Genomic DNA, 576,716 nt, shown 5'->3' on the forward strand with positions numbered 1-576,716 from the left:
CTTCTGGATGCTTCCTTCTGAAATTTGGGTTTTTCCAACAGCTTTATTGAGGAATAATCAATGTATAGTAAATGGCACGTATTTAAAGTATGCAGTCTGACAAATTTTGATGTGTGTATAAACCTAGTGAAACCATTTGTCACTAATGTAATGAACATATCCATAAGCCCCAAGTTTTCTCATGTCTGTTTGTAACTCCTCAGTCCAGCTCCTCCCCCTGCACTCCCAGGCAACTGCTGATCTGCTTTCTGTCACTACTGATTAATTTGCATTTTTTTGAATTTTGCATAAATGGAAATATTCCAGCCTGTACTCTTTTTTTGTTTAGCATCTTTCACTCAGCATAATTATTTTTAGATTCATTCATGTTGTTGTATGTATCAATAGTTTATTCTTTTATTGCTTAGTAGTTCCTCGTATACATCATATAGTACATGTGTACATATATGCATATACACATGTATGTATGTATGCCTTGTAGCTCAGTCGGTAATGAATCTGCCTGCAGTGCAGGAGACCCGGGTTCGATCCCTGGGTTGGGAAGATCTCCTGGAGAAGGAAATGGCAACCCACTCCAGTATCCTTGCCTGGAAAATCTTATGGACAGAGGAGCCTGGTGGACTGCAGTCCATGGGGTCGCAAAGAGTCGGGCACGACTGAGCGACTAATACCATAAGTAGTTTATCCCATTCAGTTGTGGATAGACATTTGCATTGTTTCCAGTTTTAAGCAATTACAGATGAAGCTGCTATGAACATTTCTATACAAGTCTTTTTATGAGCAAATGTTTATATTTCTCTTGGTGAAAACCTACAAGTGGAAGGCTAGGTCATATGGCAGATGTATGTTTTAATTTTTTGAAAAAATTGCCAAACTGTTTTCCAAAGTGGTTGTAATATTTTACATCCCCATTTTCAGTGTTCCAGTTGCACCATGCCCTGGCCAACATATGTTAAATCAGTTGTTTTTTCTTAACTTAATTTTTAATTGGGGTTTCCTGGTGGCTCAGTGGTAAAGAATCTGCCTACCAATGCAGGAGATACAAGAGACCAAGTTCAATCCCTGGGTTGGGAAGATCCCCTGGAGAAAGAAATGGCAACCCACTCCAGGATTCTTGCCTGGGAAATCCCATGGACAGAGGAGCCTGGCAGGCTATAGTCCATGGGGACATGACTTAGTGACTAAACAACAACAAATACATAATATTTACCATTTTGACCATTTTAGAATGTACATTTAGGGACTTCCCTGGTGGTCCACTGGTTAACAATCCACCTTCCAATGCAGGGGACATGGGTTCGATCCCTGGTGACCCCTGGTCCGGGAACTAAGATCCCACATGCCATGGGGCAACTAAGCCAGCACACCAAAACTACTGAGCCTGCCCGCCACAACGAAAGATCCCTCATGACACAATGAGGGTCCTGCATGCGGGACCCGACTCAGCCAAATAAACGAATATTTTAAAATAAATAGGTAAATAAAATGTACATTTAGGGGACCTCCTTGGTTGTCCAGTGGTTAAGACTCTGAACTTCCACTGCAGGAGGCAAGAGTTTGATCCCTGGTTAGGGAACTAAGATTCTACATGCCACGCAACACTGCCAAAATATTTTTAAAAAACCAAAACCAAAACCAAAATTAAATGTACATTTAAGTGATGTTAAGTACATTCACATGGAAAAGATAAATGCATCCCAGTGTTTACAACAGCACTATTAACAATATCCAGAACATAGAAACAACCTGTTTCCATTGACAAATGAATGGATAAAGAAGATGTAGTACAAATACAATGGAATGCAGTGGTGGTTTAGTGTCTAAGTCATGTCTGACTCTTGTGATCCCATGGACTGTAGCCCACCAAGCTCCTCTGTCCATGGGATATTAGCCACAAAAAAGAATGAAACAACACCATTTTCAGCAACATGGATAGACCTAGACAGAGATTAGTATACTAACTGGAATAGTCAGAGGAAGAAAAATAGATGGTATCACTTTAGCTCAGTTGGTAAAGAATCCGCCTGCAATGCAGGAAACCCTGGTTCGATTCCTGGGTCAGGAAGATCTGCTGGAGAAGGGATAGGCTACCCTCTCCAGTGTTCTTGGGCTTCCCTTGTGTCTCAGCTGGTAAAGAATCTGCCTGCAATGCGGGAGACCTGGGTTCAATCCCTGGGTTGGGAAGATCCCCTGGAGAAGGGAACGGCTATCTGTTCCAGTATTCTGGCCTGGAGTGTTCCATGGACTGTCCATGGGGTCGCAAAGAATAGGACATGACTGAGCGACTTTCATTTCACTATATGTGATACAGATCTAAATCTGATACAATCTAAAATAATAATACAAATGAACTTATTTACGAAACAGAAAGAGACTTACAGACATGGAAAAGAAACTTCCGGTTACCAGAGGGGAAAAGGGCAGGGGGAGGGATAAATTAGGAGTTTCGAATTAACAGATACAAAGTCCTATATATAAAATAGATGAACAAGGAGGTCCTACTGTATAGCACAGGGAACTATGTTCAAAATCTTGTAATAACCTGTAGTGTAAAATAATATGAAAACAATCTCCATACTGTCCTCCATTCCCACCAACAGTGCAAGGGGATTCCCTTTTCTCCGCAACCTCTCGGACACTATCATTTGTAGACTTTTTGATGATGGCCATTCTGACTGATATGAGGTGATATCTCATGGTAGTTTTGATTTGCATTTCTCTAATAGTGAATGATGTTGAGCATCTTTTCATGTGCTTTTTAGCCGTCTGTATGTCTTCTTTGAAGAAATGTCTGTTTAGGTCTTGATCAGATTATTTGTTTTTCTGGTATTGAGTTGTATGAGCTGCTTGTATATTTTGGAAATGAATCCTTTGTCAGCTGTTTCATTTGCTATTGTTTTCTCCCATTCTGTCTTTGCACCTTGTTTATAGTTTCCCTTGCTGTGCAGAAGCTTTTAAGCTTAATTAGGTTCCACTTCTTTATTTTTGTTTTTATTTCCATTACTCTAGGAGGTGGGTCATAGAGTATCTTGCTATGATTTATGGAGAGAGTAGCATGGAAACATACACATTACAATATGTAAAATAGATACCCAGTGGGAATTTGCTGTATGATACAGGGAACTCAAACCAGGACTCTGTGATAACCTAGAGGTGTGGGATGTGGTAGGAGGTGGGAGGGAGGTTCAAGAGGGAGGGGACGTATGCATATCTATGGCTGATTTATGTTGATGTATGGCAGGAACCAACACAATATTGTAAAGCAATTATCCTTCAATTAAAGACAAATACATTTTTTAAAGTATATATGTGTGTGTATATATATATATATATATAAAATAACTGAACCACTTTACTATACACCAGAAACTAACATAATATTGTAAATCAACTATACTTGAATAATTTTTTTAAAAAGTACATTCGCCATATGCACTTATCACCACTCTTCATTTTCAGAGCCTTTTCATCTTAAACAGTAGCTCCCCTTTACCCCTTGGTCCCAGCTCCTGGTAACCTCTATTCTACTTTCTTTCTCTACGTGAATTTGTCAATTCTAGGCATCTTATATAAGTGGAATCATACAATATTTGTCCTTTTGTATCTGGCTTATTTCACTTTGCATGATGTTTTAAAAGTTCACCCATACTGTATTAATAGCATGTTTGAGTTTCACTACTTTTAAAATCTGAATAATATTCCATTGTTTGTATACCCTGCAATTTGTTTATCCATTCTCTGTTGATGGACATAGGTCATTTCCACCTTTTGGATATTATGAATACTGCTGCAATGAATATTGATGTACAAGTATCTGAGCTGCGTTTTTCATTTCTTTTGGGTCTGTACTTAGAAGCGCAATTGCTGGATCACGTGGTGATTCTATGTTTAACTTTTTGAGGAACTGCCAAATTATTTTCCATAATGGCATTTACACTCCCATCAGCAATGCACAAACATTCCAAATTTCCCCATATATATCTTCACCAATGCTTAATTTTTTCCATTAAAAAAAATAGCCACCCTAATGGATGAGAAATTGTACCTCACTGTGATTTTGTTTTTCATTTCTGTAATGATTAGTGATATTCAGCATCTTTTCATGTGCTTATTAGCCATTTGTATACCTTCCTTGGAGAAATATCTGTTCAAGTCCTTTGCCTATTTTTGAATTGGGTTGTTTGGTTTTTTTAAAATGTTGAATTTTAGGAGTCCTTATATATTCTGTATACTAATTCCTTGTCAGGTACATGATTTGCAAATATTTTCTCCCATTCTGTGGGTTGTTTTTCACTGTTTTGAGTTCTTTGATGCACAAATATTTTGATCTGATGGAGTGTAATTTATCTGGGCTTCCCTTGTAGCTCAGTCGGAAAAGAATCTATGTGCCTGTAATGTAGGAGACCTGGGTTCAACTCCTGAGTCGGGAAGATCCCCTGGAGAAGGAAGTGGTGACCCACTCCAGTATTCTTGCCTGGAGAATCCCATGGGCAGAGGAGCCTGGCAGGCTACAGTCTATGGGATCACAAGAATCGGACATGACTGAGCGACTAAGCACACAACTTATTTACTTTTTTTTCTTTTGTTGCCTATGAAGGTCAGTCTTTTTAATTTTAGGCATTCTAAGAAAATTAGAGATAACCAAGGGAACATTTCATGCCAAGATGGGCTCGATAAAGGACAGAAATGGTATGGACCTAACAGAAGCAGAAGATATTAAGAAGAGATGGCAAGAATACACAGAAGAACTGTACAAAAAAGATCTTCACGACCAAGATAATCACGAAGGTGTAATCACTGACCTAGAGCTAGACATCCTGGAATGTGAAGTCAAGTGGGCCTTAAAAAGCATCACTACAAACAAAGCTAGTGGAGGTGATGGAATTCCAGTGGAGGTATTTCAAATCCTGAAAGATGATGCTGTGAAAGTGCTGCACTCAATATGCCAGCAAATTTGGAAAACTCAGCAGTGGCCACAGGACTGGAAAAGGTCCGTTTTCATTCCAAGCCCAAAGAAAGGCAATGCCAAAGAATGCTCAAACTACCACACAATTGCACTCATCTCACACGCTAGTAAAGTAATGCTCAAAATTCTCCAAGCCAGGCTTCAGCAATATGTGAACCGTGAACTTCCAGATGTTCAAGCTGGTTTTAGAAAAGGCAGAGGAACCAGAGATCAAATTGCCAACATCCGCTGGATCACAGAAAAAGCAAGAGAGTTCCAGAAAAATATCTATTTCTGCTTTATTGACTATGCCAAAGCCTTTGACTGTGTGGATCACAATAAACTGTGGGAAATTCTGAAAGAGATGGGAATACCAGACCACCTGATCTGCCTCTTGAGAAATTTGTATGCAGGTCAGGAAGCAAAAGTTAGAACTGGACATGGAACAACAGACTGGTTCCAAATAGGAAAAGGAGAACATCAAGGCTGCATATTGTCACCCTGTTTATTTAACCTATATGCAGAGTACATCATGAGAAACGCTGGGCTGGAAGAAGCACAAGCTGGAATCAAGATTGCCAGGAGAAATATCAATAACCTCAGATATGCAGATGACACCACCTTTATGGCAGAAAGTGAAGAGGAACTCAAAAGCCTCTTGATGAAAGTGAAAGTGGAGAGTGAAAAAGTTGGCTTAAAGCCCAACATTCAGAAAACGAAGATCATGGCATCTGGTCCCATCACTTCATGGGAAATAGATGGGGAAACAGTGGAAACAGTGTCCACTTTATTTTTCGGGGCTCCAAAATCACTGCAGATGGTGACTGCAGCCATGAAATTAAAAGATGCTTACTCCTTGGAAGGAAAGTTATGACCAACCTAGATAGCATATTGAAAAGCAGAGACATTACTTTGCCAACAAAGGTCCGTCTAGTCAAGGCTATGGTTTTTCCTGTGGTCATGTATGGATGTGAGAGTTGACTTTTGTGAAGTCTTCTCCTTTTGCCTCCAATCTTTCCCAGAATCAGGTCTTTTCCAATGAGTCAGCTCTTTGCATCAGGTGGCCAAAGTATTGGAGCTTCAGCTTCAGTATCAGTCCTTCCAATGATTATTCAGGGTTGATATTCTTTAGGATTGACATATAACACTTACTATGTGCTCAATTCTGTTCTAAATGCTTTACATATATGAATTCAGTTAATCCTCACAACAAGCCCATATTTTATATATCTAAAAAGTCTTTGCCTAACTCTAGATCACACAGATTTTCTCCTATGATTTCTTCTAGAAATTTAATAGTTTTAGGTTTTATATTTAGGTCAATGATCCATTTTGTGTTAACTTTTTAATATGAAACAAGATATGGATAGAGGTTATTTTTATGCTTATGGATAGCCAATGCTCCAGAACTATTTGTTGAAAAAATAATTCCCTTTGGTCATTTTTTGCTATTTCCTTATTAAACTTTAAAACAATTCTTTTTAATCACACAAGTCACAGATGAATATATTCTCCATATAAAATATAGGATCATTTTTTATGACACTTATATCCAATCAGACATCCCCCAACATTCACCACTAACAACATCAATTTGAAGTGTATCCTTCTAGGTCTCTCTCTCTCTCTCTCTCTCTCTATATATATATATATATATAACATGTTTTGTTTGGATAGGATCATCCTGTAGGTATCATTCTGAATTTAGCTTTTTGGTACATAACAACTCTTTTCATAGATCTTTCCATAGCTGAACATAGCAATTTGCTTCATTTTTTTAGCTGTTTCAGATGATTCCCTAGTACCACTATACCTTCCTTTATTTCTCAATTGCCTTATATGGAGATGAGTATTTAGGTAGTTTCCATTTTTGTCTAACTGCTACAAACAGTACTGTAGATGAGCATCTGTAAGCCTGATTTGGTGTAGATGTGTTTCCCTAGGTAAATATTGAGAAGGGGAATTTATGCGACAAATGCATATATAACACTTGTTGTTATTGTTCAGTCGCTAAGTCATCTGACCTCATGAACTGCAGTATGCTAGGCTTCCCTGTCCTTCCTTCACTATCTCCCGGAGCTTGCTCAAATTCATGTCCACTGAGTCACTGATATTATCTAACCATCTCATCCTCTGCCGCCCTCTTCTCCTTTTGCCTCCAATCTTTCCCAGAATCAGGATCTTTTCCAGTGAGTCAGCTCTTTGCATCAGGCGGCCAAAGTATTGGAGCTTCAGCTTCAGTATCAGTCCTTCCAATGAATATTCAGGGTTGATATTCTTTAGGATTGACATATAACACTTACTATGTGCTCAATTCTATTCTAAATGCTTTACATATATGAATTCAGTTAATCCTCACAACAAGCCCATATTTTATCCTTGTTTTACAGATTAGGAAACCAAGGCACAGAGAGGTTAAACAACTTACCAAAGGTCACACAGCTGGTCAATAGCAGGGCCAGGATTTGAACTCAGATAGTTTGGTTTCAGAGTTCAGTTTGCTGGGTCATAGGGCATGAGTATTTTTAATTTTAAACGATCTGCCAAGTTGGCCTTCAAAGAGGCTGTATGAATTGCCCATCAGCAGTGTATGAGAGTATTCACTTCCCTTCACTCTTGCTAACATTTAAACCTTTAAAAATAACATTTTTACTGATTGTTAATAGCAATGTATAACAATAATTAGTATTTTTTGAACATTAACTATTTCTAGCACTGTGCTAAGCACTGCATATGCTTCTTATTCTTTTACCTCTATGTTCTAGTATTGTACTAAATATTCTATATGCTTTCTCTTTTTTCGCCTCACTTTGCTTTACTTTTGCTGATAGTATTAATGCCATCTTTGCTGATATGTATTAATTAGTATGTTTATTTATTGCCTCTCTTCTCCCCACTAGAGTGTCACCTCTATGAGAGCAAAGATTTTTGTCTCTCTTGTTCACCGCTATCCTCAACACTTGGAACTAAGCATTTGTTGATTGACTGAATAAATGAATGAAAACCACTTTATGAATGTGGAAATCAAGGCTCAAAGAAATTAAGCAACTCACCCAAATATTTGGTAGTTCACTGTGGAGCTGGATTTAGAAGCCAATCTAATTCCAGGGTTTGTCTATGCTCTTGTTTAGCCTCCCCTCTTCTGTTTTCCATTGTTATAATTCTTTTATTTCATGGATGTTACATACATGAAATCATGTAGTATGTATCCTTTAAAGATTGGCTGTATTTCATTCAGCATAATTTCCTAGATGTTTATCCAAGTTGGTCATTACTTCGTTTCTTTTTTTTTTTGGCTGAATAGTTTTCCATAGTATGGATGTGCCACTGTTTGTTCAACCCAAGGAAGTGTATCTGAGTGGTTCCTGTTCGGGGCTTTTAGGAATCAAACTGCTACGAACATTTGTGTACAGGTTTTGTGTGAACATAAGTTTTCATATTTCTGACACAAATGCTTAAGACTGCAACTGCTGGGGTGTATGGTGAGTACAACTTTGTATAGTTAGTTTACTTTGATTAAAACTGCCATATTCTATGCGGTAGTGGTTGTACCAGTTAACATTCCCACCAGCGATGTGTGAGTGGTTCAGTTTCTCTGCATCTTTCTCAGCATCTGGGATTGTCACTACTTTTTAAAAATTTTAGCCATTATGACAGGTGTGTAGTAATATCTCACTGTAGTTTTAATTGACATTTCCCTAATGGCTGAACATCTTTTCATGTGCTCACTTGCCATCTGTTTATCCTCTTCAATGAAATGTCCATGCATGTCTTTTGCCCATTTTCTAACTGGATTTTTTTTTTTTTTTATTGTCACATTTGGAGGATTTTTTTTTTTTTTTTTTTTCGCTCACCGTTCTTTTTTTTTTTTTGCTTTAATATTATTATTATTTTTTTTACTTTATAATATTGCTAGTTTTCAGAGTGCTTCATGTCGTCTGGATACTAGTTCTTTGTCAGATAGGTGGTTTGGAGTTATTTTCTCCCAGTCTATAGCTTGTCTTTTCATCCTCTTCACACAGGCTTTCACAGAACAAAAGTTTTTGTTTTTGCCAAGGTTGAAATGATCAATGTTTCCTTTTATGGATTGTGTTTTAGATGTCAAGTAAGAATTCTTCACCTAACCTTAGGCTTTGAAGATTTTCTTCTATGTTTTTTTTTCCTTTTTTTCTAAAAAACGTTTATTCATTTGGTTGCACTGGGTCTTAGTTGCAGCATATGGGATATTTGATCTTCACTGTGGCCTGTGAACTCTTAGTTATGACATGTAGGATCTACTTCCCTGACCAGGGATCAAACCTGGGCCTCATGAATTGGGAGTGCAGTCTTAGCCACTGGACCACCAGGAAAGTCCCTGTGTTTTTTTTCTAAAAGTTCTACAGTTTGTTTTACAATCTAATCAATTTTCAATTTGAGTTAATTTTTGGATATGATGTTCAATTGCTCCAGTGGCATTCTTTGAAAAAGCTATCCGTTCTCCTTTCAACTGCTTAGCACCTTTGTCAAAAAATAATTTGGTCATATTCCTGTGAGTCTATTTCTGGGTTCTCTGTTCTGTTTCATTGATCTATCTATTTGTCTCTCTTTCCACCAGTATCACAATCTTTTAATTACTGTAGTGATATAGTAAGCCTTAACATTGATTGAGGTGATTCTTTTCACTTTATTATTTTTTATTATTATTGTTATTATTTAGAAGCACCTCCCAAATCCTAGCTCCCTGACCAAGGATGTAACCCAGGCCCTTGCTAGTGAAAGTGTGGAATCCCAACCATTGGACTGCCAGGGAATTCCCTACTTTATTCTTCTTTAACAGAATTGTTTTAGCCACTCTGGTTCCTTTGCCCTTCTCTGCATATTTTGAAATAAGTATTATTATGTAAAAAAAAAAAAAAACAACAAACCTTGCTGATATTTTTATACAAATTGCATGAAATTTGTAAATCAATTTAGGTCTTCTTTGATTTCTTTCATTAATATATTGTAATTTCAGCATGTTACCTAGAGCCAGACATTTTGGAGTGTGAAGTCAAGTGGGGCTTAGGAAGCATCACTATGAACAAAGCTAGTGGAGGGGATGGAATTCCAGCTGAACTATTTCAAATCCTAAAAGATGATGCTATTAAAGTGCTGCACTCACTATGCCAGCAAATTTGGAAAACTCAGCAGTGGCCACAGGACTGGAAAAGGTCAGTTTTCATTCCAATCCCAAAGAAGGACAGTGCCAAAGAATGTTCAAAATACCGCATAATTACACTCATGTCATGTACTAGCAAGGTCATGCTCAAAATCCTGCAACCTTGGCTTCTATAATACGTGAACCGAGAACTGCAAGATATTCAAGCTGAATTTAGAAAAGGCAGAGGAACCAGAGATCAAATTGCCAACATCCATTGGATCATAGAAAAGCAAAAGAATTTTGGAAAAAAACATCTACTTCTGCTTCATTGACTACACTAAAGCCTTTGACTATGTGGATCACAACAAACTGGAAAATTCTTAAAGAGATAGGAATAGCAGACCACCTTACCTGCCTCCTGAAAAACCTGTATGCAGGTCAAGAAGTAACAGTCAGAATTGGACATGGAACAACGGACTGGTTCCAAACTGGGGAAGGAGTATGTCAAGGTTGTATATTGTTATGCTGATTATTTGACTTACATGCAGAGTACATCATGTGAAATGCTGGGCTGGATGAAGCACAAGCAGAAGCACAAGATTCAGTACAGTTCAGTCACTCAGTCGTGTCTGACCCTTTGTGACCCCATGGACTGCACCATGCCAGCCTTCCCTGTCCATCACCAACTTCCCAGAGCTTGGTCAAACTCATGTCCATCGAATCACTGATGCTATCCAACCATCTCATGCTCTGTTGTCCCCTTCTCCTGCCTTTAGTTTTTTCCAGCATCAGGGTTTTTTGTAATGAGTCAGTTCTTTGCATCAGGTGGCCAAAGTATTGGAGCTTCAGCTTTAGCATCAGTCCTTCCAGTGAATATTCAGGACTGATTTCCTTTAGGATTGACTAGTTTGATCTCCTTGCAGTCCAAGGGACTCTCAAGACTCTTCTCCAATACCACAGTTCAAAAGCATCAATTCTTCAGCACTCAACTTTCTTTATGGTCCAACTGTCACATCCATATATGACCACTGGAAAAACCATAGCTTTGACTAGTCGGACCTTTGTCAGCAAAGTGATGTCTCTGCTTTTTAATATGCTGTCTAGGTTGGTCATAGCTTTTCTTCCAAGGAGCAAACATCTTTTAATTTCATGGCTGCAGTCACCATCTGCAGTGATTTTAGAGCCCAAGAAAATAAAGTCTGTCATGGTTTCCTTTGTTTCTCCATCTATTTGCCGTGAAGTGATGTGACTGAATGCCATGATCTTCGTTTTTTGAATGTTGAGTTTTAAATCAGCTTTTTCACTCTCCTCTTCACCTTCATCAAGAGGCTCTTTAGTTCTTCTTCACTTTCTGCCATAAGGGTGGTGTCATCTGCATGTCTGAGGTTATTGATATTTCTCCCAGCAATCTTGATTCCAGCTTGTGCTTCCTCCAGGCCAGCATTTCGCATGATGTACTCTGCATATAAGTTGAATAAACAGAGTGACAATATACAGCCTTGAAGTACTCCTTTCCCAATTAGGAACCAGTCCATTGTTCCATGTCCAGTTGCTTCTTGACCTGCATACAGATTTCTCAGAAGGCAGGTCAGGTGGTCTGGTATTCCCATCTCTTGAAGAATTTTCCACAGTTATTTGTGATCCACACAGTCGAAGGCTTTCGTGTAGTCAATGAAGCAAAAGTAAATGTTTTCCTGAAATTCTCTTGCTTTTTCTATGATCCAACAGATGTTGGCAATTTGATCTCTGGTTCCTCTGTCTTTTCTAAATCCAGCTTGAACATTTGGAAGTTCATGGTTCACATACTGTTGAAGCCTAGCTTGGAGATTTTTGAGCATTACTTTGCTAGTGTGTGAGATGAGTGCAATTTTGCAGTAGTTTGAACATTCTTTGGCATTGCCTTTCTTTGGGATTGGAATGAAAACTGACCTTTTCCAGTCCTGTGGCCACTGCTGAGTTTTCCAAATTTGCTGGCATATTGAGTGCAGCACTTTAACAGCATCATCTTTTAGGATTTGAAATAGCTCAGCTGGAATTCCATCACCTCCACTAGCTTTGTTCATAGTGATGCTTACAAGTCCCACTTGACTTTGCACTCCAGGACGTCTGGCTCTAGGTGAGTGATCACACCATCATGGTTATTTGGGTCATGAAGATCTTTTCTGTATAGTTCATCTGTGTATTCTTGCCACGTCTTCTTAATTACTTCTGCTTCTGTTAGGTCCAGCCCATATCATTTCTGTGTTTATTGTGCCCATCTTTGCATGAAATGTTTTTTTGGTGTCTCTAATTTTCTTGAAGAAATCTCTAGATTGCCAGGAGAAATATCAATAGCCTCAGATATGCAGCTGACAACACCCTTATGGTAGAAAGTAAAGAGGAACTAAAGAGCCTCTTGATGAAGGTGAAAGAGGAGAGTGAAAAAGCTGGCTTAAAACTCAACATTCAAAAAAAATCCAGTCCCATCACTTCATGGCAAATAGATGGGGAAACAATGGAAACAGTGGCGGACTTCATTTTCTTGGGCTCTAAAATCCCTGCAGATGGTGACTGCAGCCATGAAATTAAAAGACACTTGCTCCTTGGAAGAAAAGCTATGAGAAACCTAAGCAACATGTTAAACAGCAGAGACATTGCTTTGCCAACAAAGGTCCATCTAGTCAAAGCTATTGTTTTTCCAGCAATCATGTATGGATGTGAGAGTTGGACTATAAAGAAAGCTGAGCACCAAAGAATTGATGCTTTTGAACTGCTGTGTTGGAGTTCCTTGGACTGCAAGGAGTTCAAAGTAGTGAATCCGAAAGGAAATCAACTCTGAATATTCATTGGAAGGACTGATGCTGAAACTGAAGCTCCAATACTTTGGCCACCTGATGTGAAGAGCTGATTTATTAGAAAAGACCCTGATGCTGGGAAAGATTGAAGGCAGGAGAAGGGGACGACAGAGGATGAGATGGTTAGATGGCATCATGGACTCAAAGGATATGAGTTTCAGCAAGTTCCAGGAGATGGTGAAGGACAGGGAAGCCTGGCGTGCTGCAGTCCATGAGGTTGTAAAGAGCTGGATATGACTGAGTGACTGAACAACAGTAACAACTTTTCAGCATACAGATCCTGACTAGGTTTCATACATAAGTAGATGTATATTTAGTGATTGTAAATGGTACTATCAAGTCCTAAATTTCAGCTGGCATGTGTTTATTGTTAGTATATAAAAATGTATTTGCCTTTTGTGTGTTGATAGTATATCTTTTGAACTTGTTGAGCTCACTTATTAGTTCTAGGAGTTTTTTCTGTAAATTGCTTGAGATTTTCTACATAGCCAATTGTCATTTGCAAATAGGGAAAGATTTTTTTCTTTCTTCTTTCCTTTTTTCTTTCTTTTCTTCTTTCTATCTGTATGCTTTTTATTTATTTTTTCTTGCTTAACTGCATTTGACTTACTTCCAGTGCTATGTTGAATAAAAACAATGAGTGTGTATTCTTATCTTGTTCCCTATCTTAGAGAGAAAACATTTAGTTTTTATCCATTAAGTGTAAGGCTAGGTGTAAGGTTGTTTTTTTTTAATGCTCTTTATGAGGTAGAGAAAATTCCCCTCTATTCACAGTGTTCTGAAAGTTTAGTTTCTGCTTTTAAATAATGACTTGGTGTTGGATTTTTCAGATACTGTTTTGCATTAACTGATATGGTCAAAATTTTTTCTTCTTTAGTTTACTGATATGGTAAATTACATTGATTGAGTTTTGAATGATGAATCAACCTTACCTATCTAGAATAATTTTCACTTGGTCATGACATATTATATTTATATATTATTAAATTGAATTTGATAAAATTTTGTTTAGAATTTTTGAATATAAGTTCAGGAGAGATATTGGTCTGCAGTTTTCTTCTTGTGTGTGTTGTCCTTGTTTGGTTTTGGGGATCAAGGTAATATTTAAGAGGTATTTCCTCTTATTTCCTGGAAGACATTGTATAAAATTGGTGTTAATGTTTCTTTGAATATTTAATAAATTTGTCCAGTGGAAAAAATCTGGGCCTAGAGATTTCTTTTCCAGGAGCTCTTTAATTAATCACATGCAATTCATTAGTGGTTATAGGACTATTAAGATTATCTATTTTATCTTGGTTGAGTTTTGGTAGCTTTAGGTTTTGAGGAATTAGTCCTTTTCTTCTACATTGAATTCATGAGCATGAAGTTGTTCATAGTATTCCCTTACTATCCCTTTAACAGCTTCAGAATCAGTAGTGATAGCCCCTGTTTCATTCCTGAGATTAATAATTTATGTTTTCTCTCTTTTCATTGATGTCAGTCTTACTAGAAATTTGTCAGTTTTATTGATTTTTTTTCCCTGAAGAACTAGCTTTTTATTTCATTGATTTTCTCTATTGTTTTTGTTTTCACTGATTTCTGTTCTTATCTTTATTATTTCCTTTTTTTCTGCTTAGTTTGGGCTTATTTTGTTCTAACTTTTCTTGGTTCTTGAGGTAGGAATTTAGAGCATTGGTTTGAAACCTTCCCTCTTTTTCTAATGGAGGCATTTACTGTTATAAGTTTCCCTCTTAACTTTAGCTATGCTCCACAAATTTTGATATATCATATTCTCATTTTCATTCAGCTCAGTATGTTTTTTTTTAAAGTTTTCCTTCAAGACTTACTTTTTGATCCATAGATTATTTAGAAGTATGTTGTTTAGTTTCTATGTATTTGGTGATTTTCCTGTTATCTTTGTCATATTTTCTAGATTGATTTTATTATATCCAGAGAACATACTCTGTATTATTTCATTTCTTTCACATTTAATAAGTTTTGTTTTATGACCAGGGTATGGTCTCTCTTGGTCAATACTCCATGAGCATTTGAAAATAATATGTATTCCTCTGTTGTTGGGTGAAGAGTTCTATAAATGTCAATTAGATCCTCTTGATCAGTAGTGTAGTCAGGTTCTATATCTTTGCTGAACTTGTCTAGTTGTTCTGTCAGTTGCTGAGAGTGTGTTAAATTCTACAACACTTGTTTCAGATCTGTCTCTTGCCTTGTAGAGCTCTTAGTTTTTGCTTTATGTATTTTGAAGCTTTGTTGTCAGTGCATACACGTGTAGGATTGTTATGTCTTCTTGGTGGATTAATCCTTTTAAATTATGTAGAGTCTCTCTTTGTCCCTAGTAATTTTTTTTGCCCCGAAGTCTACTTTATATGATATTAGTATAGCCCCTTCTGCTTTTAAAAAATTATATTGGGAATTCCCTGGTGGTTCAGTGGTTAGGACTCCATGCTCTCACTGCTGAGGACGTTCAATCTCTGGTTGGGCAACTAAGATCTCACAAGATGGGTGGCCAAAAATAATTGATAATAATTAATATTTGCATCATGTATCTTTTTTTCATCCTTTTACTTTCAACCTACTTCTGTTGCTTTGTTTCTTGTGGACAGTGTATAGTTGGGTTGTGGGGTTGTGTGTTTTTTTTTTTTTTTAATCCACTCTACTTATCTGTTTCTTTTAATTGGTATAGTTAGTCTGCTGCTGCTGCTGCTGCTAAGTCACTTCAGTCGTGTCCAACTCTGTACGACCCCATAGACGGCAGCCCACCAGGCTCCCCGGTCCCTGGGATTCTCCAGGCAAGAACACTGGAGTGGGTTGCCATTTCCTTCTCCAACGCATGAAAGTGAAAAATCAAAGTGAAGTCGCTCAGTCATGTCCAACTCTTAGCGACCTCATGGACTGCAGCCTACCAGGCTCCTCCGTCCATGGGATTTTCCAGGCAAGAGTACTGGAGTGGAGTGCCATCAGTCTACTTACATTTAAATGATTATTAATATGTCAAGGCTTAAGTCAGATGTTTGATTCTTTCTGTTTCTCATTCTTTTGTTTGTTCAAGTACTTTATTTGTTAATTTGAAGTCTAGCTGACTTATAATATCTTTTGTTTTTCCTTGCATCCCTGAGTTACTTGAACATATTTTACAGTTCCATCTGAATTTACTTATAATGATTCTGAATATATATATTGCTTTTCATGGTTTTCTTAGTACTTGCTCTAAATAGTGTCATAAACACATATGACTTATCATAGCTTACTGGTGTTTAAGTGAGTTCAGATTGACTAAGTTCTCTTGATCTGTCTTCAAGGTCACTAATTCTATCCTCTATTTCCTTCCACTCCATTATTGAGTCTACCAGTGAGTCTTTTTCCTTCAGTTATTTTTCTTTCATTCTATAATTTCCACTTAATTCTTTTTTAATAACTTGTATTTCTTTGTTGAAACTTTCAATTTTTATTTATTTCAAATAAATTTGTAATTACTCATTGAAGCCTTTCTATGACACCTTCTTTAAAACCTTGTCAGGTAATTCCAACATCTCATTCATCTTGGTATTGGTGTCACTTGACTGTCTTTTCTCATTAAAATTGTGGTTTTCCCGGCTCTTGCCAGGAAATGAGTGATTTTCTATTGTATCCTGGAAATTTTGGTTATGTTAGGAGACCCCTGATCCCATTTCAATCTTCTATTTTAGTAGGAAGTTGCCCTATTTAGGTTTAGTGTGTATGTTCTGGTCTACTTCTGTGGGTAGTAGTTCCAGTGACAGTCTAGTTTTACACACCCTTGCAATGCTGTTTTTGTCTGCTTCATTCTTCTGTTGTCCATGGGGCTCGTTTTCCATCCTTTCGGGTGCTGTCTGCAGCAACTCATTTTTGCTGGGTGATCTTCTGGGGGAAGAGGAAGTTGCTGAAGTCACTGTATCTGGGTCTCCTTTTGCCACTGTGGAGGGTAGGAAGTGGAGGGTAGGAAGCTTTAGGGATGCTGCTACCAAAAGCAAAGCAGGCTTCCTGTTGGCTTTTCAGTTCTGGAGTGGGGACTGAAACAGCCCAGAACTTTGCTGCTGCAAGCAGGTCAGACCATCCGCTGGAGCTCTGGTTGTGGAGCAGAGTTTAGGTCCCCCCACTAGGTCTTTGTTGGGCTTCTCATTTCCCATTTTGTGTGTGTGTGTGTGTATGTGTAGATGTTGGCTTGGGGTTGTCTGCCTCTTTGGCACCTAGTTGCTGCTGCTGCTGCTAAGTCGCTCCAGTCGTGTCCGACTCTGTGCGACCCCAGAGATGACAGCCCACCCGGCTCCCCCATCCCTGGGATTCTCCAGGCAAGAACACTGGAGTGGGTCGCCATTTCCTTCTCCAGACACCTAGTTAGGGGTCTATGAAAGATTAAAAAGAAAACAGGAAACTCACTATGTCATTCCTCAAGTCCTGAAGTTCCTAGCCTGCTTTCATGCTTTAAGAGTCCTTTCATCATTGACTGTTGAATAGTTTCTAGGGTCTGTAGTGTTTTTGAAGAAGAGGAACACAGAAAGGTAAGACTGCATCATTTTGCTCTGGAACCAGAAGTCCCCTAGTGTAGTTTTAAAATACATTTCTTTTAGTATGAGTGGATTTGAACATCTTTTGATAAGTTTTAAAGTCATTTTAATTTTTTTCTGTATTTCATGTTGATATTATTTGCTCATTTTTATATTGAATTGGTGGCTGTCTGGGGAGGCCTTACAAATAGCTGTGAAAAGAAGAGAAGCAAAAGCAAAGGAGAAAAGGAAAGATATAAGCATCTGAATGCAGAGTCCCAAAGAATAGCAAGAAGAGATAAGAAAGCCTTCCTCAGCGATCAATGCAAAGAAATAGAGGAAAACAATAGAATGGGAAAGACTAGAGATCTCTTCAAGAAAATTAGAGATACCAAGGGAACATTTCATGCAAAGGTGGGCTCAATAAAGGACAGAAATGGTATGGACCTAACAGAAGCAGAAGATATCAAGAAGAGGTGGCAAGATTACACAGAAGAACTGTACAAAAAAGATCTTCATGACCAAGATAATCATGATGGTGTGATCACTGACCTAGAGCCAGACATCCTGGAATGTGAAATCAAGTGGGCCTTAGAAAGCATCACTATGAACAAAGCTAGTGGAGATGATGGAATTCCAGTTGAGCTATTTCAAATCCTGAAAGATGATGCTGTGAAAGTGCTGCATTCAATATGCCAGCAAATTTGGAAAACTCAGCAGTGGCCACAGGACTGGAAAAGGTCAGTTTTCATTCTAATCTCAAAGAAAGGCAATGCCAAAGAATGCTCAAACTACCGCACAATTGCACTCATCTCACATGCTAGTAAAGTAATGCTCAAAATTCTCCAAGCCAGGCTTCAGCAATATGTGAACCATGAACTTCCTGATGTTCAAGCTGGTTTTAGAAAAGACAGAGGAACCAGAGATCAAATTGCCAACATCTGCTGGATTATGGAAAAAGCAAGAGAGTTCCAGAAAAACATCTATTTCTGCTTTATGGACTATGCCAAAGCCTTTGACTGTGTGGATCACAATAAACTGTGGGAAGTTCTGAAAGAGATGGGAATACCAGACCACCTCACCTGCCTCTTGAGAAATTTGTATGCAGTTCAGGAAGCAACAGTTAGAATTGGACATGGAAAACAGACTGGTTCCAAATAGGAAAAGGAGTACGTCAAGGCTGTATATTGTCACCCTGCTTATTTAACTTCTATGCAGAGTACATCATGAGAAATGCTGGGCTGGAAGAAGCACAAGCTGGAATCAAGATTGCCAGGAGAAATATCAGTAACCTCAGATATGCAGATGATGCCACCCTTATGGCAGAAAGTGAAGAACTAAAAAGCCTCTTGATGAAAGTGAAAGTGGAGAGTGAAAAAGTTGGCTTAAAGCTCAACATTCAGAAAACGAAGATCATGGAATCTGGTCCCATCACTTCATGGGAAATAGATGGGGAAACAGTGGAAACCATGTCAGACTTTATTTTTCTGGGCTCCAAAATCACTGCAGCTGGTGACTGCAGCCATGAAATTAAAAGGCGCTTACTCTTTGGAAGAAAAGTTATGTCCAACCAAGATAGCATATTGAAAAGCAGAGACATTACTTTGCCAACAAAGGTCCGTCTAGTCAAGGCTATGGTTTTTCCTGTGGTCATGTATGGATGTGAGAGTTGGACTGTGAAGAAGGCTGAGTGCCGAAGAATTGATGCTTTTGAACTGTGGTGTTGGAGAAGACTCTTGAGAGTCCCTTGGACTGCAAGGAGATCCAACCAGTCCATTCTGAAGGAGATCAGCCCTGGGATTTCTTTGGAAGGAAAGATGCTAAAGCTGAAACTCCAGTACTTTGGCCACCTCATGTGAAGAGTTGACTCATTGGAAAAGACTCTGATGCTGGGAGGGATTGGGGGCAGGAGAAGGGGACAACAGAGGATGAGATGGCTGGATGGCATCACTGACTTGATGGACGTGAGTCTGAGTGAACTCCGGGAGTTGGTGATGGACAGGGAGGCCTGGCGTGCTGCGATTCATGGGGTCGCAAAGAGTCAGACACGACTGAGCGACTGAACTGAACTGGTGGTCTTTGGTGCTTTGATTTGTAAGAGTTTTCATTTTCATTATGAGTTGCAGATATTTTCTCAGGTTTATTGTTTATCTTTTAATTTACCTTTTAATGTTTCTTTTTATCTTTTTGCCGTACACTTTTTTTTTTTTTTTACAATGTAGGGTTTTGTGCCATTCTTGGAAAAGTCTCTTCATATCAAATTTTCTTTTTAAATCCCTTCATATTTTCTTTTAGTATTTTTATAGTTTCATTTTTTTGTTTTAAATCTTTGTCTATCTGGAATTCATTGTGGTGTTAAGTATGAGATAGTGTATCCAGTTGTCCCAAAGAATTTATTGAATGTTTCCTCATTTTCTCTCTAGTTGGAAATACTAACTTAAAAATTGTGGTAAGAAACACAGAAAGATTGACCATCTTAACCCCCCTCCCTGCTTTTTTTTTGGCTGCTCCATGCAGCTTGTGGGATCTTACTTCCCTTAGTTCCCAGGATTGAATCTGGGTCCATAGCAGCGAAAATGCCAAGTCTGGACCACCAGAGAATTTCCATCTTAACCATCTTTAAGTGTGCAGATCAGTAGCGTTATTACAATGTTGTGCAACAGATTTCTAGAATGTTTTTTATTTTACAAAAGTGAAGCTCTATACTCATTGAACAACAACTCCCCATTGAAATGCTACTTTTCATCATAGATTAATTTCCTGTCTGTTACTTTTTTGTTTGGATCATTGTAACAGCTTTCTAGCATCATCATAATTTCAATCTGTCATGTACCCTTCATTTTCCTCATGCACGCTTTGACCACAACACTCCTTCATCCAAGACCTTCAGAAGCCCTCTTGGATACTGCAGTTGAAATTAAGTTCCCCATTTGTAGCAACATGGATGGACCTAGAAATTATTATACTAAGTGAAGTAAGTCAGACAGATAAAGACAAATATCGTATGATATCACTTAAATGTGAAATCTGAAAAAAAAATGATGCAAATGAACTTATTTACAAAACAGAAACAGACCCACAGACTGTTGAAAACAAACGGGAAAGAGGGGCAGGGATAAATTAGGAGTTTGGGATTAACATATACACACTACTATGTATAAAATGGATAACCAACAAAAACCTACAACACGGCACAGGAATTCTTCTCAGTATCTTGTAATAACTTTATAGGGGGAAAGAATCTGAAATATATATATATATATATATATATATATATATATATAATGGCACCCACTCCAGTACTCTTGCCTGGAAAATCCCATGGACGGAGGAGCCTGGTAGGCTGCAGTCCATGGGGTCGCTAAGAGTTGGACATGACTGAGCGACTTCACTTTCACTTTTCACTTTCATGCATTGGAGAAGGAAATGGCAACCCACTCCAGTGTTCTTGCCTGGAGAATCCTAGGGACCGGGGAGCCTGGTGGGCTGCCGTCTATGGGGTCGCACAGAGTTGGACACAACTGAAGCAACTTAGCATAGCATAGCATATATATAGAACTGAATTACTTTGCTGTACAACTGAAATTAACAGATTATAAGTCAATTATATTTCAATAAAAATTTTAAAAAAGAAATTAAGTCCTTCATTATACTCTTTCATAGCACCTGTACCTTTTCTTGTGTCACTTCTCATAATTCGTGGTTTTAATGATCTGCAAAATTATTTCACTGTTGTTGATCTCCTTGCTAAACTTCAAGCAAGGGCAATGAGCTCAGTGCCTATTCCCCACTGTTTTGTGTGTGCTTGGTACACAGTAGGTGCTCAGTCCATGTTTGTGGAATGATACTTCCCTCATCTGTGGAATAAAGTAGAAACGACTACAAGGTCTGATTCCAACTTACCTTCTCTCAGTCCTCTGCCCTTCAAGGAAGTCAAGCTGCTGAATTTTACTGAAAAAGCCATGGGCTTCATAACATTTCTTTCTGGTTTACACCATGTTCTGATTTTATCTTTTAATTTGAGCTCTAATTGTCCCTTGAGAAATCTGTATGCATGTTAAGAAGCAACAGTTAGAGCTGGACATGGAACAAACAGACAGGTTCCAAATCAGGAAAGGAGTACTTCAAAGCTGTATATTGTCACTCAGTTTATTTAACTTATATGCAGAGTCCATCATTAGGAATGCTGGACTGGATGAAGCACAAGCTGAAATCAAGATTGCCGGGAGAAATATCAATAACTTCAGATATGCAGATGACACCACACTTATGGCAGAAAGCAAAGAACTAAAGAGCCTCGTGATGAAAGTGAAAGAGGAGAGTGAAAAAGTTGGCTTAAAACTCAGCATTCAGAAAACAATGATCATGGCATCTGGTCCCATCAGTTCATGGCAAATAGATGGGGAAACAATGGAAACAGTGACAGACTTTATTTTTGGGGGCTCCAAAATCACTGCAGATGGTGACTGCAGCCATGAAATTAAAAGATGCTTGCTCCTTGGAAGAAAAGTTATGGCCAACCTAGACAACATATTAGAAGGCAGAGACATTACTTTGCCAACAAAGGTTCATCTACTCAAAGCTATGGTTTTTCCAGTAGTCATGTATGGATGTGAAAGTTGGACTATAAAGAAAGCTGAGCACTGAAGAATTGATGCTTTTGAACTGTGGTGTTGGAGAAGAGTCTTGAGAGTCCCTTGGACAGCAAGGAGATCCAACCAGTCCATCCTCAAGGAAATCAGTCCTGAATATTCATTGGAAGGACTGATGCTGAAGCTCCAATATTTTGGTCACCTGATGTGAAGAACTGACTCATTGGAAAAGACCTTGATGCTGGGAAAGATTGAAGGTGGGAGGAGAAGGGGACGACAGAGGATGAGATGGTGGGATGGCATCACCAACTCAATGGACATGAGTTTGAGTAAGCTCCGGGAGTTGGTGATGGATAGGGAAACCTGGCATGCTGCAGTCCATGGGGTTGCAAAGAGTCGGACATGACTGAGCGACTGAACTGAACTAATTGTTCCTTGTGCCTGGAGGTCATGCCCTCTCCTTACTCTCCCACCAGAATTGATGCCTTATGGAAATATAGTTCACCCTTTGAGGCCATGCCCGCCTTTGCCACTGGACTGTGAGTTCATTGAGAATAGGAACAGAAGCCCCCTCATTTGTCCCCAGGGAGCAGCTCAGCTCCTGAACTCTAGGAGCTACTCTTGCTTACACATCCCCATCTGCTCCCAGGCTACAAGCTCTTTGTGGGTAGGCAATATTGCTTTACCTGTGTGCATCTGGGAGCCTCGTTTTCTAAGCCCCAGGGCATGGCCCAGGGTGAGACTTGGTGTTGGCTCTGGAATCTCCTGGAGAGAGAGATGAATGTGCCTGGTCTTGTTGTGAGAGGCCTAAACATAAAATGGCAGGGCAGGGGCAGAGGCTTCCCTGCCCTCCCCTGAAGGTACTCTTTGATGTCCGCTTCCCCGCCCCCATGGACAGAGGAGCCTGGCGGGATATGGTCCATAGGGTTGCAAAGAGTTGGCTGTGACTGAAGCGACTTAGTGCACACATACACACACACACACATATATTCCATCATGGCCCTTCTCCAGCAATAAATAATTACCACCCCACACCCTCATCCTGCCCCACCCCCCGACTCCTAGGACCCCATGTTTCCCTGTTCACAGCCTTAAATGAATCCAGCCATCCACCTTCAGTGGGATCATCCTAAAAATCAAAGTTGGTTAAGTCTTTGCTTTCTTACAAATTTCCAGAGAGACTCCGCAAACCACAGGGATGGTGGTACCAAGGGGAAAGTCACGCTCTCAGCTTGGCCTAGAAGGCCCTTTGAGCCCTGCCTGCTCACAAACCTGCTCTGGCCCTGTGACCCTGCTTGCTGAACTCCTGTTTTGTAGCATGTGCAGTCCCTTTCATAAACATGCACTTACATAACAGCTTTTCTCCTCACTCATTTTTTCCTTGGTTGACTCTGCTCTTGTTTTTAAACCCAATTGTTTCTGTGGGTAAAGTCTCTGTGTAAAGACATACAGCAAGGCCATGGAGGATACACCACAAACAGATAAGCAGTTGCTACCTCTGTGGAGGGCAAGAGGCAATCAGGATTGAGGGAGAGAGCTGGTCAAAGGGTATTTTGGCCTTATCTGTAGAGTTTCTACTTTTCACAAAGAGATTGGATCATGTATTTATTACTTGTGAGATATAAAAACAAACAAATGAACTAGTTCAATACTAGGAAGCCTTCCCCAGACTTCCCAGGCAGATGGAGCTGTTTCCTGTTCTGGGATCGAATAGGATGCTCCCCTGTGTTATAGGAAATACTGTTTTATGTAATTTGTTGATGCCTTTCTCCATCTAGATGGGGGACCCCTTCAAAGGTACTAACTTTAACTTATGCTCCTGGTGCCTAGCAGAGTGCCTGACCCAGAGCAGATGCTCAGGGAGTGCTGAATCCAATGCCTTGCTTCTCTTGGTGGGCTCCCTCGAAAGCATTTGCTAAGGGACGGGCCCCATGCTAGTCCTAAAAAGCTGATTAGTTTTCACAATGTCCATGGAAGAATGTCTCTGGGAGTCTGAAATGTGGGTAGAGGAGTCTCTAGACTCTTGGACTGTGTCAACATAAGGACAGGGCTGGATTGCACACCAGCGCCATAGCCCGCCCTCCCCTCCCCCGCAGCTCAAGGCTGGGATCCAGTTCAATGCTCCAGTTTTGTCACTTGGAATTCTTCTAAAGCCACTGCCTCCTCAGCAGTTAATCTAAGAGCAACAGATATATCCTCAAACGTTGACCTTGTTGAGCCTGGGCCTGATGTATGTCTCTAAGATGGAGAAGCCAGCCCACAGAAACAAGCTGTCCCCATACAGTGTGGGCCAGGGAGGCGAGAGTTAGGGGACATTTAGACCTGCTCAGAGTGTCCCAGGCATGGAAGTAGGGGTTGTGCAACTTTCTGAGGGACTTCAAGTCATCTAGAATCTCAGTTTAATGGTCTGTAGCTTTTGCAATTTTCAAGAGAAATCTGAGCTCCCAGGTCATAGGCTCCTTCTTGGGTCATACCTACTGCCTTGGGCAAAAAGGCAAAGGAGTAGCCTTAATGCACCAACTGGATAGGGGCTAGAGAGTGAGTGGGGTGGCTCTTGAGTTGGTGAAGCATGTGCCATGTGGCGAGGGCAACCTTTTAGACTTGGATGTACAAGGTGAGGAGGCTGTAGAAGGGTCTGGATCAGTCTTTTTTTCCAAGAATGCTCCCAACCAGCCCCTGTCATCAACCTTGAATAGGATGGTGTTCCTGTGGTCTTAGGGCACTGAGACTAGGTACTTGGGCTCCTGAAGTAGGAATTCAGTGAGTAGCATTCCCCACCACACCCTCAGCCTACCAGTCTTTCCCTTTCCTCCCATCCAACCAAGTTCCCTCCCAGCTATCCACCGACAACCTCATCATGGGTTTCATAATTGTTAAAAGAACATTGGACCATGCCACACCCATTTAGACCTCAATGAAGAACACCTCCAGTAGGCCTGTCTCTTTGCAAGTAACTTTTATTTTTATTTACAACAGAATTGGTGGCTTTATTCCTCCATCTTTAGGAACAATTGGCATCAGCTGCCAGATGGAAAGTCTGCCGTGAAGTCAAACTCATTCTGCCCCAGCCACAGCTCCGGAAGCTCATTGGCCCGGTCCAGTCCCAGTTCCACCACCAGCGACATCAGCACCTCTTCATCCACCGGGTCTGAATCGATGATGGCAGGGCTCTGGGCACCGGCAGAAGGAGAGAGTGATCCCGCCCCCCCGGCCTGAGCCCCAAAGCCCCAGTTTGGCAGGGGCTCTGCCTCTCCGGGTTGGCCCGGAGTGGCAGCGGCCATCCCATGATACTGGCTATTTAGTTTCTGCAGCTGCATACTGGCCAGCAGGTGAGGGGCGGGGTGCAGGTTGAAGGGTGGGGGTTTAGTGGGAGGGGTGGCAGTAGGAGAGCTTATTGGAGATGGAGATCCCGAGGAACTAGTGGGAGCCCCACTGGCCTTGGTTCCATTCGAGGCTACCCCGGGGTAGTGCAGGATGGCCACCGCTTTGCGATCTTTCACCCCCAGGTTAGAGTAGGCCAGAGAGTTCATCTCTGGGTTGGCATTCTAGAAGACAGAGAAAGGCACAGCATGGTACCCCTGCTCTACATTTTGTTCCTCACCATTCATCAGGCCTCAGAAGTGTTTCGTCAGGGGCTAGTGGTGGGGAGGTAGCAAGAAGGCCCCCTAGAAAGGTAGGCTCCTTTCCTAGTTCAAGTTGGGCTCAAGTATTCTTTTGCCACTGTGGCTCCAAGCACTGTGTTCAGGTCTAAGTCTTCATTCTGGACACCCACCATCTTAAAGGAGTTCACTGCTTTCATCTCCTCTCGACTCTACCTTCAGCTCACCATTCTACAAAAGGGGTCTCATTTTCCCCCTCTGCTCAGTCTCACTTTAATCCATTGAGACAATGGAGTGATCTTTTCCAATTCTGCTTCTCTCTCTGCCATCTTTCAATACCCCTAGTGGGTTCCAAGTGACCATATTTAGGAAGAAGCCATTTTCATTCTCCCCTGAGAAAGCTCTGCTGTCTCCAGTCTACTAAAGGACACCAGATACCACAGCCAGGAGGACCTACCACGTGGCCCCAGACCACGTCATCTTTCCCACTCCAGTGTCTCCATCTGTAAAATGGCAAAAGTTACCTCCTTCACAGGTGAGGTGCCACCCTTGACATCAAGTGCAGGCCTCGACATAGTTGGCATTTCAGAGTCTTGGCAGAAGTTGGATAAATTGGTGGGAGGTGATGCTGCCAGCTGGAGCTGTTGTGCTGTATGTGAAGGAGAAGTGGTAATAAGGGCAAAGGCTTTATTGACCAAGAAAGTAATAGCAAAGCCGGATGCTGGGCCATTCCACACAGCTACAAGGCAAGGATGGTGATGGGTTAGAGCCAAGACCAGAGACTACCTGAGCAAAGGATCTCTGCTGGAACTTTTGCCTGAGGTGGGAAAGGTGCTTGATTTGGCCAGGTGCTGCCTGGACAGCCAGCTACCCACATCGCCAAGAGAGGACACACTTGACTATTTCCTCATGCAAGTGATGTCCATGCCACCAGTGCAGGGGGCACTCTTTCTGATTCCAAGGACAATAATGTCCCTGAGTACATAGCACACTCTCTCAACTGGCCGCTGGCACTCAGGCCAGAGAGCTGTGGACTCCATTGGAACTGGGAGAAAGTGGGAGGAGTCAGGGTGAGGACGACTAAAAAGCTGGTGGCTGCTACGCAGAGAAAGAAGAGGTCCCCACAGCAAATGTCATGAGGTCCAAAGTTCTGCCTTAGGCATGGTTTTGTGTGAGAGAATGGGGCTGATTATGGTAGTCTGGGGGTTCTGAAGCAGCCAGAGAGCAGCTAGGGATGTCTCAAGTTCCTCCACACTGCAAGTCCCCTCCAAGACAGCCCTGGTGACACTTGGCTTTCCCAGGACACCTGCTCTGAGCCCAGCCACACTCATTTGTAGTGGCAGGTGGATATAATTCTTCCCAGAGGGAAACTGAGGCACAGAGGTTCCATGGATTTCCCATCAGGTGGTGGTGGCTCTGGGAGTAGGATCCAGCACTCCTGTGCCCACATGCCTCATGTGACCACTGGCCAAGATATCATACCTAGAATGATTCAAATGGCTTCTGAAGAAATTATCCCCTAGTTCAAATGCCAAAGGAATAAGATAAGGAGATGAGGGGAAAAGAATCTCCCCAAACCAGAAAATATTTTAAAAAAATCTCTAAAAACTCTTGTTATTTTCCGAGAAGCTTTTTTTTTTTTAAGCCCCATATATTCTAGCCTTTATGATGAATTAGAGATGTAAAATTTTACATTTATACATGTCTCTTGGCCCAAAGAATCTTCAGGATCTTAAAGAGTCTATAATCTTTCCAGCAAGGTTAGAGTTCTCTGTGACACTTTCCTCCCCTCGGTGGTCATTAAGAAACTGCTCAGACACTTCTAGAAAGTGGCCACTTACTACCTCTCTCATCTTTGCATCACTTACTGGTAGGGGAGGGAGGCAAGAAAAATAGAAAAAGGAAGAAGGGGGAGAAACATGAGAAAACAATCAGTTGCTGGGTCCATCACCACTGCTTGATTGGAGTCCTGTTTCTTCTGTGAGGCAACCCGAAAATATTTCAAGCCAGTGACCACAAGACAAGGAATCTAATTCATGTCGTCTTCAAGAGCCCTGCACCTTCACTATCAAGCAATTTTCATGTCCTAAGAAAAATGTCTGGGGGGGGGGTGGCTGTCCATCTTTTCTTGTGTATATCCAGCTTTTCTTCTTTCTTTATGCTACCCGTTACCTGAACCATATATAAGGGGGGAAAAAAAACCCACAGGCAGCAAAAACAAAAGGAAACAGAAGTGGGGGTGGGGGGAGAAAGAAGAAAAACAGAGAGAGAGAAGGAGAAAAAAAGTATGTTCCTGGGGAAGACCATTTTACCACGTCTCCCCCTTCAGGCTGTTGCACTCCCTTAGGCAGGACGTTGTTTCCTTTCAGATCTGTTGCCTCCCATCGCCGCCTTCCCCTCCACCAGCCCTGACCCTCGACCTGGGTCTACGCTCGGTAGGTGCTCAGTAAGTATTGTTGAATCCGTTTAAAGAGGCAACCACATTTCGATCGGAATCCTTACCCTTGCTTCCCCGACTTTCTGTCTCCCCTCTGCCACCCAGCCAATTCGAAGACAAAACTTGGCAGCGAGGAAACGTCCCAGCTCACTCTCCAAGCCGCGAGCTGACCGCTGCGAAACGGCTGCGAGAGGCGGCTGGGCAACCCAGAGCAACAAGTGCCTCCTCGCCCGCCGGTGCCTCGCTGGCCCCGGCCACCAGTTCCCGGTCCCGCCGCCCGCTCTTCGTCACAGTTTCCCGTGGGCCAGAAGCCCCCTCCCGCCTAGATGGGGATGGGAAAGGGAGAAGAAGAAGAGAGAGGGCTAGAGACAGGTGGGGCGCGTCTTTGACCTGTTGGGGGACCAAAAGTTAAAATGGCACCAACTGGATGGCTCCATTTCGATTGCTATTTTCTCACTCAGGAGAAATTTAAAAATCCAAACTACTGCGACTTGATTTGGATGCGATCTAACCAGGCTAGTCAATTTCACCACCTGAAAACTAAAGGCCCGCTGCTTGCGGACAGCTTGGCCGCCCTCCTCGCCACATCCCAGGTGGAGCCGCGGGAGCTGAGGGCGGCCGGGAGCATCCCCTGCACTGTGGGGAGCGAGCACCCGGGCCACCAGGGCCCCGAGCGTCAGTTCCCGCGAGTGCCGTATCAGGAACCGATAGTGGAGACGGGATGGACAGGCGGGGTCTCGGCCTCGCTGGCGAGTTTGGGGCCCCGCAGTGCTGCCGCGCGCGGAGATGCACTCCGGCGGCGCGGGCTGCGGCCACTCCCGCGCCTCACCAACACATGAGCGCCGGCTGAGCACCCGACGGGGCCGCGGGCTGAGCCTACCCCCGAGCCAAGTCGCCTGTGGTCAGTGCTATCACTCAGCTACGAGAATAGTGAGAGAGGTTCGGTAACTTGCCCAAGGTCACAGCGCTAGAAAGTGGCGAGCCGGGATTCGCAGCCAGATCTGTCTTCCTCCAAGTCCTGAGCTCGCTGAGGCTGGGACTCCGTGAGCGGCCCAGCCCAGCCACTGGCATTTATAGGCAGAGGGGTGTGTGCGTGTGGGGGCGTGTGTGGGGGCGTGAGTGTGGGGGAGAGCAGAGGTCGACTGGGCAGTAAAGGCAAGTTGCCCGAATTCGCTAACTTCCATCCCTCAATTCCGCTGAACTCGGCCGGAAAAGCCCCTCTCGCCTTCAGCCCCTGAAGGAAACCTGAGCTTTGTGCAGCCCTAGAGCCGGAGCGTCCAGATGCGGTCCGGGCGATTAGCAAAGTCGGTGGAAGCCAAGCCGGAGAAAGCGCGGGCGCGGGGAGAAAAGGTGCTGCTGTCTCCCGGGGAGAAGCGGGCGCTCGGCCCGGCTGGCCGGCAGACGCGCGCGCTGGCGAGCGAACCGGCACGCTGGCTGGAGGGCGGGCGGGTGGCGGCCCCTCCGCTCCCAGCAGAGCAGCTTCCAAACAGAAAAGAAGTCCCCCAGAGCCCCACAGCCAGCCGGGCCCCCGCTCTCTCCCCGCGCCCCCTCAGCTGGAGTCCCCGGCCCCGCCGCCCAGCCCAGCGCCCTGCCGGGCGGCCCGGCTTACCTCCGCGAAGCCGCCTGCCCTGGAGAGAGGGAAGCGCGGAGCCCGGTGAGCCGCGGGCGCAGCGGCGGAGCCCCCAGCCCCTAGCACGCACGCCGCCACCGCCGCCGCGAGCCGGTCGCGCTCAGTGCCACCCGACCCCGGGGAGCCTGGGAAAAGCCCGCACCGCCACGCCGCGCCGCGCCGCCGCCGCACCGCACCGTGCCGCGCCAAGCAGCCCCAGCCAGCGCCCGTGCCCGCCCGCCTGCCCGCCCGCAGCTTCGGCGCCTGACTCCGGGGCGGTGGCGGCCACCGCGCTCCCTTCCCGGCGCGAGGGAACCGGCTCTCAAGCCCCCATTGCTGCCCGGAGAGCCCTGACGCACACGCACACGGCAGCAGGCTGGCCTCGGCTAGGAATCCCAGGAAGGACAGACCCTTTCCCCCCCTTTTTTCTCTCCCCCCAATTTCCACGTCTTTATAACCGGCTCAGGGCATTATTAGCACATGTCCTGGCTCGTGGGCGAGTTGGTGGCAAAATCTGAACTGGATACTCACCCGAGGGCCAGAGCGGGTGCTGCGCCTTCTTCAGCCCTTTTTTTCCCCCTCGCCAGAAACTACCCCTCGCCGGCTGTCTGTGGGCGGGCAGCCGGGCGGAGCGAGCCTCCTCTCGGCAGCTCAGCGGTGCCCCTTCTGCAGCTATGCCGCTGGGACCATTTTATAGCGGCGGCTGGCGTGTGTGGCCCTTTAAAGGCGCTCGAGCTGGTGCAGTCACAGCGGATCGTGTGAAAGCGAAGGGCCGGCTGGGGAACGGAGTCCGAGCGGCCCCGCGGGTCTGCCGGCGCCGGGGACCGATCACGGCTCCCGGGGTGCAGCTGGCGGGCCCAGGCCGTGGTCGCCCCGAGCCCCGAGCCCCCGGCCGACGCCTGCGTTTCTAAAGCAGGAGGGGGCCCGGGCCCGGGGCACAATCTCTCCCCACCGCCCTGCATGGACTTGCCCAATAAATTCCACTTAGTAATTTCGCTGAGGCGAGGGAGAGCTGTTAGTGTCTGTTTTCTGACCTATATATAGAGGGTGGTCAGAGCGGGCTTCAGGGGGTTTGAAAGGAGAGTTATGGGCTCAGGAAATGACCCGGGGGAAGGGGACACACACGGGACGGGGCCCAAGCGGCACAATTTGGGTTTTGCGCAGGGCTTTCTAGGAGCCTGTCTGCCCGCTTTGGGCTGCACCATCTCCCTGGTTGAAGGGCTGAGGCTGAGGGGTCCCTTTCCCCTTAAAGTTGCCAGATTCCAGACAGAGCTTCATTGAAGCTGGCTGGCAGGAGTGATTTATTTTCCTCGAAGATCTGAGCTGGGATCAGTTTCAAGGGATTCTCTCCTGTGGGCTGAAGGAGGCTGGCAGGTTGCTTCGTGGCGATGGGTCAAGGATCGTGGGGCCAGGTACTGCTCACAAGGCACAGCCAAAAGGCCCAGAACAGAACACAGAGTAGGAAGAGCTTGCCTGGGGGCTCGCAGGGATTCCTCTTGCCTTCCCAGTATGCCAGGTTACTTTATGATCATTATATAATCATTCCCAAGTAAAAAGAACAACATTTTCTATTAGGAGCACATCTTTCTTGGGTTGGGATGTTATCTTACAAATCTTTTCGTTTAAGAGGTTCCAGTCTTCTCCTTCATTTTAGTTCGTGTTTCTCTCGCCTCTTACAGGAAGGTTACCAGGATTATTACCCTTCTAACCGAACTCCCCCCCTTCCCCTTTTTGGCCCCTTTCAGCAACAACTACTCCATTTACAGTGTTTATAAAACATGCTCCTTTTTAAAAGTCCTGATGTTAAGAAAAAAGGGGGGAGGGAATGTCATGAAGTCGTTTTCACTATGTATGTGTTCTGTCTTCTTAATTGGATTTGAAGACCTAAAGGTCTTTTCCTTTCCTTTTCTTTTTCTTTTTTTCTTTAGTACCCCAAAGTGCCCTGCATTTGCTCTTTGAACAAAGTTCTGTTTGTTGATGGACTGACCGGCTCACTGACGTAAAGATGGGGAGCAAACAGAGGGACAGATCAAGGCCCTTCTTTGGCGCCTGGAGGAAGCGGGGCTAGTGCTCTGGACGCCAGGTAAACTCATTCCCCAACCCCCAAAGCTACCATGCCTGTCTCCCCTCCCCTCACCCTGAGTCAACTCAAACCCCAGTAACAACCGCATCCCACACACCATCGTCTCACTTTCTCGCGTTGCACAAAGATCTTAGGTCGCGCCCAGTTTCTTTCTGATCAAAGGCGGCATCTGTCGGGACCCTAAAACCCTATGAAGTTTGCTTGTGAAATACACCCTCAAGCTATCTTGGTATTTGCCTGGCGTAAGCGACCCCGGGCTTTCGAATTGTGTTTTGCTAATTGGACCTCCAACCTACCCTTCACCTCAGTTCCTGCTCGGGAGCGAGTCTGGAAACCGCGGCAGCGTCTCCGCGGCAGGCTCCGGATCCGGGAGGTTCTGGATCCGCCCTCCATCTATTGGATGGCTCCCAGGTCAATTGTTAGAAAGAGGCATATGTTCATCTCGGCTTCTGGAGTGTCTCCGGAGCAGTTGCTCAACAGCCAGCCCCCTCCCCCATCCGGACCATTGAAGGGCAGAAAAAGGAGCGCCCTCCGCCACATTTCTCTATGCCCACATGCCAGAAAGGGTCTCCCCACTGGTGACTTCCTGTCATCTCCGCTGTCTACCTCCTGGGGAGCAGGATAGAAAAGGGTTTCGAGTACTCAGCTTTGGAGCACAAAAGCCACCCCTTTCCTTTAGGAGGGTACATGGAAGGGGAGGTTAGTTGCAGAGGCCGGGAGAGAGCAAAGGAGACGTTTGCATTTCTCTGCAAATATGCCCTGGATCACTGATTTCCCAGTCGGCTCCAGCCGAGCTCAGAGCTCTCCGCTGAACTCTTATCTTCAACTTGGCAACTAGACTGCGAGCTCGCATGCGGAGGAGAGGACAGGGATAATCACCCAGCAAGAACTTTCTGTGTGCCAGCATTGGACCTGGCCTGTTCGCATCCATTATCTCATTTAATTCCCACGCCCTGTGAGGTCGGGTTTACCAAAGGTGAGAAGGAGTCCCAGAGATTTGCCCAAGTTCACACAGTCAGGAGGCCAGGCATTTGAATCCAGGTTAAGCTAACTGCAGAATCCTCACCTTCACCCTTGCACCTTGTTGTTTGGCAAGGTAAAGGGACATCTAAAGTGTGGTCAAGAGTACAGGTTCAGGGGCCAGTCCGCCTGGGTTTAAATCCCTGTTCTGCTATTCACTAACTCTGTAATGAAGGCCCATAGCTTCATTCTTTAGGCCTCAGTTTTTCTCATGGGTTAAATGGGGATTATAATGGTAGCAACTATGAGGGCTTGTTGCAAGGATCAACGGAAAAGCTTAAGTTGATGCCTGCTATGTAGTAAGTTGTCCACAAATGCTGTACCTTCTGATTCTTTCCCTTTTGCCTCCTAGTCCTGCCTCAGCTTACATACTTCAGGTCCAATAATACTTGCTGACTGATAAATTTAAAAACCAGGCTGTGAAGGGATGGAAGAAGTCTATAAACACAGGCAGGGGAGGAAGAGGAAAATGCAGATTTCTTCTCAGAATCCCACTTTCCAGAGCCAAGGGCTATCTGAGTCTTATGACAGGAGTAAATTGAGGACCAATAAAAGATGATGACTTTTTACAGGACAGTCTGTACGCATAGAGTGGTCTCTAGAAACATATATTCAATAAGCGTGTAGAAAAGTTACAAAGCACATGTTACCATGTACCTTGCAGGATCTCAGTTCTCCCACCAGGGACGGAACCTGGGCCACAGCAGTGAAAGGCTGGAATCCTAACTACTAGGCAACCAGGGGACTCCCCAAAAAGCAAAAGTCTGTGTTCAAGAATGTTTTGAGCAGAACTGTTTGTAATAATGAAAAATGGAAAGCAATTTAAATGTCCATGGTGAGAGAGCATCCTTCAGTACCTTAACACTAAAAAAAAATCCTGATTTCAAAAAGTTTTATTCATGGGAAAATGTTCACAAAAAATATTAAATAAAAAAGCACTGGGTACAAAGTTGCATAAATATGATGCCAGGTTGCAAAGGACATGAAGAGCAGAAAATTAAATAGTCACTATGTTTCCAACCATGTATAAATATGGGCAATGAAGCAATGGTCAGGAAAACAAACCGACAGTGTCAGTGGTAGGATTGTGAGATATTTCCCCCCCTCTTTTCTCTGTTATGCAATATGTTTATATTATTCTTATAATTAAATACAAGTTTATAGTTAATGGGCTGCATAAACAGTGTGCTTCTACTATGGTTAAAATTATTTGTGCATAGAAAAAATATTGGAAGAAAATATACCAAAATGAGGACTTCCCTGGAGGTCCAGTGGTTAAGATTCTGTGCTTCCAATGCAGGGGACATGGGTTTGATCCCTGTCTGGGAACTAAGATCCCACACACTGCAGGGAGAGGCCCCCCAAAAAAAGTATCTAAAGGAAAAATAAACTGGAAACAAAACAAAATACCACATTGTTAGTAGTGATTAAAATTGAGTGGTGGGATTATGCATGATATTTCTAAAATTTTTTTTCTGCCATAAGATTATATTATTTTCTCCCATAATTTGAAAATCTTCATAAGTTTAAAAGTGCATAATCAGTACAGTCTCACTGGTGTTAAAAGTATGGCTGTAAATTGAAAAAAATGGGAAGGAAATATATTAAAATATTAAGTTTTTATATTAGTGGTAAAGGATTATGGGTAATTTCTCCTTTTTTTCTTGATTTTTCTGTAATGTGATTTTATTACTTTTATAATTAAAATAAAATGAATATGTACAAATGGCATAGGATCCAATTTTTGTTTAAAATGTGTATATATATGTGTGTGTGTGTGTATGTGCATGTGCATAAAGTAATAATAAAATACTCCAAAATGTGGTTGTCTCTGGGTGGTGGGGTTATGGGGTGATTTATGTTTTCTCTCTCTTTCTTTAAAAACTATACTATATTGATGTATAGTTAATTTACATTGTGTTGGTTTCAGGCACACTGTTTTCTCTTTTATACACGATTTTGTCATTTTCCAATTAAAAAAAAAATCTCTCATGTATTATTTTTTAATTGTTAAAAATACAAAAAAGAATTCAATACTGAAGTATTTATGGGAAGAAAGAGCATGTCTGGGATTTGCTTTAAAATATTCCAGTGGGGATGGGAGAAAAGTGGGTGGGGATATAGAAAAAATAAGATAATTGTTGAAGAGGGTACATGGGCCTCCATTATAATGTTTATTTGTGATTATATTTGAAAAGTTCCATAAATACTGTTTAAAAAACATTCTCATATCCATTCTTTTTTAAATCTTATGACAACCCTATGGGGTTGATTATCTCCATTTTGTAGAAAACTGAGATTTAAAAAGAGTTGAAGTCACTTGCCCTACATGTCACACAACTTGGAAGTGAGAGAGTGGTCTTGACTTGGGGCTCCTCACTCCAAGCCCAGGGCTCCCCACCACATCCCAGTTGCTGCTGCTTCTTTTTTTTTTTTGGATGCACTGGATCTTTGTCACTGCTCGTGGGCTTTCTCTGGTTGTGGAGAGCAGGGGCTACTCTCTAGTTCCTGTGTGAGGGCTTCTCATCACGGTGGCTACTCTTGCTGTGCAGCACGGGCACTAGGGTGTGGTTTCCAGTAGTTGCAGAGTGTGGGCTTAGTAGTTGTGGTGCACGGGCTTAGTTGCTCTGTGGCACGTGGAATCTTCCTGGACCAGGGTTTGAACCTGTGTCCCCTGCATTGGCAGGTGGATTTTTAACCACTGGACCACCAGGGAAGTCCTGCTTCTTTTTAATAATTAAAAATAACTAACATTTCGTCTGGTGATAAATGTCATAATTGTTCCCTACACAGAATTTGGACATAACAGAAAAGCACCAGGAGGAAAACATCATAGTTAACCCTTTGATGTCTGGTCATGCAGACTTTATCCTGGCTGACTCTTACTCCAGAGGTAATGAGTGGAGCAAACGTAGTACAAGCAGTAAGAGTGCTGTTATTCCTACTGGGCTAGTGAGTGAAGCTGCAGCTCTCTGGGGATCCCTTTATGTGTGGAGGGCTCAAGAGATGGTGAGGACTAGCCACCTCTTCCCATTCTTCCCTGTTGCCCCCTCCAGATACTGCAATCTGGACCACAGTTCTTCCCTATATTCTTCCTTCTACTGTAAGATCTCAAGAACTGCAAGTCCAATTGAAGAAAGTTGGGGTGGCCCTTCTTCCCTTACTTCATCTGGAGACCCTGCCCAGAAGCCCCCTTTGGGCTCCTGTGAGTCTGCAACCACATCGAGTATGATTGTGCCTCCATTTCCCCATCTGGAAGATGCTAGTGAGAATAGCAGACTGGTTGGCCTCTGCCAGGGAGTGATGAGCTAATGTCTGTAGTGCTTTCCAGCCCCTCGGAGCAAGGTGCCGGAGCCTCCCCAGCGCCTTGCCTGCTGCTGCCAGCCTGAGTGAGCGCCTGGGCCTGGCTGCCCTGTGCTGAGGGAGTGGCCGCATTCCTCTGCCCCAGGCCAGTGGGCTTGGACTGGCACTCACCTCTGCTCCTGTGTTAAAAAACAAAGGTGGGGGGAGGATTTAAAAGAAGAGAGGATGAATAAGAAGAGCAGAATAAGGGAACAAGATTAGTTCTGGGGAAAGGGCCTTGAGAAACAGAACACTGAGAACAGAGCAGAGAGATAACAGGGCATCTTTGGGTACACCCCTATCAGCTTTGAAGACTGTAGCCTTGGTTTCCTGTTTACACAAGTGGATGGAGGAGCTTTGGAAAGGGCCAAGAATTGAGGCCAGTTGAATTGATTCCCTACTTGGTTTCCTGTTATTTATAGGAAATAAGTGGGAAAACCACAAATATATATGGGCTTCCCTGGTAGCTCAGCTGGTAAAGAATCTGTCTGCAATGTAGAAGACCCTGGTTTGATTTCTGGGTAGGGAATATCCCCTGGAGGAGGGCATGACAACCCACTCCAGTATTCTTGCCTGGAGAATCCCCATGGACAGAGAAGCCAAGACTAAGCAAGAAAGCACAGCACAAGAAATATATACAAATAGCTTCAGCCACCTAGCCTTTTACATCCTTCATGGCTCTGCCCACTCCAGGCTTTGGAGATGTCATTCCAATACATGCCCCTTTGCTCTACTTCCTCCTGGGATTTAACTGTCTAGGAAGGCAGCATTATCATCCCCATTTTAGAGAGAAGGGCACTGAAGCCAGAGAGGTGAAATAATAGGTCCAGATTGCAAAGCTAGTAAGCGGCAGAGCAGGGATGTATAGCCTGGAGGGACTCACTCCTCAAGCCAAACTCTCCTACTAGGCTCCCTGCTCCTCTGTTATCTGTGTCTGTGCTCTTCTTGCTTCTAGAACAGTTGCTTGGCCTCACGCATTGCAGTCAGTGGCCAGTGTATGTGTGGCTAGAAGGTAATCATGGCCCAGGTTGAGGAAGAGATCCTTGGTGGGGAGTCCAGTTAGGGGTTGTGGCAGGAGTTTCCAGGGATGAGGTGCCAGGTGAGAGATGGCTGCAGCCCGAGGATGGCAGAGAGGACTCTGAAGAATATTATCTAGGGAAAAGCACAAGGTTCAAAGGGAGGGAGAAAGATGCTGGTGTCAGGAACAAAGAAACAGCTGAGCTGGCCAAGCCCCAGGCTGTTCGGGTAACAGCAGTGGGGTTGGAGACCTTGGGAAGGTGTGAGGCTTTTTGCGGAGGAAGAGAAACTCTGCTTTAAACATGTTTAGTTTAAGCCTTTGGCAGAACATCCAAGTGGAAATAGCTTGCACACAGCCAGGAATATAGGACTGGAAAGAAAGTGTGAGGTTGTGTCAGAAAGAGCAATCGGCAGGATGACTTTTGGCCAAACTGTGGGGAACTCTCCTCTTCCCATCTCCACCAGCACAGAGAGGGGCTTTCTCCCCAGGCCCAGGAGCCGGTGCTTCACTGCAGTGCTCGGTTCCTCTGCCTGTCACTGCCCCTCTAGCCCAGCACAATTGTGGCCACATGCTTCAAATCCCTAAAGGGTGGGATGAGGGGATCTCAGTCTGTAAGTTTTCCCAGGCCATGCAGTGACAGTGGTCTCATCTTACTTTGCTAAATACATTTTGCCAGGTCTTCCCTCGTTTAACTTCAGCTTCTACAGTACAAGTCTTTGGGGTCTTGTATGTTCTCTCTTTTCTGCCACCTGCCATTTTCAGGTCAACGTGGTGTCTCTCAGCTGAATTCATCCTTCAAAAGATGAGGCCATTTTAGTGGCCTTGCTTCCAGCAGCATCAGGCTGAAACTGCTTCCCTCACCTGAGCCCTGAGGTGATGTGGCAGCCCCTTGGCCCTCAATCTCCTGTCTATGCTAGGAGCACTTCCCTGCCCTCACCTCTGTTGGGCTATGAGGTCCTGCCCTCTCAGCCTCCCAATATCTGGTCACACCTGAGACCTCAAACTTCCACTCCTTGTCCATCATGGACCGCAGTTTTCCTCTAATCAGAGCCCTGCTGGCATGGAGACGTCTCCCATCTTGGATCAGTAGCCCTGATTGCTTCTTGGGTTGGCTTAGACAATCATGATGGTGTGAATGGGGTTAGGGTGCATTTCACATGTACAGCCTCAGGGATTGGAGATTTCCCTGGATCCCCACAGCCAAAGATGCTTATTCTTCTGGGGATCAGAAATCAGAGCTGGAGATAGATGGAGAATGTATGGTAGCTCAGGGAGTCAGGGAGCAGACTCTGCTGCCAGCCATGAAAAGAAGACAACAAGCCCAGTGACCCAAGATCCCTCTGCTGCTTCCATACCAAGGCAGTGCCCCTCATACCCAGTCTCCTTGTGCCAATCACAAAAAGGCACTTCCTCTGGGAAGACCTATTAGAAACAGGTGCTGCTCCCTTTGGTTTTTACATAACCTCACCCCAAGGCACTTGGCTTTGCAGGAGGAACACAAGGTGAATTTTCAGGGTCCTTGTGTGGATAGACCTGCATAAGCATACTTGGAGGCCCTGCAAAGAAACGACTTTGGATGAGCATATGGCTGAGGTTCCTGCAGTGGCCCAGCACCCATAAGAACACCACTTCAGGGGAATTTTATCCCTCCTCGCTGGGGTTGCACAGAGTTGGACACAACTGAAGTGACTTAGCAGCAGCAGCAGCTCTGATGAAAAACATCAATGATAACGTTTCCTGGACACTAGGTGACACACCCTCACTGTTCTTGCTGCTGCTGCTAAGTCGCTTCAGTCGTGTCTGACTCTGCGACCCCATAGACGGCAGCCCACCAGGCTCCCCCATCCCTGGGATTCTCCAGGCAAGAACACTGGAGTGGGTTGCCATTTCCTTTTCCAATGCATGAAAGTGAAAAGTGAAAGTGAAGTCGCTCAGTGGTGCCTGACTCTTAGCGACCCCATGGACTGCAGCCCACCAGGCTCCTCCGTCCATGGGATTTTCCAGGCAAGAGTACTGTTCGTAGCATTCTGTATTTATTCTCTCCTAGAATCCCCACAACAACCTGAGGTGCTAGGTGATTACTATTGTTCAGTTCAGTTCACTTCAGTTGCTCAGTCGTGTCTGATTCTTTGAGACCCCATGACTTGCAGCACATCAGGTCTCCCTGTCCATCACCAACTCCTGGAGTCCACCCAAATCCATGTCCATCGAGTCGGTGATGCCATCCAACCATCTCATCCTCTGTTGTCCCCTTCTCCTCCTGCCCTCAGTCTTTCCCAGCATTACTCTTGTAGTCATCTCTATTTTGCTGATAGAAAATGTAAGCACAGATGTTAGGCAGCTTGCCGACATCCTACATCTTGTTTGTTTTGCACTGAGGATTCAAACCAGACCCCAGAGCCTCGCTGGTGACCAAAGGGCCTCACTGCCTTCTAAGGCATGCCTGCTGGGACCTGCCCCTTTTAGGTCCTAAAGGCCTCTCCCACCTGTGAGCAAGATCAGTTGCTACCCCTCCTCCAGTGTGAGGTTGTGGCTGTTATTATCAACCCCATTTTACAGAAGGAGGCTCAGAGAGGGGAGGCAATCTTACCAAGGTCACACAGCTAGCAAATGAGCATGCCGGAGTTGGAATCCAGTTCTGCCTGCTCCCATCTCCCTTCCTTGCTCTCTAGCTACCCGCTCATGCCTAGGTTCATGCCTTTCTTCAAAACTGAAGATCTGGTGTGGCCTGGAGAGATGGCCTCATTTGAACCTCACACTGCTACAGAGGAGGAAACTAGCACCGCTTTGCTACCTTGTTAGAGTCAGAGGAAAAGAGACAGACTGAGCATAAAGAAATGTATTCAATGGAGAGAGAAGGAGGGAGCAAAAGAGCAAGAGGGTGAGTGCCTGGGAAGAAAACAAGGCAAGGAAAAGAAATCAAACGAGAAAGAGAAAGGCCCAAAATGGGGTGAAGGCCTAAGTGACCAGCCATCTGGAAGCAGCGGTGAGCTTGGCGGGGGCGTGTGTTTGTGAAGCAGGGGAGCCAGACCGACAGGTGCGAGGGCCCAGCTGCTGCCAGCCAAGAACTGTCCGGGCTCCGTGCCCAACCAGAAAGAAGGCACGTCCCCCGCGGAAGACCTCTCCAGGGGGGTTGGGCTAGGGCAAACTCTCAGCCAGCCTGGTGGGGCTTACCCCCAAAGCCTTCCTTGGGGTGAGGAAGCTTTCCACAGCCCCTTTGCATTTGCTTCAAACTGCTCAGACCTGCCTGCTCTGAGGGGCTGGGTAAATGCCAATTCATGCTGCCACCAGCTTGAAAGATGGGACGGACAGGTGGGGCAGTGGAAACGCCCATCCAGACCTGACTGGTCACCTTTTCAGTCAGCTTGAGGCCTGACTTAGTTCGATGTCCAGAGTCCAGGTCTTTGCCATCGGACTGACATTTATTGAAGACCCGAGGCTGTCACTTCCTAGCTGCGTGACATTGGACAAGTGACTTTAGCTTGTTGGGCCTCAGTTTCCTTCCATGTAAAGTGGGAGAAGTAAGAATACCTACCTTATGAGGCTGTGCCAGGGTCAAATGAGATAATGTCTGTGGCTATAAACTCTCAAGTGCTATACACATGTGAGTAATTACTCTTCTCTGACCCCTGTTCCCTGCTGCTTGGGGATGGAGTCAGCCTTCCAATCCAAGTCCAGTTCCAAGCTTGACTTCACCTCCTTGGCCCTGTTTTCCTCATTGTCACATATGCCTGTGTGGGAAGTCAGGCCTCCTGACCCATCGGGGTGGGCTAGGGGCTGGTTGCTATTCCTATGCAATTGTTTCTTCAGGCCACAGACATGAACTGAGCTCCTGCTCATCCCTGTTTTGGTCACCAAGGCCTCAGAGGGGACCATGTTGCCAATTTGACCCTTAAGGAGTTCCCAATACAGTTGGGGAGATAGAAAAGCAGACTGATCAAACCAAGCGGGAGATAGGAAGAGGTGACATCTGAGGTGAAGGCCAGCATTCACCAGGTGCTGGGGACAGCATATGCAAAGTCATTAATGGGGACTAGGAGACCAGCACAGGATGGGGTCAGGAAGGTCACAGGAGTTGGACTTCAATGCCATGTTAAGAAATTCAGCCCTGATGTGCTCACTGAAGGTGACGTGGGCAGATTATACATGGAGCCTGGTACAGTTTGTTACTCAGTAAAGTATGTGCATTGCCCTAACCTTCTCCATCCATCCTCCAACCCCACCAGCAGGCAGTTGAGCTGAACCTTAAGCGTACAGGAGAGATCTCAGCTCTTTCTCTTGAACTCAGGCCAACAAGGCACTTGATCCCCTGTTTCCCATTCCACCTACCCCACTCCCTGCCAGCTTCCCAAGCTCAGTAAATGGCGCCTCTATTCACTACGTTTCTCAGGTCCCAAACCTGGTCTTTCCTACTGTATGTCCAATTGATCAGCAGATTCTGTCAGCTCTCTCTAAAATATATCCAGTAGTCAAATCACTTCTGACCACTTCCACAGCCACAACTCTGGTCCAAGTCACTGTCATCTCTCACTCTCTTTTAAAAAAATTGAAGTATAGTAAATTTACAGTGCTGTGTTAATTTCAAGTGTACAGCAAAGTGGTTCACTTATACATATATAGCCACCGTCATCTCTTACCTAGATTGCTGCTGCAGCTTCCTGACTGGTCTCTTTGCTCCTGTAGTCTGTTCTCTACAAAGCAGCCAGAGGGATCCCTTCCTTCTCTGCTCAGGAGGCTCCAACAGCTCTCCATCTCCCACAGGGCAAAGATCGAAGTCCTAATAGTACCTGTAGTACCTTGGCCCTTCTACTTCTCCACATTTTTCCCTCCTCCCCACTCCCCATTCCCTTCACTTTAGGCACACTGGCCTTGATATTTTCACAGGTGACAAGGTGGTTTCTGTCTCAGGCGCTTTGCATTTTGCTGTTCCCCCTGGTTAGAATACTTTCCAAGAGAGCCACATGGCTTGTCACCTCACTGCCTTCAGGTCTTGGCTCAATGTCACCTCTTCATATGGGCCTTCTTTAGGCACTCTTATCTGAAACAGCAACCCTGTCACTCTCAACTCTCACCTTGCTTTTTCTCCATAGCACTGATCACCACTTACCATATTATATTTATCTGTCTGTCCAGCTAGAATGCATGCTCTATCAGGGTAGAGATTTCTGTGTTTTGTTCACTTTTGAATCTCTGATGATTAGTATACTACTTGGCACATAGCAGATGTTCAAATATCTGTTGAATGAAGGAATGGCTGAGCCAGAGAGTCTAGCTTCTGGGTGTGGGAGAAAGAAGTTGCAGGAAAATCAGAAGTGACATGGGGCAGAGATTAGCCAAATAGGCTCAGGAGTGGAATATGAAACAGATTCTGCAGAATATTCCTCAAAGGAGAAAAAGATATGAATGAAAGTCAGATGGAGGCTGGTAATTCATGGGCAGAGTGGGTAGGGCTGGAAGGATGGCAGTTGCCCCTCTCTCCTGCCTTCTATGCTGGTAACCCCAGAACCATGCCATGGAGCTGACAGGCACCTTCAGAGGAGGAGGTCCAGTCAACCAGAAAGCTTCTGTGCAGTAGCCACCAGCCCGGTAGAGAAGCAAGCCAGGGAATACTGGAGAGGACCTTGACAAATGATAGTTATCCCTATCCCCTTCTCCCCACCCCTGCTCCCAGTATACAGCTGTGATTTTGGTGGTTTCTCTTCTGTTTGTCTGCATTCACAGACACACATAAACATTATTTCCACCTCTCAGTTTAATCCTCATTCTTACCCTTATTCTGTCTTTATCTCCATTTCCAACTAATACAAACCCATGCCCTCCATGCCACTCATAGTGTGGATTCCAGTTGATAGACATTTGAGTCATTTCCACCTTTTGACTATTATGAAGAGTTCTGCTATGAATCAGTTCAGTTCAGTTCAGTCGCTCAGTTGTGTCTGACTCTTTGCGACCCCATGAATTGCAGCACGCCAGGCCTCCCTGTCCATCACCAACTCCCGGAGTTCACTCAGACTCATGTCCATCGAGTCAGTGATGCCATCCAGCCATCTCATCCTCGGTCATCCCCTTCTCCTCCTGCCCCCAATCCCTCCCAGCATCAGAGTCTTTTCCAATAAGTCAACTCTTCGCATGAGGTGGCCAAAGTACTGGAGTTTCAGTTTTAGCGTCATTCCTTGCAAAGAAATCCCAGGGCTGATCTCCTTCAGAATGGACTGGCTGGATCTCCTTGCAGTCCAAGGGACTCTCAAGAGTCTTCTCCAACACCACAGTTCAAAAGCATCAATTCTTCGGCGCTCAGCCTTCTTCACAGTCCAACTCTCACATCCATACATGACCACAGGAAAAACCATACATTACTTTGCCAAAAAAGGTCTGTCTGCTATGAATACTCATGTACAAATATCTAAATTTAGGTGACTTTCTGGGGGAAGATGTGTTGGAACTGCACTGGATGTTGAGAGTTAGCCTGGGCACCTGGGGGCACCAGGAGGAGCTGACAGTCTCTGCTTTCCCTTCAGCTCCTCACCACATTCACCAGAGTCCTACTATGTGCTGGTCAGGAGTTCAGGAGTGCTGACATGAATACAGGTGGGAATGGTCTTGAGTGTAATGGAAGAAACAGATAGTTAAATAATAACTTACTGCTAAGCATATAAAAACATGTTCAACTCCACTAATAAAATCAGAGCAACCAAAACTCAAACAACAAACACTTCTGGTGATCAAAATCCATCACCTGTTTTGTTTGTTTTTAATGTCCACACCCTTTGATCTAGCAGTTTCATTTTAACAAATGTATCATAAGAAAATAAGACAACAAATGTGCAAGGGTGTAAGAGGATCTTCACTGCAAAAATTTTTCTTTGAGGCAAAATTCACATAACATAAAATCAGTTATTTTAAAGTCAATAATTTGGTGGCGTTTGGTGTTGCACAACCACCACCTCTGCCTAGTTTCAAAATACTTTTATTACCTCAAAATAAAATCCATGCCCATTAAACAGTTACTCCTCATTTCCCCCTCCGTCCAGACAACAACCAATCGGCTTTCTGTCCTTATGCTTTTGCTTATTTTCGATGTTTCATATAAACGGAATCATACACTGTGCGACTTCTGGTGTCTGGCTTCTTTCACTTAGCATGATGTTTTTGAGTACTGTAGCATGTATCCATACTTCATTCCTTTTTATGGCAGAATAATATCTCACTGTATGCATATGCCACAATTTGTTCATTTGTTCATCTATTGGTAGACATTCGAGTCATTTCCACCTTTTGACTATTATGAAGAGTCCTGCTATGAATACTCATGAACAAGTATTTGAATATCTGTTTTCAATTCTTTTGGGGCATATACCTAGGACTAGAATTGGTGGGTCAAATGGTAATTCTATGTTTAACTTAAGGATCGCCAAACTGTTTTCCACAGTGGCTGCACCGTTTTGCATCCCCATAGCAATATACAAAGGTTCCAATTTCTCCACATCTTCATAGCCTCTTGTTATTTTCTGTTTTATTTTTATTATAGCCATTCAAATAGGAATAAACTGGCAACTCATTGAGGTTTTGATTTGCATTTCCCTAATGACTAATTCAGTGTTTTTATTTGTAAGGAAAAATGAGAATATTCTGAATGTTCAGCATTAAGGGACAGGTTAAACAAATTTTGGAGCATCCATATAATATGACCACTTTAAGGGATCAGGTATGCCAGATTTTTTGGTATGTCTGAAATATGTCATAGTAAAAGATAATATGGTAGTTGTTTGTGGATTGATATGGAAAACTGTCCATGGCATATAACGAAGTGAGAGAAATCAGGTTACCAGACAGGACGATTTCATTTGTTAAAAAAAAAATGTCAAGTGGTCATATATGCATAATGCCAGCTCCCTAGGGTCAGGGATTATTGTCTACTTTGTCCACAGATATAACCCCAGTGCCTGGCACTCTGCATGGTACATAGCAGGTAGTCAATATATATTTATGGACAAAATGAAAAAAGTCTGGTGACATAAACACCAAACTGCTAATAGTGGTGTTTGCTGAGGTATGGTGTTATGAAGGAACCATTTTCTTATTGTTTGAATGTTTTCCTTGAGGCATCTAGTGCAAAAAAAAAAAAAAAAAAGTCTTTCCATTACTCTGTCTCACCAAGTAAGAAAGGCACTGTGGGCCGGCTGAGGGAGGAAAGCATTAGGGCTCTTTCCACCAGAGGTAAACAGAGGCTTTTCAGCCACTTTGGAGCTGAGCCTCAGCAGGCTCACTTCGGTTATCCCAGTGGCTACAGCTATCTTTTTAAAACGCAAATCTGATCAAGCCACTCTTTGGCTTAAAAGTCTCTGATGGCTTCTTACCTGGAGGATCAAGTCTCACCTCCTCTAGCTGGCACAGAGGCCCTTTGTGACTGGCCCCTGCTATTTTCCTTCTTGTCATTGACTAATATATATCTCAGTTTTTTCTTATGGAAATTTAAAAGCACATAAAAGTAGAGAGAATAGTATATCCAACCTCCATGTGTCCATCAAACATGAAGCTTCAACAATGATCAACATTTTTCACATTTTGTTTCATTTATCTCAACCGACTATCTGCTGCCACACACCCATACACTTGCCCCTTCTGGAGTAATTTTAAAGAAACCCCAGATATATTATTTCACCTGTAAATACTTCACTTTGTATCTTTAACAGTTGAGGACTTAGATAAATATATAACTACCATGCTGTTATCATACTTAACAAAATTATCAATAATTTTTTAACATCACCTAGTCTCTGTCCAAATTTCCCCTGTTGTCTGAAAAACATCTTTTCACAGTTGATTTACTTGAATAGTCTAATATTCTGTGTTCTAGCAGCACTGAACTGCTTGTCACTTCCCTAAATTTCATGTGCCTTTGCCTGAAATGTCTGCCCCTGATGCCTGCTCCAAGATCAGCTTAAATATTGTAGCCTTCATGATTGCCCCAGTCTAGATTGCCTGTCCCATTTCTGTGTCTTATAATACCCAGAATGTGAAACATTGCTTTGTCTCACTGTGTATTTTCACCATCACGTAGGTATGTATGGAGAATTACAGGTGCCAGGTACCATGCCCAGCACTGGGGTACAGCAATGAAACTGCCAAAGTTCCCACCCTCCGAGGGCGTGTGTGTGTGTGTGTGTGTGTGTATATGTGTAGGAATAAAAAAGAATAAGATAATGGTAAACAGTATGAAAATCAGTGGTATTTTGGAACAAAGAGAGCAAAGTGGCTACTTTAGATGGCATGGCTAAAAGGAGCCAGTCTGGGGAAGATCTGAGCATTGCAGGTGAAAGTACTAGCCTGTGCAGAGACCCTAAGGTGAGGGTCTTGGATGGTCCCCATCTTCAAAGGCACTATTCATGTCTGTCTTTACATTTGCAGCTCTCAAAACCTTTGGTAGGTAGCTTTCAAAACCCTGTTGAGTATTGAGAATCTAGTAATAGCTATGTCTCTTTGCCCCAGAACAATGTACCAATGCACCAATGCACAACCACAGTAATTTGCATTCTCTTCCCCTAATTCCTGAAGCCAGAGAATGTCAGGAAGATTCTTTGCCTTTGCATTTAGGGCAGGAACAGTGTCTGATAATTGACATCTAATATGTATGCTAAATGTGCTTTCTTCCACGATCTCTTTGATCCCTCAAAATCAGCCAATAAGGTAGTACAGGGAGTATCTCCATTTGATGGATGAGGGGACTAAGACTCACAGAGAGTGTTTCTTGGCCAAAGTCACACAGCTAGTGAGTAACAAGGAGGGGAGTCAAACTCAGGCAGGTTGAGGCCAAAGTGCATATGCGCTGCTAGACAGCTTGGAGCCCAGCACTGAGCAGGTTTGGGGACTCGTCCTTGGCCAAGGTTGGGGAGGAAGAGCTGCTGGAGTTTTCCATGCAGGGGCTTAGAGATATCAAAACCTGATTAGCCTTGATGGCTGTTTGCTTTTCTTCTTTCTCTTCCCTCTTTTTGTCCCCCTCTTCTTTCTCCTCATTCCTTTTTTGTTGAATCACAATATTTGATTTTCTTATAAAGAAGTTTTTCTGCCTTAGAAAGAGTCTTTTAAATATAGAATTGGAAATATACCCCTCTTTCTGTGACAGCTCACAATGAAGGTAGCAGAGGCAGATCCACCCCCTTGCCCCCCAAATGGAAACTGGCTTGGGATTTTTCCATTGGCTTAAAAAAAAAAAAAAAAATATATATATATATATATATTTGCTTTTGGGAACCAGGTAGTACATTCACATGATTCATAAATCAAAAGATACAAAAGGAACATAGTGCAAACCCCCCCTTACTCCTCTGCCACCTGGTTTTCCTGCCTGAGGTGCAGGAAACTGAGGTGCCCCAGTTTCTTGTGTCTCTTTCCAGAGGTGTTTTATGCAAATAAAGGCATATCCTATATATATATATATACTTTTAAAGGGTTATTTTCTAAACCTTGAGTTGTGAACACAGCCTAAAGCTCTCTTTTGGTCTCTCTGGCCTCTCTATGTTCCTTGGTGAGAGATAGTGAAGGCCTGTGGGGCTCCTGGGAGCCCTGGGTTTTCCTCAGAGGTTGGTCTTTCGAGGCTCATTTTTCTGGCAGGCCCTCCTGCACACAAGACTTTAGATTCTTTTCAAAGTCCTTTCATCTAAGATAATTCATCAAGCACTCACAATAGCCCATGAAGTGCGGGAATTATTCGCCCCACTTTACAGGGATAAGGAAACAGACCCAGAAAGGTCGAGTAACTTGCTGAAAAGCACACAAGTACTTACTGTTGTTGATGTGAGGGGAGGGTTGCAGAGCAGCATGAGGCTTGGTCCAGCTTGGACTTTGGAAGCAAGAAGAAAGTTGTTTACTCCAAAGTCACAGTTTAAAAATATTTTAGTGGCACTCAGTGTGGGGTTGAGGGGGAGGGAACGATGGGGAAGGAACTTGCAGTTCCAGCTGGGATGGCTTCCTAGCTCTGCCACTGACAAGGGGCAAGTTACTTCACAGTTTGTGGCCTCAGTTTGCTAATCTGTAGAGTAGAGATGATAATACCCACCCAGCAGGGTGGATAGTGACATAGTATAAATAAAAGTGATTTGTAAAATGAGGTATATTCTAAGCCTTGCTTTGCATTATTACTATAGTTATGATGGCTGGTCCTTTCGGGGAAAAAGGCGGATGTTTCCTGAAGGGAAGGTAGGCTCAGACTGGGTACAAAGTTGCCCTTCCCTCAAGCCACCTTATCTAAAAAGACCCTCTCTGGCTGAGTGAATTGTAGATCAGGAGCCCTCTAGCCAGACCAGTCTTCCTTGCCAGCTCAGAACCTCCTGGGCTGTTAGAATAGCTCTGGGGCCTAAGCACAAACTCTTCCTCAGTGGATGTCTTGAATTTACTTTGATCTGTAACTTTACTTGCAGATCAATTCTTTTTATAAAGAGTTTGTATATTTATTTTTCCTATTACAAAACTAGATCATGCTTATTAAGAAAACTGGGAAAATATTGAAAAGTAGAAGAAACCAAAATTAAACCATCCTTATATCTTCTTCCTCCACAGAAGCCTACCTCAGTTAATATCTTGGTATATTTCCTTTCAGTCTTTTTTCCTCTAGGCACTTAAGATAATTCTTAGCAAAGAAATACTTTTTTCTTTTTAAAAACAGCTTTACTGAGCGTGTAATGGATAGACAAAAAGTTGCACATATTTAATGCGTATAATTTGATGAGGTTAGACTGAGCGGAATAACTCAATCTGTCTTGTTTGTTTTGAGAATACTTTTGTTTGGTATTTTAATTGTAAAAAGTGGAAAATGATTCCTAGTTCCATCTATGAGATTTTTTTGCCTAACATTTTAACAAGAATGGAATGAAGAGGAATCCTGAAGGCCATTGAGGTGGTGCCATCTCTCAGAACAGGCCTGGCCTAGGTTCAGCAGCTCACTCGGGCTCAGCCAGCAGAGCCGGTGCTGCTGAGAGGGTAGCCCTGGCTGCCCAGTGGGAAAGGGCTCCTTCTGGTTCAGGCCCATTCCTCTTGAAAGGAAAATGAAGCACTACTATTCACCACTTTACCCTGTGGTTGTGTCTTGTGGCTGAGTCCTTCACAGGAATTTGGGTGATGACTTTGGAAGGTGGTTCCCTTGGAAGGATTTGGATATTAGACCCAGCAAGCTTTTGAAAGGACAAACCTTGGCGGGTGGTTCTTCACAGGCTGGGAATTCAGAGTTTTTATTTGTCTTTCTTGGCTTCCCCCACACCCCCACCTGCCCCATTCAGTACCTCCTCCCTCTTCTATTTTTTAAAATCTTACATTTTGGCATAAGTAAAATTATCCTTAAGCTGAGTGTATAATTAGAATTGTGGGCATTTGAAGTGACTTGTATTCCTAGCTGTCCAGGTACCCCAATGCTGTTTAATAAAAGCTTGGCTATTCCCATCCCAGGGAGGCCTGGCGTGCTGTAGTCCATGGGTCGCAAAGACTTGGACATGACTGAGCAACTGAACTGAACTGAACTGATTCCCATCCCAGGACATGTTCAAGGCTTTTTCCACTCCCTTCTGCGGAATGCCCTTCCTCCTCTCAGTAGCCTGGAGAAATACAACATCTACAAGGCCCAGTTCAAATATCATCCCCTTTGAAATGCTCTGGGATGCTGCCCTGGCCTGGTAGGTTGCTCTCTCCTCGGTGCTCTCAGAGTTCAGGACTCCTGTTTGCTACAGAGCATGAAGTATGTTGGGATCTGGTTCCTTCTCTCCTCCTTTGCCTTGTCTGGGAGTCCCTAGATGGCCAGGATGGGGTTGTGTCCTTGTCTCCCATCCAAGTCCCAGTAGCTGTAGGAGCTGCATAAATACGTGGTGAATCAAATTCCAAAATTGTGACATTTGGCTGTCACTTCTGCTTTCTTATCTCTCTCGAGACCCCTATCTGCATTTTGCCATCTTTTCTCTGCCTTTGCTGCTGCTGCTGCTAAGTCGCTTCAGTCGTCTCTGACTCTGTGCTACCCCATAGATGGCAGCCCACCAGGCTTCCCCATCCCTGGGATTCTCCAGGCAAGAACACTGGAGTGGGTTGCCATTTCCTCCTCCAGTGCATGAAAGTGAAAAGTGAAAGTGAAGTCGCTCAGTCATTTCCAACTCTTTGCGACCCCATGGACTGCAGCCTACCAGGCTCCTCCATCCATGGGTTTTCCAGGCAAGAGTACTGGAGTGGGGTGCCATTGCCTTCTCTGTCTTTGCCTTTGAGGTTATAGGAAAACCAACACATCACAACTGTATCCCATTTTCATCAAGCATGCTTGATGGGAAATAGCCTCTATTCATCAAGATGTCCCTCTTGGATCTGACCTGCCACCTGCTTTTTCCATCACTGAGTCACTCCCTAGGCAGGATAGCTTCTCTCTGGGGAGCCAGGAAGGCCTTCCCCAAGGTTGCAGCACCTGTATTCCTGTGAGCTCTGGTCAGGCCCCAGTACAGGTCAGAGTTTGGCTTTCTGTCCCTGGGACTTAGTGGAAGACACACTAGTTCCTCAGCAGGATCCAGCACTCAGAGCCACCCTATCAGGGTGGGGCAGGGCAGAACAGGGAAGCAGCAGGGTTAGTCTTTATACTTCAGTGAGAGGAAATGTTCACGACTGTGTGCTGTCAGTGGTACTTTACAATGAGGAAAGTGGAAGAGAGGTAGGTTTGCAAAGATTTTATTAAAAAACAAAATAAATTCATAATCTTGAAAACAACATAGGTGGATTTCTCCCCATCTGTGACCAGATCCCCCTCCCCCAAGGTTCCACCTGGATGATCCTGAGGCCTAAACCCTGACTCTCATCTCCCCACTGCCCCACCAACTGCCAACCAAATCTCCATGCTTTCCTCCAGCTTCTGATCTGTCTCCTTTAAGAAAATAAAAATACCCCTCCCCAACTTGCCTAAAAATAATTTTCAAAGATTAAAAACGGCATCTGTGTGTTTTTTAAAAATAAACACTTAAAATGTTGGAAATGTTTGTCTTCCCCTAGGTCTAGTTGAGGCCTCTGGGGTGCCTGCCTGCTTCATGCTAGGAGGCCAGCTGCCACTTGGTGCCCCTTGGAAATTTTCAGGAAGTAATTTCTTCCAAATTTCCCCTGCAGTCACAAATTCCACACACTGCTCGCATAAACACGCTGTCTTCATTATAGGCACTGCTCTTTGGCTCTGGAAATTTGATCTCTTTTTGTCAACTAGACCACATGCTTCAGATTCCCTGCAAATAGAGAAAACAAAATTCAAATTCAAGTAACATATGTGAACTATACCTCAGTAAAGCTGTTAAAAAAGGCACTTTCATTTTGGGGCTTGTTCTCTTGCTGTCCTTGGGAACCCTGCCTGCCCCCACTCACCAACATAGGAACAAGCTCAGGCTAGGCTGCTGGATGGTGAGAGAGATCTGGTCCATTTACCCCAGCAACCACCAGCCACCCACCAGGCATGTGAGTGAGGCCTTGGACAGCTGGCTGACTGCAGTGCTAGGTGAACTCAGCCCAAACCAGAAGAACCGCTCAGCTGAACCCAGCCCTATTGCCAACTCACAAAGTCATGAGCTAAACAAATGGTTGTTTTAAGCCACACATACACACACGCACAAATTTGGGTAATACTTTTCAGAGTCCATACTTCACTAACTGCATCAGATCTTTCCACACCCCCAACATTTCTTCCCCTGCTTAGCAAGGTACAACCCTTTTAGCATTTTCTCTCATGAGCACCTGTGAAAGATGAATTGGGGATTTCCCCCTACTCTCAGGTCTAAGAATCTTTGAGGGAAAAGCAGTCACTTGAAATCTTACAGCACTGGTCCCTCCACAGTCTTCTTCTTGACCTACTTCCCCAAGCCAAAATACTGGGCTCCAAACCCTACTGACCACTTCTACTCTAAAACAGGAAGGATGTTCCATGAGGGCAAGGACCTAGCTGCCTTACTTTTGGTTGATATCTAGCACAGTGCCTCACACATAGTAGGTGCTCAATAAATGGATGAATGGAAGAAAGGAAGGAAAGAAAAATCAGCACCCACTTGCCTATCTAGTTTAATTTTTAATACAATATTAAATATACACAATGGAGTATTACTCAGCCATTAAAAAGAATACATTTGAATCAGTTCTAATGAGGTGGATGAAACTGGAGCCTATTATACAGAGTGAAGTAAGCCAGAAAGAAAAACACCAATACAGTATACTAACACATATATATGGAATTTAGAAAGATGGTAATGATAACCCTGTATGCGAGACAGCAAAAGAGACACAGATGTATAGAACAGTCTTTTGGACTCTGTGGGAGAGGGTGAGGGTGGGATGATTTGGGAGAATGGCATTGAAACATGTATAATATCATATATGAAACGAATTGTCAGTCCAGGTTAGATGCATGATACAGGATACTTGGGGCTCGTGCACTGGGATGACCCAGAGGGATGGTACGGGGAGGGAGTTGGGAGGGGGGTTCAGGATGGGAAACACGTGTATACACGTCGCAGATTCATGTTGATGTATGGCAAAACCAATACAATATTGTAAAGTAATTAGCCTCCAATTAAAATAAATAAATTTATAATAAAAAATTTCAATTAATAAAAACTTGGAAAAAAATTAAACATACAGTAAAAGTGACTTTCTTTGCTATGTGCAGTTCTATGATTTTTAACACAGGTCAGATTCTTAAGACAGATTGGTCCCATTACTCATCAAAATTTCTTCTGCTTTCTTTTTGCAGTCACATCCTCCCCTCCCCCTCTTACCACCTGGCAATACTGACCTATTCTCCATCACCATAAGTGTTGTCTTTTTGAGAATGTTATATAAATGGAATCATCAGTATGTGATGTTTTAAGGCTGTATTCTTTCAAGCAGCATAATGCCTTTAATTTTCATGCAAATTTTTAGTGTATCAATAGTTTATTCCTTTTTTGGGGGCAGTACTTAACTCTGTAATTTTAAAATTACTATAGATTTATAGGAAGTTGTAAAAAAAAGTACCAAGAAGTAGCCTTCACCAAGTTTTTCCAAGTGGCAATATCTTACATAATTATTATTTAATATCAAAACCAGGAAATTGACACAGGTATAATTCACAGACCATATTTAAATTTTGCCAGTTTTATATGCACTTATTTGTGTGTGTGTATATATTCTATGAAATTTTTATCACATGTGTAAATTTGTATAACCCCCACCACAAGAGGGCTTCCCTCATAGCTCAGTTGGTAAAGAATCCACCGCAATGCAGTAGACCCCAGTTTGATTCCTGGGTCAAGAAGATCCCCTGGAGAAGGGATAGGCTACCCAGTCTAGTATTCTTGGGCTTTCCTTGTGGCTCAGCTGGTAAAGAATCTGCCTGCAATGCAGGAGACCTGGGTTCGATCCCTGGGTTGGGAAGATCCTCTGGAGAAGGGAAAGGCTACCCATTCCAGTATTCTGGCCTGGAGAATGACATGGAGTGTGTCCATGGGGTTGCAGAGAGTAGGACACGACTGAGTGACTTTCACTTTCATTTTCCACCACAAGAAGATACAGAACTATTCCATCACCATAAGACCTCCCTCAAGCCACCTTGTTAACCCCCCTCCACCCCCTATCTTTAAGCCCTGACAACCATCAATCTGGTCTCTAGGTCTATAACTTTGTAATTTCAGGAATGTTATATAAATGAACTCCTACAGTATAAAACATTCTGAGATTTTTTCCCCCTCACTCAGCACAATGCTCTTAAAGATCCATCAAGGCTGTTGTGTGCATTAAGTCAGTTCCTTTTTGTTTGCTGAGTAGTGTTCCATGGTATGTACCCCACCAACACTGTATGAAGGATCTAGTTTCTCAGCGTTCTTGTTAACATTTGGTGGTGGCACTAGTTTTTATTTTGACCATTCTGATAGGTGTGTAGGGATCTCTCATTGTGGTCTCAATTTCCATTTTCCTAATGGCTAATAATGTTGAACATCATTTCATGCACTTATTTGCTGTCTGTATATCCTCTTCATGTCTTTTATTAATTGGATTTTTTTTTTACTGTTGAGTTTGGAGAGTTCTTTATATACTCTAGATATAAATCTGTTGTTGGATATATGATTTGCAAGCATTTTATCTCAGTATATAATTTGTCTTCACATTCTTTTTTTTTTTTTATTCTTCCAATTTTATTTTATTTTTAAACTTTACATAATTGTATTAGTTTTGCCAAATATCAAAATGAATCCGCCACAGGTATACATGTGTTCCCCATCCCGAACCCTCCTCCCTCCTCCCTCCCCATACCATCCCTCTGGGCCGTCCCAGTGCACCAGCCCCAAGCATCCAGCATCATGCATCGAACCTGGACTGGCAACTCGTTTCCTACATGATATTTTACATGTTTCACTGCCATTCTCCCAAATCTTCCCACCCTCTCCCTCTCCCACTTTATCGGTCAAGCCGTGTGGCTTGTGGGATCTTAGTTCTCTGACCAGGGATTAAACCCAGACCCTTGGCAGAGAAAGTGTAGAGTCCTAAACCACTGGACTGCCAGGGAATTCTGATTTTTCATTCTTCTAACTTTTGCAAAGCAAAAGTTAATTTTTTGGATCATGGCTTGGGTGTTTTCAACCCTTAAGTTCATAATCTCTGGATAATCTTTGATTCTTCATCTTTTACTCTCCATATCTTATGAGTTGCCAGATCTAACCTCAAGATGTCTTCCATATCTGTCCTCTCTTTTCTGTTCCCCTCTCTCCACCTTAGCCATAGCTCCCATCACTCAGGTCACTGAAACAGCCTTTTAACTGGTGCTCCCACTTCTGGATCTGTCCCCCACACAATTCTAGCTGTGATCACATGCCTCCTCTGCTCCATAATAACTTTAGCAGCTCCCGAGTACCTATGAATGAAACCTAACACCTTAGCTTACATGTGTCCCATCCATACTTTCCCATCTCCATGTGAGCCTTTGCGTGTGTTGTTGACTGTGCTGAGGAGACCTATAGGGGGTCCTGGTGCTGAAGCGAGGGTGCTTCCATCTTTAAGAATAGCCAGAGCTTGATGAATGAGTGAGTGCACAGTTGAACAAAATCCCACGTCCAAGTGTCCCAATGACACATGTTCACAGAAAGGAAAGGTGGGTGCTGTGTTCTCTACTGCTCTGTCTCACTCTCTAGTTACATTTGGAGGCAATTAAGAAAAACAACAGAAATAGTTTCCACCAAAAGTTGATGATGAGCAATATTGAGTTTGGGTAACAATGAAAATGTAAGCTTCAATAATGCCCATTGTTTTCCCCTCACATCTAGCTTTTCCAGCAGTGGGTGGCAGCCTGAGAAAATTCTAAAGGCCAGCATATCTGCAGCCTGGAGAGACACAGAGTACAGATCAGAGGGGCAAACTCAAATGTCTATAGAGGCCAAGAATATATTGATGTCAATAGAACAGACTGGGGGTAAGACATATGGATCCCTCTGGATCCTTTTTCTTTTCCCTACTTTGTAGAATGGCCTGAATGTAAGAAATAATTTCCTTTTTTCTTAACTCTATTACAGAAGAAAACAACATCAAAATGGTGTCAGCAAGATGAGAAATGGAAACTCACACTTGGCCTAGAGTAGGAGATACAACAGGGAAAGGTGGAATTTGTGGCAAACAGGAAGGTACCTGCTCACAAAGCGGGCAGCTGCTACTTGGTTCCAGCCAATCACTAGTGAGCAGGAATGTGGGTCAGATCTTTCCACTTTCCAAGAGAAGTCAGACATTCACATCTTTACACAGAGTTTTCATAGTGTGAAATGTGGACAACTGCTTTAAATGTTTAAATGACATTACATGGCACATTAATCTGTTAGGCTAAACCAAAACAATTTTGGAGATAAGATGTGGCTCACAGACTCCTAGTTTGTGATCTCTGGGATAGTTCTGACTTATACCCATGGCACCCTGTTTCACTCTCAAGTATCTTGGTTTTGACAATACATTATATCCTCATCCTACCTCTGATGTACAAGAAGGAGTACTGAACTGGGACTCAGGAGGCTTGGGTTCAATTGATTCATCAACTGACTAATTCATCTGTTTGTTCATTTATTCAATCAACATTTATTATCTACTCTTTGCCAGTACTAGGTGCTTGTGAGCACTCTACTCTTTTTCATTGTTGCTGCTAATTAATAGACTTTATTTTTGGAGCAGTTTTAGGTTTACAGAAAAACTGAGCAGAAAGTGTACAGATCTCTCATACTCCCCTGTTCCTCATCTCCCCCCAGGAGGCAATTTCCCCTAGTATTAACATCTTGCATTAGTATGTACATTTTTTATAGCTGATGAATGAATATTGATACATTATTATTTAGTCCATAGTTTACATTAGGGCTCATTCTTGGTTTTGTACAGGCCTACGAGTTTTGAAAAGTATATAATATTATGTATCCATCATTACAGTATCACACAGAATAGTTTCACTGCTCTAAAATTCTTATGCTCCACCTATTCATCTCTCTCTTCCTTTCCTTAACCCCATCACAGCCACTGATATTTTTACTGTCTTTATTGTTTTGTCCTTTCAAGAATGTCATATGGCTAAAATCATGTAGTATGGAGCCTTTTGAGAATGGCTTCCTTTACTTAGCGATACACATTTAATGTTATTCTACATTTTGTCACTTAATAGCTCATTTCTTTTTAGTGCTGAAAAATATTCCATTGTCTGGTACCACAGTTTATCCATTCACCTACTGAAGGACATCTTCGTTGCTTCCAAGCTTTGGCAATTATGAATAAAGCTGCTATAAACACTCATGTGCAGGTTTTTGTGTGGACGTGAGTTTTCATCTTACTTGAATAAATAGCAAGGAGCAGGACTGTATGTAAGACTATGTTTTAGTTTTGTAAGAAACTGCCAAACTGTCTTCCAAGATGGCGGTTCTGTTTTGCATTCCCACCAGCAATGAATGAGTTCCTGTTGCTCTACATCCTTGTCAGCATTTGGTGGTGTCATCGTTTTGCTTTTAGCTATTCTATTAGGTATGTAGTGGAACTCACTGTTTTAATTTGCAGTTCCTTAGTGACATGATAGTGAGCATACCTTAATGTACTTAACTGCCACCTGCGTAGCTTCTTTGGTAAGGTGTGTATTAAAATCTTTGGCCCATTTTTTGGATTGGGTTGTTTTCTTATTGTTGGGTTTTAAGAATTCTTTGTATGTTTTGGCTAATTGTCCTTATTGGATATGTGTTTTGCAAGAATTTCTCCCAGTCTGTGGCTTGTCTTTTTATTCTCATAATTTTTAGTCTTTTTAATGTACAGCAGTGCTGTCCAATAGAACTTTCTGGGATGATGGAAATGTTCTATATCTATGCTGCCCAATATGAGAGCCACTAATTACCTGTGGCTATTGAGCACTTAAAATATGGCCAGTACAAGTGAGGAACTGAATTTTAAATTTAATTTTAATAACTTAAATTCAAATGGCCACATGTAGCCAGTGGTGACCATATTGGACAGTACAGATATAGAACAGTTCCCTTTTGCTTTTTTTTTTCTTTATGACATTGACTGGGGTCATTCTTATTTGCTCTTTCATTTATAACCTCCCTTTCAATCCATTAGGAAGTCCTGTCAATTCTACCTCCACAATATTTTCTAAATCCACCCATTTCCCTCCCACCTTCACTGTGATAACTTTACTCCAAGCCACTGTCACCCCTTGCATGGACAACTCTAATAGCCTCATCACTGGTCTTCTTGCTTCCATCCTTGCCACCTACAATCCTTCCTCTATATAGCAGCATGGTTATTTTGTTAAAACTTAGGTCAGATCACATTACTTGGATGCTTAAAGCCCTCTAAGGCTTCCAATCACACCTAGAATAAAATTCAAACTACTTAGCCATCAAGCTCTGCAGGGTCTGGCCCTGTCCCTGGTCTCTTGTCTGCTCTGCCCTCTTTGCACTCTCTGTTCTGGCCACATGGAACTTCTTTGTGTTATTGGAACACACTAGTCATTTTTCCCTCTTAGGGCTCCGCCTTCTTTGCACATGTTATTCCTTCTACCTAGCATGCTCTGTTCCTGGATATTCTCATCCCTGACTCTTCTTTTCACTCAGGTTTCAATCCAAAAATCACCTCTGAGGGGCCTGATGACTACCTAGTCTAAGTTGCCACCCCCAGTCACTCATTTTCTGCCACATGATTCTATTTTCTTCAATGCACTTAGCACACCAAACACATCTTGTGAGGGCAGGGATGTGTTACTCTTGTTCATCACTATTGTTAGCCACTTTGACAGTGCACAGGAATCCATCAATTAGTATTCACTGAAAGATACAGTTCTTGCAATTAAGGAGCTCTCAGTCTAGCAAGGAAAGCATATATGGAGACAACACATCATAGTCCATAGCAATAAGGCCATATAATACCAGTCTATATAGAGTGCTGAGGGCATTTGAAGAGAGGGCATGGAAGGCTTCATGGAGGAGGTGTCATCTTAAAGGGCAAATGAAGAGAGAATGTACCAGGCAGCAGGAACAGAGCAGGATGTATAAAAGCACCTGTAAAGCTTTTGTGGCCAGAGCACAGAATGAGGGTCAGGGACAGGTTTGTTTGTGTGGGTGTGTATGTGTGTGCACGTGCAATGAGGCTGGAGAGACTGTTGGAGGTCAGATCATCAAGGGTCTAGAAAGCCATAGTCTTATCCTAGAGGCCATGTGGAGCCTCCAAACAATTTTAAGATGGGGAGGAGTCTCATCTAGCGTGATCTAGGGCTAGAGAAACTTCCCTGGTAGCTGCCTCATCACATCAGGCTTGAGGGTCTCACTCTTTACCTGGGAACAATGGCAGAACAAAGGATTTCTAGGAAGCCTTAGGTATGTGCTGAAATGGATGGGTGATTTTAGTTTTTAGCTCTTAATTGTCAACTATATTGTTTGTCTTAGAATGTAGATCCCTCTTGTCATCAGAAAGCCTTTCAATGACAATTAGTATAACCGCCAGTTACCACTTGTCTGCCTCTGACCTGAAATAGAACCTGAGGCTGTGAATTAATCCCACCAGGCTTCTGGCATCTATAGGATATCAGCACTAGTACCCTGATGTTTTGGGTGCTCCGGTCTTAACTTGCAAGGGACTACTGCAGTCTCAAACTGAATTGAAGCAATTTCTAAAATAGCCTATGATTCACTTTTTCTCCCCCCCGTGCCTAAATCTGCTGGCTCCATGTGGAGGGATAGGCACCAGTAACTGGAGAGGTGACATCACAGGAGTGGGCTGCATGCCTGCCAGCCAGGCAGCTTGTACAGCTCGGCCTCAAGCAGTCTATCTGCTGGGCTGGGCGATGCCTCCCAGCCACTTTAGAGTCATAGCTCTAGATTCTTTGGTCCATGAGCTTTCTCCACATTTCTTTTTCAGACAAAAACTCTGGGCTGAGAAATCCAGGATAATGGGAATAGCAGCGGCAGGAAGAATAATACAGCCTTACATCTGTATAATGATTTAGAGTTGTGAAAGCCATTTGCTCCATTTTGCTCCTCCCAAACAGCAGTGGGAAATGGAAGCTGGGGTTTTAGGCCTGAACTGGGGTTGCACAAAAGAACAAAATGCTAACATTCCCTGTTCTCCACAAGGTACACCATGATTGGGCCTTGGATGCCACCAGAAAGTCAGAAAGATTCTTTTCAGCTTCTAGGTGCTTCCTGGAAGAGTAATTCTCCAGGACAAACTGCCTGGCAGGCACAGTCTATGAACCACGCCACCCTGATGGAGCCAGAAAGTAGTGCCAGTCCCAGCACTGTCAACTCTTCCTGTGCACCCTGGCTTACAGTCCCCATGGTCCCAAAGACTTTCACAGGAGCCAAAGTCATGGCCTGTAACTGTGGAGGCCTGAAGGTAGGGTGTGTCTTGAACATCTGGAAATGCCAACAGCTGCCAGGGTAGCTCAAGGGCCCGTGAAAAGAAAAAACACCAACATATCAGTCATTGTTGTGGATCCTGCAGTGAAGAGCCACTAAGCCTTCCACTAAGCCTACTCCTCCTACTCCTGAGGAGTAGGGTGAAGGGAGTCTTTCCTTGGAGAAGCCATATAAATAGTTTTGCAGTGGTCTCATGTTGGCTTTGTGATCTTCAAGCACCTGGTCTTGGCATAGCTTGGTGTCTCCAGCGCTCCACTGCTATCACTAGCATAAGAAGTCTCCCTGCCTGACTCCCCTCTCCTGCTCCTCCATGCATCATGGCTACCAGGCTGGACACCAAAGGGGTGGCATACTCTTGCTTGGACTTTTTGGTTTTATATTAAATTTCAGTGTCACTTGTGTGTGTGCATGCGTGCCTGTGTGTGTGCGGTGGTGGTGGGAGGCCTGGCGGAGAGTGGGGTGGACACGACAAATCCACAGATGCTCAGCAGTATTGTGAGAGTGGAAGTTGCTGTGGCTGCTGTAGCTGCCACCACCATCACCACCACCACTATGTGAATTCAGACCCACTGAAAGGCCACAGGTGCTGGTTAGTGCCATGAAAACGTCATCTCGGTAAACCAAGATGCTATCCTCAGGCAATTCTGTCTGTTGGAAACCTTGGCGGGGTATAAAAGTGATCCTTTGGAAGGTTGAATCTGTAAACCTATGTGTGGAAAGTGACAGACAAGAGGAGAACATCCTTGCATCCAAAGCAGAGAGGCCTCCCATAACTTGTTTTCCAGCTCAAGGGGGATATGTGCGCCTATGAAAATAGATTAAGGATCACTGCCTTGGCCTGTTTTAGAGATGTGAATAAAAATCTTGGCTGGGGACTGCCTCCTTTCTGGTTGACTGATTTTTCAATTGATTTGTATTTATTAGCTAATGAAATTAAAGTTGTAAAAATGATAACAGAAACACAATAAATCTCTCCCACAACTGGCTGTTTCTATGTCACTATGGTGCATTCCTCACTTTGATTACTTCAAAGTCTATTATTTTGTTCTCAATTATTCTGTTTTTCTGGCACTGGAGAAAATCAATTTGTTTTATTTTCTCTTATTCATGCACTCAATTATACTCTTCGGGCACATTTAATCACTTTGATGTTTTCATTTTATGGCCCATCTCTAGGCACTTCAGCTGCATTGCTGCCAACGGGAAAGCAGGACTAATTTGCATGTCACAATAGACTTGAAATTCTAACTCAATTTAGAAATCTTTATGAAATCTCCCTCCAAAATATGCTTGGAGCTGCAAAGAGGCAGAAGGATGTGAGTAAACCAGAAGCCTATAAAGATGCTTCCCTTTCTCAAACACTGAGAGCTCTTTGGTGGCCTGACTGTAGATTCTGGATGTCCCTATCCAGGTATAGCAGAGCAGTTCACAGGATGGGATGTCTGCAGAGCTTCCCCTGGAACTTTGTGGTGAGAATCTTGCAAAGGCTGTCCTCAGCAGCAAGGCCAGGGAGACTGGGCCTACTTACTCTGGCATAAACTGCCCCTTAGCACTGCTGGATTTGGCGGCTGTGCTAAAGACAGCACCTGAATCTCAGTTGGTTAAAGGGCCTCCGGGTAGATAGAGAGAATTGTCAACAGTTAGGCATTCCAGAACCCTGAGTGGTTTAACCTTATTTTCTCTGATAAGCTCCAACTCCCCCTTTGCCCCTTGATTATTTTAGAGCTAAAGGCTGGAGGGGACTAAAATGATATAATTGCTTTAGGCATGAACTTTGAACAGACAGGAAAAAAGCTTAATTAAACAACTTATAGGTCTCCAACTATTTTTCAAAAGCTTTTGGTTTGTTGTATGCAAAAACCAGCAGCTCCACCCGGCAGAAGGAAAATTTCATATTTCTTCTAAACTTTCAGTATGATGTTCATTTTCTCATGTGGATTCCCAGCTCCCTCGCTTCTTTACTGTGTGAACTTGTACAAGCTAATCAGCCTCCCTAAGTTCTATTTTATGTTAAACAAGGCTAATCACATTATCTACTTCAGAGCTAGGTTTGTTTCCTAAACTTCAGTACTGTCAAGAATTTTGCCATGATCACATATCATTTATGTCAAAACCTCTCTTTTCTTTTACACTCTCAAAACACTTAAATTCATCCAAAGCAAGGTGTCTGTGAAATCAAAGTGTTTGATGTGGTAGTTATAATTTTTTGAATACACATTAAAACATATTTACATGAAATAAACCAAATTCATTCCTGTTTCAGAATCTTTGCTCTTGCTCTCCTGTTCATCCAGAATGTTCTTCATCCCAATTTTTGCAAAGTTCCTCCCTTTACTGCATTTAGCTCTATTCCCAAATGTCACCTCCTCAGGAAGGCCTTTACTGACCATCCTACCTAAAAAAGTACCCTTTCTGAATTTACCAGTAACCAATTACCAAATATTTATTTGCTTACTGTCTTTCTTCCCCATTAGAAAGAAGTAAGCTTCATGATGGGCAAGGCTTTCACCTGTCCTTTTTACATCTCTATCATGTAGAATAATGCCTAGCATATATTAATACCAATTACATATTTGTTGAATGAAAGAAACAAGAAAGTAAAATGTCAGCCGAGTGGTAACCAGTCTCTCTTTCCACCCAATGAGGGTGGTGTCAGAGAAGGCAGAGTGGAAAACCAGGACTTTTATCCAAGCTCAATGGCAAGGAGGCCCACCTAGGAGGCTTTAGTAACAAGGTGCCACTGCCATTCTTGGGCAGGGTGGTACCCTGAGGTGGAGTAGGGGGAGCCTGAATTTCCAGTCCTGCCCAATAGCAATGAATACCCCTCCTCCCCCAGGCTGTCAATGAGAACTGCGTGGGAAACCTAGATGTTTACCCCATCCAGAGGTAACGGGGTGGAGCCTCCCTTCCTTGCCACCATGGTATTAGAGGAAGCCTGCTAAAACTGAAGATTTAAATAAGATGCAAGGTTTGGAGAAAAGAAAGGGTTCCTAAATGATTAATGCACATAGAGGAAAATAGAGATCTCTTCAAGAAAATCAGAGATACCAAGGGAACATTTCATGCAAAGATGGGCACAATAAAGGACAGAAATGGTATGGACCTAACAGGAGCAGAAGATATTAAGAAGAGGTGGCAAGAATCCATAGAAGAACTATACAAAAAAGATCTTCATGACCCAGACAACCACGATGATGTGATCACTCACCTAGAGGCAGGCATCCTGGAATATGAAGTCAAGTGGGCTTTAGGAAGCATCACTGCAAAAAAAAGCTAGTGGAGGTGATGGAATTCCAGCTAAGATATTTCAAATCCTAAAAGATGATGCTGTGAAAGTGCTGCACTCATTATGCCAGCAAATCTGGAAAACTCAGCAGTGGCCACAGGACTGGAAAAGGTCAGGTTTTATTCCAATCCCAAAGAAAGGCAATGCCAAAGAATGTTCAAACTACTGCAAAATTGCACTCATCTCACATGCTAGCAAAGTAATGCTCAAAATTCTCCAAGTCAGGCTTCAGCAGTACATGAATTGAGAAATTCCAGATGTTCAAGCTGAATTTAGAAAAGGCAGAGGAGCCAGAGATCAAATTGCCAACATCTGTTGGATCATTGAAAAAGCAAGAGAGTCCCAGAAAAACGTCTACTTCTGCTCCATTGATTACGCCAAGGACTTTAACTGTGTGGATCACAGAAAACTGTGGAAAACTCTTCAAAAGATGGGAATACCAGACCACCTGACCTGCCTCCTAAGAAATCTGTATGCAGGTCAAGAAGCAACAGTTGGAATCAGACATGGAACAATGGGCTGCTTCCGAATTGGGAAAGGAGTGCGTCAAGGCTGTATATTGTCACCCTGTTTATTTAACTTCTATGCAGAGTACATCATGAGAAATGCTGGCCTGGATGAAGCATAGGCTGGAATCAAGATTGCTGGGAGAAATATCAATAACCTTAGATATGACACCACCCTTATGGCAGAAAGTGAAGAGGAACTAAAGAGCCTCTTGATGAAATTGCAAGAGGGGATTGAAAATGGTGGCTTAAAACTCAGCATTCAAAAAACTAAGATCATGGCATCCAGTCTCAATACTTCATGGCAAATAGATGGGGAAACAATGGAAACAGTGACAGACTTTATTTTTTTTGGCTCCAAAACCACTGCAAATGGTGACTGCAGCCATGAAATTAAGACTCTTGCTCCTTGGAAAAAAAGCTATGACCAATCTAGACAGCATATTAAAAAGCAGAGACATTACATTGCTGACAAAGGTCTGTATAGTCAAAGCTATGGTTTCTCCAGTAGTCATGTATGGATGTGAGAGTTAGACCATAACGAAAGCTGAGCACCAAAGAATTGATGCTTTTGAACTATGGTGTTGGAGAAGACTCTTGAGAGTCCCTTGGACTACAAGGAGATCAAACCAGTTAATCCTAAAGGAAATCAGTCCTGAATATTCATTGGAAGGACTGATGCTGAAGCTGAAGCTCCAATATTTTGACCACCTGATGTGAAGAACTGACTCATTGGAAAAGACCCTGATGCTGGGAAAGATTGAAGGCAGGAAGAGAAGGGGACAACAGAAGATGAGATGGTTGAATGGCATCACCAATTCGATGGACACGAGTTTGAGTAAGCTCCGGTAATTGGTGATGGACAGGGAAGCCTGGCGTGCTGCAATCCATGTGGTCGCAAATAGTTGGACACAACCGAGCAACTAAACTGAGGATTTATACAAATATCTAAAATGTTCAGGATGTAATAGAAAATCACTCATACCAACAACAGAAAACTCTCAACTTGAATGAGAAAAAGGCAATCAAGAGAGACCAACATAGAATGATAGTGATGTTGGGAATATCCAATAAGCAGTTTAAAGCAGCCATCATAAAAATACCTCAACAGGCAATTATAAACATGTTTGAAACAAATTAAAAATAGTCTCAGCAAAGAAACAGAATATAGAAAAACTAAATGGAGATTTTAGAACCGAGAAGTACAAATAGTGAAATAAAAAACTCAACAGATGGACTCAATAGCAGAATGGACAGGGCAGAGGAAGAATCAGTAAACTGGAATATATAGAATAGAAATTACCTAATTTGAACAAAAGGCAAAAAAAATAGTCAAAAATGAGCAGAACCTCAGTGACCAGATGGGACTATGATAAAAGATCTAATATTCATGTCACCAAAGTTCCATAGGAAGAGGAGAAAGAAGGTAGGACTGAAAAAGTATTTGAAGAAATAATGGCTAAAGATTCCCCAAATTTGGCAAAAGATAAAACCTTAGAAACAATGGAAATAGTGACAGAGTTCATTTTCCTGGGCTCCAAATTCATTGCGGATGGTGACTGCAGCCTTGAAATGAAAAGACGATTGTTCCTTGGAAGAAAAACTATGAAAAACCTAGACAGTATATTAAAAAGCAGAGACATTACTTTACCAACAAATGTACATATAGTCAAAGTTATGGTTTTTCCAGTAGTCATGTATTGATGTGAGAGTTTGGACCATAAAGAAGACTGAGTGTTAAAGAATTGATGCCTTAAAACTGTGGTGCTGGAGGATTCTTGAGAGTCCCTTGGACAGCAAGGAGATCAAAACAAGTTAATCCTAAAGGAAATTAACCCTGAATATTCATTGGAAGGACTGATGCTGAAGCTCTAATACTTTGGCTACCTGGTGGGAAGAGCTGAGTTGTTGGAAAAGACCCTGATGCTGGGAAAGATTGAAGGCAGGAGCAGAAGGGGATGACAGAGGATGAGATGGTTGGATGGTATCACCAACTCAATGGACATGAGTCTGAGCAAACTCTGGGAAATAATGAAGGACAGGGAAGCCTGGCGTGCTGCAGTCCATGGGGTTGAAAAGAGGTGGATACGACTGAGCGACTGAACAACCACAACAAAAACCATACAGATTAAAGAAGCTGACTGAATTCCAAACTGCATAAACTCAAAGATCTATACCAAGATCTATCATATCAAATCCCTGAAAACTAAGGAAAAAGAAAAGTCTGGACAGTAGAAAAACAAAAACAAATGCTTTCATATAAGGGAGCTGCTAAGTCGCTTCAGTCGTGTCCAACTCTGTGCAACCCCATAGACGGCAGCCCACCAGGCTCCGCTGTCCCTGGGATTCTCCAGGCAAGAACACTGGAGTGGGTTGCCATTTCCTTCTCCAATGCATGAAAGTGAAAAGTGAAAGTCAAGTCACTCAGTCGTGTCCGACTCTTAGTGACCCAATGGACTGCAGCCTACCAGGCTCCTCCCTCCATGGGATTTTCCAGGCAAGAGTACTGGAGTGGGGTGCCATTGCCTTCTCCCATATAAGGGAGAGATAGTTCAAATGACAATGGTTTTCCCATTAAAAACCTTGGAGGCCAGAAGGAGGTGGTACAGCATTTTTCGGGTGCTGAAAGAAAATAAATGTCAACCTTGAATTTTACATCCAGTGAAAATATCCTTCAGGAATGAAGGGGAGATGAAAATATTCTCAGAAGAAAGAAAACTAAGAGAATTTGTTGTTACTAGACCCACCCTAATGACTAGGTAAAGGAAGTTTTTGACAGGGAAAGGAAATGGTGATTGAAGATAGCTTGGAACGCCAGGAAGGAAGAAAGAACAATGGAAAGGATAAAAACATAGGTAAATATCAGATTTTTATCTCCTCTTGAGTTTTTTAAATTATGTTTGATGATTAAAGGAAACATTATAACATTCTCTGATGTAGTTCTGAATAAATAGAGGAAATATCTATTAGATTATATAATAACACAATAAGGTTACAAGTGGGGAAGAGGAAAGGGACTTAAAAGTAAGGTTTCTATACTTCACTCTAACTGGTACAATGTCAACACCAGTAGACTATAACAAGTTACATATGTATAATATATACCTAGCTGCTGCTGCTGCTGCTAAGTCGCTTCAGTCGTGTCCGACTCTGTGCGACCCCATAGACAGCAGCCCACCAGGCTCCCCCATCCCTGGGATTCTCCAGGCAAGAACACTGGAGTGGGTTGCCATTTCCTTCTCCAATGCATGAAAGTGAAAAGTCAAAGTGAAGCTGCTCAGTCATGCCGACTCTTAGTGACCCCATGGACTGCAGCCCATCAGGCTCCTCTGTCTATGGGACTTTCCAGGCAAGAGTACTGGAGTGGGGTGCCATTGCCTTCTCCAGATAGACTGTATACTGGGTCATAAAACAAACTTCAACAAATTGAAAATATCTGAAATTATACAGAACATGTTTTCTGACCACAATGGTACTAAAGTAGAAATTTTAAAAAAAACCTCCTGAAAAAAATCTTTAGGCCCAGATGGTTTCATTGGAGATTTCTACTAAAAAAGGACAATTAACACCAATTCTATACTATCTCTTGCAGAAAATACAAGAAAAGGTAACATTTCCAAACTCACTTTTATAGGACTAGTACTGATCTGATACTGAGAGCAAATGATGGCATTACAAAAAATAAAACTACAGACTAATATCCCTCATGGATATAGATGTAAAGTCTTCAGTAAAATATTAGCAAATAGAATTCTTAGTTTTTAATTCTTAGAATTAACAATTTTTACATATATTAGCTAATTCTAAAAACTACATATGGCAGTCCAAGATGGTGGAATAGAAGGACATATGCTCATCTTCTCCTGCAAGAACTCCAAAATTACAACTTGCTGCTGAACAGCCATCAACAGGAAAATGTTGGATCCCACCAAAAAAAGATACCCCACATCCAAGGGCAAAGGAGAAGCCCCAGAAAGATAGTAGGAGAGGTGAAATCACATTTAGAATCAAACCCCATACGCACCAAAGACACTCGAAGGGCTCAATCAAACCTTGTGCACACCAGGACCCAGAGTTCCCACAGAGACTGAGCCAGAACTGTGTTGAGTGTCTCCTGCAGAGGTGTGGGTCACCAGTGGACTGCTGCAGGGGCAGGGGCTCTGGGTGCAGAAACAGACTCTCGGAGGGGACAAACAAAAGCTTGTGTGCACCAGGACCCAGGAAAAAGGAGCAGTGACCCCACAAGAGACTGAGCCAGACTTGCACGAGAGTGTCCAGAAGTCTCTCACAGAGGCGTGGGTTGGCAGTAGCCTGCTGCAGGGTTGGGGGCACTGAGTGCAGCAGTGCATGAATGGGATCTTTTGAAGGAGGTCCACATTATCTTGATTACTTCCACCATAGTTTGGCCTCAGGTCAAACAACAGGGAGGGAACACAGCTCCACCCATCAACAGAAAATTGGATTAAAGATTTACTAAGCATCATGAGAAACTGGGCTGGAAGAAGCACAAGCTGGAATCAAGATTGCTGGGAGAAATATCAATAACCTCAGATATGCAGATGACACCACCCTTATGGCAGAAAGTGATGAGGAACTAAAAAGCCTCTTGATGAAAGTGAAAGAGGAGAGTGAAAAAGTTGGCTTAAAGCTCAATATTCAGAAAACTAAGATCATGGCATGTGGTCCCATCACTTCATGGGAAACAAATGGGGAAACAGTGGAAACAGTGTCAGACTTTATTTTTCTGGGCTCCAAAATCACTGCAGATGGTGAGTGCAGTCATGAAATTAAAAGACGCTTACTCCTTGGAAGGAAAGTTATGACCAACCTAGACAGCATCTTCAAAGGCAGAGACATTACATTGCCAACAAAGGTCTGTCTAGTCAAGGCTATGGTTTTTCCAGTGGTCATGTATGGATGTGAGAGTTGGACTGTGAAGAAAGCTCAGCACTGAAGAATTGATGCTTTTGAACTGTGGTGTTGGAGAAGACTCTTGAGAGTCTCTTGAACTGTAAGGAGATCCAACCAGTCCATCCTAAAGGAGATCAGTCCTGGGTATTCTTTGGAAGGAATGATGCTAAAGCTGAAACTCCAGTACTTTGGCCACCTGATGTGAAGAGTTGACTCATTGGAAAAGACTCTGATGCTGGGAGGGATTGGGGGCAGGAGGAAAAGGGGATGACAGAGGATGAGATGGCTGGATGGCATCACCGCCTCGATGGACGTGAGTTAGAGTGAACTCCGGGAGTTGGTGATGGACAGGGAGGCCTGGCGTGCTGCAATTCATGGGGTCACAAAGAGTCAGACACGACTGAACGACTGAACTGAAGCATGGTCCCACCCATCAGAACAAGACCCAGTTTCCCCCTCAGTCAGTCTCTGCCATCAGGAAGCTTCCATGAGCCTCTTATCCTTCTCCATCAAAGGGAAGACAAAAGGAAAACCACAGTCACAGAAAACTAACCAATCTGATCACATGGACTACAGCCTTGTCTAACTCAATGAAACTATGAGCCATGCCATGTATGGCCACCCAAGACGGACAGGTCATGGTGGAGAGTTCTGACAAAATGTGGTCCACTGGAGAAGGGAATGGCAAACCACTTCAGTATTCTTGCTTTGAGAACCCCATGAACAGTATGAAAAGGCAAAAGGATATGACACTGAAATGTGAACTCCCCAGGTCGGTAGGTGCCGATTTATGCTACGGAGATAAGTGGAGAAATAACTCCATAAAGAATGAAGAGATAGAGCCAAAGCAGAAATAACACCCAGTTGTGGATGGAACTGGTGATGGAAGTAAAGTCCGATGCTGTAAAGAGCAATACTGCATAGGAATCTGGAATGTTAGGTCCATAAATCAAGGCAAATTGGCAGTGGTCAAACAGTTGGCAAATTGGCAGATGGCAAGAGTGAACATCGACATTTTAGGAATCAGCGAATTAAATGGACTGGAATGGGTGAATTTAACTCAGATGACCATTATATCTACTACTGTGGGCAAGAATCCCTTAGGGAAATGGAGTACCCCTCATAGTCAACAAAAGAGTCGGAAATGCAGTACTTGGATGCAATCTCAAAAATGACAGAATGATCTCTGTTCATTTCCAAGGCAAACAATTCAATATCACAATAATCCAAGCCTATGCCCCAACCAGTAATGCTGAAGAATCTTAAGTTGAATGGTTCTATGAAGACCTATAAGACCTTCTAGAATTAACACCCAAGAAAGATATCCTTTTCATCATAGGGGACTAGAATGCAAAAGTAGGATGTCAAGAGATACCTGGAATAACAGGCAAATTTGGCCTTGAAATACAAAATGAAGCAGGTCAAAGGATAACAAGAGTTTTGCCAAGAGAACACCCTGGTCATAGCAACACCCTCTTCCAACAACACAAGAGAAGACTCCATGCATGGACATCACCAGATGGTCAATACCGAAGTCAGATTGATTATATTCTTTGCAGCCAAAGATGGAGAAGCTCTCTACAGTCAACAAAAACAAGACTTAGAGCTGACTGTGGCTCAGATCATGAACTCCTTATTGCAAAATTCAGACTTAAATTGAAGAAAGTAGGGAAAACCACTACACCATCCAGGTACGACATAAATCAAATCCTTTATTTTTATACAGTAGAAGTGACAAATAGATTCCAGGGATTAGATTTGATAGACAGAGTACCTGAAGAACTATGGACTAAAGTTTGTGACATTGTTCAGGAGGCAGTGATTAAGACCATCTCCAAGAAAAAGAAAGGCAAAAAGGCAAAATGGTTGTCTGAGGAGGCCTTACAAATAGCTGAGAAAAGAAAAGATGCAAAAGGCAAAGAAGAAAACGAAAGATATACCCATCTGAATGCAGAGTTCCACAAAATAGCAAGGAGAGATAAGAAAGCCTTCCTCCATGATCAATGCAAAGAAATAGAGGAAAATAATAGAATAGGAAAGACTAGAGATCTTTTCAAGAAAATTAGAGATACCAAGGGAACATTTCATGCAAAGATGGGCACAATAAAGGACAGAAACAGTATGGACCTAACAGAAGCAGAAGATATTAAGAAGAGTTGGCAAGAATACATAGAAGAACTATACAAAAAAGATCTTAATGACCCAGATAACCAAGATGGTGTGATCACTCACCTAGAGCCAGACATCCTGGAATGTGAAGTCAAGTGGGTCTTAGGAAGCATCACTACGAACAAGCTAGTAGAGGTGATGGAATTCCAGTTGAGCTATTTCAAATCCTAAAAGATGATGCTGTGAAAGTGCTGCACTCAATATGCCAGCAAATTTGGAAAACTCAGCAGTGGCCACAGGACTGGAAAAGGTCAGTTTTCATTCCAATCCCAAAGAAAGGCAATGCCAAAGCATGCTCAAACTACTGCACAATTGCACTCATCTCACATGGTAGCAAAATAATGCTCAAAATTCTCCAAGCCAGTCTTCAACAGTATGTGAACCATGAACTTCCAGATGTTCAAGCTGGATTTAGAAAAGGCAGAGGAACCAGAGATCAAATTTCCAGCATCTGTTGGATCATCAAAAAAGCACGATAGTTCCGTAAAAAGATGTATTTCTGCTTTATTGACTATGCCAAAGCCTTTGACTGTGTGGATCACAACAAACTGTGGGAAATTCTTTAAGAGATGGGAATACTGGATTACCTGACCTGCCTCTTGAGAAATCTGTATGCATGTCAAGAAGCAACAGTTAAAACTGGACATGGAAAAACAGACTTGTTCTAAATCAGGAAAGGAGTACATCAAGGCTGTGTATTGTCACCCTGCTTATTTAACTTATATGCAGAGTACATCATGAGAAACGCTGGACTGGAAGAAGCACAAGCTGGAATCAAGATTGCCAGAAGAAATATCAATAACCTCAGACATACAGATGACACCACCCTTATGGCAGAAAGTGAAGAAGAACTAAAGAGCCTCTTGATGAAATTGCAAGAGGGGACTGAAAAAGGTGGCTTAAAACTCAGCATTCAGAAAACTAAGATCATGGCATCCGGTCTCAATACTTCATTGCAAATAGATGGGGAAACAATGGAAAGAGTGAGAGACTTTATTTTGGGGGGCTCCAAAATCACTGCAGATGGTGACTGCAGCCATGAAATTTAAAGATGCTTGCTCCTTGGAAGAAAAGTTATGACTAACCTAGACAGCGTATTAAAAAGCAGAGACATTCATTACTTTGTCAACAAAGGTTTGTCTAGTCAAAGCTATGGTTTTTCCAGTGGTCATGTATGGATGTGAGAGTTGGACTATAAAGAAAACTGAGTGCCAAAGACTTGATGCTTTTGAGCTGTGGTGTTGGAGAAGACTCTTGAGAGTCTCTTCAATGGCAAGGAGATCCAACCATTCCTGAATATTTTGGGAAGGACTGATACTGAAGCTGAAACTCCAATACTTTGGCCATCTGATGAGAATTGACTCATTGGAAAAAACCCTGATGCTGGGAAAGACTGAAGGTGGGAGGAGAAGGGGACGACAGAGGATGAAATGGTTGGATGGCATCACCGACTCTATGGACATGAGTTTGAGTGAGCTCCGGGAGTTGGTGATGGACAGGGAAGCCTGGCATGCTGCAGTCTGTGGAGTCACAAAGAGTCGGACATGACTGAGTGACTGAACTGAATTGAAATATACATATATTATATATATTTTATATAATATATATATTGTATATACATTATATAATATACATAGGTCATATATATATATATATATATATATATATATATATATATATATACACACACACACACACATATCCTTGCTAATATATATAAGATATAGGGCTTCCCTGATGGTGGTGGTTTAGTCACTAAGTCGTGTTGACTTTTGGGATCCCATGGACTGTAGCCTGCCAGGCTCCTCTGTCCATGGGATTTTCCAGGTGAAAATATTGGGGTGGGTATTTTCTCCTCCTTCTCCAGAGATCTTCCTGACCCAGGAATCAAACTCAGGTTGCCTGCATTGCAGGCAGATTCTTTACCAACTGAGCTATGAGGGAAGCCCTTCCCTGGTGGTGGCTCAGTGGTAAAGAATCTGCCTGTAAAATGCAGGAGATGTGGGTTTGATCCCTGTGTCAGGAGGATCCCTTGGGGAAACAAATGGCAACCCACTCTACTATTCTTGCCTGGGAAATCCCATAGACAGGGGAACCTGGTGAGCTATGGTCCTTGGGTTTGTAAAAGAGTCAAACATGACTTAACTACTAAACAAAACAAAACAAAAAGTAATAAATATAATATACAAAAAAATATATATATTTATTTCTAGGAATTAAAAACTAAGAATTCTATTTGTTAGTATTTTATTGAAGGCTTTACATTTCATGAAGGATATTAGCCTGTAGTTTTCTTGTGATGCCATCATTTGTTTTCAGTATCAGGGCAATACTAGTCCTATATGGACTTCCCTAGTGGCTCAGATGGTAAAGAATCTGCCTGCAATGTGGGACACCCAGGTTTGATCCCCAGGTCGCTAAGATCTCCTGCAGAAGGGAATGGCTACTCACTCCAGTATTCTTGCCTGAGGAATTCTATGGACAGAGGAGACTGGCAGGCTACAGTCCATGGTGTCACAGAGTCACACATGACTGAGTGACTAACACAATTAATCACAACATATAATATGGGCTTCCCAGGTGTCACTATTGATAATGAACCCACCTGTCAATGCAGGAGATGTAAAAGATGAGGGTTCAATACCTGGGTAGGGAAGATCCCCTGGAGGAGGGCATGGTAACCCACTCCAGTATTCTTGCCTGGAGAATCCCATGGACAGAGGAGCCTGGACGGCTCCTATGGACTGCAACCCCACAGTCCATAAGGGTTGCAGAGTTGGACATGACTGAAGCGACTTAGCACATATACAATATATAACATATCTAATCTAATCTAATATATATATAATCAGATTTCATCTAATCTAATATATAATATACTATATATTACACCATGAACAAGTGGGATTTATCCCAGGTATATAAAGCTAGTTCAATATTTGATAATCAATCAATGTAACCTACCATGTTAAAAGGCTAAAAAGAAAAATTACATATATGGCAGTATTACTATCAACTGATACAGCAAAAACATGAAATAAAATTCAACATCCATTCATGACATAAATTCTCATGAAACTAGGAATATAGAGGGGTACTCTCTCAACTTTTAAGGGAAATCAACAAAACCTACAGCTGACATCATACGTATTGGTAAAAGTGAATGTTTTCCCTCTAAGTTCTAGAACAAGGTAAGGATATCTGTTCTCACCACTCTTATCCAACATAATACTCGAAGTCTTAGCCAGTGTAATAAGGCAAGAAGAGGAAATAAAAGGCATATAGATCAGACAGACAGAAAGAAAACTGTCTCTATTTGCAGATGGTGATCTATGTAGAAAATCCTACGGAGTCTACAAGATAACATCTAGAAATTATAAATGAGTTTAGAAGTGTCACAGGATATAAGCACAATATACAAAAAATATATTTCTGTATACTAGCAACAAACACATGGAAACCAAAATGAAAAACATAACTCAATAAAAGAAAAACTTTTATAAAACCTGCTAAGGATGTGTATGCTGAAAATGACAAAATGCTGATGGAAGGAAATAAGAGAAGATCTCGATAAATCGAGAAATATACCATGTTCATGGATTGGAATTCTCTCCAAATTGATATACAGATTTAACACAACTCCTAACAAAATCTCATCAAGGTGTTTTTTTTTAAGATATAGAAAAAGTTATTCTAAAGCTTATATGGAAAGGCAAAGAAACTAGTATAGCTAAAACAAGTTTGAAAAGGAAGAGGAATCACTCTACCTGATTTTAAGATTTATTATATAGCTGCAGTAATCAAGACATGAATAGACACATAGATCAATGGCACAGAAGAGAAAACCCCAAAAGAAAGAGACAGTTGCCTTGAGAATGAGAATTTTTGAAAAGGTGGTGGTCCTAGGGAGCTATCTGGATTTTCTGCCCTTCTACTAGATTGAAGAGGTTTTACATCATGACATGCTTTTCAAGACAAAAGGAAGCACCCTAGAATTACTAGAGGTACCTAAGAAAGGAGTCAGTACTTCAGACTTGTAAAATAGTCCATTTCCAGTCCCTTATTTGCAGCTACAGTGACCAGATTTTGTAAACTAAAAATTGGGACATAAGGTCTGATAAAGATTATTGTCTTTTTCTTAAAAAGCTCCAACATGTATTTCTCTTTTCTGACTATAAAAGCAAGACATGTTCATATAGGAATTTTGAAAAATAACAGAAAAAGAATAAAGAACAAGTAAAAAATTACCCATAATTTCAATTCTACCATCAAAGATAACTACTGTTATAATTTTTGGTATATTTCCCTCTAGCGTTTTGCTATGCATATCCATACATTCACTCACACAGACATTATGTATATTTGCAAAGTTGAGACTATATGGTATTAAATCATTTCACACCCTGTTTTTTCACTTAAGATTGTTACCATGAGCAAATTATTCTCTTGTCATCAAATTAGCTTTAAAAATTTCTTTTTAATTGGCTGCAACAAATTATTCCATGTAGTTATACTAACATTGTATCATATCTCAAATTCAATGTATTGAAAAAGAACACATCAAGTATATATTTCTGTAAAACTATCCCCTACTCCCAATGGCTCCCCATCCCAGTTGGTATCAAGGCTGGAAACCTCAGAGTCATCTTTACTTCTTCCTTTCTCCTTGATCCCCTATAAATGATATACCTCCAAATGCTATTGATACTCTCTTCCTAACAGCTCTCAGTCATCCAGGAGGAATAGGATAGGGAGTATCCTACCACCAGTGTTCTGGTCCAGGTCTTTGAAGGCTCACCCTTGAAATACCACCATGATCCATCCAAATATCACTGCATCATGTCGTATCTTAGTTTCAGAACCTAGAATGGCTCCTACTTTACTGTATTGGTATGTACAATTTAGTATGAAATTCAAGTAAACCTGCCATCTCTCCCTGGCCCCCACCTATCCAAGTTTCCCCTGCTTATGAACACTTCCCTCTTCTATCTATTCAAAACACCCCAACCTTATGAAAGTACTCTCCCTAAAGTTTTACTTCTCTTCTTCTGTCTTGCACCAGCCCTTATTATGTCCTGACCTGTCTAAGGGGGTTAGTTTTGGCTCCTCATCTCAACTTCTCAGCTGTGTTTCAGAGGCAGGATTCATGTCTTAAACTTCTCTTATATGTCTCATGACACTAAGCACATGGGGAGTTCCAAAAAATATTGATTGATTGATTTATCTGGGCTTTAATGTGGAGACACAGTGATACTTCTTAAAATCAATCTGGTTCAGAACCTCACTTTGGGAGACATTGCAAGGTGGGAAGGGGTGATTGGAAAGAGCAGACATGGGATGATGACTAGACTTGACCCAGCAATAGTGCCAAGGAGAGGAGAGGCACCAGGCCTAGCTTCAAATCCTGATGTCATCACTTACTTGTTATGTGACCGTGGGCTTATTATATTACCTCTGCAGGCACCAGTTTCCTACCTCATAAGGTAACAGGGAGAAAAAAATGAGATCACATATGTAAAGAATACAGCATGGTGATGCACAGTAGGCTTTCAATAATAGGAGTTGCCACCTCCTGGATTTAGGTAGGTATTTCAAGTCTTCAAAAGTAACCTGTCAAGGGTTTTTATGGTTTGTTAAAAGCTGCTGTTGAAATTACTGGAACTTTGGGGAATAGCCTTCATTTTCATTTTAGAATTTCTAAAATTTTCAGTATGACATATTGACAACTTTTTCTGTTTAACAATGACAATAACAACAACAACAATAACCAAGCTTTCCAATTCTTACACCATTTAGTGAAGCAAGCGAGGCTCCTAGAAGAGACCATAGGGAGCTGGAGAGGGATAAAGAAAAAGGACAGAGGATGGCAAGGTGAGATAAGGGATGAACATCACAGAGATCCTCACCTGAAGTCATGCAAATTGGCTCATATTAGGCTCCAAAATCCTGCTCCAAAGTCCTTCCAAGAAGCCCTGAAGCAAATGGTCAGTCTGTCTTGGGTCTGGCCCTGCCTTGCAATTTATCCTCATGGCTTCTCAGGGGGCAAGAGAAGGTGTGGAAATAAGCTGAGTTTTCATGGTGTGGAGTCCCACCAGGCAGGAGCACTGCTTCAAGTTGGGGACTCCAGCAGGTCTTGGACATGCCCAGACCTGATGCCCCCAATTGCTAGTCCTTAGAAGAATGTCAATCCCAGACATCAGGCTGCCAGAGGAGGTGCTGCTTACACTAAGCACAGTGGTTCTCCTGAGAATATTACCTGTAGATGTGCAAAGGGTCTTGGCTTGGGGCTGTGGAACTGTAAATAGACTGGGATTGGTGATCACAGCACAATTCAGACAGTAGGAGTCAGGTGGACTGGCTTCTTCAACCTGTCCTTCTCTTTTACTTCTCTACTCGGCACAAAATAGAGCTGGAAGGTTCAGTTACAGTATAGTGGAGAGGGGGGCAAGGCTAAAAGGCCTACATCAGGGACAAGAATTTCAAATGCTGCTTGTAGACGAGTTCCTCCCATTTCCAGAGAGAAATCAGATTTCAGGTGCTTTGGATCAACCACACAGAAGGAGTCAGGTATGTAGTACCAGGTGGAAGGGGCTTACCAGGGGTGACTGGAAAAAGTAGATGACAAGTAGGCTTGATAGGGCAACACTACAAAGAGAGGAAGGACACTGGAAATGACAAACCCGACTCCAAAGCCTCAATTCGTACAGCCCTGGGTTCAAGTGTTTGCTCCACTACCTATTAACACAGTGTAGCACAGAGTAGGTGCTTAGTAATTACTTGCTGAATGAATAAAGGTGACCTTGGCCAAGTAATTTATCCTCTCTGAGCCTCAGTTTCCTCATCTGTAAGATAAATAGTAGCTATTATTCTTATTATTTCTCCTGTGGTGTCTCTCCCAACACCCACATCAGTTTGCTGGTCCATCTCCCCAACCCTGCACCATAGAGGCTGCCATACTAAGTCTCCTTCACTAAGGGTCAGAAAGGGCAGATGTGCGTAAGACCTGCTCTTCCCTCTTTTATCCTATCTCCTTCTCTCCTCCTCCTTACTTCCTGGTCCCATTTGTTTCCTTTTCTATCTCTGGCAAACATAGAGTCTGGGAACTCAGAGCAAATGTAGAAACCTCCAGTTACAACTCCAACACATTCTCACACATGCACAACTCACCCTTTCCTGCCCCTCCCCCACCAGGTCTGGCCTGGACTGCAACATGAAACTTTTGGCCCCCTAGGGACTTTTACTTGATTTAAATGTCATCAGGACCAGGGATTAGAAAACCTCTACCCCTGTTTCCCCATGCAGAGCTAGGCAGGCTCAAGGAGGTAGCTGCCTCTGGGGATTGATCACATCAGCAGTGTTTCAACTCTGGAAGGTTCTCTGTGAGCTAACTCCTCTGGAGTCAACCAGAGAGGAAAGGCAAACAAGTTTGAGCACATGAAGATGGTTCAAGGGTGATTTTACAGTAGTGGTCATGATCTAGGTTGAATGATCCACATTCTAACCTATACTTCCTTGTGAACAATCACACAAATCTTCAAGATTCATTGACATGAGAAGAACGATTTGTGGGAACAACACATAATTTTTCTCTGTATAAACCTAACAGCTTGAATAGACTCTCCATGGTTTTATTTTTGTCTTTTTTTCCTCTCTCAGAAAGTCTAATAGGGAGTAAAGACAGGATAAAGTGAGGTCCAAATTTGCCAGTCATCCTGTAGCATATGGAATTTATCACTATAAGATGAACCTCCTCAGGTTTACTCTCCAATAGGTTAAAAAAATCCCATTTTTTTGTGCTTCTAAGGGATGTGGTGAGAAAGAGAGAAAACCCAAGCTCAAAGGCTAAATTCAACCAGATATGCTGGTGAAACTCCTTTCCATAGAGTGGAATGTAGTCCATCCACTCCCTCATTGCCATCCACTTCCCCAAATAATCTTTGGCTCTGTCCCACCACCTTTGTTTTTAATAGGGGGAGGTGTAGAGGGGGAGAGGGAGAGACACTGGAAGAAATGGCCAGCCTCACTGAGGTCTTATATTGAAGAACAGATGATAGTCTTTTACTCAGGTTCAGGAAAATCTTTCAGAATGCAGAAAATTCAGCAGCCTTTCCACACTGACCATTGTCATGGCAACGCACTATCTGATGGCAGCATGTCACCAGGCTGGAGGGGCATGGTCTCAGTACAGCAGGTTAGCCTGGCCATTTTTAACATTTGGACTTCTTTCTAACCTCATTTCTTGTAGGTTTAACTGCATTTCTTTTCAGTTCTGGATTTATATGCTCTGCTCATTTGCATGGCTAGAACACAAGACTTTGTCAATATGAAAGGGATGGCTAAATGGAAAAATCTGAAGATTCCTAGTAATCTATAGCCATTCTACTTGCTGTCTGCCCTCCCTGGCTCCTCCCCACCCACTCTTAGCCACTTAGTTTCTTTTCTTCTCCTCATCAGTTCTTTCCTATACACAGTATTACCTCCCCCACAACCCCCCCAACTATGACTCATCAACCAACCCCTGCATTCTCATCTTCTTTTTATTGTTTTTGTATTTTCACATAATTAATGTACAGCATCCTAGAATCTTAGGACTGGAAGGAACCTTAACGATAGCCTAGTATAATAACCTACCTCCAAATGTAGGTCTCCATCTACAATATGACAGCCAATTGACTGTCTTGTCTCTATTTGTAGGTCTCCAGTAATAGAGACCTCATTCCTTTCTGGGCAGTCTGTTCCACTTTGGACAGCTGTAATCATTATAAAATTCTTTACCTTGAATGAAAATCTGCTTAATCTGCCTTTTAATAATACCTACCCATGGGTCCTAGCTCTGTGCCCTGTGACCACATAGACTCTGTCTATACCCTCTGCTCTGTGACAGCCTCTCAGAGATATGGGACAACATACCCCTGAGTCTTCTACTCTCCAAAAACCCAGATCTTCCTCCAACCAGACCTCTTGGAGCCTGGGCTCCAATCCTCTCCCCATCCTGACCTCCTGAAACATATGTTCCTATTTGTCTCAAGATCTTTTAAAGTAAGGTCAATACTGCATTAACATCTCTGGAGGCTACCTTGCCATGGTGACTCACACTGACTAAAATCCCTAACTCTTGCAGACAAAATCCTGTGAAGCCATGTCTTCCTATCTTGCTTGTGTCCAGTTGCTTTTGAAGACCCAATTCCTGGTCTATACATTAATTTCATGGTATTGCAACTGGAATATTGCTTTAACCTGTTAGGATATTTTTAAAAAAAATCTTGACTTCCATGTAACTTGCATATCCTCTAAAATTTTCTGTTATTATTATTTTTTAACCAATCCTCAAACTAATCTTTTATCTCATTTTTATATAAGTATTTTTTAAAAAATGTATTCTTTTGGGTTTCTTATCTTTCCTAATTCTCTTCCCTTTGAATTACCTTCCTTATGTCTTCTCTTGCTTTTCATTTCCATTTCTCAATAGCATGAGGTCAGCACTCTCTGGAGATATGTGTCTGGGTATGTGTGCAGGAAAGCATGAGGGCATAAAGATATCTGCACATATGTAGGTGTGAGCAAGTGGCTGCAGAGCCTTGTTTAGTTTCTATTTCTATTGTTTGTCTCTGCTCTACCAGGATTTAGAGTCTGGATGAGGGGAAAATGGCAAGGTGAAGGGAAAGAGGGTATGAGAATTTGGTCCAGGATCTGAGAGGGACAGGAGGAAACAAGGGTGGGAACATGTGTTAATCAAGTCTGCGGTGTAGTAAGAAAGGTTAGAGAAAGGCCAGGAAAAGAAGGATTCTAAAGGCCTTAAAGGTTCAAGGAGGGAGGAGGATTTGGTTAGGAAGTGAAGACTTTTGAAGTTGGTAGCCATTGAGAGACCAGAGGGAGGTGCCTTGAAACTACAGGATCAGGGAAAGGCTGAGGGCTGTGTGATACCTGAGAGAGCTGATAAGCACTGCTGTGAGCACAACCTTATGAGTTTATGACTCATGAGCTTAGAAATCTTTCTCTCATCAAAGGAGCCTGGGATGTGGAGTCAGTGGCTATGGACTAGGTTGTTGTCACAGACTGGGCTGTACTAGACGACAGGGCCTTAATATCACTTTCAGCAACGATTCCCCAGGACAACGTGTTCCCTCACACTAACTCTGACACAGAACGGGCCTCTCTTTTGTGCTGGAGTCTATTCCAATGAGGGAATCAAAGTTAAGAGAACTGGTGCTATCTTGGTTGTTAGTTGAATAAACACAGGAATTTCACTCTCCATTATGGGCAATGTGATACCTTTGGCCTTCTAACTCTGCAAATAATTAGGACCCCCCAAAATATGCACACGTACACACAAATTCAATTAAATAGGAATGTGGGTACCAAAACAACTTTAAAAAAATGGTAGATGAAGTGAGTTTAGTTGTGAAACAGCAGTTGGGGTTGGGAGGGGAGTTTCTACCAACAGTATTCCCAAACAGCTAGTGGACAGTGTGATCAAGTGGGCAATAACCTGATGACTGCCATTTTCCCTCTGTCCAGAGGCCAGAATAATTGGAGGCCAACCTTAGGGAAAGGAAGAATAGGGAAGCAGCCACATCTCCAGTGCTCTAAGTGAGACTGGGGAACCCACTCCCAGGGCTTCAAAATCTTTGACTACTCACTGTGGGCTCACAGTCACTCAAAGCTCTATTGGACCAATGAACCACATCGGAACAGAATGCCTGCGAGCCCTCCTGCCCCCATGTCCAACCCCAAGTCTGAATTGACTTGACCTTCTCTTATCTTAGAGAGGGTTTTACTGTTGCCCTTTTCAAAGAGAGTTCCAGGGCACACTTTAGAACTGGCTTTCCACTGGAGGTGCTTAAAGCTGAAACTTTTGTCTCCCTGAAGGTGACATTAGTTGGCCAAATGACAATCCCAACCAGAGTGACCAGTGCAGAATTCCAACTACAAGCTCTTAGGCCAAGAAGAGGTTTCCCTTTTGAGTCAGTGTAGTCTAGCCACCAAATGACAAATGGTATTTGGGGAAGCCCCCACTGATGGGTCACCACAAGCTGGGTGGAATGAGGAGAGCTGGATTTGAAGGGTGGTGCTCACCTTTGATGTAGTTGAGGATTTGCTGGACTCGGTGGGGCTCATTGCGGTCTGGCCGGCAGCTTGGCGTGATTTCCAGCACATAATCAGGACCATATGCTGTGAAAAACTGTAAGGAAAACGGAAAGGCCAAAAAACAAACTAAACCACAGAAAACCTCCAAACCAAAAAACCACAGACAGTCAGAACAACAACAACAACCCACTGCTACCAACAAGGCAGGGAAGGCCCAGATGGGCAGGGCAGGAGGGTGCAGCAGGAAACTAGTCCCCTTGTTCAAATCTCCTGTGACAGTCCACTGCAAAATTCTTTCTTTGGCTTGGTGTTCAAGGTCCTCTCTGCTCACATCTCAACTTTTCTCTCTAGCCTCAGCTCACTCACTCCCTCTTCTCTAGCCACACTGGCCGGCTCTGGGCTCTCCCAAATGAGACCATGCTTGGTCCCTCAGCCCCTTGAGGATCTTTGCCCTTGTTTTTTCCTGAGGCCTGCAAAGTCCCTCCCCCATCCCCTGCTGCCTGTGAAAAACCTCTCCAACCTTCCAGGCACAGCTCAAATGTCATCTCCTTCACAAAGCTGTCCCTCATTCTACACAAGCCCCAGAGCATTCTGTTGATACATCTCTTATGGCCCTTGTTCAACAAATAGACAGTGCTTGCCTGCATATCACACACAGGTCACTGTGCTGGCTGCTGTAGGGGCTGTGAAGATGGACAAGCCCTCCTTTGGGGTCCTCTAGGTGCTCTTCAGTGTGTAGAGATTTTTCAACGGTGACCTGATCTCCCTATACTGGGTTATCAGCTCCTTAAAGGCAGGCAGCACCTGTCTTAGTCACCTCCTTGGTCCTCACAGACCAAGGCCTGTTAGTTTTGGTTGCCTTGAATTCCCTGCAACAGGAATGTCAAATGAGCCTAGTTTTTCTATTTTTTCTGTAGTAGAGTTTGTTTTTAAATTCAGGGAATCAAGATAAAGGTTTTTGGTTTCTATTTCTAGCTCACTAGATGATTCCTTGTGACCTTTGGTAAGTCACAATATCTGATTCAGCTTCTCTATTAGGGACCGCTTGGGGAAAAACACCCCATGACAGAGGGAATCATTCAATTGGGAGAAGTTTTTGAATGGGAAATATGCAAAGCTACTATTTCTGTTAAAAACTAAACAGAAATAGTATTTGTACACACTTTCTGGAGAGAGAGCATATGGTCCTTAACATTATGTGCTTTCAATAGTGATATTGTTAGGCAGAAGTAAGCCAGGGAAATTCAAATTCCCTGGAAAAAATGGTACAGAGGGCATGAAAACAAGGGATCTTGGCATGTGTCATGAATTTGATGTCATTCAAAGAGCCTTTTAAAAATAATCCAAGGTGATTGCCATTGCCATCAAATTATCCTTGTTAAGAGTCTGGATGTATATCTGGTACCATGGGAGAGGTTGTGGAATAATCTCTAGGGATTCTAACAGCATCTTTGTGGAATCTATGGGAGTAATTTGATGGGAAGATGACTTTTGCTCATCCATGACAGAAGACTCCTCATATCTAATTAAAAGAAAAATGACCAAGACTGTGCCAATGATTATAATGCTTTTTCTTTTATTGGACTGATCTAAAAAGAAGAGGAGTCTAGTTCCTTCCTGCTGAAGTTATTACTTGCTGATGTCTGAAGTCCCAAGTTCTGGAGATAGAAGATGCCTTGTGTAGAGATGGTCTTTACAGAAACTAACTCCCCCATTCTGATCAAAGAAACCTGAGAGGTTTGTATTTTTAGCCAAGGAGGGCCCCTTAGTCCAAACCTGAGAACCTCATGGGCTTGGCTCTTGAAGAGAAGGCTTCAAACAGGTGTAGCCCTCTCTCCTTAAGTGGCCTCTCCTACTCCAGAGGCTGTCAAGTAGTACATTCATTTCATGGGCAGGGAAAGATGGGTTTAGAGTGAGCAATAGAAGAAAGGCAGGTCCAATGAAGAAGTCACTCTGAGACACCCAAACTCCTGGCATCAAATGCTATAAAAATCAGAGGCAAGGGGCCTCGCTGAGGTATAGGAGGAGGGAATGTTCTGACTCCATCTATAAAGATAACATTGCTGATCCTCTGTCAGTAAGGCATGTCGTGAGCTATCTGTTTTGCGCTGAGTGTCTGGAACAACATGTCCTCATTGTGAAGACCTGCTGCATGCTCAGGCCGCTCTCCAGCTTTAGCCCCCTCTTGGGCTGTGAGCACATGGTGGCAAGACGGTCAGCTGGGGCCAGAGCTGACTGCCACGTGATGGAGCTCAGCTTGACTGGGATTGAGGCTCTTGTCCTGGCTGGCTAAGCATCTGGCTTTAACTAACCCATAAATAACCCATTCTTTGCTGAAGAAATCTGGCTGCAGGTAAGCCTGGGTTCCTAAACATCTCCCCACCTTTGCCAATCAAATATTATTCCTAGGTATTACTTATTACACTATTCTTAGGCTAGGGAACACAGATGATATAAGAAAGTCCCTGCTCTGTGATCCAGTTCCACATGGCAGCCTTGAGCAGCTCTGCTTGGAGCTGAGGGAAGAGACAGGCACGAGGAAGGCAGAGGCTGTATCTAAGGCAAAGGTGGTGCACTCTTTCCCTCTCTGGCTCTTTCGTGGTATTTCTGTTTTTGTGTTATATTATGTTTTTAGTTTTGTACTCGTTAACTCTTTTCTATGGGACCGTGAACTCTGCAAAGGCAGAAACTTATGTCATATTCTCTTTGTAGAGCCTGTAGAGTTGAACTCAAGGTTCTCCTTCAACCTTTACTTTAAAATTATGCTGAATTACGTTAATTCACAAAAGGTTTATCTGGCTGTTCAGTTAATTCTGTGGAATAATGCAAAGAGCCAATTTATGGCATGAACAGTTTTCTCAGCTCTCAAGGCAGCATGATGAGGCGGCAAGAGCCCTGGCCATAGAGTCAGGCAGAGCTGGATTTTTCATACTTGGATTGAGCTGTGTGCCTCAGGCAAGCTTCTTTTCTCATTGCTACCCGAAGAATGATAAATGCTGACCCAACTGGGTTGTTAGGAATCACAGAGATAATATACATTAAAGGGCCGACCACAGAGGCCAGCCCAGCACATGGTAGGATGTCAGTACATGTGAATTCTCTTCTCTTGGGGCAAGAAGCCATTGCCTAACTGGCGCCTCACCTGGACCCCGGGGGATGTTAGGCCAAGCACTGGGACCTTCCCCACCCCCAGATGCAGAAAGAAGAACTTGTTCCTCCTGCCAGACAAAAGCCCAGAAGCCCCAGTAGCTTCCCACTTACTTAAACCATGAGCTCCACCAAGGGCCAGTAGAGAAACTGACTTCTTTCACAGTTTCCTGCCTTCTGCTCCCGCCACTTGTTACTGGCGAGGTGGAAAGGAAATCTGATCACACAAAGCCAAGATGTTGGGATGGAGGGATTTGGCCTGCACTAGAAATAGTTCAAGGCCCCACCCTGAAACTGCCCTCCAGTGTTGAAGAGAAAAGGAAATGGGCAAGTGGCAATGCCATTCCCAGACAGGTGGAGTAGGGCATGAAAGAGGCCAGCCGGCCAGCAAGTGCAAACGCAGGCTTTGATCTCAGCAAAGGAAGGAGGGAGGTGCTAACCTTCTCCCACTCCTTCCCCCTTTCCCTCAGTGCTCCTTTTGCTTTCTGGGGTTCATTTATGCATGTTTGAGGGGAACATGGTAGTGGGAAGGAGACAAATGGAAAGGATGAGGTGGGGCTGAAGGATGGGAGTGGAAGGGAATGGTACTTGAGGGAAGTCAGTTTCTTCTTGACCCAAGAGTCAATGAATTAAAAAAAGGAAATAGTTTAGTCTGTTCAGTTCAGCCCAGCTCAAAGTGCCTTTCTCGCTCACTTCCCTCCAGCTCTTGCTTATACAATGCAAATAACATACACTTAGATACCTGGTCAAGAAGATATTCAGAAGAAGCCTTAGGTTGTTGTTATTCCTTCATAATCCTATGTGGTCACAGGAAACCAAACCACAAACCTGGAACAGTCAGTCCTTTTATCCTTCCTTCAACATTTATTACATATCTACTATGTGCCTCACTAGGTTAGTCACTGGGTGCAAAGATAGTAAGATATGTTTAGTAGGAAGGGATATTATAGAACAGTGTGATGAGAGGTATAACAATAATACTAAAGATATAAGTAATAACAGTTAATATTTTTGTCTTTAAAAAATTGAAGTATATATTTGATTTATAATATAAATATATATATATATATTTCAGATTCTTTCCCCTATAGATTATTATAAGATATTGAGTATAGTTTCCTGTTCTATACAGTAGATCCTTGTTGGTTATCTATTTTATATACAGTAGCGTGTATATCAGAGAAGGCAATGGCACCCCACTCCAGTACTCTTGCCTGGAAAATCCCATGGACGGAGGGGCCTGGTAGGCTGCAGTCCATGGGGTCGCTAGGAGTCAGACACGACTGAGCGACTTCACTTTGACTTTTCACTTTCATGCATTGGAGAAGGAAATGGCAACCCACTCCAGTGTTCTTGCCTGGAGAATCCCAGGGACAGGGGAGCCTGGTGGGCTGCCGTCTATGGGGTCACACAGAGTTGGACACGACTGAAGCGACTTAGCAGCAGCAGCAGAGTGTATATGTTAATCCCATCAGTAATAGTTAATATTGGTTAAAGGCTTCTTATGTGTCAGGCACTTAAAGCGTCTCCACACTTTTTATGGACTGACAATTCTCAAACCTATGAGGATCTCAAGCACAGAGTTGTCAGATAATTTGAAGAGGTCACACAGCTATCATGTGCAGTGTGAGATTTGAATCCAGGTCATTCTAGAGATCAGCACTACCCATGTGTTAGTCACTCAGTCATGTCTGACTCTTTGCAACCCCATGGACTGAAAGTCACCAGGCTCCTTTGTTCATGGAATTCTCCAGGCAAGAATACTGAAGTAGGTAGCCATTCCCTTCTCTAGGGGATCTTCTGACCCAGGGATTGAAGCTGGGTTCCTTGTATTGCAGGCAGATTCTTGACCATTTGAGCTACCAGGGAAGCCCTTCTAAACTACTCCAGAGGAAGTGACTGTGTCAGGGGATCTGTAAAAGGGGCCTGGTGGGTGGGAGGGAGGCATTTCCAGGAGAGCCTGGGCAGGGGCAGGGAGTGTGGAATGGAATAGCACATTATAGGCACTGAAATTAATATGATGGGGCTTGAGAGTAGGGTATAAGGACAATGAGGACACGAGACTGTGGGGGCAGGATGAGTTTTATGGTAGATACTGCCTGCTCCCCACTCTAAGGCATTTGGTCTGATCCCAGACTAGAAGGTCAACAAGGGCAGAACACTGTTTTGCTTTCCACTGTCATACCAGTTCCCCAAACAGTGCTTATGCCTAGGAGGTAGCAAATAACTATTTGTGGCATAAGTGAATGGAAACCGGAGGGAGCTTGGAAATGAGAGGATGAACAGATAAGCTGTGCACTTTAGAGGACTCAATGGCTACAGTGTAGAGAATGGAATGGAATTTGAGGGGAGGAATGCAAGTAGGGAGACCAGTGAGCAGTTTGGTGCTAGAGCCAAGATGAGTGGTAACAGGGCCTGAGCCGGAACAGTTGTGGGAAAACAGAGGGATTGAAAACTCTCTATGTTATCTTTTATAACATAAATAGGACTAAACAACAAGTTGGATATGTGAAGTAAGGAAAAAGAGAAAGTCAAGGATTTCCCACTGTGTAGGAATTATCGTAATGGGTTGAGGAATACAGGCAGAGGACAAGGGTTCATGGTGGGGTGTATAGGTGTGAGGGGGGCTCATAGGGGGGCACGATGAGGGTCAGAATAATGATGATTTAGTGTCTGGAATTTAGGCAAGAGGTTAGGCCTAAGATATAGGATATGTGTATAGATTTGGGAGTTACCAATGACATAAAGGAATTGGATGAGAACTGCCAAGGAATTGTCTTGGCTGAAAGGGGAGGCTTACTACAGAGTAAGAGAAGAAAGGCAAGGAAAGAATCATGGAAAACAGCTAACACTTCAGAAGTGGACAGGGAGAGGAAACAGTTCTGGTGACAATTTGAGATGTGGAGAGGTGACTAAAAGGAGGGTGGCCTTCTGATTTGTCTCTGGGAAGGAGATCTTCACTGCAGCAAAGTCAGTGGAGGGGTGGACAAGGCCTGACTGGAGGGCGCTGAAGAGCTGGTGGGAAGAACTGGGGATAACAGTGATGGGTAAGAATACACACATTCTCATTTTTTAGGAGTTTGCTACAGGGGTGGGACTGGAGGAGGGAGGTATTTTAAGATGGGAGGGTCTTAAGTATATTTGTAGGCTGAGGGGAAGCACCCATATGATGGGAGTCAGAGACATCCTGACAGGGATTTTGAGTTATTTATATCCATCTTTCCAGCTCCTTAGTCAGAGCGCCACAAGGGAAGAGTACTGTTATATTCATATTTATATTACCTACAGCTCTTAGCATAGGGCCTGGAAAATAATTGGAACTCAATTCCTGTTTGTTGAAGGAATGAAATAAAATGTGTTTAGGATTCTGAAGACATTCAAGTCCAGTAGGGAGAATCAGAGTCTTGAAGGATGGGGTGATTGCAAATAGGCAGGGATGGGATTGGGTGGAGGGTTAGTTAGTGGAAGCAGGGCAAGTCTGGGGAGTTGGCTAAAGCTGTAGAAGGAGAGAGAGCATGGGAAGCCTTCAACCCGAGGTTGAGAGACAGGACTTGGTGTGACAGGTATATCAGGACTGGAGCTGTGCCTTAGGATACCCAGGAGTAGTATATGAAGGGGTGGGTGACCAGTGTGGAGGTCACTGCCATAGTTCAACAGGGAGATAGCAAGGGCTTGAGAAAGAGTTATTGCTGTGGTGACAGGGAGGATAGAAGAGACATTGTGAAGGTAGACTTCTGAGGACTTTGGTAATTGACTGGTTGTGGAGGAAAGAGCAGGGGAGAAGTCAAAGTTGACTCCTAGATTTTGAGTCTGGGCAAGTGGGAGAATCAGTACCCCTGAAGATCTGGGATAAAGTGGCAGGCAGAGCTAGCCTGGCTCAGGGAAGTGGATGGGCTTGGGTTTGGTGGGCTTGAGATGACAGTAGGATGTACGGGTCACTATGTCCAGCAGGCAGCTGGAGATGTGATGATGGTGTGTGGAAGTGAGGTCATGGCTAAGCACTAAGGCAGTAAGGGGACAAAAAGAGCCAGTAACTAGGCAGAAAAAGAGCAACCAGAGAAGAAGAAAGAGAATGGTAAGGTAAAATCTCTTAGAGCCTTAGGGATGAATTTCAGCACAAGGAAGATGCCTAAAGGAATACATTGGCCACGCCAGCAATGTGACTCTTATGACTAAACTAGCATCTATCTCTCCTAGTTAATATAAAAAAGCCAAAAAAAAATAAAAAAAAAATAAAAAAGCCAGCCCCCTTTTTATAATACTACAAAAAGCTCTCAAAAATTTTGTTGCTAACTCAAGGTTTACCTTTTCCTATAAATTAGGCTTGATCCTATCAGGGTAAGCCCATGGTTGATGCTAATCTCTCTTTATAGACCACTGAGGCTTTGCTCTTTCATCAGCTGGGGAATTTGTGCTGGTGATTGTGATGTTGGCCCTGACCAGGAAGAGCATTTCTTATCCTTACTTACCCTGGGAAAAGAACTCATCACAACCAGAATGATAGAGCATCATCACTTTGAACTGTAACATGGTCTTGTAAGACACTTCTCAAATTTTCCTATGTCACCAATTACTCCATCAAAGAACCTGGCCCCAACCATGATAGAAACAAAAAAAAGCTCTCTTTTCCCCAGAAAAAAGTTTCTGTTTACAGGAAATTCAGTTATTATATATATATCATTTATGGTACATTTTAAGAACACAAAATTGCAGTGGTATTATTGGGAGTAAATTTTATTGCCATGGCTTTACAACACAAACAAAAATAATAACCCCATTAGTTGTTGGACTGAACTGGCAGGAAGCAGCATGTCAAAGGCAATTGCTTGTAGGCAGGGGAATGGGGAATTAGGAGTGTACAGAGCACAACTGAGGGGTCAGGGAGATGTGTGCTCCTAGAGACAAGATATGATATGTGGAGTCTGCATGAGGATGGAAAACCAGTGCCCCATCTAGACTACATCGGTATCCCACCTGTGGAGTTCATCTCACAACTTGAACAAGGTCTCTACTTAAGAACTGCTTCATGGTGAGGCTCATACACCAGTACCAAGAACTGTTTGAATGAATAAGTGAATGAATGAGTAAGGCATTGAAATAGTTTTATTATCAAGAAGTTTTAATGGTATTTTAACTATTGGTATAAAAAATTTTGTTAAGCAAAATAATCAGGTAAACCTGGGAACTGTTAGCTTATGTGAGCACTGATTATATTTAAACAAAGAATATGCCAAGTATTAAATAGTATTATTCCATTAGCTAAAGTACTTAGGCTTCACGAACATACACACGTATATAGCCCTTTAGTGTACTGTGTATTCATTAACATTCCTATGTTAGTTAACCCACAGTAGTGTGTGTGTGTGTGTGTGTGTGTGTGTGTGTGTGCATGCGTGCACACATGTTCTATTAGGTACTGAGAATTATTCTAGGTTCTTGGAGGGGAGGTTGAGTATAAAAAAAGAATAAGGTCTGGTGACTGCTCTCAAGGGGATGAAAATCTAAATAGAGAGAAAGATGATTACAGGGAGGGCAGAGGACTAAATCCAAGCCTAACTGTGTGGTATTGGCTAGAGTACAGTAAAATGTCCTCACACGTGTGGGGCGCTGGACAACTGAGATGACTTGTCCAAGATCACAGTGTTAAAGTAAGAGATGTGAACTTGAACCCATGGCTTCAGACTTTCAGTCAAGTGGGTTTTCCATTACACCATGAAGCAAAAAGCACAGTAGTTAAAGAATGATTTCTGGAATCATAGGGGACAAGCTCTAAATCTCTTCTCCAACATTTACTAGCTGTGTGACCTTAGGCAAGTTACTTAATTGCTCTGTTCCCCGGTTTTCTTTGTAAAATGGGGATAACAGAATGTACCTGAGAGCTGTTGTGACAGTAAGTTAGTCCATGTAAAGCACATAGAACTGACTCATTGGAAAAGCCCCTGATGCTGGGAAAGATTGAAGGCAGGAGGAGAAAGGGACGACAGAGGATGAGATGGTTGGATGGCATCACCGACTCTATGACATGAGTTTGAGCAAGCTGAGGGAGTTGGTGATGGACAGGGAAGGCTGGCGTGCTGCAGTCCATGGGGTCACAAAGAGTCGGACATGGCTGAGTGCTGAACTGAACTGAAAGTACATAGAACAGTGCCTGGAGCAGAGTAGGTGCTCAGTAAATGTTTGTTATCATTAAATGCTAGATATTACTATTTACTGTGCTTTACCAACTGTACAAAGAAACAGGAATTCTACATATAATGGACAGTAGCAAAACAGAATTTCTTTACTAATGTCCATTCAGACTGAATGAGGGTGAACTTGTGAAGACCTTACCCTGTAGTCCAAAACTCTGAAGCTAGAAAGAGGGTAGACAGATCAAGAAGAAGAGGATGCATATGAATGAGACTAAGAAAAATGGAAGAGATGAGAAGAGAACGAGAACTTGGAAGTGGTAGGAAAGAGGCAAGGGGACAGAAGCGACAGAAAGGAGAGGAGATAAAAATGTGTGTGTGGGCTAAATTGTCAAGGAAGGGAAAGAGGTACAGAGGAGGTGGCAGAGGAAACAAAGGCAGGGTGGCTGCCACTTCCCTAGGGGATCTCCCTGCAGGCCAAGGACACTTCAGGGTGTGGTTTCCAGGGGTTTGGGGGAAGGGCCGTGGCCAAGACTAATACCTTTCCCACATTACAGTTGATCCTCGAAGTTCCACTATTAGAGAGAATTCTTTCTTCATAAATATATGCAGGGCCAACTCTGGTTATACCATATGTCTCTGTTAATCAAATGAATATTTTGGAAACAAGCCTACACATGAAGCTTTTTTACATCAATTTTTCCTTCAGCCAAGGGTGGGATGGAAGAAGGGAGAGTATAGGGATATTGATTTACCTGGCTTACTGTTGGCCAAGTACTAAGATGACTGTAAGGAAATGGATTCTACTGGAGGATTGTAAATGCTGCCTTGGCTCGACCTTTACCCTACTCCAAGCAACTGCCCTCTCTGTTCCTTCACTGCTAAACTTCTTAAGATCTTTTTTCTTCACCATCTTGACCTCTTCATTTCTCAGACACTTCAACGCACTTCTTCCCCATACCTCCATTGAACAGTTTTCTAGAAGGATGGCAAAGAGATTTTAGCTTGTTGGCAACTCTGATTGACTGACAGTAGCTGCTTGGGGTACTGTGTTGAGAAGGATTCTGAGGTTATATCTAGGTTCAGCAGGAAAATGTGCCCAAACCAGTTTGTCATGTAATCCATAGGAATACCTGGTAGGCAGGATGGGGGCTGGAGGGATGTAGTCTTATGTAGCCAATATTTGCTAGTCCTGCCTTAGGACACTTAGGGGCTTCCCGGGGGTGCCCCTGGACACTTAGGGGCTTCAAAGGTGGCACTAGTGGTAAAGAACCTGCCTGCCAGTGGAGGAGACTAAGAGACTCCGGTTCAATCCCTGGGTTTGGAAGATACCCTGGAGGAGGGCATGGCAACCCACTCCAGTATTCTTGCCTGGGAAACCCCGTGGACAGGGAAGCCTGGTGGCCTACAGTTCATAGGGTTGCAAAGAGGTGGAAGTGACTGAAGCGACTTAGCACACATGCCTTAGGACACTAAGCTGTTTAGTTGCTCAGTTGTGTCCCACCCTTTGCGACCCACTGGACTGTAGCCTGCCAGACCCCTCTGTCCATGGGATTGCCCAGACAAGAAAACTGGAGTGGGTTGCCATGCCCTTCTCCAGGGAATCTTCCCGACCCAGGGATCAAACCCATGTCTCTTAGTTTCCTCCAATGGCAGGCAGATTCTCTACCATTGAGCCATCAGAGAAGCCCCTGACTAAGAGTGATCCCCTAATTACCTAACCTAATGTCTTCTTTTCAGTGATCAGTCACTTTGTTTGATCTCTCTCCAGCACCTGTCATCAACCACTGTCTCATCTATGGTGGTATCTTCTCTCTCATCACAACTCTTCTCTTTGTTCCTTGTCAGTCTCCTTCCCTGGACTGTCTTCCTTCACCTGTCTCTTAAAATGTAGGTGTACTCTCAGCTCTCCCTCTCTGCAAGAATTTACACTCTCTGTTATGGTTTTAATCACTTTTGTGCAGAGATCCTACATTTCTAGGTTCATTGTTTATCCTTGGCCATTGATGAGTTTATAATTGTCTGTTGGACATTTCTACCTGAAAAACTTGAATTTTTGGTTCTGGATGCTTACTGTGTTCCAAGTTGAGCTAATTCAGTATGTCCTTCCAAAGAGAATGTTCATTTTCTCTTTTTCTTCACTTAGCATCATAGGTGAGACCTATTATACAATAAGCTCCTCAGCAAAGATGTGAAGTTATGACCCTAAATGGGTCAATATGCTTATTTATGTTTTGTTAGAAGCACTGGATTCTGTGCTTTCAAAATACCCAAAATGATATTGGATAAGGGGATAGAGATTAGGGAATCTCTATCTCTGGGAGATATTCCCAATGTTTGATGAACAATGATTTTTCTTCTTTGCCATTTGTCAGATGAATAAAATCATATCTCGCTGGCTGCAAGAAGATAGAGGTGTAGGGTACTCTCAGGACTGGCATTAACTCTAAGGGGACAGCCAAATAGCACACAATATGCTTGAGGTGTTATTTGAAAACACTTACTAGGTATCTGCTGGGGCAAGATGCTGGGTGGGAGGTGCTAGGGAAGTAATGATGAAGCAGATCATCCCTGGCCTTGAGGAGCCTATAGTTTAGTACAAAAGGTGGAGAGGTGCAGGAAGAACTATGACGAGATGAACATTATAGGTGAGTCATTTCTCTGGAGCTACAGGAACTCAAGTGGGAATTCTTAATTCTGAGTGTGGGGGCTGGGTGGTGATGGGAAGCAACTGAACTGGCCTTGAAGAATGAATAAGATTTAAATAGGAAGGGAGAGAAGATAAGAAAGGCAGAAAGAGCAGAATGAAGACAAAGAAGACATATTCTAAACAAGTCATCAAAAATTAATTTATGAGAAAGAACAGAGTATAGGGTCATAACCAGCACCAGCACAGCTTTGTAAGCAACTTTCTTGTCTTCTCTAAATAGTGTATCCTTCCTTTGTGACGGACACTGTTAGGTTGATGGGATTGGCAGAGGCAGAGGAAAGGTCAAGGATGGACTTGATATTCTGTAACAGTAGGATTTCTCTCTAATATAGCCACCACGGAGGTTACGTGGGAACAAATCAGAGTTGAACTTGCTTGCTGTGTGCTTTGCTGTGCTTAGTCGCTCAGCTTAGATCCTATTGATTCATTTGGTTCCCTCATTCACTTGATACCAATGTCTCCCAAGGACTCCTGTGCACCAGGCTCTGGGGGTAAAGTGATAACTGAGACTCAGACCCTGCCTTCAAGGAGTGGATGGGGAGGCAGATGTGCAAACAAGTAGTTCTAATGCTCTGTGGTAAGTGCTGTAGTAGGCATGCAGGCAAGAGCTCCTGGCGTCCAGAGGGAAGACAAAGCAAAGCTCTGCTCTCTGAGTCAGCCTCTAACTGATTTCCCTGTTTCCCCTCCTTCCCTGAGTTTTCCATCCAAAATTCAGATCTGATCATGTTGTCCCCCCTACTTAAAAATCATGGTTGGCTCCCCACTGACTGCAGTACCCAGTTCAAACTCTCAAGCAGGACACACAAAGGTCTTCACAGTCTGGCCTAGCTGACCCCTCCAGTCTTATCTCACATTACGGGCCAGGCTCTGCCCCCTACACTGTAGCCACACTGCACTGGAACATCTCTCCCTGCTCCTCTTTATCTAGTCGACCCTTCTGCTTCCCTTGTGCCCCTGCTAAATGTTGCTTCTCAGCTACGCTGGCCTCAACTCCCTCTGATGGAGTAAGTTCCTCCTCTGTGTTCCCACAGCTCGCTGTCAGGTGTCTATTCTAGCATTTGTCACATTATAGCATAACTGTCTGTCTATGTGTCCATCTCCCCCACCAGGCCATGGTCTCCTCAAAGTTGGGAACTGGCTGTTATTTTTTTCCTTAGCCTTGAGATTTGGTTTGGGCCTGGCACATAGTAGGTGCTCCATCCATCTTGGCTGAGTGAATGAATGACTCTGGCATGGGGCCACTTGGGCCTCCTTATTGTCAGCAGCTAGTGTTACTTGAGAGATGCATAAAAAAATGAAGGGCAGCCAGAGTAGCTGAAAAACAGGCAGCTCTAGTCACATCATGAAAAAACAAAACTGGAGACGGTGGAGACAATGTTCCCACTCAGGCTTTAACAAATGACTCTCCTTCTGAGCAGCCCCTTTTTGTCTGCTCTCCCGTTCACTTTCCAAAACCCAGTCACTGAAATGATTCTAATTATTCATGGTCGGTAGCATATCCAGGAAACATTTAGTTTATAAGCAATTAAAGTACGCTAAAATAGATTTATGCAGGTTGAACCTGATCCTGCTGGTAAGAAGGGAGTAAATGACTTACATCTTGGAGGGGTATTTGCTTCCTGAAGTTACTCTTTATTATTCTTTATCTATTGTATTCTCTTGGTGCTAACATGGCAAACATCTGGAGGTCCATCTTAAGGCAAGTGTGCAGTGAACGGTGCAGCGAGCATGTAGACAGTGTGAGTGACCACGGCCCGCTGTCCTGTAAATGTGGGAGTAATGCCTCTGCCCACATTCCCCCTGTAACCCCTACCATGTTGGTGATGGGGGGATGGCTCAGCAGCAGGATCTTGGAGTAGTAGGAAAGCTCCCGACACCATGATCATGACTAGAGGCTTGCTTTCCAATAATATTAGAACCACTTGGAATCATTTAACTCCTCAAGGTTCAATCTCCAAGTTGGTAAAATAGGGACACAGACCTCCACCCTCCCAACTTTGAAGGACTACTTATGAAGATCAATGAAAGAAATGTTGTGAAAAGCTCTAGAGGCTAGATAAATGGGGGAGGGCATTTTCATTACAAAAATTCTAACTCGTGGGCCCCTTAATGCTTTAGAAATGGTTAATGCTTGTCAGCAGATTAGTAATGCTGTACCAAGGCAAGTACGCTAATAGTTTAAGAGTCCACACAAGAACAATTCATTACCTTGCCTTGCTCAAACCAAGTGTTTTAATGTCCCTCAAATGAAGACAACAGTCAGCAGCTAAGCAAACAGGCCATTTGGTTGAGAACAGACACAGGGCAGCAGAGGCCTAGCACACGGAATTCATGCGTCTCCAGGGATTTTGTGCCATTGCTACCCATGGCAAGTGGGCTCTGCTTCCTTGGGATTGACTCTAGGGGGAAAAAAAATGCCTCCTTTTTCTGCTCCAAGAAACCTAGAACACATACCTAAACCATTCAGTGGGTCAATGTGATTGGTGCAAAATTTAGAATAAACAAATGAAATGGCATATTTCAGCACCAGCTTTTGAGTTAAGTGCAGAGAGACTGCAGAAGGGCCAAAAGGCTGGCCCAAAAGTGATGAGGAGGGGGAGCAAATGCCATGGAAAATCAGTACACTGGAGTGATAGTTTACCTGGAAGTCTAAGTCTAAATTATTAAGCCCTTGAGATACTTTAATGGAAAGTTATGTAGCCTACATCTGCAAAAGGGTCCTGGGTTCCTTCACGCTCTGTCACACCTCCTGGCCTTTCTGCTTACCATTCCTTGTGCAAAGAATTTTCACCCAGCCCTCCCTTCTCAGCTGAGACCATTCTTACTCATCTTTCAAGACCTAGCTCCAATGTAACCTCTTTGAAGTTTTTGCTGACTCCCCCAAAGCGAGATCCTTGCTCCCTCATCTGTACCTTCACAAGGTCTTTTATAGCCCTAAGTCCTACTCTGACATATTTGTTTACATAACTTTCTTCCCCATTCATCCAGGAGTGTAGCTCTCAGGAGCAAGAACCAGATGGTAGCTTTACTTAGCACAGAGCAAGCACAAAGATGGGCCTCACTCAAGGCCAGCTGAATGAATGAGCATTTGGGCATACGAGCGCCAGCCTCATTCATCAGGTCTGCACGGGACCCAAAGGGAAGGCTCATTAGGCAATGATTTGATATGGTGGACATGATTCTTCCACACTGGTTTACCTGATTAGCGACTGCCTCAGTGCTGGCAAGCAGCAAGAAACCTGCTGGAAGAGGCAGCCTGACAATGCACCAATGAGGCAAGGCCTGGTCCTGGCTATCAGCTTGGTTCCCACAACTTGTAAATGTGAGCTGGAAAAGTGCTGCCCTCCACTCCTACCCCTCAACTCTCATGTACCTGCTTCTCAGGAAGTTGCCCAGTAGCACAGACAGCATCATCTTGTATATTTGAAAACGTATCTATTACTAGAGAGGAAGGCCTAATGGATGGAGCCTGACCCAGACTTGGTTCCTACAGAAGCTCTGGCTCAGCAGCCACAGCCTCTGATTCTCCTTCTGGTTCTGCTAATGATGAACTCGATGACTTTGGACACATCAGCTCATCTCACATTCCCCACCCTACCCCTGCCAATGGGGAGAATAATGAAGATGTTGCATGGAGTGAGTCAAAAGAAGCTTGACTGAGATCCCTGTGGATCGGGGAAGCAGCAGTTGATGCTGGCAGAGCCTGCGGGGTTCTGTTGTTTTGGTTGTTTCTGTTTATAAGTGAATCATTCTGCCTTGAGCCCAGATGTGCAGCCCGTGGAGAGGAAGAAAGGAAGGGCAGGCAGGTGGGCACCTCCGGCCTAAGCTGCAGCAGTCAGAGCACACAGAAGTGGACAGGACTGAATGGGACCGGATGGGAGGGACTGGACAGGACGGGAAGGGATGCTCAGCTGCTGGCTTTCCAACAGCTGGTCCCCTGCTCCCTGGTTGGGAGCAGGAGCAACAAGCTCTGAAGCTGTGTGTACTGAAGCAGTTTCATATTGAAATCAAATAAAACTCATGACAAAGTCAATCTGACACATCTTTAATGATACACATATGATTATTGTGCTGTACTATAATTAGGCATAATGGTAAGCAGCTCTCAGGAATGACTGCAATTACGATTACTTTTACACGGATGAACCAAATATTTCAGAGGTCCGCCAGGATTGGGATGGGGGTGCTCTGGATAGGAGGCAGACCAGAAAGCTAGTTGCAACACATTTCTCTGGTTCTCCCCTCCCTGTCCCACCCTGAGGCAACACTCTTTCTATCCCTTATCAAAAAAAGAAAAGCTTTGATGAGAGGTTTGGATGGCTAGCTCCTTTCTCTAGCCAGAGAGAGGTCACACTGAGGTTCTAGGGTTAGAGAATTTGGAATGTTTAGATGTGCTTTGAGCTGATTAGTCTCCATTTTTCCGTGAGGCTTGAAACTTTACCTCGTGGCCTTAAGCCTAAAAAGTACATGCCTAATGTGTGAATTGTGTTTGGATCCTGGTTTGAACAAGTTCATGCAGAAAGATATTTTTGAGACAATTGGGTAAAACTTAATAGTGTCTGGTATTAAGGAGTCATTAATTCATCAGTTTTGATAATGGTATTGTGGTTATTTAAGAAAAGGTCCTTATCTGTTGGAGAAACGTACTGAAATATTTACAGGCCAGCAACTGTGGAATCTCTCATAGCTCAGTTGGTAAAGAATCCACCTGCAATGCAGGACACCCCAGTTTGATCTCTGGGTCGGGAAGATCCCCTGGAGAAGGGATAGGCTACCCACTCCAGTATTCTTGGGCTTCCCTTGTGGCTCAGTTGGTAAAGAATCCGCCTGCAATGTGGGAGACCTGGGTTCAATCCCTAGATTGGGAAGATCCCCTGGAGAAGGGAAAGGCTAACCATTCCAGTATTCTGGCCTAGAGAATTCCATGGACTGTATAGTCCATGGGGTCGCAAAGAATCGGAAACGATCGAGCGAATTTCACTTTCACTTTCAACTGTGGAATGGTATGGTCTCTGGAATTTGCTTTCAAATACTTCAAGAAAAAATGAGGACTAGAAGAAATATGGCAGAATGTTGGTAATTGTTAAAGCTGGGTGATGGGTACATGGGTTTTTACTGTACTCTTCTGTCTGCTATGTATGTTTGAAAGTTTCCATAACAAAAAAGTTTAAAAGGTCATATAACCTAGACTGCTCTGACAGTGATTCATACATCAGTGAAAATTAGTTTGATCATGCTAACAACACTTAGCAGAGGCAGGCGGCTCTCAGGACTGAGATATGGGACGGGCAGAGCCAGGAGGGTGGGCAGATTGGAGCATGGGCCACTGTCAGGGAGCATGAAGTCCTGGCTGGGGTGGAGAAATGTGTGAGGGGAAGGGAATTTGAATGGTCAGGGGACAATCTGAAAGTTCTGGGAGAGAAGGGAGGAAGTGTAGGAAGAGAGGAGGCAGACTATAATAGGGACCCATGTCCACCTGTTAGGTCCCCTCTGGTCTGTAAGCTCCTAGATGTCAAGTCTGTATTGTAATGCTCTTTGTCTTCCCTAGAGCCCCTAGGTCATGAGTTTCTTTATTTTATTTCACTCATTAATTTATTTGAAAATATTTATTTCATGCCTACAATAGCCAGGCAATACAAACATGTGTCTGTGTTAGGTAAAGGAGATGCAGCAGAAAACAAAAGTGAACAAAGCCAAGTCCCTGCCCTCAGGGAGCTCACATTCCAGTGGGAAGAGACAGACAGTAAATAAACAGCAAAGGTATGATAGGTCAGATGGTGATAAGTGCCGGCATAGAAAATAATGTCAGGTATTTGCTGACAATGCTAGGTACTTGCTCAAGACCAAACCTGCATGGCACCTAGGCCCTTATGAGCTTTTCTAGGTCCCCCCTGCAGCCTGGCTTTTGGTCATGTTGGACTCTGCCTGCTGGGTTTCACCAAGAGCTCCTGGGTGTCTTGGCCTCTGTATACACTTTAACCTCATTCTTGACTTGATGGTCCCGTCCTATTCCTGATTACCCCACTTTCCTCTCTAGGTAAAACTTCCTCCAGGAAACTCTCATAGGTCCTTCCTTCCTCTCACCTCCACACTCTGCCCTTGGTCTTCTCCACTTCCACATAGCCCTACTACACCCTTATCATCTTGATTATGATTCTCTTCCTGACTAGACTTTGAGCTCTTTGAGGACAGAGAGTCTATCTTTTTATGTTTATATGGCATAGGGCCTAGAACATAGTAGGGACCCTGCAAGTGTGTATGCTCAGTCGCTTCAGTCATGTTCAACTCTTTGTGACCCTATGGATGATATCACACCATGCTCCTCAGTCCATGGAATTCTCCAGGCAAGAATACTGGAGTGGGTTGCCACAACCTCCTCCAGGGGCTTTTTCTGACCCAAGGATTGAACTCTTGTCTCCTGTGTCTCCTGCATTGCAGGTGGATTCTTTACCCACTGAGCTACTTGGGAAGCCCAGTAGGGACCCTATACATGCTTACTAAATGAATGAAGGGCAGATAAAAAGATGAACATGCCCCCTAGCAGAACATTGAAGACTTGGGAAGCATCTTCACCCTAAATCAAGTGCTAGGAAGTAGAGGTGCTAGTGTGTGTTCAGATATCAAAGAGAGAAATGAAATTGGTATACTTGGATATATGTTAAACTGATGATGATAATAATCATATTCACACTCAACATTTTTTGCATGGACTCTGGACCGGACCACTTGGGTTTTAATTTTTGACTCTATCACTTCATAGCTGAGTGATTTTGGGCAGGTTATCTACACTATCTGTGCCTCAGTTTTCTCATCTGGAAAATGGGGATGATAACACTAGGTATTGAAATGAGATAAAGTTCTGCAAAGCATTTAGACTAGTACCTGGCATAGAATAAATGGTATACAAGGGTTTGCTATTATTAATATTTATTACTGTGAGACAGTAACTGCTAAATGTTTTACTTATTTATTCATGTACATTGAATACATGTTAGTTCTAGGCTCTGGGAAAAGAGTGCCTTTGTGGAATTTATATTTGATCTAACTTTATCCTCATACAGTACAAGGGAGTTACTCTACATATCACCATCATATAAAGAAAAGTGAGGATTATAGCTGTTAAGTAATTTGTCATGGGTCACAGAGCGAATAAATTGAAAATTAGGATTCTGTCTCTGGTCTATGCAACTCTAAAAACAACTGTCAAACCAGAGATTGACAAACTATGGCCAATGGACCAAATCTATCCCGCTGTTTTTTTCCCTTGAGGATTCACCCTTTTAGCATACATGAGTAGTATATTTACAAGGTTGTGCAACCATCACTACTAATTCCAGAACATTATCATCACTCCAGAAAAAAAAAATAAAACCCAAAACCATACATACTAAGCATTAATTTCCCCACCCTCTAGCCCCCTAGCAAACACTAATTTCCTTTCTTTTCTTATGGATTTGCCTCTTCTGGACATTTAACATAAGTAGAATCATATACTATGTAGTCTTTTGTGCCTCGTTTCTTTCACTTAGCATAATGTTTTTAAGATTCATCCATGCTGTAGCATGTATCAGTACTTCATTCCTTTCTATGACTGAATAATATTTCATTGCATAGATATACTAGATTCTGTTTATCCAGTCAACAGTTGATGAATATTTGGGTTGTTTCTACTTTTTTGGTTGCTATGAATAATGCTGCTATGAAATTTTCTGTATAAGTTTTTATATGAACATATGTGGTTATATACCTGGAGAAGGAAATGGAAACCCACTCCAGTATTCTTGCCTGGAGAATCCCATGGACGGAGGAGCCTGGTGGGCTACAGTCTATGGGGTCGCAAAGAGTCGGACATGACTGAGTGACTTCACTTCATGTGGTTATATATCTAGGAGCAGAAGGAATTTCTGGGTCATTTTGTACCTCTATTAACTTTTTGAAGAACTGCCAGACCATTCTCCAAAGTAGCTGCACCATTTCACATTCCCATAGATCCAACCAGTCCATCCTAAAGGAGATCAGTCCTGGGTGTTCATTGGAAGGACTGATGTTGAAGCCGAAACTCCAATACTTTGGCCACCTCATGCAAGAGTTGACTCATTGGAAAAGACCCTGATGCTGGGAGGGACTGGGGGCAGGAGGAGAAGGGGAAGACAGGATGAGATGGCTGGATGGAATCACAGACTCGATGGACATGAGTTTGGGTAAACTCTGGGAGTCGGTGATGGACAGGGAGGCCTGGCATGCTGCGATTCATGGGGTCACAAAGAGTCAGACACGACTGAGCGAATGAACTGAACTGAATGGGCTGTGACAGTGCACGAGCAAGGCCAAGAGAAGCTACCCAGTGCCCACGGGCAGGGGCGGTGGCCCAGAGGAGCTACCCTGTGTCTGAGGTAAGGAGCAGCGGCTGCACTTTGCTGGCGCGGCCATGAAGGGAGACCCCACATCCAAGGCAAGAGAAACCCAAGTAAGACGGTAGGTACTGAGAGACGGGATCAGAGGGCAGACAGACTGAAACTACAATCACAGACAACTAGCCAATCTGATCACATGGAACACAGCCTTGTCTAACTCAGTGAAACTAAGCCATGCCGTGTGGGGCCACCCAAGACGGCCCGGTCGTGGTGGAGAGGTCTGACAGAATGTGGTCCACTGGAGAAAGGAATGGCAAACCACTTCAGTAATTTTGCCTTGAGAACCCCATGAACAGTATGAAAAGGCAAAATGATAGGATACTGAAAGAGGAACTCCCCATGTCGGTAGGTGCCCAATATGCTACTGGAGATCAGTGGAGAAAGAACTCCAGAAAGAATGAAGGGATGGAGCCAAAGCAAAAACAATACCCAGTTGTGGATGTGACTGATGATAGAAGCAAGGTCCAATGCTGTAAAGAGCAATATTGCATCGGAACCTGGAATGTTAGGACCATGAATCAAGGCAAATTGGAAGTGGTCAAAGAGGAGATGGCAAGAGTGAACGTCGACATTCTAGGAATCAGCGAAGTAAAATGGACTGGAATGGGTGAATTTAACTCAGATGACCATTATATCTACTACTATGGGCAGGAGTCCCTTAGAAGAAATGGAGTAGCCATCATAGTCAAAAAAAAAGTCTGAAATGCAGTACTTGGATGCAATCTCAAAAATGACAGAATGATCTCTGTTCATTTCCAAGGCAAACCATTCAATATTATGGTAATCCAAGTCTATGCCCCAACCAGTAATGCTGAAGAAGCTGAAGTTGAACTCTTCTATGAAGACCTACAAGACCTTCTAGAACTAACACCCAAAAAAGATGTCCTTTTCATCATAGGGGACTGGAATACAAAAGTAGGAAGTCAAGAAACACCTGGAGTAACAGGCAAGTTTGGCCTTGGAGTACAAAATGAAGCAGGGCAAAGGCTAATAGAGTTCTGCCCAGAGAACGCACTGGTCATAGCAAACACCCTCTTCCAACAACACAACAGAAGACTGTGGACACATGAACATCACCAGATGGTCGATACTGAAATCAGATTGATTATATTCTTTGCAGCCAAAGATGGAGAAGCTCTATACAGTCAGCAAAAACAAGACCGGGGGCTGACTGTGGCTCGGATCATGAACTCCTTATTGCCAATTCAGAATGAAATTGAAGAAAGTGGAGAAAACCACTAGACCATTCAGGTATGACCTAAATCAAATCCCTTATGACTATACAGTGGAAGTGATAAATAGATTTAAGGGACTAGATCTGATAGACAGACTGTCTGATTTACTGTGGATGGAGGTATGTGACACTGTACAGGAGACAGGAATCAAGACCATCCCCAAGAAAAAGAAATGCAAAAAAGCAAAATGGCTGTCTGAGGAGGCCTTAAAATAACTGTGAAAAGAAGGGAAGCAAAAAGCAAAGGAATACCCATTTGAATGCAGAGTTCCAAAGAATAGCAAGGACAGATAAGAAAGGCTTCCTTAGCAATCAATGCAAAGAAATAGAGGAAAACAATAGAATAGGAAAGACTAGAGATCTCTTCAAGAAAATTAGAGATACCAAGGGAACATTTCATGCCAAGATGGGCTCGATAAAGGACAGAAATGGTAGGGACCTAAGAGAAGCAGAAGATATCAAGAAGAGGTGGCAAGAATACACAGAAGAACTGTACAAAAAAGATCTTTACGACCAAGATAATCACGATGGTGTGATCACTGACCTAGAGCCAGACATCCTGGAATGTGAAGTCAAGTGGGCCTTAGGAAGCATCACTACGAACAAAGCTAGTGGAGGTAATGGAATTCCAGTTGAGCTATTCCAAATCCTGAAAGATGATGCTGTGAAAGTGCTGCACTCAATATGCCAGCAAATTTGGAAAACTCAGCAGTGGCCACAGGACTGGAAAAGGTCCATTTTCATTCCAACCCCAAAGAAAGGCAATGCCAAAGAATTCTCAAACTATCACACAATTGCATTCATCTCACACGCTAGTAAAGTAATGCTTAAAATTCTCCAAGCCAGGCTTCAGCAATATATGAACCGGGAGCTTCCAGACGTTCAAGCTGGTTTTAGGAAAGGCAGAGGAACCAGAGATCAAATTGCCAGCATCTGCTGGATCATTGAAAATGCAAGAGAGTTCCAGAAAAACATCTATTTCTGCTTTATTGACATATATATTACATTTAACATACATTACTGTTGAAGCATGGTTTATATATGCTACATTGCTTTTTGTTTTCTATATCTTTTAATTTTTTGTTCCTCTATTCCTCCATTATCACCTTTAAAAATTAACTAGATATCATCTAGTGTATCATTTGGCATGGCAACCCACTCCAGTACTCTTGCCTGGAGAATGCCATGGTCTGAGGAGTGGGACTCTACGGACTGTAGTGGGGGCTACAGTCCATAGGGTCACAAAGAGTCAGACACAACTAAAGTGGCTGAGCATGCATGCACACAGTGTACCATTTAAATTCCCTTGTTACTTTGAATGTATTTAAATGTATTACATATAAATATATATGTGTGTAAGTATTTTTTTTCTTAGTGGTTGACCTGTAAATTACAATTAATATTCTAACTTTTAACAGTCTAGTTTGGATTAATACCAATTTGACTCCAACATTATGCAAATAATTTGCTGTTATATAGCTCTATTCCTGAACCCCTCCTTGACATTTTTATTGTCATACCAATTACATCTTTATATATGGTGTACTTACCAAAGACTTATAATTATTACTTTATGCAGGTGTCTTTTAAAGTGCGTAGGAGAAAATAAGTTACAGAGAAAAATACGTTCTACTTTTATATGTACCTATGTAGTGACTCGTACTGGTGGTCTTTATTTCTTTATATAGATTCAAATTACTGTCTAGTATGGCAACCCACTCCAGTACTCTTGCCTGGAAAATCCCATGGACGGAGGAGCCTGGTAGGCTACAGTCCATGGGGTCACTAAGAGTCGGGCACGACTGAGTGACTTCACTTTCACTTTTCACTTTCCTGCATTGGAGAAGGAAATGGCAACCCACTCCAGTGTTCTTGCCTGGAGAATCCCAGGGATGGGGGAGCCTGGTGGGCTGCCGTCTATGGGGTCGCACAGAGTCAGACATGACTGAAGCGACTTAGCAGCAGCAGCATCCTTTCATTTCAGCCTTAAAGATCCCCTTTAATATTTCTTATAATATTAAATTCTCTCAGTGTTTATTTGTGACTGCAGTTTCCCCTTCATTTTTGATGAATAGTTTTGCCAGTTTTTGAATTTTTGGTTGACTTTGCTTTCAGCACTATGAATATCTGGTTTCTATAGTTTCTGATCAAAAGTCAGTTATTAATATTATTGAGGATTCCTTGTACACAATGAGTTTTCTCTTGCTGCTTTCAAATTCTTTGTTTTTTGGCAGTTTATGATATATCTCAGTGTGGATCTTTTTGTTTTATCCTGTTTTGAGTTTTTTGAGCTTCTTGGATGTATAGATCAATGTCTCATCAAATTTGGTACATTTTGAGCCATTCTTTTTTGTTTTTTTAGACTGCATTGTTATGACTAATTTTTAAAAAGATTTATTTATCTATTGACTGTAGTGGGTCTTTGTTGCTTCATGTGGGCTTTCTCTAGCTGTGGCTAGCAGAGGCTACTCTTCATTGTGGTGTATGGGCTTCTCACTGTGGTGGCTTCTCTTGCTGTGGAGCACAGGCTCTGGGTGCATGGGCTTCAGTAACTGTGCCTTGCAGGTTCCAGAGCTGGCTCAGTAGTTATGGTGCACAGGTTTAGTTGCTCCGCAACATGTGGCATCTTCCTGGACCAGGGATCAAACCAGTGTCCCTTGCATTGCAAGATGGATTCCTAACCACTGGACTATCAGGGAAGCCCCTATTATTTGTTCAAATACTCTTTTTCCTCCTTTCTCTCTCTCTCCTTTTGGGACTCACATTATATGTATGTTGGTACATTTGATATTGTCACACATGTCTCTGAAGCTCTGTTCGTTTTTCATTATTTTTACTTTCTACTGCTTAGACTATATATCAATTGATCTATTTTTAAGTTTCTTTTTTTCTGCTTGTTCAAATTCACAGTTGAGCACTTCTAGTGAATTTTTCATTTCAATTATTTTACTTTCAGACTCCAGAGTTTATGTATTCTATTTTATTTTACTGTATACATTTTGTTATCTTATTGACATTCTTTATTTGGTGAGAAACTTTTCTCATATTTTCCTTTAATTCTTTGTGCATATTTAAAATAGCTGATTTTAAGTCCTTGTCAACATCTAGATGTCTAACATCTAGATGTCCTCAGGGACGGTTTATATAGATTAATGTTTTCCAGTATATTGACCATACTTTCTCATTTCTGTGCCTGTTTTTGTAATTTTTCCTGAAAAGTAGACATTTAAAATTATATAATGGTGGGAAAAGAATTTGAAAAACAATCAATACATGTATATGTACAACTAAATAACTTACTGTACACCTGAAACTAACATAATATTGTTAATAAACTCCAGTCCAATATAAAATAAAATTTAACAAAATAAAATTATATAATGAGTCAATTCTGGATATCAGATTCCTCCCTCCCTAGGGTTTGATGTTAATGCTGGTAGTGTTTGTTTAGTGACTATTCTGCAACACTTCTATATAGTCTGTATTCTTTGTCAAGTGTGGCCACTGAAGTCTCTACTTGGTTAGCTTAGCGATCAGATAATGGTTGCTAGGTCCATGAATCAAGGTAAATTGGAAGTGGTCAAACAGGAGATGTCATGTGTGAACATTGGCATTTTTGGAATCAGTAAACTAAAAAGGACCTGAATGGGCAAATTTAATTCAGATGACCATTATATCTACTACTGTGGGCAAGAATCCTTTAGAAGAAATGGAGTAGCTCTCATAGTCAACAAGAGAGTCTGAAATGCAGTACATGGGTGCAATCTCAAAAATGACAGAATGATCTCTGTATGTTTCTGAACCATTCAATATTACAGTAATGCAAGTCTATGCCCCAACCAGTTATGCTGAAGAAGCTGAAGTTGAATGGTTCTATGAAGCCCTACAAGACCTTCTAGAACTAACACTAAAAAAAAAAGCTGTCCTTTTCATCATAGGGGACTGGAATGCAAAAGTAGGAAGTCAAGAGACACCTGGAGTAACAGGCAGGTTTGGCCTTGGAGTACAAAATGAAGCAGGGCAAAGGCTAACAGAATTTTGCCAAGAGAACACACTGGTTGGTCATAGCAAACACCCTCTTCCAACAACACAGGAGATGACTGACTTTACACATGGACATCACCAGATGGTCTATACCGAAATCAGACTGATTATGTTCTTTTCAGCCAAAGATGGAGAAGCTCTGTGCAGTCCGCAAAAACATGACTGGGAACTGACAGTGGCTCAGATCATGAATTCCTTATTGCAAAATTCAGACTTAAATGGAAGTAGGGAAAACCACTAGGCCATTCATGTATGACCTAAATCAAATCCCTTACAATGATACAATGGAAGTGACAAATAGATTCAAGGGATTAGATCTGATAGAGTGCCTGAAGAACTATGGATAGAGGTTTATAACACTGTACAGAAAGTGGTAATCCAAACCACTCCCAAGAATAAAAAATGCAAAGGCAAAATGGCTATCTGAGGAGGTCATACAAACAACTGAGAAAAAAAGATAAGCAAAAAGCAAAGGAGAAAAGGAGAGATATATCCATCTGAAATCAGAGTTAGAAAGAATAGCAAGGAGAGATTAAAAAAAAAAAAACAACAAAACCTTCCTAAATGAACAATGCAAAGAAATAGAGAAAAACAATAGAATAGGAAAGACTAGATAGATCTCTTCAAGAAAATTAGAGATACCAAGGGAACATTTCATGCAAAGATGGGCACAATGAAGGACAGAAACGGTATGGACCTAAAAGAAGCAGAAGATATTAAGAGGTGGAAAGAATACACAGAAGAACTATACAAAAAAGATCTTAATGACCCAGATAACCATGATGGTGTGATCACGCACATAGAGCCAGACATCCTGGCATGTGAAGTCAAGTGGGCATTAGGAAGCATCACTACGAACAAAGCTAGTGGAGGTGAAGGAATTCCAGCTGAGCTAGTTAAAATCCTAAAAGGTGATACTGTTAAAGTGCTGCACTCAATATGCCAGCAAATTTGGAAAACTCAGCGGTGGCCACAGGACTGGAAAAGGTCAGTTTTCATTCCAATTCCAAAGAAAGGTAATGCTAAAGAATGTTCAAATTACTGTGTAATTGTACTCATTTCACATGCTAGCAAAGTGATGCTCAAAATTCTCCAAGCTAGGCATCAACAGTATGTGAACCAAGAACATCCAGATGTTAAAGCTGGTTTTAGAAAAGGCAGAGGAACCAGATATCAAACTGCCAACATCAGTTGGATCATGGAAAAAGCAAGAGAGTTCCAGAAAAACATCTACTTCTGCTTCATTGACTATGCTAAAGCCTGTGACTTTGTGGATCACAACAAACTGTGGAAAATTCTTCAAGAGATAGGAATACCAGACCACCTGATCTGCCTCCTGAGAAATCTGTAAGCAGATCAAGAAGCAACAGTTAGAACTGGACATGGAACAACAGACCGGTTAAAAATCGAGAAAGGAGTATGTCAAGGCTGTATATTGTCACCCTGCTTATTTAACTTATATGCAGGGTATATCATGTGAAATGCCAGGCTGGATGAAGCACAGGCTGGAATCAAGATTTCCGGGAGAAATATCAATAACCTCAGATATACAGATTTCACCACCCTTATGGAAGAAAGTGAAGAGGAACTAAAGAGCCTCTTGATAAAAGTGAAAGAGGACAGTGAAAAAGCTGGCTTAAAATGCAACATTCAAAAAACTAAGAGCAGAGCATCTGGTCGCATCACTTCATGGCAACTAGATGTGGAAAAATGGAAACAATGACAGACTTTATTTTCTTGGGCTCCAAAATCGCTGCAGATGGTGACTCAACCATGAAACTAAAAGATGCTTGTTCCTTGGAAGAAAAGCTGTGACCAACATAGACAGCTTATTAAAAAGCAGAGACATTACTTTGTCAACAAAGGTCCATCTAGTCAAAGCTATGGTTTTTCCAGTAGTCCTGAATGGATGTGAGAGTTCGACTATAAAGAAAGCTGAGCACTGAAGAATTGATGCTTTTGAACTGTGGTGTTGGAGAAGACTCTTGAGAGTTCCTTGGACTGAAAGGAGACCCAACCAGTCCATCCTAAGTTAGATCAGTCCTGGGTGTTCATTGGAAGGACTGATGTTGAAGCTGAAACTCCAATACTTTGGTCACCTGATGCAAAGAGCTGACTCGTTGGAAAAGACTCTGATGCTGGGAGGGATTGGGGGGAGGAGGAGAAGGGCACGACAGAGGATGAGATGGTTGGATGGCATCACCGACACAATGGACATGGGTTTGGATGGACTCTGGGAGTTGGTGATGGACAGGCAGACCTGGCATTCTGCGGTTCATGGGGTCGCAAAGAGTCAAACAGGACTGAGTAATTGAACTGAACTGAATGTGAGCCACATATGTAGTATACATAATTAAAATTTTTTTGAGTAGTCACATTAAACAAGTAAAAAGAAACAGGTGAAAGTAATTTTAAAAACATTTAACTCTATATATTAAAATACAATCATTTTAATATACAATCAATATAAAATTATTAATGAGATATTTTACATTATTTCTTACTAAGTCTTTGAAATCTGATGTGCATTTTACACTTATAGCTCATTTCAATTTGTACTAGCCACATTTCAGGTGCTAGTGGTTACCATGTGCTAGTGATTACTATATTCTAGTGGTTAGCTCTAGATCCTTTCTACTCAAAGTGTGATTTCTAGACAGGCAGCATTGTATCACCTTGGAGCTTGCAAGAAAGGCACAATCTCAGGCTGTACTCTGGATTTACTGAATCAAAATTTGCATTTTAAAAAGCCCTAGGTAATTCACCAGTATATTAAAATTTGAGAAGTAAAATTTTATACCAATTCACTATACTATATTTCTTTGGGATTAAAAACCCAGTGAACTCAAGGTTGTATTCTAATAGAAAATGTAAGTGTCTGGTTCAATCATCATTCTATTCACTAGATCATGATTGAATTGTCTGAAAATCAGTCACGTAGCATGACTGTGTGTCAGATGCTATACTTGGCACTGTGGGATTTGTTGAGCTGAAGAGGACATGGTTCCTGCTTACAGGGAACTTACAATTGCCAAAGGATGCCTAGAGAATAATACTCTGCACAAGAAGTCCAGTCTTCTTCCACACTAAATCCTCTAAATAACTTCCCCATCTCAAATGTAAATGTGGCAACTAGGCGCTGGATTGCTCAAGCAGGCATTCAACTCAAGAGGTTCATGGGACAGAAACAAAACAGTTTCACTCCATTTGAAATTGGCTCATGGCAACGGTCTGTAGCACTCAGGCTTTAGGACATGAACTCAATAGGTTCTTCTGAAAGGGTAGCAACCCTGTGTTTGTATAATAGGAAAGTTATAACATTCATCATGCTCAGATTCAGGAACTGTGCACTCAACTCAAGAGAAACCTAACAGTCTGATTTCCAGGTTCCAGTGACTTAGAATAGGAATTCCTATTTAGAGCAAAGAAAATAAGAAATAAGGAAGTGCCAGTCCTTGTTTCTCTGTGTAGGTGTTGACAAGCTATTAAATCATTAGGCTGTCCCTTGCCAGGAGCAGCAGAATAAATCTTGGAAGTTGACAAATGGTCAGCAGCTCTGTGTGCCTGCACACTCAGAGGCACACACAAAGGGCACACTGTTTCCTTTGGTTTATCTCCTAGCTGTGTAAATATTTCATCTGACATTTGGATTGGATTCTGAGCTAGTTTCCCACCAAGCTGATGGTTTTTTAATCTGCTTTCATCAGCCTACAATAAACTGTCTAACCTGTCTGCACAGTGCAGTATACTCTGCCCACTGGCAAACAGAACAAATGGAACCAGGAGATCCCCGACATACTTTTTTCAGATGTTTGAAGATGAGGAATTGCACCCAAGCTCTGCCCAAGCCAGAAACATAAGCTATGAGGCACTTGCCTCATCTCATTACACCAGCACCCATGAGCCCTTCCCAGACTAGACCAGTGCCAACAGGAGGTCACAACACATAACTTGGGCCTGCCATCCTATTAAGACAGATCTTTGGCTCAGCATAATTGTGCCACTCACTGCCAAGGATGAGGATGGCCGTAATCTCATTCATTCTGGCTTGTGTTCATGCTGGCTTCTCTTCAGTTTCAGATGAATTCCTTCACTTGTTCAAAATGTACCAAATGCTATGATAACCTAAACCACAAATTACTGGCTCAGAAAGCTCCTATATGGTAATAAAAAGAAAGGAAGTACTGATCTGATACATGCTGCAATGTGATGACCCTTGAAAACAGTATGCTAAGTGAAGGAAGCCAGTGATAAAAGACCACATATTATAGAATTTCATTTATATGAATTGTCCAGAATAGGCAAATCTATACAGATAGAAAATAGATTGTCACTAGGTTGTGAGAAGAGCAATGGAGATTGATTGCTAGTTGGTGTGGGATTTCTTTTAGAAGGGACAAAAATGTTCTGGAATTAGACAGTGGCAATGATTGTACAATTTTGTGAATATACTAAATACCAGAATTGTGTGGAATGAGAATTGTATATTGATAAAGGCATTTTTTAAAAATTAAGGGTCATTAAATGATTCCTTCCCTTTACCACCCCCAAGCTCCTATAGACCAATCTTCTTAGCCTTGCTATTCCATATTCTACTTATAGGAGAAGAAGCAAAAGCAAAACACGCAAGATGGCACTAGGAAAGTTATAGTCTCAGAAGAATCTATCCACTCTACTGCTACAGTTCTTTACCATCTATCCTCCATCCACCCATCCATTCATTCAATGAAGTTCTGCTATGTACTAGGCACTGAGGATAGATACAGCATGAGTAAACCCTGCCCCTTCTATTAGGAGCTCATGATAATAATGCTTTTGTTGTTGTTATTGTTTCTGGCTGTGCTTCAAGGCTTGTGGGGTTTTAGTTCCCTGACTAGGGATTGAAACTGGGTCCTTAGCAGTGAGAGTCCTAACTGCTAGACCACAAGGGAATTACTGATAATGATGTTTTTAGCTCTGACCCTGAGACACTCTGGATTCATGAATTGTCTACTGAATCATCAAAGATTAAAATATGTAAATTACAATTTTAACATATTAAAATATGTTAATTTCAAAATTATTCTACTTTTTTTTTTGAAATTGGAAATTCATGGATGATATCCTTCTCTAAAAGTATCAATATCTGGGCAGTTTATACTAATAGTAAAGATAAAAATATTTAAAGAACAAGGAGAGATGCAAACTTCCTATTTTCCCAAGAGGTTGTAAGCAAGAGTAATTAATGAAAATAGCCAAACCAGAAAGGTGACAGCATGTATTTCAAGGTTTCCTCCTCTAAAAGGAATTGTTTTTGTGAATCTATAGCATTTCTGAAGAGGGGGCCTTTTTCTTTTTGTTTCAAGATAAGTGAAGAAGTATCTTTTGGTAATACTTCTGGTGTTAGTGTGGGGAAAGCCAAAAATGAACAAAACTCAGTTGTTCATTTCTTTAAGCAGTGTGTCATATGGAGAAATAATAGTTGATCTTTGGAGTCAGGCAGACCAGAGTTCAAATCCTACCTCACACTTAAAAAAAAATTTCACATTTTTATTGAATGTTATCCATTATGTTCAAGATACTTTAACATGTGCTGTGGGATACACATGTAGGGATAAATCACAGGTCCTTATCAAAATTTTTTATTTTGTATTAGAGTATAGCCAATTAACAATGTTGTGATAGTTTCAGATGGACAGCAAAGGGACTCAGCCATATATGTACTATATCCATTCTCCCCTAGATTATACTTTTAACTCAGGCCTTCATCATCTTTTAGCATTTCAGCTTCTCTTCCTATCTCTCAAAGTAATCCTTTGTACAGCAACCCATGTAAACTCTAAAATATTGGATCTTGTTACTACTACCTTACTGTAAACTCTTTAGTGTCACCACATCCATGAGAGGAAGGTCTAAGTGTCTTAGCATGATTCATAAAACACTAGCGTCAGAGTCTGGCCTCTAGCTACCTCTCCTACCATTCTCCACCTTACATTTTTTGCATAATTGTTTACAGTTGCACATACACACATGTACCGACTCCTCTACTCAATCTGTTATGCTCTCCAAGAACCACTTTCCACTTTTTGGTGCCTGGATAACAGGACAATGTTTGTATTGGGAGTAGGGCAGCAGCATAGCTAGTATGAGTACAGGCTCTAAAACTAGATGTCAGGGCAAGTCAGGGCTCTGATCTAGCCTCTTCCCCTTAACTTTGGAAGCTAGATTAAAGGCAGCTGAGGAGATATTGACAATAATTGTGAAAATCCCATTAAATTCAAGCATAAGCTACTTAAATTTTTTTATTAAAAAAAATCTAAGTATGTGATAGATGCATATGGTAAAAAGTTCCAAAGGTAGGAAAAGGTATTTACTAAAAGAACAAGTCTCTGTCATGTCTTAGACACCCAGTTACCTTACCAGTGTTCTTGTGATGCTTTCAAAAGACAGACTGCATATGTGAGCATAAAAATATAATTTTAACACAGTACAGTGGTAGTCTATGGAGTTGCAAAGAGTCGGACACGACTAAGAACTAACACACACACACACAAACACACATGGTAGCATACTTTATACATTAGCCTGAACTTGTCTTTTTTTTATTTAACCATATTAGCTTGGAGATCATTTCATAATGACCAAGCCTCTATTGATTAGCATTTAGATTGTTTCTAAACATTTACAAAGCTACTCCTTGAGGCCTCTTTCACTATTCTTGCAGTGCCCCTGTTCACCAGAAGAGAAATTCTTCTATTTTTTAAAAATGTCAATTCCTTTATTTTCATTAAAAATTGCATTTACTGTGATTTTGTTTTCTAATCTCAAAGGTACAACTTTTCATTTGTAGAAAACTTGGAAGATACAAAAAAGCACAAAGAAAAAAAGATCACATATTTCTAACATCAGTTATCATTTTAATGAATGTCCTTCTAGTATTTTTTTTCTATTCGTGTATCTATAATTTACAAAAGATCTACTCTCACATTTGAGAAAATATGTGATAAAAATAGTAAAAAAGAATACTAGGTTACCTTGTTTTAGTCACTAAAGCACCTTAAATTTAACACACACGACAACTCTATGAGGTATGTACTATTCTCCTTATTGTACAGATAGGGAAACTGAGGCACAAAGAATTATTCACAGTCACACAGTTTAGGAAGTAATAGAGCCTACTCGGACCCCAGGTCTTGCTCTTACTCATTGTACTCTATTGCCTTTGCCAGTCTGCAGTGTTTAGAAAAATTGAAAACTGATAGATCCTATGATCCAGCAATTCCATTTACAACTCTGTGCTCTACAGAAACTTGCTCATGTGCCCAAGGAGACAAGTATAAGAATGTTTACTGCAACTGACTGAATTCAGTGGCAAAAAATCAGGACTGATCCAAATGTCTATTCAGCTGTGAGTGAATAAATAAAACAGAATAACCATACAATGAGATACTATAGAGCAGTTAAATGGACTCAACTAGATCTATGTGAATAGATCTCAAAACAACATTGAATGAAAAAAGTAGATTGCAAAGTGATATACATGTTATGGTACGCTTTGTGTAAAAAATCCCAAGGCTGGATATTGTCACCCTGCTTATTTAACTTATATGCAGAGTACATCATGAGAAACGCTGGGCTTGAAGAAGCACAAACTGGAATCAAGATTGCGGGGGGGAAATATCAATAACCTCAGATATGCAGATGACACCACCCTTATGGCAGAAAGTGAAGAGGAACTAAAAAGCCTCTTGATGAAAGTGAAAAATCTCAACCAGTTTCAATTCTGAATGGTGGGAATGTGTGAATTTGCTATATTTTTCTGTTATCATATATATTTAAAAATAATATTAGCTAATGTTTACTGAACCCTTACCATATACTAGGTATAGTTCTAAGTGTTTCACATGGGTTAGTTCATTATACCCTTCAGTTCAGTTCAGTCGCTCAGTCGTGTCCAACTCATTGTGACCTCATGAACCACAGCACACCAGGCCTCCCTGTCCATCACCAACTCTTGGAGTTCACCCAAACCCATGTCTATCGAGTTGGTGATGCCATCCAACCATCTCATCCTCTGTCATCCCCTTCTCCTCCGGCCCTCAATCTTTCCCAGCATCAGGGTCTTTTCAAATGATCAGCTCTTCACATCAGGTGGCCAAAGTATTGGAGTTTCAGCTTCAACATCAGTCCCTCCAATGAACACCCAGGACTGATCTCCTTTAGAATGGACTGGTTGGATCTCCTTGCAGTCCAAGGGACTCTCAAGAGTCTTCTCCAACACCACAGTTCAAAAGCATCAATACTTCGGCATGTAGCTTTCTTTACAGTCCAACTCTCACATCCATACATGACCACTGGAAAAACCTAGCCTTGACTAGATGGACCTTTGTTGGCAAAGTAATGTCTCTGCTTTTTAATATGCTGTCTAGGTTGGTCATAACTTTCCTTCCAAGGAGTAAGCATCTTTTAATTAAACGGCTGAAATCACCATCTGCAGTGATTTTGGAACCCAGAAAAATAAAGTCAGCCACTGTTTCCCCTGTTTCCCCATCTAATTGCCATGAAGTGATGGGACCGGATGCCATGATCTTAGTTTTCTGAATGTTGAGCTTTAAGCCTACTTTTTCACTCTTCTCTTTCATTTTCATCAAGAGGCTTTTTAGTTCTTCACTTTCTGCCATAAGGGTGGTGTCATCTGCATATCTGAGGTTATTGATATTTCTCCCGGCAATCTTGATTCCAGCTTGTGCTTCTTCCAGCCCAGCGTTTCTCATGATGTACTCTGCATATAAGTTAAATAAGCAGGGTGACAATATCCAGCCTTGACGTACTCCTTTTCCTATTTGGAACCAGTCTGTTGTTCCATGTCCAGTTCTAACTGTTGCTTCTTGACCTGCATACAGGTTTCTCAAGATGCAGGTCAGGTGGTCTGGTATTCCTATCTCTTTCAGAATTTTCCTCTGTTTCTTGTAATCCACACAGTCAAAGGCTTTGGCATAGTCAATAAAGCAGAAATAGATGTTATCCTGGAACTTTCTTGCTTTTTTGATGATCCTTACAAACACCCTATTAAGTAGGTACATATTAGCTCCATTTTACAGATGATGAGATTGAGGAACAGAGAGGTTAAATAACTTCCTTAGGTCACACAGTTAGTAAATGGTGGGAGTATCTGGCTTCAGGAACCATACTTATACCCTATTATAGCTTTACCCTTCTAAGAATTCTCAAAATCTGAAGAAAAAAAAAAGTGCACAGAATCCAGTTCCTAAATGCTGAAAGAATGTAATGTGGGGGAATAAACACAACTCTGCTGTTGTTACTCTACCTGCCACCTTCTGTTTCTATGTGCTATCTCATCTGGGGGTGTTGGTGAACGCTCCACTCTAGCACCAGCTCATAATAGAAAGACAGGGACCTCTTTCTTTTGAGAGAATCAAAACAGAAAATTCTACTTGGCCTCAAAACCCAAACTAAATCAAACAAAATATTGGGCAGAGCAAAATGAAATAGGCCAGCTGGGGGCATTACAGGGCACACATTCAATTTGAGCCTATGTGTGAACTGGAGTTTGCAGGAGTTAGCTAAGCCTAGTTCCTAGACTACAAAAGGTTGGGCAGGGAGGAGCCAGCAGCTAAGTAGGTTAGAAAAATGAGACTGGGAAGAAAGAAGAAAACCCTTTGGCTTATTCCTAAGGCAGAAGAAAGCAAGCATCTGGTGCTTGAAGAGTGGGTAATAAGAAAAAGGGGAAGGGTGGATGGAGCAGGGAAAGTTTCTGTAGCTCTATTCCTGCTGTAAAGCCTCTGGTTTTAGTAGAGAAATTCCTGTGCTCCCTGGTGTTATCATCGAAGCAGCTCCCAGGCTCCAAGTAAATAACCAATTGGGAAGCAGTAGAATGGGAAGAGATAAAGACTGACCTGCTGGAAAGAAAGTCTGGAGACCAGCAGTGAACAACCCAAAACATTGGGATGCTGTGCAGTGCAGTGGGGGAGAGCTTAGACTCCAGAGCCAGCCTGCCTGGGTCTGAGTCCTGGATCTGCCACTTAATTCGTTCTGCCAATTTGGGCAAGCCATCTATGAAATGGGACTAATAAAAAATTGTTGAGGATACAAATTGTGAATGCATCTAAAGCACTTAGAACAGCTCCAGGCACATACTAATCACTCTATGGGTGTTTGCTGTTATTATCATCATCGTTATCTCTAAGTACCTACTTCTTTCCAGGCACTGTTACAGGAATTTGGGATAGAGAGAAGCACCAGACACAGTTTCTGCTCTTGTACTTAATTTACTTGGGGGAAAACAGGTGAGTAAATGAATTCTAATGCAATATGATAGTTCGAGCAAACTCCTTGAGATAGTGAAGGACAGGGAAGCCTGGCATGCTGCAATTCATGGGGTTGCAAAGAGTCAGACATGGCTTAGCGACTGAAAAACAATGCAATATGATAAGGTCTCAGAGAACTACGGATCTTCCTCAACTTATGATGCAGTTACATCCTGATAAATCCATTGCAAGTTGAAAACACTTCAGGTCAAAAATGCATTTAATACACCTAACCTACTGAACATAATAGCTTAGCTTCACCTATCTTAACCATGGTCAGAACACTTATATTAGCCTACATTGGGCAAAATAACCTAACACAAAGCATATTTTGTAACAAAGTGTCAAATATCTCATGTAATTTATTGAACACTGTACTGAAAAACAGAATGGTGTATGTGTATAGAATGGTTTACAAGTGCATCAGTTATTTACTCTTGTGATCATGTGGCTGACTAAGAGCTATGGCTTGCAGCCATTGCCCAGCATCACCAGAGACTATTGTACCACATGCTGCTAGCCTGGGAAAAGATAAAAATTCAAAATTTGAAGTATGTTTCTATTGATTGTGTATCAAATTCACACCATCATAAAGTCAAAAAATTGTAAGTTGAACCATCATAAGTCAGGGACTGTTAGTATGAATCAGGTGCTATAGGATCCCAGAGAAAGAAGTGATTGACTATGGAGGGAAGGGGTGGCCAGGGAAGACTTTACAAAAGACATGGGAGTTGGAGCTTGAAGGAAGAGTAGGATTTCATCAGGCAGTCATGTGGGAGGGGGGATATTCATGGTACAGGAATATCTTAGTCAAACACTTGGCTGGAACCATGGTTCAGGGCAGTGGGAAATAAAGACTAAGGTCCAATCTAGAAGGATTCTGTGTGCTCTCCTAAGAATTTTGGATCTGTAAGCTCTGGGAGGGTGTGTGTGTGCACGCACACATATATTTGAAGCAGGGGGATAACATGATTAAAGTTTCATTGCTCAAAAATAATGGATATGAAAGATGGATTCTAGATGGAAAAACTGAAGGGAGGGAGACCAGCTGAGCTGTGCTGATGCCCCAGTCCCCACGCCACACCTCCTCCTTCAGTGTTCCTTTTATCGACTATTCACTAAGTTGTCCAAGAAAGAATCCTGAGGTCCTCCATGACGCTTCTTTCTCTTTCACCCCTACACATAATCCAGTAACAATCTTTGTTGGTTCTGCTTCCAAAATGCATTTGGAATCTAAACTACCACAACAGCCTCTTAACTGGTTTCTCTAGCTCGACTGGTGTGCCTCTCTAATCTATTGTCTAAACAAATGTCAGAGTGATTAAACACACATACACACACACATACCACTGCTATGGACTAAATTCAACATATGTTGTTTCCCTAACTCTCAATGTGACTATATGTAGAAAAAAGGAAGTAATTAAGGTCATAGGAATTATAAGGTCATTATGACCTTATAATTAAGGTCATACTCCTTGGAAGGAAAGTTATGACCAACCTAGATAGCATATTCAAAAGCAGAGACATTACTTTGCCAACAAAGGTCCGTCTAGTCAAGGCTATGGTTTTTCCTGTGGTCATGTATGGATGTGAGAGTTGGACTGTGAAGAAGGCTGAGCACCGAAGAATTGATGCTTTTGAACTGTGGTGTTGGAGAAGACTCTTGAGAGTCCCTTGGACTACAAGGAGATCCAACCAGTCCATTCTGAAGGAGATCAGCCCTGGGAGTTCTTTGGAAGGAATGATTGTAATGTGAAACTCCAGTACTTTGGCCACCTCATGTGAAGAGTTGACTCACTGGAAAAGACTCTGATGCTGGGAGGGATTGGGGGCAGGAGGAGAAGGGGACGACAGAGGATGAGATGGCTGGATAGCATCACTGACTCAATGGACGTGAGTTAGAGTGAACTCTGGGAGTTTGTGATGGACAGGGAGGCCTGGCGTACTGCGATTCATGGGGTCGCAAAGAGTCGGACACGACTGAGCGACTGAACTGAACTGAACTGAAGGTCATAGGGGTAGGGCCCTGATCCCATAGGATTAGTGGCCTCCTAAGAAGTGACAGCAGAGCTCATTTAATTCCCTTTCTCTCCCTCCTGCAGTCCCCCTCTCTTTTTCTCTTTCTTCTTTTCCCTTTTCCTTTCCCCTCTTTGAGTATATACTGAGGAAAGGCCATGTAAAGACACAACAAGAAAGTGGCTATCTGCAAGTGAAGAAGAAAGCTCTTTCTGGAACTGACCCTGCTGGACTTTGATCTGAGACAACTAGCCTCGAGAACTGTGAGAAAATAAGTTTCCATTGTTTAAGGTACCCAGACTGTGGAATTTTGCTGTAGCAGCCAGAGCAGACTAATATACACATGTTCACATCTTGGTTTCCCCTTGCTTAAAGCACTTCAATAGCTGCCCATTACTTGGTGCTCAGAAGTCTTAAGTCTTTGCTACTGGCTACAAGGTCCTATAATAACCAGTCCCATGACTACTCTCCAACCTCACCTTCTATCCTTGGACTTCCCAGCTCTGGCCTTACTGTCTCTCATTCATTTATTCAAAGAAGCACTGCTCTATTCTCTCCAACAGCCTGCACACAGGGTGCTTTTTCTGCCAAGAAAGCCTTTCTTCCAGGATCTTGCCTAGTTGCCTCCACTTGGTCTTCAGAGCTCAGCTTTAGTCTTATTGCAGTTAATCTGATGCTTCCCCAAATTAGAGCACTTTTTCATGTCATATGCTCTCAACTTCCTATATTTCTACTTGGTAGCACTTATCTCAGTTGGATTTAAATAATTAATTTGGTAAGTGCATTTTAAATGTTGTCCCTCTGGCTGAAATGTAAGCACCTATGGGCAGAATTCATGCTAAGTTTCTAAAGTACTGAATCCCCAAGTGTGTAGCACTGAGTGAGCATGCTACTTGCTGAATGAATGAATGAGTGAATGAGACTATTGCAATGGTCCAGGCAGGAGTTAATAGAGGTATAAACCATAGCAGTGACACTATAGTGACTAGAATACATCTTGTTTTTCTTTTTTTTTTTTTAACTTTAATGCCTACACTGTGTATTAACACTTTAAAATTCTAGTAGTGTTAGTAAAAATTTTAATTAAACAAAGAGAAGTCATGCCCTCATGGTTACAGCCCTTAGTGCTTAGACTGAACTGTGTCCCTTGCAAATTCACATGTTAAAGTTCTAAACCCCTTGTGTGACTGTACTTGGAGATGGGGGTCTTTGGCAGACAATTGGGTTTATGTGAAGTCGTGAAGACAGAGGCTTCATGATGGGATTAGTGCCCTTATAAGAGACACTGGAGAGCTTGCTCTCTCTCCCTCACATGTGAGGACACAGAGAGAAGGAAGCCATCTATGAAACAAGAAGGGAACCCTCATCAGAAATTGACCATGCTGGCACCTTGATCTTGGACTTCTAGCCTCCAGACTGTGAGAAGACAAATTTCTGTTGTTTAATCTACCCAGTCTATGATATTTTGTTACAGCAGCCCAAGCTGACTGATACACTTAATTTTGGCTATAGTACTGGTTCTTATTTATATACCACCTTATGCAATTTTTCTCTAATGTTTTTTTCAGGTATTGCTTCTGCCTTCCCTCTGGGCTATAAGTTCCTACAAGTCATAGATCATGTTTTTTAAATCACCAGAAGCAGCTACAACCAAGCTGGGCAACATGGTAGTAGTCCAAAAATGCTTATATAAGAATACAACTGAACAGGGAGACATGCAGAGTGTTCATAGCTGGAGAGATTCTGGGGTTGGTTGACACCAACTTTGTCACAGATATCCTAAGTGTCTTTAAACTAATTAGCATATTTCTTCCTTTCTATCCATTTGTTTCTTTAGCTGTGGTGTTTCTTCTCTCCCTTATGGAGTTTTGGTGAAACTTATATACAAACCAGTATTTTCAGATCCTTTGTAAGAAAGTGGAGAGACTAGATTTTTGAGTCAGAAAAACTTGAGTTCAGAATCTAGTTTTCTCACTAACGCAGATTGGAACATTGATCTTGTGTGAGGTGCTTCATACCCACGGACTCATTCAGTCTTCACAACCAAACTGCATGTACATATGAGGAAACTGAGCTTCTGAGAGACTGGGTAAGTTACCCAAGGTCCCACTGCTAGTTAGAGGATCAGAATCTCAAACTGGCTTAAAAGCCCCCATTCTTTCTACCATGCTACAAGCTCCGAAAGAGGATAAAGGTTAACATCTAGAAAAAATAACCTTCGACACTGGATTTCACAAGACTCCATTCACCAGTGACAAAAGTTCTTGCTTTCCTCTGAGGAAACAGAAAACTGTCACCCTAATATTTAAGTAATATAGTCAGTCCAGTTGGAATCAGATTTTCAAAAGGACTACGACTCAAAAGAGAATACAAGCCATTTGTCTAGGCTTAGGGCGCCATGGGGGCAAGGATGTAGCTATCTTATTTACTTCTGTATTCTTAGAACCCAGCACTCAGCCTGGCTGTAGGAAGCACTCAGTAACTATTTGTGGAAAGCATTTACTCAGTGCAGTGGAGGGCTGAAAGAGAGTACATTCTATGGCCTGGTATTGTGACTTCTAGAAAGGCGTAGCTATAGAGATTAAGTCTGAAAGAGCCAGTCACATGGCTGCTAAGGCTTGGAACTGAAGAAGTATTTTTCTGATACATTTTAGATTCACAATGAGACAAGATTTCCTAGTGGGGATTTTCCTGAAGACTGGATCCAGACACCCAATAAAAGGATTACAAGTGTACTTGCATATAATTTTCAAATGGTTTATGTCTCACTACATTCTCTGTCATCTATTCCCTGGTGATTTTCAAGGCAAAAATTTATTACTACCCTAAAGGTTATTGCATAATTTATAAAAATAATAATAATTTATCTTCTCTTTCTTAACCAAAAAAGAATAGACAGTACCATGTTATGCTGTCAAGGCTGCTCAGTGCAGATAAGTCATATCTTTATTATTGCCATATATAGTGTTTGATCAATCACATTTAGGTTCTACTATAAAATTTAAAATGTGAGGAGAATCTATCCATATTAGCTAGTATCACTACCCTTTGGAGGACAGCAGTCCCCTATTGTTATCAACACAAGCACTATCCCATTCAAATGGTATTTTGAGGGGATTTCAATTATATAGAGGCCCTCCAAGTAGAAATCTGAGGATTCAAAACAAGGGCAGTTTTCCTTGCCACTCATCAACACAATTAGGGTTCAGTGGCAGAGACATCTCAAGAGCAGAGGAAGCTGGGGTGATAGAGAGCATAACTATGAACATTCATTTCTAAGTCACAGGCAGGAAGTTTGCTCTGTAAGCTGATCCCTGATCAAGTAGTAATTTATAAATGGAAAGAGATACAGGACTCATCATTCAGCAAGCATTTATTGAGGGCCTGCTACGTGCGAGATACTAGATGAGCATCACAGCTTAACAGGGGGAACTTTCTAACCTATCAGGTGTTTTCTTATCATAAGGCAATTGTCATCGCCTTAAAATATCATGTCCTGTATTTAAAAATGGTGGTGATGTAATCATGAGAAAAAAAAAATCCAAACTCAACATTTGTATAACTTATACTTGCCTTTTCAATCGATGATAAAAAGAACTGCCCAACATGCTTTAATGAGCTTGTGTACATGCTGTTCCCTCTGCTTGGAATCTCTTTCCCCCTTTCCTGTCTGCTTGGTGAAATCCTACCCATCCTTCAGGATATAGCTCAAATATCATCTCCTTTGTGAGCCCTTCTGATGCCCTGTGAGAGAATTAATCATCCTTTCTGTACACTCGTAAAGCTCTTTGCATGGAACCTCTACTCTCACACTCCTACTCTCACACTCCATTTTAATTTTTTCTTTCTCACACTGTATTCGGAACTCCATAAGTCAGGGAACACCTTTGATTCATCTTGGTATCCCCAGTACAACACCTGCATATAGAAGTAGTCAGTTAATGATTGATGAAATTCCCTGACCACTTTGAAAAATAAATCTGGTAACACATTATGGAGTGTTACAGAAACCTAACAAGGCTTTGCACATAGTATGTGCTTAATGAAGGTTTGCTGATGCTGAATGTAGTAAAAATGGTGCTCCTCTTAGGTCAAGGCTATAGACAGCAATTCTTGCCAGCTCCTTTATGGCATCACAGAGCAGGTACCAGCACTACACAGACAGACATCCTTGTGATGTTCCAGGCACTGAATGGTACATGTGCCCCAAACCACCACCCCCACTGGCTTGCCAGAGGGCATGAAACAGTCCATTATTAGTTACTTCTTGGGGTTAAGGCATTTGCTACAGAAGTTCCCTGCTGGATTGCTTTCAGAGAGAGGAAAAATACATCAGAAGCCACCTGAAAGACTTTGCACCTTTTAGAAGACCTATAGATCATTCATGCTCCTCTCCTTCTAACTACAACCTGTGGTCCACTGAGAATTCAGAACACAGGAAAAGGTCCTAAAGAGTGAAGATTCTACACAACTTAAATTGTACCTTATAATCACAGTAGTTGTCACCCTGCTTATTTAACTTATATGCAGAGTACATCATGAGAAAGGCTGGGCTGGATGAAGCACAAGCTGGAATCAAAATTGCCGAAAGAAATATCAATAACCTCAGATATGCAGATGACACCACCCTTATGGCAGAAAGTGAAGAACAACTAAGGAGCCTCTTGATTAAAGTGAAAGAGGAAAGTGAAAAAGTTGGCTTAAAACTCAACATTCAGAAAACTAAGATCATGGCATCTAGTCTCATCACTTCATGGCAGATAGATGAGGAAACAGTGGCTGACTTTATTTTTTGGGGCTCCAAAATCACTGCAGATGGTGATTGCAGCCATGAAATTAAAAGACGCTTACTCCTTGGAAGGAAAGTTATGACCAACCTAGATAGCATATTCAAAAGCAGAGACATTACTTTGCCAACAAAGGTCCGTCTAGTCAAGGCTATGGTTTTTCCAGTGGTCATGTATGGATGTGAGAGTTGGACTGTGAAGAAGGCTGAGCACCGAAGAATTGATGCTTTTGAACTGTGGTGTTGGAGAAGACTCTTGAGAGTCCCTTGGACTGCAAGGAGATCCAGCCAGTCCATCTTACAGGAGATCTGTCCTGGGTGTCCATTGGAAGGACTGATGTTGAAACTGAAACTCCAATACTTTGGCCACCTGATGCCAAGAGCTGACTCATTTGAGAAGAGCCTGATGCTGGGAAAGATTGAGGGCCAGAGGAGAAGGGGACGACAGAGGATGAGATGGTTGGATAGCATCTCTGACTCAATGGACATGAGTCTGGGTAGGCTCTGGGAGTTGGTGATGGACAGGGAGGCCTGGTATGCTGCAGTTCATGGGGTCACAATGAGTCGGACACGACTGAGTGACTGAACTGAACTGAAACACAGTAGACAATCCTTGTCAGCTTAGAGTTACAAATTTTTCTATTTGTAAAGTCCTGTGAAGCACGAATCTAAAGATGAAAACCTCACAAAAACTGAGTCAACATTATTAACGTTTTTTGTATCAAAGCACTGACATTCTAAATTTCAGCTTTTAATCATAGCCATTTACAAAATCTTACTAGTTTTCTCTGGTTGTTGGAGAGTAAAACCCTTATTCTGTTCTGACGAGGGATGTGTAGAAGGAAACTCATTCTGCAGTCTGCAAATTCTACTTTCATGGCAAATACACCTATCTTGTAGACCCTCAGTATATAATCACAAAATATTTTTTTTCCAACAAAGGCACAAAATGGTCAATTAATTCTGTGTTAGCTAGAAACCAGTTAGGCCAACTCTAGATTTTCTGAGCATTCTAGTTAAGAGTAACTGAGGGGACTTCCTCAGCAGTACAGTGGTTAGGGCTCCACGCTTGCACTGCAGGGGCCATGAGTTCTGTCCCTGGTTGGGGAACTAAGATTCGCTGCAGCCAAAAAAAATGTAATTGAGATCACCTTTCCCTAATTTTTGAAAACCAGGCTGTTTTGTGACTCATCAATTGGTGAGAGTTCTTTTTTAGAACTTAGGGTGTTCTTATATAGCATTGGTACTTGAAAGTATTAGGTAGAAGGCCGAAGCTAAACTCTGTTGTATTTAGCTGGAACAAAGACCAATCTTGCTTTCAAATCATTGTTAGCATTATTTGAACAGTAAAATAATCAAGAACCCAGAGATAAGCCAAATTTCTCGGCATAATCGTCTTCCACCTCAGTCAGCTTGGGGAGGGATGGGCGAGAGACGGACACGCCAACACAAGTGGAAGTGTTCAGCGAAGAGAGACAAGGAGTGCCAGAACAGTGGGTGAGATGTCAACTTACCCCACGCAGACCGCCATAGTAAAACCAGATGTGTTGGAAATGTTGGATGAGAAAAACTGGTGTTACTGATATAGCGTGAACAAACCCTTTGTGCTTTCCTCCCAACACAGTATCATTACAGGGTGCCAGAGGTGTCATTTTATTTCATTTCACATGTAGCACATTCTCAACAAGTTAAACCATTTCTAATCTTGTGTAATTAGATAGGTCTCGCTACATCCCTCAGTTGAAGGATTTTATGAGCTGCCTTGTTCTGTCTCCCTTTTGTGACAGCTTCTTTGGGGCTAGAAACTAACATTTGCTAACATTTCTTCCCTTCTGGCACCTGTCAGCTGGATGGGCTCTGGGAAAAGGAGGATGGGGAGGAAAGGAATGCAATGTTCCCTCCCTCCCTCCACCCTGGTATTAGAGCCATCTTTGTCTCTACATAGGGATTACTCTGTTCTGGAAAGTGCTGTTAAGTACACACTCAAAATAAACAATGGGCAGATGAGTGAATGGAATGATGAAGTTCTTGTTTTTTTAATTTAATTTTATAACATATTTAAAGTTCCTTTGTTTACTAAATGTAGAGCCTGGTGAGGAGCTAGCCAGAGATGGACGTCCTTTAATATGACTCAAGAAGGCCCCAACTCATGAAGAAGATGGGCCTTAGCTCTTTGATCTTTCTATCCCGTCACTGTGGGAAGAGCCTCCCACTGGAGACAGTGACCACAGGATGACTGCCTTCTCCCCACCTCACAGCAAAGTTGTGAGAAGTCATCAGATATTTGACATCAGAATCAAAGGCTATTGTGAACACCAAGGCTTTTGTTTCAATGCAGGAGTGATAACAGCAGTTGAAATTGAGAGTTTCAACTCCCCACCAAAAGCTTTCTTACGGTCATTCCTTGACCATTCTATGATGTCTTTGTAAGACTGTTGGCTAGCAAATGCTCTCCATGTGTAGACTGGGAAATCCAGAATTAAGGCTGATTTATGCTTCTATGCCTTGGGACTTGTGCATGATTGATTATATGCAGGGCCTGACCTCTCATCACAAAATTCTGTGGTTTTCATCCAATAATGAGAAAAGACAACTGAAGGAGTGCAGTATACAACAGAAATGGGTGAGTGACAGGGCCACCTGACATCCCCTGGTACTTTACAGTTTATAAATTGCTTGCAGAGTGGTCCTTTCATGGACAGGCAGTAGACATTCTTATTTCACCAAAGCAACTGGACTGCAGAAATAAGAGCCAGGGTGCTGGCACAGTCCTGGAGGCCCTGGATTTCTCATGCTGGGGGTGGGGCTGCATGTGGGTAAGCACTTTGCCTTCCAGGAATAGTACTGCTCTGAGACTCCTCTGTAGACTGACTGGAACGGAGATTAAGCCCAGGGTTCTCTTTGCATTCCATTTAGCAGTTTGCTCATGCTTTCACTACAGATCAGCTTCAAGAATTCCTCTGCCAGCTGAGAATCTGAATGCTGCCTTGGCTGTAAAACAGTATCTTATTTATTCACATGAATCCCTTCCCCTTCTTGTCTGTGATTATTTTCACCCTAAAATGGAAAGGGGGGCAAATTATGTGAGCATTTGGGTACTGGACTACAGCCACCCTCGGCGATCTTTGTTACTCTTTGAGATTTTCAACAGCATTGACTAAAGAACAGTGACTCACCCAGAGTAACACATAGTCTCTCTTTCCTTTAGAAAACAGTTCCTCAAAAGTGCTGCTAAGAAAAACAAAACAAAACAAACTACAGTTCAAGGGAAAGAAAAAAGCGCTAAGAGCAGAAGATGGTTTTAAACAAGCCTAGAAGATTTCAAAGGAGAGGGTGATTATCTACAAGGGATGGAAAAGTAGCTTGTGTATTTTCGATTTCCTTTCCAGTTCCAAATTTGAGACCTAAACATCTTTTGTCCAGGGGAAGTTGTGACAGGAGGAAGTTAAGTGACCTTAGCCCCAGCTTACTACTTGAAACTTCCCAGGAGTTCAGAGAGGCTTGCAGCTCAGCACCCCTGGCCAGAGGGGTGGAAGGGAAACAAACAGCAGGAAGGAATAAAAGTAAGAAGCAGCTGGCACAAATGGGGAGGAGCCCTCCCCTCATTCTAGCCAGTTGTATAGACAGCTGTCTCTTTAATTTAACCCTTAGTCCATCCCCCAAATGACAAAGCTCATTTTGCTCATACAAGTCTCTTCTAGTAGAGACGGTGGTTGGTATAAAGAGAGGAAAAATGTAGAGACAAGGGAGGTTATGTGGGGAAAACTTGACCAAGACAAATAGGAGAGTTTCTTCCCCCCACCTCAAAACATGCATATGGGGAAGAACTGTCTAAGGAAGACTGAATGAAGAGACACAAACCTCTTGTCAAAGGCAGTCTGGAGGAGGGAGAACAGGCTTGCACAGGCTTGGGGACAGTTTTGCTTCTACTTCTATTTATATCCTAAAGGCTAATTGTGTAAATGGGAGTTTCTTACTTATTTGTAGCTGCACGTGGGTTTGTTTTTCCACACTACCAGGGAGCCAACTCAGCACTACTGTCAGCAGCTCTGATCAATAGAGCAGCTTAATTATTCACCAGTCTGGAGACTAGGAGTGTAAATGTGCAAACGGTTTCCCCTCAGTGGCCTTTAAATGGGAATTCTTGAGTGTTTGGGCTGGAAGCAACGATATAAAGTATGTTTCAGTTAAACTCAAAGAAGACTAGGGAGGAATTGGAGCTTAGAGAAGGGAAGTGAATTGACCAGGGTCACACAAGGCATCAAAGCAGCCTGGCCTCTCTTTTTACCGGCTCAATGTTTCCCATCTATTCTCCCACTCCTACCACCAGAGACCATGCCCCCTACACCCCGCCCCCTTCCCCACAATGTTGCTGCCTTGGCAAAATCTGTGTTTTTCTCCTGACTGTTTCAATTGCTATCCCATGACAATGTTGGCAGGCCTAGTGACTGAGTACATCCTTGATCATGAGAGAGGGAGCACTTATTCCTGTACTACTGACCTAGCTGGGGAAGGGCCATCCTGCCATTTACAGCCTGCCTTTGGCTCCAAGACCCGCAGGATGAGGAGACCAGGGAACACCGTGCTTCCGAAGGCAACACTGCTGCTGTGAACAGATGCAACTGCTTAAAAGAGTTTTTTTTTTTTTTCTCTTCTGCAGCTCCTAGCCTGAGAGTTTCAGAAGAAAGGGAAGAATATTCTCCTTCTCCATTCTTCATTTAAAGATATGAAGCAATTGATATATATATGTTTAATACAAAATGCTTAATATGTAAATTATATTTATATGTAATTTCTGCCTAAAATATACTTAATATATGTCATGAAACATTATAATAGAATCAAAACCTGTGAGCCCACCATCTGCCTTAACAGAACATTACCAGCACCAGTGCGGCTTCCTGCAGGCTCTTCTGTAGCCCACCACTCTTTCTCCCAGAGGTACCCACAATCATGAACTTAAGTCACTCCCTTGCATTTCTTCACTGTCTTCGTACATACACAGGTATCCCCAAGCAACGTGCTTCTTAGTTTTGCTTGGTTTTGAACTGCAGATATTGGTATCACACTGAATTTTTTGCAATTTGTTTTTACTCACAACTGTGCCCGAAAACCTCTCCCATGATTATCTGTAGTGGTGTGTTATTCCTTTTCATTGTTGCCTAGTATTTCACTGTTAAGTCTACCACAAGAGAAACACGCTGCTGTTGAAGAATACCTATTGTTTTTAGGATTTTTTTGACTATTCTGAACATTGCTATAAACTCTTTACAGTATACTTGCCCAAGTTTCTCTAAGGTCTGTTTCTACAAGTGAAATCAGTTAGTTGTAAAGTACATAACATGTTCAAGTTTGTTAGATAATGCCAAATTTTCTGCAAATTGGTCATCTAATACACACTCCACCAGAAGTGTTAGTGTCCCACATCCTCAGTGACACTTAGGATTATTTAATTCACATTATTTTTTTTTCAATCTGGTGGATTAAAATGGAATTTTGTGATTTTTTGGGTCATTCCTTGTGTGCATGTGTGTGTGTTTTACTCAAGTACAGTTGATTTACAATGTGTTAATTCCTTGTGGTTTTCTTTCCTGGTGGGCTGCCATCTCTGGGGTCGCAAAGTCGGACACGACTGAAGTGACTTAGCAGCAGCAGCAGCAGTCATTCTCCATCCCCTCACCTCATGGTGCCTTCAGCGACCACTAATCTCCTTTTTGTCTCTATGCTGTGCTGTGCTGTGCTGTGCTGTGCTTTGTTGCTCAGTTGTGTCCGACTCTGCGATCTCGTGGACTGTAGTCTGCCAGGCTCCTCTGTCCATGGAATTCTCCAGGCAAGAATACTGGAGTGGGATGCCATTTCCTACTCCAGGAGATCTTCCTGACTCAGGGATCGAACCTGTATCTCTCATGTGTCCTGCACTGGCAGGCAGATTCTTTACCACTAGTGTCACCTGGGAAGTGAGGGAGAGGCCCAGTTTCATTCTTTTGCATGTAGACAACCAGCTGTCCCAGAACCATTTCTGAAAAGACTATTTCCACTACTGAATTGTCTTGGCACCCCTGTAAAAAATCAATTGATCATAAATATGAGGGTTTATTTTTGGACTCTCAATTCTATTCCATTGATCTATATCTCTACACTTCAGTCATGTCCAACTCTTTGCAACCCTATGGACTGTAGCCCACCTGGCTCCTCTGTCCATGGGATTCTGGAGTCGGTTGCCATGCCTACCTTCAAGGGATCTACCTGACCTAGGGATTGAACTGCATCTCCTGCATTGCAGATAGATTTTTTGTCCACTGAACCACCTCAGCTACAGTCCATGGGGTTGCAAAGTCAGACACAACTGAGTGACTAACACACACACATATATCTCTACACTTACGTCAGTACCACACTGTTTTTTTTAGTTTAGTTTTGTAAATAGTTTTGAAATCTGAAGTAACTATGACCTCTTACAATTGTTAAGAAGTGTTCCCTTATTTTTCATTTATTGGAAGAGTTTGGCAGAATTGCTTTCAATTCTTCTTCAAATATTTGGTAAAATTTACCAATGAAGCCATCTGGTCCTGGATCTCCCTTTGGTGGGAAGTTTTTGATTACTAATTCAATCTGTTTAATCAATATAGGGCTATGCAGATTTTCTTTTTCTTCTTGAAACTTAAGTTTTGGCAGTTTGTGCCTTTCTAGGGATTTTCCTATTTCATCTGTGTTATGTAACTTGCTGGCATACAAATATTCATAGTATTCCTGTTATAATCCTTTTTTAAACATAGTTGCATTTTTTTTCCTGCAGTGAGGACTTTTAAGACCTACTTTCTTAGCAACTTTCAAATATGCAATACGGTTTTATTAATTTTAGTCACCATGTTATGCTTTACATCCTCGTGGCTTAAAACTGAAAATTTGTACCTCTTCACTTTCCTCACCTGTTCATCTATGTCAAGCCCCCAGTCCCCTCCTCTGGCAAGCACTGATCCGTTCTCTGTATCTTTGAGCTTGGTAATTTTTTGTTTGCTTTTTTTTTTAGATTCCACATATGAGATCATATGGTATCTGTCTTTCTCTGACTTATTCATTTAACATAATGCCCACCAGGTTCATCCAGTGTGTCAGAAAATGGTAAGACTTTCTACTTTTTACGGTGGAATAGTATTTCATAGTATATACAGTCAGCCCTCTGTATCACTGGTTTCCACATCCACAAAGCCAACCAACTATGGACAAAAAATATCAGGAAAAGAAATTCCATAAAGTTCCAAAAAGCAAGACTTGAGTTTGCTGTATGCTGAAAACATTTACACGGCATTTACTCTGTACTAGGTATCACAAGTAAACTAGAAATGATTTAAAGTATACAGGAGGATGTGCATAGGTTATATGCAAACATGCTATTTTCTATAAAGGACTTAACCATTTGTTAATTTTTGTACCCACAGGGTGTCCTGGAACCAATGCCCTAAGGATGCTGATAGATGACTGTATATACCTCATCTTCATCCACTGATGACCACTTAGGTCGTTTCCGTATCTTGGCTATGGTAAGTAATGCTGCAGTGGGCACGTGCTGTAATGTGCTGTGCTCAGTTGCTCAGTTGCATCTGACATTTTGCTACCCCAGGGACTGCAGCCCCCCAGGCTCCTCTGTCCATGGGATTCTCTAGGCAAGAATACTGGAGTGGGTTGCCATGTCCTCCTCGGGGTCTTTCTTACCTAGGGATTAAACTCACATCTCCTTCCTACATTGGCAGGTAGATTCTTTACCACTGAGCCACAGTGGACATAGGGGTGCATATATCTTTCTGAATTAGTTTTCATTTTCTTTGGGTAAACACTTAGAAGTGGAATTGTTGGATCATGTAGTAGTTCTATTTTTAATTTCTTGAGGAATCTCCATACTGGTTTCCATAGTGGCTGCACCAATTTACTTTCCAACCAACAGTGTGGAAGGGTTCCCTTTTCTCCATATGCTCTCAAACAGTTGTCTTTTTAAAAATTTATTTATTTTTAATTGGAGGATAATTGCTTTACAATATTGTGTTGGTTTCTGCCATATATCAACATGAGTCAGTCATAAGTATACATATGTCCCCTCCCATATGTCTTTTTGATAGTAGCCATTCTAACAGGCGTGAGATGATATCTCATTGTGGATTTGATTTGCATTTCCCTGGTGATTAGTAATGCTGAGTACCTTTTCACATACCTGTTGGACATCTTTATGTCTTCTTTGAAAAAGTGTTCAGATCCTCTGCCCATTTAAAAAAAAATTTTTTTTTTTTGCTGTTGAGTTGAAGCATAATTCTTATTTCTGTAAAATTGGTAGTGATGCTTCCACTTTCATTTGATTTCAGTTGAGTGAGTCTAGTCTCTTTCTTCTTAGTTACTTAGCTAAAATTTTGTCAATTTTGTTGACATTTTCAAAGAACAAGTTTTGTTTTCATTGATTTTCTATTTTTCCAATTTACTATTTCATTTATTCTAATATTCTAATATTCTGAAACCTAAGATTCAAGGTTTCAGAGCAGTACCTCTCTTGAATCAACTGCAAGGAAGTACTTGGTTATTTGTCCTTTTCTTAGATTCCTTAATTCATTTATTCTCTCTCTCACCTTTGTTATTTCCTTCCTTATGCTTGCTTTGGATATAGCTAGCTCTTAATTTCTCAGATATCCTAAGATACAAAGCTGGGTATTGAGTTGATACCTTTCTTTTTAACATAGGTACTTATAGCAACAAATTTCCTTCTGACGAGTGCTTTAGCTACATCTCATTTTGTATGCTTGGTATGTTGTTTCTTCATTTTCCTTAATCTCAAAGTATTTTCTATTTTCCCTTTTCTTATTACCCATTGGTCATTTTAGGTATGTGCTGTTTAATTTCCACATATTTGTGAATTTCCCAAATTTCCTTCTGTTATTAATTTCTACTTGCATCCCATTGTGGTCAGCAAATACACTTTGTATGACTTCACTCCTTCTATGCTCTCTGGCCTAGCCTATGGTCTGTTCTGGAGACTGTTCCATGTACACTTGAGTAGAATCCTCTTGTTTTCCAGTGGATTGTTACATAGATGTATGTCAGGTCTAGTTCAGGTCAAGTCTTCTATTCTGTTGATCGTCTGCCTAGTTGTTCTATCCATTATTGAAAGTGGGCAATGAATTCTCAAACTATTATTGTTTAATTGTCTATCTTGATTGAATTGTTTAATTCATTCACATTTATTGTTATTAATTTGCCTAGATTTACACTGTCATCTTGTTTTCTGCTTTGATTTTGTTTTTTATATATGTCACAAATCTTTTTTATCTTTCTTTGTATTAGGTAGATATTTTCTCATGTAATATTTTAATTCCTTTCATGATTTTTAAATTATTATTTTTGAGTTATTTTAACTGATTTTCTAGGGTTTATAATGCGTATCTTATTAGAATCTACTTCAGATTTATATTGACTTAGTGATAGTGAAATATAGCTTTACTGCCTCCTCTTTTTTTGATGTTATTGTCATACATATATATTTATATATATAATAAATCTAACAATACATGGCTGTAATTATTACTTTATATAATTCTATGTCTTTTAAAAAGGCTGAGAGGAGTTCCCTGATGGTTTAGTGGTTAGGATTCGGCACTTTCACTATGGATGCCCAGGTCTGATCCCTGGTCAAGAAAGCATCCCACATGGCCACGTAGTGTGGCCAAAATACAAAAGTAAAGAAATAAATAAAATAATGCTGAGAGAAAAAGGAGAATAAATATATATTTATAGTGTTCACTAACATTCTTACTGTTCTTTCCATTTCTTTCTATGAGTTGGAGTTCCCATCTAGTGTCATTTCCTTATTTCAATAGAGCTCTCTTCCCATTCCATTCCTTTGTGCTGCTATTGTCAAGTATTTTATATTTCTATATATTATACTCCCAACAATACAATTATATTCATATTGTTTTATGTAATTGGTTTTTAAATCAGTCAAGAGGGGAAAGGGGAAGAAATATGCAATTATACTTTTTTTTATAATTACCCACATAATTACCTACACCAGCATTTCTTGTTTTTCATGTGGATTCAAAATAATGTCTGACATCACTTACTTCCAGCCTGAAGAACGTCACTTAATATTTCTTTTAAGAAAGGTATCCTAGCAGTGAATTCTGTTTTTTAAAACATTTATCTGGGAATGTTTTTAATTCCTGTTCATTTTCGTTAGATATATGATTCTTGCTGTTTTTATAAATTGTCAGTAGTTTGACTAGGTCATCCTTCTTAACTCCATTGTTTCCTATGGGAAGTCAGCTATTAATCTTATGGGGGTTCCCTTGTATGTGATGTGTCTTTTTTTCTCTTCCTGCTTTCAAGATTTTCACCTATTTGTCTTTCAGAATTTTACTATGATGACCCTTGGTATGATCTCTTTGGGTTTCCTTAGAAATAATTTTCTTAGGTGTATAAAGTTTTCTTTTTTTAAAATCAAATTTGAGAAATTTTGGGAGTTCCTTGGTGGTCCACTGGTTAGGACTCAGTGCTTTCATTGCCAGGGCTTGGGTTTGAATCCCTGACTGGGGAACTAAGTTTCTAAAAACTGCACAGGATGTACCCCTTTCCTCACCAAAAAAATCCCACCCCCTAAAAAACAACAAAAAGAAACAAATTTGAGAAGTTTTAAGCAATTTGTAAATATCTTTTTCTGTCCTTTCATACTCTGTCTTTCCAGTGCTCTTATTATGTATATGTTGTTGTACTTATTTATATCCCATATTTCTCTGAAACTCTCTTCAGCTGCATTTTCTCTCTGTTCTTCAGGTTGATAATAACTACTGACAATCAATCAAGTTGATTGATTCTTTCTTCTGAACAACTCAAATTTACTATAGATCCCCTTCTAGCAAATTTTTCATTTGCTACTATACTTTTCAACTCCAGAATATACATTTGGTTCCTTTTTAATAATTCCATTTCTTTATTGAAAATCTATATGCCTCCTGAGAAACCTGTATGCAGGTCAAGAAGCAACATTTAGAACTGGACATGGAACAGTGGACTGGTTAAAAATTGGGAAAGGAGTACATTAAGGCTATATATTGTCACCCTTCTTATTTAACCTACCCCAGGTCGGTAGGTGCCCAATATGCTACTGGAGATCAGTGGAGAAAGAACTCCAGAAAGAATGAAGGGATGGAGCCAAAGCAAAAACAACACCCAGTTGTAGATGTGACTGGTGATAGAACCAAGGTCCGATGCTGTAAAGAGCAATATTGCATAGGAACCTGGAATGTTAGGTCCATGAATCAAGGCAAATTGGAAGTGGTCAAACAGGAGATGGCAAGAGTGAACGTCAACATACTAGGAATCAGCGAACTAAAATGGACTGGCATGGGTGAATTTAACTCAGATGACCATTATATTATATCTACTACTGTGGGCAGGAATCCCTTAGAAGAAATGGAGTAGCCATCATGGTCAACAAAAGAGTCCAAAATGCAGTATTTGGGTGCGATCTCAAAAATGATAGAATGATTTCTGTTCGTTTCCAAGGCAAACCATTCAATATCATGGTAATCCAAGTCTATGCCCCAACCAGTAACGCTGAAGAAGCTGAAGTTGAATGGTTCTATGAAGACCTACAAGACCTTTTAGAACTAACATCCAAAAAAGATGTCCTTTTCATTATAGGGGACTGCAATGCAAAAGTAGGAAGTCAAGAAACACCTGGAGTAACAGGCAAATTTGGCCTTGCAATACGGAATGAAGCAGGGCAAAGACTGATAGAGTTTTGCCAAGAGAACGCACTGGTCATAGCAAACACCCTCTTCCAACAACACAAGAGAAGATTCTACACATGGACATCACCAGATGGTCAACATCGAAATCAGATTGATTATATTCTTTGCAGCCAAAGATGGAGAAGCTCTATACAGTCAGCAAAAACAAAACCAGGAGCTGACTGTGGCTCAGATCCTGAACTCCTTATTGCCAATTCAGAATGAAATTGAAGAAAGTGGAGAAAACCACTAGACCATTCAGGTATGATCTAAATCAAATCCCTTATGACTATACAGTGGAAGTGAGAAATAGATTTAAGGGCCTAGATCTGAAAGAGTGCCTGATGAACTATGGATGGAAGTTCCTGACATTGTACAGGAGACAGGGATCAAGACCATCCCCATGGAAAAGAAATGCAAAAAAGCAAAATGGCTGTCTGGGGAGGCCTTAAAAAGAGCTGTGAAAAGAAGAGAAGTGAAAAGCAAAGGAGAAAAGGAAAGATATAAGCATCTGAATGCACAGTTCCAAAGAATAGCAAGGAGAGATAAGAAAGCCTTCCTCAGCAATCAATGCAAAAAAAATAGAGGAAAACAACATAATGGGAAAGACTAGAGATCTCTTCAAGAAAATTAGAGATACCAAGGGAACATTTCATGCAAAGACAGGCTCGATAAAGGACAGAAATAGTATGGACCTAACAGAAGCAAAGATATTAAGAAGAGGTGGCAAGAATACACAGAAGAACTGTACAAAAAAGATCTTCATGACCCAGATAATCATGATGGTGTAATCACTCACCTAGAGCCAGATATCCTGGAATGTGAAGTCAAGTGGGCCTTAGAAAGCATCACTACAAACAAAGCTAGAGGAGGTGATGGAATTCCAGTTGAACTATTCCAAATCCTGAAAGATGATGCTGTGAAAGTGCTGCACTCAATATGTCAGAAAATTTGGAAAACTCAGCAGTGGCCACAGGACTGGAAAAGGTCAGTTTTCATTCCAATCCCAAAGAAAGGCAATGCCAAAGAATGCTCAAACTACCACACAATTGCATTCATCTCACACACTAGCAAAGTAATGCTCAAAATTCTCCAAGCCAGGCTTCAGCAATACGTGAACCGTGAACTTCCTGATGTTCAAGCTGGATTTAGAAAAGGCAGAGGAACCAGAGATCAAATTGCCAACATCTGCTGGATCATGGAAAAAGCAAGCGAGTTCCAGAAAAACACCTATTTCTGCTTTATTGACTATGCCAAAGCCTTTGACTGTGTGGATCACAACAAACTGTGGAAAATTCTGAAAGAGACGGGAATACCAGACCACCTGACCTGCATCTTGAGAAACCTATATGCAGGTCAGGAAGCAACAGTTAGAACTGGCCATGGAACACCTGACTGGTTCCAAATAGGAAAAGGAGTATGTCAAGGCTGTATATTGTCACCTTGCTTATTTAACTTATATACAGAGTACACCATGAGAAACGCTGGGCTTGAAGAAGCACAAACTGGAATCAAGATTGTGGGGGGGAAATATCAATAACCTCAGATATGCAGATGACACCACCCTTATGGCAGAAAGTGAAGAGGAACTACAAAGCCTCTTGATGAAAGTGAAAGAGGAGAGTAAAAAAGTTGGCTTAAAGCTCAACATTCAGAAAACTAAGATCATGGCATCTGGTCCCATCACTTCATGGCAAATAGATGGGGAACCAATGGAAACAGTGTCAGACTTTACTTTTTGGGGCTCCCAAATCACTGCAGATGATGACTGCAGCCATGAAATTAAAAGACGGTTACTCCTTGGAAGGAAAGTTATGACCAACCTAGATAGCATATTAAAAAGCAGAGACATTACTTTGCCAACAAAGGTCTGTCTAGTCCAGGCTATGGTTTTTCCAGTGGTCATGTATGGATGTGAGAGTTGGACTGTGAAGAAGGCTGAGCACCGAAAAATCGATGCTTTTGAACTGTGGTGTTGGAGAAGACTCTTGAGAGTCCCCTGGACTGCAAGGAGATCCAACCAGTCCATTCTAAAGGAGATCAGTCCTGGGTGTTCTTTGGAAGGACTGATGCTAAAGCTGAAACTCCAGTACTTTGATCACCTCATGCGAAGAGTTGACTCACTGGAAAAGACTCTGATGCTGGGAGGGATTGGCGGCAGGAGGAGAAGGGGAAGACAGAGCATGAGATGGCTGGATGGCATCACCGACTCGATGGACATGAGTTTGAGTGAACTCCGGGAGTTGGTGATGGACAGGGAGGCTGGCAGGCTGTGATTCATGGGGTTACAAAGAGTTCGACATGACTGAGTGACTGAACTGAACTGAACTGAACTGCAAGTCAATCTCTTTAAGCAGCACTGGGAGTTTTTTATCCTTATGGCTGACTTATCTTCCCAGCACAGAACCCCTATGTCACTACTCTGGAGCTGGGCATAGGAACTTGTTTTTCCATGAGTGACACCCTCCTTCAATGAACAATGGAGGGTTGTGGCAGCCCCTGCTCTTCTCAGATAGCTTTTCCTGGTGTGGAACCACTATCCTATGTGTGAGCCAGGTTGGGGGCAATCAGGGCTTTGGTATCCTCAGCCTGCCTTGCACAGGTTAGAGTAGGAGCTGGTTGGAGGAAAAGAGACCAGTTCTTCTTGGCCATGCCTGCATGGACATGGAGCTGGGAGAGATGAAAAATTCCAGCAGCCTGCCCTTCTGGGGTGAAATCATAACCCCAGACTAGAAACTGCAGCAAAAAAGAACATCCATCCTCTTGGCTGCATCAGCCCAGAGTAGTGAGTTTGGCGTAAAGATCCTGCAAGCAGAGTTGGGGAGGGTGGTAAAGTTGTGATAAGAGCATGAGTCATGGCTCAAATTTCATAGACTCCTGCTTATCTTGGCTTTGGGCTTCCCTTGTGGCTCAGTGGTAAAGAATCTGCCTGCCAATGCAGGAGATGCAAGAGACCTGGTTTCAATTCCTGGGTCAGAAGTTCCCCTGGAGAAAGAAATGGCAACCCACTCTAGTATTCTTGCCTGGGAAAATCCCATAGACAAAGGAGCCTGCCATGCTATAGTCCATGGTGTCACAAAAGAGTCTGACATGACTTAGTGACTAAAGAAGAACAACATTCTTGGCTTTGGTAGTCTTCTTTACTTATCTTTGTTTTATATTTTAATAATTTTTGCTTTTTGTCTATTATTTCCTTCCTTCTGCTTTTTTTTGGATTTATTCTATTGTTTACTATCTTAGTCAAGTTGAATGCTTAGCTCATTAACTTTCAGTGTTTGTTTCTTTGTTTTTTTTCTTGTGGGATCTCAGTTCCCTGACCAGGGATTGAACCCAGGCCACAGCAGTAAAAGCCTGGAATCCTAACCACTTGGCAACGGGGGAACTCCCTCTTCTTTTTTAACATATTAACTTAAGCCTGTAAACAGCCCTGTAACCAGCCCTGTAACCACCACTATAGGTACAATGTACAAGCTCACTTTTAAATATTTTCTAATTTCCATTAAGATTTCTTCTTTGACCCAAAGAAGAAATACATTTTAAAATGTGTTTAAAAATTTCTAAAAGTGTATTTTAACAAAAAAACTATACATCTGGATTTATTTATATCATCTTTATGCTATAAGTTCCATTTTTGCTGTGTTTTTTCCCTCTTTGAATCAATAGAGGTTTATTTTGCCTCATTCCATTTTTTTCTACTTTAATTATTTTTGAAGATATTTATTCTTTTCCTACTCTTTTAGTGGCTACCCTTGAAATTCTACCATGCTTACTTAATTCAATAAAATCTAGAGTAAATTAACTTATGTACCATCTTTTCAAAGGGACCCTTAGAATGTTCTGACTCTAATCCGCAACATCAAGTTGCTATTGTGAAGCCTTTAAATTCTGTGTTTTCTGTCTTCTTTTAATCTCACAAATTATAAATTACTAATACTACCCACATGTTTAACTTTTATTTTCTACTTAAAGTTCTTTTGTATATCTCATAACTTCAGTTTTAGATCATTTTTCTTATTTAGTGACAAATGTTGGTGGTAAATACTTTAAATTTTTTTAATATCAAAATGCTTTTATGCTGTCTTTATTCTCTGAAGGCAGTTTCACAGTATATATAATTCTAAGATGAAAATTATTTTCTCTAAACACTTTGAACATTATATTCTAATTTGGTTTCCAGTGTTGCTATTGAGAAGTCAGTTATTGGTCTAATTGTTCTTTTGTATATAATCAATCTTTTCCTTCTAGCTTGTTTCAAGATCTTTGTCCCTGGTGTTCTGCAGTTTGACTATAATGCATGTAGATATCAATTTCTTTTTATTTATTTTGTCTGAAATTTCTCAGGTTTCTTGAACCTGCAGATTTTTGTTTTTTCAAAATTCTGGAAAACTTCCAGCTATGATTTAGGTGAATGGCTCCTCCCCCTTTTCTATTCTTTCTTTCTAGAATTCTAAAGAGATTAATGTTGGACCATTCTGTTTTATCCTTCATATCTCTTAAGCACTCATATTTTCCATCTCTGTACCTCTATGCTATATTCTGTGTGATGTTTTCAGATGTATTTTCCAGTTTCCTAATTTCTCTTCAACTGATGTGTTGAAATCTCTTCATTGAGATTTCTAAAAACAATTATTATATTTCAAAGTATTCTATTTAACTATTTTTCAAACTTAGCAGGTCATTTTTGACAGTCTCTTGCTCTTTGCTCTGTACTTTTTTATTTCCTTAAATTTATTTAATATATCTATTTTATGTTCTGTATATGATAATTTAAATCTCTAAAATCTTTGTGGTTCTAGTTCTGTTTTATCTTTTTTTCCCCTGTTGACTTCTTCCTCCTGGAAGTTGGCTTTCTTATGTAAACTGTGACTTACAATTGTGAAGAAATGCTTGTCAGAACTCTCCGTGGGATTTCCGTGTGGCCTAGGAGTGACAGTGCATTTCCCATGAAAGAGTTCAACTTGATTTTCCCTGTTGCTTGAGGAATCACAGACCTAGGTCCACTTTAAAATAAAAATCATGGCTTATGGCTTTTGGGGCCATTTACATAATATATATTCAGTCTTTAATCCAGGTGTCATAAAATTTCAGGGAGGTATTTAAAAAAAAATCTACTTAATGTTAAGACTCAGACCAAAAAATTTTTCTTAACTGTCTGCCTTTCCCTGCCCACCCCCACCCCCCCGCCCCCATCTGCAGGCCTTTGCTGTCCAATGCTGTAACCACTAGCCGCATGTGGCTATTAAATTTAAATTAGTTAAAATAGAATGAAAAATTCAGTTCTTTGGTCTCACTAGCCATATTTCAAGCAATCGATAACCACATGCTATTGGGTTATTGGGTACCGTATTGATCAGTGCATATATAGAACATTTCCATCATGATGAAAGTTTTATTGAATAGCGCTGCTCTAGAACATTTGAAGCTATACGTGTCTCCAGGATATGTGTGGCTTCAGAACTAGGTTAAACCTTTGAACAAACTTTTTTCAATCTGTGTCTTAGTCTATATGCTTCCTGAAGATGTCCAAGTCCTAATATCTAGAATCAGTGAATATACTACCTTATATGGCAAAAGGGAACTTTGCAGACATGATTAAGGATCTTGAGATGGGGAGATTATCCTGGATTATATGGGTGAACTCAATGTAATTACAAGGATTTTCAGAAGGGACCTAGGAAAGCAGGAAATACACAGTTAAAGAGGTTATGTGGTAACAGAAGCAGAGGTTGGAGTGGTATACTTTGAAGATGGAGGAATGAACTATGAGCCAAGGCATGCATGAGACCTCTAAAGCTGGAAAAGGCAACAAAACAGATTCTTCCCTAGAACTTCGAGAAGGAATGTAGTTCTGTAACCCAGATTTTAGATTTTTGACCTCCAGAACTGTATGAGAATAAATTTATGTTTCTTTAAGCCACCAAGTTTGTGGTAATTTGCTACAGTAGCAATGAGTCATACAAACTATGAAAGGGGCCAGTTAAGAAAGGTTTTGTTTTAATATACCAGAAATGTGTGGCGGCCCAATGGCATTGCTATCATTCTTATATCTACTCATTTCCCCTTCCTATATTTCTTTTTGCCTCTGAGGGTACAAGGCCCATGGCAAACAAATTTCAGCAGGGAGACTAATGCAGGAACCTATACTCTCATTCATTTATTCAACAAATACAAATAAATACTGAGTGTTTATCATGCTCTGAGCACTGTTTTAGGTGCTTAGCATATATTAGAGAATAAAAGAAAAAGAATATCTGCCTTTAAGAAGCTTACACTCTAGAGGAGGGAAAGAGTGATAAATAAGTAAGTAAAACAGTATGTGATTATATGAGTATGCAGATGATTAGTGCTATGGGTGAAAAAAAGTGTGAGTAGCAAGGGAGGGGGTATGGGCAGCTATAGCATTATATATGATGGTCAGAGTAAGTCTCATGGAAAAAGTGGCACCTGAGCAAAGACTTGTAAGCAGAAGCAGCATCCAGTGCAAAATAGCAAAGTGGGAGTCTGCCTTGTGCCTGGTACCTTCTAATAACAGCAAGTAGACCACTGTGGTGGAGGACAGAGCAATAGGAAATGAAGTCCGAGAGGAAACAGAGGCCAGATCATGTTGGGTTTTGTAGGCTACTGCAAGCACATAAGCTTGATACTGAGGAGGACCCCTGATTCTTAGGGTAGATAAGTATGCAATTAGCATTGTACTGAGGATACATAGGAAGAGATATAGCTCTTAGAGAATGGATGAATTTTTGTATGCTCAGGTAGGGAGCTGACTTTCTTCTGAGCACCATACTTTTTTTTTTTTTTTTTTTGATGTAAAGAAATATGGAAATGCAAATTGTTATTCATGACCACAAAGGAATGATAATACTGATACTATGAAAAGCATCCAGTGTTTACACAGCTTAAATTTGATACCCAGTTTATGATATTTTAAAAATGTTAATAAAAATGTCCCGAAGCATGCTATTGGTATACCTCTAAATTGGAGTTTAGACTGTCAGCAGCCTGTGATTTGGGAGGGAATGTTAGGTCATTCTGGATCCTAGATTTTCACAATCTAGACTATTTTCCCAAAGAGTAGAAGAAAAAAGTACTTTTGCTTTGTGGGCATTCAGTTGGATTATAATACCTAGCTGATGAGAAAGTTCCCCTTTGGTGTATCAGCAGATGGAGAGCAGAAGCTTTATCTTTCATAGACTGTGGCAGAAGCCCTAAGTGGATCTGCGTCTCTGAAGATGAATGTCTGTGACTGATGGCTGACAGCTCTGCAAGGCTATAGTCTGTCATACAGAGTGAAAAAGTCAGAAAGAGAAAAATATTGTATATAAATGCATATATGTGGAATCTAGAAAAATGGTACAGATGAACCCCTTTGAGTACCACACTTTTATAACCATTCGCTTCCTGGAGGTTTCTACTTATATATTGGTGACTCAAACTCAAATTTTCTAAATAAACTCCTGATCTTCCATCCTAACCCCTTTCCTCTTCTTCTGTCCTCTATTCCACCTACTGGTATCCTGTTAGAAATTTTTGAGTCATCTCCTGATTTTGCTTACTCCCATTCCTCTATGTCCAACTAGACTCCCAATGCTCTCAGTCTTGCTTCAAATATGTCCTGTTCTCTGTTTCCTCTGCCTTCACCTTTGTTGAAGCCTTCATCTGTCATGGGACATCTGTAATCTCCTCCATGGTTCTAAAACCTGTGTACCAACTTTCCTGTAGCTGCCACAGCTCCAAAACTGATCATGCTACTCCCTCTTTTAAAGATCTCTCCTGGCTCCTACTCTTTGTAGAATCTTGTCCCAATCTCTCCTTCTATCCTCATTTTCCAATATGCATTTCTACGTGTTCCATACTGAACCTCTCACTGTAATCCCAGCATATTCAGCCCTATCACAAGCATGTGTGTGTGTGTGTGCTCAGTCATGTCCACCTCTTTGCAATCCTATGGACTGTAGTCTGCCAGGCTCCTTTGTCCATGGGATTCTCTAGGCAAGAATACTGGAATGGGTTGCCATGCTCTCCTCCAGGGGATGTTCCCGACCCAGGGATCGAACCCGCATCTCTTATGTCTCCTGCATTGGCAGTCAGGTTCTTTACCACCAGTGCTACCTGGGAAGCCCATCACAAGTATACAGTATCCCTGAAAAAGCAATATCTACTGGCTATTATGATAACTAAATAACAACAGATTCTTTCTTCCAGAAATGCCCTTACCCTCTTTTTTCACCTGGAAAAATACATATATATCCTTCTACTCAATGACTTCCCTGGTGGCTCAGACGGTAAAAGTGTCTGCCTACACTGTGGGAGACCTGGGTTCAATCCCTGGGTTGGGAAGATCCCTTGGAGAAGGAAATGGCAACCCACTCCAGTACTCTTGCCTGGAAAATCTCATGTATGGAGAAGCCTGGTAGGCTACAATCCATGGGGTCGCAAAGAGTCGGACACAACTGAGTGACTTCACTTTCACTTCTACTCAATTCAAAGCTGCTTCCTCAGTGAAGCCTTTCTTGTTTCCCTCAGTAGGGTTTGTTGTTACTTTTTGTGTGTACCTCCAGCATTCTGTATCTATAGCCCCGGAGACACTTAATATAGCACATTGTAATTATCTGATTACAGATCTGCCTTCCCCAACAGACTATAAGCTCCTTGAGGGCAGGTGCCACCTCTACTGATTTTTTCATTCCTAGTAGCTAGTAGCATCCAGCCCAAAGGAGGTACTCAATTATTATTTGGTGAAATAAACAATGTACTACTGAAATGATTCAGGAAAAATCTATAACTTGCTAATTAAGAAGAAAGAACAAAAAGGACTTCCCTGGCAGTCCAGTGGTAAGACTCCAAGCTCCCAATGCAGGGAGCACAAGGTTCAAACCCTGGTCAGGGAACTAAGATACCACATGCTGCTTGGCACAGCCAAAAAGAAAAAAGAACAGAAGAAGGGACAGAATTCATACACAAAGCAGCTGGCCATATAGCTCAGAGGTGGGAGGGATAGCCACAAAAAGGCTAAAATTGAAGATACGGGCTGGGTTATAGTGGGAGGGGGAGCAAACGGAAGGGTTGGGTGGACCTAGCTGGGAAAGTGCTGTGAATCCACTGCCCAAAGTCTGGATTTTCATTTGAATGAGTACAGAGTTGCTGGAGAGTTATTAGAGACAGATGAAGCAAAGCTGTGAAAAATGACCTGCACTGCCATGCTGGAAGGAGGTCATGAGGCCAGCCAGAAGGCAGTTACAGTAATCAAGCGCAGAATGGGCGTGGCAAGTACAGGCAGGAGATTTAGGGGGCACAGAAAAGGAGGAGGCTGGATTTGGTGAACAATTCCATTTTGGAGAAGACACAAAGGTAAAGAGAATTGCTGAAGATTATGAAAAGCAGAGTAGTACAGAGAAAGAACATGAGACCAGCAGATAGGAAATCAGGGTTCAGTTATAGCAGAAAAGTTATTCTGTATCATCTTGGCCTTCCTGTGCCTTACTTTCTTAAACAGTGAAAAAAAAAAAAAAAAAAGAGAGAGAGAGAGATTTCACATTCAAATTATCATCAAATCCAGAATCTTTCAATTTGACTTCAATATCTCTTGAACCACTCCACTGTCTTTGTCCAGACCCCAGAAGTCCTCAGCTGGAGCACTGTATTAGCCTGGACAGTGGTTTCTGCACCCTTTCTTATCCCTAGACTATCTGGTCTCCACATAACAGTGAGCATCATAAATTAAACATGTCAGTTTGCTTATGTTACTCCTCTGCTTAAAAATCCTTTGACTCCCACTGCGACTGGAGTTAGATCACACTCCTTACCTTGGCCTAAAAGTTGCCTACATAATGTGGCTCCTGCCTATTTCTCTGACCTCATCCCACCCTCCACTCTCCTCACTCAATATACTCTAGTCGCACAAACTTTCTGCTTTTCCTTGAGCACAACCAGCTTTTTTCTAAATTTTCACATGCTGTTTCCTGGAAGGTAGTTTTGTCTGGCTGGATTCTTCATGTTTTTGGTACTTCAGACCTAGATTTGATCTGCTCAGAGAGGTCAGTCCTGATCTTGCTATCGCCTATTTATTTTCCTAGCACTTATCACAATCAGTAATTATTTTATTATTTCTTTACTGCTGATCTCTCAGATTACAAGTTCTAAAAGGTGGAGTCCTCTGTCTACTTCACTGTACATTTGTGAGAGTGAACGAGTGAATGAATGAATGAAAGAGGCAATGGAAGCAGAATTCACCAAAAATGAGGTCATGAAGAAAAATGGAGGAAAAGATTTTGAAAAGAGTTCCATTTAATCTTGAGAATAGCATATCTAGTTTTACCCAACTCAAAGTATAAACTATTACAAGGAATTAGAGACAGGGGGCTCAGGTACCAAATCATGGAAAATCACAGAAGCTAGGGCTAATGAACTCAGTTTAAATTATCAGAAATTTGTTGAGCATCTACTATGTGCACCAGGCTCTATGCTGGACATTCTTTGTGAGGTGCATAAAGATGAAGGAGTGGACACTTCAAAAGTTTACATTGAGAGACCAGAAATAGGAGAGAAGTAAGTGAAAGTGATGATAAAAGGCAACATTTTAATCAAAGGTTGCTGGGGCTTGGGGAAGGATTCAAAGAAAGTTACTCTGATGCTGAAGTCAACAAGTTCCAGTCTACAATGCAATATGAGCACAGACATTCCCCTCTGTTCTTCCCCACAAAATACTTCTGAAAGTTGGATGGAAAGCAAAATGTTTTTCAAGATGACATCTGAGGTACTGTGTTAGTGGGGACACAACTAGGTGAGGGGCTTTGGCCCTGCCACTCAGCGTTTGGGAGACCTCGGACAATTTTCTAATTTATTTTTACTATTATTGAGGGTCTACTAAGTGTCAAGCCCTCTAATAGGCACAATAGGTGCTGGGTACAGAGCTTAAGGTATTCCTTTTTGCCCTCAGGTAGCACCCACACTTTTGCACTAAAGCAACAGTGTGGCTTTTGGTAATACTCTAAAGGCACTAAGAGTACACTTTGGGTATTTGGCGCTTCCCTTGTGGCTCAGCTGGTAAAGAATCCACCTGCAATGCGGGAGACCTGGGTTCAATCCCTGGGTTGGGAAGATCCCCTGGAGAAGGGAAAGGCTACCCACTTCAGTATTCTGGCCTGGAGAATTGTATAGTCCATGGGGTCGCAAAGAGTCAGATATGACTGAGCAACTTTGACTTTCACTTTTCACTTTGGCTATTTGGCAGACGGGGAAAAAGATGAAAAAGTTTAAGAAGTGAAGCATAAGTTTCTTTGTGGCACTGTTGGATGAGAACATTTTGAAATGGGGAACAATGGAGCCTTCCTGCCATGGTAATCCATTGTATATGAATATTAAGGTGTCAAGGAATGACCACCCTAAAATTTTATTAACATTAGTGACTAAACAACAAAACTATCAGAAATTATAACATGACCATCTCAAGGTGCTTTAGATGACTGGCAAAATGAGATGGGTGGACAAAAGAAAATCTGCCAGTGTATCTCCAGGAATGACCATGGAAGGGAGTGTCTATTTTTGGACAATAGCATCTTTGCTTCTGTAGACAGAACTATTCCTAGTATGGAGAAGGCCAATTTCTCAGGTACCTGCTACTGCTAAGTCACTTCAGTCGCGTCCGACTCTGTGCAACCCCAAAGACAGCAGCCCACTAGGCTCCCCCGTCCCTGGACTTTCCAGGCAAGAACACTGGAGTGGGTTGCCATTTCCTTCTCCAATGCATGAAAGTGAAAAGTGAACGTGAAGTCACTCAGTCGTGTCCAACTCTTAGTGACCCCATGGACTGCAGCCTATCAGGCTCCTCTGCCCATGGGATTTTCCAGGCAAGAGTACTGGAGTGGGGTGCCATCACCTTCTCAGGTACCTAGGCTTCATTAAAAGAAGAACAAAAGTCCGGAGACCATCCAGTTCCTTTCGTTCTAATTAGGTGTTCATTGAGCAGCTTTCTGGTCTATAACTGGTCTCTTGACTAGGATGACCCACTAGCTAGGAGTAGTGGGTAAAAGTCACATTTATGCTGGTGGCGAAAGTCTTGCCTTGCCTAATATTGCTGATTATAAATGACCACCTTGAGGTCTGCTTTATAAATCAGTCTCTGTGGCTCTGGCAGCATGATTCACTCCCCAGAGATTCATTATGTGGTGGGGTTGAAAATGGGAGAGAATGTGAGGTGGAAAAACTCCAGAGCAGACTGGTTGGAGTATCCTCAAGTGCTCCTCTCCTATGAGGTCTGGCCTGCAGAAGCCAGTGGTTTTTACCTATCAAATTACAGCAATAATCATCTCTTACATTTGTTCGGTGCTTTTAACTTTCAAAGCACTTTCATGTATACATTATCTAATTTCATCATTTCATCTATTATACCTTCTTTAGCTCATACTGCTTGCAAAAATACATTTGTAGAGCAGTGGCAAAGACACCAAAAGAAGCGGTAATACTGTCAACACCTTGCGGTAATACTGTCAACACCTTGGAAAAAAATCTGTCTATGATGGGACCTTAGCAAAATAAATCAAAATAAGAAATAAGTGTAGTCAGAGTCTAGGCTGCAGTAAGGTGACCTGAGAACTTGGAGATAGGCTCAGAATGACTCTGAGAGTGAAATAACATAAAGACATGGTTGTAGATGTGTTGCTCTTGGAGACTTGGGCAATATCCAAGTGTAATCAAAGTGATCAGGGCGTATCTGTAGGACTGGAATGTATTTAAAGAAAGTTGCAATCAATCAGCTTTACTGTAAACAGTCTGAAGAATAATGTGCTATAGAAAGGCAGTGTAGAAGTTATTTGAAAAGGAGGAATTAGATAGTGAAGGTTTGTTATTGTTTGTCTAGCACCTGCCACTCCTCACTATGTAGAGGGGCAGGATGGGATTGGGGTGAAGGGGAAGTGTGTACATTTGTGCAGTGCCTGGAGAGCAGAGAGAGCTGGGCAAAACATGTATATGACAGACATACATAGTATGGTCCCTAAGGATGTAGACTCAGTTATGAAACAGCCACTTCTTTCACTCTGATTGCACGCTCATCAAGTAACCTTCTGACTTACTAATTCAGTTTCCTAGGTCCCTTGATCCTGGGGAAAAAATGGAGTAGATAAGACTATTGTGGTTATGTGACAGGTATATCTTCCACTGTAAGTTAATTGCAATATATTTTACATGTCTCATCTCCAATTTTTTTATTTTGAAAATCTACAGAGAAGCTGCAAAAACAGTTCAATAGATTTCTACTTTTTCTTAAACTAATTTTACCAGCTTGCTGATGGAAGTTCAACTTTCTTAAACTAAATTTACCAGCTTGCTGATGGAAGTTCAACTGGTCTAGCATTATTTATTGAAAAGGCTGTCTTTCCTCCATTGAATTGCTTTTGGACCTTAGTCGAAAATCCTGGCTGTATTTTTGTGGGTCTGTTTCTGAGATCTCTATGCTGTTCTTTTGATGTTTATTCCTTTGACAATACCACACAGTCTTGATTACTGTACCTGTAATAATAAGTCTTAAAATTGGTAAAGTGATTTCTTCCACTTCAGCCTTCTTTTATAAAACTGTTTTAGCTATTCTAGTTTCTGTTTGTTTTCATATATATATTTTATAATAATCTTGTCTATACCTTCAAAAACATACTGGAATTTCTATAGTAATCATATTAAATCTGTACATAAATCTGGAAAGAATTGACATCTTTACTATGTGGAATCTTCTAATTCATGAACACGGTATGTCTCTGCATGAATTTAGATTTTTAATTTCTTTCATCAGTGTTTTGCAGTTTTAATATATAAGTTTGGTACATATTTTGTTAGATTTACACCTAAGTATTTCATTTTAAAAACTGATTGTGAATGGCATTGCATTTTTAATTTTGGTTTCCATGTGATCATGGATAGCATATAGAAATACAATTGATTTCTGTATGTTGATCTTGTATCCTGAGACTGTGTTGAAAACATTTATTAGGTCTAGATTTATGTAAATTCCTTGGGATTGTTTTAGAGACAATGTCATTTGCAAATAGGGACAGTTTTATTTTCTACTTCTTGTTTTGTATGCTCCGAGATGCTGCTTGCTATGCCTTTCAGCTATGAAATGCACAGAGCAGATATTGGTCTGTAGTTTTGCTTTTTTTGTACTATCTTTGTCTGGTTTTGGTATCAGGATAGCACTGGTTTAATGAAATCAGTTGTGAAGTGTTTCCTCCTCTTCTATTTTCTGGAAAGATCGTACAGATTTGTTTTGAATTCTTTAAAAACTTGGTAGGATCCTCCAGTGAAACCATCTGGGCCTAGAAAGTTCTTTTTTGGGAGTTTTCAAATACAAATTCAATTTCCTTAATAGTTACAGGCTATTCAAATAATTTCATATCTGGTCACTTACAGTTGTATGTGGTTTTTGAGGAAGCAGTTCATTTCATTTAAGTTGTCAAGTTTCTGTGTGTAAAGTTGCTAGATGTATTCTGTTATTATCCTTTTGATGTCTGTAGGGTTTGTGGTGATAGCCCCTTCATTCCTGATTTTGGCAATTTATGTCTTCTCTGCTTTAAAATTTTTCAGTCTGGCTAGTGATTTGTCAATTTTATTGATGTTATCAGAGAATCACCTTTCTGTTTCATTTTCTGTATTATTGCTTTGTTTCATTTCATTTGCTCTCCCTACTTTGTAAGGTGACAACTTAAATTATTGATTTGAGATTATCCTTTTTTTAAAAGATTTCATACTGTAAATTCCCCTCTTAGCACTGATTTAACTGTGTTCCACACATTTTGACATGTATTTTCATTTTAATTCAGTTTAATGTAATTTTTGATCCTCCATGAGATTTACTTTTTGACAAATGAATTATTCAGGAGTATTTTAAGTGTCTAAGCATTTGGAAATTATCCTATTATCTTTTGGACTTCCCTGTAGCTCAAACAGTAAAGAATCTGTCTGCAATACAGGAGACCCAGGTTCAATTCCTGGGTTGGTTAAGATCCTCTGGAGAAGGGACTGGCAATCTACTCTTTGCCTGGAGAATCCCATAGACAGAGAAGCCTGGTGGGCTACAGTCTGTTGGGTCACAGTTGGACATGACTGAGTGACTAACACTTTTTCACTTCTATTATCTTTTGTTAATTTGTTTGATTCTACTTTGGTCAGAGGACATACCTTGTTTGATTTCCTTCTTTTAAATTTGTTGAGATTTTTTTGTGTGTGGTACATGATATGGTCTATCTTACATAAAACATGCTGTTGTAACCATTTTAAATGTAATATTCAGGGCACAAAGTACATTCACAATATTGTGCAACCATCACCACTATCTATTTCCAAAAGTTTTCTATCACCCCGAATAGAAATTCTGTACCCAACAAGCAGTAACTCCCTGTTTCCCCTTCTGCCAGCCCCTGGTAATTTCTAACCTACTTTCTGTTTATATAAATTTGCCTGTTGTATATATTTTGTGTCAAATGGAGCTATATAATATTTGTCCTTTTGTGTCTGGATCATTTCACTTGGCATAATGCTTTCAAGATTCATCCATATTGTAGCATGTATCAGAACATTTCTTTTTTTTTTTTTTTCATGATGGAAAATATTTAATTATGTATATTAGACAAAGAACGTGTATACGTAAAATATTTCCATTAATTAAGAATACAAAAGTTTAAGTGTCTCCAAAATAGTCCAAAAACTTGGACTTTACAGAGAATATAAATGGTCACTAAGCCTATGAAAAGATGTTCAGCTTTGTTAGTCACTGGCGAGATGCATATTAAAAATCACAGTGCAATACCACTTCAAACCCAGTAGAATGACAAATAAAGATTTCTGACAACACCAGTCTTGGTGAGAATTCAAGTAACACTCACTTTTTCGGGTTGAACAGTATTTCATTGCATGGATATACCACATTTTATTTATCTATTCGGCTAATGATGGACATTTGAGTTATTTCATATTTTGGCTACTGTGAGTAATGGTACAGTAAACATTGTACTATTTGGAATACAACTATTTGTTTAAGTCCCTGTTTTCAGTTCCTTTGGGTATATAACTTGGAATGTAATTGTTGGGTCATATGATAATTTTGTACTCAACTTTTTGAGGACCCACCAAACTATTATCCACTGTGGCTATGCCATTTTACATTCCCAGTAGCAATTTACAAGAGTTCTAATTTCTCCACATGCCCACTAATATCTGTTACTTTCATTTTTAAAATTACAGCTATTCTGCTAGGTATAAAACAATTTCTCACTGAGGTTTTGATTTGCAGCTCCCTAATAACTATGATTTTGAGCATCTTTTCATGTGCTTATTGGTCATTTGTAAACCTTCTCTGGAGAAATGTCTATTTAATTTCTTTGCCAATTTTTAAAATGAGTTATTTGTCTTCTTGAGCTTAGGAGTTTTTTAATATATTATGGATATTAAACCCTTATCAGATGATTTGCAAATATTTTCTCCCATTTTGTAGATTTTCTTTTCACTTTCTTGATAATATTCTTTGATGCACAATAGTTTTCAATTTTGATAAAGTCAAATTTATCAATATTTTCTCTTGTTGCCATATCTAAGAATTCACTGCCAAATCCAAGGTCATAAAGATTTGTGTTTTCTTCTAAGAGTCTTATGGTTTTAGGTCTTACATATAGATTGGTGACCTATCTGGAGTTAATTTTTGTATATAGTGTGAGGTGAGGGGTCCAAATTCATTGCCTTGCATGTGGATACCCCGTTGTCCAAGAGATAATTCTTTCCCCATTAGATGCACTTGGCACCATTTTTGAAAATTGATTGGCTATAGATATATGGGTTTATTTCTGGGCTTATGTCATTTGTCTATATATCTATCCTTATGCCAATATAACATTGTTTTGATTACCATAGCATTGTAGTAAGTTCTGAAATTGAAAAGTGTGAGGTCTCTGTTCTTTTTCAAGATTGTTTTTAATTATATGGGGCCTCTTTAAATTCCATATGAACCTGAGGACTGGACTTTTCATTTCTACAAAAAAAAGCTGTTGGGATTTTGATAGAGATTACAGTTAATCTATGGGCTGTTTTGGGAGTACTAACATATTAACAATATTAACACTTATAATCCTTGAATATAGAATGCTGTTCCACTTATTTAGGACTTAATTTCCTTCAGCAAATTTTTGTAGTTTTCACTCTACCAGTCTTTCACCTCCTTGGTTAAACTCATTTTTGGGTATTTTATTCTTTGGGATGCTGTATGGAATTGCTTCCTTAAATTGCTTCCTTTTATCTTGTCTAATTCCTATGGCTAAAATTCTAGTATAACATAGAATAACAGTGGAAAAGTGGGTATTTTGTCTTATTCCTGATCTTAGAGGAAAAATGTTCATCTTTTACTATTGGCTATTTAGCTGTAGGTTTTTCATAAATGCATGTTATCATTGATTATATTCATTGCAGCTAAGATGGAGAAGCTCTATACGGTCAGCAAAAATAAGACCAGGAGCTGACTGTGGCTCAGATCATGAACTCCTTATTGCCAAATTTACACGTAAATTGAAGAAAGCAGGGAAAATCACTAGACCATTCAGGTATGACATAAATCAAATCCCTTATTTTTATACAGTGGAAGTGACAAATAGATTCAAGGGATTAGATCTGATAGGATGCCTGAAGAACTAAGGATGGAGGTTTGTGACATTGTACAGGAGGCAGTGATCAAGACCATCCCCAAGAAAAAGAAATGCAAAAAGGCAAAATGGTTGTCTGAGGAGGCCTTACAAATAGCTGAGAAAAGAAGAGAAGCTAAAGGCAAAGGAGAAAAGGAAAGATATACCAATTTGAATGCAGAGTTCCAAAGAACAGCAAGGAGAGATAAGAAAGCCTTCCTTAGCATTCAATGCAAAGAAATAGAGGAAAACAATAGAATGGGAAAGACTAGAGATCTCTTCAAGAAAATTAGAGATACCAAGGGAACGTTTCATGCAAAGAAGGGCACAATAAAGAACAGAAATGGTATGGACCTAACAAAAGCAAAGATATTAAGAAGAGGTGGCAAGAATACACAGAACTGTACAAAAAAGATCTTCATGACCCAGATAACCATGATGGTGTGATCACTCACCTAGAGCCAGACATCCTGGAATGTGAAGTCAAGTGGGCCTTAGGAAGCATCACTACAAACAAAGCTAGTGGAGGTGATGGAATTCCAGTTGAGCTATTTCAAATCCTGAAAGATGATGCTGTGAAAGTACTGCACTCAGAATGCCAGCAAATTTGGAAAACTCAGCAGTGGCCAAAGGACTAGAAAAGGTCAGTTTTCATTCCAATCCCAAAGAAAGGCAATGCCAAAGAATGCTCAAACTACCACACAATTGCATTCATCTCACACACTAGCAAAGTAATGCTCAAAATTCTCCAAGCCAGGCTTCAGCAATATGTGAACCGTGAACTTCCTGATGTTCAAGCTGGATTTAGAAAAGGCAGAGGAACCAGAGATCAAATTGCCAACATCCATTGGATCATCGTAAAAGCAAGAGAGTTCTATAAAAACATCTACTTCTGCTTTATTGACTACGCCAAAACCTTTGACTGTGTGGATCACAACAAACTGTGGAAAATTCTGAAAGAGATGGGAATACCAGACCACCTGACCTGCTTCCTGAGAAATCTGCATGCAGGTCAAGAAGCAACGGTTAGAATTGGACATGGAACAGCAGACTGGTTCCAAATAGGAAAAGGAGTATGTCAAGGCTGGATATTGTCACTCTGTTTATTTAACTCATATGCAGAGTACATCATGTGAAATGCTGGGCTGGATGAAACACAAGCTAGAATCAAGATTGCCAGGAGAAATATCAATAACCTCAGATATGCAGATGACACCACCCTTATGGCAGAAAGTAAAGAAGAACTAAACAGCTGCTTGATGAAAGTGAAAGAGGGGAGTGAAAAAGCTGGTTTAAAACTCAACATTCAGAAAACTAAGATCATGGCATCCGGTCTCATCACTTCATGGCAAATAGATGGGGAAACAATGGAAACAGTGAGAGGCTTTATTTTCTTGTGCTCCAAGATCACTGCAGATGCTGACTGCAGCCATGAAATGAAAAGATGCTTGCTCCTTGGAAGAAATGCTATGACCAACCTAGATAGCATATTAAAAAGCAGAGACATTACTTTGTCAACAAAGGTCCATCTAGTCAAGCTATGGTTTTTCCAGTAGTCATGTATGAATGTGAGAGTTGGACTATAAAGAAAGCTGACCACCAAAGAATTGATGCTTTTGAACTGTGATGTTGGGAAAGACTCTTGAGAGTCCTTTGGACTACAAGGAGATCCAACCATTCAATCCTAAAGGAAATCAGTCCTGAATATTCACTGGAAGGAGTGATGCTGAAGCTGAAACTCCAATACTTTGGCCACCTGATGCAATGAACTGACCTATTAGAAAAGACCCTGATAGTAGGAGAGATTGAAGGTGGGAGGAGAAGGGGACGACAGAGGATGAGATGGTTGGATGGAATCACCGACATGATAGACATGAGTTTGAGTAGGCTCTGGGAGTTGGTGATGGACAGGGAAGCGTGGTGTGCTGCAGGTCATGGAGTCGCATAGAATCAAACATGACTGAGCGACTGAGCTGAACTGAACATTCAGTGTTTAAAGTTATGGTGACAACATGTACTATTCACAGCTGAGTCATGTACTATATACTATGTCCACTTTCTTTCCTTTGAAATTTTTTTCTGGAATTAATAATTACCTCATATTATATATGTTGTTTAGCTTTCTATGTACCTCTCACTAATGTATTAATATATCCACTTCTATGTATTTATCACTAATTCTTGTCATACTCTTTGACAAAACTGTGATATTCTTCTCAGTATTGTCAACCACACCAGGCAACCTGTGAATTCTATCTTCTTTTCACGTTTGATTTCTACGCCTTTGGCACAGCTTGTGTGTGGGATCTTCTCCTCAATATCATCCTGAGATATCCCTGCTGTTCTATACTGCAGTGAATCCTCAGTTTCGTGGATCATATGTCTTCTCTTTTCTGGATTTATCGCCCTCATTTTTTGGGGGTACCTACTCCAAGATTTCTGCATGTGCATGTTTGAAAATATCTGTATTCTATCCTTCCAATTGATTGGTAGCATAGAATCCAAGGCCCAAAGTCTTCAGGCTTTCAGTATTGTTGGTACGAAGTCTAAAGCCATTCTGATTTTGGAACCTTTTTGTATGACCCCAAATTTTTCTCCCTAGAAGCTTTATAGCTTCTAGAATAATCTCTTTTCCTCTTTGTTCTACAGTTTTATAATATGACTTGATATATGTTTTTCGTTTATGGTGCTGGGCAACCAGTGGGCCCTGTCAGTCTAGAAATCTATGTCCTTGGGTTTCGGGGAGATTTTCTTTTATTATTTCTTTGATAATTTCCTCTCCTTAATTTTCTTTTCAGGAATTATTCTTATTAGATGTTGGACCTCGTGGGCTAATTCTTTAATTTTCTTATTTTTTTCTTTTCCATTTTTCATTTCTCTACTTTTTGCTTTCTTAAGAGATTTCTTCAACTATATTTTCTAACATCTTGTCGAAAAAAATTTTATCATTTTAGCCATTTCTAAGTGTTCAATTCAGTGGCATTAAGTACATTCACAAAGCTGTGTAACCACCACCACTATGCATTTCCAGAACTTTTTCATTGCCTTAAACATAACCATGTAACATACCAATTAAACGTACCCATTAAACAATAACTCCCTATTCTTCCTTCCCCCTAGACCCGGTAAAGCCCCAATCTACTTAATGTCTCTATGATTTTGCCTACTCTAAGTACTCATATAAGTGGAATTATACATTGTTTGTCACTTTGTGTCTGGCTTATTTCACTTAGCATAACAGTTTTAAGATTTATCCATATTGTAGTATGCATTAGAATTTCATTCCTTTTAAAGGCAGAATAATATTCCCTTGTATGTAAATACCATACTTGCTTTTCGTTTATTTTTTTGATGCATATTTGAGTTGTTTCTACCTTTTGGTTTTCTAAAATAAAGCTGTAATAACATTGATATACAAATATATGCTTTAAATTCTTTTGGTAATATACCCAGAGATAGAACTACTGGGTCATGTGGTAAATTTATGTTTAACTTTTGGGGGAACTGTCAAGCTATTTTCCACAGTAACTACACAATTTTACATTCCAATCAGTAAGGCACAAGGGTTCCAATTTTTCGACATCCTTACTAACACTTATCATTTTCCATTTTAAAAATAATAGCCGTCTTAATGGAGAAGGGAATGGCAGTCCACTCCAGTATTCTTGCCTAGAGAATTCCACTGACAGAGGAGCCTGGTAGGCTACAATCTATGCGGTTGCAAAGAGTTGGAAACAATCGAGTGACTAACACTTTAATGGGTATGAAATGGTAATTCACTGGTTTCTTACCATTTTAAAGTTGACTTTTCCTTGATTTGGCATTTGTTTGCTGCAAAGCTTTGACTTTTCCAGAGTTTTGACAAAGTTGTTTCTGACAGTTTCTTTTGTTTTCTATGTTTCTGTGGATTGATGAGAGCTTGGCATTGCCTACTCCATCATTTTTATATGGCATATATTGATATATATTCCATGGGTGCTTGAGAAGAGTGTATATTCTACTTTTATTGGGTGAAGTGTTCTATAAATATCAATTAGATCCTTTTGCTTGATGGTATTGAGTTCTTTATCTTTCCAGATTTTCTGTCTAGTTGTTCTATCACACCTATAATAGGAACAGATAAAACTAACTTCTTCCTCCCAATAAAGGTAAGAGAACTTAAGGTAGCTTAGAGAAGAATATAAGCAAGAGCCTCCATAACTTTCCAAGAGCCTGATGTCTTTCATTTGCAGGTCTGCCTCTGTTGCTTCGTCTCCCCTGTTTCCTCAGATACCCTACAAACACAGTGAACTATTTATAGTTCCCCCAGACTATGGCTTCTTTTACCTCTCTCTGGTTTCATCCATGCAGTCAGTTTCTCTCAAATGTCCTTCCCCTTGAGTACCTTTAAAGATTCAACTCAAATATTACCTCCTTTGGAGAAGGAAATGACAACTCACTGCCGTGTTATTGCCTGAGAAACCCCATGGACAGAGGAGCCTGGTGGGCTACAGTCCGTGGGGTCACAAAGAGTTGGACATGACCGGCAATCAGCACAGCAGCATTATCTTCCTAGTAAAGCTTTTGCTGATCTCCTAGAGCAACATGAATATATCTTTTTTTGGAGGGTAATTTACCATGACACTAATCATAAATCTTCAAAGTCTCTCACTTGGACAGACCCTTTCCAAGGTTGTAGGAGGGGCCCTAAGATTATTTTACAAGAATGTATATATGTATATATATATATATGTATATATACATTCTTGTAAAATTATCTTAACAACTGAGCATGCATGCACACACACATGCATGCTCAGTTGCTCAATCATGTTCTACACTCTGTGATCCCATGGACTGTAGCCTGCCAGGCTCCTCTGTCCACAGGATTTTTCAGGCAAGAATACTGGAGTAGGTTGCTATTCCTCCTCCAGGGGGATCTTCCCAACCTAGGGATCAAAACTATGTTTCTTGCGTCTCCTGCATTGGCAGGAAGATTCTTTACTACTGAGCCACCTGGGAAGCTATATATATATATATATATATGAAAAGACCCTGATGCTGGGAAAGACTAAGGGCAGGATAAGAAGGGGATGACAGAGGATGAGATGGTTGGATGGCATTGCCAACTCAATGGACATGAATTTGAGCAAGCTCCAGGAGTTCGTGATGGACAGGGAAGCCTGGTGTGCGGCAGTCCACGGAGTTGCAAAGAGTCAGATACGACTGAGCAACTGAACTGACTGACTGATTTTTTATATATATATATATATATATACACATATACATATATATACATATACATATACATATATATATATATATACACAAAATCTAATTTTCAAAGTAAGATATTTAACCATATTTAGTTACTACTTTTCTCCAGTCTGACTTTTCTTCTATCAGAATTCCCCCTTGTGTTGGGTGAAACTGGAGTGGCTAAGAGGAAATTGAGTTGTGGCTAGATTTAGTTTGGGTTTAGTGGGATATATTTATATGGTTTTCAATGACTTATGTGTATAGTTAATTTACTGCTAATGGTATAGAAATGGCTTTAGGAATATTCTCATAACCCAGTGTCTTGACTCACCCATCATCTTTATACACACTCACACACACACGGAGAGAGTCAGAGTTAGTACTGTTGTTTAGTCACTGAGTCTTGTGTCCAACTCTTTGTGACCACATGGACTGTAGCCTGCCAGGCTCCTCTGTCCATGGGATTTCCCAGGCAAGAATACCAGAGTAGCTTGAGTTAGTACAGCCATATGAATATATCTTATAGTGCTTTGTCTTAGAGATGTTGGGGAACAGAGGAGAAACAGAGCTTGAAATGTACAAAGTCCAAAGTTAGTCTGGGGAAAATTATTCTAATCATCACATTTAAATTTAAATGAAGGATTTGTATTTTTAATGATGTGATGCCTAGTCAAAATGAAAGTTTCCTCCCTTCAAAACTATAGTCGTTTCAGGATGTACAACTATAAATAAATAACAATGCTTTTTTTTTCCCCCCATGGAAATTGTACAAAATGGAATTTATTAAAATTCTTGGGGTTTTTTTTTGGCTGCACCCCACATCTTGTGGAATCTTAGTTGCTTTGACCAGGGATTGAACCTGGGCCCTCCAGAGTGAAAGTGCAGAGTCCTAACCACTGGACTCCTCCAAATTCCTGTTTTTGAAGAACCCAAACCTCCTCCAAATAGTACGCCAAATAGTGAGTACAGCTATGTGTACAATCACATGTTTTATGCATCTCATCCACTATGGACTGAAATATGTCCTCCCCAACCCCCGAACTTCATATGCTGAAGCCCTAACACCCAATGTATTTGGATATAGGCCCTTTAAAAGGTTATTATGGTTAAATGTAAGGAGATCAGTCCTGGGTGTTCATTGGAAGCACTGATGCTGAAGCTGAAACTCCAGTACTTTGGCCACCTCATGCGAAGAGTTGACTCACTGGAAAAGACCCTGATGCTGGGAGGGATTGGGGGCAGGAGGAGAAGGGGATGACAGAGGATGAGATGGCTGGATGGCATCACCGACTCAATGGACATGAGTTTGGGTAAACTCTGAGAGTTGGTGATGGACAGGGAGGCCTGGTGTGCTGCGATTCATGGGGTTGCAAAGAGTCGGACATGACTGAGTGACTGAACTGAACTGAAGGTTTAATGAGGTCGTAAGTGTGGAGCCCAGATCCCTTTGATTGGTGGCTTTATAAGAAGCAGAAGTGAGATCTTTCTCTGTGTGCACTAAGACAAAAGGTCATCAAAGTCTCTCCTTAGAAACTGAACCCTGCTGGACCTTGATCTGGGACTTCTAGCCTCCAGAATAGTGGGAAATAAATTTCTGTTTAAGCCATCCATTTTGTGGTATTTTGTTATGGCAGTCTGGGCAGACTCATACACATTTATGAATAATAAAAAACATGTTTTGACAAAACACACTAGGGAAATGATTGAATTATCTTTCTATTCTTTCTATTGAAAATGACATTACAGAAGCATATGCAGCCAAAAAAATATAGGGAAAAAAAGTACTATAGCTGCATCATGGATTTAATTAATAAAACATGTTAGAATGGCTTTAGATTTTGTCATATTTGTTAAAGCCTTCAGCTTTTTAAGTTGTTGCAGTGTCTTTTATCATTCCAAATAGTTACTTATACTTAATTTTATATTCATAATTTTATATTCTTCTTCTTAAATAGTGCCACCTCCCAAAAAAAGCCCCCAAACTGTGTTAGCTTCAGGCCTACAAAACCTAGTTCCACCTTTTGCCTCTTTAATTGGATTCAAGCCAATGTTTCTAATCATGTGGCCCCTTTGGATTTTGAATCTTCCCAGAGCAGGACTTGGGTCTTCACCTTTGCTTTTCCTAGGTGGTGCTAGTGGTAAAGAATCTGCCTGCAATGCAGGAGACATAAGAGACACAGATTCGATCCCTGGGTCAGGAAGATTCCCTGGAGAAAGGTATGGCAACCCACTCCAGTATTCTTGCTTGGAGAATCCCATGGACAGAGGAGCCTGGTGGGCTACAATCCATGAGATTGCAAAGAGTCGGACACAACTGAAGGGACTTAGCACACATACATAAGTGCCTAATTAATGGTAGTTTCCTTTCTTTAATGCTTCTTTTCAATGAAGTCTGCTAATTGTCTTTAAAGAAGCAGAGCCTCTTCACCTTCCTGGGTCCTCATCTCTCTATCATATTCCTCTGAGAAGAAATAATTTTCTTCATCACTTTGGAGAAATTCTCTTTATGAGAATACTCTTCCTACCCTGGAATTTTTTCCTGGTTATAAAAAGTCCTAAAGTTTATAAGCCCAACGTGTGATCTAGCAGGAAATGTAGACATTTTTCATGTGAATAGTAAAAGGACAAGGAGTCCGGTTCCAATTTGTACAGACATTTTGTTACTTTGGCATGTGCTTAGAGCAGAAGCAAGAAAGCAGCAATTAACTGATGGTCTCTACAATGCAGAGTTTAATTAATTCATCTGATTTTATTAAATGGTGCAATCTGAAGAGGTATTAGGGATAAAGCAGCTGGTAAATTCCCAGTGCTGGAGTCTACCCCCTACCATGTTCCTAGTTGGGCTAGGCAGAGACACTAGCTCCATATCACTGCCAGCAAGTCTCATTTCAGAAGGTCTACTTCCTGGAGGTGCATGCCAGAGAAATAACTGTGGGATATTATCCCAGAAAGAGGAAGTTGCTGGCTGCAAAGGTCAGGAGAGAGTGCAATGCAGCCAAATGCTTTTGGGTCTATTGAGTCAGCACAGCTGCCACATGGGCTGCCAATTCTATTCAGAAGTGGGCAAAATTAAGGTTGGAAATTTGCTTCATGTTGTATGCTTGTATGTGAATTGGAGCAAAAGAAGATTAGAGTGGGCAGCAGGGCCTCACATAGTAAGCGGGAAGAACTGAAGGTGAAAGCAGGTGAGAGGAGGTGGCCGCTCCCCGTCGCTGCCCTTGCCTGCCGCTTGCAGCCCGCAGCAGCCCTTTGTCTAGGTGCAGAGGGGAGGGTTTGGAGGCTCTTTATTTCTGTTGCTCCCATTTCACCAACAGTTGACAGTTCTATCCATTGTAGAAATTAGCTTCTCAAATTTGTTGTGACCATATTAGGGAAATATTCTTGGTTTATAAAAACCAAGAAAAATTACATAACAGATAGAATGCAATTTCCAGAAATGGACTTCTTTCCTCTTATTAGATATAAATTATCTTTGTCTATTTTTCTCTTTTCTTTTTTCCCCTCAATTTTTTTTTTTTTTGGCTGTGCTGCTCAGCTTGCAGGATCTTAGTTCCCCGAACAGTGATTAAACCTGGGCCAAGGCAGTGAAAGCATAGAGTCCTAATTACTGGACCGCCAGGGAATTCCCCCATCTTTCTCCTCAATTTTAGAAAAAGGATTATTTTGTATTTTGTTTAGCAGTAAACCCCTAACTTGGGCCCCAGATTTTATCTCCCTAAAAACCTTGAACTCTTAGTTACTAACTTTCCTCTCAATCATCTTAAATGCCTCTCACTTGATCCCACACTTCTCTGAAGTTATCAGACCCCCACAGGTTATTTTCCTTAAACAAACACCTTCTCTTGAACCTGTTGCCCCTTGGAACACTGTCTAGGGAAATAAAAGCAAAAGCTTCTCAACTGTTTGCCCTTAAGGTGTCATCTCCCCATTTCCTGCTACTTTCTTCCAAGCAGCATTAGAACTAAAAATTGGGCTGTGATCAGCTTTGCAGGGAAGCCTCCCTCACTCCATTAAGCACTATTAGTCACATCTTCACTGCATTCCCACAGTACTGTGTTCAACCTGCTATTATTATACTTTGCAACTAGAACTGCAATTTATCTGTTTACACTGTACTGTGGTTTACCTACTTGTATTTGTGCCACTTCGTGAACCCCTGAGTTCCTAAAAAGAAGTGAAAAGAAAGTGAAAGTGAAAGTCGCTCAGTCATGTCTGACTTTTTGCGACCCCATGGACTATATAGTCCATGGATTTCTCCAGGCTAGAATACTGGAGTGGGTAAACCTTTCCCTTCTCCAGGGGAATCTTCCCAACCCAGGGGTCAAAGCTAGGTCTCCCTCATTGCATGTGGATTCTTTACCAGGTGAGCCACAAGGGAAGCCCAAAAAGAAGTGAAGTGACCTTTATCTTAGTGTCCCCGGAAAAGACTGTTTCATAATCGGTGCCCATTAAGTCTTGAGTGGGAGAGATGGGGGCAGTGATAAAAGCTATTGAACCATGACCATGTGCCAGTTTTTCTATGAGACAGTGGTCATTAAACTTTCTTTAAACATAAGAAAACTGAAGTTTATAGAGTTCAAGGAGCTTGTCTATAGTGATATAACTATTCAATATTAGAGCTGTAAATCAAATTCCGGTATGTCTGATTTAAAAATCTATGCCTTTTCTACCATGTGGCCTCCAATATTTTACACTGAGTCCAAGTTCTGGTCCTACCAGTTGTCATGTGCTTTTACCCCACTCTCTGTTTTCTGACCTCACAAAGACACCCCAGTGCCCTGCTCTTTTCTCCTGGTTTGCCTGCCCCACTTTGGCCCCACAGACCGCCTAGACTACATGATTATACTCTCAAACCCTCTTTCACCATCACCTTAAACCTCTGTCCCTTTGCCTGGAATAATCACCACTCCAGGTCACCCCCTGAATGTGCCTTCTCTGTTCTGTCACTATTGGAGAAAACGGCACCTTGGAACAGACTGGTATCACCAATCTGTGATTTCCAGCTTCAGACATACTTTGTGGGCTTCTTGATGATCCTTTCGCTCATCTCTGGTCAGCTCCTTCTCGCATTCTTCTCAGTTACTGTTCCAATGTTTACCACTTTCCCTATCCCCATCCCTACTACGGATCTCTTATCTCTTCATTCTTGAACATTTAGGACAGTTCTGCAGTTTTGTTATCATTCAAAAAGCTAAGGTGAGTATCCTTATACAAATTTCTTTCTTTGCTTGAGACTTTTTTCTTAAATGGCAAGTTTCTTGAAAGACCTCTACCTGATGCTGTTATTTCCTTTACCTTCTATGCACCACTCAACCTACGTTGTCCGGCCTCTGTCCCTTCTACTCATTGACATTCTTTTCCCCCCTGTGCCACACAGCATATGTGATCTTAATCCCCACAAGGGATCAAACCCAGGCCCTCTGCAGTGGAAGTACGGAGTTACTTAACCACTAGACCACAAGGGAAGTCTCCTGATTTTTTTTTTAACTGAAGTATAGTTGATTTACAATGTTGTATTAGCTTCAGGTATACAGCAAAGTGATTCAGTTATATATATATATATATATATATATATATATATTCTTTTCCATTATAGGTTATTACAAGATATTGAACATAGTTCCCTGTAGGTCCTGGTTGTTTATCTATTTATATATCTGTTTGTATCTGTTAATCTCAAACTTCTCTAATGTATTTCCCTCTTTCCCCTTTGGTAACCATAGTTTATTTTCTATATATGTGAGTCTCTGTTTTGTAAATAAGTTTATTTGTATCATTTAGATTCTACATATAATTGATGTTCTTTTCATCAAAGTAAACAATAGCCTTCATTTTGCCCAATTTGCCAAATTCTCATTTATACTTGTAAGTCCATAGCTTATTGGATCTCTCAGCTTATTGGATCTCTACCTGACACATCTTAGAATTCTCTTCAATTTAAACTTTCAAGTTCTGCTTTCTGTAATCCTACTCTGGTTTTCTTCCTATGAGTATTAGCTCATACTTACTATGTGTTTGTCAAGCAGTATTCTGAGGGTTTTACATTAATTAATGTACATTTAATTCTCAAACAATCTAGGCTTAAAGGTGAAGTAACTTGCCTAAAGTCACATAGCTGGTATGTGGCTGAGCCTAGAGGATACAAAAATCATACAGAATGAACCCAGAGTCCATGATTTTAAACATTCTGCTATACTGCTTATCATTGACATACTTTTTCAGTCTCCTTTGTGAGCTCATTTTTGCTGGTCCTTTAGACACTGAAATTCCTCAAGATTTCTTCCTTGGCTCTATGATCTCCTTACACACTCACCACAGGTAATCTGTTTACTCTCATGGTTTTAATTACATGCTCTTGATACTCAGACCTATATCCAGTTGTGACATTCCTTGAACTTCAGACTCATAAATCCAGCTGCATCTTGGTAAGATCCACCTGGATGTTCTAATGGCATCTCTTACCCAACGTAAAAACTGGCTTACTTTCCATGCTCTTCTTCCTGTATTCATCATGCAGTAACATCATCCAGTTATCCAAACCAGAAAACAGTGACGTCCTAGGTTTCTCCTTCTCATTTACCTTCATAATCCAATTAATCTTCAAGTTGTGCTAATTCTGTCTCCTAAAAATTTCCCAAATCTTTCCCTTATCTTCATCCCTACTTCCAACTCCCTTCATCACTTTCCTGATATATTGCAAGTCTCCAGCCTGGCCCCTCTTAAATCTATACTGAGTCATCTCAGCAAAGCACAGATCTAACCACGTCACTGCCCTTTCATGATTCAGTACTGCCAACAGGTACATTTTCAGTTCTTTAGCATGACACAGCTTTCTGTAGTTAAAAGCATGGGATGCTTTGAATCTCAGCTCTAATGATGCGCCACTTTGGGCAAGGTACCCAATCTCCTTTTGTCTCAGTTTCCATATGTATTATCAGCATGAGAATTACATGACATATCCATGTAAGGCACTTAGAACACTGCCTGGCACACAATAGGTGCACAATAACTGTTAGCTATTGTCAGTGTTATTATCTAGTCTCATCTCTCATTCCTTGCCTTCAAGTTTATGTTCTGGTAATACTGCACTGTTTATAATTTCCTAAAGGTGTCATGCTGTTTCACAGCTGTATGCCTTTCTATTGCTGTTTCCTTAACCTCCTTTCACATGCTTATTTACCTGGCTAATTCTTGGCTTGGTCCTTGCCAGACATCATCTTCAGGATATCTTCCCTGTCCCCCATGCTCCCGCCCCACTCCAAGTAATTTGCTTTCTTCTGTGACCTTGTAGACTGCGCATGCCTCTAACTTAGTGTTTTAACATGGTGAACTGAAGTCGTCTATGTATATCTGTCTCCCCTGCTGGACTGTAAGTTCTTTGGGCAAAGGGATATCTTTTACTTCTTTGTACCCTCAGCACTTAGCACTGTGCCCAGCACTGTGTCTGGCACCCTGTTGGCATTCAATAAATACTCCTTGAATGACTGAGTGACTTGATAAGTCAATCATTCAATCATTCAACCAGTAAAGCAGGGCAGCTATGTGAACTTTCTTTTGGTCTCTTCAGTAAGAAAAACTTTACAACTTCAGGTCACAATTTAATTTGTGAGATGAATCATCTTGCTTAACCCAACTGAGAAGTATAGCAGGAGATCTTAATCAAGCAAGAAATAGGAAATACGTTTAAAAAGTCTGGATCTTGAGCCCCTTCTACTTGTGAGTGACTCAGGAGTAACGACAGTAATTATTACAAACTAGCAGTTCTCAACAGGGGGTAATTCTGCCAGGGGACATTTGGCAAAGTCTGGGTACATTCTTGGTTGTCAAAACAGGGAGATGCAGGGAGTGTGCTCCTGGCATCTAATAAGCGCAGGGCAGGGATGCTGTTCAGCATCCTATAATACATAGAACAGCATCCCAACACTGCCCAGCAAAGAATTATACCACCAGAAAAGTTAATAGTGACAAGGCTGAAAAACCAAAAGAAAAACAGGACTAATATTGACTTTGTGAAACAGAATGGTCAAATATAAGTGTTAGTGTTCCAGAAGACTTGTAAAACTCAATAACTGAAGCATTAATAAGCTCTCTTGTTTCCTAAGATTTATTTCTGTTCCTTAGAGCGGGTTTCTGTTTGTTTGTTTTAAACAAAGAATCCATTGATGGGCTTTAGCAAATTGCTGAATGCTTGGAAATTGTATCCAAAATTGTGTAATTGTAAGCATTTATCTCAGAGGAGAGGGCATCAGATTCTCAAAGGGGTCCATGACCACCAAAAGATTAAAAAGCCACTGGTATGGAAAGACCTTTGTGTTACCTGGACTGCACTTTTAAAAAAAGTCATTATTTTGTGGAATACACGTTCTGCAAAATGCTTGGAAATATGCATCCCGGAGGGGTGTCTTTTAGAGCTGCCTCGGGAGGCAGCTAAGTGTGAAGGAAGCTCAGCCTGCTTTCTTCCTAGTTGGGCAGCACAGGTTTCACTGGGCTGTTAGGAGACCATGTGAGGTAACTTATAGAAGCCCAACTGAAGTGTTAGGAACACTGCAGGTGCTCAACAAATATTTCTTCATTCTTATAAGGTTACTGTGAGAATTGAATAAAATAACACTTTGAGAACTAAATGAAATAATACATGTGGCATGTTGTCTAGTCAGAAGTAGATGTTTTATAAATGCTTATTTTTCTCCCATGTATTCTTTATACTAAAACCCTGGGTCTTATCCTTGAAAGAAGGATAAAAGGAATAAGCCCCAAATTTGAAAAATTTCAGTTTCAATCTTGGTTATGCTGTTTTATTAGCTGATCCTAGCCAAGTTATTTGGTGAGTCTTATTTTCTGATTGGGGGATAATGCTTACCTCCCAGGTTGCTAAGAGATATAAATGAGATAATTATGTAAAGGATCTGGCATATGGATATTCTTACATGGGATATAATTGGTGCTTAATAAATGTTAAGTTCTTTTCTCAAACAGTTCCTAGATTCTACCTCTATGAAGATTTTCTTCTACAGAAGGATAGTTTGTTGAATGCCTGTACTAATACCTTATCTAAATATAAAACTCAAATATAAACTTTCAGGTATTTGGCTTTGTTCATACTCACATTTGTTCACATAAAATGATACCATTTCATTTTTATATGTTTAAAAAATTTTGTTCCAAGACCTCTGTGTCATCAAGAGCTGTTAGGCTAAATCCACATAGCATCCAGTATGCCAGCATCATGTTCAGGTTTTTTAAGTTATTAAGCACTTACTGGATACCAAATTCTCAGCATTGAGGGGTTAAGAAGAAACATGTCCCTGGTTGTGAGGGGTTTTACTAATATTTCTGATATTAGCCATGATATATAAGGTTTAATTTATATTATTTATATATTATATTAGTAATATATTTGTATATTTTATTGATGCCAGTCAATGTTCTCAGCATTTTATCTACATCAATACACTTAATAGTCACAATGATTCTCATTTTATAGGTGAGGAAACTAAGGTCCAGACTGGTTAAATAATTTGTTCAACTTGTCTAGAATACATTATTACTATGATATGATATGATATGGTTGTCTGAGGAGGCCTTACAAATAGCTGTGAAAAGAAGAGAAGTGAAAAGCAAAGGAGAAAAGGAAAGATATACCCATTTGAATGCAGAGTTCCAAAGAATAGCAAGGAGAGATAAGAAAGCCTTCCTCAGCAATCAATGCAAAGAAATAGAGGAAAACAATACAATGGGAAAGACTAGAGATCGCTTCAAGAAAATTAGAGATTCCAAGGGAACATTTCATGCAAAAATGGGCTCGATAAAGGACAGAAATGGTATGGACCTAACAGAAGCAAAGATATTAAGAAGAGGTGGCAGGAATACACAGAAGAACTGTACAAAAAATATCTTCACAACCCAGATAATTACGATGGTGTGATCACTCACCTAGAGCCAGACATCCTGGAATATGAAGTCAAGTGGGCCTTAGAAAGCATCACTATGAACAAAGCTAGTGGAGGTGATGGAATTCCAGTTGAGCTATTTCAAATCTTAAAAGATGATGCTGTGAAAGTGCTGCACTCAATATGCCAGCAAATTTGAAAAACTTAGTGGCCACAGGGCTGGAAAAGGTCCATTTTCATTCCAATCCCAAAGAAAGGCAATGCCAAAGAATGCTCAAACTACCACACAATTGCACTCATCTCACATGCTAGTAAAGTAATGCTCAAAATGCTCCAAGCTGAAGCATTTGCTTCAGCAATACGTGAACTGTGAACTTCCAGATGTTCAAGCTGGATTTAGAAAAGGCAGAGGAACCAGAGATCAAATTGCCAACATCTGCTGGATCATCGAAAAAGCAAGAGAGTTCCAGAAAAACACCTATTTCTGCTTTATGGACTATGCCAAAGCCTTTGACTGTGTGGATCACAATAAACTGTGGAAAATTCTGAAAGAGATGGGAATACCAGATCACCTGACCTGCCTCTTATCACCTGACCTGCCTCTTGAGAAACCTATATGCAGGTCAGGAAGCAACAGTTAGAACTGGATATGGAACAGCAGACTGGTTCCAAATAGGAAAAGGAGTACGAAATGGCTGTATATTGTCACCCTGCTTATTTAATTTATAAGCAGGGTACATCATGAGAAACGTTGGGCTGGATAAAGCACAAGCTGGAATCAAGATTGCCGGGAGAAATATCAATAACCTCAGATATGCAGATGACACCACCCTTATGGCAGAGAGTGAAGAAGAACTAAAAAGCCTCTTGATGAAAGTGAAAGAGGAGAGTGAAAAAGTTGGCTTAAAGCTCAACATTCAGAAAACTAAGATCATGGCATCCGGTCCCACCACTTCATGGCAAATAGATGGGGAAACAGTGGAAACAGTGGCTGACTTTATTTTTTTTTTTCTATTTTATTTATTTATTTTTAACTTAACAATAATGTATTGGTTTTGCCATATATCAAAATGAACCCGCCACAGGTACACTTGTGCTCCCCATCCTGAACTCTCCTCCCTCCCCATACCATTCCTCTGGGTCGTCCCAGTGCACCAGCCCCAAGCATCCAGTATCATGCATCGAACCTGGACTGGCGACTCGTTTCATATATGATATTATACATGTTTCAATGCCATTCTCCCAAATCATCCCACCCTCTCCCTCTCCCACAGAGTCCAAAAGACTGTTCTATACATCAGTGTCTCTTTTGCTGTCTCGTATACTGCAGATGGTGATTGCCGCCATGAAATTAAAAGACGCTTACTCCTTGGAAGGAAAGTTATGACTGACCTAGACAGCATATTCAAAAGCAGAGACATTACTTTGTCAACAAAGGTCCATCTAGTCAAGGCTATAGTTTTTCCAGTAGTCATGTGTGGATGTGAGGGTTGGACTATAAAGAAAGCTGAGTGCAGAAGAATTGATGCTTTTGAACTGTGGTGTTGGAGAAGACTCTTGAGAGTTCCCTGGACTCCAAGGAGATCCAACCAGTCCATCCTAAAGCAGATCAGTCCTGGGTGTTCATTGGAAGGACTGATGTTGAAGCTGAAACTCGAATACTTTGGCCACCTGATGCGAAGAGCTGACTCATTTGAAAAGACCCTGATGCTGGGAAAGATTGAGGGCCGGAGGAGAAGGAGACGACAGAGGATGAGATGGTTGGATGGCATCACAGACTCAATGGATATGAGTTTGGGTAAACTCTGGGAGTTGATGATGGGCAGGGAGGCCTGGCGTGCTGCAGTTCATGGGGTCGCAAAGAGTCGGACACAACTGAGCAACTGAACTGAACTGATGATCACTTCCTGGAGCTGGTCAATTAAAGCAGGTCTGTCTGATAAATACGTTTATTTAATTTTTATGTTTTCAATAATTTACCTACATTTTAAAAGAAATCATACATACATGGTAAAAACTTCAAAAGAAACCAAAAGGTATACAATGAAAAGTAAGTCGTGACTTCTGTATTCTGATAATATCAGAGTAACCATTATGATAAGTTTAAGGTATTAGAGAACATCCTAAACCAGGCAAAAATTAGAGGGAATTCAACTCTTGAAAGAAGGGAACTATGCTGGGTAAGACTCATTAGTTTTATATTTTGTGTGGTATATGGTAAAGGTGAAGAAGAAAGCTATAAGCCTCTTAGCCTGAAAATTCAGAGTACAGAATTTTCAGGGTCTCATGATAAAAGACCTGATAAAAGACTCCAGGTTCAAATAAAAAGTCACTCATCATACCAAGATCAGCAAAGTCTCAACTTGAATGAGAAAAGACAATCAACAGATGTTAACATAAGATGACACATATAGTAGAATTACCTGATGAGTATTTTAAGGCAGCCATCACAACAATGTTTCAAAAGCAATTAGAAGCATTCAGAATGCTAGAAACAAAGTGGGGGGGGGGGGGTGGGTTGGGGGAAACAAAGTATCAACAAGGAAACAGAAAACATAAAGAATGGACATTTTGGAACTGCAAAGTATAACAACCAAAACAAAAACCTTCCTGGATAGGCTTATTAGAAAAATGGAGATGACAGAGAAAAGAATTAGTGAATTTGAAAGTAGAAGAATAGAAATTACCCAATCTGAACAATAGAGAATAGACTGAAAAATAATCAACGGAGACATAGGGTCCTGTTGGACAAGATAGAAGATCAAATATTTGTGTCATTGGACTCCCAGTAGGTGAAGATAAGGAAGATGGCATTTTTAAAATAATCAAAGAAATAATGACTGAAACATCATCAAGTTAGGTGAAGGATATAATCCTATAGATTCAAGAAGCTGAATGAACTAAACAGGATAAACCCAAATAAGTTCACTCCAAGTCATATCATAATCAAATATCTGAAACATAAAAACAAAAGACCAAAACCAAAATCTTGAAAGCAGATAGAGAGAAATGATGTATCATTTTACATTTTTACCATTATGGAAACAATGATTTGAATGACAGCGAATTTCTCATCAGAAACCATGGAGGCCAGAAGAAAAAGGCACATTTTTTAGGTGCCAAAAGAGAAGAACTGCCAAGTCAGAATTCTATGCCAGTGAAAATATCCATCAGGAATAAAATACAAACCAAGACACTCTCAGAGGAAGAAAAACAATATAATTTGTCTTCATCTGACATACCCTAAGAGAATGGTCAAAGGAAGTTTTCCAAACAGAAAGGAAATGATAAAAGAAATCTTGAAGGAAAAGTGAAAGTGAAAGTCACTCAGTTGTGTCTGACTCTTTGTGACCCCATGGACTATACAGTCCAGGGAATTCTCCAGGCCAGAATACTGGAATGGGTAGCCTTTCCCTTCTCCAGGGAATCTTCCCAACCCAGGGATCAAACCCAGGTCTCCCACATTGCAGGTGGATTCTTTACTAGCTGAGCCACAAGGGAAGCCCAAGAATACTAGAGTGGGTAGGCTATCCCTTCTCCAGGCGATCTTCCCAATCCAGGAATTGAAACGGGGTGTCCTGCATTGCAGGTAGATTCTTTACCAACTGAGCTATCAGGGAAGTCCTGATAAAAGAAATCTTAGATCCCCAAAAAGGAAAGAAGAAAAACAGAAAGAGTAAAAATATGGGTTAACAGAGCTGGGTTTTCTTCTCCTTTTGAGTTTCAAAAATTTGTTTGATGGTTGAAACAAAAAGTATAACATTGACATGGTTCTCAATGTATACAGAGGGAATATTTAAGATATATTAGAGAGGAAGGTAAAGGAACATAAAGGCAGGGAAGGCTTCTATAACTCAAAGTAGCAAAATATTGATACCAATAGACTTTGATGTTACATATATAAAATGTAATACCTAAAGCAATCACTAAAAAATCTATATGAAACACTCAAAAACACTATAGATAAATAAAAGTGACATTCCTAAAATATTTTCAAGAAATCCACAGGAAGGTAAGAGGAAAAAACAGAGAACAAACAGAAAACAAACAAACTGGCAGACTTAAGCCCTGACATACCAATAACTACATTAAAGACAAATGCTCTAAACACACCAATTAAAATACTGAGATTGGTAGAATGGGTTAAAAACATGACCTAATAATAGCCTGCCTGTAAAATAATCACTTTAAATATAATGATAAAGAGAAGTTGAAGTAAAAATGATGGAAAATATATATACTGTGTAAACAGTAGTAACAAGAAAGCATGAGTGTCAGTTTCTTAAAGGAGCAAAGCTATACACACCATATGATCCAGCAATTGTATTTGTGAGTATTGATCTCAGAGATGTGAAAAATTATATTCAAACAAAAACTATACATGAGTGCTTAATTTTAATAGTCATAAATTGGAAACAAAACAAATGTTCCTCAAGGGATAAATGGTTAAACTATGGTACATCTATACCATGGAATACTATTCAGCAATAAAAGGGAATGAATTATTTACTAATGAAACAACTTGGACAGATCTCAAGAGATTATGAGTGAAAAAGCCAATCTCAAGAGGTCACACGTTACACAATTCCATTTGTATCACATTCTTTAAATAAAAAAAAAATATGGATGTGAAGAACAGATTAGTTTCTTCCAGGGATTAGAAAAGGGTGGGGGAAGAGAAGAAGGCAGCAGTGGTTATAACAGAGTAGCACAAGGTTGGGGGGGGGGGGTCTTTCTCCTGATGGAACAGTTTTGTATCCTGACTGTGGTAGTGGTTACATCAATCTATACATATGATAAAACTGCATAGGACTAAATACACACACACACACACACACACATACACACATGAGTGAGTGCATGTAAACTGGTCAAACCTGAATAAGGTCTCTGGATTACACCAGTGTCAATTTCCTGGTTTTGATATCTTACCACAGATATATAAGATGTTACTATTGGGAGAAACTGAGTGAATGGTACATGGGACCTTGCTGTACTATGTTTACAATTGTCTCTGGATCTAAAACCATTTCAAAATCAAGAAGTTTAAAAAAATCATTGGATGAGATGGCATAAAACATTCATTGAATGGGATTAATGGCAGATTGAATACTAAAGAAGAAAATTAGTAAGCCTGAAGATAGATCAATGGAAATCAAGCAAACTGAAGCATAGAGAAAAAATATTAGAAGAAAAATGACAGTTTAAGTGACTTGTAGGACACTATCAATTAATCTGACACATGTGTGACATGTATCCCAGAAAGACAGGAAAGCAAGAATAGGGGGGAAAAAGTGAGGAAGTACCAGCTGATAATTTTCCAAATTATATCCCAAGCTGCAACTCACATATCCAGGAACTCAGGGAATTCCAAACAGGATAAATACAAACAAAAGTACACACTAAGGCACATGGCCAAAGTTCTGAAAATCAAGGATAAACTTATAAAGGCAGCCAAAGAAATAAGACATATTATATACAGGGAAACATATTATACACACAGAAACAATGGAGGGCAGAAGAAAATGAAAACTGTCAATGTAGAATTTTGTATCCAGCAAAAATATCCTTCAAAAATAAAGGCAGAAAAAAAATGAGAGCAGATAAGTAAAGGGCTTCTGCTTCTGGCTCTGAGGGGAAAGAGACGTGGAATTATTTTTTCTTCAGAAATAACTGTAAAATTGACAAAATATATGAAACATTCATTTTCAGACATTGGTCATGAGACAACAACAGAAAGTGATCTGAGAGAAAAGGGATGCAAGTGAGGTGAGCCCTACCATCACCCTAGCTTTCTGCTGGAGGTAATCTCTAGACTATGTGGGATCTAAATAGGGCTGAGCGATCTCCAAGTAGAGAAGACAGAGAGACTAGAGTTCTGAAAAGCCAGGGCAATTAAAAATTGTGGGAACAGAACTAATACACTCCCAAAAAAGATTAATAGAAATATGCATAGAAGTCCCCTTGAGTCTTTTCATGAACACCAATCTGAAGATGTGTAGGGTAAAAATTCATAAAGACAGTCTAGAAACTCTTTCAGGGAAACAACAACTGAGAACTTGTAAAATGAACACTTCCTAGAGCTCACACAGGGCCAAAGTGGAGAGACCTCAGTGAATACATGGGCTATAAGCAGGAACTTTAGAGGAGCAGTGCCTTCAAAATGGGCTAAGTTAGCCCTAGAGCAAAGGCTATGCAAAATTTACTTTAAATATATTTAAAAATGAACCTTGAAAGGATCAAATATATCCACAATAACTTGTCTATCATAAAAAAGTACAATCCTCTCTAAATCAATAAAAAAATCTAGCACTCAACAATACAAAATTCATGATGTTGGATATCCAATTAAAAATTACTAGGTTACATGTATATATACAGCTGAGTCCCTTTGCTGTCCACCTGAAACTGTCACAACATTGTTAATCTGCTATATTCCAATTTAAAATAAAAAGCTAAAAAAAATTACCAAACATGCAAGGAAGCAGGAAAATGTGATCTACAACCCAGAGAAAATCAATCAACAGAAACTGCCTCAGAAATGACAGATAATGGAATTTACTAGACAGGGACCTTAAAATAGCCATTATAAATATGCTCCATATGTTCAAGGATGTTAAGAAAGAAAAGAAAGTATGAACACAATGGGAGAAATGGCAAACTTTTTCTTGGTTATCTTTTTAAAAAGATTCAGTTTCTTTGGAAAGAGTTTTTAGAAATAGAAATTACAGAGATGAAAGGTATAATATTTGAAAGGAAAATTTCACTAGGTGGGATTAACGGCACTTACACGTGGCAGAAAAAAATCAATGAGCTTAAAGGCAAAGTAATAGAAATTAACCAAAAAGAATAGTAAAGAGAAAAATAGCCTGGAAAAAAAATAAAAAGGGTTGCAGTGACTTACGGGATAATAAAACTGACCTAATAGGTTTAAATGGAGTCCCTGGAGTAGAGGAGAAAAAAAAGGGACAGAAAATAATGGCTTAAATATTTCTAAATTTGATGAAAACTATAAACCCTCAGATCCTAGAAGCTCAATGAACACCAAAATAGGATAAACACAAAGAAAACCACACCAGGACAAACTAATCAAGCTGCTGAAAACTAGCCACAAAGACAAAAGTTAAAAGGAGCCAGAAGGGGAAAAAGGCATATATTATACAAAGGAATAAAGCTAAGAATGACTGCTGACTTTTGATGAGGAAATGTGCAAGCAAGAAAACAAGTGAGTGATATCTTCAACGTTCTGAAGGAAAAAAATTATCAACTTAGAACTCTATGCACAATGAAAATATCCTTCAAAAATTAAAACAGACTTCAAACAAAAGCTAAAATAATTTGTTGCTAGAAAACCTATACCATGAGAAAACTTAAGTTGCTTTAGTTAAGTTCTTAAGTTCTTTAGAACAATGTACTTTTACTAGATGGAAACCTGGATCTACACAAAGGACTGAAAAATGTGGGAAAGGGTTATTATAGAAGATATTTTTAAAAATCAACTTTAAATGTCTTTAAATGATAATTTAGGGCAGTGTTGAAAGCCGTAGGTCCAATGGTGGCTGTGTATGTGCTCTCTGCAAAGGAATGTCACTGAAGATTATGGAGCAGTGAGGAAGGCTGTCAGCCTAGTGGCAGAGTAAGTGGAGCAACACAGTCTAGTCAAATGTGGTATAGCCCAGCTGTGGGTATAGGAGGTGTGGTCCAGAACTGCTAATTGGTGCATTCTAGACTAAGCATTGTATCTCTTGGTTGGTATGAATAGCTACCTAGTCTCCCTATATCTCTTGCTAGGGCCCATACAACCAGTGCCCCTACTATGAGACCTCTTGCCAGGTTAGGCTCTGGGTCTTTTTCTCCATTCTTTCATTTAAGCTTCTCAGTTTTCCCCTCTGAAGTACTGGCACCATGTACTGGACTTCTTAACCATATGAGGGACATGGAAAATGTATCTTCAGTCATACCTGCTATAATCTCTGTAACTATTCTATTTGCTAAATCATTATTTGTTGAAATGTTTATTTATTTGGCTGTGCCAAGTCTTTGTTTCAGCATGCAACATGTGAACTCTTAGTTGTGGCATGTGGGATCTAGTTCCCTGACCAGGGATCAAACCCAGGCCGCATGCACTGGAAGTGTGGAATCTTAGCCACTGCATCACCAGGTAAACCCCTTAGTAAATCATTATTTTGAAATCCCAGAATTTTACTTCCATCTAGATAGAACATAACAAGAATATGGATTGCTGGCATAACAAAGGGAGATTAGAAGACTTGCTTTCTCAAATCCAAGCTATAACATCTATGTTTAAAGATGCTGAAAAAGATGAAACTGCAGTATTGGTAAAAGCTCTGACTCGTGGAAGGAAAACATTTACTTCATAACACATAGGGTGAAATTGTAAGCAATAAATGAAAACATGATTACAATTATCTTTATATATGTCATTAATTTACTTTGTAGTGTCTTATCCACAGAACATTTTCATATAGTTTTAAAATAATTCACTATTTAAGTTGTGGCATCATTTTCAGACCATACATAGCTAAAGGGAAAGAAATTGAGTATTTTAAGTGTACTTAAAGTGTAGAAATGGTGTACCACAAGTGTAGAAATGATGAGTTTATTAAAAACCAAAAATTGTTTGTTAGAACTTTTCAAACTAGAAATGAAAAAGTCACTGGAGCATGTTATGCGTAAATCATTTCACTGCATGGGCTGGAGAAATGCACATAATAGCTTAGAGACCAGTGAAACTTTAGACAGCTGACATTCCTCAGTGCCCCCTGGATGAAAAGTTAGTAAAATAACTCATAGCACTGCCTTTTTTTCTTTCTTTCTTTTTTTTTTTGGAAACAGTGGCAGATTTTATTTTCTTGGGCTCTAAAATCACGCAGACTATAACTGCAGCCATGAAATTAAAAGATGCTTGCCCCTTGGAAGAAAAACTATGACAAACCTAGACAGCATATTAAAAAGCAGAAACATTACTTTGCCTACAAAAGTCCATATAGTCAAAGCTATGGTTTTTCCAGTAGTCATGTATGGATGTGCGAGCTGGACCATAAAGAAGGCTGACCACTGAAGAATTGATGCTTTCAAACTGTGGTGAAATGGCAGAGTAACTTGCTTATTTAAACATTTAGCTCTAAATATGGAGAATTAGTTATTTTTTCCTTTATTTTTTACTGGGTTGCTTATTTTCTTAATACTGCATTTGAGAGTCATTTATGCATTATGGATATAAGTCCTTTTCATTAGGTGTGTTACTTATATTTTATCCCAGTCTGTGGTTTGTTCTTTCATTCTCTTAACATTAATTTCCATTTGTTCATTGCTAGTATATAGACTGGAGAAGGCAATGGCACCCCACTCCAGTACTCTTGCCTGGAAAATCCCATGGACGGAGGCGCCTGGTAGGCTGCAATCCATGGGGTCATGAAGAGTCGGACACGACTGAGCGACTTCACTTTCACTTTTCACTTTCATGCATTGGAGAAGGAAATGGCAACCCACTCCGGTGTTCTTGCCTGGAGAATCCCAGGGACAGGGGAGCCTGGTGGGCTGCCGTTTATGGGGTCACACAGAGTCGGACACGACTGAAGCGACTTAGCAGCAGCAACAGTATATAGACATATAGTTGATTTTTATATGTTGATCTTGTATCCTTCAACTGTGCTAAATCCATCTTTTGATGTAATGTTTTCTTCTTTGTATTGTCTTCTTACATGACACTTCCCCCATAGGTGACATATTTACAATATTGAATCTACACTATTTATATAGTATGTCTCAATTTATTTAGATCTCATATGATTTCTTTCATTAGTTTTCAGTGAAAGACATTATTTTCAGACTGTAAAACAGACAAGACTATAAATGTGGCTGGATTTGCTGTTTTGCTTGTAGTCATATAGTATCAGCACTAATCTTTGAAGAAGACCTTTTTATGTGAATGGTTAGCAACAATCACAAGTGGTGCTAAAATATTAAGAGTGCTGAATAACTTGTTAGGGTTAGAGTTATATGTATTTGTATATTATATGGTTCATCGCAGAGCAACTATATTTGCATAAATATGCAAAAGCAATGGTGGGTAAAACTGCCGAAACCATGGTATATAAATTAAGGCAGTAGTACCAAAGTATACCAGCAGTTATTATATTCTTTATTGCTACATACACACAGCAATACAGACAGTAATGCTGGATCATAGAAAAAAGGGAATTAAAAAAAAATCTGCTTCATTGACTATGTTAAAGCCTTTGACTGTGTGGATTACAACAAATTGTGTAATATTCTTAAAGAGATGGGAATACCAGACCACCTTACCTGCCTCCTAAGAAACCTGTATGCAGGACAATACGCAACAGTTATAGCTGGACATGGAACAATGGACTGGTTCCAAATTGGGAAAGGAGTACATCAAGGCTATATATTGTCACCCTGCTTATTTAACTTACATGCTAAGTACATCATATGAAATGCTGGGGTGGATGAATCACAAGCTGGAATCAAGATTCCTGGCAGAAATATCAACAACCTCAGATATGCAGATGATACCACTTTAAAGGCAGAAAGCAAAAAGGAACTAGAGCCTCTTGATGAAGGTTAAAGAGGAGTGAAAAAGCTGGCTTAAAGTGCAACATTCAAAAAACGAAGATCATGGCATTCAGTCCTATCACTTCATGTCAAATAGATGGCGAAAAAGTGGAAACACTCTCAGATTTCATCTTCTTGGGCTCCAAAATCACTGCGAACAGAGACTGCAGTCATGAAATTAAAAGACGCTTGTTCCTTGGAAGAAAAGCTATGACAAATCTAGACTGTATAAAAAGCAGAGACATCACTCTGCTGACAAAGGTCCGTCTAGTCAAAGCTATGGTTTTTCCAGTAATCATGTACAGATATGAGAGTTGGACCATAAAGAGGGCTGAGCGCTGGAAAATTGATGCTTTCAAAATGTGGTGCTGGAGAAGACTCTTGAGAGTCTCTTGGAAGGAGAATTGCAAGGAGATCAAACCAGTCAATCCTAAAGGAAATCTGTCCTGAATATTCATTGGAAGGACTGATGCTGAAGCTAAAGCTCCAATACTTTGGCCACCTGGTTCAAAGAGCTGACTCACTGGAAAAGACCCTGATGCTAGGATAGATTAGGGCAAGAGGAGAAGGGCACGAAAAAGGATGATATGGTTGGATGGCATCCCTGACTCAATGGACATAAGTTTGAGCAAACTCAGGGAGATAGTGAAGGACAGGTAAGCCTGATGTGCTACAGTTCACGGGGTCACAAAGAGTCAGACATGATTTAGCAACTGAACAACAACATACAGCAAAGAGAAAAAAATCCAGTTTCACTTAAGAATGGCCTTGGTGATGCACTAAAAATTATCACATCCTGATCCTGGATTTTATATTCTGTGTGACAAAATAGGAGGCAAGGAAAAAGTGTTTCTGTTATAAACTATACTATATTGGTTGTCTTGAGGAAAAGTGCATCTGTGATTAAGCTGTGACTTAACTAGCCACTTTTCGTGGAATACCATTTTTGTGTGAAAGAATAACTGATGGAGAAACCATGATTAAATACTTGGATGTTTGGCAGATGTGCTGTGCTTAGTAGCTCAGTCGTGTCTGATTCTTTGTGACCCCATGGACTATAGCCCGTCAGGCTCCTCTGTCCATGGGGATTCTCCAGGCAAGAATACTGGAGTGGTTTGCCATGCTCTCCTCCAGGGGATCTTCCTAACCCAGGGATTGAACCCAGGTCTCCCACAGGTTTGGCAGATACTTTCTCAAAAATGAAGTGAGCCTATCACTTTAGGTTAAATATTAGAAATGACACTATTTGTTGCCAAGGACAATACGTACGTTTTTAAATGAAATTCAGAATTCTGAACATCTTCATTCTGCCAGTATAAGATTGACAGTTTCCTAAAACTTAAGCTTTGTTCCAATGAGATTAGCATTCATAACAGTTAATGTGATTTCTGATACTGCATAAAATTTTTCAATATTTGTAATATTTGTATAACTTACTGAACTGATATTTTCCAAATAATCAATATGAATAAGATTGGTCAAATATTTCTGCAAAGTAGAGGATGACCAATGAATTTTAATGTAACAACACATCAAAAGTTCATTGATAGGTTTTCAGATTCCATACAGAATTCCTTTAAGAAATTGCCATTTGTAGAGTTTTTGTTTAGTTTCAAAGAAGACTATCCATAATGACCTGTAAAGGTTATTAAAATACTCCTCCCTTTTCCATCTACAGATCTATGTGATGCTAGATTTTTCTCCATATACTTTAACAAAAATAATGTCAAAACACATTGAATTTAGAAGCAGGTATGAGAAGTCAGCTGTCATCTGTTATGTGTTACAGAGATGTGCAAAAATGTATAGCATTGGTATTCTTCTCATGAAGTTTCTTCTTCTTTTGGAAAATACAGGTTTTCAAAACTCACAACATGTTATTTGTGCTAATATGCACAGGAATTATTATTTTTATTTTAAATGAATAAATACTTTAAAATTTAAAATATATAGCTGACAGTTTAAGGAATATAAAGCAATGTATCATGGTATTTATAACATATGCAAAAGTAAAATATATGAGTACAATAGCACATGAAAGGAAAAGGGAAAAATGGAAGAAGACTGTCACAGGCTGGTAGACTACGGTAAGTTGAAAATGCATACTGTAAAGCCCAGAGCAACCACAAAAAACTAAAACAAAAAGTTAGGGCTAATAAGCAAATTAAGAAGGTAAATGGAATCCTAAAAAGTACATGTAATTCAAAAGAAGGCAAAATAGAAAACAAGAAATAAAGAACAGAGAGGACTAAAAGAAAACAGAAAGATAGACTTAAACCTGAACATGTAAATAATTTAAAGATAAGTTGTCTAGGCACTCCAACTAAAAGGCAGAGATTGTCAAGCTGGACAAGAAAACCATGACCCAACTATATGCTGTCTAGAAGAAATCCATTGTGAATATAAAGACATAAATAGCTCAAAAGCAGAAGGACAGAAAAAGATATACCATACAATCATGATGAAGCATGACAGAATTAAAATCAGACAATGTAGACTTTAGAACAAGGAATATTACCAGAAATAAAGAGGGTTATTTCATAATAGTAAAGGGGCCAATTTGTTAAGAAGATATAACAACCCTAAGTGTATATACATTTAATAACAAAGCTTCAAAAATAGATACAACCAAAAGAGACACAACTAAAAAGAAAAACAGCAAAATCCAAAAACATGGTTGAGATTTCAACTCTCTCAGTAATTGACAGAACATGCGGACAAAAAATCAGTAAGGATGTAGAAGACAATACTCTCAACCAATCTGACCTAATTGATAATGATAGAAAATGCTACCCAGCAACATCAAAATATACATTCATCACAAACTGCATGACACATTCACCAATATAGATCATATGCTGGACTGTAAAACAAACTGCAATAAATATAAAAGAACTGCAATTATGTAAAGTATGTTCTTTAAGCAGAAAAACATTAAAGTTAATATAAATATAACAATATCTGGAAAGTCCTCAAATATTGGAAATTAATTTTTAAAAATAGACACATAAATAACCCATTGGTCAAAGAAGAAAATTAGAAACTATTTTGAACCAAATGAAGAGATGATATCAAAATTTGTGGGATGCAGCTAAAACAGTGCTTAGATGTAAACTTGCAGCATAAAATACTTATATTAAGAAAGAAGAAAGGCTTGAAATCAATGAACTAAGCTTCTACTGTAAGAAACTAGAACAAGAACTAAAAAGCAATACAAATAAGTATTAATAGAAAGAAGGACATAACAAAGAAATGAGCAGAACTAATGAAATATTAAAGAGAAAAATAAAGTCAATGAAATTAAAAGCTTCTTCTTTTAAGAAAATACACTTCAGTAAATCTATTAAACCACTAGCTAAAATGATCAAGAAAAATGGGGAAAAAATTAGCAATGCTAAAAATGAAAGAAGGGACATCACTATAGCTCTTATAGATTTAAAAGAACAATAAAGCACAATTATGAGTGAATAAGCAAATTCCTTGAAGATCAATTATCAAAAGAAGAAATAGAAAATTTGACTAGCCATACAACTATTAAATAGAATTCATAATTAAAAACTTTCCCACAAATAAAACTAGGTTCAAATGTTTTCACTGATAAATTCTATCAAACTTTTAAGTAAGACATAGTATCAATTTTATATACTCAGAAAACAGAGGACTTGGGAATACTTCTCATGTCATTTAATAAGATCAGCATGGCCCTGATATCAAAAACAAAGACATTACAACAACAAAAAAACAGATCAACATTCCTTGTCAACACAGACCAAAAATCCTTGACAAAACTTCAACAAACTGAATTCAGCAATATATAAAAAGGATAATATACTATGACAAAGTAGGGTTTATCTAAGGAATGCTAGCTTAGTTTAACATTAAAAAAAGCAACAATTAATGCAATTTACTGTGTTAACAGAATAAGAGGACACCATATGAAGAAAAAGCACCTGACAAAAACCAACACTCATTTGTGAGAAAAATTCTCAGTTAATTAGGAAGAGAAGGGAACTTTCAATCTAATAGAAGATATTAAAAAAAAAAAATCCCTACCACTAACTTCACACTTCATAGTGAAAGATAAGTGCTTTCCCCAAATAAGCAGGAACAGACAAAGATGTTCATTCTTACCATTCTATTCAACATTTCATTGGAGGTCCCAACCAGTGTAATAAAGCAAGATAAAAAAATAAAAGGCATGAAGATCGTAAAGGAATAAGTAAAAATCTCTTTAGTCACAGATGACATGTTTGTATACATGGAACATGAGAAGCAATCTACAAAAAATACTAGAGCTAATGTTTCAGCAATGTTACATTATTCAAGATAAATATAAAAAATCAATTGCATTTGTATTTCTATATTCTAGCAACAAACAATTGGAAATTGAAATGAAAATATCATTTATAACAAGTTATATTATATATATATATATATAATATCAAAGTCACAAAAATACTTAGGAATAAATTTAACACAATTCAATTGTAAGATCTGTTTACTGAAAAGTATGCATTAAAATTTGAAATTAAAGACATAGGTAAGTGGGAATAGCAAATCCATGGATTGAAAGAGTAAATATTGTTAAGATATTATGTCTCCTCTATTTTATATTAGTAATACATACTTTTATACAAATCCACTTAATTCTTTTCAGTGACTATATGTATTCCTTGAGTTATGCCTCATTTGAATGAAGCGTAACTTGTCTAACCAGTCCATCAAAAAAAGTTTGGTTAAGTAAGTATTTTTTGTTCACTAAATTTTGTTCATAAATCTACTTTATGATTCAAATATGTAAACATACCTGATATACATATATATATATATGAATATAACTGTCTATAATATAACTGTCTTAATCTGGCCTAGATCATAGGATCCAAATTGTATTATTGGCTTACACAACATTCTTATATATAATAGTTCATAACCTTATTACATGTAGTGGGTGATTTGCTAAATTAGCCATGAACTGGACTTTTTATGGGATCCCATGTCATCTTTGGGCTTTCTCTATGGTAGAAATACTTGGGCCAGTCATATGGGCAGGGTCCATTCTTCTCATTTTTTCCCAGCTGGGCCCAACTCTTCTTCCAGCTGAGATTGCCTCTTTATTCCATGCCTGGCTGGCCAACCTGGCACTGCAATTCTTGGGCTGGAACTGGTCCCTTGATCAGTGACTTTGGGCATGGCCGATTTGGTATCTCATGAGGGTTATGACTGAAATTTCACTGCTAATCACTTCTAATATGTACCTTCCCAACTCTCTTCATTGGTGATATAGTGTTTTCCCATAGATACATCTATTTCCTACTGGGATATCTGGTACTTCTTGCAAAATGGGTAGTTGCTACTGGGGTTAAATAGTTACCAGAAAAAGGCTAGATTATGCTTCCAATTCTTCCATCTTAAAAATATGTTTTCCAGTATGGATGTTCAGACGCTTATTATTCAAACATTGATTCAATTGTTTATTCAATGAATACCAAGTTGCTGGGTGTTAACACTCTTATGAGCACTGAAAGGGAATACAGACAACCAAAACCACAGATGACCAAATGAATGGTACAGACTTGAGTGTTATAGGAGTATCCTTGAACCTCTTAACAAGTTTGACTTTTTTTTAGCTCTCTCCCTTTTGCAATCTATCTTCCATACTCTACCAAGTAAGTTTTCTAAAAACCGAGGCTCATTTGTTTTCACAGAAAAAAAAAAAAAAAAAAGTGTAAGCTCTTTAGTGCATCATTCAAGGCTCCTCACACTCTGGCTCCAATTTCCATTCAAGCCTTAATCATTCCCACTCTCTCTTATAAACCCTATGTTCTACTACTATATCAAACTTCTCCCTGGTCCCATGAAGCACCAGGTCCTTTCCAATTTCTATTCCTTCTGCTCATAATGCCTTTCCATCTTCTTCACCTGGCAAACTCCCAATCAACCTTCAATAGTCAGTTAAAAGTCTTGGTGAAACATTTCCTCTATGCTCCTCATCTATCCTGGGTTGAACATATTGTTCTGTTCTATTAGACAATGAGAGTTTTGAGGACATTGAGTTTATCTTGTTGATCTCTGTAGTCCTGAATCCAGATTTGAATAGGGCCTGGCAAAGTAGTATGGGCCCAATGAATTTTTGGTAAATGAATGAACGAACAAATGAATGTGAAGGAAAAGCTCAAAGGGCCTTGGTATATTTAGGTAAGGGCTTTTTAAAAGCATAGGACTTTAAGCTGGACTGAAGAAGACCGTACAGAGGTAGGAAAAGGGCATCTGGAGGAGGAGGATTATTATCCTAGGAGACAGAAGAACAAAAGCCTGAGACTGAGAGGGAAGACGCTGAGGGTGTTAGCCAGCAGACTGCAGCTGCCTGCTGCACTGTCCTGACCTTTTCACTGATTAGATTTCTCAATTACATTTTCAGCTCATGGAAGGCAGGGTGTTTTGTTCACTCCTTTGTATCCCCTTTATATTTGACGCACATCTCCATAGCCATTGTTCCTACAGTCTTGTGGTTCTTATTTTGTCTTGTAATATAATTATTTGTGTATTTACATATCTCCCCAGTACTCACACTCCCCTTTATCTCAGGCTGTTTGAGATAGGGGATGAGGTCTTAGTGTCTTTGTCTCTTTCAAGACACCTAGCATAGTGCCTGGCACACAACGGGTGGTCAGTAAAAAAACGGGTAGTTTTTTTGAGCTACCATTTGTTGATCTGATTATAGAGGACTAAAAGGATATTTCTGTGCAACTGTGTATTGTGGCAGAAAACTTATATATGCCTTTATACTGTGTGGGCTTTTTTTGGGCAATTTTCGTTAAAATGTTATCTTATTGTACCTGGAAGACTGTCATTTCAATTTTCTTCTTTGTTCCCTCTTGGATGACTCACATCTCTTATACCAGAAGGATATGACAGAAGGGATTTGAAAGAGTTTGGACAAATTTATGAATGACAGTCATAAACATCTGGATATAAGAAGTTGTTAGGCGCATACAAACAGGAAGGAGAAAACTTGCATTTCAGAAATGCCTATTTTGAGCCAAGAACTGTGTTAAGCACTTGACATACATTATATCTCATTTAATCTGGCAGACTATATCAGTATAAAGATAGGACATGTCTATCTAGAAGGCCAAGTCCACTTTCAGCCAGGCATCTCCTAGGTACCAGAGGCAGTATTCATCTTCAGTAAAATTTTATCAACCTTTAAAGATAGGTGGATCTATAGATTTGCATTTTTTCCTGGGAACAGGACACTCATTCTCAATTCAGGCTTCTACAGCTTAAAACTTTGTTTTTTGACATAACTTGATCAGTTTTTAAAGTCTCAGTGCTTTAAATTACAATGCAATCTGAGATACTCCTACAGCAATAACAGAGATTACACTTGTTCACAAATGTAATTTGTTCACTTACCTTTATACTTCATAAAGCTTCCAAATACAGAATAAAGTTAAGTCAAATAACGAAAAGAGACTTCTATTAACCCTGACACCAGTAAATTGTCTCAAATTATAGTGTGCCTTTTATTTGTATTCTAGACACATTGAGTCGTTTTTCTGAGATACGTATTATACCTTATCTATGGGTAGAAGAAAATTGGGAGGGAATTAGTTTAACTTGTTTCTAATTTTTAAAGACATAATAGTAACTAAAAAAGCATCATGCTCCCAAGTATACAGCTTCTGCATTGAGTAAGAATCAAAATGCTATAACCCAAGTACCATCTAGACTCCTTGGGCAATGCCTTGAGAAGGTGGGGTGGCAGCCATTGATTCATTATTGTAAGTCAGAGTCCAAAGCCTGCAGCTACACATCCTGATCTGTGATAACACGTTTCTCACCAGGTGATGGAGTGGGTGGGAAGCAAAGGGGTATACTTTCAGATAAAGGGATCAGCACACTCACAGTTCTCAGAGAACTTTCTATTACATACACCTCTTTTGAGAAAACTAGAACAGACATCTGTGCTTGGAAAACATAAAGTCCATCTCATATGACTAAAGAAAATGGCAAAAGTTTAAATGACATGTTTCATATTTTGGATGGCTCTACCCCAAATTTTGTGTGCCACTAATTGTCAAAAAAATACCAGACCTGTCTTGGTAATGGTTATGTGTGTGTATTTTTAAATTTTACATCAGCCAAAGAAAAGTGAGGGATCAGGACTACCACCAAAAAACAGAGGTGCGACATACTGCCTATAGGACATTTTAAAGATAGAGGAGAACCCAGTTTCTATATTTAAAAAAAATTACCTCTTCTGTTTTGAGACTAGAGGATGAAAATATACACATATTCCAAAGATTTCTTTGTATGAACAGGTGACCCCTTCCCACAGTCTCTGTAATTAATTGAGAAATTAAAGTTGGTTGGCCTTTGAGATCTCTTATTAAAAAAAAAGGCAGAAGGTCTTGGATATTTTGGAACAAGAGCCCACTATTCTGCCAAGACAGTGTGTTATTGTTATTGGAGTGTCTCTCAACAAAACAGTATTGAGTGGTGAGGACGTGATTTTGATTAGGTGGAATGACTCAGCTCTTCCCCTTAAAGAAGAGAGGACTGTCAGAGCCTTACTTACCTCATGATCTGGGATCTCAGAGGATAGTGTTTTCCCTAGGATGACCCCGGTCAAGTATGTCCAGCATCGAGCCGTGTTGGCAAGGTTATAGCCTCCTGTCTCCATCAAGAATTGTGAAGTTAGGAAAGAATAGTCACAAAACAGCAGGAGAGGAAAGGGGGGTAAGGAAGGAGAGAAAAATGTTTTAATAAAAGGGCTAAAAAGATAATTCTAACTTGCAAGATTATACCTATGCATCTTTAATGATATTTTTGAACCACTTAGTAGGCAGACTTAAGCGAACCAATCAGGCCATGCACAGTGTGGAACCGGGAAGTCCAAAGCCTACAAAGATCCAAAGATTCTCATCTCTGAATGAATATGCTCCAGAGGACTCCAAGCTCCTCAATTCCACCAAGAAACCTGGATCTTTTGAGATGACCTACTCAAAGCAAAGGTTTCTGTGATGAATTTTGCAACAATTCTATAAAATGACTGCTAGATGTGATTTGTATATTAAACCTATTGGCAGATACAGCCCTGGAAACCTCCAGGAAAGAGAAAAGGAAAATGCTGACAGAAATAGACTTCCTTCTTTTCATATCAGCATTCCTTTTCTCCACAAAACACAGGCATAGTGGCAGAGATCAAAGAGAATAAGATGAGGAAGGGAACTATTGATTGACACTCTGACCCACCTCGTCAGGTCCTGTCACAGTCACCCAGCAGCCATATTATACTGGCTAATAATCAGCATATTTTTGTGCTGAATAGATGTGTTCTGCCATGCAAGGGCTAGAACATTGGCCTTTAGCTAAATTCCAAGAGTGTAAGGATAAAATGGAACAATTTCCTAACCTCAGAGGGTTCTGCGGGAAATAGAATCTGGTCTATTTTAGGTAGGGAGACCATATCATTTATCACCCACAATTTATCACCCACAATAGTACATTTTTAAGAGTAAAAAGGGACACTATTAATAATTATACTGGAATAACGTGTATAAATTGAGACATATGGCCACCCTTTTCTTAAGCCTTTCTATTCCATGTAAGGTCAGGGATGCTGGGGCTTCTGCAATGTATCTTTTTGGCTTCATTGGAGTCCACTGAAATTTGGGGATGTGGCCCTCTCTGCCAATTGTCTATGTGATATTGGGGGTTGAGAATTTAAGTGAAATAATACTGGTATTCCTTTAAACACTCCCAACATGGAAAATCTGAATTTATCAGATCAGCTTATTGGGTATGATTATTTGATTTCAAAAGGAATCCCCACAGGTTTTAGGTAGCAAGTTCTCTCTGGCATACAATATAATTTGCAAGAATTCCCACTTATGCACTGGTATTTTCAGGAATACACATATTGCATAAGAAGAGTTATATATTCTAAAGCCAATACTTGGGGCTGAGAAAGCAAAGAGGCTTTGAAAGTTCTAAAGTAAAGGCTGTAGCCTCAAACAAAAGTAGAATTCACACATCTGTATTTTGCGGAAAGGGCTTTTTTTTCTTCCCTCTGGGCCTACCTGTATCATAAACACTCTTTAGTGCTGTCAAGGAAAGTAATATGTCCATAGTACTTATCAATGTTATCTTTTCCCTGAGTTGAAGTTAATACATTTCTTGCCAGCTTTTCAGAAGAGGTTGTTTCTTATAAGCACCTTCAATTTCAATCTCTCTAGGGTTTGAGGCTGCCAAAAGACCATGCTTGTGTATTTGTGTTGAATTCTCACTCATTTTCGTAAGGCCTCCCCACAATCTCCTTTAATTTGGTTTTTACAACAGGTTGACAAACAACAAACTATTAGCACTTCCATACTACACTTTAAACTCAATCTGCTTGACCATGTTATTTTAACACACTAATCTATTCATTTAACAAAATAAAGATTGTGCCAGATAGAAGATTCTACACAAAGCACCATCAAAGGTAGCTCAGGTTTGTGTAAATGCTTCTATTGAATAGACCCAGCTTTCTGTTGGTTAAGTACTACAAAATATAAGTATACTTTGAAGGTAAGAATGCCCAAGAGATGCTTTACATCTCTCAAATCCATGCTTTTTTAGTGGGAAAGAAGTTGTTCTTGAATTCAACTTAGATATTCAATTAATTCATGTGTTTATTACTTGTATGTGAGTAGGGTTAGAATTTTAGTGGTATCTTTCCAAAAGATAATGATTAGAACTGGGAATCAAAGGTGATCCTGAGAGAAGATGGATCAAAGTCCACTGGGCTCAACATCCTCTATTTTAAATAAGGTTTGATGTCACCTTTAACCAAAGCACCTTTGCTTCAGGAATGGAAACTTAGACTTCAGAGTGCCAAGGAATCAATGCACATGCCAGGCTGAGGAGAAATGTGTCAGAGTACTTCCTTATGCTGAACCATGAAGGTGGCAGAATTCATTGACTCAGGCTTGTGGACCACGGGCAGCCTGGTATTATCTAATCTAAGAAAGCCAAGTTTCCCTCAGTGTCAATGGACAAAATATGGCAAAAGGTCAACAAATTCTCCTGGTGACCTTCCTTTGTACTTACCTCCTCCCAAGATGAGCGTTGCCAACTCCCACTGAAGGATGTACTTAAGACATTTGCCAATTCCCACTGGAGTCATGTTAAAGGAGCACATGGGATCCCCAGCTATTGTATCAGCTCCCAGCTGTAAGACCACTGCTTTGGGATTAAAGGCTATGTACACTTCCTTTAGTACACTGTGGAAAAGAAATAGTAGATAAAATGTCAGAAAAAGATAGGTCTGTTTGGTCTAAGGTTGGTCGTGAGGGTAGTTGGAGGTATAGCTGAATCAGCAAATAGTGAAAGGAAAAAACCCAACTTGTCAACTCATCAAACTTTCCATCTAAAAGGGGTAAATCAGACTTCGTGTAAATTATACCTCAATAAACCTGACATACTAAAAATTTCCCCCCACCTCCATCCTCACCAAGGACCAAATTTACTTTTCTATTTTAGAACTCAGATTTCCTTTAAATATCCATTGTAATTTAATTTCAACAGCCACAGGACATAGTGCACACATTTACGCTATTTTCAATCTGTGAAAATAGGACAATATACTGAATGAATGATTATTTCTGATAATTTAAGATTTTAAAACACTTGGAGTTTATCACCTACTTATCAATGAGGGCTGGTGAAGAGAATTAAACTCTTTCTGAAAGCATAGATGTTATCAGCTTACTTTTTATTAGGCTAAAGGACTTCTGGGTTATGAAATACAATCCCCCCTCCAATTTGTATGTAACCAGAGTATTATAGGGAAGGAAACTGGAACAACTGATCCAAAACTATAAATCTGAAAGCACTCCAAAGAACAAACTGTAGTGGGTAAAATGAACATAATTTTGGGTAGAATCATTCAATGCTATCAAATCAACCTAACAGCTTTTTTGGTTTTTTTTGACAGAAGCCTTAGAGATGAAAAGGAAATTATCCCTGTGACAGATGACCTTAGTCAGGCTTCTAGCATTATCATTAATTGAATGTTGACAATGTCCAGAATGCATTCCTAGGAGTTATAAGGTCCCTGTTCTCAAGGGGCTTACAATCTAGCTCCTAGACAAATGCCAGTCCTCGAGGGCTTGAGTACCTCTTACAGAGACGTACAAACAAGTGCAAATTAACATACTTCAGAGTTGAGAAAATGCAGAGTCAAAAAGTGATAAAAATGTTGCAGTTAATGACCCCTTCATAATCAACATGTCAAATTATACCAGTGGAGTAAAAACAGAAAAATCCCAGATTCTTCTGAAACTGCAAAAAGAATGCAGGGATATGAAATGCTGTCCTCCAAAATTCATATGTAACCAGGGCATTGAAAACTAATGAAAACTGCTCAGCTACAGAGGCATTCTTTGACTCAAAAGACCAGTTTGTTTTGATTTCTCATCTACGTAGACAAATATTCAGTGATTGTGGAGATATAAGAATATTATAAAATTTATGACATATGATCCTTAATACAGAAATACTCGGGCCTATTCCCTCTTTCATGTGCTTATCTCCTGAGTGCAGAGGGAAGATAAGCCACCTGAATAGTTAGCCAACATTTGTTGAGCAGCTACACATACAGAGCACCCTATTAGCTGCTGCCAGGAGATACAGAGGGAGGCATGATTTCTGTTTTAAAAGGGTTTATAGCTTGATGGGGAGGATGGGGAGGCAAGCAAGACTAATGCTTTTTTTCATTTCATGCATTCCCTCATTTTGCACACATTTACTGAGTGCCCTCTGTGTATCTAGTATGTAACTGTACCAGATGCTTCAGGAAAATAAAAAGATGAATATGACACAGTTCTTATCTTCATGTAGCTCAGAGCAGAGGGGGAACTTGGACCATGTTAATAAATAACTAAAACACAACGAATAAAGAAGTATCAGAGATGGCACAGAGCAGGAGGTAGAGTAACTCTTGTGAGGTCTTACAAGAGGAGAAGATATACAATGAGCCACCTATCAAAATGGCTAAAATGAAAAACAGTGAAAATATCTATTGCTGGTGAAGATGTGGAGAAACTCGGTCACTCATACCTTTTGGGTGGGAATGTAAAATGGTATAGCCACTCTGGAAAATAGTTTGGCAGTTCCTGTCAAAACTAAAAATGGACTTGGGGACTTCCCTGGTGGTGCAGTGGATAAGAATCTGCCTGCCAATGCAGGGGACATGGGTTTGACCTCTGATCCAGGAATGAGAAGATTTCACATGCTGCGGAGCAACTAAGTCTGCAAACTGCAACTATGGAGTCTGTGTGTCACAACTGCTGAAGCCCAAGTGCCCTGCAGCTGCACACTGCAACGACTGCGCCTGCGTGCTGCAACCAGTCTCTGCATCTAGAGCCTGCAGTCTGCAATGAGAGAACCCAGTGAGAAGCCCACGCACCACAAGAAGAGTAGCATCTGCTCGCCACAACTGAAGAAAGCCTGCATGCAGCAACGAAGTATAACAAGATATATAAAAACATAAAATGGCCTTGCCATACAATCTAAAAATTGCACTCTTGGGCATTTATTCTAGAGAAATTAAGACATTTTCATATAAGAATTTGTACCGGAATGTTCATAGCAGCTTTATTTTTAACTACCCAAACTGGAAACAACTCAAATGTACTTCAGCCAGTGAATGGTGAAACAAACTGTGGTACACTCACAGCACTGGAATATTGTTAATCAATAAAAAGAAATTCTTGATACGTACAAAAAACATGGATGGATCTCAAGGGAATGATGCTTGGTGAATAAGACCAATCTCAAAATCTGTATAGCACGATTCCACTTATATACCATTGGTGAAACAACAGTTAGAGAGATGAAGAGATTAGTGGTTGCCAGGAGTTAGGGATGAATGTGGCTATAAAAGGGTAGCATGAGAGCCTTGTGGTGATGGCACAGTTCTATACCTTGATTGTGCTAGTGGTTGTGGTTATGCAAAGCTACATGATAAAATCCCAGAGAGCTACACACACACACACAAATACATGTATAACTGGTTAAGACTTAATATGCTGTATAGATTGTACCAATGTCAACTTCTTGATTTTGATGTTATACTATAATTGTGCAAGATGGCAACATTGGAGGAGGCAGGAGGAAGAGTACACGGGACTCATCTATACATTTTGTTACAACTTCCTATGAATCTATGATTATCTTGAAATAAGTAAAAAAAAAAAAAAAGACTAGGAAATATTTACAGGCACATGGGGTGAAGGTAGGGGAAGGAAGCAGGGAGGTTGTGGGGATTATGGGTAAGGGACTAGGTTTAGAGGAGGAACTGCATGAAGGCTTGGATCAAGGAGTGGTGGAAGTGAGGCTGTTGAGGCAAACATGACTTAGGGCACAAAGGGCCAGATAGACCAGGCAGGCTAATGTTTGGATTTTTACTTAAAGGCTATGAAATGTCTCTAAATTGTACCAATATTTTTCTTAGATCAGTCTCCCAAGGCAATAGAAATAAAAGCAAAAATAAACAAATGGAACTGAGACAAACTTATAAGCTTTTGCATAGCAAAGGAAACCGTAAGCAAAACGAATACGACCTACAGAATGGGAGAAAATATTTGCAAGTTACGGACTGACAAGGGCTTAATTTTCAAAATACACAAATAGCTCATACAATTCAATAATAACAACAAAAAAATCAACCCAATCAAAAAATAGGCAGAAGACCCAAATACACATTTTTCCAAAGACATACAGATGGCCAATAGGCATGTAAAAAGATGCTCAGCATCACTAATTATAAGATAAATGCAAATCAAAACTACTTCACGCTGGTCAGAACGGCCATCATTAAAAAGTCTACAAATTAAAAAAAAAGTCTACAAATAACAAATGCTAGAGAGGGTGTGGAGAAAAGGGAACTCTCCTACATTGTTGGTGGGAATGTAAACTGGTGCAGCCACTGTGGAAAACAATATGAATATTCCTTAAAAAAACTGAAAATAGAGCTACCTTATAATCTAGCAATCCCACTTCTGGACATATATCCAGAGAAAACTCTATTTCAAAAAAATAAATGCACCCCAATGTTAACAGCAGCACTATTTGCAATAGCCAAGACATAGAAGCAACCTAAATGTCCATTGACAGATGAATGGATAAAGAAAATATGGTATATTCTGTTTGTATACACACACACACATACACACACACACACAGGAATACTACTTGCCCATAAAAAGAATGAAATCATGCCATTTGCAGCAACATGGATGGACCTAGAGATGATCATACTAAGTGAAGTCAGACAAAGACAAATACCATATGATATCAGTTATATGTGGACTCTAAAATATAACACAAATGAATTTAGTTACAAAATAGTCACAGACATAGAAAATAAACTTATGGTTACCAGAGGGGAAAATGGGTGATGGAAGGATAAAGTAGGAGTTTGGGATTAGCAGACACACACAAACAAGTATATAACTGGATCACTTTGCCATACATCAGAAAGTAACACAACATTGTAAATCACTATACCTCAATAAAAAAAGAATTCATTAAAAGGTATGAAATGTCTCAAACATTGTGTGTGTGCATGCACACATGTACCATATGCACAAGGCATGATTAAATTTACATTTTTAAAAGATCCTCTGATTATAGCGCAAGATAAAGTGAAGGTTATCAGGAGGTTTTTGCCACCATCCAAGTCAGTGGCAGGAAGGCTCAGAGGGAAGAGTTGGATTTGGGAGATACTCCTATGGTAGAATCAATTGGGCAATACACACTGTCACACAAGAAAAGCATATGAATGTTGATACCAGTCCTGAGTGTTTGGTGCTAGGGAAGAAGAAAGGATAAAGGAAGGCAGGTGTTACTGGGAGAGTTGTTTTAATAGCAGCCAGGAAGGGAAAATGAGAATTCTTTTTTAAATGAGTCCTCAGGGCTTTAGATGGGTAGAGAAAAGGGTAATTAGAAGCTTTGAAAAAGGTGGGGTATTTTGTTCACAGTGTAAACGTCAAAGCAACTAGAAATAAGGACAGCTCACCTCATGTGAGAGGACTACATGGTGGACACTTAAACTGAAAATTGCAAGTTTTCCTTTGGTTTGATGTTCAAATGGGAAACACTGAAGTCTGAGACCAGTACTGATGCTATTCAAAACTAATGCTTATTAGGAACTTTGATTTTTGCTATTGCATGCAAGGCCAAAGAGAGGAAGACTGGAGGTAAAGATATTGGCAAAAAGGGTCTTAAAGCATTCTGGGCACAAGAGCAACAGGAAGCATAGTGAGGTAAATTTGGAAAACATGGAAAGGGTTAGGTGACAGATTGGTTGTGGTGGGGGTCAAAGAAGAAAACACATTGCCCATTCTTCCAGAATTCACAGGGAACACAAGGACAGAAATCGGTATATTCCTTATTTTTAACTTTCAAATTGAGTTTTCCTCCCTCTCATCAGTCTCTCCTTTTTTAAGGTCAATGTCATTTGCTTATACTAAACAAATACTATCAATGTTCTTATCTACAGACCTATAATGTATTCTTTTCAACTTCCTTGAGGATTTTGGTATCTGGTTCACAATTTTTCTGTCTTTTCATTTCCTTGCTATCATTCTCTGCAGTTCAATATTCATTCACTCACTCAAATCTTGATTCAAGTACCTACTCTTCCCTATTCTGGGCACTAGAGATACAGAAACAAGCAAGACTCTAAGAGTTCCTGGTCCAGTAAGGGAGGAAGACAGGAAAACAAATAACCATGATAAGTGCTACCTTAGTCATTCATTCATTCATTCATTCAAGAAATGTTAATGGAATGCCTATTTGCCACGCACTAGGTTAGGCAACGAGTTTACTACATTGAACAAGAGAGAGATGCTGCTTTCCACTGTGACCCTCCTAGTTCTCTGACATTACAGTTTCTTCACCTTTTGAATAATAGTGATGTCCTCCTGCACTCTGCTTGACTTATCCCTGGGCGTAGTCATGCTTTGGAGCCTGATAAGGAAGCACTTGGAATTGCTTCACATCTAAGACTCTGAACTACCTTTTCTGTGTACAATTTGCCATCCTTCCATGTTTCCTCCATTGAACTTACTCTTTATTCTCATTGTAACTCCTGTGTCCTAGTTTTTCTTCTATTTTCATCATCCATCAGCCCACCTTTTGTCCTCACACGTGCTTCACTACTTGTTTTGGAGAATATTATCTGTCATTTTAAACATACTTAATTCCCTAACATGTTTGTCATTTTAGCCTTATTAATCTTTAGCCTTTGGATAAATCACACTGTCAGAATTTTCAGCTCTGTTCTGCTGGAGAAAGCTGAGAAATCAAACCAATTTCATCCTCTACAGCTTATGTTACAACTCCAACTTAACAAATTCCATAAACATTTATTGAGTGATTAATACGTGCCACTCCCTCTGTGCAGCTTGGCAACTATTTGCTTCACCTCCAATTGGTAAACAACTACATTTCTTGCAGCATCTAGTCTAATTTTTTAAAAATACAATTATCCTGAAAGTAAATTCTTCATGTTAAAAAAATCAAACATAAAAGTCTATCAAATAAAAGAGGAAAAAATCTCCTTTTCTTCATCTTTACTCTCTCTCCAAAGGTAATTCCTGATTCATTACACATAGTTTCAATCAGCTCAGTCAAGGATCAGAAAAAGTTTGATATATATCTTTCCAGATCAAACTTTTTCTGCCTTATGCTTGAGTAAGCTAGTCAAAGCTATGTCTAATAAATGCCTTCTTCTACCTCTTTTCTTTACCTGAAAATGTCTTCCCTCATATTCCTTCTCTTTCTTGAGGCTAATTTTACCAGCTGGGCACTAGATCCTATTTCCAGTTGCTCTACGAGCCATGTATCACCAATGAGATCTTTCACATCTTTAGTCTCTGCCTTCCTACTGATTCAGTTCCTTTAGGTTACAAGTTGTCCATCTCTTCATCCTGTTTTCTTCATTGCCAAATTTGTCTACTTATTGGCTACCTATACATACTTCTTGCAATCCCATTTTTTATCTCACTGCTCTCCTGAAATTGCTCTCCTGAAGGGAGAGACTAGATCTCTGTGTCAGGATATCCAAAAGTCTTTTCTCTGTAATCTTTATCAACTTTTCAGGACCAACTGACAGTGTATACTGCTCAAAGATCTGCAGCTGGTCATCATCAATGGCTGTAGCTCCACTAAAAGACTTAAACAAAAAAATTTTTAAACCTTTATCGATATTCACATACCATACAATTCCCTCATTTAAAGTGTACAACCCAACAGATTTTAGTATACTCACAGAGTTGTGCAACCATCACCACAATGAATTTTAGAACTTTTTTTTATCGATTGCAGCACAAGACTTGTGGGATCTTAATTCCCCAACTAGGGATTGAACTTGGGCCCTTGGCAGTGAGCGTGTAGAGTCCTAACCAATGGACCACCAGGGAATTCCCTGGAACATTTTTATCATCCCCAAAAGAAACCATGTACCCAACAGCAGTTACTACCTACTCCCACCACTCTTCAACCCCCTGCCCTTGGCGACCATGAACCTACTTTCTGTCTCTAAGGATTCGTCTAATTTTGACCTTTCATATGTGGTCTTTTGTGACTGGCTTCTTTCATTTCATTTAGCATACTATTTTCAAGGTTCATCCATGTATTAGTACCTCATTCCTTTTTATGGTCAAATAACTCTCCATTATTTGTATACACCACATTTTCTTTATTCACCATTTATCTGTTGATGGACATTTGGGCTATTTCTGTACTTTTTGGCTAATATGAGAAATGTTGCTGTGGACATGTTTCCATTGCTCTGAAATACCTAGGAGTAGAATTGCTGGGTCATATGGTAACTCTATATTTAAGCTTTTGAGGGAGCTGCCAGACTGTTTTTACATTCATTTTACATTCCCCCCAGCAATGTATAACAGATGAGGGCTCCAATTCTTCCTCCACATCTTCACCAACACTTGTTATTTTCTGTCCTTGTTTTGTTTTTTAAACAATTGATTGTTTATCCATCAATCCTAGTGGGTATAAAGTGGTATCTCATTGTGGTTTTGATTTGTATTTCATTGATGACTAATGATGTTGAGTATCTTTTCACATGCTTTTTGGTCATTTGTGTATCTTCTTTAAAGCAATATCTATGTAGTTCCTTTGCCCATCTTAAAATTGAGTCATTTTTCTTTTTAATACTGATTTGTAAGTATTGATATATTATAAATACAAGTCCCTTATCAGATACATGGCTTGCAAAAATTTTCTCCCATTCTATGGGTTGTCTATTACTTTCTTGATAGTTTCCTTTGAAGCACAAGCTTTAAATTTTGATGATTTTCCAATTTATGTATATTTATTCTGTTGCTTGTGCTTTTGGTGTCATGTCTAAGAGAGCATTATCTAATTCAAGGTCATTAACATCTACATCCATGTTTTCTTCTAAGTGTTTTTTTTTTTTCCTTCTAAGTGTTTTATAGTTTAAGCTCTTACATTTAGACTTCTCAGGCTATGTGGACTTAATTTTTGTATATGGTGTGAGGTACGGATCCAAATTCACTGTTTTTGCATGTGATTCAGTTGTCCCAGCACCATTTGCTGAAAAGACTGTTCTTTCCCCATTGTCTTGGCACTCTTTGAATAAAATCAATTTACTGTACATATTTCTGAACTCTGAACTCTATTCCACTTCTCTGTATGTCTAGCCTCATTGCCAGTACCACACTGCTTTGATTATAGTAGCTTTGCAGTAAGTTTTAAAGTTGGGAAGGGCTCCAACATTGTTCTTCCATTTCAAGATATTTTTGGTTACTCCAGGTTGAATTTGATATAAATTTTAGGATCAGGTTGTCAATTTTTATAAAGTCATCTGTGATTTACAGCTCCATTTTCACCATTCTGAACTTATCATCCTATTTTTTCTATTCCTTATCTCTGCTAACAACACTTCATCCTTTCAGTAATCCATGTTCAAAACTCCTAGGCTCTTTGTGATTCCCCCCTTTCCCTGCTCCTCTTCAGTTACCAAACTTGCACCAATATCTCTCCTATTGCCTCCTTTCCACTCTCATGGCAGTACTCTAACACTTATAACCTCCTTGTGAATTATACCAATAGCTTCCTAATTAATTTCTCTGCCCCATGTCTCTTCCCTCTCTAATCTATCACACACATATACACACACACACACACAAACACACAGACATCAGATGAATTTTCCTTAAGGAAGGTTTTGATCAAGTTACTTCCTTACTCATAAACATTCAATATTTATCCATTGTTTTTGTGTGCATGCACACTAAGTTGCTTCAGTCATGTACAACTCTTTGCCACCCTATGGACTGTGGCCCGCCAGGCTCACCCTGTAGCCTGCCAGGCTCCTCTGTCCATGGGATTCTCCAGGCAAGAATACTGGAGTGGGTTGCCACGCTCTGTTTCAGGGGATCTTCCCAACCCAGGGATTGGACTCACATCTCTTAGGTCTTCCGCATTAGCAGGCAGGTTCTTTTCACTAGCACCACCTGGGAAGCCCTTCCATTGTCTTTGCTGCTGCTGCTGCTGCTTCAGTTGCTTCAGTCGTGTCCGACTCTGTGCGACCCCATAGACGGCAGCCCACCAGGCTCCCCTGTCCCTGGGATTCTCCAGGCAAGAATTCTGGAGTGGGTTGCCATGTCCTCCTCCAATGCATGAAAGTGAAAAGTGAAAGTGAAGTCGCTCAGTCATGTCCGACTTGTAGCGACCCTATGGACAGCAGCCCACCAGGCTCCTCTGTCCATGGGATTTTCCAGGCAAGAGTAATGGAGTGGGGTGCCATTGCCTTTAGATGATGCCTAAAATTCTTAGCCTATGATTCAAAGTCCTTCATGATATGATTCCAGCCTACCTGTTGAATCTTATTTTCAGTAACTCCTTAACCCATATTATTCTGTAGGCAAACTGAACAGTCCATGGTTCACACCCCTCCTCACCTTGCACTTTCTTTTGTCATTCACTTCCTTGCCTGAAAGTCATCTTTCTACATGTCTATAGTGTATCTATTCTTTAAAGGCTCATTCAAATTCCATCTCCACCATGAATAAAAAATGATAATAATAGGAGCTAACACTTACCAAGTACTTTATTAAAAACTGAGCACTATTCTATGTATTTTATATGTATTAGATCATTTGACTCTCAAAACAATTTATAAAAGCCATTATCATTAATCCTATTCTATAGATGGGGAAACAGCAGCATAGAAAGGTTAAAAAATCTGTAGAAGATCTGTAGCTATTCAGTATGAGAGCTGGCTTTTGAACCCAGGCCTCCTGGCACAAGTCCATGTTCCACATCACTGCCATACACTAGCTTCCACATTTTACTGTGCTTCACGTGCTTGTGCCAGCCACTTCACATGCTATCTTGTATAATAGCAGTAGCAGGCATTGCATTATTATTTTTTTAGTGTTGGCCTTCCTGAGCAAGTTCTAATTATACTATACCCTCATTCTAAAACCTTTGGCAATTCCCCAAATGCTTACAGAACATGGTACAAATTTTCATTGCTAAGAATTCCAGCTCCTGCACAAAGTGGTTCCCACCCACTTTTCCAATCTTCTTTGCAAATTGTCCCTCTCATGCACTTCACAGTCCAGAAAACTAGACTACTGCTGTTCTGTGTACAGAGCTCAGCCTTTTCTGACTTTGATCTTGTTGTACCCTCTGCATAGAGCTCTTCCCTGTAATCTTGTACATTTAAACTTGACTCAGATTTCATAAACACATACACATTTATACACTTTGTAAAGATACAGTAATTAGCTACCCTTTAGAAACCAGATCAAATGTTATCTCTTCAATTAAGCCCTTTTCTGAAGTATTTTCTCCCTTTGAGTACCCATCACAGTTAATCTCTTATGGTTCTTATAACTTTCCACATTTCATTTTTTTTTTCTAATTTTATTTTATTTTTAAACTTAACATAATTGTATTAGTTTTGCCAAATCATTAAAAAGAATACATTTGAATCAGTTCTAATGAGGTGGATGAAACTGGAGCCTATTATACAGAGTGAAACATAAATCCACATTTCATTTTATTAGAATGTGTATGAATGTGAATACATATGTGTATCTCTCTGTGTATCTATAATTTTCAAATTTCCACCAGCTTCCTTGAGCTTAGACTCAGTACTTTATATATATGAGAGGCATTCAATAAATATTAAATGAATAAATGAATGAAATATCATCCCAGATTGCTTTGGGGAAAGTTTACCTAACCACTGTAACAATTACTATCTACTACACTGCAAATCATTAATATTAGGTTTTGGGAAAGTATAAAATCACTTACCCAGAAAGGAGGGAGAACACAGGCATCTCATTATACTACATTAGTTACTTCCCTATAAACACATAAGATATGCATTTAAAATGCAATTTTCTTGATGAGAAACCTGATTCCTCAGTATTGAACAGTCTGCTTTTCAGACAAAGCTATGCAAATGAGGAAGAGAGGCTGTGTCAGCTGTTTCTACATTGGTCTGGGGAAGGTGGTTGGTGCTGGAGGTTGATAAAAGCCAGTAGTGATGGCATTAATGATGTTTTTAGATAAGAGGAAAAGCCCAAGAACCAAATTGTAGCATTACCTCCTTTTCTTTTATTCCATGAGGGTAGATCATAGGCACTGCTATGGAGTGCCTTTGGGATCATTCACTGGTGCCACTTTACCTCTAATACCAGGGGTGGAACCTGGTTTTGCTTTGTTTGTTTTTAAATACTTAAAGTTCTAAAACATTCCTCTCAGAACAATGGGATGCCAGAGAGATGGTGTGACAGCTACTCTTAATCAATGCTGGTGATAGACTTAGTAACCCAAACTTGGCCCTCTATAGCCAGACCTCTAATGGGTGCACCTTCCCAGTAGATTCGTCTCCTGACTTTCTCGCTTGCAAACCAGCCTAGACCAGCCTTATCATCTTTATATATTCCAATAAGCATCTTAAGCACCCTCTAGAGACTTTCTCAACAGAAAATAAAGAAATGAGGAATTCAAAGTTGAAAAACCAAGGACAGGAAGTTGAGGGAAAGAAGAGAAAAATATTTGCTATTAACATGATGAGCTTCCAAAGTTCAAGAGACTCTTGAGAGTCCCTTGGACTGAAAGGAGATCAAACCAGTCAATCCTAAAGCAAATCAACCTTGAATATGAAGCAAATCAACCCTGAATATTCATTGGAAGGACTGATGCTGAAGATAAAGCTCAATACTTTGGCCACCTGATACAAAGAGCTGACTCATTGGAAAAAACCCTGATGCTGGGAAAGACAGAAGGCAGGAGCAGAAGGGGATCACAGAAGATAAGATGGTTGGATGGTATCACTGACAATGGACATGAGTTTGAGCAAGCTCTGGGAGATGGTGAAGGACAGGCAAGCCTGGCATGCTGCAGTCCATGGGGTGGCAAAGAGTTGGACATGACTGAGTGACTGAACAACAACAACAGCAACACCCTTTCTATAATAAACATTTTAAAACTATTGCATTGGATGGGATTCAGAGGGAGGACTGCATTAAAGAATCACTAAGTGAAGTCGCTCAGTCGTGTCAGACTCTTTGCAATCCCATGGACTGTAGTCTACCAGGCTTCTCTGTCCATGGGATTTTCTTCTCCAGGGGATCTTCCTGACTCAGGGATCAAACTCAGGTTTCCTGCATTGCAGGCAGACGCCTTACCCTCTGAGCCACCAGGGAAGAATCACTACTCAGTCCCAAATGGAAGCTACTCAACTTTTCACAGGTATTGTTTCCTCTAAATTCCCTCAATCCTCTCTCAACTCAGGCACTGCAGATTCATTCTGCAAAAACTCAACCTGTGGGGGTTGAGGGGTGGGTGAAGCAGCATATGGTAAATGCCTCGGTGATTCCTGAATATCTTTTACAAATTGTTCAAGGATGCAGGGAACTGGGGTGCGGGGCTCCCTGTGGTGAGGATGATAAGTCACTTTGTTCAGGGACATAGGTGTCTCTTGGAAGACATTTAATTTCCTATAAGTCTCTTTGCTTTTAGCATCAGACAAACTGGACTGATTCTATTAACATCTCCAGCATATAACAAACGGAACACCCAAAGCTACAAAATAAAAACAAACAAGCCAACCTCAAACCTCTAAACCCTTGACCTTCCCAAACACACAACCCTCACATTGCTTTTGCTTTTTTAATTTTCAAGATGTAGTTTTTAAAAAATATTTTATGGGGATATCTTTTCTCTCATTGCTGAGTCCATTATAGAGAAACACAGATTCTAACTGGCATCTCCTTCTAATGCCTTGTTGTAAGTAATTCCACTTATCAATTATATGTCACCTTGGAAACAAAAAGGGCCGTGCACTATTTTTAGTTTATTATTACTTATCTCTTTACCTCTTTGAAGTAAACCATCCTCATTCACATGGAGGGCTGGGGAATGAGTCATCCAGAATTAAAGAGCCTTACCAGCCTAGAGTGACTCCTCAGAGCTAGAATTAGAATACTAATTCTAATTCAAATCTAGTGCTCTTTTCACTAAACCCCAGTGCTCTTTGGCTTTCCTCATTCTGAAAGGTCTGAGGCCCTAGGAAGCAGAGTATATATTATCTGTGCAGGGGGTGGGGTAGGTGGAGAGGCAGGCTGGTTTGGAGAGCTAAGACAAAACAAACCAAAACCAAACCAAACCAAGTGAAGTGAAAGTGAAGTCGCTCAGTCATGTCCGACTCTTTGCAACCCCATGGACTATAGCCTACCAGGCTCCTCCCTTCATGGGATTCTCCAGGCAAGAGTACTGGAGTGGGTTGCCATTTCCTTCTCCAGGGGATCTTCCCGACCCAGGGATTGAACCCAGGTCTCCTGCATTCCAGGCAGATGCTTTAACCTCTGAGCCACCAGGGAAGCCCAAACCAAACCAAACCAAACCCAACCCAAAATCCCCAAATTGAAGAAGGCTTAAAGAATATGAATCCTAAGTCGCTGTACTAATGACTCTTTATTTGACCTGGGGTAGGTCATTTTATTGCTCTGAAACCACCAGGACCACTCACACAGCACAGACTACATTCTGCTCTGCATCACATTATTTGGCCATATGTCTCGTCCATCTCCTTTGCAGCCTCCACAGCATGGAGGTCAGGGAGAATGCTGCACTTGGGGTCAGACAAAGCTGGAGCTAGTGCTTGCAGGAGCAACTTGGACAAATCATTCTCTGAACCATCTCTGTAAAGCAAGAATATTCTCTCCTTCACAGGGTTATTATGCAGATTAAATGATATAATATTTGCAAAAGTCTTCTCCTAGCACCAGGCACATGGTAAGCACTCCATAATGTTGAATGAATAAATGAATGGCCTTAAGTCAGGCCCTTCAAGTGCTTTGTTAATTCCTTCAGCCCACTAGGATACTGTTGAGTTCAGCACAGCACACCATAGCAGTGACTTCCTGAATAGTACTCTAATGTTCCCCAAAGGCAGAGAGAAATTTCATAGTGTCACTGCCTGGTTATACCTGTTCTGGGAATACAGTAATTCCTTTTCCAGTGCTGCCAATCTATTACCTTTCACCAAACACAAAATTCACTTTAAGAAGGGGCAGAAACACAAGTGCCTTTCTGTTAGATAGAGGTTGGGAGAATATATTATTAAAATTGAAACCGACTTCTCTGATTTCTTAGCAAAAAAATCAGATTGGAAGCCAAACAGCTATTTGACCTTTGCAGACCCTGGATAGTGATGCCCTTGGGGGAAAGGAGAGAGTTGGAGTTATTCCAAACTGTAGTTATGACATTTGTGTGTATATTTACTGCCTGTGCTTATGCTCTCTGCATTTAGTTTTTACTCTCTAAGCCTCGAAGAAGTCACAATTTACCAAGAGCACAATTTAATACATCTGGGTAGAAATATAGGCACATATCTCTGTTTCTCATTTCCTAATCATATTTTCTACACTCCCTATATACCTGATACTTCTTCTTTTTCAATCTACTTGCTCTGATTCTTGAACTTAGGTAGACAATAATGATTTGTTAACAATAAACATGCCCCTAGCCCTTCCCTCACCCTTCTTTACCCAGGAGGGCCTCCCCTAAGATTCAAAGACAAAATCCTGCCATATAGTTAGCACCTGGTGCAGCTCATCAAAATATAATATCCTTTCCCAGATGATTGGAAATCTCGGCAATGCCGTCACACAATGAGGTGTGCAAGAAAAGAGCTTGTGGATTGATTTTCATCATTAATTTGACATTGCACAGTTTTTGTGGGACTTTAAAAGAAATGCATTTTTATTACTTTTAAGTACTGCACATAGAGTAACTCCAACTCATCATATTTTAGCAGTTATTTTTCGGGGGAAGGATGTATTTTAAACATGCCTATGTTAGAGTGTCTGGTGGATCATTTAGGATCAGTGTCCTGTTGCTTGATGAAATCCAGATCACTCCAATGAAATCCAGATGGGGAAACTGGGTCTCTGGCAATGGCTGCCAGATCTTCTCCATATGAAATCTCTCTAGCCTGTATGCAAATTCAAAACTCCATATCCTGGAAATCCCAAACCAATTAAGTGGCGCTCCGCTTCTTAGTTACTGGACTAAACACAGGGAAGTGATTCTTTCTTCCCTGAGGAAATAAGTATGTCTTACATACATCTATCTTGGCACAAAAAGGGCTGGCTAAGCAAATTAATAGTGTAAACAGGACTGCGCTGGGGAATGTTTGTCCTACTTAAGAGAATAAACTTTTTATGCACTTTGTGCACATCCACTTACATACAAATAATTGATATGCTAATTACAAATAATTCTTAAAGCTCTTTCCCTGAGGTACTGGTATGATGTTGTTAGTGTAGTTTGAATTACTAGCATGTCCAGTGCTTGAAAGTAATAAAAATGTATTTTAAAATATTCCGTTATTCAGACTGGCTTTCCTCTAATTAGGCTGAGTTAGTGAGGCTTGCCTATAATTAAATAGGATAGATATTTTTCTACTTTCATTTCTAATATATTTAAGGTGGCTCTCCCCAATTCCCCATCCCGCCCCAACCCTGGCATCCATCACCTTGTTCTACAGGATTCTCCTGCCCAGAGCAGGCATACACAAACCTCTTAGCATCCAGCTCAGTCTTCAGCAGCACTTACATGGTCTCTAGACAAACACACTGCCTTTAGTGCCTGGCACACATCCATACCCTTTCACTTCTTAACTTAGCTGCATATTTGATACGGCTTTTTTGAGGTGTCTTTTCTTTGGTCTTGCTTTAAGTACCAATGGGTATGGCTCTTTCCTGATACTGCAGTGGGTAACAGCACACAGCAAGCAAGGCCCAGACAAACTTTGCATCAGGCTTTTTTGTCAGGTAGAGGACACCAGATTTAACTAAATCTCTGTACAGACCACGTCAACAGGATTCAACAAGGCAGCTCATCAGTGCCTGCAGCTGCCGGGTGAATGACTGTCAGGCGCAGTCATTCAGAGCAGAGCCTAAAGGGTAGCTTTTTTAGGCTAGAGGGAGGGGATAGAGCAGTGATCAAAGAACACGGGAGGTGGGAGAATTAGGGTGGGTGAGGGGGTACATGGTAGTGAGCAGCTGAGAGGAATAATATGAATTTTGAAGATAGAATGTTCCATCAAGCACAGACACAGTCAAATTTAGGATTCTTTTCAGAGCAGCCCTGCATTAGAAGGTGTAATTCTCAAGTTTTCCATTTATGAGCTGGGTCTTCCTGTCTCTGGATAGTTTCAGAGCATGTTCTAGCATCAAAAGCTATTAAACTGCTGTGGAAGAATAAGGTCACTTTTTCCAGGGGGCAGGGATCATTCAGCACTAAAAACAGTGCAGAGAAGGTACACATCATAGTGACAGAACAAACTCACTGAGTCCTAGGAGATAGTCCTCCTGAACTTACATGAAAAAATAAAAATAAATCACCTAGGAAGACTGCTGGGTGAAAGGTCTGTCATGGTGTCAGGGCTACTCGGTACAGGAGTTTAGGAACTGGTCATGAAAGCCACTGGTCTAGAGGGGAAGAAGGATATAAGAACTGTCCCTTTAACCACTGGATTTAAAGCTCAAAGGATCAATCAGGTAAGGGAAAAAAACAATTCTCCACTGTAACCCTAATCAAGTACTGTTGACAGGCAGGGCAACACAGATAATTAAGCACAGTAGCCCCTCCTCAAAATTATCCTATATTCTTAGGCACTTGATGTCTTTTGAATTTAATATTTTAAAAGACACATCAAACTAGGAACATTAAATGAATGGCCCACTCTGGCCTCATTTCCACCTGTGCTTAATGTTAACTGTGAATTTAATTAGTATCTGAGTCATTCATTTTCCAGAAACAACAGGCAATTTGCATCTGCCTTACCACAAAGAGGCAGAATAGAAGTTTATAAAACAGAATGAAAACATTGACTACAAATATCTTACTTATGGAGGGCTGAGTTCAAAGTGCAAGGTTTATACAAAGAAGTAGCAGCTTCCATGACCTTTATCACTGGGCCAAAGTGATCTAGTGATGATCAAGGTGGTATAGCTGTGACCCAACCGAAGAGAGAGTAATTTTGTAAAGATTTTTTACTAGCTCTCAGATTGTGATGAAAATGGGATGAAGATGGAAGTAAGGCTATATAAATTATTTGTTCTCAAATGCTAATTTTTGGAGAATTCTTCCCTTCTCATCAGATGAAAGAGAATTTTGAAAAAAAAGTATTGCTTAAAACATTTATGTATGAATATGTATTCATATTGCTTTTGCCACATCACCAAGCTCAAAGGAGTAGGCTATAATTGTTGTGTTCTTTTTCACTGAGGATCTATCTACCTGCTTTGGAAATTGAATGATAAGGAATCTGGAGTCCCAGATAGAAGATAAATTCAAGATGACTTATCATTATAATGAAAGAAGAACCTATCATCATTAAAACATCTCTTCTTTAAATATTAACATTAAAAGTCAATAGGGAAAGGAAACATTTCACTTAAATATCCTTTAGTGATGTCCCTTGCCTCTCATTTTACTTTACGGGTATTGGATGAACAGATTATAGCATGGATGGAGAACCTCTACCCTATATGTTGATATGCCCTCTGCCGGATCAAGAGATGGTATAAATTATGCCTGTTGTTGTCTAGTCGCTAAGTCATGTCTAACTCTTTGCAACCCATGGACTGTAGCCCACCAGACTCCTTTGTCCTTGGGATTTCCCAGGCATGAATACTTGAGTGGGTTGCCATTTCCTTCTCCAGGGGATCTTCCTGACTCATGGATCGAACCCACATCTCCTGCATTGGCAGGTGGATTCTTTACCACTGAGCCATGAGGGATGCTCAGTTGCAAAAAAGCATAATGTTAAAAGCCTCTGGCAATAGTAGTCCCCTGAAAACCACATGAAAAGAAACTAATTATATGAGGAGACCTCTATATAATGACATGTGACATTATTCACTTTCTAACATAGGAAGTCAGGATTTTCTCCATTGAAAATAAAGGAAATAAAGGAAAGAGCAGATTTACAGAATCTCCATGTTTTCAAATTTAATTAGAAATTAAAAACCTAAGAAGTGGGACTTTCCCTGTGCTCCAGTAGTTAGGACTTTGCCTTCCAATGCAAGGAGTGGTGATTCGAGCCCTGGTTGGGGAGCTAAAATCCCACATGCCTCATGGCCAAAACCCCACAAACATAAGAGAGAAGCAATATGGTAACAAATTCATAAAGAGTTTTAAGAATGGTCCACATCAAAAAAAGTAAAATTAGTAAAAAAATGAAGAAGTAAAATCTCTCAGTATTTATTCTTATATTTGATGCATAAAATTACAAATTAAATCCTTAGGATTAAGAGGGTGGTTTTTTTTGCAAAAATCTAAGTAGTACTTTCACAAACATAAACAAATGGACTGTGTACACTACAGATCATGTGGCTCATTTGCATAATCTTAAGTAGTTTCTTTTTTTAAGGACTTTTCTGCAATTCCTGGAGATAAAAATCTGCAAGAATTCTTGGGGATGGTATTTCCTCCATGTGATACATTTCATACTTTCAGAATCAATACAGTGAAAGTGACTATACTATCCAAAGCAATTGCAAGATTCAATGCAATCCCTATGAAGTTACCAATGGTATTTTTCACAGAGCTAGAAAAAATAATTTCATAATTTGTATGGAAACATAAAAGACCCCAAATAGCCAAAGCAATCTTAAGAAGAATGGAACTGAAGGAATCAGCCTTCCCGACTTCAGACTATACTACAAAGCTACAGCCATACAGTGGTATGCAGATGACACCACTTTAATGGCAGAAAGTGAAGAGGAACTAAAGAGCCTCTTGATGAAAGAGAAAGAGGAGAGTGGAAAACCTGGTTTAAAACTCAACATTCAAAACGAAGATCATGGCATCCGGTCCCATCACTTCATGACAAATAGATGGGGAAACAATGGAAACTATCAGATTTCCCTTTTTTTTTGGCTCCAAAACCACTGCAGATGGTGACTGCAGCCATGAAATTAAAAGATGCTTGCTCCTTGGAAGAAAAACTATGACAAACCTAGACAGCATATTAAAATTAGAGATATTGCTTTGCTGACAAAAGTCCCTATAGTCAAAGCAATGGTTTTTCCAGTAGTCTTGTATGGATGTGAGAGTTGGACCATAAAGGAGGTTGAGCACTGAAGAATTGATGCTTTCGAATTGTGATACTGGAAAACACTCTTGAGAGTCCCTTGGACAGCAAGGACATCAACCAGTCCATCCTAAAGGAAATCAATCCTGAATACTCACTGGAAGGATTGAAACTGAAGCTGCAATACTTTGGCCACCTGATATGAAGAACCGACTCATTGGAAAAGACCCTGATGCTGGGAAAGATTGAGGGCAAAAGGATAAGGGGGTGACAGAGGATGAGATGGTTGGTTGGCATCACTGACTCAGTAGAAATGAGTTTGAGAAAGCTCAGGGAGATAGTGAAGGACAGGGAAGCCTGAAGTGCTGCAGTTCATAGGGTCACAAGGAGTCTTAGCAACTGAAAAACACAGTCATCAAGATCGTATGGTACTTGAACAAAAACAGAAATATAGATCAATGGAACAAAATTGAAAGCCCAGAGATAAATCCATGCATCTATGGACACCTTATCCTTGACAAAGAGGGCAAAAATATACAATGGAGAAAAGACAGTCTCTTCAACAAGAGAATGTGCTGGGAAAACTAGTCAACTATGTGTAAAAGAATGAAAGAACACTTTCTAACATCATACACAAAAATAAACTCAAAATGGATTAAAGACCTAAATGTAAGACTAGAAACTATAAAACTCTTAGAGGAAAACATAGGCAGAACACTCTCTGACATAAATCATAGCAAGATCCTCTATGATCCACCTCCCAGAGTAATAGAAATAAAAACAAAAATAAACAAATGGGACCTAATTAAACTTAAAAACTTTTGCACAATGAAGGAAACTATAAGCAAGGTAAAAAGACAGCCTTCAGAATGGGAGAAAATAGTAGCAAATGAAACAACTGACAAAGAACTAATCTCTGAAATAGACAAGCAGCTCATGCAGCTCAATACCAGAAAAATGAACAACCCAATCCAAAAGTGGGCCAAAGAACTAAACAGACATTTCTCCAAAGAAGACACACAGATGGCTAATAAACACATGAAAAGATGCTCAGCATCACTCATTATTAGAGAAATGCAAATCAAAACCACATTAAGGTATCATCTCAGGTGGTCAGAATGGCCACCATCAAAAAGTCTACAAATAATAAATGCTGGAGAGGGTGTGGAGAAAAGAGAATCCTCTTACAGTGCTGTGGGAATGCAAACTGGTACACCCACTGTGGAAAACAGTATGGAGATTCCTTAAAAAACTGGAAATGGAACTGCCATATGATCCAGCGATCCCACTGCTGGGCATACACACTGAGGAAACCAGAAATGAAAGACACATGTACCCCAATGTTCATTGCAGTACTGTTAAAATAACTAAAACGTGAAAACAACCTAGATGTCATTGGCAGATGAATGGATAAAAAAGTCGTGGCACATATACACAATGGAATATTACTCAGCTATGAAAAGGAATACATTTGAGTCAGTTCTAATGAGGTGGATGAAACTGGAGCCTATTATATAGAGTGAATTAAGTCTGATAGAGAAACACCAATACAGCATATTAACACATATATATGGAATTTAGAAAGACGCTAATGATGATCCTATATGCAAGGCAACTAAAGAGTCACAGATATAAAGAATAAGCTTTTGGACTATGTGGGAGAAGTATGTATAAATCTACCTCATTCTTTTACATACTGCACTGCTGCTGCTGCTAAGTCACTTCAGTCGTGTCCGACTCTGTGCGACCCCATAGACGGCAGCTCACCAGGCCCCGCCGCCCCTGGGATTCTCCAGGCAAGAATACTGGAGTGGGTTGCCACTTCCTTCTCCAATGCATGAAAGTGAAAGTGAAGTCGCTCAGTCATGCTGACTCCTCGCGATCCCATGGACTGCAGCCTAGCAGGCTTCTCCATCCATGGGGTTTTCCTGGCAAGAGTACTGGAGTGGGGTGCCATTGCCTTCTCCTAGCAGCGGCAGCAGGGAGAAGTCAAGGGTGGGATGATTTGAGAGAATAGTATTGAAACATGTATATTACCATATATAAAATAGATGGCCAGTGCAAGATCCATGCATGAAGTTGGGCATTCAAAGCTGGTGTCTGGGACAACCCAGAGGGATGGGGTGGGGAGGGAGGTGGGAGGGGGTTTCAGAATCGGGGCGACACATGTGCACCCGTGGCTGATTGATGTAGGTGTATGGCAAAAACCGCCACAATATTGTAAAGAAATTATCCTCCAATCAAAATAAATTAATTAAAATTTTTTTAAATGTGGGCAGAAGACTTAAAAAGACATTTCTCCAAAAAAGACATATAGATGGCTAAGAAAAACATGAAAATATGCTCAACATCACTCATTATTAGAGAAATGCAAATCAAAACCACAATGAGGTATCATCCCACAGTGGCAGAATGGCCATCATCACAGTCTACAAAAAATAAATGCTGGAGAGGGTGTGGAGAAAAGGGAATCCTCTTACACTGTTGGTGGGAATGCAAACTGACACAACAAATATGGAGAACAGCATGGAGATTCCTTAAGAAACTAGGAATAAAACACACAACCCAGCAATCCCACTACTGGGCATATACCCTGAGGAAACCAGGATTGAAAAAGACACATGTACCCCAGTGTTCCCTGCTGCACTATTTACAATAGCTAGGACATGGAAGCAACCCAGATGTCCATTGGCAGATGAATGGATAAGGAAGTTCAGTGCAAGTTTGATGTATGATGCAGAGCACCCAAAGCCAGTGCTCTGTGACACCCTATTACTCTGGGATAGGGTTGGGAGGGAGGTGAGGGGATGCTCAGGATGAAGGGGACACATGTATAACTGTGGCTAATTCATATTAATGTATGGCAAAACCATCACAATAATGTAAAATAATTATCCTATTAAAATAAACAAATATATTTTAAAAATCGCTAAACTTGTTAAACTCATTAAAAAAAATTTCATACTTCCATGTGACAATTTGGGGACAGTGTAACTGATGGTTAATACTCTCTGTGTGACCTTAAGTAAATCAACCTTTTTAAGTTCCAGTTCTCTTATTTGGAGAAAGGAATGGCAACCCACTCCAGTATTCTTGCCTGGAGAATTTCATGGACAGTCCATGAGGTTGCAAAGAGTCAGATATGACTGACTGACTAACACTTTCACACTTTCTTAGTAAGACTGGAATAAGAATACTCTACCTTTGCAGGTATTGTATATTGTTACAAGTATGAAGTGGAAAAAATCAAATAAATGATCAGTGTAATTCCTGGCACAGGCAAGTCCTCCCTAGGAACTAAGCTCCACGATGTGGCAGCTCCAGGATGTTTACCACCACTAGTACCTATGTACAGGGTGGGCAAGAAGCAGAGACAATAAATATTTGTCAAGTGAATGAATAAAATAGTGCCATTATACTAAGTGAAATTGCTCAGTTGTGTCTGACTCTTTGCGACCCCATAGACTGTAGCCTGCCAGGCTTCTCCATCTACGGGATTTTCCAGACAAGAGTATTGGAGTGGGTTGCCATTTCCTTCTCCAGGGGATCTTCCCAACCCAGGGATCGAACCTGGGTTTCCTGAATTACAGCCAGACTCTTTACTGTCTGAGCCACAATGAAAACTCATCATTATACTAAAATATAAGCAAATCCCCTAAGTTATTGCATTGGTAGTTCCCTTTTCATTCTTGTTAATTAACGTCTTAAAAATTCTATAGGGTGACTTAAGGCAGTCAGTTCTTTTGTAGGAAGGTCAGAGTGGCTTCAGAGAGGTGAATTTTGGCTCAAGACCTATAGGAATGAATTCTTGTGCTTAAAACAGTCCTGACTTATATTTCAGAGGCCATGTCAGGATCTAAGGAAAAATCTAAGGAAAATAAATATAAACTGCAGAATCACTATATGATTTTTTCCTCTTCTTCATTGAATAGCAGTGGAGCTCAGTATAGACGGAAGAAGGAATTCCCCACAGAAATAAAAGCTTGAATTTAAATGAGCTATTCCTTCAATGAGCTATTCCTACTGTGGTCCTAGAGAGCAAGTTCTTTCCAGGTAGGCTATCCTGGTTATCCCAAGCATAGTAGAATTAATGTTTGTAAAAACCAGTTTGAAGAGCAATAAAAAATTTACTTAAAATAGATAAGTATAATATTTTTCTCAAAAAAGAAGGGACAAAAATTTTGTTTTTGTTGCTGCTGCTTTTTTAAACTTCTGGAATCTCTGAAATTTTCTTTAGGTCAGTGGTCTTTGATGGGGGAAAAAAGGTTTCTTTTAATTTTGGGTTACAGCGTATAAGCCATAGGATTCAAGGTAAACAGGCCAAATACAGGAAGATTTTTATTTTAATAATTACTACTGTGAACCCTAGTTCACTAGAATAAGACTATTTCTTTGATCAGGCTGATTGCTCTTACTAGCAAAGTATTGCATATGTGGATATAAAGACTGCTATTGATTGAAACGCCCTGCTTAATAGGGCCTTTCATAAGTCCTATTCATTGAGAAGTCTGTTTAACAATGTGTTTTCCTTTTGGCAAAATATTTATGCAGTGTCTCTAATTAATTATTTTACAAAGTTGAATAGTCAAATATTCTTAATCAAATGTAATTTTTTCCCGAAGTGTGTCAATTTCAGTATGCTTTGTATCATAACATTATATATATATATATATGTATATATGTATATATGTATAGGAAGTCACCATATATATAACCTTTCTGTGAGATATATCCTAGTAACTGGATGTTTAGTAAAGAATGCTTTCTGGATGTTAGGGCTGTAAAATGATAGGTGGGGTAAAAACTAAGAAGTTTGAAAACAACTCTAAAATTCTTCTTCAAACTATCCATATGTCATGACAGTTCACAGTGGGCAAACAGTTTGGTCATCCTGCAAGATTCAAGGTTTCAGAGTAGTACCTCTCTTGAATCAACTGCAAGGAAGTACTTGGTTATTTGTCCTTTTCTTAGATTCCTTGACTATGCTAAGTGTAGCCAGTCAGTCGTGTCTGACTCTTTGCGACCCCATGGACTGTAGCCCACCAGGCTCCTCTGTCCGTGGGATTCTCCAGCAAGAATACTGGAGTGAGTTGCCATTTCCTTCTCCAGGGCATCTTCCCGACCTAGGGATCAAACCTGGGTCTTCCGCATCACAGGCAGATGCTTTACCCTCTGAGCCACCAGGGAAGCCCCAAAGTCACCAACACAGCCTCTTGAGTAATAGTTTAAACATTATTAAGACTAACTCACATTGCATCCAAATACAACTAGAGAGCAAACATTAAATAAAGGCAGAACAGTATTTTTCAGATGACAGAGCTTGGTAATTAGGAAATGGTCTCTTGCAAAACAGCTTTCCTCTCCCATCAAACTTTGCCTGTATATAAATTACAGGAGGCTTAGGGGAATGGTGACCCTTGCCCTTCTAAATTAGCACTGAATGACCTTGGGATCTCTCACTGTGAAATTGTCTTTTTCATAAAATGGAACTTCTGGTGTTGAAAATCTTCATGTAAAGATTCCATATCTGGCCTATTAAGAAAGAAACCCTAAGACAATTTATTTAAAAAAATAAAGAGGGTATGTTTAACCTTAAGATGAAACCATTAAGTTCCTGCCTAGCTGTTAAAGTCAAAAAAAGGCTACAGCAGAGGAAAAAGCCATAAAGAAAAGAAGGAAGGAAGGGAAGGAAAAAGGGCTCCTAAATTCAGTATGGAAAGATAGTTCAGAAGCAAACCAGTGGCAAACTAAAATTAGAGCTTCTTATAAGTGAACCAGCAATAAGAGGTCCTTTATTTCTCACAGGTTAGGAGTCAGAAAACCAGTAGGCTCATGGAACAAAAATGATGAAAAAGAGACTGAAGATGAACTGAATGACTTTTTTACATGGGTAAGCTATTCTTGTCTACTCTGTCTTTGGAGGTAGGCAGATGAACCAGATGTCATAGTGGTAAATGAACAAGATACTCTGATTCTAGGCAACAAACTAGAAGTAATCAAAAGCATAATGACTAAGTGATACAGTTACTAGAGCTGACCCTCTGCAAAACTAGTTGGCAAAAATTGTTTGTGCCCCTTTCCCACTACTGATCCTCTGAATGCTCAGGGTGCTTATGCTCTAACCCTTTCAAAATCTGCTATTATGAAATGGCAGAGTGTGGATGAAGAGGAGAGATTGGGCCAGAATTCCATTTAAGGCCTAATTCTCATTGTAGAACAAAAGTATGTTTCCTTTTAAAGGAATTTCATCAGCTATTAGTCCAACAGTTGGGACAGATGTTTGGGTCAGGAAGCGTTCTTGGCACCCTTGGGATCAGAGGTGCCTTCACATAATGCCCCGACCACACTTGACTTCTGAAAGAAATCAAAGGGAAAAATGACTGTCTCTCTAATCAAAACCCGGAGCCTGGGTTTTGATTCTGGGTGATCTCCATACAGTTTGCTGGTGGAGCTGCAACGGCAAAAGGGGCCCTGGTAACTACAAACAAATGAGTGTCTTGTACTCTGGTACACAAGCTAGAAGAATCTTTCCTAAATGCTGGCTTCCTGTATACACTGGGGTAGAGGTGGCAATATGGTAATCATGTGTGATCCTCCATGGATCTTTTCCTCCAGGCTAAATTCACTTTTAAAACGTTTAATTAAGTTTGATACCAAGGCTATTTTTAAACATGAATTACTATGGGATAACAATTTTTAAAAATCATGTAGGAAGAACTGGTTTAGAGAGAAATAGGGGAGAAACAGACATTTTTTTGACTGAAGAAAGGTAAGTAGTAGACTTGTTTGGGGGTGGGCGCTGGGAAATCCTCAAGTCTGCAGATGATACTCAGCTTTTCCAGGCAGTGAAATGCCAAGTTGATGGGGAAGAGAGGAAGACTTCAGGAGGTTTCATGACTGACAGATGAGCTTCAACAGAGGCACATGTAAGGTAATCCGTTTAGGGAGGGCCAGAGATTACAAGCTACACTTGCAGGATGATGGGTGCTGACCTTTCAATTAAGGCCCATGAAAAAGCTCTAGGAAACCCTGTGGACAGAGTACTGAAGAGAACAATCTAGTTTCCTGCTATGGCATAAAAAGGGCAACAAAATGTTGGATACTGTCAATAAGAGAATTAAAAGAAAAACAAAATAATTCTCCTTTTACACACAACCACAGGATATCATTGGTAAAGTTACGTCAGCAACTCTGATCTGCACGTCTCAAGGACAGAACAGAGCCTAAGGGAAACAAAGAAGGGCAATTAAAACCATCAATGGCAGACTGAAAAAAAAAAAAAAAGAGCCTTTTCAGTTTGACAATACAGAGGTAGTAGCCAGGGCACATGATCAAAATATGAAGAGGCTACTGCTACAGCTGATGACCTGACATGCCAAATCTCTTGAGCTAAGAGGCACCTTTGGACCATAAAGTTTTTATTTTTTAATACTTCTACTTTGTTTATACAACTGCCAGTTGTGACGGCCAGTGCAGGCTCCTTTGGAAAGCCCTTCTTTCCACCAGAATGTTGGGAGAAATCTGAGCCAAGTGGGAGAGGGATCAAAAACACCTCAATCCCCATTACTTACCTTATGCTGACTTGCTGACTTTCTAGTCAGACTCACTTCTCTACTGCCAATGTCAGCAATGAATTTGTACCTGAGCGATCCCAGTTTTTTATGAATATGAGTTTAGCCACCCTTTTCCTCATTGTGTAGGGCTTTTTAGTCCCAGTGGTCTGGTCTACACCCTGGCTCTAAACTGTCTTCCTACAAGTGGCTCTAACTTAATCTCTAACTATACTGCAAAAAAACTAGAATTTCTGACTCCAATTTTAACACAACTGACAGAACTCAAGAACTCTCTAATACTGACACCAGTGGATGGAAGCAGATCTCCGTAATGGAAAACAAACTGCTGCTGCTAAGTCGCTTCAGTCGTGTCCGACTCTGTGCAACCCCAGAGACGGCAGCCCACCAGGCCCCCCGTCCCTGGGATTCTCCAGGGAAGAACACTGGAGTGGGTTGCCATTTCCTTCTCCAATGCATGAAAGAGAAAAAATAAAGTGAAGTCGCTCAGTCGTGTCTGACTCCTAGCAACCCCATGGAGTGCAGCCCACCAGGCCCTTCCGTCCATGGGATTTTCCAGGCAAGAGTACTGGAGTGGGGTGCCATTGCCTTCTCTATAGGGGGTGGCTGTTGCTGCTGCTGCTGCTAAGTCGCTTCAGTCGTGTCCAACTCTGTGCGACCCCATAGACGGCAGCCCACCAGACTCCCCTATCCCTGGGATTCTCCAGGCAAGAACTCTGGAGTGGGTTGCCATTTCCTTCTCCAATGCATGAAAGTGAAAAGTGAAAGTGAAGTTGCTCAGTCGTGTCCAACTTAGCGACTCCATGGACTGCAGCCTACCAAGCTCCTCCGTCCATGGGGTTTTCCAGGCAAGAGTACTGGAGTGGGGTGCCATTGCCTTCTCCGATAGGGGGTGGCAGGTAAGATCAAACCGATAGTCTGGCTCTGGTCCAAACACTCTGCTCCCCCAGACAGGGGCTGGCTACCTGATCAAATAAGCATAGTGAGCAGTGTACAAATGGTATGTGGGTATATAATAGCTTTTTAATTTTTTTTGAAAACAAGAATTCTGTGAGATTAGAGGCCATTTCATCTAATAGAAATGTAATGCGCTTGTTACTGGCTCAGCACTGCTGTCATACCTTTCACAGATGTGGTAATACCTCTCATCCTGTATGCCATCCTGAATGGGCACGTTTACACTGTAGTACCGTCCCTTCCCTAGGCCAACATCAGACACATCACCTGTTCCTGTCAAAGAGAGGAGCACCAAGAACAGTTTTAAGAACATGAGAACTAGAAAATATGAAGGCTTCTCTGAGTAGGAATTCAGAAAAACAAAAGGTCAATTAAGAGAACAATTTGAATGAACAATGGTTTCTAAGGGAATGAAATTAGTGAATAAGAAAAAACTTGTAAATAATGTCGGGGAAGTAGGAAAATCATAAGAAAATAAATTAGTCTCCATCTTGCTGGACCAAATGAATGAAAAAAGAGAGAAACTTCTCTTCTTGACTTCTCATACACCTTAGATTGACATAATATTAATATATAATTGCACTTATCAGGATGTTGGGGGTTATACAGGCTATCTGATAGTCTGGTAAGTGTAAGTGAGCTCTCGACAATCAATGAAAATCATCTGGAAAAAGCAGCAGCGTTACATTCCTTTTATCATTGTCACCTGAAATGACCTCTGTTAAATTTTTGCATGGGGTAGCACCAACAAGGTATTCATAGCATGTAGCTATCCAAATACAAGATATAAGAAATGTATAGAAGAACTGCAGTATTTATTCCTCAAATGTAACACTGAGCACACAGATCACTTGCCTGGGAAAAATCCTGGAGAGAATTTGTGCAGGGACACCGTCATGACTTTGGAGGTGAAACTGAAGGCATCTTCTACACCTATCAGAGAAAGAAATGGCAGAAGAAACACTTTATAAGTGCAACTCCTGTTTTCAACAACTGAAACTCTAGAAAGCAGCTGGAGGAAGGAAGAGAGAGAAGGTAGCAATAATAAAGCTAGCAAGCTGTGGAATAAAAGGAACAAAACTCAGGTCTTGAATCTCTGTCATTATAGGATGAGCTAGAACTTTGGCCCCAAGTGAAGTTAGGGTTCCTTCTCAAATTCATTAAAATTAAAGCTGGACATTTCCAAGCAATGGGGATGCCCAGGCTGTCTTTCACAATGTGTTCTAAAAGGTAGGGAAGGATTAGAGCTCAGAATTGATGTATTATCAACAGAGCTGCATAAAGGAAACTGGCACCATCTTGGAAGTTTTATATTTTGTTTTGTTTCATTGGTTCTAAGTTACATTCTTGGGATTTTTTTTCAAAGAAGTACAATATGGCAGCCCTTTGAAAAACATCATCTATACCAACATTATGCACTACACAGTGTAAATCTAACTTTAAAATGCCTTTCTATAATACAGATTTGGTTATAAATGCAATCCACCCAAAGTTCCATGTATACTAAGTACATGTTTCTGGCTACAACATGGAAGGCTGAAAGTAGCCCTTAATAGCAGTTTGATGACAGCTTTTTGAAGCCTGGAAAAAGATAGAAGGAAAAACTTCAAGAAAGGAGTTTCCTTTTCATTTTAACAGAGTCAGAAAAAAGAGGCCTGGGAGATAGATGATGTCTCTTATAAGCCACGACTTATTCAGATACACACCCTGCTTACCTCTACACTTTTCCTCCCAGAATCACATAATTGTCATACTGTATTCAGATAATCTGGTTGTAAAATGGGAGGACTGTTAGCAAATTCATGTATTACCCTCTTTTATACTTCAAATAAAGAAATTGTCTCTGTTTACTTAATGCTTCAGTCTTCTTTAGAGGCCAACAGAGACCTTAAAAAATATTAACTCTATTTGTATATCACAGGTATGTTTGAATTTCCCAAGCTTTATGCTTTGCCCTAGGGAGGCAGTTAACAGCAGTTAAAGGCTCCAGGCACAAAGCATTAAGTAAACAAAAGAAAATAAATTAAACTAGTATTTTAACTTAGAAATGGAAGTATAAACAAGTACAAGTCATGAAAATCCTGATTATCTCTCCATCAAGAAAGGTGGTATCGATTTATACTTCTCTCAGTGGTGTATGAGAGTTACCCTTTTTCAACGTCATGACTGACACTAGGTATTATTCTTTTTAATCTTAGGCAGAAAGAATGTTCTTGTTCTAATTTGCATTTCTCTGAGTCTTAGGGTGTTAAGCAACTTTTCATTTGTTTAAGAGCCATTTGTATCACTTCTCATGGGAAATGCCATTAGGTGTTGTTAGAAAATCATACTTTAAGAAAGGACATAGAGAGGAGGGTAAGGGGCTTGGTGTGAAAGGGAAGAGTGGCTAGGTAGCTGAAAGAAAGTGAGGATGGGGTAGGGGTGCTGGTGAAGCCACTGCGAGGTGCTAGTTATGGAATCATGGGAGATTTAAAATAAACCAAATGTGTAAGTGTTTGGAGGTGGGGCAGGGGTCACTGGAAGGGAGGTGCTGAAGAGGGGAAATAAACTGAAATGAAACACACCATAAAAGTTGGCTAAAACAGGAAACTCTAAATGGTGCAGAAATAACATTGCAAATGGAAGAATGGTTTCAGGTGACAGTCTTATTTCATTCATTCTTACATGGTTCAATAGACTTGATTCTATTCTTGAACTCTGATACAAAGAGTTTGAATTTCATAATCACTCATTCATTCAACAAATATTTTACTGAACCACTACTATAGGCATAGGTCTGTTTGTTCCTGCAACTGTGTAGGACAGAAAGAAGTCAATAACTTGATCTGTGCTCTGGAGGAACTGAAAGGTTCTATGGGATGAGAAGACACAGACACATTAAAGAATTCACTAATAATACAATATATAATTAAATATCAAATCAGTGATAGAAACAATACAGGACATGAGCAAGGGGAGAAACTACTTGGACAGGAGTGGTCAGAGCAGATTTACTACCAACTTGAGCTCTTGGGCAGAACTGGAAGATATAAAAGGGTAAGAGAATGCAAAACTAGGTTAGGAAAAAGAACCACAAAGTCAGGAAGGTGGGAACAGTGAGATGTGTCTGGGCATCACTGAGTACAGTAGCATAGACGGCAAGCAGTGAGAGAGAAGGCTGGAGAGAGGAAGTGTGGCCTCTCTGAGGCAGGCCTTGAAAGACAGGGCAAATAACGTGGACTTTACCTCGAAGACTACTGGTTTTCAAAGTGTAGCCTGTGGAAAAACTGGGGTGTTATTAATATGGAGACTCCCAGGTTCCATACCAGACCTACTAAATCTAATATCTGGTGAATGTGGCCTAGGGATCTGCATTTTACAATTTGCCACCCCCCTCCACATAGGTCATCCTAATCTGCATTCAAGTTTAAGAACCATTGCTGTAGGTCAATGGTTAGCAAACCAAGTGGCTACACAGTATTTTAGACTCTGTAGACTACATGGTCTTTATTGCATATTTTTCTTTACAACATTGTAAAATGTAAAAAACCATTCTTAACTTGCTGATCATACAAAGACAAGCCACAGGCCAAATGTTACCCTTGTTATAAGCAATCAGCGTCTCTGAAGGGTTTTGAGCAAAGCTGTGTTTTGCATTGGTTGAGTATTATATTCATTGGACATGGTTCTTGAAGTAGTGTGTTGGTTGTTTTAACTCTTCTCTCCTCTGTTACCTTTAATTTTCTGTCACCATTCCATGGAAGCTTCCATCTAGTTGAACTACTACTATCTCTCCCACAATTTCTTCCTTCTTTTTCTTTTTTGGCAGTAGGGCTGACTCCAGCTTCCATGATATACTACTCTTATGCCTTGATTATGTTAGTTTGTCTCAAAAGATCCCTGGAAACAGGGAAGCAGCAATCACTGATGTGGGGGGCAGGAAGGGTATATTCTTAACTAGTTTTACTAGATAAGTGTTCCTAGATTGATGAAAATATATGTGACACACGGGCTATATTTATAAGAGAAATAGAATGAGGGTAACTGTCACTTAAGCTCTATATTCTAGATGAAAGGTACACAGGAGGGCTGCATACAACCTTTTAGTGAAGTCTTCTAAGAGAGGATTAATGTGGTTAAGGCAAATTGTTACAGTCTGCTGCTACTAAAAGTTAGAGAAGATGCCCTGGGTTTGTGCAAGATTAAAAATTTTAACAACACAAAGCAAGTGGCGCAGATCTTGATTACTACATGAGTTGATATCCCTGTTGGTGAAAAATTCAGAGTGTTAGTCCATCATGCATCCCTTCTGTTTTAAGAGCGGCATCAGGACGCTCAGTTCTGACTGCAGGTTTCATTTAGAACCTATGGAAGTGGCCTGATGGAGGTTACTAAGCACTGGAGTAAACGCTCAGAAATCTTGCCCTGATTTCCACTTCCTAAGATTCTCTACTGGAGAGCTTCACTACTGGAGGAGAGGGGAGGAGAAATTATAGGAACCTGGTATTTTGAAGCAGCTTGGTCAGCAAAGGAGGAACTGCATCAGTTAAAAGAATCTCTACCTGCTTTAGGATTCTCAATTAGGAAAATTTCAATTGCAAGAGGTATTTCTCCTGTTACCAGCTGCCTAGAAACAGCTTTACTGATAAAAGCCTGCCAGTCCTAGCAGCAAAGCTCTTCTGAAAGTGAAGGCTTACCATCTCCATGGTGCAGATCCAAATCCACATAGAGAATACGGTCAAATTTCCGTCGCAACCGTAATATTCCCAGGACAGCATCATTGAGATAACAAAAACCAGATGCTTCATCTCTGCAAGAAAACAAGTTGCTTTAGCCAATAGCCACAAGCAATTCAAGGGAGTCTTAATAGCCAAGGATCTAACCCTTGAGATCCATTCCCTTACAATTCCCCCTTCTTTTAAGAAAAACAAAAACATACCTACAAAGATTATATAGTACATGGCCCAGAATGGCCAGGGAATGAAGTGTTTTTGTAAACTAAATATTTAGGTTGATTGGTAATATTTTTCATTCAGGATCCCTGATTTTCAAAGATTTATAATATAACTATATTGAACAAAACAGAATATTTTTTTTATGATTCAGGAGTCATTTAAAAAAAACTGTAGTACCCTGAAGTCATCATGATGAACACAGATTACTACTTAAAGGAGCTTAAGAAAGCTAGAATCTAGAAGGGGCATTAAAGACTGTACTGATCAGCCATTTGTAGAAGGTGTTGGAGATTTGATTTCTCTGTCCTGACCCTATGACATAATCTAGAATTTTTTTTTAGTACATCTTGGACTTGTTGCTCATAAAAGCTGAGTGTAGAATGTACAAATGCATAACCTCCTGGACAGTACAGTGTGGTTGCCTTTCCATAAATGTAATTATTACAATAAATGTAATTATTACAATGATGATTGAAGCAGCCTCTTTAAAGTTTTTCTGGCTCCTTCACTTAAGTTGTCTTCACTGACTTCACTGATGTCCTTTAATATTTTTGCTATCAGTGATACCGTGTCACTTTAACCTCTTGTCAGCATATTAACCTACTCTTTTATTACTCTTACATTAAGCCTTGTTGAGTAGATATAAAAGAACATCATCAAACATGTGTTATAATTTGTTCTTTAAGAACTCATTCTAAATGCTTCAGTTTCTTTTGCTTCTACAGACTGAATATTCAGTCCATTTTTTCCTACATTCTCCCCAATATTTTACTTGAAATAGAATTCTAGGCATAAGCATCAGTTAAAATGGCTACTATGAGACTGTGGAAAGTGAAAGTCACTCAGTCGTGTCCGACTCTTTGAGACTCCATGGACTATACAGTCCATGGAAATCTCCAGGCAAGAATACTAGAGTGGGTAGCCCATTCCCTTCTCCAGGGGATCTTCCCAACCCATGAATCAAACCCGGGTCTCCTGCACTGCAGGCAGATTCTTTACCAACTGAGCCACCAGGGAAGCCCAAGAGTGTAAAGTCTTTGTATTGCCTACACAATGCATAAACTTCTTCATGAAATCTCTTCTATGTTTCATATGCTGCACAATGCCCTGGTTCACAGACTACGTCAATGAGACAGGTACACTAGACAGCAGGAAGTTGGTAAAAATATCACTAGACATTGGCTTTGCTCATGAAGGTGAACTTGGTGATCATCTAGCGAAAGAATAGACTGGCATTATATATGCAGCCAGACTGAAACCAGTTAGAGGAAAAGGTTTGTCCAACCTTGAATTCTCTATAAATAAGAATTGAATATGTAACTTTTAAGGTTCTTGGATGCTATTTTCCAATTATGAAAATCTTACAATTTTTGAGTCTACCTACCATTTTACCACATCAAGAAAGAGGCAATGTGTCTTTCTACTGAAATCAATAACTTTTAGGTAGTTGGGATGGAACATTAAGTGTTTTAGGCAGAAAGAGGGAAGGAGGGAAAATACAAATCAATGCAAGACATACTTTCTTCCCTCAGAGAGCCTAAAATTAAGTTAGGAAGACAGGTCATAGCACAGAAATACAAAAGCCAAAACAAAACAAAACAAAAAAGGCAGGCAGAAATAGTATGGCATATAAAAGAGAACACAGAGAAATTCTATAGACAAAATTGACAAAGCAGAGTCATCTCATTGACAGTACTGAAATTTATCTGAGCCCTCTGCTTTTAGAAATCAGTGTGAGTAGGAAACCTCTCATCCTTTGTTCTCTGAGAAACAGTTAACTGCAAAAGACCACATTGCTCTGGCATATTCCAGAAAGAACCATTTTCATGCTTCCTCATGACTCTCATAAGACTCACAGATGATTATCTTGTTTACCTGCCTTTATAAAACTACAGGTCCCCTTTCCTTTTCTTTGAGATGTTCTTTATTAATGAACATTTCTCCTATGGCAGTAGCCTGAATATAATAATAATAATGTCTGTAATTCAGAAAGGCCTCATCACTGTAATATTTTCCTAATATTTTTCTTATATTTAAAGAACTCTATTCTCATTGGTTTATAGAAATAAGTGTTTAGATAAACAGAATATTTCTAAAATTCCCAGAAAATAAAGAAATTGAACTTTCAAGACTTTTAATGTTCTGAAAAAGTATTCCTATAAAAATAAGCTCAAATGTTTTAAGAATTTATGTTTGCCTAATATAGGTAAATCTTTGGCAAACAAGACTAACTTAATAATTTTGGTTTACTAAAATCAGTTATAGCTTTTCTTTATCATTGTTAAGTATAATATAAATGTGGATTTTTATTCTAGTTGGGTATATTCTTCCTAAATTTGTACACGTTTACTGATTGAATAAGCTAATGTCACCTCTATAAATGTTTGAGATTATGACAAATGCAAATTCATTTAACAGAAATGAGTCATTATTCTGAAAAACTTTATTTCAATAGTAATTATGTCAGTCTGATGATAATTTATAAGATCTTTAGGTAACTGAAGACTTTGGGTTGATACTAAATTGAGTTACTTAATGGGTATTCATTATATACTTAGATCATTTCTAGGTAAGTGAATGCATTAATTACTAAGCATAATATTGGGTTTGTATACTTTTTTTCTTATTTTTACAAGCTACAGACAGGCTATATGTATTTGGATCTGTTAATGAATATGTTCTTTTTGCCACTTTGAGTTGAACTATAAGAAATGTGTATAGATATAGAAAGTGGTAGAAAGTGTTTTTTTTTTATTTTTAGAAAATCAAACTGCCAAGATTTATTTAAGTTTTTATTTCACAGAAAATACAAGTATGTAATGTAGACACTGACATGTGAAATCAAGTACAAGGATCAGGAAGACAAATGAAGTGAACAATACTCCTGCTTCAACACTGTACTGCTTCCTGGTTTCACTCACAGCATGAATCATGTTTTTAAATATATATATATATGTTATATATTGGAAAAATTAGAGGCAACAATCATTTAGATTTACCAAAATACCAGAGAACCTCTGAAATCTAAAGAGAATTTTATTTGTTAGGGTCAAAGTTAGCTAAGGTTTGATAGACTTATAAGATTTCCAAGAAGAACTTTAGTATCAAATATTCAGTTCAGTCACTCAGTTGTGTCTGACTCTTTGTGACCCCATGGACTGCAGCAAGCCAGGCTTCCCTGTGCATTACCAATTCCCACAGCTTTCTCAAATTCATGCATAGAGTCAGTGATGCCATCCAACCATCTCATCCTCTGTCATCCTCTTATCCTCCTGCCTTCAATCTTTCCCAGCATCAGGGTCTTTTCCAATGAGTCAGTTCTTTGCATCAGGTGGCCAAAGTATTGGAGCTTCAGCTTCAGCATCAGTCCTTCCAATGAATATTTAGGACTGACTTCCTTTAGGATGGACTGGTTTGATCTCCTTGCAGTCCAAGGAACTCTTAAGAGTCTTCTCCAGCACCACAATTCAAAAGCATCAATTCTTTGGGACTCAGCCTTCTTTATGGGTCCAACTCTCACAACCATACATGAAAGTGAAACTAAGTGAAAGTTGCTCAGTTGTGTCCAACTCTTTGCAACCCCATGTACTTATACAGTCCATGGAATTCTCCAGGCCAGAATGCTGGAGTGGGTAGCCTTTCCCTTCTCCAGGGGATCTTCCCAACTCAGGGATCGAACACATGTCTCCTGCATTGCAGGCAGATTCTTTACCAGCTGAGCCACAGGGAAGCCCAAGAATACTGGAGTGGATAGCCTATCCCTTCTCCAGCCGATCTTTCAGACCCAGGAATCAAACCGGGGTCTCCTGCATTGCAGGTGGATTCTTTACCAACTGAGCAATCAGGATGGCCCTGATACACCCATACATGACCGCAGGGAAAAAACATAGCTTTGACTATATGGACGTTTGTCAGCAAAGTAATGTCTCTGATTTTTAATACACTGCCTAGGTTGGTCATAGCTTTTCTTCCAAGGAGCTAGCGTCTTAATTTCATGGGTGCAGTCACCATCTGTAGTGATTTTGGAGCCCAAGAAAATAAAGTCTCTCACTGTTTCCATTGTTTCCCCATCTATTTGCCATGAAGTGATATGACCGAATGCCATGATCTTCGTTTTTTGAATGTTGAGTTTTAAGCCAGCTTTTCCACTCTCCTGTTTCACCTTCATCAAGAAGCTCTTTAGTTCCTCTTCACTTTCTGCCATAAGAGTGGTGTTATCTGCATACCTGAGGTTATTGATATTTCTCCTGGCAATCTTAATTCCAGCTTGTGCTTCGTCCAGCCCAGCATTTTGCATGATGTATTCTGCATATAAGTTAAATAAGCAGCCTTTCCCAATTTGGAACTAGTTCATTGTTCCATATCTGGTTCTAATTGTTGCTTCTTGACCCACGTGCAGATTTCTCAGGAGGCAGATCAGGTGGTCTGGTCATCCCATTACTTGAAGAATTTTCTACAGTTTGTTGTGATCCACACAGTCAAAGGCATAGTCAATAAAGCAGAAGACGTTTTTCTAGAACTCTCTCGCTTTTTCTATGATCCAATGGATGTTGGGAATTTGATCTCTGGTTCCTCTGCGTTTTCTAAACCCAGCTTGAACATCTGGAAGTTCTTGGTTTATGTACTGTTGAAGTCTGCTGCTGCTGCTAAGTCACTTCAGTCGTGTCTGACTCTGTGTGACACCATAGACAGCAGCCCACCAGGCTCCCCTGTACCTGGGATTCTTCAGGCAAGAACACTGGAATGGGGTGCCATCACCTTCTCCACTGTTGAAGGCTAGCTTGGAGAAGTTTAAGCATTACTTTGCTAGCATGTGAAGTAAGTAAATAAGTAAGTGTTAGTCATTCAGTCATGCCCAACTCTTTGCAACCCCATGGACTGCAGCCCACTAAGCTCCTCTGTCCATGGGATTTTCCAGGCAAGGATACTGGAATGGGTTGCTATTTCCTTCTCCAGGGGATCTTCCCAACCCAGGGATCAAACTCAGGTCTCCTGCACTGCAGGCAGATTCTTTACCGACTGAGCTACAAGGGAAGCCCCTTGTACCTAGCATGTGAAATGAGTACAATTGTGCAGTAGTTTGAACACTCTTTGACATTGCCTTTCTTTGGGATTGGAATGAAAAAATGACCCTTTCCAGTCCTGTGGCAATTGCTGAGTTTTCCAAATTGCTGGCATATTGAGTGTGGCACTTTCATAGCATCATCTTTCAGGATTTGAAATAGCTCAACTGGAATTCCATCACTTCCACTAGCTTTGTTTGTAGTGATGCTTCCCAAGGCCCACTTGACTTCATATTCCAGGATGTCTGGCTCTAGGTGAGTGATCACACCATCATGGTTATCTGGGTCATGAAGATCTTTTTTGTACAGTTCTTCTGTGTATTCTTGCCACCTCTTCTTAATATCTTCTGCTTCTGTTAGGTCCATATTATCAAATATTACTCTGATGCAAAACTAGATTTTGATTTTCTCTCTGCTAAAATGACAAGTTTTCTGGATTATTTGTCTTCCTTCTTTTAATAACAGGTTGCAAGTGTTTTGCTTCCTTGATAACAAAGATTCTATGTCTTACTGGAATAACCTTCTATGGTTTACACTGACTTTATTATAACAATTTAAGAAAGCAAAGTCTTCTCACTTATGAAAGAGATGAGATACTTTACAATCATATTACCTCCTATGCTCATTTTTAAGATCCTTTATTGTCATTTTGGTTAAATAGCGAACCAAGTATTATTTTTCAGTAACCCCTTATTCTATTTTAATCAAGTCCAGAGGGCCCCTGTGAAATCATAATGGATTTATTCTTTTACCTTAGAAAATGAGAGGTGCTAGAAATAATTAGATTTATTTGATACATTACTATTGATGACATGCATGAGAAGAGTTGCCAAACCAGAAAAGATGCTTAGCCTTCCCTAAGCTAAATTTGTATAGGCAAAATGTTATTAATATAAATATTTCAGGAATTATATGCTGCATAAGAAGTTCCTAGAGATTCATTAATGCCCTCACTGGCCATTATATGTTTTTATTTGCCAAAGTCCCCACGGACTTCCAGGATTTGAAAACTCTTACCTTATTTTTATCTTCATAGCAATGTAATTACCTCTGTAGGTTCAATGAGAATCTCTCTCTTCTACTTGTTATTAGGACATGATTGGAAACATTGGTTTTGTAACCACGGTCTTGCCTGGAATGTCATATTTGATAAAGATGCTCGTTAAATCAGATTTGATGAGACACTTTTTAGGAACTAAGGTTGACTTTATTGAGCCAATACATGGAAAACTCTCTTGGGAAATCTAGCCTGGTACCTGGTTTATACGGTTACTAGCCTTACAGGTGAATAAGGAAGGTTACTTCCTGGCAGGCTCTGGAAACTTAAAAACATTTTGGAGAACCTAAGACGAGAAGAGTTCTTTCAAATTCATAGGTACTGCAGGTAAAATCTTAGCTTGGTTTCCTAGCCTTAATAGACTTTAAAACTTTCAAAATGAGATTTCTTATGAAAAATTTCAGCAAAGCAAGCTTAAAGTATATATGGTAAATTAGCATTTTTGCAACACCTATATAAATAATCAGGCCAGATCTAATGAGGCCTAATTTTTATTTTTTAATATTTTTAAATTGAGGTAAAAGTCACATAATAAAAAATGATCATGTTAAAGCATACAATTCAGTGGCATTTAGTACATTGATAACACTGTTCAATCTCTACCTCAATCTAGTCTCCAAACCATTTTCACACCTCAAAAGAAAACCCTGAACTAATCAGTCATTCCCTATTCTTTCCTCTCGTGCCCCTGACAACTGCCAATCTGCATTCTGTCTCTACAGATCTACCTATTCTGGATATTTCATATAAGTGGTATCATAGAATAACATGTGATCTTCTGTCTGCTTCTTTTATTTAGCATGTGTTTGAGGTTCATCCATGTTACAGCAATCATTAGTACTTCATTCCTGTATATGAGTAATATTCTGTTGTATGTATATACCACTTTTGTTTATACATTCATCTGTTGATGGACATTTGGGTGGTTTCCACTATTTGTTGTGAATATTGCTGCTATGAACATTTGTGTACAAGTATTTTTCTGAGTATCTGTTTTTAATCCTTTTGGATACATACTTAGGGGTGGAATTGCTAGGACATGTGGTAATTCTATATTTAACTTTTGAGAAATAACCAATGTGTTTTCTACAGGGGCTGTAATTTACATTCTCATCAGCAATGTACAAGGGTTCTAATTTCTCCACATCCTCACCAATACTTGTTATTTCCTGTTTGTTTGTTTTTTTTTAATTCTAGTCATCCTAGTGGGCATGGAGTCTCATAGTGGATTTGATTTACATTTCCATGATGACTGATGATGTCAAACATCTTTTTGTGTGTTTATTAGCCATTTGTATGTCTTCTTTGCAGATATATCTATTCAAGTCCTTTGTCAGTTTTTACATTGGGTTGTTTCTCTCTTTGTTGTTGAGTTGCATGAGTTCTTTACATATCCTGGATACCAGAGTCTTACCAGATATATGATTTGCAAACATTTTCCTCCATTCTGTAGGCTGTCTTTTCACTTTCTTGATGATGTCCTTTGATGCACAAAAGTTTTAAATTATTATGAAGTCCAGTTCATCTATTTTTTTCCTTCTGTTTCTTGTGAGACCAACCTTAGAGTTTAAGAACAATCTTTCTAGGACTTCCCTGGTGGTTCAGTGGTTAAGACCCCATGTTCCCAAAGCAAGGCGCACAGGTTTGACATCTGGTTGAGAAGCTATAATCCCACATGCCAAGCAGAATGGCCAAAAAAGAAGAATCTTTATTTGAGATTATCTTTGATCAAAAGGAGAAAAATGAATAGAAAGTTTTTTGGTTTCAAAGGAAAACTGATTCATCTATAGCATACCATTCCAGGTTATCAGAATCTAGTTATTGTCTTTGGACAATTTTGTATACCTTTATAAACTGCAGGTTGCTGATGATTATGCCAACTTTGTCTTCTGTGGTAGATGTAATTGACCTCCATTCCTGTGTAGAAAAACCAGCTTTGGTACCTATTTGGAAACTGGACTGGATCCTATTACCTTGCCCAAATTGTTGATCCTTAGCAACTTTTCAATTCTTCTAGTTTTCTTCAATATCTGGCTAATATTCTCAAATCTAACTTCTCCAAATTTTCTTAAACCTGACTGCCCAAATCCCTATTGGGATCCTATGTTGCCTTACAGCTTGCTCTCTTCTCTGGGATCTGAAGCAGTCCTGCAAACTAAAGCCACATGTACCTGGAAGAACTCATCACTGCAGCAGACAAGGCATGACTGGAAACCTCCTTGAATAAGCTGATGCCTGGACCACTAAGGAAGTCTGGAGGAATGCTCAGGTCACATACATCCTTATATGAGAGGTAATCTAGACTTTGGATACTGTCACCAAAAGCAGCTGCATCCTCCTTCCATAGTGGTCCTGCAAAATGGGTCTTCCTCCACTTGTCTTAGAATACACTTGACCTTTATGGTTTACTTCTTGGCTCTTACTATAATATAAACTTTTTCATTAATATTTTTTTACAGTTTATTTTTCCCTCTTTTAAGATGCCTGATCTCCAAGCCCCTAAAACAACTGATTTTTACCACCACCTCTCAACCAGTGGTTTTATAGGAATAACACCACGACTCCTCATGAGACTATTTCTTAGATGCCTGTTCACCCTACTCTGGTGGCTTATGATTTATCACTATCTGGTGGCCTCTGAATTATTCAGTGATGGATGATATTTGTCTTAACCAAAAGGAGGAAATTACGATGTTGAAGTTTATCTGAGCCCTGTTCTCCCCAGAAAGTGGTGATAGTTAAGAACCCCCATCCCTATCATTTTTTTTTTTTTCCAGGAAAAGGCGAACTGCAAGAGACCATTCTACCCTGGCATATTGTTGAGATAAAACCCATCTCCAGCTTTCCCAATGATTCCTATAAGACTTGCACATGACCTCCTTATTTACCTGCCTTTATAACGCCAGGCCTCTTTCCTTTCCTTTAATATATTACTCATTAATCAATCTTATCCCTATTCCAATAGCTGGATAAAATAATTTCTTCAAGTGCATTTTGTCTTTCACATCATCAACACAAATGTATTTGGAAGACAAACCAAGTTCAACATATATATTTCTGAAAACTTTGAGAAATATATCTACAGCTTTGAGGTTAGGTCATTTTTTTCCTTTACCAGAAACATATAGTTTCTTACATGACCTGGTGAACTGTAAACCACAAAGTCTATTTTAAAGAAAAAGCACAGGGCTCAGTCAACTGCATTTGCTAATATGCATTTGGTGTTTTCATGTCCATGAGGTCAGAGATCAGGGATTCTTGGATCATGACATCAAGAAAGACCCCGATGTTGGGAAAGATTGAAGACAGGAGGAGAAGGGGACAACAGAAAATGAGATGGCTGGATGGCATCACTGATTCAGTGGACATGAGTTTGAGCAAGCTCTGGGAGATGGTGAAGGACAGGGAGGCCCGTGTGGTGCGATCCATGGGGCCGCAGAGTCGGACACGACTGAGCCACTGAACTGAATAAGTCATCCAAGGTCTTAAGGTCAGGAAATGGCTGATCTTGAATTTGAATTTAGACAGCCTCTGGCTCCTCAGCCCACAAGCTTAATCACTTAACTAAACAATTTTCATATCATTCTCTCAACATCTATTGCTTATCATCTTACTCATAATATTCTCTTCTTCTCTTTCATGTCTCTTCCCCTTTTACCATTTCAGTTTTGTAATGCTGTGAAATGAGTCTATTTTGTCAGTTTTATACTACCTCTTTACTTGTCTTTCCCAATTTACCACTTCACTACTTTTTATGGTGGCTTCTATCCCCTTTGCTATTTTCTGATTTGAGGAACTTTTGGTTAAAAAATGAACCACAACAGATCCTTCTAGGAGCAACTTTTCTATCCAGATGTCTCCTATAATAACCCACCAACTTTAATCACTTTAACTTTCAGGTTATTTGGGTTTGGGATAAATGAGTTTTTAAAATCCCCCAAAGGCGAGTAAATGACCCAGGGCCAAATCTGTACAAATTGACTTTGTGGTGGTCCCTTCCTCTATAACCCCAATTTAGCTACTGACCTAGCACCTTTGGATTTAGAATTTATACAGGAAGATGTGTGAAAAAGGATTAGGTCAAGAAGGCCCTACTCGTTAAAAGAAACAAATCCATTAACTGTGAGACAAAACCGAAAATGTTATCCAAGAAATAAAATAAACGTGACAGCAGCATAATTCTACACAGTTCTCACTCTCTACACACCATTTGGCATGATAAGCAGTCACTATTGAAGACAAATGAAGACTTGGGAGAGTAGAAATAAGGCAATATTTACCTGAAAATGAATCAAGAATACTGACTACAAATTCATTATGTTGCAAAGTGCCAGAAGGTCGCTTTTAGAATCTACAGACCATATTTCCTTTTGGATAATTATACAGTCCAAGGTAAACTAATGGAAAAAGTGCAAAGCAGTTCTATTTACCACCGAATCTTAGATAGCTTATAAACAGAACCTAACATTTGTACTACAGAAGAGTCAAAGTGGTGAGTAGGTCCCTGAAGATTGCTGTAAGATTAACTCAGCTAGGGAATAAATTGAATAGACAGGTCACGATGAACTGAATTCACTTGTTTCCTTTGGACGTGCAAGGTCTCATTTCTCTGGATCTAGCTTCTTTAGTACATTTTTCTCAGATGACACAGGTGGAATTTTCCTGTTGTAAAATATGTCTTTATTCAGTAAAGTATAGATTAGCAAATCCAAGTCTTCACTTGGCTAGTGAATTTTTTTCTTTCATATAGTCCACTTTTAGGGAAGAAAGTAAATGAGAAGAAGCCAAACAAGTTCCTAAAAGCAATTTCCCAGCATGCAGCCCAGGTTCAGCCCAGATTTCATCAGTATCCGCTACCACCAAGGATCTTATCCAATTAGAATCTAGGGCATAGGAACACTGAGTAACTAAGTGATAGCAGTAAACTTCAGCCAGCTCCAGTCTACTGTGCTAACTAAGGCAGAAAAGTACAGATAAAATTTTTAAAGAGGTTAAAGAATATGTATGAAACAAAAAAAATGTGTCATGTAACTGTTCCCTGAACCAGAAAATTTAATTAACCAGAATATTCCCTCCCTGAGCACTCTGGTTAATTAAAAAATATCACTTTTTACTTTAAACTCTCATTTAATAAACTTAAAAAACCTCAATGGTTTAGACATCAGTATTGGGCTGAGGAATTAAATGTACTTTCTTCCTCCACAAGAAAAATAACATTTTAGGTATGATTGATGGAAATCGTGCCTGCTCAACCTTTTCTAGTTAAACAGAAAAAAAAAAAACACAAAAGCACTGGCAAGGCAGCTGGCCCAGGCTTAATATATATGTATTTGTATTTCTGCACCTGGTCCTGGCACACAAGATGAGTATCTCAAGAGCCAATGACTTTATGTGCTTGCATCCCCAACCTACGTAATAGACCCCATTTAATTGGCTACAGTTTATATTAGGTGTGGATAGGAGGAAATGCCATTGTGTCCAGTGAACTGATCACAACCTCTTTTGAATTAGGAGAGAGAGGATGGTGCCTGCTTTAAAACTGCAGGGAATGCTTTCAGACTTTCTAGCTTCTGCTGATGCAAATCTAGGGTAACTTCTGACATACAAGAAAAACATATGGATGCTCCTCACATATTGTTTTGGCCATAGGATGAAGCCTCTCTACAACATTTGAGCATATGTCACTTACACTGTTCAAAACTTGGATTAAAAACATCTAGAGTTGTCATGTTATGTCTATGTTAATTATAAATACCCCAAAAGACAGAATATAAAATTTTTAGCATTCTTTTTACACCTTTTCTGCAAACAAAGGACTAGTTAAATTCTGAAAAAATTATTCACAATTACTGGGCTTCCCAGGTGGCTCAGTGGTATAGAATCTGCCTGCAAATGCAGGAGATGTGGACGCAGTTCAATCCCTGGGTCTGGAAGGTCCCCTGGAGAAGGAAATGGCAACCCACTCCAGTATTCTCGCCTGGGAAATCCCATGGACAGAGGAGCCTGGCAGCTACAGTCCATGGGATGGCAAAGAGTAGAACACAACTTAGTGACGAAATACACACAGACATCCACAGTTGTTATATACATATATTCTACTCAGTATCTTTCACCTGTAGATTGTGACTTCCTAGTGAAATGGTAATCATTTCTATTTCATACAAAAGGAACTTTTTGTATGAAAAGTAATTTTCATACAATTTTGCAAGAAGTAAATTTTACAAGACGTAAAGAGCCGTCCTGGCACTCACAGGCCTGGTTGAACAAGGCTTGGAATCTCTGTGTTCACCCCTAGAGAAGAGCCCTGAAATATAACATCACTGTTGGTTCCCAGTAGTCCAGGGGCCTTCTTTGGATGCTTCAGTCTCAGGCAGTCCACCTGAGACAGGACACCGTATGCAATCAGACTGTAGGTAGGTGCTAGGGACTCGTTCTGTGCTCTGTCTCTGTAAAATTTGTAGACAATGCAAAATACTCTTGACCCTGCCCTTGAGGAGCTAATGACTAAGTTGAATTAAGGTGTAAGAAAGACTAATGTAAAAAAAAAAAACCCATAAGATGTGCATGAATAAGTGTCAAAGTATATGGTGTAGACATGCTTGTCTCAACTTCCAACCACCTAACTCTAAACCGGAAGCTTTCTTCTATGAGGCTCAGAGGATTTATGATCTCATTTACTCTCATTAGCACTATGTGAAGTTGGAAAAAATGGCTATTCCTCTTTTACAGTTAAGAAACAAAGACAATGTATGTCCCAGACTACTTAAGGAATTTGCCACGTGTTCCAGAGCCTCTAGCAGTGCTGTATTCCTCCCACAGTTCCCTGCTCTACTGCACCGTTACACTGCTCATTATAACATTCTAAAGCACGATTCTGACGATATCACTACCCTGCTTAAAAACCCCTCAATGAGTCCCCATGCCCACAGGAAGAAAAGATCCTTTCTTTGGCATAGGACACAAGGCCCTTCATAATTTTGTCCTTGACTGTTTCTCAGGTCTCATCTCAGCATCGCCCTCAAGTACCTAACACTTAACTGCATCAGACTCTTCTCCCTATCTTAAACATAATACATTCTGCAAGTCTCTGTGGCTGTGCATGTGTCATCTTTGCTTGACAACCTCCTTGCCATCTTTTAAAATCCAGCTGTGAAGATGTCCCTAAAGTTCCACCTTCTTTTCCCAGGCATACAATTGTTACAGCAGTTTATTCAAACCTCCACCATAGTACTTAGCAAACCAGGCTGCAATGATTAGTTCCGACACCTGTCTCCTCTATTAGACTATAAACTCTTCGAGAGCAAGGACTGTACCTTATGCATCTTTATACGTCAATACCTAGCACAGTACTTGGCACATGATAGGCTCTGAAGAAAGCTTTTTAAATACAATATTGTAAAGAAATTAACCTCTAATTAAAATAAATAAATTTATATTTTAAAAAATTTAAAAATTTTTAAAGAATTTATAGGAATGGTGAAATGTCTAAAATATGGAGGAAAAGATTTATATTATTTATATTGAATAAAGAGAAAAATTACCTTTGGATTATACATTTACAAATTCAAATGTGATAAACTAGAAAAACAAAGGAACATATCACTAAAAAATAGAGTGATCAGTACCCAAATCAGGAAACTTTAAGGGCCCATGACTCATTGACCAATCTCCCTCTCAGAACATACAAACAGACCAACCATGGGTTTTCATAGAGGCTGGTCCTGGCTCTAGAGACATGTCATTAGTTTTTTGTTTCTTTAAATGTGTGATAGAATAGGGAGCTTTGTATTAAACATGTCTCCAAATAAAGTTAGATGTGGCAGTACTGTTTGGTAGACACACTTAAAACTGAAATGACTTGCATCAATTGGCAAAGTGGATGGATTTCTCTAGGGTGAAATTTAATATGGAAGGTAATTCACTGATGTGAAACAAATAAAGAGGGTGGAAGATATGCTGGAAGGTCATATTTGAAGGAGTTCTGAGTATTGCAGCATAGCTGCAGGCCTCCAGGAGACTGAATCTAGGAAATAAATAGCTTCTTCAACTCATGGCTACTCCCTCAAACCAATGGTCAGGCTTTAAATGTAGAAAGAATTGTTCAGGGTATATTTGTCTTTGTAGTGACAAGCACATGCTTAAGTGGTGACTGCTGTCAGTAGCATCACCTTTAAATATCGAAGACAGATATGTGGAAACAGCATGAAGGAATATCAAGACAGCAAGTTCTTGGTAGGTGTGCATGTTTGGGCAGAGGTCAGATCAGTAGTTTTTAAACTTTTTTTTTTTTTTCAAATGAAATTTTATGTGGAATCCCAACATATAAAACAAACAAAATCAGCAATACTCTGGCTAAAGTGTGAGTAGCAGATGGTCATCTGGGGATCCGAACCCTATATATTTAGTAAATCCTTTACCTCCTATCGGAGAAGGCAATGGCACCCCACTCTAGTACTCTTGCCTGGAAAATCCCATGGATGGAGGAGCCTGGTGGGCTGCAGCCCATGGGGTCGCTAAGAGTCGGACATGACTGAGCGACTTCACTTTGACTTTTCACTTTCATGCACTGGAGAAGGAAATGGCAACCCACTCCAGTATTCTTGCCTGGAGAATCCCAGGGATGGGGGAGCCTGGTGGGCTGCCGTCTATGGGGTCGCACAGAGTCAGACACGACTGAAGCGACTTAGCAGCAGTAGTTACCTCCTATAGTGGCTACTGAAGCACCTCTAAAGAATTCCTGGGATCGATGCTGTAGAAAGGTTTCTACATGAAGAGAGAGGTTAGATTAGGTGACCTCTAGTTCTTTCTGAATCTGAAAGTCTATAGTACGATAATCCTCCTTATTTGTAATAAATAAAGGAAAAAGAATCTGAAAAAAGATATATATGTATCTCTAACTGATCACTTTTCTGTACACCTGAAACACAACATTGTTAATCAACTATACTTTAATAAATTTATAAAATTATAAAAAATTGATCATCTTCTAATATTCCAGATTAGCCAGGAAATCAAGATTTTATCCCATTTACAGGAGAGTCCAGTAGAGGGCAACACAAATAACTAAGAGTTTGAGGAATATTTTTTCCCAGAGCTGTATCTAATTCTTAATTATAATTTTTTCATGAAGACAGTATTTGTAGTACTTTAAAATTCCCAGCAAAATTGACAGGAAAGTACTAAGATGTTCCCTAAAACCCTTTTTCTCACACGTGCATAGCCCACTCCTATCAACATCTTTCACTAGAGTGATGCATTTGTTACAACTGATGAACTCACAGACACAGCCCATAGTTTACATTAAGGTTCATTCCTAATGTTCTACATTCTATGGATTTGGATAACTGTATAATATTAAGCATTCATCATATGGTATCATACAGAGTATTTTCATTGCTCTAAAAATCTTAATGAGGGATTACTTATTTGGCACAGGTAACAAAAGAGGCTTCTCTCTTCTTCCTCCTTTGACACACACATCTGTACTGAGCACTCACTCTGTTCTATACTCTGGGAATAATGATGAACAGATAATACAGATAAGAGCTTATTCTCAAGGACCTCACAGTGTGTGGGGGGTGGGGTTGTAGAAGCAGATGGAAAAATATAGAAACAAACAAAAAACAACACATTGTGACAAGCAATATTACAAAAATAGCATATAGTAATGTGATAGAGAGTAATGAGGTGTGGATGGGGACTACCTCATATGGGTTGGTCAGGAAAGCTTCTCTGAATAGGTGATGTTTAAACAGAGACCTGTAAAGTGAAAAGAAACTCACCCATACAGAGATGGAGAAGTCTTCCAGGCTGAGAGAACAGCACTGTAAAAGCTCTGAGCCAGGAAAGAACTCCCTTAGCCTATTTGAGAAGCAGAAAGGCCGGTGCAGCTAAGACACAGTTAATGAAGAAGAATGGCACAAAATGAGTTCCAAAGGGACCTAATCACAGGGGCTATCACAAGGAGTATGGACTTGGTTCTCAATGAGATGGGATGCCATCGGAGGGTTCTGAGCAGAGCAGGTATAGCATCTGATATGAATTCCCTTTTCTTCTATGAAGAGATATTGTATAAGTAGTCATTAGCACAAGGTAGAATGGTGAAATTTGGTAGGAAAGAGGAAATTCAGGAGAACTACTGCCAAGAAAAGTTGAAGTGTTTTATTTAATGGTACAAAGCGAGTTTCTTGGAAAGATTTAACCAAGAAAGATGACTTCTTTAGCCTTCTCATAGCTGGCAGATGTGACAATTTACCCTGGTGTCACAGGCACTGGGAGAGCTGAGGCTCATAGTTGTCTCCTGACTCTTAATGTTCTTTTCACTAAATTGCTTCTAATTGCTTACAGCAATTGCCAACAGCAGTTGTGAAAGAAGGCAAAAGGCAGAAATACAGTACTTTCTTCCTCAAGGGCTCCTGAGCATTCATTTTTTCTCTATAAGAACCTACCTGAGCACTTATTAATACTTATGACTTAGTTTACCATGGTAAACCATGTTAGACAATTTCCTTCTAGCATCTGAACTTTAAATCCCAACTTTAAATCAATCTGACCACTCAAATGTTTATTCTGCTCCCAAAGCGAGGATGACCAAAAGCTGTTGAAATAAATCACATAACTGCATATTTACACCATCACTCAATAATGGTTCCCAGTCTCAGGTGGGTTTCAAGGCTGCTTAGTCATCATTGACTTCTAATTGTCTCTTTCTCACTCCTTACAATGGATACCACAAACTCACCAAGTCCCAGTACCCTGCTCAAAAGTCCATCATGTTCATAATAAAATCCAAAGTCCTATCATGGTCCACAAAGTCTTGCATGATGGAGCCCCTGTCCACTTCTGGGCCCTATCCCTCCACTGTCCCCATTACTCTGCTCCAGACACAGTGGCCTTCTTGTTATTCCTAAGAAACATCAAAAGGATAATGGTGTGCATGTCTGCAGTTACATGGTTTGCTTTTGTTGTTGTTCAGTTGCTCAGTCCTATCTGATTCTTTGTGACCCCATGGACTGCAGCACACCAGGCTTCCCTGTCCATCACCAACTCCCGCAGCTTGCTCAAACTCATGTCCATTGAATTGGTGATGACATCCAACCATCTCATCCTCTGTTGACCCCTTCTCCTCCTGCCGTCAATCTTACCCAGCATCAGGGTCTTTCCAATGAGTTGGCCCTTTTCATCAGGTGGCCAAAGTATTGGAGCTTCAGCTTTAGCATCAGTCCTTCCAGGGAATATTCAGGGTTGATTTCCTTTAGGATTGACTGATTTGATCTCCTTGCTGTCTAATGGACTTTCAAGAGTCTTTTCTAGCACCACAGTTCAAAGGCATCAATTCTTCAGTGCTCAGCCTCTTTTATTGTCCAGCTCTCACATCTGTACATGACTACTGGAAAAAACAGCTTTGTCTATGTGGAACTTTGTAGGCAAGTAACGTCTCTGCTTTTTAATACACTGTCTAGGTTTATCACAGCTTTTCTTCAAAGGAGCAGGTGTCTTTTAATTTCATGGCTGCAGTCACTGTCTGCAGCAATTTTGGAGCCCAAGAAAACAAAGTCTGTCACTGTTTCTACTGTTTCCCCATCTATTTGCTGTGCAGTGATGGGACTAGATGCCATGTCTTGGCTTTTTGAATGTTGAGTTTTAAGCCAGCTTTTTTGCCTTCTTTTTCACTTTCATCAAGAGATTCTTTAGTTTCCCTTTGCTTTCTGCCATAAGGGTGGTGTCATCTCCATACCTGAGGTTACTGATATTTCTCCCTGCAATCTTGATTCCAGCTTGAGCTTCATCCAGCCTGGCATTTCATATGATGTACACCGCATATAAGTTAAATAAGCAGGGTGACAAAATACAGCCTTGACACACTCCTTTCCCAAATCTGAACCAGTCTGTTGTTCCATGCCTGGTTCTAACTATTGCTTCTTGACCTGCATACATGTTTCTCAGAAGGCAGGTCAGGTGGTCTAGTATTCCCATCTCTTTCAGACTTTTCCACAGTTTGTTGTGATCTACACAGTCACCTAGAGCCGGACATCCTGGAATGTGAAGTAAGTGGGCCTTAGAAAGCATCACTACGAACAACGCTAGTGGAGGTGATGGAATTCCAGTTAAGCTATTCCAAGCCTGAAAGATTATGCTGTGAAAGTGCTGCACTCAATAAGCCAGCAAATTTGGAAAACTCAGCAGTGGCCACAGGACTGGAAAAGGTCAGTTTTCATTCCAATCTCAGAGAAAGGCAATGCCAAAGAATGTTCAAACTACCACACAATTGCACTCATCTCACACACTAGTAATGTAATGCTCAAAATTCTCCAAGCCAGGCTTCAGCAATATGTGAACTGTGAACTTCCTGATGTTCAAGCTGGTTTTAGAAAAGGCAGAGGAACCAGAGATCAAATTGCCAACATCCGCTGGATCGTGGGAAAAGCAAGAGAGTTCCAGAAAAACATCTATTTCTGCTTTATTGACTATGCCAAAGCCTTTGACTGTGTGGATCACAATAAACTGTGGAAAATTCTGAAAGAGATGGGAGTAGCAGACCACCTGACCTGCATCTTGAGAAACCTATATGCAGGTCAGGAAGCAACAGTTAGAACTGGATATGGAACAACAGACTGGTTGTTGTCACCCTGCTTATTTAACTTATATGCAGAGTACATCATGAGAATCGCTGAGCTGGAAGAAGCACAAGCTAGAATCAATTGCCAGGAGAAATCTCAAGAATCTCAGATATGCAGATGACACCATCCTTATGGCACAAAATGAAGAAGAAATAAAGAGCCTCTTGATGAAAGTGAAAGTGGAGAGTGAAAAAGTTGGCTTAAAGCTCAACATTCAGAAAACTAAGATCATGGCATCTGGTCCAACCACTTCATGGCAAATAGATGGGGAAACAGTGGTAATGATGGCTAACTATTTTTCTGGGCTCCAAAATCACTGCAGATGGTGATTACAGCCATGAAATGAAAAGATGCTTACTCCTTGGAAGGAAAGTTATGACCAACCTAGATAGCATATTCAAAAGCAGAGACATTACTTTGCCAACAAAGGTCCGTCTAGTCAAGGCTATGGTTTTTCCAGTAGTCATGTATGGATGTGAGAGTTGGACTATAAAGAAAGCTGAGCACCGAAGAATTGATGCTTTTGAACTGTGGTGTTGGAAAAGACTCTTAAGAGTCCCTTGGACTGCAAGGAAATCCAACCAGTCCATCCTAAAGATCAGTCCTGTGTATTCATTGGTAGGACTGATGTTGAAGCTGAAACTCCAATACTTTGGCCACTTGATGTGAAGAGTTGACTCATTTGAAAAGACCCTGATGCTGGGAAAGATTGAGAGCAGGAGAAGGGGATGACAGAGAATGAGACGGTTGGATGGCATCACCGACTCAATGGACATGGGTTTGGGTGGACTCCAGGAGTTGGTGATGGACAGGGAGGCCTGGCATACCGCGGTTCATGCGGTTGCAAAGAGTTGGACACGACTGAGAGACTGAACTGAACTGAACTGCATAAGATTTCTCAAGAGACAGGTCAGGTGGTCTGCTATTCCCATCTCTTTCAGAATTTTCCACAGTTTATTGTGATCCACACAGTCAAAGGCTTTGGCATAGTGAACAAAGCAGAAATAGATGTTTTTCTGGAACTCTCTTGCTTTTTCCATGATCCAGCGGATGTTGGCAATTTGATTTCTGGTTCCTCAGCCTTTTCTAAAACCAGCTTCAACATCTGGAAGTTCACGGTTCACATATTGCTGAAGCCTGGCTTGGAGAATTTTGAGCATTACATTACTAGCGTGTGAGATGAGTGCAATTGTGCGGTAGTTTGAGCATTCTTTGGCATTACGTTTCTTTGGGATTGGAATGAAAACTGACCTTTTCCAGTCCTGTGGCCACTGCTGAGTTTTCAAAATCGAGGTATAATTTAGATACCATAAAGTTCATCTATGTTAAGTATACAATGCAACGAGTTTTAATAAATTTACTGAGCTGGGCAACCATCACTGTAACGCACTTTTAGAACATTATCATCCCAATAAGATTCTTCATGCTTATTTATAGTTAATCCCTGTTTCTACCCCTAGATCCAGTCAAGCACTTTTTTGGTTTCTGTCTCTATAGATTAGTCTTTCTGGACATTTCACATAAATGGAATCATACATATGTGGTCTTTTCGATGTGGCTTCTTTTACTTAGCATAATGTGTATTATGAACAGTTTTAGTTTTACAGAAAAATAGAACAGACAGGACAGAGAATTCCCATATATCCTCTCTCCAGAATACAGTTTCCCCTATTAACATCATGTAGTAGCATGCTACATTTGTTACAATATTGACATATTACTATTAAATAAAATAATAGCTTACATTAGGGTTCACTCTTACTGTTGTACAGTTATATGAGTTTTGACAAATGTATGATGTCATGTACCCACTATTACAGAATCACATAGTTTCACTGCCCTAAAAATCCCATTTTCCACCTAATTGTTCCTCCTCTCTCCTCTGGGCTGCTGGCAATCACCTATCATTTTATTTTACTGCCTCTCTAGTTTTGCCTTTTCAGAATGTCATGTAGTTGGAATCATACAGTCTGGCTTTTCAGACTGGCTTCTGTCCCTTAGCAATATGCATTTAAATTTTCTACATGTCTTTTCATGGCTTGATAGGTCATTAAAAAAATCAGCTTTACTGAGCTCTAACTGACATAGATATTTAAAGTGTACATCATGGTGATTTGATATATGTGTACATTATGAAAGGACTGCTCCCACCTAATTAATTAATACATACATCATCTCACATATTATTATCTTTTTGTGAGAATATTTAAGTTCTACTCTTAGCTAATTTCAATTCTACAATACAGGTTAGCTCATTTTTTCTTGCTGATAATATTCCATTGTAAGGATGTAAGATTTTGCTCATCCATTTATCTATTGATGGACTTCTTGGTTGCCTCTAGATTTTGGCAATTATGAATAAAGTTTGCTATAAAAAAAAAACTGCGTGCATGTTTTTGTATGGACATTAAGTTTTCAACTCAACTGGATAAATGTCTTGTGAGCTAACATGATTGCTAAGCATGCTTTTGAGGTTCATTCACACTGCAGCATGTATCAGTTTTTCATTACTTTTAAAATCCCTGAATATTATTGTTATACAGATATACCACAATTTGTTTATCCATGCACTAGTTGATGAACATTTGAGTTTTTTTCACTTTTTGATTATTATTAATAACCAAACAGAATAGAACAGAATAGAACTTCTATGAACATTCACGTGTTTTTGTGTAGCTATATGTTTTTATTTCTACCAGGAGTGGAACTGCTGGGATGTATGATAAATTTATATTTAACTTCTTAAGAAAGTATTAAAATGTTCCCCAAAGTGTCTGCACCACTCTACATTCCCACCAGCAATGTATGAGGTTGCTTTTTTCTCAACATATACTGTCTGTATTTTTGTTATAATCATTCTTGTGGGTGTTTAGTAGTATCTCATTATGATTCTAATTTGTAGTTCCCTAATGATTAGTGACATTGAGCATCTTCTCATGTGTTTATTAACTGTTCATATATATATTTTTGGTAAAATGTCTATTCTAATCTTTTACCCATTTTAAAATTGGGTTGTCTGTTATACTGAATTATAAGAGTTCTTTGTATATTATACAAAGACCTTTACAGATATGAGACCTTTATCAGATATGTAATTTGCAGGTATTTTCCCCCAATTTATGACTTGTCTTTTCATTATTATAATGGTGTCTTTTGAAGTTTTTAATTTTGATGAGTCCAGTTTATCATGTTTTTGTTTTATGAATCATGCTTTTGTTGTTGCCTTACCAAAGTCTCAAAGATTTTCTATTTTATTCTAAAAGTTTTATAGTTTTAGCTCTTACATTTAGGTTTTATTCACTTTGAAATAATATTATGTATAGTATGAGGTACGGGTTTAATGTCATCTTTTTATATCTGTGGATCCAATTGTCCCAACACCACTTGTTCAATTTCACCATACATTTTCAGTTTTAAAAAGGAGTGTTTAACTTCTTATTTCAAAAACTTTCAAACCTACAAAACAGTTGAAAGAATAGGACAATGAATAGTCATGTATCTTTCAGCTAGATTAACAAATTGCTTCTAATTTCCACATTTGTTCTCTTTCTAAACAAAACATGCAGGCACATGCACACACATATACCTATGTGTGTGCATGCTCCCTTTCTCTTTCCTACTTTGCTGAGCCATCTGAAAGTAAGACACAAATATGAAGATACTTCACTCCCAAATACTTCAGCATGTATGGGACAGTCAGTAGTAAGTCAACTGGCCTTGTCTCTTTAAAAGCCGTTATTATGAGAAACAAAAGAAGTTAGATGAATTGTTCTAGAGTAAAAGAGAATAATTTTGAAGTTATCACACCCAAGAAAAAAATCAACATTAATTCAATATAATGTCATCTAAAGTATATTCCATATTCAAATTTACCAAATTACTCCAAAAAACATTTTTCATAGCTGTTTGTGACCCACCATCCCCTCAGTTCAGACTCCATCCAAGGTTGACAGACTGCCTTTTATTGTTAGAGCTCATTGTCCTCTTTTAATCTAGAACAATTTATCTACCTTCTTTTGTTTTTCATAATGGCATTTTGAAGAATCCAGGCCAGTTTACTTATTGAATGTCCCACATTCTGGGTTTGTCTAAGTATTTCTTCATATTTAGATTCCAGGTTAAACATTTTTGGTAAGGATATTTCATAAATGGTGTTCTGTACTTCTTATTACATCACATCAGGAAGCACAATGTCAGGTTGTCCTGGTATTGACAATGCTGGGTTTAATCACTTGTTTAATTTAGTGACTGCCAGATCTTCCCATTGTAAATGTACATTTCCCCCTTCGTAATCATCAAGGAATCTATGGAGTGATAATTTGAGACTGAGTGAATATCCTGTTCCCCAAGAACTTTTTACCCAATGGTTTTAGCAGCCATTTGATGATCTTTGCCAAAATCAATTATTAAACTGGGGGCTGCAAAACTGTGATTTTCTATTCTATCTTCCTTCTACATGTATTAGCTAATATTCTTCTGGAAGAAAATCTTTCTCCCCCTTCACCTTTCAGAATATTGCTATGGGGTAATAGATTATTATTATCATTATTATTTTACTGCTATAATCCAATTCCATTAATACTTTCCCAATTTCTAAAAAATACATTTCCTAGCCCAGTCTATAGAAAAGGCCTAAAAGCAATGCACATCAGTAGCACTGAGCATACCTAGTGCTTAGCTTGTGGTTCTGAAATACCATTTCCTATTAACAGGAACCAGAGCTCCTGAGAGAACTGGCTGATTCCAGACCTGGGGCAGGGAAAGTTCAGTGTAAACTGTGGGAACCTTGTACACCAGAAAGCAAAGATGCACTAGAGACCTGATTGGGTCATGTAGAAAACACATAGGAGCTGGCTTGAAGGGGCTCTCACTGGCCAAATTTGGGATAATGTGAGCAATCCTTTAAAAATTATCCATATTTTACTAAACTTCATCTATAGCTTCCCTTCTCTCTCTCTCTAAACCTGTCTTTTTCTCTATAGCCTTATTTTTTTCATTGTTCATTTGCTCTTCAGTCTGCTCTTTTAACAGCACTGAAAATTATACCAGTGATCGTTTGATTGCCAATCCCACAGACTCTTCCTCAGTCCTCAACAGACACAACTTCATAGTCACTTAATAACCCTTTGCCCTCCCATGCTACACTTTCTTCTCTTCTTCCAAGCAGGAACCAATAGTCCATATCCAGTTTCATGACCTAACTAAGATGAACAGAAAAAGAACCTAAAATCATGAGAGAGAAGACCCAGGTTGAAGGGTTGGGATATACGTGCTAGTGGCCACATTTTCTCCATCTTGGTATTTTCAGGGCTTAACCAGTGGGTGGCATCCAACAGGCACACACAAATATGGCTCACTGTCTGTGACACCTGGGGCAAGCCACTTCTCCATTCTGAGACTCAGATTCCCCAATAACACCAAGTTCTAGGGGTTCTTTCAAGAACATTCGTGTACATGCTGTGAACTCTAAAGGTTATTCAAAGTAAGAAATGAAAAAGTTCTTATTTTTTCTCTGTTTGGTCTTTCTTCCCAAACATCCCCTCACCCTGCCCAATTAAACTTTCCTTGACCATCTTCCTCAAGTGACCATTTCTTTCCTTTAGTTTTCTACACAATTGCTTGCTTTCTCCACTTCCTTCTTTCGCATTTACTTTGCAGCTGTCTGTTCCACTTAAACTCCTTTTACCAGGTTTACCAGTGACAAGTAACCTTTAATATCCATCTTACTTGATCAGCACCTGACACTGGTAAACATACCCTGATTCTTTTTTTTGAAATAGTTATTGCCAGTGTTGTGTTAAAGCCAGCTAGGGAGATCTGAGTATCCAATATTCAGGAATTTTGGAAGCCCTTGGGATTATTTATATAATTGAAATTATCAAATACTACAAATTTAGGGCTTCATTTTTTTTTCAGATATCTGATTTATCAGCACAATACTTGTTACTGTTTCTATAAATGACACATGCTCAATAAAATATGCTCAACTATGCAAACTTTAACAAAAAGCACAATGACTTGAAATCTCACTTCTGGGGGAAAAAAAACACAAAACTACTGTTTGCTAGGAAGCAAAGTTTTATTTAATGAAGAAAATGTTACACTGCTACTTTATAATCTTCCATAATATGTCACGGCCATATTCTATGGATATTTCCATGTCAATAAGTATAGAGCCATGTTATAATTTTTAAAGGCTGAATACTATTCTGTTGTTTGTATCTGCCATAATAATTTTCCTACTGTTGAATATTTTAGGTTGTTTTTGCTATCATGATGCTGGGAACAGTGTTGCTACACGTATTTTAAAAATCCATGTGTATAATTTTCTATCCCCTTTGGGGTAAATTCCCAGAAGTAAGATTGTTGTCTCATAGAATCTGTTTATTTTTATTTTGATACATACTGCTAAACTTTTCTTTGGAAAGTCCAAAAGAATTTACATTCTCACCAGCAAGTACACAAGAATGCCTGTTTCTTTGTAGCCTTGGTAACACTGTTCTATCTTTTATATCTTTGCCAATATCATAGATGAACAAGAAAAATACATGATTTTGCTTTCACATCTTTGATTATCAGTGAAGATGAACATCTTTTTATACGTTTATTGTCTTTTTATATGTCTTTTGATAACTGCCTTTTCACTCCTTTACTCATTTTTCTAATGTGGATGGATGACTTTTGCCTCTCATCCTTTCTTAAAACAGTTTCCTTCCTTAGATTCCTGTACACTACTTGTTTCTGAGGCTCCTTCTACAATGCTATCAGTTCCTTCTCTGGATTCTTCCTCTCTGCCCCTTAAATGTTGATGTTGTCTTTTCACTTCTGCACAACCTACTTTTTCTCAGTGATCTTATCCATTCTTGCGATTTTAACTGAAATCTCTAACAATATGAACAATCCTGATAGTAACAATGCTATGAACAATTGCAAACATTTATTGCGCATTTACTATGGGCCAGGTACTGTATTAGTGCTTATATGGAATAGCTCAGTTAAGTTATTTCTCACAGGAAGTAAGTAAAACTGGTACTAGCCTGAAGCTCCACTTTATGGAGGGAGAAATAATCAAGAAAGTTTAACTGACTTGTTCAATGTCACAAAATTAGTATGCACAGCTGGGACTGAAACCTGTCTTGTCTGGTGCTAACTATACTATATTACATCTTGTGACTGGATGCTGTATATCATCTACATTATAGTCCACAGGCCAAACCCAGCCTGATGTGTTTTTGTTAATAAAGTTTTATCAGAACACAGTACACCCACTCATTTAAATATTGTCTATGGTAGCTTTGAAACTAAAACCGCAAAGTTGAATAGGTACAACAGACACCTTGTGGCCTACAAAGTCTAAAATATTTACTATTTGGACCATTCCAGGAAAAGTTTATCCACCTCTGCTCTGTTCATTGATAATTCCAAAAATCTACCTATCTTCTGAGCTCTCTATCTACTTATCAACTGAACACCTCTAGCTCATAATGATTCAATCTCAAGTCTTGAAACTGTACTCTTAAGGTATCACTTCCTGCCATTTCCAGCTTCATACCCTCTAGCCCAGGGATGTGACATGCACAGTTGCCATTCCTCTTTTTAATACCCATGGCAGATATTGCCAATTGATCATGTTACTCTTTCCCATTAACCCCAGACAAGGCATCAGAATCCTTCTTAATACAACCCTTTCATTAATGAAAGCCTAGCCTGAGACTGTCAGTGGAAGGTACAAAGAAGGGGTTGGAGTAAAAAACCATTTAGGAAGCAGAATCAGCAAGATGTGGGGATAATGGAGGCCTGTATTTCTAGCTTTGACAGTGACAGGTAGACAATGATACCTTGATTGAGAGCTACTGCTAATCAAATGCAGTTAGCACATGAGGTAAACTTATTTGCCATCCCTGTAGTGGAGCCACAACCAGCTTCTCGTTCATCCTAGAAGATGACCAGGTCCTTTCATACTTCTATATACCTGCATGTGATTCTTCACCCCGAATTCCATACTCTCCCTGCTCTGCCTGGCAACAACCTTTTCAATGTCTGACAACCAACTCAAATGTCATGACCCTGAAGCCTTTCCCCAAGTGGGTTAGCCATTTCCACATGGTGCTCCCACCTGTCCAGAACTCTATCATAGAACAAACACATAATACATACATTATATCACATCTGTTTTTCAGAGTTTGGTCTGTCCACCCCACTAAACCAAGAGATTCCTAAGGGCAGGGCATATATCTTAATTATCTTTGGATTCTTGGCATCTAGAAGTATCCAGGACACAGCAGATTGTCAGTATATTAAATTGAAAGGAGGATAAAATCATTGCTGGTGCCACCATCTACCTAGAACAAAGCTTAATACATAATTCTTGACTCTAGTACCTTCTTCATATCTCCCACTGCCAAACTCAGACCACACCTTCATCATTTACACTCTGGATTATTGTTACAACCTCTCTGCCTTTAATCTTGGTCTCTCATACTGATCAGTACAAAGATCTGTATAATCAAAGCTATGGTTTTTCTAGTAGTCATGTATGGACGTGAGAATTGGACCATAAAGAAAGCTGAGTGCCGAAGAATTAATGCTTTTGAACTGTGGTGTTGGAGAAGACTCTTGAGAGTCCCTTGGACTGCAAGGAGATCCAACCAGTCCATCCTAAAGGAAATCAGTCCTATTCATTGGAAGGACTGATGCTGAAGCTGAAACTCCAATGCTTTGGCCACCTGATGCGAAGAACTGACTCACTGGAAAAGACCCTGATGCTAGGAAAGATTGAAGGCAGGAGTAGAAGGGGATGACAAAGGATGAGAGGGTTGGATGGCATCACCGACTCGATGGACATGAGTTTGAGCAAGCTGTGGGAGTTGGTGATGGACAGGGAAGCCTGGTGTGCTGCAGTCCATGGGGTCACAAAGAGTTGGACACAACTGAGTGTCTGAACTGAACTCCTGTTTTTTAAGATTCAGCTGAGATAGCAATTAATCTAGGAGGCCTTCCCTCTTTTCCCTCAGGTTAGGTTCTTCTGGTCTATGCTCCCAAAACAACATCCTCTGCAGACCTCTATTGCTGTCTTATTGTTGTTTGTTTCTACGTCTATTTTCCCAAAGAGGCAGGAATCTTGGAAGGCAGAGACTGTCTTATTTGTCTTTGTAACTCCAGGAAACTCAGGAACCTCTGCTAGTGTACAAGATATTTAGGCACTCAATAAATATTTGTTGAATTAAGGACTGTTGCTTTCTCATGCCATTCTTGTTCAGGGCTGGATCACTCAGCTGCACTCCAGACTCTTAGAACCAACTGCTTACCAGGTGTCTTTCTACCTCTCAGGTACTCCAAAGCAGAGAAGCCATCATCAAAAATGAATTCATCATCATCCCTGAAACCTGGTTTACCTCCTATAATTCTACATTTTTTCAAACTGGCAACCTTACTGTTAGTTTTTATTATTCTGTCTTCCTCTCCCTGATGATTCTATTTCATAAATCCTCCTCTGGCTCCTCCTTCCTGTTTCCTCTGCCACTGCCCTCATTATTGCCCTCCTGGCTGACTACACCAGCCTTCTAACCCGTCTTCCTGCCTCTCCTCTCATCCCCTGGATTTAATCCTCCACACTGCAGCCAGGGTTATTTTTGTAAAAGAAATATCTGATTGTGTCACTTCCCTGCTTAATGATCTTTTCTGGCTCCCCACTGCCTTCAGGATAAAGCCCAAACACTTCAGTACAGTACACAAGGTCCTTAAAGATCTGGCCTCATCTAAGTTCCCAGCCTTACCTCTTGCCACTGGCCCATACAAACTCTCTGCCTCAGCCATACTTAACTCTTAACAATTCTCTTACAAATTTTATTCTTTCATGCCTTTCTACCTTTGCATATTCAGTTCCCTTTTCCTTATCCTTTTCTCTTGTATCTGCCTGGCTTACACTTTCTTGCCTTTGAACACTCAGCTCAAGTATCACAACAGACTTAATACTTCAACAAAGCCTGCTTTGAACACAGTGCCTTGCCTCAGCCCTGTAGAGCTTAGTGTCTTAGTTTCTGCTTGTGTGTAAACTATGACTTCCCTGGTGGCTCAGACGGTAAAACGTCTGCCTACAATGCGGGAGACCCGGGTTCAATCCCTGGGTCGGGAAGATCCCCTGAAGAAGGAAATAGCAACCCACTCCAGTACTCTTGCCTGGAAAATCCCATGGACGGAGGAGCCTGGTAGGCTACAGTCCATGGGGTCGCAAAGAATTGGACATGACTGAGCGACTTCACTTCACTTCAAACTTCGAGTCTGGGGAATGCTAGGCAGTGATGCTGGAGAGGGAATTTCAATAGCAGATAGGAAGGTGAAGGTGGAGTGTTGATTGGGGATGATGACGGTAGTGGTGATAGATGACCCTCAGGGTTCTTGCTGGATGGGGCATCCATTAACCTGCTCCCCTCAAAGGTGCCTGTGGATTGGGACATGGCATCTCCACCAATCAGACTTTTTTAGCTAGCCCAGGCACACTAAGCTCCTCACTATTTCTCCTCAGAGTCAGGACTGCCTTAGTCCCATCTTTATCTTTAATAACTAGCAAGATATCAGCTCATAGTAGGAGTTCAACAACTGTTTGCTGAATTCTATATGACTACATGTTGGACTGGGCTTCCCCAGTGGCTCAGATGGTAAAGAATCTGTCTGCAATGCTAGAGACCTGGGTTCAATCCCTGGATCAGGAAGATCCCTGGTGAAGGGAATGGCTACCCATTCCAGTATTCTTTCCTGGAGAATTTTATGGACAGAGAAGCCTGGCGGGCTGCAGTCCATGGGTTGCAAAGAGTTGGACATGACTGAGCGACTAACACATACACACATACATATGTTGGGCTGGATGAATCATAAGCTGGAATCAAAATTGCTGGGAGAAATACCAACAACCTCCTGCAGATGATACCACTTTAATGGCAGAAAGCAAAGAGGAACTAAAGAGTCTCTTGATGAAGGTCAAAGAGGAGAGTGAAAAAGCTGGCTTAAAACTCAACATTCAAAAAACAAAGATCATAACATCTGGTCCCATTATTTCATGGCAAATAGATAGGGGAAAAGTGGAAACAATGACAGATTTTATTTTCTTGGGCTCCAAAATCACTGTGGATGGTGATTACAGCCATGAAATTAAAAGACGCTTGCTCCTCGGAAGAAAAGCTATGACAAACCTAAATACTGTATTAAAAAGCAGACATCACTTTACTGACAAAGGTCTGTATAGTCAAAGCTATGGCCTCCAGAGGGGACATGGCCCTGCTGACATGTTGATTTTGGCCTTGTAAGACTCATTTTGGACTTCTGATCATCAGAACTATAAGGAAATAAATTTCTGTTGTTTTACGCCACTAAATGAGTGACAGTGTTAGAGCAGCAACAGGAAACTAACATAGCATTATAAATATTTAGGAATAAGTGGATTTTTTATAAAAGTTCTCTAAAAGAGGTAAAGGGACAGGGATTCTTACTATGTGGAAGACAGCCTAAAAGCTTAAAAAGATGCTTCAAGGAGCCATGACTCAGTGTTCCCTTGACAGGCCAGCTTGGGGATTATTTGTGCAGTTTACTGCTTGCTCACCATGATACTGGTAGCTGTTAGTTTCCTGAAGCCATTTTGGAAATCTACATAGAGGGTACTTCTAAAGCCGTCAGTTGCCTGAAATGCTGTGGCACGTAGCCCTAATACCTTAAAGTAGGAACAAAATATAGTTTCCTTTTCACTGAACTCTGATAGCAATTATAACCTGCTTTAAATTGTTGAACACTCTATTATATGCTATTTCATGTTGCTTTCTAGCTATATCACACATATAAATGTTTTCTGTTCAATTACATAAGATCCTTGAGGTCAGGGACCATGATTTATTTATTTATTTATATATGTATATACATACATACACACACACACACACATATATATATATATATTGGTTCTTCCATGATACTAGACACTTCAGAGAGACTCGGGTAATACCTATTTGCTGATAACCAAGAAGCTGGGTAGGGGAAGAGTGCTATGCTTCCTTTTCTAGACCCCAGCCAGCAAGCTGACTCAATTTATCTATCTTTCGATCCATCTATCTACCTATCCATCCATCTATCATTATTTATTTTCTTACTATGGGCCAGGCATATACTTGGTACATTCAGTGGATACCAAAGTAAACACTGGTTTCTATTATTGAAAGCTTAGCTGTCAAAGATTGCTAAACTAATTATAACATGATATGTTAGAGGCAAAAACAAATACCATTAAAATAGAGGCAAGAGCAATTAATTCTATCTATGGGAGTCAGGAAGAACTCCAGGAAGGCAACAATTAAGCTGTATCTTGAAGAAGAAGTAGTTTTCCAGGAAGAGAAGAGGTGTTCAGGGCATTCTAGACAGCAGAAGCACATCAGAAGGCACAGAAGAGTTGTGAAAAAAAGAACTGTCTAGAGCAGGGAGTGGTAGGTGATGAGGCTAGAAAAGAAAGGTAGTCTAAGGCCAGACTCTTAAAGCCATCCCAGGGAGTGTCTGGATTTGTGTTTTATATAGGAAGCATAACCAATGGATCTGATTTCTATTTCATGTGAAAAGTATCCCCAATAGAAAGTTTGTACCGCAGATAGGTTGTTTCAACTGTGGATTGTTATATAAAATCTATATTATTTAAAGAAGTAAACAGTGACCAGAATCTGAGTCCCAGGAATCTCTGAGTTAATCCCTCAGTTTCCGTATCCATTTTTCCATTGAACAGAAAAACAGAATGCTGATTTTTCAGGAAAAAAATTCTTTTCTGGTCACTAAAATATATAACAAGTCTACTATAGGCCCCACAAGTTCTGCTTCTTCTTCTTCTTTAAAAAAATAGCTTTAGTGAGCTATAAATCACATGCCGTACAATTTACTCATTCAATGGTTTTTAGTATGTTCACAAAATTGTGTACCCATCACCACAATCAATTTTGGAACATTTTTATCACACACAGAAGAAATTCTATGCTCATTAGCAGTCACTACTCATTTTTCTTGAAAGCTCCTGGGCCCTGGCAACCACTAATCTACACTCTGTCTCTATAGATGTACCTACTCTTGAATATTTCGTACAAATGGAAGATACACTGTGTGGTCTTGTGACTAGCTCCTTTAACTTAGCATGTTTTCAAGGTTCATCCATATTGCAGCCGCCATCAGTACTTCCTTTCTTTTTGTTTATGGGTCAAACAATACTCACTGTATGGATTTACCTCATTTTGCATTTATCAATTAGTTAATGGACATTTGATATTTTCCTACCTTTTGGCTATAGTGAATAATACTGCAATGAACATTAGCATACAAATTATTATATGGAGATACATTTTCAATTCTTTTAGGTATATACCTAGGAGTAGAAGTTCTGGGTCATATGTTTTAACTCTATGTTTAACTATAAGGAACTGCCCAACTATTTTCCAAAGTGACTGTACCATTTTAGAGTCCCACTGGCAGTGTATAAGGGCTCCAATTTCTTTATATCCTCTTGAATACTTCATATCGTTTATCTTCTTAAGGACAGTCATCCTAGTGGGTATGCAGTGGTATCTCATTGCAGATTTGATTTGCATTTCCCTAATGACTAATGGGGGCTTCGCTAGTGGCTCAGTGGTAAAGAATCTGCCTGCCAATGCAGAAGAGGTGGGTTCAGTCCCTGGGTTGAGAAGATCCTCTGGTGAAGGAAATGGCAACCTACTCCAGTATTCTTGCCTGGGAAATCCCATGGAAAGAGGAGCCTGGTGGGCTACAGTCAATGGGATTGCCAGAGTTGACTAAACAACAATGACTAATGATGTCGAAAAATTTGTCTTTATTGGCCATTTATACACCTTTGAAGAATTGTCTACTCAAATCTTTTGCACATTTTTCATTTGAGTTATTGGTCTTTCTATTGGTATTGCTAAGTTGTAAGAGTTTGTGTATATTCTGGTCAGATTCTTTTCAGATTTGCAAATATTTTTTCACATTCTATAGGTTGTCTTTCTACTTACTTGCAGGTATCACTTGCGGCACAAATGTTTTTAACTTTAATGAAGTCCAATTCATTTTTTCTTTTGTCACTTGTGCTTTTAGTATTGTATCTAAGAAACCACTGTCTAACTCAGAGTCATGAAGATTTACTCCTAAGTTTTCTTCAAAGATTTTTATCTTTTACATTTAGCTCTCTGATCTTTTACAAGTTAATATTTTATATAGTATGAGATAAAGCTCCAAATTTATTCTTTTGCATGTGGTTATCCAGTTATCACAGAACCATTTGCTGAAGAGACTATTTTTTCCTCATCGAATGAATGGTCTTGGTATCCTTGTCCCAAACTGACCATGGATATATGGGTTTATTTCTCAACTTTCAATTCTATCCTTTGACCTATATGCCTTTCCTTATGCCAGTAACAGACTGTTTCGATAACTGCAGTTTTGTAATAAGTTTTCAAATTAGGAAATGTTGAGTCCTCCAACTGTGCTCTTTTTAAGAACTGTTTTGACTATTTTGGGTCTCTTGCAATTCCATATTAATTTTAGGATCATCAAGTAAATTTTTTAAGAAAGCCCAGGCCCAGATGGGTTCACCAGTGAATTCTACCAAATATTTAAGGAATAAATAATACCAATTACCTGTAATGTCTTCCAGAAAACAGAAGCAGAGGGAATACTTCTCTACTTATTTTATGAGATTCAGTTCAGTTCAGTCACTCAGTCATGTTTGACTCTTTGCAACCCCATGGACTGCAGCATGCCAGGCTTCCCTGTTCATCACCAACTCCTGGAGTTTACTCAAACTCATGTCCATTGAGTCGGTGATGCCATCCAACCATCTCATCCTCTGTCGCTCCCTTCTCCCGCCTTCAATCTTTCCCAGCATCAGGATCTTTTAAAATGAGTCAGTTCTTCACATCAGGTGGTCCAAGTATTAGAGTTTCAGCTTCACCATCAGTCCTTCCAATGAATATTCAGGACTGATTTCCTTTAGGATGGACTCTCTCTCTCTTTATGAGATTACTATGACATTATCTCAAATAGAGAAAATCCTAAGGGTTCTTCTAAAAACTATTAGAAGTAATAAAAATTTTAACAAGATTGCAGGATACAAGATTGAAATACAAAAATCAATTGTATCTCTATACTAAAGAAATGAGCAATACAAAAGTGGAATTAAGAAAATTATACTTATAATTTGTCTACCTGCTGTGAAGAGCTGACTCATTGAAAAAAGACCCTTATGCTGAGAATAATTGAGGGCAAGAGGAGAGGGGGTGACAGAAGATGAGATGGTTGGATGGCATTACTGATTCGATGGACTTGAGTTTGAGCAAACTCAGGGACACAGTGATGGAGTGAGAAACCTGGAGTGCTGCAGTTCATGGGGTCACAAAGTCGGACATGATTTAGTGACTCAACAACAACAACTTATATATTATGGCATCAAAAATAATAAATATCTAGGAATAAATTTAACAAAAGAAGTACAAGAAAAACGTATCTGTCAAAATGTATACTGAAAATTACAAAAACATGTTTGAGGGAAATTAAAGAAGATCTAAAGTAATGGAAATAAGTTATGATTCTTGAAGTACATTAATACATTTTCAAGAGGCCTGTCCTAATAGAGCTAGAGATGGTAGTTTCAGAACTTGATATATGTTGATTATCACATGAAAGGATGAAGAAAACAGCTGATGGCTTTTTGGGTGTGGAAAGATACCCTTTAGAAATTTACTTCATATATTTTGGGTATTTGACTGCAATTTTCTAGAAGTTCTGAAATATGTTTTTATAATTTTGTCCATTTTCTACAGTGCCACAGCTGTTGGAACCTGTGCAAATTTCCATGGTTGTTGGCAGTTCAGGGCAAGGGCAGTTTTTCTGGCATTTGGCATTTAAGGGCACCCCATCCAAGCTAATAGCCTTTATGATTCAGGGTTGTGCTTAACAAAGTTGCATTCTTACTTTCAAATAAGGTACATTTCCCCTTATTTCCAGTAGCTGATCAAACCTCTTATTAATTTCAGGTATGTCACCGGTGTTTCTATTGCTGTTGCTTCATTAAACAGTGCTATCTGTACCCTTATGGATAATTTCTATGTTTATGAGTTGAAATGGTTATAGGAGATCAGCAGGAGAGAAAAGTTCAACTGAAGAGAGGTGAGAGGTATAGCAGAGATGGAAAGAAAGGTGGCTTCCCAGAAATCAGAAATGTTTAGGACTTCCCTGGCGGTCCAGTGGCTAAGACTCCATTCTCCCAATGCAGCAGGCCCATGTTTGATCCCTGGTTGGGGAACTAGACCCCACATGCTGCAACTAAGACCTAGTGCAGCCATACAGATAAATAAATAATAAAAAAGAAATCGGAAATAGCCAAAAAATTTCACTGTTTTTTTTTTTTTTTCCCTTTTTTTTGTATCTCTTGCCCACCTAATTGTAATAATCCTCTCTTGGTGCCATCGTGTCTCTCCCTCTGTTTAAGATAGTACTCATGGTGGTACTATCTGTCACTAAGTCCTGTCCGACTGTTGTGATCCCAGGGATGGTAGCCCGCCAGGCTTCTCTTTCCATGGGATTTCCCAGGCAAGAACACTGGAGTGGGTTGCCATTTCCTTCTCCAGAGGATCTTCCTGACCCAGGGATCAAACCTGTGTTTCCTGCATTGGCAGGCAGATTCTTTACCACTGAGCCACCAGGGAAGGCCCAGACAGTACTCATAATCCTTTTATGCTTTGATCTACCTGTAAATCTACACAGGTCATATGGTACTATGGAAAATCAGGAAAACAAAATTCCTGAAATCTGTTCTTTACATTGGCATACAGACTATATATTGCAAAATATACATATTTTGCAAGTAGTATTACTAAAGTAAACCTTGTAGCAGACACATTCCTAAAAAGTTTTGTGATAACTAACTCTTTGCAAATCAAATCTTGAATTCACCTGAGAAGTTAATTTAAGGAACTCAGTGGGTGAATCCTGTCATAGTGAAGGCTCCTCCTATAAGATTAATTCTCTATCCAACCTTTGTATCTATCCATTCGGCAACATGCATTTTAAAAAAAATTTCCTGTGTTTTCTTAAATTGGAGTACACCTGTACTTGGATCTTTAAGACAGTCCTGAAGTCACTATTAGAACACATTAGCTTTCTTTTCCTGTCTGCTGGGTATAATGATCTAGGGAAGGAAAAGTGGACTAACAAATCCTAGCTTGTGTCATTATAGCCTTGACTGGTTAACATATTATATAATCAGATGTTTCCATGCCTAATGTCCAAACCTTGTCAGATCTTCTGTGGGCTCCCCTTTGCTAACACCCTGTTCACTACTCCTGCAGCCAGTTCATGTTGCTGCCTCTTGAGAGAACTGATTCAATGACTTTAACAGATCAAGAGGTTCTGTGTTTATTTATAATACCATTATTTCCTCTGTGAAAGAGGGAGACTGAAAACCCAGAAATCTTCCATAATTTGATTTCATAGTTATATCCAGGAAGTCCTCTTAGGGACTTACGTGTTCCAATGATAGAAACTGGGGTAAGACCTTGATCTCTCTTCTTCAATTTTTCAACTTATCAAAAGGTTCCAACCTTACTCACCTCCTTGGCAGACATGTTATCATGATAACTTTAAATAAAAGCATTTATAAAAAATCCAAAGTACTCACTGTCCTAATTATCTAACTCATATTTTTTTCTCTCATTAAGACCCCAATTTTAACTTAACAGAGCTAAACAAATCAGCTTTATGCACACCTGCTTCTTTCCACATAAAACACACACACAAAATACATGGACCTGATTGTGGGAAACCAGAAATTAGTCCCACATAACGGATTTTCTTTTAACCACCCACTCTACATTTATAGTCCACTTTAAGGGCTCTGTGCCTAGAGTTGGCAGCTCTAAAAACAGTGAGATCAGTTTGTCTACAGTTGTTCCCAACCTTTTTTGGCTCTAGTACACCTACACTTGCTTCCAAAAATATACCCCACAGTCTGGTGCTCAATGGAATGAAAATCTTTCCTGAGCTAATAGAATATAAAACAGAGAAGGCAATGGACATAGTTCCGCATTTTAGAATACTCATAACAACACAGTGAGGAAAACCAGTGCAAATGATGCAACTAACCCTGCACTGAGAGAAAGGGAGCTTTGAGCTGTTTTTTCAGAGGTGGTAAAGATTTACACTTCTCGGTCTGCATCTTCCAGCTTGGCCTCCCTTGAGACTGAGGATATGCTTTTGAAGAGATAGCGAGCCAAGGTCATGGTGCAGCCAGTAGCATTGGAATCAGTGGAAACTGGCTCGTACAAGGACAAAAATCATGGTCTTGGCCCTACTGGCACTATGTTCTAACTAGCCACTGATATTGAATGTGACAAAACCAACCTTCATCAGAAACAGAAATTCACTTGAATACTAACACAGATAAATTGTTTAGTCTCCACAACCTGAATTCAACATGAAGCCTATTCCAAAGTTGTCATCTAATATGGTAGAAAAACCCCTTCTTTACCCGTACTATTTCCAAAGTTCCAATAATTTATATTATTCCTCCCAATAATTAACTTTATTTCAAGCAAAAAGGCTTGAATTCCAACTATTCACACCACATTTCCTATAATTAGCATATATTTCTGAGAAATTTTTCATAAACATTGATATTGTTTATATGAAATAAGCCTTGAAGGGCACAGAAGTCTCTCAAATTAATTGGGGTACCTTCTTCATAGGTGTGTATTTCTCCTACAGGAAATTCAGATACGAATTCCTGGTCAAGACATTAACAAGAACTTAACAACCTTCAAGATACCTCCTAAGGGAAACTAATCATTTCTTAGAGAAGTTTTGTTAGTTGTCTGGAATAAAGTCCATAGTTACCCTTGACTCAATCCACCTTGCATGATCGATAATTATTGTTATATTAAAGTATATCAGGTAAGATTAGTGATTTCAATTCTTCTCAATTTATACCTTATCTTGATTTGCTCCCAGTCTCCAGAAGAGTTTAAAGAGCCAATTTTTTAAAACTAAATTCCAAAGATGATGTATAAAAGGCACGGAAAAATAAAGATTCTCAGAAGAAAAATCCACCAAATTCTAGCAAAGATGAGGTAGGAAGTGAATGTAGCTGACTAGCACTCCAACTAAGTTCAGTGGTATCAATTGTATATGAATGTGTGTGAGTAGTTGGATTAAATATTTGAAAATGCACTTTAAAAAAGAAAGTTGAATTTTGGTGGTAATACAGTTCATATTAAAGACAGTTTAGGGTAGAAAATTAAATGAAGGTAAAGTTGTAGAATCACATGTTTCATTCCTTTCTCTTTTCTTTCTTCCATAGAATTCTTGGTTCTTATATTTAAATAGCAAAACTGTTATTCAGTTCAGACTTTAGAAAAAACACAAAGTCAGACCAATTAATTGTAGATATACACTTTGAATTTGCACCTTCAATTGTCATTTAAGTTTTCTGAGAAAAGATAATATCAGCATGGGTTTGGTGACTATGGAGAATAAATAGAAAGGTTTACTCAAAGTGTACACTGTTGTAGAAAAATTCACCAATGCTGTAGATATTTGCCTTGCTCTACCAAGAACTAGCTTCAGGTACTGTTCATATTTATTAAAAACAGATACTGGGAAGAACAATAAAGAAAGGTTATATGTCTCAGACTATTTGAAATGATTCCATTAAATAGACTGAAAAAGATATTAAAATACATAAAATTGACTGAAAAATACATACTACTGAATATTATGGCTAGCACTTCTCAAAACTGCCCCAGGTCATCAAAAACAAAACAAAACAAAAAAAGCCTGAGAAAATGTCAGAGTCTAGAGGAGCCTAAGGAGACACGACAACTAAATGTAATGTAGTATGCTGGAGAGGTTCCTGGGGCAGAAAAAGGACATTAGGTAAACTAAGGAAGTTAGAATAAACCATAAACAATATCAATATTGGTTCATTAATTTAAATATGTATTTGTATAAGATGTTAGGACATGGGGACTCTCTGTATTATCTGCTCAGCTTTTCTGTAAATCAAAAACTATTCTTAAAAAATAAAGTTTATTAAAAACGTGTTCTGTTTCTCAGGTTATTTGGAATGATTCCACTAATGAAAATGATCTAATACTGAGGGCCTAGCTCACAGGCCTGGATCAAGGGCACTCAAGAGACTTCAGCCATCAGATGACAACAGGACAAGGAGTCCACAGTCCCATAGTAATCCAGCTCAGAAAGCTGCAAATCCAGACACCCAAAACCCCTTCAGAGAATTTCAATGGGAACAGCTGATAATTAAAATCTATTTAACTTTCTTTACCCCAAACAACCCTACAGCCTGTAAACACATTGTAGGCAGCAACTTTCAAAAGCAGTGAAATCCCTATTTGCTTAAGTTAAACTAACAATTGGGAGGTGGGGTGGGGGACAAGCCATCCCTAGTGACCTGCATCCTCCATCAGCTGCCAGCCCCTCCTAATGGAGAGAGGTGGGGAGTAGAGACAACCTGAGCCTTTAGCAACTCCTAGCTCAGGCACTACAACATTGATGTTGTCTAACACCATTGCTTACATAAATAAAGCACACAAACTCCAAGTCAGATTCTTGCCCTCCTCTTGCTTAAGGATTCTTTAAGCACTAAGGACCATGGGTGCTATATTCATCCGCTAAGTTAGGAATGCTGAAAGGTAGTTTCTCAATGGAAATACTGACCACAGTTAATCAGTAAAACACAAATTCCAAGGTGAAAATCTCTGGATTCTAAATATTCATTCTATATACACACACTTATTAAAGACTTATTATGAACCAGATGCTGGGATGATGGAAAAAATAGCTTGAGAGAATAGTCTAAGCAGATGAAACAGTTTAGATGAACATCAGATCAATAAATAGAAATGTGGATGACGCTAATAGAATCTCATCAAGCAGAGAACATTCTTGATTTAACATCGCATGCCCTCTAGTGGTCTTTTGGTTAAAATGCAAAGCTTATATAACCCACAGTTTGAAAGTGAAAGTGAAGTCGCTCAGTTATGTCCCACTCTTTGCGACCCCATGGACTGTAACCTACGAGGCTCCTCCATCCATGGAATTTTCCAGGCAAGAGTGCTGGAATGGGTTGCCATTTCCTTCTCCAGGGGATCTTCCCGACACAGGCATCGAACCAGGGTCTCCCGTATTGCAAGCAGACGTCTGAGCCACCAGGGAAGCTCCTGGTCAATATGCTGCAACTCTGATGTGCTGACTGCTCACTGGACTCTGTGAACACTCAAATCTCTGACTGCTGTGTGGAATCTCTTTTCTTTCTTTCTCTCCCTCCCTTCCTCTTCCCCTCCTCTCTCCCTCTTTCTAATTTCATAATACCTGTTACAATATTATCATTGATTCATTCAACAAATATCTATTGAGGTCCTACCTTAGAAAGCACTAACTCATATTTCCAATGTAAATAACTTTATTATTTAATTTCCAAACATTTTGATATTTCATATGTCAACTGGTGTACCATGAGGGACACTCCCTGAAAAGGTTGGGAAATCAGTGTTTTCCACTCATCTCTCTCCACCCTCCCATTCCAACTTTCACACTCGATCACTCACTCAAAATTTTTTTTGAGTTTGCTATTTGCCAGGTAGAGTTCTAGGCAGTGAAGCTATAGTAATGAACAAAAACAAATGAAAATCCCTACTGCCTATGAAGTTTATAGTCTAGTGGAAGGGGTATAAGGCATGAAATAAATAATGAATAAATAAATATTTTGACAATCAATAGCTGAAGCTCCAATACTTTGGTCACATGATGTGAAGAGCCAACTTGTTGGGAAAAGACCCTGATGGGATCTGATTGGGAAAGAATGAAGGCAAAAGAACGGGGTGGCAGAAGATGAGATAGATAGCATCACTGACTCAATGGACATGAATTTGATCAAACTCCAAGAAATAGTGAAGGACGGGGAAGCCTGGCATATTGCAATCCATGGGGTCACAAAGAGTTGGACATGGCTTAGCAACTGAACAACAACAACAAAAATATGGAGGACAATAGAACAGGGAAAGGGCAATGGGAGGCTTTTTTGCAGTGCAAATTTAAAAAACGTGGTCAGGGAAGGCCTGAGAAAGTGATATTTGAGCAAAGACTTGAAGGAGGTGAAGGGGCATTAACTGGGAGAAGAATATTTCAGGTAGTGGGAACAGGAAGGGCAAAGGCCTAGAGGGGGGAACACACCTGGTAAGTTCAAGGGAAATGAGGAGCCTGGTGGAGAGATAACAGCAAGGAAAAGAAGAGAACAGTAGTTCTACAGGAGAGGGGGAGAAAAGGGGGATGACACAGGGCTCTGCAGGCTGTGGTGGGGACTTTGGCTTTTACTCTGAGTGAAACAGGGAAGCAAGGTAGTGTTTTGAGCAGAGGAGTAATAAGATCTTACTTCTGTTTTCAAAGGATCACTGTATCTGCTGTGTGGAGAATAGATCAAATAAAAACAAGGCCAGAAGCAGGAACATTAGTTGGGAGGTGATCGCAGTAATCCAAGAGAGATGGCAGCTCGGACTAGGGTTATAGTGCTGGACGTAGTGCGAAGTGGTTAGATTCTGGATATATTTTAAAGATGGAGTTCGGGTTTTTTTACAGACTGATTGTGGGGTGTGATGATTCCAACATGTTTGGTTTCAAAAACTGGAAGAGTAGGGCTGCCATATGAGTGGGGGTGGGGGCTAAGTCCAAAAGGAGTTCGCTTTTGGACATATATTAAGTCTGAGATATGCACCAGACACCCAGCAATCGATCTACTCTCTACCATCTCCTACCTAGCTAATCCATTTACCCACTAAGATTTCTATATGTCACAAATCCCTTGACATCTCTGTATGTATTTTGGTGTGCCACTTCCAATGTTACTAACAATACCGCCTCCTACTTAGGCAAGAACCTGGGTATTTTTGACGCCTCCCTTCGCTTACTCCCAATCCCAAGTTCTGTCAGTTATGCCTCTAAAATCACTCTCAAGTGCTCTCCTTCCTTTTCACGTTCATTGTCACCTCCTGTGTTCATATTTTCAAGATCTCTTCCCTGGTTTCTGAGCATAGCAGTTTGATCTTTTTCTTTACTAGTGAGACTGGGTAGAGGGGTCCACTGGATCTGGGGTTAGAAGGTACAGGTGGAGGCAAGGGGTGGGGCATAAGTAAGAGTGTTATTTACTCCTGTCCTGGTACCTGGACCTGAAGACAAATGTCAGAATTACATTTAAGAGAGAATGCTGACACTGAGCTGGGAAAGCATACCTATAATAGGATTTGATCAAGGTCACCTTGGGTGCCCCCCCATCTGCTCAATATTTCCTGATCAACACCCTTCCAGTGAATCAGACAAAAGGCTAACCATGATGCTGCTGGAAAGCTAACATCTCTTTCATGATGAAACTGGTTTCTCAGTCTTAGGCTGCTGGGGCTAACTGCAGGGTACAAGCTAGACAAGTGCATCGGGGAGCAGCAAGACTGGATGAGAGATCACTGAGTAGGAAAGGCATGAAGTTCCAGGGGCTGCTGATGTGTGGAGGTATGTGGGTGGATGATTGAATTCACTTCAAAGGTTTCTGGGTAAGAGTCCTTCAATTTCTGGCATGGGCGGATAGGGCCGTGCCAAAAGGAAATCACACTTGAATGACCCAATTAGTGTAATTCATATACCACTCAATAGCAAACACTTTCTGGTGCTTAGTACAGGCCAAGTATTACTCTATGTACTTTCCTAACATTACTTCATGTAATACAACTGCTTTGTGAGGTAGTTACTTTTTATTATCTCCATTTTATAGGTGAGGAAATTAAGGAACAGAGTTTAAGTAACTTGTTCAGGATTACACGGGAAGGTGCAGTGTTGGGATTCAAACCCAAGCAGTGTGGCTTAGTGTCACTACTCTTGGCCCCTCTGCCATGCTGTATGGTGACAGCTAACAGAATGTGCCCTTGGCTAGTCCGTACTTGGTGATCAACATATTGACCAGACTCAGGGATGTCAGTGGTTCCAGGAACTAGTCAGGGCAAGAGTGGACTGAAAATAATTAATGCCATGAAGGGAAGAGGTCTGAGTGAAAGGGTGCATGGATTACAAATGAATTCTGAGGAGGCTGGGGGCAGAGAATCAATTGTATTATGTATCCGAGGTAAGCTGTACTGCTGTTCTGCCAGGACCTGGTCAATCCATATGGCCTGGAAGATTGTCTGCCAGTAGTGGTATGGTGAAGGGGTAAATGTGGGAGAGGAGGATTTTTGAACGGCATTCTCCAAAACTAGTTATTTGAACTGTAGGCTGTGGCCAGAGAACAGATGGCTATGGAACTTGTGTAAGTGGAATGCCTTTCAGATGCATGGGCAGTAGTGATTGGTGTAAACTGCCTAATAGGGAAAGACGGATCCACCAGGAAGAAGGTGTTACAAATGCTGGAGAAGGAAAAATCTGCCCTGAAGTTCATTAGGATGATGTCCCAAGAAGCTGAAAGTTACCTAGGTCTCTTTGTCTCAACTGTAGGAGTCAGGACTATACCAAAAGTTAGGTCAGATATGGGGTAATTAGAAGAACACTTTGACCAGGAGTTCTCAAAATGTGTTGTGCATCAGAATCACCTTAGGGAGGCACTGGTTTAAAAAAATTTTTTTCTTGGGCTTTATCCCTAGAGGGTCTGATTCAGATATCTTCATTTTAGAATTAAGGTGCAAGTGGTCTACAGGCCACAGTACAAAACACATTCCATGAGATTATATTCAAGTTTGAATAGGCTCTGTTGGTCTGTTGGAGGGGTGCCCACAGGCACAGGCAACCCCTGATCCTAATAGAATGAGGCAGCTTAGATAATAAACTTCTGGACTGCCCCAGGATGGACCTGATCTTTATATTCTATACATGTACCTGCCGGTTCCCCAGGCAGGGACTGGGGTAAATGGCTATGACATCCTCAGGCTAGAATCCATTTCCACTGTCCCCTGAAATTCTGAATTCTACAACTGGGCCCATTTAGGGAAGGGTCTATTTGACCTGGTATGGGCTGGGTTTACAAGTCTGCCCTGGCTACTCTGGGCTACAACAATTTGAGCTCATGATCACAAACTGTCCCTCTCAAAGAAAGTGTTTCCTATCTTAAAGGTGGCCTTGATCACTAAGAGTTCTCATTCTCACTTGGGGTAATTGACTTTGTTTAGGACCAACTTCCTGGAGATGGTGGATGTAAGGGAGAGAGATCAAAAGTACCCAGGTCCTCCTGTGGCAGGATAATACTCCCCACCCATCACCCCTCCTACCCATCACCCTCTCCCCACCCATACCCTTGTACCTGATTGCTGAAGGCATTAGCCAATGGTATAGACCAGGGCCATTTTTGTGTTTGGGGACCAAATTCCTTTCTCTTTAAAGAGAAAGGATACTGGGGAAATAAAGATGCAGAGGTAGTAGATGAATTGCTGGTTGTATAAAGGGGTTGCTGATGCCTTCAATCATTAAAAAAAAAAATTGTATCTTATCCTACACTATGTAAACTCTGTCCAGAAATATCACTTTCACACTTGGGGGCTTGGCTTGGGGATAGTGCTATTGTAATCATTCAACTATCACATAGCTCAGACATTCTGTGATGTCTCATTAAGTAAATTTGTCAAAATATTGCCCAGGTAAATATTCTAGGAGGTGGTAGTGAAAGTGTAAGTCGCTCAATCATGTCCAATTCTTTGTGACTTGAATTCTCTGGGCCAGAATACTGGAATGGGTAGCCTTTCCATTCTCCAGGGTATCTTCCCAACCCAGGGATCGAACCCAGGTCTCCCGCATTGCAGGCAGATTCTTTTACCAGCTAAGCCACAAGGGAAGCCCCTTACCAATTAGGGATGGTCCCTCTGTCTCTTGATAATGAGGATTCTTATTTGCCTTATGGGTAGAAGCTGGATCTAGCAGTGGAAAGGTGGGTCAAACAGTAGATTCTAGGTGATGTTTGGGAGGAGTAGGGGTTTAGGGAATGCCAGCAGTGAAACTCTGACAAAGCAAATGGCCTGAGTCTTGAAACCAATAGTGAACAGTCTACCCTCAGCCAGGAGCAGCTTATAGGCAAAGGGGAAGTGGAAGTGTAGTGAGTGACAAACAATATCAGGGCTGACTTTAGCTCAACAGGCAGTGGGACCCACTGGATCAGTGACTTGCCTGAGCAGCTACCTAAGACACCCTGAGTGTAACCCAGTCTGGATATAATGTGACTTTTATCAGATACTTACTATGCACCAGGCTCTTTGGTAGACTCTTTAATGCAATGATAAGATTTAAACTCCATCACCCTCAAAGGTATGTACTATTATTATCTCCAATTTACAACTCTGGACACTGAGGCAGAGAGAGGCTTTGCAGCTAGTAATTGATGGGGATGGAATTCCCTGTGCAACACTGAACCACTGTAACAGACTATCTTCCCTAGATCTCATCTGATCTGGGGTACTACGGAAAAGGTTTGTTTATTTTGTTTCATGATAGGTCTGTTTTGCCGGTGCCAGGATGGAATGGGTGTAATGAGGAAATAATAAGAACATGCTTTCCATGGCTGAAGGAGGAGTCTGCCTTGGTGCTGAGGCAATGTGGCCAACACTGAATCTAGGCTTCCATTTTCATGCAGTGATTTGTTGGTTTGGAAAGGCTGCAGGTGGGGTGGTGTCAGCAGAGGAGGTGGTTCTGCCTGCTTGGTTAATGAGATATAGTGCACATAAAACACTCTGGAGAACTGGAACTGGGATGCAATCCATAGTCATTTACTCTGTGCATAAGGAACCGGAGCTCAGGAGAACAGAGCTCCGGTAGCTTTGACCCCAACCATCAGCTAAGAGCCAAAGGTTTTGTTCTACATTCTTCTTGTCAAGTTTGCCAAGACACAAATGGCTCTACCATTCACTGTCCCCAGGTGGAAGTCCCAGAAACCAATGGCATTCTAGGGGAATATTCTCTCCTCTCCTAGAAGGGAAGCAGGCAGAGGGGGCCCAGCTGGCACAGATCCTGTGCTGCCAAGTGGAAGGCTGAAATGTCGTAAGATAAGATGGCAAATAAACAGAATTGTAGGAGGGAAGGGGAGGTTGAGCTAGAGATAGATGTGGTCTTAAATGGATTAGCAAAATGAGGTAAAGGAAAACACTGGGAGCTGTAATGCAGTCAAACTGAAAGAGATGAGGATGAGGAAAAGCCTGTCAAAATAGACAAAGAAGATGTGATCTCAGAAAATTCTGAAGATTAGGAGTCACTATCCTGTGTTGGGTTTTAATACCTCCTAGTACTCTTGCCTGGAAAATCCTATGGACAGAGAAGCCTGGTAGGCTGCAGTCCACGGGGTTACTAAGAGTTGGGCACGACTGAGCGACTTCACTTTCACTTTTCACTTTCATGCATTGGAGAAGGAAATGGCAACCCACTCCAGTGTTCTTGCCTGGAGAATCCCAGGGACAGAGGAGCCTAGTGGGTTGCCATCTATGGGGTTGCACAGAGTCGGACATGACTGAAGTGACTTAGCAGCAGCAGCAGCAGCAGTATATGCTAACACAGAAAGAGTGAGTTCCATTTAATGGGATCTGGGTGGGACAAGATGGCTTCCTAAGAGACTGACTATAAAAAGCAGAATCAGAGAATTCAAAGAGGCCTGTGAGCAAGTGATAAAAGTGGGCAAGAGTCATTTCACAAAAAAAAGCAGAGACCTTGGGGCTGGCACTCATTAATGGGCAACCCAACTACTTCTCTGATACCCTCCTTGACTCCTTTGCTCTGGCTTCAAAAGAGGTAGGTCTCCTCCTCCCAAAGCCACTCATTCCATCCTCTCCTGCCTCCTCCAAGGCTTTCCTCCATTTCTTATCCTTCTCATATTTCCATTATTTCCCTCTCAGTCTATAAATGTTCTTAAAGCTCTTAGAACAAACCCAACAAGTCAGCCCTCAGCCTTTACTTTCCCTTGGCCACTGCCTTCCTCTTTCCTTCTCATTTGAACTTTTGGAAAGATCAGTGTTCCTTTCTTATCCATTTCTTTAGTTCCTGCTCAGCCCTCAACACTTTGTGTTCCTATCACTCTCCAGAAAGTTCTGTTACCAAGGTCATTAATGACTATATTAATTGCCAAATATGACTGACACTTTAGTTACTCTGGATTCTTGAGAGCTGTTGTCTTCTTTAAACTCTTCTGCTCCCTTGGGATTCTATGTGTGCATGCTTCAGTCATGTCTGATTCTTTGCAACCCCATGGACTGTAGCCTGGTAGGCTCCTCTGTCCATGGGATTCTCCAGGCAAAGATACTGGAGTAGGTTGCCATTTCTTCCTCCAGGGGATCTTCTCAACCCAGGGATAGAACCCAAGTTTTTTATGTCTGCTGCTTTGGCAGCAGCTTCTTTACCACTAGCACCACCTGGGAAGCCCTAGGATTCATGGTCCCTTTCTATTTTGATTATCTGGCCAGCCCTGATTTCTGCTTTTCAGCTGAATTCACTGGGGCTTCTTCTTATAGTTGCCTGTTACAAGTTGGTATTTCCTGGGGTTCTAGGCTCTATTTTCTTTTTCCCCTCATTCTCTGCTAGTTCCATTAAGTAATCCAACCCATTTTCCTGGTTTGTAACACCATTTCATATACTGGCAACACATCTGCTTCTAGTTCCAAATTTCATTACATTTCTAAATCTGGGGATCCAATTTTTTTTAATTAATTAATTTTAATCAGAGGCTAATTACTTTACAATATTGTAGTGGTTTTTGCCATACATTGACATGAATCAGCCACAGGTGTACCTGTGTCCCCCGTCCTGAACCCCCCTCCCACCTCCCTCCCCATCCCATCCCTCAGGGTTGTCCCAGTGCATTAACTTTGAGTGCCCTGTTTCATGCATTGAACTTGGACTGGTGATCTATTTTACATATGGTAATATACATGTTTCAATGCTATTCTCTCATATCCAATTTTCTTGGGCACTACTTCTGCTGCATACCATCATCTACTCCTGTTTACTGAGGTAGTGTACTTCAGGGGTTAAATACCCAGGTTGAAGAATTAGGCTGCCTAGGTTTGACTCTCATTGCCCTGCCCTAGTTCAGGTCTTCATCATTTATCAGTGAGAGTGTTGATACAATATTCAGTCCCACAACCTCTAGTCTACACCTCCTTCAATCCATCCTCTATAACACTGTCAGTTATTTTCCTAAAACACAAATCTAACCACATTACTTCCTAATATAATATTTCAGTGCTCCCCACCCCATTTCCTATTGCAGAGTTTCTCAAAGTGTGTGCATCAGAATCACTCCTAGATTTTGAAAGTGCAGGCTCCTATGTCCCAGTCCAAACCTATCTGATCAAGAGAAATTTGATCTTTGAGAAATCTAAAAATCTGCATTTTTCAATTTTGATTCTGATATATGTGAAGCCCTTCATGAGCCATATCCTACTTTTCTACCTCATCTACTGTCATTATCCACTTTGTACTTTAACCCTCCAACAATTTGTGTGGTTCCCCCATCTGCCAAGAAATTTTACATTGCTGCTTCTGCAAAGGCGGTTGTGACCTTCTGCAAGGTCCTTCATCTCTTTGTCTCCCTGGCACACTCCTTTTTATCCTTCAAAGTCTTCTTCACCAGAACCTCCTTGCTGAGAAATTTTACTTACTTTCCTTCTCTATAGCTGTTTCTCAACCAGTTTTTCATTATCACTCCTTCACTCAAGGAGCCTTTCTAGATACCTTTTCCTAATCGACCCATCCACAAAATTTTAATATCACAGATGCACTGTACACTTGTTTATGTACTGTGACCCTTTGGAAAACCATAAACTATGTAGCATCTAAGTTTTTTTGCTGCCCCTACTCCTCTACCACCTGCCCCATCAAAAATGAATGCTTTTTCCCTTGGGAGCAGTATCACCCCTGTTGGGAACACATACTGTGCAGCAGCAGACACTGTTAGCCAAACCAGTCTTCTTGAAGTTTACCTTTGGTTTCTCTGATAAGTCTTTTCTGATTCTTCTATCTCTCTGACCATTCCTTCTCAAGACTCGACTTTGTAGGCCTTTCTTCTCTTGCCTGCCTTGTAAACACTGAATTCCACAAGGCTCAGTATTTGAGTTTTTCCCCCTGCATTATTTTATACATGTTTTCCAGGTTATTTTGCCTAGTTTTAATTACCACCTATCATGCTATTGAAAAAGCATGAAAAGACCCTGATGCTAGGAAAGATTGAAGGCAGGAGAAAGGGACGACAGAGGATGAGATGGTTGGATGGCATCACCAACTCAATGGACATGAGTTTGAGCAAACTCCGGGAGATGGTGAAGGACAGGGAAGCCTGACATTCTGCAGTCCATGGGGTCACAAAGAGTAGGAAGTGACTGAGTGACTGAACAACAACAATGCTATTGACTCCTGACTCCTGAATTTTGCATCTTTAGTGAAGATGACTGTCCTGAGCTCCAGCTTCTTGCTAGTCTAAGTACAGGTCACAAATTGGCAGCATTTAGCGTCACCTGGGAGTTTGTTATGAATGCAGATTCCCAGGTTTGCCCCTCCCCCAAGACCTGAATCAGAATCTGCATTTTAATAAGATCCCTGAATATTCTGTATGCAGATTAAAGTTAAGACATCATAGGCTGGACCCCATTTCTGGCTTTCTAATAGACATCTTTCACTGGATGCTCCATAGGCACAGCAGTTCCCATCCCCTATTCTTCTTGGTTAAAGATAACACATTTACTCAGTCATCTATACAAGAAATGTAAACCACTCTTATCATTTGTATCTAACTGGTTACCATTCCTACCTAGTCTAGCTACTAAACGGCTGTTGAATTTATTCCCTCATCTATGCTCATCACCACAGCTTTCATCTCCTTTTGGAAAGATTATTATCACAGTAAGGTCCTAACAGATTTCTCTAGCAATATTTCACACTGCACCCCAATCAACTTACCTACCAACTACTGCCAGAATCATATTCATAAAATGCAAATCTGATCATGTTACTCTTCCTGACTAAAAATTCCTTCAGTGATTCCTTATTGTTTAAAATTGAGGTTCCTAACCAGGGATCCACATGTAGGCTGTAGGAGATCCTTAGACTTTCTGAAACTGTAAGAAAAAATTTGTGTATGTACATTTTTCTAAGGAGAATGTTATATAGCTTTTATCAGATTTTTAGAGTGGTCCACAACCAAAATAGGTCAAGAACTACTGACTTGAAGGATCAAGTCCAAGCTATCAGCTTGGCATACAATGATCCTTCATACCTCTCCCACCTTACCTCTAGCTACTTGCCTATAGGAGCCCTTGGTTTCAGCTTTACTTATGGACTTGGAAGTGCCCTCAGCTTTCACACCTCTGCGCCTCTGTACATGCTGTTCTTAGAATAACCCCAAGGTCATATACACAACCAGTAAGATTGCAGTCTGGATTTGCACCTAGGTCTTTCTTCAAAGTTCACAGTCATTCCACTTGACAGTGGCTTGATATTTTATATTGTGGCCTGTGCTGTGCTGTGCTTAGTCGCTCAGTCATATTGAACTCTTTGCAACTCCATGGACTGTAGTCCGCCAGGCTCCTCTGTCCATGGGAATTCTCCAGGCAAGAATACTGGAGTGGGTTGCCACGCCCCGCTCCAGGGGATCTTCACAACCCAGGGATTGAACCCAGGTCTCCCCCATTGCAAGTGGATTCTTTCCCATCTGAGCCACCAGGGAAGCCCAAGAATACTGGAGTGAGTAGCCTATCCCTTCTCCAGGGGACCTTTCCAACCCAGGAATTGAACCAGGGTCTCCGCATTGCAGGTGGATTCTTTAAAAGCTGAGCTACCAGGGAAGCCCTATTGTAGCCTAGTACACACAAATATTAATACATACAACATATACTAGAATAAGTTTCATGAACTCCACCTTGATATATTAAAAAAAAAAGGTGGTTGCCACCCACTAAATTGATACATTCGTGTTACAAGTTACTACCCTTGGTCCTTGGGAAAAAAGCTATGACAAATCTAGATAGTGTATTAAAAGGCAGAGACATTACTTTCCCTACAAAGGTCCATATAGTCAAAGTTATGGTTTTTCCAGTAGTCATATATAGATGTGAGAACTGGACGCATAACAGTGCGGAAGAATTGATGCTTTTGAACTGGGGTTTTGGAGAAGACTTTTGAGAGTCCATTGGACTGCAAGGAGATCAAACCTGTCAATCCTAAAGGAAGTGAATCATGAATATTCATTGGAAGGACTGATGCTGAAGCTGAAGCTCCAATAGTTTGGTCACCTGACGCAAAGAGCTGACTCACTGGAAAAGATCCTGATGCTGGGAAAGATTGAAGGCAGGAGGACAGGGGTACGACAGAGGATGAGATGGTTGGATGGCATAACCAACTCAGTGGACATGAGTTTGAGCAGCTCTGGGAGATGGTGAAGGACAGGGAAGCCTGGTGTGCTGCAGTCCATGGGTTGCAAAGAGTTGGACACGACTGAGTGACTGAAAAACAACAACAACCCTCAGTTGAAAAACACTACACTAGCCCTTCACTGAGATTCAGGGAGTTCTCACTACTGAGAATTTATTACCTTAGCCCCAGCAGTACCAAGGTTTTGAGGCTTCCTAGGGTTACAAAAGTTTTCTTGAGAGGAAAGCATTTGCCAGTGAATTGATCACTTATATCAGTCCCCATTCAACCTATTCCTTTAAAAACTAGCACAATCCCCATGCAGCTAGCTGTCCAATCTTTGTGTCTCACGGATTGTCAAATATGTCAGCAAGCGATTCCATGCAAATCTAACACAAAGTGAAATTACAAAGCTTATAAAAAAATGCAGGCTATTGTGAAAACTGACATGAAACTGACAGCAAGGATCTGGTAGACTAGTTTACAACTGAAGAGGAGAAAAATAAATAAGGATAATGATCTTAAAAGTGGTTCAAAAGAGAGCAATTTAAATACCAAATGACTATGGAGAAGCCCTCAGGAAAACTGATGAAGCCTTTGAATATTTTGGCAAAATCAACCCTCTTAATGATCATGCTGCAAAAGTCTCACAGAAGTGAAACATACCATCTTGAAATATCATGCAATTTTGTTACAAAAATGAGGTCCTGAACAAAAACAATCAATCCTGGGATACATTCTTGGTTTGTTATAAGAATTACTTAGCATTCAATTTTTATTAAATGAAACAAAAGAAATACATTTTATTAGTTTTTAGTCAGGTTAGCATACTAATCAAACCTTGCTCCATCCACTATTTACTCTAAAATTTTAGTCCCTCTTTTAAATGTATCCACTAAGTAGCTTTTTGTTTGGTACCTGCTGCTGCTAAGTTCGGAGAAAGCAATGGCAACCTACTCCAGTACTCTTGCCTGGAAAATCCCATGGACGGAGGAGCCTGGTAGGCTGCAGTCCACGGGGTCGCTAAGAGTCGGGCACGACTGGGTGACTTTACTTTCACTTTTCACTTTCATGCATTGGAGAAGGAAATGGCAACCCACTCCAGTGTTCTTGCCTAGAGAATCCCAGGGACAGAGGAGCCTGGTGGGCTGCTGTCTATGGGATTCTCCAGGCAAGAACACTGGAGTGAGTTGCCATTTCCTTCTCCAATGCATGAAAGTGAAAAGTGAAAGTGAAGTCTCTCAGTCGTGTCCAACCCTCAGCGACCCCATGGACTGCAGCCTTCCAGGATCCTCCATCACTGGAGTGGGGTGCCATTGCCTTCTCTGTTGTCTGGTACCAACTGCCCTCAAATAAGAACCTCCTGTATACCTCTGTGTTTCCTCATCACCTAGCATAGAGCAGGAGCTTAATATATAGTTGGTTAAACAAGGCAATGGCTTCCTCCTCTGCCTTTAGTCTCAGTTCCCTCAGACCCAATCAGCATATTGCTACCCTCTAAAATTCTTTGGTAAATCCCCACTGGCCCCAGAAAAATGTCCAACTCCTCAACATGATTTACAAAACCTTTATAATCTGGTTTTGCTTTATTTACTCTCACATTCTGACCCTGTTTAACAACTTGTAGTTCTCCAAATGCCCCATACTTTCCTGCTGCCATGCTTTTATTACTCCCTCTGTTTGGAATTCTCCATACCCATCAGTGGGAAGGCAAACTCCTGTGCCTAACTCTAGCATACATGGACCTCTATTAGCCTCTATTAAAACAGCTTCCCACTTTGTTTCAAGTAGTTTTTATTATAAAAAGATTTATTAATAAAAGTAATATAATCACATTAGGGTAAATATATGAAACAGAGAAAAGGTACATGTATATCTCTGCATGTGTACACACACACACACACACAGTATCATCATCCTCACAAAGTCAGTGGTATCATTTTGTTGTATTACCTTCTACAAATTTTTTCATATGCAGATGGTGAATGTATGATGAGGCTACCTGCCCTTTAAAAGCAAAGACAACATTATATAATATGCATTTTTCTTCTTATGCTGTCATCCTAACCACTAGTTTTATTAGTTATATAATATTCCATCAAGTATACATGATGCAGTATATTACCTTAACCAACCCACCATTATTGAATATTTAGGTCTCCTTCCCCCATCCCCTCTTTTTTGGGTTATTATAAGTAAGAGGGGAGAAGGCAATGGCACCTCACTCTAGTACTCTTGCCTGGAAAATCCCATGGATGGAGAAGCCTGATAGGCTGCAGTCCATGGGGTCGCTAAGAGTTGGACACGACTGAGAGACTTCACTTTCACTTTTCACTTTCATGCATTGGAGAAGGAAATGGCAACCCACTCCGGTGTTCTTGCCTGGAGAATCCCAGGGATAGGGAAGCCTGGTGGGCTGCTGTCTATGGGGTTTCACAGAGTTGGACACGACTTAAGCGACTTAGCAGCAGCAACAGTATAAGTAAGAGAAATTACAATCTTCATATACACATCTTTTCCATATTTTGGATTGGCTAATTTCCTTAGAATAGATTACCAAGAATAATAGATGTTATGAGTTAAGATCTTTCTTTTTTCAGGTCAAATTTGGTAGAAGTAAAATATATACATGCATATGCTGCTGCTGCTAAGTTGCTTCAGTAGTGTCCGACTCTGTGCGACCCCATAGATGGCAGCCCACCAGGCTCCTCTGTCCTCAGGATTCTCCAGGCAAGAATACTAGAGTGGGTTGCCATTTCCTTCTCCAATACATGTATATATAATGTTTCAATTTCTCATCCTCTAATCATTAGTGATACTATTTTTTCATGTTTGTTTACCGTTTCCTCTTTTGTGAATTGTCTGTTCATGTCTTTTGCTCATTTATCTGAATATTAGTGTTTTTAAAAAATCAATTAGAATAGTTAATAATTTCAGCCCTTTGTTTATATTTGCTGTAAATATCAATGTTTTTTGCCTATTTTTATTTTGGTAAAATTTTAGTTGCAAAAGTTAGAAAAAATCTCATTACACAGAATTTGAAAACTAGAAAAACATATTAAAAAAAGGATCATTTAATTCTGCCACCCTAACATAACCACAATTATCATTTCCATTATTTTTTTAAATATGCTTGTGCTTTACAAAGTTGTAACAGCAGTGTGCATACATTTTTAAAACCTGTTTTTTTCATTAACCCATAAGTATTTTTCTGAAATGCCCCCTTAGTCTTTATAATCATCATTTAATATAATAGTATAATATTCCATGAAATGGATATACAATTTATTTATTGCTAGATATTCATGTTATTTCTATTTTTTCAAATAAATCACAGGAAGATGCCCTGGAGAAGGGATAGGCTACCCATGTATCCTTGGGCTTCCCTGGTGGCTCAGCTGGTAAAGAATCCACCTGCAATGTGGGAGACCTGGGTTGGGAAGATCCCCTGGAGAAGGGAAAGGCTACCCACTCCAGTATTCTGGCCTGGAAAATTCCATGGACTGTATTCCATGTAAAGGTAAATATCTTTAGGTAAATAGCTTTTTTCCCATTATTTTGAATTATTTTCTTAGGAAACATTCTCAAGAGTAGATTACTAGATAAAAAGGGCATTAATACATGCTGGCTACCAAACTGCTTTCTTAAGGGAGTGATCAAAATCACAGTATTACTACCAAACTGAGTACCACTTTTTAAAAATTCTGTTACAGACAGGCTTAAAAAAGAAGTTACCTACTTACTTGCATTTCTTTGATTAGTAGTGATGAACATTGACCCATATTTTCCAGTTATACTTAAAACTCCTTTGTAAACTGCCTATTCACGTTTTTTCCCCCATATATCTTCTTACACATCATACTGTATGAATGTCTGAGAAAATGCAAATCTGACACATTTTGTCATATTTATGTCAACTATGCCTTTCTAGTCTGTGTTTAGATTTTATTTTTGAAATGGCCACAGAAGTTATTTTGGTTTTAAAATTTCATACAAATATGTTGATCTTTTCCTTCATAAGTTTTTTTTTTCTATTCCTTCCTAAGCTTAGAGAACTATTCCCCTTTAGAAGCTTGATAAATATTCATTCATTCTAGTTTTTTTTTTCTAATTTGGCTTTTTAATATTTAACTCTTCAATCTAGCTGCCACTTAGTTTACTACAGGAGATGAGGGTGTAAATGTTACTAGCTGTCACAACATCATTTACAGAACAACCCTTTCCAATCATTTCCAACACATCCTTTATAAAAGATTGAATTTTTATATGAAACAGTCTCTTTGGGAAGTGTACTATAATATCATCTGTCTAATCTTATACCAGTGGTACCAGTGTTTTCATTATTCTTGTTTGTATGTTTAATAGCTAGTAACATTACTCTCTCATTACTCTTCTTACTCTTCTTTTGCAGAATTTTCTTTGAAAGTCACTCTTCTTTAGCTTTCAAAGATTACTTGCTGTCTTACCTCTAAGAGACAAAATTCTTGAGGGCAGAATTGGTTTATTTCTTTAGAATAGATGTCTAAGATTAATAGTACTGGGTCAATAGGTACAAACATCTTCCCCACTCTTAACACTTATTTCCAAAGTTTTCAAAAAGAGTGTGCCAATTTCACTGTAATCCTGTCAGCACCTGGATATTCTGAAATTTTTTTTTTCAAATTTTGTGGAGAAAAATGTAGTATGCTTTAATTTCTGTATCTCTGCTTATTAGTGGTGATAAAAATATGCTTGACACTATGTAGGTGCTTAATCAATGCATATTGAATGAATATATGGCATGTATGAATGTACATGCATTGGAGGGTGAGGAGATTAAAACAAATACTGTGGTTATAAATGATAAATGCTGGCTAGATGTAAGTTTGTGGACTAAATGCCTATAACCCATTTACAGAAAGATTTTAGAGGGGCCAAGAAGCCCCTGGAATTTGGACCTGAATTGGAGCAAGCCCTAGAGACTCTTCACTGCAGATGTGTGTTTCCAGGTAGGATCAGTTGAAAGCTGTCTGAAACAGTTAAAATAATGGTGCATAGGTATGCCCATGCCTACATGCAGCTCAGAAGCCACCATAATTGGCTGGAGATAGAGTGTGCTTCCTTTGGCAGCAAAACAATGATAAGAAGTGGCAGGTACCTGGGTATTCCACTGCACACTGGTCCAGGCCCCAGGAGGCCTGAAGCAATGAATTTAAATATATAAACTTCTCCAGTGCTATACACAGAAACTAGATCTGACTTGTAGGACTAGGCATTTCCCATGAAACCACACTACTTTTCTTCTCAACTTGCTAAGTATGAGAAGGCATAGAAGTCCTTGGTTCAGAGGTGCTCGGTTTTATCCCTTTGATCTATAGCTTGAAGGAGATAGGGTCATTTCTTCCTTCTAGAGATCACTGTCTTGACTTTGAACTTTTTAACAGGGTAAAAACTAACAAAAAGCAGGTTATTTCTATGTTTTTAAGGGCATACAGAACTGATTACTAAACACTGCTTCTCTTTGTTCCATTGCCTCAGTAGTGGATTCTAGTAGTAAACTTACTCAAGAATTTCCTTGGTCATGAAATCTATTCACGTGATGAAAAGAATTCTATATTATTACCTTAACCTGCATATGCTGAAACTGTGCTCAAGGTTTTATTCTGAAAGATAAAATGTTGTCTCTAAACTCAAGAGCCCTGGAGTAGCAAGGTCATGGCACACGGTATGAACAATTGGTATGTGAATGATGCATCGGCAGTTAACTACTACTGCTGCTTCATTTCACTCAAACAGCACATTGATAAGTTCAGTTTTTAAAATCTTTCTCCTGCCCGGGGCAGGGGGGTAAATTAGGATTTTGGGATTAACAGATACACATACTACATACTATATATAGAATAGGTAAACAAGAAGGACCTACGGTACAGCACAGGAAACTATACTCAGTATCTTGTAATAACCTATAATGGAAAAGAATCTGGAAAGTGTAACTGAATCACTTTGCTGTACACTTGAAATTAACATAACATTGTAAATTAACTATACTTCAATAAAAATAAATAAAATTCTTCTCCTCCAACATGTACTACAGACATTTTAAGTGACATGCCAAATGCTAAATAATACTCAGAAGTCCTTGTTAGACACAGAGTACAACTGTTTGAAATGTTAAATTCCAAAAGGACTTTTCCTGTAACTCCAAGTAGCACCCAATAGTTGTTTCATGAGCCCTTTCTCCTTAGGAAAAAATCTAGCTCCAGCTGCCACTTTGCTTAGAGATAGCAGCATAAATCTCCTTTTTAATTCTTCAGCCATTTGTTTTAAATCTATTCTCATCCATTCTTAACCTATTCAAAAATCTGCTTGCTGCTCCTTTCTAGAACTAGCTCTATAATTCACCTCTTCCAAGACTTCCACAATTAACTGCTCCTTATTACTGAATACAGCTCATACACATATTCAATTTGGTACCAAAATTGATGTCGCTCCCTAATTATTCTAGTTTTATTAATGTTTCTAGAGTTCCTTGGAGATAGGGCAATTTCTAGAAAGCTTAGAAGGAATTTAGGGATTGTCTAGATATACTTATCTACTATTATAAATCTACTATTTATATCCTTTGTTCTCCCTATTTTCCTGATGAAGAGACTGAGACTTAAAGAGACTAATCTATCCAAGTCAGTCAGCCAAGTTTGTAGAGAAACTAGGCACAAAGCCCAGGTATCCTGACTTTCAATAGTACACTTTCCACTATATTATGTCATCTTTTTTTTATTTTACTTATATCTCTTCAGAATACCTAGCTAAGTGCCACACACACACACGCACGCGCGCACACACACACACACACATCTCTCAATAAATGCCAATATAATAAACATAAGAGTTTACATAAATGAAAAGCTGATTCAAGGAAAGAGGTAGAAAGCAGAAAGGTCATTATCTTACTTCTTTGCATGATGCCACCCTCCAGACCAGTTGATTGCTACTTTGCACATTCCATCAATCAGGCACTGGGCAGCTGTGATTGTAGCCCCTCCTACAGCTGCTGCATAGTCGAATATTCCTTCAGTGGCTGGGCAGTCATAACCTTCAGGCAAACATCAGAAGAGCTTGTTAAAAGATAAACTGGAAAAGGAGGGGTGTAATATTATGATTTATAATAAGGAATATATAGTTAACCCTTGAACAACATGGGATTGAACAATGCAGACCCACTTATAGGTGGATTTGTTTTTTCAACAGAAAATACTACAGTACTACACCATCACTGGTAGGCTGAATCCCTGGATGCAGAACAGCAGATATGGAGGGCCAACTATAAGTTATACTAAGATTTTCAACTGTGCAGAGGGTGGCTACCCCTAATCCATGGGTTAAGGGTCAACTGCATAATTGGTCTTATTCCCAGTTTCTGGCACAGAACTCCTAAAATTCTTGGAATTCCTAAATGATGAGTCAGAGACATATTTTGGTTATATTAATGAGGTGACTTGTGGACCACAACTAAGGATGGGGGTTGGTTGCCAGCAGAACCAGGCATACGAGGCTTGGAACTGTCAGTTCTACCTCCTGATCTCCTGTGTGAGGGAAGAGAAACTGGAGCTTGAGTTTGTAAGAAATTAATAAACAGAAACCTCAATTAAACAGAGTCAGGAGACCAGAAGGGGGAGCTCTCACACTCTGAAATAATAATAAAGTTTAACAAGAAAGACTTCTTTCCTGGCAAGGACTCAAGTCAATAAAAAGCCAGGGACTCTCTTTCCTTTTTTTTTTTTTGTTACTATAGCCCTCCCAGCTTCCTTTCCTTCTCCATAAGAGTGTTCTTCCCTAGCCATGCAAGACATTGCACATGGCTTGCTATGGTTGCAGACCCCAAATTGCAATTCTCTGCTGCTCCCAAACAAACTCATGGTTGATGGAGAAATATCTGGCAGCCTATTTGTTTAGGTCAACAAGTTCAATCACCAATTGGCCAATGACTTTAATCAAGCACGCCTATGTAATGAAGCCTCCATAAAAACCCCAAAGAAGAGGGTTTGGAGAGTTTCTGGGTTGGTGAACACATACAGATTTGGAGAGAGTGGCATGCTTGGAAAGGGCATGGAAACTCTGTGCGCCTTTCTCATACCTTGACTTCCTGCATCTCTTCCATCTGGCTGTTCCTGAGTTATATCCTTTTATCATTAACTAGTAATCTAGTGACTATATGGGTTTCCTAGGTTCTGTGAGCCACTCTAGAAAATTAATTAAATCCAAGGGCGGGGGAGAGGTCATGGGAATTTCTGATTTACAGTTGGTTAGAAGTAGAGTTAACAACTTGGACTTATTTCGGGGCTTCCCTGGTGGCTCAGAGGTTAAAGCGTCTGCCTCCAGTGCAGGAGACCCGGGTTCAATCCCTGGGTCGGGAAGATCCCCTGGAGAAGGAAATGGCACCCCACTCCAGTACTCTTGCCTGGAGAATCCCATGGACAGAGAAGCCTGGTAGGCTACAGTCCACGGGGTCGCAAACAGTCGGATACGACTGAGCGACTTCACTTTCACTTTGGCATCTTGAGTTGGTGAGATTGTTAGAACCTCTGATTTGTAGCTTGTCAGTCAGAGCACAGGTAGCAGCTTGGGTTTGCAATTGGTGTCTGATGTGGAGTGAAGTCTTGTGGGACTGAGCACTTCACCTGTGGAATCTGATGCTATCTCCATGTAGATAGTGTCAGAACTGAGTTGAATTGGAGGACGCCAAGCTGGTGTCCTGAGCATTGTTTGGTGGTGTGGAGGCAAATTCCTTCCTCCATACATTGGAATTGGGTCTACAACATATCCTACCAAGAAGCTACTGTGCTAACATTAGCTCCAAATGAGAGATAAATGTCTTCAATGTGTTAGAGCTAGAAAGGCTAAACTTTCAAGATTAACTAGTCACATCTTATAGATGAGGAAACTGAGGATTGAGAGGTGATATGTCATATCAGTGATGACACAGAGCCAGGTATAGGACCCTCTGGTGTCTTAAGCTCCCACCTCCACCTTCCACACATACCTCCAGTCCAGTGTTTTTCTACTAAATCATACTGTTTCTCTAGACTATCCTATTGGCCACTTATGGTTCTTTAAAAATGCAGCTGTTTAATGAGAAATAAGGTATCAAACTTACCCAGAACATAAATCTATATTGAAGTTAAAATACAAAAATACAAGGTCACAGGACAGTTAAATCAGTGTACATATAGACTGACCCAGTCTGGGCACTGCTATTAGGACCTAAGCAACTGAAAGGTTTTACTCTATTTGATCCATCATTAATTTTGCTCAATTCATATGGGAGTGTAGTTAAACTAAGAGATTAATATTGTGGTTAACACATTAGTTGTTAATTTGAAAGTTTTAAAGATCATCATTCAAGTTTTAAGGGCTTCCCTGGTAAAAAATCTGCCTGCAATGCAGGAGACCCGGGTTTGATTTCTGGGTTGGGAAGATCCCCTGGAGAAGGGATAGGCTACCCACTCCAGTATTCTTGGGCTTCCCTGGTGGCTCAACTAGTAAAGAATTCTCCTGCAATTCAGGAGACCTGGGTTTGATCCCTAGGTTGGGAAGATCCCCTGGAGAAAGGAATGGCAACCCACTCCAGTATTCAGGCCTGGAGAATTGCATGGACTGTATAGTCCATGGGGTTGCAAAGAGTTGGACACGACTGAATGACTTTCACTTTGCAAGTTATAAAAGATGAAGTAGTTATGATCTATAGATGGAGGTTGTCCATCTCCCATCATTGCCTGGTAATGACTTTACCTAGTCCATATTCTATGGAGTCTGGATGATCATCATCTCCATCTTCGCTAACCTTCTGGAGATGCTGCAGATAGGCATCGGTATGGAAGCTGGCCATCTCCTCCATGGAGGCCACTTTGGGCTTAACTATCCTAATAATAACAGAGAACAAAGAGAGGTGAGTGAGTCAGATTCAGAGTATGCCAAAACCTGGAAGCAGGAGCCAAAACTTCCAGCTTCTGGTTCCAGGGGGCTGAAACAATAAACATGTTCCTCCACTGCACTGCAGTCTACATTTTCTCACATCCACTGCATTAAATAGGGGTGACAGGATAGATATGTCCCTAAAGTTTAAAGGTAGGTAAAAAAAGAGTAATTATATTAAAATTAAGTAATCAGGTATCACACAAACTTTGCTCTGTGAGTTACAACTTTCATGACAAACCAGTAGGAAGAAATATTTTCATTTGAATCAGTTTTCCTAATTGGGCAAATACAATTCTTTCAACTAAAATTTTACTTTACTGGACAGCTGAATTGTCATGAATTTTGAATTTGGAGTCAGAGAACTGGGTTCCCATCATGATTACCAGCTCTATAACCTCAGATAGGATGGCCATTCTGTTGTTCAGTTTCCTCATCTGTAAAGTGGGGGTATCTTAAGGAACTTATGTGAAGATTAAATGATAACATACATGAAAATGCTTTGTGGATAACTCTCATTATTATTAATAGTAAAGGATAAAAAACAGGCAACCAAAAATGTAGAAATTTCTGTATCTGGTCACTCACATCTGCCTCTGAGAGGAAGGAGAAAACAGGCTGACTAGACTTCACTCAGAAGTTCTCAACCAACTGTTCACAAGAAGTGAAAAATAGGAGTAATGGAGAGAATACAGGGCACTAACCTAACAAAAAGGACTTAACCACCTCTAACTTCTAGCTGCCTAGTCCCTGTATCCTCTTCCTGACTCTCCAACTGCCACTACTGCTCTCTAGGCTTTGCCACTCAAAGGGTGGTCTATGGACCAGCAGCAGCAGCACCTGGGAGCTTGTTAGAAAAGCAGAATTTCAGCCTCCCATCAGACTTATTGAATCAGAATTTGTACTTTAGGGCTTGCTTCAGCCAGAGAGGGCAATGGCACCCCACTCCAGTACTCTTGCCTGGAAAATCCCATGGACGGAGGAGCATGTCCATGGGGTCGCTAAAAGTCGGACACGACTGAGCAACTTCATTTTCACTTTCCTGCATTAGAGAAGGAAATGGCAAGCCACTCCAGTATTCTTGCGTGGAGAATCCCAGGGACAGGGGAGCCTGGTGGGCTGCCGTCTATGGGGTTACACAAAGTCGGACACAACTGAAGCGACTTAGCAGCAGCAGTAGCTTGCTTCAGCAATACATATACTAAAATTTGAATGACACAGAGAAGATTAGCATTGTCCCTGCACAAGGATGACACTCAAATTTCTGAAGCATTCTATATTTTTGGATTGGAAGTTTTGGATTAGCAGATGCAAAGTATTATACATACTCTTCCTAGGTGGCTCAGTGGTAAAGAATCTGTCTACCAATGCAGGAGTTACAGAAAATGAGGGTTCAATCCCTAGGTTGGGAAAAATCCCCTGGAGGAGGAAATGGCAACCCACTCCAGTATTCTTGCCTGGGGAATCCCCATGGACAAAGGAGCCTGGTGGGCTACTGTCCATGGGGTCATAAAGAGTCAGACATGACTGAGAAACTAAGCACAGCATATCTGAATCACTTTGCTGCACATCAGAAACTAAATAATATTGTAAATCAACCATAATTCAATAAAATAAAATTTTTAAAAAATCTGTATTTTAACAAGGTGATTCCTATGCACATTCAAGTTGAAAATGAATGACCTAGGCCACAGGGAGGCAGTAGTGGGTTTTTTTTGTTGTTGCTGAAAGGAACATGCCCATGAGTCTTTCATGAATTAATATGGTTATGTAGGCTACTATCATTATCAAGCAGTCTCAGCCTTAAAAATTAAATACATATAGCCAAGATCCAAGGAGTCTTGCTTCTTCTTCAAGAATACATAGTCACACTCTTAGAGGTGATATCTGTTTATTAAAATAAAAATTTTATGGTTTCCTGTACCATCTTTCCCAGCCCTAATTGCTCCCTCTTCTAATACTCTTCCTCTTGTGTATGGTAGTCACTCAGTCGTGTCTGACTCTTTGCGACCGCATGGACTGTAGCCCACCAGGCTCCTCTGTCCATGGGATTCTCCAGGCAAGAATACTGGAGTGGCTTGCCATTTCCTTCTCCAGGGGAACTTCCCAACCCAGGGATCAAACCTGGGTCTTCTATTTTTTTTTTTCACATTGCAGGCAGATTCTTTACCACCTGAGCCACCAGGGAAGCCCCCACTCTTCCTCTTAACAAATCCTTACTAAAAGCCTCCCTACTTAACAAGAAAGACAGTTTTATTTTTCTTTGATTTCTTGCTTGTCTTAAATTAATTTTTTAAATGCTAAATAACTTTAATGAAAGGCAAGTAGTTTCTCTATTTACCGAACATATAGGTTAAAAAATGGTTGAAAAACATTCATAAAGAGGATACTCAATAAATGATTTTGTTAATACTAAGGATAAAACTTACACTACCATTTGGGAGATAAATGAAGCATATCACACTAGCAAGCATAGACAGATGCTCACCTAATTGCCCAGGCAATGTCAGAAATACCCCTACAAGTGTCAGGGTTATATTTACTCTTATCATGACAAACAGCAAGTTCAATTTTTTTTTGGTTTGTTTTTAAAGAAGCGCTTAGCTCTGTGCTGAATTCCAGCCTTCACTCCAGGAATTTCCTTTGGTTTTGACTGTCTCTAGGCTCATGGCACCCCACTTCAGTACTCTTGCCTGGAAAATCCCATGGATGGAGGAGCCTGGTGGGCTGTAGTCCATGGGGTCGCTAAGAGTTGGACACGACTGAGCGACTTCACTTTCATGCATTGGAGAAGGAAATGGCAGCCCACTCCAGTGTTCTTGCCTGGAGAATCCCAGGGACGGGGGAGCCTGGTGGGCTGGGGTTGCGCAGTTGGACACAACTGAAGCGACTTAGCAGCAGCAGGCTCATCATTTAAGTTTGGTGGTGGTAATGGTATGCCTGCTAAGTCACTTCAGTCATGTCCGACTCTGTGCGACCCCATAGACGGCAGCCCACCAGGCTCCCCCGTCCCTGGGATTCTCCAGGCAAGAACACTGGAGTGGGTTGCCATTTCCTTCTCCTATGCATGAAAGTGAAAAGTGAAAGTGAAGTCTCTCAGTCGTGTCCAACTCTTAGCGACCCCATGGACTGCAGCCCACCAGGCTCCTCCATCCATGGGATTTTCCAGGCAAGAGTACTGGAGTGGGGTGCCATCGCCTTCTCCAATGGTATGCCTAAAAGTCTTAAATAGAATCCATACTCTCAGACCTGGCTTAGGAAAAAAACAACAACAAGCAAACCAGAACACCTCCCAGCTGATGGTATTTTTTATCAGATAGGTTTTAGTACCCATATGTTCTAACCCCAAAACCCCCACAAAATACCTATCCCTAGGATATTTCCCTCCCAGCAATAAAGCCCTATTTCTTAACTGCTTCAAACACTTTTTTCGAGTTTTCTTAATTCTTCAAGAGCTTTCATTAGGCTACAGGCCGATTACCAACACTATGTATCACACACACAAAAAAGAGAAAACTTTAAAAAAAAGTACCATTCTCTCACTAATTAGCCCCACCGGTGAAGCAGGACATTAAGGCTATGAACACTTGGGTTCAGGGTTCTGTTCAAAACACAACTTACCTCATTTGCTTATGCAGTGCATATGCTTCAATCAAGGAATGTACCATACTGGCCTAAAAACATCAGCATAAAAAGGGGATAAAGGCAGAAATGAATGGTCTCTTACATGTTTTAATTCAGAGAAATCCCATCGACTTAATCATCCTGAACAAAGAAACTTTTATCTCCCCTCCCTTCTTTTTAACAGTTTACAAAGCACTTTAGACAATACAGATACATAGTATTTAAATCACTAAGGCGAAAGCCACCAGTCTTTCGGAGGTGATGGAACACTTTTCTCCTTCAGCTGCTTCTCCCCTTTGGGGATCCCTGGCAGTAGAGACACCATCCCCTCCGCGCGATCCCCTCCCCCGCACCTCCACCCCACCCCCACCGGTCCGTTGGACGTCCGTTGGCGCTCTCAGGAAACTCTCAACGGGAACACTTCCTCCATCACCTGGTACAACTGTTCAAATTTCTGCTGAAGATTTCCCCTAGCCCTGTGTCCTCTACGCTTCCTAATGCCCTCACGTTCACTGGCCCCCCACCCCCAAAACTCAAATCACTAAGGCGAAAGCTATTGGGCCTTATGGAGGTGATGGAACACTTCTCCATCAGCTTCTTCTCCCCTTTGGGGATCCCTGGCAGTAGAGACACCATCCCCTCCGCGCGATCCCCTCCCCCGCACCTCCACCCCACCCCCACCTGTCCGTTGGACGCCCAACGGCGCTCTTAGGAAACTCTCTAAGGGAACACTGCCTCCATCCCTGGTACAGCTGTTCAAATTTCTGGTGAAGATTTCCCCTAGCCCTGTGTCCTCTACGCTTCCTAATGCCCTCACGTTCACTGGCCCCCCACCCCCAAAACTCAAATCACTAAGGCGAAAGCTATCGGGCCTTATGGAGGTGATGGAACACTTCTCCATCAGCTTCTTCTCCCCTTTGGGGATCCCTGGCAGTAGAGACACCATCCCCTCCGCGCGATCCCCTCCCCGGCACCTCCATCCCACCCCCACCTGTCCGTTGGACGCCCAACGGCGCTCTTAGGAAACTCTCTAAGGGAACACTTCCTCCATCCCTGGTACAGCTGTTCAAATTTCTGCTGATTTTCCCCAGCCCCCTGTGCCCTCTTCGCTTCCTAATGCCCTCTCGTCCACCGGCCCCTTACCCCACCCCCAAAACTCACGGTGATCACCCCAATCTTTCTTACCCGTTTGGGGACTTTGGCCAGGGAGTCGCACACGCTAACATACTCGGGACTGTAAATGTAAACTGGGGGCAGCGACTGCCCAGCGTCCGCCGGTTCCTCCGATTCCTCCATCTTCCACTTACAGCCGTTTCGGAACCACCGTCCGGATCCGGCTTTTTTCGAACTCAGCCTGGGCTCGGGTTCCTGCTCCACCGTTCGGCCGCAGCGGTGCACCTTGGTCAACATTCCCTCCGAGTCTCGAGATGGCCAGTGACACTGTTCTTGCTCCCCATCCAATTGAAGGCATGCATGGGCCTCCTCAGGCCAGAACCCCTTCATTTAGTGACTACAGTTCAAAAACGGGAGAAATAAAAGTCCAAATAGCTGCCAACTAGGGCAGATATTTTATGGTACAAGTTAGCGCAGTCAAAATTAACCATCCTTGTTGCCCTACGGGGCCATTTGAGATGAGGTCAAACCAGCTTCCGAGCATGATGGGAGATGTAGTTTCGAGAGATTTGAGTAGCGGAAGAGCGGGGGCTAATTAGTAAAATAGCCGCGAATTTGAGTTTTAGCACTTAAAAAAAAAAAAGAAAAAGGAAGAAAACCCCTAAACAGTCTCAGCGTTTTATGTATTGCCTTAATCTGCGAATACACCGACATTAATATCTAAAGACAGACACAATGTGGCCACTAAGATTCCAGGACCACCCAACTGCCTCAGACGGACATTTTTTGTTGCGGGACTAATTAACGGTACCAACGGTACACAGAAAATTCTGTGCGGCAACTTGGTTTACTGCTTTTCATTATTATCTGTCCGTGTCCATGTAAAAGTTAACAATCCCAATAATTTACTCTGGCAAAACTGGTACTACTTTCTCAAGAGGCTGCCTGGTGTTCTGTAAATTGCTTGGTAGATTCCAATCAAGCAATGTCAAATCACTCTTTGAAAATTGATGTGGAGTAAGATACTCTAGGTGACGTTGGAAACTGTAGCTCCTCTTCCTTCCTTCCTTTTGTCTTTGCAGCTATACAAGGGTTAGGGAAATATTTTGTTTAGTGTGAGGGTTCATAAAAACTATTTTATGCTGAAGCAGTTTTAGAATTACCACCAGTATTTCCAGGTTCCTGGGGGTTCCTATTATCTGATGGAAACTAGTCAATGTCCCGGAGAAGGCAATGGCAACCCACTCCAGTACTTTTGCCTGGCAAATCCCATGGCCGGAGGAGCCTGGTAGGCTGCAGTCCATGGGGTCGCTAGGAGTCAGACACGACTGAGAGACTTCACTTTCACTTTTCACTTTCATGCACTGGAGAAGGCAATGGCAACCCACTCCAGTGTTCTTGCCTGGAGAATCCCAGGGACTGGGGAGCCTGGTGGGCTGCCGTCTCTGGGGTCGCACAGAGTTGGACACAACTGAAGCGACTTAGCAGCAGCAGCAGTCAATGTCCAAGTCCCCAATTCTCATATTAACATGAACTGACATTACTAACACCCCTCAGACAATCCAATATACTTACCTTCTTTGAGGATATTAAACATTTATCAAGTATTGTGATATACACTTGGCTATATTATCTCATTTCATCCTTGCAACAGTCCTATAAAAGAGGTTGTAATACACCATTTTACAAATGCTTAGTTTAGAGAGAGAGAAAATAACTTAAAATTTATACACTTCCAAGTAACTATTCAAAATCACACACTTCACAAGCAGAAAAGCAGGAAATATGGATTTTTTTTCCTCCTGCTATGTATTCTTTAGCTCAAATGTAAGCTCTTATGCTTCTTTTGTATATTCCCATAGAAACTACTTCAAAGTTCTGCAATCATTCTATCATTCATAAAACTTTATCTGATATCAACTAAGTGTACGGTATAGCTGAGGATTCAACCTTCAGGATGAATTACAATCTGATCTCTTGTCTCAGGGATTTGCATTTTTGTAGAGATGAGATAGATACACAAGAAACCATAAGCAGTGCAGAGTCAGATAATGAATGTAGGATGCTTAGGGTATTTAATTAATAAGCATTAAGTACTTAAAAACTGGTGCTTAATAAATGGCAAACTAGGGTTCTTACTCAGTGACATCTGAGAGGCTCCTAGAGAATAGATGGGATTTTACTTGGTGAAGAAGGGAGCCAGGGGAGGGGCAGGCTGACTAGAATAAACAGCATATGCAAAAACAAAAAGGAAAACATTTCTAAATTAGTTTAGCTGAAGGGGCTGGCTCATGAAGTGTTTTGAATACCAGGCTAAAGAAAATAAACTTCAGCCTGTGGGAAATAGGGAGACATTTAAACAGAAAACTTAAAATGAAAGATTTCTATAGCAGTAGTATGTAGGGAGGGAGAAGGCAATGGCACCCCACTCCAGTACTCTTGCCTGGAAAATCCCATGGATGGAGGAGCCTGGTGGGCTGCAGTCCATGGGGTCGCTAAGAGTTGGACACGACTGAGAGACTTCACTTTCACCTTTCACTTTCATGCATTGGAGAAGGAAATGGCAACCCACTCCGGTGTTCTTGCCTGGAGAATCCCAGGGACGGGGGAGCATGGCGGGCTGCCGTCTATGGGGTCGCACAGAGTCGGACACGACTGAAGCGACTTAGTAGCAGCAGCAGTATGTAGGGAAGATTAGATATTGATTAGATATCCTACAGGCAGTGGGAGTGCTACAATGGTTCAGATAACAAGTAACAATGCTTTATGTTTTGTTTTGCTTTTTGTTTGGCTGTACCATGTGACATGTGGGCTTTCATTCCCTGACCAGGGCTGAAACCTGTGCCCCCTGCAGTGGAAGGGTGGAGTCCTAACCACTGGACTGCCAGGGAACTCCTACGTAATGATAACCCTTGGGAAGGGTTAATGGAAACAGAGAGAAAGAAATAATGCATAGGGTAGGTTCAACAGGACTTCCTTACTACTAACTATTTGGATATTGGTGTGAGAAGGAGATGGAGGAGAGTCACTGAAAATTCTTAAAAGTGTGTATGAAGAGAATGTCAGTAAATATCAATATAAGGAACAGGGAAATTAGGAGGAGAACTCAGATGCGAGGGCAGGTGCTTAACCCATTTTATTTCCCGTCATACATGAAGTGAGGTGAAGTGGCTCAGTTGTGTCCAACTCTTTGTGACCCCTTGGACTGTAGCCTACTGGGCTCCTCCGTCCATGGGATTTTCCAGGCAAGAATACTGGAGTGGGTTGCCATTTCCTTCTTCAGGGGAACTTCCCAACCCAGGGACTGAACCCAGGTCTTCCGCATTGTAGGCAGATGCTTTACCGCCTGAGCCACAAGGGAAGCCTCTACATAAGAGATAGGTAAGTCTCTACACAAGCCTCCCTCATACATAAGAGATAGCTAAAGTCATAATAGTGGCTGAGATAGCCAAGGGAACATGGCTTTCTCCAGGATCTAACTGTCGTATCATCTATCGATGTCTAAATGTCATATCTAACTTAACATTTTCAAACCAAACTCCCGATTTTCCTATCCAAGTTTTTGCCACCCCTTCCCCATTTTCATAGCTCAGTAAAGATACCAACATCTATCCAGCTGCCTAAGTCAGAAACCTGGGAGTTATTTGTATTCCCTCCTTTTCTCTCACTCCTAAATCCAGTGTATCAATGTCCATTGGCTTTACCTTCAAGACACATCCTAACTATATCCACTTCTCTCCTCTGCGCTGCCACCATCCCAGTCCTGGCACTGTCATCTCTCACTTGGACTTCCTGCAATATCTAACTGGTTTCAACTTCCACTCTTGTTGACTTCCAGTCTATTCTTTGTCTGGATGAGCTTCATAAACATGCAAAGCAGATTATGTTACTTTTTGAAACCTGCCCCACACCATGATGAAAATCTTTGAGCTAAGAAGAAGAGAATAATTTGGGAAATGCTTGTTTGGGGGAGTTAGGAGAGAAAGATGCCAAAAAGGAGACAAAAATGTTGAGTGAGAACTAGTACAGTTTTACAGAAATCAAGGGATGAGAGAGTTACCAGAAGGGAGGCGTAGTAACAATGTCATGTATCACAAGGGGGAAAAACCCTTTTTGCCATTAGGGGTTCACTGGTGCTCTATGAAAAATACATGAGGTAGGGAAGGAAGCCAGATAGCAAAGAGTTAATGAGTGAAGCCAATGCGGTCAAGTGTAGCTTCCTTTTAGAAGAATTTTGATTGTGAAAGGAAGGAATTAGTATTTCAACCTAGGGAGATATCAGAGCCTAGTATATTTTTTTAGGGTAAGAGAGAAATGTACATGTTTACACAGAGAAAGGAGTCTACGGGACTGTAGGAGTTAACTAAAAGGTGAGATCATGACAGATTGGCAGTACAAGAAGGAAATGGAACTTGTCTAGTGCTTTTATGGGTAGGAAGTGGAAGGATGATGGCAGAATGCTGCTGCTGCTGCTGCTGCTAAGTCGCTTCAGTTGTGTCCAACTCTGTACAACCCCACAGATGGCAGGCAGCTCACCAGGCTCCGCTGTCCCTGGGATTCTCCAGGCGAGAACACTGGAGTGGGTTGCCATTTCCTTCTCCAATGCATGAAAGTGAAAAGTGAAAGGGAAGTCCCTCAGTAAGTGTCTGACTCTTCGTGACCCCATGGACTACAGCCTACCAGGCTCCTCCATCCATGGGATTTTCCAGGCAAGAGTACTGGAGTGGGTTGCCATTGCCTTCTCCCTTGGCAGAATACAGACTGGCTAAGTGAAAATCTAAAATCTGGACTCTATTTGAGGTGAAAATGGATTGTTCCATGTGTTCTTTAAGTTCTAGCAACAGACAGCTGAACACTTCAGCAAGGGGGAGCATTGCTTCTAAACTGGAAACAATATCCTTGTTTGGCATACAATGTTGCAAGATGGAAAAAGATAAATTGTTGCTTGGGGATCTGAAACTGGTAGCATATTCCTGCAGCAAATCCCACAGGGAGGCTACACCCTTATTCATCATTAGGATAGAGCACAAATCATGCCACAGGTTCCAATCTCAACTTTCCACATGCTTAATACTTCTATGATCCTTAAGAAGAAAACCTTTTCCAAAGCACCAGATTTGCAGTCGGAGGACTTGAAGTCAGAGGAAATAGGTTGAATCTTGGTTCCACCGTTAACTTAGTGTGGTGACCCTGGATAAGTTCCTTGACTCCCTTTTCTTAGGCGTTTTTGCTAAAGGTAGTTTTTGAACTAGCAAGGTCATGATAGGCTGCGCCGCTTCTTTTGATGATCTCTGCCTTTACTTGCTGGCAGAAGCAGGGAGAAGGGAAAGCAAATACATTAAGAAGTTACTACCCCTCTAGCCAACCTCTGTGCATTTTATCATATGCCCACTGATACCTCAACTGTACTGAACCAAATGACCCTAGTTTTCACACCATTTCCTCATGTCTTTTCCTTGGAAAGGGTCATTGTTGAGAATGCAAATTCTAGAGTCAGACTGCTTGGGCTTAGATCCCAGTTCTACCACTTCCTGGCTGCTTGATCTTCAACAACTTGCTTATAATGCTCAGTGCTTCAGTTCCATCATATGTAAGATGGGGATGACAACAATTTCTATCTTACATGGTAATTATGAAGGCAGAATAAGATGGTTCATGCCAATAGAGATGCAGACATAGAGAGCAGACTCGTGGACACAGTGGGTGAAGGAGAGTGTAGGGCAAATTGAGAGAATAGCATTGAAACGTATTACATTACCATATGTAAAATAGATACCCTAGTGGGAAGTTGCTGTAGAACACAGGGAGCTCAGTCTGGTACTCTGTGACAACCTAGAGGGGTGGGATAGAGGGGTGGGAAGGAGGTTCAAGTGGGAGGGGAAATATGTATAATTATGGCTGATTCACGTGGTTGTACAGCAGAAACCAATACAACATTGTAAAGCAATTGCTCTCCAATTAAAAAAAAGATGGTCCATGCCAAATGCCTGTATAACAATGTCTGGCATTTGGTAAGCACTCAAATATTGATTATTATTTGCTTTAACAGCTATTATGCCAAATATTCCTTAATTTGGGGGAAGTCTCCACCCCACTGTTATCTTTACCCACATACCACTATTGCATGAGAACTATTACTAGTTTGAGACAGGTCTTTGGCTTTTAGGCCTAGCCTTAAGAGAAATCAGACTTCTGCTAAATATAGGGTGACCATACCATCCAACGGAGAAGGCAATGGCACCCCATCCCAGTACTCTTGCCTGGAAAATCCCATGGATGGAGGAGCTTGGTGGGCTGCAGTCCATGGGGTCGCTAAGAGTCGGACACGACTGAGCGACTTCACTTTCACTTTTCACTTACATGCATTGGAGAAGGAAATGGCAACCCACTCCAGTGTTGTTGCCTGGAGAATCCCAGGGACGGGGGAGCCTGGTGGGCTGCTGTCTATGAGGTCGCACAGGGTTGGACACGACTGAAGCGACTTAGCAGCAGCAGCAGCATACCATCCAAACTGGGACACTTTTAATGACAGAGAGTGCTATTAATAATTATACCAGGACAACAGGCATAAATGGGGACTGTCCTGAGCAAACCAAGGCCTAAGGCCACTCAAGTTTGACAGGAAATGGATACTAAATATGGAAAAACACTGTATTTATCTCCATTGCATTAGTACAGGTACTAGGTATTTGGTAAGTATAAAAAGGATTTTTTAAGAGTAATAACTTTGACCCATCAGCTGCATAAAATTCTCAGAATGTAGTATTATCTAACTAACCAGGATGGGACTGCAGAGACAGTTCATCCTTGCTGGATAAACCCTCTCTTGTTATACAAAAGGCTAATGAGTAGCAGAAACAAGATTCTGCCAAATATTCATAACATTTAGGAGAGCGAACAGTTTTTAGGTATCTTCTAGTAGTGCAGGCTCATCACCTGCACACAAATGTAATGCTGAGCAAAAATTAGCCTTATTCATTCATCAGAACAGGTTCCCTGATGATATCAATAAGCTAGTTTAAATTTAGTGAGCGTAGTTTAAGTAGCTGTGCATGTGAATAATAAAACTGCATTTCTTTACATATATTACAATATTATATAATTTATAATATGATTTATGTATTAATATTATCCTATTTTGACCCAATTAATGAGCTTTGACTGTACTGCATACCTAGAGTATGTAAAATAGAGCCATGAAATAAACCCCAATCACAGAAACACATGAGGCTTTGCACATTGGCACTAGACATAATTTAATTGGAAATTCTAATTTTTTATTCTATTTTCAAAATGTAAGTGCTTTAAAAAAAAGTCTAATGTGTTTTTTAGTGTTGCATACTTAAAAATGAACAAAATATGAATCAAGTTTTCTAAACAGTTGCTTTAAAAGTGAAGTAGCTCTGTATGGGAGGCATAGTGATAGATAACCTCATAAACCCAGAGAAATATAGCCATCATGTCAGTTCAGGTAAATGTGTGTGAGAGCTAGTGGTGATGCTCAAATGTGCCACTTCAGATGTACTCCCCATGGCTGGGGTACACTTGCAGCCAGTGAAAAGATGAAGAGTTTCAGTTCAGTTGCTCAGTTGTGTCCGACTCTTTGCGACTCCATGGACTGCAGCACGCCAGGCCTCCTTGTCCATCACTAGCTCCTGGAGTTTACTCAAACTCATGTCCACTGAGTCGGTGATGCCATCCAACCATCTCATCCCTTCTCCCGCTTTCAATGTTTCCCAGCATCAGGGGCTTTTCAAATGAGTTAGTTCTTCCCATCAGGTGGCCAAAGTATTGGAGCTTCAGCTTCAACATCAGTCCTTCCAATGAATATTCAGGACTGATTTCCCTTAGGATGGACTGGTTGGATCTCCTTGCAGTCCAAGGGACTCTCAAGAGTCTTCTCCAACACCACAGTTCAAAAGCATCAATTCTTCGGTGCTCAACTTTCTTTATAGTCCAACTCTCACATCCATACATGCCCACTGGAAAAACCATACCCTTGACTAGATGGACCTTTGTTGGCAAAGTAATGTCTCTGCTTTTTAATATGCTGTCTAGGTTGGTCAGAACTTTCCTTCCAAGGAGTAAGCGTCTTTTAATTTCATGGTTGCAGTCACCATCTGCAGTGATTTTGGAGCCCCCAAAAATAAAGTCTGTCACTGTTTCCCCATGTATTTGCCATGAAGTGATGGGACATGATGCCACAATCTTAGTTTTCTGAATGTCGATCTTTAAGCCAACTTTTTCATTCTCCTCTTTCACTTTCATCAAGAGGCTCTTTAGTTCTTCTTCACTTTCTGCCATAAGGGTAGTGTCATCTGCATATCTGAGATTATTGATATTTCTCCCGGCAATCTTGATTCTAGCTTGTGCTTCTTCCAGCCCAGCATTTCTCATGATGTACTCTGCATATAAGTTAAACAAGCAGGGTGACAATATACAGCCTTGACATATTCCTTTTTAGAACCAGTCTGTGGCTTCCTGATCTGCATACAGATTTCTTAACAGGCAGGTCAGGTGGTCTGGTATTTCCATCTCATTCAGAATTTTCCACAGTTTGTGGTGATCCACACAGTTAAAGGCTTTGGCATAGTCAATAAAGCAGAAATAGATGTTTTTCTGGAACTCTCTTGCTTTTTTGATAATCCAACGGATGTTGGCAATTTGATCTCTGGTTCCTCTGCCTTTTCTATAACCAGCTTGAACATATGAAAGTTCACGGTTCACGTACTATTGAAGCCTGGCTTGGAGAATTTTGAGCATTACTTTACTAGCGTGTGAGATGAATGCAATTGTGTGGTAGTTTGAGCATTCTTTGGCATTGCCAAAAGTATAGTTTCAGAACAGGGTGTAAATTTTCTTTATATGTGACCAGAAAATCATGTAATCAGAAATATACTTACCATGTGTTTCCATTTCCTATAAGAGAAACACTGAAAATGTTGGACATCCTTTCTTTGTTTCCACTATCTGTTTTACTATCACCCTACTATGTTCATTTATTCACGTGTACTCATAATATTGTCACTGGTAATGTTACAATTATTTAGAGAGCCCACCATCCCCATTCTTGGAGAAAAACCTGAAAAAATATGATGGAAAATAGAGGATTGAAGTAGGAAGTTATCTGAATGCAAATAGGGAAATTAGTAGAGTCTTTACAGGAGAAGGAAAATGCTATGGACTGAATGTGTGCATCCCTTCAAAATTCCTATCTTGAAGCCTCAGTCCCCCCATGTGATGGTATTTGGAGGTGGGAGCCTTTGGGAGGTAATCAGGTAGAGTCTGCATGGCAGGCCTGGTGACCTTATGAAAAAAGGAAGAGACCAGAGCTTACTCTCTGTGTGCCATGTGAAGATACAGCAAGAAGGCCCAGAAAGAGGGCACTCCCCAGACACTGAATCTGCTGGTACTTTGGTCTTGAACCTCTCAGCCCTCAGAACCATCAGAAGTAAATGTTTGTTGTTTAAGCCACCCTGTCTATGGTATTTTGTTATAGTAGCCTTGAACTAAAACAGAAAGTTAGGAGAAACATTCTTCAATGGCTACCTAAATGTGAGACTAAGGAAGAGGACTCAAGGAGTCCTCCATTATCTTTTGTGTGTCAGCCTGAGACCACAGTCACATACCTCTCCCACACACAGCACTCATATTTATATACTTACACAGTTTGTTGAACATGGATAAAGATATTAATAGATATACAGACACATCAAAACTACTTACATTCAGAAAAAGTTCCCATGTATGCTTAGACATACATACAAATGTAGGTGTTTTCAAGAGACAGATATATGCCCACAGATATCAAGATATACATAGATGCGAACAATAGAACCAGAAAGTAAAAATGCAAGTGAATGAGTTTAAAAGCATATAGGAGGTCAGGGAGTTGGAGGGGGTGGATGCTGTAGGAAGTGAGTATGTGAGTGAGACAAAGACCAGGTGAGCACAGAGAACGAGTACTCAGTAAAGCAGCTATAGATTGGACTTCTGGATCCCTGTTCATCAAAGATAGAGGCTTCAATTATTCTCTGTGTTGTGTGCTAGCTCACTCTTCAAAGGCATGGATTAGTGTACAAGGCTTTCTTCAAGACACTAACCCATCTGATTCCTTCTGCATTCCCTAGGTGTAAGACTCTACCCAGACATCTTCTCTTCTTCCACTCTCCTTTCTGAAATTGGGCTCCCGGCTCCATTTCTCTGGGTTATTCTGCATTTTCTGCTACACATACATCTTTGAGTACCAGCAATCTTGGTTAAATGTGATTTTAAGTGTTAATACTGAAATTCTTAAATATACACAGTAAACTTGCAATTTCTCTATATTTCAGCAAAAGGAGAATAAGAATTATGTATATATAGATACAGAGAAGGCAAAAGCAGAGGCTAAGTCTGCATAGAAAGGAATTCATCATTCAGCATGAGGCAGCATGTGAGTGAAGAAGAAAATTATGATCTGGTACTCTTTTCCCAAGAAAAGGCACTTAGAATAGATAATTTCCAACTTATAGGAGCATAAAATCCAACAACTGAGGGTTTATTCACTTGAAATAATGTCCCAATGCACCCACCACTCATTTACACAATGAAACCACACATAAGAAAAATCAAACTTCAGGAATAAGTTATTATTAACATCTGCTCCCCAAACAGGAGTTAGAAAACTAAGTTTGTAACAGATCTAGAGAATAAAAACACACACTTTTATGAACCATGAAAGAATGAAGGCTCACAATGAAGAGCCTGGGTGAGCAGATGCCTCCAAGCAAGGGTTCACATCTTCTAAAGCAGTTATTTTATCAGAAAAATTTGCTCTTCTTGGGAGGGATGGGTTGGCAAGGGACAGGGTGGGAGTGGTCAGGTCATCATATTTCAGTTCCATGCATAATCAACGAGGCAGGAACCAGCTGTCAAAAGGCTCCCAGCAGCCAGGCCTAGAGGCCTCACTGCATGGCACAGATGCTGTGGGGCAGGAACTCCTGCACATAGGTGGCCGCTGCTTTGGAGAGGTAGGTCATGGTGCCAAACCTGCCACTGGGTGCACTGTCATACAGAAGAGTACAGATGCCAGACGCAGGATCCTTTGCCAACATGATATCATCTGCACCGAGGGTTTTCTGTTTGGTGTTTAAGGATGGGAAAACACAGGGGAAAGGAAAAATTACTAATCCTACTAACTAAAGTCCTGATTAGAATAACTCAGAACCTCTTCCCCATCACCAACTAGTTGGATCTTAGGCTGTTTAGACAGCAAGGGATCAGGGTTATACTCAAAATGGTGGCTATGAATTTTTATACATTCATTTTTCACTAGATCCCCAATCATATGAATAATTTTAAAAGCACTAATTGTTTAGAATTTTTGAAAGTTCAATATAATAGGTAATTAGAGTTTTGTTCGTTAAGAGTCAAAAGTTAAAACTTACAAATCACCCTAGATGAACTTCGGTCTGCATCCTTCTAGTACTACTGACTCAGCATGTGTTCTTATTATTCTTGTTTGGCTGTGCTGTGTGGGATCTTAGTTCCCCAAGCAGGGATTGAACTAGTGCCCCCTGCATTGGGAGCATGGAGTCTTAAGCCCTGGACCATTAGGGAAGCCACTCAGTATGTATCATTTTATCTTGTATTTGACCATTATTTCTTTTCTTTCTAAGTCGATTTAATTCAAATGGATCACAAGCTCTCCAAGCTAGAGTCAATGTCTAAAAAGGATCACATTTTCTGATACAATAAAGAGCAGTCAGAGTATTTAAAATTAGGACTGTCTTGTGAAATCTTTGAAAAGTCCTAGAGAAGCTTTTAATTTCCTTTGCATCCCCATCCCCAGGCCTAAAAGAATGAAACACTGATTACATGTTTTGGAAACTGTTCTATTGACAAGAGCACATGCCCTTCACTTTATGTGTTCCTACTTTTAATCTAGGAGACATCTGGAAAGCTTTTAGTAGTCTGCATTTTTTAAATGTGGTTGATTTTCTGAAGTAAGATTTAATAAGAAAAATATAGAATTAAATATTTTACTTTAATATTTTCTTATAGGTAAGAAAGAAAAGCAAAAACAAAACAAACCTAAATCAAATCTTCTCTTTTCCTTAATAGTCCAGAAAGGATATACTACCCAATAGTTTCTTATTAAGTCCTTATCACTACAAAAAGTAGTGTGATAAAAGTAGTATGAAATATGACAAAAAGCATAAAAGCCTCCTGAGTTCCAGGCAACTTTACCATCTAACACAACCACAAAACATGGTAAAAGACAGAGGTCATCCCACAGCCTAGTTCTCAAACAGATAGAGGTCAGAGCCACTACAAAGGAGGCCTAGAAAACAGCTATGAGGAAGATGGCACAAGAAAGTGACCTTGGCTTCTTGAAGAGTTAATATCAGACACTTCCCTTTGAGAAAACAACAGGTTTGCCTACCTGTTCTTGAAGAAACAAGTCATTGGCAATATGCACTATTTTCTCCACAGCAATGATGCTTCCAATACTATGAATTTCAATGTCTGCCATCATGGTGAGGACAAGGATGGCTTCAACCAGAAGCTGACGGTACTCTGGCTGAGGTACACGATTCAGGACAGACTCCACATGAACAGAGAATTTAATCTCGCCTGGAGTCATCTGTGATAGAAGGGGAAAAAAAAATCAGTTCTTAAGAGCCCATTGTGCTGAGAGGCATCAATTACCTATTCTGAAACGCAGAAGAAATACTGTAGCCAAGAGCACTGTTTCAGTCTCCTTTAAAGTAACTGAGTGAGTAAATAGGTTCAATCTTTCTGGAAGGCAATCTGGTGAGTATAACAAGCATCATAAAAGTGTCAGTGCCTTCTAACCCATAATTCTCCTTCTGGAAGTTCATCCTAAGGAAATAATTCAAGAGAGGATAAAAGCCCTATATGCAAGAGTGTTTTACAGCAGCCTTAGTCACAAGTATAAAGCTAGAAGTAATCTAAACATGGGAATGGTTGTGTAAATAATGGCATATCATGGTATGCCATTATGAGTTTCTGTAGAATCATTAAAAGAATAAATAAGATGACTGTGGATAAAGGAAAAATCTAAGTAGAATCTAAAACTGTACATACATGACAGTTTGAGAATTAGGTAAAATATTTATATACTATTAGATTAAAAAAGGCATGGAGAAATATAAAGTTATTTTAGGGTGAAATGGATTAACAAATAATTTTTGGTAAAACTGTATTAAGCATACACTTTAGGATGGCAATGTAGATTCAGAGTCTAAAGGACTCAAGCTCTGCCTTTGCCACCTGGGAAGCCGCAATTCTATGACCTTGGAGAATTTACTTTTCTAAATTGATATGCTTGTCTGTGAACTAGGAACTACAATCCCTTTCTTAGCTATCTCACATAGTTGTGCTGAAGATCAAATTAAAGACTGTATAAAGGTGTTTTGAAGACTCATAAAAGGTACATTCAGGTATGTATTATTATTAATTTGTTAACATTTTAATCTTGCTTAAAGGCAGAGAGAAGATCAAGAAAGGACACAGTGTTCTTTACTAGAGAAAAAGCCTCTAGGCAGGAGTGGAGCCCTGAAGCACAGCATTAGCTTTCTGTACCCTGCCCTCCAGTCATGATCTACAATTCCAGAGTGGGAATTGTAGCAGAAAATCTGGTCATACTAATTCGAGCTCCTTTGTTGATTTTCTTTAAAAGCTATTTCTTCATAATTTTAGTCTGATTGGGCAAAAAGCAAAATATGAAAGCACCTTCTAATCTATGTCTGTGGTTTATGGCAATGTTTTCCAACCAGAATTATATATCAGCATTATTCTAAGGATTGTTTAAAGTACAGGTGCTCATGTTCCATCCTTGGAGAGCTGGAGATAGGAGTTTGGGTTACTGTGATATATAGTTAGAGCTAAGGACCACTGGTTTATAATCACTGGTTTATAGTTTACAAGCATCTTATTAGAGAAAGGTAGGGATGAGCAGGATGGGGGCATGAGAAGTCATTCATTCATTCTTAGATTCATTCTCATCTGCCATTTCCAACCCTGGCAATATTCACATAAATCAGTCTAACTTAATCAACCATTAAAAGAAGCTGGCTTTATATAATTAATGTAATACATAATTATTCTCTAATATTCCCATTCTATTAAAAAAAAAAACATTTTCTCCTTTCTTCCAATGCATTTTATGTTCAGTTGATTTATGAAAGCACAGATTTGTTATTTTGAAAAGTGATCACTGAAATACTTTAGCCAGACAAGCTATCAATCACATAAATGTGAAAGACAGAATCTTACCTCTCTAGTAGTTGAAGAAGGAAGAACAAAACCTTCCACAGAAAGTCCGTGACACTGCAAAACAGCAAAAACCTGTCACCAAGGATATGCTGATAACTAAAAGACCGTAAGGAGACACTTAGATGCTGAGTAATCACAGGCCAGTGAAAGGCCCTGCAGCCCACGTGTCCTTGCCAAGGGGTTGCGATTGAATGTGTGGCAAGAAGCAGGGTTGGACTTAAGGGTACTCAAGGTTCATCCTCTACTTAGGGGAGTAAAAGGCTCAGGAGGATCTACCTATTGGATAGCCTAGTCCTAAAGATTCAGAGACTATCTAGGAGGATACCATGGTAGGTTCCAGAGCCATCATAACTAGACTTCAGAAAGATTTTTTAGGCTAAAGAGAAAAACTAAATATATGCATGTACTGAATATGCATAATTACTACATTTTCTAGTTAAGCATCCCCCATCAGCACTCCTGATCCCCTCACCCTGCTCTACTTTCTCTACAGTACCTGTCATCATTTAACATTCTGTATAATTTATGTATTTTATTTATTGTTTGTCTCTCTCTAGTAGACTATAAGTTCTACACAGGACAGAGACTGTTGTCTGTTTTGTTTTCTGTTGTATACCTGTGAGCACCTAGGACATTGCTTAGTGCACAGTAGATGCTCAAGAAATGCTATATGAATGAATTATGGTCTATATCCCTCTCACCATCAATTCAGTTATTAAAAAGCAATGGGAATTAATGACTTGCCATTTTATATTTTAAAGAAATCTAAAACATCATATTTTAAACCACAGATAAATATTCCAATCCAACAGGTTTATCAACTCTACCAGACACTCCCATCCCATGTTTCATATGCCAAATAACAATCCTTATACAGAGAATTACCAGCCTTGAAACATATGTGCAGAGTGATTATGTTACATTCATACTCTGAAAGGAATGGAATGAAAAATACAGAGGGCATTTGTTTTCCCTCTTTATATCAGGAGTTTAAGTTCGTGTTTTGATTCTGCCACAAAATACCCAATTTTCCCAGTTAGATTTGAATGTTCCTTCCCTTGTATTCTCACAGCCTTCTGGGTTTGTACTTCTATCATAACACAAGTGGACTTTCACTATAGCTGCTATGCAAAAAGATGGTATCTGAGTAGAAGAGCACCTAGTACCTGTACTCTGTGAAACTGAATTGCCACAAGCCAGGTATAAATGCAAAGATAAAGCACATATCTGTTAACACTGTGCTACAGTTGTTTTATGGAAGGAAAACAGCTGATAGGTACTTTTTGAAAGGAGGATTACCAGAGCTGATAGCTTAAGGAATCTATTTTCACTTTTCCAAAGGATCACCTGATTCTGTCCCTGGAAGAACATCAGTGTGCAAAAGGGAGAAACATCCTGGTTGAAGTGTTCTTCAGGTCATTACCAAGGGCAATGAAGCAAAAAATAGCACCTATGAGACTATGAATGAGACCCATGAATGAGAACTATAGTCTTCTTGGTCTTACAAATCTGTCACAATCATAATGGTGTGATGTCTCCTGGAATGTCTTTGGCAAACTAGGCCTTTGACAGAAAAACAAAAACTGGTCACATCAGTAGAGTCTTTGGACTATTGGCATCACTATGACTGCATTTATTTAGTAGTTTTCATCCAAGAAAGAATATAGGTAAGAGTTTCTCATAAAACTTCCCATATGCCACAGTTGTTTTACTACAGTAACATTTGGTTATTAACAGCACATTGTTACAATAACATTTCTACTCTGCAATAGCTACAAAGAAAGTGTCTTTATCACTGCATTCATTTGATTGGCAGTAAGTGTATCACAATGTTTCACAATGTCCAACTATGGCCAAAAAGATGAGCAGTGATGTTTCTGAAATGTCTTTATAAACACCACAATGGCAACAGTAATGGAGAGAGACTAAATTATCAATAATATCAAAATAACAAATCAACTATTTCATTTTAATGTTTTCTTCTAGGTTTTATCCATAAGAGCATATGCCTTTTATATAACTGAAATGATATCACAGTCATGTCATATCTCAGACAAGAAGACTGATAATTTCATGAGGGGGGTAAAATAAAGAGACACCTATGGTGTATTATGCTTACCTTCTGTAAAACTTTCCATACTTTTTGATAAAATCCAATTGGGACTCTGTTCAATGCGCCATCCAGCCTTCTTCGGCGTTGCCATTGACCTTGACGACTATCTTTAGATGTATGTTGACCAAATGCTCTAGAGAAGGACGCACCACTTGGACTCATAGAGGTTCCAGGTGGCTTGGGAGAAAAGCAGAGAAAAGAACATAAATCAAAAGTCACCTCTGTTTTTATGACTAATGTATAATAGCACAATGAATAACAAACACACTCAGCAGAATTATAAACCACAAATTTAAGTGTAACAGCCAAGACACAGAGGTTATAGTGAAGCTGGCAGACTTATGAGTAGCTAGCAGCACTGTTGGAGAAGGAAATGGCGACCCACTCCAGTGCTCTTGCCTGGAGAATCCCAGGGACTGGGGAGCCTGGTGGGCTGCCGTCTATGGGGTCACGCAGAGTCGGACACAACTGAAGTGACTTAGCGGTTAGCAGCAGCAATGTAAACAGATACAATCCTTTTAGAAACCATCTAGTGATACATAAGAAGAGCCATAAAAATACTGATGACATGGGAGGTTCTTCACTCTCTTTCCAAGGTTATTTCTGTTCAACTTTTAACTGGTCTATGGCTTAGTTTGTTGCTCTCATAGGCTATAACACAAGCTTCAATTTAAAAGAATTGAAATAAGACACAGAGTATGGTATCTTACTACAATGAAATTAAATTAGAAATCAGTAGCAAAAGGAAATTTGGAAAATTTACAAATATGTGGAAATTAGACAACATATCCCTAAATAACCAGTGGGGTAAGAAAGAAAATGCAAGGAAAATTAGAAAACACTTTAAGATGAATGAAATTGAAAACAACATACCAAAACTTATGGGATGCAACTAAAGAGAACTTTATTTTATAAATGTTTGTACTAAAAAAGAAGAAATATCTCAAATTAATAACTAAATCTTCTACCTTAAGACAATGTAAAAAAGAAGAAATGAAGAGCAAACTAAAATGAAAGCAAGAAGAAGAAAAAAATAAGATTATAACAGAAAGAAAAATAAAATAGAAAACAAAAATAACTGAGGAAAAGCCAATGAAACCAAAGTTTGTTTCTTTGAAAATCAACATCAACAAAATTGAAAAAGATTTATCTAGACATACCAAAAAAGGGAAATGTATTAAAATTAGGATAGAAAGCGAGGACTCACTTCCAGCCTTAAAGAAAGGATTATAAGGATATACCATTGGTAGCCATGGTGCCAAGATGGCAGTGTAGAAGGATGTGCACTCATCTCCTGTGAGAACTCCAAACTTGCAACTAACCACTGAACAACCATCAACAGGAGAATGGTGGATCCCACCAAAAAAAAAAAAAGATCCCCATGTTCAAGGGCAAAGGAGAAACCCCAACAAAACAGTAGGAGGAGTGAAATCGCATTTAGACTCAAACCTCATACTGGCCAGAGATGCTCGGAGGGCTCAAACCAAACCTTGTGCACACCAGGACCCAGGTACCCCACAGAGACTGAGCCAGACCTGCCTTTGAGTGTTTAGGTGTCTCCTGCAGAGGCACAGACTATCAGTGGCCTGCTGCAGGGACAGGGGCTCTGGCTGCAGAAGACCTGGGGGGCACAGGGTGTGAACCCCACACAGAGCCACCAAGCAGACAACCCACAAACTGGAGAACAATTATACCAAAGAAGGTCTCGCACTGTTGCAAAATTCTAGGGCCCACAGCAGATTTCCCAACCTGGGGATCCAGCAAAGGGACTGAGAACCCACAGGGAATTTGACTTTGAAGGCCAGTGGTATTTCATTATAGAACTTCCACAGGACTGGGGGAAAACACCCTAGGAGGGCACACACAAAACCTTGTGTGCACCACGACCCAGGAGAAAGGAGCAGTGACTCCACAAGAAACTGAGCCAGACTTGCTGTGAGTATCCAGGAGTCTCCAGAGGAGGCATGGGTCGACAGTGGCTGCCGTGGGCTCAGGGGCACTGAATACAACCGTCTTGGCATAAGCCCCTTTGAAGGAGTTCACCATTATTGCCATTACCCTTACTATAGGTATGCCAAACTACAGGGAGGGAACACAGCCCCACCCATCAACAGAAAATTGGATTAAGATTTACTGAGCATGGCCCCACCCATCAGAGTAAGACCCAGATTCTTCCCATCAGGAAGCTTCCACAAGCCTCTTATCCTTATCTATCAGAGGGCATACAGAATGGAAACCACAATTACAGAAAGCTAACCAAACTGATCACTTGCATCACAGCCTTGTCTAACTCAGTGAACTATGAGCCGTGCCATGTAGGGCCACCCAAGATGGACAGGTCATGGTGGAGAGTTCTGACAAAACATGGTCCCCTGGAGAAAGAAATGGCAAACCACTTCAGTATTCTTGCCTTGAGAACCCCTTGAGCAGTATGAAAAGGCAAAAAGATATGACACTGAAAGATGAACTCCCCAGGTCAGTAGGTGCCCAATATGCTTCTGGAGAAGAATGGAGAAATAGCTCCAGAAAGAATGAAGAGGCTGAGCTAAAGCAAAAACAACCAGTTGTGGATGTGACTGGTGATGAAAACAAAGTCTGACGCTGTAAAGAACAATATTGCATAGGAACCTGGAATGTTAGGTCCATGAATCAAGGTAAATTGGAAGTGGTCAAACAGGGGATGGCAAGAGTGAATATCAACATTTTAGGAATCAGTGAACTAAAATGGATGGGAATGGGCGAATTTCATTCAGATGACCATTATATCTACTACTGTAGGCAAGAATTCCATAGAAGAAATGGAGTAGCCCTCACAGTAAACAAAAGAGTCCGAAATACAGTATTTGGGTACAATCTCAAAAATGACAGAATGATCTCTGTTTCCAAGGCAAACTATTCAACATCACAGTAACCAAGTCTATGCCCCATCCACTAATGCCAAAAAGGCTGAAGTGGAACTGTTCTATGAAGACCTACAATAACTTCTAGAGCTAACACCAAAAAAAGATGTTCTTTTCATCATAGGAGACGAGTTCAAAAGTATGAAGTCAAGAGATACCTGGAGTAACAGGCAAATTTGGCCTTGGAGTAAAAATGAAGCGGGGAATGGCTAACAGAGTTTTCCCAAGAAAATGCACTGTCATTTCAAACACCCACTTACAACAACACAAGAGACAACTCTACGCATGGACATCACCAGATGGTCAATACTAAAATCAGATTGATTATATTCTTTGCAGTTTGAGATGGAGAAACTCTATACAGTCAGCAAAAACAAGACTGGGAGCTGACTGTGGCTCAGATCATGAACGCCATATTGCAAAATTCAGACTTAAATTGAAGAAAGTAGGGAAAACCACTAGGCTATTCAGCTATGACCTAAACCAAATCCCTTATGATTATACAGTAGAAGATACAAATAGATTCAAGGGATTAGATCTGATAGACAAAGTGCCTGAAGAATTATGGACAGAGGTTTGTAACACTGTACAGGAGGCGGTGATCAAAACTTTCTCCCAAAAGAAGAAATGCAAAAGGGCAAAACGGTTGTCTGAGGAGGCCTAACAAATAGCTGAGAAAACAAGAAAAGTGAAAGGAGAAAAGGAAAGGAAAGATATACCTATCTGAATGCAGAGTTGCAAAGAACAAGGAGAGACAAGAAAGCCTTCCTAAGTGATCAATGCAAAGAAATAGAGGAAAACTAGAGATCTCTACAAGAAAATCAGAGAGAAAGGGTCCCAAGATAGCAGAGGAATAGGATGGGGAGACCACTTTCTCCCCCACAAATTCATCAAAAGATCATTTGAACATTGAGCAACTTCCACAAAACAACTTCTGAATGCTGGGGGAGTACACCAGGAACCCACCAAGGCAGCCTAATCTCTTCAAAAGAAGGCTCAGTTAAGTTCAGTTGCTCAGTCACTGTGAACCCATGGACTCCAGCATGTCAGGCTTCCCTGTCCATCACCAACTCCTGGAGCTTGCTCAAACTCATGTCCAAGGAGTCAGTGATGCCATCCTCATCTCATCCTCTGTCATCCCCTTCTCCTCCTGCCTTCAATCTTTCCCAGCATCAGGATTTTTTCCAGTGAGTCAGTTCTTCAAATCAGGTGGCCAAAGGATTGGAGTTTCAGCTTCAGAACCCGTCGTTCCAATGAAAATTCAGGACTGATTTTCTTTAGGATTGACTGGTTTGATCTCCTTGCAATCCAAGGGACTCTCAAGAGTCTTCCCCAACACCAGTTCAAAAGCATCACTTCCTCCGCACTCAGCTGTCTTAATAGTCCAACTCTCACATCCATACATGACTACTGGAAAAATCATAGATTTGACTAGACAGATCCCTGTTGGCAAAGTAATGTCTCTGCTTTTTAATATGCTGCCTAAGTTGGTCACAGCTTTTCTTCCAAGGAGCAAGTGTCTTTTAATTTCATGGTTGCAGTCACCATCTGCAGTGATTTTGGAGCCCCCAAAAATAAAGTCTCTCACTTTTTCCATTGTTTCCCCATCTATTTGCCATGAAGTGATGGGACCAGATGCCATGATCTTAGTTTTTTGAATGTTGAGTTTTAAGCCAACTTTTTCACTCTCCTCTTTCACTTTCATCAGAGGCTCTTTAGTTCTTCACTTTTTGCCATAAGGGTGGTGTCATTTGCATATCTGAGGTTATTAATATTTCTCCCAGCAATCTTGATTCCAGCTTGTGCTTCATCCAGCCCAGCATTTCACATGGTGTACTCTGCACATGAGTTAAATAAGCAGTATGATAATATACAGCCTTAACATACTCCTTTTCCTATTTGGAACCAGTCTGTTGTTCCATGTCCAGTTCTAACTGTTGCTTCTCGAGCTGCATACAGATTTCTCAGGAGGCAGGTAATCTGGTCTGGTATTCCCATCTCTTAAAGAATTTCCCACAGTTTGTTGTGATCCACACAAAGGCTTTAGTGTAGTCAATGAAGCAGAAGCAGATGTTTTTCTGGAATTATCTTGCTTTTTCTATGATCCAAAGGATGTTGGCAATTTGATCTCTGGTTCTTCTGCCTTTTCTAAATCCAGCTTGAACATCTGGAAGTTCACAGTTCATGAACTGTTGAATCCTGGCTTGGAGAATTTTGAGCATTACTTTGCTAGTGTGTGAGATGAGAGCAATTGTGTAGTAGTTTGAACATTCTTTGGCATTGACTTTCTTTGGGATTGGAATAAAAACTGACCTTTTCTAGTCCTGTGGCCACTGCTGAGTTTTCCAAATCTGCTGGCATATTGAGTGCAGCAGTTTCACAGCATCATCTTTTAGGATCTGAAATAGCTCAAATGGAATTCCATCACCTCTACTAGCTTTGTTTGTAGTGATGCGTCCTAAGGCCCACCTGACTTTGCATTTCAGGATGTTTGGCTCTAGGTGAGTGATTACAGCATCATAGTTATCTGAGTCATGAAGATCGTTTTTTGTATAGTTCTTCTGTGTATTATTGCCACCTCTTAATATCTTCTGCTTCTGTTAAGTTCATATCATTTCTGTCCTTTATTGTGCCCATCTTTGCATGAAATGTTCCCTTGGTATCTCTAATTTTCTTGAAGAAGAGATCTAGTCTTTCCCATTCTATTGTTTTCCTCTATTTCTTTGCATTGATCACTTAGGAAGGCTTTCTTATCTCTCCTTGCTAGTCTTTGGAACTCTGCATTCAAATGGGTATATCTTTCCTTTTATCCTTTGCCTTTAGCTTCTCTTGTTTTCTCAGCTATTTGTAAGGCCTCCTCAGACAACTATTTTGCCTTTTTGCATTTCTTTTTCTTGGGGATGGTCAAAAGGAGGTAGGACAAAATATTAAAAACAAATACAGAGACAAAGGATTTAGGATCAGAGATCCATCCTGGGGAAGGAGTGTTGAAAGAGGATAAGTTTCCACACAATAGGAAACCCTCTTACCGTTGTGACAGTGGGGACCTTTGGAATCTCAGAGATCAACATAAAAAAAAAAAAAAAAACCCAACACACACACACACACACAGAATATGTGCCTAACTGCAACTACTTGCAGAGAAGTGGCTCAGACACTCGTATCCGCCAGCAGCAAGTGGGAGCTGGGTAGGTAGGCATGGGCTGTATCATTGGTCCTTAGGATAAGGACTGGGCTTGAATGCCTGAGGACAATCTGAATGGGCTAATGTGAGATAGTAACCCAAACCGTTGGATCACCAGAGAGACAAACATAGAAAAAAAAGGACCCTTCCTGTGAAAGGCTCTTATTTCCCATGGTCACCCCCGGCATGCTCAACAAAGGAGAGACCTTTGTTGAGAACAAAGGATTGTGCCCTAGCAAATACCAAAGGAGGGCAAGTCGGATGCTATTTAGGGCCCTCCCTCCCCAGAGGCAGAGAGGCAGTGGGACAGCCAGAGTTGTAAGGCAAGGGGCTGCTATAATCTTGGCCCCAGAGACTGTATCTTTCACCAAACTGTGAGCAGGTTGCCAGTTGCTAACCATGTCTTCCTGGGATCCTGGTTGGTTCACATCCACCAGGAGTGTCACAGAGAAGCTGAGATCAGCTTCCCAGAGGAGACACACGGCATGCCTGAGATTGTACTCTTTGACACACCCAGGAAACTGAGTGGCCAGGACCAGGGAGGTGCAAAAGATGCACAACCCACCTGGGACAGTGCACTTACCAAGCACCCAGTCAGTCACCTGAGCAGCTTGGACCTGGGAAGGGCACAAAATGCACAGCCTATCTGTGTCCGTGCCATGCGGAGCACCCAAGAACCTGAGTGGCTTAAATGTGGGAAGTGCAAGAAATGCAAGATTCACTTGGGATAGTGCTCTTGCAGAGCACCCTGGAGCCTAAGCAGTGTGGAAGTACATGCCGCCTTGGGCTGTGACAAACCCAGTGTGGTCCATCCACTGCACACACCCCAGACACATGCCAGCAGTATTTGTTTGAAGTGTCTGTCTCTCCCCACAGCACAGTGGACAAGTGAGCCTAAATAAGTGGCCACCTTCACCACCTTGTGTCAGGGCAGAAATTAGACACTGTAGAGACTTGCAAACAGAGGAAGCCAAAATAAACAAAGAAGGCGGAAACCACCCTGGAAGTGACAGGTGTAACAGATTAAAACCCTATAGTTAATGTTGAGACGGTGTATTTGAGGGGCAACTACAGACCATGAGAACAAGTATAAGTCAAAACAAGGGTCTATCTGACGCTGAACTGGCCCTACACTGCCCACAATAGCTCCAGAGCTATACCCAGATATATTTTTACTATTATCACTGTAATTTTTAAAAAGTATTAGAGAGTCGGACACGACTGAGCGACTTCACTTTCACTTTTCACTTTCATGCACTGGAGAAGGAAATGGCAACCCACTCCAGTGTTCTTGTCTGGAGAATCCCAGGGACAGGGGAGCCTGGTGGGCTGCCAGATGTCTATGGGGTCGCACAGAGTCGGACATGACTGAAGCGACTTAGCAGCAGCAGCAGATCTTTATTACTACTTTAACTTTCATTTTTATACCTACTATTACCTTTCTAAAAAAAAAACCCTATTAAAAAAAAACAAACTCCATATATATTTTTTTTAATTTTCGTGATTTTCTTTTGTATTTTTTATATTGTATTTTTGAGAGTCTAACTTCTATTCTAGGTTTTTAATCTTTGCTTTTTGATATTTGTTATCAATGTTCTTTCTACCTTTAAGAATCTAATTTTTACCATCCATTTTCACTTAGAGATTTGATTGCTCTCTTCCGTTTTGACTTTCCCTTTTCTCCTCTGGGTCACCTCTACCTCCTTTCTCCCTTTTAACTTTGTGAATCTGTCTGGGTGTTCCTGGCTGTGGAGAACACTTAGGGATTTGATTACTGGCTTGACTGCTCTGTCCCCTTTTGACTCTCCCTTTTCTCCCCCAGGTCATCTCTATCTCCCTTCTCCCTCTTATCTTCCCTATATAACTCTGTGAATCTCTCTCAGTATTCATGGCTCTGGAGAGTTGTTTCACCATTAGCCAAAGGGTTTTATCTTCTGTGCGACATGGATGGAGAAGTCTTGAGGCTACTGCAAGAAGAGGACTGAAACCCAGAGGCAGGAGGCTCAACTCCAGAACTTTAGAACACCAGAGAACTCCTGACTCCATGGAACATTGAAAGAAAAGAGCCCACCCCAAAGTCTCCATACATACACTGAAACCAAGCTCCACACAAGAGCCAACAAGTTCCAGTGCAACACACAGCACATTAATTCTCCAGAAAAACGGGAACAGAATCCTGAACATTAAAAGACGGGCTGCCCAAAGCCATACCAAACCCATAGATATCACAAAACTCACTACTGGACACTTCATTGCATTCCAGAGAGAAGAGATCCAGCTCCACCCACCAGAACACAGACAGAAGTTCCCTCAACCAGGAAATCTTGACAAGTCAATGGTCCACCCCTCCTCCAACCCACCACAGGGAGCAGATTCCACAGTTAAGAGGAACCACAGTCTTCCAGCTTGCAGAAAGGGCACTCCAAACACAGCAAAGTAAACAAAATGAAAAGGCAGAGAAATACTCAGCAGGTGAACAAATATGATAAAACCCCACCAATCCAAACAAAAGAGGAGGAGATAGGGAGTCTACCTGGAAAAAGAATTCAGAATAATAATAGTAAAGATGATCCAAAATCCTGAAAACAAAATGTAATTACAGATAAACAGACTAGACAAGGACTGAGAAGATGCAAGAAATGTTTAACAAGGACCTAGAAGAAATAAAGAAGAGTCAATCAATAAAGAACAGTGCAACAACTGCAATTAGAAACACTCTGGAGGGAACCAACAGTAGAATAACTGAGGCAGAAGAGAGGATAAGTGAGGTGGAAGATAGAATGATGGAAATAAATGAAGCAGAGAGGAAAAACAAAAAAATAATTAAGAGAAATGAGGACAACCCCAGAGACTTCTGGGACAATGTTAAAGGTCCCAATGTTCAAATCATAGGTGTCCCAGAAAAAGAAGACAAAAAGAAAGGGCCTGAGAGAATACTTGAAGAGATAATAGTTAAAAACTTCCCTAATATGGGGAAGGAAATAGCCACCCAAGTCCAAGAAACCTAGAGAATCCAAACAGGATCAACCCAAGGTAAAATATCTCAAGACACATATTAATCAAAATAACAAAAATTAAACAAAAAGACCAAATATTAAAAGCAGTAAGGGAAAAGCAACAAATAACACACAGGGGGATCCCCATAAGGATAACAGCTGATCTTTCAATAGAAACTCTTCAGACCAGAAGGGAATGGCGGAACATACTTAAAGTAATGAAAAAGAAAAACCTACACCCAAAATTGCTCTACCCAGCAAGGATCTCATTCAGATACTAAGGAGAAATCAAAAGCTTTACAGACAAGCAAAAGCTGAGAGAATTCAGCACCACCAAACCAGCTCTTCAACAAATACTAAAGGATCGTCTCTAGACAAGAAACACAGAAAAGGTTTACAAAAATGAACCCAAACAACAAAGTAAATGGGAATGAGATCATATTTATCAATAATTACCTTAAATGCAAATAGGTTAAATGCTCCAACCAGAAGACAAAGACTGGCCAAATGGATAAAAAATTAAGACCCCTATATATGCTGTCAGCAAGAGCCCCACCTCAAACCTAGGGACACATACACTGAAAGTGAGGGGCTGGAAAAAGATATTTCATGCAAATGGAGACCAAAGGAAAGCAGGACTAGCAATACTCATATCAGATAAAATAGACTTTGAAATAAAGACCATGATAAGAGACAAAGAAGGACACTACATAATGATCAAAGGATCCATTCAAGAAGAAAATATAACAATTATAAATATATATGAACCCAACATAAGAGTACCCAAGGCAAATGCTAATAAATATGATAGGGGAAATTAACAGTAACACAATAATAGTGGGGAATTTTTATATCCCATTCACTCCTATGGATAGATCAACCAAACAGAAAACTAGCAAGGAAACATAAGCTTTAAATGATACAATAGACCAGTTCAGATCAGATCAGATCAGTCGCTCAGTCATGTCTGACTCTTTGCAACCCCATGAATCGCAGCACGCCAGGCCTCCCTGTCCATCACCAACTCCCGGAGTTCACTGAGACCCAGGTCCATCGAGTCAGTGATGCCATCCAGCCATCTCATCCTCTGTCATCCCCTTCTCCTCTTGCCCCCAATCCCTCCCAGCATCAGTCTTTTCCAATGAGTCAACTTCGCATGAGGTGGCCAAAGTACTGGAATTCCAGCTTTAGCATCATTCCTTCCAAAGAAATCCCAGGGCTGATCTCCTTCAGAATGGACTGGTTGGATCTCCTTGCAGTCCAAGGGACTCTCAAGAGTCTTCTCCAACACCACAGTTCAAAAGCATCAATTCTTCGGTGCTCAGCCTTCTTCACAGTCTAACTCTCACATCCATACATGACCACAGGAAAAACCATAGCCTTGACTAGACGAACCTTTGTTGGTAAAGTAACGTCTCTGCTTTTGAATATGCTGTCCCGGTTGGTCATAACTTTCCTTCCAAGGAGTAAGTGTCTTTTAATTTCATGGCTGCAGTCACCATCTGTAGTGATTTTGGAGCCCAGAAAAATAAAGTCTGACACTGTTTCCACTGTTTCCCCATCTATTTCCCATGAAGTGATGGGACCGGATGCCATGATCTTCGTTTTCTGAATGTTGAGCTTTAAGCCAACTTTTTCACTCTCCACTTTCACTTTCATCAAGAGGCTTTTGAGTTCCTCTTCACTTTCTGCCATAAGGGTGGTGTCATCTGCATATCTGATGTTATTGATATTTCTCCCGGCAATCTTGATTCCAGCTTGTGTTTCTTCCAGTCCAGCGTTTCTCATGATGTACTCTTCATATAAGTTAAATAAACAGGGTGACAATATACCACCTTGACGAACTCCTTTTCCTATTTGGAACCAGTCTGTTGTTCCATGTCCAGTTCTAACTGTTGCTTCCTGACCTGCATACAAATTTCTCAAGAGGCAGATCAGGTGGTCTGGTATTCCCATCTCTTGAAGAATTTTCCACAGTTTATTGTGATCCACACAGTCAAAGGCTTTGGCATAGTCAACAAAGCAGAAATAGATGTTTTTCTGGAACTCTCTTGCTTTTTCTATGATCCAGTGGATGTTGACAATTTGATCTCTGGTTCCTCTGCCTTTTCTAAAACCAGCTTGAACATCAGGAAGTTCATGGTTCACATATTGCTGAAGCCTGGCTTGGAGAATTTTGAGCATTACTTTACTAGTGTGTGAGATGAGTGCAATTGTGCGGTAGTTTGAGCATTCTTTGGCATTTCCTTTCTTTGGGATTGGAATGAAAACTGACCTTTTCCAGTCCTGTGGCCACTGCTGAGTTTTCCAAATTTGCTGGCATATTGAGTGCAGCACTTTCACAGCATCATCTTTCAGGATTTGGAATAGCTCAACTGGAATTCCATCACCTCCACTAGCTTTGTTTGTAGTGATGCTTTCTAAGGCCCACTTGACTTCACATTCCAGGATGTCTGGCTCTAGGTCTGTGATCACACCATCGTGATTATCTGGGTCGTGAAGATCTTTTTTGTAGACCTAATTGATATATATGTATAGGATTTCACCCCCTCCCCCCAAAAATGGATTTCACCTTTTTCTCAAGTGCAAACAGAACATTCTCCAGGATAGATCACATCCTGGGCCACAGATATAGCCTTGACAAATTTAAAAAAACTGAAATTATTTCAAGCATCTTTTCTGATCACAATGTGGTAAGATTAGATATCAACTACAGGAAAAAACTATACACACACACAAATATGGGGGATAAACAACATGCTTCTGAATAACTAACAGATCATGGAAGAAATCAAAAAGGAAATAAAAATATGCATAAAACAAATGAAAATGAAAACACAACAACCCCAAACCTATGGGATTCATTAAAAGCAGTGCTAAGAGGGAGGTTCATAGCAATACAAGCCTACCTCAAGAAACAAGAGAAACATCAAATAAACAACCTAAGTTTACACCTAAAGCAAATAGAAAAAGAACAGAAAAACCCCAAAGTTAGTAGAAGGAAAAAATCATAGAAATCAGAGCAGAAATGAATGAAAAAGAAATGAAGGGGACTACAGCAAAGATCAACAAAACTAAAAGCTGGTTCTTTGAGAAGATAAAATAGACAAACCATTAGCCTGACTCATCAAGAAAAAAAGGGAGAAGAATCAAATGAACAAAATTAGGGATGAAAATGGAAAAATTACACAGACAACAGTGAAGTACAAAATATCATAAGAGACTACTATGAGCAACTATATGCAATGAAATGGACAACTTGGAAGAAACGGAGAAATTCTTAGAAAAGTATACCTTCCAAAACTGAACCTGGAAGAAATAGAAAATCTTAACAGAATCATCACAAGCATGGAAATTGAAACTGTAATCAAAAATCTTCCAAGAAACAAAAGCCCAGGACAAGCTGGCTTCACAGGTGAATTCTACCAAAAATTTAGAGAAGAGCTAACACCTATCCTACTCAAATTCTTCCAGAAAATTGCAGAGAAATGTAAACTCCCAAACTCATCCTATGAGGCCACCACCACCCTAATACCAAAACCAGACAAAGATGCCACCAAAAAAGAAAACCACAGGCCAATATCACTGATGAACATAGATGCAAAAGTCCTCAATAAAATTCTAGCAAACAGAATCCAACAACATATTAAAAAGAACATACATCCTGACCAAGTGGGTTTTATCCCAGGGATGTAAGGATTCTTCAGTATTTGCAAATCAGTCAATGTGATAAACTACATTAACAAATTGAAAGGTAAAAACCATATGATTATCTCAATAGACGCAGAGAAAGCCTTTGACAAAACTGAACACCCATTTATGATAAAAACTTTCCAGAAAGCAGGCATAGAAGGAACATACCTCAATATAATAAAAGCCATATATGATAAACCCACAGGAAACATTATCCTCAATGGTGAAAAATTGAAAGCATTTCCTCTAAAATCAGGAACAAGACAAGGGTGCCCACTCTCACCATTACTATTCAACATAGTTTTGGAAGTCCTAGCCACAGCAATCACAGAAGAAAAAGAAAAAAAAAAGGAATCCAGATTGGAAAAGAAGAATAAAAATTCTCACTATTTGCAGATGACAAGATCATGGCATCATGATCATGGTCTCATGACAAGTAGATGGTCATGGTCTTGTCTCATGAGACAAGATCATGGTCTCATCACTTTATGACAAGTAGATGGGGAAAGAATGGAAAGAGTGACTGACTTTATTTTCTTAGGCTCCAAACTCACTGCAGATGGTGACTGCAGCCATGAAATTAAAGATACTTGCTCCTTGGATGAAAAGCTATGACAAACCTAGACAGCGTATTAAAATGTAGAGACACTACTTTGCTGACAAAGGTACATACAGTCTAAACTATGGTTTTTCCAGTAGTCATGTATGCATGTGAGAGCTGGACCATAGAGAAAGTTGAGTGCTGAAGATCTGATGCTTTTGAACTGTGATGTTGAAGAAGACTCTTGAGAGTCCCTTGCTTTGCAAGGAGATCAAACCAGTCAATCCTAAATGAAATCAACCCTGAATATTCATTGGAAGGACTGATGCTGAAGCTGAATCTCCAATTCTTTGGCCACATCATAGGAAGGCTGACTCATTAGAAAAGACCCTGAAGCTGGGAAGATTGAAGGCAGGAGGAGAAGGGGACAACAGAGGATGAGATGGTTGGATGGCATCACCAACTCAAAGGATATTAGTTTGAGCAAGCTCTGGGAGATGGTGAAGGACAGGGAAGCCTGGCATGCTGCAGTACATGGGGTCTAAAAGAATCAGAGATGACTGAGTGACTGAACAATAACAACAACATCATATCAGTAGAATAAAACATAAAACCCACATCATCCTAATAGATATGGAAAAGCATTTAATAAATTCTAGCACTCCTGTGACTGTGTGGATCACAACAAAGTATGGAAAATTCTTAAAGAGATAGGAGTACCACATCACCTTACCTGTCTTCTGATAAACCTGTAGGCAGTTTAAGAAGCAATAGCTAGAACCAGACACAGAACAACTGACTGGTTCAAAATTGAAAAAGGAGTGTGACAAGGCTGTATGTTGTCGCCATATTTATTTAGCTTATGTGCAGAGTGCATCATGTGAAATGAAGGTGTGGATGAATCACAAGCTGGAATCAAGACTGCTGCTAAAAATATCAACAACCTCAGATTTGAAGATTATATCAGTCTAATGGCAGTAAGTGAAGAGGAACTAAAAGAGCCTCTTGATGGGGGTGAAACAGGAGAGTGAAAAAGCTGGCTTGAAACTCAACATTAAAAAAAACTAAGATCATGACACCTGGTCCCATCTCTTCCTGTCAAATAGAAGGGGAAAAAGTGGAAGCAGTGACAGATTTTATTTTCTTGGGCTCCAAAATCATTGTGGATGGTGACTGTAGCCATGAAATTAAAAGATGTTTGTTCCTTGGAAAGAAAGCAATGACAAACCTAGACAGTGTATTAAAAAGCAGAGACATCACTTTGACCACAAAGGTCCATATATCCAAAGCTATGGTTTTTCCTGAAGTCATATATGGATGTGAGAGTTGGACCCATAAAGAAGGCTGAGGGCCAAGGAATTGATGCTTTTGAATTGTGATGCTGGAGAAGACTCTTGAGAGTCCCTTGGCCTGCAAGAAGATCAAACTAGTCAATTCTAAAGAAAATCAATTATGAATACTCATTGGAAGGACTGTTGCTTAAGCTGAAGCTCCAATACTTTGGCCACCTGATGCAAAGAGCTGGCTCATTGAAAAAGACCCTGATGCTGGGAAAGATTGAAGGCAAAAGAAGAAGGTGGCAGCAGAGGATGAGATGATTAGATGGCATCACCAACGCAATACACATGAATTTGAGCAAACTCCAGGTGATAGTGCAGACCAGAGGAACCTGGCATTCTATAGTCTATGAGGTTGCAAGGAGTCGGGCATGACTTAGTGATTGAAAAGCAACCCTCCCCTTCATGATAAAAACATTCAACAAACTGGAAACAAACAGGTTCTTTCTAGATCTCATAAAGGGCATCTACAAAAAACCCACTGCTGACATTATAATGAATGGTTGCTAGCTGAATGTTTTCCCTCCTAAGACAGAAGAAGACAAAGATGTTTAATCTTGCTACTTCTATTCAACATCGTACTGGAGGCTCTAGCCAGGGCTATTGAACAAGAAATAAAATAGAAGTCACTGAGAGTGCAAAGTCATTTGTAGATGACATGGTCTTGTATATAGGGAATTCACTAAAAATCAGTTAAAACTAATAAATGAGTTCATTAAGGCTGCTTGATATAAGATCAATACACAAAAATCAATTGCATTTCTAAACAGTAGCAATCAACAATCTGAAAATGAAATTAAGAAAATAATTCCATTTAAAACAGCATTAAAATAATAAAATACTTAGGAATACATTTAACAAAAGAACTGTAAAATCTACACTCTAAAAACTATAAAACATGTTGAAAGAAATTAAAGACCTAAATAAATAGAAATCCTATTTTAATGGATCAGAAGGCGTAATACTGTTAAAATTTCAATACTCTCAAAACTGATCTACAGGCTGAACACAGTCTATCAAAATCCTACAGAGTTCTTTACAAAAACTGATAAGCCTATTCTAACATTCATGTGGAAATTCAAGAGACCCATGATAGCTAACACAATCTTAAAAAAGAAGATCAAATTTGGAGAACTCACAATTCCTAATTTCAAAATTTATTATAAAGCTATAATTATAAAAAATGTGTAGGGAGACACTGCTTTGGGAGCAAGTGTTCTCCTTACTTGCTGCAAATCCTTCCTTCTAAAAGACTGTAATACATGCATAGGCTAGTTATGTAGATCAGTGAAGTAGAATTGGGAGTTCAGAAATAAACCATTACACTTCTGCCAATTTTTAACAAGGGTGTCAAGAAAAGTAAATGTAGGAAAGATAGTCTTTTCAAAAATGGTGCTGAAACAACTGGATAGTCACATTCAAAAGAATGAAGTTGGACCCCTTACTTCACTCCATACACAAAAAATAAGTCCAGATGGGTTACTATGCAGAAAAGAGTTAACACAGTAGGCCAGAAGTGCTATGCTTGGAAGGCCTGATTACAAGATTGACCTTTGGTTGGTATTTGAAAGCTGGATTTTGGGAGGGTTCCCATCATTCTCAGAATTCAGTAACAGTGGCTTATTGTGCCTAAACTGTTTGTGAAAACACTAGGGTTTATATTGAACACTTACTTTCTCTCTGGGAGTCTAGAGTTTTGGTACATGCCAGACAGAGGCTGTTTATGTGACCAGCCCTCAACAAAAAGCCCTGGGTGCTGAGTCTTAAGTGAGCTTCCCTGGTTGGCAATATTTCATACATGTTGTCACAACTCATTGAATTGGGAATTGCATCCTGCCTGTGTGACTCCACTGAGAGAGTACTGTGGAAACTGGTGCCTATTCCCCCTGGAATTTGTCTAATGCACCTTTTCCCTTTGCTGATTTTGCTTTGTATCCTTTTGCTGTAATCACAACTTTTAGTACGACTATATACATAGTCATGTGAATCCTCTTAGTGAATCACTGAATTGGGGGGGGTGGTCTTTTGGGCACCCATAAACATAATCATAGACCTAACTGTAAAAGCTAAAACTATAAAACTTTTTAAAAAACAGGAATAAATCTTTGTGACGTTGGACTAGGCAAATCCTTATTAGATAGGAAACTAAAAGTAAAATTAGATAAGTTGGGCTTCAGTTCAGTTCAGTCACTCAGTCATGTCCGACTCTTTGCGACCCCATGAATCGTAGCACGCCAGGCCTCCCTGTCCATCACCAACTCCCGGAGTTCACTCAGACTCAAGTCCATCGAGTCGGTGATGCCATCCAGCCATCTCATCCTCTGTCGTCCCCTTCTCCTCCTGCCCCCAATCCCTCCCAGCATCAGAGTCTTTCCCAATGAGTCAACTCTTCGCATGAGGTGGCCAAAGTACTGGAGTTTCAGCTTTAGCATCATTCCTTCCAAAGAACACCCAGGACTGATCTTCAGAATGGACTGGTTGGATCTCCTTGCAGTCCAAAGGACTCTCAAGAGTCTTCTCCAACACCACAATTCAAAAGCATCAATTCTTTGGCGCTCAGCTTTCTTCACAGTCCAACTCTCACATCCATACATGACCACTGGAAAAACCATAGCCTTGACTAGACGGACCTTTGTTGGCAAAGTAATGTCTCTGCTGTTTAATATGCTACCTAGGTAGGTCATAACTTTCCTTCCAAGGAGTAAGCGTCTTTTAATTTCATGGCTGCAGTCACCATCTGCAGTGATTTTTGAGCCCCCCAAAATAAAGCCTGACTCTGTTTCCACTGTTTCCCCATCTATTTCCCATGAAGTGATGGGACCAGATGCCATGATCTTCGTTTTCTGAATGTTGAGCTTTAAGCCAACTTTTTCACTCTCCTCTTTCACTTTCATCAAGAGGCTTTTTGGTTCCTCTTCAGTTTCTGCCATAAGGGTGGTGTCATCTGGCTTAACCAAAACTAAAATCTTCAAATGACACTATCAAGAAAGTAAATCCAGTGGTTGATATTCTTCAGAGGAAAAAAAAAAGAAAGTGAAAAGAAAATCCATAGAATGGGAAAAACTATTTGCTAATCACATATCTGAAAAGGGGTTTGTATCCAGAATATATAAAGAACCTTTAGGGACCTATATCCTGGTGGTGCTAGTGGTAAAGAACCCGCCTGCCAATGCAGGAGACATAAGAGATGTGGGTTCAGTCCCTGGGTTGGGAAGGTCTGCTGGAGGAGGAAATGGCAACCCACTCCAGTATTCTTGCCTGGAGAATCCCATTGGACAGAGGAGTCTGGCAGGCTACAGTCCATAGGATTGCAAAGAGTTGGAAATGACTGTAGTGACTTAGTACACACACATATCTAGAATATATAATCTTTACAACTCAGCAATAAAAAGACAACCTAATTAACAAATGGGCAAAGGATCTGAATGGACATTTCTCCAAAAGAAGGTAAACAGTCCATCGGCACATGATTAATGATAATTAATAATTAATAATTATGTTGATTAATATCATAAGCCATTAGGAAATGCGAAATCAAAACCACAATGAGATACCACTTCATACCCACTAAAATGGCTAGAATCAAAAATATGGTCAATAGTAAGGAAAAGACCCTGATGCTGGGAAAGAATGAAGGCAGGAAAAGAAGGGGATGACAGAGGGTGAGATGGTTGGATGGCATCACTGACTCGATGGACATGAGTTTGAGCAAGTTCTGGGACTTGGTGATGGACAGGGAAGCCTGGTGTGCTGCTGTCCACAGTCGCAAACAGTTGGACACAACTGAGCAACTGAACAACAACCAAGAATTGGTAAGGATACGAAGAAACTGGAACCCTCAGACATTGCTGGTGGGAATGTAAAATGGTACAGTCCCCTTTGGAAAACAATGAAACAATGTGGTAGTTCCTCATAATGCTAAACATAGTTACTAAATGACCCAGCACTTCCTCTTGTAGATGTATAACCAAGAGAAAAAAAACATATGCCCAAATAAAAACTTGTACATGAAGGTTCATAGCAGCATTATTCATTAACAGTAAAAAAGCAGAAATAACCCAGATGTTTGTCACCTGGTGAATCGATAACCAAAATGTGCCACATATCAATACAATAAAGTATTGTTTAGCAATATAAAGGAATGAAGTATTGATACATGCTACAACATAATGAACTTTGAAAAACTTATATAAGTAAAGGATAAAATACATTGCAGAAAGTGGCTCTTTGCTAGCTTAGATTCAGAAATAAATATAAAATGAAAAGAATATAATATAAATATTTCCTGAGAACAGAGCTTCTTACATATTATTTTGGGTCAAATGCCCATATCACCATTGCTATGTAAAAGAGAAAAGCGTCCTAAGGCTTTTCACTATTGGCACAGTGATGTACCAAGAAGATGAACTCCATTTGATTTATCTTCAGTGTCCTCATCTCTACCATCAAGATCCTAGGCTGTTAAGTGGATTCAAACATTAAGGTTATTCAGACTATTTTCCAAAACCAAATATCAATAGTTCTGAGATTTTATATTAACTTCTCTATGCGTCTGTCTTCCTTTATTAATGTGAATATGACAAAGTTGGCCAAGTCATACTATACTAATTCAGTTTAGTTCAGTTGCTCAGTTGTGTCCGACTCTCTACAACCCCATGGACTGCAGCATGCCAGGCTTCCCTGTCCATCGTCAACTCCCAGAGTTTACTCAAACTCATGTTCATTCAGTCGGTGATGCCATCCAACCATCTCATCCTCTGTCGTCCCCTTCTCCTCCTGCCTTCAATCTTTCCCAGTATCAGAATCTTTTCAAATGAGTCAGTTCTTCGGATCAGGTGACCAAAGTATTGGAGTTTCAGCTTCAGCATCAGAGCTTCCAATGAATATTCAGGACTGATTTCCTTTAGGATGGACTATACTAATTGAGGTCAAGAGAAATAGTTATATCATTTCCAATAGTTTTCCATTTTTTTATTTGGTTGCTATCTGGCCTTCAGTCTAAGAATTGAAATCATAGGCCATTATGGATCATTGATTTAAACCAAGGAAACTAAATCAGAGGTCAGTTTTCCTAAACTGTAAGCTTCATGAGGGCAAGGACTACATCTGTTTTGTGCTTCCCTGGTGGCTCAGGTGGTAAAGAATCCGCCTGCAATGAAAGATAGCTGGGTTCAATCCCTGGGTCAGGAAGATCTCCCGGAGAAGGGAATGGCAACTCACTCCAGTATTTTTGCCTGGAGAATTTCATGGAGAGAGGAGCCTGGCAGGCTACAGGCCATGGGGCCACAAAGGGTGAGACGTGACTGAGCAACTAACACTTTCAACATTAATATTTCCAGTGCCTGGCACAAAGTTGGTACTCACTTAATACTTACAAATAAATTAACAATCAGAAGAACAAGTAACCCAGTGGTTTTCAAACTCAAAAGTGCATCTGAATCACCTGGAAAACTTATTAAAACACAGACTGCCAGGCCTCACCCCAGCCTTTCTGATTTAGTAGGCCTAGGATAGGAACCAATATTTTACATCTCTAACAAGTTCTGAGTGGATACCGATGTTTTCTGGTACAGTGCCTGGCACATAGTGGGCATGCAATTTTAACTATATTAGTTGAAAGAATAAGTGACTAAACAGATTTTAACAAGTACTTATTAAATTGAATTTTGTTTTCTGAAATGGAAAAAAAGGTTGGAGTTGAACCCTCTCCCCTGCCTTTTTGGAAAAGAAATGGAAAGATTTCACCCTAAATGAAGTTGATTTATAAATATAAGTACATGAAGTTGATTTATAAGTATACATATATGAAGTTGATTTATAAGTAAAAATTTAACTTTTTGACTCATTTTGCTTTTCTTTTCAGTCAATCTGTATATGTCATGCTTTATATAACAGCATATTCAAAGCATTTATGAATGGTATATAATACAAATATCAGCAATTACAAGAAAAGATGGTGACATCAAATCCTTACCCAGGGGATGGCCACCATGGGTTATGAAAAAATTTGAGAAAATAAACTTTTAAAAGGGAAACGGCAAGGTAACCATTATGTGTTTTTAAAAGTTTTTAGTAGAGTAAAATTACAGACTATTCAAGTAACTAACCAGCATGTTATCATTAAAAAAGTAGATAAAATAGCCTAACTCAGGAAGTCATGGTAAAGGGTTAAATAAATAAAACTATCTTTAAATGTATTTTTTCCATAATCAGAAAAGAGGACATTGTTGAGCAGAGACAAAGGCTTAGAACAGTACAAAATACTAGATAGGCAGGTGAGAGTAGAAATCAATATTTAGAAATAAGGTAATGAAAATTCAAAGCTCTCAGTCTTCTAAATTATAGTCCTAATGATTTTGGTTTTCTTGAAGTCCTACAGGTAGTGAATGTATAAAATTGAATTAAATTATATAGTTTTGTGGATAGGTCAAGTTCTTAGTATCATATTAGTCTAGCTGGGAACATGGACTTCGAGTTCTAAATATATAATGAACTTGTAAGTAATACTGTGTGACTATAAACAACTATGAAGTATTTAGCCAATCACTCTCAACCAAAACAAGGACTGTTTACCAAGAACATAAGTTAACTCAGTATGAAATGTAGTTCTTTAACATTTCAGATAGGAAAATGTTCAGATTATCCAAACTGTCTAGAAAAAAATCCTGTAAACACTTTTCTATCAAAAGACCCTTTCTTATTCCATTCTGTTCTTTCACTTGCATAATATAAACGTGAAAGGGTATCTGATAAGTATACCTAAATTAAGTTTACTTCAAATTAAACTTCAAGCATTCGGTCTTTATTTTCCTAAATAGTTTCTGACTCCTAAAGCAAGCAAACAAACAAACATATAAACAAGCAAAATTTCCATTTTGCCTCTCCTTTTTGGACGTGCTCCAGTATCATAAGCTAGTGTAAGTCTATTTTGAAGGCGGGAGGGGTAGTTTTAAGCTTTTCATTAAAAGACTTTGAAATCACAAGATTTTCTAAAGTTTTAAGAGAAACTATGGAAGTTTGTGTTATTTTTTTGTATAACACAATAACTCATCTATTCTCATCTCCAGGGGAAAAATGAGTAAGAGGCTACAGTCTGATATTTGGTGACTCTCACCAACACCCAGATTGATTTATATGTTTTTTCCTCTATGTGTCCACAATGTGTTTCATATAGCTCTATCATGACGATGACAAAAATCTGAAAATGGATTTTAAAAAAGCCCTCACCTAGTCTGGTTCTTAAAAGTAAGAAATTTAAGTCTAAAATTACATGTTAATTAATTAATTAATTCCAAAATTACATTTAACCTTAACAAGAGGAATTCAAGGTTTTAATTTCTTGCTATCAGAAACAAATTACTTTCATCTTAAAATTCGCGAAAGAGTTTGGTCCAGAAAAATGAAAGCGTGATTGCTAGAAAGGAGAATCAAACAAGCTACTGTGTGGCTTATCTTATTTTAAAAAAGTCATGAGCTCATGCATGTTTTGTAGAGCTAAAGGCAGGTTAATTTATGTTAAAGGATCCCTACTTGTTTCACCTGACTTTCAGTTGAGATAGACAGTCTACGAAAGTCCACCTGAAAAATAAATGGCTCAAATTAAATTTAGGATACGAAGCAAAATACATGATCTTACAAAGTCTGATTCCAAAATAATGTTCTTAAACATGGAAATATCCCAGTTCATTTCCCAAGTAGTATCTTACCTGCTTTATCTCACTTTTTAACTGCATGATCCCAGTTCGTTCTGTTTTGGTTGCTCCAACAGCACCAACCTCACGGATTGAAATAGCAGGGCTGATATTTGAATCAGTAGGACGAACTATATAGCATGATGGATTAAAGAGAAAGAGGGAGGATAATCAGGTTCAAACTTTTTCTCCATCACTTTTAAAAGACTCAGATGTATGACCTCCTTTTATGTTAATAATAATGAAAAACTCAACAGCTATAAAACTCAACACTTTCTATTCAAAGTGTGGTTCACAGACCTGCAGCATCGCCATCACCTAGAAGCTTGCTAGAATTTTAGGCCCAACTGTAGACCTATTGAATCAAAGTCTGCAGTTTAGCAAGCAAGTAAGTAAGTAATGGACTGTAGCCTAGGTAATTCTTATGAACAGTAAGGCTTGAGGAATACTGCTTTATAACTTTCTCTTACCACTCTAAGGTATCCATCCATCTGATATTATATATTTATTTATTCTAACTCTGAAAGTTAAGCATGGGAGATGACTCTTTTCATTTGCTCTGATGTTTTAGGTTTAGTTTAGTTCAGTTCAGTTCAGTCGCTCAGTCGTGTCCGACTCTTTGCGACCCCATGAATCGTAGCATGCCAGGCTTCCCTGTCCATCACCAACTCCCAGAGTTCACCCAAACCCATGTCCATCGAGTCGGTGATGCCATCCAGCCATCTCATCCTCTGTCATCCCCTTCTCCTCTCGCCCCCAATCCCTCCCAGCATCAGAGTCTTTTCCAATGAGTCAACTCTTCGCATGAGGTGGCCAAAGTACTAGAGTTTCAGCTTTAGCATCATTCCTTCCAAAGAAATCCCAGGGCTGATCTCCTTCAGAATGGACTGGTTGGATCTGCTTGCAAGTCCAAGGGACTCTCAAGAGTCTTCTCCAACACCACAGTTCAAAAGCATCAATTCTTCGGTGCTTGGCTTTCTTCATAGTCCAACTCTCACATCCATACATGACCACTGGAAAAACCATGCCTTGACTAGACGTACCTTTGTTGGCAAAGTAATATCTCTGCTTTTCAATATACTATCTAGGTTGGTCATAACTTTCCTTCCAAGGAGTAAGCACCTTTTACTTTCATGGCTGCAATCACCATCTGCAGTGATTTTTGAGCCCCCCAAAATAAAGCCTGACACTGTTTCCACTGTTTCCCCATCTATTTCCCATGAAGTGATGGGACCAGACTTGATATCAAATACTACCGCCAAACCACCAAGTGCAGATATAAGGTTAATTTGTGATAGAACCCAAATGTATTTGAATTTAAAGGTAAAAGGATACATCCGACAGCTACACACACATACACATCACCATAAATGCTACTGAATTATTGTCAACTGGGATACAAGAAAGTTTTAGATGATATAGATTGCTATTTGTGCTAGAGACTTAATGTAAAGGAATATATAAGACAGTCCAAAACAAAATATAATAGTAATCTACTTAATTTAAGGGGGAAAAAAGACACACAGTGGTTTCCAAATCTTGTTTCAGAAGCGAGCTTTGGTTTAAACTATTCCATATATAGGGGTTCTATTTATTTGGAGGAAAAGTTTCTCTGATAAAAGAACAGCATTTTAAAATCAATGAAACATTTAAAATAAGTACTGTGAAATAGAAATGCAGTTATTCAACCTTACCACTTCGTTCCACTCCAAACTCCTTGCCACTGAGTATATGATGCAAGAGGCTCTTCATGGCTGAAGGACTGAGATTCATCAGGCCATCTGTGGCTTCCTCAGCTAGTCAGCAGAAATGTTAGGACAGAGGTATTTCTAATTGGCCTGCCATTCCCACCCCACTTTTTCTGTTTCTTTTCTTGCTTAGAATTTCTGAGTCACTTGATTGGAAGAACAGAATTATGAAATACATTTCCAGAACTATATTGCCTAGGCATGCATACTGCAATTAAGGACAGATTATCTAGTTTATGGATTAACCAGGTTCTTGACTTCTTCAGTCCTCTTCCACATCAGTAGGGTATACTCAGTAGAATCTTTATTTGAAAGTGGGACGAATGAAAGATAAGAAAAATCAAACTGGAAACCAGTTGGAGAAAGTAATGGATGTGTATATGAAGATGGGCTAAAATAATCAAAACTTCTCAGTCTGGAAATATGGCAATTTAAAAAGAGATATGAATCCATGAAATTATGAAGAATATTGAGAAGATAACTTGAACTTGTTCATCAACATCAGACACCTATTATGAGTTTACTACATCTAGGTCATGATTTTAAGCAATGTTAGGACAAACAGGTACGATATAATGCTTGCCTTGAGAGGCTGACCAACTAGCAATGTATGGGAAAGACCACACATGTGAACAAGATAAACAACAATAAAACATGACATGGCCATACTAAGTGTCAAATGAAAGGTATAGACAATAAATGCTTTGGAAATCAGAGGAGACATCAATCTCCAAGGATGAGGACTGATAAAATGCGAAGCACTGTTGAAGTAGGAGGCAGAGGTCAAACTATTGAGAGTCTTGGATATCAGACCCAGGGACCCTGACTTTATCCTAGAAGAAATGAATAGCCATGGCTTGGGGAATCCACAAGAAAAAAAAAATTCTGTAATGGGCAATTAAGAAAAAGTAAAGAATGTTTGAGGATTTTATCCCTTCTTGAGGTTAATTAATGAATAATCAGACTCATAAAACATCCCTTGATATATATGTGTGTGTGTGTGTGTGTGTGTGTGTGTGTGTGTGTGTGTGTGTGTATGAGACTGACTGTTTGCCACCCTACGGACTGTAGCCTGCCAGGTTCCTCTGTCTTTGGGATTCTCTGGCAAGAATACCGGAGTAGGTTGCCATGCCCTCCCTCAGGGGATCTTCCTGACCCAGGGTTCAAACCCATGTCTCTTACATCTCCTGCATTGGCAGGCAGGTTCTTTACCACTAGCGCCACCTGGAAAAGCCCAATGTAATCTATTATAATACATTACAATGCAATCTATAATAATGTGCTGAACTGGAAATCATTTACAATAAGGCAGACTTGGACTCAAATTTCGCTATTTACTAGTTATGTAACTTTGGGCAAGTAATTAACCTGAGTTTCATTTTTTTTAAAAAAACTGATCATTGAGTTTTATAAAAAATTTTATTTTAAAGGTTACTTTCAATTTACAGTTATTACAAAATTATAGGCTATATTCCCATGTTACACAATACATCCTTGAGCCTATCTTATATCCAATAGTTTGTTGAGTTCCAATTTCTTTTCAGTAAAAGTGAGATTAAAAATACCTTCACCATTGGGTTGTTGTAAGCATTAAATGAGATAATGTATAAAAGTAGTGTCTGGCATATGGTAGGTACAGAATAATAATTAGCTTTATTTCTCTAAAGGGTTATTTAAATATACATTATATAATGTAATTTAGGTTGGATTCAAATCAATAAATTTAGCTACTTGCTAACAGTGCAATTAAAAGCCTTTTGGGGAAATTTAATTGAAACAATGGTTAACATTGAGTTTTGCAACTATGATTTTATTTTTGTATGCAATCCCTATCTCTATTATTTTGTCATTCTTGTTGAAATCAAACAAATACAAAGGTCATGCCATGGGGTCCCCCCATACTTCTGTGCTACAGCTTCCAAAGGCCCCATTTATTTTTCTAAAACTATCACCTTGCCAAATATACCTTTAGCTAATATCAAAAAGTTTTGTCAGATAAATATTAACAGAAATATTGCCTTCCTTTATTTGATCCTGATGGTAACTAGACAGAATACTGATACTATAATCAAACTGATGTGGTGACTCAATCTGACAGCCAGAGGTGGCATGCCTGAATCAGAATCAAACCCAGTCTGTCATACTTAGTTTGATGTATGCAGAAGACCCAGGTTCAATCACTGGGTTGGGAAGATCCCCTGGAGAAGGAAATGGCAGCCTACTCCAATATTCTTGCCTGGAGAATTCCATGGACAGAGGAGCCTAGTGAGCTGCAGTCCATGGCGTTGCCAAGAGTTGGACATGACTAAGCAGCTAACACTTTCACTTTTCACATGTCCTGGATCATTCTAGGAGTTAGTAGGAAGGTAATTTGGAGCACAGAGCCACCAAAAGATGGAATTTTGAAATTGAAAACTGATATATAAACTTGTTATAGCAATCCCTTGACTTGTATAGAGACAAACATGGGAACAATACTGCTACATGCAGCATCTGAGCTACTGATAGAAATCTTTTAGCTTCCTTTCTCTCCTGATTCAAAACTTAATAGACCTCCAAAAAAAATGAATTCTGCCTCAATTACTTAATTGAATACCTGAGCATCGAAGGGAGTGGGCCAGTTCTGTTGCCATAACTTGTATGATCAGACCAATTCGAAGTCGAAACATTTCAGCAAAGAGGCCAGGTTGAGTTCGCATATACATGGCTAGATATACCATTATTTCCTGTGCATGGAATGAATACAGACAAAAATTATACCATGGATCTCACAAGGCCTATTTTGCGGTCTTCAGAAATTGCCAGATCAACTGAAAACAAACTTTTAAATATCAGTCATCAGATTAGGCTTTATAATTCTGCTCACCTGTGTAAGAATTGAAATGCTCATATCCCCTTCACTGGCTTCATCTATCAGTTGAGTGAGTACTTCATAGGGCAGAGGTCTAAGGAAGAAGACAGTGAACAAAGACAAAATTCTGCAACTACTTAACCTAAATATATTGAGAAAATGAAAAAGCTCCTCCTAAGTCCAAGTCAGTGTCTCAACATCTCATCATTACTGGTATCATTCTGTTTCTTTCAGTCTTCAAAGTTTACTGCCTCCCCAAAGCACTCTGCCCTGTATGAACTCAGGAGAGCTCTGCTCCCTCCTCTCTAAGCCTGGATTGCCTTTCTCCCTCACAATTGTACTTAAAACTCACCCCATAATGTCTATCCAGAGCAGGTTTTCATGGTTAATTCTTAACATTTGATAAGTTACTATTATGGCTGGAAAGTAACAAACTAAATTTAAGCTGTGCCTTTTGGAAGCCATTTTATTGCTTTACAATCATACTTTATAGTCTTATACTGATTTTTATAGATTCATCAGATTACATATATATGCACACATGCTCCCTCCCATACTTGTGACTCTCCTGTTGATACTAAGCACTCTGGGAGCATGGGGGATGTCATCTTCTTTTGGATTACCCACAGTAGTCACAGAATTGATCTAATTTGTAATAAAAGGTTCTGCTTGGCAGGAGTATGGTGTTATGGACTGAATTGTGTTCCAAGTTCCTATGTTGAAATCCTAACTCCTAGGACCTCAGAGTGTAACCTTGTTTGGAGATGGGGTCTATAAAGTGACTCTATAAAGAGGTAAGCTAAAGTGAGGTCATTGGGTGGGCCCTAATCTACTATGACTGGTGTCTTTTATAAGTGAGAAATTTGGACAGAGAGAAGAAATGTGAAGAGACATAAGGGAAAAATAGCCATCTATAAGCATAGGAGAGAGGTCTGGAATGAAGTCTATAGAATAGCTCATTGTGTGTGTGTGGGGGGGATAATTCCAGTTGCCTTGTTTGTTGATTTTTTTGAAGGAAAGGTTTGGGAAAGTCAATAAGTAAAAACAAACAAACAAAAAACCTCCAAAAGAGCAAAATACATTTGAGTAATCCCTGTGAGTTTTATCTTTCATTTACTCATGTCCTATCACTGCTTCCTGGTGGCTCAGATGGTAAAGAATCTGCTTGCAATGTGGGAGACCTGGGTTTGATCCCTGGGTGGGGAAGATCCTCTGGAGAAGGAAATGGCAACCCACTCCAGTATTCTTGCCTGGAGAATCCCATGGACAGAGGAGTCTGGCGGGCTCCAATCCATGGAGTCACAAAGAGTTGGATACAACTAAGCACAGCACAGAAATATCACTACAAACATTCTCACATCGAGGGTCCCTGATAGAAGGTCACACACACAGGACATTATCATCCATTTGTAGATTAGGACAACAGAATTGTGGCCAGTCCTCACAGCTCTAAAATTTCAGAGAAGCTTGATCAAACCCAAACAAAACCATACTAACGCAGAGATGGTCTTCTCTCGAGGTTCTGGGGGGAGTCCCACTGTCAAATGTTTCTGATGGGAGAGAAGGTCTGTGCAGGCCTACAAATAAACAGCGTAACAGTATTACCCTTCACAGAATACTTCAGATTTCCATGAAAATTCCTCTTTACAGCCTAGAAACCTTTGCTCCCCCTTTAATTTAATGACACATCAGTCTTTTCCTTAGGAAATGCCATGAACATCAGAAAAGAGAGATTTCTATGAAGGTATTTTTATTTCCTAAGAGGTAGGATCTTTTAGTCTAGTGTAAATTCCTTCTTAAGATCTATGATTTTTATAGTTTTTAACACCTCTATAAGTCTACAGTTTATATGCTTCGGTATTAAATATTTGACACTCATAAAAAAAAGGTTAACTGATATCAGAAATTTTATGTGGGAAAAACAACAGTTCAAATGATTAGATGCTGTGGTGATTTCCTTAAAAAACTTCAGAAACAAATTTTTTTAAAAAGCACCTCCATTTAGATTTGATATAAATTTAAGAATTCATAGTACCTCATCGAGTGCTTCCACCTTCTTCCTTAAGATTCCAGAGATGTATCTGATCAGGCCCCAGTGACGAATTTCTCCAACTTTGCCATATAGCTCAGTAAGCAGCTCTCTGACTGTGATGCTCTCTTCATCATACAATCCAGTGTCCCAGTCAGGTCCTCTGAAATGTTAAAGGCAGGCCTACATTAATTATAAATAAAGCTACAGGCAACAACCTTTCATTTGTGTTATAATGAGTGTGCCTGTTTTTGATAGGTCTCTCTCATTAGGAAATGAATGTTATTTACTGTGAATTCTTATAAAAAAAACTATTTTAATAGTCAGTACTGAGAGCCAAATATCTAGACAAGAATAAGTCTTAGTTTCAGTTGTGTTTTGACAAAATGCATTCTTTTACCCTATCAATGGGCTTCAAGGTAGCTGAAATTAAAGTCAAAGATTTAATTTAACTACTGCAAGTTCAGAAAGTATGGTGCACTTAGGGAAGTAATGAAGAAGAAAAAATTTGCTTATTTTTAAAAGATATATATCATATACATTATTGCTATAAAAATTTATATAATGCAAGTCAACTATAAAATACCATAAAAGATATATAAAGTGTTATAAAACTGGGAATTTAGTATATGATAAAAGGTAGATTATTTATTAAATGATGTTAAGACAAGTAGCCACTGGGGAAAAAGTTGAATCCATGCTTCGCACTGTACACCAAAATTCCAAATGTATCAAATTTAAATGTCAAAGTACTAAAAGAGATAGGGGAGAACTACTTTATTATTTTAGAAGCAAGAGGACTTTTAAACTGTGTACTTTATACCAGAAGCCATAAAAGAAAGGTTGATACATTTATATATCACACATAAATATATATTTATATAAATACCAAAAACTCATTGCAAAAACCACTATAAGAAAAGTCATAGAACACATTGCTGCTGCTGCTGCTGCTGCTAAGTCGCTTCAGTCGTGTCCGACTCTGTGCGATCCCATAGAGGCAGCCCACCAGGCTCCCCCCGTCCCTGGGATTCTCCAGGCAAGAACACTGGAGCGGGTTGCCATTTCCTTCTCCAATAGAACACATTACAAACTGAGAAAAAATATTTCCAACTCATAGGCCAATTTCTCTAATATATAAAAAATTCCACTAAAAAACTACTAGAACTCATCAATGAATTCAGTAAAGTTTCAGGATACAAAATTAATATACATAAATCTACTGCATTTCTACAAACTGACAATAAAGGATCAGAAAGAGAAATTAAGATCAATCTCACTTAAAATCATATCAAAAGAATAAAATAAAAATAAATCTAAGTAAGGAGATAAAAGACCTGTACTTGGAAAAGAAATTGAAGGTGACAAAAACAAATGAAAAGATATACTGTGTTCATGGATTGGAAGAATTAATATTGCTAATGTCACCATACTACCCAAGGCAATCTTTAGATTCAATGCAATCCTTATCAAAATACCAATGGCATTTTTCACAGAACTAGAACAAATAATCCTAAAATTTGTATGGAAATACTAAAGACACTGAATGGCCAAAATAATTTTAAGAAGAAAAAGCTGGAGGAATCATGCTCCCTGTCTTTGGACTATACTATAAAGCTATACTCTTCAAAGAAGTATGGTACTGGCACAAAAGCAGACACACAGACCAATGGAACAGAGTAGAGACCCCAGAAATAAATTCACACTTATATAATCAATAAATGTTCAACAAAGGAGATAAGAATATACAATGGGAAAATACAGTCTCTTTAAACAAATGGTGTTGGGAAAACTGGACAGCTACTAATACATGCAAGAGAATCAAACTGTATTATTTTCCTATACCATATATAAAAATAAACTCAAAATGGATTAAAGACTTAAATGTAAGACATGAAACCATAAAAATTCTAGAAGAAAACATAGACAGTATGCTCTTTTGACACTGGTCTTAGCAATTTTTTTAAAAATTAATTTTATTAGAGAATAGTTGCTTTACAATGTTGTATTAGTTTTTGTTGTACAGCAAAGTGAATCAGCTATATGTGTGTATGTGTGTGTGTATATATATATATATATCTCCTGTCTTTTGGATTTCCTTCTCATTTAGGTCACCACAGAGCACTGAGTAGAGTTTCCTGAGCTATACAATAGTTTCTCAATAGTTATATCTTTTATACATAGTAGTGTGTCAACCCCAATCTCCCAATTCATCCTACCATCCCTTCCCCTGTTGCCATCTCCTATTCAAGTGTGGATAAAGAAACAAATAAGACTACCTCAAAATAAAAGTTTTGCACAGAGACAGAAATTGTCAAGAAAAAGTCTGTCTACTAAAGAGAAGATAATTGTAAATGATATTCCCACGTCTCCTGTGTCTCCTGCATTGGCAGGCGGATTCTTTACCACTGAGCCACCTAGGAAGCCCCACTTCAGTAGTATTCTTGCCTAAAATGTATAACCTAAATTTAATTATGAAGAAACATCAGATAAACCAAACTTTAGGGATATTCTGCAAAATAAATTGTCTGTATCCTTTAAAAATGTTAACAACAGCCATATCATCTTTTCTTTCTTCTCTGCTTCCACCATGATATCAACTCCTCTCTTTTAAGGACCCTTATGTTTATATCAGGCCCACCTTGATCAACCAGGATAATCTCCCCCAACTCAAGATTCTTTTTGAAAAAATTTATTTTAACTGGAAGGATAATTATTAGTCTTCTGACATCTGGGACTAAGATAATAAATCTGCATTGTTTTAAATTTTAAAAAGTCAATAACATTAAAGATAAAGACTTAGGAACTGTTCCACATTAAAGGAGACAAGGGACATATGAGAACTAAATGAAATTCATCATTTAGATTTTCTTTTGCTATAAAGACATTATTGGGACAACCAAAAAATCTTAGATATTTGTTGGCCAACCAACAAAGCTGTACATTAGATAGTGGTATTATCTTAACATTCATTTTCTGATTTTGGCAATTGTACTGTGCTTATATAAGTGAATCCCTAGTCTTTAGGAAATACTCACTGAAGTATTAATATTTGGGGGTAGAGAGGGATCGTGTTTGCACTTACTGTCAATGGTTCAGAAAAAATATGTGTGTGGTGATGACAATGATGAGATGATGATGAAGAAGACAGGGAAGGACGAAAGGAGGGAGGGAGGGAGAGAGAGAGAAAGACAGAGATAGAGAAATATTAAAGCTTAGTGTGAACATCTGAGGGATCTGAGTGATGGATATCCAGAAATTCTTTTTTGTATTATCTTTACAAGTTTTCTCTCTAAGTTTGTAATGGTCAGAATGAAAATAAATAATATGAAAATAAGTATTGCGATATCTCACAATCAGGGAAAATTCTTTTTATTCCTAGAGACCAGAGAAAGTTTCTTGGAGGTGACAGATAATTCAGGCCTTGATATATGGCTAGAATTCCAACAAAGAGAAATGGGATGTGGTAAAGAAGAGTGGGCCAGACAGAGGAAAAAACATGAACCAAGGTCTGAAAGTAGTCATGTACAGGCTTTGGATATGATAAGCAATGGGCTGTTTTGGTGGGAGAATTCACACTCTGATGGGGGAGCAATGGTAGATAAAGGTTGAAAGTTATAGTACAGAGGATATAGGTTTGATCACTGATTCCCAACTATAGTTGTGGTCGTGTAGGGAGAGGCAGGGGGTGAGAAAGACTTGAAGATGATGACACAATTTCACATCTGGGTGACTGAAACAACAATAATACCATGAAAAGCCAGGCAGCAGTATGTTTCTGGTAAAGACAGTGAATTTGATTTTAGACATGTTGAGTAAGAAGATATATAAAAATAAATTTCAAGTAGATCAAGAGCTTAAATTTTTAAAAATTCTTAAAGGCATTTAAAATATTTCTAAATTCTGGGAGGGAAGAAGATTCTCCCCATGTATGACAAGAAATCCAGAAACCAAAAAAGAAAATACTGATGTAGATTTGACTATATAAAATGAAATTTTTGCACAGAGAAAGGCATATGAACAAAGTTAAAAAGCAAATTATTTGGACAAAATATCTGCAACAAATATAGCAAAGAAAATAGTAATATATGCTATCAATAAGAAAAATATAAATAATCCAATAGAAAGCAAAGTTTATGAACAGACAATTCACAGAAGGAATACTAGTCAATAGCCATAGGAGACCCCACCTCCCAGTTTCTATTCAAATTTACAAAGGGATATTGGGCAGAATTCCAAGTGTATTAAAAGCCACATAGTACATCATATACAATCTACTCAAAAGGTTTGATATTACCTAGTTTTAGGGAGATTACAAGTTTCAATCAGATGTTATGGTAAAGTTAGTATATACTGGATTAGATGAAGAAAATTCATGTGTTGGCAGCAGAAAAGTTGACAGTCAACCATGGATCATCTGACCTGATAGGAAAGCAGGAGTTTTTCAAGTCTGTGCTTGCCCATCCCAACTACCCTGCTGAATCATCAGTTTTCATTCAAGCTACAGTCATTCTGTCCTTACGCCTTATCTCTTCACCGTCTCTATCTTTTCATTACTCTGCATTTAGTATTGTGCCTGGCACGTAAGTACTCAGCTGATACTTTGTGAACAGAGTACCTTACCTTAAAGGAAAAAGAAAGGAACAAAGGTATCAAAGTAATAATTCTCATGTGTTTTTTTGGTAGTAGCATATAACAAGTTTTAACAGTTGGTACATGGATAGCTTGTATGAAAGGGGTAGTCCCTCACAGCATCAGACTGTCAGGAGGCTTATGTAAGGCATAAGTTCTACCATCCACAACAGGAGGAGGGCAAGGAAACTCCCAGGGAAGAGAGGAGGAGGGGGTTACATGTCTAGGTATATACCTTAGTAGCACCATGAGGAGTTGCTAGGTTAGAAAGCTCTGAATGCAGCAGTGGTTTGGGATACTCATGGCCCAGGGTTTATCTCTTGTTAGCAGATGCAGGATGAATTTTGAGGAGGATGCAAAGCAGATAGGCCCTAAATGGCTTAAAATATGTTTGGGCTATTTTTAATAAAATTGGGTATGTAAAAATTCAACTTTGGTGCTGATGGGCTTTTCAGCTTCCTTGTTTACTCATTAAACACTATAATCTGATGGAAACAACACAGGAACTGGAGTCAGACAGTTCAAGGGGACTTCATTATCAACTAGAGAGGCTGAAAGTCCCAGATCCTTACCTAGCCTTCTTTGACACTCCCTGGCAGTGAGGAAGGTGGAGCAGAAGTTTGAGCTTCCCATTCAGCCTTTGTTGACAGGAGTAGCACCACAAATTTTTCTCTGGGGCTTGGGTGGAGTAAAGTGGTATTGTCTCAAAGATGTCTGTCTTGCTAGAGTGCCTTTTCTCTGGTCTTGCTAGGGTGCCTTTTCTCTGGTCTGGGAAAAATGGGTTTTCCTTAGGGTTTTTGTTGTCTGTGTTCACTGATTGTCCTTTTTAGGCTGATGGCTTCTCCAGCACCCAATGAGGAAACAAAGAAAACCCGGGGATGTTACCACCCTGTCACTCTTCAATCCTGAGGTCCTTAGCCAATGTGCCTTCTTCTCTCTACCTTTTGACATCTTGTTACATTTGTTTTATAAATAATGTCCTCCTGTACTTAGCAGGAGGAACAGAGAGAAATGGATTTACTCTATTTTGTCTAGAACCAGCAATTCCACTGTGGTTACATTTAAACCAGCAATTCCACTGTGGTTACATTTAAAGAGATTCTTAGACCCCTACATATGTTGTCTACAAGAGACCCACCTCAAAACAGGGGACACATACAGACTGAAAGTGAAGGGCTGGAAAAAGATTTTCCATGCAAATAGGGACCAAAAGAAAGCAGGAGTCACAATACTCGTATCAGATAAATTAGACTTTAAAACAAAGGCTGTGAAAAGAGACAAAGAAGGTCACTACATAATGATCAAAGGATCAATCCAAGAAGAAGATATAACAATTATAAATATATATCCACCCAACATGGGAGCACCGCAGTATGTAAGACAAATGCTAACAAGTATGAAAGGAGAAATTAACAATAACACAATAAAAGTGGGAGACTTTAATACCCCACTCACACCTATGAATAGATCAACTTAACAGAAAATTAACAAGGCAAAAAAAAAAACATGTATCTATAAAGTTCACTAAAGCAAAGCACAGTAAAATTAAAAATAAATAAATAAAAATAAAAAAATAAAAATAAACAAATAAAAAATAAATAAATAAAAGGAGAGACTAAATGCAAAAAAAAAAAAAAAAAAGATAATAAAACACATTTCCTTTGTTGATAGCCATATTAAAAAAAAAAAATAAAATAAAGAGATTCTTAAAGGCTACCCACTCCAGTATTCTGGCCTGGAGAATTCCAACGACTGTATAGTCCATGGGGTCACAAACAGTCAGACACGACTGAGTGACTTTCACTTTCACATTTTTTAGAAATAATACTGAAATATTTAGGGATAAAAAATCAGGAACAGAGTACGTCAAGGCTGTATTTTGTCACCCTGCTTATTTAACTTCTATGCAGAGTACATCATGAGAAATGCTGGACTGGAAGAAACACAAGCTGGAATCAAGATTGCCGGGAGAAATATCAATAACCTCAGATATGCAGATGACACCACCCTTATGGCAGAAAGTGAAGAACTAAAGAGCCTCTTCATGAAAGTGAAAAAGGGCAGTGAAAAAGTTGGCTTAAAAGCTCAACATTCAGAAAATCAAGATCATGGCATCTGGTCTCATCATTTCATGGCAAATAGATGGGGAAACAATGAAAACAGTGAGAGACTTTATTTTTCTGGGCTCCAAAAATCACTGCAGATGGTGACTGCAGCCATGAAATTAAAAGACACTTGTTTCTTGGAAAAAAAGTTCTGACCAACCTAGATAGCGTATTAAAAAGCAGAGACATTACTTTGCCAACAAACGTCCGTCTAGTCAAAGCTATGATTTTTCCACTAGTCATGTATGGATGTGAGAGTTGGACTATAAAGAGAGCTGAGCACCAAAGAATTGATGCTTTTGAATTGTGGTGTTGGAGAAGACTCTTGAGAGTCCCTTGGATTGCAAGGAGATCCAACCAGTCCATCCTAAAGGAAATCAGTCTTGAATATTCATTGGAAGGACTGATGCTAAAGCTGAAACTCCAATACTTTGGCTACCTGATGTGAAGAACTGACTCATTGGGAAGACCCTGATGTTGGGAAAGATTGAAAGCGGGAGGAGAAGGGTGAAAGGTTGTTGTTGAACCAAAAAAAAGACGCTGGGATTCTTGGCCCCCAGAAGAGAAGAATTCAATCTGGGGCCAGAGACAAGGCTTGATCGCTCAGAGCTTTTGCGTAATAAAGCTTTATTGAAGTATAAAGGAGATAGAGAAAGCTTTTGACATAGGCATCAGAAGGGGGCAGAAAGAGTACCCCCCTGCTAGTCTTCAGTTGGATGTTATATAGTCACTAGCAGTCTGTTAATAAAAGAAAGGAATGTCTTAAAACTCAGAATGGCACTAGGCCCCTCACCCATAAGATGCATTTTGGGATAATCTTGGCACCAAATGGTTCATCCTGGGCCATAAAATGATTAACTTGAATCTTGAAGAAGGGGAGATCACCATACAAATAGTTTTATTTACATAGATTAGGGGAACAATATCTGAGTATAACATACTGGTTTGTCAAGTAGGTTCTGAGCCAAGAGGCGGAACCGACTTGAAGACAGAGTTTGGGGTAAATGCATAGTACATTAGCATAGCTTAAGACAAACATTTCCATGAGAAAAAGGCATTGGTTATCTCTAGGTTTGAGAATAGTTAACTTCAGGTGAAACCAGGTGTCATTATGTCAACACAGTATTTTAAGAGAAACCTCCTTTTAAATTTGTATAGAGAAGGAAAAAATATCGCTAGTTTGTTTCCTCCTGCCGCTTAAGAGAGATAAAAATGTCTGACACTTGCAGGCTATTTCCTCCGTTTGGAGACCCCTGGCCTTCCTGCCTGTTACCCTCTCAAGGGGACAACAGAGGATTAGATGGTTGGATGGTATCATTGACTCAATGGACATGAGTTTGAGTAGGCTCTGGGACAGGAAATCCTGGCGTGCTGCAGTCCATGGTGTCACAAAGAGTCAGACATGACTGAGTGACTGAACTGAACTGACTTAGGGATAAAGTGATAAAATGTTTGGTATCCTCTTCAAAATAATCCAGGAGGAAGAGAGAATGAGAATATAGATGGGACGAGATTCATCATGTGTTCAGGCTGGGAGATAGGTCTAAAAGTATTCATCATGCTATTCTCTCTACTTTTTTATAAGTTTCAGCATTTCTGTCATCAAAGTTACTCTCCCTCCTCTGTTGAGGATGGGTTGGAAGAGAACTAGATCAAAGCAGAAAGTTGTTAGAAAACTGTAGCAACAGTCCTAGGGAAAGACAAAGGCCTGAATGAAGACACAACAGTAGAGATGCAAAAGATAAATATTTAGAGATAAAACTGGACAGACTTGATGATTAACTGGATATGAGGAGAAGACTTGATGATTAGGTAAGTGTTAGTTCCAACAGTAGAGATGGAGAATTGACTCATAGAATGGAGTCATAGAAGTGACTCCATTTTTGATGTTTGATTATTGACTGCTTTCAAGTTGTACAACTCCCCTTTCCTTTCCAGCCTCCATCTGGGCAAGTTGATAAGAAAGTCTGAGTGTTATCTCTTTGGTGCCATTGAGAACAAACCCTCATCCAAGCCTCACCTCCGAATCAATATAAAATTCCAAATCCAGCCTCATTCTTAAGGGCCAACTTGACAGCCTGTTCCTCTGTTCCCAGAAAGTTTCATTATGTAGGTAATAAACATTTCACACCCTTCTGGTATGTGTATGGCATTGTCAGTCTCGATATCCAAACCAAATTAGGGGAGGGCGGGGCTCAATCCTCCCTCTTCAGGGTGTCAACAACATGACTAAATGAGGAAGAACAGGTTATTTTGTTGGGGGTTCTGGGAGGACAGGAGAATGGAGTTCAATTTGGGCATACTGAGTTAGACGTACCTAGATAAGATGTACTTTGCAGAGGGTGCCTGACACATAGCAAACACTCACTAATGCTAGCTTCATTTTCCTGTAAGCCTCCATATTCTTACTTCTTTTGAGTTACACATTTATTTACCTGTAGATTATTTTTAAATAATGGAGGCTTATATGATTAGTGACTTACTATGGACCAGGCATTGTATTAGAGACTGCAGATATTTTATTTTTTTTAATCTTCATAACAATTCTATGAGGTAGGTATAATCTAAATTTCAAAAATGAGGACAATTGAGACTTTGAAGTTATACAGCAAGTAGGTTGCAAAACTACTCAAATCCGTATCAGTGCGACTCCAAAGCTATGCTATATTTACTATACTATAAATTCCTTTCTACACAAACATGAAAGTAGATTGATAATTTCCACAACTTACTTCATAGTATATAGCATGTAGAGGATATCAGCTTGTTCTTGTAAGCTGGAGGTCTCTTTTAACTGTAAAACCAGTGCTTTGAAGTCCACTTCCCCAGACTTGTCTCTAGGAAGATGTATTTCTACACGAACAGAGGGAACCTTTAGTTTGAGAAAAGACAAACAAACAAAATTCCACAAGTGCTTACCTTAAATAATGCCCTAGAGTGTTGATCTTTTCACCTCTAAAACATTCCCATAAGAGTTCCCTAAATTTTGACAAAAAGTAAAGCAAAACAATGACACCTTCAGAATGTATGCTACAGCAATCTAGTTTTCTTAAGTCTGACTAGAAACACTTACTCATTTAAAAAGTGAACTAAAAAGGACATATATCTTCACCATGGTGGCATTTTCCTTACTGCTAGTTACTAGCAGAAACCATAATGGCTAGTTCTATCATTTTCTGTAAGAACGGTAATTTTGCAAAAAAGGTGACAGAAATATCTCCTGTGTAAATTTACCTGGTCCTCTTGTTGGGGATGAGGTGAATCAAGTAAGTTGAATGAAGGCCGGGAAGCCTGAAATATCTTTGTAGGAAGATACATATGGACATCTGCAAGAGGTTGACATTTATGGAAAAGCTTAGATAATTAAGAGATTAATAAAAATGCACAGTTGATGTCAACAATGAAGTTACATATGGGTTAGTTCCTTATGGAACAAGAATGGGAAATTTACCCTTTCTTGGTAATTGCAAAGAAAAGATACATGAAGGTCAGATAAATCAATGGATATTTGATCAATTAATAAACATATTTTGAATAGAATATCTAGAATTATAGCATCAGCTGGACGTATAAGATGTTAAATCCTATGAATGTAATCAATACCACAATGAAGCTATTACTGATACTTTAAAAGAATACAGATATAACAGAAAGAACCCAGTTACATTTCATATTTTCCAGATTCTCCTAGGAGAATATCTGGCAGCTAGCAGTTAGAATTCCTTGAGAATAGATAAATGAATGACCCTATCCAGCAAATAAAAAAATGCAGTGGCTGATCAACTTTGAGATATTTTAAGATTTTTACTTACAGTTCATTGTTGAAATACTTACCATAACCACTAAGGAGAGATTTTCTTGCCATTTTTGCCATTTTACAGATACAGAAAGAGAGATACAGAGCCCAAATAACTGTGTAAGCAAGTAAGTAGCAGAGCTGGGAATTAAGCTCAAGTTTCCTAATTCACAGTCTAGAAGTACAACTTAATAAAGCTGAAGTCTTTGCACAAGCCCTTTGTCAAGGAAGCATAGACAAATGCTACATATGCTAAGTTTTTCCCTTTTCTAATTGTTAAATGATTCTCCAGTGATCATGTTTAATATTTTTGGTTAGTAATGGTCAATAAAATTTTAGACAGTAAAAGCATGCATCTCATTCTTGTCATCTGTGAAATGTTAACATTTAGGTGCTCTAGGTGTGGCCAATGAACCCTTCTGTCCCTTCACATGTAGCTACCATACAGGTACTGAACACTCTTAGGAACTATGACTACTTCTGGCAATGTGTACTAGAAAAGACATCCTCCACTGCAGATACTACTGAGGAAGGGTAGTGATCCTGGGGAGAAGAATGGCAAAGCTGTCAAATAACGATTCTGTAGTTGACAAACAGCTCTATACTGCTGAAACAACTGACTGTATAAGTTACAGCTGGCCTAAGGAGCCAGATGTAGCTTACTGAAGGCAGAATATTTCCCTTTCATTGCAAGACTATCTTGTAATAGTCTACAATGCTTTCTCTTTAAATAAAATTATTTCAAAATTAGTAAATTTTCCAAAGGATTAAAAAATTCTTTTCACATTTTAATACTTTGATGTTAAAACTGAATATGCTCTGTACCTCTTGTTCTGTCTCTTCCTTCTATGTAACTGGATAAACCAGACTACCTAGCACTATACTATAGCAAAAAGTGAAAAAGTGAGTGTTGGTTACTCAATCACGTCTGACTCTTTGCAACCCCATGGACTCTAGCCTGTCAAGCTCTGCTGTCCATGGAATTCTCCAGGCAAGAACACTGGAGTGGGTAGCCATTCCCTTCTCCAGGGGATCTTCCTGGCCCAGGGACTGAACTGGGCTCACCTCTGTTGCAGGTGGATTTTTTACCATCTGAGCCACTTAGGGAAGCCCTATCTATAGCAAAAGTATACCCAATTATTAATTTCACAAATATTTGAGCATCTAATATATTCTAGATCCTGTTTGAGATGCTGAGGATAACGCAGTGAACAAAATAAAGTTCCTGCTTACACTGTAATAAACACCCCACCCCCATCCTGGGCTTGATGTCATCCTGTTCCTGACTCCAGTGAGTCATGGCGTTACTCACTCTGTACATGCAGCTCCTTGGCCTTGGTCACCAAGGACATTAAATCGCAGGTTGTTTGCACAGCAGTTCGGAACCGATTTAGCCCTCCCTTCTGTGAGGTAGGGGCTAGTTTAGGATGGGGAGCAGTGTGTGCCAAAAGGTGATCTAAATAACGAGCAACTTCATCACCAGAGTGAGCTGCAAGGTTAGTGGGGAAAGGAGGGAGAGAAAAATAAATAAATATTTTAGTAACTTCACAGTCTACACCACCAAACAGAATGACTCGCTCCTGTGCCCACTCTATAGCACCAGAAACATGTTGTTTTAGCTCATGGGGTTAAAAAAAAAGTTTGCAATCATTTCACAATCTTTACTATTCAGAAACCATGGCCATTTACCAGGCTCCACCTATTCCTCAACCTTGTTGAGATAATACTACTTTTAGGTCCTGTGAAAGTAGTATGAGCTTATTATAGGCAAGGTGGAGCATTTCATGATCTATTTACGTGTATGTGATGGTAATGTTGGTGGCAGTGAGGAGGAGGAGAAGGAGGAATAGAACAGGGCCCTTTGAATCTCACTGGTATGAGGAAACTTGTGGAGAAGGGCAAAAATCTTCCACTAAACATGGAGCCTAGCTGAAAACAGATTCCACAAATGGCAGCTACTATGGCTAAAAAAAAGGAAAAAACCCACCAATCTCCATGTGGCACTGGTACCAAAAGAACTACTGACCACATGTTGGTCTTTTTAGTCACTGCCTTCATTCATTAATCAAATATTTATTGTCCACAATGGACCAGGTGGTGTACTAGGTGCTGAGGTTTCGGTGGTGGAGAAGACAAATATGGTCCTTATTCTCTGGGGTTCTTCCTCTTCCCTACACCTTCTGTAACATTATCTCTGATTATGGATAATAGAAACAAAAAAACCATATTCTGTGGATGTTTAACATTTCGGATTTTACATGAACATTTGTAGTTGGAAAAGCCCAGTGTTTGGATCAATACCAAAGTTTGCTATATCAGTCATGCATCACCTGGATTTTGGTCATCTTTGGGGATTTCTCCAGTTGTATTTCTGTTTTCTGACGTGACTAATGGGAACTAGCAAAACTGCAAGAGTGGACCTCACACTCAGTGACATCTTAATGACAAATATTATAACCTTGATTATATTCTAGATACTTGAATGGAGGATTATAAAGAATATGGTAGGGATGGCAAGCAATAGACATGTCCACTGTGAGGCGACCTCACACTCAGTGACATCTTAATGACAAATATTATAATCTTGATTACAATCTAGACATTTGAATGGAGGATTATGAAGAATATGGTAGGGATGGCAAGCGATAGACATGTCTACTGTGAGGCCACCAATGAGTAAACCCAGACAGAAGAAAGTGACTAAGATTGTATAATATCAAACTTAATAAAACATATCATTAAAAAGATATATTTAAGAAAGTAATCTGAGAGAATGAGTGTTACAGATGTAAATTACAACTACCTATGGAATAGCAAACAACATCAGTATATGATCAAAATAATGATTTTCAAAATATTTGGTTTTCAAAATATCTCAGCTTATGCCAAGATAGATATCATGACTTTGGATATTACTGATAACATGAAATAACCTTGTATTTAATGTACTCTTCAAACAAAGAAATTCATACTATTTTAGATCTTATGAAAACAGTGAATTAAATGGTACTTAGGTGAGTATATGCTGAACCCAATGAGAAAACAGTCCTTCTGACTGCTAGTGTGCTGGTTTATTGTATATAAGATTATGCTTGCTAGCTCATTGAGGAAAGCTAATTTATTTATTTTTTTCTTCTTTCCAACATACCACTATTAAGATAAAGAAATTGGCTGCCTTAACATACAGGTTAACAGGCAAATACCCGGACAAAGAAAGTAGGCAGACCATGTTTTACATAATTAAAACAATAATTCATTCCCATCAGCCCTTTCTCTCTTTGGGATTCAAATAATGTAATGCTTGCCCTGCCTAGGTCAGCATTTTAATACTTAAAGAGTGTTTTTCAGACATTTTAAATTTATTCCCTCATGATACTATCTCACTATATCATCTTTGTATGCCTAGAAGCCAATTATATTTTATTCTGCTTTATTTGTCTAGTTTGTAATATGAAAGCTATAGGCATACAAAAATCAGTTTTTTCAAACTATAGAGACCTTCCCAGAGTTTCTGATGTGTCCCTGTAATATTCTATATAACCCAAATGGAATTTCATATTTTTGTGCTTTTTAATGTCAAAAAGCAGTATGTACATGTCTAGTTTTCCTACTATATACTTGATTAAATATCTCTCACTCACCACTGCTTCCATCTATTTTTAAAGCACCAGTCATTTTATGTACCTGGGAGAGAAGCCTCTCCTAACCTTAATAAGGGATAGTCCAACTCTATACTCCACAATCACCACAGGGATATTAGACCAGAGACCAGAGGTAAGTAGAAGTATGAAAAGTGAAGCCAAACAATAGTAGAAATCTAGGTGTATTAAACGGGAATGAGACTGCTGGCAGTGAGAAATATTAAGGAGGATGCTCAATAATACTTTGTGTTCTTGTCCAGCAAAGCCAGTGACTTTATGAAGCCTCCTTACCATTACGGGATAAACCATAGCCATTAATCCAGTCACCAGATTCCAGCTCATTATCATAGTCATCATAGTCTTCACTGTACAGTTTACCCTCAGGTCCAGGGTCCATGAAGCTCAAATGTGTGCAACAAGATGTTGTCAAAAACTCCGACAATTTACCTGTTTGAATCCTGAAAAGAGGGTAAATAAAACACAGAAAATCAGAGGAAATTCTTTTTAAAACAACACAGTTTAGCGGGAAAAAGAAGATACCTGAAATGTTTTGTTGGGGGATTACTAACGTTTATACATTAGTACAAATTTTTTAAAGTGAAAATTTACAGCCCTCCTAGACATCGTGTAGTATAGGTTAGGATACCATGTTAATAAAGACTACAATTATGTGTTCACAATCCACCAGCAGATCAGTTTTTCTGTCTTACACTGCCACACACTATGCTGTTAACTATGCCAAACATGTGGCAAAAATTTCCATTAGCTGCAAGATAAGCTAGGACAGAATGAAGATAAATCATCTCAAATTTGTCATATCATTTCAAAAAATACTCAAAAAGACCATTTTGAAAAGAAAAAACAGTATCTGACAATTTTAAGAATTATAGTAGATTGTAAATTATATTCCTCCCTACTTATAAGCCAATTGCAAAACTCAAACCCAAAGGGAAACTCAATAGTACTGATTTTTAAAAGAAGTCCAACTTGAGGGGGCTCCCAATGACCAAATCTTAATATGAACATTGAAATAAACAATGCAATGGAGCATGACATAAGAATAAAATAAGAATCTATGACTATGCTGACAGTAAAGCTACAAAATAAGTGGGGTATGGGAAGCTTTTAAAAAATTTTATGTTTTACAGAAAGATTCCAACTAGTACATGTACAAAGAATGCTAGAAACACAGAATTTTACAACCACATTTTACAAAACACAGTCATTTTACAACCACATTAATAATAACTGATTCATCAATGGAAGCTAAAGCCATTGAGAAAGGATAATGGAGTCTTGAGTGGAAGATTATGAAGAATATGGAGAGAAGCACTCTCCTTATGGAAGGGCTGGCAAACAATAGACACATCAATTGTGAGGTCACCAATGAGTAAACCCAGACAGAGGAAAGTGACTCAAGATACCATTTTAACCAAATCGAGAGGCATTCTGCAAAATAACTGACCTTTCTTCAAAACAACAGTGAAAATTGTCATGAAATATTAATGAAAGGCTGAGGGATTGTTCTAGATTAAAAGACATCAAAGAGATATAATAACTAAAATACAGTGAGTGACTTTTTATTGGATCTGGAGCAGGAACAAAGCTATGGGAAAACATTATTGAGACAACTGGGTAATTTTGAATATGAACTCTATAATAGATTCATATCAATATTAAAATTTCTGAGTGTGCTGATTATATTGTAGTCATTTATGAGAATGCCCTCTTTCTTAGAAGACAGAGACCAGTATTTAGGGTTGAAGAGTCATGATATCTCTAATTCTCACACACTTTGGCAAAAAAAGTGTGTGTGTGCACATATGTATGTGTGAGACAGGGAGAAGGATAAGGAACAAGGGAGTAAGGGAGGGAGCGTAGGGAGGAAGGGAGAGAGACAACACACAAATGGGACAGATGTTAATAACAGGTGAGTCGAGGGAGGGTATATAGTATTCAATAAGATTCTTGCACATCTGTGTCTACTTAAAATTTTTCAAAATAAAAAGTTAGGGGAAAAAAAAGAAAAACAGTCAGAATTGAATAGTCCAACAAGCTTCTTTTCTCCCTCCTTCCTTCCATTCTTCCTTCCTTCCAGAGTAAGATTCCTGACCCGCTGAATTTATGGGGTATAGGCAAGGAACAGGGTGAGGAAAAATTCCAACTCTTCTCTGCAATATTAAATTCCTTGATTCAATCTATCAAATACCAGGCCTTCAGAATATGATGGGTACATGTTGTTAAAAGACACAGAGAAAGGCATCACCAGCTTACACTATACCCAGCATCCAAACTTCATTACATTTCACTAAAGAGTGCATAGAGGTCACATACCTTGCCCCACCAAAATATCCATCCTGCATTTTTCGGAGTGCTGCCAGGATACTTGAATTCAAACTGGTTCCATCTTCATCTTAAAGAGAATTTTAAAACAATCTTTGTGGTTTTAACTTTGAAATAAAGGAAATCCTTCAATTATTTCAAACCAACTTTCTGGTGGTAATGGTACAAATGAGACAATCCTCATTGACCATTCTCTATTTCAACAATTCATCTGAGAGCCAATAAAGCTGCAGAATGGGAAATGGTAAAGGATGATGACCAAGAGATGAGACTTCCTCAAAAAAGATAGTATCTTATTTATTATAAGTACTTAGCACATTGCCTGATTGCAGAGCATGGAAGGACTACTGAACGCTGACAAGAATAACAACAACAATTTGTTGAATGTTATGGGCCAAGTACTGTGCTGAGCATTTTATATATTATCTCATCCAATGAGCCTTGGTTTATGTGCGTGTATGTGTGTAGGCATAAAAAATATTTAGAAGGCTAACAATTATCTGATTTTATGTGAAGGGGATTATACTACACATATTCTTTTGTGATCCAATTTTTCTAACTTATTCTTTGTAAAAGCTAAAAATGATTCCATAAGAGACACTTAACATTGTAATGCAATTTTTCTATTATTTCCTTAGGATAAAGTCTTACAAGTAGAACTGTTAGAGCAAAGGAAACACAAAAACTTTTACAGATTGCCAAATTACACAATAAAAAAGTTGTGCCAATATTGCCACCATCAGTATATAAAGTATCCCCACATCTATAACAATAATGGCATTGATAATCTTTTAAATTCTTGCTTATCTGATACATTAAGATGACACTGTTTCATTTTTATTACTAGTAAGATTGAGCATGTTTTCATATATATACTGGCCATTTGTATTTCTTTTATGAATAGCTGTGCATGTTCTCTTCCCTTTTTTTTGCTATTTGGAAACTTAAAAAAATTATTTATTTTTTAATTTGTGGAAAATTGCTTTACAATTCTATGTTGGTTTCTGCCATACAACAATACAAATCAGTTATAATTATATATATATATATATATATATCCCTTCCCTTCTGAGCCTGCTTCCCCTCCCCCCATGCCACCCCTCTAGGTCATCACAGAGTGCCAGGCTGGGCTCCCTGTGTTATATAGCAACTTCCCACTTGCTATCTGTTTTACACATGGTAGTGTGTATATGTCAATGCTACTTTCTCAATTCGTCCCACCTTCACCTTCTCCCACTGTGTCCACATGTCCGTTCTCGACTAGGTTCCTCAGTATCATTTTTCTGTATTCCATATATAGGTGATAATATATGATGCTTGTTTTTCTCTTTCTGACTTACTTCACTCTGTATAAAAGGCTCAAGGTTCATCCACTTCACTACAACTGACTCAAATTTGTTCCTTTCTATGGCTGATTAATATTCCATAGTATAAATGTATCACAACTTCTTTATCCATTCATCTATCGATGGACATCTAGGTTGCTTCCATGTCTTGTCTATTGTAAATAGTGCTGCAATGGACATTGGGGTGGGTACATGAGCCTTTTAGAATTGTGGTTTTCTCGGTGTATATGGCCAGTAGTGGGATTGCTGGGTCATATGGTAGATTTATTCCTACTTTAAAAAACGAATCTCTATATTGTTTGCCATAAAGACTGTATCCATTTACATTCGAGGGTTCCCTTTTCTCCACATCCTCTCTAGCATTTATTGTTTGTAGATTGTTGATGATGGCCATTCTTACTGGTGTGAGGTGATAGCTCATTGTAGTTTTGATTTGCATTTCTCTAATAATGAGCAAAGTTGAGCATCTATTCATGTGTTTGTTAGCCATCTGTATGTCTTCTTCAGAGAAATGTGTGTTTAGGTCCTCTGATCATTTTTCGACTGTGTTGTTTGTTTTTCTGATATTGAGCTGTATGTGCTGTTTATATATTTTAGAGATTAACTCTTTGTCAATTGCTTCATTTCCAGTTATTTTCTCCCATTCTGAGAGTTATCCTTTCATCTTGTTCATAGTCTCCTTTTCTGTGCAAAACTTTTTAAGTTTAATTAGGTCCCATTTGTTCATTTTGGTTTTCATTTCCATTAATCTAGGAGGTGGGTCAAAAAGAATCTTGCTGTGATTTATCTCAAAGGGTGTACTACCTATGTTTTCCTCTGAGAGCTTTATAGTTTCTGGCCTTACATTTAAGTCTTTAATCCATTTTGAGTTTATTTTTGTGTATGGTGTTAGGAAGTGTTCTAATTTTATTCTTTTACCTGTCGATGTCCAGTTTTCCCAGTACCAGTGATTAAAGAGACTGTCTTTTCTCCATCGTATATTCTTGCCTCCTTTGTCAAAGATAAGGTGTGTCCACAGGTGTTTGGGTTTATCTCCGGGCTGTCTAGCTTCTTCCATTGGTCTATAGTTCTGTTTTTATGCAAGTACATACATATTGTCTTGATGAGTATAGCTTTGTAGTATAGTCTGAAGTCAGGAATGTTGATTTCTCCAGGTCCATTTTTCTTTCTCAGGATTGCTTAGGCTCTTCAGGGTCTTTTGTGTTTCCATACAAACTATGAAATTTTTTTCTGTTCTAGTTCTGTGAAAAATGCCATGGTAATTTGATAGGGATTGCATTGAATCTGTGGATTGCTTTGGAAGTATAGTCATTTTGAGAATATTGATTCTTCCAATCCAAGAACATGATATATCTCTCCATCTGTTTGTGTCATCTTTGATTTCTTTCATCAGTGTCTTATAGTGTGCTGCATACAGGTCTTTTGTCTGCTTAGGTAGGTTTATTGGTAGTAGATATTTTATTCTTTTTGTTGCAGTGGTGAATTCAATTGTTTGCTTAATTTCTCTTCCCATTTTTCATTGTTAGTGCATAGGAATGCAAGGACTTTCTGTGTATTAATTTTATATCTTGTAACCACTAAATTCATTGATTAACTCTAGTAGTTTTTTGGTGGTGTTTTTAGGGTTTTCTATGTATACAAACAGTGCATCTGCAAACAGTGAGGGTTTTACCTCTTTTTCAATCTGGATTCCTTTTATTTCTTTTTCTTCTCTGATTGCCGTGGCTATGATTTCCAAAACCATGTTGAATAATAATGGTAAGAGTGGGTACCCTTGTTTGTTCCTGATTTTAGAGGAAATGCTTCTTTCATTTTTTTGCCACCGAGAATAGTGCTTGCTGTGTGTTTGTCATATACAGACTTTATCATGCTGAGGTAGGCTCCTTCTGTGCCAATTTTCTAGAGAGTTTTTTTTTTTTTTAATCATAAATGGGTGTTGTATTTTATTGAAAGCATTCTCTGCACCGAGATGATCATATGGTTTTTATCTTTCACTTTGTTAACATGGTATATCACATTGATTGATTTGCATATATGGAAGAACCCTTGTATCCCTGGGATAAATCCCACTTGATCATGGTGTACGATTCTTTTCATGTGTTCTTGGATTCTGTTTGTAGAACTATATTGAGGATTTTTGCATCTATGTTCATTAGTGATATTGGCTTGTAATTTTCCTTTTTTGTGGAATCTTTGTCTGGTTTTGGTATTAGCGTGAGGGTGGCCTTGTAGAATGAGTTTGGGAGTTTCCCTCCCTGAGCAGGTTTTTGGAACAGTTTGAGCAGGATAGGTGTTAGTTCTTCTCTGAACCTCTGGTAGAATTTTCCTGTGAAGACATCTGGCTCTAGGCTTTTATTTGTTGAAGATTTTGATCCCAGTTTCAATTTCAATGCTTGTGATTGGCCTGTTCATATTTTCTACTCTTCCTGGTTCAGTTGTCAAAGGCTGTACTTCTCTACGAATTTGTTCATTTCTTCCAGGTTGCCCATTTTGTTTGCATATAGTTGTTCATAGTAGTTTCTTATGATCCTTTGTATTTCTGTGTTACCTGTTGTAGCTTCTCCTTTTTCATTTCTAATTTTACTGATTTGAGTTTTCTCCCCATTTTTCTTGATGAGTCAGGTTAATAGCTTGTAAATTTTGTTTACCTTCTCAAAGAACCAGCTTTTAGTTTTATTGGTTTTTGCTATTGCTTCTTTCATTTCTTTTTCATTTATTTCTGCTCTGATCTTTATGATTTTTTTCTTCTACTAACTTTGGGGTTTGTTTGTTCTTTTCATAACTGCTCTAGGTGTAAGGATAGATTATTTGATGTTACTTTGTTTTTATGATGTAGGCTTGTATTGCTATAAACTTACCTTTTAGCACTGCTTTTACTGCATCCCACAGGTTTTAAGTTGTCATGTTTTCATTGTCTTTTAGTTCTAGGCATTTTTTGATTTCCTCTTTGGTTTCTTCATTGACCTCTTGGCTATTTAGAAGCATATTGCTTAGCCTTCATGTGTTTGTATTTTTACATTTCCCCCCTTGTAATTGGTATCTAATCTTATAGCATTGTGGTGAGAAAAAATGCATGATACAATTTTCTTAAATTTACCAAGGCTTGATTTGTGACCCAACATGTGATCTATCCCAGAGAGTATTCCAAATGCACTTGAGAAAAATGTATATTCTGCCGTTTTTGGATGGAATGTCCATAGATATCAATTAGTTCTATTTCGTTCAATGTGTCATTTAAAGCTTGCATTTCTTTATTAATTTTCTGTCTTAATGATATGTCCATTGGTGTGAGTGGGGTGTTAAAGCCCCCACTATTATTGTGTTACTGTTGATTTCCCCTTTTATAGTTGTTAGCATTTGCCGTATGTATCAAGGTGCTCCTATGCTGGGTTCATATATATTTGTAATTGTTGTATCTTATTCTTGGATTGATCCCTTGATCATTATGTCTTATCCTTCCTCATCTCTTGTAATGGTCTTTATTTTAAAGTCTATTTAATCTGATATGAGTAATGCTACTGTTGCTTTGATTTCCATTTGCATGGAATATCTTTTTCCAACCCCTCACTTTCAGTTTGTACGTGCCCTTGGGGTCTGAAGTGGGTCTCTTTTAGACAGCATACATAGGGGTCTTGCTTTTGGATCCATTCAGCCAACCTGTGTCTTTTGTTGGAGCATTTAATCTATTTAAATTTAAGGTAATTATTGATATGTATGATCCTATTACCATTTTATTAATTGTTTTGGGTTTGATTTTGTAGGTCTTTTCTTTCTCTTGTGTTTCCTGTCTAGAGAAGTTCCTTTAAGTATTTGTTGTAGAGCTGGTTTAGTGCTGGTCAGTTCTCTTAACTTTTGATTATCTGTTAAGTTTTTCATTTCTTCATCAAATATGAATGAGATTCTTGCTGGGTAGGATAACCTTGGTTGTAGGTTTTTTCCTTTCATCATTTTAAGTATATACTGTCACTCCCTCTGGCCTGCAGAGTTTCTGCTGAAAGATTGTTAACCTTATAGGGATTCCCTTGTATGTTACTTGTTGCTTTTCTGTTGCTCCTTTATGTATTTTCTTTGTGTTTGATTTTATTAGTTTGTTAGTATGTGTCTTGGTATGATCCTTTTTGGGTTTATCCTATATGGGACTCTCTGGGTTTCCAGGACTTGGGTGGCTATGTCCTTTCTCATGCTAGGGAAGTTTCCAACTATAATCTAATCTCCTCAAATATCTTCTCATATCCTTTCTTTTTCTCTTCTTCTTCAGGGACTGCTATAATTTGGATGTTGGTATTCTCAATGTCCAAGAGGTTTCTGAGATGGCCCCCATTTCTTTTCATTCTTCTTTCTGTATTCTGTTCTATTTCAGTTATTTCCACGATTCTATATTCCAACTTATTTATTCTTCTTCTGCTTCAGTTATTCTGCTATGGGTTCCCTCTAGTTATTTTTTATTTCAGTTATTATGTTGTTAATGGTTGATTCTCTGTTCTTTATTTCTTCTATGCTTTTGCTAAATGTTTCTTGTATCTTCTCAATTCATGCCTCCATTCTATTTATCTGTGCTTTCATTTTATTTCTGAAGTTTTGAGTCATCTGTACTATCATTACTATGAATTCTTTTCCAGGTAGACTGCCTATTTTCTCTTCATTTGTTTGATTTGATGTTCCTTGATCTGCTGCATGTTTCTCTGTCTTTTCATTGTGTTTAATTTTCTGTGTTTGAGGTCTCCTTTATATAGGCTGCAAGATCATAGTTCCTCTTACTTGTGGAGTCTGCTCCCATTGTGTGGGTTTGGACCAGTGCTTTGTGAAGGTTTCTTGGAGTGGAGGGACTGGTTCCTGTGTTCTGGTGGGTAGAGCTTGATGTTGTCCCTGTAAAGGGCAGTTTTGTGCCCAGTGATGTGTTATGGGACTTGGTATGACTTTGGGCAACCTGTCTGCTAATGGGTAGGGTTGTATTCTTGTTTTGCTAGTTGTTTGGTGTGGGGTGTCTGGTGCTGGAGCTTGCTGGCCTTTGGGTGGGGCCAGAGCTTAGTGTCGTGATGCAGGCCTTTGGGAGAGCTTTCACTGATTAGTATTCCATGGGGTTGGGAGTTCTCTGGTGGCCGAATGTCCTGGACTTGGGTCTCCTGTCTCAGAAATTCAGACCCGACCCCTTGCTGGAGCAGCAAGACTTTACAAGCCACAGAACACAGAAGGGATAAAGAAAGAAAGAAATAGCAGAAAAAATAAAACCAACCTACAAACAAAAAAGAACAGATAGACAAAACCCCAACACAAATGGTAAAAGCAACATTAATCAGACAGGAACACAAAAATAAACTCACAAACTCACACTCACAAAAAGAAAATAAACAAAAGACTAAAGAGAGGAACCAAAAAATAAGACAGCAATCAAACCAATAAATGAATCCATAAAAGAAAACAAAGACTAAAAACTAGAGTAGCAAAAATGCAAAACCAAAAACATGGAAAAAACACAATATAATGAAAAGATGTAGAAATAAGAGGAAAATAAAATAAAATGAATTAAAAAAACATTAAAAAAGGAAAAAGTAAGTAAAGAATAGAAAGTAAAGGATTAATAAAAAGAAACAATGATAGAACTAATGAAAAAAATATATATACATACATACACGTAGAGAGAGAGATAGTAAGAAGAACATTATTCTGTGATGTCAGTTGTCCTTATCACCCAATGTGCTCCAGTCCATCTGCCTACTCAGGAAATCCTTCAGTATTTCTAGGAAGGTCTCTGGACCTGCAGCGGGCACTGTGGGGTCAGCTCCTACTTAGATCTGGCCTTATTCTAGCTTGTTCTTGCTTCCAAAGTCCCCAAAAGCCCACAGTCTCAACTTAATTGCAGAGATTTAATTCACTGCACCTGCTGCTGCAGGAATGAATTCCTTCCTCTTCTTTGGTCACATAGTCCTTGATGCTCTGCTTTGGTTTTGGCCCTGCCTTTGCTTGTAGGCCACCGCCCAGAGTCTTTCCTACCCAGACAAGATAGGGCAAAGGCCCTAGTTTATTAAAGCTCACTTGTTCAATCAGGCTGGGGAGAGAGAGGGGTATGGCAACCACAATTGGGATGAACAGGGAAAAGTTCTGTTTCCAGACGAAAAGCAATATACCCACTTTTCCCTATTCTTCCTGCTAAGTATAGCTAAAATTCAGGACATTACTATAATACAAACATAAGAAGACTCAGAAAGTTGGAAAAAGCATCAATTCTTCGGTGCTCAGCTTTCTTTATAGTCCAACTCTGACATCCATACATGACTACTGGAAAAACCATAGCCTTGACTAGACGGACCTTTGTTGGCAAAGTAACATCTCTGCTTTTTAATATGCTGTCTAGGTTGGTCAGAACTTTCCTTCCAAGGAGTAAGTGTCTTTTAATTTCATGGCTGCAGTCACCATCTGCAGTGATTTTGGAGCCCAGAAAAATAAAGTCAGCCACTGTTTCCACTGTTTCCCCATCTATTTGCCATGAAGTGATGGGACCGGATGTCATGATCTTAGTTTTCTGAATGTTGAGTTTTAAGCCAACTTTTTCACTGCCCTCTTTCACTTTCATCAAGAGGCTCTTTAGTTCTTCTTCACTTTCTGCCATAAGGGTGGTGTCACCTGCATATCTGAGGTTATCGATATTTCTCCTGGCAATCTTGATTCCAGCTTATGCTTCTTCCAGCCCAGCATTTCTCATGATGTACTCTGCATATAAGTTAAATAAGCAGGGTGACAATATACAGCCTTGACGTACTCCTTTTCCTATTTGGAACCAGTCTGTTGTTCCATGTCCATGTCTTACTCTTCTGATATCTTCACCCTCTCCTCTCGAAAACATTATTTGACAATCAATGGTTAGTTCTCGTCCATATAAACTGTTTGTAGATTTTTGAAAGTGGTGACAGATACATAGGTAATCAATGCATAGAAGTTATTTGGTGAATTTTCATTGCATTTTCGGGACAAGTGCACATGGATATGATACTGGACATTCCTTATTCCTCTGGTCGAGACAGCTTTGTTGAGCCTGGTGTCAATGCCTACATCTGGAGTTCCCATCTCCTTCATGGCAAATTTCCAGGTTTCTTTGAATGCCTGAGGAGTATGCTTCTTGAAATACACTCCATGAATATGCTAGTGAATGCGAATAGTGTATTCTCTGGTCACCACCATTTAATGGTGGATTGTTCCTTCTTCTCACCACCCTTCTTTGCAGGAGCCATTCTTCTGGGCTTGGGTTGGGAAGCTCTTTTCCTATGTTTTAAATAATCTTTCCTTTTTCTCAGTTGATGTTCAAGGGCTGTTTATGCTTTGTGATTATTACCCTTTTCTCCATCATATGAATGGCAAATACTTCACCTACTTTATTATTTGTCTTTCAACCTCAACCACACTTCAGTTTTGTATAAAATGTTTAGAAAAAAGGATTTATATTTTCATGTTTTAAAATTTGTCACTTTTTCCTTTTTGTGTCTTGCAAAGCACAGCCTTCTTCAGTCCAAAACCTCAAAAACATTCTACCATACTTTCTCCTAATACCTTTATAGTTTTTTATTGTTGCTTAGCTTTTTAATCTAGTAAGAACTCAATTTTGGATAAAATGTAAGGTACAAGGCTAACTGAATGGTTTTCTCAAATGTATTTATTTATATTTTTGCCTCTATTTGGATTGCTATCTTTATCATTATTGTAATGCCAATGGATATATTTTCTCTCATTATTTTTAGTTTTTTAAAGATGCAGTTATTCTTGTACACTTTCTCTTCCACATGCAATATAGATTCAACCTGTTCATAAAAATTTGTCTCTTTATTTTAATTTGGAATTCACTGAAATGACAGAGTAGTTAGTTAATTAATTTTTTGGGTGCTGTTAGAAAAAAAATTTTTTAATTGGAAGATAATTGTTTTACAATGTTGTGGATTAATTTAATAAGAATTGACATCTTCTAAAAAAAGAATAGATATCTTTTCAATATTAACTATTTCCATCTAGCAACATGGTATGTCTCACTAGTAATTAAAATCTTCTTTTATGCTTTTCACTAGCTTTATAATTTTTTTTACATAATTTTATGCATATTTCTTATTAAGCTTATTCTTATATTATTTACTTTTTCAGAAAACTTGTCAATTTTTTCTAGATTTATAAAATTGTACTTGATATTCTTTTATAATTTTTAAAGCCTCTTCCATTTGTTTCTATACCCCCTTTCTCATTCTTAATATAATTTTACTATCTATGTTTTTCTCATTATTCTGAAGTCTACTTTATTACATATTAATATGGCCACCTCTGATTTTTTATAATTAATTTTACATGGTATACTTTCCATTATTTTTATTCTAGTTTACCTATATTGTCACATATGAAGTGAATTTCATGGAGACAGCATATATGTGGGTCATTTTAAAATCTACTCTGTCAATCTCAGTCTTTTAATGGGTGTATTTAGGCTATTTACAGTAAATGTAATTATTGATATGTTAGGAATAAGTATGCCATTTTTACTTATTGTTTTTTGTTTGTTTCTCTGTTCTATTTTCTTCTTCCTGCCTTCTAAAACAAAAGAACTTCATTTTGATTTATCTATAGTGTTTTTACCTTATCACCTTGTATAGATTTCTATTGTGGCTCAGCTGGTAAAGAATCCGCCTGCATTGTGGGAGACCTGGGTTCAGTCCTTGGGTTGGGAAGATCCCAGGGATAAGAGAAAGGCTACACAGTCCAGTATTCTGGCCTGGAGAATTCCATGGACGATCGAGTCGGACATGACTGAGCAACTTTCATTTTCACTTTCATAGACTTCTTAGTGGTTACTCTAGGTATTAAATAGTATATAAAAACATCAGTTCAGTTCAGTTGCTCAGTCATGTCTGACTCTTTGTGACCCCATGGACTGCAGCACACCAGGCTTCCCTATTCAACACCAACTCCCAGAGTCTACCCAAACTCATGTCCATTGAGTCGGTGATTCCATTCAACCATCTCATCCTCTGTTGTCCCCTTCTCCTCCCACCTTCAGTCATTCCCAGCATAATGGTCTTTTCAAATAAGTCAGTTCTTCCCATCAGGTGGCCAAAGTATTGGAGTTTCAGCTTCAATATCAGTCTTTCCAATGAATATTCAGGACTGATTTCCTTTAGGATGGACTGGTTGGATCTCCTTGAAGTCCAAAGGACTCTCAAGAGTCTTCTCCAACACCACAGTTCAAAGCATCAATTCTTCAGCACTCAGCTTTCTTTATACTCCAACTCACATCCATACATGACTACTAGAAAAACCAATGCTTTGACTAGATGGACCTTTGTGGGCAAAGTAATGTCTCTGCTTTTTAATATGCTGTCTAGTTTGGTCAGAACTTTTCTTCCAAGGAGCAAGTGTCTTTAAATTTTGTGGCTGCAGTCACCAACTGCTGTGATTTTGGAGCCCCAAAATATAAAGTCTCTCACTGTTTCCATTGTTTCCCCATCTATTTGCCATGAAGTGATGGGGCCGGATCCCATGATCTTTGTTTTTGAATGTTGAGTTTTAAGACAGCTTTTTTGTTCTCCTCTTTCACTTTCCTCAAGAGGCTCTTTAGAGTCACAGATGTATAGAACAGTCTTTTGGACCCTGTGGGAGAGGGCAAAGGTGGGATGATATGGGAGAATGGCATTGAAACATGTATATTATCGTATGAGAAATGGATCACCAGTCCAGGTTCAATGCATGAGACAGGGTGCTCGGGGGTGGTGAACTGGGATGACCCAGAGGGATGGGATGGGGAGGGAGGTGGGAGGGGGATTCAGGATGGGGAACATATGTACACCTGTGGCAGATTCATGTCAATGTATGGCAAAACCACTACAATATTGTAAAGTAATTAGCCTCCAATTAAAATAAGTAAATTTATATTAAAAAATTAAACATAAAAGAAGGCTCTTTAGTTATTCTTCATTTTCTGCCATAAGGGTAGTATTATCTGCATATCTAAGGTTATTGATATTTCTCCTGGCAATCTTGATTCCAGCTTGTGCTTCATCCAGGCAGGCATTTCTCATGATGTACTCTGAATATAAGTTAAATAAGTAGGGTGACAATATACAGCTTTGACATACTCCTTTCCTGATTTGGAACCAGTCTGTTGTTCCATGTCCAGTTATAACTGTTGCTTCTTGACCTGCACACAGATTTCTCAGGAGGCAGGTCAGGTGGTCTGGTATTCCCATCTCTTGAAGAATTTTCCACAGTTTGTTGTGATCCACACAGTCAAAGGCTTTGGCATAGTCAATAAAGCAGAAGTAGATGTTTTTCTGGAACTCTCTTGCTGTTTCAGTGATCCAGCAGATGTTGGCAATTTGATCTCTGATTCCTTTGCCTTTTCTAAGTCCAACTTGAACATCTGGAATTTCACAGTTCACGTACTGTTGGAGCCTGGCTTGGAGAATTTTGATCATTACTTTGCTAGCATGTGAGATGAGTGCAATTGTGTTTTGAATATTCTTTGGGATTGGAAAGAAAACTGACCTTTTCCAGTCCTGTGGCCACTGATGAGTTTTCCAAATTTGCTGTCATATTGAGTGCAGCACTTTCATAGCATCATCTTTTAGGATTTGAAATAGCTCAAACTGGAATTCTATCACATCCACTAGTTTTGTTCGTAGTGATGCTTCCTAAGACCCACTTGACTTTGCATTCCAGGATGTCTGGCTCTAGGTATGTGATCATACAATCGTGATTATCTGGGTCATGAAGATCTTTTTTTGTACAGTTCTTCTGTGTATTCTGGCCACCTCTTCTTAATATCTTCTGCTCCTATTAGGTCCATACCATTTCTGTGCTTTATTGTGCCCATTTTTGCATGAAATGTTCCCTTGGTATCTCTAATTTTCTTGAAGAGACCTACAGTCTTTCCCATTCAATTATTTTCCTCTATTTTTTTTGCATTTCTACTTAGGAAGGCTTTCTTATCTCTCCTTGCTATTCTTTGGAACTCTGTATTCAAATGGGTATATCTTTTTTTTCTCCTTTGCCTTTCACTTCTCTTCTTTTCACAGCTATTTGTAAGGCCTCCTCAGACAACCATTTTTGCCTTTCTGTATTTATTTTTCTTGGGGATGCTCTTGATCACTGCCTCCTGTATAATGTCATGAACCTCCATCCACAGTTCTTCAGGTACTCTGTCTATCAGATCTAATCCCTTGAATCTATATGTCACTTTCACTGTATAATCGTAAGGGATTTCATTTAGGTCATACCTGAATGGTCTAGTGGTTTTCCCTACTTTCTTCAATTTAAGTCTGAATTTGGCTATAAGGACTTCATGATCTGAGCCACAGTTAGCTCCCTGTCTTATTTTTGCTGACTGTATAGAGCTTCTGCAGCTTTGGCTGCAAAGAATATAATCAATCTGATTTTGGTATTGACCATCTGGTGATGTCCATGTGTACAGTCTTCTCTTGTGTTGTTGGAAGAGGATGTTTGCTATGACCAGTGCGTTCTCCTGGCAAAATTCTGTTATCCTTTGTCCTGCTTCATTCTGCACTCCAAGGCCAAATCTGTCTGTTACTCCAGGTATTTCTTGACTTCCTACTTTTGCACTCTAGTACCCTATATTGAAAAGGACATCTTTTTGGGGTTTTAATTCTAGAAGGTCTTGTAGGTCTTCATAGAACTGTTTAATTTCAACTTCTTCAGCATTACTGGTTGGGGCATAGACTTGGATTACTGTGATATTGAATGGTTTGCCTTGGAAATGAACAGAGATCATTCTGTCGTTTTTGAGATTGCACCCAAGTACTGCATTTTGAAGTCTTTTGTTGACTATGAGGTCTACTCTGTTTCTTCTAAGGGATTCTTGCCCACAGTAGTAGATATAATGGTCATCTGAGTTAAATTCACCCATTCCAGTCCATTTTAGTTCGCTGACTCCTAAAATGTCAATGTTTACTCTTGCCATCTCCTGTTTGACCACTTCCAATTTGCCTTGATTCATGGACCTAACATTCCAGGTTCCTATGCAATATTACTCTTTACCGCATCTGACTTTACTTCCATCACCAGTCACATCCACAACTGGATGTTGTTTTTGCTTTGGCTCCATCTCTTCATTCTTTCTCCACTGATCTCCAGTAGCATATTGGGCACCTACTGACCTGGGGACTTCATCTTTCAGTGTCCTATTTTTTTGCTGTTTCATACTGTTTATATGGTTCTCAATACAAGAATACTGAAGTAGTTTGCCATTCACTTCTCCAGTGGACGACATTTTGTCAGAACTCTCCACCATGATGATGCGTCCGTCTTGGGTGGCCCTACATGGCATGGTTCACAGTTCACTGAGTTAGACAAGGCTTTGGTCCATGTGATCATATTGGTTAGTTTTCTGTGATTGTGGTTTTCATTCAAATATACATTATATATTTGTATAGATTCACTATTAGTGTAAACATTTTACTAGTTAAAATGATGTGTAAAAACATTTTTTCCTTTTCAGTCCCTTATGTCTCCCAATCTATAATATAATTGCATTAGATCCAGCACTCTGTGACAATCTAGAGGGGTGGAATGGGGGGGAGGGAAGTTTAAGAGGGAAGGGATATATATATATATATATATTTATTTATTGATATATAAATATACATATATAAAATCAGGGATATATATATATATATATGTATAATTATGACTGATTTGCATTGATGTACAGCAGAGAGCACCACAACACTGTAAACCAGTTATCCTTCAAAAAATAAATAAAAGAAAAGAAGAAATAGAAAAAATATATAATTTCATTGAAGATCTCCTCTACACCTCTGAGAACCACATCAGTGTTATATTTTTTGCTTCAAATGTCAAACATAATTTAGAAAACTGAAGGGGAGAAACTTTATTGTATTTATCTGTATTCTTATTCTTTCCACTGTTCTTTTTCTTGCTTGATGTTCCAATATTTTATCTTGTATTATTTCCTTTTCATTTCAAGAACTTCCTTTAAGCCTTTCTTTTAAAGCAGATCCCCTTCAAACAAATTCATTTAGTTTTGTTTCACCCGAGAGTGTCTATTTTTCCCATTTATTCTTCAAGTACATTTTTATTGGATACAGAATTCTTAGTTTATAATTCTTTTCTTTAAGCACTTGAAAATATATTATGTCAGTTCCCTCTGTTCTCCATGGATTTTGGTGAAATCTGCTGTCATTCTAATTGTTTTTTCATATAGGTGAGGTATCATTTGTCTTACTGCTTTCCAGTTTTTTTCTTTTTCTTTAATTTTCAGGAGTTTGATCAGTATGTTTTGGCATCGATTTCTTTGAGTTTATACTGTTTGGGACTCTCTCAGCTTTTTGAATTTGCAGATTATGCCTTTTGCATTTTTTTCAGCCATATTAGCTGGGATACTTTTTTTTCAGCCTTATATTCATTTTCCTCTCCTTCTGAAACTCGTAACATGAATGTTAGATCTTTCATAATATGAAAGGTCTCTGAGGCTCTGTTACATTTCTTCAGTTTACTTTTACTCTTGTTCACTTCTGTCTTCAAGTTCAATCTATTCATTCTTCTACTTAGCCTATCCAGTGAGCTTTTCATTTCAGTTATACTTTTCAGTTATAAAACCTTCATTTGGTTCTTTATCTCTTCAATTTCTTTACTGAGCATTTCTGTTTCTTTGCTGAGACTTTCTACTTTAAGGTTTAAAGTGTGGTTGCAATTGCTTAGTTGGAGAAGGAAATGGCAACCCACTCTAGTATTCTTGCTTGGAGAATCCCATGGACAGAGAAGCCTGGAGGGTTACAGTCCATAGGGTCGCAAGAGTCAGATATGACTTAGTGACTAACCACCACCACCAATTGCTTGGTAAATTTTTTTATGATGACTGCCTTAAAATCTTTGCCATAATTCTAACATCTTTGTGATCTTCGTATTGATGTCTGTTGATCATCTTTTCTTGTTGAAGTTGAGATTTTCCTGGGCATTGGTATGAATGATTTTCTATTGTATTCTGGAAGTTTGGGGTATCATCTTATGAGACTCTGGATCTTATTGAATCTTCAGATTCAGCAAGTCTTCTCTGATACTGTGCAGCAGTTAAGGGAGCATTGCCTTGTTACTGCTAGGTGGGTGTGGAAGAGGTTCCTCTACTGTTCAGTAATGATGATAATCTGAGCTCCCCACGAGTATGTCTCAGATACAGTGCTTAAGGAGGGAGGTGTGCCTCTTCACAGCTGTGTGAAGGCAATAGTCTAGGTTCTCCACCTAGCGTTGCTGACAGTGATGGGAATGGGGCTGTAGTTTTTTTTGCGTGTCATTTGGACGGATTAGAACATTTAATTGTCTAGAAGCTTTCTGTCTGGCTAGGCTGCCCTTTTCCTGTTCTTTGGGCTAAAGGGAGAAGGTTTTTCCTGGAACTTTAAAAATTTGTACCCATTTGTGTTTCTGGGATGATAACTTCTCCAGCACCCAATCCACGATATATGAGGCAGAAGGAAAGCCCAGGAAATTCACTGTTGTGTCATTTCTTAAGTTCAAAGTCTTCCTTCTTTTTTCCAACTTTCTGAGTCTTCTTATAGTAATGTCCTGAATTTTAGCTATACTTAGCAGGAAGAATAGGGAAAAGTGGGTTTATTCCTTTTCGTCTGGAAACAGAACTTTTTTTTTTCCAAAGTGAAAATATTCAGGAAATGAAAATTTCTATATATTACTTTGACCAAATCTCAAGTTTTGATAAGTAGTGGTACCATTTTTCATTTTAAAACACTAAATAATTTTAACTTGGATTTACTCTTTATTTATTTCTTTTCTTTTTTTGGATTTCCTCTTTAATTGAAGAATTATTTGCAAAAATTTTAATTCCTTCAAGGTCAGGTTTTTAGAAATTATTTTGTTTTAATTAGCTTTATGGCCCATGTCTGGCAAAATCATCTATATTATTTATACTTTAAAAAAGAAACATTCTTTGTATATTCTCATTTCTGGATTTCTTTCTGTTTCATATAAACACAGAGTTTGTTAATTTTCTATATCTTTATTTTTGTGTAATTGATCTGTGACATTATGATTCAGTTCAGTTCAGTCCAGTCATGCAGTCATGTCTGACTCTTTGCAACACCATGGACCACAGCACGCCAGGCCTCCCTGTCCATCACCAACTCCCGGAGCTTATTCAAACTCATGTCCACTGAGTCAGTGATGCCATCCAACCATCTATCCTTTGTCGTCCCTTTATCCTCCCACATTCAATCTTTCCCAGCATCAGGGTCTTTTCAAATGAGTCAGTTCTTCCCATCAGGTGGCCAATGTATTGGAGTTTCAGGTTCAACATCAGTCCTTCCAATGAATATTCAGTGATTTCCCTTAGGATGGACTGGTTGGATCTCCTTGCAGTCCAAGGGACTCTCAAGAGTCTTCTCCAACATGACAGTTCAAAAGCATCAATTCTTTGGCGCTCAGCTTTCTTTATAGTTCAACTCTTGCATCCATACATGAGTACTGGAAAAATCATAGCCTTAACTAGATGGACTTTGTTGGCAAAGTAATGTCTCTGCTTTTTAATACACTGTCTAGGTTGGTCATAACTCTTCTTCCAAGGAGTAAGCGTCTTTTAATTTCATGGCTGCCATCACCATCTGCAGTGATTTTGGAGCCCAAGAAAATAGTCTGCCACTGTTGCTACTGTTTCTCCATCTATTTGCCATGAAGTGATGGCACTGGATGCCATGAACTTTGTTTTCTGAATGTTGAGCTTTAAGCCAGCTTTTTCACTCTCCTCTTTCACTTTCATTCTTCTTCACTTTCTGCCATAAGGGTGGTGTCATCTGCATATCTGAGGTTATTGATATTTCTCCCGGTAATCTTGATTCCAGCTTGTGCTTCATCCAGGCAGGCATTTCTCATGATGTACTCTGAATATAAGTTAAATAAGCATGGTGACAATATACAGTCTTGACATACTCCTTTTCCTATTTGGAATCAGTCTGTTGTTCCATGTCCAGTTCTAACTGTTGCTTCCTGACCTGCATACAGGTTTCTCAAGAGGCATGTCAGGTGGTCTGGTATTCCCATTTCTTGAAGAGTTTTCCACAGTTTATTGTGATCCACACAGTCAAAGGCTTTTACATAGTCAATAAAGCAGAAATAGATGTTTTCTGGAACTCTCTTGCTTTTGTGATGATCCAGCTGATGTTGGCAGTTTGATCTCTGGTTCCTCTGCCTTTTCTAAAACCAGCTTGAACATCTGAAAGTTCACAGTTCACGTACTGTTGAAGCCTGGCTTGGAGAATTTTGAGCATTACTTTACTAGCGTGTGAGATGAGTGCAACTGTGAGGCAGTTTGAGCATTCTTTGGCATTGCCTTTCTTTGGGACTGGAATGAAAACTGGCCTTTTCCAGTCCTGTGGCCACTGCTGAGTCTTCCAAATTTAATGGCATATTGAGTGCAGCACTTTCACAGCATCATCTTTTAGGATTTGAAATACCTCAACTGGAATTCCATCACCTCCACTAGCTTTGTTTGTAGTGATGCTTCCTAAGGCCCACTTGACTTCACATTCCAGGATGTCTGGCTCTAGGTGAGTGATCACACCATTGTGATTATCTGGGTCATGAAGATCTTTTTTGTACAGTTCTTCTGTGTATTCTTGCCACCTCTTCTTTTTTTTTTTTTTTTTTGCCACCTCTTCTTAATATCTTCTCCTTCTGTTAAGTCCATACCATTTCTGTCCTTTATTGAGCCTATCTTTACATGAAATGTTCCCTTGGTATCTCTAATTTTCTTGAAGATATCTCTAGTCTTTCCCATTTTATTGTTTTCCTCTATTTCTTTGCTTTCATCACTGACGAAAGGTTTCTTATCTCTCCTTGCTATTCTTTGGAACTCTGCATTCAAATGAGTATATCTTCCCTTTTCTCCTTTGCTTTTCACTTCTCTTCTTTACACAGCTATTTGTAATGCCTCCTCAGACAGTCATTTTGCTTTTTTGCATTTCTTTTTCTTGGGGATGGTCTTGCTCCCTGTCTCCTGCACAATGTCATGAACCTCCGTCCATAATTCATCAGGCACTCTGTCTATCAGGTCTAATCCTTTAAATCTATTTCTCACTTCCACTGTATAATCATTAGGGATTTGATTTAGGTCACACTGAATGGTCTACTGGACATTATGATAGAGATATGTTACAGTTTCCCACTGTGACTGTACAATGGATTTATCATATTGTCATTAAGTTTTCCTAAATATCAGCTTTACACATTTCACTGATATTCCTCAGTAGATAAAGATTTATAAATGTTCTACTGTCTTCACGTACTGTAACTCTTTTCAATATAAAATATCCTTCCTATCGCATTTACTGATTTGCACCCTGAATTCTATTTGCTATTTTTTATATTAATATTGCCATCATTGCTTTCTTTTTGTTAGTATTTACATGATATATTTTTGCCTTCCTTTATTTTCTGTTTTTCCATAAAATTTTATTTTAGGGATAGCTTTTGTAAGCTTTCATAAGTAGCATCTAGCTAGATTTTGCTTTTACCTATCCTAGGAATCTTTGTCTTTAATATGAGGATTTAATTCACATTTTAATGTGATCACTAAATATGTTCATTCCCATTTTACCAGCACAAAATTTTCCCTGACAAAAATACATAGCTACTGTATTAGTAATGTATATTTTGGAGACTGACAGACCTGATTTGAGGCCTGACTCTGTTGCTTACTAGCTTTGTGACTATACAATGAGTCACCTTCTTCACCTATAAAATGGAGGCTATTAATAGTACCTACCTGAATAGGGTTGTTCCAGAGATTTCAAAATGATGCATTGAAAGCACTTAGATCAGTGCCTGATACAGAGAGAGTGCTAAATAAACATTGCAGTTATTATTGCTATTGATACTTCTGTTTTTGTTGTGTGACCACATACCAAGTGTCAAAACTTTGTGATTTAAATTTAGATTTTAGTTATATTCTTCTTCCCAAACTATAGCTGTTTATGTCATCCACAACTATTGGCATTTCAATTTTGAAATTTCTTAAAACTCAACACGTCCCTTTACAACTGGCATCTTTCTTTAGAACTTCTTTGCTTTTATTGGTGCAGCATTTTTAGCTAGTCTCTAAATGTTGGCATTATCTTGATTCATATCTCACATCTAGTCAGCCAACATGTGACTTTCATATCTAGTTAGTCAACACCTGACTTTTAAGGTGTTGATTAAAATGACTCTTGTGGGCTTCCCTGGTGGCTCAGTGGTAAAGAATCTGCCTGCCAATGCAGAAGACACAGGTTCAATCCCTGGTCTGGGAATCTCCCACATGCCATAGAGCAACTAAGCCCATGTGCCACAACTATTAAGCCTGTACTCTAGAGCCCAGAAACCTCAAGTACTGAGCCCATGTGTTGCAGCTACTGAAGCCCATGTGCCTTAGAGTCCATGCTTTGCAACAAGAGAAGCCACCACAGTGAGAAACCCACGCAGCCCAACTAGAGAGTAGCTCTTGCTCACTGCAACTAGAGAAAAGCCCACACAGCAACAAAGACCCAACACAGCCATAAACAAATAAATAGCATTATAAAAAATAAAATGACTCATCTCCACCTTTCCCATTCAATTTTTATTATCATCAGCCCAGTGTATCTTCTCATCACCTCATACCCGGATTAGTTTCCTTGATATCAGATTCTCCTAACAACAGTGAAAATTGTCACTAAATAAATATTCCTTAAACATCACTTTCATCATATTGCTCTTTGCTCAAAAATTTTTAATTACTACAGACTTCTGAGACTATTTATTTTAAATTTCCCTGCTTATTTTCAGTCAGTTCAGTCGCTCAGTCACATCCGACTCTTTGCGACCACATGGACTGCAGCACACCAGGCTTCCCTGTCTATCACCAACTTCCAGAGCTTAATCAAACTCATGTCCACTGAGTCGGTGATGCCATCCAACCATCTCATCCTCTGTTGTCTCCTTCTCCTGCTTTCAATCTTTCCCAGAATCAGGGTCTTTTCCAATGAGTCAGTTCTTTACATCAGGTGGCCAAAGTATTGGAGTTCATTTTCAACATCAGTTCTTCCAGTGAATTTTCAGGACTAATTTCTTTTAGGATGGACTGGTTGGATCTCCTTGCTGTCTAAGCGACTCTCAAGAGTCTTCTCCAACAGCACAGTTCAAAACCATCAATTCTTCAGTGCTTGGCTTTCCTTATGATCCAACTCTCACATCCATACATGACTACTGGAAAAACCAAGGGCTTGACTATACAGACCTTTGTCAGTAAAGAAATGTCTCTGCTTTTTAATATGTTGTCTAGGTTTGTCATAGCTTTTCTTCCAAGGAGAAAGCATCTTTTAATTTCATGGCTTCAGCCACCATATGCAGTGATTTTGGAGCCTAAGAAAATAAAGTCTGTCACTGTTTCCATTGTTTCCTCATCTATTTGCCATGAAATGATAGGACCTGATGCCATGATCTTAGCTTTTTGAATGTTGAGTTTTAAGCTGGCTTTTTCACTCTCCTCTTTCACTTTCATAAGAGGCTCTTTATTTCTTCTTCACTTTCTGCCATAGGGGTGGTGTATCTGCATATGGGAGGTTATTGATATTTTTCCCTGCAATCTTGATTCCAGCTTGTGCTTCATCCAGGCAGGCTTTTTGCATGATGTACTCTGCATATAAGTTAAATAAGCAGCATGACAATGTACAGCCTTGCTGTACTCCTTTCCCAATTTGGAGCCAGTCTGCTGTTCCACGTCCGGTTCTAACTGTTGCTTCTTGACTTGCACACAGATTTCTCAGGAGGCAGGTCAAGTGGTCTGGTATTCCCATCTCTTTAAGGTCTTCATAATCTGACCCTACCTTACTTGCCCAATTTTGTTGATACTTATACTCCAAAATGGGCTTCCCTTGTGGCTCAGCTGGTAAATATTCCACCTGCAATGCGGGAGACCTGGGCTCAATCACTGGGTTGGGAAGATCCCCTGGAGAAGGGAAAGGCTGCCCATTCCAATATTTTGGCCTGGAGAATTCCATGGACTGTATTGTTCATGGGGTTGTAAAGAGTCAGACACGACTGAGTGACCTTCACTTCACATATTCCAACATGCAAGCTCCTTTCTATTCATCTTGGCTTCTTCACTGTCCATTCACAAGTCAAGTGCATCCCTGCCTCTCAGCTTCACTCATGGTATTTTTTTTCCCTCACCTAAAGCGCCTTTCCTTCTTTTCTCCTTCCATATGAATATCATGCATCCCAAAAAGCCTGAACAAGTCCCACCTAGTAAATAAATTTTCATTAACAATGTGATGGATCACTGTCACTATAAAATACTAATCTAATGGTTTAGTAATTCTTTATATACTGTTGTGAATTGTTTTCTATTATTTTTGTGAATTAGCTTTGCCTCTCCAATTAGACTTTATACTTTCTGAAGATAGTTCTGCAAACACAGTAGTTATTAACTGGCCGTTTGATAATTGTCTTATATAAAGAAGAAAGACTACCCTACTTCCTCAACTCCAGTGCTTTTGAAGCACTTTGGAGATGTGATCAAAATCCCTAAGTCTGCCTGGACTTTGAATGATTTATGACAAAGGATTCTTCTCTAATGAAAAGAAATTCTATGTACTTTGGCAGTACAAACAGGCTTTTGGAAGCAATAGCAGAGATACAGAAAGGAAACAGTGCTTCAGTATTGGCTCTAGTCCTTCAGGAACTTAGAGAACAATAAACCTCTCACTCAGTTTCAAGTAAGCAATGCCAGGAATCCCAGCTAATAAAGAAAAGATAAACTGAAAGCATTTTTACTTTTCTCTGCTAGATTTATTTCTTCAGTTAGACAAGCCTTGGAAAGAAAGTCTGGGAATTTATCTATAAAATCTTGATGCTCCACTAGAGTGAGATTGTCTTTAAAATGAGTTTTATTAATAAAGTTTCTATAAACTGGCCTAGAAACCAATTATCTAAAGTAGCCCCAAACAAATTATTCTATTACATATCTTGAATTATAGCTCTCAAACCACCTGAAATATTCTTGTGAATTGGTTTTTTGCTACATATTTATTCGAAAACATAAGCTCCATAAGAGTAGAAACCTCATCTACCGTATTCACCTCATGTATGCCTAGTGCTTTGAAAAGTGCCTGGTACAAAACAAAAGCTTAACAAACTGCTGAAAGAATAAATGACAAAAAGCAGCTTTCCAGTGACTATGATTTTGAAGGGCTAATCACACAACTTATTCCAAAAATACATTCATTCCTTGACTCATATAACCTTACCAAGCATGCTGTGTGAGATGGGGAAGGTGATGGTGGGCTGGCCTGTCATTCTCCAGCGGCTACAGAGATAGGAGAGGTCTGTTCTAAGCATTTCCACTATCATGTTGTTGTCGAGAGCCAGGTAGAATTGTTGCTGGTCTATAAACTAAGAAAAAGAAAAATAATGGTTTAGAATAATTAATCTCATAACTATCAAATAATATTTTTAAATACTCATATATTCATAAAGGTGTATAAGATACCACAGAGGCAACAATACCTCCAAATTTAATGTTTGATTCTTCCCAAAGTATCTGGTGGCCTATTAGTACATATAGTTGTCTTGGACATTTTTAGTGTGCTACAGTTAAAAAAGTGTTTTCAAGTACATGATTTTATTTAATTCTAACAACCCAGTGAGGGCTTTTCTCCTTTTTAATAGACAAAAAGTAAGGCCAAGAGACACTGAGTAGATTAGCAAAGTTTTATGACTAGCAAATGGCAAAATCAGAGAGAGAATTTCTGGTCCATTATTCTTTCATCTGTACTTCAGTGCACTATTTCAGATGTAAGATAACAAATGGGGAACTTAATGTTTCTTTCCAGAAAATAGTTTCTACTCCTATACACATACATAATAAGGCTTGCTACTGTAATATTACCCATATTACCCATACCCATACTGTATATTACCCATAAACATCATGCTAATAAACAATGTATCTCATGGCTAAAATAGTACTGACATTTTTGTTTAGAAGAGGATATGAAAAATTTCTAAGCATGTAAAAATGGCCCATCTCAGAAAGAAATAGAAGATCTAATTTGGTAGCTGAATATTACCAAAAAAGACTATATTTTGTTTATAAAGGATACAGTATTATATTTAATCTTTAATAAAGAGTACTCACTGCTTCTGCAATACCAAGGACTACTCTCGGTAGCCACAGTTACTTGGCATAGCTCTTTGCTGCAACATCAATTCAGTCCAACTCAACAAATATTTACTAAGCAGCTTAATGTGTGCAAGGTCCCATGGAACTCTGACACTTCTCCCAGCTTGAGTAAATGCTTTATTTCTATAGTGTTTCTCTTTTATTTTCATTCATCTCAATGCACATCAAAGCTCATTCCACCCACCTGGGGAGTGAAGGTAAAGATAGTTTTCCGAATGTCATAGAGTTTTGAAGTTCCAAGGACACCCATGTGTCTGTAGGGTCTTCCACTGAGTTTCATTCTACTGTTGCATCCTGATACAGAATTGAGAAATGGTCAAGATATTTTCAGTGCACAAATCCTACCAGCAAACATTTTTTGCATTAATTTATGCTTCCTTATTGAACAAAATAAGTTCTGTGTCTCAAAGTTAATGTCCATGTCATGTACAGGGCCATCTAAGCACCATGGGCTTTCCAAGAGAAAGAATAGGCAGTTATCTGTGTTCTTAAAACAAATTATGCTCTTATAAAAAAGTCAAATCGTCTACATGAGATAAGAATGCATATAAAAATTAATAGTTCTATGAATGATAGAATGCTATTACCAACATTCATACATTGAATTTCCTTAAAGGTCATGAAAAGTACAAAAGCTATTCTGATTATCAGACTTACCAGTATAAACTATGCTTCAAGAAAGCTGAACAAAAACCTCATCAGTTTAAAGATGGCAAACTAAACTGGAAAGAGTGAAATAAGAGTGCATCTTGATCTCCTTCAATAGCATACTACTGATACATTTTATTCAATGGGAGAACACATTTTATCCAAATAAATCAAGATATTTTAATATTCTTATATCTGATAGGAAATTTTGTGGACCCTTAGAGTAAAATTTACTTTGCAGAGGAGCTATTTTGAAAACTGGAAAAAGGGGGAAGACTTTAACTATCAGCTACAAAAGTAAGGCACAATTTTAATGAAAATATAAATATACACATTGTGCGTCTCAATGTCTTGTATGTGTGTATGTACACATATGTATGTTTGTGCACACACTGTGCACATTCACACACACATCCACCTTATTTCCTTGAGTATAAGATGTTGTTGTTTTAATAGTTTAGCATTCTGAAATTAGAATATATCTGATAATTGATGTCTATGTTAAATGCAGTTGCATTTCTTTTTGTCTTTCAAAAGGCAATTATAATATCAATAACTCTTATGAGGAAATATTTCATTTATTCACACACATTTTCCCCTTTTATAACAAAGGACAGCATGATACACATAGCTCTCAAACCCTTTTTTCCCAGAATATATATTAAATATCCTTTCATATCAGTACTAACAGAATTAGTACCTCTTTTTTTGTGGGGTGGGGGGCTGTAACCCATTTCTCTTAGGGATTTCATTTTTGTCTCGTCTTCATCCTACGTATGATACCTACCAAATATGCCACCTTTTTAGTGTTGCTTCACTCTTAGGGACAGAACCAGAGAGCTATTAATGCCTTTGGCCATATTCCAGGGTCCACTCTATGCAGCACACATTTTACCTGAGATTGATATCACAAGCAGGTTTATCTACTGTTTCTTCCATTTTGTTTCTTTTTATTGTATCACAGTAAAATATACATAAAATTTACCATTTTAACTGTTCAGTGACATTAAATACATTTGCAATGTTATACAGCTATCACTTCCACCCATCTTTAGAAATTTTTCATTTTCCCAAACTGAAACTATAACCATTAAACAATAACTCCCCAGGCTCCCTTCCTCCCAGTCCCTGGCAATCACCATTCTTTCTGTCTCAATGAATTTGCTTACTCTAGATACCTCATATATGTAGAGTCATACGATATGCTTTTGTGACTGGCCTATTCCACTTAGAATAATGTCTGGAGGTTCATCTATTTTATAGTCAGAATTTTATCCTTTTCTAAGGCTGAATAAAACTCCATTGTATGCATATAACACATTTTGTTTATCTTTTCATCCATCAATGGATGCTAGGTGCTTTTATTCAAAATTGCTGATAGTATAATATACATGCAGTTAAACACATGAACCTTAAATATAAAATTTGATGAATTTTTACACAGAAACACACAACCCAAATCAGGATATGGAACATTACTAGCCCTGCATTAGCCTCTTTTGTGCCCCTTCCTAGGTATTAATATCCTAGAGGCCTCAAAGTTAACCACTATTAAAACTTCAAATACAAGTAAGTATGATTTGTCCATTTTTGAGCTTTATACTAATAGCATCATACATTATCTAGTTTTTGTATCTGGTTTCTTTCACTCAACATTGTGTCTATAAGATTCATCCATATTATTGTACTTAGAATTAGTTGATTCTTTTTCATTGCTATATACATTCAATGTATGAATGCATTGTTATTTATTCATTCACTTGTTGACAGACATTTGAATTTTTCCTCCAGTTTTTTGTTATCATTTAAAGTTCCTATGAACATTCTTGTTGTGTGAGAATTCCCAAAGATTACTTCTAGGTTTGGTGATTCACAGGACTCAGCATGAGTTCAGTTCAGTCACTCAGTCATGTCTGACTCTTTGCAACCCCATGGACTGCAGCACACCAGGCTTCCCTGTCCATCACCAACTCCTGGAACTTGCTCAAACTCATGTTCATTGAGTTGGGGATGCCATCCAACCATCTCATCTTCTGTTGTCCCCTTCTCCACCTGCCTTCAATCTTTTCCAGCATCAGGGTCTTTTCCACTGAATCAGTTCTTTGCATCAGGTGGCCAAATATTGGGGTTTCAGCTTCAACATCAGTCCTTCCAATGAATATTCAGGACTGATTTACTTTAGGATGGACTGGTTTGATCTCCTTGCAGTCCAAGGAACTCTCAAGAGTCTTCTCCAACACCACAGTTCAAAAGCATCAATTCCTCTACACTCAGCTTTCTTTATAGTCCAACTCTCACATCCACACATGAGTACTGGAAAAACCATAGCTTTGAGTAGATGGACTTTTGTTGGCAAAGAACTCAGCATAGATCTATACTAATGGTAAGGTTTATTACAGCAAAGGGATACAAAGCAAAATCAGCAAAGAAAAAAGGTGCATGGTCAAAGTCCAGAGGAAACCAGGCACAAGCTTGTAAGAGTCCTCTTCCTAGTGAAGTTGTGCAGTGCATGTTTAATTTCTCCAGCATCATATTTTGACAAAATGTACGAAATGTCTACTAAGGAAGCTCATTAGAGACTCAGTATCCAGTGTTTGTTTTTATTAGGGGCTGGTAGCATAGGCACCCTCTGCCTAGCATGTACCAAAACTCCAAACTCCACCTTCTGGTCTCTTGGCCAAGGTGTCTTTTTCATAAGGACTCGACACAGCAGAGTGAGACCAACCTGACATATTGTTCTCAGTTATGTCTTCAGGGGTCTTATACTGAGCAGACAAAACAAATCCATCACCATAAACAAGTACCTTCAAAAGCCAGATGGTTTCCTCCTTAAGGTTCCATTAAAAAAAAAAAAAAAAGCTTGCAGCATCAATCCAGGCACAACACAAGCCTGGTCAGTAAACTGAAGCTGACCCGAATGCCTTCCAGAGCTGAGGCAGTGCCAGAATAGTCAGGGCTCACTGACAAGTACAATGCAAGAGGGCACATGCAGTATCATTGGACAAAAATAATTTATAATCATTAGGGCATCCCAAGTAGGACATACATTAATTAGGCAGTTTAGGTTAACAGCAGAGAAGGCAATGGCACCCCACTCCAGTACTTTTGCCTGGAAAATCCCATGGACGGAGGAGCCTGGTGGGCTGCAGTCCATGGGGTCGCTGAGGGTCGGACACGACTGAGCGACTTCACTTTCACTTTTCACTTTCATGCATTGGAGAAGGAAATGGCAACCCACTCCGGTGTTCTTGCCTGGAGAATCCCAGGGACAGGGGAGCCTGGTGGGCTGCCGCCTACGGGGTCACACAGAGTCGGACACGACTGAAGTGACTTAGTGAGTGTGAGTAGGTTAACAGAATCCCTAATGTGGCTAACTTCTTACTGTGAGGCCTCCTGCCTTAGTGTTTCCAATCCAGTCCAAAAAACGCAGTTCAGAATTTGGTTTCAATGGGACTGATTTCTGAAGGTAGCTGGATCCAAACAATTTTGTTTTTTCAGGGCACCAGTTCATCTGCCTTGCAAGTGTGGATGACATGTGGAGGTGCTGAGTGGAAGGTAGAGGAGCTGGAGCCATCCCCTGCTGTCTCATAGTTAGCTGTCAGATCTAACTCTGGGATTAGCAGTCAATTTGAAATCAAAGCACTCTCGGCAGCAGGGAAGACAAAACATGCTTTTATTAAGGAGAAGAGGAAAGCTTCCAGGAATTTCAGAATTTCCAGTTCTAAAAATCAAAGATCATTAATGCCCTCATCCTTCACTCATGCCTCCTCAGGTGTTTTTTATCCACTGTTAGAAAATCTGTGTGTCCCATTTAGCAGTTATAATTGTACAATCATCCTCTTCTCTCATACAGACCTTTTGTCTAAAAGAGTTGTATGTAAGGAGTTTAAAAGTATTTTCAAAGGCAAACATGTTAAAATAACTTAATCGGAAAGATGTATCATGTCCAGGAATTGGTTAAGATGAAATTCTCAATTTTCAAATGTTTTAAAATTGGGTTTTCATACTTCCCATTCCTTTCACCCTGATCAATTATCCAGTGAGCAGCCTAGAAAAGATCATTCTTTTTATGCAGACAGCTACATTTAATAAACATACTGCCTTATTTAGGTTTATGTATCAGGGGGAAGGAGAAGGAGTAGAGTCAGGCTAACAGTCTATTTTAAGCTGTAACTAATCTAGGAAGTCAAATATGATCATCAACAGCAGGGATGCAGGCTCAGGAAGGATCAAGAGTTTGATCTGAGAGGGATGGTGGAGGATGTCACATTCCCTATCATATGCCCTCCCTAAATTTTCAGCTTTCACAGAAATCATATCAGGAATGTAACCAGCTTTTGTATTAGAAATATACAGCCAATCAGAGGATCAATTTCAGATAGTCCCATCAGAAAATAAGACTTTTCCCTTGGCCATCTGCAACTCAACTAACTCAAATGGTCCAGCCAGCATCTGGGGTGGTTTTACAACTTAGGATCATAAGAAGGGCGATTCAAATCTGCAACAATCCAAGTCTGAATTCATTTAAATCTCACATAGTTCATTTAGAGTTCATTTAGCCTGTGCCTGCTTTCAGTTCAGCACATCTGGTGCTGATGTGGGAATAGTCTATAGCGACCTTATCAGGTTTCAGCTGAGAGTCAGATCCACGGAATTAGAATCTGTAAATTTAGGATGCCAAGAGAACTTTTCTTAGGCAGCAGCAAAGTTGAAATGGTACAGGACTGGTCAACCACGGTTTAGGTCCAAGTCCAAGCCCAAGTGACAAACAAGACTCTCTCAGGCTCTTCTTATTGTGCCTTACATTCCAAATTAACACAGTCAAAAATGTGCACAAGATGATGAAAAAAAAAATCAGCCTCTTAAGAGTTACACATTTGATTTCACAACTAAAAACTGCTTTCTAAACTCAAAAAGTGTATTTTCATCTGAAGACTGCCTCTCTTTTCATGTTGTCTTCCTTTTTCTTGAAACTCCAATAGTAAAAAAAATGATAACAAAAATCATTAGTTATGGAGACTAGTTTTTATTTCCAATACTCAGAGTTTGAATTCCAATCTGCTCACTGGCAGCAAAAAGCAAAGTAGTTGTATCCCATTGATGTTCTTTTTTCTTTTTGCAACTTTTCCTGATAGAAATGATCCCTCTAGCTTTACGAGACTACAAGAATATAACATTTTACATCAGTGTCTATTATATACCAAGATGCAATAGCCACAAAATACAAAGTCATTTTTAAAAGTTCCTCCTTTCCACCCTTTGCTCAAGTTTTCTCGAACTTTGAGCAGAAAATCCAGCATTTACAGGCTTACTGTTGTAGTTGCAGGGAGATCCCTGTTGAAATGTAGGAGTGGGGGTAGAAGGCTGTGGCAGCAGTGGCTAGAGTGTTTTTCTCCCTTTGATTTTTTGTTTATAAAATTTTGCTCCAGCTCTGGGAAGTGATGGGGCAATAGAGGGGGAAACAATGGAAACAGTGACAGACTTAATTTTCTTGTGCTCCAAAATCACTGCAGATGCTGACCGCAGCCACAAAATTTAAAGACACTTGCTCCTTGGAAGAAAAGCTATGACAAACCTAGACAGCATATTAAAAAGCAGAGACATTACTTTGCCTACAAAGGTCCATATAGTCAAAGCTATGGTTTTTCCAGTAGTCATGTATGGATATGAGAGTTGGACCATAAAGAAGTCTGAGTGCCAAAGAACTGATGCTTCTGAACTGTGGTTTTGGAAAAGATACTTGAGAATTCCTTAGACTGCAAGGAAATCAAACCAGTCAACCCTAAGGAAAATCAATCCTGAATATTCATTGGAAGGACTGATGCTGAAGCTGAAGCTCCAGTACTTTGGCACCTGATGTGAAGAGCCGACTCATTAGAAAAGACCCTGATGCTGGGAAAGATTGAAGGCAGGAGAAGGAGACGACAGAGGATGAGATGGTTGGATGGCATCACCAACTCAATGGACATGAGTTTGAGCAAACTCCAGGAAATGGTGAAGGACAGGGAAGCCTGGCCTGCTGCAGTCTATGGGGTCACAAAGAGTTGGACATGTCTGAGGGACTGAACAACAAGAACTGGGAAGTGATTTAACCTCCCCGCCAACCTGCACTCCCCCCACCCACGCCCCCACCACACACATATGAGCAAAAAGAACACAAACTTTTCAAGACTTTGGCCCATTCTAAGTTCACCTTTGGGAATGTTTGGACCCTTTTCCTCCAGCCTGGAGGAGAAAATAAAAACAAAAGGCACCCAGGTTGCACTTTTCCCTCTCACTTTAGCCATTGTGTCCAAAAGTAGCCAGAGGATGCTTCGAGACAACTCTCTTGGAGTTGGATCTAACATTTTAAAATTCCATAGGGTAACTTTTACCTCCTACAACAGATAGCAGCTCAACTACTTTTTTATACCACAGATAATTCCATAGATACCCAGAACCACAGGTTTGTCATCCTCTACCATCCTTTTCTCAAACAATGTTTTTGCCATATTTAAGTGAGTTAAGGTCATGCCAGACAATCCCACCATCAGCAGTATGTGGGGAGTCTTGAAAATCACCCCAGATTTGGTGATAATGTGACTCATAGGCGGAGGACTCGTGGGACTCAGCAAATAGTCATACTTGGGGCTAATATTTATTATAGCAAAAAGACACAAGGCAAAATCAGTAAAGGGAAAAATGTGCATGGGGCAAAGTCTAAAGGAAACCAGGAACAAGCTTTCAAAATCCTGTCTCAGTAGTCACACACCACATGCTTAATTCTTCCAGCATCACACACGTGTTGTGACAACATGTGTGAAGTGCTGCCTATCAGCAGTAGAGACTCAGTACCCAGTGTTTTTTAAAGTGCTGGTCACATGAGCACCCTCTGCCTGGCCTGCACCAAAATTCTAGACTCTTAGAAGAAAATCAGGTATTCAGCATAAGCCATGTTGTTTGCTCAACTTAGAGCAAATTATCCTTATAAGTTAGGGGATGGTGGAAACCCTTCCTAAATCTGAGTCTTCAGATGCCAGCCAAAGGCCAACTTTGCAAGCAGGCTTTTCTAAGGATAGCATTTCCTGTTATGTTAACTCTTTGTTGCACTTTGTCCATCTCTTTCAGAGCATATATGCATGCATTTTTGTTGAGTATACACCCAGTAGTGGAAGTGATAGGCACAGGGAATGTGTATGCTCAGTTTTTTTAATAGCTGCCTGTTAAACTGATACCTTACCACAATAATGCTATTCATTATTTTTATTAATATTTTTTGCCTTTAGTATACTTTGTCTGATATTAGTACAGTTACACCAGCTTCAGTTTATTTATTATTGCATGGCATATTGTTTTCTATACTTTTGTTTTCAACCAGTGTCCTTTTCAGGTGAAACTCCTTTCTGTAGTATGTTGCTGGATTTTGCTTTATTATGCAACTTGACAATCTCTGTCTTTTAATTGAAACATTTACCACATTTATATTTATTTACTGGATATTTGGATTTAAATCTTACATACTACTTCTTGATTTCCATTTGTCTCATTTATTATTCCTTATTTCTCTTTTTTTGCCTTGCTTTGGATTAAATAAGAATTTTCTTGTTATCATTTCCCCTACATCAAATTGTTAAGAAAGTCTTTTACTATTCATTTAATAGTTACTACAGAGAAGCTCTTCTCAACTAGATTCCACCAGAGATTTAATTCTCTAAATATTCATTGAATATATTAACTTATCTTCCTTGTATTTAAAATGAAACTAGGGTCCATCACCCTTGGGAGAATGGAAAAAAAAAAAAAAAACATTTTCTGTAGGGCTTAATTATGTCATGACTCCTGCTTGAGTAAAATTGCCCTAGAGAGTGAAGCATACATCCTTGACTGATTAGAGTCTATGTTAAATTAGTGCTTTTACCACTTCTTGAATGATGCAAGAATCTTACAACAGACTTCATTCACATTCTGCCTTTTATTTATTTATTACTATTTCTGTCATTTATTTAATCTCTACTTTAATTTTATCCATAAAGTATTATTATTAGTGTTGCTTCAAACAGTCCATTTTTTAAAAAGTTGCTCAGTCATGTCCGACTCTTTGAGACTCCATGGACTATACAGTCTATGAAATTCTCCAGACCAGAATACTGGAGTGGGTAGCCTTTCACTTCTCCAGGGGACCTTCCCAACCCAGGTCTCCCACATTGCGGTGGTTTATTTACCAGCTAAGCCACAAGGGAAGCCCAAGAATACAACACTGGGTAGCCTATCCTTTCTCCAGGGGATCTTCCCAACCCAGGAATTGAACTGAGGTCTCCTGCGTTGCAGGTGGATTATTTACCAGCTGAGCTATCAGGGAAACCCAATGCAAGAATCTTACAGCAGACTTCATTCACATCCTGCCTTTTATTTATTTATTACTATTTCTGTCATTTACTTCATTTCTACTTTTATTTTATCCATAAAGTATTGTTATTAGTGTTGTTTTAGATAGTCAACAGTCTTTTATATTTACACTTTCCATTTCTCTTTCTTCTGTCTGTGATCACTGTTCTTCTGCCAGAGTTAACTTTAATGTTTCTTTCAGTGTGAGTCTGCTAATGATACATTCTCAGTTTTTACTTATCTGAACATGCCTTTACTGCCAAATTCAGACTCAAATTGAAGAAAGCAGGGAAAACCACTAGACCATTCAGGTATGACAAAAATCAAATCCCTTACAATTAACAGTGAAGTGACAAATAGATTCAAGGGATTGGATCTGATAGACAGTGCCTGAAGAACTATGGATGGAGGTTCATAACACTGTACAGGAGGCAGTGATCAAGACCATCCCCAAGAAAAAGAAAGGCAAAATGGCAAAATGGTTGTCTGAGGAGGGCTTATAAATACCTGAGAAAAGAAGAGAAGTGAAAGGCAAAGGAGAAAAGGAAAGATACACCTATTTGACTGCAGAGTTCCAAAGAATAGCAAGGAGAGATAAGAAAGTCTTCCTCAGTGATCAATGCAAAGAAATAGAGGAAAATAATAGAATGGGAAAGACTAGAGATCTCTTCAAGAAAATTAGAGATACCAAGGGAACATTTCATGCAAAGATGGGCACAATAAAGCACAGAAATGGTACGGACCTAACAGAAGCAGAAGATATTAAGAAGAGGTAGCAAGAATACACAGAAGAACTATACAAAAAAGATCTTCATGACCCAGATAATCACGATGGTGTGATCACTCACCTAGAGCCAGACATCCTGGAATGCAAAGTCAAGTGGGCATTAGGAAGCATCACTACAAACAAAGCTAGTGGAGGTGATAGAATTGCATCTGAACTATTTCGAATACTAAAATATGATGCTGTTAAAGTGCTACACTTAATATGCCAACAAATTTGGAAAACTCAGCAGTGGCCTCAGGACTGGAAAAGGTCAGTTTTCATTCCAATCCCAAAGAAAGGCAATGCCAAAGAATATTCAAAACACAATTGCACTCATCTCACACACTAGCAAAGTAATGCTCAAAATTCTCCAAGCCAGGCTTCAACAGTACGTGAACTGTGAAATTCCAGATGTTTAAGTTGGATTTAGAAAAGGCAAAGGAACCAGAGATCAAATTGCCAACATGTTGGATCACTGAAAAAAGCAAGAGAGTTCCAGAAAAACATCTACTTCTGCTTTATTGACTATGCCAAAGCCTTTGACTGTGTGGATCACAATAAACTGTGGAAAATTCTTCAAGAGATGGGAATACCAGACCACCTGACCTACCTCCTGAGACATCTGTGTGCAGGTCAAGAAGCAACAGTTATAACTGGACATGGAACAACAGACTGGTTCCAAATTGGGAAAGGAGTATGTCAAGGCTGTATAATGTCATCCTGCTTATTTAACTTATATGCAGAGTACATCATGAGAAATGCTTGACTGGATGAAGCACAAGCTGGAATCAAGATTGCCAGGAGAAATATCAATAACCTCAGATATGCAGATGATGCCACACTTATGGCAGAAAGTGAAGAAGAACTAAAGAGCCTCTTGATGAAAGTGAAAGAGGAGAGTGAAAAAGTTGGCTTAAAACTCAACATTCAGAAAAGTAAGATCATGGCATCTGTTCCCATTACTTCATGGCAAATAGATGGGGAAACAGTGGCAACAGTGGCAGACTTTATTTTCTTGGGCTCCAAAATCACTGCAGATGGTGACTGCAGCCATGAAATTAAAAGACGCTTGCTTCTTGGGAAAAAAGCTATGATCAACCTAGACAGCATATTAAAAAGCAGACATTACTTTGCCAACAAAAGTCCATCTAGTCAAAGCTATGGTTTTTCCAGTAGTCATGTATGGATGTGAGAGTTGGACTATAAAGAAAGCTGAGCGCTGAAGAATTGATGCTTTTGAACTGTGGTGTTGGAGAAGACTCTTGAGAGTCCGTTAGACAGCAAGCAGATCCAACCAGTCCATCAAGGAGATCCAACCAGTCCATCCTAAAGGAATCATTCCTGAATATTCTTTGGAAGGACTGATGCTGTTACTGAAGCTCCAATACTTTGGCTACCTGATGTGAAGAACTGACTCATTGGAAAAGACCCTGATGCTGGGAATGATTGAAGGCAGGAGGAGAAGGGGACCAGAGAGGATGAGATGATTGGATGGCATCACCGACTCAATGAACATGAGTTTGAATAGGTTCTGGGAGTTGGTGATGGACAGGGAAGACTGGCATGCTGCAATCCATGGGGTCGCAAAGAGTTGGACACGACTGAGCAATTAAACTGAACTGTACTGAACTGAACATGCCTTAGCATCACCTTTATTTATGAAGGATATTTTCACTGGATATAGAATTATAGTATGGAAGTTATTTTCTCTCAGTAATTTATAAGTGACCTTCAGTTCTATGGAGTTCATTGGTTTTGTTGAACAGTCAGCTGTACACTTGATCATTGTTCCTTTGAAAGCAATGTATGTTTTCTTAACTCTAGCTCTTGTAAGATTTTCTCTTTGTCTTGGTTTCCAGTTTGATTATTAAATTTAGGTTTGTATTTATCTTGTTCACAGATTTTTAGCCCTTTTGGATGTTTAACTTGATATCTTTAGTAATATTTGAAAAACTTCTATCTCTTCAAACAGTTCCTGTTCCATTCTTTTCCTTGTTCTTGAACTCCAGAACTTTTCACTGTTTCTTAATACTCTTTTGATTTTCCATCTTTTTTCTATCCTTTTTCTTATGTGCTTTAATGTGGCTATTTTATACTGATTTACTTTTTGGTTCATTAATCCTCTCGTTTACTGTCTCTTATGGTATTAATCTCATCTATTACATTTCTAATTTCACTTATTGTATTTTCTAGTTTTGAAATTCTATTTGATTTTTTAATAGGTTCTAGTTTTCTAGTGAAATTCATCTTCTAAATCTATTTTTGGAATGAATTAATAGTTTATGAGTCCTGTCTGAGAGCTCTCAAAATGTGAATTATATATGTTTTGAAAATATATTAAAATTTTAATTGACTTTTACTGTAGTAAAATATACATATAACATTAAGTTTACCATTTTAAACATATAGTTTGGTGGCATTAAGTGCCTTCACATTGTTCTGCAACCATAACCACATCCATCTACAGGAGTTTTTCATTATCCCAAACAGAAACTTTTTATCCACTGAATAATAACTCCTCATTATGCTCTTCTGGCAACCACCCTTTGATTCTTTGATTAGCAGTCATCATTCTATATTTTGTCTCTATATTTTGTCTGACTCCACTAAGTATCTAATACAGGTGGAATCATACGTATTTATCCATTTTTATGTTGCTTACTTCATTAGCATAATATCTTTAAGTTTCTATGTTGTGGCATGTGTTAGGATTTCCATCCTTTAAATAAAAAGATGAATGATATCCCTATATATATTATATGTATACACACACGCACAAGTTTATCTATTCACCTGTCAATGAACATTTGAGCTTTTTCTACATCTTGGCTATTGTGCCTAATGCTGCTTTGAACATTAGTGAACAAACATCTATTTGAGTTCCTGTTTTCCCTTCCTTTGGGTAGTATATGCAGAAGTATTGGAGAAGGCTATGGGAACCCACTCCAGTATTCTTGCCTGGTGAATTCCATGGATGGAGGAGCCTGGTAGGCTGCAGTCCATGGGGTCGCTAGGAGTTGGACACGCCTGAGTGACTTCACTTTCACTTTTCACTTTCATGCATTGGAGAAGGAAATGGCAATCCACTCCAGTATTCTTGCCTGGAGGATCCCAGGGACAGGGGAGCCTGGTGAGCTGCCGTCTATGGGGCTGCACAGAGTCGGACATGACTGAAGTGACTTAGCAGTAGCAGTAGCATGCAGAAGTATATATAGAAGTACAATTGATTGATCAATTCTATGTTTAATTTTTATGAGGAACCTGCCATACTGTTTTCCACAATGACTGCACCATTTCAGATTCCTACCAACAGACAATAAGGGTTCCAACTCCTCTACTTTCTCAATACTTGTGGCTTTTTGGTTTTATTTATTTATTTATTTTATAATAGTTATACCAGTGAGTGTGTAATGACTCATTACTGAGATTTTGATTGGCATTTCCCTAATGATTAGTGTTGTTGAGCCTCTTTTCATGTGTTTATAGACCACTTGTATATTTTCTTTGGAAAAATGTCTACTCAAGTCCTTTGCCTTTAAATTTTTTTTAATTTAAAAACTCCCGCCAGCTTTATTGAGATATAATTAACATATACCATTGTGTAAGTTTAAGGTGTACAATGTGATTTGATATGCAGATATATTGTGAATGTGTACTATAATAAGGTTAGTTAATACATCCTTCACCTCAAATACTTGCAATTTTGTTGTTGTTATGGTGAGAACATTAAGCTCTACTATCATAGCAACTTTCAAGTATACAGTATGTTATTTTTAACTATAGTCATCACATTGTACGTTACATCTCAGGAACTTATTCATCTTAAAACTGAAAGTTAGTACCCTTTGACCAATACTTCCCCATTATTTTCACCTCAGCTCCTGGCAACCATCGTTTCACTCTGTTTCTATGAGTTTGATGTTTTTAACTTCCATACATAAGAGAGATCATACAGTATTTGTCTTTATCTGTCTGACTTTTTTCAACTTAGTAAAATGCTCTTAAGATTCATGGATATTGGTGCATATGGTAGGATTTCCATTTTCTCATGGCTGAATAATATTCCATTGTTACACACATACACACTACATTTTCTTTATCCATTTATCTGTTGATGTACATTTAGATTGCTTCCATATTTTGGCTATTGTGAATAATACTTCAATAAACCTGGGAATGCCAATATCTAATCTCCTTCAGATATATACCCAGATGTGGGATTGCTGGATCATATGTTCATTTTTTGAGGAACCTCCATACTGTTTTCCACAGAAGCTGTACTTATATATTAGGTTGGTGCAAACATAATTGCTGTTTTGGACCATGAATCTTAAATCATTATAACTAGGCTCAAACACATCTTTATTAATAAAAATAGGAACCACCACAATCAATACATTTTTGCCAACAAGAAATAAGTTTGTTTATTCTTGTAGCATAAAATCTGTGCTTTAGGATTTGACAAACTCTTGGAAGCATTTTCTGCCTCCTGCTTGTTGTGGAAGTGTTTTCCCTGCAAAAAGTTGTTGAGATGCTTGAAGAAGTGGTAGTTGGGTGGCAAGAGGTCAGATGAATATGGAGGATGAGGCAAAACTTCATAGCCCAATTCATCCAACTTTTGAAGCCTTGGTTGTGCGATGTGTAGTTGGGTGTTGTGGTGGAGAAGAATTGGGCCCTTTATGTTGACCAACGCTGGCTGCAGGCATTGCGGTTTTCAGTGCATCTTATAGCATACTTCTCAGATGTAATGGTTTTGCAGAGATTCAGAAAGCTGTAGTGGATCAGATTAGCAGCAGACCACCAAACAGTGACCATGACTTTTTTTGGTGTAAGTTTGGCTTTGGGAAGTGATTTGGAGCTTCTTCTGGGTCCAGACACTCAGCTGGTCATCACCATGTGTCATATAAAATCCACTTTTCATTGCATGTCACACTCTGATTGAGAAATGGTTCACTGTTGCACAGAATAAGAGAAGATGACACTTCAAAATGATGATATTTTTTATTTTCAGTCAGCTCAAGAGTCACCCACTTATCAAGGTTTTTCACCTTTTCAGTTTGCTTCAAATGCCAAACAACTGTAGAATGGTCGACATTGAGTTCTTCAGCAACTTCTCATGTAGTTGTAAGAGGATCAGCTTTGATGATTGCTCTCAGTTGGTCATTGTCAACTTCTGATGGCTGGCCACTACACTTCTAACCTTCAAGGCTCTCGTCTCCTTTGCAAAACTTCTTAAACCACAGCTGCACTATATGTTTATTAGCAGTTTCCAGGCCAAATGCATTGTTGATGTTGTGAGTTGTCTCCACTGCTTTATGACACATTTTGAACTTGAATAAAAAAATCGCTCAAATTTGCTTTTTGTCTAACATCATTTTTATAGTCTAAAATAAATACAAGATAAACAGCAAGTAATAAGTCATTAGCAGAAAAACATAAAGTGAGAGATGCACATTAAAATGATGTATAATATAAACAACATTTAAGAATGTATTCCAATATTAAATGGCAAAGTTGAACAATGTAAAACTGCAATTACTTTTGCAGCAACCCAATACATTCCTACCAATAGTGTACAAGGGTTCCCTTTTCTCTACATCCTTCCTTCCCAGCATTTATTGTCTCATTTTTGTTTTTTTGATAATAGCTATTCTAACAGGTGTGAGGTGGTATCACACTGTGGTTTTGATTTGCATTTCCCTGATAGTGATGTTGAGTGTCTTTTCATGTACTAATTAGTTATCTGAATGTCTTCTTTGGAGAAATGTCTGTTCAAGTCCTCTCCTCATTCTTTACAAATCCTTTGCCTTTTTCCTACTGAATTATATTAGTACTTTATATATTTTGGGTATTAACTCCTTATCAGATATATGATTTGGAAATATTTTCTCCCAGTCCATAGGTTGCCTTTAGACTTTATTGTTTATTTGATTGGGCAAAAGCTTTTTAGTGTAACGTGGTCCTACTTACTGACTTCTGCATTGTTTCTTGTGCTTTTTGTGACAAATTAAAAAAAAAAAATCATTGCCAAGACTGATGTCAAAGAACTTTTTCCTTCTAGAAGTTTTACAGTTTTGGGTTTTACATTTAAGTGCTTAATCTATTTTGAGTTAATTTTTGTGGGTCCAATTTCATTCATTCTTTTGTGTGTGGATGTCCACTTTTCCCAGCATCATTTGTCAGACATCATCTTTTCCCCATTTAGCATCCTTGGCTCCCTTGTCACATACCAGTTGACCATATATGTGTGGGTTTATTTCAGGGCTTGATTCTGTTCCATTTGTGCATGTGTCTATTTTTATGTCAGAATCATACTCTTTTGATTATTATAGCTTTATAATACAGTTTGAAACCGAAAGTGTAAAGCCTTCAGCCTTGTTGTTCTTTATCAGGATTGCTTTGGATATTTAGAATCTTTCACGTTTCCATATGAACTTCAGAATTGTTATTTCTATTTCTGTGAAAAATGCTATTGGAATTTTGATAGAGTTGCATTGTATCTATAGATGGTTTTGAGGGGTTGCTTAGGTTTTTGCTGTTGAGTTGTATGAGTTCTTTATACATTTTGGATACTAACCCGTATCAGATATATGACTGCAAATATTTTCTCTCATTATACGGATTGTCTTTTTACTCTTTTGATGGTGTCCTTTGATGCACATGAGTTTTAGATTTTGATGAAATCTAATTTATATTTTGTTGCCTGTGCTTTTGGTGTTATAGCCAGGAAATCACTGCGAAATCCAATATTATGAAGTTTTCACCTCTATTCTCTTCTAAGACTTTTATAATTTTAGCTCTTAGATCTAGGGCTTTGATCCACTTTGAGTTAATTTTTTATATGGTATAAAGCAAGGATCCAACTTCATTCTTTTGCACCTGGATATCCAGTTTTCCTAGCACCATGTCTGAAAAGACTGTCCCTTCCCCTACTGAATGGACTTGACATCTTTGTCAAAAATCATTTGACCATATTTGTAAGGGTTCATTTCTGGGATTTCTATTTTATTCCACTTTTCCAGAGATTTCCTTATGCTAATACTGAAGAGGAAAAGTTAAAATTTTACATAACCTCCCGCCTGTTCTGCCTCTGTAACTCAGCTTGCTTCTTGCAAAGTCTGGATCACGTGGGTCTTGTAGTCTCAGAAAGCGGGGACCTACAATACTAGGAACTGGAGTTTATCTCACTCACCCTTGTCCTGCTCTTTGCAATTGCCCAGCCCCTGCAAACCTGCTTAATCCTGCCTGTCGGTGTAAAGGTCAGGCATCCCCCTCCCCATCTTGACCACTGTTCCCGCAAGCACGAAACCCCTCAGTTTAAACCAGCCTATTAGCAGCTAGTGTTGCCCGCTACAGTCTGTCTATAAAAACTCTGCAATCCCTTTGTTCAGGGCTCAGAGCTTGGAGTGTTAATTCCTCTGGGTCCGCCAGTATAATAAACCTGAGTTCTCCATCTCTCCTAGTGTGGTGCTTGGTTTGTTGAGTACTGGTTTCTACAGTATTTCAACACCTTAGATTATTATAGTTAAGTTATGAAATCAGGGTATATCAGGTTTCCATCTATGTTATTTTTCTAGATTGTTTTGGATTTCCTTGAGATTCTACATGAATCTCAAGAAGAATATTTTCTATTTTTGCTAAAAATATCATTGGGGGTTTGATAGGGATTGTATTGAATCTTTCCATCATTCCAGATAATATTGATGTCTTAACAATATTAACTCTTCCAGTCTATGAACATGGGCATATTTCCATTTATTTGTGTTTTAGACTTTGTGTTTCAGAATTTCTGAGAAATGGCCTGTTTTTGATTTGCCTTTACTTTAGTGTGCAGCCTATCCTTCAGGGATTCAACTGACAGCCTCAGGTGTTTATCATAGTCCCTTTCACACACACACACAAATGTCCTGAAATGGAGCTTCTGTCTTCCCAGCAGTGAGACTTTATACTTGCTTTCTTGGCCCCTCACTCCATGCAAGCATAGCTTAAGAATCAGCAAATGCCTCAAAAGGAAAGTGCACAGAGAATGGTGACCTTACTTCTCTGAGGTCCTCTTCTCTCCAGGGTTTTGGCTTCTCGTGTCTTGGCTGTCTTAATTACTTTCTGATGCCTTCATTCACTTTTATTTTTAACATCCAACCAGGATAGTTGTTCTTACTATGAAGGTTAGTCTGATAAAAGCTATTTCAACACAGCTTAAAGCTGAAAATCTACCTTATTCTTTTAAACTGTGGCAAAACATATCATAATTCAACCATTCTTGTTCATACACATTAGGTTGCTTCTAATTGTTGTTTTGCCATAGAACAAATTATATTGTAATGAACATCTTTATATATATATATTCTTATGTATTCATGTGAGTGTTATTAAATAGGGTAGATTTCTAGAAGCAAGGCTGTTGGACAAAGGTATGCGTATTAAAACTATTTATAGGTGATCAAACTGCCTGTGATTTACACTACCACCAGGAGTGCTGAGAGAGTTCATTTATCCACATAATCACCAGCACTGGATATTATTAATCTTAATGTTTATAAAACTGATGGGCAAAATCTTATATTTCACTGTTGTTTTATCTTACATTTCTCCAATCACTGGTGAGTTGAAGCTAAGACAACTTAAAAAGTGCGGTACTAGAAAAGAAGAAACTGATCAATAGCACCACAAAGTAAGACCAGAATACATACACATACATGTGTGATTCTATATATGTATGTCAAGGCTGTAGTCACCCGCTTATTTAACTTACATGCAGAGTACATCATGTGAAATCCTGGGCTGGATGAAGCACAAGCTGGAATCAAGATTGCTGGGAGAAATATCAATAACCTCAGATATGCAGATGACACCACCCTCATGGTAGAAAGCGAAGAACTAAAGAGCCTCTTGATGAGAGTAAAAGAGTTGAAAAAAAAGTGAAAGAGCCTCTTATGAAAGTGAAAAAGTTGGCTTAAAACTCAACATTCAGAAAACTAAGATCATGGCAAATAGATGGGGAAACAATGGAAACAGTGACAGACTTTATTTTTTGGGGCTCCAAAATCACTGCAGATGGTGATTGCAGCCATGAAATTTAAAGACACTTTCTTTGGAAGAAAAGCTACGACCAACTTAGACAGCATATTAAGAAGCAGAGACATTACTTTACCAACAAAGGTCCGTCTAGTCAAGGCTATGGTTTTTCCAGTAGTCATGTATGGATGAGAGAGTTGAACTATAAAGAAAGCTGAGCACTGAAGAATTGATGCGTTTGAACTGTGGTGTTGGAGAAGACTCTTGAGAGTCCCTTGGACAGCAAGGAGATCAAGCCAGTCAATCCTAAAGGAAATCATTCCTGAATATTCATTGGAAGGACTGATGCTGAAGCTGAAACTCCAATACTTGGGCTACCTGATGCGAAGAACTGACTCATTGGAAAAGACCCTGATGCTGGGAGTGATTGAAGGCAGGAGGAGAAGGGGACCAGAGAGGATGAGATGGTTGAATGGCATCACCAACTCAATGGACATGAGTTTGACTAGGCTCCGGGAGTTGGTGATGGACAGGGAAGACTGGCGTGCTGCAGTCCATGGGGTTGCAAAGAGTCGGACACGACTGAGTGACTGAACTGAACTGAAGTGAAGTCACTCAGTCATGTCCAACTCTTTGCAACCCCATGGACAGTAGCCAACCAGGCTCCTCCGTCCATGGGATTTTCCAGGCAAGAATATTGGAGTGGGTTGCCATTTCCTTCTCCAGGGGATCTTCCCGACGCAGGGATTGAACCTGGGTCTCCCGCACTGTAGGCAGACCCTTTACCATCTGAACCACCAGGGAAGTCAAACTGATGAACTATTCAGTCAATAGTGCTGGAAAGATGGGCTAACTATTTTGCAAACAAGTTATAATTCTTACCTCATAAGATAAATTAAAATTCTAGACCAAGAATTAAATGTAAAATGGTAACCATAAAGAACTAACAGAAAATGCAATGAAAATGTAAACAATTGATCTAGGGATGGATCTATCTTTCTGAGCATAACAGCAAAAAATAAATCAATAAGGAGAAAATTTTACTATTTAAAAATATAAAATGTCTAATATATCAAAATGAAATCCAAAATTAAAGGGTGAATAATAAAATAGCAACACATTACAGTAACATGTGGAAGACAAAGTGTTAGCATCCCGATACACAGTAAATCTTGTAGAAACCAATAAGCAGTAGACAATTTTACAGCAGAAAAATGGTAAAAAAAAAAAATAAGTAGAAAATTTGCAAAGTAAATATATAAAGGCTAATTATTTTGTGAAAATAAGTTTATCATTCATATGATCAAAAACAATTGAAAATATTAAGCTAACATAGATATTAATATAGTGTTTTAGGGAGCTATTTAAGAAAATGTAATAGAGTTCATCATATATTATGTTACAAAGAACAGATTTCAGACTGTTCTTTTCTGACATCATTTTTCTGAAAACAAGTGGGTATTTATTTTACAAAAAAATGGTTGGAAGCAAATATTGCAAAATTGAAACAGGGGCTTCGTGAGACTGGAGAATTCTAGGTAATTTTTATCTTTTCTCTTGTACTTTTCCCTATCTTCCAGTTCCCTGCAGTCAACATGTATATAGGAATTTTGAATCAGATAACCTGCTACTTGTGAAAACTGGAGAGAATGAAAAGAGCAGTATATCTATTCAAATGAAGTTAGGAGATAAATTCACAATTCTTGAAGAAATGAAAGACATATCTTATAAAATGGATGTATCTGATCCTGAAAAAGTTGAACAAAGGAAAGAAAATAATTATCTAAAAGGAAGTTATAGAATAAGGAATATATACATTAAAAAATCTCATTGATAAAAGCATGAATAAAATATTAAGAATTGATAAATATATACGAAAATGTACAGATCCTGCTAGATATGAAAGCAGTAAGAGACACAATTTTTAAAAAAAAGTAAAGCAAAAATGAAAAAATACATACTCTCACTGGGAATTAAAGAAACTAGAATAACTTTATGTACATTAAAGCTATTAATCTAACAAAAGAAAATGATAAAAACTCAACATTGATGGGGCCGTAGAATCAAAAAGGTATATTTTATGTTTATTGATGTCACTAAAAATTGATTTGTTTTTCTTAAGAATTAATCTGGTAGCATGTAACAAGAGCTAAAAAGTTGTTCATACTCTTATCCAGAATCCTTTTTCTGAGAATATACTCCAGTAAAATAGGAGTATATTTATGAATGCCTATGAAAAGGTATTTATAGAAGGATAAAAATTTTGGAAAACAATTCAAGTACCCAATAATAAGAATACAATTACTTTAATTTGATGGAATAATATATAGCTCTTTCAACATGTAGAAATACTTACATGAAAGAATAAGTGAAAAAACCAGCACAAGTTGACATGTACACACTGAATGACTATGAAAATACATGTGTGCACTATTAGAATTCATATTACATAAAGATTTGAGTTTAACATTTATAAAGCTCCTTTTATTGAGGAAACATTGATTTCACCTCCCCTCCACTGGTTCCTTCTTCTCTACCCTGTTCTCTGTATCTACATGTTTTCTTTTGTTTATTAGTTTTCTTATATTCCACATGTGATTGAAATCATACAGTGTTCATCTTTGTCTGACTTATTTCACTTAGCCTAACACACTCAAGGCCCATCCATGTTTTTGCAAATAGCATGATTTCATCTTTTTTATGGCTAAGCAGTATTCTATTTCTGTCTTTCTGACAACAGCCAATCTTAAAGGCATGAGGTGGTATCTCTTTGTGGTTTTGATTTGCATTTCCTTAATAATTAGTGATGTTAACATATTTTCATGTGCCTGTTGGCCATTTGTAAGTCTTCTTTAGAAAAATGTATATTCAGCTCCTCTGTTCATTTTAATCAGATTGTTTTTTGTTGCTGAGTTGTATGAGTTATCTATTTTGGATATTAACCCCTCATTGGATATATGATTTGCAAATATCTTCTCCCATTTGGTAGACTGTCTTCTCATTTTATTGTTGGCTTCCTTTGCTGTGCAGAAGCATTTTAGTTTGATGTTAATCCCATTTGTTTATTTTTACTTTTGTTTCCCTTGCTTGAGGAAACAGGTAGAAAGAATTAGTAAGACTGATGCCAAAGAGTGTACTGCCAATGTTTTCTTCAAGGAGCTTTATGATTTCAGGTATTATATTCAAGTCTTTAATCCATTTTGAGTTAATTTTTTTGTATAGTGTGAGATTGGGATCTGGTTCATATTTATTTTGCATGTGACTCTCCAGTTTTCCTATTTATTGAAGATACTATCCTTTATCCCTTGTATGTTCTTTGCTCTTTTGTCATAAATTACTTGCCCATATATGCATGGGTGTATTTCTGGACTCCCGATTCTGTTTCATTGATCTATCTGTTTTTCTGCCAATACCATGCTGTTCTGATTACTGTGGCTTTGCTGTTTGAAATCAGGAAGTGAGATACTTCCAGCTTTGTTCTTTTTTTTCTCAGAATTACTTTGGTTGGGGCCTTTTGTGGTTCCATATAAATTTGAGAATATTCTCTTCTATTTCTGTGAGAAATGTCCTTGGGATTTTGCTAAAGGATTACATTGAATCTGCAGATTGCTTTAGGCAATAAGGACATCCTGACAATGCTAATTCTTTCAATCCTGAGTATGCACTCTGTTTCCATTTATTTGTTTCTTTTTCAATTTCTTGCAACAATGTGTTATAGTTTTCAGTATATAGGTCTTTAACCTCCTTGATTAAATTTATTACTATATATTGTTATTTTGTTGTTGATGTTGAATATTTTGCTCATGTATTTTCTAAAAGGATGATTGTAGATGTCTAGTTAGCAGAGTACAGTATTTAGATTTTAGTGGGTTATTTTAAATGGTGATATGATAGTTTTTAAAATGTCAATATTATCATACCAGAAACCTTGTTTCTAAATTTTCTTTATTGAGGTATAGTTGATGTAAAATATTAATATGTTTCAGATGTACAACACGATAACTCACAATTTTAAAGATTACATTCCATTTATACCTATTATTAATATTGGCTATATTTGCTTGTAGTTTATTTATTTTATAGATAGTAGTTTGTACTCCTTAATCCCCTACCCCTGTCTTGCCCCTTTCCCCTTCCCTCTTCCTACTGGTGATTGATCACTAGCTAGTTCTCTATGTCTTTGAGTCTGCTTCTTTTTTATTACACTCAGTAAATGTTGGTTCAATTTTTAGATTCCTCATATAAGTGACATCATACAGTGTTTGTCTTTCTCTGACTTATTTCACTTAGTACAATACCATCCATGCTGTTGCAAATGATAACTTTTCATTCTTTTTATGGCTGAGTAGTATTTCATTGTGTGTATACATTTTCTTTATTCATTTGTTGATGGACACTGAGGTTGCTTCTGTATCTTGACTACTGTAAACAGTCTGCTGTGGATGTGAACATTGTGGTACATGTATGTTTTCAAATTAGCATTTTCATTATTTTTGCATATATAGCCAGGAGTAGAATTGCTGGGTCATATGGTAGTTCTATTTTTAGTTTTTTGAGAAATCTCTATACTGTTTTCCACATGGCTGCACCAATATATTACATTCCCACCAACAATGTAGAAGGGTCCTTTTTTCTCCAGTATGTTATATGTGTTCTTTTTGATGATAGCCATTCTGACAGGTATGAGGTGATTTCTCATTGTGATTTTAATTTGCATTCCTCTGATGATTATAATGTTGAGCATATCCCTAGACAGTTTCTTAATTTTTCTTTCTGCTAGCTCACTGTTAGCATATAGAAATGTAACAGACATTTATATTTTGATTTTGTATCCTGAAATTTTACTGTATTTGTTTATTATTTCTAATAGTTTTTCAGTGGAGTCTTTAGAGTATTCTAATATATAAAATAATGTCATTTGCAAATAGTGACAGTTTTACTTCTTCTTTTCCAATTTGAATGCCTTTTATTTCTCTCATCTAATCGCTCAGGTTAGAACCTCTAATACTATGTTGAATAGGAGTGGCAAGAGTGAGCATCCTTGTCTTGTTCCTAATCTTAGAGAAACAGCTTTCAATTTTTCACCATTGAATACAATGTTAGATGTGGGTTTATCATATTTGACCTTTATTTTGTCCCTTCCATTCCACTTCATTGAGTTTTTATCATAAATGAGTGTTACATTTTGTCAAATGCTTTTTCTGTATGTGGTTTTTAATTCTTCATTTTCTTAATATGGTGTATCACATTGATTGGTCTGCAGATGTTGAGCTATCCTTGCATCCCTGGAATAAATCCCACTTAATCATGGATGGTATATGATCCTCCTGATGTATTGTTGAATTCAGTTTGCTAATATTTTGTTCAGAATTTTTGCTTCTATGTTTATCAGAGATACTGGTCTGCAATTTTCTTTTTGTGTGTGTCTTTATCTGGTTTTGACATTAGAGTGATGTTGGCTTTGTAAAATGAGTTAGGAAGTGTTCCCTAACTGCCCTAATTTCCTAAAATGGAAATTCAATTTTGGGGGAATAGTTTGAGAAGAAAAAGTATAAAATCTTTCAATGTTTGGTAGAACTCACCCGTGAAACTGTCTAGTACTGGACTTTTGTTATTTGGGAGCTTTGTTGATTACTGTTTTAATCTCTGTAAAAGTAATAGGTCTACTCAAGTTTTTTATTTCCTCATGATTTGGTCTTGGAAGGCTATATAATTCTAAGAATTTGTCCATTTCTTCTAGGCTGTCAAATTTGTTGGTGTATGGCTATTTATAATATTCTCTTACAATTCTTTGTACTTCTGTGGCATCCATTGTTATTTATCCTCTTTCACTTCTGATTTGTTTATGAGGGCCTTCTCTCTTCTTTATTTTCTTATAACTCTTTGTACTTCTGTGGTATCCATTGTTATTTATCCTCTTTCACTTCTGGGGGGGCTCTCTTTTTCTTAGTGAGTCTAGCTAATGGTTTGTTGATTTTGTTTATCTTTTTAAAAATTCAGCTCTTAGTTTCATTGATCTTTTCTACTGTCTTTCTCTATTTCATTTATTTCAACTCCAATCTTTATTATTTCCTTCCTTCTATTAACTTGAGTTTTGCTTGTTCTTTTTCTAGTCCCTTTAGGTGTAAGGTAAGGTAAGATTGTTTATCTGAGAGTTTTCCTGTTTCTTTTTTAAAAAAATATTCTTCTCTGCCTGGAGGCAGGGAATGGGGTTTCCAGTGTCAAGCCCCACCTCAGACCTGACCAGGTCATGGTAGAATGGAACATCCAAATTCCAGTGGCTCCCCTGGCAGGGGCAGCTCCCTAAGGGTCCTATGAGTCTGTGGAGGTTCAGCTTCCAGCCCAGACCAACATCTGGTTTCTGATGCTGCTCAGTTTCCTTGTTTCTTGAAGTAGGCCTGTATTGTTATAAACTTCCCTCCCAGGTTTTGCTGCATCTCATAGATTTTGGTATGTTGTATTTTCATTTGTCTTCAAGTAATTTTTTATTTCTCCTTTGATTTCTTCATTGACCTAATAGTTGTTAATTGGATGTTGTTCAGTCTCCACATATCTGTGATTCTTCCAGTTTTCTTCTCATAGTTAATTTCTAGTTTCATTCCACTGTGATTGGAAAAGATGCTTGATACGATTTCAGTCTCCTTAAATTTATTGAGACTTATTTTGTGTCCCAAAATATGGTCTACTCTGGAGAAAGTTCCACATGCAGTTGAGAAGAATGTGTATTCTGCTGCATTTCGATGGAATGTTCTGTACACATCTATCTAATCTATCTGGTTGAAAGTTTCACTAAGACTTATTTCCTTGTTGACTTTCTGTCTGATTTAATCACTGATATAAGTGGGGTATTTAAAGTCTCCTACTATTATTGTGTTGCTGCTGTCAGTTTCTCCTTTTAGGCCTGTTAATAATTGTTTTATATATTTTGATGCTCCTATGTTAGGTGTATATATATTAATACTAATCACTGTTATGTCCCTTTTGTCATTATATACTTTCCATTTTTGTCTGTTACCTTTTTTGGCTTTAAATCTATTTTATCTGATATGAATATGGCTACATCTGCTTTAATTTGAATGCTGTTTGCTTGGAGTATCATTTGATATATCTCCCCTTTTAACCCATGTTTGTCTCTAGAGTTTAGATGTATCTCCTGGAAGCAGCAATAGTTGGGTCTTATTTTTTATTCCATTTAGCCATCATGTGTCTTTTGATTGATGAATTCAATTTATTTATATTTAGGTTAATTATAGATAGATGAAGACAATACTGCCATTTTATCTTTCGTTTTCTGGTTGCTCTATTATCTCCACTGTTTCTTTTTATAATTATTTTTAATTTATTTTAAATTGAAAGATAATTGCTTTATAATATTGTGCTGGTTTCTGCTATACATCAAGATGAATTAACCATAGGTATACAAATGTCTGGGTTTAGCTGGTGGCTCAGCAATAAAGAATCTGCCTCCAATGCAAGAGACCCAGGTTTGAGCCCTGGGTTGGGAAGATCCCCTGGAGGAGGGCATGGCAACCCACTCTAATACTCTTGCCTAGAGAATTGCATGGACAGAGGAGCCTGGTAGGCTGCAGTCTATAGGGTCACACAGAGTCGGACACGACTGAAGTGACTAAGCAGCAGCAGCAGCAGCATACATATGTACCCTCCCTCCCACCTCCCACCCCTTTCTACTCCTCTAGGTTGTTAGAACCCCAGTTTGAAGTCCCTGAGTCACAGCAAATTCCCATTGGCTATCTATTTTACGTATGGTAGTGTGTGAAATTAAATGAAATTTTAATTTTAATGAAATTAAAAGACACTTACTCCTTGGAAGGAAAGTTATGACCAACCTAGATAGCATATTAAAAAGCAGACACGTTACTTTGCCAACAAAGGCCCGTCTAGTCAAGGCTATGGTTTTTCCAGTGGTCATGTATGGATGTGAGAATTGGACTGTGAGCAAAGCAGAGTGCAGAAGAATAGATGCTTTTGAACTGTGGTGTTGGAGAAGACTCTTGAGAGTCCCTTGGACTGCAAGGAGATCCAACCAGTCCATTCTAAAGGAGATCAGTCCTGGGAGTTCTTTGGAAGGACTGATGCTAAAGCTGAAACTCCAGTACTTTGGCCACCTCATGCGAAGAGTTGACTCATTGGAAAAGACCCTGATGCTGGGAGGGATTGGGGGCAGGAGGAGAAAGGGATGACAGAGGATGAGATGGCTGGATGGCATTACCCACTCGATGGACGTGAGTTTGAGTGAACTCCGGGAGTTGGTGATGGGCAGGGAGGCCTGGCGTGCTGCAATTCATGGGGTCGCAGAGTTGGACACGACTGAGCGACTGAACTGAACTGAACTGAGTGTGTATGTTTCCATGCTACTCTCTCCATTCATCCCACTGTCTCTTTCCTACCCTCCGCTCATGTCTGCAAGTCTGTTCTCTACGTCTGCATCTCTACTGTTGCCCTGCAAAAAGGTTCATCAGTACCATCTTTCTAGATTCCATATATATGTATTAATAAATGATATTTGTTTTTCTATTTCTGACTTCACTCTGTATAATAGGCTCTAGGTTCATCCACCTCATTAGAACTGACTCAAATGCTTTCCTTTTTATGGCTGAGTAATATTACATTGTATATATGTACCACAGCTTCTTTATCCATTCATCTGTGTCAGTGGATATCTAGGTTGCTTCCATGTCCATATCTCTACTTTCTTTTTCCTTTTGCTTTTATCTGCCATTTTGGCTTAATGGTTTTCTGTGATATTTTCCTCAGTGTATTCTTTGTGTGTGTGCGTCTACTTTATTTTCAGTTACCCTGAGGTTTGTATAAAGTTTCTCATAGATAAAATAGTCTTTTTTCTGCTTATAACATCTTATGCTCAGTCACCTACATAAGTAGTGTTCTTTTCCTTCCCTCCTTTTATGATTGTGTCATCTCAAATTATCCCTTTTAATGTTATCAGCTTGTTACCAAAATAAGATAGGTATAATTATCTTTTAGCTTTTTTTCCCTTTAGCTTTTAATAAGTATTTATAAATCTATTCTGACAAAGAGTTGCAATTTTATAATTCTATTTACCACCTTGCTTAAAGTTTTGTATGTTTTTCATATTTGGTTTCTGGTAGAGAAGTTTCTTTCAATATCTCTAAGGCAGATCTAGTGTTGATGAATTCCCTCAGCTTTTGTCTAGGAAAGCCTTTATTTTTCCTTCATATCTGAATGATAGTTTTATACATAAAAGTATTCTGGGGTGACAGTTTTTTTCTGTATTTTGAGAATGTCATTTCACTCTCCCCTGGATGTAAGGGTTTCTGCTGAGAAATCTGCTGATAGCTTAATAGGGATTCCTTTGTAGGTTACCATCTTTTTTTCCCACTGGCTGCCTTTAAAATTCTTTGTCATTAACTTCTGACAATTTTAATATAATATGATCTTGGAAAAGGTCTTTTTTGCAATTAGGTTAATTAGGTGTTCTCATTGCTTCATAGACTTGATTGTCCAGCTTCTTCCCCCAGTTTGGGAAGATATCAGCTATTGTTTCTTCAAATCTCTCTGTTCTCCTCTTCTCCTTCTGGGATACCCATTATTCTAGTGCTGTCTTTCCTAAAAGTGTTGTGTAGCTCCCATACGACTTCTTCTTTTTATATGTATCTTACTTTTCTTTGCTCTTGTATTTGTATCGTTTCTAGGTTTCTATCTTTGAGCTCACTAATGCTGTCTTTCATATCATCTGCTCCATTTCCAATACTTTCTAATACATTATTCATCTTGTTTATCGTGTTCCTCAGCTCAAGAATTTCTGTTTGGTTCATTTTTAGAGTTTCAATCTGATTGGCAAAGTATTCCTTTTGTTCACTAATTTTATTCCTGACCTCATTAAACTGTCTTTCTAAGTCTTCTTGTATCTCATTGAGCTTCTTCATGATGTCTATTTTGAATTCTTTATCAGTTAGACCTCAAAATTCCATGAATTTAAGTTTGGTTTCTGGAGAATTGTCATTTTGCTTGATGGATTGTTCCTCTGCTGGCACATTTGAAATTAAATGACAGGTTGGGAGTTACAATTTTCTTTTGTCTTCCAGTAGGTGGCGGTATTAGGTAGTTTTTGGTTTTGCTTACCTGAGTTGCCTCTGGTTATATTTGAAAGTTGGCACTTTCCAGCCTCTACCAAAGGTTTCCTCTGTGTCTTTGCTTTTGCTTCCTGTTCCTCTACGGTCATTGCTTCACTGCTTCTGCCAGAGCTGCTGTCATTACTGGGATGGTGGGGTCTTCTCTGGTGTGGAAGATCCCCTGAGACACAGGCTCTGCTGTGGGGAAAGGGGAACAGTGTGGGAGGGGAAGCTGGGTGCACAGGTGCCTCCACTGTGTCTGGTGCTATCAGGTTCACTGAATTTACCAGTGCAAATAAGGAGGGGCCAGAGTATGGGATCACAGGTGCCTCAGTGGCAGGAAAGATACGGCCCCAGGCCCCACTTCTGCTGCTGCCACCAAGTTAGCTGTGGTGGTGGGCACCAGTGTGGTCACTTCCTAAAGTCAGGGTCATGTGTGCTGCTTCCCCTGCTGCTATTGGGCTCTCTGAAGCTGTGGGCTCAGCTGCCACAGTCAGACAACTGGGACTGCAGGCATCAACTCCGCTGTTCGCTTGTTCCATCTCCTCTATGTGTTCCAGTCCACCATCTTTAGATGTAGAGAGGTGTGGAATTTTTCAGCATCTGTCATGTTAGGCAGAGGCACCTTCATTGTGTTGTGAATGTTTTACTGGTTGTAGATTGAAGGTGCAAGACAAAGGTAGCTTTTCACTCCACTGTGTTTCTGACAGCACTCACCTATAACGTTCTTATGTTCCCGAAGTTGATTAACCACGTAATATTTAAAAATTAAAAAAACATTATGGAACTGAAATAACAGTATTTGAGGTGAGGCATAGAACCCCACTTAGTTAACATATATAAATGAACATACTTAGTGACAAAATATCCTGTTTTCCTTGGTGGAATCACAGCTGTCATTCAATGAATCCTTAAAGCAATTTTGTTATTGTGAAATTATTAAAATAATGGAATTATGAAGAAACATGTGGTTCAGACAGTAAAGAATCTGCCTGTAATGAGGGAGACCTGAGTTTGATCCCTGGGTTGGGAAGATCCAGTGGAGGAGGGCATAGCAACCCACTCCAGTATTCTTGCCTGGAGAATCCCCATGGCAGAGGAGCCTGGTGGGCTACAGTCGATGGGGTTGCAGAGTCGAACACAACTGAGTGACTAAGCATACACACACTCATTTTATAAGGCAAATCTATTTACTTTCTCCTATATTCTGTACACAATGCCATTATAATAGCATTAATAAGACTGTACTATAATTATTTGCTTATATGTCTATGTCTCTCACAGTATCAAGCCCAGTGCCTGGTACAGAAATGTGAACAATAGATCCTTATGAAAAAAAGAATGAATGAAGCAAATGAAGGAACACATTGGAAAATAAATATAACTTGCTACTTGAGTCCCTGAAATGTATGATTATTCATTAAACTGAAGTCCTGGAGACGTAGTAGCCCTCATTTCCATTGGCTAGGAAATAATAAATTAGCAACAGGCCCAAAACAGTGTATAGACTTTGAAAAAGTAATCAGTAAGGAGTTTGTTTTTGTTTGTTGGAGAGATCTGATGTGATGCAGATAGATTTCAAGGATGAAGGCCCAGAACTTGCAAGTTACCTATATCCTAGTAAGATTATGCTGAGTTTAGAACAATAGATGTGAAGAAAATGGTAAAAGGTATCAACTTCTAAGTGAAAGCCAGAGAGAATCACATTAAAGGCACCAATAGGACTTGCACAAACTCCAAACCACAGAGACTTCTAAGAAGGACAAAGAAGACAGTGACTACAAGATCAACTATATTCATGGAGTAAGATTTGGGTTAGGGCACTAGGGCTTCCTAGTGGTTCAGGGGTAAAGAATCTGCCTGCTATGCAGGAGATGTGGGTTTGATTCCTGGGTTAGGAAGATATCCTGGAGGAGGAAATGGCAACCCACTCCAGTATTCTTGCTTGGAAAATCCCATGGACAGAGGAGCCTGGAAGGCTACACTCCATGGGGTCTCAAGAGTCAGACATGACTTAGCAACTAACCCACCACCACAACCAAGATTTGGGTTAGACAGAGACATACCTTTCTTATTTCAAAAGATTTAGTGCTAGTGGACTGATATCTGGAGACTGGTATCTAGCCTCAGACTAGAGGGAATGGCCAAGGAGGTTAAAAAAAAAAACCAGAAAGCAGGTTCTGGGAAGGACTGAGGTACCCCATCCCACCTAGTAAAGCATCAATGCAAATTAATCTCAGATGTTTCAGAGTCTTGACTTGTCATTTACCACAAATAGGGTTGAGTATGTAGAAGGAATAGAGGGATCAGTAATTTGCAATATTCAAGGTAATCTGTGGCTAGGTTTTATAAATTAATTAGGCCCTGAGACCTAATTAGGACCTGAGACCTATATTCAATAAACTTGATAATTTCTATGTGTTTATATTTTAGTATTCCATTTTTTTCTAATAAAATTTCTTTGGGACCTTCCAAACTTATATTTAATTTAAAAAGAAAAGGGATTTCCTACATTATAGCTAGAATGGAAAGGTGAGAGGAATCCATACATTCCTAAAGCCAGATGCAATGTTAGTAGCTCTGGGAGTTCAGGCCCTGCTGGCATAAAATATGAGTTCTAGGAGTGAGATAGGGGGAGGGGAGGGAGGCTCAAGAGAGAGGAGATATAATTAGGGCTGATTTTCATTGTTGTATGGCAGAAACCAACACAACACTGCAAAAGCATTTTTCCTCCATTAAAAAATAAATTAAAAATATGGGTGCTAAGAAAGACAAAGAATAATAAGCTTTGATTGCTAGTCCTTTCCTCTTTGGTTGATTCCCTCTCGATTTAGATCTACATAACTGGAAATTGTCTGGAGTAGGTTTAGTAACAAGGGAAGGAGGCTGGTTTGGGGCTGGACAAAATTTGGCTTTGCTTTATTATTATTATTTTTAATATAAATTTATTTATTTTAATTGGAGGCTAATTACTTTACAATATTGTATTGGTTTTGCCATACATCAACATGAATCCACCACAGGTGTACACACATTCCCCATCCTGAACCTCCCTCCCTCCTCTCTCCCCATACCATCCCTCTGGGTCATACCAGTGCACCAGCCCCGAGCATCCTGTATCATGCATCGAGCCTGGTCTGGTGATTCATTTCACATATGATATTATACATGTTTCAATGCCATTCTCCCAAATCCTCCCACCCTCTCCCTCTCCCTCTCCCACAGAGTCCAAAAGACTGTTCTATACATCTGGGTCTCTTTTGCTGTCTCGCATACAGGGTTATTGTTACCATCTTTCTAAATTCCATATATATGCATTAGTATACTGTACTGGTGTTTTTCTTTCTGACTTGCTTCACTCTGTATAATAGGCTCCAGTTTCATCCACCTCATTAGAACTGATTCAAATGTATTCTTTTTAATGGCTGAGTAATACTCCATTGTGTATATGTACCACCACTTTCTTACCCATTCATCTGCTGATGGACATCTAGGTTGCCTCCATGTCCTGGATATTATAAACAGTTCTGCGATGAACACTGGGGTACACGTGTCTCTTTCAATTCTGGTTTCCTCAGTGTGTATGCCCAGCAGTGGGATTGCTGGGTCGTATTGAAGTTCTATTTCCAGTTATTTAAGGAATCTCCACACTGTTCTCTATAGTGGCTGTACTAGTTTGCATTCTCACCAACAGTAAGAGGGTTCCTTTTCCTCCACACCCTCTCCAGCATTTATTGCTTGTAGACTTTTGGATCGCAGCCATTCTGACTGGCATGAAATGGTACCTCATTGTGGTTTTGATTTGCATTTCTCTGATAATGAGTGATGTTGAGCATCTTTTCATGTGTTTGTTAGCCATCTGTATGTCTTCTTTGGAGAAATGTTTGTGTAGTTCTTTGGCCCATTTTTTGATTGGGTCATTTATTTTTCTACAATTGAACAGCAGGAGTTGCTTGTATATTTTTGAGATTAATTCTTTGTCAGTTGCTTCATTTGCTATTATTTTCTCCCATTCTGAAGGTTGTCTTTTCACCTTGCTTATAGTTTCCTTTGTTGTGCAGAAGCTTTTAATTTTAATTAGGTCCCATTTGTTTATTTTTGCTTTTATTTCCAATATTCTGGGAGGTGGGTCATAGAGGATCCTGCTGTGATTTATGTCGGAGAGTGTTTTGCTTATGTTCTCCTCTAGGAGTTTTATAGTTTCTGGTCTTACGTTTAGATCTTTAATCCATTTTGAGTTTATTTGAGTGTTCTAGTTTCATTCTTTTACAAGTGGTTGACCAGTTTTCCCAGCACCACTTGTTAAAGAGATTGTCTTTTCTCCATTGTATATTCTTGCCTCCTTTGTCAAAGATAAGGGGTCCATAGGTGTGTGGATTTATCTCTGGGCTTCCTATTTTGTTCCATTGATCTATATTTCTGCCTTTGTGCCAGTACCATACTGTCTTGATGACTGTGGCTTTGTAGTAGAGCCTGAAGTCAGGCAGGTTGATTCCTCCAGTTCCATTCTTCTTTCTCAAGATTGCTTTGGCTATTGGAGGTTTTTTGTATCTCCATACAAATTGTGAAATTATTTGTTCTAGCTCTGTGAAGAATACTGTTGGTAGCTTGATAGCGATTGCATTGAATCTATAGATCGCTTTAGGTAGTATACTCATTTCACTATATTGATTCTTCCAATCCAGGGACATGGTATATTTCTCCATCTATTAGTGTCCTCTTTGATTTCTTTCACCAGTGTTTTATAGTTTTCTATATATAGGTCTTTTGTTTCTTTAGGTAGATATATTCCTAAGTATTTTATTCTTTTCATTGCAATGGTGAATGGAATTGTTTCCTTAATTTCTCTTTATATTTTCTCATTATTAGTGTATAGGAATGCAAGGGATTTCTGTGTGTTGATTTTATATCTTGCAACTTTACTATATTCATTGATTAGCTCTAGCAATTTTCTGGGGGAGTCTTTAGGGTTTTCTATGTAGAGGAACATGTCATCTGCAAACAGTGAGTTTTACTTCTTCTTTTCCAATTCGGATTCCTTTTATTTCTTCTTCTGCTCTGATTGCTGTGGCCAAAACTTCCAAAACTATGTTGAATAGTAGTGGTGAGAGTGGGCACCCTTGTCTTGTTCCTGACTTTAGGGGAAATCCTTTCAATTTTTCACCATTGAGGATAATGTTTGCTGTGGGTTTGTCAATATATAGCTTTTATTATGTTGAGGTATGTTCCTTCTATTCCTGCTTTCTGGAGTTTTTTTTTTTTTTTTAATCATAAATGGATGTTGAATTTTGTCAAAGGCTTTCTCTGCATCTATTGAGATAATCATATGGCTTTTATTTTTCAATTTGTTAATGTGGTGTATTACATTGATCGATTTCTGGATATTGAAGAATCCTTGCATCCCTGGGATAAAGCCCACTTGGTAATGATGTATGATCTTTTTAATGTGTTGTTGGATTCTGATTGCTAGAATTTTGTTAAGGGTTTTTGCATTTATGTTCACCAGTGATATTGGCCTGTAGTTTTCTTTTTTTGTGGCATCTTTGTCAGGTTTTGGTATTACAGTGATGGTGGCCTCATAGAATGAGTTTGGAAGTTTACCTTCCTCTGCAACTTCCTGGAAGAGTTTGAGTAGGATAGGTGTTAGCTCTTCTCTAAATTTTTGGTAGAATTCAGCTGTGAAGCCGTCTGGTCCTGGGCTTTTGTTTGCTGGAAGATTTCTGATTATACTTTTGATTTCCGTGCTTGTGATGGGTCTGTTAAGATTTTCTATTTCTTCCTGGTTCAGTTTGGGAAAGTTGTACTTTTCTAAGAATTTGTCCATTTCTTCCAAGTTGTCCATTTTATTTGCATAATTGCTAAGAGTAGTCTCTTATGATCCTTTGTATTTGTGTGTTGTCTGTTGTGATCTCTCCATTTTCATTTCTAATTTTATTGATTTGATTTTTCTCCCTTTGTTTTTGATGAGTCTGGCTAATGGTTTGTCAATTTTATTTATCCTCTCAAAGAACCAGCTTTTAGCTTTGTTGATTTTTGCTATGGTCTCTTTTGTTTCTTTTGCATTTATTTCTGCCCTAATTTTTAAGATTTCTTTCCTTCTACTAACCCCTGGGGTTCTTCATTTCTTCCTTTCCTAGTTGCTTTTGGTGTAGAGTTAGGTTATTTATTTGACTTTTTTCTTGTTTCTTGAGGTATGCCTGTATTGCTATGAACCTTCCCCTTAGCACTGCTTTTACAGTGTCCCACAGGTTTTGGGTTGTTGTGTTTTCATTTTCATTCGTTTCTATGCATATTTTGATTTCTTTTTTGATTTCTTCTGTGATTTGTTGGTTATTCAGCAGCGCATTGTTCAGCCTCCATATGTTGGAATTTTTAATAATTTTTCTCCTGTAATTGAGATCTAATCTTACTGCACTGTGGTCAGAAAAGATGCTTGGAATGATTTCAATTTTTTTGAATTTACCAAGGCTAGATTTATGGCCCAGGATGTGATCTATCCTGGAGAAGGTTCCGTGTGCACTTGAGAAAAAGGTGAAATTCATTGTTTTGGGGTGAAATGTCCTATAGATATCAAAGGTCTAACTGGTCTATTGTATCATTTAAAGTTTGTGTTTCCTTGTTAATTTTCTGTTTAGTTGATCTCTCCATAGGTTTGAGTGGGGTATTAAAGTCTCCCACTATTATTGTGTTATTGTTAATTTCCCCTTTCATACTTGTTAGCATTTGCCTTACATATTGTGGTGCTCCTATGTTGGGTGCATATATATTTATAATTGTTATATCTTCTTCTTGGATTGATCCTTTGATCATTATGTAGTGACCTTCTTTGTCTCTTTTCACAGCCTTTATTTAAAAGTCTATTTTATCTGATATGTGTATTGCTACTCCTGCTTTCTTTTGTGTGGAATATCTTTTTCCAGCCCTTTACTTTCAGTCTGTATGTGTCCCCTTGTTTTGAGGTGGGTCTCTTGTAGACAACATATATCGGGGTCTTGTTTTTGTATCCATTCAGCCAGTCTTTGTCTTTTGGTTGGGGCATTCAACCCATTTACGTTTAAGGTAATTATTGATAAGTATGATCCTGTTGCCATTTACTTTGTTGTTTTGGGTTCGAGTTTATACACCATTTCTGTGCTTCCTGTCTAAAGAAGATCCTTTAGCATTTGTTGGAGAGCTGGTTTGGTGGTGCTGAATTCTCTCAGCTTTTGCTTGTCTGTAAAGCTTTTGATTTCTCCTTCATATTTGAATGAGATCCTTGCTGGGTACAGTAATCTGGGCTGTAGGTTATTTTCTTTCATCACTTTAAATATGCCCTGCCATTCCCTCCTGGCCTGAAGAGTTTCTATTGAAAGATCAGCTGTTATCCTTTATCCTTATGGGAATCCTCTTTTGTGTTATTTGTTGTTTTTCCCTTGCTGCTTTTAATATTTGTTCTTCGTATTTGATGTTTGTTAATTTGATGAATATGTGGCTTGGGGTGTTTCGCCTTGGGTTTATCCTGTTTGGGACTCTCTGGATTTCTTGGACTTGGGTGGCTATTTCCTTCCCCATTTTAGGGAAGTTTTCAACTATTATCTCCTCAAGTATTTTCTCATGGTCTTTCTTTTTGTCTTCTTCTTCTGGGACTCCTATGATTCAAATGTTGTGGTGTTTAACATTGTCCCAGAGGTTGTCCTCATTTCTTTTAATTCGTTTTTCTTTTTTCCTCTCTGATTCATTTATTTCTACCATTCTATCTTCTACCTCACTAACCCTATCTTCTGCCTCCATTATTCTACTGTTGGTTCCCTCCAGAGTGTTTTTTATCTCATTTATTGCATTATTCATGATTGATTGACTCTTTTTTATTTCTTCTAGGTCCTTGTTAAACCTCTCTTGCATCTTCTCAATCCTTGTCTCCAGGCTATTTATCTGTAATTCCATTTTGTTTTCAAGATTTTAGATCATTTTCACTATCATTATTTGGAATTCTTTATCAGGTAGATTCCCTATCTCTTCCTCTTTTGTTTGGTTTGGTGGGCATTTATCCTCTTCCTTTACCTGCTGCGTATTCCTCTGTCTCATCTTGTTTATATTGCTGAGTTTGAGGTGGCCTTTCTGTTCTGGCAGTTTGTGGAGTTCTCTTTATTGTGGAGTTTCCATGCTGTGGGTGGGGTTGTACAGGTGGCTTGTCAAAGTTTCCTGGTTGGGGAAGCTTGTGTCGGTGTTCTGGTGGGTGGAGCTGGATTTCTTCTCTCTGGAGTGCAATGAAGTGTCCAGTAATGAGTTATGAGATGTCAGTGGGTTTGGAGTAACTTTGGGCAGCCTGTATATTGAAGCTCAGGGCTATGTTCCTGTGTTGCTGGAGAATTTGTGTGATATGTCTTGCTCTCGAACTTGTTGACCCTTGGGTGGTGCTTGGTTTCGTGTAGGTATGGAGGCATTTGATGAGCTCCTGTCAATTAATGTTCCCTGGAGTCATGAGTTCTCTGGTGTTCTCAGGATTTGGACTTAAGCCTCCTGCTTCTGGTTTTCAGTCTTATTTGTACAGTAGCCTCAAGACTTCTCCATCTATACAGCACTGTTGATAAAACATCTCCTTTCGAAGACAATGGGCTGCTTTTCTGGGTGCCTGATGTCCTCTGCTGGCATTCAGAAGTTGTTTTGTGGAATTTACTCAGCGTTCAAATGTTCTTTTGATGAATTTGTGGGGGAGAAAGTGGTCTCCCTGTCCTATTTCTCTGCCATCTTCCGCTTTCATTATTAAAAGACCACTCTTGGCGAAAGAAAAAAGTACACACACACACACACACCATAGGCTTTGGGTTTGTAAGTGGCAATCTACTATCTAGGGTACATTCTTTATTTATATATTTACTCATTTGTGGCTTGATTTAAGATTGCATTAATTTCCAGTTGGTGCTATAACAAATTAACATAAACTTTGTAGCTTAAAACAATACAAAATTATACTCTTATAGTTCTAGAGGTCAGAAGTCCAAAATGAGCCTTATGGCTATTATGGGGTAAAATAAAAATCAAGGTGTCAAGCATACGTGGTTCCTTATGGAGACTCCAGGGGGAGAATCTGATCTTTGACTCTTCTAGCTTCTTAGAGGATAAGGCCAGTAGCCTTATTACTCTAATCTCTTGCTTCTGTCATGACATCTCCTACTTCTAGTCTGATCTCCCTCTGGTTACCTCTTATAAGAAGACTTATGACTATATTTAGTGCCCACCTGAATAACCCAAAATAATCCCCTCCACCAATCTCAGTTTCCTTAATCTAATAACACCCACAAAAATCCCTTTTGGAGTATAAGGTAATGTTCACAGGTTCCAGGGATTAGGGCCTGAATATCTTTCAGGGCCACTACTGAGCCTTCCACAAGGATAGTTTAGAAATTTTGCACATCCTTTTTTTTAAAAAGCTAACATCGTAGTAATTTGTTTAATGTGAAATTTGTAATAACTTGTGTAAATTTTTATTTTGTAGTAATTTGTTTAATGTGTCTATCACCAAATTTAATAATACATTGAATAAAAAATAAGTACTAATTAAAAATAAGTATTAGATCAAGAATTGGAATTTTAAAATATTATCAACTAATTCATTACACGACAAAGTATAAATGACCTAGAAACAAGCTCCTTGGCTATTAATCTACACAGAATTCATATTTTTCAAAACAGAAATATAGGTCCTAAGAAAGAGAAGAACATATTGGTTAAGCACACACTTGGAACGAAGATACAACATTGCCTGGTAACAATCATGCCCTTTGTACCAAAGAGTTCATAAAACACACTGAAAATTATCAACCCAGTTCAGGATATATAGGGTTAGAAACTTTGATTCCGGAGACTGTAAATTCCATTTCAGATCTAGTTAAATAAAGCAATAAAAATAAAACATCAAGAAAAAATAAAATGGAAGTAAACCAGCCTGTATTGAATAATGCTCTGATTCTAGCAGGTTAGCCAATCTCCTTACCTAGGCTGGAATAAATGTGGCTGAGAATACGAGCTGGTTGTACTCTGATGGGATATACCTCAGCAATGGTCTCCACATCAATTCCCTTGTTCTTCAAAATGGACTTGATTTCTTCTGTTTCAGCTAGAATGGAAACTGTAGGAAAGAAAAACAAGATGAGGTTAACAGAAAATTTTATTTCAAAAGGAACCTAAAGATCTCTCAAGAAAGAAAGTGAAGTAGCTCAGTCGTGTCTGACTCTTTGTGACCCCATGGACTGTAGCCTATCAGGCTCCTCTGTCCATGGGATTTTCCAGGCAAGAATACTGGAGTGGGTTGCCATTTCCTTCTCCAGGAGATCTTCCCAATCCAGGGATTGAACCCGGGAAGTCCAAAAGATCTCTCTCAAGCCACACAATATTTTTTGAAGGGAAGACAAAAAGAGAGAAGGAAGTTAAGTTATTACAAACTTAGGAAACAAGCATCATGCTAGGTACATAATGATATCTAAATGGAAAAGGAATTAAGACCTCATGACTAGAGTATTCAATTCTGTTTTTTGTCTATATACCTATGTGCTTCTAGAGAACACTATGCTTGCTTTATATCTGGGTTTCTATGTTTAAATAGAAAAAAAAGAGGCCAGGGACAGCATTATGAAGATAATAAAGAATACCCTAATGATACAAATCACCTATAGCTAGAGAATGATAGAAGGCAAGGTAAATTCAGGATAAAGAATTGAGGTGCCCTATTTGAAATTGTGTGTGGTTGTTTTGGGGAATGGGGATAACACTTTTCTAGATTCAGAGCCTGCCAAGCCTGGAAGCTCCTTTTTCATCCTCTTACACTCACATCTCAGAAGTGCTCATCATACTCACAAGGGAAAAGAAGTCCAGGCCAGCTCACTGACTCTTCCATTTATTTTCCCTTTATGGTACTGATACCTGTCTGGGGGCCAGTAATCTGAATGGAACCTCAACTGGCTTAATGCTAAGCAATAGGGGCAAACATGAGCCCTACTCCTGCTTCTCTAGTGCCGCTGTGTTGTGCTAGTTGCTCAGTCATGTCCGACTCTTTATGACCCCATGGACCCCACTAGGCTCTTCTGTCCATGGAATTCTCAAGGCAAGAACACTGGAGTGGGTTGCCATTCCCTTCTCCAGCTAGTGCCGCAAGGTGTGTTGAATTAGGTTTATGAGAAAATTAAGGTGCCATTTGGTTCATGCCAGCTTACTAGTATTGTCTATGTTGAGTTTGGGAGGCAAAAGCCTAGTTAACAAAATGCTACTCTGCATTCCTTTTCCATTATCTTTTGTGTATTTTTCTATCTTGGGGAGCTCATGGTGTTGTGTTGCTGTGATCTGCGGCAGGATATGCAGGGTATTGTGATTACAAGGTCCTCTGGATATAATACTACCTTGATTACTTCTAACTGAAAAATGACAAAGATTCTCCAGGGACAATATACAAAGGTAGAATAATGGTGGGATGACAAAATCCAGGGAAACACATGTGGTTATCCTTTCATTCACTAATAAACATTTACTAAGCACTTCAACGGATAAGGCATTATGCTAAAAACTAGGGATTTAGAGATGAATAAGTTAGTGTCTCCCTCAAGGAGCTCACAGTGTAATAAAAGTGTCATATACATAAACTGATTATAAAACAAATTGCAAAGTATATATACATATGTGTGTGTGTGTGTGTGTGTGTGTATGAACATTATGAGACCCCCCAAGAGTGACACCTATCTAGTCTGAAGTTGGTAGAGGGAAGTTTCAGAAAAGACTTCCTGAAGGAGTTGATGTCTAAGCTGAATTTGAAAGAATGAATAAGTTAGCCAGGAGAAAGAAAGGAATAGGAATGAGGAAATTAATTTTATGTTGAAGATCGAAAATGATCATAAAACATGAAAACAGAAAAGAGTGTGTGTGTGTGTGTATGTGAGAGAGAGAGCAGTGGTGGGGACAACATATATATATATATATATATATATATATATATATATAACAATATATATTCATATTCATGCTGTAGCATGAAATATTTGAACAGTGGCAAAAACAAAAATAAACAATCCCCCACCAGCAACAAAATGAATCTGGAAAGGCAAATAGGGGTTATATCATCATGGAGAGTATGTGTGTCACTTTAAGGATTTTGCATTTTATCCTTGAGTACTGATTTCCAAATTGCATTCTCCTAAGCCCTAGGGTTCTGCAGAGAGCAATGCAGTTGGAAGCAGGAGTAGAGGGGACTAAAGGAGAGGTAAGTGAACCACATTCTGGGGCCCCCAGGAATACTTTCAACCCAACAACTCAGAATTTTATGTTTTATCAAATATTTAGAAAATGCTTACTTGGTATCACTTATGTGCTAGATACTGCCATATGCTAGAGATACAAAGATAGATACGATCCTTGGAGAAAATGACATTTGACATTGAGTCTTGCTAGAAGGCTGAATAGGAGTTATTCTGGCAAGCTGAAGGTAAAGGTAAGGAAGAAGTTGTTCCAGACAAAAATAGCATAGACAAAGACTCATGGGCAACAGAAAACCAGGCAGATCTAGGAATAATAAAAAGTCCTTTATAGCAGGAGCATGGGGTGTAAAAGGACAATGATGAGAAATGACACTGAAGACAAGGTCAGGGACCAGATCATAAAGAGCCTTGTAAGTCTTGTTAAGAAAGCTGGTAATGGGAAGTCCTTGCAGAGTTGTAATCGGGAGAATAATACATCCATATCTCTGTCTTAAAGAGAACATATTTGAGTTGCTAAAAGAATAAACTGATATACTGTAGTTGACCTACACTGAAGACAAGGAGACCACTTAAAAAGTAATGCAAGAAAGAGATGCTGATTACTTAGATTAGGATCGTGACATTGGTACTAGAGAAACTTGATGGATTTCTGAATTATTTAGAAGGTAAAGAAATCGGGACTTGTTAACCGACTGAATGTAGGAGATGAGAGAGGGGGAGATATTGAGAATGTTATTTGTGTAACTGTGAGAAAAGTGTACCATTTACTGACATAGGCAAATAGGGAGAAAAGCAGGCATGAGTGATGTAGAACTAGGAGGGTGCAACTGATTAATTTTAGACATTCTGAATTTAAAGTGCAGAAGTCATTAGCATAGAAAGAGATGAGATGAGTCAAGGAGAATGTATAGAAAAGAAGAAAAAGGGACCTAGAATATAACCTTCAGAAATTTCAACATATAAGAAATGGGCAGGTGAAGAAAAACCTGGGGGTAGGAGTAAGGGGTTCTTGTCTCATAGCTTTTATTTTCTCTATGGTATAGGAGGTGAGGTCATCTACTGAGAGGGGAGAAGTGAGGAGGCAGGAAAAGGGAAAAGGTTAGCAATGAGAGGAGGCTGAGATACAGTAACAAATATTCTGAGTAAGAAGAGCAGTGGCCTATGGACAAAACTCCCAGGAATACCAACAGTTAAGGGGCAAGCAGAAGAGGAAGCCCAGAAAGAGAAATAATAAAATTTAGGTTGAAGGAGATCTAAAAGTGTATTGTCTCACAGAAGACACAGGAGTTAAGAGTCTCAGAAACAAACAATAAGTGAAACAGAAAGACCCACTAAGAAATGGATTGAAAAATATCTACTGAGTTTGGCAATAACTTAAGCAAAAGCACTTTCAAAGGAATAATAAGCTAGTTGTAAAGGACATCAGAATGAATGAAATATAAATTAGTGGAAGTTTGGATAAGAAAGGAAGTGTAGGATAACTAGAGGATGGTAAAGATGTCAATTTACTAAAAATCAGAACCAACAGAGAAGAGTTTGAAGATGACAGGAAAGAGTGGGTTTCTAGGAAGGGTGGGGAAAAGGATAGGATCAACCATCAGAAGGGAGAGTTGGTGCTGAAGAGGAGAAAAAACAACTGCTCTGAGACTAAAGAAAAAGAGGTAAGAATGGGTGAAGATATAAATAAGATTGTGGTTGGGTTTGGGAAATTGACAAAGATCAGAACATTAAGATTATCCAGCATGAAGTAGCAGGCCAAAAATAAGGCTGAAAATAAGCAGTAGGGTTGTTGAGAAAAATGAAAATGCTGACTAATAATAAGAACAAGGACTAACAGGAAGCACTGTGGGCCTAGTTGAGTTGGAGACTGTGGATTTACAGCACTACTGCTATGCTCACTTGTTTTTTTTTTTTCCTAGAAAATTTTAGCAAGGCAGGTATAGGATCAGAAAATAAGAAAGTTGATCTGGAGCTATGATTTTCCTGTGTGGGTATAGCAGAAGTATGGTGCACTGGTGATTAAGATATTTAGATAACCAACTGAAAAGTAAGGAAGGATATTGTCATTGTTCAGTTGCTAAGTTGTGTCTGACTCTTTTGCGACCCATGGACTGTAGCCTATCACGCTCCAGTGTCCATAGTATTTTCCAGGCAAGAATACTAGAGTCAGTTGCCGTTTCCTTCTCCAAGGAATCTTCGTGACCCAGGGATCGAACCTGTGCCTTCTGCATTGGCAGGCAGATTCTTTACCACTGAGCCAACAGGGAAGCCAGGGAAGGACAGACTAGGAGAAAATAGACAAAAGTGTAACTGGGGGATGGGGCGGGGAGAGAAAACTGAAACAGTATGTAATTATGACTGGAGATTGGGACTTTTGGCATTGGAATATCTGAGGTAAAGTAATTCTAAAGTTTGGTCCTCAAAGTGAGTAGAGTAGTGGTAGAGGGAAAGGTCACTAGGGTTATGGATATCCAAGAATTCTGAGGCTAAAATATTAGATGGCACTTACTCTGATGTTGAAATCTATCACTATGGCAGGAACTGAGGAAGAAGAGGAGGCTTTAAGCCAAGTCTCAAAGTCTCGAATGAATGAAGGAGAATAACCAGGAGACTAATATAGCCAGATGGCACAAGCTTCAAAGGGGAGCAAGCTTTCTCATGGAAGGAGAATAATGGTCTTTTATATAATGTTCGTTATGTACTAAATACCTCAGAGATATCACAGGTTTGGTTCCAGATCACTGAAATAAAGTGAATATCATGATAAAGCAAGTCACACAAATTTTTAGCTTCCCAGTCTATATGTAAGTTATGCTTATACAAAACAAACTTATGGTTACCAAAAGGGATGACAGGGTAGAGGGGGGGATAAACTATTAGGAGTATGAGATTAATATATACACATTACTATATATGAAATAGGTAAACAAGGGAACTACACTCAATATCTTATAGCAACCTATAAAGGAAAAGAATCTGAAAAAGAATATATCTGTATGTGTATATATATATATACACATATATACAACTGAATCACTTTGCTGTACACTTGAAACTAATATAACATTGCAAATTAACTATACCTCAATTAAAAAATAAATAAAATTTAAAAAAGAGATTTTTACACTATGCTTTAATTTATTGTGTGCAACAGTATTGTATCTAAAAACACAATGTGAATGCCTCAGTTAAAAATACTTTATTATTATTAAAAATGCTAATCATCATCTGAGCCTTCAACAAATCATAGTAGTAAAATCAAAGATCACTGATCCCAGATTGCTGTAACAAATACAGTAATAATGAAAAGCTTGAAGTTTTGCTAGAATTATAAAATCTGACAGACACATGAAGAGAGCAAAGGCTCTTGGAAAAAATGGTACCAATAGACTTGCTTGACACAAGGTTGCCATAGACCTTCAATTTGTAAACAAAACAAAACAAAACAGAATCTGCAAAGCACATTAAAATGAAGTATGCATATACACTGATAAACAAAGACTACCTTTATGACCACATAGGATGCCAAGTATAAGAAGGTTTAGAAAATACAAGGATTCTTTTTCTATATAGAATCAATTCCAACGGAGGTTGCGATTGAAATGGAGACATATTGGAGGAGCTTCACAGGAGGCTGTGCTGCTGTGCTGTGCTAAATGACCTCAGTCGTGTCTGACTCTTTGCGACTGCATGGCCTGTAGTCCGCAAGGCTCCTCTGTCCATGGGATTTCCCAGGCAAGAATACTGGGTTGGGTCGCCATTTCCTCCTCCAGGCGATCTTCCCGACCCAGGGATCAAACCCGTGTCTCCTACATTAGCTGGCGGATTCTTTACCACTGAGCCACCTGGGAAACCCTTCACAGGGAGACCTAGTATCATATTGGAGAGTGTTTTGGGGGAGTCAAAAGTCATCTGGAGTTTTCTACCCTAGGAGACCAGTATAATAGTGATATCATTGAGAGAGTTGGGAGAGGTAAAAGGATGGAAAGGAGACAAAAAAAGGTCAGTTTTGCATTTAAAGCATAAGCTATAAAGATCCTTTATATATATTAGGGCTAGAATTCTTAACATGTTTATAGAACTTGGCCCAGTGTTTTGCATAAAGTAGATAACCTCAAAATTTAAGTTAATTGCTAGGAGAAAAAAAAAATTAAGGTTTTGAACATTCTCTAAAGAGGTAATAGTTGGAGCCATGAAAGAAATGTATTATGAAGGAGGCAGCCCTAGTGAACACATGCAGGGTGTAAATACAGAAATAACAAGTATACAAGACTAAGTATACAACCATTAGGAGGATATGAGAAGAAAAAAATATTAGCAGAAAAAGCTTAGAAGGAATACTCAGAACAAAAACAGAGATAATCAGGAGACTATAATATATCATGGTGAAAATAAATGAGTTTCCAGAAATAAGAAGTGGTTAAGAGTGGTTAAACATTTGCTCATAAGTAAGATTAATAGCAATCTTGAAACCAAACAGAACCAAGTTTAGACTATACATTTTTAAGCCTAACAAAATACTTCATAAAGAATAAAGTCATCATTTACTGGCCCAAATCAGACCTTTAATATAAAGTTTTTAGATGCTGGGAATAAGAATACATACCTTGAACCACAACATCTGGCTTTGGTACAGTAGAAAACCTACGATTTAGGGGATCAATTTCTCCAGGAGCTAAAAATCCCTAAAGAAAATCCATAAAAAAGACAGATTATTATATCTCCAAAGAAAGCTAATATTGGAGGAGAAACAACATACCAGTGCCAGAACTGCGTACCATAACATGTGAGAGGCAAGTACGGAAAGAAAGCAAATACCTTTACTGTATGAAAATGTTTAAATTCCTGAATTCACATCCAAATTAAATTTTGTCTGGAGTTAATTTCTAGTGGCTGCCACAAATTCTTTTTTGGAAATAGATGGGGTATAAAAGATAAACAGGAAGTTTTCTAGTTATACCTTCATTTTCTCTGCATGCACATGATTATACAATCAGATCACAATGTTTATAATCAATAATTTAAGTCATCAGTCCTGTTGCTTTCACATGTACTCATATGCACTCTATGCTTTCTTTTCAGCAGATATCTTTTGACTTGACCTGAGTCTCTGTCTTTGATGAAATGGGATGAATTCATCCACTTAGCCCTTAAGAATACCATTCATCTCCTCATTTTTTATTTATTTTTTTATTTTTTTAAATTTTGTTTTTAAACTTTACAATATTGTATTGGTTTTGCCAAATATCGAAATGAATCCGCCACAGGTACACATGTGTTCCCCATCCTGAACCCTCCTCCCTCCTCCCTCCCCATACCATCCCTCTGGGTCGTCCCAGTGCACCAGCCCCAAGCATCCAGTATCGTGCATCAAACCTGGACTGGCGACTCATTTCATACATTGATAGTATACATGTTTCAGTGCCATTCTCCCAAATCTTCCCACCCTCTCCCTCTCCCACAGAGTCCATAAGACTGTTCTATACATCAGTGTCTCTTAATAGCATTTAATTTATTCCAATTGAATGAGAAAGTCACCAAGATTTTAAACAAATCATTCTTCCCATTATTGCTACATTTATAATAATGTCAACCAAAGATAAACCTTTATGCTGTACACCTGAAACTCATAGTGATCTATATCAATTATACATCAAACCTGGGACAAACAAAACAAAAACAGCTGTAGAAAATAAACAAGTTACTTATAAATAAGTCAAAGAGTCTAGCTCAGAAAGGAAAGCTAAGTCCCACCCTAGATCCTCTAGGACAGTGGTCCCCAACCTTTTTTGGTACCAGGGACTGGTTTCATGGAAGACAGTTTTTCTACAGACTGAGGTGAGGGGCATGGTTTTAGGATGATTCAAACGCATTACATTTATTGGGGCTTCCCTTGTGGCTCAGCTTGTTAAGAATCTGCCTGCAATGTGGGAAACCTGGGTTCAATCCCTGGGTTTGGAAGATTCCCCTGGAGAAGGGAAAGGCTACCCACTCCAGTATTCTGTCCTGGAGAATTCCATGGACTATATAGTCCATGGGGTCGCAAAGAGTCGGACACAACTTTTACTTTCACTTATTTCTATTGGTATTACATCAGTTTCACCTCAGATCATCAGGTATTAGATCTTGGAGGTTCAGGATCCCTGCTCTAGGATTATAGGGTTATAATCCTATAATGCCTGGGTTATAGCTTATATGATAACCTATAATGGGGAAGTAGATTTGTCAACAAATCTGGAAAACTCTGACAAAGGGAAAGCTTCTTATGGCTCAAAATGTCAAGTGCTTCGTTAAGAACTGTATCAGCAGAGTTTAATGTAAAGAACTTATAAAGGGCCCCTTATCAACAAACAAAACACTATGATGCTCATAAACACTTGTCATGGTACCTAAAATTTTCTCATCAGTTGATTCAATTAAAGAATGAAACATTATGTTGCTTGGAAAAGTTAGCACTTAACTCCATTATAAGTCATTACTGAAAAAAAGTGAAAGTGTTAGTTGCTCAGTTGTGTCTGACTTTTTGTGACCCCATGGACTATAGCCCACCAGGCTTCTCTATCCATGGAATCCTCCAGGCAAGAATACTCGAGTGGGTAGCCATTCCCTTCTCCAGGGGATCTTTGTAACCCAGGGATTGAATCCGGGTCTTCTGCATCGCAGGCAGATTCTTTACCATTTGAGCCACCAGGGATAAATCAATTACTATCCAAGCACAATTACATTCACAGTCACCAGACAAGGCACCACGGGGCGTTTCCAGCCTGGTCTCAGAGCAACTTCAAGTACAGTACCAGGGTAGGAAGCCCTGGGCAAGCATGAGGGACATGGTTACCAGGGGGAAAGATTTTTGCCAAGGATTGGCCATGTACCCACTTTAAGGAACTGGAGGAAATTTTGTAATTAAGGCAGAATACAAAAGACTACTCACAAATATTGTTGTTGTTTAGTCGCTGAGGCATGTCTGACTCTTTTGCAACCCATGGATTGTAGCCTGCCAGGCTCCTCTGTCCATGGGTTTTCCCAGGCAAGAATATTGGAGTGGGTTGCATTTCCTAATCCAGGGGACCTTCCTGACCCAGGAATTGAACCTGGGTCTCCTGCACTGGCAGGTAGATTGTTATGACTGAGCCACCAGGGAAACTTGCACTCACGAATGAGTTACTGACAAATCTGTTTGTTATGGTGACTTAAGCAGAAAAGTAGAAGGGCCTTGAAGTTTCCCCTTACCTCTGCCATCAAGCTTCCTAAAATGTATAGAGACTGTCCCCACATATGAGGCAGTTTGCCCATGGGGACTCGGTCCACAGTGTGAGGATTTTTATATTCTTCATCAACCTAAATTAAAAAAAGATAACAAGATAAAGAAAAAGAAGGTTTAAGATACTAGACAACAAAAAGGGCGAGTCTGGACTGTGATTCATATTCTATAAAACAGTCACATACGCAATACACTACAAAGTCAAGCACTATGATAGCAGCCTAGGACAGTATTTCTCTAACTGTATGCACCACCTGAGGGTCTGGTCCAAAGGCAGATTCTGACTGAGTAGATGTGGGGGAAGGCCTGAAATCTGCATTTATAACAAGCTCTCAGGTGATGCTGCTGATGTTTCTGGGAGCTTAGTCCATTCAACCCCACTAGCATGGAAGACTGCGTGTCTCCCCCAGCTAATGTTCTGCAATGGGAGACGAGGAACAATGGTAATCCCAACTGGCATTTTGAGAAAATGGAGACATACTTTATTTTCTAAGCCTGATCTACTCAATTAATCACAGATGACTATATCACAGCAGAAAATATCAAATACTGAGAGTTCACACAGAACTTCACTCTACTTCAGCCTACTGATTTCCATGCCATTCTCAACTTTAAAGTTTGATTTTTTTAAAAAATTAATCTCTGAATAATTTATTTTATTTTTAAAAATTGAGATATAGCTGACATACAAAAAGGCCATATGTATTTAGCATATGCATCTTGATGAGTTTGAGGATAAATATACACCCATGAAACTACCACTGAAAGGTTTGGTCCTGCCCTCATCTCACTCAGCAATGGTGCCATAACCAAGCCTGCTTTAAAACTTTATTTTCAAAGGAATAAAATAATATTTTTATTGTCCTATACCTAAAGACAGACTCTAGAACATTAAAATCAAAAGATTAAAATTCATTTGAGTCAGACAAGACAGTCCTTTTGAGGTATGGCTTCTCTTCTCCCAGCTCCAGATGAGGGCACTGTCCAGCTCACCTTGTCAGGAGGAACACTGTACAACTCTGGCAGAAGTGGGACTCCGTTTTTGCCCTTGATGAGGACTGCTTCAAGAGCTTCTCTGTATTCTTGAACCTGTAGATAAAAGAAAAGGAGAACAAAGTTTATAGAGAATTACCTTTGGGGAGCTAGAAGAGGGTTGTAGCAAAGAAGATTCTATTGTAAAGGAATGTATTCACCTAGAGAAAGGGAGAAGAAAAGGAAGTAGCATTTACTAAATGCTTATTAGAGGTCAGATATTATGCTAGGAGTTTTGCATATGTTAATGGATTTAACTTTAATAACCATCCAGGTATGTGTAATTAAAGCCTATTTACAGGGAAATTAAGGCTCAAGGAAGTTATGAGCTTGTGGAAGATGACACAGCCAGTGCAAAGTTGAGTCCAGATTTGGGTCCAAGTCAACCTGCCTCCATGGGTCTACTTTTATCCACTATGTACTAACCTCAGTACAGCTTATTGACTGTACATGTAATTGCTTTTAAAACTGTATTGTCCCTGCCAAATTAAGTTTCTATTATGATCAAGTTTACATTTTTTGCTTAACAATTTGCTGTAGATTAGTAATACATAAAAAGTAAAAAAAAACATAATTTATGGTGGAAAAAATATACAGTCAGTTCTGCTGTAATAGTTGTTTTGAAAGCACAAATGTGTTCCAATGCACTTGATATATTAGAGAATGATTTGGAGCATAACATAAATTTCATATCTGCTTATGCACAATTTCAACCTGAGAATGCACTCAGCTGAAAGAAGTCTTGCAAGAATACACAACACACACACACATGTACACACCTCAGGAGAACTGTGAAACACAATCCACATGTGGTGTTATAACTTTCCATCCAATTTTAAGTAACTCTCCTACAACTCTCCAGCTGCTCTCTTATGGTCACTTTGGCTACATGGCTCTGTGCCTTTCCTTCTACTTAATTTCCCCCTCTATTCCCTCCTCAGCCTATTTTTATTCTTCTTCTCTGCTTAATATTCTTTTTTTTCCTCTCATGCTATCTCTTGAGGTATTGCTCAGTTGGTAAAGAATCCGCCTGCAATGCAGGAGACCCTGGTTCGAGTCCTGGGTTGGAAAGATCCTCTAGAAAAGGGATAGGCTACCCACTCCAGTATTCTTGGGCTTCCCTTGTGGCTCAGCTGGTAAAGAATCTGCCTGTAATGCGGGAGACCTGGGTTTGATCCCTGGGTTGGGAAGATCCCCTGGAGAAGGGAAAGGCTACCCACTCCAGTATTCTGGCCTGGAGAATTCCATGGACTGTATAGTTGCAGAGTCAGACACAACTGTGCGACTTTCACTCTCATGCTATCTCTCTTTTCTTCTCTTCCTTTGGCACATGGAGTGGCAAGCATGGGAGCCCTGTGAGGTGCACACATTCACAAGCAAACTTCAGCTGTTTTTCAAGTACAAGGGCTATATCTTTGTGGTATTTATGTATTTCTTAAACATTTAACATGTATAAAGCTGTGGTACTGCTTTTCAATTATGAGAAAACCAAACACTAAAAATTATATTTGAAATATGAAACAAGTTAATCCAAAATTTTAATAATAATATTAAATTTAATAAATATTTTAATAGTAGCATAATATTTTATATGCATGATCTCTAACTTAACATTTTCTTCTTGTTGAACATTTAAATTATCACCAGACTTAATTTGTATGAATGTAATAGTGATGAGCAGAATTGTACGTAAATGTATGCTACTTGCAAAATAATTTTCTCAGAATATAATTTTTGAAAGAGGAATGAATGAATGCTTTAATGCCATTAATGTCTATTTGTGGTACTGTTTTTATTAGGTTCCTATCATTTTGTATATATTTCTGAGAAACTTTTTAAGTGTTGTTCCCAGACCACATTTTCCCACAAGCCCTATAGTTTTTACTTCTCGAATATGCAGAGCATGGTAATTTTTAAGTAACATATGTGTCTCATTATAGCCAAACTGATTGTACCTTGCACTTATCACGTCTTTATCTGTGGAATTCAAAGAATTTTGGTGCTATACACTTCTTCAATGAAAAGAGAAAAATTATTCACATCATATGTACAGGCATATCTTGTTTTATTATACTTTATTGTGCTTCACAGAATCTGTGTTTTTTTGTTGTGTTTGTTTTTACAAACTGAAGGTTTGTAGCAACCCTGCATTGTGCAAATCTACTGGCACCATTTTTTCAACAGCATTTGCTCATTTTGTGTCTCTGTGTCATGTTTTTGGGAATTCTCACAGTATCTCAAAGCATGTAAAAGCAAAAGATTATGACCTATGGAAGGCTCAGATGATGCTTATTATTTTTTAGAAATAAACTATTTCTAATTAAGGTATATACATTGTTTTTTCTTTTAGCCATAAAATGCTATTATACACTTAATAGAATGTAGGATAAACATAACTTTTATAAGTACTGGGAAACAAAAAAATTTCATATTACTTGCTTTATTGACATATTTGCAATCTTTCTGCTGGTCTGGAACTGAACCTGTGAATCTCTGAGATATGCCTGCACAGAGAAACTAAAGAAGTCAATGACAGTACTTAGGCTACTCAGTGGTCAGTAGCAAAGTCGGGAAAAGAAAAGAATAAAAAAGAATCCAGGTCTTCCAACTCTTTTCTTCCTCCCAAGAGTTTAAAAAACCTAAATGTGCTTTATACTCAGTTGGCACATTTAACAAATCTTTCTTCGAGCAAGCACAGTTTTTGATAAGTTACTTTGTAGAATTTGAGAAGGACTGAAAAAAATGGTAGAATCAAAATAGGGTGGTCAAGATAAGGCAGGTATTTCTATTATTGTTTTTCTTGCTCAAAAAAATATACTCTATAATTTACTAAAGCTTAGAGAAATAACCCTTTATGCCCCTGAAACTTTGGTGTAACTCTATTATTTAAACTCACATTGGCAGTTGCAGACTACTATTGGCCAAAACATTCAAATTACACAAAGCTGTATTTTATGTAACTGAGTAAAATGAATTCCAAATGTGTTGTTTTTATGTCCAAGTTTAGAACACAGCCAATTTGCAGAATGCCTGACATTAACCTTACTTGATTAAATTGTCTAGTCTCACTGTTTCCCAACAATAGTTTCTGAACTACTTTATTTGTGTAGCTAAAAAAGCAATGATGACTGTGTTTCGGGGGTGAGGACAGGGTATAACTGGGTTGTTGTTTTGTTTTTTTGTTTTGTTTTGTTTTGTTTGCTAAAGCCAGAACATCATTTCCAACATTTGTTTTTTCAAAAGACATATAAAGTCAGGAGGTAAATTCAAGTATTTCTGATGACTAAGGCAAATAGACAGGATTTGCTATTCTGCTTTCTATATTTACTAAAAGTCAAGTCTGAGTGATAGCAATATCTAGGTCTTCTAACTCTTGTTTTTAAATTTAACACTATTTTGTATTGGGGTATATAGCTGGTTAACAATATTGTGATATTTCAGGTGAACAGTGAAAGGACTCAGCCATATATATACATGTATCCATTCTTCCCCAAACTATCTCCCATCCAGGCTTCCACATAACATTGAGCAGATTTCCCTGTGCTATACAGTAGGACCTTGTTGGTTATCCATTTAAAAATATAGCAGTGTGTTTCTAGGTCTTTTAACTCTTTTTGTTGGAGGGGGGGAATGTAGTCAAAATTTTACTGTTTTCAATTACTTAATTTAATTGGAGGATAATAACTTTACAATATTATGATGGTTTTTGCCATACATCAATGTGAATTTGCCACAGATATTTATGTTCCCCCCATCCTGAACTCCCCTTCCACCTCCCTTCCTGCTCTGTCCCTCTGGGTTGTCCCAGAGCACTGGCTTTTGGTGCCCTGCTTCATGCATCAAACTTGCACTGTTCATCTGTTTTACATATGGTAATGTACACGTTTCAGTGCTATTCTCTAATATAGTACCCTCAACTACTAGTCTCTAGGAAAGTGGTACTTAACCTTTTGGGAACCAGGGACCAGCTTTGTGGAAAAGAAGTTTTCCACAGACCTAGGGGCATGTGGTGATTTCAGGATGATACAAGTGCATTACATTTGTTGTACACTTTATTTCTACTATTATTACATCAGCTTTACCTCGGCTCATCAGGCATTGGATCCTGGAGGTCAGGACCCCTGTGAAGACCACTCTGTGTCCTCCCTATTAGGAAGACTTCCATTTGGGCATAAGGTCAGCACAGTCATTAACTGAAAGAGGGAGACGTAATAACAATCTGCTGAAAAGCCCTTTCCCCAGTGCATTACCTGTTCTGCATTGCCACTGAAGACCCCATCGAGGATAAAGTATGTCCAGAACAACGGCCATTCACACTCAATGTTTTCAAATAACTTCAGCTCAGCTGGTTCATAGTACAGACGATTGGGATCCTAGTAAAGACAATAAACAAAGTCTGTCTTATTACTCCAAGATCAGACTATACCTTTAGTTCAGAGGTTTTACAACACAGTCTTTCATCACTAATAGTTTGTTTCAGAGAAGGCAGCTCACATATACACTCTCCTCCTTTAGTGGTGGCTCAGACAGTAGAGTCTGTCTGCAATGCAAGAGACCTGGCTTCAATCCCTGGGTTGGGAAGATCTCCTGGAAAAGGGAATGGCTACCCAATCCAGTATTATTGCTTGGAGAATTCCATGGACAGAAGAGTGTGGCGGCCTACAGTTCATGGGGTCACAAAGAGTTGGATACAACTGAGCGACTAACACTTTGTCATGTGGTTCTAACTAGTAGAACTAGGACAAAAATGATACTACAGGCAGATGTATGAGGAAGTGAGACTAATTTGTAATAACCTTGAGTTTGGTTTTGTACTTGTTAACTTTGAGGTAGTAGCAGAACATACAAATAAAAATGTTTAGAAAGACAGCAAGTTGGGAATCATCCTTGAAGATGTGACATGTGAAACACAAGTTATAGCTGTAGTACCTATATACAATGAACAAGCAGCCCAAGAACAGAAACATGGTAAATCCTCAGTTTGGTGAAGGAGAACAGAAAGAGCAGAAAATTAGGATGGCAATGAGTCGTGGAAATTAAAATAGGAAAAGAATTTCAAGAAAATGTAGTGGTAGGTAACAGAGACACCAAACCTATTTTTATTGTGTATTTTTCAGTGTCTATAGTGAAATCAGTAAAATCTAGTTACACTCCATAAAACTATATAAAACTATCTACCCATTGTAATTTGGATTATGATTTGAATAAAATTAAATTCATCTAAAAAAAAGAGAATAAGGACTGAGAAAATGCTACTAGATTGGTTACTCAGGAGATTATGATGATATTTCAGAGTACAATTTTAATAGATTAGTAGGGGCAGAAGTCAAAAGGCCTAAAGTATAACAGGGAAGAGAGGAAGTAAACCAGAAGAGTTTGAGCTGAGTAATTAAAAAAATTATCAGATCAGATAAGATCAGACCAGTCACTCAGTCGTGTTCGACTCTTTGCGACCCCATGAATCGCAGCACACCAGGCCTCCCTGTCCATCACCAACTCCCGGAGTTCACTCAGACTCACGTCCATCGAGTCAGTGATGACATCCAGCCATCTCATCCTCTGTCGTCCCCTTCTCCTCCTGCCCCCAATCCCTCCCAGCATCAGAGTCTTTTCCAATGAGTCAACTCTTCGCATGAGGTGGCCAAAGTACTGGAGTTTCAGCTTTAGCATCATTCCTTCCAAAGAACTCCCAGGGCTGATCTCCTTCAGAATGGACTGGTTGGATCTCCTTGCAGTCCAAGGGACTCTCAAGAGTCTTCTCCAACACCACAGTTCAAAAGCATCAATTCTTGGGCCCTCAGCCTTCTTCACAGTCCAACTCTCACATCCATACATGACCACAGGAAAAACCATAGCCTTGACTAGACGAGCCTTTGTTGGCAAAGTAATGTCTCTGCTTTTGAATATGCTATCTAGGTTGGTCATAACTTTCCTTCCAAGGAGTAAGCGTCTTTTAATTTCATGGCTGCAGTCACCATCTGCAGTGATTTTGGAGCCCAGAAAAATAAAGTCTGACACTGTTTCCACTGTTTCCCCATCTATTTCCCATGAAGTGATGGGACCGGATGCCATGATCTTTGTTTTCTGAATGTTGAGCTTTAAGCCAACTTTTTCACTCTCTACTTGCACCTTCAACAAGAGGCTTTTTAGTTCCTCTTCACTTTCTGCCATAAGGGTGGTGTCATCTGCATATCTGAGGTTATTGATATTTCTCCCGGCAATCTTGATTCCAGCTTGTGTTTCTTCCAGTCCAGCGTTTCTCATGATGTAATCTGCATATAAGTTAAATAAACAGGGTGACAATATACAGCCTTGAGGTACTCCTTTTCCTATTTGGAACCAGTCTGTTATTCCATGTCCAGTTCTAACTGTTGCTTCCTGACCTGCATACAAATTTCTCAAGAGGCAGATCAGGTGGTCTGGTATTCCCATCTCTTGAAGAATTTTCCACAGTTTATTGTGATCCACACAGTCAAAGGCTTTGGCATAGTCAACAAAGCAGAAATAGATGTTTTTCTGGAACTCTCTTGCTTTTTCTATGATCCAGCGGATGTTGGCAATTTGATCTCTGGTTCCTCTGCCTTTTCTAAAACCAGCTTGAACATCAGGAAGTTCACAGTTCACGTATTGCTGAAGCCTGGCTTGGAGCATTTTAAGCATTACTTTACTAGCGTGTGAGATGAGTGCAATTGTGCGGTAGTTTAAGCATTCTTTGGCATTGCCTTTCTTTGGGCTTGGAATGAAAACTGACCTTTTCCAGTCCTGTGGCCACTGCTGAGTTTTCCAAATTTGCTGGCATATTGAGTGCAGCACTTTCAGAGCATCATCTTTCAGGATTTGAAATAGCTCAGCTGAAATTCCATCACCTCCACTAGCTTTGTTCGTAGTGATGCTTTCTAAGGCCCACTTGACTTCACATTCCAGGATGTCTGGCTCTAGGTCAGTGATCACACCATCGTGATTATCTGGGTCATGAAGATCTTTTTGTACAGTTCTTCTGTGTATTCTTGCCATCTCTTTTTGATATCTTCTGCTTCTGTTAGGTCCATACCATTTCTGTCCTTTATCGAGTCCATCTTTGCATGAAATGTTCCTTTGGTATCTCTGATTTTCTTGAAGAGATCTCTAGTCTTTCCCATTCTGTTGTTTTCCTCTATTTCTTTGCATTGATTGCTGAAGAAGGCTTTCTTATCTTTTCTTGCTATTCTTTGGAAGTCTGCATTCAGATGTTTATGTCTTTCCTTTTCTCCTTTGCTTTTCACTTCTCTTCTTTTCACAGCTACTTGTAAGGCCTCCCCAGACAGCCATTTTGCTGTTTTGCATTTCTTTTCCACGGGGATGGTCTTGACCCCTGTCTCCTGTACAATGTCACGAACCTCATTCCATAGTTCATCAGGCACTCTATCTATCAGATCTAGGCCCTTAAATCTGTTTCTCACTTCCACTGTATAATCAAAAGGGATTTGATTTAGGTCATACCTGAATGGTCTAGTTGTTTTCCCTACTTTCTTCAATTTAAGTCTGAATTTGGCAATAAGGAGTTCATGATCTGAGCCACAGTCAGCTCCTGGTCTTTTTTTTGCTGACTGTATAGAGCTTGTCCATCTTTGGCTGCAAAGAATATAATCAATCTGATTTTGGTGTTGACCATCTGGTGATGTCCATGTGTAGAGTCTTCTCTTGTGTTGTTGGAAGAGGGTGTTTGTTATGACCAGTGCATTTTCTTGGCAAAACTCTATTAGTCTTTGCACTGCTTCATTCCGTATTCCAAGGCCAAATTTGCCTGTTACTCCAGGTGTTTCTTGACTTCCTACTTTTGCATTCCAGTCCCCTATAATGAAAAGGACATCTTTTTTGGGTGTTAGTTCTAAAAGGTCTTGTAGGTCTTCATAGAAGTGTTCAACTTCAGCTTCTTCAGTGTTACTGGTTGGGGCATAGACTTGGATTACTGTGATATAATGGCTCTCAACCAGCTGACCTGAGCTACATTGCCAATGAAAGTAAGTAACAATCACTCATTCCCTTTTTCATAATACTTAATTTTCTTCATTGATATTTCCAAGGAAAATTTTTGACAAGTGGAACAAAAGAAAGTTAACTTTTAAAGATCAAGTACTATTTAGAATTAATCAACTGCAAAAGGTGGAAGGGATCCAAAAGGATCTACTGACAGAAAGAGTTTTCCTTTGTAATTATTGAATATTTCAGGAGGAATACTTTGAGACCATGTAAATATTCTGTTTCTGCCAAAATTTTCATCCAGTGATTTAAGCATCCATCACTAGCTCTTTTTTGAAACTAAACAACTTCACGAGGTGGAAGGATGTACTGCTGCTAAGTCACTTCAGTCGTGTCCGACTCTACGCGACCCCATAGAGGGCAGCCCACCAGGCTCCCCCATTCCTGGGATTCTCCAGGCAAGAACACTGGAGTGGGTTGCCATTTCCTTCTCCAGTGCATGAAAGTGAAAAGTGAAAGTGAAGTTGCTCAGTTGCGTCCGACCCTCAGCGACCCCATGGACTGCAGCCTTCCAGGCTCCTCCGTTCATGGGATTTTCCAGGCAAACAGTTTCCTCTATTTTATTTAATATGGAACAGCTCACAGAGAAAACCTCACAACTAATCCCCAAACAGGAAGCAAGCATCAGTCATTGTTACCCTATTTACTAATTATTTGAAGTAATATTGATGAGATACATATTTTATCTGAATGAAGCTGCAGTTAGTAGTGACCATTCTATCTTGGACTCATTTTTGGGAAAACAAACCTACCTCTTTAGGAGTTTTATATCCATCTCGTAGAAAGCGACAACAACCATAACGACCCTGGAAATGCAGAGGAAACAAGTAAGAAGCACGTACATTGGTACAGCAATATAATTAATCAGAAATGCATCCTCTCCAACAGCTACATGTGCCAACCTATCAACAACATAGAAATTATACCTAAAAAATAATTTTAAAAAACTCTGCTATCAGTCCAGCAACAGAAATCAATTTTAGCAATGTGATTTCAAGTGAGGGCTAAGTTATAGGCTCTTCCCTAAAGCAAAGTTCTTATTTTATCTTCTCCATGGCTTTCTACCATCGGATAAGTCTATGACAGCCCAATTACGAACCTATGTGGTTCTGCTCACACAATTCTTACAAGACTGCAGGGTTTTTTTTTTTTTAAAGGAAACACATTTTAAAAATTTTGAGATCATTTGAGACTTACAGAAGAGTTCCCAAAACAGTCAGAGTCCCCATATTTCCTTCAACCACTGTTCCCTAATGTTAACATCTTATATAACCATAGAACATTTTGTTGTTTCTGTTGTTTAGTTGCCAAGTCATGTCCCACTCTTTTGTGGCCCACCAGGCTCCTCTGTACATGGGATTTCCCAGGCAAGAATACTGGAGTGGGTTGCCATTTGCTTCTCCAGGGGATCTTCCTGACTCAGGAATTAAACCTGCATCTCCTGCATTGGCAGGCATATTCTTTCCCACTGAGTCATCTGGGAAGCCCATAGGACATTCACCAAAACTAAAAAACTAACCTTGGTACAACACTACTAACCAAAGTACATAACTTATTTGCATTTCACCAGACTTTTTACTAACGCTTTTTTTCTATTCCAGTATCCAGTTTACGGTCCCACTGCATTTAGCTGTCATGTTTCCTTAGTCTAATCTGTGACCATTCTTCAGTCTTTCCTTGTTTTTCATCATCTCAGCGTTTTTGAAGAGCATCTGCCAGTTATTTTGTAGAATGTCCCTGAATTTGGTTTGAGGTACTGCGTTCTTAGGAAAGACATCACAGACGTGCTAGGCACTTCTCAGTGCACTGTATCAGGGCATATACATGATATTACTATTACTTATTACTGGTGATGTTAACTCTGATTGCTTGGTTAAATCACTGACACAGGTCACATTCAAGGCCCACAAAGATACTAATTTTGCCTTAAAATTAGAGCCCTAAAGAAAGAAAGGCACATATGGACATACTTGAAGCTTGGTGATGATTTCCTGTTTTGTGAGCTCCACCAACTGGTTATCCTCTACTGCAAAGGCTGGGAAGGAAATAACTGAAAGTAAACTAGCATCAACTTCTTTAGATGTTGAAGCCCGGGGGAGTATTGAATTAAGGATAGACTGAAAGAAAGGAAAGAAAGGAAGTCAAATGTAGCACATTAGTAAGTGGCCTGGGATTATAAAATTAATAGCTTTAATTTCAAAAGATTTATGTTGAAGAAAATAATTTAAATGAAAATCTAAAAATGATTCAATAGTGAGAGCTTAGAAGACTAGCTACTTCTATAAATCCTTCCTTGTCTTAATCATTCTCTCAGTGTTTCCTAATCCTGATTTTTAAGCAGCTGCCAATGGATAAAGAATACTCTAAGCATCATTTTTCCATCCATAATCCTGTTGCTCCATTAACAACTATTTAAGCATAAATAAAGCTGCTGGGAAGCAGGATATAGAAAGCTTAGCTCCTATATCCCCCAAATTTATCTTATTTGAAAATTTTGCATTTTTAAAATTAGAAAGTAAGATTATATTCACTAGAACACCATGGGGGTCCAATCAGGGTTTGAAGAAGATGGGAAAAGCCATACTGTCAATGACAAGAACCTTTATCTTTCAATATATGAAGTAATCTTAAACAAAACTGAAGATATGCATTTACCATGTAAACAGTCTAATCTCCAAACATCTAACCTTAGCACCAGTGGGGACAAGAGAAATATTCAGAACCACTATCAAAAAGAACACTCAAAATCTATCACCTCTTGTTCTCTTGGTATATTTAGAAAAGGAGATACAATAGAGGATAATTTCATACACTGTGATGGGATTCCTTTATAATGTTGGGTGAGAGAACAGGACTATGATCTCTGTTATTGCTCATGCCACATCAGGTTTATCTCTATAGGATGCTTAATAAGACATTTTTGGCACATGATAATAAATCATATTATGTATTCTCATTCAGTTATCCTTATTCTAAAGCTCATGCTAAATTTGAGTCTGAGTAAAAATATATTTTTCTATAATATGGTCCAATCCTCTTACCTGGCAGTGTTGTACTTCATCAGCTAGGACATGGATAACTGACTGCGGCCCACCCTTCACACCAAACAGGTCCAGTTCATCTAATGCTTCCAGGGCTGCCTTTGAGGAACAAAGGAGGAAAGGACAACTTTAGCACTATAAAGACGTATATTTCTTATTCTTATTCTTCTATCCTGGTATATCAATGCACATGATGCCATTTTAAATATGTTTAGCAGAACAGAAAATATAATAACATTCTTTATTCACAGGGGTCTCTTAGGTTTTTTTTTTTTTTTTGGGTTTCCCAAATTGTCCCAGAGACATTTGAGATGGAGGTTGTAGTCATACTTTCATGATTAAAAACCCTCAACAAATTCAGTATAGAAGGAACACACGTCAACATAATAAAGGCCATATACAACAAACCCACAGCGAATTCAATGGTGAAAAATTGAAAGTTTTCCTGTAAGATAAAAGCAAGGCAAGAATACCCACTCTCAGCACTCTGAAGTACTACTTCAACATAGTACTGGAAGGCCTAGCTAAAGCAATTAGCCAAGAAAAAGAAATAAAAGATACCTGAATCAGAAAGGAAGCAATGAAATTGTCATTATTTGTGGATGATATGGTCTCATATATAGAAAACCCTAGACTCAACCAACAATCTATCAGAATTAATCAACAAATTCAGTAAATTTTCAGGATATAAAACAAAAATACAGAAATCAGTGGTGTTTTCTATACAGTAATGACAAAATAACTAAAAAATAAATAAAAGTATCACATTCACAATAGCATCACCAGCAATAAAATACTTAAGAATAGATTTAACTGAAGAGGTGAAAGATCTGTACAATGAAAAACAATACGTTGATGAAAGAAATTGAAGACAAAAACAAATGGAAAGATATCGCCATGTACATGGATCAGAAGAATTAATATTGTTAAACTGTCTATACTACCCAGTCATCTATAGATCCAATGCAATCTGTATAAAAATTCCAATGGCATTTTTCACAGAAAAAAAACCCTACAATTTGTAAGGAACTACAAAAGACACCATATAGCCAAAGCAATTATCAAAAAGAAAAACAATGCTGAAGGCATCACAGATCCTGATTTCAAACTATGCTACCAAGCTATAGTAATTAAAACAGTATGATATAGGCATTAAAGCAGACATACAAACTGATAAAACAGAATAGAGAGCCCAGAAATAAATCTCTGTATTTACAGTCAGTTAATATTTTATAAGGGAGCCAGCAACACTCAATGAGAAAAGGATAGTCTCTTCAACAAACGGTTTTGGGAAAATTGGATAATCACACACAGAACAATGAAATTGTACCCCTATCTTACACCACACATACAAATTAACTCAAAATGGATTAACATAAGACCTGATAAACATAAAACTCCTTCACATTGGTCTTGGCAATTATTTTTTTAGATATGACACCAAAATCATAAGCAACAAAAGCAAAAATCAATACAAGGGACTACATCAAACTAAAAAGCTTCTAAACAACAGAAGAAACAATCAAAAAGATGAAAAAGAACTCCTAAAGAAGACCCTCTAGTCATCTGTTGCAATCCAAAGTCTGTCCATGTGGCAAGCAATACCGAGTTTTTGCTGAGTCAGAGACCTTTGTTGTGTTCTTGTGCACTGGCTTCTGGAACTCAAGTAAAGGCCCTTTCATTTTGGGTGAAATTCCTGTTGGTAGATTAGACCTAGACTAGTCTTTGGAGAGAGATCAAGCCCTGAACCTTCAGAGTGGGAACACTGACTCCAAGACCCTAGCCAACCAGAGAACTAACCCTTCAGTTCAGTCGCTCAGTTGTGTCCGACTCTTTGTGACCCCATGAATTGCAGCACGCCCGGCCACCCTACCCATCACCAACTCCTGCAGTTCATCTAAACTCATGTCCACTGAGTTGGTGATACCATCCAATCATCTCATCCTCTGTCGTCCCGTTCTCCTGCTGCCCTCAATCATTCCCAGCATCAGGGTCTTTTCCAATGAGTCAGCTCTTTGCATCAGGTGGCCAAAGTATTGGAGTTTCAGCTTCAACATCAGTCCTTCCGAAGAACACCTAGGACTTATCTCCTTTAGGATGGACTGGTTGGATCTCCTTGCAGTCCAAGGGATTCTCAAGAGTCTACTCCAACACCATAGTTAAAAGGCATCAATTCTTCAGTGCTCAGCTTTCTTTATAGTCCAACTCTCACATCTGTACATGACTACTGGAAAAACCATAGCCTTGACTAGACGGAACTCTGTTGACAAAGTAATGTCTCTGCTTTTGAATATGCTATCTAGGTTGGTCATAACTTTCCTTTCAAGGAGTAAGCATCTTTTAATTTCATGGCTGCAGTCATCATCTGCAGTGATTTTGGAGCCCCCCAAAATAAAGTCAGCCATTGTTTCCACTGTTTCCCCATCTATTTGCCATGAAATGATGGGCCCAGATGCCATGATCTTAGTTTTCTGAATGTTGATCTTTAAGCCAACTTTTTCACTCTCCTCTTTCACTTTCATCAAGAGGCTCTTTAGTTCTTCTTCACCTTCTGGCATCAGGGTAGTGTCATCTGCATATCTGAGGTTATTGATATGTCTCCCAGCAATCTTGATTCCAGCTTGTGCTTCTTCCAGCCCAGCGTTTCTCATGATGTACTCTGCATATAAATTAAATAAGCAGAGTGACAATATACAGCCTTGACAAACTCCTTTTCCTATTTGGAACCAGTCTGTTGTTCCATGTCCAGTTCTAACTGTTGCTTCCAACCTGCATATATGTTTCTCAAGAGGCAGGTCAGGTGGTCTAGTATTCCCATCTCTTTCAGAATTTTCCACAGTTTATTGTGATCCAGACAGTCAAAGGCTTTGGCATAGTCAATAAAGCAGAAATAGATGTTTTCTGGAACTCACTTGCTTTTTTGATGATCCAGCAGATGTTGGCAATTTGATCTCTGGTTCCTCCGCCTTTTCTAAAACCAGCTTGAACATCAGGAAGTTCACGGTTCCTGTATTGCTGAAGCCTGGCTTGGAGAATTTTGAGCATTACTTTACTAGCGTGTGAGATGAGTGCAATTGTAGAGGAAGGGACAATTCCAAACTCATTCTATGAGGCCACCATCACCCTGATACCAGACAAAGACAACATACAAAAAAGAAAACTACAGGCCAATATCACTGATGAACATTGATGCAAAAATCCTCAACAAAATTTTAGCAAATAGAATTCAGCAACACATCCAAAAGCTCAACCATTATCAAGTTGGGTTTATTTCAGGAATGCAAGGATTTTTCAATATATGCAAATCAATCAATCAATCAATGTGATACACTATATTAACAAATTGAAAGATAAAAACCATATGCATCTCAATAGATGCAGAAAAATCCTTTGACAAAATTCAGCACCTATTTATGATCAAAACTCTTCAAAAAATGGGCATAGAAGGAACCTGCCTCAACATAGTAAAGGCCTTATAGGCTAAGCCTACAGCAAACATTATTCTCAATGGTGAAAACTGAAAGCATTCTCCCTAAGATAGAAACAAGACAAGGGTGTCCACTTTCACCACCATTATTCAACATAGCTCTGGAAGTCCTAGCTACAGCAATCAGAGAAGAAAAAGAAATAAAAGGAATCCAGATCAGAAAAGAAGTAAAGTAGATGACATGATACTGTACATAGAAAACTCTAAAGACAATATCAGAAAATTACTAGAGGTAATCAGTGAATTTAGCAAAGTTGCAGGATACAAATCAATATACAGGAATCACTTGTATTTCTATATACTAACAATGAAAAAATCAGAAAGAGAAATTAAGGAATCAATCCCATTCACCACTGCAACAAAAAGAATTAAATATCTAGGAACACACTTGCCTAACGAGACAAAAGAACTGTACACAGAATATTATAAGACACTAATGAAAGAAATCAAAGATGACATAAACAGATGGAGAGATATTCCATGTTCCTGGGAAGGAAGAATCAATATTGTGAAAATGACTATACTACCAAATGCAATCTACAAATTCAATGTGATCCCTATAAAATTACCAATGGCATTTTTCAGAGATCTAGAACAAAAAATTTCACAATTCATATGGAAACACAAAAGACCCTGAATAGCCAAAGCAGTCTTTAGCAAGAAGAATGGAGCTGGAGGAATCAACCTTCCTGACTTCAGATTATACTACAAAGCTACGGTCATCAAGACAGTATGGTACTGGCACAAAAACAGAAATATTGACCAATGGAACAAGACAGAAATCCCAGAAATAAACTCATGCACCTATGGATACCTTATTTTTGACAAAGGATCCAAGAATATACCATGGGGCAGAGATAGCCTCTTCAATAAATGGTGCTGAGAAAACTGTACAGCTATGTGTAAAAGAATGAAATTAGAACACTTCCTAACAGCATACACAAAGATAAACTCAAAATGGATTAAAGGCCTAAATATAAGACCAGAAACTATAAAACTCTTAGAGGGAAACATAGGCAGAACCCTCGATGACATAAACCAAAGCAAGATTCTCTGTGACCCATTTCCTAGAGTAACGGAAATAAAACCAAAATTAAACAAGTGGGGCCTGATGAAAATTAAAAGCTTTTGCATAGTAAAGGAAACTATAAGCAAGGTGAAAAGACAACCCTCAGAATGGGAGAAAATAATAGCAAATGAAACAACTGACAAAGGATTAATTTCCAAAATATACAAGCAGTTCATACAACTCAATGCCAGAAAAACAAACAGCCCAATCAAAAAGTGGGAAAAAGACCTAAACAGACATTTCTCCAAAGAAGACATACAGGTGGCTAACAAACACATGAAAAGATGCTCAACATCACTCATTATTAGAGAAATGCAAATAAAAACTACAATGAGCTATCACCTCACACCGGTCAGAATGGCCATCATCAAAAAGTCTACAAACAATAAATGCTGGAGAAGGTGTGGAAAAAATGGAACGCTCTAGCACTCTTGGTGGGAATGTAAATTGATACAGCCACTATGGAAGACGGTATGGAGATTCCTTTAAACAAACTAGGAATAAAACCACTATATGACCCAGCAATCCCACTCCTAGGCATATACCCTGAGGAAACCAAAATTGAAAAAGACACATGTATCCTATTGTTCATTTAAGCACCATTTACAATAGTTAGGACATGGAAGCAACCTAGATGTCCATCGACAGATGAATGGATAAAGAAGTTGTGGTACATATACACAATGGAATATTACTCAGGCACAAAAAGAAATGCATTTGAGTCAGTTCTGATGAGGTGGATGAAACTAGAACCTATTATACAGAGTGAAGTCAGTCAGAAAGAGAAAGATAAATACCATATTCTAATGCATATATATGGAATCTAGAAAAATGGTACTGAAGAATTTATTTCCAGGGCAGCAATGGAGAAACAGACATAGAGAATAGACTTATGGACATGGGGAGAGGGAAAGAAAGGGTGAGATGTACGGAAAGAGTACATGGAAACTTATATTACCATATGTAAAATAGATATCCAACAGGGAATTTGCTGTATGGCTCAGGAAACTCAAACAGGGGCTCTGTATCAATCTAGAGGGGTGGGATGGGGTGGGAGGGAGGTTCAAAAGATAGGGGATATATGTATACCTATGGCTGATTCATGTTGAGGTTTGACAGAAAACAAGAAATTTCTGTGAAGTAATTATCCTTCAATATAAAAATAAATTAAAAAAAGAAAAGGAAAAACAAAAGACATAAGGCAGCCCACAGCATGGGAGAGACTTTTTGTGAAACACATATCTAATAAGAAGTTTATATCAAAAATATATAAAGAACTCATACAATTCAATAACATAAAAACAAATAATTCAATTAAAAATGGGCAAAGGAATTGACTACACAGTTTTTCCAAAGAGAACATAGAAATGGCCAGCAGGAACATGAAAAGATGCCCAACATGACTAATCAAAAGGGAAATACAAGTCAAAACCACAATCACCTCACATATTTCAGAATGGTTATCATAAAAAAAGATAAGTATTGGTGATGATGTAGATAAAAGAGAGCCTTGTACACACTTGAGAGAAATACAAGTTGTTTCAGCAACTATGGAAAATAATAACTATGGATGTTACTCAGAAAAAATAAAAAATAGAACTCCCATATGATCCAGAAATTTCTCTGTTGGGTCTATATCCAAGGGAAATAAAAACAGGATATCGAAATATATGCACTCCTATGTTTACTGCAGCATCATTGATAATATAGAGAAATGATTTGTTTCCATCAACAGATGAATGGATAAAGAAAATGTGAAGTATATGTGTGGGCACCTGCCTGTGTGTGTGTGTGTAATGGATTATCATTCAGCCATAAGAAAGAAGGAAATCCTATCATTTATGACAACTTGGATGTACCTTGAGGGCTTTATACTAAATGAGATGTCAGGCAAATATTATATCACTTCTGTGTGGAACCTAAAAAAGTTAAACTCATAAAAACAGAGTAGAATGAGTTGTCATTTAAGCATTAATTCCCTGTAATAGAATCACTGGGTCAAAGGGTATAAACAATTTTTAAGACATAATGCTACATTCCCTTCCATGCAGTTTGTACCAATATAACTAACACCAGCTATGTACTAACTTCTTTCATGCAAACCAAGTATTACCTCTGAAATTTTTCCTAATTTGATAGAAAAATGGTGAGTCAGTTGCATTAATTTGCTACCAAGGTTGAATATTCTTTCAAATATTTATTAGTTATTTGTAGCTTCTCAATTATGAGACAGAACTGACTTAATCTTTGGGATAGAGGTAATTCTGGAAACTTTCCTTGGAGAAATCATGTCTAACTGACACCTAATGGGTTGTACAGATATCATCCAGGAACAAAATAATTAACAATTACAAGGGGGAAATAGGAAATTTACAGCAGAGAAATATGGCAGATACCACCTTAATGAAGTCATCAAACAACATAAACAATAATGAGATAAATCCACAGCTGTACTTCCTGATGATGTACTGAGGACACATCATTATCTCTGTGGTATTATTGTAAAAAATGCATAGCTTGATTCAAATCATGAGGAAATATCACACAAAATCAAACTGAAGGACATCCTATAAAACAACTGGCCTATAATCTTTAAAAATGCCAAGATCATAAAAGGTAAGTCAAGTCTGAAGTATTATTCCAAGTTAAAGAAATCCAAAGAGATATTACAACTAAATGTAACATGTTATCCTGGATTGGATTCTGAATAATAAGGGTTTTTGTTTGTTTTTGATTTTGGCTATAAATGACGTTATTGGAACAAATAAAGAAATTTGAATGGGATCTTTGGATTACGTGGTAGTATGATGCCAGTGTTCATTTCCTGATTTTGATGATTGGACCATGGTGATGGGACTGTCTTTGAAGAAATTTATACTGAAATATTTAGGAGGCATGAAGCATCAATGTCTGCAGTTTATTCTCAACTGGTTCAGGAAAAAATAATGTGTATGTGTAAACAGAAAGAACAAACAAATGTTAACAAGTAGGGAACTTGAATGAAGGCTATATGGGAATTCTTCACACAGTCCTTACAAGTTTCCCAAAGTCTGAAATGATTTCAAAATAAAATGTAGAAAAATGTTTCAGTGGTTAAAAAATTTTAAATCAAATTACTCAGAAATATTGATAATATTCAGAATTAGTGAGGGTTTGAGGAAAATGATACAGATGGTACATGATGGCATATATCCATCATATGAAGTTGCTCAGTCGTGTCCAACTCTTTGTGATCCCATGGACTGTAGCCTACCAGGCTCCTCTGTCCATGGAATTTTCCAGGCAAGATTACTGGAGTGGGTTGCCATTTCCTTCTCCAGGGGATGCTTCTTACCCAGGGATCAAACCCAGGTCTCCTGCATTGCAGGCAGATGCTTTACTGTCTGAGTCACCAGGGAAGCCTGTATCCATCATATATGAATGGGGAAAATGTAAACTGGTGGAAATTGTTTTGGAGGGCAGTTTTAAAGTGTACATCTCTTAACCCAATGGTTTCACTTTTAGGAATCTATCCTACAAAAATATTCATGCAGGTTCACCAGAATGTATGTACAAAGATCCTCATTAAAGCATTATCATCAATAGAGTAATTATTAAATGTGTATGGCAACTGAAAACACTGAATTAGATTATTTGTATGAAAGAAGATGTTTGGTTATGTTGTTCAGTAAAATTTGAGGCTGCTGTATTTAAAAAATCAGGTTTCATAGAGGTAAATTAGAGTATGATTTAATTTTTTAAAATTAGCTCAATATCTGTATCATTTTGGTAATCAAAAATACATTAAAAAGAAAAACACTTACCCAGGGAATGCATATTTTATGAGGACAAAATTACATATAAATTTATTAAACAATATTAATTATATAGTTTAAATTTTCTATAACCTTATTTTTGGTTTTATTTTATCTGTCATTGCCTCTCAGTGTTAAGCTGTCCCCTTATAACTGTTTCTATTTTGCCTTGTATTTTTAATACATTTTGCTCTATATTAATTGAAACTACATTCCAGGCCAGACTTTCTCATTCTATCTTGACCCTCTTTGTCCCCTTTGTTCCATGTAATACTTTTGGCTTTAAATTGTACTTCATTTGAATTCATAGTCATCTGTATTCTTTTTTGTTTATTTTGGCCAGACTTTGTCCATCTTTCTGATTTAAATTTTTCTTTGGCACTTTGCTGTCTTAGAGCTCTTAGAAGTGGTATAGGTATAGACTGAATTTCCTTTCTTTGTTTTTTAAATCAACCTGTGTCTTTGCTTTTAGGTAGGAGAAACAAATTAAGTCATGTATATTTATCATTATAATGGATATGTTTGATCCTATTCCTGCTATCCAGTTTTATGCCTTCTTGCTGCTTTCAGAGATAAAAGCTAAAATTAAGGCAGTAGCAGATGGAAGGAAACGATGAAGCCAAGTGGAAGATAATAATGATGATGAAGATAACAGTAGAGGGGATGCAGGAGAGTGAGTGGGGTGGAGAATTGAGAGATGGTTTCCTGATATCAAGCTTTGTCAACTTGGTGTGTGGAAGGGAAAATAAGCCTCCTTTTGATTGTTTTTGCTGTAGTAGAGATGATTTTAGTTTAAGACATGTTTTCTGAGGTCCTTGTGGGATATGTAAATAGAGACATGCTACAAAAGCAGTTGTACATACAAATCTAGAGCTTATGAAAGAAGTCTTTACCTACATGCCCATAATTATATGGGAGACTCTGGACACTGCCTATGATTTAAAAGATCAATTACTTTGATGATAGTCCACATTCATGTTAAGGCTTTATCTATGGCAAAAGTGTATGAGACTTAACCCACACTTGGTAAAAGAAGAGTGAGGAAAAGTTTACCTTTGCCATTCCAACTGAACTGGCATTCAATTCTGAGATTCCTTGATTGGTCTTGTCTCCACGTTCCCATATCCCGAAGTCCTGGCATAAAATAACCAACACACCATTAGCAAGTCACCACTACTAAATGCTTACTAGATATACAACCCTTGAATAAAAGGCATAAATATTAGCTAACTTGCCATACATATGTTTGCCCACAATGCTTATTAAGGAGAGGCCAAGGAGTTGAGTTCCCCCTATAACTATTTCCCCAGTAGCTTTCAGTTCTACTGGGGACTCCAAGAAGTTAGAAGATAGCTTGATGGCTAAGAACTGTAACTTAGTTCATCTAAAGAGGTGCTTATCAAAATTTTTCACCAAAGCGGATATCTAGGGGGTCTAAGAAACAGAGCCTAAACATCAACCCAAATATTTTATCTTAAATATCCATTCTAATTTTATTCTCTATTGGCAATGACAATGTACCAAGAACTTACTTATGCACTTTACACTATTATCATCCTTAATCCTTACATTTTATAGATGATGAAACTGAGGTGCAAAGAGAGGTTAAGCAACTCACTCAAGGTCACATAGTTAATGAATGACAGGGCTAAAATTAGAGACCAAGTTCTCCAAAGCCTACATTCTTAACCATAGTGCTATACAGCTCCTCGATAGATAACGTTTAAAATTACTTTTAAAAAACTTTTCATTTCCAAATAACTTTAGAGTAACAGAGAAGTTTCAAAAATAGTAGTGAGTTCCTATACACTTTTCACTCAGCTTCCCTTAAGGTTAACACTTGACATAGTTCAGTTCAGTTCAGTCTCTCAGTCGTATCCGACTCTTTGCGACCCCATGAATTGCAGCACGTCAGGCCATAGTACAATTGTCAAAGTGAAATTTACATGAGTAAAATATTAGTAACTGAATTATGGACTTTCATAGGATTTCACCAGTTTTTCCACTGATAGTCTTACTATATTCCAGGATGCAATCCAGAATACCACGCTGCATTTGTCATGCCTCCTTAAATCTCTTCCAGTTACAGTTTCTCAAGCCTTGTCTTTTATACCTTGACACTTTTTGAAGATTAATGGTCATATATTTAATAGATTTCCCTCAGTTTGGATTTCCTTGATATCTTCTCTTGATTAGATTGAGGTTATGCATTATTGGCAAGAATACTAGAATTCTACAAACATTATGCTCCTTCTTAGTGCATCATATCAGGGGTACACATGTTGATGTCTTATTACTTGTAACATTAACCTTCATCACTTGGTTAAGGTAGTGTCTACAGAGTTTCTCCATTCTACTGTTACCATTTTCCTATTATATTATTATACTAATTGCAAGCATCCTTTGGTGATATTGTGGATTCAGTTATAGACCACAGTGATAAAGCAAATATTGCATTAAAGCAAATCATATGACTTTTTGGTTTTCCATTACATACAAAAGTTATATTTATACTATACTGTAGTCTATTAAGTGTGCAATAGTATTAAGTCTAAAAAAATGTACATACCTTAATTTAAAAATATCTTATTGTTAGAAAATGCTAACCATTATCTGAGACTTGGGTGAGTCAAAATCTTTTTGCTGGTTGAGGATTTGACATACTGCAAGAATTACCAGAATGTAATGAGGTGGATGAAACTGGAGCCTATTATACAGAGTGAAGTAAGCCAGAAAGAAAAACACCAATACAGTATACTAACACATATATATGGAATTTAGAAAGATGGTAACAATAACCCTGTGTATGAGACAGCAAAAGAGACACTGATGTATAGAACAGTCTTATGGACTCTGTTGGAGAGGGAGAGGGTGGGAAGATTTGGGAGAATGGCATTGAAACATGTAAAATATCATGTATGAAACGAGTTACCAGTCCAGGTTCGATGCACGATACTGGAGGCTTGGGGTTGGTGCACTGGGACGACCCAGAGGGATAGTATGGGGAGGGAGGAGGGAGGAGGGTTCAGGATGGGGAACACATGTATACCTGTGGCAGATCCATTTCGATATTTGGCAAAACTAATACAATATTGTAAAGTTTAAAAAAAAAAAAAAAGAATTACCAGAATGTGACAGAGACATGAAGTGAGCAAATGTTGTTCAAAAATTGCACCAATAGGCTTGCTTGACATAGGGTTGTCATAAACCTTCAATTTGTAAACATCACAAGTAACTGCTAAGTGCAAGAGAGTGAAACAGTTAAATGAGATATGCCTGTAATTAATATATATCTTCAGAGATACACTTTATGACTGTGCAAATATCTTGTTTCTCCTTGAATATCCATCTACTAATTTAGCATCCATCAGTGAATTCCTTGCAACAATTACAGTGGTGTTTCAATGGTGATTTTCTAGTTCCTTTAATACCTCTACACTCATTAATTGCAATCCTTCTCTAAGGAAGTGCTATCCTTTCTCCCTCATTTTTTTACTCAGCTATTTATTTATATCAGTATAACTTATAGATATTTAGGTTATTCTCTGGGTTGTAATGAAATGTTACCATTATTTATTTTGCTCAAATTGTTCCAGCTCTGGCCATTGGGAGTTCTTCTAGATTGGCTCCTGTGTTCTTTTAACATGCTCCATTTTTAAAAACACTTCCTCACTTTCTGTCATTATAAGATGCTCAAGTACAGTCTCATCTTGTATTTTCCCTGTCCAAGTCCCGGAATCAACCACTTTTACAAGGAATTCTCATTCCTTTTATTAGAGAATGATAGTTATATTCAAGACCTGAGTACCAGCGCTCATTGCCACTGTGGTGTCAGGCTTCTATGCTCTCTCATTGAACAGAACTTGGAAATACTCATATGCACACACATGCTTGCACATGCACACACACACTTGTATTTATTTTGGTATTTACCATAAGTTACTTTTAATATCAAATCTCTGAGTCAAAAGATGAAGTTTCAGAAAGGTAAGCCATATTTATCCCATAGCGAGTGTTATCTGCCCCTAAACCCAGCTCTACCGTAGTTTGTGCACCAAATATTAGAGTAGGAGAAGGCACAAATATCATTAATTCTACTGCTGCAACCTTGGCTGCAATAGAGCTCAGAAAACCCTGGTTTTTACCCTGCATCACAGCAGGCTTATGGTATCAGAAAACAAAAATCTATCAACAAATAATATCTGTTTGCACCAAATATGTCTATATTTGAATTACCCTTCACTGTAGAAGGGAATGGCTACCCACTCCAGTATTCTTGCCTGGAGAATTCCATGGACAGAGGAGCCTGGTGAGCTACAGTCCATGGGGTCGCAAAGAGTCAGACACGACTGAGCGACTTTCACTTCACTTCTGGTAAATAAGGAAGGACAGGCTCCAGATTTTCCCTCACACCTGAAAAAACAACTAATCAAACCAAAACAATTAAACAAGCAAAACACTGAACTGTATATAACACAGCCATTTTCAACACAATGAGCATCGTGCAATGAAGAATAGTAATTTCTGAGAGAGATGTTAAATATATTATGACCTCATTAAAAAATGACTTAATTAAAAACCTACCTCATATGGTAGTTGTAAAAATGATTAATTATTTTTGTATAGTAAGCACTGAATCAATGTCTACAGATGATATTAAACACATGACTAAACTTTATTTCTAAGTAGCTGCTGCTGCTGCTAAGTTGCTTCAGTTGTGTCCAACTCTGTGCGACCCCATAGATGGCAGCCCACCAGGCTCCCCTGTCCCTGGGATTCTCCAGGCAAGAACACTGGAGTGGGTTGCCATTTCCTTCTCCAATGCATGAAAGTGTAAAGTGAAAGTGAAGTCGCTCAGTCCTGTCCGACTCTTAGCAACCCCATGGACTGCAGCCCACCAGGCCCCTCCATCCATGGGATTTTCCAGGCAAGAGTACTGGAGTGGGGTGACATAGCAGCAGCAGCAGCTATCCTGCTCCCATAAACACTAGAAGGACAACAGAGCTTAGTAACGAAAGAGGCTGAAGGCAACTTCTGCCAGAAGTGTTATAGACTGGTTCACTATGAGGGGCAGCGTTAGGAGAAGGAATAGGTTGTTCAGTATATTTAAAACATCACGTGTTTAAAATTCATTCCAAAATGAGTACTTACAGCAGTTTTATATGCAGCTTCAATGTAAAACACAAGGTTCTGTATGAAATTAACTTCATCTAGGCTGTGGATAATATGAAGTCCTGAGGAAAAAGACAATAAAGGAATTCAGTTCAGTTCAGTTCAGTTCAGTCACTCAGTCGTGTCCGACTGTTTGCGATCCCATGAATTGCAGCAAGCCAGGCCTCCCTGTCCATCACCAACTCCCAGAGTTCACTCAAACTCATGTCCATTGAGTCGGTGATGCCATCCAGTCATCTCATCCTCTGCCGTCCCCTTTTCCTCCTGCCCCCAATCCCTCCCAGCATCAGAGTCTTTTCCAATGAGTCAACTCTTCGCATGAGGTGGCCAAAGTACTGGAGTTTCAGCTTTAGCATCATTCCTATAAAGCTAGTCAATTATCACTACAGGTTTTAAAGGTAGCCATAGTGACTAACTGACCCCCTTACTCCCAAAGAGTCCTACTCCTGCTTAGGAATCAAGAAGCACTTTGATTTCTAAAACATAAAAATAATACCACAAATCAGTCCTAGGCTAGTTTTCAACTAAGTGAGACACCAGCATGTTTTAAAATGGAAGAATTTTGATTGATATTTGTTTTAATGAAAATTCTCAGACTTCTAATTCTATAGGTAACTAATTGGTGTTGTGTTTAAATGTATAAACCTAGGCGTCTGGAAAAAGAAAGATAAACATTTTATAGAAGGCTTGGAGGGAGTCTAAATAAGAAGAAGTGGGTGAACATTATGATTTTAAGAACCCAAAACCATATTTTGGAGAATAAGAATGATAATCTAAATTTGAACTATACAAAAAGAGCTTATAAATAAAATATTTTACATGAATTATACATTCAATTTTCACAACAACTCTAAGAGGTGGTTACCTCTGTTTTCTGCCTGAGGCTTACAGAAGTTAAATATTTGCCTAAAGTCATGAAACTAATACATAGTGGAAATAGGACTCAACTGACTGTCAACTTTTGTTTCATTTCAGAGACTGAGTTCCTAACCAAGATACTATACTGCTTCCAAGTGTGTACACATTGATCCATTTTTGTTTAAAAACTAACTCCTTTCCTCTCCCAGCCATCAAGGGAAATACCAACAATTACACAGTGAAAGTTTTTCTCCCAATCAGGATCACATTACTCCCACCCTGCCAAGTTTCCTCTCTAGAAGAAACTAATCTTAACCAGTTTCCTCTGTATCCTTTCAGAGATACATTATACATATATTAAAATTATGCAAAGAGTAGTATATTATGTTGCACCTTGCTTTTTTAATATACAACTTGGAGACAAATATATCTGCCTCATTTAAAAAAAATGACTACGTAGCATTCCACTGAAAAGCTATGCGTATAACCAGTTCCCTAATGAAAGACATTTGGGTTGCATCTAATCTTTCATCACTGCTATCAATGCTGCAATGAATATCTGTGTGTTTATATCTTTGTGCACATGCACCAGTATATCAAGGTAAATTCCTAACTACTGAGTCACATATTCATGCATGTTATTTTTTCCAACATTTTATTTTCAATATTTTCAAACAAAAAAGGAAAGAATTTTATAGTGGCACCTGTAGATTTTACACACCATCTGGACTCAACCATTAACATTTTACTATACTTTTAAAGCATGTCTATATCCATCCAACAGTCCTTCCAATTTTTGATACATTTCTAAGTAAGCTACAAACATTGGTACTCCTCTCTCTAAATATTTTACCACATGTACATTAAATGTTGATAGTCATCACCATGTTATTCTGCAAAGAACTTCCACGGTTTACATACCAACCAGCACTGCCTGCCTATTTCCAACACGTTTGTAGACACAGGCTTTAATAAAAGTTTTTGATCTTTACTATTCTAATGGATCAGAGATAGAATATCCTTGCACTTTAATTTGTAGCTCTTTTATTTTGAGTAAGGTTGTGAGTCTTATGTTTATAAGCCAGCTGTATTTCTTTTCCTATGAACTTTTTGTATTTTCATATCCTTCAATTTATATTGAATTGCCCATCTTTCTGTTATTAATATATTAATAAATATTAAAGAAATTGGACTTTTGCCCATCATATGTGTTGCAAGTATTTTTCCCAGTTTGTTTGAAGTTCCATTTTGCTTACAGTATATTTTTCTTCTCAGAAGCTTTTATTGAAAAGCTTTATCCCATGAATGCTTCTAGTGCTTTCAGTTTCTTTTTTTTTTCACATTTAAATCTTTGCTCTCTTGACAAATATTTTAAATCACAGAACTGTTAAGTTTAAAATTAAAAATGACTATATGATTCAGATCGTCAGATTGCAAACTCCTGATCCATGGCTCTGTCAAAACAGTAACCACAGCATAGGGCAGCATGGGGAGCAAAGGGTCTCTCTTGTAGCAGTATTGACCCACCTTAACCTCTTGGATAGAGAGGAAAAAAAGAGAGGCAGTAATATCGGACATCAGCTTCATAGCTTTACATTGTCAGCTTTGTGTGCCAAGGTACTTGAACATAGATTGAGATAAGGCAGTAAGTGTGAAACTGGTTTCGACAATCTCTTAGACTCATGTCGCAGCTAACTAGTCACTATACCATATAAATGACACACATCTACCATTTGTCCTTTTGTTCATGATATTCTGTTTACACAGCTTTCTCCATATCTTGAAATCCTAACTGTTCTTTCAAGGCCCAGTTCAAATGCTGTCTCCTCTTGTGATGTTCTCATTGATTCCCTTTTTCTGTGCTTCACAGAATTTTATTTTTCTTGCTCTTATGAACTTAGTTTTTACTTTGTACCACAGATAAATCTTTACCTGAATTTGAAGAAATCTTATTCATATTTGTAGTCCCCCAAAACATCTCATATAGCCCCTAAAAGTATCTCACAGTCTAATTTGAATGATATTAAATAATATTTTGAATAGTAGATATTCAATAATTATTTATTGAATGATCTTAAACAACCCTGTTAAGCACAGGAGAGGACCTGTCTCTTGAAGCAAGACCATACATAACATCTGGTTCCTGTCCCTTCTATGGAGCCAAGGCACTGCTTGTAGAAAAGAGGGTGCAGAGGTGAGATATACAGGTGAAATGAAGTAGGGCTTGGGTAAGGCCAAAGATGGCAGTGCTGCATAAAGCATACTATAATATCTAGAAATGAGGTTGACCCTGTGGTCTACTCCAGAGACTGATCTGCACTTGCCTAAAATTAAGCCTCTCTCTTCCTTATTTTTAAAAACAGTAACATTGAGATCTTCTTCACATACCATATAATTCATCCATTTCAAGTAAATAATTTAGTGGTTTTTAGGGTTCGCAGAGTTCTGCAACCATTACCATAATCAATTTTAGAACATTTTCACCATCCCTCCAAAGAAATCTTGTATCCATAGTAGTCACTCCCCATTTCCCTTCAACACTTGTCTCATCATTTCGTACCCACCCCCAGCCAAGCAATCACTCATGTACTTTATATCTCTATAGATTTGCCATACTATTCTTATAAATGCAATCATACATTATACGACTTGTTATGTCTGGGTTCTTTCACTTAGCATAATGTTTTCAAGGTTCATCCATGTTGAAGCATGTATCAGTACTTCATTTCTTTTTATTGCTAAAAACATTCAATTGTGCAGGTATATCACATTTTATTTATCCAATGAGTAGTTGATATACATTTAGGTTGTTTCTATTTTTTGACTATTACGAACAATGCTGCTATGAACATTCATGCATGTGCACAAGCTTTTGAGTGAACATGTTTTCATTTTTCCTGAATATATACCTAAGAATGAAACTGCTAGATCATATGGTAACTCTGTTTAACCTTATGAGAGTTGCCAGACTCTTTTACAAAGTGGTTGTACTATTTTACATTTCCATCAGCAACATATGAAGGTACCAATTTCTCCATATCTTCAGAAACATTTATTTTCTGTCTTTTTGATTACAGCCATTCCAGAGGGTGTGATATGGTATCTCATTATGGTCTTCATCTTCATTTCCCTAGTGACTAATGATGTTCAGCAATTTTTCATATATTTATTGGTCATGTGACTATTTTTGGAGAAATGTCAATTCAGATTCTTGGCCCACCTCAAATTAGGTTATCTTTTTGCTCTTGAGTTGTGAGAGTTCTTTACATACTCTAGATACAAGTTTCTTACCAGATATATGATTTGAAAATATTTTCTATCATATTGTGGGTATTTTTTCACTTTCTTGAAAGGGTCCTTTGAAGCCCAACAGTTGTTAAACACAAGTTTATCTTAAGTTGACAAATTCCATTTTATTTTTCCTTTATTTGCTTATACTTTTGGTGTCATATCTAACAGGGCCTAACCCAAGGTGAGGAAGATTTAATCCTATATTTTTCTCTAAATGTTTGTTATAAACTCAAAATTTCCCCCATAAAATTCATATGTTGAAGCTCTAACCCTCAATGTGACTGTATTTAGAAGTGAGGCTTTTAAGGAGGTGAAGTGAAGTGAAGTTTCTTAGTTGTGTCCGACTCTTTGTGACCCCATGGACTATAGCCTACTAGGTTCCTCCATCCATGGGATTGTCCAGGCAAGAATACTGGAGTGGGTTGCCATTTTCTTCTCCAGGAGATCTTCCCAACCCAGGGATTGAACCCAGTCTCTGACATTGTAGGCAGACGCTTTACCGTCTGAGCCACCAGGGAAGTCTAAGGTTTAAGGAGGTAATTCATGTTAAATGAGGTCATAAGGGTGGGGCCCTTATACAATAGGGATTGGTATACTTATGAAAGGAGACATCAGGAGTGCACACACAGAGAGAAAAGGCCATATGACGACATAGCAGGGAAGGTGGCTGTCTGCAAGCCAAGGTGAGAGGATTCATCAGAAACCAGCACTGCTGGTTTCTTGATCTTGGACTTCTAGCCTCCAGAATTCTGAGAAAATAAATCCCTGTTCTTTATGCCACCCATTCTGCAGTATTCTGTTATAGAAGCCCCACTGGATTAAAACCTTTTACAGTTTTCCTTCCTACATTTAAGTCTATGATTCATTTTGTGTTAGTTTTTGTCTATGGTAGAGAAGAAGTCCAATTTCATTCTTTTACATGTGGATATTCAGTTTTCCCAGCATCATTCTTTCCCCATTGAACTATCTTGGCATCCTTGTCAAAAATCAACTGACCATGTGTTGCTTCTGGACTCTCAGTTCTATTCTGTTATTCTATGTGTCTATCCTTATGCCAGTATCACAATATCTGGAAGTAAGTTTTGAAATCAGAAAGTGTGAGTCCTCTAACTTTATTCTTCTTTTTCAAAATTGTTTTGACCATTCTGGGTCCTTTGGATTTCCATATACATTTTAGAAACAGCTTGTCATTTTTTACAAAGAAGACAGCTGGAATGTGCACAAGAATTGCACTGAATCTATAGATCAGTTTGGGGAATGTTGCTATCTTAACAGTAAGCATTCTAATCCATGAATATAGGATGTCTTTCTAATTTACCATCTCTCATTCTCTTTATTTGTTCCTGTGGAGTTGAGTTATGATTTGGTTATCTTTTTCTTAATTCAATATAGCTTTGCTCCCACCCACCTCCTTGGTTCTGATATTATCAAATATATTTACATTTTTATATGCTATAAGCACAACAATACAAGTTATTGTATAAAACAAGTTTTATACAATTGATTTTTAGGTCAGTTCAGTTCAGTCGCTCAGTCATGTCTGACTCTTTGTGACCCCATGGACTGCAGCACACCAGGCTTCCCTGTCCATCACCAACCTCTGGAGCTTGCTCAAACTCATTTAGGTCAGTTAAGATAAGAAAAAAGAAATATGTAATTATACCATATTTTATAATTATTTTTTACCAGTGGTCTGGTTTTTTTGTGTGTGTGTGTGTGTGTAGATTCCAGCTACTGCTTTTGGTCACCTGATTTTAGTATAAATAACTTCTTTTAATATTTCTTGTAAAGTAGGTCTGGGCTTCCCAGGCGATGCTAGTGGTAAAGAACCCGCCTGCCAATGCAGGAGACATGAGTGTGTTCAATCCCTGGGTCGGAAAGATCTCCTGGAGGAGGATATGGCAACCCACTCCAGTATTCTTGCTTAGAGAATCCCATGGACAGAGGAGCCTGGCAGGCTACAGCCCTTAAGTTTGCAAAGAGTCGGACATGACTGAAGCAACTAAGCACCTCACATAGGTCTATTAGGAACAAATTCTCTCACTATTTATCTGGGAATGTCTTTATCTCAGTTTGTTTTTTTGAAAGATAGTTATAAGATTCTTGGTTATACTTCCTTTCTTTAGCCTTTTAAACATATCATCCCACTGTCTTCTAGCCTCTACTTTTTTTTGGAAAAGAAGTCAGCAGATAATCTTATTTGGGTTCCCTTTATGGTGGCTCAGATGGTAAAGAATCTGCTTACAATGCAGGATACTTGGGTTCGATCCCTGGGTTGGGAAGATCCCCTGGAGAAGGGAATGCTCCAGTATTCTTGGCCTGGAGAATTCCATGGACAGAGGAGCCTGGCAGGCTACAGTCCATGGGGTCGCAAAGAATCAGACACAACTGAGTGACATTCACATACATAAGAAGTCATTTTTCTCATATTGCTCTCAAGATGTTTGTTTTTAGCTTTTAACTTTTTTACCATGATGTTTCTGGATATGAATCTCGGTTTATCCTATCTGGAAATCTTTGAGCTCCTTGGATATGTAGATTAATGTTTTGCACTAAATTTGGGGTGTTTTCATCCATTGTTTCTTTCATTTCAATAAAGATTGATTTTATTTTTTTGGCTATGCTGGATCTTCATTGCTATGTGTGGGCTTTCTCTAGTTGCAGAAAACAGGGGCTACTCCATAGTTGTGGTGCATGGGCTTCTCACTGTGGTGGCTTTTCTTGTTGCAGAGCATGAGCTCTAGGCACATGGGCTCAGTACTTGTGGCTCTCAGGCTCTAGAACATGGGCTCTGTAGTTACAGCACATGGGCCTAGTTGCCCCACAGCATGTAGAAACTTCGCGGATTGAACCTGTGTACCTTGCATTGGCAGGCAGATTCTTAACCAGGGAAGTCCCATTATTTCTTCAAACATGTTTTCTGCTCCTTACTCTTTTCTTATTACACATGAGTTGGCAGCGGTTGGTGTCCTACATTTCTCTGGGGTTTTATTCATTTTGCTTTATTGTTTTTCCCTGCTCTTCAAACAGCATAATCTCTGTTGATCTGTGTTCAAGTATGCTGATTTTTCCCTCTGCCAGCTCAAATCGATTGAGTCTCTCTACTGAGGTCCATATAGTCAAAGCTATGGTTTTTCCAGTAATCATGTATGGATGTGAGAATTGGACTATAAAGAAAGCTGAGTGCCAAAGAATTGATGCTTTTGAACTATGGTGTTGGAGAAGACTCTTGAGAGTCCCCTGGACTGCAAGGAGATCCAACCAGTCAATCCTAAAGGAAATCAGTCCTGAATATTCATTGGAAGGACTGATGCTGAAGCTGAAGCTCCAATACTTTGGCCACCTGACATGAAGAACTGACTCACTGGAAAAGACCCTGATGCTGGGAAAGATTGAAGGTAGGAGGAAAAGGGGACAACAGAGGATGAGATGGTTGGATGGCATCACTGACTTGATGGACATGAGTTTAAGCAAGCTCCAGGAGTTGGTGATGGACAGGGAAGCCTGGCATGTTGCAGTCCATGGGGTTTCAAAGAGTCAGAGACGGCTGAACGATTGAACTGAACTGAACTGAGTGAGTCTTTTGGGCTTCCCAGGTGGCTCAGTGTCAAAAATCCACCTGCCAAGCATGAGACGTGGGTTTGATCCCTGGGTCAGGAAGACCCCTGGAGTAGGAAATGGCAACCCACTCCAGTATTCTTGCCTGGGAAATTCCATGGACAGAGGAATCTAGCGGGCTACAGTCAATGGGGTCGAAAAGAGTTGGACATGACTTAGTGACTAAACAACAACAAAATGAGTCTTTCATTTCAGTTACTATATTTTTCAACTTTCGATTTGGTTCATTTTTATCTCTTTCTTGAAATTCCCTATTTGATGAAATGCAATAATTATATATTCCTTTATTTCTTTAAGCATGGTGTTCTTTAGCTTTCTGGACACTTTTATAGTAACTGCTTTGAAGTCTTTTTTCCCTAAATTCAACATATGCTTCCTCTCAAAGGCAGCTTTTACCACCTGCTTTTTCTTCTGTTGGCTCAGGCTTTCTTGGTTCTTTGCATGCCTCATAAATTTTTGCTGAAAACCAGATATTATAGATAATATATAGATATTGATACTTTCCCTTATGGGAATTGTTTACCTGTTTATTTGTTTAGTGACATGGATTATTTCAGTGAAAGTTATTTACCCCATAGTATGCAGCCCCTGAAGTTGATCCTCAGAGGGTGCTACCCTGGATATGTACACTGTCACCCCAGGAAGATAGTGGTTTTAGCTTTAGCAACTTGTCTCTTTCTGTGATCCATTACACTTGATCTTAGCCATAAGGCTGAGAAGGGATCTGTGATCTGTTTCTGTTGGTATCAGATGTTAATCTCCACTAACTGTCAATTAATTGTTCTATTATACTGTACAAGGCCCTGAGGCATAAATTGTTGACTGTTTCATTCAATTAAATTCAGGTCCCATTTCATGTAGTCTTTGATGCCAGTCTTTGACAGTTGTTCTAATCCTGGGAGGGCTCTTTTTAGCTCTCTCTTTCCTTGGTTCTCTGTTAAAATGGCTAGCTAGTCTACAGGATAGCTTATTGCTTGTATTATTGAGTTATCAGACTCCTCTTAATTTCTTAGAACCAAAATCTTCATTGTTTCTGAGTCTTGAACTTCTCCACATTCTGTTCCCAAAATCAGTTCTTTTGGGAGGAGCTATGGAGTTTTCTGTTCTTATGGCCTGCCCTACCATCCATGCTACTAGAAAAGTGGGTCAGGCCTAGTATTCTTGGTCTGCTCTGCCTGTGGTTAAGCATCCACTTCATTAGTGGTACTAGGGGGTAGGAAGGGAGTTCTAAACCTCTAAGTCATTCTTGACTGGATTAGAAATTCTGCAACACAGAGCTGGGGAGAGTAAGAAGTGCTGGTAATCTACCTCTCTCTTGGGGAGATATCACAGCCTTAGACTGAGAGCTGGGGTGTGGAGTGGGGAGGGAGCCTTGTATTCCTGGTTGCATTCACTTCAAATAGTGCTTCTGTCATGGTGAACTTGGGGCAGGGGAAGGAACAAGTTGTGGCCTAAATGCTATACTTTCTTACTGTTAAGATTTAGATATCTTTGAATAAATGTTTCTCCACTTGCTGTGTACCCTTAGGACAATTTCCAGTGACTTTAAATGTTTGGTTTTTTAAAATTAATTTTCACCATTTATGGTTATTTTGCTGGGGAGAGGGTCTGTGGAGCTCCTCTGCTACTATCCTCTAAGTTGCAATCAGCTTCTGTCTAAGCCTTTCCTTGAACCAAAGTTGAGATTTCTAAGAATTCAAAAATGTTCAGAGAATTGCTAAATTTTACATAAAGATCTTTCATATTTTACTTCTCAATTATCTCTCACAAATCTTCTTTTTTATCCTCAAGACAACTGCCTTACATAAATTCTACATCATTTCTTGCCTAAAGTATTTAAAAACTTCTAACTAGTCCTCTATCTTTTACAAAAATAATTTTTATTTATTTATTTTTGGCTGTGCTGGGTCTTTGCTGCTGTGCAGGCTTTTCTCTTCTTGCAGAGAATGGGGGCTTCTCTCTAGTTGCAGTGCACAGACTTCTCATTGCAGTGGCTTCTCTTGTTGCAGAGCATGGGCTCTAGGGCGCGAGGGCTGCAGCAGTTGTGGCTCCTAGGTTCTAGTGCACAGGCTCAATAGTTGTGGCACATGGGCTTAGCTGCTCTGCAGCATGTGGGATCTTCCTGGTCCAGGCGGCAAACCTGTCTCCTGCATTGGTAGGTGGATTCTTTACCACTGAGCCACAGGGGAAGCCCCATCTTAATGTTCTCCTCCATCCAATCTATCTTCCTGCTATTTAACACTTTCTTTATTATTTATCTTGAGTGGCTTTCTATTGACTACAGACTAAACTCCAAACTCCAAACTACTTAGAATGGTATGTTCATGTGTACTCAATCGCTAAGTCGTGTCTGACTTTTGTGACCCCATGGGCTGTAGCCTACCAGGCTCCTCTTTCCATGGAATTTTTAAGCAAGAATATGGAGTGGGTTGCCATCTCTTTCTCTAGGGGATCTTCCCGATCCAGGGCTTGAACCCACATCTCCTGGGTCTCTTGCATTGGCAGGCAGATTCTTTACCACTGAGCCACTTGGGAAACCAAAGCATGGTACACAGGCCCTTAAACAGTTTAGCCCCAAGTTTTTAGCTCCATCGCTTGCCGTTTTTCCAGATCTATCTTACACTCTAACCAAGGAAGATATCTAGCCTTACCCTGATGGCCAGTACATTTCAAACTTCTATGCTATCGTCATTGTTATTCCCTTCCCTTTTTTGGATTGTGAATTTCTACTTATTTCAACTTATTCCTCAAAGACTTGCTTGATAAAATATCTACCTTATGCCAAGTACTTATCAAAATCAGCTCATGGTGTTGAAAATCAAATGTTAAGTCAGGAATCAACAAACTTTTGTTGAATGAATGGTCTCTTATAAACCTCTTTAGTATATTTCTGCTTCCCTTTGAGGCTCAAAATGAAAAACCACAAGGGATATTTAGACACTGCTTTGTAGAAAAACACTCCAGAGTTGATATTAGAAGAATATTAGATATGGAATTATAGTTACCATTCTACTTAAATAAATTAAATAAAATCTACCTAAGTGAAAAGTGACAGTGTTAGTCACTCGGTTGTGTCCAGCTCTTTGCAACACCATGGACTCTAGCCCACCAGGCTCCTCTTTCCATGGGATTTTCCATGCAAGAATACTGGAGTGGGTAGTTATTCCCTTCTCCAGGGGATCTTCCTGACCCAGGCATCGAAACCGGGTCGCCTGCATTGATGGCAAATTCTTTACCGTCTGAGCCACTCAAACCTACCTAAAAGATACATTTATTCAGGGAGAAATTTCCCCTCCAAAAGAAAGGAGTATGTGAGTAGACATAATTTTAAGAAAAGGTTATTCAACCTCTGGGATGTGTGTTGTTCTAGAGGGGAAAAAAAAGGGAGGCTTTATCACCAAGTATTTATTTCTGCAAGAAAAGAGAAAAGTATTCTGGGGTAATTCCCACCCTGAATGCCCTTAGTATGAAGGAGCTCTGTAATCAGATAGAAAGATAAAGAAACTGAAATGTCAAAGATGTGGTATTGTGAGAAGTACATGCATTTACTCAGGAAGATCTTGTAAAGTCCTATTTAATTTATAAACTGAATGTAATCAGATTCTTAGTCCTCCCTAATTTAAGAGAAATAAAAGGAAATTATGTTGGTTGTTATAATTTTCTTTTCTAGTAAAACATCTAAAATGATTAAAAAAGCCATCTGAACAGGGTGTGTTATTCAATAATAGAAAACATTGAATTCTGATTCCAAAGTTAATTCTCTTAATATAAATTAGATGCCTACAGACAGATGCCTTGTACATAATCCATTCATAAAGAGTAGTACAAAGTAGGTGATGTTAATACTAATAAGCAATAAACCTTAGTCCTTCTTTCCCATTTTATAATATCTGGGGATTAATAAAAGACATAAAAATACCTGTCTAAAGAAAATCCCAGATTTCCTGGTTCTCAATTAAAAATATATATTAATGAGTAGTCCATACTTGTGCTAACTATACTTTAGAGAGTTTCTCTGTATAAAATTTACAAAATATTATATTTCCAATGTGTATCTTTGAGCAGTGTAAACATCCATGTTGTTTTCTGGACAACACCTTTGGAGAAGCCACATGTGCCAGGGCAAGTGCTCCACACTCAGTGATTCCCGTATTTCTGTCCTTGTACTGACCTGAGGCAGTCATTTGTGCTAAGAAGAGCAGGTACACAGAGGTAGCATCCAACTGCAGGTGTCCCCACTGATCATCACCCACTACAGTGGCACAGGTTTTGGTGTTGTACTTGGCATGGAGGCTATCCTTGGTACTCTGACTATACTTGAAGGATTCTACTTTATCCACCTGAAGAAAACAGAAACAGTAAAAAGAAGGGTATGAAGGAAAATCAACCCATATGCCATACTTCAATAGTACTCTGACATACATCACTCCATTTGGCCTTCAGGCAACTGTGAATATTTAAAATGCATTGTTACCCCTTTTCCCCTGCTGTCATTATTTTTCAATTTAAACAATTTAATTAGAAAATAATATCCATCGAACTCAGCTATTTCCTATTCATCACCTCTCTTTCACTCTTCAGATGGTTGTTTTGCTGTTTTGTAGATAAAAACTGAGATGCAGAGAGATTGAGTGAGAACAGCTTAGTAAGAGATAATTGAGTTGTAAAAAAGATACATTTGTTCCTGAAACAGAGGTAGACATTTTGAGGGAAAGTAGAACCAAGAAGATATATTTTGAAGGAGTAATAAAAGGAGCTGGGGAGAGACTCATGGAATGACAAAGAAAAAACATGAAAGAAAGCTGGAACCAAGGTCAGAAAAGAGACATTGTGCAAGGGACAAATGAAAGACTTATTACCTGAAATTTCTATTTGATTACGTGTGCATCTGATATATGATAGTAACTATCATATCTTTAAATATAGTCCAAGAAATTAGTGACTTTAAACCTATTTGGTAAGGTGGAAAATACAAATATCTAAAATGCAAAAAAATTAAAAAGTAGCAAAGAATGAAAAAAATCATGGGTGTGAAACAATCCAGTAGAGAGATCACTGATCAAGTTCAGAAGTCTGGACTTGATTTCTTTTTACTTTAGACTTTTTGGTGCCTCAGGATGGTCATTTTATTAATCTGGGCCTCAATTTCTCCTTCTAATAAAATGTATTCTTAGGTCAAGAAAATCAGTTCAGAGTCAATGAGTATAACACGTGTAAAGAACTCCTAGGATAAAAATAAAATACTTTCTTTTAGTGAGACACTTTTGAATGGGAAAAATATCATAAGCAAACCCAAAAGATAAACCAGACACTGCTAAAAATATTTGCAGTGCATGTGACAAAGGATTAATATCCATCATGGAGAGGCACTCCTCAAATAGGCAAGATAGAGACAGCCTGAAAGAGAAAGAGGCAAAGGACCTAAAAGGCAATTAATAGAAGACAAAATACGAATTTTCAACCCCCACATGAAAGGATGTTCAACTTGACTCAAGATCAGGAAAATGCAAATTAATTCTAGAAGATATAAATTCTTGGCCCCTTATCTCCAATTCTAAAATCTAAAACATTTCCAAAATGTTTTTTCCCCCTAAGTTTTGTATCAAAATTCATTTGGTGGCAACATCTGATTCAAACTAACATGGGACTATTTGAAGTTTTTATTTATTCCACTTATTGTGAAAAATGCATGTTTTCCTATAGAGAGTCTAATGTTTCTGACTATAGAGTGATATTTGGATTTTCTGAGGGCATAACATAATATATGGTATATATGCTGTTCCGTTCAGTCACTCAGTCATGTCCGACTCTTTGTGACCCCATGAATTGCAGCACGCAAGGCCTCCTTGTCCATCACCAACTCCCGGAGTTCACCCAAACTCACGTCCATCGAGTCGGTGATACCATCCAGCCATCTCATCCTCTGTCGTCCCCTTCTCCTCCTGCCCCCAATCACTCCCAGCATCAGAGTCTTTTCCAATGAGTCAACTCTTCCCATGAGGTGGCCAAAGTACTGGAGTTTCAGCTTCAGCATCATTCCTTGCAAAGAACACTCAGGACTGATCTCCTTTAGGATGGACAGGTTGGATCTCCTTGCAGTCCAAGGGACTCTCAAGAGTCTTCTCCAACACCACAGTTTAAAAGTATCAATTCTTTGGCACTCAGCTTTCTTCACAGTCCAACTCTCACATCCATACATGACCACAGGAAAAACCATAGCCTTGACTAGACGGACCTTTGTTGGCAAAGTAATGTCTCCGCTTTTGAATATGCTATCTAGGTGGGTCATAACTTTCCTTCTAAGGAGTAAGCGTCTTTTAATTTCATGGCTGAAGTCACCATCTGCAGTGATTTTGGAGCCCAGAAAAATAAAGTCTGACACTGTTTCCACTGTTTCCCCATCTATTTCCCATGAAGTGATGGGAACAGTTGCCATGATCTTCGTTTTCTGAATGTTGAGCTTTAAACCAACTTTTTCACTCTTCTCTTTCATTTTCATCAAGAGGCTTTTTAGTTCCTCTTTACTTTCTGCCATAAGGGTGGTGTCATCTGCATATCTGAGGTCATTGATATTTCTCTTGGCAATCTTGATTCCAGCTTGTGCTTTGTCCAGCCTGACATTTTGCATGATGTACTCTGCATATAAGTTAAATAAGCAGGGTGACAATATACAGCCTTGACGTACTCCTTTTCCTATTTGGAACCAGTCTGTCGTTCCATGTCCAGTACTACCTTTTAAAATCTGAAAAATTCTGAATTGTGAAATTTATTTGGTCTCAAGGGTTTCAGAGGAGTTTAGAGACCTGCATCACTTTTTACTCAATATACATAATTGCATGTACAGTACTGATGAAATATATAAAAGAAATCATTTGTAGAGGAGGGGGAAAAGACTGGAAGACAATACTTCAGTGGTAACTGGATGGTGAAATCATGGGTGACATTTCCCTCCTCAATTATACAGATTTTCTAAAATTAGTATGTACTATTTGTGAAATTGAAAAAAAATAAACCGTATATACGTGTGTGTGTGTGTGTGTGTGTGTGTGTGTGTATATATATATAAATTATCATGTGCTTTTATTGGAGAGGGTGCATTAACAATGACATACCTGTCTAATCATGCAGTGCAGCAGTCCCCTCATCAGCTTCACTACACTCTGCAGAAATAAATGGAAACAAGCTGTTATAAACATCCCTAGATGCAGGAACACTTACTCAGCAACTGCAGTTGGTACATGACCTTTTGAGAACAAGTAACCTTATCCTGGGTTCCTATTTACATGGCATTTACTTTATAGGTACACAGAAGAGCAGATTGCAGCTAAAAGTGGAACTGAAACCTGCAGTTGGTGACTCCTTCAAGTTAAAAAAAATACAAGCTCCAACAGGTTTGTGTAAAACTAAGTCAACTATCCTATTAGAGGACATTCCACCTGGAAAAAAATGGGCAAGTTAGCTCAAAAATCATAACGCTATGAGGATATTTAAAACATATCCTATGTCCTAGAAAAGCCAACATCATCACTTTTATTTTTTTTTCTAAACTAGCCAAGACTTATCCTCAAGAGCCCATAGAAATATTATCTGGACATTTCTCTTAAAGAATAAATAAACTTCAGAATAATTGTAAACGAGAATTGTTAGTGCAACTCAACCCTCTTGCCCTGAAAAAAAGCCCAAACTTAAGTCTCAAGTCATCACTATTCTCTTACTAGGGCTTGACAATTTCTAAAGTGGTTAGTGTTCTAATCATAACACTCCAAAATTCTGATTACCAATTATATACTATGGTAGTTGGTATAATATAGTAATAATTGTATTTATTTATAATATAGTATAGTAATAATGTATGATACTAGTTATACTATACTAGTTAGCATAATAAATATAGTAATCATATAATAAGTTTATTTAATTATAGTATAGTAACAATATACTTGTTATACTACATGACACCAGAAGGGTCCATCAACACTGGCATGGATAGGCAGTATGTTTTGGAAGAATACAGCGTCACAGAGCTTCTCCATTTCTCTAAGCTTTCTGTTCCCCAGTCCAGAAGAAATACAAGCAGGTTACTCCAAGGAATGTTGTCTCAGAGGTGGCTTCAGGACACCTCTGAAAACTAACCTAATACTTAGGAGCTGCACTATTCTGCTATTCCTTCAAAATATTCAAATGGGACTACAAGCTGTAGGCATGAAAAAGATAAGAACCTATTAAGTTATGTTTCAATTCTTTCTTAAATCTTTTACTGAGGGTAAAATAAAGTGTTTTCTTGGGAGAGTTCCTTTCCTTAAGTAATTTCTGTCTACCAATGGTCCAAGGGAAGAAATAAAGAGAATGATAGAGAGAACAAATAGGCAGTGTGTGATCTTGTCACCCTTTAAAGCATGAAGCATTTGTTACAAAGTAGTGAAACAATGCAACCTCTACCAGAAAATCTCTATTACTTCGATCCTAATGGAAGAGATTATCCTTTATTATACTGTTTTAGACAGTATTAAACACAGCCTGCTTACTCTGTGGGGTGACTTTGATTCTGAATTCTCTTCTACAGGTCACTAACATACTCACAGATTTTTTATCCCATTCTTTCAACTCTCTTTACTATGCAATCCTGCTACTACCACAAATATTTTCTTTAATTTAAATAAGTCTGGGGAATTATAGATGCAGTGGAGGAGTCCTGATTGCCATCCACTTTTGTCCTCCTGGAATGGCCACTCTCAGCCATTTTTTTCAAATTCCAAGTCAGGATAAAATTAATAAGAAGCATGGAATGGTTAAGAATGAAGAGAAGTATCTATATTTTGTATTCCCCTAAACTGCCCATTCCCTGATTCAGGTGCACTAGCTGGCATTAATTATACATGTTTATACGTACACCAGGGCTTCTAACCAGACCAAATGACATCGTCTAATTTATCTTTTTTGAGGATATGGATCTATGTGCTTGTGAACTGACTGATATAAATACAATCAGATACACATGAGCCTCTATCAGGCTTTGTAAAACATAAAGAAAACGGAGACAGGATAGATATACTTTTTAAAAATACGAAACTACAAAAAGAAAAACTGTAAACTACAAATATAGTCTACATGACAATTCTGGCTTATCCTTAAAAATCCAACTCCTCTATGAATCCTTTCTTGCCTTGTTCAAGGGAAATTAGACTTTCCAGCTGTGTGTTCCTGCAGAACTTTGTACTTATCTCCTATATACAGTACCTACATTATCTGTCCTAATGTGCTGTAACTATGTTTATACATCTCCCCACCTCCAATTAGGCTATGAACTTCTTAAGAAAAAGAGGCAGACAGATTCAGAAATAAACTTTTAAATTAATGGATTACGCAGACTATACTTTTAAAAATACATATTTCATGTGTGCAAGTAACTCTCAAATGGCTCACCAAGAAAAAAAGCTGTGCACCTGTATGTGCATGTTTATGGAGGGGATGCAAGTATGACAACACGTTAAAAACTAGTGAATCTTAAAGAGTACATACAAATATGTTTATTTTACAATTTCTAATATTTTCTGTAAATTTATAAGTTAAAAAGTTGAGATTTAAATATAAACATTTTGTTCCATTTAATTTTTATATCTATTGCAGGGCTTGGCACATAACAATTACACAAGGTTTGTTGAATGAAAAACTGAACATGTTGAATGGCATTGACCATAAGTGATTTAGAAGTTCCAAGAAAACAGTCCTGAGAAAGAAGTGATCACTGTAAAATTGAGAAGTCTGTGAATAGAAGAACCACAGAAAATGTAGGATTGACATCAGGCTTCACAGGTGAAGAAACAGCTCATAAAATAATCTGGAGATGGAAATGTCTATGGCTTCCCTGAAGGAGGGAGGAAAAATTCAAAAGGACTGAATCTGAAGTCATAAGACCCAGGTAGTATTCATGGTACCACCAAATGCCAACTTCATCTCCCTATGTCAGTCCCTTCCCCTGTAAATTAGGGAAAATGATACTTAACTCACAGGATGTTATGGGAATAAAATACTAGTAATTATGGGAAAGCATGGCTTCCTTGGTGGCTCAGATGGTGAAGAGTCTGCCCACAATGCAGGAAAACTGGATTCAATCCCTGGGTTGAAAAGAGCTACTGGAGAAGGGAATGGCTACCCACTCCAGAATTCATGCCTGGAAAACTCCATGGACAGAGGAGCCTGGCAGGCTAAAGTCCATGGGATAGCAAAGAGTCATACATGACTGAGCGACTAACACACACACACACACACACACACACAGTACAATGAAGTTTTTACACATATGTCAGACATTTTCAGCAAGGGACTGGTAGAGGGGTAATGAAGATACCAACCTGGCTGGAACTGGGGGTAGAATGCAGGGGACCAGCATGATATAATATTGAAAAAGCAGCCTAGGACCAAACCCTAAAGACTCTTGACTATCAATCCAAAACATTTGGATTTTACTTGTAGGGAAATGAGAGCTACAGAAAGATTGCTGAGAATGAAAATAGACAATTTATATGTTGTTTTCACAAAAGTGTTAAGTGATCAAGGTTTAAACTAAGGCTGAGGCAGCAGGGAATAGAAAGGAGGGGATGGAGTCAAGAAAAATGTAAGAATTAACAGACTTTGATCTTCATGTATCAAAAGGCAAAAGAGACAAATCAAAAATCACCATAAGGGAAGCCCTTTTCAAACACTATAGAACACTGTGCTGTGCTTAGTCGGCTCAGTGTCCGTCATGTCCAACTCTTTGCGACCCCACAGACTGTAGCCCGCCAGGCTCCTCTGTCCATGGGAATTCTCCAGGTAAGAATACTGGAGTGGGTTGCCATGTCCTCCTCCAGGGAATCTTCCCAACCCAGGGATCGAACCCAGGTCTCCCACACTACAGGTGGATTCTTTACTGTCTGAGCCACCAGGTAAGCCCAAGAATTCTGGACTGGGTAGTCTATCCCTTCTCCAGGGGAACTTCCCAACCCAGGAATCAAACCAGCACTAGTCCAGGAAATTCTAGAAAGACTGTAAATATATATCCCTGTCTTAGATTCAAAATGCACATCAGTATATTAAAGGCTTGGAGAAATTACAGAGTAAAGAAGCCTGTTGTTTAACATAGCTCCAAACTTAGTCAATCTAGTGTTCCATGGAACACACTATGGAAATGTTCGAAGTAAGGTTGTCCAGGTGACTGGTTGAATGAGGACACCAATAAGAAAAAAAGGACACTTGGTGAGTTTTTGTTGTTTAGTAGTCTATTTTGTTTGTTTTTAGTAGGGAAGCTGAGGTATCAGACCTGCTGATTTTGAGAAACCATGATATATTCAGGTGCAACTGACCAGAAGACAAAATGAAAATCTGGTATTGAAACTGAAGTGAGGTTAAAGTTAAAGATGAAGCTTTGGAAGTCATTCTCATAAAGGCAACAGTTAAAGCCATGAGACAAAAATGAGAGAATACACAAAGAGAATAAAACTGAGGAAGAAGTTTTTCAGCTGGGGGCAGCCAAAGAGCTAACTCTATTTGTGTGCCTATTTATTTTTATGGGTGTGAATTTATATCTGTGTGATTAAGAGAAACAGCATTTGTAAAAACATATATGTACATACTTCTATTCTCAATCTAGGATGGATAGTCACCTAAGTTCTTGTCCCCTTTTCATCCAGAATTTTCCTTAGTTCTTTGACATTATTTCTCAGAGAGAAACCTAGGTAAGAGTTAGAAGGGTAGAAATGATTAACAATCAGTGGTTTGGGAAAATCCCCACAGTAATGGAAAGTTGACAGTAGATGTGAATTTAATCTATGAATTTACTATATTTGATTTCACTTATGCTCATTTATTAGCCACAGATCAGTGATTATCCCTGGCTGCACTTTAGAATTAACAAGGCAGTTTTTTCTCTAATAGTGATTCCCCTGGGGCTAGAGATTTATCTAAGTTGTTCTAGGGTGAGGTCCAGTAAGGGTATTTCTTAAAAGTTTCTCAAGTCATTCCAATCCACAGCCAGAGTTTAAAACCATTCATGTGTAGTTGGGGAAAATCTAGCTCATGGCCTGCTTTTGTAAATAGAACTTTTTGGAACATAATCATGCTTATTCATTTATGTATTGCCTCTGGTTGCTTTTGCAGAGTAGTGGAAGAGCTGAGTAGTTGGGTTGAGACTACACATGAGCCACAATGCCAAAAATATTTACTATCTGGCCTCTACAGAGATGGTTTTTCTGATCCCCAGTCTAAATGAACTGAGTCAGGTTTGAGGAAAAAAATTAATGAGACTTAATAATACAATCTGTTTTAATTCATAATAAAAGTTTGTAGAGATTTTAGAATTCTCAGAGAAATGTTTCTTTTGAAAAGATGTTTCCTATTGCTATAATGTTTTTTAGTTATTCCAAGGTTATCATTGTGGTGGTATAGAAAATATTTTTGTGCTGTGTGAAAAACTGCTTAACAGAACATTAAAATTTTAGAATGAACAATGTCTTGTTCATTTTTCCCTCTTCCTCTGTTAAATATTTTCTTCCTGGGACACATGAGGAAAAATGTCAGCTTTGTAGAATGACTGTTCAGACACAGATTTCTTCCAACAGTATTGAAAAAGAAATCTGTCAAATCATACTGGGTATAACATCTTAGTTATTGTTCCACTAATAGAAAATTCTAGCAAAACATAACAAACAAAATACTGAGATCGAAATAGCAAAACAGAGTAGGACATAGGATGGGGGAGGGCAGTAGCATTACAGATTTTTTTTAACACTCCATATTTTCCAAATTCTCACAATGGTTATGTATGTCTTCTATAAGTCACAGAAATATTGATCTGTACTTCCTGGGTTAGAGAAAAAACTCCAAGAGCTTTTTTCAGTGGACCAAAGTACCTCTCAATTATGGCTTGAGGGAATAAGAGGTACTTGCTATTGTAGAGGACTACACAGTGACTCTTTCCTACTGCCAAGGACTAGAACCCCACAATATGTTAGTATCCTTAAAAACAACCAAATCTCAATATTCTGATTTACAGATGAAGACCAGAGTTCAGATTGCCTAACTTTAGGGAGACCTCTTGAGAAAATGGCTGATGTGGAGAGAATCTTTTCCCCTAATGGAAAAGAATTCACATATACCTTACAACTGACAGCAGAGTATCTTAACATTGAGAGTCCCATGTAGTCCAGAATATTATTTTCTTGGTCATTCAAGAGGACACAGCATCCTGTTTCTAAATATTAATAGTTCTATAGAGGATTTTTTTTTTTACTCTGGGAAAGGCCTTAAAAGTTGGCTTAAAAGTATCTGCTGAATCTGACCTTTTTTTACCCCAAAGGGTTGGGGTGGATATGGGGGTGAGGACACACAACAGACTCTGAAACAGTAGCTTAAGGTATAAAAATCAACAAAGTCTTTACTTGTGTCTAGTTGGGAAAGTCTGCTAATTTATATCAGTTACCCTCATATGGTGGTGGTGGTGGTGGTGGTGGCTAAGTTGTGTCCGACTCTTGCAACCCCATGAACTATAGCCTGCCAGGCTCCTCTGTCCATGGGATTCTCTAAGCAAGAATACTGGAGTGGGTTGCCATTTCCTTCTCCATACCTTCATATAAATACCATCTACCTTTTTCAGAAAAGGAAGTAAAATAGTAGATACCTGCCTCCAAATATTCCTCTCAATGACAATAAATATGCTGGAGATTACAAAATACATTTACTTGGAAAGAGGATTACAAATTTTAGCAAAGATCTGAGGATAGGATTTGCCACTGTGACAGAACAGACTGCCCTCTCTCCCTGAATCAGCAAGTTTCATGTTTCCACTGCAAAAAAAAAAAAAAAAAAAATCAGTACAATACAGGAAAGCTTTATGGAGTGTAATTTCAGCAAGGTGAAGAAGGAGGGAGAAAAGCAAAACACGTCTCTAAGTTCCTGTGGACTACAATTACTTCTGTCTCTGCCACTCCTGCCCCACAGTTCCAGAGTTTTGTATTTTTATTGAGTACCTGTTCCAGTTCATAGGCTTTTGCCTTATCCTCATCTCGGTCTGCATTCTTCCGATAGGCCAGGCCCAAACCCCACACAGCCAAGATGCTGTACACATTATCCCGGACCCAGGCATCTTTCTGGTCATAGCTGGCTGGAAGTAAGCCAGTCACTGGGTTCTGTAAGGGCAAGAAAAAGGGGACAGGCAGGTAACCATAGGGTGTTAATATGAGGAAACAGAGTGTATCAAATGGGTACTGAGGGACTTTGGTTTTTCTTCTATGTCCCCACTCCTGAGTTTTATAATCTCTTCTGACCAAGTGCAAACAAATGCTATCTTGAATAAGGGGAAAGATCTGGCTGAAGCCTTACCAGTCTGAAATGTGGGAATTCTTAAAAGAAAGGAGATGTTTTAACTTTCCAGTTAGAAAGAATGAACTTATCAATGAAAAAGCAGCATTAAAAGAGTAGAAAAACTATAATGAAGTACACCGGTACTTCAGATCTTCACAACAGTCTGCTGCTGCTGCTAAGTCGCTTCAGTCGTGTCCGACTCTGTGCGACCCCGAAGACGGTAGCCCACCAGGCTACCTCGTCCCTGAGATTCTCCAGGCAAGAACACTGGAGCGGGTCGCCATTTCCTTCTCCAGTGCATGAAAGTGAAAAGGGAAAGTGAAGTCGCTCAGTCGTGTCCAACTCTTAGCGACCCCATGGACTGCAGCCTACCAGACTCCTCCGTCCATGGGATTTTCCAGGCAAGAACACTGGAGTGGGTTGCCATTGGCTTCTGCTTCACAACAGTCTAAAGATGGCTAAAAGTTCCTCTACTTCTTTTTTCTTCGGCGGAGGGGAAGGAGAGGGCTCCCAGGCCTGGGGCCCGGTCGGGGTCTGTATCCATAAACAAGCTTCAAAGCATCATACAACTCTGACCCCTGGAACCTAGCTGTGATATGGGGGACGCGGGGGCACGGGGAGGGGAGCTTAGAAGCTCTAACTCAGGACTCCTGGCTAATGGTCCCTGATTCGGGTTCTGTTCTGGTCCCAACTTGACCTCCAAACTTCAGGGTCCTTTACGGCCTCCCCAGCTAGGGGGCGGGAGAACCTGCAAAATACACACACACACACACACACACACACACACACACACACGGGTTCACCCAGGGTCTCCATTCAGGTTATCACACTGCACATCCTCGGTGATCACAGGCGACACCCATTCACTTACCTGATGGCACAGGATGGTCTGATGCACCAGCCTAGCATAGCCGTCTAGCCGGACCCCGGAGTTACTCCGACTCCTCATCGCGCTGGGTTTCCAATCCCCTCAGAGGACTGGCCAGAGTGCCACAGGGGCCCACGATCTTCCAAGAAAGGAGGTGCCAACGCAGCTCCGCCCTCAGTGTGGGAAGCCCGAGTGCCAGGCCACTGCGGCCTCCAGGGGGCCACCACTCCTCCGCGCCCGTGCGTGCCTCCTGCACTGTAGCGCCCAGCCGAAGTGCCTCTGGCGCCGCTCGCCGCCTCCCTTAAGCGGGTCTGGCCTCCGCGGGTGGCTCCTGCATCCTCCGCTCCACTCAGCGAGACTGAAGGCCGCAGCGGCCCAGAGCTTCGGGTCACCGGCCGCGGCTCCGCCTCCACCTTTCGCGAGACGCAAGCGGGAGGCGGGGCTGGCGCCGCAGGATCCCAGCAGCTGCGCGCGACACCCGGACTCGCCCCGCCCCCCGGCGACCCTGTCCGCCCCGCAGCGGAGAATGTGTCACCGTAGGCAATGTGCTATCATGAGTTTATTTTCGAAACACCTCAGATGGCTATTTCAGTTGTCCACACTTGCTGCGCACACAGGATGTCAGGGAAGCTGTTTTTCTGCCCGCCTAGCTTTCGAAACCCACGGTAACTTCAAACCTGAAAGGAAAGAACGATCGTTTGCGTTCAAGGTCTAAAGAATTGGAATTTCCGGGTCTTTATTATATTTTATCCCTTTGACTCAAAGCTCAGATTAAACTCCTTACTCCGATCCAAACCCAAAAAGAAACAACTCCCAAAGGTACTTTATTCCCCAGAAAGAGGCGAATCGGCGCGCTGGGGAAGGAAGAGGGCAGTAGTGTGCTTTGAGGAAACGAGTGCCCCAGGAGGGAATTGGCCCAAGAGGAGCCGGAGGAGATTGTATAATGGCTTTGGAAGGCTCCCTCGTGCGAACGTAGGTCACAAGGCGGAGGCAACAAAGACTCAGCCTGAAAATAAAGGCAGAAAGGGAAGCTAGAAAAGAAACCTGTAGGTAATGCAGATCACTGGCCGCAGGGTAATCGGTCCGCACCCCGCTCGGGGTCCGGCCCCAGGACTTTTGCTCCCGTTGTTTACTGACCAACCTCCATATCTTGATCTCTGACTCAGACCCTGCAAGTCTTTAAAGTCAAGGCTTAAGTACCACCTGCTCTTTGAATCGCGGGCTAAGAGAATTAGACCGACTGACCTTTCAGGTCCAACTCTGAAAATCTGTGACTCTAACCTTCCCTAGCCACCTCACCTAGGCCACAGTGATTTTGCATTTTCGTTTATCTTTTTTTAAATTTAATTTTTATTTTATACTGGAACATAGTCTTTCCTAGTAAGCTCCCCCCGACCTTCACCCATGCCCAAATTAGCGTAAAATCAGGCACCTAGGAGGTGACTAGCAAATATTTGGTAATGATGATGAAGAAGGAGGGAGGAAATGTTCAGGAACTCAGGTCTGGAACTTTCAGGTTCAACGCCAATCAGTGATATAGTTAGTCGCAGTGATAGAATTCTCAAGCAAATAGTTTCCATTGCATTCACAGGCTAATCAAACCCTCCCGTGACTGGAAAATAACAGCTACTTCATAGCTCAGGTACACGTGGGAAGAAAAAGTCTTTCCAGGGAGAGCTACTTCATTTTGGAAAAAAGAATACTGCCCTGGTCTGGTCCTAACTCCCTGACATCTTACTCTTGGTCTGTCGCTTATCTCCTTGAAGCTACTGCCCTCTGTTTTTCTTCACCTCATCATCCTTTAAAAATATTTTTAAAATATTGAAGTAATATATGTTCACTAAAGAAAATTTGGAAAGTATAGAAAAGTAAAGCAAATCACCCACAATTCCTTCACACAACCACCTGTTAATATTTAGCTTATTTTTTCTAGTCTTTTTATTCTTACTGCATAGACCACCCTCCCCACCAAGTTTTGCAGAAGTATAAATAAATTAGAAAAGCCAAAGGTAGTGTGTGACCAAGAAAGGTAACTGTCTGGTTACCAAGATGCCTTATTGAATGGCATTTACCTTGGTGCTTTCCAGGGTGGGCCTTTCCGTCTGGGAAACTTGATCTCCTCAGTGTCCCTGAACAGGTCAGACTCAGGAGGCTGATCATGCCGATTACCTCATGAGAGACTGATGTGTTAAAATTGGGATCCTAACTGTTAATAGAACAGTGACAGTGCATATTAGCCTGACCACCACATTCCCTCCCTTTCATAATGTATAAGCTTCACTCCTTACAAGTGCTATTTTGTGTTATACAATAACCCTATGAAGTAAATATTATGAGTAACCTGGTTTTAGAGATGGAGAAACTAAGGCACATGAAGATTAATAATTAACAAGTCTGGTCTATGTTGGCTTCGCTGACTCTCCCTTTTCTGTGCTTCCATGGTTCACTGACATATTCTTCCAATCAATTTATAGTCAAGTCTTGCTTATCTGGAAGCCATGTTTCTTGAAGGTGATTTTTTCCATTTGATTCACTGTACATTAAAAATATCATTTATATACTTAATTTCATTAGTATATAATGGTACCATGTGGGATCTAGCTCCCTGACCAGGGATCAAACCCAGTCCCTCTGTACTGAGAGTGCAGAGTCTTAGCCACTGGACCACCAGGGAAATTCCTATAGTTTAACTTTTGAAAAACATTTATTTTCAAGTTCCTGGGAATATTTTATTGTTGCTTCCTTATATTACCTGAAAGTTTTAATCATACTAATTTTTAAAAATCCAAACTTTTTTCAACTTCACATTTTATAAATGTTTTCCATTTTATGTTAATTGTCTACATTAATCTTCGCTCTGGTAGATGTTCCAGTTTGCTTAGTTATTCTCTTATTATTAATAATAAACCTTTTGTTATTAAATTTCTTGAACAAAGTAGTTCACACACTGCCTTCTTTCTATTGTTTCCCATTCACTCTCTTTAAATTTTTTTAAAAAATATAAACACAGTCTTTATGAAAAAATTTAAATATTACAGATAAGGTTCCCATGTCTATAACCCATAATCACAGTCCTCTTTATCTCCCTCCTCAAAGGTAACCACTGTTATGGGTTTGGTTTGTATCATTTCAGATTTTTCCCTATGGATTTACACACACACACACACACACACACACACACACAGCAATGCATATAAAATATTGTTTTCAGTGTATTCTTTTCATACAGTATAGTATTGTACATACTGTTGTGCAGAATACCTTATTCATCCAAAGTTATGTCATGAAGATCTAGTTATGTTATTACATAGAGCTCTACTTCATATACCGCAGTTTATGTAGGCCTTCCTCTGTTGATGAACATTCAGTTTTCTTCCAGGTTAGAGTTCTTGAAAACAATACTTCAGTGAACATACATATATGTCTTCTTGTGAATGCATTCAGGTGTTTTGGAAATAGACATTTAAAATTTTGATATAACCAAAAAGCCATTTAAATGATCTGCATCCACCAGTAGTATACGAAAGCCTCCATTTCCCCCATCCTTACCAATGTAAGATATTATTAAATTTTTATTTTGGGCAGTCAGATAGATGTAAAATGGTATCTTACCTTAGGTCCAATTTACCTGGATAGCAATGTCCTTGAACATCTTTTTATGCTTATTTAATTTATGTGATATTATGTTTATTTATTTCATCTGGATAATAACTATTCATATACTTGGCCATTTCTCTATTTGTACTGTTTTGTAAAAAATTGCATATTCTGTATTTTAACTTAAAAAAAGAAATCCAAAAGAGATAAGGCACATGTATTCCCATAAGTGGTACTCTGTTAACATTATTTATGGTATCTTTTTATTCATATAGCTTTTAGTTTTAATGAAGTCAAATTTATGAGTCTTCCTTTTTGTCTTATTTTAGAAAGCCTATATAATAAGTTGAATGTTGGCCCAACAAAAGATATGTTTACCCAGAACTTGTGAATGAAACCTTATTTGGATAAAGGGCCTTTGCAGATGTATTTAACGATCTGGAGATGAGATCATGCTCAATTTTCCTACTGAGCAGTAATCCAATGACATGTGTCCTTCTAAGAAAAGAAGACACATAGGGAGGAGAAGGCCTTGTGAAGACAGAGGCAGAGATGGAAATGATGCGTTTACAAACCAAGGATTACCAAGGATTTCTAGTGACCGCAAGAAGCCAGGAGGGAAGCATAGACCAGTTCCTCCTTCAGAGCTTCCAGAATAAACCAACTTTGCTGAGATCTTGATATTGGACTTCTGACTTCCAAATAAGGAGAATAAATTGCTGTTGTTTTAAACCACCCATTTGTGGTAATTTGTTATGCCAGAACTAAAAAACTGATAAAAATTTCCTGTCCTCAAGATCATCAACACATTATTGTTTTTTGTAATACCTAATTGTAATTTTTGTAATTATTTTGCTTTTGATCCATAGCTCTCTTAATTCCTCTATAATTTATTTTTACAAATGGGTTCAGATTGAAATTTTATAATGTTTTCTTAAATGTTAGTGCTAAGTGCACTAATACTACTTAATGAGTATTCCTTTCTCACTGAGTTGAAAGGCCATGTCAAGTACCCATGAGTCTGTTTCTGGATCACTAATCTGTTTCATTAATCTATTTCTCTATTCCTTCACCAGTGTTGAACCACCTTGGCTATCCCTGAGCTTTAGTCTTTCCTAAGAACTTTAGATTAATCTGGTCAGGTTCTAAGAAAAATCCTGACTTATTGAGATTGTACTGAATTTATGATTCATTTGGGGAGAATGAATATATTGAGAATATTTAGCTTTCATGTCTACAAACAATGTATATTTATTCAGACTTTTTCTTTCTTTCAGTAAACTTTATAGTTTTCTCCATGAAAGACTTCTATTTTTTGTAACCTTATTTTTCGGTAGTTTATAGTTTTTGTTGCTATTAAGATTTTTGCCTATTATATGTTAAAAGTTATTATCATATATAGGAAAACGATTTTTATGTTTACCTTAAATCTACTTTCTATCTTAGCTTACTCTGTGTACTAGTTTAAAGGTTATGTTTATGGATTTTCTAAATACACTGTCATATATTTTGCAAATAGTAACAATTGTGAGTTTATCTTTCAAATCTTTATAACTCTTGTGGTGGAGATTGTTGTTGTTAAGTCACTCAGTCGTGTCTGACTCTTTGCAACCCCATGGACTGTAGCATGTCAGGCTTCCCTGTCCTTCATCAACTCCCAGAGTTTGTTCAAACTCATGTCCATTGAGTCAGTGATGTTATCCAACCATCTCATCTTCTGTCATTCCCTTCTCCTCCTGCCTTCAATCTTCCCCAGCATCAGGGTCTTTTCCAATGAGTCCATTCTTCTCATCATGTGGCCTAATATTGGAGCTTCAGTGTCAGTCCTTCCAGTGAATATTCAGGGTTGATTTACTTGAGGATTGACTGGTTTGATCTCCTTGCAGTCCAAGGGACTCTCAAGATTCTTCTCCAGCACCACAGTTCAAAGGCACCAATTCTTCAGCACTCAGCCTCTTTTATTCTCCAGTTCTCACATTGGTACATGACTACTGGAAAAACCAGAGCTTTGACTATACGGACCTTTGTAGGCAAAGTAATGTCTTTGTTTTCAATGTGCTGTCTAGGTTTGTCATTTATTTTCTTCCAAGAAGCAAGCATCTTTTAATTTCATGGTAACAGTCACCATCTGCAGTGATTTTGGAGCCCAAGAAAATTAAGTCTGTCACTGTTTCCATTGTTTCTCCATCTATTTGCCATAAAGTGATGGGACTGGATGCCATGATGTTAGTTTTCTGAATATTGAGTTTTAAGCCAGCTATTTCACTCTCCTCTTTCACTTTCAACAAGAGGCTCTTTAATTCCTCTTCACTTTCTGCCATAAGGTTGGTGTCATCTGCATATAGGAGGTTATTCATATTTCTCCTGGAAATCTTGATTCCAGCTTGTGCTTCATCCAGCCCGACATTTTGCATGATGTACTCTGCATATAAGTTAAAAAAGCAGGGTGACAATATCCAACCTTAACATACTCCTTTCCCAATTTTGAAGCAGCCCATTTTTTCATGTCCGGTTCTACCTGTTGCTTCTTGACCTGCATACAGATTTTTCAGGAGGCAGGTCAGGTGGTCTGGTATTCCCATCTCTTTAAGAATTTTCCACAGTTTGTTGTGATCCACACAGTCAAAGGCTTTAGCATAGTCAGTGAAGCAGAAGATTTATTTTTTTAATTCTCTAGCTTTTTCTATGATCCAACAGATGTTGGCAATTTGGTCTCTGGCTCCTCTGTCTTTTCTAAATCCAGCTTGTACATCTGGAAGTTCTCAGTTCACATACTGTTGAAGCCTAGCTTGAAGGATTTTGAGCATTACTTTGCTAGCATGTGAAATGAGTGCAGTTGTACAGTAGTTTGAGCATTCTTTGGCATTGCCTTTCTTTGGGATTGGAATGAAAACTGACCTTTTCCAGTCCTGTGGCCACTGAGTTTTCCAAACTTGCTGGCATATTGAATGCAGCACTTTAACAGCTTCATCTTTTAGGATTTGAAATAGCTCAGCTGAAATTCCGTCACCTCCACTAGCTTTGTTCGTTGTGATGCTTTCTAAGGCCCACTTGACTTCACATTCCAGGATGTCTGGCTCTAGGTGAGCCACCAATGGATCACACCATTGTGGTTATCCAGGTCATTAAGATCTTTTTTTGTATAGTTCTTCTGTATTCTTGCCACCTCTTCTTAATCTCCTCTGCTTCTGTTAGGTCCATACCATTTCTGTCCTTTATTGAGCCCATCTTTGCATGAAATGTTCCCTTGGTATCCCTAATTTTCTTGAAGAGATCTCTAGTCTTTCTCATTCTATTGTTTTCCTCTATTTCTTTGCATTGTTCACTCAAAAAGGCTTTCTTATCTCTCCTTGCTGTTCTCTGGAATGCTGCATTCAGATGGGCATATCTTTCCTTTTCTCCTTTGCCTTTTGATTCTATTCTTTTCTCAGCTATTTGTAAGGCCTCCTCAGATAGCCATTTTGACTTTCTTTTTCTTGGGTATAGTTTTGATCACTGCCTCCTGTACAATGTTACAGACCTCTGTCCATAGTTCTTCAGGTACTCCACCAGATCTAATCCCTTGAATTTACTTGTCACTTCCACTGTATAATCATAAGGGATTTGATTTAGGTCATACCCAAATATCCTAGTCGTTTTCCTACTTTCTTCAATTTAAGTCTGAATTTTACAATTAGGAGCTCATGATCTGAGCCACAGTCAACTCCTGGCCTTGTTTTCGCTGACTGTATATAGCCTCTCCATCTTTGGCTGCAAAGAATATAATCAATCTGATTTCTGTATTGATCATCTAGTGATGTCCAAGTGTAGAGTCATCTCTTCTCTTGTTGGAAGAGGGTGTTTGCTATGACCAGCACATTCTTCTAGCAAAACTCTGTTAGCCTTTGATCTGCTTCATTTTGTACTCCAAGGCCAAACTTGCCTGTTATTCCAGGTATCTCTTGACTTCCTACTTTTGCATTCCAGTCCCCTATGATGAAAAGGACATATTTTTGGGTGTTAATTCTAGAAGGTCTTGTAGGTCTTCATAGAACCATTCAACTTCTGCTTCTTCCACATTAGTGGTTGGGGCATAGACTTGGAATTCTGTGATGTTGAATGGTTTGCCTTGGAAATGAACAGAGATCATGCTCTCATTTCTTCTAAGGGATTCTTGCCAAAAGTAGTAGATATAATGGTCATCTGAAGTAGATTCGCTCATTCCTGTCCATTTTGGTTCACTGATTCCTAAAATGTCAATGTTCATTTTTGCCATCTTCTTTTTGACCACATCCAATTTACCTTGTTTCATGGGCCTAACATTCCAGCTCTTATGCAATATTGTTCTTTATAGCATTGGACTTTACTTTCACCACCAGACACATCCACAAATGGGCTTTGACTCTGCTTTGGCTCAAATTCTTCATTCCTTCTTTCTCTGCTCTTCTCCAGTAGCATATTGGACACCTACCGATCTGGTGGTGGTTGGCGGTGGGGGGGGGGGTTCATCTTTCAGTGTCATAATTTTTTGCCTTTGCCTTTTCATTCTGTTCATGGAATTATCAAGGCAAGAATGCCAATGTGGTTTGTCATTCCCTTCTCTAGTGGATCACATTTTAGAACACATTTTTAGATTACATTTTAGGACACATTTAGAACACCATAACCTGTCCATCTTGGGTGGCCTTACATGGCATGGTTCACAGTTTCATTGAATTAGACAAAGTTGTGGTTCATGTGATCAGTTTGTTTAGTTTTCTGTGATTGTGGTTTTCATTCTGTCTGCCCTCTGATGGAGGAGCTTAAGAGGCTTGTGGAAGTTTCTTAATGGTGGGGGGCGGGGATTGGCTGTTGAGAAAACTAGATCTTGTTCTGGTTGACAAGGCCATGCTCAGTAAGTCTTTAATCCAATTTTTTGCTGATGGGTGGGGCTGTGTTCCCTCCCTGTAATATGGCCTGAGGCTAAACTATGGTGGGGTAATGGCATTAATGGCAACTCCTTCAAAAAGGACTTACTCCCCGTATGCTGCGGCTCCCAGGACTGTTGTAGTCAGTGCCCCTGACTCCACAGCAGGCCACTGTTGACCCATGCCTCTGCTGGAGACTCCTGGACACTCACGGGCAAGTCTTGCTCAGTCTCTTGTGGGGTCACTGCTCCTTTCTCCTGGGTCCTGGTGCACCCAAGGTTCTGTTTGTGCCCTTCAAGAGTCTCTGTTTCCTCAGTCCTGTGAAAGTTTTGTAATCAAATCCCACTGACCTTCAAAGTCAGATTCCCTGGGGATACTCAGTCCCTTTGTCAGATCCCCAGGTTGGGAAGTCTGTTGTGGGGCCTAGAATTTTAACAAAAGCGTGAGAACTTCTTTTGTATAATTGTTCTCCAGTTTGTGTATCGCCCACCCAGTGGCTCTGTAGTAGAGCTAATGGCAACCTCCTTCAAGAGGCCTTATTAGGGCTTAGCAGTGGGGATGGTGGTTATCATTTCTTGTTCCTGGCTTTAATGGACTGATTCTGATATTTCACCATTAAGTATATCTGCAGTAGGTTTCTGGAAGATACCATTTATCTCTTTAAAATAATTTCTTTCTCTCTTTTGTTTCCTAGAATTTTATCATTAATATTCTTATGAATGAAAGTTGAATTTCATTGGCTGCTTTTCCTGCATGTATTGAAAAAGTTATACAGTTTATTCCTCTACTTGGTTGGTGTGTGAATTACATCAATAGATTTCCTTTTGATGATCCATATTTTTATTCATAAGGTAAACCACAATTTGTCATGAGAAACTATTCTCATAATATGCATTAGATTCAACTTACTAATGTATTTCTACGATTTCTGCACTTTCGTTTTTAAATTATATCAGCCTATAATCTTTTATTTTTATGGTGTTCTTGTTTGGTTTCAGCAACCAGATTTTGCTTGTTTGTGAAATGAATTTGGTAGTTTCCCACCTTTTCTGTTCTCTAAAACTGTTTATGTGAAAGAAAAGCATGTGTTCCTTGAAGTCTTGGTAGAACTCATCTGCCAGATTAACTCATCTGGCAGAACTTGGTGACTTGCTGTCTTTTGGAAACAGGTAGATTTATGAAAAGATTTCAATTTCTTCTTCAGTCAGTGTTGATAATTAATGCTTTCCTAGAAGCTTGCCAATTTAATCCAAGTCAGCGTTTCTCTCGGCACTGTTGACATTTGGGGCTGGATGATTCTTGGTTGTGGGGGCTGTCTTCTACATTTTGTATGTTTAGCAGCATTCCTGGCCTCTAGATGTCAGTAGTGCTCCCCTGCCCAACCCCCTTGCCCCACGCCGCCACCTAGGTTGTGACAACAACTCTCCAGATATTGCCAAGTATCTTTTGGGAGTCAAACCTTATCAGTAGAAAGTTGTGTAAAACTTTGCTTTTGACTTTTAAGTCTTCTAAATCTGAATCATAACTACGTTTGCACTCCTGATTTACTTCTTTGTGTCTTCTCTCTTTTTTATATAATAAGTAGGCCCAGAAGTTTGTCTATTTTATTATTCTTTCCCAGAGTCAGCTCTTAGCTTTATTGATTGATTATATCTTTATTTTTGTATACCTCTGTGACCTAATGGACAAAATTGTAAAGCATTTTATTACAAAAAAGGAATGTATAATACAATAAAACCCACCACTTGTATTCAACAATTATCAACTAATAGTTAATCTTGTTTCTGTCACAGATACTCCCATCTTCTCTTTCTCCCATAATATTCTGAAGCAAATCTCAGATTCATATACTTTCTTCCATAAATATTATACACTTGTAAAAGACATGAAGGCTTTATTCAATATAACCACAGTACTATTATTATACTTAAAATTACAACTCCTTAATATCATCAAATATCCTTTCTTTGTTCCAATTCTCAACTGTTTCATAAATGTGTGTGTGTGTGTGACAGAGAGAGAGAGAGAGAGAGAGAGAGAGAAAATGAATCAGGATCCAAATAAGGTCCATGCATTGTATTTGGTTTATGTGTCTCTTAGGTGTTTGATTCTCTTTTAAGCACATAGGTTTTTCCCTCTTATCTCTCCTTTTCCCCTGTGATTTGTTGAAGAAATCTAGTTGTCTTGTAGAGTTTCTCTACATGATTACATTCCCATGGCGTTTTTAAAACATATTATCTGTCTTCTGTATTTCCTACAGATTAGTGTTTCACTCTAGAGGTTAATCAGATTTAAGTTTGATTTTCTTGGCTAGACCTCTCACATGGAGTTCTCCCATCAGGAGACACATAATGTTTGGCTGCCTTTCTATTGTTAAATCCATTTATTCATTAAGAGTTGCAAAATAGAGATATTCTATCATTCCATATTCATTTATTAGCTGAAATTCTTTTATAAAAAGAAACTTCCCCTCATCTACTATTTGGTACCTAGTGTTACCGTTTGAATAGGAGAGGCAGGATAAATGCCTTTATTTATCAGCTTTCAAAATAAATAGTTTATTATTTATAATTTTTCAAATGTGACTTTTTTCATGTTATCATAAACATATGGATTTAAACGGGCTTCCCAGTTGGCTCAGGGGTAAAGAATCTGCCTGTCAATGCAGGAGATGCAGGTTCAGTCCCTGGTCTGGGAAGATCCCCTGGAAAAGGAAATGGCAACCCACTTCAGTATTCTTGCCTGGGAAATCCCATGGACAGAGGGGCCTGGTGGGCTACAGTCCATAGGGTCACAAAAAGTGAGACACAACTTAGTGAGTGAACAACAACAACAACAGCATGGATTAAAACATTTGATATATTTTAATCCACTACAGTTATTCTCCTTACTGGTGCTAAGATTGTCCCATCTTTAGTTCCCTCATCCTTTTGACACAACCCTAGTGGTCTGTGATAACCTCCTTGTTTTCTGAGAATTCAAGGTATTGGAGATTCTACTTGTATATTTCCTATTTTTCAAACTAGAAATCAACCATTCCTTTCAGAAGTCCTGTTCTTTTTGATGTGCAACAGTATTTGGAAATAAAAATATTGGCCCTGGACATTATGATCCTTCAAATTTAAATTCAGAACTATAGAATTTTTACTTCTCCTCAACAATCTATATCTCCCTTCTCCCACAGTAAATATCTTCATTCTCAAGACAATAATATAATAATTTACTTGTTTTATTCTACAGTATACAGGCCACAGTTTCAGAATAAAAATACCAGTACCATACCACCAAAAATACAATTGCTTACAAAGAGTTTTTGACTCTTTTGTAGATATTTTTGTCTTTACCTTAAGATGTATCTTGTTAGGGATATACATTAATGTTCCTGTGTTTTAAAGTCCCTTTCTATTATTATGTCACCATTTGGATACAGGATTCATTTGTTTCATTTTGCTTTTGATTTTTAGGGGCTGCTTTTTTCTAAGAAAAAATAATTTCACAATTTTGTAACATATTTACATGGTTTCAAAGTCAAATCTATGAAACAGAGTAGTATACTCAAAGAATTCTAGTTTTAATCTCTGTGTCTTATGCTATCCCTTTCTACTTCTTTTGGGTGAACAATTTCTTTATTTTATGGTTTATCTTTCCCTTTTATATGAAGAAGTATATGTATAGGTATTTCTGTCTCTTCCCTTCTTATGTGGGTGGTATCATATTATGCATACATTTTTCCATCTTGCTTTTTTAAAAAATGAATATTGTGTCTTGTAGATCACTCCATCAGAATATATAGAGATATTCTTAGTTCTTTTTCAAGCTTTATACTACAGTACTTCATTTTGTAGGTGTACCAGACCTCTACTGATGGACCATTTTGATTGTTTCTAGTCTTTTCATATTATAAGTAATGCTGCAAGAAATAGCCTTGTGTGTGTCTCATTCATTTTGAAAACCTGATTTTTTATTGGTTAATTATACCTGTTTAAATGTATTATGATTGTCATATGTGCAGAGTTGTTTGCACCATTTTGTTTTGTATTTTCTTTTTGCCACTTTTTTTTCTTTTTTTTTTTACTGTTTTCCTACTATTGGATTGATAACTCTGTATTCCTTTTTGTTTCCTGTGATGGCTTAGAAACTATAGTATGCGTATATATTCTTTTAGTGGCTGCCCTTAATTTTTAAAATTTTATTTATTTTTGGCTGTGCTTGGTCTTTGTTGTTGTGCATGGGCTTTCTGTAGTAGTGGCAAGTCGGAGCTTCTCTTTGCTGTGGTACATGGGCTTCTTATCATGGCGGCTTCTCTTGTTGAAGAGCACGGGCCCTAGGGCATACAAGCTTTCAGTAGTTGTGGTACATGGGCTTAGTTGCCTTGAAGCATGTGGTATCTTCCCAGACCAGGGGTCTAACTAGTCTCCCCTGCATTAGCAGGCAGATTATTAACCCCTGGACCACCAGCAAAGTCCCTGCTCTTAATTTTTAATGTGTAAATTTAACTATAAAATGTTTTAACATATCCAAAATAATTTGGTATTTCTGTTCTTTGAAACATGACAAAGTTTGTAGCTTGCTTTACCGACCCAGTGAAGAAACTTTTTTTTTCATCTTGTTATTATTATCTGGAATTTTATATTTATCTGTAATTGTTGTTTGCCATATCTTGAATAAGTAATACACTCATATGATTCAAAACCCAAACAACAATAAGTGAAAATTCTTGCTCATACCTTTCTCCCATCTTTTCCATTCATCCTATTTCCCCAGTCAGTTAATCTCAATAAACATATATTTTCCAGAATTTCTCTATATAACTATGAATATATACTCTTATTTTATCTCCTTCTTACATTGTATAGCATACTACACATTCTGTTTGGCACCTTTATGTTCTTCACTTATCTTGAATATCTTTCCATATCAGTGCACACAGATCTTCCTTGTTCTTGTGTATGTCATAATATCCCCTTGTGAGATTGATCCTTAACTTATTTAATTGGTACCCTGTTGATAGATACTTGGATTGTTTCAAGTATTATTATAAGAAGATTAAATTAATGATCTTGTAAATATTTTATTTTATATATGTTCAGGTATATTGGTAAACACTGAGAAGTTAGATTGCTGATTCAATGAAAAATGTACTTTTTGTTTCAATAGATGTAGACAAATAGCCTTTTATCAGGGCAGTATCAATTTGCATTTCCATTAGAAATGTATGAGAGTGTATAATTTCCCACATGTTGCTAATAAAGTGTGTTCTCAATTGTGGGGGTGATTACAAACCTCAGTAATTATATTTTGCATTTCTTATATAAGATAGGACAAGAATCTTTGAGGGCTATTTATATTTTCTTTCCTGTTATTTGTCTGTTAATGAATTTTCCCCATATTCTGTTGGGTTGTTGGTGTTTTATCAGATGCAAGGGTGTCTTCTATGGCATTTAGATCTTGAATCATAGAAAGGCTTTCCTTGAAACTCCAAAGTTACAAAGAGATTCTCCCAAGTTTTCTTCTAGTGCTCTTTTATTATTTAACTTTTTATGTTCAAATCATTTTTTCATTTGCAGTTTGCCCTAGTGTACAGTGTTAAGTATAAAACCATTTTACTTTTTTCAAATGGCTACCTGATGGTCCCAACCATTAATTATTAATATATAGTTTATCTTTTCTATACTAATTTAACATATCATCTTTATCAGTTCCTAAATTTCAATATTTCTTTGTTTCTACTTATGAACTGTCTGTTTGTCACTTATAATCCTAAGGGATTTGATTTAGGTCATACCTGAGTGGTCTACTGGTTTAAATTGAAAAAAATAGAGAAAACCACTAGACCATTCAGGTATGACCTAAATCAAATCCCTTATGATTATATAGTGGAAGTGACAAATAGATTCAAGGGATTAGATCTGATAGACAGAATCACTGAAGAACTATGGAGAGAGGTTTGTAACATTGTACAGGAGGTGGTGATCAAAACCATCTCCAAGAAAAAGAAGTGCAAAAAGGTAAAATGGTTGTCTGAGGAGGCCTTACAAATAGCTGAGAATGGAAGAGAAGCAAAAAGCAAAGGAGAAAAGGAAAGCTGTACCTATCTGGATGCAGAGTTCCAAAGAATAGCAAGGAGAGATAAGAAAGCCTTCCAAAGTGATCAGTGCAAAGAAATAGAGGAAAACAATAGAATGGGAAAGACTATTGATCTCTTCAAGAAAATTAGAGATACCAAGGGAACATTTCACATAAAGATGTGCCCAATAAAGGACAGAAAAGGCATGGACTTAACAGAAGCAGAGATTAAGAGGTGGCAAGAATATGCAGAAGAATTATACAAAAAGATCTTCATGACCCAGATAACCATGATGGTGCGATCACTTACCTAGAGCCAGCTTAAGTGGGCCTTAGAAAGCATCATGACGAACAAAGCTAGTGGAGATGATGGAATTTCAGCTGAGCTATTTCAAATCCTAAAAGATGATGCTGTGAAAGTGCTGCACTCAATATGCCAGCAAATATGGAAAACTCAAAAGTGGCCACAGGACAGAAAAAGGTCAGTTTTCATTCCAATCCCAAAGAAAGGCAATGCCAAAGAATATGCAAACTACCACACAATTGCACTCGTTTCACACCCTAGTAAAGTAATGCTCAAAATTCTCCAAGTCAGAGTTCAACAGTATGTGAACTGAGAACTTTCAGATGTACAAGCTGGATTTAGAAAAGGCAAAGGAACCAGAGATCAAATTGCCAATATCCATTGGATCATAGAGAAAGGAAGAGAATTCTAGAAAAACATCTACTTCTGCTTTATTGACTATGCTAAAGTCTTTGACTTTGTGGCTCACAACAAACTGTGGAAAATTCTTAAAGAGATGGGAATACCAGACCACCTTACGTATCTCCAGGTAAATCTGTATGCAGGTCAAGAAGCAGCAGTTAGACCTGAACGTGGAACAATGAACTGGTTTCAAATTGAGAAAGGAGTATGTCAAGGCTGTATATTGTCACCCTGCCTGTTTAACTTCTAAGCAGAGTACATCATGTGAAATGTCAGGCTGGATGAAGCACAGGCTGGAATCAAGATTGCAAAGAGAAATATAAGAACCTCAGATATGCAGATGTCACCATCCTTATGGCAGGAATGAAGAGGAACTAAACAGCCTCTTGATGAAAGTGAAAGAGGAGAGGGAAAAAACTGACTTAAAACTCAACATCCAAACAACTAAGATCATGGCATTTGGTTCCGTCACTTCATGGCAAATAGTTGGAGAAACAGTGGAAACAGTGACAGACTTCATTTTCTTGGGCTCCAATATCACTGCAGATGATGACTGCAGCCATGAAATTTAAAGATGCTTGCTCCTTGGAAGAAAAGCTATAACCAACCTAGACAGTTTTTTAAAAAGTACAGACACTATTTTGCCGACAAGGTCCATATAGTCAAAGCTCTGGTTTTTCCAGTAGTCTTGTATGGATGTAAGATTTATACTATAAAGAAGCTGAGCACTGAAGAATTGATGCTTTTGAACTTTGGTGGTGGAGAAGACTCTTGAGAGTCCCTTGGACTGCAAGGAGATCAAACCAGTCAATCCAAAGGAAATCAATCCTGAATAATCATTGGAAAGACTGATGCTGAAGCTGAAGATCCAATCCTTTGGCCACCTGATGCTAAGAACTTACTCATTAGAAAAGACCCTGATGCTGGGAAAGATGAATGCAGGACAGAGGATGAGGTGATTGGATGGCATCACCAAATTGGTGTACATGAGTTTGAGCAAGCTCTGGGAGTTGGTGATGGACAGGGAAGCCTGGTATGCTACAGACCACGGGGTCACCAAGAATCGGACATGACTGAGTGACTAAACCAAACTGATGAACTTTCTGTTTTTAAATTGGTCTGTATGTCTATTTATGTGGCAGTACCCTTTGTTTATAACTATGAAAGTTTAAAATGTTTTAATATCTGGTAAGACTAACTCTGTTCTTCTTTATTAGAATTTCCTCCTTATTTTTGCTTATTTATTTTTCCATATGAACTTATTTCGGAGAAGGCAATGGCACCCCACTCCAGTACTCTTGCCTAGAAAATCCCATGGATGGAGGACCCTGGTGGGCTGCAGTCCATGGGGTCGCTAAGAGTCGGACACGACTGAGCGACTTCACTTTGACTTTTCACTTTCATGCATTGGAGGAGGAAACGGCAACCCACTCCAGTGTTCTTGCCTGGAGAATCCCAGGGATGGGGGAGCTTGGTGGGCTGCCGTCTATGGGGTTGCACAGAGTCGGACACGACTGCAGCACCCTTTATATGTTTATGTTTATGAACCTATTTTATTTTTATTTTGACTGCACTGGATCTTTGTTGCTACACGTAGACTTTCACTAGTTGAAACGATCAGGGGCTACTGTTCGTGGTGGTGTAAAGGTTTCTCATTGCAGTGACTTCCCTTGTTGTGGAGCTTCAGCTCTAGGCTTGCAGGCTTCAGTAGTTATCGTGTGTGGGCTCAGCAGTTGGGGTGCATGGCTTAGTTGCCCCACAGCATATGATATCTTCCTGGATAAGAGATCGAATCCCTGTCCCCTCCATTGGCAGGTAGATTCTTAACCACTGAACTACCAGGGAAGTCCTCCATATGAAGTTATAATTAGATTGCCTAATTAAACAATTAACTGTTTATATTTTTATTGGGATGATGTTAAATTTACAAATTAGAGAAGACTCTTGAGAGTCCCTTGGACTGCAAGGAGATCCAACCAGTCCATTCTGAAGGAGATCAGCCCTAGGATTTCCTTGGAAGGAATGATGCTAATGCTGAAACTCCAGTACTTTGGCCACCTCATGCGAAGAATTGACTCATTGGAAAAGACTCTGATGCTGGGAGGGATTGGAGGCAGGAGGAGAAGGGGACGACAGAGGATGAGATGGCTGGATGGCATTACTGACACGATGGACATGAGTCTGAGTGAACTCCGGGAGTTGGTGATGGACAGGGAGACCTGGCGTGCTGTGATTCATGGGGTCGCAAAGAGTCGGACACGACTGAGCGACTGATCTGATCTGATCTGATTTTGTACAGAGTTGCAATAAAGTTCAGAGACATGGGTAAATACTCATAATAATTACATTACAATGCATGTTATGTTCAGTATTTATTCCCCATTGGCAATACACAGCTCAATGCACTGTGCAAAATTGCTGTGAACACAGTGCAGTTGGAGCCTATGCAGCAATCTTTGCACAATGTATCTTTGATGCATTTCCTCTGATGTTTCACATATTTGATTTTCACTGAATAAGTTTGGGCCTTTAGCATGTCTCAGCAAAAGGTAATCAAGAGGGTTCAATCTGTAAAATATATGTATATGAAATATGCTACACAGTAAGCCCTCTACATATGAACCTTCAAATTGCAAACTTTCAAAGATGCTAGCATGCCTTCACATGTCCAGTCACCATAAGTTAGTTCAGGTGCCTGGTGTACATTGTCACAACATCTTCTACCAGTGGTTGTGCTTTTGTGTACTTTACTGTGCAGCACTGTTTAGAGTACTGTGTGCTCAGTTGCTCAGTCATGTCTGATTCTTTTCCTGTGTAGGGTGTAGTAGTATAGTATCCTTAGTTCAGGCCCAGGATGTCCAGAAGCAAGTGTGAAAGCAGTGGTGGTGTAGCTGATACTGCTAAGAAGTGCCAAGTGATGACAATGGAAACAAAAGTGAAAATAACTGAAAGAGTGGAGCGAGGCAAAAAGATGGTAGACATAGCTCATCCTTATAACATGAATTGTTCAACCATCAGCATAATGCTAAAGAACAAGGACCAGATCATGGAACATGTGAAGTCTGCTATGCCAATAATGTCAACATTAATATTGAAGAAGCATGAGAAAGTGATAGAGGAGATGGAGAAATTTCTCAGTGTGTGGATTCAGGATCAGCATCAGTGTTAAGTCCTGGTCAGCTTAATGCTGGTTCAAGAGAAAGCTAGAAGCCTTTATGAAGACTTGAAGAAGAAACAGTGAAGAATCAGAGGGTGTATCTTTATTTATTTATTTTTGCATGAGGTGTTATTTTTTTTTATTTTTTAATTTTATTTTATTTTTAAACTTTACAATATTGTATTAGTTTTGCCAAATATCAAAATGAATCCGCCACAGGTATACCCGCGTTCCCCATCCTGAACCCTCCTCCCTCCTCCCTCCCCTACCCTCCCTCTGGGTCGTCCCAGTGCAGGGTGTATCTTTAAATGCCAGCATGGCTGGTTTCATTGGTTCAAGGCCAGGGTCAGCCTTCATAACATAAAAGTAAGTGGTGAGGCAGTGAATGCAGATATGGTAGCTGCCCGGGAATTTCCTGAAACAGTGAGAAATTATTTATGAAGGTGCATATTTCCTTGACCAGGTTTTTTAAAAGTTAATTAATTTATTTTAATTGGAAGATAATTATTTTACAATATTGTGATGATTTTTGCCATACAGCAACATGAATTGGCTATAGGTATATATGTGTCACCTACATTTTGAACCACCCCCCCCCACCCCGCCACTGCCTTCCCCACCCTATCCCTCTAGGTTGTCACAGAGCACCAGCTTTGGGTGCCCTGCTTCATGCATTGAACTCGCACTGGTCCTCTATTTTACATATGGTAATGCACATGTTTCAATGCTGTTCTCTCAAATCATCCCACCCTTGCCTTATGCTACTGAGTCCAAAAGTCTGTTCTTTATGTCTGTGTCTCCTTTGCTGTCCTGCCTGTAGGATCATCAGTATTATCTTTCTAAATTCCATATGTATTTGTTAATATACAGTATTTGTCTTTCTGACTTACTTCACTCTGTATAATAGGCTCCAGGTTCATCCAATTCATTAGAACTGACTCAAATGCATTCCTTTTTATAAGCTGAGTAATATTCCATTGTGTATATGTACCACAACTTCCTTATCCATTCATCTGTCAATGGACATCTAGGTTGCTTCCATGTCCTCAGTTCAGTTCAGTTCAGATCCGTCACTCGGTTGTGTCCGACTCTTTGTGACCCCATGAATCCCAGCACTCTAGGCCTCCCTGTCCATCACCAACTCCCGGAGTTCACTCAAACTCACGTCCATCGAGTCAGTGATGTCATCCAGCCATCTCATCCTCTGTCATCCCCTTTTCCTCCTGCCCCCAATCCCTCCCAGCATCAGAGTCTTTTCCAATGAGTCAACTCTTCGCATGAGGTGGCCAAAGTACTGGAGTTTCAGCTTTAGCATCATTCCTTCCAAAGAACACCCAGGACTGATCTCCTTTAGAATGGACTGGTTGGATCTCCTTGCAGTCCAAGGGACTCTCAAGAGTCTTCCCCAACACCACAGTTCAAAAGCATCAATTCTTCGGCGCTCAGCCTTCTTCACAGTCCAACTCTCACATCCATACATGACCACAGGAAAAACCATAGCCTTGACTAGACGGACCTTTGTTGGCAAAGTAATGTCTCTGCTTTTCAATATACTGTCTAGGTTGGTCATAACTTTTCTTCCAAGAAGTAAGCGTCTTTTAATTTCGTGGCTGCAGTCACCATCTATAGTGATTTTGGAGCCCAGAAAAATGAAGTCTGACACTGTTTCCACTGTTTCCCCATCTATTTCCCATGAAGTGGTGGGACTGGATGCCATGATCTTCATTTTCTGAATGTTGAGCTTTAAGCCAACTTTTTAGTAATGTATTAAACAAAAGAGTCCGAAATGCAGCACTTGGATGCAATCTCAAAAACGACAGAATGATCTCTGCTCATTTCCAAGACAAACCATTCAATATCACAGTAATCCAAGTCTATGCCCCAACCAGTAACACTGAAGAAGCTGAAGTTGAACGCTTCTATGAAGACCTACAAGACCTTTTAGAACTAACATCCAAAAAAGATATCCTTTTCATTATAGGGGACTGGAATGCAAAAGTAGGAAGTCAAGAAACACCTGGAGTAACAGGAAAATTTGGCCTTGGAATACGGAATGAAGCAGGGCAAAGACTAATAGAGTTTTGCCAAGAAAATGCACTGGTCATAACAAACACCCTCTTCCAACAACACAAGAGAAGACTCTATAAATGGACATCACCAGATGGTCAACACTGAAATCGGGTTGATTATATTCTTTGCAGCCAAAGATGGAGAAGCTGTATACAGTCAACAAAAAAAAGAGCAGGAGCTGACTGTGGCTCAGACCATGAACTCCTTTTGCCAAATTCAGCCTTAAATTGAATAAAGTAGGGAAAACCACTAGACCATTCAGGTATGACCTAAATCAAATCCCTTATGATTATACAGTGGAAGTGAGAAACAGATTTAAGGGCCTAGATCTGATAGATAGAGTGCCTGATGAACTATGGAATGAGGTTTGTGACATTGTACAGGAGACAGGGATCAAGACCATTTCCATAGAAAAGAAATGCAAAAAAGCAAAATGGCTGCCTAGGGAGGCCTTACAAGTAGCTGTGAAAAGAAGAGAAGCGAAAAGCAAAGGAGAAAAGGAAAGATATAAACATCTGAATGCAGAGTTCTAAAGAATAGCAAGAAGAGATAAGAAAGCCTTCTTCAGCGATCAATGCAAAGAAAGAGAGGAAAACAACACAATGGGAAAGACTAGGGATCTCTTCAAGAAAATCAGAGATACCAAAGGAACATTTCATGCAAAGATGAGCTTGATAAAGGACAGAAATGGTATGGACCTAACAGAAGCAGAAGATATTAAGAAGAGATGGCAAGAATACACAGAAGAACTGTACAAAAAAGATCTTCACGACCCAGATAATCACGATGGTGTGATCACTGACCTAGAACCAGACATCTTGGAATGTGAAGTCAAGTGGGCCTTAGAAAGCATCACTACGAACAAAGCTAGTGGAGGTGATGGAATTCCAGTGGAGGTATTTCAAATCCTGAAAGATGATGCTGTGAAAGTGCTGCACTCAATATGCCAGCAAACTTGGAAAACTCAGCAGTGGCCACAGGACTGGAAAAGGTCAGTTTTCATTCCAATTCCAAAGAAAGGCAATGGCAAAGAATGCTCAAACTACCACACAATTGCACTCATCTCACATGCTAGTAAAGTAATGCTCAAAATTCTCCAAGCCAGGCTTCATCAATACGTGAACCATGAAATTCCTGATGTTCAAGCTGGTTTTAGAAAAGGCAGAGGAACCAGAGATCAACTTGCCAACATCTGCTGGATCATGGAAAAAGCAAGAGAGTTCCAGAAAAACATCTATTTCTGCTTTATGGACTATGCCAAAGCCTTTGACTGTGTGGATCACAATAAACTGTGGAAAATTCTGAAAGACATGGGAATACCAGACCACCTGATCTGCCTCTTGAGAAATTTGTATGTAGGTCAGGAAGCAACAGTTAGAACTGGCCATGGAACAACAGACTGGTTCCAAATAGGAAAAGGAGTTCATAAAGTCTGTATATTGTCACCCTGTTTATTTAACTTCTATGCAGAGTACATCATGAGAAACGCTGGACTGGAAGAAACACAAGTTGGATTCAAGATTGCCGGGAGAAATATCAATAACATCAGATATGCAGATGACACCACCCTTATGGCAGAAAGTGAAGAGGAACTCAAAAGCCTCTTGATGAAAGTGAAAGTGGAGTGAAAAAGTTGGCTTAAAGCTCAACATTCAGAAAACGAAGATCATGGCATCCGGTCCCACCACTTCATGGGAAATAGATGGGGAAACAGTGGAGACAGTGTCAGACTTCATTTTTCTGGGCTCCAAAATCACTATAGATGGTGACTGCAGCCATGAAATTAAAAGACGCTTACTCCTTGGAAGGAAAGTTATGACCAACCTAGATAGCATATTCAAAAGCAGAGACATTACTTTGCCAACAAAGGTCCGTCTAGTCAAGGCTATGGTTTTTCCTGTGGTCATGTATGGATGTGAGAGTTGGACTCTGAAGAAGGCTGAGCGCCCAAGAATTGATGCTTTTGAACTGTGGTGTTGGAGAAGACTCTTGAGAGTCCCTTGGACTGCAAGGAGATCCAACCAGTCCATTCTGAAGGAGACCAGCCCTGGGATTTCTTTGGAAGGAATGATGCTAAAGCTGAAACTCCAGTACTTTGGCCACCTCATGCGAAGAGTTGACTCATTGGAAAAGACTCTGATGCTGGGAGGGATTGGAGGCAGGAGGAGAAGGGGATGACAGAGGATGAGATGGCTGGATGGTATCAGTAACTTGATGGACGTGAGTCTGAGTGAACTCTGGGAGTTGGTGATGGACAGGGAGGCCTGGCGTGCTGCGATTCATGGGGTTGCAAAGAGTCGGACACGACTGAGCGACTGATCTGATCTGATCTGAATGTCATTTTCTCAATTTTGATAGATGTGGTATAAAATGTTATCATTTTATGGGCTAATGATGTCTAATAGTTCTCTGTGCTATCTTTGAAACAGCTCTTCTGTGAATCTGAAATTATTCCAAGATAAAGTTTATTTTTAAAATTCTGTCTCTAGATTTTATGGTTACTTTGTATTATAATTATGTGTTTATCTTCCTCTGTAGACTGTGAGAACTACTAGAGCCTGGGCCATTCAGCACTATTCCTGTGTTCATCGATAGTTATTGGGGACAACCTTAGGATGATTAAAATAAGCCAAGAAGACACTGAGAGGCTGTGGAAAAAATTCCAAGTTGTTGTCTTCCTTACTTTACATTATGTATCATTCAATTTAATAAACCGAATGTGTTGCTAATAAACATTTTTTTTGTCTCTATCATCCATCCAGGAAGACTTAAAGAAAAAGATATTTGGGAAACCTGCTCTCAAAAGCTGAGAACCCCCTTCTTTTTCCACCTGCTCACCTTTACTCATTTTTAAAGTGTTCCTTCTCCTTGCCTCAAAATCTTTGGCACAGTAGCTTTGAAGAAGTGGGAGAACAGTGAGCTTGGGTTCTAGTCTACACTGTCACATCCTGGGTGTGTAAGCTTCGGTAAATTACTTAATCTCTATGAGCCTGCTTCTCATCTCCCTAATTAACAAGATTAAATGAGAAAGTGTATGTGATACAGTGTATAGGTCCAAGATACTAGGTGGCTTTCTGCACTTATTTGTGTGTGATTTTTTTTTTTTTTTTTTTACTGCCAAACATACTCTTTGTCTAGTGTTCTCTCTGTGAATGGTTAGCCTAACCAACTTTTCCAAGGCAGAACCTAAACCATCCTTGGCTCATTCCTCTCTCTAATACCTCCTTCCTGAATTTTAAAATCACCACTAAGTCCTACTAATTCTTAATTATCTGCTCCATCCTCTCATTTTGATCCCACTGCCATTGCCTTAGTTTCTCCCTGGGCTATAGTAATAGCCCCTTAACTGATCTCCTTGCCTTCAGATTTGTTTTCCATTTTTCATACTGATTTCATATTGATTTTAAAAATGTTTGTCTGTGTTACTCCCCAACTTAAAATTATCCTGTCAATTCTTATAACCTTTAACATAAATCCAAAATTTTTAGGATGACATTGAGATCTAGCCCGTGTGTATCCTTCCAGCTATGTTGCTCTCTAGTTTCTGTTATATCCCTAAGCTTTAGTTATCTTGAATTATTTGCAGTTTCCTGAAATCACTGTACATTCTCTCATAGTTACACTGTTCCCTCTGTTGGAAGACTTCCTCTCATCCATTTAAAAAAATGTGCTAAATCTTGTGGCCAATTCTCATTTCCCATCTTACTTGACCTATCAGCAGCATTTTATGCAGTTGATCACTCCCTCCATGATTTATTTTATTTACCCAACTTTTATTTATTTTTAGGAGTATATTGGAATTTGCTGTGATTTTTAAAAAGTCAATTAATTACTCACATTTGAGATCCAAAGGGTTGACCAGACTAGTATATAAAGGTACATAGTAGAAACACATCAATGTAGATATTAAAGCAATCAGAATGATGAAGAGACGAAATTCGTTGTGTAGGAGGATATTGGAGTAATTAAGGGGTGGTAAATTTTTTTGTTCAAAAGTAATTTATTTAGTGCCCTCTGTGCTAGAAACTGTGCCCGGGGCTCATGGCCAAGACGTAGGAAGGAAGAAGGAAAAGATGAAATAAGATATCAAGATGAGTAAGATCTTGGATCCTTCAAGGCATTCAAATGGGAAGACAGGGCTAAAATAGGTAATATTAATTAAGCATTGCTGCTGCTGCTGCTGCTAAGTCATTTCAGTTGTGTCCGACTCTGTGCGACCCCATAGATGGCAGCCCACCAGGTTCCCCTGTCCATGGGATTCTCCAGGCAAGAACGCTGGAGTGGGTTGCCATTTCCTTCTCCAATGCATGAAAGTGAAAAGTGAAAGTGAAGTCGCTAAGTCATGTCCGACCCTCAGTGACCCCATGGACTGCAGCCTTCCAGGCTCCTCCATCCATGGGATTTTCCAGGCAAGAGTACTGGAGTGGGGTGCCATTGCCTTCTCCGAGGATTGTATTGCTATAAATTCCTTTTAGAACTGCTTTTGCTGCATCCCATAGGGTTTGGGTCATTGTGTTTTTGTTGCCATTTATTCTAGGAATTTTTTAATTTCCCTTTTTATTTCATTGGTAACCTGTTCATTATTTAGAAACATATTGTTTTATCTCCATGTTTTTGTGTTTTTTTTCTAACACTTTCCCCCCTATAATTGATATCTAGTCTCATAGCATTGTGATCAGAAAAGATGCTTGATATGATTTCAATTTTCTTAAATTTACTGAGGCTTGATTTGTGAGCCAAGAAGTAGTCTATCTTGGAGAATGTTCCATGTGCACTTGAGAAGCAATTGTCTTCTTCTGCATTTGGACAGAATGTCTTGAAGATGTCAATTAGGTCCTTATTAATTTTCTTTTTGATGATCTGTCCATTGGTGTAAGTGGGGTGTTAAAGTCCCCTACCATTATTGTGTAACTGCCAATTTCCCCTTTTATATATGTTATTGTTTGCCTTATGTATTGATGTTCTCCTATGTTGAGTATATAAATATTTACACTTGTTATATCTTCTTCTTGGATTGATCCCTTGATAATTATGTAGTGTCCTTCCTTATCTCTTGTAATATTCTTTATAGTTGTCTATTTTGTCTGAGATGACAATTGCTACTCCAGCTTTCTTTTGATTTCCATTTGTGTGGAATATCTTTTTCCATCCTCTCACTTTCAGTCTGTATGTGTCTCTAGGTCTGAAGTCGGTGTCTTGTAGACAGCATTTATATAGGTCTTGTTTTGTATCCATTCAACCAGATTGCATCTTTTGGTGGAGTATTTAATCCATTTACATTTAAAGTAATTATTGATATATATGCTCCTTTTGGCATTGTCTTAATTGTTTTGAATTTGTTTTTGTAAGTCTTTTCCTTCTCTTGTGTTTCCTGTCTATAGAAGTCCCTTTAACATTTGTTGTAAAGCTGGTTTTATGGTGTTAAGTTCCTGTAATTTTTGCTTGCCTATAATGCTTTTGATTTCTCCATCAATTTTGAATGAAATCCTTGCCAGGTAGAGTAATTTTGGTTGTAAATTTTGCCCTTTTAGTACGTAAATATATCCTAACCTTCCTTCCTGGCCTGCAGAGTTTCTGCTGAAAGATCAGCTGTTAATCATACAGGATTTCTCTTGTATGTTACTTGATGCTTTTCCCTTGCTGCTTTTAATATTCTTTCTTTGTGTTTAATCTTTGTTAGTTTGAGTAATATGTGTCTCGGCATGTTTCTCCTTGGGTTTATCGTGTATGGAACTCTCTGTACTTCCTGGAGCTGGTTGACTATTTCCTTTCCCATGTTAGGGAAGTTTTCTCCTATAAGTTCTTCAAAATTTTTCTTAGACCCTTCCTTTTTCTTCTTCTGGGACCCATATAAATCAAATGTTGGTGCCTTTAGTATTGTCCCAGAGGTCTCTGAGACTATCCTCAATTCTTTTCATTCTTTTTCCTTTATTCTACTCTTCAGCATTTGTTTCCACCATTCTGTCTTCCAACTCATTTATTCATTCTTCTGCCTCAGTTTTTCTGCTACTGAGTCCTTTAGGGTACTTTTAATTTCAGTAATTGTGTTGTTCAACTCTGTTTATTTATTCATTATTTCTTCTAGGTCCTTGTTAAATATGTTATTTGATTCTTGCATTTTCTCCAATCTATTTTTGAGATTTTGTATCATTTTTATTCTGAATTCTTTTTCAGATAGTTTGTCTATTTCCTCTTCATTTATTTGGTCCTGTGAGTTTTTACCTTGTTCCTTCATTTGCACAATATTTCTCTGTCTTTTCACTTTTTATCTAACTTACTGTGTTCGAGGTCTCCTTTTCCCAGGCTTTAGGGTCATATTCATTCTTCCTTTCAGTTTCTGCCCTTGGTGGGTAAGGTTGGTCCAGTGGTTTGTGTAGGCTTTGTGTTGGGAAGGACGCATGTCTGCATTCTGATGGGAGAGGTGAGTTTCTTCCCCCTTTGATGGGCAGAGCTGTGTGACATGATATGCTTTGGGTGTCTGTGGGAAGCCTGTCTATTGATGGTTTTTTTTTTGTCTTGTTTATTGTTTCTGTGAGGCATCTTGCACTGAGTGCTGTTGGCAGTTGAGTGACACCAGGTCTGGGATACAGGTAGAGGCCTTTGTGAGAGTTTTCATGAATACAGGGTTAGGAGTTCTTTGGCAGTCTAGGGTCCTGGACTCAATGCTTCCACTCCAAAGGCTCAGGCCTGATCTCTGGCCAGGGAACCGAGATTCCACAGTTGCTTATGGCACTAAGGGGATTAAAATAAGCACACAAACCCCCAAAACAAACCAATTCAACAAACAAAAGATGAACCCCAGAGAAATGGTAAATACAAAATCAGACAAATGATAAAAATGAAGGAACATACACACACACCCATACACACACACCGACAAAATGAAAACAGTCCAAAGAAAAGATGATATGAGGAATTGACCTGGTGAGCAAAGGAAACCAAAATTGATATCCAGCAATTAAAAATAGCACTAACTGAAACACAAACTGGAAAACAAAACTAACATAGAGTGCCAACTGGAGAATAAAGCAAAGCAAAGAAAACAAACTAACAAACACGGTGAAATAAAGAAAGAAAAGAAAAAAATAGAAAAGCAAAGTTAAATAGAAATATGTAAGAAAGATAATGACTACAGCCAGAAAAGAACAATAAGAAAAACAAAAACCAAAACCAGAACAAAATTTAAGAAAGAAAAAGAAAAGCTCACAGAACCACACAATGTCAATGCAGAGGTAGAAGTCTATAAAGGAAACAAAAAATGTGATTTAAAAGAAAATTCTCAAAAGCTTAAATAGAGTTAGTAGTAATGATAAAATCAATAACCACAGCAACAGAGAATAAAAAAAGAAGAGGACAAAATCCAGAACCAATTACAGAACAAATCAAAAGATACAAATAGTAATAAATGTTTTTCTTGGATCTCAGCTGTCAGCATCCTTTCCCTCATTATGAATCACAGTCTGCCTTCACCTCCCTAGGATGCCTTTCAATACTGGGCTGGTCTCTGCATCTCCTGTGGATACTGCTCAGACTCTAATCTGGCTCTTCTCCTGCATGTTCTTGCCTCCAATGTCCACAGGTGTCAGAACTAGGGCATTTTCCTTTATGGGAACTCTCACTGCCCTTTTATATGTTCCATAGACAGAATCTGCCTAGTTTATCAGGTGGATTTAATCTCCAGCTTGTACAGTTGTGGGGAAGTTTTTGATCCTCTTCCTTAGCCACACTGTCCCTAGGGTTCAGTTGTGGTTTTATTTCCACCTCTGCATGTGAGTCACCAACAGGAGTTTGCTTCTGAGACTGCCCTGGAGGACCTAGGTCTGCCCCAGTGAGGACAAGGTGTGGAGGTGGCACAGCTGCTTGGATTGCAGGGATCCTGTCAGCGCCAGGTAAACAAGGGGCTGACAGCCAGGGGAGCAGGAGATATGGTGCTCTTAGGGATTTTTAGCCTCTGGGAGCTCTGCCCCAATAGGGATCAAGCGTGGAAGTGGTGTGGCTTTTTGGATCATGGAGCCCCTGGCAGAGCCATGTACATAGGGGAGCCAGCAACCATCTGCACATGAGATATGGTACTATTAAGGTTATTTCTAGCCTCTGGCAGCTCTGCCTCAGTGAGGATTGAGCATGGAGGTGGTGCAGCTGCTTGGATTGCAGGGACCTTGGCAGCACTAAGTATGCAGGGATGCTGGTGGCCTCAGGTGCAGGAGCTATGGCACTGTTAGAGTATTTTTCTAGTCTCTGGAAGCTGGCATTCAAAGGGCCTCCATGGCTGGTCCTTTGCTGTTACTTTGCACAGCAGATGCTCAAAGGCCTCCCTGGCTAGGGTTCTTCTCTATTCCTTTGTGCATCAGGCACTTACAGGACTACTCTCTCTGGGGTCTTTCTCTATTGGTCAGCTGCCAAAACTGGCATGTAGGGAGAGAGAGGCTACAGTGATGTGTGTGTGACTCAGCAGTATCACCTTGCCTTCATGATTGTCTGACCTTCCTCTGAAGGCAATCCCCACTGCGATCTCCTCCCTCATGTCCCCTCAGGCTGTCTCCTCACAGTCTCACCCTGGGATTTCTGTCCAATCTCTGCACTCTAGCTCCCAGCCACCGTGCGTTCCAGGGAATTGCATCCCTGTCCAGGGTACGTAGTGTTGCAGCAAGGATGGTCTATGTGGTTCTCACTCCATTTGGAGTGTTACAGATCTGCTGCTGCACTCTCCAATAGACTCAAGCGCTTTTCCTCTGTTGCAAACAATTGCCCCGTTGTGGGGATCTGACCTCTGCTTCAGTTCCCTCACCTCCTAAGTGCAGGTCCAGTCCTGCTCACTCTTTTCTTTTTCCCTTCTTTCCTTTGTCCTACTAAGTTTTGTGTGGACTTAAATATTCCTTTCTGGTGGTCAGGGACTCCTGTCTGTCATCAGTTTTTCTGCAAGATCTTCTGCATATGAAGGTATATTCTTGATGCATCTGTGGAGAGAGATGTATTCCACATCCACCTACTCCTCCACCATCTTAGTTCTCCACAATGTTTTCTTAATGACTTAAGTCTCCCAAAGCAGAAATAAATAAAAGCAAAAATAAACAAATGGGACCTAATCAAACTTAAAAACTTTTTCACAGCAATGGACACCATAAACAAAATGAAAAGACAGTGTATGGAATTGAAGAAAATATTCACAAATGGTGTACAGATAAGGGCTGAATTCCCAAAATATGCGGACAGTTCATATAACTCAATATCAGTAAAATGAACAATCCAATTAAAAAACGGGCAGAAGACCTAAAAGGACATTTCTCCAAAGAAGACATACAGATAAGCCAACAGGCACATGAAAAGATGCTCAGCATTGCTAATTATTAGAGAAATGCAAATCAAAACCACAATGACGTATCAGCTCATACCAATCAGAATGACCATCATCAAAAAGTCTATAATAATAAATGCTGGAGAGGGTGTGGATATAAGGGAACCCTCATATACTGTTGGTGGGAGTGCAAATTGGTGAAGCCATTATGGAAAACAGCATGGTAATTCCTTTGAAACTAAAAACAGTGCTACCATACAATCCAGCAACCCCACTCCTGAGCATTTATCTGGAGAAAAGTATAATTTTGCAGTACATAAAAAATACATGCACCCCAATATTCATTGCAGTACTATTTACAATAGCCAAGACATGGAAGCAACCTAAGTGTCCATCAACAGAGTAATGGATAAAGAAGATATGGTACATAGATACAATAGAATATTACTCAACTATAAAAAAGAATGAGTAATGCCATTTGCAGCACCATGGATGGACCTAGAGATTATCATACGAAGTGAAGTAAGTCAGACAGAGAAAGACAAATATCATATGATATCAATTATATCTGGAATCTGAAAAATGATACAAATGAACTTATGCACAATACAGAAACAGACTCATAGACATAGAAAACAAACCTATGATTACCAATGGGGAAAGTGGAGAGAGGAATAAATTAGGAACTTGAGGTTAACAGATACACATTACTATATATAAAATAGATAAACAACAAGGCCCTACTGTATAGCACAGGAAACTACATTAAATCTTCTTATAACCTATAATGGAAAAGAATCTGAAAAATAATATATATATATAAATGAATTAATTTGCTGTACAGCAAAAACTAACACAACAGTGTAAGTCAACTATAATTGATAAAAAGAATATAAAAAAAAAAGAATATGGCAATTCAAATATCAGCAATAAACACACAAAAATGCACATCTGCATGGTTGAATTCTGAGCAAGGATACAGAATTCATTTTCCTGATAATGTTTCAGTATTATTAATAAAAATGTCATGGTCAATAAGACCAAGCCTTGCAAATGAGTTATTCTGAGGTATGACAACAGATGTCGAGAATTTCCTTGTGATTTTCTGAATTATTTATAATTATATCAAACTTCTGAATTCTCAGATTGTTTCATTTTCTTCCAAAAATATGTCCAATCCATTCAAAATTTCTCTCATGTTTCTTATTTTTTTATTGAGGTATAGTTGATGTACAATATTATATGTTTCAGGTATACCTCATAGTGATTCAGTGAAAATATTTTAATAGATCATACTCTAAATGTTATAAAATATTGACCATATTCCATGTTACACGATGTGTCTCTACAGTTCGCTTATTTCATATGTAGTAGTTTGTACCTTTTATTCCTCTATGCCTATTGTGCCCCTCCCCCTTCCTTCTCCCCACTGGTAGCCACTAGTTTGTTCTCCATATCTCTTTGTCTCTTGGAGCCTCTTGGTTTCCCACATTTTTGAGACATTACCCAGCTATTCTTAATAAATATGAAAGCCTAGTGTCAATGCATTTCCCTACCAGTACTGGTGCTACAAAAGACTTTCTCCCCAGAAATCTCTTTGGCAGGAGGCAAAGATCTCCAAAGGACATAAACAGTGTTTTTCTGGGCCATCAGGCCTGGGCTTAGGCCTTTGAAGAAGGAGATTGGCGCTATTTTCTCTTATTTCTAAGTGCATCATTGAGTGAAAAAATGCTTTCTTCTCCATCTCTGTTTCCAAGTGCTGCAGTGGACTAAAACCTCTAAGAAGCTTCTCTCTTCAGCAGTTGTATGTCTTAGAAACTGTGCTGTCATTCTGTTTTCCCTTCCCACATCTAGCCACAGCCTCACCTCAGAAGTCAGTCACCTGATTTGATTTGCTTTCTCATTACCTTCTCCCCAACCAAGTAAATACATTTTTATAATCCCTGTGTGGTTACATCCTCCCTACTCTCTTGTGGAATGACAGATTGCCTCTTGCAAACATTTAAAATGGAGCAATTCTGATCAATTTTTTGTTTTTTATTCCCAGGGATACCTGAAATAGGAATGTTCCCTCTATATAGTACTTTCCTAAGTCATGCCAGGAACAGTTTATCAGTCATATCAGGAACAATAGGAACACAGAATAGAGTCTGTGCTCTTAGTTTTATGAAGTAGTCTCCTTTGACGTGGCTGCCCCTTTGACAGAGGACACTATCACAATTTTCCACTGATGCTTTCTCTTGATCTCTGAGCAATGGTCTTTGCTGCGGCCATCCACCTTCAGTCACCAGGCTGTCAACATCTTCCAGAATATTGCTGCACCAGCAGAGATTTATTTTAGCCAGAGTTTCTTCTGCATGGTATCTTGAAGCCCACAGGTGCCACCAAGACTCATGTCTCTGTCATTCTCGGACACTGCCCCAAGTGCAGGAATTTCTCATTATTTTTTCTTCTCCATATCTGACTCTTCTTAACCCTTTCTTGAATGCCCTCTGGCTTTTTTTGTTTCATGGTTAAAAAAATATTACCTTACCTTCCACTTTGTTTTGCAGTGTTTACTCCAACTCTTTGTCTTAACTGTAGCAATAGAAAACTGCAACAAAAATAACTAGTTGTCATTTTCAATTTTTTGTTTAACTTATTTAAAGACACCATGCCTTGCAGCATTTTCCAGTAGAGGATTCTCTTGTCATACCCCACTACTATATAGACTTGGGGGGTATAATAATGAAACATTATCTTAGTTATCCCAAAATAATATAACACAGCAGTTAAGAGCTCCGATTTTATAGTAACAGATTAAGGTTCAAATCCTGGTGTTTTCACTTACTAGCTGTGTGACTTTCGTCAAGTGAATTCACCTTTCTAAGCCTGTTTCCTTAATTATAACAAAGGTAATAAACCTGGTCTTTTAGGATTGTTAATCCTAAAATTGAGGATGATGCTTAAGTGAGATAAAATTAAAGTGCCTAACATTGATCCTTCAAGATGGGAACTCTTCATAAATATTGTTATTGTTGTTACTTCAAATTAAGCCTCATTCCTCTTACAAGCTCTTCCTACTCTGAGGTCCATGATTCATGACAGCTACCAAGAGCTTGAATAGAGGCTCTTCCTGAATTGCCAAGGAACTATTAATATCACAAAATGCAGAAGACAAAGTGGGAATATGGCTAGAGCATCCAGAGCTTTAATAGAAAAAGAAAGCCCACGGTTCTCTCTTCTTGAGCACCACCATGTGGTACAACTAGAAATGTAGGATTGCAGCCTGGGGAAGAGTGAGGTTGGAGGAAGTGAACCGGAAGGCTTCTACTGAAAATTAGTAAGGGATGCCATGTAAATGGATAAGACAAACAAGGGAGGGAGAATACAAAGAAAAAAGAGCAAAGGCAGCAAATTGGAGTAATATAAGTCAAGGTTGCTTACAAAATAAAATACCTATCAGATATCTAGTGACTATGGATCCCATAGGAAACAAGATAGAGTGTAAAGATAAGTGAATATATTCTTGGGCCAAGAAATAGAGCAGGAAAACTCTGTTTGCTTCTCTTCTCATTCCATTTTCCCTCCTTATTTTACTCCTTTTATCCCTTCTTGCCTTTCTCCTTCCTTTCTCCTTCTTTTACACTATGCATCTGCTTATCCATTCATCCTTCCACCCATTTAGCCATTCATCATACATCCATACAGCACTGGAACAGGGGACAAAAAAATAAGTAAACTACAGCCCTTTCCTACAGAAAGACTCCATCTGGAAGATGGGGGAGAGTAGGTGGCAAGTAAACACATGCTTATATGTCAATACCCATCAGCCAAAGATCCCAGAAACAAACCTGTAGTTGAACAAAGTTGGATTTTTTGTTTACTGTAACAAGAGAGAATGCATGAATGCACACACAGAGGAACCATGAATGTGGAGTATATCAGTAAAAAGGAATTAGAAAGGACTTATAGGATTTGCACAATGTAGGACTTTGCTTTGGATTAGATGCTGTTAGGGAGCAGGGGCAATTCTCTGGAAATTTTAATAACTCTTATCTAGAAGGAGAGAAGAATAACCCACACCTTAGAGCTATAAGTGGTAAAGAAGCAGCAGCCATTGGAATTGGCTGGGAGAAGGGATGTTTTGTATTTTGGTGCTTTGACATAGTGACCTTAAGAAGTAGTCTTGTTTCTTATGTCTCACTTTACCATAGTCACAGATATTACTTGATGATAGTGTTCTGTGAAGTTGTTTAGCTTCAAAAAGAAAATATCATGGCCTAGCTGCAAGTGTCAGGCCAGCTCCTAATAACACGAAGACCTTGTTGGAAGTATCAGGTCACTTCCCAGATGTTAGGATCTGCTTTTCTCTTTCTCGGTGCCCCCAGCTTGGCAAGAAAAGATAAAGTTAAGCCTCTGGACATTAATTCATAATACCTAGATCCCTGGTGGCTCAGATGATAAAAGAATCTGCCTGCAATGTGGGAGACCTGGGTTCGATCCCTGGGTTGGAGAGATTCACTGGAGAAGGGCATGGCAATCCACTCTAGTATCCTTGCCTAGAGAATCCTATGGACAGAGGGACCTGGAAGGCTATAGTCCATGGACTCACAAAGAGTCAGACACAATTGAGTGACTAACACACACACACACACAAATTTAAATTATTGTTGGTATTTCATAAACCAAGATTAAGAGGGTGTTCAGAAAATGCAACCTGTGGTTAGACTAGATTAATCCTTCTTGTTTCTTTTGTTAGGATGAGCTGTAGAATCATTTGATGTGATATTGGCTGCACAATAGCATCTTAGACTGTAGACAGGACACATTCATCAGTGGCAGCATAAGCGATTAATGAAAGTGAAATCATTCTTAGTCTTTGAAACGTAAATCAAAACTGGTGGAGATGGGAGTCTAGATTACAAAACCATGACAATGAAAATATGTTCCAGAATCCAGCTGGGTATGTTTTAGAGTTCCAGGGTTTTTTAAGCTCAGAAGCAGACTGTTCTGCTTATCCTGTAATATTTATATGAGTGCAGCAAGTATTTCAGTTCAGTTCAGTTCAGTTCAGTCGCTCAGTCGTATCCGACTTTTTGCGACCCCATGAATCGCAGCACGTCAGGCCTCCCTGTCCATCACCAACTCCAGGAGTTTACCCAAACTCATGTCCATCGAGTCGGTGATGCCATCCATCCATCTCATCCTCTGTTGTCCCCTTCTCCTCCTGCCCCTAGTCCCTCCCAACATCAGGGTCTTTTCCAATGAGTCAACTCTTCGCATGAGGTGGCCAAAGTATTGGAGTTTCAGCTTCAGCATCAGTCCTTCCAATGAGCACCCAGGACCGATCTCCTTTAGGATGGACTGGTTGGATCTTCTTGCAGTCCAAGGGACTCTCAAGAGTCTTCTCCAACACTACAGTTCAAAAGGATCAATTCTTTGGTGCTCAGCTTTCTTTACAGTCCAACTCTCACATCCATACATGACCACAGGAAAAACCATAGCCTTGACTAGACGGACCTTTGTTGGCAAAGTAATGTCTCTTCTTTTTAATATGCTGTCTAGGTTGGTCATAACTTTCCATCCAAGGAGTAAGCATCTTTTAATTTCACGGCTGCAATCACCATCTACAGTGATTTTGGAGCCCCCCAAAATAAAGTCTGACACTATTTCCATTGTTTCCCCATCTATTTCCCATGAAGTGATGGGACCAGAGGCCATGATCTTAGTTTTTTGAATGTTGAGCTTTAAGCCAACTTTTCACTCTCCTCTTTCACTTTCATCAAGAGGCTTTTTAGTTCCTCTTCACTTTCTGCCATAAGGGTGGTGTCATCTGCATATCTGAGGTTATTGATATTTCTCCTGGCAATCTTGATTCCAGCTTGTGCTTCATCCAGCCCAGCGTTTCTCATGATGTACTTTGCATATAAGTTAAATAAGCAGGGTGACAATATACAGCCTTGACGTACTCCTTTTCCTGTTTGGAACCAGTCTGTTGTTCCATGTCCAGTTCTAACTGTTGCTTCCTGACCTGCATACAGGTTTCTCAAGAGGCAGGTGAGGTGGTCTGGTATTCCCATCTCTTTCAGAATTTTCCACAGTTTATTGTGATCCACACAGTCAAAGTATTTACTTGTACACAAATTCTCTTTTGGGTAGCTAAGAGAAAGTCAAGGGCTACACAATTGTCCATGACAATGCTAACTAATGAATTCAGAGTAGTTTTTGGGCCTCTAGAGCAAAAGTCATGTCATTTATAACTTCTGTTAGTGTCAGAAAAAAGTTTTGGACTGCTTTGAGTGGTATTATTTATGTTATGGGAATTGTAAATTGCACATTATGCAAAAAGGAGTCAGTTATTGGGAATTCTGCCAGGTAGCTTCTGCTCCCCTCATTTTAGAGGTTTTTGTTTGTTGTATTTTTCCAGGCTAAGTTAGTGGAAGATAAGGGTAAGCCTAATAGCCACATGATTAGTATTCTAGTTGGTTATAGGCTGTACTGGAAGGGTAAGTACCACTTGGTCATTTTTTGTCCTTTGAGGTGGGCAAATTCCTTGAGTGGAGTGAAATAGTTCCTGCAAATCAGCTACAGTGTCTCTGAAAAGAACATGTATTTATTCCCATTCCTGAGAGTTTGTTTATAAGGTTATGATGACCACAGCAGAAGCACTTTTAAAAAATTGAAAGCATAGCTGATTTATAATATTGTGTTAGTTTTGGGTATACAGGATTGTGATTCAGTAATTTTGTAGTTTATATTGCATTATAGGTTATTACAAGATATTGTGTATAATTTCCTGTGTTATACAGTAAATCCTTTTTGCTTATCTATTTTATGTATAGTAGTTTGTGTCTGTTAATATCATACCACTAATTTATCCCACCCCTTTGGTAATCACATTTGTTTTCTATGACTGTTTCTATTTGTATATACAGTCATTTGTATTATTTTTTAGATTACATGTATAAGTAATATCATATAGTATTTGTATTTCACTGTCTGATATTTCACTAAGCATACTATTCTCTAGGTATATTCATATTGCTGCAAATGGCAATATTGCATTCTTTTTTATGACTGAGTAATATATACATATATTCATATATACATATAACTTACATATTCTTGATCCAATTGTCTGTTGCTGAGCACTTGGGTTACTACAATTTCTTGGATATTGTAAAGGGTGCCATTATGAATATTAAGGTGCACATGTCTTTTCGAATTCAGTTCACTTCAGTTCAGTTGCTCAGTCGTGTCTGACTGTTTGTGATTTGATGGACAGCAGCACACCAGGCTTCGCTGTCCATCACCAACTCCTGGAGCTTAATCAAACTCATGTCCATTGAGTCAGTGATGCCATCCAACCATATCATCTTTTCTCCTCCCCTTCTCCTCCTGCCTTCAATCTTTTCCAGCATCAGGGTCTTTCCCAATGTGTCAGTTTTTCACATCAGGTGGCCAAAGTGTTGGAGCTTCAGCTTCAGCATCAGTCCTTCCAATGAATATTCAGGACTGATTTCCTTTAGGATTGACTCATTTGATCTCCTTACAGTCCAAGGGACTCTCAAGAGTCTTCTCCAATACCACAGTCCAAAAGCATCAATTCTTCGGTGCTCAGCTCTCACATCCATACATGACTACTGGAAAAACAAGAGTTTTAACTATACAGACTTTTGTCAGTAAAGTAATGTCTCTGCATTTTAGTTCTGTCTAGGTTGGTCATAGGTTTTCTTTTAAGGAGCAAACATCTTTTAATTTCATGTCAGCTGTCACCAACTGCAGTGGTTTTGGAGCCCAAGAAAATAAAGTCTCTTACTGTTTCCATTGTTTCTCCATCTATTTACCATGAAGTGATGGGACCAGATGCCATGATTTTAGTTTTTTTGAATGTTGAGTTTTAAGCCAGCTTTTTCACTCTCCTCTTTCACCTTCATCAAGAGGCTCTTTAGTTCCTCTTCACTTTCTGCCATAAGTGTGGTGTCATCAGCATATCTGAGTTTCTTGATACTTCTCCCTGCAATCTTGATTCCAGCTTGTGCTTCATCCAGTCTGGCATTTTGCATTATGTACTCTGCATATAAGGTAAATAAGCAGGGTGACAATATACAGCCTTGATGTACTCCTTTCCCAATTTTGAATCAGTCCATTGTTTCATGTCTGGTTCTACCTGTTGCTTCTTGACCTGCATACAGATTTCTCAAGTGGCATGTCAGGTGGTCTGGTATTCCCATCTCTTGAAGAATTTTCCACAGTTTGTTGTGAGCCACATAGTCAAAGGCTTTAACATAGTCAATGAAGCAGAAGTAGATGTTTTTCTGAAATTCTCTTGCTTTTTCAATGATCCAACAGATGTTGGCAATTTGACCTCTGGTTCCTCTGTCTTTTCTAAGTCCAGTTTGAACATCTGGAATTTCTCAGTTCACTTACTGTTTATGGCTAGCATGTGAAATGAGTGCAATTGTGCAGTAGTTTGAACAGTCTTTGGCATTGCCCTTCTTTGGGATTGGAACAAAAACTGACCTTTTCCAGTCCTGTGGCCATTTTTGAGTTTTCCAAATTTTCTGGCATATTGAATGTAGCACTTTTACAGCATCAACTTTTAGGATTTGAAATAGCTCAGCTGGAATTTCATCACCTCCACTAGCTTTGTATGTCATGATGCTTCCTGAGGCCCATTTGACATTGCACTCCAGAATGTCTGGCCCTAGGTGAGTGATCACACCATCATGCTTATCTGTGTCATGAGGTCTTTTTCTGTATAGTTCTTCTGTGTATTCTTACCATCTCTTTTTCATATCTTCTGCTTCTGTTAAGTCCATGCTGTTTCTGTCCTTTTTGTGCCCATATTTGCATTAAGTGTTCCCTTGGTATCTCTAATCTTCTTGAAGAGATCTCTAGTTTTCCCCATTCTACAGTTTTCCTCTATTTCTTTGCATTGGTCACTTAGGAAGGCTTTCTTATCTCTCCTTGCTATTCCTTGGAACTCTGCATTCAGATGGGTATATCTTTCCTTTTCTCATTTGCCTTTTGCTTGTCTTTTTTTCTCAACTATCTGTAAGGCCTCCTCAGACAACCATTTTGCCTTTTTGTATTTCTTTTTCTTGGGTATGATTAAGATCGCTGCATACTGTACAATGTTACAAACCTCTGCCCATAGTTTTTTGGGCACTCTATCAGATCTAATCCCTTGAATCTTTTTGCCACTTCCATGTATACTCATAAGGGATTTGATTTAGGTCATACCTGAATGGTCTAGTGGTTTTCCCTACTTTCTTCAATTTAAGTCTGAATTTGGCAATAAGGAGTTCATGATCTGAGCCAGAGTCAGCTCCTGGTCTTGTTTTTGCTAACTGTATATAGTTTCTCCATCTTTGGCTGCAAAGAATATAGTCAATCTGTTTTCCATATTGACCATCTGATGATGTCCATTTGTAGAGTTTTCTCTTATGTTGTTGGAAGAGGGTGTTTGCTATGACCAGTGTGTCCTTCTAGCAAAACTCTATTAGCCTGTGCCCTGCTTCATTTTGTACTCCAAGGCCAAACTCGCCTGTTACTTCAGGTATCTCTTGACTTCCTACTTTTGCATTCCAGTCCCCTATGATGAAAAGGACATCTTTTTTGGGGTCTTAGTTCTAGAAGGTCTTGTAGGTCTTAATAGAACTGTTCAACTTCAGCTTCTCCAGCATTAATTGTTGGGACATATACTTGGATTACTGTTATAATGAATGGTTTGCCTTGAAAATGAACAGAGATTATTCTGTTGGGATATTGGTTACCTAACCGGATGTTGGACCTGCGTCTCTGTGGAGGGAGTGCTGAGTCCAGGACACTAGACCACCAGATAACTCCTTACCCCTGGGAGTATTAATCAGTGAGAACTCCCATGATGACCTCCACTTGTATCCAAAACCTGCCAGCACACAACTGCCTGCATCACCCAAAACAGGACACCTCACACAAGCAACAAGCAGGACAAGAACACAAACCCAATCATCAGCAGACAGACTTCCCACACACACCCCAAAACACAACACCTCTCATGGTCCTGCTCATCAGAGGGTAAAATCTCACCTCCTCCCTCCAGAATGCAGGCACAAATCCCTCCAAACAAGAAGTTACACGAGCCATTGAACCAAACTCACCCACTCGGGCCAGGGATCAAAAGCAAGAAGAGCTATGATTCTATAGTGTCAAGAGAGAGGACCACAAACACAGTAAGTTAGATAAAGTGAAAAGACAGAGAAATACTATACAAATGAAGGAATAAGGTAAAAAATCACAAGACCAAATAAATGAAGAGAAAATAGGGAAACTACCTGAAAAATAATGCCGAGTAATGATAGCAAAGATGATCCTAAATCTCAAAAATAGAGTGGAAAAAATTCAAGAGTCATTTAACACATTTAATAAGGACCTAGCAGAAATAAAGAATAAACAGAGATGAACAACACAATTATTGAAAAAATACTCTAGAATGAGAAGTAATTAGCAGCAGAATAACTGAACCAGAAGAATGTGTAAAGGCCTTGGCATAGTCAATAAAGCAGAAATAAAGGTTTTTCTGAAACTCTTTCTTTTTTGATGATCCAATGGATGTTGGCAATCTGATCTCTGGTTCCTCTGCCTTTTCTAAATCTAGCTTGAACATCTGCAAGTTCACGTTTCATGCACTGTTGAAGGCTGGCTTGGAGCATTTTGAGCATTATTTTACTAGTGTATGAGATCAGTGCAATTGTGCAGTAGTTTGAGCATTCTTTGGCATTGCCTTTCTTTGGGATTGGAATGAAAACTAACCTTTTCCAGGCCTGTGGCCACTGCTGAGTATTCCAAATATGCTGGCATATTGAGTGCAGCACTTTCACAGCATCATATTTTAGGATTTGAAATAGATCAACTGGAGTTCCATCACCTCCTCTAGCTTTGTTCATCGTGATGCTTCCTAAGGCCCACTTGACTTCACATTTCAGGATGTCTGGCTCTAGGTGAGTGATCACACCATTGTGATTATCTGGGTCATGAAGATCTTTTTTGTATAGTTCTTCTGTGTATTCTTGCCACCTCTTCTTAATATCTCCTGCTTCTGTTAGGTCCATACCATTTCTGCCCTTTATTGAGCCCATCTTTGCATGAAATGTTCCCTTGGTTTTCTTGAAGAGATCTCTAGTCTTTCCCATTCTATTGTCCACCTCATTAGAAATGACTCAAATGTATTTTTATCTATAGCTGAGTAGTATTCCATTGTGTATATTTACCATACTTCCTTATCCATTCATCAGCCAACATCTAGGTTGCTTCCATGTCCTAGCTATTACAAACAGTGCTGCAATGAATATTGGGTACATATATCTCTTTCAATTCTGGTTTTCTCAGTGTGTATGCCCAGAAGTGGGATTTCTGGGTCATATGGCATTTCTATTTCCAGTTTTTTCAGGAGTGTCCACACTGTTCTCCATAGAGGCTCTACCAGTTTGCATTCCCACCAACAGTGTAAGAGGTTCCCTTTCCTTTACACCTTCTCCAGCATTTGTTGTTTGTAGACTTTTTAATGGCAGCCATTCTGACATGCAGAGATGATACTTCATTGTGGTTTTTATTTGCATTTCTCTAATAATGAGTAATGTTGGGCATCTTTTCATGTGTTAATTAGCCATCTGTAAGTCTTCTTTGGAGAAATGTCTGTTTAGTTCTTTGGCCTACTTTTCGATTGGGTCATTAATTTTTCTGGTATTGAGCTGCATGAGCTGCTTGTGTATTCTGGAGATTAATTCTTTGTCAGTTGTTTCATTTGCTATTATTTTCTCCCATTCTGAAGGTTGCCTTTTCAGCTTGCTTATAGTTTCCTTCATTGTGCAAAAGCTTTTAAGTTTAATTAGTTTATTATAATTAATTTGTTTATACATAATTAGTTTATTTATAAATTCCATATATATGGGTTAATATACTGTATTGGTGTTTCTCTTTCTGACTCACTTCAGTCTGTATAATAGGCTCCAGTTTCATCCACCTCATTAGAACTGACTCAAATGCATTCTTTTTTATAGCTGAGTAATATCCCTTGTGTATATGTACCACAACTTACTTGGATCAGCTGACATCTAGGTTGCTTCCATGTCCTAGCTATTGTAAACAGTGTCACAATGAACAGCACTTTCATCTGTTAATTTTTGCTTTTATTTCCATTACTCTGGGAGGTAGGTCATAGAGAATCTTGCTGTGATTTACATCAGAGAATGTTTTGTGTATGTTTTCCCCTAAGAGTTTTATAGTTTCTGGTCTTACATTTAGGTCTTTAATCCATTTTGAGTTTATTTTTGTGTATGGTGTTAGAAAGTGTTCTAGTTTCATTCTTTTACAGGTAGTTGACCAGTTTTCCCAGCACCACTTGCTAAAGAAATTGTCTCTTCTCCGTTGCATATTTTTGCCCCTTTGTCAAAGATAAGATGTCCAAGGTGTATGGATTTATCTTTGGGCTTTCTGTTTTGTTCCATTGATCTATATTTCTGCCTCTGTGCCACTACCATACTGTCTTGATGACTGTAGCTTTGTAGCATAGTCTGAAGTCAGGAAAGTTAATGCCTCCAGTTCCATTTTTTTCTCAAGATTGCTTTGGCTATTCCAGGTTTTTTGTGTTTCCATATAAACTGTGAAATTATTTGTTCTAGTTCTCTGAAAAATACTGTTGGTAGCTTGATAGGACATTGAATCTATAGGTTGCTTTGGGTACTATACGCATTTTCACTATATTGATTCTTCCAATTCACGAACATGGTATATTTCTCCATCTATTAGTGTCCTCTTTGATTTATTTCATCAGGGTTTTATAGTTTCCTGTATATAGGTCTTTTGTTTCTTTAGGTAAGTTTACTCCTAAGTATTTTATTCTTTTTGTTGCAATGGTGAATGGGATTTTTTCCTTAATTTCTCTTTCTGTTTTTTTCATTGTTAGTGTATAGGAATACAAAGGATTTCTGTATATTAATTTTATATTCTGCAACTTTACTATATTCATTGATTAGCTCTAGTAATTTTCTGGTGGTATATTTAGGGTTTTTTATGTAGAGGATTGTGTCATCTGCAAATAGTGAGAGTTTTAATTCTTCATTTCCATTCTGAAATCCTTTTATTCCTTTTTCTTCTCTGATTGCTGTGGCTAGGACTTCCAAAATTAACAGTGTTGGTGAGAGTGGGCACCCTTGTCTTGCTCCTGATTTTAGAGGAAATTCTTTCAATTTTTTGGCATTGAGGATGATGTTTGCTGTGGGTTTGCCATATATGGCTTTTATTATGTTGAGGTATGTTCCTTCTATACCTGTTTTCTGGAGAGTTTTTGTCATAAATGGATGTCAAATTTTGTCAAAGACTTTCTCTGTATCTACTGAGATAATCATATGGTTTTTATCTTTCAGTTTGTTAATGTGGTGTATCACATTGATTGGTTTGTGAATATTGAAGAATCTTTGCATCCCTGGAATATAGCCAACTTGGTCATGATGTGTGATTTTTTAATATGTTGTTGGATTCTGTTTGCTTGAATTTGTTGAGGATTTTTGCATGTATGTTCATCAGTGATATTGGCCTGTAGTTTTCTTTCCTTGTGGCATCTTTATCTGGTTTTGGTATTAGGGTGATGGTGGCCTCATAGAATGAGTTTGGGAGTTTACTTTCCTCTGAAATTTTCTGGAAGAGTTTGAGTAGGATAGGTGTTCAGTTCAGTTCAGTTCAGTTCAGTTGCTCAGTCGTGTCCAACTCTTTGTGACCCCATGAATCACAGCATGCCAGGCCTCCCTGTCCATCACCAGCTCCTGGAGTTCACTCAGACTCGCGTCCATCGAGTCAGTGATGCCATCCAGCCATCTCATCCTCGGTCGTCCCCTTCTCCTCCTGCCCCCAATCCCTCCCAGCATCAGAGTCTTTTCCAATGAGTTTTCTGGAAGAGTTTGAGTAGGGTAGGTGTTAGCTCTTCTATAAATTGTTGGTAGAATTCACCTATGAAACCATCTGGTCCTGGGCTTTTGTTTCTTGGAACATTTCTTGCTACAATTTTTATTTCCATGCTCATTATGGGTCTGTTAGGTTTCCTATATCTTCCTGGTTCAGTTTTGGAAGGTTATACTTTTCTAAGAATTTGTCCATTTCTCATAAGTTGTTCGTTTTATTGGCATATAGTTGCTGATAGCAGTCTTTTATGATCTTTTGCATTTCTGTGTTGTCTGTTGTGATTTCTCCATTTTCATTTTTATTATTGATATGATTCGTCTCCCTTTTTTTCTTGAAGAGTCTGGCTAATGGTTTGTCCATTTTATTTATCTCTCAAATAACCAGCTTTTAGTTTTGTTGATCTTTTCTGTAGTCTCATTCATTTCTGCCCTGATTTTTATGATTTCTTTCCTTCTAACTTTGGGATTCTTCTGTTCTTCTTTTTATAAATGCTTAACATGTAAGTTAGGTTGTTTATTTGATGTTTCTCTTGTTTATTAAGGTAGGCTTCTATTGCTATGAACCTCTCTCTTAACACTTCTTTTACTGAATCCCACAGGTTTTCTGTTGTCGTGTTTTCATTTTCATTCATTTCTATACATATTTTGATTTTTTTTTGATTTCTTCCTTGATCTGTTGGTTATTCAGAAATGTGTTGTTTAGACTCCATATGTTTGTGTTTTTTATAGTTTTTCTCCTGTAGTTGATATCTGATCTTAACGCATTGTGATCAGAAATGGTGCTTGAAATGATTTCAATTTTTAAAAACTTACCAAGGCTAGATTTATTGCCCAGATGTGATCTATTTTGGAGAATGTTCCATGTACACTTGAGAAAAAGGTGAAATCCATTGTTTTTGGTTGAAGTGTTCTATAGATATCAATTAGATCTAACTGGTCCATTGCATTATTTAAAGCTTGTGTTTCCTTGCTAATTTTCTGTTTGGTTGATCTATCCATAGGTATGAGTGGGGTATTAATGTCTCCCACTATTATTGTGTTACTGTTAATTTCCCCTTTCATACTTGTTAGCATTTGTGTTACATGTTGAGGTGCTCCTATGTTGGATGCATATGTATTTATAGTTGTTAAATTTTCTTCTTGGATTGATTCTTTGATCATTATGAAGTGTCTTTCTTTGTCTCTTATCATGGTCTTTATTTCAAAGTCTAGTTTATCTGATATAAGTATTGGTAGTCCTGTTTTCTTTTGGTCTCCATTTGCATGAAATATCTTTTTCCAGCCCCTCATTTTCAGCCTCTATGTGTTTGAGGTGGGTCTCTAATAGACAACATATGTAGGGGTCTTGTTTTTGTATCCATTCGGCCAGTCTTTGTCTTTTAGTTGGAGCATTTAACCCATTTACATTTAAGGCCATTATTGATAACTACGATCCCGTTGGGCTTTCCTGGTGCCCCAGGTGGTAAAGAATCTGCCTGCAGTGTTGGTCCCTGCGTTGTGAAGATCTCCTGGAGAACTGAATGGTTACCCCCTCCAGTATTCTGGCCTGGAGAATTCCATGGATTGTATAAGTCAGTTCAGTTCAATTCAATCACTCAGTCATGTCTGACTCTTTGCAAACCCATGAACTACCACACATCAGTACCTTCCTGTCCTTCACCAACTCCCGGAGCTTGCTCATGTCCATTGCAGTGATGCCATCCAACCATCTCATCCTCTGTCCTGCCCTTCTCCTCCTGCCTTGAATCTTTCCCAGCATCAGGGTCTTTTCCAATGAGTCAGTTCTTCTCATCAGGTGTATAAGTCAATGGGGTCTCAAAGAGTCAGATACAATGTAGTGACTTTCACTTTCATGATCCCATTACCATTTACTTTGTTGCTATTGGTTAGTTTTTAAAAACCTCTGTGTTTCCTGTCTAGAGAAGTTTCTTTAGCATTTGTTGAAGAACTGTTTTGGTGGTGCTGAATTCTCTCAGCTTTTGCTTGTCTGCAAAGCCTTTGATTTCTCCTTCATATGTGAATGAGATCCTTGCTGGCTAGAGTAATCATGGTTGTAGGTTTATCTCTTTCATCACTTTATGTATGTCCTGCCATTCCCTTTTGGTCTGAAGGGTTTGTATTGAAAGATTGGCTGTTATCCTTATGGGTATCCCCTTGTGTATTATTTGTTGCTTTTCCCTTGCTGTTTTTAATATTTTATCTTTGTGTTTAATTTTTTGTTAGTTTGCTTAATATGTGTAGTAGGGTTTTTCACTGCGGGTTGATCCTGTTTGTGACTCTCTGGGCTTCTTGGACTTCCGTGACTATTTCCTTCCCCATTTTAGGAAAGTTTTCGACTACTATCTTCTCAAGTATTTTCTCATGCCCTTTCTTTTTGTCTTCTTCTTCTGGGACACCTATGATTCAAATGTTGGGGCATTTAACATTGTCCCAGAGGTCTCAGAGGTTGTCCTCATTTCTTTTAATTCTTTTTTCTTCTCTGTTTCATTTACTTCCACCATTCTATTTTCCACCTCACTTATCCTCTCTCCTGCCTCAGTTATTCTACTGTTGGTTCCCTCCAGAGTTCTTTTTATCTCAGCTATTGCATTGTTCATTTTTGATCGACTCTTCTTTGTTTATTCCAGGTCCTTGTTAAACATTTCTTGCATCTTCTCAATCCTTGTCTCTAGTCTATCTGTAACTCTATTTTGTTTTCACGACTTTGGATCATCTTGATTATCATTATTCTGAATTCTTTTTCAGGTAAACTCCCTTTCTCCTCGTCTTTGGTTTTTTTTATCATTTTCCTTCACCTGCTGAATATTTCTCTGCCTTTTCATTTTGTTTATATTTCTATTTTTGGGGTGCCCTTTCTGCAGGCTGGATGTTCGTGGTTCCTCTTAATTGTGGTGTCTGCTCCCTGTGGGTGGGGTTGGACCAGTGGCTTATCAAGGTTTACTGGTTAGGAGAACTTGTGTCTGTGTTTGGGTGGGTGGAGCTGGATCTCTTGTCTTTGGAGTGCAATGTAGTTCATTAGTGAATTTTGAGGTATCTGTGGGTATGGCATGTCTTTGGACAGCCTGTCTTTTTATGTTCAGGGTTGTGTTCCTGTTTTGCTGAAGAATTAGCGTGGGTGTCTTACACTGGAACTTGTTGACTCTTGGGTGGAAGTCGATTTCAGTATATGCATGGAAACTTTTGGGTGAGGCAGAGGAACCAGAGATCAAATTGCCAACATCTGCTGGATCATCAAAAAAGCAAGAGAGTTCCAGAAAAACATCTATTTCTGCCTTATTGACTATGCCAAAGCCTTTGACAGTGTAGATCACAATAAACTGGAAAATTCTGAAAGAGATGGGAATACCAGACCACCTGACCTGCCTCTTGAGAAACCTGTATGCAGGTCAGGAAGCAACAGTTAAAACTGGACATGGAACAACAGACTGGTTCCAAATAGGAAAAGGAGTACGTCAAGGCTGTATGTTGTCACCCTGCTTATTTAACTTCTATGCAGAGTACATCATGAGAAATACTGGGCTGGAAGAAGCACAAGCTGGAATCAAGATTGCCAGGAGAAATATCAATAACCTCAGCTATGCAGATGACACCACCCTTATGGCAGAAAGTGAAGAGGAACTAAAAAGCCTCTTGATGAAAGTGAAAGAGGAGAGTGAAAAGTTGGCTTAAAGCTCAACATTCAAAAAACTAAGATCATGGCATCTGGTCCCATCACTTCATGGCAAATAGATGGGGAAACAGTGGAAACAGTGACTGACTTTATTTTTCTGGGCTCCAAAATCAGTGCAGATGTAGACTGCAGACATGAAATTAAAAGATGCTTATTCCTTAGAAGGAAAGTTCTGACCAACCTAGACAGCATATTAAAAAGCAGAGACATTACTTTGCCAACAAAGGTCCATCTAGTCAAGGCTATGGTTTTTCCAGTGTTCATGTACGGATGTGAGAGTTGGACTGTGAAGAAAGCTGAGCACCAAAGAATTGATGCTTTTGAACTGTAGTGTTGGAGAAGACTCTTGAGAGTCCCTTGGACTGCAAAGAGATCCAATCAGTCCATTCCTAAAGGAGATCAGTCCTGGGTGTTCATTGGAAGCACTGATGTTGAAGCTGAAACTCCAGTACTTTGGCCACCTGATGCGAAGTGCTGACTCATTTGAAAAGACCCTGATGCTGGGAGGGATTGAGGGCAGGAGGAGAAGGGGATGACAGAGGATGAGATGGTTGGATGGCATCACCGACTCAATGGACTAGGGTTTGGGTGGACTCTGGGAGTTGGTGATGGACAGGGAGGCCTGGCATGCTGCAGTTCACTGGGTCTCAAAGAGTCAGACACGACTGAGCAATTGAACTTACTGACTTGTCTATTAATGTTCCCTGAAGTCAGGTGTTCTCTGATGTTCTAATATTCTGTAGTTAAGCTTCCTGCCTCTGGATTTCAGTGCTTCTCTCACAATAGCCTCAAGACTTCTTCATCTATACAGCACAGAAGATAAAACCCCTGCGTTAACAGTGAAACAATTCTCCACAACCAGGAACACCCAGAGAGATTCACAGAATTATATAGAGAAGAGGGAGGAGGGAAACAGAGGTGAGCAGGAGGAGAAAAGGGAGAGTCAAAAGGCAGGGGGGGAGTAATCAAGCCAGTAGTCAAATTCCTAAGTGAAAATGGATACTGATGATTAGATTCTTAAAAGTATAAAATTGATAACAAATATCAAAAAGCAAAGTTTAAAAACCTAGAATAGAGGTTAGACTCTCAAAAATGCAATATAAAAAATACAAAGCAAAATCAACCACAAAAATTAAAAAAAAATATATAGGGAATTTCTATTTAAAAAATAGTTTTTTTTTTTTGTAAAGGTAATAGTAGGCCATAAAAATATAAGTTAGAGGAGTAATAAAGAACTACATTTTTAAAAAATTTAAAAAGTGATAATAGTAAAAAATATATCTAGGAGCTGTTGTTGACAGTGTGGGGTCAGTTCAGTGTCAGATAGTCCCTTGTTCAAGTTTGTACTTGTTCTCAAGGTCTATAGTTGCCCCTCAAATGCACAGTCTCAGAATTGACTACAGGATTTTAATCTGTTGCATCTGTCACTTCCAGAGCAGTACCCCCTTCTTTGTTTATTTTGACTTCCTCTGTTTGTAAGTCTCTTCCATGTCTAATTTCTGCCCTGACACAAGAGGGTAAAGGTGGCCACTTATTTAGTCTCACTGGTTCAGTTGTGCTGTGGGGAGAGGGTCACTGCAAACAAATACTACTGGCATGTGTGGGAAGTGCTTGCAGTGAATAGACCACACTGGGTTTTCTACAGCCCAAAGTGGTGTGTAATTCCCTGGGTCCACACTGCTTAGGCTCCAAGGTGCTCTGCAAGGGCACTGTCCCAAGTGGACCCTGTATTTCATGCACTTCCCAGGTCTAAGCCACTCAAGTTCTTGGGTGCGCTGCAAGGGCACAGACCCAGATGGGCTGTAGTTTTATGCCCTTCCCAGGTACAAGCAGCTCAGCCAACCTGGTGCTTGGTGAGCACACTGTACCAGGTGGGCCATGTGTTTTATGCACCTCCCTGGTCCTGGCCGCTTGGTTTCCTTGTTGCACCCCGAGGACATAGTCCCAGGTGTGCTGTATGTCTCCTCTGGGGTGCTGATCTTAGGCTGTGACACTCCTGACAGACTTTTACCACCCATGATCCCAGGAAGATGTGGTTAGTACCTGGCAGCCTGCTTAGAGTTTGGTGGAAGATGCAGTCTATGAGGCTGAGATTGCAGCATCCCCTTACCTACTAGCTCTGGCTGTCACACACCTGCCTCTCTGCCTGAGGGAAGGGAGGGTCCTAAATGGCTTGCTCTCCTTTGTTATTTGCTAGAGCACAATCCTTTGTTCTGTGAAAACGCCAGGGGTCACCATGTGGTATTAGAGTCTTTCGATGGAAAGGTACTTTTTTTCTCTCTGGTAATCCCATGGTTTGGGTTTCTATGTTACATTAGCTCCCTTCCCTCAGATTGCCCTCAGGGCATTCAAGCCTGGTCCTTACCCTTAGGACCAACAATGCAGCCCGGGCCCCCTGCCCACCCCCCACTCACTGGTGGTGGACACAAGCATCTGAGCCACTTCTCCACTGGTGGTTGTGGTTAGGCATGTATTCTGTGAGGTTTTTTTTTTTTTTTTTCTCCCACTGGTTAGGTTGCCCTCTGAGATCCCAAAGCTCCCCACAGACACACCTCTAAGAAGGTTCCCTATTGTATGGAAACTTCTCCTTCTTCACAACTCCCTTCCCAGGATGGGTCTCCATTCCTAAATCTTTTGCCTCTGTTTTCATTTTATATTTTGTCCTACCTCCTTTAGAAGAGTTTGGGTTGCCTTTCTGTGTGTCTGGTGTCCTCTTCCAGCATTCAGAAGTTGTTTTGTGGAAGTTGCTCCATATTCAAATGATCTTTTGATGAATTTGTGGGGGAGAAAGTGGTCTCCCATCCTATTCCTCTGCCATCTTGAGACTGCCTCCTCAAAATAGACTTTAATAAAGAATATAAGAGATAGGGAAGGACACTTCATAATGATAAAGGAATCAGTCTAAGAAAACATAACAATTGCAAATAATTTATTCCTCCAACATGGGAGTACCTCAATACATAAGGCAGACACTAAGATACATAAAAGGGATAATTGACAGTAACACAATAACAGTAGGAGACTTTAACGCCCCACTTACACCAATGAACAGATCATCCAGACAGAAAATTGATATGGAAACACAAGCTTAAAAGGACACATCAGACCAGATATATTTAACTGATACCTTCAGGATGTTCCATCCAAATGCAGAAGGATACACTTTTTTCTCAAGTACACATGGAGCACTCTTCAGGATAGATCTCATCCTGACTCACATACAAGCCTTGATACATTTAAGAGAATTTAAATCATATCAAGAATCTTTCTGACCACAATGCTATGAGACTAGATATCTCTTAAAGGGGGGGGGCAACTAAAAACCACAGACACATGGAGGCTCAACAATATGCTTCTAAATAACCAACAGGTTACTGAAGAAATAAGAGAGTAAATTTTAAAAATACCTAGAAACAAATGAAAATGAAAAAAAAAAATCGCCCAAATCCTATGTGATGTAGCAAAAGCAGTTCTAAGGGGAAAGTATATAGCAATACAATCCTACCTCAAGAAACAGGAAAAACATCAAATAGACAAGATAACCTTAACCCTAAAGCAATTGGGAAAAAAAGAACAACCCCCCCCCTAAAGTTAGTAGAAGGGAAGAAAACATAAAAATCAGAGCAGAAATAAGTAAAACAGAAATGAAGGCAACAATAGCAAAGATCAGTAAGACTAAAAGTTGGTTCTTTGAGAAGGCAAACAAAATTGACAGATCATTAGCTAAATTCATCAAGAAAAAAAGGCAGACAACTCAAATCAATAAAATTGCAAATGAAAAAAGAGAGGTTACAACAGACAATGCAGAAATGCAAAGGATTGTAAGAGACTACTATGTGCATCTATGTACTACTATGTGCCAGTAAAATGGAAGATCTGGAATAAATGGATAAATTCTTAGAAAAGTACAACTTTCCAGGACTGAACCAGGAAGAAATATAAATCATGAGCAGACCAATCACAAGCCCTGAAATCAAAACTATGATTAAAAACAAACAAACAAACAAAAAAAAAACTCCTGAGAAACAAAAGCTCAGAGAAAGATCACTTCACAGGCAAATTCTATCAAACCTTTAGAGAAGAGCTAATGTCTATCATTCTCAAATTCTTCCAAAAAATTGCAGAAGGAGGAACACTTCCAAACTTATTCTTTGAGGTAACATATCAAAACCAGACAAACATCACACAAAAAAGAAAATTGCGCCAATGTCACTGAAGAACATAGATGGAAAAATTGTCAACAAAATACTAGCAAACAGAATCCAACAACACATTAAAAGGATCATACATCATGATCAAGTGGAGTTTATCCCAGGGATGCAAGGATTCTTCAATACATGCAAATCAATCAATGTGATACACCATATAACAAACTGAATGAAAAAAATATGATAATTTCAATAGATGCAAAAAAGCCTTTGACAAAATTCAGCACCCATTATTTATTAAAGTCGTTCACAAATGGGCATAGAAGGAACCTACCTCAACATAGTAAAGGCCATATATGACAAACCCACAGCAAACATTATTCTCAATGGTGAAAAACTGAAAGCGTTTCTTCTAAAGTCAGTAACAAGACAAGGATCCTCACTATCGCCATTATACTATATTATTCAACATAGTTTTGGAAGTTCTAGCTATGGCAATCAGAGAAGAAAAAGAAATAAAAGCAATCCAGATTGGAAAAAAAAGAAGTAAATCTCTGTTTGCTACACAAATGATGCTATACAGTTTTGTTGTTGTTCATTTGCTAAGCTGTGTATGATGCTTTGTGACACCATGGACTGTAGCATGCCAGGCTCCTCTGTCTCCCACTGTTTGCTCAAATTCATGTCCATTGAGTCAGAGATGCTATCTAATCATCTCATCCTCTGCCAATCCCTTGTCTTTTTGCCTTCAAATTTTCCCAACATCAGGGTCTTTTCCAATGAGTCAGCTCTTTGAATCAGGTGGCCAAAGTACTGAGCTTTAGCATGAGTCCTTCTTTAGGATTGGCTGGTTTGATCTCCTTGCAGTCCAAAGAAGTCTCAAGAGTCTTCACCAGCACCACAATTTGAAAATATCAATTCTCTGACACAGGTTTCTTCATGGTTTAACCTTTATATCTGTACATGACTACTGTAAAAACCATGGCTTTGATTTATAGACCTTTGTTGGCAAAGTGATGTCTCTGCTTTTTAATACACTGTTTGGGTTTATCATAGCTTTCTTTAAAAGAAGCAAGCGTCTTTTAATTTCTTGGCTGCAGTCACTGTCCACAGTGATTTTGGAGGCCAAGAAAATAAAATCTGTCACTGTTTCCACTTTTCCCATTTCTATTTGCCATGAAGTGATGGGACCAGATGCCGTGATCTTAGTTTTTTGAATGCTGAGTTTCAAGCCAGGTTTTTTACTCTCTTATTTCACCCTCATCAAGGGGCTCTTTACTTCATATTCACTTTCTCCATTAAAGTGGTATCATCTGCTTATCTGAGGTTGTTGATATTTCTCCTGGCAATCTTGATTCCAACTTGGGATTCATCCAGCCTTGCACTTCACATGATGTACTCTGCATGTAAGTTAAATAAGCAGGGTGACAATATACAGCCTTGTAATACTCCTTTCCCAATTTTGATCCAGTCAGTTGTTCCATGTAAGATCTAACTGTTGCTTCTTGAGTCACATACAGGTTTCTCAGGAGACAAGTAAGGTGGTCTGGTACTCCCATCTCTATAAGACTTATCCACAGTTTGTTGTGCACACAGTCAAAGACTTTAGTGTAGTCAATGAAGTAGAAGTAGATGTTTTCCTGGAACTCCCTTCCTTTCTACCATGATCCAATGAATTTTGGCAATTTTATGTGTGGTTCCTCTGCCTTACAAACCTGTAAATCAAGCTTGTACATCTGGAAGTATTTGGTTCACATACTCCTGTAGACTAGCTTGAAAGATTTTGAGCAATCTTGCTAGCATGTAAAATAAGTGCAATTGTATGGTAGTTTGAACATTCTTTGGCATCGCCCTTCTTTGGGATTGGAATGAAAACTGACTGTTTCTTCCATTCACTATGTCAGCAATTTGGAGAATAGTATGGAGATTCCTTTAAAAACTAAAAATACAGCTAACATATGACCCTACAATCCCACTCTTGGTCATATATTTGGGGGAAAACATGGTCCAAAAGGATACATGCTCTCCAATGTACGTCATAGCACTGTTTAAAGTAGCCAAGATACAGAAGTGAACTAATTCCTCTGTCCATTGACAGAAGAATGGATAAAGAATATGTGGTACATATATACAATGGAACATTACTCAGGTATTAAAATAATGAAATATTGCCATTGCAGCAACATGAATGGACCTAGAGATTGTCATACTTAGTGAAGTAAGTCAGAGGAGAAATTTCTTATGACATCCCTTATATGGAGAATCTAAAAGGAAATGACACAAATGAAGTTACTTACAAAACAAAGAGACTCACAGACTTAGAGAAAGAACTTATGGTTGCCAGCGGTAGGGATAGGAAGAAGGGATAGTTAGGGAGTTTGGGATCGACATGCACACGACAAAGCTTATATGCTTTACAATGGTTAGCCAGCAAGGACCTAATGTATAGCACAGGGAACTCTGCTCAGTGTTATGGGGCAAACTGAGTAGGAGGGGAGTTTGAGGAAGAATGGATACATGTATATGTATGGCTGAGTCCCTTTGCTGTCCACCTGAAACTATCACAACATTGTTAATCAACTATACTCCAATACAAGATAAAAAGTTAAAGAAAATAAATATGAAGTGCTACTGTATAGTTCTGCATGCTAGGTTTACAATAGTGAGCAGATCAGGTATGTCCCTTCTTGCCATTGCTCAAAATCTGGAAGGCAAAATAACTGATAGGTACATTTTTTTGCAAGTATATTGAGTGAAAAATTATAGTTGTTGTTTTAAGGAGCATTTCCTTGACTACTAGTGTGGAACAAAATAAACAAAAAATGTTATTGGCCATTTGACTTTCTGACTCTGGGAATAATGTGTTCATATGTTTTGTCCATTTTCTATTTTTCATTTATCTTTTTAGACCAGGCTAGTGTGGGCATAGTGTGGTATACATCAGTTCGGTTCAGTTCAGTTCTAATCCTTTGAATGTATTTGTCACTTCCACTGTATAGGCGGCAGCTGCACAGCATTGGAGTGACTGTGAGGTGATAACCCACGTCCAAGGGCAGAGAAGCACCAGCAAGACGGTAGGCACTGGAGGGTGGCTGAATAGCATTAGAGTAGCAGCTGCACTATGCTGGAGTGACTTTGAGGAGATATCCTACGTCCAGGGACAAAGGAGAAACCCCAGGAAGATGGTAGGAGGGGCGAAATTGCATTTGGAATGAAACCCCATACCTGCCAGAGACACTCAGAGGGCTCAGGGTAAATTAGAAGCGGTCAAACAGGTGATGGCAAGAGTGAACACTGACATTTTAGGAACAAGTGAACTAAAATAGACTGTAATGGGAAAATTTAATTCAGATGACCATTATATCTACCACTGTCAGCAAGAATCCCTTAGAAGGAATAGAGTAGCCCTCATAGTCAACAAAAGAGTCCAAAATGCAGTACTTGGATGCAATCTCAAAAACGACAGAATGATCTCTGTTCATTTCCAAGGCAAGCAGTTCAATATCACAGTAATCCAAGTATAGGCCCCAACCAGTAATGCTGAAGAAGTTGAAGTTGAATGGTTCTATGAAAATTTACAAGACCTTCTAGAACTAACACTAAAAGAAGATGTCCTTTTCATCATAGGAGACTGGAATGCAAAAGTATGAAATAAAGAGATACCTGGAGTAACAGGTAAATTTGGCCTTGGAATACAAAATGAAACAGGGAAAAGGCTAACAGAGTTTTGCCAAGAGAATGCACTGGTCAGAGCAACCACCCTCTTCCAAAAACACAAGAGACGACTCTATAGATGGACATCACCATATGGTCACTAAAGAAATCAGACTGATTACATTCTTTTCAGCCAAAGATGGAGAAGATCTATACAGTCAGCAAAAACAAGACCGGGAGCTGACTATGGCTCAGATCATGAACCCTCTATTGGAAAATTCAGACTTAAATGGAAGAAAGTAGGAAAAATCACTAGACCATTCAGGTATGATCTAAACCAAATCCCTTATTATTATACAGTAGAAGTGACAGATAGATTCAAGGGACTATATCTGATAGACAGATTGCCTGAAGAACTATGGGCAAAGGTTTGTGACATTGTACAGGACGCAGTAATCAAGACCATCTCCTGGAAAAGGAAATGCAAAAAGACAAAACAGTTGTCTGAGGAGGCCTTACAGATAGCTGAGAAAAAAAGAGGCAAAAGACAAAGGACAAAAGGAAAGATAGCCATCTGAATGCAGATTTCCAAAGAACAGAAAGAAAGAGATAAGAAAGTCATCCTCAGTGATCAATGCAAAGAAATAGAGGAAAACAATGGAAATGGAGAGACTAGAGATCTATTCAAGAAAATTAGAGACACCAAGGGATCGTTTATACAAAGATGGGCACAATAAAAGACAGAAATGTTATGGACCTAACAGAAGCTGAAGATATTAAGAATAGGTGGCAAGAATACACAGAAGAACTATATAAAAAAGATCTTAATGACATGGATAACCATCGTGGTGGATCACTCACCTAGAGCCAGACATCCTGGAATGAGAAGTCAAGTGGGCCTTAGGAAGCATCACTAGGAACAAAGCTACTAGGGTGATGGAATTCCAGTTGAGCTATTTCAAATCCTAAAGGATGATGCTGTGAAAGTGCTGCACTCAATATGCCAGCAAATTTGGAAAACTCAGCAGTTGCCACAGGACTGGAAAGGTCAGTTTTCATTCCAATCCCAAAAAAGGCAATGCCAAAGAAAGTTCAATCCACCACACAACTGTACTCCTGTCACACACTAGCAAAGTAATGTTCAAAATTCCCCAAGCTAGGCTTCAACAGACTGTGGACTGATAACTTCCAGATGTTTAAACAAGATTTAGAAGAGGCAGAGGAACCAGACATCAATTTGCCAACATCCACTGAATCATAGAAAAATCAAGAGTTCCAGAAAAACATCTGCTTTATGGACTGTGCCAAAGCCTTTGTCTGTATAGATAACAACAAACTTTGGAAAATTCTGAAAGAGATGGGAATAGCAGACCACCTGACCTGCTTCCTGAGATATCTGTATGCAGGTCAAGAAGCAATAGTTAGAACTGGATATGGAACAAGAGACAGATTCCAAATTGGAAAAGGAGTACATCAAGGCTGTATATTGTCACCCTGCTTATTTAACTTATATGCAGAGTACATCATGAGAAACGCTGGGCTGGAGGAAGCACAAGCTGGAATCAAGATTGCCGGGAGAAATATCAATAACCTCAGATATGCAGATGACATCACCCTTATGGCAAAAAGTGAAAAAAGAACTAAAGAGCCTCTTGGTGAAAATGAAAGAGGAGAGTGAAAAAGTTGGCTTAAAACTCAACATTCAAAAAACTAAGATCATGGCATCTGATCCCATCACTTCATGGCAAATAGATAGGGAAACAATGGAAACAGTGATAGACTTTATTTTCTTGGGTTCCAAAATCACTGCAGATGGCGACTACAGCCATGAAATTAAAAGATGCATGCACCTTAGAAAAAGAGTTATGACCAACCTAGACAGCATATTAAAACCAGAGACATCATTTTGCCAACAAAAGTTCGTCTAGTCAAAGGTATGATTTTTCCAGTAGTCATGTATGGATGTGAGAGTTAGACTACAAAGAATGCTGAACATCGAATAATTGGTGTTTTTGAACTGTGGTGTTGGAGAAGACTCTTGAGAGTTCCCTGGAATGCAAGGAGATCCAACCAGTCCATCCTAAAGGAAATCAGTCCTGAATGTTCATTGGTAGGACTGATGCTGAAGCTGAAACTCCAATACTTTGGCCACTTGATGCAAAGAACTGACTCATTGGAAATGACTCAGATGCTGGGAAAGATTGAAGGCAGGAGGAGAAGGGGATGACAGAGGATGAGATGGTTGGATGGCATCAACAACTTGAAGGACATAAGTTTGAGCAAGCTCCAGGAGTTCATGATGGACAGGGAAGCCTAGCCTGCTGCAAACATGGGGTCATAAAGAGTCAGACATGACTGAGCGACTGAACTGAACCAAAGTGAACCAATGTATTTAAGTAAAATCAGTATAGTCCCTCCTATTAAAAGCAGTAATAGAAAAGGTAATTTCATTCCACTGCTATTAATTAATACCATGGTCCTAGCCAATGTAAAAAAGAAAACTGAGTTTCATAATATGCAGAAAATGTGACTCTTTACCTATAATATGCAAAAGAATCCACTAAAGAGTAGTGTAATAAAAAGATAGTTGTTATTAAGATGTCCATATATCAGATAAAATATAAAAAAACACATTAGGTTTTCTATACATTAGCAATAGTTAATTAGAAGATATAATATTCTTATTGAGATGAGAATACCAAACCATATTACCTGCCTCCTCAAAAACCTGTATGCAGGTCAAGAAGCAACAGTTATATCTGGACATGGAACAATGGACTGGTTCCAAATTAGGAAAGGATTACATCAAGGCTGTATAATGTCACACTGCTTATTTAATTTATATGCAGACTACATCATGCTAAATGCTGGGCTGGATGAATCACAAGCTGGAATCAAGATTGCCAGGAGAAATATCAACAGCCTCAGATATGCAGATGATACCACTTTAATGGCAGAAAACAAAAACAAAAACAAAAACTAAAGAGCCTCTTTATGGGGGTGAAAAAGGGGAACGAGAAGCCTGGCTTAAAACTCAGCGTTCAAGAAATTGATCATGGCATCCAGTCCTATAGCTTCATGGCAAAGAGATGGGGAAAATGTGGGAACTGTCAGCTTTCATTTTCTTGGGCTCCAAATCAGCACAGACAGTGACTTTAGCCATGAAATTAAAAGATGCTTGCTCCTTGGAAGAATAGCTATGACAAACCTAGTGATGTAAAAGTCGCTCATTTGTGTCTGACTCTGTGACCCCATGGACTGTAGACTGCCAGGCTCCTCTGTCCACGGAATTCTCCAGGCCAAAAATACTCGAGTGGGTAGCAGTTCCCTTATCCAGGGCATCTTCCCAACCCAGAGGTCAAACCCAGGTCTCCTGCATTGTAGGTGGATTCTTTACCATCTGAGCCACCAGGGAAGCCCATGACAAACCTAGACAGTGTATTACAAAGCAGGGACACCACTTTGCTAACAAAGGTCCTTATAGTCAAAGCTATGGTTTTTCCAGTAGTCATGTATGGATGTGGGATTTGGACCATACAGAAGGCTGAATGACAAAGAATTGCTGCTTTCAAACTGTAGTGCTGAAGAAGACTCTTGAGAGTCCATTGGACAGCAAGGAAATCAAACCATTTAATCCTAAAAGAAATCAGTCCTGAATATTCATTGCAAGGACTGGTGTTAACTCTGAAACGCCAATACTTGGCCACCTGATGTGAAGAGCTGACTCATCAGAAAAGACCTTGATGCTTGAAAGATTGAGGGCAAGAGGAGAAGGGAGCGACAGAGGATGAGATGATTGGATGGCATCACTGACTCAATGGACATGAGTTTGAGCAAACTCCAGAAGATAATGAAGGACAGGGAAGCCAGGCATGCTGCAGTCTATGGGGTCACAAAGAGTCAAACATGACTTAGAGGCTGAACAAAAACAAATGGAAAAATATCCAATTTGTGGCAGCATTAAGGAAAAAAAAAAACTTCATGGAAAACTTGAGAAGTATAATGGAGCCATATAAGGCAAACTATAAAATATAATTATAGTACTTTGATTAAAAACTAAAATCAATGAAGGATCATACTATATTTTTTCAGTCAGAGCCTTCCCCATTCCAAAGATGTTAATTCTTCTCATAGTAAACCATAACTAAGCAATGTGAGTGAAATTCCAACACAGGGATTTTTTTTTTAACTTGAAAAATTTTATCATGAAGTTCTTATAGAGCTACATTTTTCAAAACAGTTAAAGAATTTTTGAAATAGACGAATACTGAGGGGGGAACTTGTTCAATTCAGATAATAAAACAATTTCTGAATCTATTTAGAGGTAGTAGCAATGGGATTTAGATCAGTGGAAGAATTTGAAAGCCCCAAAGCAGAAACATGGAAGTTATATGGAAATTTAATAAATGTTATAGTGAGGTCAAGAAGCAACAGTTAGAACTGAACATGGAGCAACGGACTGGTTCCAAATTGGGATAGGAGTACATTAAGGCTGTATATTGTCACTCTGCTCATTTAACTTATATGCAGAATACATCATTCAAAATGCCAGACTAGATAAAGCACAAGCTGCAATCAAGATTGCTGGGAGAAATATCAAGAACCTCAGATATGCAGATAGCACCATTCTTATGGCAGAAAGTGAAGAGGAACTAAAGAGCCTCAATGAAAGTGAGAGGGGAGAGTTAAAAAGCTGGCTTAAAACTCAATATTACAAAAACTAAGATCATGGCACCCAGTCCCACCACTTCATGGCAAATAGGAAATGGGAAATGGGAAAACAAGGGAAACAGTAACAGACTTTATTTTCATGGGCTCCAAAATCACTGCAGATGGTGACTGCAGCCATGAAATTAAAAGATGTCTACTCCTTGGAAGAAAAGTTCTGACCAACCTAGACAGCATATTAAAAAGCAGAGACATTACTTTGCTGACAAAGGTCCATCCAGTCAAAGCTATGGTTTTTCCAGTTGTCATGTATGAATGTTGGACTGTAAATTTGGACTATAAAGAAAGCTGAGTGCTGAAGACTTGATGCTTTGAACTGTGGTGTTGGAGAAGATGCTTGAGAGTCCCTTGAACTGCAAGGAGATCAAACCAGTCAATCTTAAAGGAAATCAGTCTTGAATGTTCATTGGAAGGACTGATGCTGAAGCTGAAGCTCCAATACTTTGGCCACTTGATGGGAAGAACTGACTTATCTGGAAATGACCCTGAAGCTGGGAAAGATTGAAGGTAGGAGGAGAAGGGGATGACAGAGGATGAGATGGTTGGATGGCATCACTGACTTGATGGACAAAGCAAGCTCCTGGAGTTGGTGATAGACAGGGAAGCCTGACGTGCTGCACTGCATGGGGTTGCAAAGAGTCAGACAGGACTGAGTGACTGGACTGACTGATAGAAAAAAATTGTTGTTGAAAATAGACAATGTTTTGCCCTCCAGATTCACTGATCATAAAGAAAAAGAAAACATGTCTGCAATTTTCCATGGAGATTACTAATACTTCCATATTTAGATGATGGCCACAGTGTGCAAACAATGTAGATTCAACATATAATATTAAACCTAACACAACATGACATTCACTTGGTGCTTACTCTGCCCAAGGCACTAAGCCAAATTCAGTTCAGTTGCTCAGTCCTGTTTTTTTTTTTTTAGAGGAAAACAGGCAGACCACACTTAAATCACAGCAAGATCCTTTTGACCCACCTCCTAGAGTTATGAAAATAAAAACAAAAATAAACAAATGGGACCAAATTAAACATAAAAGCTTTTGCACAGCAAAGGAAGGCATAAACAAGACTAAAATGTAAACCTCAGAATAAGAGAAAATAATTACAGATGAATCAACTGACAAAGGCTTAATCTCCAAAAATACAAGCAGCTCATGCAGCTCAATATTAAAATAACAACCCCATCAAAAAATGGGTAGAAGACCTAAACAGACATTCCTCCAAAGAAAATATATAGATGGCCAAGAAACACATGAAAAGATGTTCAACATCATTAATTATTAGAGAAATGCAAATCAAAACTGCAATGAGATATCACCTTGCACTTATCAGAATGTCTATCATAAAGCAATCAACAAACAGCAAATACTGGAGGAGGTGTGGAGAAAAGGGAACCCCGTTGCACTGTTGGTGGAAATGTAAATTGATACAACCACTATGGAGAACAGTATGGAGGTTTCTTAAAAAACTAAAAAATGAAACTACCATATGACCCAGCAATCTCACTGCTAGGCATATACCTTGAGAAAATCATAATTCAAAAAGATACATGTACAACAATGTTCACTGCAGCACTATTTACAATAGCCAAGACATGGAAGTGACCTAAATATCCATCAACAAATGAATGGATCAAGAAGTTGTGGTACATGTATACAATGGAATATTATTCAACCATAAAAAGGAATGAAATTGGATCATTTGTAGTGATGTGGATGAACCTAGAGTCTGCCACACAGAGTGAAGTTATGTCAGAAAGAGAAAAACAAATATTGTATATTAGCATATATATATGTATATAATCTAAAAAATGGCACTGATGAAGTTATTTGCAGGGTAATAATAGAGACACAGATTTAGAGAACAGACTTGTGGATACAGGGGAAGGGGGGAGGTGGGGGGATGAACTGAGAGAAAAGCATTTATGTATATACACTACCATGTGTAGAATAGATAGCTAGTGGGAGGCTGCCATACAGCACAGAGAGCTCAGCTTGGTGTTCTGTGATGTCCTATAGGGATGGGATGCGGGTGGGTGGGTGGAAGAAGCTCAAGAGGGAGAGGATATAAGTATACATATTGTTGATTCACATTGTTGTACAGCAGAAACTAACACAAGACTCTAAAGCAATTATATTCCAATTAAAAAATAAATAATTTGCAGTTTTGTAAAAAAATCTTTAAAATTTTCTTTAAAGGCTTAGAAATAACGAAATGAAGAACAACAACAGCAACAACAACAAAAAAATACCGAAATTAGTAGAAAGAAAAATATCATAAAGATCTGAGCAGAAATAAATGAAAAAGAAATGAAAGAAACAATAGTAAAGATTAATAGAACTAAAAGCTGGTTCTTTGAGAAGATAAACAAAATTGACAAGCCTTTAGCCAGACTCATCAAGAAAAAGAGAGAAGAATCAAATAAACAAAATTAGAAATGAAAAAGGAGAGCTTACAACAGACATTGCAGATATACAAAGGATTATAAGAGACTATTATGAACAACTATATGGCAATAAAATGAATAACCTGGAAGAAATGGAAAAAATCTTAGAAAAGTTCAATCTTCCAAGACTGAACCATGAAGGAATAAAAGTTATGGACAACCCAATTACAAGCACTGAAATTGAAGCTATGATCAAAAATCTCCCAAAAAACAAAAGTCCAGGACCAGATGGCTTCACAGGAGAATTCTATCAAACATTTAGAGAAGAGTTAATGCCTATCCTTCTAAAACTTTCAGAAAATTGCAGAGGAAGGAACAATTCCAAACTTATTCTATGAGGAATCACCCTCATACCCAAACCAGACAAAGACAACACACAAAAAGAAAACTACAGGCCAATATCACTGATGAACATTGATGCAAAAATCCTCAACAAAATTTTAGCAAACAGAATTCAGCAACATATCAAAAAGCTCATACACCGGAGAAAAGGGAACCCTCTTACACTGTTGGTGGGAATGCAAACTAGTACAGCCACTATGGAGAACAGTGTGGAGATTCCTTAAAAAACTGGAAATAGAACTGCCTTATGATCCAGCAATCCCACTGCTGGGCATACACACTGAGGAAACCAGAAGGGAAAGAGACACGTGTACCCCAATGTTCATCGCAGCACTGTTTATAATAGCCAGGACATGGAAGCAACCTAGATGTCCATCAGCAGATGAATGGATAAGAAAGCTGTGGTACATATACACAATGGAGTATTACTCAGCCATTAAAAATAATGCATTTGAATCAGTTCTAATGAGGTGGATGAAACTGGAGCCTATTATACAGAGTGAAGTAAGCCAGAAGGAAAAACACCAATACAGTATACTAACGCATATGTATGGAATTTAGAAAGATGGTAACGATAACCCTGTATACGAGACAGCAAAAGAGACACTGATGTATAGAACAGTCTTATGGACTCTGTGGGAGAGGGAGAGGGTGGGAAGATTTGGGAGAATGGCATTGAAACATGTAAAATATCATGTATGAAATGAGATGCCAGTCCAGGTTCAATGCACGATACTGGATGCTTGGGGCTGGTGCACTGGGTCGACCCAGAGGGATGGTGTGGGAGGGAGGAGGGAGGGGGTTCAGGATGGGGAACACATGTATACCCGTGGTGGATTCATTTTGATGTTTGGCAGAACTAATACAATTATGTAAAGTTTGAGAATAGAATAAAATTAATTAAAAAAAAAAAAAAAGCTCATACACCATAATCAAGTTGGGTTTATTCCAGGGACACAAGGATTTTTCAATATATGCAAATCAATCAATGTGATACACCATATTAACAAACTGAAAGATAAAAACAATATGATAATCTCAGCAGATGCAGAAAAAGCCTTTGACAAAATTCAGCACCCATTTATGAATAAAACTCTTAAAAAATGGGCATAGAAGGAACCTACCTCAACATAGTAAAGGCCATATAAGATAAGCCTACAGCAAACGTTATTCGCAATGGTGAAAAACTGAAAGCATTTGTCCTAAGATCAGGAACAAGACCAGGGTGTTCACTTTCACCACTATTATTCAACATGGTTTTGGAAGTCCTAGCTACAGCAATCAGAGAAGAAAAATAAATAAAAGGAATCCAGATCAGAAAAGAAGTAAAGTTCTCACTATTTGCAGATGACATGATGCTGTACATAGAAAACACTAAAGATAGTATCAGAAAACTACTAGAGCTAATCAGTGAATTTAGCAAAGTTGCAGGATACAAAATCAATACACAGAAATCACTTGCATTTCTATACACTAACAATGAAAAATCAGAACGAGAAATTAAGGAATCAATCCCATTCACCATTGCAACAAACAGAATTAAATATCTAGGAATACACTTGCCTAAGGAGACAAAAGAACTGTACACAGAAAATTATAAGACACTGATGAAAAAAATCAAAGATGACATAAACAGATGGAGAGATATTCCATGTTCCTGGGTAGGAAGAATCAATATTGTGAAAATGACCAAATGTGTAGATTACCAAATGCAATCTACAGATTCAATGTGATCTCTATTAAATTGCCAATGACATTTTTCACAGAACCAGAACAAAAAATTTCACAATTCATATGGAAACACAAAAGACCCCGAATAGTCAAAGCAGTCTTGAGAAAGAAGAAGAGCTGGAGGAATCAACCTTCCTGACTTCAGATTATACTACAAAGCTACCATCATCAAGACAATATGGTACTGGCACAAAAACAGAAACATAGACCAATGGAACAAGATAGAAAGCCCAGAAATAAACCCATGCACCTATGGGTACCTTATTTTTGAGAAAGAATCCAAGAATATACAATGGGGCAAAGACAGCCTCTTTAATAAGTGGTGCTGGGAAAACTGGACAGCTACATGTACAAGAATGAAATTAGAACACCTCCTAACACCATACACAAAGATAAACTCTAAATGGATTAAAGACCTAAATGTAAGACCAGAAATTATAAAACTCTTAGAGGAAAACAGGCAGAACCCTCAATGACATAAATCAAAGCAAGATCCTTAATGACCCACCTCCTAGAGTAACAGAAATAAAAACAAATGTAAACAAGTGGGACCTGATTAAACTTAAAAGCTTTTGCACAGTAAAGGAAACTGTAAGCAAGATAAAAAGACAACCCTCAGAATGGGAGAAAATAATAACAAATGAAACAACTGGCAAAGAATTGATTTCCAAAATATACAATCAGCTAATACAACTCAATGCCAGAAAAACAAACAACCCAATAAAAAGTGGGAAAAAAGACCTAAACAGATATTTCTCCAAAGAAGACATACAGATGGCTAACAAACACATGAAAAGATGCTCAACATCACTTATTATTAGAGAAATGCAAATCAAAATCTCAATGAGATATCACCTCACACCGGTTAGAATGGCCATCATGAAAAAGTTTACAAACAATAAATGCTGGAGAGGGTGTGGAGAAACGGGAGCACCCTTGCACTCTAGGTAGGAATGTAAATTGATACGGCCACTATGGAGGACGGTATGGAGATTCCTTAAAAAACTAGGAATAAAACCACCATATGACCCAGAAATTCCACTCCTAGGCATATATGTTGAGGAAACCAAAATTGAAAAAGACACATGTATCCCATTGTTCACTGCAGCACTATTCACAAGAGCTAGTACATAGAAGCAACCTAGATGTCCATCGACAGATGAATGGATAAATAAGTTGTGGTACATATACACAATGGAATATCACTCAGCCATAAAAAGGAATGCATTTGAGTCAGTTCTAATGAGGTGGATGAACCTAGAACCTATTATATAGAGTGAAGTGAGTGAGAAAGAGAAAGATAAATATCATATTCTAACACACATATAAGGAATCTAGATAAATGGTACTGAAGAATTTATTTATAGGGTAGCAATGGAGAAACAGACATAGAGAATAGACTTATGGACATGGGGAGAGGGGAGGAGAGGGTGAGATGTATGTGAGATGTGGAAAATTCTTAAAGAGATGGAAATACCAGACTACCTGACCTGCCTCTTGAGAAATCTATATGCAGGTCATGAAGCAACAGTTAGAACTGGACATGGAACAACAGACTGGTTCCAAATTGGGAAAGGAGTACATCAAGGCTGTATATTGTCACCCTGCTTATTTAACTTATATGCAGAGTACATCATGAGAAACACTGGGCTGGATGAAGCACAAGCTGGAACAAGGTTGCCAGGAGAAATATCAATAACCTCAGATATGCAGATGACACCACCCTTATGGCAGAAAGTGAAGAAGAACTAAATAGCCTCTTGATGAAAATGAAAGAGGAGAGTGAAAAAGTTGGCTTAAAGCTCAACATTCAGAAAACTAGGATTATGGCATCCAGCCCCATCACTTCATGTCAAATAGATGGGGAAACAGGGGAAACAGTGAGAGACTTTATTTTGGGGCGCTCTAAAATCACTGCAGATGGTGACTGCAGCCATGAAATTAAAAAGATGCTTACTCCTTGGATGAAAAGTTCCGACCAACCTACACAGCATATTAAAAAGCATTTAAAAACATTTGTCAGTAAATGTCCGTCTAGTCAAGGCTATGGTTTTTCCAGTAGTCATGTATGCATGTGAGAGTTGGACTATAAAGAAAGCTGAACGCTGGAAAATTGATGCTTTTGAACTGTGGTGTTGGAGAAGATTCTTGAGAGTCCCTTGGACAGCAACAAGATGCAACCAGTCCATCCTAAAGGAAATCAGTCCTGAATATTCATTGGAAGGACTCATGCTGAAGCTGAAACTCCAATACTTTGGCCACCTGATGTGAAGAGCTGACTCAATTTGATCCTGATGCTGGGAAAGATTGAAAGCAGAAGGAGAAGGGGATGACAGAGGATGAGATGGTTGGATGGCATTATTGACTCAGTGGGCATGAGTTTGAGTAAACTCTGGGAATTGGTGATGGACAGGGAGGCCTGGCATGCTGTAGTCCATGGGGTCGCAAAGAGTCAGACATGACTGAGCGACTGAACTGAACTGAACTGAATGGAGAAACAGACATAGAATATAGAATTATGGACATGGGGAGAGTGGAGGAGAGGGTGAGATGTATGGAAAGGGTAACATGGAAACATATTACCATATGTAAAATGGATAGCCAATGGGAATTTGCTGTATGGCTTAGGAAACTCAAACAGGGGCTCTGTATCAATCTATAGGGATGGGCAGGGGAAGGAGATGGGGGTTCAAAAGGCAGGGGATATATGTATACCTATGGCTGATTCATGTTGAGGTTTGACAGAAAACAACAAAATTCTGTAAAGCAATTTTCTTTCAATGAATAATGAATACATTTTTTAAAGTGGATTTTCCACAGCAGAGAGCTCTGACCCTGATGGGGGAAGGACTAAGTCAGGAATGAAAAAGAAATAACATTTCTCTTCGTTCAACACCACATGGAGTCTTCATAGCTGAGAAGAATTGCACAGTGGTTATCTGAAATCGGGTGGTGGAGGTATACTTGAAAAAAAATCTCAGGATCCAAAGAAAAACTCTTAGCCTCACATACATGGAGTCAACTCCCAAGCACACCCACACCACCCCAAGACAGCCCCTCCAACAGGCACCTTCATCTCTGACTGCAGATTATTCATTTTCATATGATGAGTGTTTTTTTTTTTCCCCCATATCAGCAGGCAAGTCTATCCCAGGGATTGGAATATATTTGGTCCTTTCAACCCAACAACATATGAAGGCCTTGTAAGATGTTGAAACACCAAAAATCAGCAGGCCCATGAACAAACTATGTTTTTCAGCACAGAATGCGTGAGTGGATCTCATAGAGGCATCCATCAAACCACATTAATAGCTTCCCTTAATGTACAAGGAGTTGAATCCCCCTGGAACCTCCAGAGTATGGCCTTTAGTTTTGCATGGAGGGAAGCTCTAATGTCTCAGCCTGCCCAGAGATGAATACACTATGTAGAATCCACTTCTACAAAATGCTGAACCTCCCTGCTGCCACTTTCCTTTGCCTTCTCTCGTTCCTTTCTCATTAAGACAAAAATAAATCTAGAAATGTTTGTTTTTTTCATATCAATGCTGCTGCTGCTGCTAAGTCGCTTCAGTCATGTCCAACTCTGTGTGATCCCATAGACGGCAGCCCACTAGGCTCCCCCATCCCTGGGATTCTCCAGGCAAGAACACTGGAGTGGGTTGCCATTTCCTTCTCCAATGCATGAAAGTGAAAAGTGAAAGTGAAGTTGCTCAGTCGTGCCTGACTCTTAGCGACCCCATGGACTGCAGCCTACCAGGCTCCTCCGTCCATGGGATTTTCCAGGCCAGTGTACTGGAGTGGGGTGCCATTGCCTTCTCCTTCATATCAATATCTTTCTTATATCTTCTCAGAAAGATATTAATTTTATTGGGTTAGGGTTGGTTGTTGGAGATAGGGAGGTGTTTAAGATATACCCATAGACTTGTACCCACATACTGAGTCCTAGACATAGGACAGTATTTCTTGTTCATAAATACCTGTTAGGACTATGGCCTATAGACAGTGATTTTTCAGTTCCTTGTTATGCCTTTTGAAGGAGGCAATTCAATGTAAGGATGAAGAAAATATATAATTTCTCCCTATCCAAACATACACACCCTTCATACCTGACAATAAACATGAGCTTCAAATAGGGAGGAGATAGCTTGGGATCCTAAAGGTAGGCCTTAGATTGATGTACATATAATCAGCCTCCAACTATCCCCACTCAGATTAAGACAGAGCCCTTCAAAATTGCCTCTCCTTTTCCCCTCAGATTGCACAATCCCATATTATTCTTTCCCACTACCTCCCAGGCTTTTCTTGAAATCAGTAGAAGAAACAAGGTAAGTGAGAAGTTACAGTGGAATGTTCTCTGGACCCTACACATCCTAGAGTAGGCTCTGAGAGAACCGATGTGAGTAATCTATGGTGTTTGTATTTAGAGGCAAAAAACAGGCATTCCAAGGTCAATAGGCAGGGAACTAAAACGGGCATATCAGCCTCTAAAACCAAGTGATTTTAGGCAAATTATTATCATCATTATCCTCACCAGGACAATATAAAGCATGGAGAATACTGATCCTTTAAAGAAACAAGATAGTTCTGGTCCTTGTAATTTTGGTAAGGTTATATTTTCATCAGATCCTTCCCCTGCTCAAAAAATCTGTGTCAACCAAATTCAGTTGGTTGAAGGCTCTTCCGGGCCTGACTCCAAGCTAATTTAGCTTTCTCTCTCACCTCTACAAACAGAGTTACCTCTACATAAATAACTGTACATTCTAATGTATTAAGTCTTTGCTGTTTTGAAACCTAACTGTAATCATGTCAGTGCCTTTATATTAATAACAAAAAGCTCTGACTCTCTCATGCTACAGAGGAGAATGTCTGCTCAGTGACTTCTGGGAGTCAGCTTCAGTGAATGTGACACTTACCCACTCCTCCATCACTCCTTAAAGGTGATGAATATAAGGCACTGTAGCTACACAGGAGTCCAGGACAGCTTCCAGATCTGCCACAGATGGAGCCTACTCTGGCTCATCCAAAACCAAGAGCAGCTGTTTGCAAAGAGTCATTTTTCACCTCAAGGTTTAATCTCTCAGCTCTAAAGTCCATCAACTCAGGATGCTGGTTCCTGTTCATGTCTCCACACTCACACTATATCTCTAAACTTAATGACAGACACCAAAACATGGATCTAAGAAGCTCAGAAAAAACCAGGTAGTATAAATACCAAAAAATTAGAATATCATATTCAAGCTGCAGAAAAACAGACAATAGATGAAATCTTGAAAGAAACCATAGGAAGCAGGGAAGTGCCATAAGTACAGAGGAACACTGATAAGAGTCACATTGGGCTTCTTGTCAGGATCCACACACACAAGAAGAGAGTGGAGTGAAACAGTTAAAATGTTGAAAGAAAAAAACCAATCAATCAAGAAATCTACATACAGTGAAATTACCCTTTGAAAGTGAAGGCAAAGACTTTCTCAGACAAAGCCAAACTGAGGGAACGTCATAAAAGAAGTTCCTCAGAGAGAAGGAAAATGATAAAAGCCAAAAACTCAGATCTACATAAAGGCAGGACACAGGAGAAGGAATCAATAATAGTAAAATGAAACCACTTTCCATTCTTACTCTTAGCAACAATGTATTCAATAACTATACCACACAGATAAGTGAAATGAATGGCAGTATTGCCATTAGGAACAGGAGTGAGGAATGGAGAAGACACTATATTTTAAGGTGCCTGTACTACACGTGAGGTGGTGTAATGCTATTTGAAGACGGACTTTGAGTAGCTATAAATATATATTGCAAACTCTAGAGCAACCACTTAAATTTATTTAAAATCATAATTAATTTGCTAAGGGAGAAGATAAAATGGAATCATATATAATGTTCTATTCAACCCAGAGGAGGCAGAGAAAGAAGGAAAGAAAAAAAAAGAACAAGTATAATGAATAGAAAACAGTTACAGATATAGGTAGACATTAATTCAACTACGTCAATAATGACTTTAAATGTGAATGGCCTAAATATACAAATTCAAAGACATATTGTCAGGGGGTGGTCTAAAAGACAAAACCCAACCATACATTGTCTACAAGAAACACTCTTGATATATAAAGAAAAGAAGAAATGTCTCAAATCAGTGACTGCAGATGCCATTTTAAGAAAGGAAGGAGAATACAAGACAAAGTAAGGCCAAATTCAAGCCAAAGTAAAGAAGAAAGGAAATAGTAAGGATCAGTTAAGGAGCAGACATCAGTGAAACAGAAACAGGAAAACAATAGGGAAAATGAATCAAACCAAAGCTATTCCCTTGGAAAGATCAGTGTACCTGATAAGCCTTCAGGTTAACAGTTCAGGGAAAAGAGTGAGAAGACACAAATTGTCAACCTCACAATGAGGCAGATGGCATCATGACAGAACCTGTAGGTATTAAAATGATAATAAGGAAACGTTGCAAACAACTTTATGCCAATAAATTTGATGGCTTTGATGAAATGGACCCATTTTTTGAAATACACAAACTACCAATGTTCATTCAGTAAGAAATAGATAACTTGAAGAGTCTTCTATCTACAAAGGAAATTGAATTTATAAGTAAAAATATTCCTATGAAGAAAATTCCATATAGCTCTACTTGGTGAAAGGTACCAAACCCTCAAAGATGAAATAATACCACTTTAACATAAGCTGTTTCAGATAACTTCATGTTAATTCTAATTTTATTTTCATATGCACTCTGTCAGAGAAGGCAATGGCACCCCACTCCAGTACTCTTGCCTGGAAAATCCCATGGACGGAGGAGCCTGGTAGGCTGCAGTCCATGGGGTCGCTAGGAGTTGGACACGACTGAGAGACTTCATTTTCACTTTTAACTTTCATGCATTGGAGAAGGAAATGGCAACCCACTCCAGTGTTCTTGCCTGGATAATCCCAGGGACGGGGGAGCCTGGTGGGTTGCTGTCTATGGGGTTCCACAGAATTGGACATGACTGAAGTGATTTAGCAGCAGCAGCAGCAGCAACAACAGCAGGCACTCTGTGATGCCAGCATCATATCACTAAAACTAGAAAAACACATTACAAGAAAGGAAAAGTGTATACCAACATTACTAATGAACGAGATGGAGAGATATTCAGTGATCTTTCAGCAAGTTGAATCTAAAATATATTTAAAAATTAATACATCATAACCATGTAGGGTATGGAATACGAAGATCACCTGAAAAAATCAGACAGTAATTCACCGTGTTCAGAAACTAAGACCAGGGGAAAAAATAAGTATCATCACCTTAGCAAAGCATTTAAAAAATACAAAAGAATTTCATGATAAAAGGTTTCACCAAACTAGCAAGAGAAAGCAATTTATTCAACCAGATAATGGGCACCAACATAACCAGATAATGGGCACTAAGACCATACTGCCAGATGTACCAAAAACTTCCACATGTTCAAGCTGGATTTAGAAAAGGAAGAGGAACCAGAGATCAAATCGCCAACATATGCTGGATCATAGAAAAAGCAAGAGAATTTCAGAAAAAAATCTACTTCTGCTTCACTGACTTCTCTGAAGCCTTTGACTGCATGGATCACAACAAACTGTGGAAAATTCTTAAAGAGATGGGACTACCAGGCCACCTTACCATCCTCCTAAAAAATCTTATGCAGGTCAAGAAGCAACAGTTAGAACTAAACATGGAAAAATGGACTGGTTCCAAATTGGGAAAGGAGTATGTCAAGGCTGTATATTGTCACTCTGCTTATTTAACTTCTATGCAGAGAATATCATGTGAAATGCCAGGCTGGATGAAGCATGGCTGGAATCAAGATTGCTGGGAGAAATATTAATAACCTCAGATATGCAGATGAAACTACCCTACTGGCAGAAAGCAAAGAGCCAATTGATGAAAGTGAAAGAGGAGAGTGACAAAGTTGGCTTAAAACTAAATATTCAAAAAACAAAGATCATGGCATCTGGTCCTATCACTTCAGGGCAAATAGAAGAGGAAACAATAGAAAGAGTGACAGATTTTATTTTCTTAGGCTCCAAAATAGCTGTGGATGGTGACTGCAGCCATGAAATTAAAAGACGCATGCTCTGTGGAAGAAAAGTTATGATGAACTTAGACAGCATATTAAAAAGCAGAGACATTACTTTGCCAACAAAGATCAATCTAGTTAAAGCTATGGTTTTTCCAGCATTCATGTATGGATGTGAGAGTTCGACAAAGAAGAAAGTTGAGTGCCAAAGAATTGATGCTTTTCAACTGTGGTGTTGGAGAAGACTCTTGAGAGTCCCTTGGACTACAAGTCTCCAGATCAAACAAGACAATTCTAAAGGAAATCAGTCCTGAATATTTATTGGAAGGACTGATGCTGAAGCTGAAACACCATTACTATGGCCACCTGATGTGAAGAACTGACTCATTGGAAAAGATCCTGATGCTGGGAAAGACGGAAGGTGGGAGGAGAAGGGGACAACAGAAGATGAGATGACTGGATGGCTGATGCCATCCAGTTTGAAGGACATGAGTTTGAACAAGCTCTGGGAGTTGGTGATGGGCAGGGAAGCCTGGTGTGCTGCCGTCCATGGGGTCGCAAAGAGTTGGACACAATTAAAAGGCCAAAGGTTTCACTGTTCACACTAGACCATACTTAATGGTGAAACACTGAATGATTTCCTCCTCCCCAGCGTGCTGAGATCAAGGCACTGATGTCCACACTCACCACATTTATGGAGGGTCTATCCAGGGCAAAATGATGAAAAGAGGAATGAAAGGCACCCAGGTAGGAAACCAATAGGTAAGACAATCTCTCTTTGAAGATGTCATGGTCTTATATACAGAAAATCTTAAGAAATACACAGAAAAAGGTACTGGACTCACAAGTCAGTTTTGCCAGGTGGCAGGATATAATACAGTATCAGTAGAGGAAACTCAATTGTATCTTTATATACTCATACCAGGCAGTAAGAAATTAAAATAAATTTAAAACCACATCAGAAAATATGAAGTACTTAGGGATAATACTTTCAAGCTACATATCCCGAAACTACTGTTGAGAGAAATCAAAGACTTAAATAAACAGAGAGATATTCCACGCTCATTGGTCAGAAGGTGCAATAAAGTTACCATGTCAATTCTTCCCAAATCGACCTATAGAATCAACACAAGCTCACTGAAAATTCCAGAAGGGATTTTTGGGGGTAGACGTTGACAAGAATATTTTAAACTCCACATGGGATTACAAAAGACCAGGACCAGCAAATGTAACCTTAAGAAAGATGAACAAATTTGGAGCTTCCACACTACCTTATTTCAAGACTTACTGTAAAGCAACAGGCATCAAGACACTGTGATACTGGCATCAAGATAGACAAGTGGACCATTGGAACAGAATAGATAACCCACAAACAAACCCAACCACATAAGTACAACTAATTTTCGACATAGAGAGGGAATTCATAGACAGAAAGGATAGTCTTTTCAAAGGTGGTGCTAGCACAATTGGATATTCCTATCCCTTGAATGTGGGCCTTAATACCTCTCACTACATATCAGCAAAAATTGACTCAAAATGGATGACAGGCCTAAAAGTAAGCCTAAGAAAAATCTAGAAGAAAATCTGTTCTGACCTTGTGTTTGGCCAAGTTTTCTCAGAAACAACATAAATAAATCTGATCAAGGGCAGTTATCCAGAATATATAGAGAGAGCTTTCAAACTTCAATACTAAGAACACAAACAACTGAGTTAAAAGTGGACAAAAGACTAGAACAGATACTCACTGTTCGTATGTGGATGGGAAATAAGCACATGAAGACATGTTCAACATCCCTGGTCATTAGAGAAATACAACTAACAACCACAATTTGATAGCACTACGCAACTATTAGAATGTGCTCAGTCACTCAGTTGTGTCCGACTCTTTGCAACCCCATGGACTGTAGCCCGCCAGGCTCTTCTGTCCATGTGGATTCTCCAGGCAAGAATACTTTAGTGGGTTGTCATGCCCTCCTCCAGGGGATCGTCCCAACCCAGGGATTGAACCCAGGTCTCCCTTATTGCAGGTAGATTTTTTGCCATCTGAGCCACCAGGAAAGCCCACACAACTATTAGAATAGCTAAAATTTAAACGACTCTCCATAGCCAGTGTGAGCTAACATCTGAAGGAACTAGAACCATCACATACCACTGATGGAAATGTAAAATATACAACCACATTGGAAAACTATTTTTGTAGTTCATTGTAAAACTGAATACACACCTACCATATTATTCAGCCTTTCCATTCCTAGGTATTTACCCAAGCCACACAAAACTTGTACATGGATGTTCATGGCAGCTTTATTTGCAATAACTAAAAATTAGAAACATCCCAAATGTCTGATGGTAGGTGAAGGCATAAATGACTGTATGTCAGAGAATGGAATACTGGTTTGCAATAAATTGTAATGAACTACTGATGCGTGGATGAATCTCAAAATAATTACTCCGACTGAAAGAAGTCAGATCAAGAAAAGATTATATCATCATGCGTGTGCATGCATGCGTGTCTGTGTGACAATAATAAATCATGTACAATTCTAGAAAATGCAAAGTAATCTAATAGTGTTTCTTCCTAGTGATGGGGAGGGAAGTGTCAGGGAGCATTGGGGGTAGGGGTTGCAAGGGGCATGAAGAAATGTTTCTTGTCTTAACTGTGGAGATGATTTCATGGGTCATGTGTCAGAACATATCAAGTTGTACACTTTAAACATGCATTTTGTTGTATGTCAGTTATACCTCAATAAAGCTTTTAAAAAATGAGACAAACAGAAAGTGCCTCATTGACCTGTGGGACAATATCAAGTCACCAAACCTACATGGAATTGTCGTCACTGAAGAAAAAGGAGAAAGTGAGGAAGGGACAGAAAAATATCTGAGCATTTAATAGTAGAAAATGTTCCAAATATGAGGCAAAACTATTAACTCACAGCTCCAAGAAGGTCTATGAATTCCAAGCAGAAAGCAATAAAAGGCTCACTAAGGCTCACCATTACTTAATTCATTTTGAAAACAATAATAAGCTGAAATACTTAAAAGCAGGCTGAGACTAAAAAGACACGTTACAGAAAGGAGAGCAAAGGTAAGAATGACTTTTCTGCAAAAATTAAAAACAAAACATCTGAAACAATCAGGGCATTGTTGCATAAATTCCAGTTTGTTCCCTAGAGCAGATTTTAATAAAACAGAATTAATTTAATCTACATGTGTTAACCTGTTCTGTGAATGTAGAAAGTCAGAGAAAATTGTAACTTTCTTTTACAAAATAAAAGAATATCTACTCAGGGAAATGTTAGTCTGTTTTTATAGATTTGTATGAACTTGAGGAAAGTGTAAATAAAATCAAACAGATAATTTTATTCTCTGTAACCTGTGATGTCTGGGATTGATGGAAGTTTTGAAAGTAAGGTGATTGTCAACCATTATTCATACATTTGTGAGCTGTTCCATTTGTCTTAACAGCATGGATTAATTTGGCAATAGTTATAGATTCTGATAAACTGAAAGAGAGACACTTGTTGTAGAATAATATGTTGGTCACCGGGACCAATTCTGGAATAAGACTGCCTTTCTTTGAATCAATTCCAGGCTCTGCCACTTGCACTATATGAAACCTTGCCTGATATTTAGGTCCTTGTTACCAAACTTTTCCTAGGTGTAAAATAAAGGTTATAAGAACAGCCATTTTATAAATAATCACAAGATTAAATGGCTTAATGATCAATTGCCTGGCAACCATTTCAATGTGTGTGTGTGTTTATGTGTGTGTGAGAGAGAGAGGGGGGGAGAGAGAGAGAGAGAGAGAGAGAGAGAGAGTTTGATGCATAGATCAAACACAAGTCAAATTCAAATGTGACAGGACTTTCATAAATTAGTGGTATAAAGACAAAAAGAGGATTTGGACTTGACACCAGGATTAATCTCCTTCTCTGGTCTAGCTTACACTCAGTGAAGAACTGTGGACCTATAATCAAAATTATTAGAGATTCATTAAAAGGTAAAAGACTTGTATTGCTTTTCAAAGCAGAACATGTTTTTTAGGTTTCCAAAAGTTGATGTAAATAATTATAAATCTGGCTAGAGTGGGATGTAGAAATGAGGAAGAGAGGTTGAAGGAAGGGAAGGATAGATGCGGTAATAAGAGAAAGAAAAGCTAAAGTGGCTGAGAAGAAACTGAGGGTTAAGTACATTATTTGAAGCTACTAGAGTCTTCAATTAAGGAACTAAAAATCTAAAGAAAGTATAAAATCTGAAAGAAAGAAAGCGAGGGCAGATTGAAGACACTTGTGAACGAGTTAAATTCTCTTCTGTAAGAAGAACGTGGTCACTTGGTGATGTCTGTAGTTGATGAATTATTGAAATAGCAGACTGAGCACTTGATTTACATATAACACAGTAACTGCCAAACCAATGCAAGCAGGAATTATTAAAATGATCTACCGGGAGAAGCACAACTGGGGAGTGGGAAGTGGTGGACTTGCAGACCTTCGCTTTTTTATCACAAGCTCCTTTGTACTTTCTGATCATCACTACTTTATTTACTCATGTGCATCAAGAGCAATTTTTATTTTTAAGCATGGTTTCTAAAAGATGATGTGTCTGGGAGGAGGTTCCAAAGCTAATTGGCATGACTTTATCAAGGCTTTACCATATGAAAGGAGATTTTATCTTGCATATATTATGCACAGTGAAAACTTATATTGCTCAGCAACTAATGGTAATGAAGATCGGCCATACATATGCCAATAACCCATGACTGTGTCTTAGCACAATGTTGGTAGTAAGATTCAAGAGACATCCTGAAGACATCAAAATGCATTCAGCACCCTACAGGAAAAAAGTTGAAGGAACATATTGCATTATAGTAATTTATGTATGAAATGGTCCCCAAAAGGGTGCTCAAAGGGCTCAATAGCAGTTGAAAGAAAATTCAGCTCCTGACTCAACACCTCATTCTATGAGATAGTATTATCAAATCTATGGTGGTTTTCTTGAGTACAGCAAATGGCATTCTTTCATGTGTTGACTTGCCAGGTCCTTGGACCTCAGGGAAGATAAATAAATGCATCATAAAAAGGTCCTAATGTCAGGAGAATGAAGGAAAACCTGAATGAGAGTGTAAGTTAGGTGAGTTCAGGCCAGAGAATCAGGCACTTGCCTAAAGTCCAGCCACAACCTGGGATGTAAGCCAGGTTCCTGGCTAGGGAGAAAGTGCCAAGCGTCTTTGGGCACCAGAAAGGAGAGAAACTGTGCCTTCAAAAACCAGCCGAACAAGGGTCTCCTCAGGACAGAGGGAACTGACATTAATAAGGAGTCTCGTGTGTTGGGCACTGAATGCATGCCAAGCACCCTGAAAAACATTTTCCAAACATTATCACGTCTTTTCTCCCATACAAATATCCATCCCCTTGGACTCCAAAAGCTAAAGAAACAAACAAAAAAGGGAAAACAAGTTGACCAAGGTAAGCACAGCTAGTAAGGCATGGACTGGGGGTGTATCTACAGGTATACTTTTTATAGGATCATGCCTGCAAACTGCCTAAGATCATGACAAAGAAGGGCATGAAAGATTTAAGCATACACTGGAAGGAGAATTGGTTCCAGAGAGAAAAGTATTTGAAATTCTATGTAAAAACCATCAGTCAGCCCTTCGTTGTTGGTTCCTAAGTAGACTTGGGCAAAACTACTTGTTATTAAAAAACATTCCTAAGAACCTTAATTAGGGTTTCTGAAATTCAAACTCAAAGCACACACTGAGGCTCAGAGTGGTTATGTGTTTTGCTCTGGAACTCTGTCTACAAGAGAGTCCATTTGACTCCAAGGACCATGTTCTTTGAAGAATTTAGGACCAGGAATTCAGGAACATACAAGGACTGCTAGGAGTATAGGATTCTTCATTTCTCATGACCATCCCGAGCCAAGATATCACCAATCATGTTCCCTTTTGTGGACCCTGTCTGTTTCTGAGAGACAAATCACAAAGGGTCAGAGAAATTCTCAACCTCATGAAAGGAGGAAGGGGAAAGACAGAGAGAGAAAAAGAAATTAGAAGGAGAAACTGAGGATTTGCCTATCTCCTGCTTTCATTCACACCCAGAAGTGATGTAGGTATGTGCCCTATGAGGGGTGGCAAGGAGAAAGGGGTTTGGTGGGGGATCAGATCAGATCAGTCGCTCAGTCGTGTCCGACTCTTTGCGACCCCATGAATCGCAGCACACCAGGCCTCCCTGTCCATCACCAACTCCTGGAGTTCACTGAGACTCACGTCCATCGAGTCAGTGATGCCATCAGCCATCTCATCCTCTGTCGTCCTCTTCTCCTCTTGCCCCCAGTCCCTCCCAGCATCAGTCTTTTCCAATGAGTCAACTCTTCACATGAGGTGGCCAAAGTACTGGAGTTTCAGCTTTAGCATCAGTCCTTCCAAAGAAATCCCAGGGCTGATCTCCTTCAGAATGGACTGGTTGGATCTCCTTGCAGTCCAAGTGACTCTCATGAGTCTTCTCCAACACCACAGTTCAAAAGCATTAATTCTTCGGTGCTCAGCTTTCTTCACAGTCCAACTCTGACATCCATACAACCACAGGAAAAACCATAGCCTTGACTAGATGAACCTTTGTTGGCAAAGTAATGTCTCTGCTTTTGAATATGCTATCTAGGTTGGTCATAACTTTCCTTCCAAGGAGTAAGCATCTTTTAATTTCATGGCTGCAGTCACCATCTGCAGCGATTTTGGAGCCCAGAAAAATAAAATCTGACACTGTTTCTCCATCTATTTCCCATGAAGTGATGGGACTGGATGCCATGATCTTCGTTTTCTGAATGTTGAGCTTTAAGCCAACTTTTTCACTCTCCACTTTCACTTTCATCAAGAGGCTTTTGAGTTCCTCTTCACTTTCTGCCATAAGGGTGGTGTCATCTGCATATATGAGGTTATTGATATTTCTCCCGGCAATTATGAATCCAGCTTGTGTTTCTTCTAGTCCAGCATTTCTCATGATGTACTCTGCATATAAGTTAAATAAACAGGGTGACAATATACAGCCTTGACAAACTCCTTTTCCTATTTGAGACCAGTCTGTTGTTCCATGTCCAGTTCTAACTGTTGCTTCCTGACCTGCATACAGATTTCTCAAGAGGCAGATCAGGTGGTCTGGTATTCCCATCTCTTTCAGAATTTTCCACAGTTTATTGTGATCCACACAGTCAAAGGCTTTGGCACAGTCAATAAAGCAGAAATAGATGTTTTTCTGGAACTCTCTTGCTTTTTCCATGATCCAGCGGATGTTGGCAATTTGATCTCTGGTTCCTCTGCCCTTTCTAAAACCAGCTTGAACATCAGGAAGTTCATCGTTCACATATTGCTGAATCCTGGCTTGGAGAATTTTGAGCATTACTTTACTAGCGTGTGAGATGAGTGCAATTGTGTGGTAGCTTGAGCATTCTTTGGCATTGCCTTTCTTTGGGATTGGAATCTAAACTGACCTTTTCCAGTCCTGTGGCAACTGCTGAGTTTTCCAAGTTTGCTGGCATATTGAGTGCAGCAGTTTCACAGCATCATCTTTCAGGATTTGAAATAGCTCAACTGGAATTCCATCACCTCGCTAGCTTTGTTCATAGTGATGCTTTCTAAGGCCCACTTGACTTCACCTTCCAGGATGTCTGGCTGTAGGTCAGTGATCACACCATTGTGATTATCTGGGTCGTGAAGATCTTTTTTGTACAGTTCTGTGTATTCTTGCCATCTCTTCTTAATATCTTCTGCTTCTGTTAGGTCCATACCATTTCTGTCCTTTATCGAGCCCATCTTTGCATGAAATGTTTTTTGGTATCTCTGATTTTCTTGAAGAGATCTCTAGTCTTTCTCATTCTGTTGTTTTCCTCTCTTTCTTTGCATTGATCGCTGAAGAAGGCTTTCTTATCTCTTCTTGCTATTCTTTGGAACTCTGCATTCAGATGTTTATATCTTTCCTTTTCTCCTTTGCTTTTCGCTTCTCTTCTTTTCACAGCTATTTGTAAGGCCTCCCCAGACAGCCATTTTGCTTTTTGCATTTCTTTTCCATGGGGATGGTCTTGATCCCTGTGTCCTGTACAATGTCACGAACCTCATTCCATAGTTCATCAGGCACTCTATCTATCAGATCCAGGCCCTTAAATGTATTTCTCACTTTCACTGTATAATCATAAGGGATTTGATTTAGGTCATACCTGAATGGTCTAGTTGTTTTCCCTACTTTCTTCAATTTAAGTCTGAATTTGGCAATAAGGGGTTCATGGTCTGAGCCACAGTCAGATCCTGGTCTTGTTTTTGTTGACTGTATAGAGCTTCTCCATCTTTGGCTGCAAAGAATGTAATCAATCTGATTTCAGTGTTGACCATCTGGTGATGTCCATGTATAGAGTCTTCTCTTGTGTTGTTGGAAGAGGGTGTTTGTTATGACCAGTGCATTTTCTTGGCAAAACTCTATTAGTCTTTGCACTGCTTCATTCCGTATTCCAAGGCCAAATTTGCCTGTTACTCCAGGTGTTTCTTGACTTCCTACTTTTGCATTCCAGTCCCCTATAATGAAAAGGACATCTTTTTTGGGTGTTAGTTCTAAAAGGTCTTGTAGGTCTTCATAGAAGTGTTCAACTTCAGCTTCTTCAGTGTTACTGGTTGGGGCATAGACTTGGATTACTGTGATATTGAATGGTTTGCCTTGGAAATGAGCAGAGATCATTCTGTCGTTTTTGAGATTGCATCCAAGTACTGCATTTCAGACTCTTTTGCTGACCATGATGGCCACTCCATTTCTTCTGAGGGATTCCTGCCAGCAGTAGTAGATATAATGGTCATCTGAGTTAAATTCACCCATTCCAGTCCATTTCAGTTCACTGATTTCTAGAATGTTGACATTCACTCCTGCCATCTCCTCTTTGACCACTTCCAATTCGCCTTGATTCATGGACCTGACATTCCAGGTTCCTATGCAATATTGCTCTTTGCAGCATCGGACCTTGCTTCTATCACCAGTCACATCCACAGCTGGGTATTGGGCACCTACTGACCTGGGGAGTTCATCTTTCAGTGTTCTATCTTCTTGCCTTTTCATACTATTCATGGGGTTCTCAAGGCAAGAACAATGAAGTGGTTTCCCATTCCCTTCTCCAGTGGACCACATTTTGTCAGAACTCTCCACCATGACCCGTCCATCTTGGGTGGCCCTACATGGCATGGCTTAGTTTCACTGAATTAGACAAGGCTGTGGTCCATGTGATTAGATTGTTTAATTTTCTGTGATTGTGGTTTCAGTCTGTCTGCCTTCTGATGTCCTCTCTCCACGCCTACCGTCTTACTGGGGTTTCTCTTACCTTGGACGTGGAGTATCTATTCACAGCTGCTCCAGCAAAGTGCAGCCACTGCTCCTTACCTTGGACGTGTGGTATCTCCTCATGGCCACCACCACTGACCTGGGATGTCAGGTATCTTCTCGGTGCTCTAGTGCTGCGCGGCCCTGGGGTTTTGAGTGGGGGAGGCAAAAAGCACCATTTATTTTTCAAAAAGATCAGTCTGGCTACTGGAGGGAGAAGGAGGTTTGGTGTAAGTGGGGGGCCAGTTAGGAGGCTTGGCAGGACCCCATGAGAGGCACAATGGTGGACTCCCAGCGAAGTTGGAGAGGTTCAAGTGGTGTTTGGGTGGTAGAGGTGATAGGAATGGCTGAAGGATGAGATAATGACTAGAGGAAGATGTGGGTGTGGGAGAGAAAAGAAATAAGGGTGCTTTCCATTTTTATTTCACTTGAATATCTGAGTGGATTGTGGTGTTATTCATTGAGAAGGGGAAGGCTTCTGTGGGAGAAGCCAAGTTAGGGAGAGTTGGAGACAGGAGATAAAAGAAACTCAGGCGTTCCATTTTTGCCATTTAAGGTTCCCTTTTGGGAAACCTATATGCAGGCCAGGAAGCAAGAGTTGGAACTGGACATGGAACAACAGACTAGTTCCAAATAGGAAAAGGAGTACGTCAAGGTTGTATATTGTCACCCTGCTTATTTAACTGTACCCTGCAGAGTACATCATGAGAAATGCTGTGTTGGAAGAAGCACAAGCTGGAATCAAGATTTCTGGGAGAAATATCAATAACCTCACACATGCAGATGAAACCACCCTTATGGCAGAAAGTGAAGAGGAACTAAAAAGCCTCTTGATGAAAGTGAAAGAGGAGAGTGAAAAAGTTGGCTGAAAGCTCAACATTCAGAACTAAGATCATGGCATCTGGTCCCATCACTTCATGGGAAATAGATAGTGAAACAGTGGAATCAGTGTCAGAGTTTATTTTTGGGGGCTCCAAAATTACTGAAGATGGTGATTGCAGCCATGAAATTAAAAGACACTTACTCCTTGGAAGGAAAGTTATGACCCACCTAGATAGCATATTCAAAAGCAGAGACATTACTTTGTCAACAAAGGTGCATCTAGTCAAGGCTATGGTTTTTCCAGTGGTCATGTATGGATGTGAGAGTTGGACTGTGAAGAAGGCTGAGCGCCGAAGAATTGATGCTTTTGAACTGTGGTGTTGGAGAAGACTCTTGAGAGTCCCTTGGACTGCAAGGAGATGCAACCAGTCCATTCTAAAGGAGATCAGTCCTGGGTGTTCTTTGGAAGGACTGATGCTAAAGCTGAAACTCCAATAGTTTGGCCACCTCATGCGAAGAGTTGACTCATTGGAAAAGACTCTGATGCTGGGAGGGATTGGGGACAGGAGGAGAAGGGGACGACAGAGGATGAAATAGCTGGATGGCATCACCGACTCAATGGACATCAGTTTGAGTGAACTCTGGGAGTTGGTGATGGACATGGAGGCCTGGCGTGCTGTGATTCATGGGGTTGCAAAGAGTAGGACACGACTTAGCGACTGAACAGAAGTGAACTGAAGGATGAAATGCCTATGAAACCTCCAGCTGGAGATTCAAATGAGCATACAAATAAGTGTGAGATCACTACCTCTTATCTTCCCTCCCATGATCCAACCCCCAACACACAAATGGGACCATATACTGTCCCCTCTCTGCAGTTTACTTTCCTCTGTATTTTGAAGGTGCCCCTAAATCAGATCCTATAGGCATAACTCGTGCTTGTTAATGATTGCATAAGAATCCATAGAATGGCTATACCACAATGTTTTCAGTCATTCCACAACTGATGAGTGCTTACTCTGTATCCTAGTTTGCCCCACCTTGCAGTGAACAGGAAGAGAAGTCTAAACCCTAGCACCCAAAGTTCTTATTGTCCCGCTTTAAACCAACTCCCATGCATATACAGCCTGGGACACTGAAAGCAGGACCTGACTGAGGACACTGAGGCTGGACCGTGCACGACCTTGGAGAGAAGTCAGGTTTAGGGCCAGCCCATTTACTGCCCAGTCCTTCTCAGTCTATTCTGCTGACTTGTCATCCTCAACCCAACTTCCACATGTTGGCGTGTCTCAGCGAATTGCCATGCACATTCCTCTCCTAACAGTACCCTCTCGAGATGAGTCTTCCCAGTCTTGTGGCTTTAAACACTATCTGTGTCCTGTTGTCTTGATAATTCTGCTTTTGCAGCCTACATGGAGAGTGGACTTCTCCAAACCTCAGACACTTAACAAGTGCAAATAGGAACTCTTGACACACATGCCCAACTGGCTTTCTTCCTTCTCCAAACCTGTCACATCCACTCCCTGTATTCTCTGTGACTATACATCACACCTTCATTACCAAGACCTGAAAGAAAATATTCTCATAGTAATCGTTCATGTCTTAAGTTTGTTCACCAACTGCCTTCAATCCACCAGCAAGTATGTCTGTTCTCTTTCCAAAATATCATGAGAACACATGCACTATTCTCTAAATTCATGTTGCCTTTCTGGGCCAAGCCACTGCCATCTCTCAAGTGGGCTACTGCAAGAGGGTTCAAATCAGTCTCCCTGCTTTGCTTTGTGCCCTGCCCACTTATGGTATTTTCCACAGAGAGCAGTCAGAGAGAAATTACTGAATATAATTAGATCATGGCACTCCTTTGATTCAGTTCTCTCTCTGGCTCCCCAGAGAAAACGAAACTCCATCATGGCTCCTTCCCACCACTGCACTGTCCTTTGTTCCCTCCATCCCCTCTCTCACTGGGCTCCAGCCACACTGGCATCCTTTCTGCCCCTCCAGTGCCCTTCTTTTCTTCTACAAGGCCAGAGGAACTGCAGTTCTCCCTGCTGGGCAGGCTTTCCCCCTGTTTCCCAGCAGAACTGACCACATATCATTGTCCTCAGAAAGGCCATCCCTGACCTCTGCCACTTCTCTTGGGTTCTAGGTGATATGTACCAAATCATTTCATTTATTTCCCTGAGGGCATTTGTAGCAACCTCTAAGTGCTTTTATATTTTCTGCCGTGTTTATATGCCCCACTAGAAAATAAGTTCCTTGGATGCAGGGGCTCTCTGTCTAGAAGAATGGCTGGTAAAGGGTGAAAGTGAAAATGAAGTTGCTCAGTTGTGTCCGACTCTTTGGGACCCCATGGACACCAGGCTCCTCCGTCCATGGGATTTTCTAGGCATGAGTATTGGAGTGGGTTGCCATTTCCTTCTCCAGGGAATCTTCCTGACCCAGGGATTGAACCCAGGTCTCCCGCATTGCAGACAGATGCTTTACCGACCGAGCCACCAGGGAAGTCACCAGGGGTACAGGGTAGTCCTCCATAAATACTGAAGGGACCTCTCCCTCCCTCTACCGACACTCCACAGGGCCCTTCACTTTTGCCTCAGTTACAGCAGCCAGTAGTCAGAACACTTTCGATTGCAGATGTGACCCAGAACTGAAAAGAAGGAGAAGGGGAGGTCATAGAAGCCTCTGTGAGAAAGGACTTGGAGAGTATTCCCCAGCTGCTCTCCTTGTCACTGGAGTAGCCCTGTTCCTGCTGCTGGAGGGTCAAGAGCCTAGGAATTGTCTTCTGACAAGTTTGTGGATTCACTGACCAAGCATGACTTTACTTCACCTCTTTCTCCTATTGTTTCACCGATTTCTGTTGGCTCTGTGGGCTGGAAGTCAAAGCCAGAGAGAGAACTTGTTGAGTTCTGGTCCTTGAATTGGTCCCTCTTGTCCCTTCTGCCTCCAAACAATGGGCTGAGAAGTTCTTCTTGTCATCTCCTGGCCCCCTACCCACCAGAAATCGTGGCTTCCTCCTTGGCCTCTGCCTCCTTGGGTCCTTCTTGGTGGCCACCTGGAATGGCAAGGCACAGTTCATCTGCATCCTGCCTACAAGCAACTTAAGATTATCAGGAGGTCCTAAGAGTGGTGACAGTGACCACCTTGGTCAAGGCACCAGCTACACAGCAGGCTCTTGCTAAGTCTACGTCCCTGCCCTTTGCTGGCACTAGCCCTGTCTAGGGGTAGAGGGCTAGACTTTGCATGCTGGCGAGGTACATGTCTGCATGTCTGCTTCTCAGTCTTCTTGGGATACTTTCCAGGCAGTGATGAGAAAGTTCTCACTGCTTCACACCTCATGGTGACCCAGTCAATTCTGAAGGTGCAGGGTTGTTCAGGTCAAGGCAATGTAGAAAACACACCACAGAAAACAGCTTTATATACCCATGGAAGGTGGATGGACTGGAGTGAGGGGGAGGAGAGAATGTGTGCTGAGCAGATGAAACTCCATGGCCACCACAGTCCAATCACATAGCGCATATAGCCCTCTGCTAGCATTTCTCTTATTTGTATGGGCAGTCCAAGCTTTAGTGGAGTGAGACATCCTGAGGAAAGGCTTTATGGTTTGATCAGTTTTTTATATTTGATCCCGAAGTCCACAGTTCAACGCCTGGCTCATGGTAACTGTGAAACCCCTATTTATGGAGGGAAAGGGGGAAAGGAGGGAAGAGTTGTTCTTGGAATTGGTCACATCTTACTGTCTTTTTAAAAATTCTGTCAGCTCTGTCTCAGTGCTGACTGTGTGTGTGTGTGTGTGTGTGTGTGTGTTCATGCATGCGTACATTTATACATATATTGACGGGTTCCCCCCAAGTTTTATTGAGATATAATTGACATATAACACTATATAAGTTTAAAGTGTACAACAAAATGATTTGATACATGTATATATCACTAAAATGATTACCACAAGAAGTTTAATAAACATCCATCACCTCAGTTACACTTTGTTTTCCCCTTTTAATGAAAACTTTTAATATCTACTCTTAGCTACTTTCTGTGTTGATATTTAGTTTGTACTAAAGATCTGATCATACCAAGTCCCTCTGTGAATGTGTTGAGTGGGTCCCGTGAGCTTGGGTATAGAGTCCAAGCATCTTAGCTTTCTTTTCAGGGCCCCCACACCTTCCAACCCCATCTTCTACCATATACTCTTGGAGATCATGAGCTCTGTCCACATAAGATGATTAGGCATGACGAGAAGTGACTATGCATGTGCTAGCATGCTATAGGGCCTTGGACACAGACTCATCCCTCTGTCTGTGGGAATGGAATGCCTTCCATTCTGCCTCAACGTGCTGGACTGCTACTACTCATCTTTCAGAGGTCACCTTGGGGGTTTAGTCTTCTGTGCAGTTTTGCTTGATTCCCACCAGAAAAGGTTATTGGGTGGGTCTTCCTTTCTGGAAGAAGTAGGACTCTAGCCTCTGTTGCGCTCTATTCTAATGGTTGCTTGCTTGCCTATCCTCTCAGCATTTGGCCTTGTGTGGCCTCTCTGCTCCAATACACACTGCTCACCTTTCCTCACCTTGCCCCACACCTCCAACACATCAACATTCACTACTCAAGTATCGCACTGCCTGTCTCTAAGCCCCCAGTGCCAAGTGGTGGGTAAGGCTCCCCTAAATATTAACTGGTGAACTGGAAAAGACCTCATCCTAGAGAGATTTCCGGTTTTGTTTTTGTTTTGAACATGGATGTGCCGTTCATGGTTCACACTGGGAATGTCAGCAAGTCGAGGGCAGAGACAAGAAGAAACAAATGCCTGGCTCTGGACCAGGTCCTGTTCCCGGCTCTTGATTTGACTTTCCTCACTTATCATGGAGGATGGCACTAAGAACAGAGTGCTCTTGATTCCTCCCCTGCTTCCAGGCTGCATGAATTGAGGCTGAGTAGGTGGGAGGAGTTGGGGGCTGAAGAACCCCCAGGTCCTTAGTTCTCCCATAGTCTGGAGCAGGGACAGGGTTTCCAGCCCACACTGTCTGCTCCCAAGGTCAATCTCAAGACTGGTCCATCTCCTCTTGCTTCCGACTCCTGTATATCCCTAGGCTCCATAAATATTTGTGTCATGGCATTATGAATAAAAGAGTACGTGTTCTTGTGTTATTTCTTCCGCAAGTGTTGTAGAAGAATGAAAGAGCTGGAAAGGGGGAAGAATCTCTGAAAAAATGGGTCAGCGGGCTGCAGGGCTGGAGGGGGAGAGTGTCCCTTTAGCCCCAGCTCCTATTCTGAATAGGAGTTGTTGCCTTGGTGGCGGTAATGTTTGCGAGTGTGTGTGTGAGTTGAGGTGGGGAAGAAGCAACCCCTAAACGCGAGAAAACCATTTTTGCTTGGGTTTGTTTAGGCCGGGCAAGTGTTTTCTCAATGCCGCCCACCTTCTCTTGCAAGGTGCTTGATTTAATCATTTAAATGTTCTATGGGGAGAGGAAGGATAAAACAAAACTCCCTAAATCTATGTCAGATTCCCTTGGTCCACATGGAACCCCTTCCCTGTCTTCCTCTTCATACACATCCAGTTGATCCAGAGGCTGAGAACCCACACTCCTTCCCGCCAACACCAAGCCTCCCGCTCCCGCCCCCTCCCACCGCCCACTGCCCCGCAGCCCCGCAGCAGCCACAGGGGGAACCAAAGAGACAGAAGCCTTCCCAGCTGCCCGGACCACAGACGCCAACACCCCCCGCCCCCCACCACACGCCGCCCGCCGGCACCCCGCACGCTAACCCACGACCGAGCGGCGGCGGCAGCAGCGGGCTCTGGGCTGCAGGCTGCGGTGACTCGCACCGGTGCGCTCCTGGCAGCGCTAGCCATCCCAGGTGACTGGGACTCGCTAGATCGGCTGGCCCGGGGTCCTCCGCCCCAGCTCGCGCCCCCGGCCCGGGTTCTGGCGCCCACCTGCCTTCTTGCCCTCTCCCGCCTCTCACCTTCCCCCCCACCCACCCCCCAGGCTCGCGTGAAGGGAGGTCGCGGCAGCGGCCCGGCGGCACCGGCGACCGTGGCGACAGCGGCGACAGTGGCGGCGGCGGTGGCGGCGGCGGCAGCGGCGGAGGCTGCGGCGGCGACCGTGGCAGAGGCGGTGGCGGAGGCCTCCGTGGCGGAGACGGAAGCAGAGGTGGAGGCCGAGGCCTCAGTAGAGGAGGCAGTGGCGGAGGCCACCCTGGGGGAGGCGGTGGCAGCCCTGGCGGAGGAGGAGGCGGAGGCTGCACTGGCCGCAGCGGCCGTGGCGGTGGCGGAGGCCAGCGAGGCCGAAGCCGCCGCCGCCGCAGCAGAGGCTGCGGCGCCCGCCGTGGGGGAGGCTGATGCGGATTCCATTGCGGAGGTGGAGGCGGCGGTAGCGGCGGCGGTAGCCGCCGCCGCGGATGCAGATGCGGAAACGGGAGGGGGCTCCGAGGGGAACCCGGACTTTCCTATGGCCTCGCTGTACGTGGGCGACCTGCACCCTGAGGTGACGGAGGCAATGCTGTATGAGAAGTTCAGCCCGGCCGGGCCCATCCTCTCCATCCGCCTTTGCAGGGACAAGATCACCCGCCGCTCGTTGGGCTATGCGTATGTCAACTACCAGCAACCGGTGGACGCCAAGCGGGCCCTGGAGACCCTGAACTTTGATGTCATCAAGGGCAGGCCGGTGCGCATCATGTGGTCCCAGCGGGACCCCTCGCTCCGCAAGAGCGGAGTGGGCAACGTCTTCATCAAGAACCTGGGCAAGACCATCGACAACAAGGCTCTGTACAACATCTTCTCGGCGTTCGGCAACATCCTGTCCTGCAAAGTGGCCTGCGACGAAAAGGGGCCCAAGGGCTATGGGTTCGTGCACTTCCAGAAGCAGGAGTCCGCCGAGCGGGCCATAGATGCGATGAATGGCATGTTCCTGAACTACCGCAAAATTTTCGTTGGGAGATTCAAGTCGCATAAAGAACGAGAGGCCGAAAGGGGAGCCTGGGCCAGGCAGTCCACCAGTGCTGACGTCAAGGATTTTGAGGAAGACACCGATGAGGAGGCCACCTTCCGATGAAAACATCCCAGGAGCGAGCCAGCCAGCAGAGCCAAACCTTGGCTCCCACCCGGTTTACAACCCCCCCACCCATCCCATTCCCCCCAACCCACCAGCAGTGTATTGTATTGGGAGTGCAGGTCTCTCTCTCACCCCTTCCTTCCTCCTTCCTTCCTTCCACCTCTGCCTTCCTGTTTCTCTCTCTCTCTCTCTCTCTCTACTTCCCCTTCTCTCCCCGCCCCTCCCTCCACACCCACCTTGGGTGTTGTGAATAATATGCTAATCTGTGCCACTTGATAGTTAAAGGCTGCCTCTTCTCCTTGTGGTTTGGTTTAAAAAGCACTTTCTCTCTTTGTTTATTGCACAGGTGATGCAATGTCATGGTAGAAACATCAGGAAGGAGAAAGAAATCAGATGAGGGAAAACCAAGAGAGTAATTGCTCCCCATGACCCTACTACCTGGAGACAACCACTTTTACCATTTTGGTGTGCTGTTTTCAAGGCTCTCTTATCTCCTTCTCTCTCTCACCCTTCTTCACCTCCACCCCACCTTCCCTTTTAACACAGTGTTATAGAATGGTTCTTGTATGTGGTGTTTCTTAACCTGCTTTTTCAAAAACTAAAACCAAACAAACGTCAACCCATTGAACTTCTTTCCATGTTATTCAACAGGCTTGAGAAAGGTCATCTTCAGTGCCTGCAGTGTATCTATGGACCTAACATTTCTGTACTCATCGCCACATTGTTGGACATTCAGGTGGTGCCTAGTTCTTTCTCTGTGTTTAAACCCAGCACTGTGTATACTCTGATGAGTGAATTCTTCCTTGTCAAGCCAAATCTTTGCTAGCGTACAGGATGTTCTTAATTGTGGACTTGCAGGATCCACATGTGGACATTTTAAAGACTGTTCCTGTGTGTTGCCCAATGGCCCCTTCATAAGCATTGTACCAATTTGCATTCATGCCAGCCACCTCAACTAGTAAAAACAGTATGCCCATTTCCCCTGCATAGTCTCCTGGTCACTGTAATTGGTGTGTGTGTGGGGGGAGGGGGGGCTGTGTGTGCACGTGCACGCTGCATGCGTGTGCGTGTGTCTTGGCCAGCTTGATGGGCTGCAAATGGTATTTTTCTGTCCTTAGTTGTTTTGCTGAATTTAAATACTGTTTATCACCTCGTTCCCCTGAGCCCACTTCCTGCCCCTTTCCCCATCCTCAGAAAAATAACCCAACTTCATTGTATGAAAAAAAAAATTCACAAAGCAGACAAGTCAACCGAAGAAAATTAATGTCACAAGTAATCAATCTTAATGATCACCCATACCTCCCTGAATCATTCGTCTACACCTGCCCAGTATTTTTCATGTGATATATATGTGAATTGTAATGTATATACTGTTTCATTATCTGCTTTTTCACAATAAATATATGATATAGATAGATATAGATGTATAGATAGATATTATTGAACTTCTTTTCATGTCATTAAATATTCTTCTAAAATAGTTTCCGTGGCTGTTTAGTATTCCAGGGAATGGGCTAGATAGAGGAACAGATAGGTGTATACATCTGTATCCATATGTAGATATAGATATGGGCATATTTGTTTTCACTAGTTCGTCATCATTGAACATCTGGATGGCTTCTTTGTTTTTTGTTTTCTTATTCAAATCTAAGTTGCTTAGAGCATAGTGCACAAACCTTGGTTACATTTTAGATTTTTTTCCTGAACAAACATTGCCAAAAGAAGAATTGAAGTGTTCAAGTTTTGAAATATTTTTTGGGGGGTCATTATTAAGTGGCTATTCACAAATATAGTTATCAATTTACCCTCATCAGGTACAACATTGTGAGAGGACCTGGACAATCTGGACAATTTTCTGGACTTGCTGTTGCAATCATTTCTGTACTCTTCCAATATTTTACCAGGGTAGCTGTAGTTTTTTTTTTTTTTTAAACATTTATTTTTATACAGATAATACAGCATCATTTTTTAGATTCTGTATATATGTGTTAATATATAGTATTTGTTTTCCTTTTTCTGACTTACTTAACTCTGTATAACAGGCTCTAGGTTCATACACCTCACTTCAACTGACTCAAATTCGTTCCTTTTTATGGCTGAGTAATAGTCCATTGTATATATGTACCACAACTTCTTTATCCATTCATCTGTTGACGGACATCTAGGTTGCTTCCATGTCCTGCGTACTATAAATAGTGCTGCAATGAACATCAGAGTACATGTGTTTTTTGAATTACAGTATTCTCAGAGTGGTGGCTCAGTAGTGGGACTGCTGGTTTATGTGGTATTTTTATTCTTAGTTTTTTAAGGAATCTCCATAGTGGTTATATCAATTTACATTCCCACCAGCAGTGCAAGAGGGTTCCCTTTTCTCCACATCCTCTCCAGCATTTATTGTTTTTGTAGAGTTTTTGATAATGGCCACTGATGAACCTATTTGCAGGGCAGGAATAGGGACACATATGTGGACACAGGAGTGTCAGGGGAGGGTGTGATGAATTGGGAGCGTAGTACTGACATATATACACTACCATGTGTAAAATAGACAGTTAGTGGGAAGTTGCTGTATAATAGAGGAAACTTAGCTTGGTACTCTGTGACAACCTAGAGGGTGGGATGGGGAGTGGGAGGAAGGCTCTAGAGGGAGGGGATATATGTATACTTATGACTGATTCATGTTGTTGTACAGCAGAAACTAACATGATATTGTAAAGAATTATCTTCCAATTAAAAATAAATTTTAAAAAAGAATACAAAATTATTAATAATTCTAAGTTGATAACAGAAGTCACTTGGGTCATCTGGGAGCAAACTTTGTGACTTCGGGTTAAATTCTCTCTCTCATTGAGTATTCAATGAATGCACTGGTTGAGGTTTAAGCCCAAATATGTTATATTAAATAATTTATATATGAGCATGCTGCTGCTGCTAAGTTGCTTCAGTCATGTCCGACTCTGTGCAACCCCATAGACGGCAGCCCACCAGGCCCCGCCGTCCCTGGGATTCTCCAGGCAAGAACATTGGAGTGGGTTGCCATTTCCTCCTCCAATGCATGAAAGTGAAAAGTGAAAGGGGAGTCGCTCAGTCGTGTCTGACTCTTAGCGACCCCATGGACTGCAGCCTACCAGGCTCCTCCGTCCATGGGATTTTCCAGGCAAGAGTATTGGAGTGGGGTGCCATTGCCTTCTCTGCATAATCATATTTTAATATTTGAGTCTCACTAAATCTCTGCTTTCTGAGAGATTAACAAGCAGATAGATTTTAACAGTGTCCATGTCTTGTGTTCCCAGCACTTTTCATGAACCTAGTGCCTAAAAGATTCTCAATAATTGTTGGCTGAGTCAAAAAATAAAACATAATAGAAGCCTTGTTTCATTGATAAGAAAAAGTAAAAATCACTCCTAATTCTACCGCTTGACACAAAAACTTTGAAGCACGTGAAACATGTACATAAATAGTACCTTCAAAATGTAATATGTATTGTTTCACTATGGGATAATTTCACTATAATTGGTCTTTCATATTATATTTCCAAATTATTCAATATTCTCTAATTTTGTTTTCAGTTTATATTTTATATTATAAATGAGCTATAATTTCTTAAGCTTAGTCCCTTCATTATGCTTATATTTTCTCTGGGGTTTCCCCAGATAGTTTAACTCTACAGGGAACACATTTGTAGCTGAATATTTGCTGACATGTGGAGATATTTAATTGACTTATGTAACTTGTTCATGGATTGGAAGAATTAATATTGTTACAGTGGTCAAAGAAATCTACAGATTTAATGCAGTTCATATGAAAATACCCATAATATTTTTTACAGAAATAAACAATCCTAAAATTTATGTGTGGCCCAAAAAACCTGAATAGCCAAAGCAATCTCGATAAAAAAGAACTAAGCTGAAACGATAACTTTCCTGGCCTCAGACTAGAATACAAAGCTATGGTAATCAAAACAACATGGTACCAGTACAAAAACAGACTCATCTATTGATGGAGCAGAAAAGTCAGAAATAAACTCATGAATATATAATCAGTTAATCTACAACAAAGGAAGTAAGAACATACAATGAGGAAAAGACAGTTCTTCAATAAGAGGTGCTGGTAAAACTGAACAGGTACAAGTAAAAGAATAAATTGGGACTCTTTTTCATAGGAGAAAGAGCTTCCCTAATGGTTCAATGGTAAAGAATCCACCTGCAAATGCAGGAAATGTAGGAGACGTGGGCTCAACCCTTGGGTTGGGAAGATCCCCTGGAGAAGGGATTGGCAACCCACTCCAGTTATTCTTGCCTGAAAAATCATATGGGTAGAGGAGCCTGGTGGGCTACAGTCTAAAAGGTTGCACAGAGTCAGACATGACTGAGGGCACACGCACATGCACATGCACACACACACACACACACACACTCATGTCATATACAAAAATGCATTCAAAATGAATTGAAGCCCTAAATTTCAATAAACCATGAAACTCCTAGAAGAGGACATTGGCAGAACAATCTTTGACATGTCATAGAAATATCCCTTTGATATGTCTCCTAAGGCAAAGGAAACAAAAACATTTTTAAAAGAACCTAATTAAACTTAAAAGCTTCTGAACAGCAAACGAGACCATTGACAAAATGAAGACAAACTATGTAATGGAAGAAAAGTATTTACAAATGGTATGAACAATGGTGTTAATTTCCAAACTATATGAACAGCTCATATAACTCAATATTAAACAAAACAATGTATAAAGCACAGAAGGCCTAAATACACATTTTTCCAAAGAAGATATATAGATGGCTAACAAGCATATGAAAAGATGTTCAACATCATTAATCATCAGAGAAATGCAAATCAAAACCACAATAAGATAGCCACCCTAAACTCACATATCTCAGAATGGCCATCATCAAAAAGACCACAAATAACAAATGTTCTGAGGATGTGAGGAAAGGGAATCCTGTACAGCATTGGCAGGAATGTACATTGGTGCAAAAACTATGAAAATCAGTATGCAGATTCCTCAGAAAAATAGAACTACCATATGATCCAGCAATATATCTATTCCTGGATATATATTCAAAGAAAACAAAAACACAAATTCAAGAAAAGATACATGTACTCCAATGCTCATAGTAATGTTATTTACAATAGTCAAGATATGGTAGCAACCCAAGATTCCACCAACAAATGAATGGATAAAGAAAATGTAGTATATTTACTGTAATATTACTCAGCCACAAAAAGAATAACAATTTGCCATTTGCAACAATATAGATGGACATGTAGTGAAATATGTGAGACAGAGAAAAACAATTCTTGGTTATTGCTTATGTGTAAAATCTAAAAATAAAACAAAAGAATGAACATAATAGCAACAACAAAAGGAAACACACTCACAGATATAAAGAACATCATCTGAGCCTTCAGCTAGTATCAGTCTTCTTGCAATAGTAACATTATAAGTCCCTGATCACATATCACCCATAATCAATATAATAAAAATGAAAACGTTTGAAATATTGTAAGAATCACAAAAATGTGACAGAGATATGAAGTGAGCAAATGTTCTTGGAAAAATAGTGTTGGTAGACTTGCTCAGTACAGGGTTGCTACAAAATCTTCAATTAAAAAAACCATTTTTAAAAAAAATTGAAGTATTATGTATTTCCCTTCTTTGTCTCTTGTTGTAGCCTTTGTTTTAAAGTCTATTTTGTCTGATATGAGTATTGTTACCCTGATTTCTTGACATTCCCATTTACATGAAATATCTTTTCCCATCCCTTCGTTTTCAATCATGTCTTTAGGCCTGAAGTGAGTCTTTTGTAGGTAGCATATTGAAAGGTCTTGTTTTTTAATCATCAGCCACTTTATGTCTTTTGGTCAGAGCATTTAGTCCATTGACATTTAAAGCAATTGTTGATAGGCATGTACTTATTAGGGCTTCCCTGATAGCTCAGTTGGTAAAGAATCAGCCTGCCAATTCAGGAGACTGGGGTTTGATCCCTCATTTGGGAATATCCCCTGGAGAAGGAAATGGCAACTCACTCATGTATTCTTGCCTGGAGAATCCCATGGACAAAGGAGCCTGGAGGGCTACAGTCAATGGGGTTGCAAGAGTTGGACACAACTTAGCTGCTAAACCACCAACCAAGTGTACTTATTACCATTTTATTACTTTTTTCCAGTTGTTTTTGCAGTTTTCTGTTTATTTTCTTCTTTTTGTCTCTTCTATTGTAGCTTGATGATTTTCTTTAGTAGTATTATGTTTGGATTTCTTTCGTTTTGGTTTTTATAGTTCTATTATTTGTTTTTGATTTGTGATTATCATAGGGTTCGTATATGTTGACCTATAATTATACCTACTTGTTTTAAACTAGCAGTCATTTAAGTTCAAATATATTCTGAAAGATCTACATTTTCTCCTCTCCCCCACACTCTGTGGTTTTAAAGTCATATTTTATATTATCCCTTAACTGTTCCTTGTAGTTTTAGTTGCTTTTACTTTTTTGTCTTTTAATCTACACACTCTCTCATTTAAGTAATCTTTAAGCCTTACTGTATATCTGCCTTTCCTAGTGCAATTTTCTTTTTCCTATAGATTCTTATTTTTTTCCATTTAGAGAAGATCCTTCAACATTTCTTTTAAGGTAAGCTTTGCTGTAGAAGACTCTTGAGAGTCCCTTGGACTATAGGGAGATCAAATTAGTCAATCCTAAAGGAAATTAACCCTTAATATTCATTGGAAGGACTGTTGATGAAGCTTAAGCTCAAATACTTTGGCCATCTAATGCAAAAAGCTGACTCATTGGAAAAGACCCTGATGTTGGGAAAGACTGAAGCCGAAGGGAGAAGGGGGCAGCAGAAGAAGAGATGGTTAGGTAGCATCACTGACTCAATGGACATGAATTTGAGCAAATTCCAGAAGATAGTGGAGGACAGAAGAACCTGGCCTGCTATAGTCCATGGGGTCACAAAGAGTCACCCACAACTTAGCGACTGACCAAAAACAAATATTGATGAATTCTTTTAGTTTTTGCTTTTCTGAGAAGTTCTTTATCTCTTCTTGTATTCTAAATTATAATCTTGCTAGGTAGAGTATTCTAGGTTTCAGGTTTTCCCATTTAGCACTTTTTATATATCATTCTACTCCATTCTTGCCTGCAAAGTTTCTGCAGAGAAATTAGCTGATAGCTTTATGGGGGTTCCCTTATATATAACTTTTGGTATTTCCCTTGCTGCTTTTCAAACTATCTATCTCTAACTTTTGCCATTTTAATTATTATGTATCTTGATGTGGGTTTTTTTGGGGGCTCATCTTGTATGAGACCTTTTGTGCTTCAAGTACCTAGATATCTATTTCCTTCTTCAGGTTTGGGAAATTTTCAGTTATAATTTCTTCAAATACATTCTTGTCCCCTTCTCTTTCTTCTTCTTCTAGAACCCTATAATGTGAATTCTGCTATATTTAATGTTAATTTAGTTATTTTAAAATATGTTTTTATTTCTGCTGTTCTGATTAGGTGATTTTCAACATTCTATCTTCTATGTTGCTTAGTCTGCTATTTATTTCTATTAGAGTCATTTTAAAAAATGTCAGATATGAAATTATCTATTTTTGGTTGGGCCTTTTTAATATTTTCTAGTTCCTTGTTAAAGTGACTTGTGTTTATATTAATATTAATTCTTTGCCCTAATTCAGTTAAAATTTTTATCATCAATGTTCTTTATCAGGTAAATTGTTTATCTCTGTTTCATTATTTTTTTCAGGGTTTTTCTCTTGCTCTTTCAATTGAGAGTAGTTCCTCTGCCTTTTCATTTTACTGAACTTTATCTGCCTCTATGAATTTAGGTGAAACACTTACCTATTGTGGTCTTGAGCAAATGTTCTTATATGAGAATGTCCCTATACTGACTATGTGTGCCCAATGCCTTTGGTGGGTGATTTGAAGTGGATGTTACTTTTCAGTGAGAACAGTTCCACATGTACATGCATTTTTAATGTGTTTATGGGTGGAAGGAGGTGAACTTCCATCCTCCTATTGCTCCATTTGGTTTCTCGTCAAATACACAATATCTTTGAAGCAATAAAATGACATGCAATAAAACAAGATATACCTGTAAATCCAAAGACAAAATTAGTTTCTCAGAGACACCTACATTCCCTTGTTTATTTCAGCATCATTCTCAATAACCCAAACAGAACATAACCAATGTCTGTCAATGGATGAATAGATTAAGAATATGTGATACACACATACACACAAACAATGGAATATTTTTGAACCATAAAAGAAAGAAATCCTGACATTTGAAACAACATTGATGAATCTGAAGGACACTAGGCTAAATGAAATAAGCCAAGCAGGGAAAGACAAATATGTATGATCTCACTTTTATGGGGAATCTTTTTTTTAAAAAAAGGACAAGCTAATTGAAACAAAGTAGAATGGTAGTGAATGAGGAGTGGGGCTTGGGAGAAATGGGGAAATATTGGCTAAAGGGTACAAAATTTCACTTATAATGTGAATATGTTCTGGGGATATAATGTACAGCACAGTGAATATAGTTAATAATATTTTATTGTACGTTTGAAATTTTCTCAAAGAGTAGATCTTAATCATTTTTTGGCATACAAAAAGGGTACTTACGTAAGGTAATGGATGAGTTAATTAATTAGGTTGTGGTAATTTCACTATGTATATTAAACCATTAAGTTGTAAACTTTACATGTTTACTATTTTATTTGTCAGTTATACCTCAATGGTCATGTAGTCAAGGCTATGGTTTTTCCAGTAGTCAGGTATGGATGTGAGAGTTGGACCATAAAGAAAGCTGAGCACCGAAGAATCGATGCTTTTGAACCATGGTGTTGGAGAAGACTCTTGAGAGTCCCTTGGACTGCAAGGAGATCCAACCAGTCCATCCTAAAGGAGATCAGTCCTGAATATTCATTGGAAGGACTGATGTTGAAGCTGAAATTCCAATATTTTAGCCACCTAATGCAAAGAGCTGACTCATTTGAAAAGACCCTGATGCTGGGAAAGATTGAAGGCAGGAGGAGAAGGGGATGACAGAGGATGAGATGGTTGGATGGGATCACTGACTCAATGGACATGAGTTTGAACAAGCTTTGGGAGTTGGTGATGGACAGGGAGGCCTGGCGTGCTGCAGTTGATGGTGTCACAAAGAGTCAGACACGACTGAGCGACTGCACTGAACTGAACTGAATGCTAGGAAAATACAAATACAAATAAAATAAAAATTTTAAACTTTTCATCTGTGAAGGTCACTATTAAGAGAATGGAAAGGCAAGCCAGAATCTAGGAGAAAATACTTGCAAAACACATGTCTGGTAAGAGATTTGTATCCAAAATATTCAAAGAACTTGTGAAATGGGACAATAAGAAAGCAAATATTCCAACTTAAAAATGGACAAAATATTTGAACAGAAACCTCAACTAATATACACAGATAACCATAAGCACCTGGAGAAGGAGATGGTAGCCCATTCCAGTATTCTTGCTGGGAAAATCCCATGGACAGAGGAGACTGGCAGGCTGCAGTCTGTGGGGTTATCGGACACAACTGAGCACACACAGCAGCAAAAAAGCGCATGAGAAGATATTCGGCATCACAGGGCATTCAGTTCAGTTCAGTTCAGTTGCTCAGTCGTGTCCGACTCTTTGCGACCCCATGAATCACAGCACGCCAGGCCTCCCTGTCCATCACCAACTCCCGGAGTTGACTCAGACTCACGTCCATCGAGTCAGTGATGCCATCCAGCCATCTCATCCTCTGATCTCCTTCAGAATGGACTGGTTGGACGTCCTTGCAGTCCAAGGGACTCTCAAGCGTCTTCTCCAACACTACAGTTCAAAAGCATCAATTCTTCGGTGCTCAGCTTTCTTCACAGTTCAACTCTTGCATCCATACGTGACCACTGGAAAAACCATAGCCTTGACTAGATGGGCCTTTGTTGGCAAAGTAATGTCTCTGCTTTTCAAAAATGCTATCTAGGTTGGTCATAACTTTTCTTCCAAGGAGTAAGCAACTTTTAATTTTATGGCTGCAGTCACCATCTTCAGTAATTTTGGGGCCCCCCAAAATAAAGTCTGACACTGTTTCCACTGTTTCCCCATCTATTTGCCATGAAGTGATGGGACCAGATGCCATGATCTTAGTTTTCTGAATGTTGACCTTTAAGCCAACTTTTTCACTCTCCTCTTTCACCTTCATCAAGAGGCTTTTGAGTTCCTCTTCACTTTCTGCCATAAGGGTGGTGTCATCTGCATATCTGAGGTCATTAGGGAATTGCAAATTGAAACATAATACCAAATAGTGACAGTGATGAAGAGAAACAGATGCTGCCATCATAGCTGCTGGTAATACAAAATGTAACAGCCACTTTGCAAGAATATTTGGCAGTTTTGTACAAAACTAAATATAGGGAGAAAAATCAATAACCTCAGATATGCAGATGACACCACCCTTATGCCAGAAAGTGAAGAGGAACTAAAGAGCCTTTTGATGAAAGTGAAAGAAGAGAGTGAAAAAGTTGGCTTAAAACTCAGCATTCAAAAAACTAAGATCATGCCATCCGGTCCCGTCACTTCATGGTAAATAGATGGGGAAGCAATGGACAAAGTGACAGACTGTGTTCTTGGGCTCCAAAATCACTGTGGATGGTGACTGCTGCAGCCATGAAATTAAAAGACGCTTGCTCCTTGGAAGAAAAGCTATGACAAACCTAGAAAGCATATTAAAAAGCAGAGACATTACTTTACCAACAAAGATCCGTATAGTCAAAGCTATGGTGTTTCCAGTAGTCATGTATGGATGTGAGAGTTGGACTATAAAGAAAGCTAAGCACCGAAGAATTGATGCTTTTGAACTGTGGTGTTGGAGAAGATTCTTGAGAGTCCCTTGGACTGCAAGGAGATTGAACCAGTCAATCCTAAAGGAAATCAGTCCTGAATATTCATTGGAAGGACTGATGTTGAAGCTGAAGCTCCAATACTGTGGCCACATGATGGGAAGAACTGACTCATTGGAAAAAACCCTGATGCTGAGAAAGATTTAAGGAAGGAGGAGAAGGGGACGACAGAGGATAGATGGTTGGATGGCATCACCAACTCAATGGACATGAGTTTGAGCAAGCTCTGGGAGTTGGTGATGGACAGGGAAGCCTAGCATGCTGCAGTCCAGGGAGTCACAAAGAGTCAGACATGATTGAGTGACTGAACTGAACTGAAACATAAGCTTAGTATACAATCCAGAAACCGTGTTCCTAATTATTTACACGAATGAGTTGAAAACCTGTCAACACAAAACCTTGTATGTGAATTTGTGTAGTGGCATTATTCATAATTTCCAAAATCTAGTAACAACCAAGATATCATTCAATAGGTAAATGGATAAACTTTCATACCATGCATGGAATGTTTTTCAGTGTGAAAAAGAAATGAGCTAATATACCATTAAAACACATGGAAGATACTTAAATGAATTAAGTATAAAATCAACCAGTCTAAAAAGCCTACATACTATAATATTTCAAAAGTATGACATTCCAGAAAAAGCTGAACGGTAGAGACACTGCTTGCCAGAACTTCTATGGGAGGGAGTGAGGAATGGATAAGTAAAGTACAGAATATTTTTGGCGAAAATATTCCCTATGAGACTTTAATGATGGATACATAATGCAATGCATATGCCAAAACCAATAGAACATCACAACAAAATTAACAAACTGATCTTTGTTAATGCTAATATGTCAGTATTGGTTCAACAAGGTAATAAAGAAAACTTCTGTGTATAGAAAGACCAGATTTTATGGGAATACTCTGTTTTATCTGTTAAAATTTTCTGTAAATCTACAACAGTTCTACTACATACACCCTATTAATTTTTTAATTAATTTAAAAAAATCAAGGCTGCTAAGAACATAAGACAATCTTCATCTTAAAGAATATTAATTTGGTATACATTGTCAGAAGAATTCATAGGTTAAAATATCTTGAAGCTATTTTAAGCTATGAAATATGGATTCTGCTGATTCCACATTTGAGCTGAATAAATAAATTGCTGTTATATTTGCATTTTAAGTTGACATTGTAAAATATCAAGATAAATGTCAAAATATATTCTAAGTAAAGAAAAATTAAAATATTAACATTAAAAACAGTTGCTGTTTACCTTAACATCTTGATGATTTTTTATTACAATGTTCAGTTGTAATCTTTTATTATTTTAGTAATATATACTGCTATCAACACCGAGAGACTCATTTCCCTAAACAAATAACATCACTTAGTACTAAAATTGTTTTTAAAAATTATGAATTGGATTGTCTTAAAATGATAGCTTATTTTACTTGCTTTTAATTTTTTTATTTTACATATTACACTAGAAATAAAAGACCATTTAAAAATTCAGAAATACAGCAAAAAAAGAACACTCACTAATGATTCCATAAGAGATATTCACAATTAATTTCTTTTGCATAACTGTGTTTTCATATGAATAAATATACCTGTTTTAGCAACTATAGGATAAAAAGGTAGATACTTTTATTGTTTTTTTTTAATTTTATTTTATTTTTAAACTTTACAAATTGTATTAGTTTTGCCAAATATCAAAATGAATCCGCCACAGGTATACATATGTTCCCCATCCTGAACCCTCCTGCCGCCCCATACCATCCCTCTGGGTCGTCCCAGTGCACTAGCCCCAAGCATCCAGTATCGTGCATTGAACCTGGACTGGCGACTCGTTTCATACATGATATTATACATGTTTCAATGCCATTCTCCCAAATCTTCCCACCCTCTCCCTCTCCCACAGAGTCCATAAGACTGTTCTATACATCAGTGTCTCTTTTGCTGTCTCGTACACAGGGTTATTGTTAGCATCTTTCTAAATTCCATATATATGCGTTATTATACTGTATTGGTGTTTTTCTTTCTGGCTTACTTCACTCTGTATAATAGGCTCCAGTTTTATCCACCTCATTAGAACTGATTCAAATGTATTCTTTTTAATGGCTAAGTAATACTCCATTGTGTATATGTACCACAGCTTTCTTATCCATTCATCTGCTGATGGACATCTAGGTTGCTTCCATGTCCTGGCTATTATAAACAGTGCTGCGATGGGATTGCTGGATCATAAGGCAGTTCTATTTCCAGTTTTTTAAGAAATCTCCACACTGTTCTCCATAGTGGCTGTACTAGTTTGCATTCCCACCAACAGTGTAAGAGGGTTCTTTTTTCCACACCTCTCCAGCATTTATTATTTGTAGATTTTTGGATCGCAGCCATTCTGACTGGTGTGAAATGGTACCTCATAGTGGGTTTGATTTGCATTTCTCTGATAATGAATGATGTTGAGCATCTTTTCATGTGTTTGTTAGCCATCTGTATGTCTTCTTTGGAGAAATGTCTATTTAGTTCTTTGGCCCATTTTTTGATTGGGTCATTTATTTTTCTGGAGTTGAGCTGTAGGAGTTGCTTGTATATTTTTGAGATTAGTTGTTTGTCAGTTGCTTCATTTGCTATTATTTTTCCCATTCTGAAGGCTGTCTTTTTCACCTTGTTAATAGTTTCCTTTGATGCAGAAGCTTTTAAGTTTAATTAGGTCCCATTTGTTTATTTTTGCTTTTATTTCCAGTATTCTGGGAGGTGGGTCATAGAGGATCTTGCTGTGATGTATGTCAGAGAGTGTTTTGCCTATGTTCTCCTCTAGGAGTCTTATAGTTTCTGGTCTTATGTTGAGATCTTTAATCCATTTTGAGTTTATTTTTGTGTATGGTGTTAGAAAGTGTTCTAGTTTCATTCTTTTACAAGTGGTTGACCAGATTTCCCAGCACCACTTGTTAAAGGGATTGTCTTTAATCCATTGTATATTCTTGCCTCCTTTGTCAAAGATAAGGTGTCCATATGTGCGTGGATTTATCTCTGGGCTTTCTATTTTGTTCCATTGATCTATATTTCTGTCTTTGTGCCAGTACCATACTGTCTTGATAACTGTGGCTTTGTAGTAGAGCCTGAAGTCAGGTAGGTTGATTCCTCCAGTTCCATTCTTCTTTTTCAAGATAGCTTTGGCTATTCGAGGTTTTTTGTATTTTTTGTATTTCCATACAAATTGTGAAATTATTTGTTCTACTTTTATTGTTTTTTCTTTTTCTTTTTTGATATCTTAAAGAAATTTCTCATATATCTGTTTCCACCACTCATTGGGATACTGGACAAGTCCTTTCTGAAACATAATCTTTTCTATCTGTAAAATTAAATAATAGTGTATTGTGTATGAAAGGGTCATTATAAGGATCAAGAGTATACAAAATATCATAGGAAAAAAATTTTGATAGGCTTTTTTTAAAATAATGTTACCAGATATGTTTTTGCCAAACTTATATGTAATTTGTATTGTACTAGTTGATCAGTGAGAAACTCATCATGACAAATGAAACACATGGAATTTTTTAAAAAATTAAGAAGCTTGTTTATTTATTCTTTCATCTCTATTAGATTAAGCTTCTTGCATTTTGATGCTTTGCTATTTGAAGTATTACACAGTTTACGTCTTCTTAATGAACCATAGTCCTTTGTCTTTAGTAATTTTCTTAGCTCTAAAAGTCCATATTTTGATATCAATATAAGTGCTGCTTTTTGAAAATTAATATTTACATGGTATACATTTTGTTACTCTTTTACTTTTTTTCTTTTTTTTTTCTGGTTCACTTTTTTTTTCATTTAAATTTTTT

The 576,716-nt window shown here is 39.5% G+C and overlaps 4 protein-coding genes, 2 non-coding genes and 1 pseudogene across 17 annotated transcripts; 3 read left to right on the forward strand and 4 right to left on the reverse strand.

Annotated features, from left to right (window-relative positions):
• Positions 1-24,928: 24,928 nt before the first annotated feature.
• CITED1 (Cbp/p300 interacting transactivator with Glu/Asp rich carboxy-terminal domain 1) lies at positions 24,929-30,323 on the reverse strand. 7 transcript variants are annotated; one of them, XM_070366634.1, is made up of 4 exons: positions 29,994-30,093; positions 29,635-29,653; positions 26,113-26,237; positions 24,929-25,534 (listed from the first exon to the last, which is right to left on the reverse strand). In XM_070366634.1, the coding sequence occupies exons 3-4, from the start codon at positions 26,170-26,172 to the stop codon at positions 25,007-25,009; spliced, it is 588 nt and encodes a 195-aa protein (XP_070222735.1). In that variant the 5' UTR covers positions 26,173-26,237; positions 29,635-29,653; positions 29,994-30,093; the 3' UTR covers positions 24,929-25,006. The 7 variants fall into 7 exon arrangements, with proteins under 7 accessions (XP_070222735.1, XP_070222736.1, XP_005904083.1 ...); XM_070366635.1 differs by having other exon boundaries at positions 30,000-30,044; XM_005904021.3 differs by lacking the exons at positions 29,635-29,653; positions 29,994-30,093 and adding an exon at positions 30,166-30,323.
• A 20,455-nt stretch (positions 30,324-50,778) lies between these two features.
• On the reverse strand, positions 50,779-290,392 carry HDAC8 (histone deacetylase 8). Of its 2 annotated transcripts, XM_070365982.1 has the most exons (11): positions 289,950-290,385; positions 288,762-288,814; positions 284,958-285,088; positions 282,120-282,261; positions 223,765-223,877; positions 219,944-220,021; positions 219,253-219,361; positions 190,988-191,160; positions 188,472-188,566; positions 81,935-82,040; positions 50,779-51,328 (listed from the first exon to the last, which is right to left on the reverse strand). In XM_070365982.1, exons 1-11 carry the CDS (start codon positions 290,265-290,267, stop codon positions 51,306-51,308), a joined length of 1,341 nt encoding a protein of 446 aa, XP_070222083.1. In that variant the 5' UTR covers positions 290,268-290,385; the 3' UTR covers positions 50,779-51,305. The 2 variants fall into 2 exon arrangements, with proteins under 2 accessions (XP_070222083.1, XP_070222084.1); XM_070365983.1 differs by lacking the exon at positions 81,935-82,040 and having other exon boundaries at positions 289,950-290,392.
• Positions 283,511-283,582, forward strand: TRNAW-CCA (transfer RNA tryptophan (anticodon CCA)). Its single transcript has one exon. It is a non-coding gene; the product is annotated as a tRNA-Trp (tRNA).
• On the forward strand, positions 286,320-286,424 carry LOC138986604 (U6 spliceosomal RNA). Its single transcript, XR_011463408.1, has one exon. It is a non-coding gene; the product is annotated as a U6 spliceosomal RNA (small nuclear RNA).
• Positions 290,393-300,401: 10,009 nt separating the features above from the next.
• Positions 300,402-472,694, reverse strand: PHKA1 (phosphorylase kinase regulatory subunit alpha 1). Of its 5 annotated transcripts, none has more exons than XM_005899617.3 (32): positions 472,287-472,694; positions 471,082-471,240; positions 464,191-464,238; positions 461,250-461,418; positions 449,291-449,373; positions 445,193-445,273; positions 435,790-435,888; positions 434,719-434,865; positions 433,501-433,554; positions 428,980-429,102; positions 424,691-424,786; positions 423,667-423,774; positions 421,043-421,121; positions 414,189-414,323; positions 375,495-375,604; positions 374,376-374,520; positions 351,752-351,830; positions 349,709-349,875; positions 347,089-347,265; positions 345,215-345,306; positions 344,713-344,852; positions 335,250-335,406; positions 334,712-334,791; positions 333,230-333,308; positions 332,960-333,089; positions 330,310-330,411; positions 328,631-328,746; positions 328,464-328,502; positions 306,280-306,450; positions 304,161-304,214; positions 302,305-302,505; positions 300,402-300,997 (listed from the first exon to the last, which is right to left on the reverse strand). In XM_005899617.3, exons 1-32 carry the CDS (start codon positions 472,362-472,364, stop codon positions 300,824-300,826), a joined length of 3,672 nt encoding a protein of 1,223 aa, XP_005899679.1. In that variant the 5' UTR covers positions 472,365-472,694; the 3' UTR covers positions 300,402-300,823. The 5 variants fall into 5 exon arrangements, with proteins under 5 accessions (XP_005899679.1, XP_070222165.1, XP_005899680.1 ...); XM_070366064.1 differs by having other exon boundaries at positions 328,455-328,502; positions 472,287-472,693; XM_005899618.3 differs by lacking the exon at positions 328,464-328,502.
• LOC102270974 (large ribosomal subunit protein eL31-like) lies at positions 359,081-360,332 on the reverse strand (annotated as a pseudogene).
• An 87,954-nt stretch (positions 472,695-560,648) lies between the features above and the next one.
• Positions 560,649-563,770, forward strand: LOC102285044 (polyadenylate-binding protein 1-like 2). The gene has a single exon (XM_070365568.1). It carries the CDS (start codon positions 561,353-561,355, stop codon positions 561,953-561,955), a length of 603 nt encoding a protein of 200 aa, XP_070221669.1. The 5' UTR covers positions 560,649-561,352; the 3' UTR covers positions 561,956-563,770.
• Positions 563,771-576,716: the final 12,946 nt, after the last annotated feature.

Source organism: Bos mutus, chromosome X (assembly GCF_027580195.1).
Source record: "Bos mutus isolate GX-2022 chromosome X, NWIPB_WYAK_1.1, whole genome shotgun sequence".
NCBI lineage: Eukaryota > Metazoa > Chordata > Mammalia > Artiodactyla > Bovidae > Bos > Bos mutus.

What these genes read in the sequence shown, in the direction of transcription:
- CITED1 (XM_005904022.2), bottom strand. Translation starts at nt 29,096, where the DNA reads ATGCCAGTGGCTGGGCTGGGCCGCTCACGGAGTCCCAGCCTCAGCGAG. An exon ending in TTCTAGCGCTGTGACCTTGG is followed by an intron (nt 26,238 to 28,978) that starts GCAAGTTACCGA and finishes CTTCACATACAG; the next exon opens with CACAACAGCTCCAGCTGGCA. An exon ending in GCACCTCACCTGTGAAGGAG is followed by an intron (nt 25,535 to 26,112) that starts GTAACTTTTGCC and finishes TCTGTCTTCTAG; the next exon opens with AATGCCAACCCAGAGATGAA.
- HDAC8 (XM_070365982.1), bottom strand. Translation starts at nt 290,267, where the DNA reads ATGAAGGGGTTCTGGCCTGAGGAGGCCCATGCATGCCTTCAATTGGAT. An exon ending in CTCCATAGAATATGGACTAG is followed by an intron (nt 282,262 to 284,957) that starts GTAAAGTCATTA and finishes GTTTGCCTGAAG; the next exon opens with GTTATGACTGCCCAGCCACT. An exon ending in CTCTCCAGGATTTTTCCCAG is followed by an intron (nt 219,362 to 219,943) that starts GCAAGTGATCTG and finishes TCTCTTTGACAG; the next exon opens with GAACAGGTGATGTGTCTGAT.
- PHKA1 (XM_070366064.1), bottom strand. Translation starts at nt 472,364, where the DNA reads ATGAGGAGTCGGAGTAACTCCGGGGTCCGGCTAGACGGCTATGCTAGG. An exon ending in AGGTGGAAGCACTCGATGAG is followed by an intron (nt 334,792 to 335,249) that starts GTACTATGAATT and finishes GTTTATTTGTAG; the next exon opens with GCCTGCACAGACCTTCTCTC. An exon ending in TATGGAAAGTTTTACAGAAG is followed by an intron (nt 304,215 to 306,279) that starts GTAAGCATAATA and finishes GCTGTTTTGCAG; the next exon opens with TGTCACGGACTTTCTGTGGA.
- LOC102285044 (XM_070365568.1), top strand. Translation starts at nt 561,353, where the DNA reads ATGGCCTCGCTGTACGTGGGCGACCTGCACCCTGAGGTGACGGAGGCA.